Raw genomic sequence first — 555459 nt, 5'->3', positions numbered from 1 at the left:
AGGAAACCACTGGAGACATCCATTCTTGTCCCTTTAACAGAAGAATACATTTGCTACAATCTAAAGCTTCATCTAAGTCAACCCATCTATCTAGCAGGGGCACAGTCACAATGCACAGGCCTGGGCTGCTTTCCCCCATGTCGGGACCCACCACGGACCCCGGAGCCGGCTGTGCTGGCCCCTCAGAGGGTGGCTCAGGACGCAGGCTCCACAGTGGCTGCCCCCGGTCCTCCTGAGCACCAGGGCCTGTGGGGCCCAGACGTCACCTGGAGCATGGTGCCAGCTGAGCTGCTTGGAGGACACACTTCTTAGGAGGGCCTCAGGTAGCAGGGTCTAAGGAACAGGCCCAGGCGCCGGCTCTAAGACCCTTGTCCTCAGGCCCCTAGCCCCCTCCCCTGGCAAGGGAGGGTGGGGTCATCAGGACAGTCCACACCTGCTTCAGGCTGCTCCCCAGTGTCTTCCAGCTCCCCGCCAGCTCTGTGATGGGAGCGCTACAAGTGCCTGTGATTGACAGATGGTGAAACGGAGCCGCAGGCTGTCCGGGACACCCAGCTAGAACTGGGAAGGTCAAGAATACGCCCCAGAGGTCTGACCCAGTAGCACCTGCCCTTTTACTGCTGCTCGCCACTAAACAGCCGGCAGGCCAGGAAGACGAGCAGGGCACGCCTCGGTGTGCGCCGCGGGCCCAACGGCAGCCCCCAGCTGCCGGTACCTGTGCACCTGACACGTGCAGAAAGGGCCCCTGCCCTGTGATGGAGCTGGAATGAGGCCCCTGTGGTAGCTGTCATGTTGTGACAGGAGAGGCCACGGGAGAGGCCACAGGAGATGCAGACAGAGCCTGGGGGAGGGAAGTGGCTGCAGCCCGAGATGGCCCGGGGCCTCAGAAGCTGGAAGAGGCAAGAGTCCCCTTCCCGGGAGTTCTCCGAGGAGCCCAGCCCCGCGACCCCAAGACGTCTGCCTTCCGGCCTCCAGAACCACGGGAACGTGTTTCTGCTGCTCCCGCAGCTCCTCGCGTTGCGGCACCTCGCGGCGGCGGCCACAGGAGAGCAGAGCCGCGTTCCCCACGCGCTCCCGGCCGAGAGGGTCTGGGCACCCCCGCGAGCTGACCCCAGGCCCAGGGCGCATGGCTCGCACCGGGTGCCCGGCCCGCGGCGAGGAACAGGGCCCATCGGCACGAGGCAGGGCCTGGGCCTCGCGGGGGCGGGAGGGGCGGGAGCTGCGCCGACCGGGGACCCGGCTGCGCCGACGCGGGTGGGGAGAGCGCGCGGCGCGCGAAGCCGGGGGCACAGCTCCGGGGTTCGGGGAGGGTGGACGGCGGGGTCGCCGGGGGGCCGCGGGGCCCGCGCGCGTTGCTGGGGACGGCCCTGGACTGGAAGAGCACCGCGGCCTCGGGAACCCGCGGGAAGGGTCAGGCGGGAGCAGGGCGGCCGCAGGTGCCCTCCGCGTGTCCTCCGCGCGCTCCGCCCCTTAAAGAGGCGGAAGGAAGGCGGGCGCCCGCCGCCCCAGACGTCACGCGCCCGTATTTGCATGGGGCTCCGGGGTCTGCGAGCGCCGCCGCGTGACGTCCCTTACTACCGCGGCCTCTGATTGGTTGTCTCCGGCGGCGCCGAAGCGTATTTGACTTGCGCCGAGTCCGCCCAACCGCCTCCCGTCTTGCTTATAGAGGGCGGGGCCAGGGGCGTCGGCCAATGGGAGGCGGTGTTGTTGGCGGCCACGGCGGCGCAGCCTCTGGAGCGAGCGAGGCCACTGCCGCCGCCAGTGCCGCAGCCGCAGCAGGCGTGAGGAGCGGACGCGAGGCGCTCGGCCGGGTAACGGAGCGCTGGGACGGCGGGCGGGGAACCGGAGCCGGGGCGGCGGGGGCCCCGGAGCGCTGGGCGCGAGGCCCGGGGCCGCCGTGGGAGCAGGCCTCGGCCGCAGGGGCGGGGCGCCGGCGGGGAGGCCGGAGCGGCGGGCGGCGGCGGGCCGCGGGGCGGCGGCGAGGAGCGGGCGGCCGCGGGTGACCCGCCGCCCCCCCCCCGCCCCGGTGCGGCCCTGAAGGTCAGGAGGCGCTTTGTTCCCGCGTGGCGGTCCGGCCGGCCGGCCCGCGCCGTGACCCCGAGGGGAGCGGCCGCCGCGGGGCCCCTTTGTTTCCGGGGCGCCGGGCTGTGCCTGCGGGAAGCCGCCCTGCGGGGCCGGCGCCCGCATCTGTCCTGGAGCTCGGAGACGCCGGCGGCGCCCACGGCGGTGCGTTTCCGCGGACGGCCCGGGGCCCGCTTTCCCGAGCGCGCCCGCTGCTGCGCGCCGGCGGAGGGCCGTGTGGCGGCGACGAGACCCGCCCGTCTGCGGGGTGGGGGCGGGGTCCCCGGGACGTGCGGCTGCGGGTGTGCCCCGCGCTCGGCTCAGAGTGCGCGGCGGGGGGCGGGGGGCGCGGCGCGCGGCTCGCACGTGCGACCCGGTGCCTGCCGTCCTCCCGGCCCCGCGGCTGCGAGGAGGGGGAAGAAGTTCCGCGGGGTCGGCTCGGTCCCGCCCGGGAGGGGTTGGGCCCGGCCACCGCGTCCCGCTCCGGTCTCTGGGCCCTTCCCGAGCGCTGGGTGCGTCCCGCAGTGGAGTCTGCGGACCGTTCCAGCCCGCGGTGCGGGAGGCTGCTGCGGGAGGCCGGGCGGGTGAAGCGGCCGGCGCGTGCAGGTGTCCGCGTCCCAGTTGGTGCTGCTCGGGCCGAGGAAGGCTCCTGCTTTCGCGGCTGGGGTGAGGGATCCCGGCGGTCTCCGAGGGTCGCTGGAGCGGAGGCTGGTCAGTAGGAGCGCTGTCGGCAGCACGTTGCGGGGACAGAGGGACCGGCGAGGCTGGAGTCGTGGGGCCCTGCTCCTGGTGTGCTGAAGGCAGTTGCCCTCCCAGCTCTCGTGTCTGGCCACGCTGCGGCAGGGTCCGACCTGCCCAGCCTGCCGGGTGCTGCCCCTGCGGGCACAGAGCAGCGTCCGGGGGCTCACGCGGGCTTGGCACTGTCTGTGCACAGCAGCAGTAGTGGTCGGCGGGGTGGGTCTCCCTGCCTGCGCGCTCACCTGGTTGGAGCGTGTGGGCAGGCGGGGCCCGAGCGTACCTGGGCCCAGGCGTACCTGTGCGCTGGGCCGGTGCCCCGGCTTGCGCACACAGCTCGCAGCTCTGTGCACTGCCGTGCGGACCGCCCGCCTCTCTGTGCTGTTCTGGGTGCGGACATGTTTGCCTGTGAGGCCGCCCGCAAGGAGGAAGGACCCCAGCCGGCGTGTTGGTCAGTGCCGTGTGTGACTTCCTACCGCAGCGTCTGGGGACAGCGTCCGCCCCGCCTGTCGGGCTCCAGCAGCGCCCTGGCGCCGGAGCGCGTCCGTGTCGGTGCTGAGCAGCCAGGGCTGGGGCTCACGTCCTCGGGCTTTTCTCCTCTGCAGCGGCTGGCGGTGTTGTTGTCTCCGGTGGAGGTGACTGCGGACGGGAAGTCGTCGGGGCGCGGCGGGTTAGGATGACTTAGTTTCGGAGGTTTTTCCTTGCTTCCTCTTTGTTGTCCACAGTTTTAAAATGGTTTAAGACTGTTTTCAGAAGCTGGTGTTGTACTGCCGAAGGTTTTGCCAGAAAACCTGACTGCCCGCGGCTGGGAGCAGTCGTCCGGGTGTCTGTGGGCACGGGCGGAGCCGCCGAGGGCCGAGTGCGGGGCAGTGGGGAGGCCTGTGGGCTCCGTCTGGAACTGCTGCGCTCCCGAAGCAGGAAGCGTGTTGGGGCGTCCGCGGCACCAGAGTGGTGACCACGCGGCGTGGCCGCTCCGCCACGGGGAGGGGTCCTCGCAGGACGTGGCTGTCTCCCGCCCTTCCCTGTACTGTGATCTCTCCTGGCTTAGCAGGGACTCGCGTCCCCAGGCCGCGGGGGCGTTTGTCCTTACCCCGCCGCGGAGCCTTGGCAGTGGGAGCGAGAAGACTGTTGAGCGGACCAGAGTGACACAGATGTGTGATGGGGACCGCGCTGGGGGCGGCGGCTGCTCTCTAGAGAAGGCGCGGCGGCTGCCCTTGGCCGTTCACTCGTACCTTTCACGAGCCGCGCGTGGCGGAGCGCGGGTGTTTCTGTAGTACGGGCGGGCGGTGAGAGCGCTCGCTGTGTCGCCTTCGGTTTCCTCTCAGCAGCGCGCTGCCCGGCCGCTGAAACTAAATGTGCTTCCGTCTGGGCTCGCGGCCTCTGTCCGGTACCAGCAGGGAGACAGACGATTTCCATCGGGTGTGGTAGGGATCGGCGGCGCACCTCAGACGTTTACATGGGAAGGTCGGGAAGCGCGGCTGTCAGGAGTAACGCTTTCCGCCGGTGCTCTGCGCGGGGACAGCTCTCGCGGCCGCGTGTCTGTGTGTCCGTTGCTTCATGAGCCTTTGTCGTGCCGCACGGGGTTCCAGGTCCCGGGGTGCCGCGGCGAACAAAGCCAAGAGCCAGCCTCCGTGATGTCCGTAGCGGGAGACCGAGACCGATCAGGTTGCGGCAGGTGCTCTTGAGAGGAAAGGTGGAGGAGTATGGACTAGGGTGGGTGCGATTGTTCCAAAAGCTTTTATGTAGAGAGAGAGCGGGAGGGGGGGGGTCTCACGCGGACGCCGTCCCGAGTGCGGAGCTGCGCGCGGGGCTCCATCTCAGGACCCCGAGATCATGACCTGAGCCGAAGGTGACGCTTAACCGACGGAGACCCCCACGGGAGACCCCCACGCGCCCCAGTTGTGGTTTGTAAGTGGGGTGAAGAGGGGAGATCTCACAGAGCGGCCGGACTTGGAAACGCCGGGGTGGGGGAAACTTGCGGACGTCGGCCGCGTTTGGTCGTGCACTAGTGAGCTGCGGAGAAGACGGGGGGGCGAACCTGGAGCTGCAGCCGCCCAGAGCTTCGGCCGGAGGAGAAACCGAGCATCTGGTCAAGGAAGGCAACCAAGTTTTGTATTTTCTTCTGGAGAACCGAGGGCTTGGTGTCTCGCCAGCTTCTGAAGAGCCGGTTGGTTTGCTGTTGTCTGGTGGCCGTTCCAGCTTGCAAGCGGGCCTGACTTCCTCCGGGGGTTCAGACGCTCCGCCGGAGAGACTCGGGTCGGCGGGGGGGGGGGGGGGGGTCCGTGACGCGGCTCAGGGGCATGCAGTGCGAGGGACAAGCAGACCGTCTGGCCGCTGGGTCCTGCCCTGGCTCCGGCCGTTGCTCACTGTCCCCGTGGGACTTGTTCTTCGGTGGGAGACAGACTTGCATTGTTGATCCATCCTTTAGAAAAATGGTGATGAAACAGGAAAACACATGCAGAGGTAACGATCCCCTGTATCTTAACACCTGCCTGTAGTAACGCACTTCTTGCTTATCTTAGTTCACCTGTAAACAAACACAAGCTTCTTTGCTTTATTTTTTTAAAGATTGCTTTGAGAGAGCGCAGCCACGCAAGTCGGGGCGGGGGACAGAGGGAGAGAATCTTCAAGCTGCCTCCTGACCTGGCGCTCCGTCTCTCTACCCACGAGATCGTGACCTGTGCCGGAATCAAGAGTTGGACGGACGCTCCGTCCGTTAAGCGACTCCATTAAGCGATGGCCTTTGGCTCAGGTCGTGATCCCAGGGTGCAGGGATCGAGCCCTGCGTCCAGCTCCTGGCTCAGCCAGAAGTCGTCTGCCTCCTTTCCCACTCACGCTGGTGGTTTTCCCTCGCTTGCTTTGTCTCGTCAAATAAATAAAATCTTTAGAAAAAAAAAATTTTTTTTTAAATGACCGAAAGAAAAGGAAAAACATTTACTATCAATTATTATATACAGTTGAAATCAGTTTGAATCCAACTTCAAGACTGTCTTTAGGAGTTTAGGACCTGGGCGGTCTTTTTGCTGAGAATGTGAGCATAGTTAACAAGGACACTTTCCCTTACTGGAGAAACTTAGGTAAGTTTTGTGGTTGTTTACTTTAGACATGTCTTCACGCGTTTGCTTGCATATTGAACCCAACACAGTTACCTTCTAATGCTCCGGAGCATAATGATAGGCTGGATAAGAAATCTGCCGGTCAGGGCCATACAAAGGAGATCCGCAGCGTCCCAGGGCTTCGTGTATTAGCCAGGTTTTCTGAGTGGAAACGCTGGAGTTTCTTGCAAGGGGTAACCTGACCTTCTCAGATTAGATGGTTCCCTTGTCCTTTCTGATGTGGTCTTAAGCTAAAACATGATCCAGTCCTGGAGGACTTGGACCTTCACACCAGGGCTGATCACACTCCCTCTTAGGTTCATAGGGATCCCCGTCCCTCAGACTTTTACGTGAACCACATGATTATGCTGTACAGTTCATTAACACCACCCTCACTGAATAAAAATTGTAGACTGTAGTGAGATGCTAAAGTCTTACAGAGCCATTGGGCTACATTTAATTTTAGTTATTCAGTTATTTCATGGAAAGACATTAAGGACCTTTGACTTAAGACAGAGAATGTATGAAAATGTCGGTTTTGTGAAGGAGGACTGCATTCCCCCGCTTACTCCTTCTTTGTGTCTTAGAAATGGCCCAGCTTGAAATTACATGCTTACGGTAGCTATAGACTAAGTGTTGTGTGTTTTGTTTTTGCTTTTTTTTTTTTAAAGATTTTATTATTTACTTGACAGAGATCACAAGTAGGCAGAGAGGCAGACAGAGGGGGAAGGGGAAGCAGGGTCCCTGCCAAGCAGAGAGCCCGATGCGGGGCTCAATCCCAGGACCCCAGGGCCATGACCCGAACCAAAGGCAGACGCTTAACCCACCGAGCCCCCCAGGTGCCCCAGTTTTGTTTTTTCTTAAGTAGGCCCCATGCCCAGCATGGAGCCCAACCGGAGCTTGAACTCATGACCTTAGATCATGATCTGAGCTGAGGTCAAGAGTTGGATGCTTAACTGACTGAGCCGTCCTGGTGCCCTATAGATTGTTTTTAAAATTAGGAATTTAGTTATATATGGATAATTTGCCATAAAGACTAAAAATTTTCCCCTTAGAAACAATTTTTTTGTTTGGGTTAAAAATCTATAAATAGCGTTGTGAGGGATCTTGCATAAGTAAAAGTAAAGCATTCGTTCATGCAGTCGTGGAAATGTGGATGCCAGTCCAAGTTTAGAATTGTAGACTCAGTTGCTAGTGCTGGGAGGGGCCTGAACGACTGTCTTCTATGTTTTTGAATGTTCTTTTGCCTGGTGACCTGTTCGCATTTTAACACGATCGCCTCGAGGTGAAGCAGACCTTCAGATGAGGCTTCAGCATACCAGCATTAAAACACATGGATGGTTGTCTGTCTCAAGCCTGCAGATTTGGTAGTTCCTTGTTACTGTCTATTTGAACTAGTCGGGATTGCTGGACGTGAAAATTGACAAGTAGAACTCTCGCTCATCTGTATTGTCACCAACCCTAGATTGGTTTGCCTTGTACGAAGGGAGAACTGTCGAGAGGACCTGGGTTTGCTGGTCTCTGCCAAGCAGCAGGCGGCATGTCACGGTTGTAGAAGCCAGGGGAGGCCTGCAGCGGGCCGTGTGCTCTGGGCGCCTGGCCCATGTCGTCGTGTGTTCGCAGCAGCCCCTCGGGAGGCCCCGTCGAGTTTGTGGGTGTTGGACCCCGGTTACACAGCTGGGAGATGGCGGGGTGGGCCTCCGAAGCAGGTCACTGCGTCCGCTGTGTTCTAGGTGTCGGGTCCTCGTTTGCTGCTGCTCAGTCCTCAGACACGGCCTCTTTGCCCTCGCGTCAGCTCGTTCTTGTGTTTGTGTTTCTCCTGCTGTCCTTGATGGAGCACTTTGCTGTGTTTTCGCCGGTGCTGTGTCGGCTTTAACTGAGCTGCTTTGTCATCGTGTCACCAGAAATTGTGTTCAATAGCACATGGCTTCACGTAGTTGGAAATAAAGTGGATCATTATGTGAACGGAGTCTGTTACTTTGAAGTGGCGTCATTTTTCCAGAAGGTGAAGCTCTCTGGCCTGTGTCCTGCAGTGGGGTGTGCGTTCACTCAACAGCTCTGGTCCCAGACGCTGCTCAGGGCCCTGGGACCACACAGCGCACAGCCGAGGAGGAGCATTGTTACTTCACATTTTCCTAGACAGCGGCGCTCTCGGGAACGGTGCTGCAGTGCAGGATCCTGACTCTGACCGGGCTGTCGGTGGTCATCTTTTCCCAAGGACAGCAGCAGGCATCTTGAGTTAAGTTGGTGGAAGTGGCCGCAGGAAGTGAAGTGGTTGGTGGTGGTAGGGAAAGGTCAGGAGGGTCTGGATCTGAAATGTGCAAGGATGTTATTCTAAAATGGAACCAGAGGAAGTGAAATGGAGACTCTCATGCACATGCTTTCAGAAAAATACGACCGAGACTGATTTCCCACAAATCCTTGATTTATAGACGATAGAACTTCTTGTACGATTAGTGAGCGTCCGCCAAGGATCTCCTTATCTTTTGAGCCAGTGAACTCACTGGGTGACATTTTTGCTGGATTTTCCCCTTTTATAGTCTTCCCACAAAAGCGGTCTGCCCTAAACCTTTAGTAGTTGTGTAGCTCAGTGCATTTTGCGTGTCCTGAATCACAGGTCCTCTGCTCTTCCTGCAGAAACTCAATGTCTGGTAACTCAACCTTGCCTCAGTTTACCTCTTTTCTTTCAGGTTAATATTACATGGTGTCAGGAGTGGGATCTGAAGGAGCCAGCCCCTGAGGAGCGACGACCCCCAGAATCGAACGAGGTACCCATATTTGAGCCTTTGTGCTCTTTGCTTCCACGAGTTGCCGTAACTGTCAATTTGGGGAGTCTCCGTTAATCAAGCTCTCCCTTCTTTTGTGTGAACCTCTCAGACTTTATTCAGGATTTGTCAGTCCCCTTTTTTCTTAACCTTATGATGGGATCCCAGTCATCTAAATGTTCTAAGGGTGCCCCTCTTTGAAGAACCCTCCTAGCCAGTTCTGGATGCCTGTTTTTGGCTGTGTGTCTCAGTCTTACTGAGAAGGGTAACTGAGGGCTCTGGCGGCCATGATGGGGAACCTTTCGTCTTTTGAGACTTTTCTTTCTCCCAACTGAGTTAGAAGACCATGGCTACAAAATTAAAGAATTCAAGTGGAATAGTTATTTTCATTAGTATCTGGAGGTTTCTAAAAGTGTTCAGGATTCTAAAGTTGCCTCCTTACAAAATATTGTTTCCAAACTGACTGAAGCAAATAAACAAGTAAAGATGGATAAAAATAAAGTGTCAGAGGCCTCTTTCTTGGTGCTAGCCAAGGTTCCCTCCCACCCGCACGGCCCCGCCTCCTTCCATATCCCTCTTGGCCTCCTTGCCCCTCCTCTGTCTGATCTTCCTTTCTTTCCTTTCACTGAAACCTCGTCAGCTTTAACCCATTAAAACCTTCCCTTTCAAAACTAGATCTTCTGAGGATGCTGCTAAACCACCCCAAAGTGCTTGTGCCCCATGGACAAAGGCTGAGCTTAGGGCTATAATTAAGGACCTCCCCAGGGTAACCAAGGGTCCTCATAGAGGATGGAGGAATTCAGTATTGTAACCCTAACTTACGAGCCTGGTGTGATCTCTGTCAGTTCGCGTGCTTGTTGGAGAAGGTCAGGCCCGGTGCTGGATGAAAACAAGCTAGGGTTTAAATCATACTAGCCACCAGCCCTTTTACATGACCAAGCTCGCAGCATAGCCAGAAGAACACATGAGGTGGTCCCTAGGGCTTTCCCCAAGCCCATGGACTAGAATAAGATTCCCACACACACCCAGAAGCCTGCTGAATCTGTCTGTGAATGTTACACGGCTATCCATGACTCTTGAGTTGTTTTCAAGGAGAATTCCAGGCTTCCCGTAGGTGTCGAGTCCACCGTGGTGGTGTCCTGCACGACCCTGCTGTTAGTGCAGACAGTCTGCCCACTGGAAAAAGGGTCACTGGAAATTGAAGTCAAAGCAGTTGCAAACCCCCCACGAGGCAGTGGCCAAACCCTCCCCAGTGATGGGACCCCACGGGCCCACAAAGCCCATTTCCCCTTGGGGGAGGAGAATTACTTAGAATGGGGTGACTACTCTCCAGTTTGGGGATGAATTTTCTTACCGTTTCAGTTAACACTTGAACTGTTCTGTTAGTGCCCAATGCCAGACCACACTGTCCCTCCCTCAGAGTAATGCGTGTGCCGCTCGTGGGGCTCGGACAGACCACAGCATCGCCCTGTCTCTCAGCCCATGGCCTTTAAGCTGGGGTCTGTGCGAGACAGCCAGTCACTGCTCTTCCGTGGTCTGGCGCCTGTACGTCTGTCTAGGCTGAGATGTCCCGGGGAAATACATTGCATGTCTTTCTTCCTTTCCCAAAGGGGAAATGGTCTTTGAGTTCAAGTCCGGTGCTCAGGAGCGTTCCGGCCCCTTTATTGCACTCTGCAAACCAAAGTAGACCAAACTTGGGGCTCATCCCCACTGTTAAACCTGGTACCCCCATTCCTGGGGCAAAATCCTCCACAGAGCAAGACAAATCCACAGTGTTCCTCCCATTAATATCTAGATCGACCCTTCAGAATCTCTCCCAAGAATAAATCAGTACCCTGTAAGTAATAAAGAGGCCTGACCAGGGCATCAGGCCTAGAAGACAGTAAGGACTCATCATCCTTTGTATAGTCCTTGAAATATCCCTATTTTACCCATGAAAATTCTGTGCCCAAGAATGGAGCTGGGTCCGGCACATTAAGGCCGTAAACACTGTAATTCCCCCACCCTGTTGTGTCTAATCTGTACGCACTGTTGGTTTCCAGCCCTGCTGTAGGAGGTGTCTTTTTCTCTTTCTAAACTGTAGTTAAGTTACGCAGTCCAATTTTTAGTATTCCTTTTGATAGCGGTATATATAGAATGATAATGGCCCTTTGGCCTTTACCTGGGAAGGGTAAGACTGTTCCCGGATAATCCTGCCTCGAGGGTTTACTGAGAGTTCTCCACACAGAGCACAGCAGCCGACTTAAATGACGTGCTCTTCCAGAGGCTTCATCTCAGCACAGATACGTAACGGATTTCACTCTTTGCTTGCCTTCCCACGGCTGCTGTCCAAAAGACCTGTTCACCTGTTAAAAATCTTAGTCATTAACAGGCACAAAAAATTGCCGTTTGTTCAAACGTCTGGTTCAAGATTTAGGATAACTTAATCTCAGAATGGGAATACTTCCTAAAAGACTTCAGGATCCTGAAAGACTTTGGGGCATTTTAAACTTTCTGTACCCCAAGGTCAAATGTGAATTACAGGGTTTTCTTGGCTTGGGTCACAGTTGGATTCCAAACCTCTTAATAGCTGAGCCCCTTTGTGCCATACAAAAGAACACCAAACCGGACCCCGTTGTTTGGGATGTCCAATATATCTTCTCCTTTAAGACTTGGAAGGACGGTAGTAAGTCCACCTATCCTCAGACACCCAGATTATCAGCTACGTTTTCCCTTTTGTAGATGAGAAGGAAGTAGGTGCCCTCAGATAACTTATCCCAAAACATGGGGCTATCACAGACCCCCCAGGTTACTCTGACCAACAGTTAGGTCTACTGCCCGAGGTTACATCCCCCTGCCTTAGAACTCTGCTTGCCACCACCCTTAGTCAAGGCTACTAAAGGGGTAGGGGATCTTCCTCAACCCTCTCGACAGTGTGGGGCTGTTGAGGCTCTCTTGAAGTCACGCCACACCCAGTACCATTCAGCAAGCTCTTTCCTCCTGTCAAGCCCCCTCCTGACCCCCACCCCGTCACTCGTGTTCACGGTAGTAGTCTCAGTCCTGCCGCCCTTTGCCCCTCTTCCGCTGATGGAACTCCCACGACGATCTTCCGCAGATCATCGGTTGACCCTGTAAGAAACCCCTGTGACACACAATGATATTTCCTGGTTGATGGGTGACTCTTACCTGAACTGGGCAAGTGTGAGTTTCGTGCTGGGTATGTGATAACAGTTTGGAGGTTATTGAGGCTGGACTCTTACCTTTGGCCGCTTCAGCTCAAACCAGCTGAAGGCGATGCCCTCACTTGAGCGTGCCTTTTAGCTGAAAGGAAGAGAGCAGATGCTGCTCCTGATTGTCCTTATGCCTTTGGAATGGCCCATGATCTTAGAATCTTGGGGAAACAACAGGGCTTTCTCAGTTCTCGTGGAAGTGAAATGAAGAATGGCTTCTGTGCCCAAAATCTAGTGGTTGCCCCCAGCAGCTCTAACTGTTGCAAGTTAGGGGAAGCCAAAGGAATCTACCTCGCCAGTGCCCCCGTAAGAAATGCTGCCCTGAGAAATCCATTGACCAAACTTCTGTCATGGCCCAAAAGACGGCTCCCGTGGCGAGGACTAAGGAATGACCAGGGAAGAGCAGAGCTGACCCGTGAAAGAGAGAAGCAGAGTTGAAGATCTGAAGGCTGTTGGTCCCCCAGAGAAGAGGGACTCTGCTTTGTACCCAGTAAGATGCTGGTCCTTCCAGAGGTTCTAAAGCTTTCCTTATTGGCCACTGTGCCTGAATTAAACCATTGGTCCCCCGAGGAATGATAACTTTACAGGTTAGTATTGGTGGGAAAACACCAGCAAGGCCACAAAGAGCACCACCTGGTTGTTCCACCTGACCTGAGTGCGGCCCAGGAAGTGTGTTGGCACCACTCCAGGACCATTCAGGGCCTCGCTGGTGAATTTCATACATTTGTCTCATCTCACGGATATAAATACGTTCTAGCAGTAATTTGCATATTCTCACATTGCACTGGAGCATTTCCATGTAGGAAGGTCACTGCCTCTTCCTTAAAGTCCTTTGAGGTAGGACTTTTCCCACTGGGGGAGTACCGTGGTGATCAGGAGACCCACATACCTGGACCAGTGAGCGTTAGACGAATGTGGGCCATGCGGCCAGTTCTGCATGTTTTTGCTCGGTTAGCCTCGGACTTCAGAGAACTGGCCCCCGTACACAGAGAACTGTGAAGATCCAGTTTGCTAAGTGAGTTGAAACCCTCTAAACAGCTTGGCCCCAAGAACCGCTGCTGCTTCCTTGAAACCTTTACTCTGCTCCACTCAGTGTCACAGACTTTCTTCTCGGAAGTAATGACAGGACGGCAGCGCACCCCGCTCCTGCTTCCTTGGACCCACAGCTAGAAAATGGGGACAGACTGGAGTATTGCAAGGGTCCAATTAAATCCATTGAGAGTAATCACGCCGTGGTAGTGTAGGACAGTCTTTCCACAGCAAGTCCTGAGAGACAGGAGACGTCGGACATCACACCTAGCAGCCGGGCACGCTCATCTGCTGGAGAAGACATGTCCGTGAAGATGCACTCCAGCCTCGCTGCGAGCTCTGCCAGCTGTTACCGAGGATGCCCAGTGCCACCGACTCCTGGATTCACGTGTGCCAGCTGAAAAGGCCCCAAAACCTGGGAGGACCTACATCCAAGCTGGTAGCTGAAAGCTAAAAATGTTCCAGGACTGACATACATGACATTGGAAGCAGTCAGCCTCCCCAGGATTCCGGGGTCAGGCCTGTAGCACCTCCCGCTTCGTGGAACTCTGCATTGCCCGACCGCTGAGTCCTGCTGTCTAAAGTTGTAATTGTCCCTTTGCTAGTCTCTTTGCCACTCCTTGGTTTGCCTATAACGCACTCTTTTGTTCCCAGTCCACAAACAAGTTTTGATTCCACCGACCCTGCGCATTGCTGGGTTTGCCCTGGAGCGAGCAGTCACGACAAGCCCGGACTGGTGGCCTGGCCGTTACCCCTGGGAGGATGGCAGAAGCTTTCTGCTGGAGATAACGGCCTTCCCCTCCTGCCTAGGAAGCCGTACACCTTCCTCTGGTAGGGTGGCACCAGACGTCACAGCATTCCGTTGGGTTCTCCTCCCCGCAGAGGAATGTGCGCACTCAAGTCCCTGCGTCTGCCCACGGCCTTTCTCTGTGTTATGCAGACAGTGACAGGACGAGCAGATGTCAAGGCTGCCTCCCAGGAAGCGCATGTGACGACAGCAGTGCAGGACTCAAGATAGTACGCTCCACACGGGGATCGAAGAGACGATCGAAGCGACGACAAGGTCTCCATTACCGCAGCTTTGTGCAGGGTACTGGGACCGGGAAGCCGAGGTGCTTCCTTTCTGTGGCGCCTCCTGAGCAGTTGCTCAAAAATCTAGCCAGGGGTGGAAATGTATTCAACATGCTTTCCTCTGGGAAGAGCCCCAGATCTCCTTTAGAACCTCACCCACAACCACCAGACTCCCTTGTTAGTCCAAATATATTGAAATTTAAGACACTCCTATAACCATTTCCATGGTGCTGAAAGCCCCGCTTACTGCACGTTGGGTGGAAATCACCGTGTTTTGATTGTGAGGCCATCTTTTTCATTCCAGGGGAAAGAACTGGGTAAAGGGATCTACCTAACCTCCCATCTTTACAAAACACTAGTTACTTCTTTCTGCGCCCCCTGGAAAGGATGCTGTGAAGTTGCTGCCCTCACTCCTGCTGCTGAAACCAGGAGACCCTTCCTCCTGGCACCCCTGCGTCCATTCTGGGGTTTCCTCCCGCTGTCTTAAAAGAGCACCTGGTAACAGGGACGGATAGCACTTTGGGTGCATGCCCACGAGTTCCCCCCATAGATAAGGATCTGCCTGAGCCTTGTGCCCTTGTGGGTTGGGCCGCAGAACTTCTAAAGTCACCTCGGAACCTGTGGCTGTGGTACGGCCGTCACTGCTCCCGTTAGAGCTTCTGAGTATGACCAGCCAAGCTGGAGAGCCTCGGTAGTGGGCTTCAGAACCAGTCCCGTGCCTTCACCCTCCACAGCGGGGAGGGCAGGAATGCCATTTTTGTATTAACAAATTGTAAGAAATGATGCAAGAATGAAAAGTAACAAACGGTAATATCAGACCCTGAACTGAAATAAGCCAGCTTCCCGGGGACCTGGGGCGCTTTAGTCTTATTAAATACGGGCGGCTGGGGAAACCGGTCGAGGGGGGTTCCAGCCAGTAGCCGTAAGTGAACCTTCGACCGTGGGTATAACCCTCCCAGACGCAGGCATAAACTAAGGGTGTTTTCCCTCCCAAGATTTCTGAGGCTCGAGTGGGAGACACGTGACTGGATTCCCCCATTTCTCAACTGTTGGCTCTTCAGGTGAGGCCCGATACCCTCTTGCCAACCCCCTCCTCTGAGGGACAGACATCTGAGGATGTCCCTTCAGTTTGGGGGGCCGCCATCCACTCACAGCTACGGGCCCCTCTGACCAAACCAGCCCCCCAGGGCCTTCTGTGAAAGATGTGGGTCAGAGGGGACATCTGGGAGGACTTGAACCTAAAACGGAACCGAAGGCTTTGAAGTGGAGAATCTGATACGGAACGGCGAGCTAGAGGACTGTCCGGCCGCCGGCCCTTGGACGCTTGACCGACAGAAGATGGAAGCGGCCTCCAGCCAGGGAGTGACCGCCGAGAGGCTCTTCCCGCCCTGCAGCTGTCGCACTTGCCGCATGGCTCCTGGCCGGATCGCCCCCTCCCGTGCAGAAAAGCCGCCCGCCCTGGCCCTTCAGCTGACTCGCCCCTAGCTCCCGACGCCAGTTCTGTGCTCTTCCCAAGTCAGCTCTCTTGCCGGCCATCAAGCTTGCCTGGGTCTATGTCCTTTGTCATAGGTGATAGAAACCCGGGTCCACATCCTAGCAGCCAGATGACCTTGGGACGGGCGTGCTGCCTTGACCGGCCTCTGTGTCCTCTGCCACACACGGGACGTTGCCTCCCTGACAGGGTTGTCGCTGGGTAGAAGATGTGGGAAAGCACCTGTTCCACGGGGCCCTTGCTAGTAGAGGAGGAGTTAGGTTCGGGGGTGGCTTGCCTGGGTGCTGCCGATGTGGGGAAAGACCGGAGCCTGTCGCTGAACCAGCCGGGACGGTGGCTTGTGCCGAGCAGGCTCTTGCCAGCCGCCAGTGTGTGTCTGGCCGCCAGGCCCTGCTGCATGCGTCTGTTCCATGGGGCAGGCGGGTCGGGTCGGCAGGAGGTTCTGGAATCTGCCCGTGCTCTCACCCAGAAGGCCTGCCGCTGTGGTCCTCCCGCTGCGTGAGTGACGGACCGGTTCCCCGGGCCGCCTGAGCCACAGAGGTGCGTGGTCAGGGGCAGCCAGCGGGGCTCAGCAGCCGGCGACCAGGAGGCCAGGACGGCCGCTCTGAGGCTGCTGTCGTCGGCTGTTTTCTTGAAGTCTTCCCTGCCTGATACTTGTCCCGTGGTGCGTGGGGGACAGCAGAAGGGGAGCGTGGGGCTACTGTGGCTGTGGCTGTGGCTGGACGCCGTCGGAGAACCGCAGAGGAGCGGGCGCTGGGGTCAGCGTTGAGGGAGATGCCTAGAAGGGCCCAGGATTCCGGGTTCTGTTGGGGGGACTCGGGACTCAGCCGAGGTGCTGGGTAGCACTAAGGAGTCTCCAGAGCCCTCACTGACCGTGGGCACGCGTGGGGGCGGGCGGGCGGCCGCCTCTCGCGGAACGTTCGTTTCGCTGTTGTGCTCCTTCGGTGCTTATCAGCAAAAACCAAAATAGCCAAAGAAAAATGCAGTTGGGTGGAAAACGGAACAGGTGCAGACCGTAAATTCCAGTCGGAGCTGCTCTCCTTAGACGTGGGGGTTTCGTTGTTTCCCGTTGTGGTGGAGAGCTCAAGTCCTGCGCGGGGACCGGAGAACGTGAGCCCAGGCTGGCGCTCGGGACACCGCCGGGACGCCCCAGGGACGCGTGTGCCCTGCGTGTGAGAGGTGGGAGCGTCACCACCTCCGACCGGGTCACGTTCGTCAGGGTTTTGAGACTTCACTAATCACGAGTTCTCTTTAAGGAATAAATGTCCATGATTTCACTTTAATGTTTATAGGTAAGAAATCATCTAATTTGGAGAGTCTTGTGTGTGTCTTGTAAACGTGGGGTCGTACCGAGTGTCACATGTTCATACATAGCACTGCCATCTCCAGTGTGGGAGTAAGAGAACACACAAAACCAGTGACCTTTGAAATCTTGGGGCTTCTGCTGGTCAAGCGTCCAGTTCTTGGTCTCAGCTTAGGTCTTGATCTTGGGGTCATGAGTTCAAGCCCCGTGCTGAACTCCCCGCCATCCCCAGGCGCGTGGAGTCTGCTTCAGAAAAATAATAACGGGCGCCGGGGAGACTCAGTCAGTTGGGGGCCTGCCTTCAGCTGAGGTCATGGTCCCAGGGTCCTGGGATCAAACCCCGCGTCGGGCTCCCTGCTCAATGAGGAGCCTGCTTCTCCCTCTCCCTCTGCTGTTCCCCCTGCTTGTGCTGTTTCTCACTCTCTGTCAGATAAGTCTTAAATTTAAAAAGTAATAATAATAGTAGTAATAATAGAATTAAAGTCCTCTTGTGACTTCAAGTGTGAAAGATAATAGAAGCACTAGTAAATGCTTTGAAGAGTTCTGGGATCATTGGCCTCCTAGCGTAAACTTATGTCCCTGTTGCTGAAGCTTATTAGAGAAGGCAGATTAGAACTGATTAGTATTCCTTTGAACTCTGGTCATTTTAGCACCAAAAAGAGAATTTGTTCCTTTGTTTTTATTGAGCAAAATATGCGTCCACTGAAATGCATAGATCTAAGTGTAAGATTTGATGAACTTGACAAGTGTATATACTGTGTATATACCCAAGAAACCCAACAGCCTGTTTAAGATCTAGACATTCCATCACCCCCAGAAAGTTCCCTCCTCCTCCTGGTGGACCCTCATCCCCCATAGACAGCCACTGACTGCTACAAGCACCCTAGAAAGTTCATTGTGAATATTTGGCAATGTTAATTGTTATAACTCTCTTAATTTGTAGGAGATCAAAACACTCAGATGGCAGATAACAGGTAAGTCAAAATGAACTTGCTAATTGGGACTTAAGTTTTAGCTGAAGAGCAATGAGCCTAGACACCCATGAGGAAATGTCACAGAAGCTCTGGTGGGACGGCTTCCCTCCCCTGCTGGCTTTGAGCCCATGAGGAAGGGGCTTCGCACAGGGGAGTGTCTCAAGCATCGATACTGAGAACGCTTTCGTGGGAAGTGACCACGTTGCTGGCTGAGAGTGGCTGAACACCGCCCTCCATCATTGGCCTCTGGGGGGTTGAGTGAGAGAGAGATTTTGTTTCGTGGCTCGTCCTGAAAGCCGCATTTGGTGCTGCGTAGTATTTGACGTGGTGTAATTTTGGTGTGGGAGGCCATGTCCAGGCGTTTTGGAAAACTGATGCATCTGTTTTCATGACGTCTCATTGTTGGTAGACTTTCTGTGGTGAGCTTACAGAGCCACCGTGGGCACTGTGTCCTGAAAACTGGGTAAGGTAGCTCTTTGATCCCGTTGGCCGCTGACCACAGTGTAGCGTGCATGTTGGTCAGCTAGTGGGTTCGGTTTGAGGGTGGGGAGCAGAGTTTTGGGGACAGAAACTAGAAGTAAAAACTAAGCAGCTTTGGCCAGGGTTGGAAATGAGAACTTTGGGGCGCATTGGGGTGGCGGTGGGGTGTGTTCAGTGGTAGGTGGTTTTTGTTTTATTTTGTTTTTAATAACCAAAACATACCTCATAGATAGGCCCTTGTGTCCGTAGTTCTGTCCAAGTGTGAAGTTGTTGTAGAGCTGCCTCTTAATGTGTTGCCCAAGGAAAATGCCCTTGTACTCTTTGGAACGTCTTGATAGCTAATACGTAACGTACGGTCTTAGTTTTTCAGACGGTGTTCCTTCAGACGCCTTGGAGGCTGCTAAAAATGCAAGTCACACAGGTCAGTTCACGGCCCGTGGGGAAGGGCCCCGCGGGAGAGTCCGCGCGCAGAGCGGGGTGGCCTCCGCTCTGGAGCTCGTGCTCGCGACAAGCCAAGTCATCCACGTGAAGCATCGCTGGGCTGCGGGGGTTTGGGGAAGTCGGAGTCGTTCACTTGAACAGTACTTCCCGTAAAACCTTCCATGGCAGGAGCTTCGGGCTTCCCAGAAGTAGGCTAGCCAGCACGGCGGTCCTCCTTGTGCCCGCTGCCGCGCAGGGCCCACGTTGCTCAGCCGGGGACCGATCTTTTCCATGTGTCCTTTGTTCTTCCCCGATCCTCCTGGAGCAAACCCAGACTCCATGCCATTTTGTCCCTTAGTTCATAGATGTGTTCTTTTTTCGCCTTTTTAAAAATTTATTAGATCTATACCCTTTTCCCCTTTTAACTGTTTGAAAGCAAGTTGGGGTTATCTTGACTTTTTTCTCCTAAAACAGTTTCATGTAAATTTCCTAGGAACTAGGATGAATGCCTCTAACCCCAGCGCTGTGACCACAACCAAGAAATGCAGCATTTACACAACACTGTAGTTGCGTGAACACAGAGTTGTGTTACTGTTGCCCCGCCATTCTCGGCTGCTGGTTTTTAGCCGTAGCCCCCAGCCAGCGGTGACGTCCCGAATCTAGTTCTGTGTCCCTTATTCTAGAGCTGTTCTCCTGCCTATTTACCCTTCCCTGCGGTGACACAGTGGCAGACTGCAGGCCGGCTGTCTTGGAGAACAGCCAGGCTCTGGATTAGTCGGGTGGTTTTCTTCGCATTAGATTCAGACTGCCGCATAGTGACCTGCTGCCGGGGAGCACACTGGGGTTGTGGCCAGGGATCCCGAGATTGAGGACTTGGGGAAGGTTGTGTCTGGCAGCCTTCCCCATTGTGAGGGTCTCTTCAGTAAGTGACCCGTCGGTCATCCTGTGGACATCCTGTTCTCCCCGAGACATACTAATGATCCTTGTGGAATCCGGAATGACGTTGGTGTTTGCACGGGGCACTTTTCTAAGTATGGCAGTCCGACTGCGTATTATAGCTGTCAGAGACGGCCTTTCCCTCTCCCAGCCCCTACTTCGGTGTTCTAGATCGTTCCTCCTTCAGGGTTTCATCAGTGCCATCAGTACTCTTTTTGGTGTGCAGATGGTCCCACGTCGCAGTGCAGGTCTCTTCAGACTGGCTTTTGTGACATTTTGCCTTGTCCTCTTGAGCTTTGAGCACTTCGTAGCTTTCTGATGCTCCATTTTTCCTTGAACTCTTGCTCTGGACCTGGAGTGTACCATTTCTGCAAGGGGCCCTGTTCCTTTCAGTAGTGGGGAGATGTATAAAAACCAGAATGTAGATGCTAGGTGTTCCCTGTTTCTAGGCCTTTCAGTGGCAGGAGCTAGAGAAGATGCGTGTCTGTGTGGTGTGGGATTTACGGATGTACGCATGCCCAGTTGTATGCGTACAGAACTGCATAGGTGAAACCACCCAGTGCTTCCTGGTAGCCGCGCTGTATAACTAAAATGTTGAAATTGGCTTGCCTACTTGGTATCCTTTGCTTGCCCATGTGACTTCAGTACAGAAAGGTGGGGAGAGCTCCCAGGCACCTTTGGAGTTAGGGGAGGGTGCTAAATTAGGGTTCCTGGCCAGTGGGAACGAGCAGGCGTCAGTTCAGCAAACACGGAGCATCTCTGCCTTGGGCCGGTGCTGTGTCGTGCCACTGTTGCTTACGGTGGAGGAAAAGACCTCCCTTCCCCTTCAGTGTCTTGTTCGTTCGTTGGGAAACAGTGATGTGTGTGAGCCACCAGCACAGTGTGGGGGAGGAGGCCAGTGATTTTGGGGAGGGGGTAGTGAGGAAGTGCAGTATGGAGGGGGTGGTTTGGGCAGAAGGGCAGTGTACAAGGTGGAGGCCAGAACTTGCACTTCTGGTGCACCAGGAGCCAGTGCATGTGGGACCTCCTGGGACGTGAGCTGGGCCACCAGTAAGCACTTCTGTCCCTCAGAAGACATCGTTGCCTTATCCCTGTCCTTGGCTTCTGGGCCCCCTTAGGTCTGGGGGGGAGAAGGGGAGGGGGCAGGAGATAGGCCCCTGAACTGGGAGGTGATGGCATCTTTGGGAGGTATGCAGCTTAAACAGCTGAAGCAAGAACCAGAGCTCACTCCCTGGGTGCCCTTCAGTGCATTTCTGACCGCCCGCTCAGCTGGGTAATGGGGTACTGGGGTCCTGGGTAATGGGGTACTCTAAAGGTAATGCCTTTAGAGTACATTTGAAGGGGTGCCTGGAGGGCTCGGTCAGCTAATTGTCTGACTCTTTATTTCAGCTCACGTCATGATTTCAGGGTCACATGATCAAACCCCAGCTCAGGCTCTGTGCTAGGCAGGGTGTCAGCTTGAGATTCTCTCCTTCCCTCCCCCTTCCCCCCATCCAGAAAAAAATAAAATTAATTGTTAGTATTTTCAAAACATGTTTTTAAGAAGCCACTTGCTACATTTAGAAGTTAAAGTGAACAGTCAAAGCTGGGAAGATCCGTGCTGATGGTTTTGTCCCCTTGGCTGTTCTGTGTTGGACGTGTCTTCAATATTCTGGCCTTGTTTTTCCCTCTTAATAGAAAAGCTCACTGATCAGGTGATGCAGAATCCTCAAGTTCTGGCAGCTCTACAGGAACGGCTTGACAGTGTCTCCCACACTCCTTCCAGTTACATCGAGACGTGAGTATGACGTGCCTGCGACTCGGTACAACTCAAGAAGCAAAGGCGAAAAGCCCGAGTTCCTGGTTCCTTGGAATAGGAATACACGTCTTCCCCGTTGAGCAGATTTTGGGTGCGGAGAAGCAGGCACTGGGTTCCAAAGAGGAGCGCCTGGGCTCGGCAGGTGGCAGAGATGCAGGCCTGTGGTGGGGGGTTGCAGCGGGGGGGGGTTAGCTAGCCACAGGGCTTTGGGGCCCAGCTCAGGGTGGCAGCGTGCTGGCTTCCAGCTGACTCTCTGCAGGCCGACGTCGTGGTACTGGGAGGGAGGAGAGTTGGAGGTGATCATGGTCTCTCTCTGGTTTGCTGGCTAGACTCCGGGTGAGCGGAGTGGCTTTCACACAGAGGGAATGCCAGGGCTGGGAGCGAGGTTTCATGGAACAGGACTAGTCCCGTGTTAGACGTACTACATGGTACGTGCCTGTTGGGGGGACGGTGTGGAGTTATTGTAACTGATGGGGGGACAGCTGGATGTAGGGTATCAGGGTCCAGTTTGCTTAAAATTATTTGTTGTTTTTACTCTGTTAGGAAGACGAGGAAAGATAAAATCGTAATCGTGTGATTAATGCAGAAGAGAAATAGAGGTGTTTCTGTGTGTTTCTCATTTCATTAGGTCCTCAGTGTGCTTCCTCCTTGTTCTCCTGCCAGCGGTAGTCCTAGAGATAGGACAGTAGTTTAGGGGTCTTGGTAAAGGACCTTTACCCTGAGGTGGCTCTGGGTAGTGTGGCAGGGTCCTTTGATGTAAGGCTGTTCCAGTGTTTATTCTAAACAGTGCTGCACGTCGGAGCAGCTAGGACTCTGCGTGTTGTCAGAGGAAGGGTAGAGTACTCAGGCTACTGCTAGCCCCACCTTGAGGCCCCAGCCCAGGAGGACACTGCCCAGGAGGGCTGTATGGGTCTGTGAGGAGGCCCCTCTTTGTGCTAGATGGTGACCGAGGGCTTCAGGTTAAACATAGAGTTTTGATGGGTTAAAAGGGGGTACGTTTCTTCTGATGTATAAAAGTAAGGCACAAACAGAAATGTTTCTAGACTATGGAAAAGTACTGGGCTGCCTGAGTCGGTCGTCCGACTCTTGATTTCGGCTCAGGCCCCAGTTTCAGGGTTGTGAGAGTGAGCCCCGTGTCCGGCTCTGCTCAGCATGGAGTCTACTTGTCCCTCGCCCTCTGCTCCTCCCTCTCTCTCTCTCTCTCTCTGTCTCTCTCTGAAGTAAATAGAGGCCACCTGGGTGGCTCAGTGGGTTACACTTCTGCTCTCAGCTCAGGTCACGATCTCAGGGTCCTGGGATCGAACCCTGCATCAGGCTCTCTGCTCAGTGGGGGGCCTGCTTCCCCCCACCCCCTGCCTCTCTGCCTCCTTGTGATCTCTTTTTCTTTGTTAAATAAATAAAATGTTTTAAAATTTTCTTAAATAAATAAATCTTAAAAAAAAAAAAAAAAACAAGAAAGAAAGAAAAGAACGTCAAGAAGTATCAAAAGGCAAAGAATCTCAAAGTTACCCGACCATGGAAGGGAACAGACCCCACTTACTTGTCTGTGTTGTGTCTGATTTTCCCCTTAGTGTAGCAGCATGAACCCTTCACCCGGTGCTGAAGATTCTCTGGAAACACAACTCTAGACAGGCTGTGCGCTACTCCTGTTCAACGTGCCATCGTTGTTGGTTTCCACTTTTACAAGTAGTGCCTCAGGGGACACAGCAGCACACAAGTGTTTGGGTATTTCCTTAGCATAAGTTCCTGGAAGGAGAGTTACTGGACCCAAGGAACGTTGAGGTTCTGCTTTGTCTTTAAGGTAGATGGGGCTGTTAGAGGGCTTCTTGGGCCCATCAAACCTGGGAGGTTTTTTTAATTTGCCATTTTGGTAAGGAACAGAGAGCAGTTCTTTTAAAGATGTCATTTATTTATTTGTCAGAGAGAGAGAGAGAGAGAGAGAGCGTGCGCAGACAGAAGCAGGCTGCCTGCTGAACAAGGAGCCCGATGTGGGACTCGATCCCAGGACGCTGGGATCATGACCTGAGCCGAAGGCAGCCACGTAACCAACTGAGCCACCCAGGCGTCTGGACATTTTGTGGGATTGAACTTTCTTCCCATGCTTGATGATTTGTTCTGTTTCTTTGTGGATTCTCTGTCAGCGCCGGGCCCCCCAACCCCTTCTACTGGGATGTTCGTCTTTCTAACGCTGTTTAGGGGCTCATTTCTGCGAGTGAGGATGTGAGTTCTCTGTTAGCCTGAGTTTATCTTAAGGGGACGACGGACAGGCGTGCTGCCTTCTTTCGCAGGCAGGAGGGTGATTTCCTTTTCCCTGGCTCTTGCAGCCTGCCCAAGGCCGTCCGGAGGAGGATCAACGCACTGAAGCAGCTGCAGGTGCGCTGCGCCCACATCGAGGCCAAGTTCTACGAGGAGGTGCACGACCTGGAGAGGAAGTACGCCGCCCTGTACCAGCCCCTCTTCGACAAGGTGGGCCGCTCCCTCTGTGCTGCCCGCGCCGCGTCGGCGTGTCCATCTTTTACGGCCCCACGTTGCGGGGCAGAGGATCCCGAACGGTTCTCCTTCAAGCCCCAGACTTAGAATCTTACGTTATAAAAGCGTCGGTTTTCACGGGCTTTTCACAGATGTGATGTACAAACTGACCTCGAGTTTCTGACTAACCCGCCCTGACTCTAACACGGTCTCGTTCTTACTCAGAGAAGGGAGTTCATCACCGGGGATGTGGAGCCGACGGACGCCGAGTCAGAGTGGCACAGTGACAACGAAGAGGAGGATAAGTTGGCGGTGAGTGTTCGCGAGCGAGCCGGGCTGCTGCGGCGGCGCTGGGAGTAGGAAGTGTGTCTCGGCGTCCCAGAGGGTGGGCCCCTGACGACGGGGGCCGCTTCGCCCTGAGGTTGGCCGCTGCGATTTCTTTCTGATCGGACTGCGGAGCGGCCGGCGGGTCCGGTATCCGTTAATTCCGTGACCCAACCAGGCTCCCGCTGCTCCAGTGTCTAATCAGCTCCGTGCCGCAGGACGGTGCCATGTGGGATCAGAGGAGTCCGAGGGAGAACGTCGGCAGAGTCTTCCATCGAGACAAAAGCGAAGTCCCACAAGGGGAGGGGCCCCTGTGTCGGCAGTCCCTGCGGGGTCAGGGTTGTGCGGAGGGCTTGGTGGGGGTCTGGGCCGCCGCCCTCCAGGACCGGGGCGGTGACCCAAGTAGCCGCGGTGCCCCCAGCTCTTTGGGCTTCGGAGCTCCCCCTCGCCTCACAGCCTTTGGCCCCGTTCCAGAGCCGCGGGAAGACCCAGCGTGCTGCAGGGTAACTTGGTCCGCCAAAGTTTGTTGGGAAGACAAGTAGCTTTTGTCCTTTTTTATCCATCGGGGCTCCTTTTTAGGCATTTTTTGGCAGTGTGTGAGTGTGTGAGCCTAGTTGTGCATCGTTTCCTTGTTGCTCAAGGAACATCAGCCTCTCTTACTCTCTGAAGCCCCTTACGGGCGTTCTTACATGAGACAGCCACGCGACGGGGCGGCTGCGTGCGCCGTGGCTCCAGTTAGTGCCATGCCCGAGCTCCCTGGGCCTAGCCGTTCCCGGAGCCCTGAGGTTAGAAAAGCCACCTCTGCACGTCGCGTGTAGCCTATCCAGTCACCTCCCCGGTGTTGGCGAGCAGTTCCTTCCTCGACACCTGTAGCCGCCTCCTCTCTGTCGGGCGGACACGGTGCTCGGCGCTCCTTGTTGCCAGGGCACTGGATTCTGGCCAGCGCTGGGTGGCTGGTTGTCCCGGGACAGGCGTCTTCTAGAGTGGCACTTGATACCTTCCCCGAGGTGGAGGGCATTGTACCGTCTTCTAAAATCATGTCACAGAATCACCTCTGAAGGGAGTGCTCTGACTGCCTAGAAACATTTAAAGTGGAACGTGTGCGGAGGTCTTGTAGGTGTGAGAACGCAGTTTTGTTTTTTTGTTTTTCTTGTTTAAAGATTTTATTTATTTGACAGATCACAAGCAGGCAGAGAGGCAGGCGGGGGGGTGAGGGAAGCAGGCTCCCCGCCGAGCGGAGAGTCTGATGTGGGGTTTGATCCCAGGACCCTGAGATCATGACCTGAGCTGAAGGCAGAGGCTTAACCCACTGAGCCACCCAGGCGCCCCCGGAGTACAAGGTTTTTGACATTTGTGCAGGGTTCCGAAATGTATACTCTGTGTTAAGCCATTGAATGTAAATGTGTTGTTTTGTGCTAAGTATTCTGTTTGGCATCTTTATTTTTTTTAGGGAGACATGAAAAATAAAGTAGTCATAGCAGAAAAAGAAGCAGCAACAGCAGAGGAGCCAAACCCCAAAGGAATTCCAGAGTTCTGGTTCACCATCTTCAGAAATGTAGATATGCTAAGTGAGTTAGTCCAGGTAAGCAAATTTCCGCCTTAACAGAGAGCTTTTAGTCTTAGTAACTGTTTACTTATGAACCACTTAACCGAGAGTTGAGCGGTTGTTCGCGGTGGGTGGAAAGGCACTTCGTGTGACCGGCAGCTCGCCTGAGTGGTCGTGATCTCCTGAGCTGGGGGGGTCTCGCTGTCGTGCTGCTGGGAAGCCTGCCCTCTGCGGCTGAGCCACGACTTGGCGTGGTCTCACTTTCTTACCTGGGTCTGCCACCTCAGGGCGAAGCGGCCCCTGTCGTTGAACAGGCTCGAGACCCTTCCCCACCTTCCTGTGAATAGACAGGTGGGAAGGTGTGAGGGCAGGAGACCAGAAAATTGGCCCACAGGGTCCGAAGCTGACCCGAGATGTTTCTTCCGAGACTTGAGGCCCAGCAAGCCTGGTTGATCCCTGTATGCAGTGACAGCAGGTGGTAGTGAAAACAAGTCGGGCTCTTGCCCTCCCTGCCTGGCCTGGATGGTTCCCAGTGCTCCGGACCAGAGAGAAGTGGCACCGTGTTGCTGACCGCTTGTCATTGCACAGATGTGTGTGACTTCCCGTTGACGCCTGCGTGCACTAGTGAGCCCCTGGGGGGACATGTGTGTTGTTCGGGAAAAGCCCAGTAGAAATTTCTTTTTTTCTCTTGTTAATCAGGAGTATGATGAACCGATCTTGAAGCACCTGCAGGATATCAAAGTGAAGTTTTCAGACCCTGGGCAGCCTATGGTGAGTGCCGATGGACGGAGCTCCTGCTGGCATCAAACAGGTCAGGCTCTGAGGGCGAGGGGCTCGGAGCCGTGGCAGGCGATGCACACCTGGCCACACACTTGCAGGGTGGCAGGCTGGTCCTGAGCAGGACGCTCACCAACAACTAGAACGTTCTCATGCGGCCTTCTTGGGTCCTGCCCAGCAGCGCTGCACATCGTGGCAGGCAGCTCAGGCCATGGGCTGCCTGTGGCAGGTGAAGGAGTCCACGTAGCACGGGACTTCTTGGCCGTGGTGTCTGCCACGCCACATGCCGCTCTTGGCTGGCTTGTTCTGTGTCAGAGGGGACAGTGTCTTTCTCCTAAGCATCTCCCAGGTTTGTGAGGATCTGACGTCTGTAAAACGGGGTGGCAGGTATACACTCAGGTCCGGGCAGTGCTCCGCTCTTGTCTGTCTGTTCTTGTCCGTTTATCCTTGCTGTGTCAGTTAGCGAGCGTATGCACGCGCACGGTCGGTGTCCGACGTAGCGTTCGGTGACTCATCAGTTGGGTGTGGCACTCGGGGCTCATCACAGCACGTGCCCTCCTCAGTACCCACCACCTGGCAGCCACACCCCCGCCCCTCCCTCCTGATCCTCAGTTTGGTTCCCGAGCAGCACCTTAATAGCAAGCCGAGATGCCCATGAACAAAGTCTCCTAGCTTTGACCCGAGATGTAGTTGCAGGTGGGTAAACCTGAACAGCGGGTGCCTGCTCTGGCCGCCACACAGCGCCCTTCCCCACCACCTGCTGCGCTGAGAGGGTCCTTTCCTTTCCTCCAGGGAATGGGCCCATCACCCCCCGTGAGTGGGTCCTCGTGGAGGCACTGTTCGTGGCCTGCTAGCCTGGCTGTGGCTGATGGGCTCCATTCCGGTGCCACAGCAGCTCCAGTGGCTTGTCACTGACGGACCTGTGGCTCTCGGTTTCAGGCCCTTGGGACACGGCCCGGGACCTGGAGTCCGGCTCCTCCCTTCCCATCGCAGAGCACTGGCTCCCGGTCACAGATGAGGGCCAGCTTTCGTGGGCTTTCCCTCTCCGGTCCTGGCGGAGGTGCCTTGCTGGAGGCAAGGGGCAGGGGGACACATGGGATGTGTCCCTTTAGCTTTTCCTGCTGAGCTCACTCTGGGAGGTGACATTCAGCTTCCTCTCTGCTGGTGGGGGCCTGGGCAGGAGCTGGAGTGATGCCTGTTCCCAGGCCAAGGGGAACCCCTTTCCTGCTGCACCTGGTTAATGGGGTTATCGCAGGGCCTCTTGGTTGGCCTGTGCAGGGGCTGGGCCCCGGCGCCCCCCGAAGGCCTCATGGGGCAGTCTGAGGCTGCGGGCTTGCATCTGGGGAGTGGGAGCGTGCTGTGGAAGACTCTGGGTCCTTTCTCTCCTGACACTTCTTTCTCACCTGTGGGTCGTCCAGACCCCATTTCTTAATTTTTCCCCTTTGGATCAATCTTTTTTTTTCTTCCTTTTCTCTTATGAGACTCCCGTTTGGTGATTTCCTGGGTCTGTTTTCTTTCTCAGCCTGTCTGACGCTTTTCTCCCTCTCTTATTGTGGTTGATAGACAGACGGGCCCTAGTCTGGGTAGAGGATGGGCCGGGCACCTTTCCTGTTGGGAAAGTCATGCATGCTGCCTGGGGAATGCTGAGAAGAACGGGGAGGTGTAAAGAACAGCAAACAGATGTGTCCCCTGTGGAGTCAGGCTCCCCATAGTCTTTGTGTTTTTTTAAATTATCATGAAATATTTTAGATGGTAAAATTAGAAATACGAACCATCCGGCGTCCGAGTGGAGCCGGGCCAGTGTGTTTGCTTCTCCCACGCCCACAGCTCTGCTCCTCTCCGGGGTCTCCACGCTTCTCCTGCAGCACAGCGGGGTGACGTGTGTGGACACTGTTGCCCCGGCTCTGCTGGGCGGAAAACAGTTACTGCGGCCTCCGTAGGCTGGACGCGCTCGACTGCCGTGGCCCCAGCGCCGCTGCCGCCTCTGCCCCGTTCTCAGCTGTTGCATCGTCACCCAGATCTTGGTGTAGAGCTTGGGTGATTTCCTCCGTTTAGATCCATTGTAGAGCAGTTTTACCGGGTTAAAGGAGGTGAACATTTATAAGGCCAGAGAATGTCCATTTATGTATTTTTCACACTTTGTTTTTTTGTAGTCATCGTGGTTTTGTCTCCGTTTTGAATTAATTTCAAGCGTAGTGCAGAGTTCCCGTGTGCCGTCTGCCCAGACGGCAGTGGCCAGCGGTGGCCCGGGGCAGGGCGGGCACGGGTGGTAGCAGCCATGTGCACCCCGCTAGGCGGGAGCGGGGCCTCAGTTCACACTCAAGTACAGGGACTGCTGGGCCTCCGCTGTGTGCTTACGGCTGACTGGCTGCAGGGGGCGCTGTGGGATGGAGGCGGCCTCCTCTCTGGGCCCGTTTCTGTTGGATTCGAACCCTCCATCCCTGCCTTCCTTCCGTTTCAGATAGGAGCGAGCGAGCATGAGCCGGCCGGGGGCAGAGAGAGAAGCAGGCTTCCGGCGGAGTGGGGCGTCCGGTGCCGGACTCGATCCCAGGAGCCTGGCATCGTGACCTGAGCTAAAGGCGCTAAAGGCAGACGCTTCAACAACTGAGCCAGCCCCAGGCGCCTCTTGAACCCTTTCTTAATTCATCCTTAGTCGTGGTGTGTGACACTAGACTAAACGGAGGCCCTGGGAAGGAAAAGATAGGAGAACCTGAAGGAAGAGAGATCACGTGCTCTGTCTGCAGAGCTGGTGGGAAAGGAAGTGGGAGACGAAGAAAGAGAGTGACCCGCGCCCGCATAGGGGGTGAGGCGGAGCCCCTGCATGGCGCTCGTGAGCCCTCCCTGTCCCCTGGGGTGCCCGTCCACGCTCGCGGGCGCAGCCTGCAGACTTCGGGGCTCCTAGCAGCCTCCTCACTGACCGAGCACTCGCTTCTGGCTTCAGGGTGGGTGCCGCCCTGGGGTGGGGGACAGGAGCCAAGAGGGGGTCCGCGTGGGGTGCCACAGCTGGGCCTGCTCTCTGCCAGGCCAGGGCCCTGAGCTCTGCAGGGGGGCGGTTTCCCCTTCCCCCTTAGTGGAAGTGGTTCAGTTTTAGTCTTTCAAATCTATTTTTTCCCAGTTGGTAGTTGTGTCCTTGTAATGAAAATTGAAATAACTACCATTTAGCAAGCACTGCCTGTATAAACCGTTTTCTATGTGCTTCCAGAGGTCAGTCCTCTAACCAGCTCGGGGAGCGATGGGGGGGAGGCTGTTCACTCCGCTTCGCAGGTGAGGAAGCAGTAGCACAGACACACCGTGACTCGCCACAATCACACAGCACTGCGGGCCTCAGATACTTGTCAAGTCTCTGTAACTTACGGAACCGCCGTCTTCCTCGCTTCCCTGGGCGAGGGCTGAGGTGGGCGTCTTTGCCCACTTAGTGGTGATGCCGTTACCCAGGCGGTTTTCCCAGCCCGTGAATACCTCAGAGTAGAGTTACCAGGTCAGAGAATTCTATTTTACTTGAATTTCTTGATACCGTCAGATGGTCCTTTCTAGAGCTGCCCACAGTCTGTGAGTGGGCCTGGTTTCCCAAAATCCTTGCCGGTACTGCCATTGCTCGTACACACGGAAGAGGCGAGCAAGGATCCTCCCTGCTGCCCCGTGACTGGATTTGTGCCTGCTGCTTTGTCCACATCCTGCGGCCGTTTTTGCTCCCCAGATTACACGGCGGCGCTTGGCGAACAAAGGCTGAACTTGCCCTGGGTGTGGTTTGAGGAGGCCCAATTGATGCCCCCCACCCCACCCTACCCCACCAAGAGTCTGGCCCCCTTGCGCAACAGGGAAGGCGCTGCCCTGCCTGAGCCCAAGTGCCAAAGGAGGGGAGGGCTGGACGCTGCTGCCTGGTTTCCCCGGCTAGTCCAGACCCCTCCCCACCTCCGAGGGGTGAGGCCAGGGCTGCAGAGGGAAGCTAGGGTTTCCCAGGCGAGCTTAGACTCCGCTGGGGAGGGGTCTCAGAGGGGCTGCTCGGGCTGAACTACAACAGGTATTCCCCCCCCCGTCGTGTTTGAACTTGGTGTTGCTGATTTTTGTAATGAAGAAGCTTTTCTTGATACGTGGCTATACCTGTTGAACTTGTCAGTAACGGTTTCTGTCCGTGGCATCGTGCCCAGAGAGGCACTGGCTCTGGTACATACCATGTGGTTCGTAAAGTCTCACTGGCTTGTCGGTTTTTAAGTGGCACTTACCTGAGTTTTTGTTTTTAGTCTTTTGTATTAGAGTTCCACTTTGAACCCAACGACTACTTCACCAATTCAGTCCTGACAAAAACGTACAAGATGAAGTCAGAGCCGGATAAGGCCGACCCCTTCTCCTTTGAAGGTCCTGAAATCGTTGATTGTGATGGGTAAGAACGTGCCACTTCCACTTTTTCTGAAACGAAAACAGGTGATTTTAGAACTTAATGAGTAAGAAATTAGGAATAAAGCAAAGTATTTTCAGTTTTCTTAGAATCCCAGTAGACCAAGATTTACATTAAATAGGCTTCTGGTGGGGGTTGTGACGGCCTGCACTGGGACACGAGTCATGAGGTCACATGTGTCAGGTGGGGGCTGGTGGCCCAGTCTCCTCCTCGGATGCAGGACTAGACTCTAGGCCCCTTACGGGATGCTGTCCTCACTGAACCAATAGACGATCCCTACGAGTATTTGCTGAGAGAAGGGCGGGGTCTGTGCAGGGCGGTACCGGGCAGCTGCTTGCTGCGGGAATTGGGGGGCGTTTAAGTGTTGGACTCATGATGGAGCAGCTTGTGATTTCAAGAGCGATCACCAGGGAGTGTGGTTTGGAGCTCCTCCCTCTTAGTCTGTTTGAGATGGTTTGGGAAAGTCTGTTTCTTTGGTTTGGGAAATGATTTTTGAATTGGCACGATTATCCTTGCTCACTGGAACCAAATACTCCTGGACCTCCCGCAGGAGCAGTTCAGAGCTTTATCAGACCCTGGCCACAGTGACCCTGACGGCGCATTTCCCAGGACCGGGCCGTCCAGGCCTGTTCTGGAGCAGACGAGTCACGTGCTGCCCAGGGGTTCCTCCTGGGCCCGCAGGCGCTGGGAGGCGAGGAAGCGTGCGGGGCTCGCCCCGGCCTGGCCCACTTGGCAGCCTGGACCCAGTGCGCTCGGGCCCAGTCAGTACCTGGTGCAGCGGTCACCTGCCGCCTCTCCGGCTTGTCCCGCCCGCTGAGCTGCTGGAGAACTCGGGGCTGTGAGTGGGTGACTTCAGGTGTGCTCTGGGGCCTGGACAGAGGCGGCAGGTGACAGGCTCTTGAGCATTCTCTGGGCACCTTAGCCCAGCCTTGACCAGGCTTGGTCATAGCAGTCGTGCTTGGGGAGAGTCTCGGGAGAAGCCCCCGGCGTCTGATGGCGCTTCCTGCCGGGGGGTGGCAGCCCACGCCACTGGGCCAGTTCCCTTTCGCTGGCGTCACCTGGACTTAGGAGGTGCGTGGTGCCGGCTGGCAGGCTGCTTTGCCTACGTGGTCCACGTTCGGCCGCTCACTGTGCCTTGTTTACTGGGACATCCGTGCGCTTCTCAGGGCGCCTGTCTGTGTGCGTGATGGCTGTCTGTCCCCACAGGTGTGTTATTGACTGGAAGAAAGGGAAAAACGTTACAGTCAAAACAATCAAGAAGAAGCAGAAACATAAGGGCCGAGGCACAGTGAGGACAATTACCAAGCAAGTTCCCAACGACTCCTTTTTCAACTTCTTCAGCCCGCTGAAAGGTGAGTGGGGTGCGTCGTAGACATTGATGATGATGATGAAGTCGCGTCGTTACCCGCAGGGTCTGTTCTCAGGCCTCTGCCGATCGTGGCCAGTAAGGACACGTTTGCTGTGCCAGGAGCCGTGGTGCCGGTGCTCACGGGTTCGGGGAGGCGGGGTAGCAGGAGGGGAAGGCCTGGCGGGCACTCTGAGCGCCTCGCTGAGAAAGCTGGACGGATGCCCAGAGTGCCCCAGCCGACACTTCCACACCTTGGTGCTGCGGCCCGCTGGTGGCCCCGGGGCCACCCATCCTGCTACAGGGCCCCTCTGTCGCCAGTCGCTGGTCACAACCCGGGTACGCCGACACAGCTTGGGGAGTGTCGCCCACCCTTTCTTTCTCATAAATTCTGCTTTATTTTTCTCCATGACTTGGTAGAACTCAAGGGGTCTTGGGGTTTATAGATCGTGACAACACAAGTTGGATTTCTAGCTTGAAAGACTTAGCTTGGAAACTCCGATTTTTTTACTGCCCTAAGTCATAAAATAAAGATGGAAAGTTTGACCTTGTGGAGGGTGAGCAGCAGGTTTCAAGAGTAAATACTGGCGAGTCTTTTTTTTTTTTTTAAGGTTTTATTTGTTAGAACCAGCAGGGAGAAGGGTAGAGGGGGGAGAAGCAGGCTCCCTGCTGAGCAAGGAGCCCCATGTGGGACTCGATCCCAGGACCCTGGGGCATGACCAGAGCCGAAGGAGACAATGACTGAGTCCCCTGGGGACCCCAAATACTGGCAGGTCTTTTCTTTTTTACACTTTTTTTTTCTTTTTTGTAAGATTTTCTCTATTTATTTGACAGAGACCACAAGTAGGCAGAGAGGCGGCAGAGAGAGAGAGAGGGAAGCAGGTTCCCTGCTGAGCAGAGAACCCGATGCGGGGCTTGATCCCAGGACCCTGAGATCATGACCCGAGCCAAAGGCAGAGGCTTAACCCACTGAGCCACCCAGGTGCCCTAATACTGGCAGGTCTTAGCAGAATTTTCCAAACTTGAGAGAATGTAAAGGCCAGAGCGGTTCGCAGTGGTAGAGTAGCGCGGATCAAACAGTTTCCTCTTTGTTATCCATGAACACAAACAGACTGAAATGAAACGTGGAGATGCAGCCCTGCCTCAGTAACTGGTGGGCGTGTGAGCTGTTTGCCCTCGGCCACAGGGGCGCTCCGCGCTCAGGTGTGAGCCTTGGACCCAGACTTTGTCTCGAGCCCAGGGCCCTCGCTTCTCAAGCTCCACCCCTCAGCCTCGGCCCGCATCTTTCTGGCGTTTGTCTTTGAGCTTAGGGGATGCACGTGTGTTGGTTCGGGGGTGACAGTAGCCACAGATGGACTTGTTCGGTTTCCTTGTTTTAGACCAGGGGGCCCCTTTGGCGGTCACCTATGAGCTTTTGCTGTGAAGCAGAGGGGCTTTGGTTCCCAAACGCAGTGGTTTGTTGCAAGGTTTCTTAAGATTGGATTTTAAGTAATTTAATAAAATCAAAATGAGATTAAGTGGACTCAGAATTTGGAGGGAGGTGACGTTCAGCATTCTAAAACTGTCCGATGATGGTTGTATAACTGTAAAAATGTCCCAGGGGTCATTGAATTTTACACATCAGCTGTCTGGTAGATAAATTACACCTAAACGTAGCGATTTTTAAAGGAATTGCACATCATATCCAGTGATGAGCTCTAGAAACAGGTATACAGGGGCCATTGGGGGGTGATCAGGCAGGCCAGGAAGAAGTGTTAGAAAGCAGGAAACGTATTTTGAAATGAGCCAAACAGAAGCTGGCTGGTCCGGTGCCCTCCTTGTCCTTCAGTCTACAAAACATGTCCCAAAGTCATGTGAGCAAAAGTCCTGGACCGGTGTCCCCAGACCCAAATCTTAATCTGTGGGGGTTGCTCATGTGCCAAGACTCGGGGATCATGGTGCGGGGTGGTATTGTCAGGTGGGTGCCCAGCCCGTGGGGAGCAGCCGAGCGGGGAGAGGCCCCGAGAGGCAGGATGAGGCCAGTGCTCTGAGCCTCCAGCTCCTGTCAAGACCCGGCCTTGAACAAGTGTCACTCGAGTCCCGGGTTTGGGTCCCATGATCATTCGAGTGTCACTGGGCTTTGTTGAGTGGTTTTAAGTCCCTGTCTGTCCTGTCACCCTTGGTTCTGAGTCGGGAGAGTGGGGGGGGTGCTCTGTGGTGGGCAGCGACCAGCAGCACCGTCCTGCCCACGGGGAGTCTTTCCCTTCTGCTGGAGGGACGCTTTGCACTGTGTGAGCACCTTCACCCTTGCCGTGCAGACGCCCGTGGTGTCGCCCCACCGAGTGTGGAGCTTCGGAAGCACGGCTCGAGGATTTTCCTCTTCCCGACAGTCCTACAGGATTGCAGGCACTGGTGCACTTTCCTTAAGACGTAAATGCACGGGGCGGCTACAGTCGGGGGCTCTTGATGGGCCTTTCCACCTGTTGGCACTGGACTAGGAGAATCTTCCCCCCCAGCTGGCGTTCCCAAGCTGGGCAGGCCAGGGTGGGTGAGGGGGGCAGTCAGGGTGCCGTGGGAGGCACGGGTGCGCCCTGTCCCACCTTCACTATGCGTGTGGCTGCGCCCGTGCGCCTGCAGAAGCTTTGGTTGTCAGCGTAACCTGCGTGTGTTTTATCTTTTTCCCGTAGCGTCTGGAGACGGAGAGTCCCTGGTAAGCTTTGTGTCGTCCTTCAATCTCTGTGCTGCCAAAGTCTTTACTCCAGAGTAGGGCTGCCTTCTTCTCAGTCTCCCCTTTCTCCTCCCTGAGACCCGGGGTACCCTGTGTTCCCGACACTGCAGGGTGGGGCCGGCGCGTGTGGGACCCGGGTGCCCCGCCATCCCCAGCAGCGCTGGGTCCCCCAGACCAAGGGTGCGGTGCGGGGTGGGGGGCGTGGGGCTCGCCCGTACACACGCGTTAACATGGAGGTTTTCCCTCCTCAGGACGAAGACTCGGAGTTCACATTAGCCTCTGACTTTGAAATTGGACACTTCTTCCGTGAGCGGATAGTCCCGCGGGCTGTGCTCTACTTCACGGGGGAGGCCATAGAGGACGGCGACGACGTATGTGCATGGGAGCTCCTGGGGGCCTCCCTCCGGCGGTGTGGGGCACCCTGAGCAGCAGCCTGGGGGCCCCCTGGTGTCGGGGGCTGAGGGCCGAGCAGGGGCTTGGGTGCTGTGAGAACAGATTGCCACCCCCATCCAGGGACAGCACCCTTGGAAGGTCCCAGTGCTCACCTTATCCTGCTGAAGGGCTGTAAGCTTTGGGTGACTTGGAAACATGGGGAGAATCTCCGTTTCAGGGGTCCGGCAACAGGAAAAGGTTACCCACGGAGCTGACTTCCGCTAGCCTGTGGTGTGCCGGCCCCAAAGACTTGAAACCCGTGGTGCACGGAAGGGCAGCTGGGCTGCGCAGGCCCCTCTCTCCCCCTCCGCTGCTGGAGCAAAGCCTCGCCAGCAGCCCTCTGACGGTCACCTGAGGTCGTTCTTCGTCCTAATCGAGGCTCAGCTCTCTGTGTCGTCTGGATTTGTGGGAGTAAAGTTTGGTTTTATAGTGGGCCGCTAGTGGTATGTTTCAGATAATGGTTCCCTTGCTCTGAGAACTCGTGTTTCCTGGAAGGTTCTGGGTTCTCTTTCTAAGTGGTCTGTCGGGGCTTCAGGTGGGCAGCAGGAGCCGGGCAGGTGGGAGCAGCTTCGGGCCAGAGGCAGTGAAGGGCTGCTTCTCCCGTTCTCTGTGCTGGCGGTCCCAGCCGGGGGGCGCGGGCTGTCCAGTGCGCGCTGTGTAGTCTGAGACTTGCTCACTCCAGAAAGGCCGTTCGTCCGTCCCTGGGCTGGGAGGGGGTTGTGGGTAGCAGAACACGCAGGCACACAAGTCAGTGTGGTGTCGGCTCATCCAAGCGCTCGAGTGATTGCTAGGGCTTAAGGTGACACAGCAGTCTGCAGACCGGCACAGTCCGTGGAACTTCCTAGACGCTAGAGCTGTCTGCGGCCTGCCTGCTCTGCCGGTGTGGTGGAACGGGCCTCACTGGAGGCCGAGGGTGTGGAACGCGTCACGCGTCCGTTGGCAGCTGAGGAACCACATGTTCCGTTTTACGTAGCGTAGCCCCCAGAGTCTGGTGACCGCACACTGAAAAGCCATCTCTAGCCCGGTGGTCTCCGCGCTTTGTTGATCACACACCCGTCGGTCCTTAAAGCACGAGACGCAGCTTAGTGTTTTTCTTTACATGACATACAGGCCGCGTGGCTGGTCCCGGTGGGTGGTGCACGGCTCTGCTGGTCCCGTGCGCGCACGTGTCCGCTGCCGGCGCCTCTGGTGCAGGGGCTGCGGCTGAGCGGGTGGCTGTGGGGGGCACCCCGCGCGGGCCTGCTGAGACCGGGGCCCCGGCTTCTGCACTCACGGCCGTAGAGCCTCTGTGCCGTGGCGTCCTCATCTGAACATGGGCTCGAAGGTTGTGATTTTGGTGGCTCGTCAGGCTCTTAGAAGAACCCCTGTTGGCACGGTGACTCACGTTGGGATAAAGGTGGGTTTGCAGGGCTCCGATCTGTTGGCAGCCTTGCACACACACTGGACGTCGGTGCGGGAGGGATGGATGCAGGAGCGCTGCTTTTGTCTTCCCTGTGTTCTATGGGCTCCGTACCCCGACTCTGTTACCCCTGCTCTGTGTCTGTGTGAGATGTGTTTGCTGCAGGTCCCATCAGGTCCCATCAGGTCCAGAGCAAAATGATCTGAGAACCTCAGAAAATCCGTGCTTGAGTCTGTTTGAGGCTAGTTCCAACCTGAGCTAAGATGTGATTGGCTACAAGACCTCAAACCTCGGTCTTTCCCTCTTAGAGGCTGGTGAGGGCACCAGGGCGTGCTTGGACCCCTGATGACCCGGCTGGTGCGGGAGGGCGTGCAGCCTGGGCCCTGCCAGCCCCTAGGCCCTCACAATTCCGTGCGAGCTGTCACTGGGGAATATGTGTGGGCTCCAACAAAAGAAATGCTCTTACGAAAAAGCCTACTTAATTTTTAGGTGTCTTGTGTCGTGCAGGACATAGTGATGAGGTGTGCTTGGTTGTGTCTTTGGTCTTGATCTGAGTTTGATATGGGGAGTTTGGGCGTCTGACCTAGAAGACATTTAACTCAGGACCAGTCAAGTGTAGCGTTCGGCCTTTCTTCTATACACTTAAACACTGAGGGGTTTTTCATATTTCTAACATGTAAATATTTAATCTCATATGAGTTAAAAAATACTAGTAAAACTCACGGATTTGCGTATTAAAATCATGTTCCTGGTTTGCCTAGATCAGCCGGTTCCCCGGGTGATCCCGGTCCCTTCTCACGCTGACCGTCTCCTTTCTGCACCCGGGCCCACCCTCGGGCCTTGTCCAAGTGCTTTTCAGATACCGGCATCCTGTCAGCACAGTGGGGCCGGCGAACAGGTGGGCCCACGGCGCTGGCCCGAGCCCGGCCCGCAGTGTCGGGGCTGAGGTGCCCCGCGGCAGACCGTGCCCCGAGGCGGGCGCTGCCCTCTGTCCAGATGCCGCCAGGCTGCGCTTCCACTTCCCCCAGACCTGACCAGTGTGGGGTGCTTGATGGGGACTGTGCTTGGGCCAGGCTGCCCTCATGCTTTCAAGACCTAAATTTTGTTTCCTTTTTCCTTTTTCAGTTTGAAGAGGGTGAGGAAGGAGAAGAGGAGGTAAGACATGGCGAACGCGGAGAGTCCTTTCCCTCAGGCTTCGCCGGGCTGCTTCCTCTGCTAGGGCGGACGGGGGTTTTGGAAGCAGCTGTCGCACCGCTTTGTGTGGAGCTGCCGCAGGGCCTGCAGCCTGGTGAAGCTGGGCGCGGTGGGGGACACGGGAGTTGCTGTCCCTGTGTCCAGTTGCCCCGTGATTAGCTTATTAGGACACGTGGGGTGAGCACACAAGTCACGTTCTCCGCGGTGTGTGTATCCGTTATCACTGCCAACAAAAAGGTGTTCAGAAGTCATCCTGCCCAGAGGTGACCTCAGCGCTCACGGGCAGGGATTGATGACTTCCCGCTGGGTCCTGGGCAGCTGCTTTTGTGGGGGGCGCGTGGGTCCGCGAGAGTTTAGATCCTGTGTGCTCCGCTCACTCTCCCCCTCTTACGCAGGAGTTGGAAGGTGACGAGGAGGGAGAAGATGAGGACGACGCCGACATGAACCCCAAGGTCAGTTGGTGGGGGGCCACCAGCCCAGGGAATGGCGTGCTGCTATGACATGGGGCCGCATCCCCCCCGGGGGCGCCTCTGCTGCTCTAGTCAACACAGAGAACCCAGAGGAACAGGGGTGAGCGGCCCCTCGTGCGGGCTGTGGGGCTCAGTGTGCAGCGCCCGGGGAGGGCTCCTCCAGCTCGAGGTCGGCCTCTCGCCGTGCGCTCGCGTGGGACAGCAGCTTGGTCTGCCGCACCTGCCGTCCTTCCAGGGGACCGGCTGAGGGACGGCGTGAGTAAGAGTTTCTTGTGTTCATGTTTGGAAAAGGAAATTTTGAAAGGTGTTTTTTTTTTTTTAAAGAATAGAGTCATAAAATTGTAGACACAGTTTTACAGTTGCATTTGGGCTGCGAATAATCAGAAGCTGTGTATAAATACCTCTAGTCCTTGAAAGTCTACTGGGAAGCTTTAAAAAGGAAAAAGGAAAAAAAAAGACACAAAACTGAGGAGAGCGGGTGGCCCCAGTAACTTGACGTGGAGGTCCGGATGCTCACTGCTGGCGGATGAGCTGGAGGGCAGCACGGCCACTTGGCACATCCCTTCAACCCGGAGCTGCTTTAGTGCAGGCCCGGGTGCGGCCGCCGTGCTGGCGCTGGCGAGCAGGAAGCCAGTGGGAAGCTCGCTGCGTGCTCACGGGCCGTCTGAGCACTCGCCTTCTTGCCGTTGGTGACCCGGATCTCCGGTGACTTGGGTGGTGTTTGTTCGTTTATCCGTCCTCTGTGTTTGCCCGAAGTGAAGCGTGCCCGCAGTGCCGGGCTCATGACCCCGCGCTCTAAGTGCGTGTGGGTCTCGTTTCTGTCGTGAACACCCAGTGTTGCCGTGAATGCATGCGCTACAGCACAGCTCCCTGGGAAGGGCGGGCGGCGGGCTTCAGACGCGTTCACATGCACCACGTGAATACTCGCCTGCCACGGCGCTCCCGGGAGGGCTCGCCCCTGCCCAGCCTGTCCCCTGCCCAGACGGCCAGCAGGGGCGGGGGCGGGGGTGGAGTGCAGGTGCCCCTGGGCTTGGCTCCCCGGGGGCGGGGCTCCTGGGCGGGGCTGCTGTCCCCTGCATGTCTGCCTGTCTTTCTGCCTTTCGGGGCGCTGCCGTGCACACTCATGTTCGGATTCTCAAGCAGAGACGGAGGGCGGTTTGCAGTGGGGGCTCCCTGACTCCGTCACTCGTCACGTCCTTCTGTTGTTTGTCCTTTGCTGTCTCCTGCCACGTCTGTTTTCTGGAAGCGCCTTTCCTCACGAGTCATCCGGTACCGTGGGGGGTGTCAGGACTGGCGCTCCCTGGTCTCCGCGTGTGCTGTCGGTTGTGGGGAGAGGAGGGTCCCCGGTGGGAGGCGCCGGGACTGCCAGCCCTGCGCAGCCAGGAGGGCCCAGGGCTTGTCCTTTGGGGGCTGGTCACGTCCGAGCCTGCACGTGGGCGGACGAGGGAGGAGGGTGTTTTGGTGTTAAATGTGCAGACCGGGTGGGTTGGGGCTGCTGGTCTCGAGCTGGAGGACTTGTAGCCCTTTGGGTCCTGAGAGAGCCGCTGCTGCCCGCCCGTACGACTCTGTGCATTTTGTTTTCTTTTATGCTGACACTTCCTTTCAATTTTTTCCCCATTTAGGTGTAATTTTTGTCTGTTATTCATGCATTTTTAGGTAAGGTGGAATTCCATTCATTCCTAATCCAGTCTCTGATCTGTGCTTGATAACGGTGCTGTACTGTGACTTTGTGACTAGCGGGGAGGCTGCGGGCCGGGCACACTGGGCGCGCGCAGGGCTGAGCTCGGTGCGTTGGGAAGAGCGGAGCGCGGGCGGCCGTTGCGTGCGCTTCTGAAACCACCTCCGGCTCCTTGCTGAGCTGCTGTTCGCTGCTGACCACGTCCCAGGCGGGACTGGTGTGGCATTTCTGTTGTGGGCGGGCCTGTCTGCCAGGAAGAGCACAGGGCGCGGGCCCCGGGAGGTGAGCGCCAGGCCTCGGGAAGCCCGTGTTCGCGCTGGCTGCACCCCGTGCGGCGGGAAGCAGCTGCTGTGCTCTTTCTGTCCGTTGTTTCTACTCCGTAAGTTCAGGTGGGGTGCAGACCAGTCGGTCACAGAGGGCCGCCTGAACTTGGAATGTGCTGGTGTTAACAGCCCCCGTGGCGTGGGCCGTTGCGTCTCTGTTCCAGCCATTTGTTCCCTCCCTTGTGGGACACAGTCCTCCCAGGGGCAGAGCCGGGGGCAGTGGTCCGAAGATGCTCCAGGAGGCGGGTGCCGTGATGGGTTGCCTGGGAATGGCCGGGGGGCCCGGGGCGGGTGCCGAGGAGCCGCTCTCAGTGTGGGGAGCAGGGCCTGTGAGCTCTGTGCCGCAGCGGCGTGCCGGCGCCGACAGGCAGACCACGGGCCTCTGACAGTCTCCGCAAGGCCTTCCTGTCCCTGTCCCTGTCCCGCGGGCTCGCTCTCAGAACCGAGCAGAAACACACTCACCTCCTGGCAAGACAACGTGGTAGCGAGGGGAGGTGATCGGACGCCCGGGTCCTGTGTGGTGAAGGGGGCGGGTCTGATCACTGACGTGGACAAGACAGCATGTTCCATTGCCCTTGTTTCCTGTCGCCCCACTTGTCTGAACATTGTCCCCCCAAGACCCGCTCCCCCCGCCACCAGTCACGGGAAGGCGTCCCTTACCTGTTCAGCCTGTCTCTGGGTCAGGGGGACCCTCCTGTGGCATAGCCACCGGGCTGCCTCAGGCCGGCAGCCGCTCTGCTGTGGGGGCCCTGCCCTCTGCTGTCCCGCAGGCTCTGGGCCCCTGGGAAGCCGTAGGGGCCAGCTGTGTGCACGGTGGCTTATTCCCCCCCCCTTCTGTTACGACATGGCTTTGAAATGGCTTCCCGACGTGTAGGATTTGGGCTGTTAGTTTGTGCCTTGGAAACACCGGACTCCTCTCCCGTGATAATCGGGGCATCGGATGACCAGGCTGCCATCGGATTTTGTGGCCTGAGACCGAGGATGCAGGGTTTAGTTGGAGTCCTGTCTTGGCCTGTGTCTCAGGCTGAAACCCAGGGTGTCTCGTTGATAAAATTCACATCAGAAGCTTTGGGATTCTCTGTTGACTTTACAGCCTAGGACGCGTGTCCGTGTGGATGCTGTCCCCAGAGGTGGGGCCGCCTGCCTGCCAGCCAGGGGAGCGTCAGCGAGGCCCGTTACCTCCAGCAGGCTTTATCCCCCAAGCTACTGGATGTGTTTTAAACAAAAGGATGATGCGTTTTCCTGGTTAACAGTAAGCGTGTGAAATGACTCACAGCGCGCTGTAGACTGTGTCACGCCTGCTGTCGGAGAACGCGGCGTGTGTGCCCTCGTCTGTGCACAGGAGGGCAGAGCAGGAGGAGTCCCTCCCGGGCCCCACGCCCTGTTCCTACCACATCACCCTGCAGGGCCGCTTCCTTAGCTCCATCTTCTCGAAGCCCCTTCCTTCCTGCAGACGCAATGTGGAAACATGTGCTTCTCCCTTCACCCCTAAAAAGCTGCCTGCCCTCCCCCACACCTTGCGCGACGGCCACGTGGGGCCGGGTGCGCCTCCCGCTTCCCCGGCCACTCCTGACCGCCGGGGCTGCCTCCAGATCCACAGTCTAATTCTGATCTTTTCCCGCCTGGATTTCTGGTCCGATGTGTTTTGTTTGGGGGCCTGGGTTCGTTCTTTAGCAGAATTTCAGATGCGCATGTGACGCCCAGGCCAGGACACCCCTCCCAGGGTGGCCCGTTGATGGGCAGAGACCTGGGGCGTCCCGGCGGCATCCCTGTGCTTTTTCCATGCGACTTTCTTAGACTCGGGTCTGAGATCATGGCTTGCTTTCTGCATCCTCAACACGTGATTTTTTTCATATCTCAAGTGTAATTTCTCAAAGAACGGAATCCCAATTCAGCCATAGAAGATTCATTATCTCCCTGTTTGTGGGGTGGTGGTGGTTTTTTTTTTTTAAGGCTCCATAGGCTTGGCAGATTGTATGAAAATAATTTGTAATCTTGGCAGCCGAGAGTTAGAGGTCACTGATGAGTACGTGTATTGCCCGGAATGGTGGGTGATCTGGGGGCCTGGGTCTCAGGCTGCGACGTCGGCCTCCCCACAGAACGTGTGGGTCTGCCGGATGTGCTCTGAGCGCTGAGAGGCGTGTTCCATTACCCCGACGGGGACGTGCTTCTCTGCCAGGGGCCTGGTCTCTCCCTGCTGCCTTTCTGGAAGGATAGAATTCCCACTTGGGGAGGGGCCTGGGAGGACGGAGGCCGTGTGCGGAGCTGTTGGCCTGGCCTCCTGGCTGTGGGCTGCTGCCGGGGGCTGGTGGAGCTGCCCGGCCGCCTCGGCCCGCCGCACAGTGGCACCTTTTCATTTCAGGTGCTGAGCCTGCCTTCAGGTGGCAGGGACAGAAAGGGGAGCCGGCTGGTGTGTCACGTGGGCAGGGTCGGGGGGCTTGCCTGAGACGCCGAGGCTGCCATGTCACTTTGGAGTGTGGCTGCCCTGGCACAGATGAGTGTCCCTGACCCTGAGGCGCTTTTCCGTCCCGGTGCCTGGGCCGTGAGTTACACTCGGGCTCGTCTCCCAACGAGAAAGGCAGGCCCGGTGAGACTGCTTCTGGAAGTTGGCTGATGCTCTGGTCCTGCCGTAGAAGCACGTCTGCGGTAACCGTTTTTTCAGTTAGAGCGAAGGTAGTAGGTCGAGTCTTGGCACTGTTGGTGGGCGGTAACGGGTTGATGACACCTGCTTCCTACAAGTCCTGTCTTCTCTCGTTGACAGAAGGAGCCCAGCCAGCCCTCGGAGTGCAAACAGCAGTGAGGAGCGAGACCCCCGGCGGCAGCGGCGGACTTGTCGCGGCGGCCCCACCACCGTACTGGCAGTGCTTTCTTCTGGCTTGTTTTCAAGTGCATGATTTTGACTTTAACTTTCCCTTTATCCTTATTATTTTGCTTAACCTGTACAGTGGCGACTTAAATGCATTTCAGAAATAGGAGGTTTGATTCCAGCGCCCTCTACGGCCTTGGGTGCAGCCCAGTGGACTTTCCCAGGCCCTGCCTCCGGGAGGGCCCCAGAGACCCCGGGGGAAAGGGGTGGCAGAAGGTGGGGCGATGCCAAGAGCAGACGTCGGGGAGGGGGGTGGTTCCGGGGCCTGTAGGACCAGTCCCGCCCCTCCGCGGTCGGACTGGATTCTTCTTCCCTTGAAGAAAGCTGCGTGCTCTGTCTCCCGCCTCTGCGTCTCCTGTGCTCTGGCGGGCTCAGAAGAGCGGCACAGGGTCCTGTGCTCCGTAGAACACCCCGTCTCTGGTTCTGTGTCCCTCGGGGTGCGGCAGGGGCGGCGGTGCGCCCCAGCCCTGAGGCACGAGTGTTTGTGGTTCATCCTCATATTTATTTATTCTTTCCTGCTGGTGGGGGCTTGGGACGCTTGCTGTCACTTGTCCTTACACTCTCAGAAACCATGTGTGTGACGGGTGACCTGGCGACTCGCCTGGGGGGGGGGGTGGCTCCCAGGGGAGCAAGGCCTGTGGAGAAGGAACCTCGCTCTGTGCTGCCTGCGGCTGAGGGCGGGCGCTCGTTCTCATGGCATCCAGACCGCCTGGCTCTGGGGGATGGCGGGCCTGCGGGCGCAGGTGAGGGGCCGGGGCTGGGACGCGCTGCTGTCCTTCTAATGTGTCCATGTCAAGTCTTGCTTTCGCACAACCCCCACTTCTTGGCCCCGTGCTCGTCTTGTTCTAAAAACCCTGGGCTCAGAACGACCTGTTCTTGGCTGGCGTGTGGGGTTTCTGAGTGTGCGACCATGGTCTCTGGCAGCCGGGACGTGTGTCCACACTGTGACCAGGTCTGTAGAGTGCTCGGCCTTACTTCTAATAACATTTGTAACTGAATACGGTGTTTTCAGTTTGTACAGAATAGTTAGAATATTCTATTAAAGTTGTGAAACGTGGAGCCAGCTCTGTGCGCAGTCTCTCTGTGGGAGGAGCAGGGGTGGGGGGCCCTGGCTGTGCGGTCTCCTGAGCCCTGCAGATGGGCAGACCCGGACTGGAGGCCTCTGCTCTTCCGCGTCCGCCGGTTCTCCAGAGATGACTGCGTTTAGTTTGCCCCTTAGGCCTGCAGACCCACTTCGCAGTCTGGATGGACTTGGGGCCCCCCCCAGGAGTACACCATTTCTTGAGAGTTTGTGGGGCTGTACCTTTCAGGTCCAGAAGGTTCCAGGAAGGAAAGTTCCTGCATAAAGCCCACTTCTGTCTGTCTTCTCACTGGTACTTTTCCAGTGGAACCTCCATTCCTTCCTGAGCGGGAGCGCTCCCCCCCAGAGACGGGTGTCGCACGAGCCCTTGCTCAGCACGTGCCCGGGGGAGTGCAGCTGCCCAGAGAGGGTAAGCACGCAGCCACGCCTCCCGCGGGCCAGCTGCCCGTGCCCAGCTCATCCTGAGCCTGTCTGGGGGCCTGGCTTGTCCCTGGGAGTGGCCACATGAAGGAGCGGCAAGTGCTGCCCAAGGGTTCGGAGCAGCCGGGCTTCCAGTGTGCCCCAGACAGCTAGAACCAGAATGTTCTCAGTTCTTGAAGTCCCCGGCCCCCCACGCCCTACCCAAGCAGCCTGCGGGTGCCGGAGGTACCTTGTTCCAGCTGACACGGGATGAGAACCCCATCCCCCGAGGGCGCTTGGCGGAGGGGACACATGAGCGTGGGGAGCACTTCTTGAGGGTGGGTCCCCGGACCTCCAGGGCAGCTTCTCATCCCTATGGACCCTGCCTGGCCAGGGCTCCCCAAGTTCTCCACGTGTCCTGTTGCCCTGGAGTGTCCAGGGTGCAAGCAGGGGCGACACACAGTGCTATGCTCGGGGGATGGTGGCACGTTGGCAGGGACGGCTTCAGCGGGGAGCACCCGTCCTGCTGGCCCAGGGCTCACTCTGAGCATGACCTTTCTGGGGGATCCTCTCCCGCTGGCTCCTGAGCCTCTGCGGTGGGTGACAGGTGCCTTCACGGCAGCAGCAGCACTGCTGGGCCTGAAGGCTGCCGGGCCTCACCGAAGAGCCGCGTTGCATGTGGAACAAGCCCCCTCAGATCGGCACAGCGCGGGCTGGCGGGGTGCTGGGGGCCCCAGGGGCCGGGCTCTGTTGGGCCCCCTCTGCCCGCAGCTCCTAGGGATTCACCGGGAGTCGACACACATTGCCTGGGCCGGGAGTCCACGCCACGCGCATATGCAGGGCGCCTGGCCGCCCTGTGCTGCCGTGGCGTGGGATGGCAGGGCTAGGGGGAGCCCGTGCCCTTCCTTGGAGACTGGCCGGGCCCGTGGCGGACGTGGGCCGTGCCTGAGAGTGTGGTCCTGAGGAGCTGCCGACGGGCAGCCCCGAGTGGGCTCGCATCCGCAGCAGCTCCCTCCAGAGCCTGGCGAGAGCCGCCGGCCGCCTGGGCTCCGTGGCAGCGGTCACTGGGCCTGCTGGCTGTCGCGGCGACCTGCGCGGTGCGGGCAGACCAGGCTGTTTTCTCGTGGGACCGGCATGGACGGACAGCGGGAGGGGTGTCTGGATGGTGGCCGTCTCTGGAGGCCCTGGGTCTTGTTTCTCTGTGGGAGGACAAGAGTGTGCGTGTCGCCACCACCCCATGTGGCTTCCATCATGGAGCTCGGTCGCTGGGGCCTGCATGGCCTCAGCCTGGCGTATCTGGACAGCAAGACTCCAGCTCGAAGCCTGAGAAGCTGTGTCTTCCCCCACCATCCCTTGTGACACTGCCTCCTGGCCTGTCCGCAGAGCTGTCCGCTGGCCAGGGAGCCTGGCATCCGTCCTCCGTCCGGGCTTCTGCTCGCAGCTCAGGGAGACCGCTGGAGGCTCTGTGGGGTCGTTCAGGCCCTGCTGCTTGCGCCAGAGAGGCCCAGAGCCGCCAGGAGCCAGTGGGGAAGGGGGCACTTGCCGCAGCTGTTCTGGGCGATTGCTGGCTCTGCATGGGTCAGGCCTCTATCCCCACTGACCCCCTGAATCGCCTGGAGCCACCTTCGCGTCCCCCTTCTGGGCTGGGCCACCACAATGCTTTTCAGAGGGTTCCAGTGACCATCCAGGGCTACCTTTCAACCCCATGGGCTCTGCAGCCTGCACCCTCCTTCCCGCTGTACTCCCTCCTTAAACTAATTTGTCCTACATGACACTGGGCCCAGCTGCCAGGTCTGTGCTTCCTGGTTCGCCCGCCTCTGCACCCTTAAATCTGCGGGCGGCTCGGCACCAGCCGAGTGCAGGGCACACGCCCAAAGTGGAAGGGTCCCAGCCTTGGCTGGGGGTAGCCAGATACAAAGAAGGGCCTGCAGACGACGCATTGTTGTGGCTTCTGGAGGCTGTGGGATGGCCGGGGCCGCGGTGGCAGGGTGACCGGGACACCCCCGGGGAGACAGGGACTCTGGGAACTGCTTCACTTGGGAGTGTCTGGTTGTACATGCGTAAACTCTGCTTCAGTGAAGCTACTTTCTCAGCAGTGCCCCGGAGTTGGGGTCAATCCACTTAAAATTCTGGTTTTCCTCTGGGTAAGTTAGGAATCGTGGCCACCCAGGGCCAGGGGAGTGGCAGAGGTCGCCCACGCCCTGCAGCGGCCAGCAGTCCCACTCCCCCTGAGTGCTAGCCCAAGTCAGCCCTGTGGCTTATGCTCCCAGAGAGCGCCTAGGCCCGGGGAGGTGAAGCCCAGACGTCAGCCGGCCTGTCTCGGTCGATCTGCCGGTCTCTGGCCCACTCTCTGCTCAGGGGTCTTCCCTGTCTCCTTGCCCCCGCGTGCCCAGTGGTTGATGGGGAACAACACAGGGTCACTGCAGGGGAGGGCCTAGGGCAGCAGCGGGAGACATGCCCTCTGACCTGACCCTTTGCTGCACAGCCCAGGAAGGGTTCCGCCCGAGAGCACTGTGCCCGGCAGGGGCCACCCTCGGCTCTGTGCCAGCCAGCCTTGCCCTCAGCCGCTGCTGAGCTTTGGCCCCTGCCTTGACGCTCTTTGAAGCAGAGGAACTGGCCGCCTTTCTCTACAGGCAGGCACACTCCCCTGCTCCAGCCGCTGAGCACAGCCTGTCGGTGGGGGAGCCCCAGGGACCCCAGACTCCGTTACCAGGCCTCCCACCCACCAGGAGATGCTGGCAGGCAGTAGCCCCCAGTGCCAGGGGCTCCAGGACCCTCCTCAGCTGACCCCGGCTGAGCTTTCCATTCTTCTGAACTTGGTGTGATCCTCCTCGTTGGCCAGGGATCCCCCTCACCATCAGAGGCCACAGTGGTGGGTGAAGCCTACATTCCCAGGTGGTTGAGGCCTAGACACCTTCCTTGAGGCCAAGTCACCTTGGTGCACCAGGGCGGAGCCCCTGTCCACCCCCAGGATGTCACCGTGGTGCCATTTGTGAGGCCAGCGGGGCCCAGATGACTCAGCTCAGGGAGGGTGGTGGCCGGATGTTCCCTTTCCCTGACAGCCCAGCAGCTTGCCTGGCCCGGCTGGGATTCTGTAGGCCCTGGAGATATGGGGTGCCCCCCCCAACACGGGCCGGGGACTTCTGAAGCCCAGGAATGTTAGTGAAGCTCCCTGGATCTCAGTTTCTGCTTCTGGAACACGGCAAGAACCCTCCCTCCCGGGCATAGGCCAGAGGCTTCAGAGAGAAAGCCCAAAGCCTTGGTCCAGGCAGAGCCGCCCACGCAGGTCCTCCGCATTGCCTGCCAGTGTGGGGCGGGGCGGGGCGGGGCGGGGGTGTGTGTGCTTAGGACGGGAAGGCCTCTGGGACGCAGGCCAGCAGGGAGGCCCTTGGGTCCCTACCTGCCCGCATTTCTGGCAGGGGCTGGAAGTTCCCAGGAGGGCTCCTGTCCTGGAGAGGGGAGAGCCGAGCAGGGGAGGGGGCTGGGAGGTGCTCCTCCCGCCCCCGCACAGCCCTGGGAGGAGGACAGGGGGACCTGCTGCAGCTCTGGGAAGTGTGGGGCTGGGGTTCACCGTTAGGCTTCTGGCCTCCAGATCTGGGAGGGGATTGATGTGTGGCGTTCCCGGCCATGGGATGTGTGGTGCTGTCCGCGTAGCCCAGGACGCTCACGAAGGTAGTCGCTGGCGTCCAGGTGAGGCGCTCAGAGTTGGGGGCGGCAGCGGGGCTGGGAGGATGGATGGGGCCCGGAGGGGGCGCCGTCAGGGCGGCGGGCGCTGTTTGAAGTGGTTGCCAGGGAACCCTGAAGGGCCTGGGCCAGGACACCCAGCCCCTCAGGCACTGGGGCGTGGGGAGCCAGGTGGGACCTGGTGACAGCAGGGCCACATGCAGAGAGCCTTGAGACTTCGGTGCCCACAGGCTGCTGGTGCAGAGGAAGCGGCAAGGAGTCCCCACCCAGAAGAGGGGCACCTCCATCTCCCACAGGTCCTCGACCGCTCAGCCCCCACGTCCACCTGCACCGGGCAGCAATTCTGACTTCAGAGCTGCGCAGAGCACGCTGAACTCTCCCTGGTCCTCGCCTGGGGAAGGCCCGGTGCTGCGGAGAACTCCTGCACATCCTCGCAAACCCAGCGCAGAAGGCCCCGGTGGTCTCCGGAAAGCCTCGACCTCCTCAGCCCGAGCCGGCTCATGCCGCCTCTCTGCTGGGCCGCCTCTGCCAGCAGACGGCGTGACCGGCCGAGGCCAGCAGCCCGTCGCGGGGCTGGGGCCTGTGCTAGAGTCGGCGGAACAGAGCAGGGCTCTGAGACCAGAAGTGGAAATCCAGGGGTCTGGCGGTGCTGGGGGAGGGCCCTTCCTGCTCCTCCTGCTGCTGCTGGGGGCCCCGGTGTCCCGGGGCTGTGGCCCCTCCTCCCTCTCTCGGGAGGACACGGACCGCATTCGGGGCCCACCCAGGTAATCGGTGACCTGTCATGGTCCTCAGTCACATCTTCCGTCACATCAGGCAGCAGTGACTGACCCTGTGACGTCCCATCCACCGGTTCCACGGACAGGACACCCCGGGTTTGCCCGCAGGGTTGGAGAAAAGTTGCACGGATGCCGGCTGCCCGTGGGCACGTCCGGGCGGGAGTGGGAGCCGGCAGGCGGTCTCCGAGCTGTCGCGGTTCGCCCAGCAGTCTGTCCCGTGACCTTGTGCGCGTGTGCGCGGTCCAGGATCGTTCATGCGGCCTCGCTTGTCGCTTCCGAGAATCGCCTGACACTGCGCCCCCCGAGCACCGACGGGGGACACCGCGGAGGACTGCCCGGGACACCGGTCAGCGAGAACAGCACGGGGCCGCGTCTCCCTGTTAGGGAACACGGCAGGCTCCTGCCAGGGCACACGTGCGTGTTCACGTGTAAATACATCTCTTTAACTGCAAAACACACAGAAACGTACCGGCATCCCGGTCTCTGAGCACGCGGCTTGGGCACGGAGCACATTCACGCTGTTGTGCGGCCGTCCCCACCGCCCTGTGCAGATCCTTCCCATCTTCCCAAAGGGAAACTGCCTGTGAGACACCGACCCCATCCCTCCCCCGGCCCCGGCGCCCACCGTCCACCCTCTGTCCCCCGAGACACCGGCCACCACCCCTCCCCTGGTCCCGGTGCCCACCGTCCACCCTCTGTCCCCCGAGACACCGGCCACCACCCCTCCCCTGGTCCCGGTGCCCACCGTCCACCCTCTGTCCCCCGAGACACCGGCCACCACCCCTCCCCTGGTCCCGGTGCCCACCGTCCACCCTCTGTCCCCCGAGACACCGGCCACCATCCCTCCCCTGGCCCCGGCGCCCACCATCTACCCTCTGTCCCCCAAGACACCGACCACCATCCACTTTCCATCCCCGAGACACCGACCCCCAGCCCCAGAGCCCACCGTCCATTCTCCATCCACCGAGACACGGATCCCCATACTTCTCCTGGCCCTCCCAGCCCCCGTCCCTCCCCTTGCTCCGGTGCCCACCATCCACTTTCCATCCCCTGAAACCCAAACCCCTAGCCCCGGAGCCCACCGTTCACTCTCCATCCCCCTGAGACACCGACCCCCCTCCCTCCCCCGGCCTCGGGGCCCACCGTCCACTCTGTGTCCCCCTGAGACACCGACCCCCCTCCCTCCCCTGGCACCCACTGTCTGTCCACTCTCTGTGCCTGTGAATCTGGAGACTCAAGGGACCCCATCTGGGTGGGATCCTGAAGTATTTGCCCCTCTGTGTCTGGCCTTTTGGACTCTGCATCACGTCCCAGGTCCATCTAGCTGTGGCCGGTGTCAGCGTGTCCCTCCATGTTCAGCCTGAGGGACAGTCTGGCGTGTGGACAGACCACGTCCTGTGACTCCATTCATTTGTCGACGGACGTGGGTTGCTTCCCATTTGGGGACCGGTCTACCTGCCTGGGGGCAGGAGTGAGAGTCTCAGGCAGCCGTGTGAATCCCGGGTGGGACCCTTGGGTCAATAATAGTAAGCAGCCCACCTTTGGGGGGCGGGGTGGACAGGCGCAGACGACCCTTCTGTCCTGTGATGACGCCGCCCGGGGGCCTGCAAGGGCTGCTGCCGTCCAGAAGGTGGCGGCCACAGCTTGTCCATCTCTGCTCTCCCTGTATTTTATGCATCCTTGTTTCATTCAGGCTCCCAGAAAGGTCCTGTGTCCCCGTGACCCAGGCCCTGGGCAGTCTGCCCGAAGTGTGGGCATGCCTGCCGGCTCCTGCTCCTCTCCCCAACCTGGCCCCGGCCCCCCAGCCCCGACCCCTCCCTGAGAGCTCTGACAAGCACACAGAGCCCCCACTGACTTCAGTTGCTCGGAATAGTCCCATTTCTGGGACAAGGAGGTCGACGCTTTTTAGGTCCACGTTTCCCAGAAACTTTCCTGAGCACCTGGGCTGGGCTCTGGGGGCCCCACAGTCAGCGACCCTGTCCCTGCATTCCAGGAGCTGATCGAATTAGTGCGGGATGGATGGGAGCTTGCGAGGAGGAGAAAGGTGCTCTGGGCAGGGGAGGGGCCGTGTTTCTCACTGATGAGTGTCTCGTGCGGAGGCCCACCTGTCAGACTCCTGCTGAGGGCCCCGAGAACCAGAGAGGGGGACAGGGACACAGGAAACCAGACTGACCGTGAAAGTCGGGGTGACACCCGCCTCCCGCCCTCCGGCCTCTCCCTTTTCCCAGGTTCCCGATGGGAGGAGGGAGATCAAGGGCGGGCCCAGTGGCAGGCAGCAGTGGCCAATGGGCCATGTCAGCCTCGGGTCAGGTGGCATCAGGCCACCTCCCAGGTGCGTGGACTTCCCCCACCCTCCCGGGGTTCACACTAGAGCCACTACCAGGACCCCAGTTCCCAGCAGTGCATAGTTGGTGGGAGTAGGCCTTAGGGTATGCTCTGACCATCTGAGGGGACTTCCTGGAGGGGGCCCGGGGAGAGGGTCTCCCAGGCAGGGGAAGCAGGGAGGCCCACCCCGGGGCTGTTCTGAGCACCGCCTCCCACAGGAAGAGGGTGGTATGGAGCCCGGGGCACCTGGGCTGCCCTGGGCTGCCGTGACGCACGGCTTCCTCACAGGCCGCTGTTCCCAGGCTGGTTGGGCGAGAGCCTCCGGGGCTCGGCCTCTCACGGCTGCATGGATGAGCTCACGAGGGGCGTTTCAGAGAGGTGCCATCATTCTGTCTGGGCCGTCTGACGTCCTCCCCCAGCCGGACGGGACAGCAAGGGTCCCTGGCCGGATGTTTGGGGACTAGCCTGTCTGCCTGGCGGCAGGAGCAGGTGTCCCCCCAGACAGGCTGTGCGTGAATCCCGGATGCGAACCTTGGATAAATATTAGTAAACTTGGCTCTGACCTACACTGCCTGACGCCACCAATGGGAGGCAAAGCCCGGCAAGGCCCCTCCCTGTTCATTTGGGTGGGGCTACTTCCTGCCCCGGGGCCTTGGGGTGCACAGGTTGGCAGCGGGACCTTCAGCTGAGGCCCTGACTTCTCTGAGACCCCACCCTCCATTCCCTGCAAATCTGAAAAAGTGACCCCAGCAGCCCCCACCTTGTTGGGGGACCAACAGGGGCAAAGAGGGCGAACGAGGCCCCTGTCTCTCCCGCGGGTGGCTGGCCGTCCAGCACCCATGTGGCCAAGAAGCCTGGTGGGCCGCAGGTCCCCGCAGGGTGTAGGCCGAATCCGCAGCAGGGTCCCCACTGCCCGGGGGGAAGCCATCTCCCTGCTGGGTCCTCTGGGGTCCCGGCCACCAAATGGCTCAAGGAGGGAGCTCCCCCCAAAGGTCCTCCATTGGGGTTACAAGGGCAGTGCTTTGCGTCCTCATCCCTCCCAACTCCCTGCCCCAGAGGGTCCTCCCGATGGGCCTACTCGGGGGGCGGGCACGGGGCCCTCTCCTGGCTCCAGGCTCACACTTCTTAGCTGGGAGCAGGAGCCGGCGGCAGTTTGCCCACGGGGCCGCTGCTTGCCCCGGGCAGGAGCCGTTGCTAGTGAAGCTGCCTGGGTGGGCCCAGCTCCCAACCCCCAACCGTCTGGGAACCCCACCCAGGCTGCCCTGCCCCAGGGTCTCCCTCCCAGGTTGGAGGCAAGGCTCCTCCCCGCTCCCTGTGACGCCCACTTGTCAGAGCACCCCCCAGGTCGCTGGCCCGCCAACGCTCCCCGGAGAGGCCTGGCCAGTGGGAGGCAAGGACATGCGGCCTCACCTCGCCTCACTGGGCACCCCCTGCTTTGGGGGACCCCCGCAGCCCCTTCCTCCAGTCTGTGCCTCTAGCACCTCAAGCCCCCACCTCTTCTTCCCCCGGCCCCACCCCTCCCACCAGGCCCCCTCCTCCCTAAGGCCTCACTTTTCTGTGAAATGGGGCTGAGAAGAGCACCCCTGGGCGCACCCTGGGCAGCTCCGCAGGCACCGCCCCTCCCCTGGGACTCCTTCAAGCTGTCCTCATGGCCCGGGCCCCCAGGGCCCCCTTCCTGAGGGCCGGCAGGGCTCCCATCCTCGGGTTCCTAGCCCCAAGCCCCTGGTCCCAGCCGGTGACCCTGAAGGGCCAGGGTTCTGGACTGCCCTCTGCGAGGTTAGGGGACTTCCCAGGCAAACGACAGGGGTGGCTGGGGGAGGGTCAGTTCAGCGGCAGGGCCGGCTTCCTGAACCCGCACTGACTCCTGCGCTCTGCCGTCACCAGCGCCAGAACTTTTTGAAGCAGGGACCTGGGTTTTCCTCCGCACCTGCACCTGCGCTGCAACCTTGTCCCTGCCCGCCAGGGCACCCGGGCCCTTCCTGTTCGGTGTGCAGTCCTTTCCCAGGGTCACAGCTAGGTGGGGGTGTTGGAAAGTGGGTGTCTTGAAGAGGCCCTGGCCGCCGGGACCCTCTCCGGGACTCCACCCCCATCCCTGGGAACCGGGCGGGGCCAGCCGTCCCTCCTGCTCCTATAAAAGGGAGACAGTAAATGAAAAGCCCGCCCCCCCTTCCTACTGGGAAGCATGACTCAGCCGCCCCCACCGCCCGCCCCAGGCTGAGCCTCCAGCACCAGCAGAGAGTTTTCGGCACCCACAGGGCCTTTCGGAGGCCCCCTCCCCCCTGAGGGGGGTGCAGGCGGGGGCCAGCCGGCAGGAGGGCGCGGGAAGGCCAGGACCCCGGGGAGGGAGGAGGCTCCCTCACGTCCACGGGGCACTGTCCCTGCGTCCCTCATCGAACAGAAGTGTTACTGTCCCCACTTAAACGGAGGAGAAAGCAGGCTCACAGCACCCGCTCTCCGCGTCGGCCTGGCCCCGGGGTGGGGAAGACGGAAGGTCCGGCCAGGGACGGCCCGCGGGGCTGGAGGTGGGAGAGCAGGCCGGCGGGGCAGGGCCATCGGAGGGTCTCCCGGGGAAGGGCTCTCCGGGCGCGCGAGGACTGGCTGCCCGGGCGCCTGGAGGAGGGTGGGGGCCCGGGCCCCGCGGACTCCCCGCCCTGCGCCGGCCCCGTCCCCCGGCGGTTCCCGGGGCTCCCCGGCGTTGAGTCACCGCGGGCAGGGCCGGCCGCAGCGCATTCCTCCGCGGGGCCGGCGTCCGGGGCGGGGTGGGACCGCGAGTCACCCCACGGGGCCGGGGCCGGGGCGTCGGAGGAACAGGAGCGGAGCGCGCGGCCTCCCGCGGCCGCGGACGGCGGGGGCGCGGTCTCGGGAACAGGGGGCGGGGAGAGGGGCGGGGCATCGGCGCGGGGGCGGGGCCGGGCCCAGGCGGGGCCCTATAAAGGCAGCGCAGGGCGCTCCGGAGCGCACCGTCCGCACCGCCCGCGCCTCTGCCACCGCCACCGCCGCCATGAGGACGCCGGGCGAGGTGCTGCGCGAGGGCGAGCTGGAGAAGCGCAGCGACAGCCTGTTCCAGCTGTGGAAGAAGAAGCGCGGGGTGCTCACGCCCGACCGCCTGCGCCTGTTCCCCGCCGGGCCCGGCGCGCGCCCCAAGGAGCTGCGCTTCCACTCCATCCTCAAGGTGGACTGCGTGGAGCGCACCGGCAAGTACGTCTACTTCACCATCGTCACCACCGACCGCAAGGAGATCGACTTCCGCTGCGCGGGCGAGAGCTGCTGGAACGCGGCCATCACGCTGGCGCTCATCGACTTCCAGAACCGCCGCGCCCTGCAGGACTTCCGCAGCCGCCAGGAGCGCGCCGCGCCCGCCGCGCCCCCCGAGTCCCGGCCGGCCCGCGCGCCCTGAGCGCCGCCGCGGTGAGTGCCGGCCGTCGCGGGAGGCCGTCGCGCGGGGCACCGCGGCCGCGTGTCCGCGCGCGGGGCCCCGGGGAGACCCTCCGCCGGCCGGACCCCGGCCGCCCGCCGCGCGCCCTAACCGCCTGCTCTCCCCCACCCCCTCCAGGAGCCGCGCACTGGACGAGTCGGGTCGACGCGGGGCCGCGCCGCCGGCAGGAAACCCAGGGGGCCGCCCGGGACTGCGGGGGACCCGGGCGGGCCGCCCGCCCGCTGACCACAGTGAGGACAAAGGCCGGGAGCCGTGTCCCTGACCCACACGGAAGGATCTTCCCATGCGGAGCCACAGAGCCTCGGCCCGCTGAGCGGGCGCCTTAAATTATCAGACTATCTATGTATTTATTGGGTGGTTATCATGGAACCATCTGTCGTAATAGTTCGTTTTTGCATCAATGTGTTCATTCCAAATAAAATGATCTGTTCCCTTTTCTACCAGCCCAGGCGTGGTGCGGTGAGCTCGGGTTGGAGGCCCTGCCCGTGGGCGTCGGGTGGGGGTGGGGAGAGCCACCACCCTGGCGTCTGAAGGGCCCGGGGAGAGCTCTCTGAACCAGCGCAGTGTCATCTGCGCGGCCCTGTTCACGCCCTCCTTGCCAAGCAGCCTCTCCCGAGGCTGGGAAGTGCCCCGAGGTTTGTCCCCGGCTGACTTCTGCTCCTGGGTGTGCCTTGGGAGGACGGGGTGGGGGGTGGGGCTGGAAGGCCGGAGCTGGTGCTTGCCCAGGGAGGTCATTCAAACTGCCCCCTTGAGGTCCGTGCACCTCCTCTGCCCACAGACCCCAACGGCCGCCCACCACCACTCGCCACCTGTCCCGCAGCCCTCTTGAAGGAAGCCTCAGGCCTCTGGTCGCCTGCCCTTAACCCCACTCCACCCTGCGGCCGCAGCCACTTCTGGCCATGTGGCCACCAGGTCCTGCTGGCCGGCACCCACCATGTGGGGCTAGGAAGGCAGCGGGGCTTCTGGGCGAGTAAGGGGAGGCCTGGGCCGTTCCCAGTGGTTGGCAGCTGACAAGCCAGCAGCCTCTGCCCTGCCCGCCCAGCTGCTTCCTCTGGGCTTGGCCGAGACAGTGTGTCCAGGGCTGCCTTGCCTGGTGGGGAGAACTCAGGAGATGAGATCCTCCAGCCACTGGTGATGAGCCGGCCAGAGGACAGAATAACAGGACATTGTTCTCAGCCTGCTGAGGGGAAACTTCATTTCGGCGACCTTTCTGGCGGAAAGGATGTCAGGGGTGGGAGGCAGTGGCGTGGGGAGTGAAGAACCAGAATTGGGCCCTAAAGCCTTGTCACTCACACTGGACGCAGGGGAGCCCCGTGGGCCTCCTTGCTGGGTCTCAGGGCTGACTGGGGCGAGGGGGTGGGCGCTTGCCCCCTTCGCTGGGAAACCGGAGAAAACCATCCCTTGTGGGGCGCCTGGGGGGCTCAGTCTGTTAAGCGTTTGCCTTCTGCTCAGGTCATGATTCTAGCATCCTGGGATCGAGCCCTGCTTCTGGGCCCCTTCAGGCCCCTGTGGGTCCGCTTCTCCCCTCCCTCTGCCTCCCGCTCCCCCGCTTGTGCTTGCGCACGCGCTCTCTGTCAAATAAATAAAATCTCCAAAAAGAAAAGGAACCATTCCTTGCAAGGAATTTTCTCCTGAACACAACCTGTGCTTGGGGGAGGGGTTCCTCTGGAGAAGTGGAGAGAGTGGCCCGGGGGCCTGCACGGGCTTCAGATCCACCCCTGTCCTGCCCAGACCTTTATGGAGACCAAGGGTCAGTCCAGCTCAGGGTGAGATCCCCGTCCCCCATGCAGTTCACACAGAAGCTGGTCTGGTCTGAGCTCTTGGGCCAGGAGAGCTGACGGACCTCTGCTCTCTGCGGTCCCTCTGGTCGGGACCGCGGAATTTGGGGGTTGGGGGTCCCGAGTTGTAACAACCAGTTTTCCAGGCAGCCTGTGTGCGGGGCGGTGGCGTAGGGGGTGACCTTCATGGTTTCAGGGTCGCCTGCCCCCGCTACTGGATTGTTCTCTCTGGACTGGTCATGCTGGCCTCCCCTGCCTAGTGCTCCTCTCCCCAGACGGGGTGGGAGGTGAAGGAGGAGGCACGGGGCTCCCCAGCTCCACCCACCAGGCCCCCCACCAGGGAGTGCAGCCGGCTCCCTAGACCTCTTTCCAAGCCTTGAACTCCTCATCTTCGAAAACAAGCAGTTTCCGTTCACATGGGGTGACTGACAAGGGCGAATGGGCAGCGGCGTGCTTAGCCCTGAGGCCGAGTGGCGGAGGACTGGGGGTGGGCTGCAAGCTCCGGGCGCCAAGTTGCTCCAAGTTGCTCCGCGCGGTCTGGGTGGGGGTGGCGGGGCGGAGGAGGGGGCAGACTTCTAACCAGACGGCAATGCCCTCCAGGGGGCAGGGCCCAACGCACAAGGTCAACTCGGGGAGGCTGCTCTCTCAGGAGCCCTGGGGCTCTGCGGCCGGCCCCTCCTCCAGGAAGCTCTCCAGCCTCTCCATCCCTCTGGCGTTCACCCCCAACTGCCCTGTTCAACCCACGGGACTTTGCAGAAATTAGGCTGGATGAAAGGTTTATTGCCAGTCTGTGCTGGGGGACTGTGGTCACCAGACTTTGTCCGTCTTCTGGGGCAGAGGCAGTCTCCAGAGCACCAGGAGGACAAGGACATTGGTGGCGAACTGCACGTGGCCAAAGATGGGGACCCCAAAGCTGCGGTAAAGGAGGCCGCCCACGGTGGGCCCCAGGGTACGAGTCAGGGGCTGCACGGAGGCGCAGAGGCCCAGCATGGTCCCTAAGGGGCGAGGGCAGGGGGGCAAGTCAGGTTCGGCCAGGTCCCTCGGCACCACTGCCCTGGCCACTCCCGCCCGGGACACAGCCGAGGCCTCCCCTGTTCCACACCCCCGACCCGGTCCTGGCCCTGCTGCCCTGGCTCCCTCCACCCAGACCTGTGGGGCTGCTCCTTTTGGACCACCCAGAGGTGGGGCTGAGCCCGCGCCATGGCCCAGAAAGTTCCAGAGCCCCCCGAGGAGTTTGGGAGTGGAGCCACAGGCCCCAGGCTAGGCCCTGCCCTCCTAGACCTGCCAGGGCGATGGCATCCCAACGGGGCCAGGAACCGGGAAGGGTGGGCGTGGGGCTGGGGTCCCGGGCAGGCTGACACCCCCCCAGGATCACCCCACAGCCCCCACCCCTCATGTGGACGGATGAGTGCCTCCCCCACCCACTTCCCAGGCTCACCTCACTGCCTGAGTCCCCCGCTACCAGACGCCCCCACCCCGTCACTACTGCCCTCCCTGCGGCTGTGCCCTGTGCAAGCTACTGTGCATGTGGGTGACATCAACGTGACATGGCCCACAGGGTCCCGGGCTCCTGGGGCTCACAGCCTGTGTCTGTCTGTCTCTTTCTCTCGTCTCCCTGCTGGGCCGGCTAGGAGCTGCCTGGTGAGGCCCCGCCTGGGCTCAGGGGCTGGCGTGGGGGAGATTTAAGAGCGGCTTCTCCCATCGCCCACATGCCCTGTAGACACCGGGGAGCAATTACCACCCCCTCTGTGGTCTCGGGTTCCCAGGCTGGTGCTGAGAACCGGCTCCCAGCTCCTTCTGAGCGGAGGGGTGGGGCCTGGGGCTCCCACTGGGCGGGCTCAGTGTGGTCCCAGCGGCTTGGGAGTGCTCGGGCCTCCTGCCTGCCAGGCCGTGGCCCCATCTCTCCACACTTGGCTCCCCCACCTCCTCCTGGCCTCTCCTGGGTGCCAGCCCACCACTCCAGGACGCCCTCCAGGCCCGGCCGGCCACCCTGGGGAGAGGCCTTGCCCAGCAGCCACCTGGTTCCCATCTGGGCCTCTAGGCCTCAGTCTGTCCCTCGCGGACAGACAGGTAGATGGAGTGAGGGCTGCTGAGACTTCACCCTCAACCAGCCGCCAGAGCCCGTGAACTTGGCCTGTCCCAGGCCTGGACCATGCCTGCCAGGAGCGGGGAGGGCGTGGGCAGTAGCCACAGCCCTGTCAGGCCCCGGGGCCCGAGTGTGGATGGGACACTCGGGCCTCACCAAAGAGAGCTAGGTGCGAAGTGCAGACAGGGGTCGCTGTCTGGGGACACCTGTGTCTACCGGGAGTAGCGGGAGGGGAGCTGGGGGCTTCCTAGGTTTGACCAACAGTGTGCCTTCATGGACTCCCTCGTGAAAGACCTCCACGCCCCCTTCCCCTGGTGCCGGGGAGGGAACAGAGGACCAGCTCCTGCCTCCTCCCAGCCTCGCAGGCAAGCCCCTTCCTGTGCTGACCATACCTGGCCCCCCTGAGCCGCCTTCCTAACTGGCCCCTGCAGGAGACTTTCGGTTCTACACCTCCCTCCGCACCTCTGCCCACCTGGGGTGCCGGGAATGCCATCTTGCCATCCTCCTGCTTCGTGAAATCCTGCCCATGCTCCAGAGCCAAGCCAAACACCACCTCCAGGAAGCCCTCTTCCCATCTGCTAGGCCCGGCCCAGCCAGGTGGTGGATTTGCACCTGAGCCAACTTGCCGCCTGCCGCAGCTGCCCCCGCCCCACCCCATCTCAGACCCCAGGCCGCGGGCGCCCCTCCGCACTCACTGGGTCGGGGCAGACCCAGCTTGGAACTGGAGGAGCTGCTCTGTCTGAAACGGCCCAGAAAGCTGTCCAGAGAGGAGGGCCCGGGGCTCCCCAGGGCCTGCCCCTCCCTGGCTCCGGGGGCTGCGGCTCTCACCCGTGTCTGACGCTGGGACAGCCTTGGTCAGCATGCTGTCAGTGACCACGTTGAGGGCGCACAGGCTGAAGACCAGGCCAGGCATCAGGAGGCAGAAGTGGAAGACGTTGGACATCAGGGCCTGGCATGGGGCAGGGCGGAGAGGCCATGGCGACCAGGAGCCACCAGGGGCCGGGTGGAAGGGCCCATCCCTGCAGTCCCATGGAGGGCGGCCCCCGTTGGGGTGGAGGGGCTCACTGCATCCTGGGCGTGGGCAGAGGGCTGGGGGATGGGCCCGGGACCCCAACCTATTCTCCTGCGAGGTGCTGGTCACCCATGACACATCGGATGTGTAGGCGGCTGGGGGCTTATCTCTGTCCCGCCCCCCCGACCCTGTATGACAGCCCAGAGGGACATGCTCACCATGGCCAGACCCACGACCACGAAGACTAGCACGCCGGCCCGCAGCAGGGCCCCCTCTGAGAAGTAGCTGCTCAGCCGGCCGATGACCACGCCCTGAATGACCTGGGGAGACGGGGGAGGGGGCGGTGGTGGGAGGGGGCTGGACTGGCTGGGGGGATGCCCCCGCAGATGGGGACCTCCCTTGGGGTCCCCTCCCAGCTCTGGCAGCCACCAGGTCAGAGTAGCAGAGTGGGTCCCAAAGTTTGTGTGTGGCCGCAAGGGCCCCGGGGAGGGGGATGCTGGCCTGGCCCCCCACAGGCCCCTGTGAGCTCATGCGGCACTCAGAGGGCCAGCGGTCCCCTTCAAAGCGAATCTAACAAGACTGCTTTAAAGCAGAACCATAAATGTCCTTTAAAAAAAATCCTACTTTCAGACTCGCTTCCTCAGATTTCTTTGTTTGCTTGTTTTTGTAGAGGAAGGTCTCCTGGGCAGGTCCCTCGGCGCCGCACAGCTGGGGGGCTCTCAGCAGCTCGCGAGGGCGAGTCTGGCCCGTCCCCACTCGGACACACCCAGACCCAAACCCTGGAGCGGTGATGTTGTGCCTCAGTTTCCTGTTCACCTAAACAGTCCTGGACTCCATGCCTCGCAGGCTACTACTGCACGGACCCAGGAGTTAATAGGCCCGTCAGCTCGCACCTCCCCCAGCCCTAATGCGGGCCTCCTGAAGCCCCCACGTTCCGTGCACCCCTCTCTGACAGCACCCAGAGCTGGGGGGCCTCGTAAGACCTTGTCCAGCCTCTGCGCGGACCCTGTCTGCAGCCCCACCGCAGTCTGAGTAAATTCAGATCCTTCCTGCCCTGCACACTGCCCACCCCCGCCACGGCCTCAGAGGCGAGCCCTCAGCCTCAGCCTGCTCAGCAGCGGGTGAGCTCCCCAACCCCAGGCCCTTTGCACCTGCAGCCCTCCCAGCCCACACCAACCGCCCCATCTAAAGTTGCACCTCTGCCCTTCTGAGGACCCTATTCTCCTGCGGGGTGCTGGTTGCCCCGACACATGGGATGTGTAGGTGGCTGGAGGCTTATCTCCATCCCTCCCGACCCCATACTACGCGGCGAAAAGGCCTGGGGTGTAGGTGAAGGCATAGCCGGCACACCTCTCGCGGGAAGGTCTGCGACGGACTGAAGGCGGCAAATCCCCGGGGTGGCGTCGCCATCCCCTCACGTTAGGGCCATCTGGGCTGGCACTGCCCCCCGGCCCCCAACCCCAGAGGCAGCCCCACACCCGGGAAGCGGGGAGGGGGTGCTGTGGTCCCCTCGCGGTCACTTCACAGTGGGGCAGGAAGTGGTTGGGGGGGGCAGCAGGCGGGAGCCCAGCTGTGGGGCCAGGCGAAGCCTGTGGTGGGGGTGGCCCTCCTGCCCTGGGGGCCTGGGGGCAGGGAGGGGCCGGACCATGGGGGTTTGGGCTTCTCTCTGGAAACAGAAACCCCACCTCTGCCCACAGAGCCTCTAGATGGGGCTGGGGCCCGGCCACCCCCAGGGGCCGGCCACCATCCTTGCTGTCCCAGGCGGGGTCACCACTGTGCCCCTTGCCCCTGACCCGGCCACAGGCCCCCAGTCTGTCCAGCCCCTGCCCGCCGAGGATCTCAGGGGTCTGCTGGCTTTAGCTGACATGCCATCCTGGCCTCCCGGGGGTAGCCGTTCAGAACCGGCTCCAAGGACCCCCGACTCTGGCTGTGCTGTCACTGTTTAGTCCATATTGGTGGCGTGTGTCCCCCCAGGCCGGCCCTCCCCGCCTGCCACGCAGAACCACCCAGGAGCTGCTGACTCAGCCTGGGGGCCAGAGCGGTGCTGGGCCCAGGGCCGGGGAGCAGATGGCCTGGGGGTGCCGGGAATGTCACGGGCTTCCGGAGCGGTCCAGGACGGCCTTCTCCCCAGACGGTCCCAGAATAGCCCCGTCCGCACTCCGGCTGTTGGGCCGCCGTCCGGGGTGGCGGCAGCACGTCGCCACCTGTCCCCACCACCCCAGGGCCTGGAGCCGGTGCCCAGGGGCGGCTGGGGCGTGGGGCTGGAGCACTGGCCACCTGTCCCACCTGGACACGTGTCTCGGGCGTCTCCTGGTGGGCAGCTGCCAGGCTCGGGGCATCTCACAAGGACAGAGAGTGACTGTCACCCGGTGGGGCCGGCCTGTTCTGAGGGCTTGGCCACGTCATCACCACATGAGTCACCGTGCTCCCCTCACTGGACGGATGAGGAGTCAGAGACTCTGAGAGCTTGGGGGACCTGCCTGCTTGTGGGCGGGCGGCCTCGCCACATGCCCCAGCCATGAGGCGGGACGGCAGCCCCTGTCAGTTCACCGTCCGTGCCGCAGGGACACTGAGGCAGGCAGGCTGTGAGGTCCATCGCCTCCGAAGACCCCTGACCCACCCGTGGCATGCCCTGAGCACCGGCAGCCGCTTACCATCTGGAGAACCCCAAAGAAGGACGTGAGGTAGCCGGCCTCCGCGGCGTCCAGCTGGAAGAAGTCCATGGAGATGATGGAGAACATGACCATGAAGAGTCCTGGGAGAGGGGAGGAGGGGCTGCCTGGTCGTCCCCAAGCTCCTGGCCACAGAGCCCACCTCCCCTGCCAGTGGGCTGGGAACCTGGTTAGGCCACAGCGACCGACGGCGCTCCCAGGGATTTCATGGGTCCGTGGCTGGGGAAGCGCGGCCCCAGAGACCAGAGCAGACTGTGCCCAGGAAGGTCCGAAGCGTCCCTGTGGCCAAGCTGGCTAGAGCCTGGGGCACCCTGCATGAGGGCCGCTGGGAGGTGGGGCCCCAGGGCTGACAGTGTGGGATGCTGTGACCCTGTGCCCACTGGTGGCCCCCAGAGAACCCTTTGAATGAAGTCAGCCACTCCGGTCCCATCGCTGTGACCCCAAAGAGTCGATCGGGATCTGGGACAGCCGGTGAGGGCTGGGTCGGGCAGCCCCTGCCTCCGCATTTACCCCTACAGACCCGACTCCAGGACCTTCACTTTCGCAAAGGCAAGAGCTTCCTGGTCTCTGCACTGCCCCCCAGTTAGAGGACCCCAGAGTGGGGCTCGGAAGCCACAGCGGGGACACCGAGGACTGAGTGGCAGGTGGGGCCTGTTTCCCGCTCTTCCCCTCCTCACCCGAGCAGCCATCCGGCCTAACCAGGGACCCTCTCCTTCTCCGGGACCCACATGACGGGTGACGGCACGGGGGGGGCGTGGAGCGCGGGACACCAGGCAGAGGAAGGGTCTGCACCAGGCTCTGGGACTCACCGGAGGGGAAGCCGGACACCACCTTGATGAGGAACACGGGCAGGACACCGGGCCGCAGCAGCAGGCGGCTGATGGCCTTCAGGTCAAACACGCCGGCGTCGGGTCTTCCTGGGGGACCCCGAGAGGCCACTCAGACTGTGCGGTGGCCCGCTCCCCAGCTCCCCAACCTGGTCGCCCCGCCCCCGTCTGGCTTCCTCGGGGGTCTGCCTGTATTTGCCTCTTTCTCTGTCCCTCGCAGGCATGTCCTCCCTCCTGACCCCTCAGTCACTGGGCACCAAGGCGTGGGGTCCTCTGCTGGCCCCTCTGTGGAGCCCTGACCTTCCCTTGTGGCCCCAGGAGGCCCCACGTGCCCTCGCTGGCACCACTCTGCCTCCCACCTCGGCGTGGCCCCAGAACCTGCGCCCCGGGGCACCTGCCTCCGTGTGGCTCAGGATCCCGGCTCACCCCTCCCCGTGGTCCCTCCTGTCCTTCCTGCGCCTCCCCTAACATCCCCCCTGCCTCCTGCCTCGGCCTCTCTGAGCACCCCACGCTTTCCTCCCCCGAGACCGCCCCCAGCTCAGCCCCGATGGCGCTGGCAGCCGGGAGACGCCGGGCTGCAGAGCGGCTCAGGGAGGGAAAGAGGATGCAAGTGGCCCCTAAATTCTAACCCCTGCCCCGCGTGCCTATTGCTTGGAGCGTGTGCTGGGCTCGGCGGGCAGGAAGCCACTGCGGACGCTTTGGTGTGTCCTGGTCTTGGCCAGCTCTCCCTGAGGGGAGGCCTGGGGCGCTGGCTGGTGAGGCGGGGGGGGGGGCTCATGCCTTGGAGCGACCCGGCATCCGGGTACGGTGTACCTGGCGGGGCTCACCTGGCGGGGCCGCCGGAGCATCGGCGCTAACCACTTTAGTGCTGATGGGGATGCAGGTGAAGCTGAGGACGGCTGCCACGAGGTTGGCCACGAGAGCCACGGAGGCCGGACACTGAAGCCTGGGGTGAAAGCAGTGGTCACACAGGACAGGGTCTCTGGGTGCGGGATCTCCCCCAACGGGATGAAGAAGCAGGTGAAGCTGTCACCCTGCCTGATGTTCCCGTGACAGCGGCAGCCTCTGGCATCCCCGGGTCTGGTGGGGGGGTCGCGGTGGGAGCCGGGCACCTGAGCCCTGGAGGGCCGGGGCGGAGTCTCCCAGGAGACGGTCGGCTCCCAGACTGCCGAGGGTTAGGAAGGCCCCCCGAGGACGGGCTTGGGGCACACGTGTGGGTGTACCTGCGTGTGTGCACGTGTGTGCACGTGTGTGTGTGTGTGTGTGTGTGCACATGCACCCTCTGCTCCCAGCCAGGGCGGGGCATCCCACAGCTGGGGACCCCGGACTCAGCCCCAGCCTGGTCTTCCCATGTGGAGGAGACCCCGCATGGCTCCGCAGAAGTGGGCCGGCCACGCGTCCTTCCCATTTGACAGAGGAGCAAACTGAGGTCCCTGTCCCCAGATCAGTCCTCGTCCCTCTGGTGGGACTGGAAGGCCTCCTGGAGTGGGGGACGTCTCGGCAGTTCCTTTGAGTGCCACATGTCTGGGCCTTTGGGCTGGTGGGGAACGTCGCGGCCCGGGTCGGAACACCAGGACAGGGTGCGTGGGAGGCCGAGGCGTAGGGGTGCAGAGGCCTGGACTGGTTCCACCCGGGGACCCCCACACAGCCCGGTCAGGCCTCCTTCCCCTCCCGCTCCGTAGTCCTCAGGAACCCCTGCTATGGCGCCCCATCTTCCTGCAGGGTGGGCACGCCGGGCTAGGGAAGGGTGTCAGACGCCGCGCTCAGGACACCGTCCTGCCTGCCTTCCCAGAGCGCCAGGGACCCAGACTCCAGCGGGCCCTCAGCTTCTGCGTCGGAGAAAGTCCCTCCCCGCGTGAGTCACCGCGCGGAAACTCAGCCGCTGACTCCCCTGGAAGGGCCAGGTGGCCGGGCAGCCAATGTCACCCGACAGCGCGGGCCCTTCCGATCATTACCATTTCTTGCGGAGGCCGACCTGGGCCGCTCCTGGGGGTGCAGGGGGGAGATGGGAGGGAATGGAAGCTTCTTACTGTGCCAGGCCCCTCTCTGACCTTCCAGACCGGCGCATGGCCTCAAAGCCCTTCCCCTCAGCCGCGGGGGAAACTCCTGCACATCCTGCAAGCGCCCTTCTCCGCGAGCCCCCGGCACTCTGCCCGCTGGGCACCTCTGAGAAGGGCCTGCTCCGTTAGATGGCCAGTCTGGCCCCAAGGACAAGTGCACCTGGGAGGACCCTAAGCCAAGACCCCAGGGAACATCAGACCATGGACACACGTGTGAGCTATTCCCAGGCTCCGAGTCCTAACCCAAGCTCACCAGCGTCGCCTGTTAGTGACCTCAGGGCATAGATGCAAGGTGCCCTTGGCCCTCCTCGGAGTGCAAAGAAAGGACTTGCCCTGCCCCTCCCCAGCACAGCTCCTGCGTGTGCACACACACGCACACACAGAGCTCCTACAGGATCCTGACATAGGCAGGACAGGCCCTGTCCTACATGGGATCAGGGGTCTAGGGGGGACAGCCCCCCATCTCCAGCCTGGACTGCCCAGGCTCACACAGGTGGTCGGCAGTAGGGCTGGAAGTCGCCGACCCTCCCCTCCCCCACTGGCCCATCTCTGTCCCCTTCCCTCCCCCCACTTGCCGACCCCCACTGACCAGGATGGTGGATATCCAGGCCTCCTGACCACCAAGCTTCCCAACCAACGGGCATTTCCACTGACCAACAGGTCAGAGGGTCAGAGGCCTGCGCTCAGCTGCCTGGGGAGGGCCAGGGCTGGCAGGGGCTGATCTGTGACGCGGGCAGGGACACCCTGGCCCTGACGGCTGGCCCCAGAGAGAAGGCTCTTTCTTCAGGACCTGCGCGTCACTGCTCGGGGCCTGGCGGACAGGGACAGAACCTGCTTTCTTTGCCAGATGCCCCGGAAATTCGCGGGAGCAGGGGCGGCCACTTCGATGGCTATTTTGGGAGGCTGGTGACAAGCGAGGGCTGGGTGGTGGCAAGGAGCCAGGCCCCTCCTTGGGGCATCCGACCCACCCCGTAGCATGAGGGCTGGTAAACTGAAGGGAGCACGGGGAATCTGGGGGCCCTGGAGGGAGGGGGAGGGTGCAGCTTCCCAGGGGACGTGAGGGTGTCCTTCTCCCACCAGCCCCCTCCAACTCCCCCAGGACAAGTGCCAGAGGGTGAGCAGAAGGCAAGGGGAACAGATGCGGCCCGCCAGCTCAGCAGGCCCCCGCCCTCACCATCGCATGGAGGGCCGTGGCCTCGGCCTGGGACTCTCTGGCCTGGTGCCCCCACCAGGCGCTGCTCTGTCCTCCAGGACACAGCTCGGCGCCGCTCTCCAGGGCCCATAGGGTCAGTGCGCCCCTGAGCACGGGGCAGAGTCAACTCCCCTGTGGGGAGGCCTCTGGCCTCCTTTGCACAGGATCCCACGGAGCTGCTGTGGGCTTACTGGAGCCCAGAGAGAGACCGAGTGTCAACCACCGCGGCCTGTGACGCTCCCGCTTCTGTGTCCGCCCATCCCTTCTGTTCTCGGTTGAGTGGACCAACAGGAGGTCGGAGGGATGGAGGCCAGGACGGGGTTCTGGACAGGACTCTGGGCACCCGAGTCTCTGTCCTTTTGCCCTTCTCTGCGGCGACCTTGCTGGGTGACCCGCTCTCCTCAGAGGCAAATGAGGGCTGGACTCCCTGGGGGCCGGCCTCCCCAGACACGCTGTCCGGTACCAGGTTCCCAGGGGCCGCAGAGGGCCTGCCTTTCTTCCTCAGCCCAGGGGCCTGTCATTTGCCAACGGGACATCATCAGGAGGGCGGGGGGCCGGGCCATCTGCCCACCCTGCAGGGATGATGCGCATTTGCTCTCCTCCCCCACCCTGTCCGGCCACAAGGTGACAGCACTCATGAAGCCAGGACGCCCTCGCCCTGCTCTGAGGCTCCCCTGGCCCCAGGGGGCTCAGGACTCTGCTCTGGAACCTGGAGGACAGGCTGCTGTCGGCGGGACCTAGCCTCCCATGACACCTGGCTGCGAAGGTCACCAGAGTCTGGCCTGGGGCTGGGGCGCAGAAGTCACCCTGCCCTACCCAGTCCTTGGATGCTGTAGCTAGAACACTGTCTGAGCATGGAAGCCCTGTGGGGCTGCTCCTGATTCAGCCTCCCTCTGCCTTCCAGGTCCCAGAAAAAAGGCCAGGAAGCCCTGCCTGGCCTGACCCTTCCGGCCCTCCATGCTCCCCGAGCACCTGGTCCCCCCACTTCCAACCACGCCGGCCTCCAAGCAGGTCCCAAGCTCCTTCCTGCCCCAGGGCCCTTGCACATGCTTTCCCTTTGCCTGGAACACGGTCCCTGCCAGCGCCTCCTTCAACAGCGGACTTCTCCCTCACCTCTCAGGTCTGAGCCGAGCTTTTGGCCAGCTGGGCCTGGTCTGTGCACTGCCCTGCGCGTGGGACACCCAGGGTCCTCCTGCTGGGTCCCTATCCCCCCCCACCACGGTGGGGAGAGCCTGGGGAGAGCCTCGGTGAGCTCCACGAAGTGGAGCAGGCCGCTGGGCTGACCCAGGCGTCCCTCCGGACGCAGTCATTCAGGGCAGGCGCTTACTCATTAACTTCCAGGGGAAACAGTGGTGTCGCGGTGTCACCGGGGCGGAAACCCTCTGTCAGCAGGATAAGGGCTTCCCATTCCCCAGTCAGACCCGAGGCCGAGATAACCTCCCAAGTCCTCAGGGAGATAAGGGGTGTCATAAATTCCCTGAGACACCAAGGGCCCACCAGGCCCAGGAGGGCTGCCCGGTGACCCTGAGGGGCGTCAGCTGGCCTGACCTCCAGGGTCTGTAGCTGGGGGCTGCCCCAGCATCCTCCTCGGTCTCCCTGAACTGCCGTCCTCAGGGGCATCTGTCCAAATCCTGAGGCCCTGCAGGGCACAGAGCCCCCCATACCCGAGACTGTGTGCAGCAGCCCACGACACTCAGCAAGTGGGGTCTGCCGGCTCTGAGTCCCACTGTCAGACCTGCCCCCCCCCCCCACTGTCAGCAGTGTTCCTTCAACAGGTGGCTCCCCTTTCCAGGAATCCCTGGACCCCCTCCCTGGGGACCTGACTCTGGGCCATGAATCACAGAGCGTCCCCACCTGCTAAGTGACTCAGAGCCTGGGCCCTCTGCGGGAGCCCAGCCTCCCAGCGGGAGTGGAGCTGAGCTCCAGCCTGAGCCCAAACCAGTTAAACCAGTGCCCCTCCCACACCTGGAGGCTGCCAAGGCCACTTCCTCTCTCTGCCCCCTGCTCCCAGGAGGTGGGGGGCATGGCTGAGGACTTTTGCGGGAGGGGTCGCGGGAGGTGCCGTGGGCGGGAAGGTGGAGGCCGGGGAGCCCTCACATTGTGCCTTGGTTTCCACGGAAGAGAGGGAAGGAGGAAGACACAATGTGGCCCTTGCCCCAGGAGGACAGGCAGACAGGGCACTGGCCCCTGCCACGGGGCACTGGGATCCTGGAGCCCACTTGCCCTGGGCCTTGGACAGGCTCCTGGAGCTCCATGGGGGAGACACTCCCCCCAGGACCTCGGGTTTTCCCACCCATCCAAGGAAATGTAGGGGCTGTAGAGCACCTTCTATCTTGGGACGGAAGAAGGAGAGGAAGCACATGGATTGTTCTGGAAGGTAAGGGCAGGCGTGCGGGCCATCCTGGGGGCTGCTCGAGGAAAGGGCAGTGAGTGGTGTCCTCTGGGCCAGGAGCTGGGACGGAGGGAAAGGAAAGTGACGGCACGAGGGGATGCGGGAGCGGCTGGCGGGGGGAGGCTCCGGACAGCCCGCACACGGTGCAGCTCGGCCCGGCTCACGGGTGAGAGCGCCTGTCCCGGGCACCGGAGGGGCCCGGCGGCCCGCAGCGGCTGGGCTGTTCAGCGTCCAGGTGGGGCCGCACGGGGGGCTCCCGCTGCCCTGCCTCTCCCTCTTCCGCACCCTCTTCACACCCAGGCCCACTCACGTGCCCCCAACCTTCCTGGGGAGACTAACGCCCTCTTTCTCTTGCTCCCACCACCCCAGCCGCTCACGTGCAGGCAGAATCGTGGTCACTGCCACCCCGTCAGCGCGGTGGGGCTCTCCCTTCTGGGACCCACATGCCTCTTGGCTTCTGGAATGTTCTTCCGGATCTCCTTCCCTTCATGTCCTCACTATGCCTCCTCTCACGTGAAGTACCACGTCAGGGCTCGGGGCTCGGGGCTCCACCTGAACCAGTTCCTAGGGCTTGAACACCACCCACATGAGGACATGGCTCGCCCGGCCCGGCCCCAGACCCTCAGTTCACACCTGCACCCCACCCGTTGACAAAACCAAGGCAGACCCTGCCCTCTCCCTCTCCGGACTGGGCCAGGGGCCACCTGGCGGGTCTCCCTGCAGAGGTCTCTCTCCCACGTTCACACAGTAGCCGGGTCACACCCCTCCCCTGCCCACACCTGCCCAGGGCTCCACGGCCCCCCACACACCTCCCCTCCGTCCCCTCCCTGCTGCCCCACTCTAGCCTCACCAGCCTCATCACTCCCCCAACCTCAGGGCCTTTGCATCTGCTGGGTCTTTGCTTCCCCAGACGTCCTCCTGCCTCCCCCGTCACTCCTTAGTGGGAGGTCTTTGAGACCACCTGTCCACCAGCCCTCAGTCTTGCTCTTACTTTGTACCCCACGTGGCTCACCCCAGCATTAGAGAAATGCGTGTCATTTTCCCTTCATCTGAGAACTTGGCCTGTACTGCTCCCTGCCATATCCGGATCGTGGAACCCCAGGGCACTTAGCAGGCTCAGTAAACACCAGCGAGGAACCTGATAGACGGAGCCCTGCCCTCCCCACTCCGGCCTCTGCCGGAGGAGCCCAGCGGAGACAGACCTGCAAAGGCCAGGCGCTGATGAGAATGCTGGGGGTGTGGACAGAGACCTCCCTCCACACTGGGAGCTGGCGTCACAGGGCCACCCTCGCCTCCTGTTCCCCGGTCCCCGGGGATCAGCCGTCACCCGGCTGCATCCACCGCTCCTGGGGTCTGTAGCGGAGGGTCACCAGGGTTGGAAGGCCTGGGGTCAGCAGAGGAGGCTGCATGCGCTTGCTTGCTTGTGTGTGTGTGTGTGATTCGCATGAGTGTGCATGCGACTCGTGGGTGCGTGTGTGTGTTTCCTGTATGAGTGTGACTCAGATGAGTGTGTGTGATTTGTGGCTGAGTGTGTGATTCATGTATGAGCCTGTGTACGAGTGCGTGCGCGTGTGATTCAGATGCCAGCCAGGCCCCGCCCCCGAGTGACGTCCCAGGCCGGCTCCCCAGGCCCGCACAGGGTGGATGGGTCACCAGCGGGCACGGCCCCCCCTACAGCTGGGCACCCACCTTCCAGACCGAAAGCCAAGACTTGGGTCTGAATGAAGGCAAGGGGCAAGGTCCGATGCTAAGAAGAAACCGATTTTGAGTGTGTGTTGGGGCGCTGGGGGCGGGGAGGAGGAACAGGGTGGGGCACTAGTCTCCCGGCGGCGGAAATGAGGGGCCCCTCCCTAGTCCGGCGGAGCCTCTCCAGGGCAAGGTGTCTCCGGTCCAAGGTTAAGGCGCACTCCCGGCCGCGCTCTGGGGCGGCTGGGACAGACACGGCTCCGCGCTGTTCCTAAACCTCCGGAAACTGGGTCCGGTTGTCCCCAGCGACCCCCCACCCCGTCCCCCTGGCCACAGTGTGCCAACGGGTCAGGCCGGGACCCCGCCTCCAGGGCCTGCCCTCTGGCTTCTCTAGGTCCAGACACCTGAGGGCCACGCCTCCCCCCAGCTGGGAACCCCTGGGGCGCTCCCTGCCCCGCCCACCCAGCTCCCCGCCCACCCACTAACCCCGCCCACCACCCAGCACCCCGCCCACCCACTAACCCCGCCCACCGCGTGGGGCCGGCCGGCTCTCCCTTCACCTGGGCCAGGAGGCTGGGCCTGCAGATGGGGAGACCGACGCTGGTCTCCGCTGTCCTGACCCGCACCCCCGCTCCCGGCCGGGTTCCCGCCACGGCCACTCACCCGCACGCGGCGCTCAGAGTCCCGCCGAGCAGCGAGCCGGAGATCATGCCGACCCCGAAGCACAGGCCCAGTCGGCCCAGGGCCGCCGGCCGCTCCTCGGGTGCAGACAGGTCCGCGATGACCATCTGAGCGGCTGGGGGTGGAGTGGGGGGTGCTGAGAGGGGTGGCCCCGCCTCAGAGGCCCCTGTGGCCCAGGCCACGCCCCTTCCCCTCCCCCACCTGCTCCCCAGGCCACATCCCCGTGTCACACCTGACCCCCTCCACCCCAGTCCTACTCTCAGGCCCAGACTGGCATGCAGAGGGTGACCTCTGTCCTGCCCTCTGGCTCTGGCCACACCAACCTGGGCCCAGGCTCCCCCCCGCCCCACGTGCCCCGCACCTTCCCACCCACAGTCCTCCCACAGGTGCCCAACCTGGCCCTACCTGGCAGCCCGTGCATGAGGGCGGCAGGTAAGGGCAAGGCATAGAGCAAGGCCACGCCGGGCAGGGCTGGGCTGCAGGCGGCCGCCAGGAGCAGGTAGAAGGCAGAGGACGCCAGGAAGCTGAGCGTGAAGGCCGCCCTCGCCCCATGCTGGTCGGCGAACCTGGGGGCCCGAAGCCATGAGCCCTATGGATACCAGGCAGGGTCCTCGCTCCTCTGCCCCTGACACCCACCCCATGGGCTGCCAGGTCTCTAGGCCACAGGGATCCCCTCATGGCCAAGGAAGGAGACCTGGGTGTAGGATGTTGGGGGAGGGCCCCCACGTGGAGGGCCTCAGCTTGCCCCAGCCTCTGCTGGGCTCCTTGCCATTTCCTGGGGGTGTCCGGCCCAGCTGGGCATTTCCACTCCCCTTGAGAAAACCTTGTGGGGCCCCAGCGGAGCACGGGCCTGCTTGTTGTACAGTAAATGTCTCCCAGGGGCACCTGGGGGGCTCTGAGTGTTAAGGGTCTGCCTTTTGCCTTTCGCTCAGGTCATGATCCCGGGATCCCCCGCCCCACCTGGGTCAGGCCCAGGTTAGGGTGGAGCCTGCTTCTCCCTCTGCCCCTCCCCCTGCTCCTACTCTCTCTCTCTCAAATAAATAACTAAAATCTTAAACAAACAAACAAACAAACAAATTCATGTCTCCTAGGCTCCAGCCCTTTCTCCTCCTGCCCCCAGCATCCCCAGGAAAACCTCCAGAGCCCCTGCTCGCTGGCTTTCCCGCCTCTGGAGCCCGTTTCCTGCACATCCTGAAGATCCTGCCTCGCTCATCTGGCCTCCTCAGGGTTTGTGGAAGGATGGGTGCTACCCTGACCCAAACCCAAGAACAACACCCCCCCCACTGCGGCCCTGAGGGGTCCTGAAGATTTGCTGGTGGGACCCCCAGCTCAGTGGGCTGGACGTTTGCAGCCACCAGTCTTGCTAGAACAATCCTCTCTCTGGCTGCCACCAGGATTGGTGGATATGGAGGTGGAGGGGTACAGGGGTGCCCCCCCCCGCCTGTGAGGGACCATAGGCCTGTGCTCGGCAGGCCCCTCCTGTGCAGCAGGGGCTGCCATTGCCAGGGTGCGCCCATGCTCAGGTCTGGGAAGCTGGCATGACCCAGCCTGTGACCTCTGAGGGGCGACCCTGCCCACCCCTCCCCTTGGTACCTGCCAAACACGGGCCCCCCCAGAAGCTGAAGCACGCCGAAGGCCGTCTGCAGGTAGCCAAAGGCCACGGAATCCAGGCCCAGCTGCCGGGTCAAGTACTGCAAACACAAGAAGGGCGCGAGGGAAGGGTCAGGGGGTCTGGGGTGCGCAGTGGGTGGGGAGTGGGGGAGGTAGCCCTGAACTGGAGGGGAGGGAGGCCTGCCCTCTGGCTCTGACCATGCTGTGGTTGTGGTGTGCCCGTGAGGGGGCCCTGGGCCTGGAACTCAGCTGCCCATAGCGAGGAGCTCACTGGGGCCTCTGGGTCCAGCTTGCGGGGCTCCGTGCTCAGTGAGGGGGGGGGACTGGCCCTCCTTCCCTGTGGCAGGGCACACCTGACCCCTCCGAGGCTGCCTGGTGGACTGTGGCATCTTCCGGGGCCAGCAAGAGATGCTCCCCAAATACCCTGATGGCCTCCGGAAGCTGACCCATTTTCCAGCAGGACCCATGCCTGCTCTTGGGGGCTCCTGGGGTCTGCTGGCGCCCACCTGGGGAGGGGAAGGCCGTGACCGGTGTCTCTCCAGGGAATGGGAGGGTTAGCGCGCTCTAATCCTGGGACTTCAATATCTGCACCCTGGCCTCTGAGTTCCTGGCCCCTCCCTCCAGTGACCCCACCTGTAATGGGTTGAATTGGGTCCCCCCCAAAAGTCCTAAAGCTCAGTACTCGGAATGTGACCTTATTTGGAGACAAGAGTCTTTTTTTCATGTTCGGTTAGGCCCCCCGTATGGTGCGTAACCGGCCGCGAGGTGGTCTTCAGCGGATCTGTGGTTAAGTATAACACTCTGTGCTCATCCAGCAGCGTGTGCCCTCCTCATACCCTTCACCTGGTAACCCCTCCCCCCACGGAAGCCCCCGATTGTTTCCTGGGGTCCGTAGTTGGAGATACCGTCTTTGCAGAGGGAACCAAGTTCAGGTGAGGTCATTAGGGTGATCTGGTGTCTTTACACAGAGGGGAATTTTAGACACGGACACGCCCAGCAGGACAGCCACGCCAGAGGACAGACGGGCAGACACTGGAATATTTGGGGAGGGGCTAGGACCAGCAGAAGCTGAAAGAGGCAGGAAGGACCACCCCCTGTGGGCTTCAGAAGGAGGCCTGAGACCCCGGGGATTCAGACTTGTGGCCCCCAGACTGGGAGACGGCCAGCTCCGGTGACTGTCTCGGCAGCCCCAGGACACAAGTACCCCTCGCCCTGGACCCCGCGCCCTGTACTCTCCCTCAGCTCGGTCCAGGGCATCCCTCCGCCTGCTTTGTTTCTCGGGTGCACACCCCTCTCCCCAGTGCAGCTGAAATCCCCCTGCTCCTGGCGTGGGGTGCGGGGTAGGGCTCGGGGGTGCTGCTGAGCCCCCCTGGGGAAGCCCAAAGCCCTGCTCTGGGTCGGGTTTCTCCTGTCGGCGCCCCGACCGCACCCTCATCACTCAGTCCCCTAGTGAGGCCGCGCTCTCCCCCGCCCCAGTGTAGCCCACCTTCTCGCACTCACACCTGCCTCGTCCTCCCCTCCCACCCCAAGGACCAGCTCCTCTGCTCCATGGTTCACGCGTCCGCCCCTGCAAGGGTTCAGGTCCGAATCCTCGGTGTCATCCCTGACCACCCCTCTTTCTTGCACAGTCACATCCAATCCATTGGCAGCTCCTGGGTTCAGCCTTCATGACAGACCTTAAAGCCAGCGGCTTCCTGCCTTCCCCACGGCCAGCAACCTCCTGGTGTCCTGGCAGCCTTCCTGGGGCCTCATCTCCATCTCCCCTTGGGTCACTCCTCTCTAGCTGCGCTGTTCTCACTGCCCCAGGGCCTTTGCATCACCCAGGTTTGCTCAGTTTCCTCTAAGCCTGCCCTCTGGGGGAGGCTTTCCTGTCCCAGTCCGTGGGCCCTCCCAGGCCCTGCAGTAGCCTTCTCTCCCACACAGCACAGTCTAAGCATCGTGAAGTCCATGTCTGCTGTATTCCAGGTCCTGAGAACAGGACGCACTTGGTGGGTGGTCGGGTAGCATTTGCAGAAAGGAATGTTCCACCCTTGTTCTGTGCCTTTAACTGTCCATGCGTCGCTCCCCGCACCAACCCTCCTAGGGAGGGATGTTGTGACCCATTGCAGACGACAGGACAGCGAGGCGTCTGGTCAGCCCACATGGCTGCTATGGAAAGGAGTCAGGCCTTGGAGTTGGGGTGCACCCTTGGGCTGGGAGCTCCCGGCAGCAGAGGCAGGGCGCCTCCCGCTCGGATCCCCGGGCACAGCCTGCTCATGAGAATCCCTTGGGGAACTTTATTTGTATTATTGTTTTTGTTTATTTTTATTTTTTATTTATTTCTTTTAAGATTTTATTTATTTATTTGACAGAGATCACAAGTAGGCGGGGAGGCAGGCAGAGGGAGAGGGAGGGAAGCAGGCTCCCCGTTGAGCAAAGCCGGATGTGGGGCTCGACCCCAGGACCCTGAGAACATTGCCTGAGCCAAAGGTAGAGGTTTAACCCACTGAGCCCCCCAAGCGCCGCCACCCACCCCTGCCAGGAACTTTAAAAAGTGGCCGATAGCTGTGCTATGGCCGCACACAGACCAGATGGGAAAGGCCCTCGGGGACATCCAAAGCCCCCTGGGTGCTGCTGCCTGGGGAGGGTGAGACCCGGGCCAGCCCCACGGGGGGGTCTGTGGACAGACGGAACAAGCTGGCAAGCAAAGGCGGACTCTATGGACAGCGGTAGGTGGGCACCAAGCGCTGACCATGGCCGAGTAGCGAACCGCCTACGCTTACCGGGCAGAGTTCCAGTCCAGGGGAGGCTGCTGGGGAAGAGATGGGGCCAGCCCCGCCCTCACGCCCTGGTCGGGGAGACAGGAATAATTTAATATTGTGGGACAGGAAGTGGGGCGTTGGGCAACCTACAGGAGGACGGACCCAGCACGACCTGAGTGGAAGGGAAGAGGTTCCAGGGTCTGGGCAGGTGTTGGGAGGGAAGGCTCCCTGCCGAGGAGACCTGAGCCCAGAGGCCTGAGCCAGGACAGGCAGGAGCCCTGTGGCTGCTGGAACAGAGGATCGATAGGGCAACAGCCCGGGCGGGGCGGGAGGGACAGAGCCAGGCCAGCCAGGGGGAGGGGCGCTGTCCCCACAAGGGCTGCGTGACCGTGGGGGTGGCTCTCTGTGGCCCCTCCCTGGGTCTGCCCTGCACCGGCCCCAGAAAGTGCTGATGGAGAGCCCAGGAGGCACAGCCCCCGGGTTCCCCAGTGAGGGGCCTGGACAGCCCTGGGCCCCCACTCCCAGCTCCTGCCGTTGCCCGGATGGAGGAGGAGAGGGATGATGGGGCGTACGGGTGGCTGGCTTCCCCGGGGGAGGGACTCACCGGCATGATGGAGAACCGCATGAAAAGGCAGGTGAGCTCCAGGGCCACCAGCACGTAGGAGAGTATGATGACCTGGGAACGGCCCAGGGAGCCCATCCTGCTGGAACGCTGGCCCTGGCCCCCAGCGGCTCCGGTTCCCCGCATCCCGGGCAGGTGTGGTGGGAGACCCCGGACGGATCTGAGCAGGAGGCCGGCACAGTGGGCAGGGTCCAAAAGTCGTGCCGCTCTGGGCAAGGGTGCTGAGTCACAGGGCGGGAGGCGGGCAGCGCCCGGCCTGTGGTCGGCGAGAGGGCCTGCGGGAGAGGCCGGTGCTGCAGGACCCTGAACTGGGCTTCCAGCCACCTGCTGTGTGACCTTCGGAGAACATGGCAGGCGACCCTCCCCCTCCGCCAGGGACAGCTCCGGGTCCGTGGGGGCACAGCTCCCGTGGAGCCGGACGCAGACCCCGCCTGCAAGGGTGGGCTAGTCTCCGAGCCCTCCTTACACGGGAAGGCACCAGCGCCCCATCTTGAGAGCGAAGCCCGCCTTAGAGGCCCGGACGGCCGAATGAACTCCAGTTCCGGTAGGTGCCTCCCGCGGGCGTGGGCTGATGGATTTGGGGTCCCTGTTATTGGGTGGGAGACTCCTCAGGCCCACAACGTCCCCCACCCCCATGGAGCAGCTTAACCCCCTCGCCCAGTCCTCCAGCCGGAGCCCAAGGGGGCTTCGGAGCGGCCCGAGGATGGAGTCGGGGCCACAGCTGGGCCTTCCGGGCCCCTAGGGCAGGGCAGCTCTTCCTGGCCTCTAGCCCGCAACCGGCAGAAACCAGATTTTGTGGCTCCATGGAAGCCTCCCCAGAGTTTTACTAAGTGAACACTGGATCGCACAGCTGAGCCCCAGGGAGGCCTTCCGTGCCCGGGATCCAGGGGTGGAGGTGGGGCGGGTAACAGCGGGAGGAAAGCCCGGCCGCTGCCTCGGGCACCCTCCCCATCCTGGTTCGGGAAGGCTGCGGGAGGTGGGCAGAGGCTGAGCGCCTCGGGTCAGGGGCACCTGGCCGGCGGCTCAGGGGCTCACGCAGCAAGGGGCGCAGTCAGGGGTGCCCTCGCCGGAGCGCGTGCCAGCACCTTCCTGCCCTAGGGCCCTGGTCCGTTGGCAAGCCCTCCCGGGGAGAGCTCCGGCCTGGCCCTTCCGTTGCTAACCCACACTCTTTGGGTGACCTGAGACTCCAGCCTTCCTGGGGTGACCTGGGACTCTGGCCCAGTGCACCCTGAGAGTCCAGGCCCCCCCACTCCCCCTGCAGCTTTTCTGCCAGGTTGGTGGGGAGGCCGGGACTCTGACTTCTAGAAGGGGTGGGCAGGGCTGGAGGAGGACGGGGCAGAGGGACTGGGGACAGGGGCTGGAAAGGATAGGAGGGGTGAAGGGTGGAGGGGAGGAAGGGAGCGGGGGGAGGAAGGGTAGGGCTCAGTGTCTGGCCTGCTGCCTCCCTAGGGTCCGCACAGAGACTCAGAGGTGAGGCAGGGGACAGGAGCATTTCCAGAAACAGCTCCAGGGTCTCTGGAGGGAGAGAGACCTCTCCCCAGTTCCTCATGTCACACAGCTGCCACTCTACCCCCTTGGCCGGGGCCACCAGAGACCCGCGGAATGCAGGTGCACCTGGCTTCAAGCGGCCCCTCAGTGTGACTTGGGGGTGGGGGACCGGGGTGCACACAGCTACCCAGATCCCCTGCTGCTGTCCTCGGGAGCAAGCTCCTCTGATAAGGAACCTGACGCCGGTCCAGGACTCTGTGGCTCTGCCCGCAGAGCCAGGCCACAGGCCCAAATGTCAAAGCCAAACTCCCCTCAGCCTGTGTTAACTTAGGGTACCAGGGGCCCGGCCAGGTGGAGCCCTCCTGCCAGTGCCCAGGGACAGCTGGGAGTGGGGACCAAAGTCCGCGGCGGACCTCAGGAGTTGTGCTGAGAGCCCAGAGCTGGGGCCGGTAGACCAGCACGGGTTTCTCAGAAGAACTGCAAGGAGGGGCTGGCCTGGGGAAGAGGGGGGTGTGATGTCTGAGATTCAGGACCCCTGGGAGGACTGGAGTTCAGGTGGGTCTGTGCTCCGTGGGGGGCGGGGTGGGGGATGGGACTGTCCCCAGGAGGCTCCAGCCTCCCAGGGCCTGTGAGCTCCGACCTGGCTGCCTGCCGTAGACCGGGCCGGGCGATGGGGACATCACCTGGCTCCTTCTGGGTTCTCTGGGCAAGAGTTGGGGGTGAAGTGGTGGGAGAGGGAGGGAGGAGGGAGTCTCCGGTCTGCCCCGGGCAGGTGGGGGAGGCAGAGGGCCACGGGGGTGGGCAGGAAGGAGTGAGTTACTCACCTCTCCCTTCCTCTTGTGCCCAGCAGGGCCTTTGGAGGGCCTGGAACTGGTTGGAGCAGAAGTCAGGCTCTCGCCGAGTGTTTGTCTTGAACAGGCTCCGTGTGGGCGGGGCGCTTCCTGGTCCCGAGTGTGGGAAATCTGCTCTCGGGGTCGTATGACCGGCAGAACCCTGAACTCTAGAACCCGCGACACGCTCTTCCTTCCCCAGAGTAGCCCCCTCACTTAGCCTCTCAACACACGCTGTGCCCTTCCCCAGGGCCGGCTCCCAGCCCCAGGGCGATCCCAGGCTCCCTGCCAGCCCAAGCAGGCAGACAATTCTGCCCCGTTGAGGCTAATCCAGGCCCACTGGAGGAATCAGGGGCGGGGTTAGGGGGTGACGCCTCCTCGGAGGCTTCAGGATAAGTGAAGACGAAGACGGGCGGGTGCGGGAGGAGCCTGCCAGGCCGAGGGGTGAGCCCAAGCTGGCGGCGTTTCGAAAGCTGAGAACCCCTGACGGGGTGAGGACAAAGGTGTACGTACGGGCCAAGAGCTAGTTCTGGGGTGGTGAGGCCAGATGGCGGAGGGTCTCACCGCTGCCGTAAGGCCCGGGGGAGTCCCAGAGGGCTGGGAGGGGAGGCACAGCCCCACTGGCTTGTGTCGCGTGCCCCCGTGTGCTGGGCTCTGTGCCAGGCGCTGGGGGTACTCAGCTCACAGGTGTGACTGCCCTGGTGTGGCTGGCACTATAGTGAGCCTGAGACCACACACGTGTGCACACGCGTGCACCTGCACATATGTGTGTATGAGTGCGCACGTGTGTATGAACGTACGTGCAGACATGTGCACACACACGAGTATTTGTATACATGCATGTGCGTGTACACGAGTGTGTGTGGGTGTGTACAAGTGTGTGCATGCATGTGTGTATGCGTGAGGGGGCGGGTACTGCCCACTAGGTGTGGTGGGTAAATTACAGTGACCGGGAGCCGGTGGTCACGCCCGGCGTGCAACGGAGCCCCGCAGAGTTCTTCCCTTGGGTCCTTCTGGAAGGGGCCTCTGGCCGGTGGGACCGAGGGGCGCAGGCCTGCTGCCGGTGGGGGGGGGGTGTCTGCAGTCCCAGCAAGGGGAGGGGGCAGCGGAGGTGGGGGTGGGATGCGGCCCACCCGGGGAGGAGGGGCTGACACACTGTCCTGACAGTCGCGGCAGGGTGGCACCTGCAGCTTGGGCCCCAGCAGCGGCCACGTGGGGGCTTCTGGAGGGAGAACAGGGCCGGAGAGCCTGGTCTGGGGCTGTGGTCTGAGCTGGAGGTTTGAAGTGGGGCGGGATGAGCCCACTTCAAACGTGGGTCGACGAGGGCCGACGGTGCTTCTTACCTATATGACTGCCCGAGGCTCCCCTCGAGTGTCCCCTCGGCAGCGGTGCCCGCGGGGTTTTGGCCAGGACGGGGAAGGACCGGCCCCCGCCCCGCAGGGTGTGATCTCGGCGGCCGACGTGCAGTTTCAGGCCTCGGCCGGCAGGGGCGCCCGCGCGCCCGCAGCCGCGTCTGTGCGGTGGCCTCAGGCGGCCCGTCCGGCGTGGGGGAGGGCGCCGGACCTCAGCCTCTGCCCAGCGCCCAGCGCGGTCCTCGGGGTCAGAGCCACACAGGGGGCGCCCGGGCCGCTGCAGGCATCCCGCCTGGCCTCGGCTAGCCAGCTCCGTCCCAGAGCCCGCCTGCTTGAGGGTCTTAGAGGGCCGAGTCCCTTTCCCAGAGTCACATGAGGGGCCGGACTGGCAGGGCCCAAGGACTCTTCTGGAGCGGGTCTGTAAGCAGGCACCGGGGAGGGCTGTGGGCACCGGGGAGGGCTGCGGGCAGGGACTGGGCCTTGCCCAAGGCTGGGTCCCCGGAGTCCTGACTCACGCCGTGGGTGGGTTTTCGGGATCGAAGCATGGCCGCGTTCCCCAGGGGCAGGCCGGGCTGGCTCATAGGGGCTCTTCCAAGTGATCCAGGAACCCCAGGGTCAGGTGGAAGGAAGGCAGAGGCCTGGGGTCCTGGGACCCAGGAGCACTCGCCGAGCTCTGCGCTGCTCCTGGCTGCAAGCTGGGACACAGGGTCCCTCGTGGGCAGTGTGGGTCACTCACTCCAGGGGCTCCAGCCAGCCAGTGGCCGTGACCAGGAAGGGGGAAGCGTGTGAGCAGGCTGCTGTAAGGGCCCATGGCGGGGTGGAGACCTGGGACCCTCTAGTGGGATGCCGTCTGGGATGGTCGCGTCCCCTTCCTCCCACCATGGTCTGGGGGACCAGAGCAGAGGAGCGGGGGACCCTGTCTCGGAAAACTCAGACTCGGCATGAAACGCCCGTTGCCCCTGCTGTCTTGGGGCTGAGGCGTTTCTGGGAAATGGGGCTCTCCAGGTAAAAATGGGGACAGTTCCAGACAAACCCGGATGGCTGGTCATTCTCCCTTTATGGGTCCCTGGAGGCCAGACGCTGGTACTTGGGCCAGAGGAAGGGAGGAAAGTTGCGGGGGTGGGGCCAGCAGCTCGGGGATGGGAATGACAAGGTCATGGCCCCCCCCCCAGCCCCCTCGAGGGACGCTTTGCCTCAACTTCCGCACTCAGGAAGGAACAACAGCTTCAAAGGAGGGGTGTCCATCCAGGGAGGCCAGAGGGGAAGTGGCCAGCAGCTGGTGGTCTGGCTTGGCAAGGACCTCCAAGGGGGGGTGGGAGGGCAGAAGGGCCACCTGGACTCAGGAAGAGGCAGGCCTTGGAACTTCTCAGGAGAGCAGCGCGCAGAGAGAGCAGCCCCACACCTGTCCGCCAGGCTGTGGTGGGGAAACCAAGGCAGGAGATGTGGCCAGAATACACCCCTCTTCCTGCCCTCCAGGCATTGGTCTCCCAAAAGGCACATGCCCTGGGGCGCCTGGAAGTTCCCAAATGCGTCTTAGGTACCTGAACCTCCCCCAAGCAGCCCCTCCTACTCTCCTGGCCCCTCGACCTCCAGCTGGAAGAGACGACGCCATGTCTGACCACCCAATCCCACATGCAGCGTCTGCTAGAACCCTTGTCCACTGGACCCCAATAGAGAATCCATCCAGAAAGGAGCAGGAAGGACTTCCAGAAAGCCAGAAGTCACAAGCCCATGCACTCCTTCCTACCCTGGTGATGCCCTTGGCCGCCATCCGGCCGCGTCCCCCTGCCTGGATGGCACTTTTAAGGCACCTGCCTATTTGGTGTCTGCTGGGGGCCACCACAGAGACAACCCAAGCATCGAGAAGCCGCAGCTGCCCTTCTGTGCTCTGGGCTCCCTGGAAGCTGGCTGAATGAGATTCTAGGGGACCTGGCGCCCCTCGTCCCAAGGCCTCTGGTCCCCTGCTCTGTTCCCGGGATGGCTGGCTCTTTCCCTATTTTGGGGAAACTGAAGAAGAGGGAGCAACTGCCCCAGCACCTCACCCTGCCCCTTATCCCCACGGGACTCGGCACAAATCCAAGCCCTGAAAGTCCTCCCTGGAGCCCGAGGCATCGGGCAGCCAGCCCTTCTGCAGGCCGGTGGCCCCAAACCTGCCCTGGTTTATTCACCTGTTTCGGACTCCACCCACCAGCCTGGAAGCCCCTGGAGGGGAGCCCCACCCCCACCCCGAGGTCCCAGGGAAACACTCCCGGCCTACATCCTGATTGGACGTTGGAGGAGGAGGGCCCGCTCAAGGTCACACTGTCAACAGGGGCCGCCAGGCTACCAGAGCTAATGTCCAGCCCAAGGCGGTCACTTGCTCCACTACTTTCCATAAATCAGCATCCAGAGCATGAGGGAAAGGGGGCTCAGCAGGGGGCCCAGCAGCGGGCAGGTCTGCGCTCAGGGTGGAGCCCAGGAGTTATGCCCAGAGCTGGGCATTCCCCCCACCGGGGCTGGCACCTCTGTGACTTGCCAGGTCTCGACAAGGGGCTTGTCCTCTCAAGACTGTATCCCCACCTGTGACGTGGACAAGATTGGTCTCTGCCGGTCTAGGAGGGTTAATGAGCTAATGCCTGCGTAAGGTGCAGGCACGGGGCTGCCTGGCCCGGCCCGGGGAGGGTCCCGCCAGCAGTAGCCGGCTGCTGACCGGCGTCCAGCCTGGGGCCGGCTGAGGGCCCTACTGAGCGCTGGGTGTTCGATGGGTTCGGCTCCTGGGAGTCGTGGCCACCTGCACGGACTCTGGAGGTGTTGGTAGCGCTGTCCAGGCTGCCGAGTGTGTAAATGCCGTTCCACCCTGCCCGACGGGTTATTAGGGAATGCGCGTGACGGGGGGTGTCTGAGTCCCCCCACCAGCCCACGTCCCTGCGCTCAGAACAAATGTCCACTTTACATTACAGTGGCAGCTGGAGGGGCCGCTGGTGTCGGGACTGTGCCTGCCCACCCCTCCAGGTCTGACGATGGGGAGGGTGCTGGCCACTGTGCCGGACACATGCGGACACGGCCCCCTGGGCCTCCTCAGCGGCCTTGAAGGGGAGGAAGCAGAGGGCCAGAGAGGTTAAGCGACTCGCCCATGGTCACATGGCCAGTACGGGACCGTTGCTCTACTTGACTCCGAAGACCCAAGGTTTGTGCCTTGGTCAGGCAGTGCTCCTACCTTCCCCCCTGCCCCAATGCCCTTGCCATGTGAATGCTGCCGGGATGGAGTGGCCAGAGGTAGAAGAACCAAGTGGCTGCCAGTGGGAATCCAGGCCCACCAACACCCTGAGTGGGGGGACTGTGGGCTGTGGCACACCCCCCGCCCCCACAGCAAAGGTCTGCTGCCTGCTCCCTTCCCACAGGCACTCCAACTCCCCCGGTACCATCCTACTTGATGCCTCCTGCCCTCTCCTTTGTCATGCCCCATAACCCAGGGGCCCAGCGCTCCTGGACCCCGTCCTTCCAGGCCCCCAGCTCCTGCCCCGGCCTGGGGCACCGTCATTTCCCGCCCGCCTGACTTCTGACAGTCCTCACTCCGCCTTCCGACCTTTGCTCACGGCACCTGCGTCCACCAACAAATCTCAGGACCCTGGATCCCAAGACAGGAGTCTTCAAGGCTCTTTGATGCCTTCAAGATGTCACCAGCTCCTGGAGCTGGAGTCCCCAGCCTCCCATGCCTGGCCACCCCTCGCCCCCAGGCCCTCCCCAGCAATCTGGTTCATTCTGGACTCACTCAGTACCAGCTGTGACCAGCTTGGCCATCTCCCTGCCTGGGACCTCTGCCCTTCCCAGGGTCCCCCTCCTCCTCCTAAACCTGGGGTGGGCTCTTATGAGGGCTCCTGCTGTACCCCACTTCCCACCATCCTGGCACAGACCGCCTGGGTAGCGGTGGAGGTTGTGGGAGGCTTGGGGGCAGACCCAGGCCTTCCCTGCTGGCCCACGGGGCTCCCTTCAGCTGCACGCTGATCTCGGGGGACAGCCGGCCGAGCCCGTGGGGCACACTCTTCTCTTGGGGCTTGCTTTCCTGTCTGCTGCTCCCCGGCCAGGCCCAGGCGCCCAGCACAGAGATGGAGTTACGGTTCCTGGTTCAGTGGGCACAGTTGCGAGAAGCAGCTGGAGCCGGGTTGTTCTTGAGACCAGAGGCACCGTGGGAGAGTGTCTGCAGGTGGCCATTCAGGCCCTAAGACGGGCCCACCGGACTGGGGAGGACCACGTCGGACGCGGGGCTCTCGACGGTCTGGGGCTGTGACCAGCAGCACTAATGGAGGGAGGGGAGGGGGAGGGTGATGAGGGGGACAGGCAGGAAGAGGAAGAGGAGCAAGGGGAGGGGGCTGAGCAGCAGCAGGGCCGGGAGGGGCCAGTCCTCACTGTGGTCTTTAGCCTGGGGGCTACTCCCCTTCCTCTCCCTGCTCCTTGACCCCTGGGCCCTGGTCCCCTACCCACCGGAGACAGGAGAAGCCATGTGTGCGTGAGAGAGTGGCAGCCCACTGCAAACACCTAGGGGTGATGGGTTTGTTTTTTTTTTAAAGAGGCCTCCCCTCCCGCGTAGCCCTGACCGGCCACATTGGGCAGCACCCCCTCCCCCATTTAGACTTGAGACTTGTGGCCTCGGAGAGCAAGACCCTTGCCCAAGTTCCCCTCAAGGCGAGGGACGAATGTGGGGGTCTAAGGACGGCTCTGGGGTCCCCCTAGGCTCTCCCAGTCCCCAGCCTGGGGGCAGGTGGGCTGGCTCCTGGATGCAATGCCATCTGTGGACACCAGGGGGCAGCAGGCACCCAGCTTTTCGCCTCAGGGCCAGCGGCTGGCCGCCTCGGGGCTCAGGGACTGTCCCCTCCGAGCCTTCAGCAAACCCCCAAACTATGCCCGGGCCATCGAGGGAGGCGGGAGACAGTCGTCCCTTCTGCTGAGCCCCTACTCTGTGTGACCTGCAGCACACTGGGACCGGCTGGCCAGGGCTGGGACACTTCTACCTGCTGACCTCTGTCTCCACTGACCAGTGCTCACCTTTGACACCCAGCTGGGGGGAGGGAGTGGGGGAGTGCGGTGATGGACGAAGGGGGAGGGCTCTCCTTCCCTGGCCCTGGCCGCCCCCAACTCGCTCTGGGGGCCGGCTAAGGGCTGTCACGGGAGCAGCTCACACACTGCTGTGCCCGGCACAGGGCATGTCCTGCTTGCTCCCCTGAGGCCCAGGGGGCCCCCCACGCCCCGGGGCCCCGCCCCTGTCTCTTGCCCTGCCCGGGGCGGGATGGGGGTGCACACGTGGGCCTCTGCCTCTCCTCCCTGGCATTCAGGCTCTTCTAGGAACATGGTGTGGGTGTACTGGAAGCGGGACAGGAGCTGGTCCCCTGCAAGCCCTGTGGACAGCAGATGCTGACTCATGGGGTCCCCACTAGCTCGAGGAGACTGGGGGGGCACCAGCTCATCCACATTCATTTTTCCTGGCCTTTTTTTGGGGAGAGTGAGCCTCTGAGTCCCGGGGACCTGCCTCCTCTGTGTCCTGTGGGTGCAGGGGAGGTGGGAGGCCTGGGGGGGGCTCTGAGCTGGCCACAGGGTTGCGTGCCTGCCCCCTACCCTGGAAACCCTCCCCAGCCCTGGAGGGTCTGTCTGAAGCCTAGGAGAGCCCATGGTCAAGGACCTCCTGGGACGGTCCGTGCTGGAACAGGAATGGTCTGGACCAGCGGGGAGGACAGGCAGAGTCCCAGCTCGAGAGTCTGAGGGGAAGGGGCCCCTGGCCCGTTGTGGGGACTGGGCTGCAGCGCCCTCACGTCCAGGGCTGTTCCCTGCTCCCTCCACGCCTCCCCCAGGGCCTGCCCAGCCCCTCCTGCTAATTCCCGGGGAGTGAGGACCCCCAGCCCAGCCCAGACAGGAGCACAAGGCGGCCCCTGTAATCCGAGCTTTGGATTCCCGTCGTGGGGCATGTGGACGCGTCACCGGAGGGAGGCCGGCACCTGCGGAGGACGTGCCTGGCAGCCGCCCCGAGAACAGCCCGTCCTGGGGGGGCTAGGGGCGGGGCGAGCCGAGCGCGGGAAGTCGGTGCGGGGAGGAAGGTTCTCGCCGCTCCGGCGCTGGGCCCTGGGCCAAGTGCGCTAGGAAAGCGCCCCCTCCCGCCAGCCCCAGCTCAGAGCTGGGCCGGCGGCCTGGAGCTGGAGACCCGCTAGTTAATCGGTAACTCTCCACTCTCCTCGGGGCCTCCAGGCCTCGTCTCCTGGAGGAGAAGGTGAGGCTCTGCCGGGCAGCCGTCTTCCCTTCGTGAGGGGTCTGGCTGGGCCTATCCGGGCCCACTGTGCGGGGCTGCGGTGTGGGGGCCCAGGGCTGGCCCTGCCCGGGGCTGCGGGGGAGGGGTGGGGAGTGGACGGGGCCGTGGGCCTTTGCCCTGGTGGGGTACCCAGTGGACAGGCCAAGATCTACACAGGAGAGGGCAGACTGGGCTGGGCAACAGCTGGGTCCCTTCCCCGACGGGAGGTGCCTGCGGAGGCCGCCCTCCAGGGACAGGGCCACAGGCCCCGCAGATGGTCAGCTCTGGCTCCAGGTTTGGGGGACCGAGGTTAACCCTGAGACTCGCTTTCTTTCCTCTCATGCTTTCGTGCTCATCGGCCCCTCGTGGAAGTCCAGTGTGGGGGCTCAGGGCCGGGGAGAGCCTCGGGTCTGCTGTCCCCGACTGTGGAGAGGTGGCTCAGCCTCTCTGAACCTCTGGCTCCCCGCTTGCAAACCAGGCATCAAGCGGCCCGTAGGGGTTCTTGGAAGGGTTAAGCGAGGCAAGTTGCTGAGCCCGGTGCAGGGCTGGCTCAAGGTGGCTGGTGGTCAGCCTGGGGAATGTCCCCCGGCGCCGCAGGGCAGTCCTGGAGGCCTGCAGACAGACGTCCCTTGCAGGGTCCCTGGGAGCGTGCCAGGGGCAGCCCCCAGGCCCCAGGCTGCCCTCCTGGGCTTCCAGAAACAGCTCCAAGCGGCTCCCCAGAAGGAGGGAGCCCTGGGACCCCCGGCATGGGAGTCAGCCACCAGGCGGCAGCACGTGGCCGAGGACGGCGCTTCCCGGCCCGCCCTGCTCTGCCACTCGCTTGGGCAAGAGCGCCTCCCCATCGAGCCTCAGTTTCCTGGACTGCAAAAGGGTCCCACTCCCTCAGCACGGGTGGCACTGTCAGGGAAACAACCCAAGGCCCTGGGTTATGTGGTTAGCTGCCTTAACCCCCGGGGGCTGAGCCAAGTTCTTTAGTCTTCCCAGAATGGGCCCTGTCTCCCCATCCAGAAAATGACACCCCAAACAGGCCCGTGCCACGCAGGGGAGTCTGGTGGGCAGCGGTGGCGGCTGGAACTGACGAGCCCCCGCGTGTTAGTGGGCAGTAAACATTCGCTCCTCACTCCCATCTTGGGCTGGTGGGCATGCAGAGGGAGCTTGTGGCTCTGCTCCCTGTGGCCATTCAGCGCTTCCGCCACCCAGGGGGTCTCTGTCCCCGGAGTCCCTCCCTGGACCGCCCCGCGGCCACCCCGTCTGGCTGGCAGAGTGGGGACAGGAGGGGCAGGTTGGCTTGGCTGGTTTGGATGGGCCCCGGGCTGGAGGTGCTGGGTGCCCTTCGACTCTCTTGTTCATGGCCAGCAGTGGCCCTGTGGCTCCCCAGGTCCCGAGGGGCTGGGAATGTGGTCTTTATGCTGATCGGTCAGCTTTTGCTCGGTCGCTCCTTGGCTAGACAGCTGGACAGGTGGTGTGCTGGAGAAGCCTGCAGGGGGCCCGTGCTTCCCGGGCTCCCCCACACCCAATCCCATGCAGGCAGGATTGGGTTGCTGGGGCATCCCGGGGGCCAGCACCCCCTCTCTGGTTCTGCTGTCTGCAGCAACACAGAGTACAAACATTTTCCTTTTGTTTCCTTTTTCTGCTTTGGATATATTTTTAATTACAAAAGTAGGGCTTGGCTATTGTACTTGGACAGATGTTTGCACGCCTGGGGGGGCCCCTTGGGGTGGAGGCCTGGGCCTTCTCTCTGACTCCCAGCCCCCAGCTCCTCATCTGTCCTCCCCCAGCTCTGTCCCTGGCTGGGGGGAAGGGACCCAGCTCCACTGTTGGGACCAGCAAGCCAGTAAGCCAACGGGTACCATCCTTCCCTGGATTCAGGGTCACATACTCAGAGAAGGTCCCCTCCCTGCCCTAACAAGTCCAGGAGGGGAGGTGTCCCTGTGGCCCTCAGAGAAAGAGAAGCAGAAAGCCCGGAGGGAAAGTAGGGAGAAAGCCAGGCAGTGGGAGGGGGTGAGTCAAACTCGCTCCCTCCCCCGCTGCGTGGCCCTGGTGGCTTCCCGGGCTCCCTCTATCAGCTCCACCCCCTCCCTTCCCGGCAGGACAGGTGAGGCCCAGTGAGGGGGTGCAGGAGAGCCACCCTGGGCAGCACTTGGCCCAGTGAAGGGCGGCAGCTGTTGCCACGCTGTGTGACACGAGGTGCGGGGGCTGCCACTCTCTGTCCTTGGAGGACTCCATGTCACAATCCGTTAGGCCTGTCCCTGGAGGCAGTGTTGGACCCACCTGTCTGAGCTCAGCTGGTCCCCACGGAGGCGTCAGGGTGGGCACCAAAGGTAGTGGGCATGGCCCTCTAGGCCCAGCCCCCGCCAGGGACAGGCCTGGGGGAAGGTGGGGTCACATGGGGGGATGGGGAGTTGCTGGAGCAGGCTTGGCTCCTGCTCCTTTCCGAAGCACCTCCTGGCCTTAGGGAGCCGAGGCCAGGCAGGGGTTCATAGGACCAGGCTGTCCCTGCTGGGGAGGGGGGCTCGGGCTCCCCCGAGGCTCTGCAGCGGGGGCTGGGAGTGGGCTGGCATCCTTCCTCAAGGAAGGGAGCGGCCTGGAGGCCGAGTCTGGGCTGGGGATGGGCTGCTTCCCCAGCCTGCCCTCCTGGACAGCTGGAGTGAGGGCATCTGGACCTCTCGGGAAATCCTGGGGGCCACCTGGTTCCACATTTTGGGGTCACTGCGGCTGTGGCACTGGGGAAGCTGGTAAGACCTTGGCACCAACACCACTGGGCTCCCCCGCCTCCTTTTAGCCCCAGGCCCGGTGACGTCAGCCTGGTGTGAGGGGCCACAGAGCTTGGGGGACCTTTCCCGGTTCCTCCTTACATTCCTGACGATACAAAATTGTAACATCTCCATGCTTGTGGGAAATGAGGAATGCAGCGCACAGACGGGAATAAAAACCCATCGTGAACCACCGCCTCGGTCCTGCCGTCAAGACCCCAGCACGCTGCCCCGCCCTCCTCGCCCGCCCCTGCGCCAGTGCCCACTCCCGTTGGCCTCATCCTCTCACTCTGACCCTCAACTGCCCCGGACCCAGGATACCTCCTCCAGGACACGTTTGCACACTATCACACTGTCCCACCCCTGGGGAGTCCTGGAACCCACCTGGCCCTGGCTGGGGTCTAGTCAGCCTTATTTATCTCGCTGGGCTCATGGACTCACCTGGGACAGGGGCTCACGACAGCTCAGGGCTCTACTGAACCCTCCAACAGGTGCCTGACCCTCCTGACCCCCCCAGCCCAGGGCTGCTCTTAGCTTGGGGGGTGGTGCCAGTGGGGGGTGGTGGCTGGAGGCATTTCCTAGGCTCCCTGCCCCACTACAGGCTGGGCCAAAGGGAAAGCTGCAGAATATAATACTCGCCCATGGCCTGGCCCCGCGGGGATGAGAGCCGCCCTGGGAGGACCTGGGGCTGGGCCAGGCCGGGCCTGTGGGGGAGAAGGGGTGAGGGTCCTGGCAGGTCCTTCCCGGTCCCCTGACAGCTGGAGTAGGGTTCTCTGGCTTGCATGTGCCATCATCCTCAGGGTGTGTTTTCTCCCAACAAACAGTATTTACCGGGCATGATGAGGGGGTGCTAGCCCTCCCAGGTGGCGGGACAGGTAGAAGTGCGGCTGCCCGCGGCTCAGCCCCAGTTCCCACCTGCGGGTGGGCTGTGTGATTGGGGTGTATCTGCCCAGAGAACCAGTATTCTCAGTCAAGGCCCTACGCTGAGCAGGGCCAGGGCCACTCCCTGGAGAGGCCTCTAGTGCCCTGTCCAGTAGCCAATCCCCCCCAGAAGAACAGACTCCAGCCAGTGTGGGCAACCAGACCTCTGGCCTTGTGCGCGGAAGCCCAGAGGGTCCCACCGAAGCCCGAGAGGTGCCGGGCACCTGGTCCACGGCGTAGTGGGTAGGGCCGGGATGGGCTTCGTCTGTTTCCCATCCACTGAGCAGGGCTGGGCAGGCCCCAAGAGCCCAGGACTCCAGGGGCCGAGGGCCGCCTCTCCAAGGTGTCTCGAGACCTCGCCCCAGCGGGGGCGGGGGGACAGTGGTTCGACGGCCTTAGGGCCAGCAGGTGTGTCAAGGCTCCAGGTGCGCGGAACCCCGCCAGGGACGCCAGCCCCGGGCGCCGCAGGCCGCGCGGGGGCAGCCGAAGACCCTGTCTCGCTCCAGCCGGGGACGGGATGCCCACGGCGGGTTCAAGCCCCGTCAGCTGGCGCTGGAGGCCGAATGGCGAGCGCGGGCGGCGGGGCCGGCGCCCCCGGGGGTCGAGTCGGAACCGGCCGGACGCCGGGCCCCGCCGCGCCGAGGAGGGCGCGCCGGCCGAGGGGGCGCCCGCGCCACCGCCGCCGCCGCCTCGCAGCCCCCGCCAGCAGACAAAGGAGCCGGAGGGGGGCGGGGGGGGATGGGGCGAGGGGGCGGGGCGCCGCGGTGTCACGTTACCGCCCGCAGCGCCCTTTAACTCGGGCCCCGCCCCGCTCGCCGCCCCCCGCCCGCGGCCGCGCGCCCCGCGCCCCGCCAATCGGCCCGCGCGCCCCGCCCCGCCCTCGGGTGGGTGTGTGCACGCGGCCAATGGGCGGCGCGCGGGGGCCGGGCGGCCGGCGGGGCGGGGGCAGAGCGGCGCGGGCCAATCGCCGCGGTGTTGTTGAAACTGAAAATACTACATTATGCTAATCGCGGCGGGGCCCCCGCGGGGGGGGGAGTGCGACCCTCGCGTATAAAGGGGCGCGCGAGGGCTGGGCGTTCCACAGGCCAAGTGCTCTGCGCTCGGTAGGTGCCAACCAGGCCCGAACGAGCCGAGCGGGCGAGGACAGGCACCGAGGGGGCGCGGCCGCGGCCGGACGACACCGCGAGCGACACTCAGGAGCAGCCCAGGGCCGGACAGCCAGGTAGCCGCCGCGCCGCCCTCCCGCCGCGTCCCTTTGCCAATGCGGACTCCGAGCGCGCGGGGTCTCCCCTGCGCCCGGCCTCCGCCCTCCTCTCCTCTCCTCCTCCTCCTCCTCCTCCTCTCCCCTCTTCTCCCGTGGCCCCGGCCCGCGCTGCCCGGGGCCAGGCTGGACGTGTGTCTCCGCAGCGCCTTGGCAATGGAGCGCCTTGTCGCCCGCCGCACCTTTCCCCTGTTCGCGCGCACCAGCGCCTGCCGCAGCCTCTTCGGGCCGGTGGACCACGAGGAGCTGAGCCGGGAGCTGCAGATCCGCCTGGCCGAGCTGAGTGCCGAGGACCAGCGCCGCTGGGACTACAACTTCCAGCAGGACGTGCCACTGCGCGGCCCCGGACGTCTGCAGTGGACCGAGGTGGACAGCGACTCCGTGCCCGCCTTCTACCGCGAGACGGTGCAGGTGGGGCGCTGCCGCCTGCTCCTGGCGCCCCGGCCCCGCCCGGAGGGCGCAGGCGATAGCCCGCCCCCCGCGCCGCCGGCCGAGGAGCCCCTCGACGGCCTCGGGGAGGCGCCGGCGCCGCCGTCCGGCGGCCCGGTGGTGGCTCCCGCCCCGGCCCCAGCCGTGGCGCCGCAGGAGAGCGATGAGCAGGAGGCGGTCCCGCCGCCGCGCAGCCAGGAGCCCCTGGCCGAGCCGCTGCACTCAGGGATTTCAGGGCGCCCCGCGCCGGGCACTGCCGCTGCCGCCGGTGGCGCCGCCGCCGCCGCCGCCGCCGGCGGGGCTGTTGCCACCACCGCTGCCGCGGGAGGCGCCGCGATCAAGAAGCTGCCCGGGCCTCTCATCTCCGGTGAGTCCCGCGCGGCCCCGCCCCGGCCCGGCCCGGCCCTGCTTTGTCCGGCCGGCTGGGCTCCCCCGGCCTCGGGGGCCTCACTTGGTCCCCGCCTCCTCCCGTGGCATTAAAGGGCCAGCAGCGCGCAGGGCGCGGCCGTGCCCGCACCCCGTCCCGCCCCGCTGTTGTGCTCCCGAGCGGCGGGCGCGGGAGGGACGGGGGAGCGCGCGCTCGGGCCCCCTGGGCGCGCGATCCCCGCTCTGGCCGCGGGAGCCCCTCCCCGGGCGCGGCGGGCGCGACGGGCGCGGCGCGGAGGGGGTTAAGTGCGGCGGCAGCCCCGGGGGGCTTGGCCGCGGGACAAGGAGAAATGCTTACACAGCACATTGCGCGGGCGACGTAAACAAAGCTGACCCGCCGCGGACCTCGGCGCGGGCGGGGACGGCGCCCCCACCCCGGCCCCCTCTTGGGTTCCCCGGCCGACCCCGCCCTGACCGGCTGCGCGCGCTGTCGCCCGCAGATTTCTTCGCCAAGCGCAAGAGACCCGCGCCCGAGGCCAAGGCGTCGAACGAGGTTCCCGCGGGATGCGCCGCCCCTGGCGCCGCTCCAGCCGTCGGCTCGGCGGAGCAGACCCCGCGCAAACGGCTGCGATGAGGTGGGTACGGCCCCGCGCGCGCTGGGCGGGGAGGGGTCGCCCCGCGGGGTCCTCGCGGCCACTCTGTCTGTCTGTCTGTCTGCTGTCGCTGACCGCGCCTCTCTCCCGCAGCGTCGCGCGTACAGAGCCCTGAGAGAGCCCGCGGGGCGGCGGACAGGACAGGAGCGCGGGGCCTCGGCTGGGACCGTCCATGTAGCAGCACCCGGCGGCAGCTGCCGTCGAGCAGCGTTCGGTTTCGTGTTTAAAATTTAAAAAAAAAAAAAAAACTGTGCAATGTATTAATAACGTCTTTTATATCTAAATGTATTCTGCACGAGGAGTACACTGGTCCCAAGGTGTAAAGCTTTAAGAGTCATTTATATAAAATGTTTAATCTCTGCTGAAACTCAGTGCAAAAAAATGAAAAAAGAAAAAAAAAAGGAAAAAAGAAAAAAACATGTATATTTGTACAAAAAGTTTTTAAAGTTATACTAACTTATATTTTCTATTTATGTCGAGGCGTGGGCCGCTCTGCCACGCGGTAGCTCGGTTATTGGTTATGCCAAAGGCACCTCACCGCATCTGGTTATCGACAAATGTAAATTTATTTTTATAGCGGACTCTGGGGGGAGGGGTCGCTCCCAAGCTGTAGCCGCCGTACATGCCCATCTAGTTAGCAGTTCTCTTCGCGCTTTCGCTGTCTCTCTTTATTATTATGATTATTTTAAACTTGAAGACAAATTTGTTAACATGGTTCCTGAGCCGTCTGCACCACTGCCCCGGCCCCTCGTCCGCCGGGTTCTAAATAAAGAGGCCGAAAAACGCTGCAAGTCAGCTCCGTGTGTGCGTGAACTGCCTCCAGCCTCCTTCTGGGGCACCCCTCGGAAGTTAGGGAGATAGGACAGTGGACATAGGGGCAGCCCAGCTTCTTTCTAGGCCATCCCCCCCAAAGTGACAGGGACTTTCTCTGGCTAGGGTAGGCCCACCACCACCTGCTGCAGGCGCCTAACTTAGGGATGAGCGGCCCCGCCCTCTCTGCCACCCCTTCCCCCCCGCCCCCCTCGTGCGGGGCTGTGCGCCGAACCTGGAGACTGGGGAGAGGGGGGCTCACTGCTTCCCCTGCTCCAGGGAAGCCACCCACACTCCAGCCGCCCTGGGCTGATGCCCCATGGGGCTCAGGTGGGCACTTGCGGGGGCTGGGCCAACGCCCCACCCCCGCCCCCACTCTGACTACTGAGTCGCGGGGCGCCTGGGGACCAGGGCTCTCAACTGTTTGAGCCTGGCACGGGGTGGAGCCGCAATGGCTCCGGGGTTCCCAGCTTCGTGGGTCGGGGTCCACCGGGGTCGGGCCAGAGGAACCCCTGACGGTTCTGGGCCTGTTCGCGCTCGCAATGGGGGAGGGGCAGCCCAAAGGCCTGCGAGGGAGGAGTGGGGAGGGGAGGCGCCTGGGGCCAGGTCGGGCTAGGGAGGGGTGGGCTCCGCCGAGGAGGAACTCAACTGGAAGTCGGATCCACCCGCGCGCACCCACCAGCCTTCTGGTTTCAAAGGACTCCCTTTCAGTCGAAAAGAGGAGGTTTATTTTATTTTATTTTTTTATAGCTGACCTATAAACCTCTGAAAATTATGGCTTACAATGGAAAGGATGACGTGAGGTAGCCCAGACTGGCGGCGGGCAGTGTTTGTGCCGGTGCCTTGGGCCAGGAGAAGCAGGGGAACGAGCGGCATATTTAAGTTAACCGTTTTGGGGCTGTAGGTGACACTGAGCGTCCCCATGGCTCAGGGACAAAGGCTGGGCTCAACCCTTAAGTCTGAAGATGCATCTGGCCTTGTCATTAACTTCACCTCCCCACCAAGCGCCTAAAAGGGCCTGGAAGAGGGACATGGGGCTGGACAGGTCAAGGAGAAATGCCCTAGCAGTGAGAATCAGGGGGGCCCAGCCCCCTCCAGCTTGCTATGAGTCTGATTACAAGCTGGGAATTAGGCCTGCATAGACCTGACATCAGGCTTTAAGCCTCTCCTGTGGGGAGGGAGCCTGCCCCACACCCACCCGGGTGAGCACAGCCGGGTAGAGAGGAAGGAAGATGGCAGTTGAGGCATGAGTGGGGGTGGGGGGCTGCTAGGCCTGGCACCCAGCAGTCCCCTCTGCTTTCCCCAAAGCTCACAGTCCCCAAGCACAACTGTGCCAGGGGTGCGGTCCACCTGTCCCTCCCTGCTTCCTGCTGTCCGCCGGACAGCTTTCTCCAAAGCAGGGCGAGGGCTATTTCCCGATGGAAAGGCGAGCAATGCTATCATTTCTAGAGATGGTGCCCCTGTCCCCTAGCAGGAGCTGGGAGCAGATACCCAGAGGTTGCCCTCCGCAGGGAAAAAGCACTGGATTTGGAGTCACCTGTGTGACGCTGGGCCCACACATGGCCCCGACAAGCCCTTCTTTCCCTCGATGGGTCTCTGTTTCCTGCCTTTGGTGCCCGGTGGTCACCGTATGAGGATGTTACGGGCATGAGGACATCTGGTGACCTCCAGCTCTCTCCTCACCCCTGCTCACGTGGCAGGAAAGGGGCACGTGCCCTGCTGTCAGGATGGGCCCTTTCCTCTCCGGACCCCCGGGCCCTGCCCAAGCCCAGAGCACCTGGGAGCCAGCAGACATGTCGGGTGTGTGTGCCCACAGTCAGGGGCTGGCCCCAGCTCCCCGGGGGACCCAGGATGGTGCTGATGATGATACAGCCACAGCAAGGACGACCGGTCTTGGGCCCTAACGGCACAGGCCGAGTGCAGTTCAGGGGGATCCCATCCGTCCACACAGCCCTGCCACATGCCCCATCTGTCTGAGGAGGACACTGAGGCACGGAGCCAGCTGTCAGAGGGCAAGTCACTGACCTCAGCAGGGCTGTATTGCAAGAGCCTATCGCTCGGAAGGCTCCCCGGGCCGCCGGCGGGGAGTGTGAGCTCACACGCGCCGGACACACACAGCAGGCGTGCGCAGACGTCAGGGGCTTGGGCGATGTGTCTTCCGCGGGCTCCCCCGGACGCGGACTGCGCACGCGCCGCACGCCGGGCCCTGTGCTGGACTCTGGGTGCGGGGCAGCTGCCTGTGGGCCCCGCCGGGAAGACAGAACGAGCAGCCAGCCAGGCGGAGGCTGGGAACTGGGCAGCGCCCTGGGCAGCGGTGCGCAGGGGAGCAGCGGGAAGGGCGGGCGCCCTCTGCGCAGGGCGGGACGTCATGCGTGTCTGAGCTGGAGCGTCCGAATGAGGCTGGGGAGGGGGGTGAAGGGGCTGCTTGCGGGTCTCTTCTGGCTTTGTGGCCCTCGGTTGGCCCGGCCTGCTGCGGGGTGTTGGGCTCCCCACCCCCACACGCAGCTGAAACAGTCGTTCCCATAATGGTGCCTTTTGGGGTGTGGCTGCCTGGCCTGCCCACTCCTTGTCCTTTTCCTCTGGTCTTCTAGACCCTCCTGGGTCTGATGGTTGAGGTCACAGGTTGGATTTTATCTCTAGGCAGTGCAGAGCCCCTGGGCTGACAAGGGGCTGAGGCTGCTGGGTGGGGAGGGAGGCAAGGGTCACGAGGGGCTCCGGCGGCCGTCCGGGCAGAGGTCCCCGTTTGGCAACGATTCCCAGGGCCATTCTGGGCACGTGGGACAGGGCGGTGAATGAGAGGGACCCAGCTAGTCCCTGCTCCCAGGAGCTGTCTTTAGAGTGGGACGTGACGCGCTGAGACGGGCTGAGTGAGTGACAGCAGAGGTGGCGCTGTCACTGGGAAGCAAAGCTGAGCCCCGGTGTCAGGACTGAGGGTGGGGGGCTACTGTTTAAAGCAGGTCCTGTCAGCCCCCCAGCAGGGGACGTCTGAATTTGACCTGAGGGCCACATGCCATGAGGATTAGCTGGGAGAGGAGTTCTGGGCAAAGGGCATGGCCAGTGCAAAGGCCCGGAGGTCAGGAGTGCTCACGGAGTAATGGGCCAGAGGGGCTGGGGTGCGAGGTGGGTCCAGAGAGCGGAGCTGGACTGGCAAGCAGGACTTGCAGGACCAGCAGGTAGGCTGGAGGGGGTGTGGGAACACAGGAGGGGGATTTGGGGCTCCCGTAAGTGCGAAGGTGGCTCCTTCTCAGAGCCAAGGAAGCCTTTACAGAGAACCGGAGAGCAGAGACAGGGGCCCCCTTTTTTGGACTTAAACTGTCATCCAGGCTCTTCCCTACCCCAATTCCCTTCTCACCAGGCCTGTGGACCCCAGGATGCATGTTTAGTTCTCCTGCCCAGGAGGAGTTAGCGCTCACAGGTGATGATGGGACATTCAGACATTCGGAGCCACTGGCCTTGTCGGCAGCCGGGACTGAGCTCGCCCTCACACCCAAGAGCACTGTTCTTAACAATGAATGTATACGCCATTATTAACTAAAGTCAATATTTTACGTAAGAGGTCACTCTTGGCGGTGTGCGTCCTGTGGGTTCATACAGACGCGTGATGACGCACGTCCACCACCACAGGGTCACACGGAGTGGGGTCCCTACCCTAAAGCCCTCTGCGCCCCGCCTGTTTGTCCCTCTGCCCCTCCAACCCTGACAACCCCGGACCTCTGTACTGTCTCCCTAGTTCTGCCTTTTCCAGAATGTCGTAGAGCTGGGGTCGCGGCGTGTGGCGGTTCCGCAGGGTCCCCCAGGCTGCACTTCCCGCGAAAGCAGGGCAGCCCAGCCACTGCCTGCGGGGCGGGGACGGGGGCATGGCCACAGTGTGCAGGCGGCGTCCGCCGTGGAGATGCTTGTTACACGGCACCGGCCCACGGAGCTGACAGAGGCAGCGTCTTGGAAGATCCCAGCCCAGCGTTTCAGGTCTGCGGGAGCGGCAAAAGGGCCCGGTGGACTTGTCGTGTTGTCCTGGATGCTGGACACATGTCTGGAGATTATCCAGAGACGCGGTGGGCACCACGTCTGGGGTCTGCCGGGAGCTGGCTCTGTACCGTCTCGTTGAAGGGCTGGAGGCCGGGCCTCGGAGCTCGGCGGGGCTCCCTGTCCGCTTGGGCTGTCTTCTGTTCTGTACTGTTTGTGCGTAAAACCGTGTCTGGGAGGCGAGGCAGAGAGTGGCCGGCCAGAGGGCCTGAACATGGGTGCGTGGCATGTCGTGCATTTGCCCCGCTGATGTGACGGGGACCCTGATTCTGCCTGCCTTGATGTGTGCGGGGGCATGTGTTCCTGCCCCTGCGGGGGTGAGGCACCCTGAGCTTTCCTGGGGTAGCAGAGCCAGTAACAAGCTTCTGAACAAATGAAACCCCACGTGACCACCCACCTCTGTCCCCTACCACCCCGTGGTATGGCTGGGCTGTGTGGGGCTCAGGCTCTGGAAGCCAGGCTGATGTCCACAAGCCACGGTGTGGGCCGAACACGTCACTGGTGGGCCTGAGGCATCGATGCGCCTCTGCAGAAGGCTTAGCGGCCGATGGCTCAGGTGCGGTTTTCTCCAGGCTGCCTTGGCCGGAGTCATGACCCCTTCCCACCGGCCCCCCACCTGTAACCACTGGTGGATGTGGGGGACAAAGCCCGGCCCCTTGCCTGGAGCACACGGCTCTGAGCGACCGCCCCAGGGTGCCCGGCGCCGCAGGCTGAGAACTCTGTCTCACCCAACTTCCCCCACCCCACCCCTTCCCTCTCTCGCAGGGGTGTTCCCGAACATCCCTGACAAAGCCTCCTGCACACGTGTGCACACATGTAGACGCACACAGAGACACACACAGATGCACACAGACAGAAGAGGCACGTATATGGACACACACATGCGTCTAGTAATTCTTTCTTTTTTCTTTGACAAAGGAGGAAAAATGTCCACTTTGGACCTCGGGCCCAGATGCAAAGATGGACCGTGTGTGCACGGGCACGCCTGTGAAGGCCCTGCCGCCCTTCCCGGTGTATTTAAGCCCCGGAGGGAGTGTTTCGGGGTACCGGAGCAACAGAGCACATCACTGAGATATGCTCCCTGAAATATGAAGTGGAAAGGCTGCGGCGGCCCGAGTAGCATGTGCTTTGGGAAGCCCTTGAAGGGGGGGAATCCTCTTTGGGCGGCTTCCGCACCAGAGAGCCCCGCAGCATGACCGCCACTGTGCCCCCAACACTGGAGCGTGAAGTCAGGTGAGCACGGCATCCGGCCCCTGCTCTTCCCTTGGCCTGAGGACACCTGTTCCAGTGAGTTCTTGCCAAGTACAAGTGATCGGCACTCTGCGGTCTCTGACAACGGGCTTGTTGACACCTATGATGTTATGAGTCAGGAATTTGGGAAGTGCCGGCAGGTACTTGGGCTGTGCTTTCGGCGTCAGCTGGGGGGTTAGATCGGAGTCAGGGGGTCCGCCTCCCAGCGGGTTCACTCCCACACCTGGCCTTGTGGTCCGGCCGTGGCAGCGGTGGGGTGGGGGGCTTGGTCCCTCCGCCCAGGGTTTCTCCGCGGGCCGCCTTGGGCTTCCTCACAGCGTGGCTGCTGGATCCGAAGCGGCAGCAGCTGACCCCGCCCAGCCTCTGTCGAGAGACGGCACCTCGGCCTCGTCCGGCTAAGCCGGCGATGTCCCGAGATCGCCCGGGACCCACGGGCAGGCATCCCGTCTTGCTTTGCCCATTGAGCTTAAGGCCACTTTGGCCACCACGCCCCTCCTGGCATACCCGGCGCTGGTGGCCTGTGCCCAGCACAGGCCGGAGGTTTACTTCAGGACTCAGGAACCAACGATTACCTCGACTTGAAACAACCTTGGTTTCCTTTTGTGTGGATTTTCGGTCAGACACAGGCAGGCTGGCCATGGAGAGCTTCCTGGGTCTGAGCTGGCCGGCAGCAGAGCGGTGTTTTGCTCAGACATCAGAGCTGGTGCAGTCCGGGGGCGGAGCTGTGCGCGCAGGTGCGAGGCAGCAGGGACCCCTCCTCGCCAAGACCATGGACCCGGACCCAGCACCGCACCTGAGAAGCCCTTCTGCGTCCTTTTACTGTGTGTGCGTGTGTTTATATACACGCGTGGGTGCCTATGCGTCACGCTCTGAATACATGGTCCTGTATTGCGTATATTAGGCACATGTGTGCACACACACCGCGCATCACACACACCCCCTGTATCACACGCACGTCCCGTGTATCTCACACACACACTGTGTATCACACACGTACCGTGCATCACACACACGTCCCGTGTAACGCACGTACACTGCATACGTTGCACACACACACTTACAGGCTCTCTTCTCACTGACTCTGCAGCCAGCCTGCAGCTCACTGAACAGCGGTCACGATGTCATTGCTCCTCCTCTAGAAGACGCTTGCGGGAGCCCGTCGTACAGAGTCTGGGGAACAGCGCGGGGCTGGGGTCTCTGTGTGCCACGGCCAGTGCTGCTGGTCCTCAGCATCTCCCTAATCTTGCTGATTTGTCTCCTCCCTCCAGCTGTGAACTTTTTTTTTTTTTTCCAGCCGGACCCTAGACCCTGTGTCCTCCCACAGGCGAACCTTGCCTTGCCCCGGGAGCAGGCCTCGTCCCCCCAGGTGCAGCCTGGACCTGCGGCACCGAGGCGGCCGTGCACCCTTCCCTGCCTTCCTCGCGCCGCCCGCCGGCCTTGTCCTGGAGCCGCGCCTTCCCACCCTATTCCGAAGAGCACTGTCGGCTTCCGGGGAGAGCCCCAAGCTTCGTCTGAAACGGACAGAGACCCGTGGCCGACCTCAGGTCTTGCCAGGCTCCCCGAGACCCCTCGCACACGGCCGTCCCGTGATGGCCCACTGCAGGCCGCCATCACGCCCGCGGGGCCTCCCGGCTTCCTGGCTGCTTCTGTGCGCGCCGCCCGCGGGGGACACCCGCGCGTGGAGGCCAGCCCATGGTTGCCCTGGAGCCCCGGCAGGTCAGCCTGAGGCTGCTTTTTGAGACTTCTTTGAGCCACTGACCCACCTCTGGTGACCACGATCGCATAAGCGTGGACGCGTCACTCAGACACACCGTCGTGCGCAGACTGACGGCGGAAGGCGCGTCTGCAGAGCCGACGGGGGCCGCTCAGCAACATGGCCTAGACCTTAGGGGCACAATGGGGTCACAGGGGTGGTGCGCGTGCGGATACAGACCGTCTCCCTTCCCCTTGAAAGTGCGACCTCCCTGCGGCTACTTCTCAGAGGGGCTCCTGGGGTGCAGTGAGGCAATCATCAGGTGGTCTTGGGGACCCGTGGTCAGGGGTTGGGGTCAGGATGGCTGGGTTGGGCGGACAGAGAGAACCGGCAGGGGGTTTGTGCCAGCTCTGACCCTGGGGCTCCAGGGGGCCTGCCCAGCTCATGCGGGTGGGCAGCAGGGCAGGGAAGCAGCGGCGTGGGGGGTGTCAGGGCTGCGGGGTGGGGGTCGTGACCCGCACTGGTCGTCTCCTGATCATCTTTCATTCCGGACCTGCTCCTCCTTGCTGGGCTCTGACCCCGGGCCCCGCTGGTCTCTACCGGGTGGGGTGTTCCTTCTGTGGGAAGGGAAGCAAAGGATGAGCCCCTCCTCTCTCCGGGCCTCAGTTTCCCCTCCAGGAAAAAAGGACGGGAGCCCCCGAGGCCTGTCTTGCTCAGCATTCTTTGGGTCTTGGAAGCCCTTGCTAGTTTGAAATCTGCACCCTCTGTGGCTGGCATGGACCCCACTCTTTGGCCCTCCTGGATTCAGGCTCAGAAGACCTCACTGGTCCCTCTAGTGGGAGGGAGCCCTGCACCCCGGAGCTACCGGGCTTTTGTTTGGATGGTCACGTAGTTAATACCCAAGCCGGGCACTTCACTCTCGGTCCTGAGAACTGGCCATGGTGGCAGAGCTGGGACACAGAGGCCCAGAGAGTCTGCCTGTCGCCTGCTGTCCACTGACGGCGGCTGGTGGGTCAGGCACTGCTCTCCCAGGCAGCGTCGCAGCAGGCGGGGCCGCAGCACCGGACCCACAGCCTCGGCCACACCGCTGCCCGGCTCCGGTCCTTGTGGGAGTCTAGCTATGGGCTGAGACAAAGGCAAGTGTCTGTCTCCTCCGCTGTCTGGTGCAAAGTTCCCTCAGCCACTGCTCTCCTGTGCCAGGAGATCTCTTTCTGGTCCTTATACCCCAGAGGGCAGGGGCTGTGACCTGCGCAGCAGCACCTGGTTCCCAGCCGGCCGTGGAGACATTCCCATTGGTGCTGCTGGAGCTTGAAGCCCAGAGCCCTGTGTCTGAACAAGAGAGAGAAGGAGAGAGGGAGAGAGAGAAAAGTAGGGAAGAGAAGAGAAAAGGAGGGAGAAGGGAAGGAGGGAAGCAGGGAAGGAGGGAAGGAGGAGGGCGGGAGGGCGGGAAGGAGGGAACAGGGGAGAGGGCGGGAGGGAGGGACAGAGAAAGGCATCATTTCAGTTCTGTTTGTTTTTCTTTCTGGGGCTCTTCTGGGGCTGGTGGTTTTTTAGTTTCACCTGCTGCTTTGGGGACTCCAGGAGCCACTTAGGGACCCGCCTCCCGCCCCCACCCTGCCGGCTCTTGCCCCTCCCCAAGCCCAGCTGGCTGCCTGCCGCACCCTGCTCTCCCGCCCCCCCAGCTCACCCCATCAGGGAGGCAAGGGGAGGGGCGGCCCCGCGGGCTCAAAGGGGACCCCTGGGGGGGGTGCGGCACAGGGGTCTTGGGGAGGCCGATCTGTGCGAGTTTCTGGGGAGAGACCGGCGTCCCAGGGAGGCGCCTTTCGGGGAACCTTGGGCTCAGGCCGGTGGGGCTGCCCCTCAGAGGCCCCGGAGAAGGTGGGGAAGGTGGAGGAAACGGAGGTGCTGGGCCGTGGCCTGGGAGGAAGGAGAACCGGCGTCGGGGCGGGGCCTCGAAGAGGAGAGAAGCCACGGGCCTGGCTGGTGGAAGTCACTGGGGTCAGAAATGCCCAAGCAGGAAATGAGATGCAACTTGTAAAAGACATCAAAGGAAATGGAAAACATTCTTCTAATATGTCATGGAGAAGGGAGGGAATGGGAGGGATGCGGCCCTTTACTGGGGAGAGGCGGGGAGGGGAGGTGGGAGGCGATGGCACTGGACGGTGGAAATCCAGAGCCTGAGACCTCACAGACAGACCCCAGAAGCAGGTGGGAGCCCGCGGGGCGTGCCCCTCCGCCTGGCACCCCGGAGCCGCCCCAGCCAGCTAGGTTGTCCAGGGTCAGGGACCCGTGCTCGGGGCGCATGCCTGCGGGCCACCAGCCAAAGACCTGGAAGCTGAATGCACGCCTTTTCCTGGAAGGAAACACCAGCTGATCCGTGTGCCCACACGTGCAGATACCCCCAGAGCACCCTGATGCCGGGACACGTCCAGGAGCCCACGTCCAGCCCCCTCCATGGAGAGGGAGGCAGTGCCTGTCCATCCGAGGGGATGCTGCCCTAGAGGGAGGACCTGGCCTCAGCACCCTCGTCCACAGCCAGGAGTAACTCCACACCCTCAGGGCCAGGCCCGTCTCTACTGCCCACCTCTGCAGCGAGGCCCTGCTCCCTGACCCTGCGGGCGGGCCCCCAGTGAGCCTTTTCTGCTGCTGTATCCGAGGGCCCCCCAGGTGGGAACACAGACCCTGCTGTAGCTCCTGACCGCTGTCTGCCTATCCACCTCCCGAGGAAAGAGATTTGCGGCCACCAAAGACATTCACAGTAACATGGGGGGAGATACAGGCTTCAGCAGATGAAGTGGGGGAGTTAGTGGTCAGCCCAAAGCCTGGACTCAGACCAGTGTGTGCGTTGGGAAAGGCTTGCCCGGGACTCACCACACCCACCCCCAGCCGGGGTCCGGGAAGGTGAGCACAGCTTCCCAGCTGGTTTTCTCCCTGGCCGGGGAGGCTGTGCTGGCTGCTCCTGTAAGCATGGGGCTTACAGCTGCAAATCCAGGCTCCTGAGAGCCCGGCCTTGGAGAGGGCAGTGGCTAGGGAGGGCTCTGGGGTTGGGGGCTGCTGGCTGTGGGGGTCGGCAGAGTGTCAGTCCCTGCTTTTAAGGGTTGACAGGCCCCCAACTGGGCCCGGCCTTATGTGGCCCAGTGGAGCTGAGAGCATCATTCTGGGCGGAGTGGAGCTGTTTTCTCCCCGCTGGGGGAGCAGCCAGGGCGCGGGGAGCTCGTCTCCGGAGAGGGCGCTTTCCTTGGCTCCCGAGGCTAGAAGCAGCAGCAGCAGTCCAGGCTGAGGTTCAGGAGTTTAAGGATTTGGTTCAAAGGCAGTAGGAGTGGGCACCCTGAGCCCCGAGGGCGAGCAGCGCCTGCTGGGTGTGCGGCTGCGTGGGCGCCCTGCAGGAGGGACCGCGCGGGACGGTACCGGCCACCTGCCGGGCCAGCAGCCCTGGGGCGCACGCCTCTGCGGAAGGGCCGCAGCTGCACGCGTGCGGGCGGGAGCGAAGCGGTGTCCCGCGGCCCCGGGCCGGGCCCGGACTGACGGCGGACGCGGGGCGGCGGGCGGAGCCTCCCCCTCCGGCCGCGGCCGATGGGCCCGCGGGTTCGCGGGGAGGGGCGGGAAGGCAGCTGGACGCGGCGGCGATTTATGGGCCTTTCAGGCGAGCAGGTGCCTCCTCAGGCCGCCCATTGTCCCGCCGGGCTCACAATGGGGCCGCCGCAGCCGCAGTGCCGGCCCCCGCGGCGGCCGGAGCCCTGCACGGGCGCGATGGTACCCGGCGGCGCGGGCCCGCGGTGTGTGCGCCGTCGGTGCGTCCGTCCGCGCGGCCTCCGTGCGCCCGGCCTTGGGAGCAGGGCCCGTGCGCCTGGCGTCCGTGCCTGCGCACATCCCGCCTGCTCGGCCTGCAGGGACCCCGCGCGCCGACGGTGCGCCCTTGGCCGTGGCGCCCGCTCCTCCTGCGCCGTCGGGCACCCGGCTCGCCTCGCTGGCACGGCCCGCGCCGCTACGTCCCCGGCGCACACACAGGGGCCCATTCTTCCCGGCTTCGTGCAACCATATGGCAAATCCGCGTCGACACAGCAGCCCCCGCTCATTCAGGCGCAGAATGTCCCGCAACAGGGAACAATCGCAACTCTGTTCCCCTCGATTATGGATGCGAAAGGGCGAGAAAAAAAATCATTTAACTCCAAGAGATAGCCAGCTAATTACCCACCATATGTGAGCCCGGGTTCAAAGCGGTGCCGAGGAGTTCATTCGGAATCGGGGCGACTTTATTAGGTATAGAAGACAGATGTCCCGACAGCACACGCATCACAGAAAATCGTGTCAGGGAGTTCTTGAAATGTCCGGGAGAGCTCTTTAAATATTAAAGACCCAGCCTTTCTGATGGGCTGGGCTGGGGTCCTTGGGGAGCCCTGGGCCCAGGAGCGCAACTTAGCAACAGCCATCGTGACAGACGCTGGCCCTGCCCGGCCAGGGAGGGGTCCTCCTCCTCCGTCCCCTCCTCCACCAAGCTCTAAGGCCTGGTCTCAGGTGCTCCCAGCGCCCCGGGGAAGTGGGAACAGTGTCTCCGAGGACCAAGCGCTGTCTCTGTTGGGACCTCGAGCCCTCCCCACCCCACAGGAGCTAGAAGGAGGCTGCGCTTGGGGATGTCTGGTTACCCAGGCCCAGGGGGAGCCAGGCTGGGCCGAACACACCCTAGGTCTTCCGGAGGGAGATGACTGAGTGAGTGAGCCGGGGCCGGGGGTGGGGGGGGGGCGGAGTGGGGATAATCGGGAAGGAACAACCTCCCGATTTCTTTACCAAGAAAATAGCTTCTGGCCATGAGCCTCATTCTTGGAGGAAGGAAAAGAGAAGGCACATTTGAGAGAGAGAGAGAGAGAGAAATCTTGCTCTGTTTTCCATGCAATGCAATTATGTCCCAGCTTTTTCCCCTTGTTATTCTTTTAAGCCAAATGTCTGAATAAAAGGATTATTCCCCTGCCCCCCCAGGACCGTGGGGGCCACTGCTGGCGAGATTAGCCGCCCCCATGGCTTCCGCATTTCTTCTATGAAAGTAAGTGAGGTCAGCTGCCATTCTTTGTCACAGCATATATATTTGAAAATTTAAATATTTGAATCAAAGGAAAAAGGGGGATTTGCATTTCTGCCCAACACGACAAGCGCGTTGCGAATACCGCACAATGGAAACGTTTCACTTGGAATGAATTGTCCCCTCGCGGGAGGGTTCTGCAGAAAGGCCGGGCCGCCAGCCCTTTCCCTTTTGTTTCTCCCGCTTTTGTTTTGTGTTGGTGTTTTTCTGTCCTCTTACCCACTCCAATCCAGGACGGTGTTTTCTGAAACTTGGTGGCTGACTTTGGTTTGGAGGACATAAAGAAACACGGAGAAACTCCCCAGAAACGTTCACATCAGAGGCCTCTCTGGCACAAAAGCAAAATTTAATTGAACATGTGCGGGGGGGGGGGGGAGATATGGGGACTCCCAGTGCTGCTAGAATGGGCTAATCAGCTGACTCCAGCTGGACTGAATGCGGCTGCTAATGAAGACCCCGGTGGGTGGGAGGGAGGCCCAGCCCTGAGCCGAGCTTGGCCCTCCAGCCGGGCCCTGATTCTCCAGGGCACCGAACCTCGCAGCCAGCCACCCAGACAGACCCAAATTCCCACTGGCCCCGATTAGCATTAGGGACACACAGCCCTTGGCTCTGCACATGGCTTTTTTGTCTCGGTCTTGGGAAATGGCATTTTGGGGGACTCCCCGGTTTCAGGATGTGTCCCTGGGTGCTGAGATGATGCTTCTAAAGGAGGCCAGCTGGGAGGCGGCTTCCTGAATCAGAAAAGGTCTGGAAGCTTGGGTGTGGGTGGGCTTTCTGTTGGAGGCCTGGGATGTGGTCCCTTTGTCTGCCCTGGCTGCGTGGGTCTGGACACGGGTCCTCCCTCCCCCTGTCTAGCTGTGGTTGCGTGGACACTGGGTACGGCAGTCTCCTGGGGCTACTGTGACACAGTCCCACACACCAATGGCTCACACAGCGTAATCTGCTGTCCCCTGGTGCTGGAGGCTGGAAGTCTGAGATGGAGGGGCTGGTGGGGCCGGGTCCCAAGGCCTCTCTCCGCGTGTGTGGACGGCCGTGCTCTCCCTGTGTACCTCTGTGCGTGTCTGTGTCCTGATCCCCTCTTCTGGTAAGGACCCCAGTCACACTGGCTCAGGGACACCCCGCGACCCCATTTTACCTTAATTTCCTCTTTAAAGGCCCTCTCTCTAAACGAGGTCACATTCTGAGACACTGGGTGTTAGGACCCCAGGTGGGAATTCTGGGGGCACACAGTTCTGTGTGTAACACTGGGCTTCTGTCTTGGGTCTCCTGTCTGGAGACCCGGGGTGCCCAATGGTGTGCTGCCCGCTCCAGGCCTCCGGCAGGCAGCCTGGATGATTCGGGAGTTGGGGCTGGGGTGGGCTCAGTGATTGGGGTTCATGACCAAAGCTGTCTCCAGAACCTCATACATTTCAGAGAGGCCTAGGCGGCCACTGGGGACTATCCCCTCCTTTTGGGGCACCCCCTGGACCGGACATGCTCCTTGAGGTTGCTGTCTCCCTCGCCCGGCCCTCCACGCGCACTGAGCACTGGGCCAGCCCCCCTGCAGGCCTCCTCCTCCGTCTCTTGGGCCCGGTTTTGAATTCCTCTCCTTTCTTCTGTTATCATATTCGTGCATTTTCTTCTCTTTTCCCAAATCCACCCCCGGCCCCAAAGACCTCCCTTCTCGCCTGGGGAACCGCCTCGCTGTGTGACCCGTGCTGGGTGTTCTGACCTCTCTGGGCCTTGGCTAGCCTGCTGCATGGCTTGCGAATGCCAACCTGTCTCACAGGCAGAGTGAGAAGGACCTCATGAAGACGGAAAAACACCCCCGGCCTTTAAAAAAGCGTCATGTAACTGCAAAATAGTAATGACAACAGCAATATGCTTTGGGCCTGCCCTCTGCTGGGACCGAGGACAGGCCCAAGTGGGGTTCGGCACGCAGTGGGCCTGTCCTGGCGTCCCTCCGAAAGGCTTCAGTCACTGGGGTGCTGACAGGACTTGGGAGGTCCTGCCGCCGGACTCCCATGCAGGCCTGGGGTCCCCCCACTGGTGGGGGCAGCTCGCAGCCTAGTGCTTTTTATTTTTGTAATTTCTAAAATGAAAATAATCCTGTGTTTTCCCTGATTGTAAAAATATAGGCTCATTGTAAAAAAACAAAACAACAAAACAAAAACAAACACAACCAAAAGCAAACAAGATAGAAACACCGAGATGTATGAAGAAGAAAGTCGAAGTTCCTTCAGACGGATTCTCCTCCTAGAGAGCGAGCCGGATGGCGGTCTGGGGCTTGATCCAAGTTAGGGACGCACACTCTTCAGGTGGAGGGTTCTATTTTAGTGTATCTTGTAGAAGCTTTAGAGTAAACATATGTACACACACGTATGTTATTTTCATTTCAAAATATTTAAGCACGTTGAGAGGGTTAAGAGACCCATAATGCGAGTGTGGTAAACAGAGGAGCCGACGAATGTTCCGGAGAAAGTCTTCCCTGTGACTATACGAGATCGGGGAAGCTGGCCTCCGTCTTAGCAAGTGAGGAGAAGGCTGGATGGGCACCGGTTCCAGGCGTGGGGGGACGCTGCTGTCACAAGGTGGCCGCAGGAACAGGGGGAGACGCCGGGGCTCCAGAGAAAGTCACCAGGGTGAAGACTGGGCCACCGCAGCCGTGCGTGCCGGTGGTCAGTACGCTGGCCGGGCCACAGGTCCCAGGACACCATGCAGGGCGGGGGACCTCCGCGGCCTGGGGGAAGAGGGAAGTGTCCGGTTCATGATGTGCCTGCTGGGGGCCAGGACCACACCATGTTTGTCTCGAAGGGGTCTATAAATCCCGTTTGAACTGTTTCCTGGAAAGAGATGAAAGGGGAAGGCCGAGGAGAGCACCTGGGATTTCCACACTGATAGGAAACGCTTTCCACCCCGCGGCCATGGAAACATCCACGGTGCCTCCGGGAGGCGCATTTCCCGCCATCCGCCCCTGCCCACGCTCATCCCTGCGCTGGCACGGACTCTCCGCCGGCAGGAGAGGTGCCAAGGGTCGGCAAGCCTCCGGCCCCAGGCTGAGGGTCAGCAGGAACGCTTGTAATGTCCCCCAGAGGGCCAGGCCGTGGTGGACACTAGCCGCCCTTTGGTGAAGGTACTGGGGGGCTGCCCTGAGGAGTCAGGTGAGGGAGGTGCTCCGGAGGCTGTTTGGGAAGAGCACCCCCCGGAGAGGTCCAGAGGAGTCTGGGACAAGGTGCAGATGGGGTTAGGGTTCAGCGGCCAGGGGGCGTCAAGGCTAGGTTGACGGAGGCCGGGGGCTTCGGACCTGGCCGGCGGGTCATCCCTTGGCCTGAGCAGGTTACACAAACACAACAGAAAATTAGAGGACCCGAGGGTCTCTTTTCTTTCTAATGGTGGCTCCAGCCTGAGTTACATGGCAGGAGGACTTGTGTCCCCGGCTGGTGGTCGGCCACGTCCGTCCCTCACCCACCAACGCATCGGCTTTCTGAGTCTCTGGCGGGGATGCTGAAAGTTCACCAAGGGACCTGTCCCACCGTCCCCCGTTTGCTCATTCTCTCCTTCACTCGTTCGTTCTGTGCAGACACTGTCCCAAGGCCGGGCGCTTCCGTCCTGCTGCCCACGGCAGAGTCAGGCCAGAGCCAGCTGCGGGTTCTGGGGTGGCGTGTCCAAAGGCACCCTGGGGCCAGAGACCTCAGCTCTTGCTAGGGCCAGAGATAGTGCAGGAGGCCACTCTGAGGTCCTGCGCCCATGGCCGGCCTCATTTCTGGGTCCCGGGGGAGGGGCATCTGTCACCTTCCAGTCTCTTCCAGCTGTCCCAGGACCCTGGCTCCAGTTAAGAGTCCCCGAGACTGCCCGTACTCGCCAGGCGTCCCCCAGGTGCAGCCCGCAGGCCAGGGCCCTGGAGCGGGGAGCGAGGGCCCTGGGGCAGGGGTCCGAGGCCACCCCGCCCGCCCCTCCCCCGCGCCCGCAGCCCCCACCGCCCCGCGCGTCTGTTTGGAGAAGAAAGCGGACCAATTTGTTTTCATTCAGAATCACTTAAGATCCCATTTTGGAGAAATGAAAAGAGAAAAGCGCGCTTCCCGCGCCTGGCCCGCTGGGTGCCCGCTCGTGCCCGGCGGCGCGCTGGGGGGCGCCCCTCCCCCTCTCCCCTCCGCGCGTCTCCCGCCGCCCCCAACCCGGGCTGTGGCTCCGGGCCCCAGGGCAGCCGGCCTGCAGGCCCCCGGCGGCCAGGCCGAGCTCATCTGCATGAAGCCCACACTCGCGGCCCATCTGCAAAGGCGCAATTAAACGCGGGGGGCGGGGGGCGCCCGAAATTAGCATTTCCGCGGCCATCTGGCGCGAGGAGCGGGCGCGGCCGGACAAAGGGCGCCGGGCTAGGGGAGAGGCGAGTGTGCCGCGGCATTGACCTGCAAATGAGGCTTTGTCAGCGCATTAAAGCTGGCCGGACCCCCGACCCCGCTCCCGCCCCCGCCGCCCGGCCTGCGGCCCCTCGCGGCCCAGGACCTAGCCTGGCACCGGGAGGCTTAGGGCGGCCCGGCAGCCGAGCGCCCCCCACGACCGGCTGGGTCCTACCGCGGCCAGCGGCAGAGCCCCTCTCCCCGTCCCGGTCCCTGGGGGCGTCATTGCCTCCGGCTGGGCTGCTCTGGCCATGCCTGGTGGATCCCCGGGGAGTCCTGGCAGGTGGGCTGGGGCGGGGTGGGGGGCAGGTGTGGGAGAGTCTGCGTGGCCGAGATGGTAAAACCTGGACCCCGGCCACCGGCACCGCAAGTGTTTGGTATTTCCCCCACGGTATTTCACACGCCCAGTCTTTGACACCCTCAGGGTGGTTTACAGGTGATCCAAGTCAGGGCCATCTTTGGCAACTTCTGGCGATTGTCTCAGCCTGGTGACCGTGGCTCCAGCGCCAGGCTAGGGCTCATGACCTCGATGCTCTTTCTTTCCTTGCCCTGGGCCAAGGCCTCAAGAACTGAAGAGTGTGCGTGCCAGTGGGTGCCCCAGGGGTGTGCTGAGACTTGGAGAGGCCTCAGCGGCACAAGGAAGCCGCAGAGGGGCCCACGGTGCCGGAGGCGGGAGGCAGAAGCCTGGGTCACTGGTGCCCCTCCAAGTCCCCTGTGCTTTTGACGGTATGGCTCAGACCCCTTGGCCGTACTCAAGGTCTAGGGGTGGTGTGAGACACAGAGGACAGTGAGTGCCTGTCCCTGGGCCTCAGTTTCCCCAGATGGACAAAGGGGAGTGGGTGGTGTCCATCCTGTCCTGTCCTCTTCCCTTTCAGCACCTGCTCCCAGTGTGTGGAGGGACCCCCTGGCCCACCCTGAGGGGACCTGAGGCCAAGGGAGGGGACAGGGACGGTTGTCCCTCCTGGGGTCAGCGGAGTGGGGCTGGGGCCTGGGCTCCGGGGTAGGGTGTACGGGGAAGGTACTAGAGCGACAGGGAGGGGCCCGGCCGTGAGGCTGTGTGTGCTAGACAGAGTCATGGTTTTGGGGGACCCCCAGTAGCAGTGGCCAGGATGTCTGAGACCTCAGCGCTCAGACGTGGTCTTCTCCAGGGTTCCCTTCCCGGTGCTAATCCTGTCAGAAGAAGCAAGCTAAGAGCTGAGCAGTCAGGAACACTCCAGCGAAAATTCGTCTTCTAGCTAATTTCCTGGAAAACGGGGGTCCAGGGACCAGTGCGTAAGAACATCTTGGAGGGGAGAGCTTGGTCTGGGAGGCGTGGTGGCGCCCGAGCTCCCTGCCCTGCAGCCCCCCATCCAGCTGCGGCGGGGGGTGGGAGATGGTGGTGTTCCGGGTTCACCCACTGGTCATGTGACTGAGTGACCCTTGGCCATGTCAGCGGACCGCGAGCCATGGGGGACTTGGGCTGGGCACTTCTCCACCTGGCCTTCTGTTTTTGCCGAGTACCTGGGTCAGAGCGACCTCCTCTTGCCGTTATCACAGGGGTGCTGGGAGGGATGGGGCCGGGGGGTGGTGACGCCTGGCACTCAGGTCTCCTTCGGGAGCTGGAATCTTCATCAGACGAGGTTACGCGTGTGAGATGTCCCGAACGGCAAAGTCAAGTCCGCCGCGACGACGATGAGGAAAGGGGGCCCCCTCCGTCCTGGGTCTGTGCTGGGGGCCTGGCACACGGTAGCTGGTCCTCCAGGATCTCTGGGGCTGTGCCCTGGAGCACATAAGGTGCAGAGAATTTCAGAAACCAGCTTTCCTGAAACTGCCTTCAAAATTCTCCGCATGTGGGGCGTGGATAAGGAGGGCTTTGGTGTTGGGTAGGCCTGTGAGGTGAGAACCGGGGGGCTCCCACGGGACTGTAGCATAGCCGGGGACTGTAGCATAACCGGTGTGTGGAGAGGGGGCTGGAAGAGGGTGCGGCTGGATGGCAGGTGCACGTGTGTCCCCTCTCTCCGCGGTTCCCGATGGCCCCTCCCATCCCCCAGGGTCAGGTCAGAAGCAAAGGGCACCATGGGCTCTGAGAGGAAGCCGGGCCCCTTTCGGGGCTTCACAGAGGAGGGGCTCCGTGCCCTGGGCCAGGGTGACGGAGTAGGAGCTTGCTAAGTGGGGAAAGGGAGCAGGGGCTGATGCGGAGGGAAGTGGCAGCGGTGGTGGCAGCAGGGGTAGCCTGGGAGGAGCCGGGCAGCTGCTGGAGGGTGGGGTGGAAGCCTGGGGGCTGGGCCTGGAGGCCGGCCTCCTCCTGCCCCGGGGTTTCCACTCTCTGCGGGCTGCGGTGGGCTGAGCCGATATTCATGCCTGCTAGCTACAGGACGCTCTTTTCAGTGTGGCCAGCGGGGCAGAAGAGCGGAGTGACAGGCAGCTCGTGGCCCAGCCTTGGGAGAGCAGGACCGTCTCTGCGCCGAGTCCTGGCCGGGGCCGGATGCGGGAGTGGGAACGGGGTCGGCCCGGAGGGCGTGCCCAGCATGGGCCCTCGCGGTGGAACCCGGTACCCCTATCTGCGGTGTGGCCTGGCTGCCGAGGCGTACAGGACGACCCGGGAGCCCCAGGGGCCTGAGCCCACCTCCCTCTCCCTGCTCTGTCCAGCCCTCTTCCTGCCCGGCCCACGCACGGCCAGTCGGACAGAAGACACGCTGCCGGAGACCCTTCGGCAGGGCTCTGCTGGAAGAGCGGGCTTCGGCTCGGCCTGGGGCTGGGGCCCGTGAGGTTGCAGGCCACGCCTGAATGTGGAGGCCGGGGCTGGGGGCGGGGAGAAGGCGCGAGAGACAGGCCGGCCCCAGGTCACTCGGGGCCTCTGCTGTAGGAGAGGGACCCTCCTCTGCTCGCCCGTTCACCTGCCTCCCAGACCCCCCTGTGGCTGGCGTGCTTGTAAGGGGGTGCGCAGGTCTGTCTCCGCGGTGGGAGACTGGCTTCCGCGGACCTCACCCTCTGGAGGCTGCTCACACCGACCCCTCCACCCCCTCGCCTCCCATCGTGGCTGCCGTGGCCGCTCTCCCCCAGGCCACCTCTTCCAGGCTCCTTCACAGGGGACCCCGGGGCAGGGTGAGGGGCGGGGCTGGGGAGCCAGACACAGCCGCGGCTACCCGGCTCTGCTCCTCACCTGTGTAGGCACCTGGGCAGGCAGGTCCTGTGCTCTGGCCTCGGGTCCCTCGTCCATAAAATGGGGGCAGCAGGTCCTGCCTGATGTGTCGGGCCCCGGAGGGAAGACCATGTCTCTTAACGCTCAGCTTGGGGGGGTCCCTGGCTTCCCCCCAGACTGCTGTTGGTGGCCTTCAAGGTGGGGCAGGGTCTCGCCTGCTTCTCCCCCACCTCCCACCCGTCGTGCGGCCCCCTGACAGGCCGTCTGAGCCGCTCTGGCTCCTGGGGGCCGATGCCCAGGCGAGGGAGGGCCCAGGTGGGGGAGGCGGCTGCCAGGTCAGGCCAGGCGGGCTCCAGCGCCGGCTGAGTGCTGCTCTGTCCAGCCCCTGCGCCTGTCGTCTGCCGCTGGGGTTCGGTTTCCGGGAGCCGGTGCGACGCAGGTGGACTGCGAGACCGGTGACCTCGAAACCTGGGGCCCGAGTGCCCCTGAGCCCGAGAGAGGTGGCGGGGGGGTCAACAAGGAGGCCTTTTCCCAGGGCAGCGGGTGCTCAGGCAGGGGGAAAGCAGTCTGCCCGCACCCTCAGGCCTGGCAGGCGGCTGGCATGGAGAGAGGCTGCCGGGGCGGGGGTGCCAGGCCTTGGCAGGGCTGGAGGGGGGCTGGGCCAGCGGGCGTCGGTAACCGAAGCCCCTGGGACGCATGTGGGGTTTGGTGGAGCATTTCGGGGCGTGGCTCCGCCCGCTTCATTTCGAGGCTGCTGGCGGGGGTGGGGGGAGACGGGCAGGGCTGGGGGAGAGGAGCACACGGTGGACACCTGCTGCCTCTGGCCCCCCCGCAGCCACTCCGCTTCTGTAGGAGGTGAGGGCTGGCACGGCCCCTCCTGCTTGCTTTATGGGAGGCAGGGATACTCTGAAGAGGCAGAGGATGGGGGCTGGGGGTGCTTAACCTCCGGGCTCTTGCTGGGGCAGAGACCAGCAGTCCCAGGCAGCTGGGTCAGGGGACTGTGGCTGGTCTCAGACCCAGAGAGGAGCTGTGGCCACTCCCTGGGAGGCTGCGGGCCGCCCTCCCCGTGGGGTGATCTGGGGCAGAGCCGGGGGCCCCGCTCTGGGAGAACCATGGTGGCCCCTGTTACGGGGGTGTCCCCAGCAGGGCCTTCAGGGGCCACGGGTTTAGAAGCCAGTGGATGCCCATTGGCGGGGGTGCTGACGTGGGGCCAGCACGTGGACGATGGAAAGTGAGCGTCTGCTCCTTGGCCTCCTGGGAGGAAGGGGTGGGTGTGTGAGGGGGCAGGGGTGTTTGAGAGCCCACAGTGGAGTGCGTGTGCGTCTGCACCTTCACAGAGGGTCAAAGGGAAAAGAGTGGGCTCTGATGGACCCCAGCTGACGGGGCCTCAGGGGCTGCGGGGAGAAGTCAGCAAAGAGCACTGGGGACGCCCCTACCGCGTGGCCTTACCGAGCGGCGCAACCACAGGGGATAGGACATGGTCTCGCCCACGTCTGACGGACGGGGACACGGAGGTGCAGAGGGCTGTGTCCTGGCCCGAGTCCCCAGGCCTCAGAAGCTCTCGGCCCGTTTCCTCAACGTCAGACGTCTGCACGGGCCTCAGTTTCCTTTTCTGTAAGGGGTGGCTCTCAGGCCGGGTCTCCCAGGAGGGGCTGCTCGGGATGGCCCGGTGCCCGCAGAGGAGTGGGGCCGTTGGGGTTGGGCGCTGAGCCGTGGGTGGGGCCTGAGACCCCGGGCTCTGCGCAGGGCCGGCCAGTCAAGTGGAAGGCCCCCGCCGATTGTCGGCCGCCTTCTTTTCCTCTCCAAAGGCCTTTTGACGAAGCGGATTTGATTAAGACCTTTTGAAATTACTTAATGACATTACCCACCGTCCCGACAACCCCCTTTAGAAAGCCTTTCTCGAGGGGCCTCCTGCCTCCCATTCCAGGACGGGCCCTTCTCCCGGGCAATGCTGTGGTCCCCGGGGCCTGCCCAGGCCTCAGCCCATTGGCGGTCAGGGCCTCTGCATCTCCTCCCGCTCAAGTGCCTGGGGCAGCCCTACCCCAGGCCCGGCCTCTCCCAGCACGAGCCTCCTCTCCCTGGGCCAGCCGATCCATCTCCGACCTGTCACCCCCATTGTCCTTGGCCGAGGGGCTGCGGCCCCGCCTTCTCGGGAGTGGGCCAGGAGCTCCCTGTGTGCGGGTCCTCTAGTCCCGGTGGGGGTGTGCCGGCCTGGGGCAGAGGCTGGCAGGGAGTGTCCTGGGGCAGAGGCCGGCAGGGGGTGTCCCGGGAGTCGCTCCTGGAGACTTTTGATGCGAGGGCGTTGCGGCCTCGCTGCAGGGGCTGCCTATCCCCGTGACCCCTGGGTGGGCCTCCCCAGACCATTCCAGAGACAGAACAATGAGGACCCAGGCATGGCCGCAGTCCAGGTGCTGCCGGCAGCTTCGCAGCTCCACGTGGAGACTTACTCCCGGGGACGGATCTGCAGTCAATAGACCCGCTCCTCCCGGAGCTCAGGGAGCTCTCCCTCCCAGGCAAGAGGCCACCGGGCCTTCCCTTCCACTTGGCATCCTGCTGGGACTCCGTGAGGCTGGGGAGGCCACGACCACCTGAAGCTAACAGCCCGTGCTCTGCCCGAGGATGCACGGCGAGAGCGCAGCGGGGCCAGGACGGGCACAAGAGGACCGGCGGCTCTAGCTCCGGTTTTCGGCATCCCCACTGCCGTGCCCCACATCACCGTGAAGACGGTTCCTGTAACCACATATGTGTGTTTAGCAGGTGGCGGTGAGGAGGGATACGGCCAAAAAACAACCAGAATAAATTCAGTGGGGTTTGGTAGCTTGAATCAGCTGTCAGGCCTGTAACAGTTTCTTGAGCCTTGCGGGGTGGTGGGGGGTGGGGGGATGTTCTTACGTGCAGGAGCAATGGCAGCTTCATTGGAACCAGTGGGCATGCCTTGATGGATGCCCTGGCCCTTAGCTGTATGTCCCAGCTTGCCGGTCCACATGGACCTGTGGAGCTGTGCTCAAACCACCTGGTAATTCGCCTGCATCTTTTCCTCGGACCTAGCCTCTCTGGCTTTGTGATCTGGCTCGAGAAAGCCAGCTCCCGTTTTGGCCAGTCCGTCCCTCCCTGCCCTCCAGCTTCTCCGCCTGGCAACAGACTTCTCTGCTGCTGCAAGTCCCTGGGGCTTTTCCAGTGCAAATTCATACACGTGTCGCGTCAGGCCAGCTCTGCCCTGGGCCTTGGTTTCCCACTCTGCACCAGGGAGGGAGGACCCATGTGCCCCAGGGTTTCTCCACTTCTCCGCTCTGTGTCCAATGTGTGCACCCCACGAACACCCCCCGGGACCCCCTCACCATGTGTTTTGCCACTTCCTACCCACTTCCTGGGGCCGTGGGCTGGACAGGAAGGTGGGGCCGACGGCATGATTGACCCTGGCAGCCGGGTCTCCTGCTTTGATGTTGCTCACAAACATCACAGGCTTCCTACAGGCTAGAAAATGGGGGGAATTTCACCGAGGAGGGTGCAGAGGCTGGGCTGGAGACAGGAGGGGGGGGTCCGAGTCATGGGCAGGTGGGTGTCCCTGTGGTGTCCAAGCGACATGCTTTCAACTCCATTCTGGCCCCTGCCCCCCTGCAACCTGAGTCTGCGGGAAGCTGAAGGAGCTAAGACCCCAACAGACACCAGGACAGACTTGTCACTTCTCAGGCTGTGGGACCACTGTCCAGACACGTGTGAACCCTAAGCCTGTCAGGTGAGGGCTGAGAGGGTGTAGCTCTGCCTCTGCGGGGGGCCTCTGGGGCAGAGGCTCGGAGACAAATGGAGGGAGTCTGAGGTCCACCCTGCGGCGAGCTCCCCTGCCACCTCCTGCCTCGCTAAGGCGCTTGGAGTGCTGAGGACTATGGGAGGCTGGGGCAGCAGGGGGCCTGCTCAGGAGGACCAGAGGACAGAATCAGGCCCGGGACGTAAGGAGGGACCTGCTGAGAGAGAAGGATCGGGGGCTCAGAGTGGACCCCCACCCCTGCCACATGGCTGTCGCCTGAGGTCTGGGTCGTGGGGGGCAGTGCCCTGACCTCAGAGGCCTTGGGATGGGGCAGGGTGGTGGCCCCCGGTCTGTCGATGGAGAAGATCCTTTCTCCGGCCCATGTCTCTGGCTGGTGCAGACAGCTCCCAGCCCACCCTCCGCCCAGGCCTGGTTTACTGGAGCTGGAGGTGACTCCCCCTGCAGCAAGAGGAGGGACAGCAGCTGACCGGTGAGGTCGGAGGTCGCCTGCCTGGGGGCTCCTGGGCTGCCCGCCCGCCGCCGGCACTCCGCTCCGCCATGGCTTGGGAAGGGCCCAGGTGGGGGCTGTCAGAGTCCAGAGGGCCCTAGCCCCGGGCTCTTGGCACTCAGAGGTCAGTGAAAAGCGGAGCTCTGTTTGTCCAGCTCTGTGGACAAGCACGCTCCAGGCCCAGCTGCCAGGGACCCCCAGGCTCGGGGGGCCGCAAGGGTGAGGCCAGGGCCAAGAGGGGCCTGCCGCCCTTTCAGACCCCAGGGAGCCGCTGGGGTCCAGGGCTCAGAGGTGGTCCCAGGAGGAAACCAGGGTGTGGAGCAGGTAGGTTTCGGGTGAGCGGGGGAGGGCCCCCAAACCAGGGAGACTGGCTGGCTGCTGGGAGGTCCCCATCCCTCCAGGTGACCCAGCAGACCCCCACAGGAGGACTCTGCTTGGGGCTGTGTGTGGGGCTGGACTTCTGCCACCCCATCCCCCACCCCGGCTGTCTGTCAGAACACCTGCCTGGTCTCGTCCTCAGGGCACCGGGTGGTGGACTCCCCTCCACCACACATGCATCACAGGACCCTGCCTGTGTCCGGGTGAGCCTGCAGCACCCCGGCCCTCTTCCCTGTGGTGCCGTAGCCCCTTTCCAGACCCTCATTTTACCCCTTCATTTAACTGGCCCTTCTGGAGGTCTGGCCTCCCCCGTGGTCTGAGAGTCCCAGGGAAGCCTCTTGTCCACTGGCCTGCTGCTGGGCACAGCTCCTGACCCTGGCCCAGTGGGTGCTGCTGTGCCCTTGGGGGCTTCCAGTGGGAAATGCCAGGGCTGGGTGGGCAGGGCGGCGGCTCCCAGGGCCTCGAGGGTCAGCCTGGGTGCAGGGCTGCGACAGCCCGCTGGGGTGGAGGACAGCTTCCCACGGGGGCCTGGCATGCAAGGCAGGCGTCCAGGAAGCTGCTCTGAGGGCTTGTGTGGGCCGGGCAGGAGGGGCGCATCTCCCATGCTGCTTGTCTGGCTGCCTTTATTGAGCACCTGCTGTGTGCCCGACCTGGGCCCGGAGCCTCTGGGTCTTAGCTCCGTCCGTGTCTCCCCCACGCCCCGCCGTCCCGTCCCATTTCACAGAGGCGCGGCGGCAGGAGTGCGGGCCTGCCCTGTCTCCCTCTGCTCCCAGCCCCCGTCCAGAGACTGGGAGAGCCTCGGACACGGCGATGGAGCCCAGGGCCTGCGAGGTGCCTGCCTCCCGGGGGCACCCTGGTGGGGGAGGAGGTCTGGAGCAGAGGAGGGGGCGCTCCAGAAGGGGGTGGCAGGACAGCCCCTGAGCCGTCCTCACCCTGTCACCCCAGCAGATGCTCCTAGCGCCCACTGGACACTGAGCACCTCAGTGAGGGAGCCCAGTGTGGAGACAAAGGCCGGGCGCTGGGGACAAATACTCATGGACACTGTCAGCGGCGAGAGCCAGGCAGCCGCACGAGGCCCACAAAGGGGCTGGGGGAGGGGGCGTGAACGGCCCGGGCTGCACTTGCCACCGTTGCCCGGGCGACGGCCCTCTCCCGGAGAGGTCTGCTGGGCCATTGTCCGGGGCACACAGGACGTGTCATACACCAGATGGCCGTGTGCTGTCTAAGTCAGTTATCGGGGGACAGAGTGAAGGAATGCGGCCGGCACGGCGGGCCGGGGCGCCATCTGTTCCCGCAGACCGCGGGCACCGGGCGGGCACTGAGCGCCCGGCCGGCCTGGCCCAGCCTCCACCGCGGGCTTTAATTAGCTAATTCCATAATTGGGCTTTATTTCAGGTAAATTGCATTTCACACCCGAGAGGGCCGCAATGGGCCATCCAGGAGTGAGGCACTCAGGGACTTTGTGTGCAGTCGATAATACGGGAAACAAAGCCGGGCTGGGTGCAGGGGCCGTGCCCTGCCCAGATGGGCGGCCCCGCGCCGAGCGCATCGAGGGCCGGGGTGCCGGGGCGCCGCGGAGGGCCCTGCTCTCCCGCCAGCCGCTTCCTGGGGTTTCCACAAATATTTACCCAACAAGGAAACAACAGCTTTTGCCTTTCCAGTAATTGTTGCTCCCGCCCCTCCCCTGGTGGGTGCAGGCGGGGGAGGCCCCAGGCCCTGGCCGTCCCTCCTGCCCTCCCCCGCCCCGGCCAGTGCTGGTCGGTCCCAGTACCCAGTCCCCACGGTGGGAGGCCCTGGGGAGCACCGAGGCGGTGGGGCTCAGCAAAGTGGGACCCTCCTTTCCCCCTCCATAGGGAGCCTGGGTTGCCTGTCCTGACCCGGGCCAGCTGGCCGCTTCCAGGGGTCTTGGGACAGCCCCGTCCTCTAGAGGTCAGCTGGCCCCAGCCCTCGCGGCCTGCGTGCGGGTGCAGACGGGCTCTGGAAGGAGAGCAGGAGGGCAAACTGTCCTGGAGGAGGGTGTGCGCAGTGGGCTTGCCCAGTCTGCCCCGCTGATCATGCCCGCATCTGTGAGCTGAAGGGGGGCACTCGGCTGGGGGGGCGGGGTGGGGGGCGCCCAGGGGGCAGGGCGAGGGCGGGCTGGCTCTCCCTGGCCTGTGCCCCCAGCCTGCTCGAAGCTGGGCGGCCCCAAGAGAGCTCCCTGTTACCGCAAGGGGACATCAGGGCCTAGAGGGGGTGGGGATGTCCGTGTGGGGGCTTCGGAGCCCAGACCACCCTCTGCACATACGCCCGGAGGGGACCGTCTGTGCTCCTCGACGGTCCCGGAGGCTGGGCCTGTGCACACGCCCCCGCCCTGGTAGCGCTCCTGGGTCCTTGGTCAAGGAGCAGCCTGGCCTGGGAGGGGCAGACAGGCCAGAGTATGTCCCCTGAGGTGGTTACCCCCCAGCACCCCTCAGGCCTGGTCTTGGCAAAGTGCCCCCCTTCCCCAGGGGCTCAGGGGCTGCTGGGAGACAGGCAGTGACCACATGTTCACCACGGCAGGTGGTCAGAGCTGCCCCAGGGGGAAGCCCCAGGACCGCAGGAGCCCTGAGCAGGAGGTGTGCCCACCTGGGCTTGGGCTGGATCTGCGGCCTCAGTGAGCTCTCTGAACCCCGACCCCTCCTCGGGGAAGTGAGTTCCTATTCAGCAGCTCCTGGACACTTGCCCCTAAGCAGGCCCTAGGGGTCCTGTCCGCCAGGCAGGAAGGGAAGGTGGCGGGACCCGGGAGGAGGTGGGGGGGGGCGATGCCCACAGGTAGGCCGGCAGCGGAGGGCAGGGAGCCCTCCCGTCCACACCAAGCCCTGAGGCCCCACCCCCAATGCTTGGCTGGGGACAATGACCTCACCGGTCAGCCCTGTCCCCTCGAGGGGTCCCAAGGCCTGGAGGGGCTGCCGCTCGTGAGCAGCTTTCAGGAAGGGCTGGCTGCCGGAGGAGCTGGGCCACAGACCAAAGTGACTTGGGTAGTGGTGAAGGGGTGAGGGCCAGAAGAGGCGCCCACAGGAGCAAAGGCTGCAGGTCAGGCCTTCGGTCCTGGCCGCGCTCTCTCCCTCCGCTCAGCTCCGTGGACAGAGCTGGCCTCGGTGCAGGCTAGGGGCTGGGGCAGTGACGGCCAGACCTCAAGGTGCTTCCGGGTCCCTGGGGCGGGGGGTCCTCCTCCCGGAGACCTGGGGCTCCGGCCTCCTCCCCTTCCCTGGGTCGGGGCAGACGGCAGCGTGGGCACTCGGCGAGGCGAAAGCTGGGGGTGTGCCTCCACGGGACAGGGCTGTCCCGAAGATGGTCCTCTCCCTCGGGAATCAAGACAAGCGCGGGCCCGAGACCAGCTCCGGGACTCCACGTTTATTAGGAAAAGCGCCACAATTAAGGGTCGAAATCACACCGTGAAACTCATTAAAACACAGATTCCAAATCACCACAAATTATTCTGATTTCTATGAACTGAGATGCCCAGGAGGAGCCCCGTCTCGTGCAGGGACTGTGACGCCCCCCACGCCTGTCCCACGCTCAGCAGCTGGCCGGGGGACGGGACAGTTCTGGTGTCCTTCTAGCTGCCCGGACCCGGTGGGGAGCTGCAGTGGGGGCTGTGTGCAGGGCAGGGGTCAGTGGGAGAAGCTGCCGGTCCACAGTGGGGGACAGTCCACCCCCACGGAGCACTACGGGCACCATGGCGGGCCGGCCCTCCTGCTGGAGGTGGTGGCCTCAGGGTCCCTCATAACCCTGGCCTCTGAGCCAGTCTCTGCAGGTGGAGAGCACGGCCCGGGCCTGGATCGCCGGCACCCTCGGTGTGGCACGGGCTGGGCCTGCCCTGCCCTGCCTGCCTCCTCCCTGGGTCCTGGGTTCGAGGCTGAGAGTGGGTGCTCACAGACCCTGTCCTGACTGCCCTCCGTCTCCTTCCAAGAGGCCCCCTGGGGCCTGCTCACACCTGTGCTTTGCCAGCCGTACATGCGGGGACCAAGCGCCTAGGATGCCCGGCCCCCCGGGGTCGAGACTGAGCCCTGCCACTGTGTCCCAACTGCCATACGGATCCTGTGGGGGTCATGGTCTCGAAGCCGAGAGGAGGCCCCCAAACCCAGCCGAGGTCTAGTACCCGCTGGCTGGAAGGGGAGGCCTCGTGACTCCCCAGGCGTAGCCTCTCAGGGCGGCGTGGCCCAAGGAGGGTCTGAGGCCCGGGAGGGAGGGGCCGGTGACCTGGGGGGGCGCCCCTCCGGGGTGGGAGGTGGGCTGGGCCGAACTGGACTCCTCCGGCCCTGCCCTTGCAGGCCTGGGGTCCCAAGCCCCCGTCAGGACCCCTCATCGGGGCCCCCGCGGGGCACAGTCAGCTGCTCATAGGTGGGGAGGGCGCCGCTGGGCAGGAAGAGCTCGGGGCTGAGGGAGCCGCAGGGGGGCGGCGCCTGGGCCCCTCCACCGCCGGGGGTCCGCTCGCCGGGCCGGCCGCCCTGGTGCAGGGAGAGGAGCTGACGAAGCATGTCCGTGATGAGCGCCAGCCTCTGGTCCAGCTGCGTCACCTGCGGAGACAGGAGCGGGTGAGGAGGGGGCCGCCCGGTGCGCGATGCCGCTGAGTCTGCGCCCGCGGAGGGCTGGGGCCGGGGAGGTGCCGGGGAGCAGGGCCCAGGGTCCCTGCCCACGGGAGCCGTGCACGGGCCTGTGTGTGTGCGGGGAACGAGGGTGGGTGCTGCGGCCCTGTGTGCGTGTGTGTGTGTGTCCGCGACAGCGGAGCACCCCCACCCCGCAGGCGGAGCGCGGGATTCCTGCTGGGGTGGGCTCGAGGGTCGGGGGGGGGGGGTCCGTCTTCCGCCGCGCCCTCCGCCCCCTCGCGGCAGCAGCACTGTCTTCCCAGGGGGCCAGGGGTCCGACCCGCCCACCCCTCCTCCAGCGGTCAGGCCGGGGAGGGCCTGTTTCTGGCCACGTGGCCAGCCCCGCTCCGAACACTGGGGCTGCCGATGGAGCAGATGGGGTCACCCTGTGGGACTGCAAGACGCGGGCACAGCATGGGCTGGGGCCAGGGGACGTGTCCCCCGCAGCCGCTGCCCGGCGGGAGGGGTGCGGGGCTGGGAGTGCAGGACCTGAAGGCAGCTCAGGGCAGAGCAGGGTGTCCAGGGAGGACCCAGGGCCGGGGACCATCAAGCGAGGGGCCGCTGGCGGCGGGGAGTGCGGAGACCACGAGCTGCGGGCCTGCGGGGTCCGGAGCGAGGGTCGCTGTGTGCGCAGGGAACGAAGCAGGCTCTCTTGCAGCTGCCAAGGGCCCCTGGAGCACGGGACGGCCTCGAGACGGTGCAGGGGGCGGTTCTCCCTGAGGGCTCTGCCCGGGGCCAGCCTGCTCCCTGGGGCACCCCTGGGCCCACTGTTGGCTGCAGCGCCCCTTCCCCGGGACCACGCAGAGCTGGGGGCTGGCTGCACCGCCCGGGAAAAGCTGCTGGTGGGCCGAGTGGCCCTCAGCCCCATGAGGGCTGGAGGTCAGGAGCTGGGTCCAGGGCGGTGGGCTCCAGAGGCGGGTGTGGCCGCCGCCAACCCTCCAGCCCACTGCAGAGGTTGAGCTGCAGGAGAGGGGAGGGGAGAGGCTGGCAGGAACAAGACGAAAAGAGGGCTCTCTCCTGAGAAGCGGAGCAGTCCCTTATCCCGAGCCAGGCAGGGCAGGATGGGGGCCGGGAGGAACCCCTGTTCCAGCAGCCCTCCCCCTCTGCTGGCAGGGCTGTCTGGGAGGGGGGCCGTGCCCTGTCAGGTGATGCATCTCCCCAGCTTTGCAGGGCTGAGGCTGGTGCAGTCTCTGCTCCTTGCCGGTGGCCCTGGGTGTGAGAATTACCTGTCTCAGGCCCCCTGGGAGAGCTGCTCATCTGAGGCCCCGACACCCGGGCCCAAGGGACCTGATCCTCTGTTTTCCCCGATAAATCTGACGAGGGAGCCCAGGCCATCAAGAGAAGGGGTGTAGGACTTCTCTGGTCTGGCTCGGGTGGGGCCTGGGACCCCTCAGCTCTTCTAGCCCCCAAACTGAGAAATGCACCCCAAACCGCAGACACAGACACAGACCCTGAGGCCCCAGGAGTAGAAGGGCCTTGTGCCTGGTCACCAGCTGGGACCCCTGGCTCCACCATTGCACCCCTGCAAGCCCCCCCGCTGGGCTCCTGTGCTGGGAAGACACGCGTCAGGCGGGGAGGGTCAGGGCAGCCGGTCGTGGGAGGGGGTGCGAGCGGGGTGGGGTGGGGTCCTAGCTAAGCTCAGAAGGCTGGGTGGACACAGTGAGCAAGGCAGGAGGGGGCATGGGGTGCGGGAACTTGGCCCCCCTGGGGCCCCCTCATCCTGCCACCTGTGGGCACCCTGGGAAGCCCCTGGGGGCCCGCCTGGGCTCCTCGGGCTCTGCACAGCAGTGACTCTGCCGCAGGCCCGTGCAGGTGCGGCCGGTGTCGTTCGGCTGTGCCGGCCCTGCTGGGCGTCGGTCGGTTTGGCATTAATTAGAGCACGGAACACGTTACAGAAGAGCATTTGTGGTTTCATAAATTTTCACTCTATGGCACTGGAACATCTGTCGGGGCCCCCAGATGTGTAAGTGGGCACAGAAGCCTTACAGGGTGTTCCCGGATAAAAAGGAAACAGAAGTGTGGCTGGGAAGCGGGAGGAGCGGGGTGGCTGGGCGTGGCGGAGGGACGGGCTCTGTGGTCCTGCCGCGGCGCTGTCCGGAGGACTGTCCTGGGGCAGGCAGGGGAGTGGTGAACGTGCGGCGGGGGCCAGCCTTCCGGACCCCTCCCGGCCCGTCCCCCTTCCCTCCCAGAGTTAGGCCCCCTCCTAGAGCTTGGTGGTCACACTTAGTGCCAGCCCCGTGCCCCCAGGGCCGCCCTGGCTCAGCTGCCGGCTCTGAGCACCCCGAGTGGGCCATGCATGGACCCGCCCCCCAGCCCCCGACCCCCTCAGTGGCTGATGGAGTCAGACACGCTTCTGCTCCGGAGCGGGGCGTCAGAGTGGTCCCAGGACCCGCTCAGCAGCCCCTTGGCCGGGGTTTCCCTCCTTCCCTCAGGCCTGGGGGCTGAGGAGGTCCCCAGCCAGGGGGACAGGTGGGTCGCTCCTGCTTGGCCTTGGGACCTGCTCCGTCCCTTCTCAGAGAGATGACCCCCAAGGTGACCTTGTCCCCTCGCTTCTCCGCTTGAGCGCAGGGTGCTTCCCCCCCATTCACACGTAGGTGGGACGCTCCGTGGCCAAACCCCAGTGACCGAGAGGGGCATCCACCTGGCGGGTGTCCTGGGGATGGCAGACCCATGCGCTGGGCCACGACGGTGCTCCCTGGAGCCACAGGGCAGATCAATTTTGGGGAACTCGGACCTCACGGTTCCTGGCACTCTGATAGAGATTAAAAGGACAGGCCGACAAAGGGCCCTTGTTCCTCGCCTCGACTCACCAGATTAATAACCACAGACGACACACGCGGGCCTCCGAGGAGAAAAAAGCAATTAGACTAACAGCTAGGGAGAGGGCCCCGGGCGGCTGGCGATCAAGCCCGAGGCCACGGGACGCCTGTGTGATGTGGTTATGAATTTGTTTTCAAAAGAAAATCTTGAAAAAGAGTCTTTCAAGCGAGATTTTTACAGGACCTGCTCAGCCTTGATTCGGGCTTTCGACCTGCTGATGGCCCTGGCCGCTCCGGGGGGAGACATGGAGGGCTGGGGCTGGAGGGGTCTCCTGGTGGTCTCCTGGGTCCCTGCTGGCTGGAGTCTGGAGGTGGGGCAGAACCTCCTCCTGGGACACCCTAGAGCCCTCTGCAGGGTCCCTGAGCCCTCCTGTTTGCAGACTGTTCTGGACCCCCCTGGGCTGCAGGGAGTTGGGGAGCTTCTAGGAACAGGAGCACAGAGCCCTAGGAAGCAGCACCCTGGCACGCACGCCGGGGACATGCTTGGTGACGCAGATCACTGTGTGCGTCTGCTGCTCTGCGCACCCTTCACCCTCTCCCTGAACTCCCCATCCCTCCTGCAGGGCCTGGCTCTCCCTGGCGCCCCTGCCCCTTTCACAGACACTGGGAGTGTGGGAATGAAGGGCTGGGTTATGGGGGTGCAGTGGGGCTGCCGTCGGAATCCACCAGGTGGGTGATGTGGCCGAGTTCCGGCTGTGCCTCTGGTTGGTCGCTGGAGACACAGCTGGGGGCAGGTCTAGGAGGGGCTCATGGGAGGGGTCCCCGGGGCCACCTCTGGCCCGGCCAGGAGGGAGCCCTGTGCTGGAGAGCTCAGGACAGAAGCCCCAAAGCCCCAGCCAGTCCTCAAAGTCTTGTGGTTGAGTGTGGAATCACCCCTCCAAACACAGAGTTCAGGAGAAGCCCCAGCTCAGGGCAGGACAGGGGTCTCAGGAGTGAACTGGTGTATAGGGGGGTGTGTGCCTGTCCTGTGAAGGAGCCTGGCCACACCAAGGGGGAGTCTTGGGCTCTGCTGGACCCAGGGAGGGCTTGGTCTGAGGGGGGGACCCCCACACTGGGCCGTGGGGCTGGTGAGCAGATTCCAGGAGGTGGTCCTGGCCCCTTACGCAGGACTTCTGAGCTGTCTGTCCCCATAGCCGGCCATGCTCGTATCCCCCTCCTGTGGGCATGGCCCCTGGCCTTCACTCTGAAAGCTGCTGCTGGGTCAGGGAGGGCAGTGGGGGTCAGAGGGATCTATGGCCTCTGCCCCCTGTGCCCGCCAGCCCCTGTGGGTGACGCTGAGCACCCATGCCCACCGAGAGAAGCCAGGGAGATGGAGCACTGGCTCTGTCTGGGTTCTGCCTGCCCAGAGCCCTCTCCGCTGACCATGACCAGAGAGCACCCTTGGGTGACAGGTGTAGGCCGCTGTCCTCTGGACCTCTGGGCCAGGTTCAGGTCAGGGACGCACCCAGGACCTGCCCATCAGCCCCAGGCTGAACTCAGATTGTGAGAACACAGCCTCCTGCCACCCATCTAGGTCCTTCCACCTCTCTGGGCCCATCCTGTTCCTTCTGAAGTCTCTTTGTCTCAGAAAAAGGCTCCAAATTCAGCATCCTGCTTGGTGCTCTGTCTGTCGGCAGAGCCTGGGGGACTCCTCCATGGCCCAGCTCAGATGAGGCAACCAAACTCTCTTGCTGGGATGGGTGCAGTAGCCTGCCAGCCAGCTTCCCTGCCTTCCCCAACAGGCTTCTCCGGGCCTTTCCAAATACATGATGGGTCCCGCTGCTGTCCCACTCACACCCTCCTGAGCAGTCATCCTGTTGCCAGAAGACTGAGTCCCTGCGTGGTCCGCGGCGTGCCCCCCCCAGCCCCCCTGCCCCCCTGCTCTCTGGCCTCCCTTCCTTCCATCCTCTTCATTTGCTCCACTCCAGAGCTCTGGGCTGGTACACGTGGTGGCCTTTGTCCCTGCTGCTCCTGCTGCAGGCATCCGTCATCCCCCGACCCCCCAGGGTCTCACCAGCGTCACCAACCTGAGGTCAACTCCTTCCCTTGCCACAGCTCACCCAATCCCCCAAGAGCAGCCCATATTTTCCCCAAGACCCCTGGTGTGTGTTTGTGTCTCACTACAGTCAGGCTCCAGGGGCCCCGAGCCTCTGCCCTTCTTTCCCAGCACCTGGGGGCGGACAGAGCCAGTGCTTCGTTGCCCAGCAGCTGGACTCCAGAGCCCCCCAGGGAAGGGGAGGGGGTGCAGGGTGCCTGCCGGCCTGCCTGGGGCAAGCTGTCCTGGGATGTCCTGCCCAGCGGGCAGCCTGGCCGGCCTGGAGTGCGCATGTAGCCCGCGGTCCGCCCCTGGCGCTGGGCCTCTGACTCCTCAGGGCTTGGGAGCTCCCCTCCCCCACGGCAAGAAGCTGACAACAGCACCCATAAATCACCCTTTCCTTAGGGCTGGTGGGGCTGGGCTGTCTTAGGGAGCTGGGTATGAGTGGGAATAGATCACAGCGCTTCATAACGTCCTAATTTACGGCAGGAGACGGTGTAATTGTGTTTATGACTTTGTTTTAGTGCTTTAGCTCTTGGAGAAAAACCAACCGTGTTTCTAGCGCTGGAGGATTTACTGCCAGTCCCAGGCCCGCGGCTCTGCTGGAGCTCTCCATCCCGCGACAGCCGCCGCGCACCCATCGCCGAGGGGGCGGCCACAGGACCGAGTGCGCATGCGTCGAGCCGCAGGGGGTGGAGGTGGGCCTGGGGCCTCTGTGGGCGGTTCTGGGGGTGTGCGAACCGGGAGGGCTGCGCACCACTAGGTTCGGATCCCAGCGGAGGAGGGCTCGGGCACCGGAGGGTCTGCCCAGGGTCCTGTCTGAGCCTGGTGACCTTGGCCAAGTCCCTTGGCCTCCCTGAACCTGTTTGCCCACGTGACCTGCAGGGATGCCGGTGAAGCCTGCCTTAGCAGGTGGTTGGGAGGATTGGAAGAATGCAGGAACCCTGGAAGCAGTGTCTGGCACTCACGGACCTCCCATGCAGTGTCCCATGGATGGTCCGCAGTGATTCCCGCAAGCACGTGTTCCATGGTGCCCATGTGCCCTGCAGACCTCCGCCATGTGCGGGAACAGTGCGCGCGGGTGTATACTGGCCTTTCTGGGGCATGGGAGACTGGTGCTGGAGAATGCATGAGCTGCCCTGGGTGTGATTTTACACAAGTCACCGACCACTAAATCATTCCCGGAGCTGCCGAGGGTGTGAGCCGGTCTACCAGGACCTCTAGGCCCCTGGGCCTTTGCATGTGCCATGCTGCTGGGACAGAGCAACACAGAGGCTGAGCAGGAACACCACCCCCAAGCGAGGGGCTCTGTCAGGGGCCAATGTCTTCTAACGGGGATTTGTGGTCACCAATCCGTGTCCTTCTGTCTGTCTCCCAGGGCCCTGCTTGGCCAAGTCCAGGCCAGGGTTGAGCCTCGGCCCAGAGTGGGCGGCAAACATAGCGGCCACTTGTGTCTTGGCCCCGGGACTGGTGTCACGGTGGGGTTGATGACTTGGCACTTTACTTAGATGAAACTTTCAGAGGCCATAGACCAAGGCCCCTGTCCTAGTGTCTGTCCCTTGCATATCCGGCCATCTGGGCTGCAGCAAGGAAGGAGGAGTCCACGCTGTGGCAGGTGGACCAAGCCACTGCCGAGGTCAGCCGTGTCTCAGCTGGGTCCTCTGCAAAGTGTGACCAAATGGCTGAGGACCCAGTCAGTGCCACTCTATCCCAAGACACTTCCAGAGGCCTTCTACTGCCGACTGGCCCTCACTGACCACCCCTCAGGAGTGCAGGATGCTTCCCTCCAAGAGAGCACCATGACAGGGAGAAGGGCCTTCTACCGGCCGCGCAGACACCTGCTTGCCAGGGGCTGCCTCGCTGATGCCTGGGTCTCAGGGAGCCTAGCACTGCCTTGGTTCAGGCTGACGGTGGCCCCGGGTCTCAGGATCATTGCACCTGTGTTCACCAGGCCAGTACAACCTGGCCCACGCTCGCACCCAGCCCTAGGACCTGCCTTTGCACAGACACCCCCAAGCCTCAGCCCTGGCTCTGTGCCCTCCCCGGGGCCTCGGAGCCTTGCCTCTCCCCACATGCATCTCAGCATAGCAGGTCACGGAGAGAACTGCACCGACTCCCCTCCTCCCGTCTCAGGGTTGGTGCGGGCCTCCCATGGTGCAGCGCTCAGCTGGGGTGCCCTGGTGCCCCAGAACATGTGCCCTGAATTCCACGCCTCTCCTCTCCTTCTCTGACACCCCAGCCCGGGCTGCCTGTATTCTTCACCGGCATCGTTGGGTCTCCTTTCCCTGACAGGCTCGGCTCTCTCCCACTCGGCCTGGAGAGATGCTAGGCTGAGCTGCTCCACGCTGACCTGAGCTAGAGCCCTCTGCAGAATTCCCGGCGGGGGCATCCCCCCGTGCAATGTAATCTGCAGCCCCCTCACTCAGTCCTCCCAGACCCCCTTCTCCCAGAGCCTGAGCACACACATCCCTCTTGACCCTGCCCCAGGGCCTTTGAACTTGCTCTTCCCTCTGCCACCACGTTGTAGAAACTCCACTCACATGTTGAGAGCGACCTTCCCTGACCTTTTCAGCCAGGAGCCTGATGACTCCTGATGACTGTTTTGCTCACAGTTCTGTGTGTAGCCCCCATGACCTCCCCAAATGTCCTTGTTTGCTGATTTGCTTGCTCGTGGCCCCTTCCACTCCCTGAAGGTTCCTGAGGCCAGACCTCAACCATGCTGTCACTGTGGTATCCCTAGACGGTCTCCCGGAGCCTGGCATATAGTGGGTGCTTGGTAAGTACACGTGGGGTGGAGTCAGTGCTCTGTGAATACTCGCTGGATGAGGAAGTGAGGCTCCCCGACATTCCCCTGGGGCCCCAGTGCCAGGCAGGAGGGGCAGAGGTCCTACAGGCCCAGTGCTGGCTCTCTCCCTGGCTTACACTGCTGGCCAGGACTTTTCATTGTCATTGATTTATAAGGGCTCTTTGTATATTAAGGAGGCTGGTCCTTTCACCTGTACATCACAAATGTGATTCCCTAGTGTGCTGTTTGTTTTGTGCAGTGGTTGATGGCAATCATAATTATTACTCTTTGTCTTGCTGCACAAAAATCTTATCTATTCATTTGCTTTTTCACGGAGGGGGAGTCATCCCTCTTTTCCTTTATGGTTTCTAGATTTCTGTGCACACTCGGAGTGGCCTTCCCCATTCCAATGCTGAAACATTTTTTCCTGGTGCCTTTTGGATTTATACTTTATCCATAAATCTTCGATCAGCGTGGGACTGACTTTGAGCGACAGACCATCGCTGCACCACACTTTGCTGAATAACCTACCTCTTTCCCACCGAGCGGAAATACCCTTTCTACGCGCTAAACTCCTTGTGTCTCCAACTACCTTGCGGTTCCCCCGAAAACGTGAGTAATGGCGGCCTCATAACCTACTCTGCTCTCAGCTCTCAGTGCACGCTTTCTGGGGGCGAAATGCCTCGCTGGCCCTGCCCCGGGGGGCCCGCAGGACAGGCTGCGAGGGGAGCATGGACCGGCTCCCCTGGACAGTGCCCTCTGCCCTTGGCCCCTGTAGTCCAAGGAATCTCGTTCTTCTGCTCAGAACCAGGAGAGGTCTGTCCTCTGAGCTCTGAACAGATGGCCCACTCTGGTGGCTGTGGGGCACTACAGGGTCCGAGCCCATCACCCACCCTGTCAGCCCCAGCCTCGGCACCCCTGCATCTGTCCCTGCTCCTGCTCCACGAAGAGCACCCTCCCGGGTTCCCACATGGCAAGTGCCCTTAGCTCATCTATATTTCTGTGGTCTCCTCCAGGAAGCCTCCCTGTACTGGAAGCACTGACCTGCCTCCTAGACCCTGGGCTCCATCTGCCTCTCCTCTAGACCTCATACCTGCTTCTTTTTGCCCCCTCCCTGCACCTCCGCTGCCCCGGGATGAAAGCCCCACAGAGTCTGCGTGTGCTGAGTCCATCGACACAGATCCTACTCCTGGACCCTCAGCCCCCTGCCCTCCCCCCAGGACCCCCTCGGGGCCTACACATCCACGGCCCCACCGAGCCCTGCCCCCACTGCTACGTGTGGACTTCCGGTAATGCTTGAGGGAGGAGAAGGCTCACGGGACATGGGGGGCCGGTCAGCGGCAGAGTCAGAGGACGCCAGAAGGAGGCCGGGGTGGTGGGGCCAAGACCCAGGGCCACCAGACGGGTGGACTGGGGGAGACCTTGTGGGGGGCTCGGGCCTCCCCGGCAGGCCGGGCCAACCCCTAGCCGGGCCTCCGGGGGGTCCTGGCAACGGAGGCCAAGCAGGGGCAGCTGCCTGCCCTGCCCACGTCCGGCAGCCCTAGGCCGGGCCAATGCAGCCGCCCTGCTCGGGGTGGGGGGGCGGCGGGCGAGCGGGAATGTAGGGCAGCCTGGAGACGGAGGCTGGAAGCGAGAAGCCGTGTTTGTGTTGGCGGCAGGGAGGCCCCACCGGCATCTGCTTCCCCCCGCCTCCCCTCCTGCACTGCCCCTCTGACGGGCCTCGAAGTCCCGGAAGCCAGGGGGACGCTGGGCAGAACACTTTGTACCTGGAGCCAGCGAGTGCCTGGCCGCCTGCGCCAAGCCCCGGGCCGGGCGGGAGGGTGACACCAGGCCCGGTGACGGCTGGCAGGTGGGTTCTATCTGCCATTGGCCTCTCGGGCCAGGCCCGGCCACCCCCACACCCCCACCCCGTGGCACCAAGCCCACCAGCCTCCTGGGCACCCGGCAGTGCCCCCTTGACGCTCAGCTCACTTTCCCTGCAGCTTTCCCTGGCCAACGGACCTCCTCTCTGTCCTCACAGCCTGTCCTTGCCCCAAATGAAACCCCTATAGGTCTCCCCACTGCCTCGGGATAAAGACACAGCCCTGCCTTGGCCACAGGATCCCTCCTCTGGGTCCTGTGTCCACCTCAGTCCCTGCCCCTTCATGCCCCAGGCTGGCTTCTTCCAGTTCCTTGGATGTGCCATAACTCTCCCTGCCTCAGGACCTTTGCACCAGCCGGCCCCACTTCCTAGAAGAATCCACTCCTCTGCCCAGCCCGCAGACCCTTCTCATTCTTCAGGGCCCAGGGGGTGGGTCTCCTTCTTGCTCCCTTCTGGTCCGCCTGCCGGCTCCTCCCTGTTCTCCTTGCCTAGTAGCTGGCCTGGGTATCGCCTACATTAACATCTCCCCTCCCAAAGCAGGGCACTGCCAAGCATCCGTGCCTCCTCACTGGCTGGGTGACTCTGGGCCTAACAGGGAGGGGACTGTGGGTCCATCCTGCAGCGTAGGGCAGCTGTGGGGGATCGTGTCTGAGAATGGGGGTCTGTGAGCTTGTGGCTGGGTCTCCTGGGGGCAGGGTCCAGCTCCCCTGGACAGCCGCTTGGGCCTGTGAAAGGCCCCAGTGTGTCCCCTGGGTCCCTAACACCTCACGGATGCCTCTGACCACTTCGCTGCTCCTCAACATTGGCTGTCACCCCCAGCCTGATGCATGGCCCTCTCGGGCCACGTGCACTGTCCCCGCTCAGCCTGGGGCCGCGTCCTCTCTCTGAACACTCCCAGCGGCCTCCCCAGCTGCTCCCTGGTGGCACACGCCCCATGGCCTCGTCCCCAACGGCTGTGGCCCGTCAATCCGCCTCAGCCGGCAGGCGAACGGCCAGAGGGCCCTCTCCCCGGGTCCCGCTCTGCCTGGACGTGGTCCTTGTCCCGAGACGAGACTGTTTGCCAGGTTCTGTGCGGCACAAGGGCTCTCCGTGAACACTGTCCCTCAAAGGCGAAACCATCGCAAAGGAGCATCCCCTCCGACCAGGACCCCCTGCTGGGGTCCTGCCCTCCCCCAGGTCGGCGGCACAGGGACGGGCCCTTGGTCCTTGCCCCACTCGTGTGCGCGGCGCCGAATCCCTGCGTGGCAGGTTTTAGTGCAGACGGTAACATGAGGTTCCGTGGCTCCCCACTTGCTTGTTTTCACTCAACGTGGGTTTGAGGTCGCCTTGTGGGAACATGTCCACGGAGCTGGCTCCTCGGGGTGGCCACATGGGGGTCCTTCTCATGGGACTTGGGGGGTGTCATGTGGCCATTGTCCCTAGCCGGGGGTGGAGGAGGCCAAGAGCTCGGTGGACGGCATCCCTGTGCCTGCTCCGGGGACACCGGGGAGGGGCTCTGCTCTGGGAACGGGTCTTCTGGGGCCGTGGCCAAGGCTGTGCTCTGCAGTGGCCCTTCCATGTGGCCCCCTACCTGGCCTTCTGCTCCCGCCACCCCCTCTTTGCCCCCGGAGGCTCACAGTCAACCCTGGAGCCATGACCCTCCCCTCTCGGTGAAGGTTTCTGCCTCCTTTACTCCTCTCCTGGGTGGAGCCTTCCTGTAGGTGGGGGGGGCTCCCCAATTCCAATGTGTCCTTGACCCCAAGACCAAGCCCTGACTGAACACCTCTGTCCTTCCACTGTCTCTGCCACCTTCCCTGTCCCATAGCTTCCAGGAGGGATCGCTTCTGCCTGGCTGCTCAGCGAGGCCACGCACTGCCCAGCTCCCTGGCCACGTCCAGCCCAGGGGTCTCCCCGGACTCCACCCGCCAGCCCCCTGCGGGTCCACTCACTGCCCACTGTCCTCCCCAGAGCCCCACCCCCTTCTCCGCTCTGCCCCTTGAGGACCTGTGGGAAAGGAGGCCTCTCCCTGGCCCGGCCTGTCCAGCTGCGGTCAGAGGCTGCCCCTCTGCAAGCACCCGCCCAGGTCGGCCCCTCCCCAAACGACCAGCATGGCCCTCCCTCCGCAGCAGACACCCCCTCCCCAACAGGAAAACTAACAAAGTCCTCTCTCGACTTTGCCCTCTGTGGCCGTGGTCACCGGTCTCTCCTGGGCCCAGGCCCCCGCAGACCCGTCTGAGGACGCTCCCTGTCTGCGCCTCTCGGGGCTCCCTTCTTAGCTAAAGGTCAGGCTAGTGACACTGGGGCTCCTTCCTCTCACGTCTTTCATCTGACCCGGCCCCAGAGGCACCTGCACGGTGAAGGCTGGAGAGCTTGGGGACCCAGCAAATCCATCCGGAATCTGTGCCTCCTTCCGGGCGCCCCTCCCCATCCCCACAGCCGTGGCCCCAGGCTGAGCCATTGGCAACTCCTGGATGGCACAGCGGCCTCCCACTTACGGTCCCACAGCCACGCTTAGGCCCTAGGAGAAGAATGTTAGAAAGGGGCTCACCAGGCACTCAGCACCAAGGCCAGGGTCACTGCCGTGGCCTCGAGGCCCATCACAAGCTGTCACACTCTCTTTGCTGACTTTGTTCCATCCTTGTGGGCCTTCTTGGGCAGGCTTCATCCTGCTGCAGGCCCTTTGCACCTGCTGCTTGTAAAGAGGGTCTCAATTCTACAGGCTTCAGGCTGCCTCTGCCTTCTTTCAGGTATTTACTTAGATGCCCCACTCAGGGCTGCCCTGGCCTGCCCGTGACCTAGCAGCTGTCCTGTCCTTGGCATTCATCACTGTTTTGCTGACTTGTCTCCTTTGCTGTCTCTGTTGGCTCCCTGAGGGCAGAGCCCCTGCCTTGCTGTGTCACAGCTGCTAGCTCAGGGGCCAGCACATAGTAGGTCCTCAGGGACGATTTGCCGAAGGAGTGACCAACCCCACCCCCAGATGCCAGAACTCTTCAGGACAGCTCCAGGGACAGGGCGACCAGCAGAGGGGCTGAGGGCCTTGGCCTGCCTGAGCATGCAGGCGTGTGCGTGTGTGTGTGCGTATGTGTGTGTGCGCGCGCGCGTGTGTGTGTGCGTATGTGTGTGTGCGCGCAGGCTTCCACCAGAGCTGTGCGGAGAGCTGCGCTGGGTGGGGACACTGGCAGCCGGCACCGGAGGGTCCGGAGTTGGTCGTGGGGAAGGGGCTGCTGGGAGAGCTAAGGACCAGGCTGGCCACCCTCCGTCCCCGGGGAGCCCTGCCTGCCCTCTAGGGGCCGGGGCGTCCGGCCTCACTGCTTTTCCCGCCTTGGTCCTGGCCTGGAGACAGCAGCCCCATGACTCAGCAGCCCAGGCCCGGGCTGCAGCTGCGGCTGACCCAGACGGGCAGGCAGCCCCTAGCCCCCGGGCCCCCCGGCCCCCGGGCCCCCGGGCCGGGACCCAGCACAGGGCCGCTCCCCCCACCCCCACTTCCTGCTCACGCTTCTAGGACAGGATTCCTTGAATCAGTCTCCCCTGAGGTGGAACCAGGTTGGAGACTGGGGCCCCAGGGCTCTGGGCTGGGGTCCCAGATGGGGGCTGGGTGGCCAGGCCTGGAATCCGGAATCCGGCCCCTTTCCTGGCACCCGGAAGAGGCTCGGGGGGAGGGAGAAGTGGGACGTGCCCGACGGCAGGGCTGGAGCCCCCTCCCGGAACCTGCCTTCCTAGGGAAGTCACGGGGGTCTCCTCCCTATAGGCTCAAGCCCAGTGTCCTGCCCGGAATCTGAGGCCTGGCTGGGGGCTCGGGTGTGCCTTCCGCACCTCGTTGAAAGACAACACCCTCCCCGGCCTGCTCCCTCCTGACTGGTGAGGCCCAGAGCCCTGAGCCAGAAGGCCCCCTGCCTGCCCTCCCTTTGCTGGGTGCCGGCGCCCTGGGCAGGGCCTCGGCCTCTCGGAGGTGAGCCTCGCGGCCACGCTCTGGGTGTTGCTACAGCGGGCACGGCCGCCCAGGGCGCATCCCTGCGAGCAGCGGCAGCCCCAGCAGAGTGGGGACAGGGCCTCCTGGAGGCTTGGGCAGGGGCGGGAGTACGCGAGCGGCTCTGTGAGGCCTCACAGCTCTGGCTGGTGCTCCAGCTGTCGAGAACTAGGGACCCTCCAGGGCACCCTGGCCTTTCTGGCCTGTGCCGTCCCTCCATGGCATCTCAGCACGGCGCCCCGCACCCCACCTTCTGCCTTGCCGACGCTCTGCCCGCCTACGCCCTTCAAGTCCCTCATCCTTCACGGCTCGGCTTGGGGTGGTTCCCACGTGGCTGGCTCTGGGTGCCCCCTCAGGACCCATCTCCTGGGGAGGGGTGGGTCTGGGGGGCTCAGGCGGTCACTGGGGCACCTGGCAGGTGCTCCGTGTCCTGTGGGGGAGCGGACCTGAGCCTCTGCCCGCCCCTGGCCCAGGTGCCCAGGCCCCGGGGCACATGCCCTGGGGCTCCGTGGGGGGTGCAGCTGAGCCCCAGCCCCCACCCGAGACCGGCTGGCTGGGAAGTGGGTGAGGAGGTGGGGGAGCAGGGTGGGCGGGCAGGAAGTCGCTGGGGCTCCAGGCCAGGCCCTGAGTGCTCCAGCCCCATCTGGACGTATTTGGCAGGTCCTGTTCTCTCTCCGCTCCCAGATTCCCTCCTTTCCAGGCAGGCGGACGTTCCCAGCCCTCCCTTCCGTCCCGATCCCTGGCCCCCCTTCCCCACTGCTGCCTGTGGTCTCGCCCTGGGGCCCCGCATGTAGGTCACACTGACTGGCCTGTCCCGAGGTGGGGCACAGCCGACCAGGCCTGGCCACGTGCAGACATGGGACGTGGCCTTTGGTCGCCTCCCCAGGCTTGTGTTGTGGCTCAAGACAGGGATGGGAAGGGATGCTTCAAGAGGCGATGGAGGGTCCGATCCGACCCACTGATGAAGGCGGTCTGTGGAGAGCTGCTGGGGGAGCACACAAATGCCCAGAGTTCCAGGGGGCTGCCTGGGGCTGTGTCCTAAGAGGTGGGGCTGGGGGCTGGGGGCAGGTGGGAGGGGCCTGGCTCTCTGCCTCTGTCCTCCCCCCCAATGGACCCAGAGGAAGAGTAGGAGGCTGCAGAAGGCCATCCAGGCCAAGAGAGATAGTCTCTGGACACAGGGGCCTCCCTTAGCCCAGTTCCCTGGGATCTTAGGGCCCACACTAGCCCCTGAATGGTGGGCACTGCAGGGCACGGGCCCCGGTTCTGTGGCTCTTGGGCCTCTAATATGCTAGCTTCTCCAGAAGCCCGTAGGCCCCCCACCATTGGAGACTTAACGAGGGGTCAGGTCCTCCGTCTTCCTATGTGGCCAGCTCCCGGGGGGCTCCTGTGGTGCTGAGGGCCGTCACATGCACCCTCGACCCAGAGCTCCCCCTAATCCCCCAGCGGCCATTCCACCAGCCTCGGGACTCGGGGACAGCGGTGGAGGCCTCATGCCTCACCCGGCAGGCAGGGCCGTGCTCCCTAGGAGCCCCCAACTGCCCCCTGCAGGAGTCGTCCGCACGGAGACCCGTCGAAACGGAAAAGCAAAGGATGAAGGCTCTCGGCATGGCGTCTGCTCACCCTTACGGACCCTGGTCCAGGCCACCCGCAGCTCCTGCAGCGCGGACAGCCCTCACTGCCAGTCCCCTGTGCTCTCGTCCCCACCTCAGTTCAGCCTCCACACCAAACCTGTGTCCTTAGGAAGCCCGACTCTGACCCTAGGGTGTGTGGCCATGAGGCCAGGACACCGGGCGGGGACAGATGTGGGGGACCCTTGGGAGGTCGGAGGCCCGAGAGCTGCTGAGCGGCGGGGGGGGGCGCTCCTAGGAAAGCCCGGAATGCTCAGAAGGTGAGCGGAAGGGCGGGGAGGCCTCCACCCAGGAAGGAGGTCGGGGGCTGGCTGGGGGCCCATCTGGCCCAGGCTGACCTGAGGGCTGATGAGAGACTCAGGCCCCATCCTGCGGCTCCCAGCCCGCGCCCTTCCTGCTCCTGGGGTTGGGAGGAAGAGCTGCTCGGAACCCGGGCCTGGGTGGGGGGGACCCACGCGGCCCAGACTGGGTGTGGTCTGCCGGCCTCTAGCAGGACCCCGGTCACCGACTCTCACGGCCTGCAGGTTCCCCACTTGTGCCTAGATCCAGGGGCCTTGGAGACCATCTCAGCTCTGGCGGGAGCCCCCGTCCTTCTGTCAACCTGAGCTAAGGGTGGGGGGTGGGTGCCCACTGATGAGCCTTCCCCCCTCACTGCCGCCCCCTCTCCTGCGGCCCCAGCCTCTGGCTTACCGGCTGGGGTCCAGGGACCCACCAGTGCCGAGTGTGCCCGTGTAGCTAGAAGCGCTCCCTTACCCGCTCTTCTGCTGTTCCCAAACCCGGCAACACACCCTCGCCGTCCCCCTCCTGAGGCCCCTGCTCCTCCGCTGACCATCTCCTCCTCCTCGCCCGGGTGTCGCCAGACGGCCTGCTCTCCCGCACCATCACTCCCTCCGTGATGGAGTTTTCTTGCCGCCCGCCAGCAAGCCCGCTTCCCACGGGTGCGAGCTCTTCCAACCCGGAGGCAACTCCTCAACCTCTCCGCCGTCTCTGGGCTTTACCTTGGTATTTCTAAATCACTTGCTTATGTTGCTTCCTTATTTTTGCAGTTTTAGACATTATCTAGCATCCACCTGCCATGGAAGAGGAGAGATTAAGATTCCATTTTCACAACCTCTGCTCCCAATATACTGCAGTTCTAGGCTACATAAGTATTTAGTGGGGCCCCTGGGTGGCTCCGTTGGTTAAGTGTCTACCTTCAGCTCAGGTCACGATCCCAGGGTCCTGGGATCGAGCCCCATGTCGGGCTCCCGGCTTAGCAGAGGTCTACTTCTCCCTCTCTCTCTGTGTTCTAAGTAAATAAATAAAATCTTCTAAAAAACACATGCTGTTTGCATTTTGTGTAAAAATTATGGAACTTTATGTGCCTACATAAATGAGGTTTTCAGCTGAGTCATGTGGTCTCCTGTGATGACAACTTTTTGTTTTCCCTGGGGTTAAGAATTGCCTTCATGTTTAACTTTTTTTTTTATGATTTTATTTTTAAGTAATGTCTACACCCAACGTGACACTCAGAATTATAACTTCGAGATCAAGAGTTGCATGCTCTACTGACTGAGCCAGCTGGGTGCCCCTATTTTGCTTAATTTTTAATGCCTCTGTCACTAGCTTATTCTTGAACTTTCTGCCAGAATTGTAAAATTTCTACTCATTCACTTGGGAACATCAGCAATCTATCAGCTTAATTATTTTTTTCTCCTAGAAGTTTTTTTCTTACAGTGCTTGGAGGACTGCTCGCTCTTCAGGTCTGCTGGACAGCAGCGATACTAGAGCTTCTTGCCCCCTCATGGTAGGAATTTCCTTGGCTGGCCAGTCCCTATCTATCTTTCTTTCTTTCTTCCTATCTGTCGTCATCTATCTTTTGGTGTTGTGTTCTGCTGATTTTTGGAGCCTCCTCTTCTCTTTCTTGGTTTTCCCTTAATTTTGTTGAAGCATATATCCCCAAGTAACTTTCTGGGAAAAAGCATGTGGTAGGTAAAACTTTGGACCGTCCATGTTTGAAAATGTCTTTAACCTACTTTCGTATCGGAGAGCTGGATTGGGTGTAGAATTCTAGATTGGAAATACTTCCTTCCCTCAGAAGTTTGAAGGCATTTCTTCATTATATGCTAGCTTTCTGCATTGCTGTTGAAAAGTCCGATGCCGTTTGACTTGCTATGTTAGTATGTGACCTACTTTCTTTCTCTGAAAACTTAGGATGTCCATTTTCTGCTGGTGTTCTTAAATCACAATCTTGTACCCCAGTGAGGGCATTTGGGGATTTAAGGAGGGAAGAGGGTAGGAGCATTACTTTTTAGCATCAAAGTGTTCACTGAATCCCATTTGCTTTTATCACGATGGCTTGCTCTCCACCCATGACTGCTCCTGGTGTCCCCATACTCAAAACCTCTCAGATTTAGCTTCTCCAGGGACTGAGGAGTTTTGTCGTTGGCTGGACGGGCTTCGTGGTGGATGGGTGATCAGGGATGTGTCTGCCGCTCAGACAATCTTCAGTAAATGTCCCCCTGGTCTGCAGTCAGCACTCTGGAGGCCACCTGGGGTGCCTGACCCTAAGCCTGCCCAGGGTTCTGGGCTGGGAGCATTTCCCTTATCAGTGTCTCTTGCTTTTGCAGGTGTGATGTCTACACTCCTGGTTTCCATAGGTCCCTCTGCTTCCCCATTTCTCAACTTTGGTTGACAGTTTTTGGTGTCTTTCTTGTCTTCTGATCACTTTAGCCTTGTTGATCTGCATCTTAAAACACTTAAAATGCCATTACTGTCATTTTGATGGGGCTGGGAGGGGGTAGAAGCGAACACATGTGTTAATTTGCCATGTGTAACCAGAAGTTGTGCACGAACTTCTCAGCCCGTCCCGTCTGGACTGTGGTCCCTGGCACCCATGGCTCAGGCGTTACTTCCCCGTGTCTCCTGCCCTGACTTAGAGTTTTCCTCTGTGGGGGCGGGTCCCCCTGCTGAAGCCTTCCAGCTCCTGGGACCCACATTCTCCTGGGTTTTCTCCTCCAAGTCCCTTCTGTGCCCCTTTCTCTGCTGGCTGGTGCCTGGTGGCTGCTCTGTAGCCAGACGCTCCACGGCTGTGCCCTCTGCTTTCTTCACCCCCAACATCCGGTTCCCACCCGGTTCGATCTAGCCTCCAGACTGCCTGGAGAATTTGTTCTGTGCAAAGATGGTACGTTGTCCCGCTAGCTGTTTCTCTCTCTCTCTCTCTCTTAACCATGAATTAAATGGAATAGAGCTCCGGTTTCTCAGGTGACCTTGTAGTGACTTGGGGATGTGTTATATTCTGGTCAGTGGAAAGAAGAGAAGCTGAGGCAGGTGCCTTCTGCGTCAGGTCTTGTCTCTCCTTCCAGCTGCTGGGATGCAGATGTGATGGTGACTGCGGGAGCCGCCATAGGGGCCATGAGGCAGAAGAGGCATGTGGCAGACAATGAAGCAAACGGAGGGCAGGGCCCTGGGTTCCCCCGCAGGGCTGTGCACACCTCAACCCCGAGACTCCAGGGGTGGCAAAGTTCTCTCTGGGTCAGGCTATCACTGATGTCATCGTCTTGGCAACAGCTGGGACCAATCCCCTTGCCTTCAACCTAGTTTGTCACCCCTGCCAACTGCTTCTCTGTGCCCCCCCGGTGTCCCCACCCCATTCACATGGCAGCTTAGATGCATGTAAATCAGAGCACACCCCCTCTGGGCTTAGAGCCTCAAACCCCCTGCACCTTCCCACCAGAGTCTGTCTCCTTGCGGGGGTGCCAGGCCCGGATCTGGTCCTCCCAGTGTCCTACCCTCACCGTGTCCCACTCACCAGAGTCCCACTGGCCTGACGTCACTGTCCCCTGAACCAGCCAGGTCTCCACCCCAGGACCTCAGGACTGATGTCCCTGGTCCTGTAGTCAAGGTTTGGTGGACGACGTAGGGAACAGTTAAGCAAGTGAGTCAGTTCAGCCTTCAATATCAGAAAGTACAAGAAGCTTCCAGGGCTCTGGCGGGGTCGGAACCTGGCCACCAGCACCGCAGGGTGTCGGGAGGGTGGAGAATGGCTTGGGCAGCCCTGCCCCTGCCCCCGGGGCGCCTGTCTGGCTCAGGGGCCCCTCCCTCGGTTCCCATCGACCTCACGGCTCCCTCACCGGGGCTTTCTTCCTCCTGGTCCCGGCTGCTCTATGCGTGGCGCTTGTGGGCTTCCTGCCCGCCCCTCCCCAGACCAAGCTTCCTGAGAAAGGGGTGTACGCGGCCTCCCCAGCACCTGGCGCAGCTCCCGGCACATGGTAGGTGCCCAAGTCCCCGGTCAATGGATCTGGATGGGAGCAGATACCCTGTGTCCCTCTGTGTGCTCCCGGGGGCGCCCCAGCCGCGGGCCGGGTGGGCCGGGTGCGCCCCCCACCCCCACCCCGGAGCCGTCTGCGCGCCGTGGGCACCTGGCCGCCGGTCGTGGGAGCAGAGGGAGGAAGGGCTCGGAGGCCAGGCCTGGCGCAGCCTCCAACACGGCCGTCCTCCTGAGTTTCCGTGACTGTCTGTGCGTAACCGCACGGCGGTTTCCATTGGTGCTGCCAGGTGGCGGCTGCCGGCCCTGGCCACGGGTTCTGATCCCCAACAAGCCTGCTCTCTGTCAGGCGGCCCTGGGAAGCTGGGGAGCGCTGGGGGCCCGAGGGGTTAAGCTGCCTCCACCACCCCCCTCTCAATTTCTCAATTTTTCAAAGGCCGGGCCCTCTTTCCTTCCAAGTCACAGCCGATGTGAAATGTAGCCTCAACATGCAGCTGACACGAAAAACAATAGCATTCCCCCGCAGAGGTTCTGCTGCGGGCTGGACGGCCCCCCGCCCCCCAATAATTACTCAAGGCATTGGCATGAGCCAGGCCTGGTTAGGTAACAGGCTGCTCGCTCCGGAGACGTGTAACTCCCAGGCGGTTACACATGATCTCCACAGACAACAAAATCGTTTCCAGGATGGTGGGGAGGGCGAGGCCTCGGGGAGAGGGTACGGGGGCAGGAGGAGCCGACACTGGGCCGGGGGAGGGGGTGGGTCCCTGGGATGCAGCCTGGGAACTTGGGAGCCGGGAAAGCGTCTATGGGACGTTATTGTCCTGCTCCTCTCTGCTCTGACTGCCCCCACCCGCACCCCAGTCTCCGGAGCATGTGGCCACCCCGGTCCAGTCTGTTACCGAGGAAAGCACAGGAAAAACTAATTCATACTGAAGTGTGAATGACTAACTGTGTTGGGAGAAATCCCTCCTTCTCTGCAGAAGATAATTCATTGTCTGTTTACTGTCCGTGGCCCCATTGTACACGACTCCCTCAAGGGCACGTCCACATACTTTCCCCCGGGTTCCCAGTGCCTCGAACATAGCAGACATTCAGAAAATATTTGTCGAAGACAACATCTAACCCAAAGAAGGAAGCGCCAACGGTGTCGCTTCAGGCACACGGGGTGGGGCCTCCTGGCAGCAAGTGCAGAAGGGATGCTGGCGAGCGGATGCTGTGGACGCTCATGGACGGTCGTGGACGCTCGTGGACGCTTGCTTCCCCCCGGAGCCTCTTTCTGACACCGGGGCCTCCGGAGCTCTCGCACAGGACATACCCGTTTCCCTGGAAGGATGCTGAGCTGGGGCAGGTGGGGGAGTCGGAACGTGTGGGCTCGGAAGGCCCTCCCTCCCGCCCCTGTCCGTCCAGGTCTGCGCTCCAGCGGCACGGCAGTGGGACCAGGCCCAGGGACCCGGTGTCTGGGGCTGCAGAGGGAGGGAGGCCCCGGTGTGGGCCCGGCCTCGGACGCACCCCGGGGAAGCAGCTGCTTCCACCATCTCTGGGTCCTGGCACTGGACACAGGATATCCCTCTCCGGCCCCACCTGACCTCTGTCTCAGGCCCAGGCTGCGGCCAGACGAGCCACCTCCTGTACCGACCCCAGGCAGGAACCACCATGTGAGCAGTGGAGCGGGCCCGCAGCTCCCCTCATCGGGCCCCTCTGCCGGGCAGTGCCAGCTTCTGTGGACACCTGGCTGTCCTCGTCCCTAATGCCCCCCACCTCGCCCAGGCACTCAGGCCACGGGAATTTCCGAAGGACCTCTGATGCGCCAACACGGGGGACCTGGCGGCCAAGGTGGTGTGATCTACGTACCCGACTGGCACGGCGCCCATCCGGTCAGACAAATATATTCCATAGCTCTGTGCGGCCATACCCAATGGGGTGTCCCCATTTTGTCTCCTGTCCCCTGGGTGGCACGGGTACCCCTTGGTGATGCCAGCTCCCCTGAGTTTTGTGGGTGCCCGAGCCTCAGCTACTGCCCTCCCACATCAGTCTGTCCTTCTGTGGCCCGTGGATGGCCCGGTCCTGGCTCACTGTCCTGCCCCTGCAATCTCTTGCCAGTGACCCTGTCCCGCCCCTTCTTTAGAGGTCCATCCCTGCTGCCCTCCAACGTCCATGGCCAGTTCGGAGCTCTCCTCTGGGCCTCATGCCCTCACTGCGTGTGAACGGCCCCATACAGGCATCTCAAGGACCTATCACATCCCCCCCCCACCATGTTCTTGCCTGGGGATCACAGCAGCCTCCCTGCCCCCATAGCGGGGCCAGCCACAGTCTGGGGGGAGGGCTTTCCTGATGAGGCCCCTCCCCTCCCCTGACCCCGCCACCCCTTAAGGCTGGATTTTGGTCCCTAAACATCTCTTGTGTCCTCCTTTCTTTTCAACCCCTGTCCTCTCTCCCTCCCCCCACCCCCACCCCAAGGACCTTGGCCATGGGCCCTCATCGGTCCCCCAGTCTCCCCTGTCCCCTTGTGATCACATCACATTCCAGCCAGACGGCGGCCCTTCCAGGGAGCGGTAGCTACCCATGGATGAGTGTGGCCGGACACAGCCACCCAAAGGACACACTCACTCTGCAGCTCACAATGAAGAAGCACGTGGGGACCTGTTCATGCCCTGCCCCCTGCAGGGGACAGCCGCTTTTAAGACTCCCCTCTAGCGGGTGCCGCAGCAGCCTTAAGAAGCGCGCACGCCCTGAGACACCCCCATCGATCAGCTTCAGACATCTCTCCCGGCAGGGAACGAGGATGGAGCTCTTGCACCCTTTCATGACTCTGGGGCCTCCCGTTTCCCCATATGGCCCTCCTGCTATTTTGACTCAGTCCACAGTGATCCGTGCCCAGTGCCCAGTGCCCAGCTCCCTTGGAGCTACAGCATCCGTGCTTTGCCACCGTGTTTTCTAGTGATGCCTTCATCAGCATGGTGCTCTGCACTTTTGGAAGCTCTGGGGCCCCAGGTCTGCTTCTGAGACCACCACACTCCTCCTGGAGGGCCTCCCCGAGAGCTGCTGCCCCTGCTCGGGCCTGGGCTGGGGCCACCCTGCCCACTTCCGGAGCCTCCTCCATCCTGGTTTCTCCCACATTCTCCATAACCTCCAGAGAAAAGACGTGGAAAGAAAATTTTAGGAACTCGGAGTGTCTGAAAATGCCTCGCCCTTGATGGTTACATTGGCTGGGTATAGAATTCAATTTTCCTTCAGAAGTTGGAAGGCGTTTCTGTAAATCTCTACTGGGGACAAGGACAAGGTTCGGTAGATCACCTGTCAGTTCTTTAGGAAGATTCCTGGGAGTTCCAGGGTGGAAGGGCCTGAGCACATCAGCTGCCCTATCTAGCCCCAGGTTTCCAGTGGGCCCTTCCTCTCAGCTATGGTCCCCCCTCAGCCTTCTCCCTTTTCCTTTCCTGGAATGTGTAGCATTTGCATGGCAGGCCTCTGTGGGTTGAGCCCATGCTTTCTGGATGTGTCTCTTATTTTTCATCTCTCTGGCTTTATCTCAATTTCTGGGAGATTTACTTCAATTGGTCACTGAGGGTTTCTTTCTTTCTTTCTTTCTTTTTTTTTAAATTCAGCGGTCATTTTCCATTTCTAGGGGCTCTTTCTTGTTCTCAATTTGTTTCTTTTTCATAGCATCTTATTCTGGTTTACTGATTACATGATCTTGAATTTGAGAGTGATGTTATAAATGCAGAGCTCCATTGCCTTATGTCCTTTGGGGTATCCTGCTGTCCTCACCCTGAGATGCCCCTCAGGGTGTATCGCCTTCTGGCACTTTCTCTCTCTCACCCCACTCTCTCCCTTGGCCTGTGCTCAGCCCTCTACTTCCACTCAGATCCACAAGCCAGGTGTGTTCCCTTCTGCCTTGGGGCCTTTGCACGTGCTGCCCCTTGTTTAGATGCTCTTGGCATCCCTCTGCATAGTCTACCTAATTCCCACACATCCTTTCTGTTCGGATCACAGTGTGCTTCCATGGGATGCCTTTGCTAACTTCTGAGACAGGATCACAACTGCTGTGGTGTGCCCCTCAGCTTTCTTTATCACACTCAGCATGGTTCTAACTAAATGGCTGTCCCCGCTCTCCCCCACCTCCAGGAGGTCAACCCCCATGTGGGTAGGGTCTGGTCCACCTTGTCTGCTGCTGTACCCCAGGGCCTGGCCCCATGCTGGTACTTGTGTCAGTGTCCCACTGCTGCAGTGACAAGTTACCACACACTTAGGATGCAGACACTGACCACCCCATAGCTCTGGAGGCCAGGAGCCCACGAGGCTAGAGTCATGGTGTCATTGGAGCTGTGCTCCTTCTGGAGGCTCCATGAACAAATCTGTTTCCTGCTTTTTCCAGCTTCTAGAAGCGCTGCCTTCCTTGGTTCATGACCCCATCCTCTACCTTCACAGCCAACAGCCAAGAATCTTCTCTCCTCTCTAGACTTTGCCTCTACTGTCATGGCCTCTCCTCTGACTTTGACCTCCTCTGTCCCTCTTGTAAGGACCCTTATGATGACACTGAGCCCACCCGGACAAGCAAGGATAATCCTCATCTCAAGATCCCTGACTCAGTTGATCTGCAAAGTCTCCTTTGCTATATGAGGTGACAGGGAGTAGGACAGGGCCCTGGGGCTGGTATGTGACCACCATGCTCATGTGCACTTGCAGAGAAAGGACACGGTTCCAGTGGAAGGTACCTGGGACCCCCTGGAAAAGGTGTCCTTCCAGAGGCACCTCAAGGACCAGCCAGGTAAGAGGGGGAGATGCTCCAGGCAAAGAGATGAAGGTGAGCAACAGGGTGGCACCTCTGAGCAGCTTCCAGGGCTTCCAGGGGCATGTGGGGAGGGAGGGAGGGAGGTCAGGACCCACCTCAAAGATCCAAAAGCCACCATGAACAGGCTAGAATGAGTAAGGGGGGCACACTGTCGGTGGCCATGGGTACGGAGCGCAGCATGATTTCTGACTTCACAGGGCTCTGCAGCAGGCCTCTCTCTTCCTTGACGTCCCCAGGGCTCGCTACCTGTCCTCCTTTGTTCTGGCCCAGGTCTGATGACCTCCCATCCCCTCTGAGCCTGGCCAGCCCCTGTGTCCCATGACCCCTGCTGCCAGAGCAATGTTTCAGAACAGACAACAGCCCCCCAAAAGCTTTCGGGAGCTTCTGCTGGGGTTGGTGTGAAGACCCAAGTTGCAGAATTTTCACCATGCACCCCCAGAGTCATCCCACAGGCCCCAGTCAGTTTTCTATCCTCCCTCCTGCCCTGCACGGGGCCTTTACATGTGCTGAGAGCCAGAGCCAGCAGGAGATGCCAGCCCTCAATCTGTAACAGCCTCCTGAGCTACAGGTCCCTGAGATGAGGACTCACAAGACACCCAGGGAGCCCAACCTTCCCTGTGAGGCAAAAGCCACGCTGCAGGGGTGACCTCACCCTCAAGCAGGGCAAGCCAAATCAGCCTTCAGATTAGAGCTGATGTCCTTGGAGAGGCTGAAGGGCTGGACGTCTGCAAACAGAAGGGGATCGAACATCCCATCCATGGGGGTGACCATGAGGCATGGTGGAAGCAGTGAGCAAGGAAAGGTGAGGGCCCCCGAGGCTGAGGTTCCAGAGAGGGACAGAGAGAGGGGCAGACCCAGTGAGGAATAGAGCCCATTGCATGGGTCTGCAGGGAGGACACAGAGTATGGAGAGGGAGAGATCAGACAAGACCTGTACATTACCAGGAGACCCACTGTGCTGTCGCAACTACGGCCCCTCCTCAGGAGCTGAGAACCACAGTGGGGGAAACAAACCAACAAAATGAGGATGTGGAGGAACTGAGTGCCTCTGCAAGCAAGTTCAATCGGTCAGCAAACAAGCCTCGGCTGCCTCCACACATGCACAGAAAGGTCACAGTAACAACTTCCTCTCGCTCCCCAAGGAAGTCCACTCATTTCCAAAAGTCCATGCCTTGGAGTAAAACAGGAAATTAATAACCAAGAGGCCCGACGAGACTGACACACACAGAGCTTCACAAGATGTAGTTCTAAATGGCACTTTGGGTAAAGAGAAACTAAATCGCAATTAAACCCATCTAGAAGGATCTACAGTGACAGTGAGAACATAGAGACACCGTGAGATGCGGCCAAAAGGGTATTCAGAGGAGCAGTGATAGCAGTTTTAGGAAATCAGAAAGGTTAAGGATAAGCTTCAACTCAAGGAGGTGAAGGGAGAACACCAAAATGATTGCAAAGAAAGAACAAGAGAGGATAAAGGAAGAAATTAGCAGAACAGAAAACACTTCATGGAAACAGAATTGACCAGTAAAACCAAAGGCTGGTTTTTTGGAGAGCCAATAATGTATGTAAGCATTTGAAAAGTGACAAAGAATTAGGAACAGAAGGGGAGCAACACCTCCAAGAGCAGAGTGAGTTGAATACATCGTGTCCTAGAAAACTAAAAACTTGATGGGATGAATCCTTTTTTTAGGAAAAATTGCCCAGTGGCTGATGAAGGAGACAAGCCCAATAAAGATGTGACATGACAGTCACCTGCCCTCCTCCAGACAGGCTCCAGCCGAGCTTTCTGGGGGTGATTTCTGTAATATTTTTCGGAAGCAGGAAACATGGATCCCACGCAGAGTGTCCCAGCGCAAAGGGAAGATGGCGTGTTGCCTCACATAGGAGAGAAAACCACACGCCCAACCTGGCCCAAACCAGCGGCAAACACAGATGCTCCCCGTCCCCCCAGCACCACGGCGACCCTGTAAGACAGGGGACGAGATCTGGCGTCTCAGAGGCATTTCTAGAGGGCAAGGCCAGCTCGACCCTGGAGGCTGAGCAATGCACTAGATCATGTAGTCTGCTTTGGCCCCGCCCCTGGCTTAGGGGTGTTTCCAGCCTGACTCCTACCCTCATTGTGGGCAGGTGCTTCTGGGGTGTGTCTCCCGTCCCCTGCCCGCCCCGATCCTGCCGGCCCTGCCTGCCCTCATTCTTACTCCGGCGGGTCCTCTGTCTCCAGCCCCTCAGTCCCCGCTCAGGGCCAGGCGTACGGCAGGCACCTGGGGGGGCCCTGTGGAACCGAGCTGGTGTTCACTGTAGCTCCACATGGCTATGGGCGACCTTCCCCATCAACCACGGTTCTTGCACAAATGGGGTGTGCCCCTGGGATGGGAGGGATGGAGGGACGGGTGGGGGCTGGGGACACGGGAGAGGACGGGAGGCAGCCGGGGTGATGGCTGAGACCCCAGCCCCCCGACCCCAGCAGGCTGACATGGATCGGACCGAGGGTCCTCAGGATCTCGAGGTGCAAGGGATTAGGTGTTCCGGAGTTGAACCAACCCATGGATAGAAGGTGGCGTTCAGATGACCTTTCAGGGGACAGAGAACCTGGGGCTCTGGCACAGGAAGGCAGGGGATTCGTCCCTGCGAGCCCTCACCAGATGCTTTTACCGTGTCCCCGAGTGCCTAGTAGTCCCGTGAGACCCTCACCCCCAAGGGCCCCTGGGCCGTGCAGGTAGCGGCTGGCACTGAGGGGACGTGGCAGGGCCCTGCCCGAGAGAAGCACATTCTCCAAGGAACCAGGAGGACACGGTCTGAGGCCTCTCCAGGAAAGGCCCCACATTGCTACCCCAGGGCTTTTGAACCTGCTCTTTGCCTGGCTGGCTCCCTCTTGCTATGTGGGCCTCGGGTCCCACGAGACACCCTCAGGGCCCTGGAAGTCCGCTCTATCAGCACCCCCACATTCTTGCTGTTCTCAGACGGCTGTCTCGCTCGCTTGTTTCCTGATTCCTGTCTGTCCTCTCCAACACGTCACAGCCCCTTGGGGCCCCGGACCCCCGCCATCTTGGCCACCACTGATGCCTGGAGTGCGCGGGGCAGGCCAGACGCACGAGTAAACACGCGGAGCAGTGGCTGAGAGCTAGGAGAAGACCCTCCTGAGTCCTGCTGAGCAGAAACTCCAGGGGGAGTTCTGGCCGGTCTTTCCAAAGGGACAGGAGAGGCCTGACCTCCATCCAGGCTGGAACGGGGAGCACAATGAGGTGGGGGTCCCGCAGGGCTGAGGCAGGGGCGGTGGGGCTCGGCTGGAGGCTGGGCCCCTCACGCCACCTGCCTTCTGAAGTGGCAAGTGGGCTGTTCCCCCTCCCCCCAACACAAGCCTGCTGGCCCGGGGGCAGCGGGAGGGACGCCTGTTGGGGAGGGCGTGGAGGGGGCTGTGGTGGCAGCTGAGAGCAGGGCCTGGCAGGCTCAGGGGAAGGCCTGGGGAGGGGGACTCCAGGCAGCTGGCGCTGAGGACCTGTGGCCTGACAGGTGGGGCGGGGTGCGGGCCCGGCAGCTGAGCTGGAACAACTGGCGTCAGAGCGGGCCCCTGGGGCCACGTTACGGTGCCTGAGCTGTGCACCAGTGCGGGGGGCGGCGGCCACGGGGGGCCCGGTGCAGGAGAGGGGACAATGGGGTCCCTCTGGGCCGCCCCCACACTGTGGCGACGTGCCATGCGGCCCCCAGCATCGGGCTCAGACGTGTCACCGGCTTGGCCATCCGAGAAAGGCCTCGGTCTGCTTTTCCGAGCACTCCTGGGCAGCCCTGGGGTCTGCACACAGTGGGGGCAGGCGAAACAGGGTTCAGCACGTGTGTGTCCCACTCTAGGGGACAGAAGAGGCGGGGCGCCCTCAGTGTGGGACATAGGTTGGAGAAGGGACGGAACTCGTGGTTTTTGTTTTTTGGTTTTTTTGACAGTCCTGCAGCTTCCCTGACAAGACACTCACTCAGACGTTACCGTGTTCGTGCCAGAAAAAGAGAAGCTGGTTTTGTGGATAACAGGGATTCGGGGACAGCAAAGAGTTAAACAAAGTAGCTTCTCCTGCGGGCCTTCTCAGCGCATTTAACACGCAGATAAGCATGTTCTGTGCAAAGGTGAGGGAGTGGGGCACAGTGGAGAAGGGAAAGTGTCTCCAGAAGGTTCCTGAGACTCTCCTGACCACAAACCTACGGTCCGAACTCTGAGCAGCACGTCCAAAAGGCCTCGGGTTTCCTTCAGAGCGATGCTCTGCTCTGCTCTGGACCCTGTGTGGGAAGGACCGGCCCCGTGTGCAGCTCTGCTCCCTGCTCCCCACCCATGGAGGCTCCCACACGCTGTGGAGCTGGGACGGTCCCCACTTAAAGCCCCGGGCTCTGCCCTCTGGCCACGGAGCCCTGGCTGGGCCTCAGGAAGGCCCCAGGACCTGAAATTGGGGAACCTGCTCTTCCCCTGGGTGGGTGGACGGAGGGCAGGGAGGGCGGCCAGGCGCAGCTCGGGACCCTACGTGGCTGCCACGTTGGGGTCAGCTTGGCTCTGGGGCCACTGAAGTCTGTCAAGGCCGGGGGGAGGGGCGCCGACACGGCCCTGGTCCTGGGGTATGACGGGGGTTCAAGGTAGCGCTCAGAAACTGGCTGGAGCCACGGAAAGAGCCGTCGTGGGTTCTGTCCAATGTAGTTAAAAACATCTGACTGTGACCACAAAAATGCTGGCATCCGGGTCTGCTGCAAAAACATTTTCATGTGAAATGCAAACGCGCTGCTGCCTGAGGAGCTCCCGCGTTAACCCTTGGAAGGGAGCGCGGGCAAAGCCACGGCCCGGCCCCCGCAGCCACGAGGCCCGGCCCGGCCCCCCACCCCCGGCGCAGGTGCGGGCGTGCAGAACGCCCCTGGGCTCCGCTGCCCCGACAGCGCCCCGCTCGGCCTCCGTCCTCTGTGTGCTCACGGCGTGGGCACAGCTCCGTTTGGGGCGTGACTTCCAGGGGCCAAGGGGCGGCCCCTCCTGGGGCCAGGCCGTGGCTCCCAGGCGCACGGGCACCCACTCCACAGGGTGTTGGGGGCGGCACACGGCACGAGGCACACGCAGTAAAGCTCGCGGGGTCCGGGGGCATCCTGGAGTTGGGGGAGAGACGCAGTGATGAAAGGCAGAGGGCACCTCGGGTCCAGGGGCGGGCTCTGAGAGGGGCCGCGTCTGAGGGATGAGTGGGAAGGTCAAGGGAGACGAAGGCCCCCCAGTGGGTGCGCACAGCTAGTCCCGGGAGCCACGGCTCCGCGGCCGCCCTCGGGCAAGCGCCCCCCTCCTCCGACACGCTGCTGCCTCAGCACGGTCCCGCCATGCGGCTCCCTGTCCCCCTCCAGGGCCGCAGGGCGAGCTCCGCTTTCCGGCGTGGGCGGAGGGAGGCCTGTCCCACACCAGGGCCTGGTGCTCCGGGAGCCATTCTGGGCGGGGTGATCGCAGGGCCGGAGGACAAGCTGAACCCCCGTTCTGATGGCCTTCGAAAGTCTGCCCAGACCGGCGGGGCAGCCCCGGGGCCCTCAGCGTCCCCAGCACTGAACACTACTCTCCTTTTTAGTCCTCGCCAGCCCGCCCTCCCCGGCCCGCCTTCCCAGGCCTGACTCTGGGGGCGCCTGGCCCAGCGGCCGTCGTCCTGGCCGTGGCACTTGCTCCTGCCGTGTGTGAGCCCGCTGCACGCCGAGGCCCGGTCTGTGCACGCTCTCGCTGCGTACGCCGCGCAGGGGTGGCCCAGAACGGGGAGATCGAGGCTCACTCCCTGAAACGGGCCATGCTGGGAGGGGATGCGCTGAAGGGCCTCGGGCCGGCCACCGTGTCCAGGCCGGGCCTCCAGCTGTCCACATTCATCTTGCGCGGGCGACCCTCACCCAGGGCTGTGTGTACACTCTGGCCCCCGGTGCCAGGGGCCGCCTGCCAGGGAATGTGTCCAGCTGGTCCAGCCCCCCGGGCCCGCCACCCCCCGCCCCCAACAGGTGCGGGTGACTCAGCGCAGGCAGCTGTCGGTACAGCCTGGGGACCCCTGAGCAGCCTCGGCTGAGGGCGGGGCCTCCGAGTTCCGGGGGATTCTGGCTCAAGGGCATGGGGGTAGCTCAGCCCGGGGCCTCGCCTCTCCTTCTCTGCCCTCACTCTTGTGGGGGCCTCCAGCACCTCCTGCTCCTTTTTGGCGGGCAGAGGGGGTGGGGGGGATCCTCCGGGGGGGGGGCTCAGGTCGCCCTTTCGTTCGCACAGGCCTGGGCCCGGGGGTGCGGACGGTGCCAGTGCCGTGGGACGATGCTGGCAGGCCAGGCTGTCCAGGGAGCCCTGTCTTCCTTGGGCTTGGCCACTGCAACAGGGTACTCTGTCCCCACTCCCGAAGGCTCTGGAAGGGGCACCAGGGACCTGGATGTACAGAGGAGGAGGAGCTCTAAGACCTCCTTTGACTCTGGGCCAGGAGAAGGGCCCCAGCCTGTCTCCTCGGAACCTAGAGACGCACATCGGGCCCCTCACGGAGCCCAGGGCCCCACGGGGGCCCCTGCGCGGCTGTGCGCGAGCCAGAGCTACAGACTCGACCAGCACCCCCCCCGCCCCCCGGCGGCCCCGGACGCAGGGGGTCAGGCAGGCCAGGAAGCAGATGCGGAGCACCTTCTCACGAGCGGGGAAGAGTCCCGAAGGGATATGGCTCAACACTTGGGCCTTGGCCGGATGACAGACTTGTTTGCTCTGAGGTACACGGAACAGGGAGGGAAGCCAGCCTGGAGGGCTCGAGGCCCACACATTCCTTCTCTGAGGAGTCCTTGCTTGAGATCTCTCCACCGAGTTTGCTGGTCTGCACACTCTCTAGCTCCCTCCCCTCTGTCCGTCTTCTGTCCTGTCCACGACGCATCCATCCACCCACCTACCTACCACGCTCCACCGTCCCGTTCCATCCGTCCGTCCATCCACCTGTCCATCCGTCCGTCCACCCACTCACCTACCATCCACCCTTCCACTATTTCATCCCATTAGTCCGTCCAACCATCCACCCACCCACTCCCCGGCTGTGCATCCCTCCACCGTCCCGTTCCATCCATCTGTCCGTCCATCTGTCCGTCTGTCCGTCCATCCATCCACTCACCTACCATCCATCCATCCGCTCATCTGTCCGTCCATCACCCAACCCCCCACTCACACCCATCCCTCCACCATCCCGTCCCATCCATCTGTCCGTCCACCCTCTCTCCTCCCTCCCTTCCTTTTCTTCCTCATGTCCCTTTCTTTCCCATCTCCCCGTCCACGAAGCTTTCTTTCTACCTCCCCAGCCACCCAGGGCCCAACCCTCACCCAGGGTGAGACTGACTCACCCCACCCCACCCCTGCCCCTGCCGCAGGCCCGAGTGCCGTTTTCCCTGTTTCTGTAAGCAGTTCGCAGCCGCCTCCCGCGTATCTCGTAGCAATGGCAAGATGATCAAAAGGCCTTGAGGACACAGCCACTGGCCTCTGGAGGGACACTCGCCACCTACTAAAAACAGACCAGGACCAAGATGCTCTATTCCGTCTCTGTCTCGTGAGCCCCTGCCTGTCTCCACAGGGGACACACTCCACGTGGCCGAATGGCCCCAGATCAGAGGAGATTACGGGGACGGGCCCTGGTGGTGGGGTCAGGACTTGGTGACCAGGTATGGGGTGGATGGAGAGCGGGCTCTCAGGGTCTTGGGTGACGTTGTGCGTGGGGCCATCTGCTGAGAAGGCAAGCACCCGAGGCGGGCGGCCTGGGGAGAGGAAGCGGAAGCACCTGGTCTTGGCCCAGCGGGTGTGGAGCACGGGGGCCACCGATGTGGGCTGGGCCCGTGCTGGGGTCCTGGGATCGTGTGGGCTTGAAGTGACATTTATGGGGTGGTCAGAGCCCCACTGAACTTCCTGGGTTCTGGTGAGCTGGGGTAGATGCCGTCTGCTCCTGCCTGCCCCTCTGACCTGCACCGAGAGGGAGACGGCGGTGGGGCTTGGCTTGGCCTTTGTTTGTGGTCAGTTCATCCGGACAGCAAGGCCACCACCGACTCGGCCCAGCACTTTCTCCACGCCAGGCTCTGGTCCAGGCACGGGGCTTTGGGAGGGACAGGTCCACACCAGCCCTGACATGGCGGGACTTCTATTCCTGGTGGGGAGCTGGCCACACCAGCCAGGGCTCTGGGGTCAGAGACCCAAAGGCGGCGCAGGGATCAGAGTGTCCGTTGGGAGAGAAGCAGGAGCGACCTGCGGCCCCGGGTGCGGCCACGTGGCTGGCCGGCCATGGTCCAGCTCCAGAGTGCCCTTTGCATGGGCCGAGGGGCCTAGGACAAGTCCCCTGGAGGCTGGCGGGCCACACGGGAGCTTCCGGCAGGTAAGGCTAGGAGGGCGTGTGAGGCTGTGGGGCCCGTGGGCCGTGGAAAGGCGCCTGGATTGCATTCCAGGAAGAAGGGGCTTTAAGCAGGGAGCGCATGGTCTGGTTTATGTTTGAAACGTCCCTCTGGCCACTGCGCGGAGACAGGAATGTCGGGGGGAGAGGGAAGGCCGGCGCCCCTTGGGATGGGCCGGCCCTCATCTTTGGGAAGGAAGGCTGCATGTGTACATGCTGTTCCCGTCAGCCGGAAATGCCCTTCCGCCCCTGGCAGAGGCTGCAGAGGAAGGAGGCTGGGTTTCCAGTCCCTTTCCCCATTACTTAGGACCCATGCCCCCGGGTGTCCTCCTTCCCTCTCTCCATACCTCCGTCTTCTCAGCTTCAAATGACCTCAGTGAACCCCCCCTGCAGGGCTATAGTGAACCTGATTGACCTCAGGGCCCGCCTCTTCCAGGCAGCCCTCCATGGGTGCCCACAGCTCAGGTGATTTCCTCCTCCTGGGCATCTCTGCCCTTTGGACATTACAGGGACACTGGACACACAGCAGCCCCTCACCTCTGTGGACGGTTAGCCCAGCAGACAAAGAGCTCACTGTGGGGGCACTAGGCTTTGGGTCCTGCCGTGTTCCCCCAGCAGAGCCAGGAGCCACGTGCCCGAGGGCCACTCCACAGGGCATAAACAGCAGCGAGTCCATCACTCGGGCCAAGGACATGGCCCCCAATGCCCTGGCCTCTGCAGTCAGGGACTCAGGACCCCTGTGAGTGTGTGTGGGGTCTCCCTCCCCACGGACAGTCCAGACCCCATGTGCAAATAGGGCCTGTTTTTGCTGATAGGACAGTTGTGTATGTCCCGGTGTGGCAGGCAGCCAGACGGGCAACAAGGAGCTGGGGCCTGGTCCTGCTGTCAGGGTGGGGCTGGGAACAGAGCCCTCCTCCCTGTCCCAGATCACCAGGAGGGATGAAGAGAAGGAGGGAGGGAGGGAGGAAGGGAGGAAGCAGGGAGGAAGTCCGTGCACTGGATCCCGTGTGTATGTGCCTGGGCAGACAGCTCACACTCCAGGGTCCTGCTCTAACCCTAGGGTGGGGTGTCTTACACCGAGGCAGGGGTGAGGCCCAGAGGGGCTTGGAGACCCTCCAGAGTAGGGATGTTGGAGGTACTGCAGGATGCGCAGCTAAAAATTGGGATTTTTAGATAAACCATGAACTTTTCTTTAGCATAAAATGTCGTATGAAATATTTGGGAATACACTTATACAAAAACCCTCATTCATCCGAGGTGTCCTACATTTTTTTCCTCTTTTGCTAGAACTGGTGACCTTCTCGGAGGCCCTGTGGCTTGGGAGGGGCTTCCGGACTTGGGGTCCCCAGCGGTCCCTGGGCTACCCTGCTTTCGGGGTGCGGCCCCGTCTCCCTGCTGTGGGGACTGGCCTGGCTTTTCGGTTTCCCCTTCAGAGCAGCGCTGGGGACGGGGTCCCCGTGGGCCAGCCCACACTCCTCACTTCCCTCTGCCCTTCTCGGGTCCCGCGGAGCCCACTGGGTCAGAAAGTCTCAGCCCCGGAGCCCCTACTGCTGGCCAGTGGAGGTGGCTTCCCGTTCTCCCTCGGGCAGGCCGGTCCCAGGGAGGAATTCTCACCGCTGTCCCCTGGCCACCTTCCCTCCAACCTCCAGGCCTAGAAATCCTGCACTGTCCCACTCAGACAGCAGCCCCGAGGCACGGGCCTGCCACCCAACGTGACCCATGGGCTGTTGAAAGCCCTTCGCCACCTTCCGCACCTCTGAGCCCTGGATCCAGACACACCTGAAGCCACTTCCCTCTGGGACTGGCTGGTGTGGGAGTCAGCATGTCGCCTTCCTCATGCTGGCAGTTTTGGGGTGAGTTTCTATTTCTCGAAACGGAAAGTTGGGTTTCAGGACCAGATTTCTGGGTGAGGGCTCAGTGCAGGGGTGAGACTGCCCGATTCGGCTTCCCCAAGGAGGGGTTGACACAGCGGGGTCCTGCGGGGCAGGCTGAGGGGCAGCGGGGAAGGCACAGCTGGGGAAGGAGCGTGGTGGGCCCGTGGGGCTGGATGTGAGGTTCACCTGGGACTGGCCCGTGCTGCTGCTGGGCGTTGAGCTGGGAGGGCTCCGAGGCGACACCTGCTCCTGCAGCCACCCATGGGACAGTGCACAGGCCTGCACGGCCCCTCCCGGGCCAGGACCACCACTGGGACTTGGCATGACTCGTCCCCGTTCTGCGGGTAAGGAAACTGAGGCTAGAACCCTCAGCCTGCCTGAGGCGGCACTACAGGTCAGAGGCAGGGCTGGGGCTGGAACCCCCGCTGCCGGAGGCTGCCCCGCCCCAAGAGTCGGGGCTGGGAACTTGGGAGGGGGCTGTTGGGGACTGAGAGGTGGGAGGGGCCGTGCGCTGGCCAAGTGACCCTGGCAGAGAGAGGGGGCGCCTCTGCCATCACGGTGAGAACGAGCCCGGCCTGCCCCCCGGCCCATGGGGACGAGAGACCCTGACTCATGGCGTGTCCTCGTGGCCCCGGCGAGCACCAGCACCCCTGCGGGCGCCTGCGTGAAATCCGACGGTGGTGATGTGGCCTCACTGACGGCGACCTCGGCGAGAGCTGCCTCAGTCTCCGGGCGCCGTGGACCCTCTCCGCTCCCCGTTACGTTACAGACAGGACGACAGTCTCAGCAACGCGACCTCTCCCGCTGCCGCCGAGCTGCCCCTTCCGGTCCTCCCAGCAGCCCTGCCACCCAGGGAGCAGACGGCAGAACAGACTCAGGAGGCCTATGCCCCGCCCTGTGCGGTCCCATGGACGCCGTAGCCGGTGGCAGCTCGCGCCGACGTGCTGGGCGCCATGGGAAGGGCTTCACCATGGGAAGGGCTCTGCATTTAATCCTCCCTGCCCTGGGGGGGGTCTGGGCAGGTGTCCCCAGAACCAGAGCCTGACAGAGGGCAAGAGGCTAGCTGCCCAGACCCCAGATGTCAGATCACCCTGGCCGGGATCCCTGGGGATGACGGGCCATGTGCCTCGGGCTGACTGCACCCGAGGGGAGAAGGTCTCGGGCTCAGGGGCTTCCCACCAGCGGTGCGGGAGGGGGGCACGGTGTGACGGCAGGGGGGTCCCCTGGCCAGGCTGTGGCACAACCGAAGTATGTGGTATGGGACAGAGACGTCCTGGTGAGCCGGGGGCCGGGATCGTGCCGAGGCCAGGCCTGCCGAGTGCCATGCTGAGAAACTGCCTGCAGCACCAAGGGGGTAGTGGGGACACAGGACGGGGGATGAGGTGCTCACCCGTCCCTCTGCCACACGGGCGTGTCTTCCCCGTGGGCTCCCAGCCGCCAGCCCCGTGCTTCCAGACAAGCCCTCGGAACCAGAGCCCCCCCCACAGTGACACATGGCGTCCGTCAGGGCAGTGGCTGGTACCCCACGATCACAGCTGACGCAGCTTAATGCCGGCAAGCTCATCCGCGCTCAGATCCCGAGCAAACGTCTGAAAACGCTTGGAACATGAAAGAGAGGCCAGGCTGACCAGAGACAGAGGATCAGGAAGCGAGGTGATCTCAAGATGTGAAAATGTATCTGGGATCCCCGGAAAGATTCCAGAAACTGTTACACCCACCAGGCAAGGGCAGGAGCAGGCCACAAGTGTGAGAGAGCAAGAGCACAGGACACTGGAGACACGGCTGCCGACGCAATGTCACCGACGAGGGGAAGGTCGAGGACATAATCCTACAAGTAGAAAAGAGAGAAAGAGACATCGAAGATTCATTTAAAATGTCTTCCATCTGGTTAAGAGGAATTCAAAAGAGATAACGGGGATGATGTCATAAAGGACATGGTCAAAAATAATAAAGAGAACCTTCTGGAATTCAAGGACTCAAGTCCCCAGAGGGTCTGCCAGATACTACACACCCTCGGTGAACGAAGTTGGCTACGAGGGAAGCTCGCTGGGAAAGGCAGCCCCCTAAGGCTAGAATGTAGATACAGAAGAGTTCCAGGGAACAGAGAAAGGGGATTCTTGGGGCTAAGGCAGGCAAGAGAGGTACCCACGCAAAGTCTGGAGGCCAGAAGACCTCGGGATGGGTCTGCAGGGTTCTGCAGGAAAACTTGCAATTCTCTACCTGGTTCAACGACCGACAGGCACAGCGATTGAGTGAAGCTATTTCCGGATGTACTGAGGACTCAGAATGCTTGCCCTCCACGCCACGCATCTCTTCCTGGGAAGCCACAAGATCTAGGGACAGTAAGTCCAACCTGGGATCATCATAAAGGCAAGTTCTACGATGATGCTAGACCGGAGGCTTCAGGAGAAAAAGTCCCGACCGGAGTAGGAAAGAAGGAGGGCTCCAAAGGGAACATGGCCAGGACATGGCGGGGTGGGGTGGGGGGCTGAGAGACAGGACACCAGCCTGGGTCTGGGCACACGGAGGGGACAAGGGTAGAAGGACAGCAGGGAGCGGGCAAGAACATGGGACCCTCCAGAACTGATCCCTTGAGGAAGAAATTTGTCTAACCAAGAGAGTAATCAAAACTGAAATAAAGAACAGAGGAGTGGGCAGCAGGGTGAGCCCCGACGCCATCTTAACGCGGAGTCAAGGTAAACCGATGGCGGGAAGTAGGGCCTGACCAGGCCTAGTGGTCCTGACCGCAACACGGACACGACTCGCCTGGGAGGCAGCGAGGGAGGCGGGCCGGGTCTCAGCCTCGCTCACGACCACGTGAAGTTGAAAGACCACAGAACCCACAATGACTCCTACTTCCCACATTTTATGATGCTCCCCTGCCCCCAGACCTGAAAGTGATGTTTAGAAATGAACGTCTCCTTTGGTGAAGAAACATTTATCTACATTCAGCCCTTTTTGGGTTTCACCTTTTTCTTTGTTGAGAAAAATGAATGAATCAAAAGTAGCACTACCGTATTCATACTCATTGCTGGTTGGCTGTCCCCCATCCTGCCGTCCGTCCACGCGCACGCGCACGCCTATTTCCAGCCCCACCCTTCGACCACACACCTGTGTAGCTACTCACGTATTCCCCCACTGTTGTTTCTGTGCCACATGCACCCCCGTGCCTCAGACGCGGCCCCCTCACATTAAAGATGGGTATTTCTAGGATAACAAGGGTTATCCTCCGGGACAGAAGGGAAGCTCTGGAGGTTTTCACTTTTGTTTTTGGACCTTTCTGTACTGTTTGGATTTTCTAGACATTCCAGTAGACCTAAAACATCTATCTGAACACTTTGGTTGAATGAAATTAGTGACAGTCATTTATGAAGAGATTAGGGTCTTCTTTCTGTTTTCTCCTCGTCAGCTCTGCACTGAAACCTGAAATTCATCGCAACCCGGGAGCTATTTTCAGGCGGCCCTCCCTCGGAGGTCGCCCCCGGTCCTCCGGCCCTGTCCCCATGCCCTGTTCCGCTCCTGCGCGGTCGGTATCCGGGTCTGGTGTTTCTGATCGGGGGCAGCCCCGTCAGGCCAGGGGCGCCGTCCTGTCCCCCCAGCAGCGGCGGCACATTCCCTGCCTGGGACGGGTGAGGAGCTTGGGCGGGGGCGGCGGACGCCGGGTCAGCCTGGAGGCGTTCGCCTCGAGCCGCAGCCCACCAGGCTCTCGAGGCCCCAGGCAGATGGCGTCCAACCTCTGTCTGGCGCTTGGCAGGGGGCGGGGAAGACAAACCCACAACAGTGCCCACAGTGGTGCCCACAAGAGGGGGCGGGAGCCGAGAGCTTCCACCTTGCCACGTGCCGGGCGCCTGGCCAGGTGCCGCGCAGACGGGCTGCAGGTAATCCTGGCCCGGGGCCCGGACTCAGTGTCCTCGTCTCCTCCTTACAGACGCAGAAGCCAAGGCTCAGAGGGGCCGCGAGAGGTGCCTGGGGTCACGCCGCTAGGAAGCGGGGAGGCAAGGGCCCGCACCCGGCTTTCTCGCTGGGAATGCCGCTCACGCCCCGACAGGCGAGATGGCGGGGCTTCGGGGAGCCGGGGAGGCCCGGGGAGGAGGCTTCGGGATGGCGACGGGGGAGGCGCACGGGCTGGGGCAGCAGCGGCGCCCAGACCCGGAGGTGGGTGGCCGGGCTGCTCTCTGCGCTCCGGAAGGCAGGGCCACCGTCCTCCGGGCCTCCGGAAGCCAGGGGATCGCAGAGACAGAGGCGGGCGAGGCGGTGGGGTGGGCTGTCGCCAGGAGACCCAAGACGCGAGGGGCGGCGCGGTCACCCCACATCCTGGTCTGCCCCCCGCCCCAGCTGGGCGGCCCCTGAGGGCGGCCGAGAAAGGGGGCAGAGAGGGGTCACTGAGGCCCGCATGTGGCGGGGGTCGGGGAAGAGCCCGGGAGACAGTGGGGTGGGGTGACAGGTGGGGGGGGCCGGGAAGACTGGGGGGTCCTGGGGAGTCCCGGAGCTCGGGGAGGCCGGGGGTCCGGGCAGGTCTGGGACGAGCTCCGTCAGGGGACCGCACTGGCCGCTCCGGGCCTGCCTCGAGGCCACGGGTCCCGGGCAGGCCGCCGTGCCCGGTGCGGAGCAGGAGGGCCCCGCCAGGCGGTGGCCGGCCGAGGAGAGCCGAGGGCCTGCGGGGCGTGTTCCAGGGAGAGGTTTCTTAGTGAAACAAAAGCATATTTTTTCAGGCGGGACGGCCTGTGCAGTTACCTCATGACGTCGCCTTGGCCGGGGGCCCAGAGCAGGCGGCCGGGAGGCCTCGCGGCGGGCGGCTCGAACCCTCTCCCGCGCGGTCCCCGCGGCCGTCCTTATCTGGTCCCCGACATCAAAGCGGGGGCCTTTCATGAGCGAATGCAAACAGCACAGCGGCGGCCCCCGGGCCAATTAGCCCCGGGGCGGGCGGGAGGCCTTTCAGAGGGAGGCCGGGCTCCTCCGGCCTCCGCAGCTCAAACTCCATGAAATATTTGCCCAAAGCTCATTATAATAATGAACCTGCATTTCTTTCCCCGAGAGAATAATTAGCAGACTTCCAAATGGCTCAAAGCGGCAATTTAAAAACTGCCCCCCCGCCCCCGTTCACCGTCGCATTTAGTTCATTTTGTGACAAGGAAATGTTGGCGCTTCTGGGAAGAGCCGCGCCTCTCTCGCGCCCGGCCCCAGCGGCCACTTGGCTGGGTCCCTCTGCCTCTGGGCCGCTCCCCCGTCTCTAAATGGGGAGCTGGTGCGGAGGCTGGACGGGCTGAAGGCCTAGGAGAGGCTCTGGGGCCGGGGCTGAAGAGGGCATCAGTCTCCCCCTGCACGAGGAGCCCCGACTCGGGGAGTGACCTTGAAGGGGGCCCCGAGCCTCACTGTGCCCCCGGCAGCGGCCCGAGGCTGCCCAGCCCACAGAGGGAATGGGTTGGGGTGTGCGGCCGGCAGGCAGGCTGGGAGTGGGTCCGGAGAGGGAGCCCTGGGGAGACACCCTGCCCACCCTACACGAGGCACAGGCTTCCCAGTGGCTCCCAGCAAGCAGAGCGGCAAGGTCCCGGCGCCTGGCCACTGACCCAGCCTGGACGAGAGGGTCGAGCGGGTCCCAGGTCCCCCAGCCCAGCTCGGGGTCACCGTGCTTCCCAGACAAGGTGGCCCAGACCCTCAGACTCTCTTCCCCTCCATGCTTCCTACTTACCCCTTCCCCCTTGTTGGAACAAGAACCACTCAGGACGGACCGTTTTGGAAAATAGAGGAAAATCTCCTCAAACGTGCAGCTAGAGGCCCACCCCCAGGAGACCGACGGCAGGCACAGCCCATGCTCCTGCGAGGTGGTGTTCGACACGCACACACGTACACTGCCCGCGGGGACCGGGCGGTGCCCTGTTCGTCTCCGAGTCACCTCGTATACCAGCCCTTCTCCCAGGTCCCTGGAAGCCTCACACTGTCCCTCCTGCACGAACGTCGGCCGGGCGGTCCGTTTCTGATGTTTCACTGTTAAAACAAGACTGTGATTGGCCGGTTTGCTTGAACTGGTGTTTGGGTCACCTCGGATCTGTTTTTGGGGCAGACGCCTGGCGGAGGGTGACAGGGTCACAGTGAGAACCGCAGTCTGACACACGTCATCGGGACACTTCCTGGAAGGGGCACCAGAGTCTAGGCCCATCTCGTCTGGGCGTCACCAGCACAGAACGTACACTCATTTTTGCTGACCTCGCATCTCTCCATTTAGGTTTTTAGACCGAGGGTTTGCAAGCTTTTCTGTCAAGGGCCAGGTGGCAAATATCTTAGGTGTTGAAGGCCTCATGGTCTCTGTTATGGCTCCTGGGCTCTGCCGTTGCCTCAGGAGGGTGACCAGGTGCGGATCCTACATGAGTGGGCACGGCTGTGTTCTAATAAAACTTTATTTAGAGAAGCAGTTCGGGGGCCGGATCAGACCTCCAGGCTGTGGTTGACCAGCCCTTTCTTTGAGGACAGAAGGAGTGAAGCACCTTTCCAGTCTTTGTGACCCTTCTTTTGGTGAACCCTCCTTCCAGTTCTTGGACACCCCTTTTATGCTTTTTTACTAAAAAACATCTTTCCGTCGTCACCTGCGGTTTTTGGTGGGAAGGGCCTGGCAGGGAGGGGCATAGCGGGGCAGCCTCGCTCCCCGTTTCCATAGCAGAGCTGCATGGCGGTCCCCACTGTCTGCTGCCTGTGGGCTGGCTACTCACAGCCTCTTCCTACTTGTGCCTTTTCAATGGTTTCGATTTTGCATCTACGGCCTCATCACCTTCGGTGTCTCGGGTCCCTACAGTGATGCAGTAGCTTAATTTTCCCCCCAAACAGCTGGTGTCACCAACGTCCTATCTGGTTTGTGATGCTGCCCAGTCTCCCCGGTGCAAAGCGTTATCACTGGTCCCCTGCACAAAGCCCGGCGGGACAAAGCCCACCGTGTGGCCCAGAGCCATGAGGCTGTACGCCCAGGCGTCCTCGAGGACCACGGAAGGGTGGCGGTACCTGCTGCGCCAGAGGCAATCCGGGCGCTGGCACTGGGGCTGTGGCGTCAGGCTCCCCGGTGAGGCTGGTCCCACCCGTCTAAGAGCCGTGAACAGGACATGGATGGCGGCGCACCCCTCCGCACAGGGAAGAGCAGCCCCGACCCCTGGCTGCTCCCCCCCAAGAAATCACACCATCCTCCTCATCTCCTTGTTCTTCCCCGGAAGCTCCAGCTCTGGCCGGCACCCCAGAAAAGCCCCCCAGTGCTTTGCTCCAGGGCCACACGAGCCCAAGGCCTGAGCCCGAGGTGGGCACGGCTCTCTGCACCCTGCCCTTCTGCCAGGGGCACGTGGCTCTGCTGCGGCCGCGAGTGCCCACCGTCCCCTCAGCACCACTGCGCCACCGTGCGAACGGGTCACCCTGTGGGCAGCGTGACCCCGGGGTGCCGGAGCGCTCCGAGCCCCAGTTCCCTCTCACAAGGCGACGTCACGGAGGCCAATGTCGGAGAGGAGTCGCATCTGTGGGCTGGGTGGAAAGCCGGTGCCAGGCGCGCTGGGAACAGGGCACCTGCCCCCGCTCTCTTCCGACTGGCTATCGGCTATCGGGGAGAACCAAGCGACCCCTGAAACACCTCCAACTTGAGATGCAGAAGCAGTTCCTGGTTCTTTCCGCACGCAGGGGTGCCCACAACACCACGGCGGGCAGGGCACCAGCCCCCTCTGGCCTGCCCCTTGGTCCCCAGCAACTTGTGGCTCTGCCTTGCACTGGTCTGGGGGTTGAAATGAATGGGCCCTGCCAGGGGTCACAGCAGAGGACCCAAAGTGGCTCCACACCCCGGCTGGCCACTGACCTTGGGCTGTGGGCTTGGCAGCCGGCACCAGTGGCAGTCACGGGGCTCCTGAGTGCCCCGGGTACCCATGAGACTGTAGGGCAGGGCTACAGGGGCGGGTGGGGCTGAGCTGGGGGCGGGAGGGTAGGAGAGAGGCCGAGAGAGGAGCAGGGGAGGTGGCTGAGAGCACAGGAGAAAGAAGGGCCCTGGGAGCTCCCGGGGCAGGTCTGGGCAGGTGGTAGTCCGGGCATTTGGGGGGCAGGCCGTGGCAGGCAGGGAGGAGAGGGGCCGGCAGCAGAGCTGCAGAGGGCCCAGGCCCAGGCGTGCGTGCCCCAGTCCCGGCAGGCTGCTCTGAACCCCCTCCCCAACCCTAGCACACAGCCTCTCCCCCAACATGCCCACCTCCTCGTCAGTCCTGCCTGCGGGGGTGAGGTGGGTGGGGGTGGGGGGGCACACCCGCTGTGGCTCCCGACCACAGCCCAGGGTGCCGTAGAGCTCCTGGGGACTGAGGTGCGTGTCCAGGGTGCGGGGTCCCTGCGGCCCCTCTGGCTTGAGAACGTGTTTTGCACAAGGAGCCCGGAGCCCTCGGCAGACAACCCCCCACCCACGCACAGCTGGGCTCCCCTCTCCCAGCCCTGCCGGTAGGGCTTGCAGGCCGGGCTCCCACCCCAGCCCATCCCCGCCTTGGCTGAGGCTGACCCTTGGCCAGGAGTGCTGCTGCCTAGCCAAGCCCTCGCTCCGCGCAGGCTAACGCGGCCCCTCGGAGGCCCCGCTCGACTCGTGGACACTGTTTAGTTCTCTGCGATCGGCTCAGGCAGCCCCAGAATCCTCCTGCATGGCCACGTCGGACCCTGGGTGTGTCCGGCGTGGGGCCCTGGCTGGGGGCTGGGGCTGCTGGCCTCCCGGTCTGAGGGGGCCACGAGGCAGGTGCCCCAAAGCCCAGCTCACATAGGGACTGTGCTGCCCACCCACTTTCTGCTCATGGAGCATGGCTGGGGCAGGGCGTGTCCCAGGGGGTCTCATGGACGCACTGAGGCCAGGGGGGGCCCAGGGGTGGCTACATGGAGCCAACGAGCCCAGAGGACTGCCTAGCCCACCCCCTGGCCATGGGCAGGGGAGCTGGGCCAACATGGGCCGTGCTGAGGCTCTGCCAGATGGGCTGGGGGCTTCCTGGGCCCTGCTGCCAGGGCCTGTTGCGGGGGGCCTGGGTGGATGGGGACCCCTGTCCTGCAGGGGAAGAGCTGGGGAGCCAGCTCCGGCCTCACTGTTCCCAGCCCACAGGCTTCCATAGACAACCCTCTCTGTGTTCCCCTCCCTCTGCAAGCCCCACTTGCTGGACCTGGAGCCTCCACACCCCTCTGTCCCCTGGAAAGTGCTGCACTGGGAGGTGTCGGCCTCCGCCAGGGCTGTCCTCACTTCCTGGGGACTCCAGCGGCCATGCTCTGGTCCCTTTAGGTAGGAGGGCTGCCAAAGCCACCAACCCCAGAGGACAGACCTCAATGAGAGGGCATGGACATGGGGCCAGGGCCCCAGAGGGGCGGCCGGGGGTTCAATGGACCCAGCTCAGGCATGGCTTTAATGAATGAGCGGCCGCCGGCGTGCAAGGGGGGCCCCATTCCAGGGCTGGCCCCTCAAGATGGTGAATCACACTGACCCGGTCTGGGAGGCTGTGATGTTTCCCAGGTCCCGCTGACCAGGGGCGGGGGCCAGGTCAGAGCCCGCTGTCTTCCTGTTCTCCTCCTTAGTTGCCTGGGCAGTCTAGAAGGCTCCACAGAGCCTTCCCCAAGGCCAGGGAGTGGTTCAGCAGAGCTCTTGGGCTGCTGGTCACAGGGCCGCCCCATCTCCGGCTGAACCCCCCTTGCAGCAGTAACGGCAAAAATCTCCTCCCTGGAGGGGGCCCGCCCTCAAGCTGAACGTGGACCATCCCACTGAACCCCCTGCTTCTTCTGAGCTGGGGTCTCTCATCGCCCCATTGTCTCAGTGGGAACACAGAGGCTCAGAGAGAGGCATGGGCTGCCCATGTCCCAAGGCTAGTTCGTGGGAGACGGAGGAGCTTTCTGGGGTCTGGAAGTGGCAGGAGCGAGTTGCTGAGAGCCAAGACTGAACCCTACCCCAGACCCCAGTGCCGGGCGGGGCTCCCGGGGGTCCGGTCCCCACTGAGAAGGGTGGAGGTCAGGCCGCCTTCCCAGTGCTGTCCCGGTCCCCAGATGGTCCGCACACGGACCAGCGGGCTTGGGCACCTGCCTCCTCAGGGTCAGCATCGTTCTTCCCATGGGTCCTGGGGGGCCCACCTCAGAGCAGTGGGGGCCGGGGGGCCATCCTGGATTTCCAGCGAGGACAGGCAGGCACAGGGAGGCCCACCGGGGCAGGGTCCTGCAGCTGGTGAGCAGGAGGGTGGGGTCTCACGCCTGACCCCACAGCTTCCCGTGTTCCTGACCATGGAGGCGAATGAAGGCCAAGACCCCGCTGTGGGCTCCCTCTGTTCCTGGCGACGGGCCTGCGGGCGGGGGCTTCTGAGGTCACTGGCAGAGGGGGAGCCACCCGGACATGGGTTTGCTCACCGCATACAGGGGCTGGGCTGCACTGACCTGGCCCACGGGCATGGCCCAAGGGTCCCCAGTTCTCCCTCCCTAACCTCCTGCTTGTGGTCCCTGCGCCTCACTTGTGGGAGGAGCTTGGGGTGATGCCGGGCTCCGCGCTCGGGTGCCCAGCGGTGGGTGTGTGTGACGGACCGAACTGTGTCCCCCCAAATCCACATGCTGAGCCTTGCCCGGGGGACCGCATCTGGACATCTGGAGGCGTAATGAGGGCGAGGTGCGGCTGGGGTCCACGCGCGTCCTCGCGCCCAGAGGAGGCTGGGTGCGGGCCGTCAGGAGGTGGCGGTCCGTAGCCGGGAAGCGTCCTCACCAGATGGCTGTGCCTGGCCGTGACCGCGCACCAGCGGTCTGCAGAGGTGTGGGGACCGAAGGTCCACGGCTCAGGCCGCCTGGTCTGCGGTGCTTGTTACAGCAGCGCGTGCTGACCGATCCGATGGGCCGGCCGGATGACGGGGAGCTGCCGTCTGGGGGGAAGGCGGGTGTGGGGGCCCTGGGGGAACGCCAAGCGCACCCCCTGATGTGTTTCCACCATGAGACTTTCAGGGTGTCCTGTTGGAGCGGACGAGCACACCCGCTCGTCCCGAACGGTGACACCCCATCTCAGCCACTGGCAAGGCCACTGAGACGCCACCCAGTCCCGCCCCCGGCCGGCACCACAGGCCATCGCTTCCGCCTCTGGCGCCACGCATACCTTCCCCTCACCAGCACCACCCCGGGCGGCTTGCTGATCCCCTGCCTTCTCTCTCCCTCCTGGAATGTTCTCCAGACTGGGCGGCCATGGGTCTGGTCCCATGGTCGTGGCCTCGTGAGCGCCGACCTCATCAGACCCTCCCCTCCTGTCCGGGGCCTGCCTGCTCTCTGCCACGCGCCGCTGCTGAATTACTCCGCAGCCTGGAAAGCGGTGCTCCCCCGTCACCCCTGGTGCGCGCTACATCCCAGCTCTGGGTGTGCGACCTGGTGTGTGCCAACCCCCATCAGCTCTGTGGCCGTTCCCGCCCCCCACTTCAGGGCAGAGGAAACTGAGGTGCACACGGGCATAAATGATGCAAGCCAGGCCGGGCGTCGGCTCTGGCACCCCCCCCGCCCCACCAGGCGCCCCCACAGGCTGCGCCCCGCGGGCACGTCCCCACCGGCCCCTCCCCACCACCTTGTCGGGCTGCACGGCACGTCCCTGGGGCTACCACAGGGGAATGCCCAGGTGGGGGCCAAGGCAGGGGAGATGGAGAGGGGCTGCATGGGGGGTGAGGGTCTGGGGGGCAGGACCCTGTGGAACTTGGAATGGCAGGCGTGGCTTCCCATAGCCACACCCCTCCGTGCACCTGCCACGGCCTGTCCTGGGGACCTCACTCCTGCTGTGGACGTCTCTGACCGCGGAGAAAGTCTGGTAAATACTCGCAATGTGGACGCAGAAACCCCACTCCTGGAGGCGGGAACACCGCAGGGGGCAGAGCGTTGGTGCCGGCTGGCGCTCATAGGACAGACCGTGGTGAGCGAGTGCCAACGGCTCCAATCCAGCCCCTGAGGACAGGGTGACCTAATTCCTCTGGACTTGCCCTCCGGCCATCTGGGGGGGTGACACACGCGCAGCCCATGCGCACGCTAGGCTCTGGCCCGCCACGGACCGCAACCCTTGTCCGCGAGCCCCTCTCCTGCGCCAGTCTGCGGGCACCCGGCCTCCCGTCTGCTCCAGACGCAGCTCTGCCCCAGGGCCTTTGGTCGTGCCCCAGGGCCTTTGGTCGTGCTGTCCTCGCCCGGGAGCCCTCCTCCCAGTTACCTGAGGGCGCTGCTTCCTCCTTCCGCAGGGTCCCGTTTCTGCTGTGTGGTCGCTGATCCCATCCCCGCTTCCCATCCCTCCTCACCCCTTCATGTGGGCTTCCCCTTCCCTCCCTCCTCTCCTCCTCCTTGCCCTGCTCTTAGCCCCTCTGACCCCTCCTCTGTTGCAACCCCAACAATCGCCCAAACCAGCCCCAGAGGAGGAGAACACAAGCCCGTAAGCCACCAGGGCCCCAGCCGACGGCGGGGCGACGGCTCAGACAACGCGCAATCGATTTATAAACAATTTTCTCGGTGACGATTAGGTTACATTTCCCCCAATAGCTGCTTAATTTTCTTGTCAAAAATACACAGTTTTCACATTTGTCTCGCTGCAAGGGTAATTAATTTCCAGACCATAAGAACTTAATTTGATACCTGCAAGGATTATAAACTATTTCAAGCTGTTGTTTACATGAAATCAAGAAAGATTCGTTCTGTTTGCAATTATGTTAATGAGGAAATAGAGAGGGTATTCCTTTTTTTTTTTTTTAGGGAACGTGGCATTAGTTGCTGTTACCGATGAATCAGCCCAAACGCGTCGCCTGCTGCTGCGAACCCCCCCACGCTGTTTTTAAGGTGACCCTGGCTGGTGAGGGGGCCTGCGACACAGCCGTGCGCCCGAGGAAGGCTTCTGCGGGCTACGTAAGCGCTGGGGACCTGCAGGTGACCTGAGCTGCCTAAGCCGTGACCCCTTCTGACGGTGGCGGGGAGAGGCCGAGCAGAGGGTGGGCGACACACGCCCCTGGCTCCCCCACGGCTCACCCCGCACCCACGCACAGAACGCCCCGAGCTGGGCTCGGCACAGGCAAAGACTGGGAGTGAGAAGCCCCCCGGGGCCCAAGAACAGGGCCAGAGCCGAGGAGGCCTGCAGGAACGGGAGCTGGCCCTACGGAGAGGGCAAGGAGAGCCTTCGAGACGCCATAGTGTGGTCACAGGTGCGCGGGGCAGGCCCCTTGGGCCCCAGTGGGAGGGCCGAGGGTGGGCAGGGACGAGGCTGGGCTGTGTGGGCAGCAAATGTGGGTTTGGCTCACCCCTGGGTGCTCTGGGCGGGGGCTTTAGGGGGAGACCGGAGCCAGTGTCAGACCGTCCCTGGGGTGCCTTCCCGCCCACCCCAGCATCACGGCACAGGGCTCTGCCCACCTGCCCGCCAGTGGGAGACGCAGGAGAAGAGGGACCGTCCGCAGTCACGGATCCCCCTGGGGAGGTGTTGTCGGGCCTCTCTGGGCCTGCCCGGCATTGCCTGACTCACGGCTGCAGGCCGAGTCCTCATAAATCCCAGGATGATGGGGACAGCCCCGGTGAGGTCAGAACCATGTGCCACATGGCCGCGTGGGATGGGTACCACCGCCCGCCACCAGCTGGGCACGGCAGACTCTCCCACGCCCTGAGGGGCAAGGTCCGGGACAGGCACCAGCCGGCCCCACACAGGAACCATTCGTGACCAGAGGAAGGCCTCTCAGGTCGGGACCTGTCCTCATGTCCGGCTGCAGCCATGTCTGTCAGGGGCTGTGGGTAGGGACAGTGCAGCCATGGGCTCGTGTGGGGACAGGGACAGGCCCTGAGCTTCCCAGGGAACCTGCAAGGCCTGCCTGTTGCCCCAGGCCTCAGTCTGCTCACTATGGGGGGGCCTCAGCTCAGAGGCAGGGGGACGGGCAGCCCTGCGTCTGGGCTGGGGAGCCACAGGCCGGAGGGACACTTCCTCCGTGGTGGGAAAGGGCTGCGATGGCAAACCCAGTGGGGAGAAAGCCGGGAACAAGGGGTGTTCCTCAGGCTGGGACCGGCCACGGAGGGACGCGCTGGGAAGGCCCAGGGAGAGGAAGGCGGGGGGCGTCTCCCCAGCTCACCCGCTGAGTGCAGAGTGACCGTCATTGTGCCAAGTGTGGCTCGGGTAGGGAGCCCACGGGCGGGCCGGACAGGGGGCCGGGCTGCGTCCTCACTCAGGGCCTCCCGGGGACCATCACGCATCTCCTCATCTAGAAGATAAGGCAGTGGCCACATGTGGCTGTGCTGGGTGGCGCCGGCACGTGGACGTTCCTCAAGTGGGGGAGAGAGAGGCTCCCTGGGATTTATGGAACTCAGAAATCAGGTGGTTTTCTTTGTGGCTGGCTCTGAGGCCAGGGGGGCTGGGGGTCACCATGGCAAGAAGAAGCCTGAGCCGGAAGGAGCAGGGCAGTGCTCTGACCTCTGATGACTCTGGTCAAAGCCCAGGTGAACCCCGGTGGTAGTGTCTGAGGGGCTGCTGGAGCCGGCCAGGACCGGGGCGGCGTGGACCGGCAGGTGGGGAGCTGGCCTGGACCAGGGGACTGCTCGGTGGTGCCCACCTGTGCCTGAGGGTTCTCAGCTCTGGCTGTCCCCAGGTGCTGCTGCAAAGACGGGCCGGCTGGTTGGGCTGTGCCACTCCTGTTTGGGGAACAGACGGAGACGGAAGGGGACAGAGAAGCCAGGCCACCCGATCCCCCGAGGCCCTGTTGGTGGTGTCCCCAGCGAGTGGCACAACCCTCGATGGCGGGACCCGCTCCTCCTCCGGCCCCCAGCACCGAGAAGCCCCGCAAAGGGCACAGAGCCTCCCCTCCTGTGTAAGCTGCTTCTGCCCGGTCCACGACACCCTCAGGGGGCAGGGAGAGCAGACAGCAGGGCCAAAGCAGGGCACAGTAAGCTGGCTTGTGTGCCAATGAGCCGAGCAGCCATGGGAGTGGGAGGTGACCTGCCTGGCCCCTCCCTCCTGCCCTCTGCCACTCTCCAGGGTGTGTTGAGTCACACCTTCCCAGGGCCCTCTGCCTGCCCAGGGGCATCTTCTTGCCTTTAAAGGAGAGCAGTACGTGGGCTTCCCCAAGTTTCTACCACCAGGAGAGAGGAATTTGGGAGGGACAGGCGTGGCACAGGCGTGGCACAGACATGGCTCAGAGGGTGGTGGCGCAGAACTCACCTGCTCTTAGCCTCATCCAGCCCCGGCCCCAGGGCCTTTGCATAAGCCACTTGTCCACCCCACGCCACCCCCCGCCCCACGCCTCATTCCCTCCTGTGGCTCCAGGCCCTGCGCTCCCTAGTCTGCCTGCCGGACTGTGTGCTCCACGGGGCAGAGATCAGCCGGTCCCACTCTGGTGACCACCCCTGCTTGTAGTCGGTGCCCAACGGACATACAAGGAACGGGAGCTCGCACGCACGCCTGCAGGGGTTCAAGACGCTTCCTTTCCTGGTTTCTCTACTTTCTGTTCCCGTGACTTCTAGTCCCTCTGTCCAGACCAGAGGGGTCTCAATTTCCAGGACACCCATGGGTGCTGGACATGGTTCGGGGCTGAGAAAATACTCTCAGGGAGCTGCTAACATGATTTCCACCTGGTGTCTGGATGCGACCCTTCTTAGAAAAAGGTAATGTCACAAAGCCTTAAAACCAAGACCCCGTGTGTCTGCCGGCTGTGCCCAGGCGGTGCCCAGCCTGTGACCAGTGGCTCTCTGCCGGGCCTCACTGCTCTGGTTCTTGGGGCCGAGAGCGGCCAGGTGACGAGGGTCACCGGATGTCAGTAACGCAGGCCAGGGCCTCACACCGCCCCGAGGAGCTCCTGCCGGGGGGTGGGTGCTGGTGGCCCAGCAGGGTGGGGGGTGTGTGGGCCCTGCTGGATAGAGTGTCCCTGTGCGGGCGGCAGGCTGGCCGGCCACCTCGCTGCCCACACAGATGGCTCTTTATGTGTGAGACCTGACCTGTGGCTCCTGGCCGGCGGGGAACAGAGCGGGGGCTGTGCACGCTGACCGGCCTGTATCCCAGGGCGGGGGTGGTGGCAGTGGGCACAGCGGAGGGGTGGGAGGGGGCGCACTGGCCCCCGCAGGTCCGCCTGCAGCCACACTTGCCCCTGTATGGGCTCTTCTCAATGAGAAAAGAACCATCGCTAAAAATGAGAGTCCGCTCTCTGCCCTGCTCAGCCCTGAAGACTCCCACCTCCCCCCAGCGACGTCCCATTTCTTCTGGTGGCTCTCAGGGCCTGACGGTCGGCCCAGCCCTTTACCTGTGTGCCTCACTCTCCAGTCTCCTCCTCAACCCACGGGTCGGGCCACACTGCTGCTTGCCTCCCGTTCAGACGACCAGGCCCGGCCCCACCGCAGGGCCTTTGTATGGGCTGTGCCCTCTGCCCGGAATATTCTTCCCCCAGATACCCGCACGCCTTGCTCCCTTGTCCCCAAGGTCTTTCCTGCAGATCAGCAGGCCCAGGTCCCACCTAGACACAGAGGGTTTCTCCCGAGTGGGAGGGAGGTATAAAGCCTCTCATGCTACCTGGGTGACTTCTGCCTTCCCAGGAGCGGGCCCCATGACGGGCCTCGTGTGCTGAGCATTTTCCTGGCGCTGGACCCACGGGCTTCCCCACACACTGTCTGCCTTGTCTGTCCAACGGCTCCCATTTCACAGAGGAGGATCTGGAGGTCAGAGGGGTTCCCAGTCCGAAAAGGACCCCAAGGAGCCGGCCTGTCAGCTCCATCTTCCCTCATCCTGCAGGCTCTTCCCAACTTGTAGAGGGGGTTGGTTCGAGGCTGCCCTGCTCTGGGCCAGCGTGCCCCCTTTCCCCCCAGTGCTGCCCCAAGACAGGGGGAGGGCGGGCGGGCACCGAGGGCTGGAGTGGAGGAAGGGGGAGGGGACCGGGAGCGGAGGCATGAATGGATGCTCGGGTGATGAGGGCGGGAGCAGCGGATGAGGAACGGGGTGGGGAGGGAGCGCGCTGCCAACCCAAACAGCCCAGCGCGCCTCAGCCCCGTGTTCAATCCACAAAAATTTCCATCTGCCTCTGGAGCGCTCGGAACCCGGGCAACGAAAGGCCGTTCGCTCGGCAAAATAAACACCAGCTCCGCGCGGCGACTCCCTGCGTTTGGGCCCGGCCTGGAGGGCCCCGTCAGCCATTTTGTGGACTCGGCCTCCGAGGAGAAGGGGAGCCCCAGGCCGGAGGGTGCCGGAGGCCCGCGCGCGGGGGGAGGCCGCCCGCTGCCCGCTGCATGTGGCTTTGCGGTTGGGGACCTGCTGGCGTCCACCTGCCGCCCCGCCCCGTGGGCCAGGGCCACACTCGGGCCCTACCAGGCCCGGGCCGCCGTGGCCGACACCCAGGTCCCACCCCTGGATGGTCCAGGACGTTCACAGCCTGCCCCTGACCTGGCCCTGGGACCCTGCGCAGGGCGCTGGCCCCCAGAGTGCCGGGCACGGGCTCCCCACGGCCGGCCGTCGAGGCCCACACGCCGGGGCCTGGGCCCGCTGCCCCTTCTCCGGGCGGCGGGACAGCCCTGCCTCCGGGCTGGGACATCTATTTTTGGTGGTGACCAAGCCACTGCTTAATATGCAGGACCGGCTGGGGGCAGGCTGTGCCCTGACCCGCAGGGTGACCAGTTTTAAAAAGGGCCCATTTTGATCAAAATACATGTTTTTCTGAGGTCGGCCAAGGCGGCTGGGCAGGGTTCGCCTCAGAGACGAGGCTCCGGCCGCCCTCACGCCTGGGCCCCCGCGGACGGCCTGCCCTCCCCGGCTCTCCCGGCGGGTGCTGCTGACCATGCTCGCGGGGGGCCGGGGGCCGCCGCCCACCGCCTGCTGGCCCGCACACCGCCTCTGCCCGCCGATCCCCGCCCCGGGCCTTTCTCGGTCAACGCACGCAAGCTCACACGGACCGGAGCTCCATTTTTTCAAAAAAATGTAAATTTCCTTTCTGGCCAATACTTGCGGCCTATAAATAGAGTCATTCAGGAGAGGCCTCGTTGTGGGCGGTGGGAGGGGTGGGGGGTAGAGGGATGGGGGGAGGGCAGTATCGTCCGGGCAGACCGGAAGGGAAACGCCCAGGAGAGAGGGAGGGAGGTGCGGAGGAAAGAACAATTCCCAGCCGCTGCCGAAGCCACAGAAACAACAGGCCATCGTGTAGCTGGGGAAACTGAGGCTCGGGCCCAGAAGCGCATGGGGTCAGAGCAGAGCTTGAATTCCTGGACTGGCCCCTGAGCACCACTCCCTGCCCGATGGCCGGTCCACTCTCATGCCCACGCTCCCAGAGCTCTGCATGAGATGCCCAGGTTTCTTGGTCCCGGAACTTGCAGTACTTCCCCACACCGCAGGGCCTTTGCACGTGAAGTTCCTCGGGTGCGGCTGTGGATCCACTTAGGAATTCTCCGTAGCACTTGGCCCAGTAGCACTAATGTCACCCCCTCCGTTGACTGACTCATGGGGTTACAGAGGCCCTGGAGTGACTCACTGGTTCTCATGGCTGGTGAGCCAAGGAGGCAGGGCTTGAACCCAGCTGCTGGAGGCACAGGTGCAAAGGGAGGGCTGGGTTTTGTCCTCTGTAAGATGGGGAGGGGAGATGGGAAGGTCCTTGGGGGCTTCCCACCTATGAGTGGGAGGCCTGGACCATCAGTCAACCGGAATCCGGATGTGTGCATGGAAGCCTGGCTGCCAGGCTCAGGTCCTGGCTCTGCCCCTGCTGAGGCAGGACAGCAGGGAGGGACGAGGCTCCGGGTCCATAAATTTGGTGAAAAGACCCAGCCCTGGAGGCACCTACATGGCCTTGCTGTTGGCAACTCTCTGGGCAGGCGCTGGGCCTCTTGGGCATCACGGGAGACCAGGCCATGGATGGAGGGGGAAACTGAGGCTCAGAGAGCAACAAGCCCCATGAGCCTTGGGCATCTCCCCATGGGCTCCTCCAGGCCCATGCCTGGGCACCATGGCCCTGGGTTCCCAGAGATGGGGACCTGCTGCTGCAGTGTCATACTGGGGATCACGGCTTTCCACAGAGCACCCCGAGCCCCAGCCTATGCCCGAGGACGGCTGCTGAGGGACTGCACGTGTTCTAGACCTTTACGTCCCCGTGCAGGTGAGACTCTTTGGCCCCTGTGGGCCTTTCAAGGCCAGAAACAGACTTCAAAAGCTGGCACTCACAGTCCCTACTGGGCAGCCAAGGGGCATCTGCTCCTGATGGCCAGGAGGGAGTGGACTGGGGTCAGTCATGGACTGGCCTGAGGTCAGCCTTCCCGCCTCTTGCCTTCACGTCGGACGAGGCCCAGGGCTCATTCTGGCCAACATGCTGCCCTGGGCATCAGCCCTGACGTGCGCTCCAGGGTCCAGGTCCAGGCCAGCTCCGACCTCCGTCCCACAACCACGGCTCCTTGGCGGCGAAACCCCTTAGATCCTGCCGGGGGCTCTGGTCTCACCCCGATGGGGGGAAAGGCCGAGAACGCCTGCAGCTCCCTCAGGGGCCGCCCTGACCAGGGCTCTCATTTCGGTGAGAGCAACGCAGCCCCACGGGGGTGACTGGGCCACCCTAATACCCCTGGTCTCGAGGCTCCCCCCGCTCCTCTGACCTCCGTGAAGGGGCTCCCTTGAGATGTCGGCCTCCTGTGCCGGCCCCGTCGCCGGACCACGGGGTTGAGCGTGAAGCGAGCCGTTGCTCAGACGACATGACGGACCCCACAGCTGACCACGGCCCCTCCCATCGCCCCCTCTTATCTGTTCTGTGCAAGTGTGCCTGCTGCTGCCTGCGGGGTGCCAGTCCATGCTGGGGGGCCACACGGCCTGTCTCTGGGGTGTTTTCTAACCCTGCTGGGAACTTGAGCTACAGAACCAAGCCCAGCATGAGGGCCCTTGGGGGCTGGACTGTCCTAGGCCCCGGCCAGGGGCAGAGGGGCTGCTGCAATGAGCTGAGCATGGGTTAGGGCAGGTGGCCGTGGAGGCCAGCACTCAGGTGGGCAGGCCTGAGGCATGGGCGAGTCTGTCGCCCCTGGAAGCCCATGGATGGTCAGACAGATGTCCTGACTCACGGACGGCTCCAAAGGCTCCTGCTCCTACCATCATGTGGCTGGAAAAGGGCTGCCCTGCTGGGACTCCATTCCCCAAACTCCTCTGGGAAGGGCCAGTGACTCGTTCTCCCCCACGGGGTGGAGCGGAAGCCAAAAGTGTGTCCCTTCTGGGCTGGCCTTCAGGCCTGCAGGGGGCCGGGCCCCTGTGGACTGGGGAGAAGGTCTAGACCCACTTCCAAGCCCTAGAGGGAACTTGGAGGCCGGCAGAAGGGAGTGGAGGGTTGGAGCCCCGGGTCCCGGTGAGCGAGAAGCCCCCGCGGAAAAAGGACAGAGCCCCAGAGGGGGAGACTGCACCTGGGAAGGCGCACACGGCCTCAAAGGGGCATCTCGACCTTGGCCAAGGAAGGACGGAGCATCTCAGGGGCGTGCATGGGTGCCCCCAGTCCCCCGCCCTGCAGCCCCACCGGGCAAGTGCCATCCTCCCCACCTCCGTCGGGGGCCACGCGCCTTCATTATCCCAGCCCTAATCATCTTCCTCGGCAGCTCGTGAGGGGGTCCCTCTTGCCGCTGGGGGGCCTCTGTTTGCTCAATCCCCCCGCCCGTCCCGCTCCTACAAACCGGGCTGTGCCGAGCGTGTCCCGTGAGACCCCCAGGCCCCGGTGCTCTGCCATCCCAGGAGTGGGCACAGGAGCCACGAGGGCACAGGATTCTCTAGCGGGAGCACACGGCGCTAGACTCCTCTCCAGAGCTCCGTGGCACCGTGAACTGCTCCCCTCCAGCGAGGCCTGGGGCGCCCCCCAGCACAGCGCAGCCTTCCTAAACGGTGGCGTCGGCGTGTGCCCCCCGCCACCCCGGCCACAGTGGAGGGTGGGCAGCCTCCCTTGGGAGACCGTGGGCCGAAGAAGCCCCCGGGTCTGGATACGAGAAGGCCTGGCGCGAGGGTCCAGGGGCCCCGAGGGCTCTGACCTCAGGCCCCCGCCAGGTCTCCTCCACGCGGCTCGCGGGGTGCGGGACCCCCCGGCCGGCCCGCCCGCCCCGGCCCGGGAAGGGGGGGTAGTGGTGCTCAGCGTCAACCGGCGCTTTCCTTACAGGTTTATCTTTGAAACCCTAGACAAAACACGGCTTGTGTGGTTTGACTGAAGAGCTCGCACCTCAGGCCCTCGCCGTCCACGAAGACGGCTCCTCAGGAAAGAAAAAATACACTAACCTTAAAATAACCAGTTCCCAGAATAGCAGCTAATGAAGGCTTCTGAAGGGGGCCCTTTGATCAGCCAGAGCCCACGCCTTCGCCTGTTTAGGGCCTTGTCACTCAGGAGCCAGTCACCAGCGCGGGCAGTGGGGGCGGAGGAAAGTGGGGGAGTGGGGGGGGCTCTGAACAGGGCGGGGGGGCAGGGCTGTCCGGGGAGCCACCCCACGCCCCACTTCTGGTGCGACCAGCCGGAGCTGGCGGTGAGGGCCACGAAGGAGCCCAGGGTAGCCTCGTGCCTCCCGAGCAGCCTGCAGACGTGGCCTCCGGCCGGGACACGGCCCCTGACGGCTTCCTGGGAGCGGGAGTCGGGGGAGGCCTGGTCGCTGGGGGACAGAGGTGGTGCGAGGACCAGCGTCCCAGGCAGGCAGTGGACAGGGAGGCGTGGGTCACGGACTCCGGGGGCTCGAGCGAGGGAATCCAGGGCACGTCCTGTGGGAGCTGAGGGACCCGCAAGGGCTTGCCCGTGCTGGGGATGTCGGGGCTTACGAGGTGGCCTTCGTCTGCCTGTGTCGGGCGCCACTCAGCAGGCGTTCCCCCTGTGGGGTGGGTGCCGGGGCACCACACGAGAGCGGCCTTGTGCCATCACCGCTCAGCAGCCCCACGGGGTCCCGGAGCAGCTGATGTGCGGCTTGCGAAACCAAGGAAGTGAATTTTAATTGGATTTAAGTTAAGCAAATTCAAATTTAAATTTAAATATAGACCCCCAATTCAGGGATGGGAAAACTTGAAGGATGTTTGGAATGACTTAGGTAAGAGACCCTCCTTTTTTAACTGCACGTTCTGTATCTAAATGCGGACCGAGTGGCTCTTAGGAAACACGGCATCCAAACTGAGACCCACAGTGAACCCCAGACACGCCCAGCATTTGAGCAGACAATGTCGATTGTCCCAATGATTCTTTTCATATTTACTATATACAGGAGTGATAGTATTTTCACTCTCCCGGGTTCAATAAGATATATGCTTAGAGTGAATCTGATCGATTTCTTTGTATCTTTTCGACTATCGCTATTAGGAAATGTTAGGTTGTATCTGTGGTTCCCGCTAGATTTCTCCCAGATGACCCCGGCCTAGACTGGGGGTCAGCAAACTGTTCCGTAAGGGGCCAGACTGCAAATATCACAGATGTGGAGGCTGTTCAAGTTCTGAGTTCTGTTTTAAAATTTACTTATTTATTGATTTATTCTTGTTTTTTAATGTGAAAACAGGTCCAGCCCGAGATTTGGCCCTAAGGCCCCAGTGTGCTGGTCCCTAGTCTAGAGGGCCTTAGCTGAACTAGGCCAGCGGGCCTAGTTAGTGGGGGGTTCCCCCCTTTCTGAGGGCTGGAGAGGCTGTAGAAGCAGTTCTTTCTCAGTGCAGCCTGCTGAGGCCTGGCAGCCCCACCCGGACCCCCTGGAGCTGCAGCACAAGATCCGATCTGAGATCCACTACGGCCGGGACCCCAGGGACCAGCATAAACCAGGCCTGTCACTACCACCCAGTCACTCCCAGAGTTATGGGGGAACAGAAGGCAGCAGAGTTGGGGACCAGCATGGGGAGCTGGGACGCTACAGCCAAGAGACGCAGACTTCCCAGAAAAATCCCGTCTTCAAAATCCCGATTCTGCCCACAGTGCGAGGACGAGAGCTTGTCTGCTCGTGTGCTGGCGAGAGACTCACTGGCACTGATGAGCTCCGCAGGAGGTATGGGAGGTCGGAGGCTGGCAGTACAGGGAGAGTGGAAGCCACAGACATAAGACACCTGACGAGCTGAGCAAACACGACTCTCACAGGTGACGGATGGCATCCAAGGCCGGGCCTGCCCAAGGTGGGGAGTCTCGCTGTGCAGACCTACCTGAAGCTGGGACCTTCAAAGGTCTCTGTTCGGTGTGAGGGTTAGTGAGAAATAACCCACTTCCCGAAAACGCTGTAAAGAGAACCATCTGCGGCTAAGGGCAATAGAACAACGTTCGCTCTGAGATATCGCATCCATGCTCAGCTTGGAAGCCCAAACACACCCTTCCTGGGTGTGTTTCTGGAAAACTTTGAGCTTAGAATTTGAAGTCCAGCATGGTAGTTCCCCCCACATGTATAGCAAAGGAAGCAGGAGCCACAGATCCTCCTGAGACCCTCAATTTCGCTAGGCCTCAGGAATACCCACAGATAAATTTTAGGACATATAAACTTCTGATTTTAAAGAAAGAAAACCCTAACAGGCAATGAACACCATGAATGAAAACCAGTCAGGAAAAAACAAAGACCAGAGAAGCAGACTCACAAAGAGATAGGAAAATTAATAGAAACAAAATGTAAAAAAGCCCCATTCAATGCATTTCAAGATTTTTCAAAGTTTAAATACACAGGTGAAGAGGAAGCCTATTAAAAATGACCAATCAGGTATGAATAAGAGCCCAATAGAAGTTTCATAAATAGAAAAATAATTGAAATTAAAAATTCCCTGGACGGGTTTCACAGCAGATTCGATACAGCTGAAGAAATAATTAGTGAATTGGAAGGTGGACCAGAAGACGTCATCTAGAAGACAGTATACAAAGAAAATCTGATTTTAGTACAAGAGGTTAAGGAATGTGGTGGGGAGGGAGAGGGTCTGCCACAGGCCTCATGAAAATTCCAGAAGGAGACCAGGAGCTCATTATCTTTCAGTGTCCAGTAAGATCTGAAGAGCTAACAACAGAGAGTAATTCCGAACTCATGTTGGATGCCGAACCACAGATGAAGGGAACTCACCAATTCCAAAGAGAACCAACAAGAGAAACTCCACGCAGACCCTGCAGTGAAAATGCAGAAGACCAGAACCACAGGAGTGATCTACAAAGCGGCCAGAGAGAAGACATGTGCTGCCTTCTGAGGAAGGCTTCACCTTTGCTCTCAGGATGAGCTGGATATGCCAAAGAACAGTTGGATAATATTTCCAATGTGCGGAGAGAAAACCATTTTGGTAACCTAGGGCCTGGAACTGTATTCCCAGTGGAAATATTTTTTAAGAATGACAGCAAAAGAAATCATTAAAAAAAATAAAATAAAATCAGAGAGATTCTGATTTTTGAGACAGAAATTTTAATAAATACATCAGCTGGGAAAAAAGTGATTCCAGATGTAAGATCTGAGATGAAAAATAAATGATGAGTGACGAAAGAGGTAACATAGGCGAGTACATTTAAACACATATTGATTGTCTGAAGCATTATTATTCATGAATCATTCGGCTAAAAAAATAAACATGAGTGAGCTAAAATATACAACAACAAAGACTGTAAGTCAGCGGGGGAGTGACTGAGTCTAAAGTTTTCTAACGTGCTTTTATTACAGATGTGGGTAAAGTAGCAATTAACTGTTATACATCCATTTAAAACGTTCTGGGTTGACATCTACAAGAATGACAATAGAATATATAACTTCAAAACCAGTAGAAAAAAAAGCAGACTGAGAAATGGTACTCAACCCAACACACGGAGCAAAATAAACATTAAAAATTTTAGTACGAAAGGAAAACACAATATACATTGCTAGAAGTCAATCCAAACAGATTAGAAATTACTTTAAGTATAAATGTGTTAAATGATTAAAAAAAACCCCTCTCAGCCATTAAGTGTTTGCAAAAGACATCCAAAATGTGTATAAAGGATTGAAAATAAAAGAATTTAAAAACCAGACACCAAAATCAGAAAAAAAAATCACAAGAAAACTACAGATCAATATCCTTTAGGAATATAGATATATTCTTAACAAAATGTTAGCAAACTGAACATGGCAACGTGTACAAGAGACAATCAACCCTGCCCAAGTGGGAAATGCAAAGTTCGTTTAACTGCCCCAAACCGGTTATTACACCACATTAGTAGCATAAGGGATAAAAATCGTTTGACCATCTCAAAAGATGCAGAACGGGCATTTGAGAAAATCCAATATCCATTCATGATAAGAACTCTGAAAATGCCAAGAGTGGAAGGAAAAACCCTCAGCCTAATAAAGAGCACGCATGGGAAACCAGCCCCTAACAGCACACTGGACAGGGAGTGACTGAGTGATTTCTCAATTCGTCAGTGCCTGGCTACTTCTAGTCAACATTTCCCTGGGTGTTCAAGGCAGCATAAATGGGCAAAAAGAGAAATTAAAGGCACCTAGATGGGAAGGAAGATGGGAAGGGCAGGTGTGCCCTTCTTCACACCTGTCGTGATTCTGCATGTTGAAAATCCTAAGGAATCAACAACAATTACAACAAAACTTACTGAAGTTAATAGCAGCAAAGTCACACTTTCCAAGTCTGACATAAAATATTAATAGTATTTTCAGACACTGGTAGTAAACAATGAAAAAACGAAATGAAGGAAACAGTTCCCTTAACAATAGCACCAAAGTCATAAAGAGTTTAGGAGCAAATTTAACAAAAGCTGTGTGAGAACTGTAGGCCAAAGATGACATCACTGGAAGAAACTGGAGCAGACCAAGTGAACGGTGTGTGCGAACTCTACGCTTGGGTTAGGAGACTCTGTGTGGTTAAGACGTCAGATTCTCCCAAATAGATCCATAGGTTCAACACAATCCCTATCAAAACCCCAGCTTTCTTCTTCCCTCCCTCCTCTTCTTCCCTTCCCTCTCTCCCACTCTCTCTCTCTTTCTTCCTTTCGGTTGAAACTGACAAGATGATTCTACAATTCGTAGAGAAATTCATAGGACTTAGAATGAGCAAAACAATTTAAGAAAGAAAAAAACCTTAGAAGACTCACACTACCTGATTTCAAAACATGCTATAAAGCTACAATAATCAAGATGGCGTAACACAGATTTGAGGATGGGCAGACAGACATAACAGACTTGAGAATCCAGAAACAAACCCATATATGTATGCTCAATTGATTTCTGACAAAGGTGCTGCGACAAATCAATGTGGAAAACAGCGTTCTCAACAAACGTTGCCGAGGCCATTGGATATCTATAAGCAAAAAATAAAAAAAATAAAAAGTAAAAGGGCGCCTGGGTGGCTCAGTGGGTTAAGCCTCTGCCTTCGGCTCAGGTCATGATCTCAGGGTCCTGGGATCAAGCCCTTCATTGGGCTCTCTGCTGAGCAGTGAGCCTGCTTCCCCCTCTCTCTCTCTGCCTGTCTCTCTGCCTACTTGTGATCTGTGTCTGTCAAATAAATAAAATCTTTAAAAAAAAAAAAAGGCTTCATAGTATTTCAAAGGACTGATGCCACAGAACAAATTTCACTGACAAGTGAGCAATTAGAAAACTCTTAGAATTCCAACAATGACAAAAATCATGCTGGAAAGAGCTGCTGGGATAAACAAGAGGTCATCACGGAGATGAGAAAGGTGTGTAAGCGAGGAGACGTTGGAATTAAATGCTACGTATCAAAACTGGGCGATGCACTTTAAGTGGTCGTTAGATGAAAATGGAGAACCTTAAGGTCACACTTTAGAAATCTAGAAAGTCTAAAAATTAGCAACTGGCACTTAGCTACAGATAATACAGACATTAAAATGATAATGCCAGTAAACTGGAAAACGGAGAGGAAACACAGATTTCTAGAATATACAACTGAACAAAACTGACACGAGAAGAGACAGAAAACCCACCGTCCTATAGCTGCCATGTCCGTGACTCGGACTGTGAAGTCTTCCCACAAAGAAAGCGCCTGGATGGTTTTACCTTTAATGTCACCTAACATTCAGGAGGGGAAGAATTCCAAATCCGATATGAAATATTCTAGAAAGTAGAAAAGGACAAAACACTTCTGCACTCATTCAGGGAGGTTCCTGTAAATTTGACCCCACATCCTGATGAAGACGGTGTAAAAAAGGAAAATGAGGTTATGTATGTATCTCACACAGAAATGTCAGTGCCAAAATTCTGAAGAAAACATGAGCAGGTGAGTTTCAGCTGTGTCTAAGAAATAACACAGACTTTGAAGGGCTGGTGGGACCAGAGTCCACATGGGTAGGTGGACAGTGGTCACAGAAGGAGATGACCAACGCCTAGACCCAGCAGGGAGGCCATGGGGCCGGAGAGATGGGTAAGTGGCATCTAGGTAGCTCTTGGGGGTGAGCAGGGACAGGGCTGTTGGATGACCAGGTCTCAGGCCAGTTGGCAGCTGGGGGGATGGAGGAGTCCCTCTGGGCTGAGGACAGAGCAGGAGGAGCCGTGTCTGGGGCAGACCCCAGGTCCTGGGTAACTGGGCTTATCTGGTACCAGTGAGGGGCAAACGTGTGCTCAGCAGGCGGGTCCAGGGCCAGTGTGCTGTGTGTATTGGGGGGGATCTCCTGGGCTGGGGGCATTCGTGTCCAGGAGAGAGGTGTGCCTGGCCAGGGTTTGAGGACAAGAGACTGTGAAGGAGTGTCTGTGGTGGGGGTGAGGGCCCCTTCCCACCCACACCCTCTGAACTGGGGCCTGCAAGCCCAGGCCTTCCCTGTGTCCAGCTCTAAGCCATGAATATTTCCGGCAAAAACAGAGAAGAAAGAAATCCTCCCAGCCCACTGTGCCCCTCATATCAGCAAAAGCAGGACGAGCTGAGCTTGCAAAACACACAGGGCTCAGCATCCACCCTGCAGCCTGTCCTGGGGGCTGAGCTTAGAACATGCACGGGGGTGGGGGCTGGAGCTGTCTTCACGGCTCCCCAGAGAGCCAAGGGGACGCCTGCCGCCCTCGCAGGGCAGGAGGTTGAGCAGGGGCCCATGTTCTCGGGGCTCCCGTTCCAGGTCCTGGTCAGGCCCCTCTGGCCTAGTCTGCGCCGCTGCTCTGGCTGGTGCAGCCCACGGGTTTTCCTGCCTGTCCCGACCCTCCCGGTCCCCAGCGTGGCCCGCCCTGCTGCTACGTGGCCTCTTTTCGAACCGACCCTGAGGTTTCGTGAACATGACGCACTTTGCGCTCGCCTCCAGCTCTCCACCGCGGCTCCCACCCGCCCGCGGCCCCCACCGGGACCAGCTCTTCGCCTGACCCGCTGTGTGACCTTGGGACACTGCTCAACCTCTCTGGGGCTCAGTTTCCCCACATGCAAGGAAGCATTTATTGGCACGAACGAAGGTCCTTCCTTCCCAGAAGGACAACGGGAGGGAGCGTGGCCGCTCCGGGCATTTTTAACAGAAGCGTGCGAGGAGGGCCTTTTCCTTTCACTGTTAAAGGGCGGCCAGGGGGACGCAGGCTGTTGGGTGGCAATGCCAGTTTTGCTCATCACAGCCCTGGAGCGAGGTGGGCCCTCACAGCCAGGCCAGGCCTAGACAGGGGTGCTAGGTGCTCCAGGAACAGGCGGGGGTGGCCTTTGAGGTGGGGGAGGCCCTCTGGCACACAGGAGCTGTGACAAGGGCTCCGGGGAGCGGCAAGTGCCTGGGACCCTTCTCCCCTTCAGGGCTGGGCCTGCACATAAGGGGAGGGGGTTCCTTGCAGGGAAACTGAGGCACCGCTGGACAAGCCATACTGGCTTTCCCTGGCAGCTCCCTGCACGTGGACACTCCAGGCCCTGCTCCTCAGAACTGCTCTGTTCCTGAGAACGGGGGCGAGCAGCGGCAGTCCCCAAACACCCTCCCGTCCTCCCGTCCTCTGCAAGCCCGCGTCCCGCAGCTGAGCGCATGCACCAGGGACAGGAGCGCCATCCTAGCTTCGGCCAGAGCCGTGCATCCGACAGGAGGGCCAGAATGCTTCCCTGCCCTCGGCCAGCCCAGTGGGGTCGGGGAAGGCCCGGGGCCTCTGGCCGCCTGGCCCTGTCCAGGCCTCCTGGGCCCCCGAGGGCCGGTGGCTGCTGGACTTCCTGCCTCTAGCTTCCCGCAGTCAGCAGGACGGCTCTGGGGTTGTTTATGGTCCCAACGGCCCCAGTGATGACTGCGATAATGTGGGGCCTAGGACGGGCCACCGTGCCCTCTGGACCCGGCGAGGCCCTTTCCCAGGGTCTGTGGCTGAGGGGGCGCAGGCCAGAGCCTCAGGGGACCGCCCGGGCTACGACACGGCCCGGAACACTGGCTCGCGCGCTACCTGGGAGACTGCGAGCAGCTGGGTTTGGCTCAGACCGAACGGCTCCCTCCCAGCGGAAGGGGACGGAGACAGCACAGACCCCGTCTGCCCGGTCACCCCTCACGGTGCAGGGTCTCCCGTCTCCTTTTTGACCAAACCTTGTCCCCAGGGGTCAGGGACTCTGGAAGACATTTCGCTTTGTTGTTTAGACCGGAAGAAACGAGGGTGCGTCTGTACTTCTGTATCGTGGAGGCAAGCGGGGCGCCACTGCAGCCCGCCGTGCTGACCGTGGCCAGCCGGGCCATCCTGGTTGTCGGACCGGCACAGGTGGCTGGACGTCTGCTTCTCCTGCCTGGGCAGGGGCGCTGCTCCAGGAGACCCTGTCCCCAACCCACTGTAATCCCGAGGACACCAGGTTCCGAGCTTTAAGGGGTAGCCTGGCCTGAGAAGCAGAGGGCAGAGCCATAAGAAAACTTGAACACCAAAGCAGGGAGAGGGGAGCACATCTGGAAGCTAGTGCAACAGGGGCCACTGGCCGGGTGCCCTAGGGCAGAGAGGCCTGTGTACCCAGGGGCCACCATGATGCCCATCAGCAGTGGAGGTTGGTCAGCAAAAGCCTGCTTGGCTAGGGTGCCAGGGCTGGGCGAGAAGGTTGGAGAAAGGGGCCCGGGTCTATCCCCTGTCCTACCTCTGCTTCCTCTGCTGTCTAGAAGCTCCCCCCGGGGTGCCTGGCCTGCCACACCGGGGGTGGCCACCAGCCGCTCTGGAGGAGTATGCCAGCCCCGAGTCCCTGGTCCCCGGCACTGGAAGAGCCAAGGATACCCTGGCTCCATGGAGGGTCCCCGGGCCTCTGATACCTGCCGCCTGGGGACGTGACCTCTCCTGCTCTCTTCCTGCCAGACAAGGTCATCTGCCACCAGGCCATCTGCCCGAGAGCAGGCCGGGTACCAGCCTGGCTGGGGCCTGCACCACCCGGGGGCCAGACCCTCCAGCAGGCCGGATGTTGGGGTTGCGTACTCTCAGCTGGCCAGGCTGAAAGTGAGGACGCCCGTGGGCACCTGGACAGCGGCCCTCCCTCTCCCGTCCTGGTCTCGTCCCGTGTCAGGCCCCACGGCCAGCCCAGGCCAAGGCGGACGGTGCACATGGGGGAGGGTGTGATGCTGCGGGCCGGGGGGCCCAGGGAGCCGCACCCCTGCCCTGCCTGCCCAGCTTCAGCGGGGATGGGAGCGGGCCAGAGCCCGGCGTTGCCAAGGGAAACCGAACGGCACACACAGGTCCTGCCCGGCGAAACCCGCTATTTTTAGTCCCCCAGCTACTTTCAGATAAAGCCTGTGTAGATGGACGAGCTGGCGGGCATGATAATGGCCCCTTCTGAACCCCAGAGACTTCACAGCGTGGGCCTGAGCCCGAGAAAGACCCCCTCGGCTCCCCAGACACCCCTGGCAGAGGCTCCCGTGCTGAGAGGCCCGCAGGCTGCCGGCAGCGGGGGCGTCCTGGTGGCCGAGGGGCCGTGCTTATGCCAAGGACCCACAGGCCCACGTCCCACCTGGAGCGCAGCGGGGCCTTGGTCGGCTCGGCGCTCCCCGAGCATGGTGTGACCCCACATGGAGGGTCCTCGAGCCATAGCCCCAGCTCCCCGCGACGCGCCCCTGTGCCGCTCTCAGCACCTCTGAATTCCCCGAGCACACGCGGCGGCGGCATAGACCAGCCCTGTTCCCCGTGCCCTGGGCAGCCTCAGCTGCTCCCAAGAGGGGCCTCGGGGCACCAGGTGCCACGCGTCAGTAAAGACACCACGTGCCAGAATCCTTCAAACCAGGGCCCTGGGGACCGACATCTGCTTCGAGTGGGGGAGTGGTCGTGAGCCCCAGGGTAGGGAGGCCCTGAGCCCAGGCCGGGGGGCAGGGCGGCCCGCACACAGCTCGCCACGCCGCTGGGGGAATCAACGGTGGTGCCTCGAGGACCGAGACCCTCACCAGAGCCTGCGCGGCCCGGGGCTCTTGCGCCTACCTTGTCTTCCACCCGGTTCAGGCGGGCCCCGATGGTGTTGCTGCCGCGGTCCTTGGTCTTCTCTGCGGGGTAGAGCGCCCGAGTCAGGGACGCGGTGCTGGCGGGGGAGGGGCCCGGAGGGAAGGGTGACAGGGGCTGGGGGGCGCCGTCTAGGGTCAACGGCCCGCATGTGAGCCCCTCCACGTTGGGAACCCCGGGAGGTGCAGGAGTGGGCTGGGCAGGGGCTCCCGCGAGGCCTCCGAAACCCGGCCCGGGAGGACGGGGCCGTCCCCCTCGGGGCTGCGGGCGGGGGGCAGGCGCACCCGTGGGACTGGGCCGTGCGGAGGCCACGAGCTGTTGGAGGGGGAGGTCGTGGCGAACCCGCGGTGGGCAAGCCTGTGGGCGCTGTTTCCCCAGTAGCGTGTGCTCACTTCCTGCCTCCGTGTCCCACTTCAGTAACTTGCACCAGGGTTCAAGGGCTTTCGTTAACCTTCGTCGTGGGGACGCGTCATCCGGCCCCACTGGCACGGGGATGGTCCGTGCTTATTAGCAACAGGGTCCCGCGGGGTGAGGTCTGCTCCTTGCTTTGGCCAGACTCGGAGCTGCCGCATGCAGTGGACTGTGCCATGGCCTAACCCTGGCTTCTGTCTGCGCTGGGAGGCCCTGGAACTGCTTAGACCTGCTTCTCTGCAATGCAGCAGCCTGGGACGTGCCGCCGGGTTGCTGACACGGGCCTGCACGTTCTGCGCCCCCCGCCCCGGCCCCCCATGTCCTGCTGGCCTCTCCAGCCGCCCTGCCATCCAGCCTCCACTAAGCCACGGCTCCCACCAGGACTCGGGCTGGGCGACCCACGGGGCTGGCCTGGCCTTGTCCTCCCTGGAGGGAGCTGTAGCCCCGGTCCAGGGGATGTGAGGGGTCCGGGGAACACGAGGGGTCAGAGCTGGAGAATGGCTCCTGCCAGCTGCTGCTGCTGCTGTTGCCGGCCCCTCAGGTCCCTCTGGGCTGGCTCCTGGCCCCGCATGGGGTCCAGAAGGTCACACTCAGATCTCTGAGGGCCTAGAAAGGCCCCCCTTTTAAAGAGATCCTGTACGAACCAAAGATCCTTTATAAAGCACATGTCTAGGCCCTTGGCTGGGCGGGGGTGGGGGGGTGTCCACCGGCGTGTGGGCCTGTCCTGCACTTCCCAGGCCCTGCTGGCCCGTTCTGATGGGGAGAGGCGGGCGTGGGTGGAGGGGAGGCCAAGGGTCTGGTGCGGGCAGCGTGTCTGGATGAGGAAACTCACCTGAGACAGAGATGAAGAGGGAGGGCTTCCCGATGGACTGGTCCAGCCTGGGAGGGATGGAGGGAGACAGATGGAGACCAGCTTGTGCTCGGCCGGGGCGCCACACACACCCACCCAGCCCACCCAGAGTGGACAGGTGCCCGGCAGGGCGACAACTCACCCGTTCTGGGGACACCCACCACAGTCCTCCTGGGCCCAGAGGCCCGTACTACTTCCGGGGGGTGCTCAGAGGCAAGGGGCAGTGGCAGAGTCCCTCAGCTTCCTCCCGGGGCAAGTGCCCCGGGTCCTGTCATTCCCTTGTAAGAAGCCCAGGCCAGGCACCTCAGCCGCGCTCAGAGAGACTGGCGGGGAGCGGGCCCTTCCCCGGTGAGGCCCCATTGCCGAGCTAGGCGGGCTTCACATCCCTCCAGCGGGTTAGCCGTGGTCGGGGGCAGCCTGAGCCTCTGGTTGAGGTCAGGATGGACATAGTGTCCCAGCCATACCCAAGGACACGGGGGATAGGTTCCCAGGCTAGCCCACTGGAGAGGTACAGCCAGTCTGAGCCTGCGCAGGCCCCGGGGACCGTGGTGTTTCCGTGGGGACAAGCTCTTCAGGCTGGATGCTGGAAGCTGGCGTCTCCCACTAGTTAGTGTTCCCGATTCCAGGCCCAGGATGGGGAGGCCTTAGGGGTGCAGCCCAGGGGGCAGGACTCTATGCTGGGCACTGGGTGTGTCCTGGGCAGGCCTGGCCCTCCTGGCTCCCAGATGGTGTGGTTGGGGTGGGGGTAGCTGGAGGGTGTCCGTGGCTCTGTGGGGGCGGCAGGCTGGCTGGGGAGCCCCCAGCCCAGCCGCCCCTGCCCCTCCCTGTGCCCATGCCCCATCCATCACCCCTCCCACCCCGTTCATCTCCCCCAACCCCGCGCTTGCATCCGTCACGCCACCCCCACCCGCCCCGCCCCCGTCCACGCCCACCCCCGCCCCACCCCCGTGCCCACCTTCTCTGCAGCTCTTTGATGCGCACCATGAGGTTGAGGTGGCCCTGGGAGTACTGCTCGATGACGTCCCGCACGTCATAGGGTTTCCGGGCTTGCTGTAGGCCACAAAGACTGTCACCCCCGGTCCCGCGCCCTGTGCCGCGCCCTGTCCGCCCAGTGCCACCGGCGACAGTGATGCTGCCTGCCTGCATGGGGCCTCTCGGGGACCTGAGGAGGTCACTGCTGCTGAGCAATGAGCAATGGGGCTGTCCCGGCCCAGGGCACACACAAGGGCCCCCTCGGCCCTGGGGCTGGGTCGCTGGAGCTGGTGGACCCTGGGCTGGCGGCTTGGCCTCTCTGGGCCTTAGCTTCCTGCCCACCCGCCACAGGGCCCCGTCGCCGCTCCTCTCCAGGTTACCAGGCCCCGTTCTTGGGAGGAACCCGTCACTCTGCGGGGCCAGGAGGGGCCAGGCTCTGCGCACCCACGGTCTTCCCTGCCCCACGCTGAGCCCTGACCCACGCACCATTCTCAAGGTGGGGGGAGAGGCCGGCAGAGGAGGCCTCGGCTGACAACCGCAGCCTGCTGTGCCCGCTCTCTGCGACAGGGCAGCCTGTGGGGCTCCGGGGTGCTCCCACGGTGGGCCTGGAGCCACGCAGGGCTGGGCAGCTGACCCCAAGGCCCCTGGGCTTGGTGCCACCTCAGAGCCCGTAAATGCACATGGGGCTCAGGTGAAACCACCAGAAACCACCACCGAGCGCGAGGCTTCTCACGACGTTGTAGAACCTCAAGCCACGTTTACAGCCCCGTTCCCGGGAGCCCGCGGGCCGAGGGTTTCCCCCGGGTCACAGCAGGCCAGTGGAGCGGGCTTTTCCTGGCCCAGAGGCCCTGCACCCACGCAAGCCAGCCAGAGCTGCGTGGGAACGCGACCCCTCTATCCAAGGGGCCACGGGTCGCCTGGGCGGGTGGGGCCCCGAGTGGGGCTCAGCAACACTGGAGTCTGCGTTAGCAACGAGCCTGGGGTCATCCTCTTGCCAGGGAGGCAAGCCAGGCAGCGTGGTGGAGGAGGCCGGGGCAGAGACCATGAGGAACGAGGTTCAGAGACCCACCGACTGTCCAGGCTGGGCGTCTGCCTTGGGGTCCCCTGGAGACATGTCCTCCCTGCCAGCAAAGCCTATCTCTCCTTGCGGTGGCCCCATCCCCCAAGACTGGGGCTCCCCTAGTCTGATGGCACAGCTGGCCCTGTTTTCCCAGAAACACGGGGTACCCCGGGGTCACCTTCTTCAGATCCTGGACTGTTTCTGATGGGCCTAGGGGCTCTGCCAGCCACGTGGGCAACTCGACGGAGTCCTGGCAGCTCCCCTGCCAGGCTTCTGGACTCTGGGAGTTCCATGGCACGTGCCTCCTTCCTCCCAGGGGCTGGGCCCCGAAGTCCAGGCGGTCCCTGTCTCCCCACATGACCTAGCAGGTGGGGCCCGTGGCCCTCAGAGGCAACACGCAGCCCCTCTGTGGACCCCAGATGAAGACCCTGAGGGTGGGGGGGGGGATTGGACCCAATCGTGCCCAAAGCACAGCTGCACCCTGCACAGGAAGACTTGTCTCCCTCGGGTCCGCGCTAGGCTCCAGAACCACCTTGTGGGCGATACCCAAGGCCTGTCGCGAGACCACGGGGCGGGCATGGGGGAGGACTCGGGGCGGGCCTCTGGCTCCCCGCTCGGTTGGCTGAATGACCGCCGTCACAGCAGCATTTAGGTACGGGCTGGGGATAACGTGCCCAGACCTAGGTCTTCCTTCTGGAAGATGGGGCGTGAGCTTCCCTTCTGGAAGAGTCTGAGCTCCTTCTCCGTGTGCATGTGGGAGGAGGCCCTGGGTCACGACGGTCAGCCTCCCGCGGGCCCCAGGGCTCCGGGGGGGCATGCCTAGGCCAGTGAGGTCTGGGCTGGGACATGGGCTGCGTTCAGAGCTCTGGGGGGAGCGGGCCTGGCCTGGGGAGGAGGGAGCACACCCCTGGGATGGGCTCCCAGAGAGGCTGAAGAGCACGGACCGTGGTGTGCATGTGGACGTGGGCACCCGAATGCGTCAGGACCTTGCGTGCGCGCGCGTGTGCCTCTGGGAAGGCGTGAGAGAGAGAGAGGGAGAGTAGGAGCACGCGCCCGCGCGGGTCTGCGGGACAGGGGTGCTGCCGGACACGGCTCTGGGGCGGGGGTGGGGGGCGTGTGAGCCCCGCCTCCCTGCGCTCAGAGCCCAGACCACAGAAGGGTCCGTGCCTCCTGGCGGGGCCCCAGGCGCCCTGAGACTTATCTTGGAGCTGCTAGGCCCCCAGGGTCTGGTCTGCACTCCTCTGTCAGGGGCAGCCTGGGGCCCCGCAGGAGAAACCATCTCAACTTTCCCTCCAGAGCTCATTTCCTCTGACGGCAGCAGCAGAAGCCTGAGATGAGCCGAGATAATGCAGGGCTGTCCAGACTGACCGACGGTGGACACGGGAGTTCAAGGCAAACTCGAAGGGCTAAGAGCCTCTGGCTCCTCTGGCCAGACACAGGGGCGGCCCCCGGGCACTTATCGGCCGCAGCGAGGCAGACGGGGGGCCACCCGCCACGTCGGCAGCCCCTGGGGCGGGGGGGCGGGGTCGGGGTGCAGGCAGACAGACCAACAGGCTGTTGTGGGGGAAGGGAAGGCCTCCCTGACAGCTGGGCCCGCAGACCTCCTCACGGCCAGGCACTCCCTCCAGGCTGCTCCCCCGGGGGTCCCTCCTCCCTGTGGAACGTCGCCACTGGCAACACGGCCCAGCTGGTGAGGCTGAGGCCGCCCCGGTCCCTTGCCTTGCTCGAGAGCCTCGGTGCCCCGCTGGGACACACAGGGAGGCTCTCAGGAGCATGTCCATTCAAAGGCCCCCACCGGCTTTGTTTGGGGACCCCAAGGGTCCCGGGCACAGACGTGGGGCAGAAAGCAGGGAAGGTAGGGTGGCCCGGCCTTCTTCTGGGGGCCACTCGCGGGGCCCTGACCTGTGTCCTGCAGCAGGAAAGGGGGCCCCAGCCTGGAAGGAAGTAGGGGGTCCCTGCTGATACCCCAGGCAGTTTCTTGCCTGCCTTTCGGGGATGGGGTGCTCCCCAAGTCAGCTCTCGCCGCAGTGGGCACCCGTTTACCAAGGACAAACTGTCCCAAGCTGGAAGCTGCCCACGTGACACTAGAACTGGGCAGTCAGAGCCTCAAGTTTCTGCCTGCTGTGCTGGGGGCCTCTAAACCCAGCAAGTCCATTGCCCACCCTGCACAGCCTTTCCCCAGCCCCGTCTTGTAGGGCCCTGCTTGGGAGACGCAGCAGCCTGGCTTCTCGGGTGAGGGCCATCCCCATTTTAGAAGATTCTCCACTGACCCCCCTGCTCTACCCGTTTGATGTCTGGGGTCTTCGTTGTCACTGCCAGGCTGCTGGCCAGTGAGGGGGCTACATCCCGGCCCTTCCCAGGACCTCCCCCGTGCTGCCCAGAGCAGTCCCCTGCAGGATCTCTGTGCCCCTTCCCCACCCACGCCCTTCAGCTCTCTGCCTCCCACACGTCCCCTCTGTGGGAGGGAAGCCAGGGCCACAGGCTTCAGATACTCTCCACCTCTGGGGCCATCACGTCTTCCTCAGGATCTTGCCAGGCAGACCTCTGGCTGCCAGCCAAGAATGGCATTTACGATGCCCCGTGTGTTTGGGCAACGAGAAGTCCCAAACCCTAGTGGGACCCTTTGTGTGACTTGTCCCAGTTTGGCGGTGAGGAGCCTCCCTGTCCGGGAGCGTCGGGCACACGGGCAGCAGAGCGCCGCCGAGGGATGGTGTGTGGGCTGTCTGAGACCGGCCGGCTGCAAGCCCTGGGGCTGCGTGTGACACGCGGCGGGGTGGGGGAGCACAGTCGCCAGGTCTTCTGGAAGGAGAATGGGCACACCTGAGGGTCCCCATTTCTGCGGTCCACATGCTCTCAGAGTGGAGGCTGAGCCAGGGACCTCCTCAGACCAAGGACTGTCCCCACAGCCGAAGGAAGGAGCTGAGCCTGCTACCGGCTGGCTTTCTCTGGGGCCCTTTGGCTCCAGGGGCTCCGAGGGGTGGCTGCCGCAAACCTGGCCCTGGAGGGAAGGGGATGGGCAAGGGCGCCCCTCTGGCTGCGGCCCCAACAGAGGAGCCCTTCCTTCTCTCTGGAACGGCGGCCCCCCTGGGCTGCCAGGCTACCCTTCTGTTATGATTCCCACTGGGGGTGGGGGAAGAACAGGGCCAAGAGCACTGGCTCCCGGGGACAGGGCTCTGGGGTCGAGGAGACCCGACTTCCCGCGCAGGTGGTGCGGGACAGACTCAGCACCTCTGTCACTCCTGCATCCTCTGCCGGTCAGTTCGGGGAGAGGAGGGTGAGTCCCTGAGGCTCTGTGTGCGTCCAGCTCTAGGCTGGACCTCAGTGCAGGGTCCTTTCAGGGGCACGCTGTCTTACAGAAGAAAACGAAGTTGTTTCGGGGTATTTGGTGAGGGAAGGGTCAGGTCTAGGGTGTGGCAGGGTAACGGAGGCCTTGTAGCCTTTGCCGCGAGTGGGAGTTTCTGGGCTGGCCCAGGGTGGGAGGTCTCGGTGTGGGACTCACCTGGAATTTCTTCTTGGCTACAAAGTACTGCATACGCCGAATGACCTTGATGGTGGCCCGGTGGTGTTCTCGCAGCCTGCGGGGGGGGAAGGGAGAAGAGGTGTGAGTGGCCCCGGTGGCCCTCATCCCGTGCCCAGCACCTCAGACACTGGGCACCTTCCCAAGTGTCTCCCCTCTCAAGTGCCTTCTAGAAACCTAGATCCTCCTAGAAACATAAAAATAGGAAACATGACTGATAATGTGTGTAGAAAAAGTCTAGAAGAAAACACACGCACATGGAAGGGGTGGGGCTTTGGCTGCTGAGATTGCACGTGACCAGGCCTCCGCCAGGAAGAGTGTGCTGTCCTGTGGCTTGCACACGCCACAGGAAAACCAAAATTATCTCTAGGGACATAGTATCACAGAGCCTTTATGTATTTTTACACTGAGAAGACGGAGAAGCAAGGGAAAAAAGAGACCACAGAAACAGATCTTGAGGTGTGGCGAATTCAGTGGCCCAGAAGCTTGGAGCTCCTCTGTCAGGAGAGAGAGTTGGTTTTCCCACTACTTGAATTTGGGCTGACCTTGACACTTGCTCTGGAAAAAGAATACTGGGAAGTCACACCGTGTATAACTGATGTGCTCTTGGAACGTGGCCGCATGGTCCAGCCTGAGCTGGGTGGCTGGAGAGGTGGTTCGGAGGAGAACAGAGGTGGCCCAGTCGAGAGCCAGTATCAGGCAACAGACACGTGAGTAAAGCCACGTCTGACCATCCCGCCCCAGAGGACCGCACAAACACACACACAAAGCCAGCAGAACCACCTCCCCACGGAGCCGGCTGCAAATTGCTGACCCACAGAATCGTGACCAAGAAAATGAGCTGTGCTCTTGACCCACGACATTTAGGTGTGGTTTCCTAGGCAGCGATGGATGATAGCTAGAGAAATTAGGACCCAGCCAGGGGTCTTGTCGCATCAGGGTCCTCAAGCGCATGGTTCTGGTTTGCATGGAGACTGGGCACTGGGCAGAGGCTGGGGGAAAAAATGGTGGATCCTAAGATGTTGGACATAGAGCATGACGCCGTCATTAACTGGATGAGACTTTGAGGTGAGCGAATTTTGTGCTGAGAGGAATGAAAAAGTTACGGCCCGAGGGCAGCCTGCTGTGGATCAAAGAGGAAGGCAGGTCCTTTGCAGATACCCCGAGCAAGAGGCGGCGTTTGTTCCCACCACGGTGGAAGCGGACCACGTGCATGAGTCGTGGTCTTAAGCGCCCTCAGAGCTCCCGCTGTCGTCTGTCCGCATGCTGCTGTCACACAGACGTGTCTGCGCGGGGCACCCCGTCCTGCGAGCCGCCAGTCGGACGCGCCCAAAGGAGAGTACCCGGAGGAGCCGCCCCAGACGCGGACCTGCAGGCTCGCGAGCAAACGGATGGCTGTGCTTTGCTTCCGAGCTTTGAGACAAAGACCTAAAATAACCCTGATTAATTTGTTCAAGAAGACAGATGGAGTGTTTCACCCGAGAAATAAAACCTTAAAAATAATAAACTGGAAATTCTGAAACAGAAAGGACAACCATGGAAATTAAGAACGTGGCAGACGAATTTGATAGCAGAGGAGATCTGTAAGGGAATTTCCAGGTAGGGGCAGGGAGACAAGATAGAATTAAACATACAGAAAAACTGTAAGATGCGGGAGACAGGATTCCAAGACACATGAAATCCCAGAGGGGGAGGAGGCAAGAGGGAGGCTCAGAGGCTGAGAACGTCCCAGATATGATGGAAGACGTCAGACCGCAGACGCCAACAGGCCTTTAGCTCCCCGGGCTTCTCAGAGTAGCGCTGCTGAGACCAAAGGTAAGGGAACGTCACAGAAATACTGAAGGAGGGGTTGGGGACAATGACGCGCTATCCTGATGACTGGCTTTTCAACAGAAAGGATAAAAGCCGGGTGATGTCTTTTTTTTTTTTTTAAGATTTTATTTACTTTTTTTGAGATAGAGAATGAGAGAGAGAAAGCACGAGCAGGGGGAGGTGCCAAGGAAGAGGGAGAAGCAGGCTGCCTGCTGATGAGAACCCAACCTGGGGCTCGATCCCAGGACCCTGAGATCATGACCTGAGCCGAAGGCAGAGGCTTCACCCACGGAGCCCCCCAGACGTCCCGCCAGGTGCCATCTGTAAACTCCTCAAGGAAAATCACGACCAACCTAGCATCCTAGACCCATCGAATAGACCCTAAAAATGAAGAAGGAAAGTACGTAAATCCTGTACGATTCTCCTCAGATGAGGTCCCTAGAAGAGGCGGATTCAGAGGGACAGACAGCAGGATGGTGGCAGCCGGGGCCGGGGAGGTGGAGGCGGGGTTAGGGTTTCACGGGTTCAGACTTTCAGTTTCCCAAGATGAAACGGTTCTGGAGACGGAGGCTGGGGACGGCCGCACAGCTCGTGAGTGTGGTTAGGGCCCCTGAGCTGGGCACAAACACGGTTAAGATGCTGTATTTTATGTTATGTCCATTTTGCCACAGTAAAAAGGAGAAAGGACGCGGAAACCAAAAAGCAAGAGAGTTCACGGCTGGGAGAGCCGCACTGGAAGGTGCGTTCAGGGGACAGGCGGGGAAAAGTGATCCCTGGGGGAAGCGTGGGGCACGGGGAGGGGTTAAGAACGCATAAAAGGACAGATTTATGAGAACCTTTCAATTTGTATTGGCTGAAACGGCAGCCCTTCATGAGGTTTAAACATGACTAGAGACAAAGAGGGGCGTTTCATAATTTTCCGCGACGGTCGGCTCAGGAGAAGGATCTCGATCTGACCCTGCCTGCCCCCTGGAACCCACATGCGTCCCTGCGTCTGTGCGCGCGGAACGGAAGCGCAGGACCAAAGACAGCACGAGAGGCGGAGGGCACGGAGGGCGCCGCGCGGCGGCGAGCACCACGGGCCACCGGGGCCACGGCAGACGGGCCCATCCGGGCCGACCCGAACGAGTCAGCCACGGGTGCGATGGTGGCAATGACGGGAGTACGTCAATGCAACAGGACAAAAATGAAGTAGGATCAACATTCGATGGATCCGGAAGGAGCAGGGGAGGAGATCAGGAGAAGGACGCGCGTAAGGCCCGGCGCGTGCGGCCACCAGGGGACAAGCGTTCCGGTGCACGGACAGACGCTGCCAGACCCGTTCAAAAGGCACCTTGATGTTGCTTATAAATCTGTACAGGAATCTTCATACAGACATGAAGACGTAGAGACGCTGACAGCCAAAGGACAGAAAAAGATAGAGCCCAGGGGAGCGCGGGGAGGTAAAGCAGAGCATACGCAGTGAACTGTGCGTAGAGCCAGGGACGAAGGTGGGTGATTCATCCTTTAAAAAGCCGTCACTCTGGGACAAACATACTAAGTCTGTATGCGCCTGAAAGCATGGCCTCAAACACACAAAGGAAAGCGGCAGAAGAAAATGTAAAAGAGAAGTGACCGACCAGGGCCGGAGATGTGGGCTCCCCTCCGCCGGCCACCGACAGAAGACGCGGGCGAACCATCGGCAGAGACGCGTCTGGGCCACGCGAGCAGCGACTTGACCTAATCGACCGACAGGACGCCGCGCCCGGTGGCCGAAGCGACACGGAGCGTTGACGCGAACGGACTGTGCGCAGGGCTTGGGAAGCGAGGTCCCACGGACTTCAAAGAAATTCAGTCACATACATACGTTCTCTGACTGCGGGGAAATTAAACTAAAATCAGTAAGAAAAAGATAACCAGAAAGTGCTTAAGTGTTTTAGAAATTAATCAAAATGGCCCAAGGTCCAAGCAGATATCTGCTAAGAACCAGAAAGTATTTTAAATTGGTAAAAAAGTCCCTTGTCCCGGGTCAATCAGCGGCTGATGCGCTATGAAGGGGAGCAAGTGTTTGGAGAAAACCTGTGACCTTGACTGTACACATCAGAGGAGAGGGACGCCAAACTCTCTTTCAAGAAGTTATTAAAAAAAAATTAAACTCCGAGAAAGTAGGTAGAAAGAGATAATGCACAGTATAACCCAACGAAATAAAAAGTGAAGATTACATTAAAAACATCACCAAAGCCAAATCATGATTCTCTGAAGAAACTAATGAGATTGACAAACTTCTGGTCACAGTGACTGCGTTCGTCACCCTCGGTGACAGGAAGTCACCAATGTCAGGCACCAGAAATAGAAGATCTTGAGGCACCTGGGTGTCTCAGTGGGTTAAAGCCTCTGCCTTCGGCTCAGGTCATGATCCCAGGGTCCTGGGACAGAGCCCCGCATCGGGCTCTCTGCTCGGCAGGGAGCCCACTTCCCCCTCTCTCTCTGCCTAATCTAAAAAGAAAAAAAATAGAACATCTTTACAGATCTCAGGAGTTACAAACTCTATTCAGAGGACATTACGTACAAGAGTAATTTTGACAGTTTGGTTAAAATATATGCCTTAAATATAATATATAAAAACAGGCACAAGAAGAAATAAAACCCAAATTTTCCAATATTAATCACATAAATTAAATTAGGAATTTTAATGATTTTTGCATAAAGCAAACTAACAAAACCTTAAGTCTAGGTGATTCTTCTAACCATTTAAGGAAGAACTAATATCATTTTATAGAAATATTCTGGAGGATTTTTATGAAGCAGCATAGCCTTTATATCAAAACCAGACGGTATATTGCAAGAAAGAAAAAACACTGGCTGATCTCTCTTGCCAACACAGAGGCCAGAATCCTGTCCGTACAGCAAACTAAACCCAGTGTTGTCTCCAAAGACACGTGACTGATGACGTTTAATTCAGTTACCCAAGGCTGCGTCAGCATCTGAGAATAAACATCCATAACTGGCCACAGAATAAATTAAGAATAAATTATACTTGTGGGGCACCTGGGGAGTTTAACCAGTGGGTTAAAGTCTCTGCCTTCAGCTCAGGTCATGATCCCAGGGTCCTGGGTTCGAGCCCCACATCGGGCTCTCTGCTCAGCTGGGAGCCTGTTTCCTCCTCTCTCTCTGCCTGCCTCTCTGCCTACTTGTGATCTCTGTCTGTCAAATAAATAAATAAAATCTTTAAAAAAAGAATAAAATATACCTTTTCTATAATCACAGAATAAAGTCCACACAATAACCCTAAGGAAAAACATATAATCAATTCAAAAGATGCCTAGAAACATTTGATAAGACTCAAGAGCTGTTCCTAATTAGAAACATGACTCTAAGGAGAGCAGGAACAGCAGGGAACTCTATTATGCAGAAAACACACAAAAACACAAAACAAGACAAAGCCCTGTGGAGCGGACGTCACACTCAATGGTGAAATATTAGGGGGTCTTCCTTCTGAGAGAGGGAGCAAGGCAGAGTTGTCTGTGGTCACCCTTCTTTTTAAAAAAATAGTATTTATTTATTTGAGAGAGAGAGAGAGCACGCGACATGGTAGGGTTGGAGGGAAGCAAACTCCCCACTGAGCAGGGAGCCCGATGCGGGACTTGATCCCAGGACTCCGGGATCATGACCTGAGCTGAAGGCAGATACTTCACCCACTGAGCCCTGCAGGCGCCCCGCGGCCGCCTTTCCTATCAGACGCTGTCCTGAAACTCCCAGCCCGTGTGACAAGGGACGGGAAAGGAAACAGAGACAGAATCACGGGACAGGGTAAAAATAAAACCACTCTTACTTGCAAATGATGTCATCACAGATATTAAAATCTTCAGAACCTTCAGATAAACACTTTGATTGATCCATGAATTTAGCAAGAACACCAGTTTCAGTAACTACCAGTATTTCTATATGCTAGTGATCATTAGGAAATAAAACAAAAAGATGCCAATAACAGCAGCATCCAAAATCATAAAACGCCTGAGAATAAACCTACTGGAGACGAGCAAATTCTCCACACAGAAAAGCTCCAAACCTTCGTGAAAGAAAAGAAAGAAGTCCTACATCAACTCAGGATATGATGCTCATGAGTTGGACGGTTTAATATGTGCAAGGTGCTAACTTTGAGGTAGGGATTCAACGTGGCTCCAATCAGGCTTTGAATGTTTTTCTTGTTTAGTATTTCTTGGGGGGGGCATATTTCAAGCGGATTCTGGAGAGAAGTGAAGGGCTGAGCACAGACAAGGTGATTCTGAACAAAGTCGGAGCAGGTACACCGCCGAGCGCAAGGCTCACCGTGAAGCGTCGGGGTTGGACACTGGGTGTCGCTGGAGGCGGTGTTGGGGGCGGTCTTGGGTCGCCCTCTTAATAACGGGCCACTAGATTAGATTGATGAATGTGTCCGTGGAAAAGAATGGAACATCCGAAGGTGAAAATGTAAAATGTATATGTGTGTGGTCACCTGGCTTATGACCAAGGCACGGTTTCAGTCCACTGGGGAAAGAATGTTCTTTTCAACAAACAGCCCTGGGACAAATCGGACATCCGTATGGAAAAACATGAGCTCTGGGTCCCTGCTGAAACCAGTTACAGAATGATTCCAGCGAGGGCAGAGACCTATAGGAAGGCAGAGGCAAGCAAGCCTGGAGAGCAGAACAGCGGAATATCTCTGCGACCTCGGGAAAGGCCACGATTTAACGAAACACAAGAAGCCCTAACTGTAAGGGAGAAATATTTGACAGACGGGGTTTCCTTAAAGTCAAGAGCGTGCTTCCATCGAAAGACATCACCAAGAGAACGAACAGACACTCTACAGGCTAGGAAAGCACATTTTTGGGGAAAGGACTTGTATCCAGAATATATCTAGAATTCCTACAAACCAATAAGGAAAAGACCACATGATTAAAAAAAAAATTAAAAAGACCGAAGCTTTGAACAGGCCCCTCGCGGACCAGGGCTGGCCACACGCCCACGAACTGGCGCTCCACGCCATTGCCCCTGGTCCACCCACAATGAAGTTCTCGCGCTCGCCCGCTGTCATGGCCCGATGAGAAGGACTGACAATGTCACGTCGTTAGGGACGACGTGGCCCAAAGGACCCACGTGTGCTGCTGGTGGGAGCGTGGGCCGGGTCGGCCACGCCGAGAGCTGCCCGGCGGTGACCGTGGACGGGTCCCTGTCCTGGCCCGGCTCCTGTCCTTCTCCCCAGAGAAGTCAGTGCACACGGCCACCAAAAGGAGGCCTCAGAACATTTACAGCAACTTTACTCACGGGAAGTAAAGCTCAGCGTGACAAACGTCCAGCTGCAGCGCACAGAGAAGCCCACGGAGCTGTATTCCGGTAACGCACTAGCATGCGGCACTACGGGAGAACGCATTGCTGACGCCCACACAGGACACCCCCACCCCGGCCACTGGGGACAGCCGGGAAGCCCCTGGGGGCGGGCACCTGGTCGCCGGGCAGGGACCCCTCGTGCCCCCATGGGGCTCCGGCGGGGCAAGGGGCCCTCTAAAGTCCAGGCTGTTTTGTGGCCTCAGCAGAGAGGGCGTGGCACCCATGGGCAGGAGAGGACAACCAGCCGAGGGTGACGGGACTCTGAAGCTCTCTCGGCTGTACCCTGACTGTCGGGCTCACCCCTAGCCAGGCCTACAGGTGGCTCCAGCTGCATAAAGGGCGGGTCCCAGGGCCACAGGAGGCTTCATGGCACCAGGAGGCTGGGGTACTGCAGGGATAAGGCTGAGGCATCTTCCAGGAGGCCCTGGGGAAGGACATGCGTCTTCTTCGTTCGGGCGTGGGGCCTCATGAAGACAGAGGCTCAGACACACACACAGCTTTCGTCCCTCCGTCTTCCTCCTCCCCAAGCATCTTCCAGCCCCGACAGGGTGCAGGGCCCATGCTCAGCCCCAAACCAAACGATCAGGCTGGAAGGCCTCCGGGGCTGAGCTCCCAGACGGCGGTAGAGGAAAGGCCAGCCGACTGGGGGTGTTGGGCCTGGGGACCGTGGGGCCGGGTGAGGGGGCCATGTCTGCTCCTCCACGGTGCTGACAACACAGCACGGAGAGGATGGGGCTGTGACAGCTCCGGGGGACCTTCAGGACCTGAGGGGACCCTAGCCTTGCCTATGCCCGGGTGTGGGCAGCCTCGGTGGGGATGAGCGGAGCCTGAGGGAGGACCCGCCAGCGGCAGGCTCTGCCCCAATGCCGGGTGACCCCTCTGATCTGCAGGTGACGTTGGCTCGGGGGCAGGGCCAGCCGGAGTTCGGTCCCAACACAGGGGCCCATTGGTCACCCCAGCCCTCCTGGCTTTCTGCCCAAGGTGCCGGGGGTGCGCCCCAGGACAGAGTGGGTGAGCCCGGGGGCAGCGGGACAGGGATCCGCAGAGGCACAGGCTGGCCTGGTGTCCGTTGGATCCCGGCACCCATGTGGCAGGTGCTAAGAGCCCACGCCCGGGCAGGAGGGCATGCAGCCGGCACCCGCGCTCACACACGCGGCCGACACCCGCGCTCACACCCGCGCTCGGGCGTGCATTCGCGCAAGAGCCCGGGCTCGGAGGCCTAGCTGCCGCTCTAGGAGGCCCGGATGCAGGTTCCCCTGCTGGGCTGGGGGCGGCTGACCTCTCGAAGCCCCTCACCCAGGCCGGAGACGGGAGGGGACGTCACCCAGCCTCACGTCCCTGCCTCTTTTCAATCACCTGCAGTGGCGTGGGAGCAGGTGGAGGGCTGGGGCCGTGGCCGGGCCTGTGCTCAGGCCCCCACAGACCCGACTGTGCTCAAACCCAAGACCAGGCCGGGGACCACTCCCGCGTTCTGCCAGGGACGGGCCTGTCCGGCTCCGTTCGGGGAGGGTTTCCTCTTCTCTCCAGGCTGGGCTTGGCTCGGGAAGGTGGGGGCCTCATGCCCCTTTCTGGTGGCTTTGACACAACACAGCAGGTGGACAGGTGACGGGATGGAGGCCTGGGGACCCCTGCAGGACACCCTCGGGTCCTGGGCCCTGCGAGGTGCTGAGGCTGCAGGTTGGGTGCCCACCTGCCGGGCTGGGCTGCCCTCCGGGGACGTCCGATGTCACCGTGCACGTCCCCCAGCAGTGAGGGAGACCCTGAGCCCCCACAGCGCCATCTGCACCCCCCAGCGATCAGCCTTCCTCACTCACACCAACAAAACGAGTGTAAAATGGGCCTTCACGCTCCAGCTGGCCCTGGGCACTCGCTCCGCTGGGAACGCGGAGCACGTCTTGGGCCACGTCTCTGTTGGACTCACGTGGGCTCTTACAGAAGAGTTAGACGTGAGTCGTCTGCAATGTCTACGTACCTACCCGCCACTTTTTTTTTTTAAGTTTTTATGTATTTATTTAAGAGAGGACAGGGGCACAAGCAGGGGAGGGGCAGGCAGAAGGAGGAGCAGATTCCCGCTAAGCAGGGAGCCTGAGGCGGGGCTCAATCCCCAGACCCTGAGGTCGTGACCGGAGCTGAAGGCAGATGCTTCACCGACGGAGACCCCCCCCAGGGGCCCCCCCACCCGTTCTCTGTCCGCTTGTGTGCGGGGAAGACCCGCTCCCAGGGCAGGCGGGAAAAGCTGAGCGACGTCCTAGGCCTAGAACCTGTGACCAGGCTACCTTCTGAGGCAACGGGACCAGAGATGCGACTGAGATTAAGCACTGTGAGATGGAGAGATTATTGTGGGTTCTCTGCCCGGGCTCGTGAGGTGCTGGAACCCTTAGAAGAGGAGAAATTCCTCAGCCGTGGCTAGAGGGAGCTGTGGCCCGACAGGGCAGCCGCCCAGCTGTGCAGGAGGAAGATGGGGCCGCAGGCTGACGGGGTAGGTGCCCCCGGAGCCGGATGGGGCCGGGCGATGGCTCCCCTGCCAGGAGCGACCAGCCCCACGACCCCCTTCGGACCCGTCCGACTGCGTCCGACTGCGGATCTGTGCACCCAGAGACCATGAGCGTGGCGGCCCGAAGCCACGAGGTCTGGGGTAATGGATCGCCACGACCCCAGAAACGCAGGCGAATCCCGGTTTCACATCACATCTCCGCCGTGCGGGCACATTTTGAGGGAAAGGAGCTCTTACTCTCTCGCAACAACTTTCTCAGTTTTTCTCTGTCCTCGCCAACGCACTGGGGTCCCGGCCAAGAAAGAGCTCCGGAGCCGAGGTCCAGAAGATACTAAGGAGCCTGCGTGTTCTGAGAGTTGGGAGGATTGTATCTGAGCGGATGTCCGCGGGGTGAGGGGCTCCTTCACCTCCTCCCTCGCGGATAACCCCGAGGTTGCGGTCGGCACAGCCCAGAGCCGCCCACCGGGGCTCCCTGCTCGGTCCCCCGGGCTGAGGGTCGAGGCTCACACCCACATCCCAGCCTCACACCGAGTCCTGACGCCTGGAGGGAAAGGCTTCCCCTGCTTCCTCGAGAAGGTCTAGTCCTCGTCTCTCTGCGTAAGTCCCATGAGAAAACCTGTTGGGGTTTTTACCGGAATTACAGTAAGTCTATCGATCAAGTAGGAAGAAATGCATTGACATCTTTATAACATGGAGTGTCTTGAGTGTGGTAGCTCTTTCCTTTCATGAAAGTCTTTATAACATGGAGTGTCTTGAGTGTGGTAGCTCTTTCCTTTCATGAAAGTCTTACTGGAAAATCTAAATGCAGCAGAACTTGGTTCTTTTAAAAAAAACAAACAACACAGGAAAAACTCTGGTAAGATTGACTGAGGCAAGGGGCAAATAAAAACAGTACCAAATTAAGTTAGAAATGACTACAAATAGGGATAAATTCGATAATAATAAAGAATATTCTCAACAAATATATGCCAACAACTTTGTAAAACCTCGAGAGGATTGGGCACATCCCTAGAAAAAATTCTAACTCCCTAGAACTGACTAAAGATGGGATAAAATGTCTCAACCAAGCTTGCAACTACTAAAGGTCCCGAAGGGGTAAAGACCTTCCTGGAAGAATACACCTGGCCCAGGTGGCCGTATCCCCGATTCTGCCACACTTGCACAGCACAGACCCTCCCAGCCACAGGCAAACATCTCAAGCTGAACAAAAAAGGAAAACAAGATATATCAAAACTCAAGGGGTGCAGCTAAAGCAGCTCTTAGAGGGTAATTTGTAGCGTTCCACGATTCCGCTAACACAAATGGAAGGTCTCAAACCGGTGATCTCAGTCGCTACCCAAAAACTAGAAAGAGACAAACCCAAAGCAAGCAGACGGGAGGGAATTAACAGCAGTGACTGGAAATGACTGCAACAGAGAGCGGAGGCCCCCCGTCCGAGACAGGCTGCTGTCCCTGGCACAGCCGGAGGCCAAGCCCTGTGCTGACTGTCTCTGAAGGTCGACACCCAGGACCCCTCGTGGGGCTGTGGGAGCATCTCTGTTAACCAGGCTTTGAGTCTCCCAGAGGCCTGAGGGGCCTGGCGGAGGGACCTCTCAGTTCAAACTCAAAGACCACCTGCCTCCCTGGTCAGTCATGTCTGTCCCTGGCGTCACCACACTGAAGGCAAGAGCACCTGCTTCCTGTGGGTCCCAGGCCCGGGCGTGTCCCTGAAACCCCTCAGAGGCTGGTATGCCAAATCACCAAGGAAGCTTTCCGCACCAGCCTGCGGACGGGGACTCGGAGGGAGGGCTTCCAAAACGCTGTAGGGCCTGGTGGAGGAGGTTCTAGTCTCTCTCCTTCTCATAGGCCTTCCCACGAGGTTGCCTTCTTTAGGAAACACGACCTACACGTCCGGCATCCCGTGTCCTGTCTTTCTCCTTTCTCCGTGGTCTGCCTCTCATTCCCAGGCCAGAGCGCCGACGGACCAGGGGCCTCCTGCCGCCCCACGCGATGCCAGGAGGGCACTACCCTCACTGATTTTAACCTCGGGACGACTGGGAGGCTGTGGTCAGCCACGCCCTCATCTCACGGGGGACGGAGCCAAGCTGGGGGACGAGTGTCTCCGTCAGCCGTACAGCCGAGTCTCATGCTCAAATGTGTGGCACCCCCAGGCCGGACCCGCCACAGCGGGGCCTCCTCCCGGCCTGGCCTCCCTTACATCTGGGACTCCCAGGGGAACCCCCAGCACCGCTCAGGCTGCTGGTGGGACGTGGCTTGAGGGACAAGGGTCTGTCCCCAAGGGAGCCGGGTCACACTCCTGCCAGGCTCCGATTCCCATCTGTGGGGGTGGGTGTCCAGGCCTCCCCCAGCCTGTGCTGGGCTCTGTGTCCACATGCCCTCCACCTGGGTCCTGCACCTGCCCCCCTCCACCCCGTGACCTGCCCTCTGGGGCAGCTCCTGCCTGCGGCTCTGGGTACAGGCGGGAAAGTCCGCGGCCCAGTCAGGTGACTTCACAAACAGCATCCCGTGGGCCCCAGTTGTGCAATCCCAGTAATTGGAACCAGCAGCCTCCCCGGGCATGGCCCTGCCTAGGTCAGAGAAGCCACTGTGCTCTGAGGTCAGGTGAAACAGGGGGCACTCGGGACACTGTCTTCTGCTGCCCCTGAGCTGACCCGTGGTGGCTCCGGAGGCAGCCCACCGTGACCACCTCCGGGCAGAGCCGCCACAGGGGGAGAGGGCCCAGCCAGGCGAGGCGGGGGCTCGCTGCCGTGCTCTCTCTGCGGACTCTCCTCCCACCACGCACCCCGCGCCCCGTCCTCAAAGCCTTTCCATGCTGGGGGCTGCCGCCGTGCCCACGCAGGCGCCCCTCGCCCTCCTCCGCGGCCAGAGCCCCGCCTGAGCTCCCATCACCGGCACCCAGCGCCGGGGCTGAGGCCGTGTGGTCCATGCAGAGCTTGGGGTGGCAGCAGGGACGCGCCCCGGGTTGAGAGGCCTCGGAGCCCCCACGGCCCCCACGTCTGGGGCGGGAAGGCCTGAACGTGCGGCCCCTTCTCTGTGCTTCGAGGGGGTCTGGCACGGGGCTCGGGCCTCGAGATGTGCGTGCAAACCAGGAGCGGGGACAGGGGCAGCTCGGCCCTGCCCCCGCCGCCCCCAGGCCCTCAGGAAGCCGTGGAAACTGAGCTGCTGAGCGGGCCTTGGGCTCAAAGCCCCGTGTCCCAAGCGGAATGGCTCCCCGCAGCTGGACGCCCTGGTTCGGAGGTGCAAGTCCTTTGGTTTTACCTCCTCTTGTGCCTGAGGGTTCCCTGCCTTGGCGGGGGGCACACTGGGCCCACAGACTTCTCTGCCCTCCCTGAGTCCTACCATGACGTATGTGAACCCCAAGACCAGCCCAGGAAGTGAGACGACACAGCCTGGGTGACGTCTCCGAACACACGAGATCTTGGAGACAGAAAGCTGATTCGTGTTTTCTTCCCAGGGGAGGGGGAGCGACTGCTCAGGGGCACTGGGCTGCTTTTGGGGGTGAAGAGAATGTTCTAAAACTAGGCGGTGGTGGTGGGCGTTCCATCCTGTGAATACGGGGGTGTGGAGAGTGTCCCAGGCCGCTCCTGAGAGCAGGAACTGGGCGGGGGGGGGCGCCCCCAGAGGGGCTGGGTGCTTCTCTGGTGAACAGGAAGGCAGGGGAACACACCCAGCTTTGCCCAGGGCATGGCCCTCTTTGGGGTTCTTTGTTGGGGGGCTCAGGGCCCCGGGCAGGCAGCCTCAGCAACACAGCTCCCTTCCCGGGCGGAGGCCTCCGAACTCCCCAGTCTGGCTGCGCCTCTCCCTTCCAACCCGTGGACCATGGTGCGGCTGCCATGGGGGCCTTCCTGGGCCAAGAGACAAATCGCAGATCTGTGACACCCCCTGCCCCACCCCAAATCCTGCCATGGCCCCCTATTGCCTGCCCAGTGACGTCCAGACTCTGAGGGTGGTCCGTGGTCCCCTCACGACGGGCCTGGACAGACACACGGGATGCAGGCACTCCGGGCGGGGCGCGGGGCGACATGCGGTCCCGTCCCCTTGGATCGCTGCATCACGAGTCACCACATGTACAGGGCTCCGAGGTCGTTGTAGGATTGTTTTCATACCGATGACCCAGAAGTCGGAGCGATCCCATGCGGGCCCCGGTTGGCAGTAACATTCCTTGAGGACCTCAGGACAGGTGACCAAGACAGATCCGGCAAGGGGAACTCGCCTCAACACGTCCCAGAACCAAGGGAAAGGAACGCATTCTGTTTCCCCAACATCGGGGCTTCCTACTGGGCCTCCCGAGACCACCCGACACAGTTCACGCTCACGAGCCACTCACCGCAACCTCCCACCTTAACCCGGCCCCGTGGAGCTCCGGTCCACCCCGCGTCCACCCAGCTCACGGAGCTCGGGAAACGCAGGTCCCTCCACCTCGGCACGGTTCAGGGCAGCCCACGGCGAGTCCACACACCTCCCCCCGGGGCCCAGGCTCCCGCTGAGAGCGGGGCCTCTGGTAGGAGCGGGGACGAGGAAGGAGGAGCAGGCCCCGCCTTGTGTGGCCTCTCAGGACCTGGGGTGCAGAACAGGGAGCCCCAGAGCGGTGCCACGTGGCGGTGTTCGGGCTCACAGCACAGAAATCCCAAGCGGGGGCCGCCCCCTGCCACCCACCTTGCCCTGGGAGCTCGAAGATGGGGGGGAGAAGCTGGCAGGGGGCAGGGGGCTTCCTGGGGAGCCGACACCAGCTGGGCAGGAGAGTGACCCCTGCCGGGGACGCCCCGACCCTGAATGGCCCTGCCCCCACCCGGGCCGAAGCCGCCTTTCCCTGATGAGCCACAGGGACGGGAACCCCAAGACGGCAGCCGGCCTGCAGAAGGGACATCACGTAGGGAGAGGAGACGGGGAGAGACGGCGGCCGGCAGGAGGACCCCACGCGCGAGACCCGGGGAGGGAAGGGGTCACGGACAGAGAGCCGGTGTGGCTGATGGTCCGAGTGAGGGCAACAGGGGCGCACAGGGGGGTGGCCGACGACGCGGACAGCACCGTCTGTGGCCCCGCCAAACGTCACAGGCAGGGTCCGTGGCACGTGCAAGGGGCCGAGCGGGGCGTGACCCTGGACGGGCAGCTCCGGAAAGTGTGTGCATCACGCCCTCCCTGCTGCCCCCAAGTCCCTCCACCAGGGGAGGGTTTCCTGGGGGTGGGACCCCACGGCTCTGGCCCCCATTGGACATCTGGTCCAATCTTCCCTTCCTCCCCACTTGCGGAGACCCCTGCCCCGGGACCCGGGGCCTCTCCCAAGTGCTGGGGTCTGTTTCCTCCCAAGAGCCTGGGGGTCCCCTTGGAAGCAAGGGATGGGAGATGGGAGCTCGGAGGGGGACTCGCGAGAACCCCACACCCGTTCCCAGGCTGGGCCATGGCTGGTTCCGGAAAGTCCCATGGCTTCGGCGGCCAGAGACCCCACAGCCAGTGTGGACCAGGCTGTGTCATAACCAGGACGTGGCCTTGCGGGGACATGGAGCCCCGGAGCCGGCATAGCCACGCAGCTCCGAGCTCTCAAGAAGGCACGGTGGCCAGGCTCTGGGCTCTCTGGGGTGGGCAGCAGGGTCCTCGCGCCCCCAGGGGGACATTGGCCTGAAAGCCTGATGCTGCCCGTGCAGGTCCCGGGAAGGAGCCGGCAAAGAAACGCATCTTTGTGCCGCCTCTGTCCCCGGGAGGGGCTGGGCGTGCAGACAGAGGGAAGGGTTGGGTGTGAGCGGGCGGCTGGGAGGACCCCATTTAAATCCCGGGAAGATTATGAGGGACGTTTGTTGCAGACTGTCAGCCCTCATTAAGTTAATGGAACCGGCGAGCTGGCCTGCTTCCAGCACGCTGGAGAAAGAAAACAAGAAAAGTGTTTTCAGCGAAAGAGCCAGGGGGTCCCGATTCGCCCGCAGCCCCGGGAGATTATGAGCCGTGGGTAATGGCCTCGCTGGAATGACTTACTGGGGACTTGTTGATTAAAACAAGGGAAGAAAACCCCTCATGTCTAAGAAGAATTACATGGGCTTCTCACTGATTTTCTTCTAGAAAAGTGATTTGTGTGCACTTCCTTCCAGATGCCCCGGCCCCGGCCAGCGCCGCTGCAGACGCCCGCGCTCCCTGGGCAGGACGCAGAGACCTCGCCCACTGTGGGCTTCTCCCGAGCCCTCCTCCAAGCTCCCATCTCCTGCCCACGTAGATGCGGGCAGCAGGGGCTCGCGGGCTCGGTGAGCCCTGGGGGTCCGGAACCAGGAGGTTCTGCCAGGCCCTCTGGGGCCCCTCAGGAGGGGCAGAGCAGGCCCCGCCTTGCAGAAGGGAGGCCCCACAGCTGGCGTGGGACTCTCACGGCCCGTGGGCGCCCTTCCTAGCCCCCCGGCCCATGATGGAGGACTTGGTGAGGGGAGTGGTCTGCCGTGGGGCACTGGTGGTGAGACTCCTGTGTCTGAGGATAGAGCCCCTTCTGGGACGCTGCCTCTCTCCCCCACCTCCAGATTCTCTAACCTGCCGGGCTACCCACATGCCCCAAGCTGCATCCGAAGCTCCCATGACCACAGTCCTGGGCCCAAGGCCATGCCCTTCTCCAGACAGCTGGACTCTGGACCCACCAAACCTTGGGTGGGGTCCTCGGCATGCCAGCGAGACACTGGCACCACGGCCCCTGCCTGGCCTTCCCCACCCCACCTCCCCCTGCAGGAGCCCCAGGCACCTACTGGAAGCCGGACCCTGGGCTTTCGAGTACGCGGTGCCCCGATTCCCTTACTCCCACTCCCCAGAAGGAAGCCAGCAGGGCTGGGGTGGGCAGAGCCACCCGCCTCCAGACCGCCTGTTCCCGCCAGACTGGGAGACACCGCACGGATTCTGGGGATATGGTCTCTGCTCACCTCCTGTCCTCCTTGTCGCCTGACCCCACCCGGGGCCTCTCAAAGACCCCTCATCCCCTGCTGTCCTCCATCTGGAAGCCCCAGGCCCTGTAATCCCGGCCTGACTTTCAGGCCGTTTTGCTTTCATAAAACCCGCACCTCCTGGAGACTCGGTGTCCGCTGACCTGTCCTGCCGCCGTGCTCAGCGCAGGGCCCCCAGGTCGGGGGTTACGTGACTAAGCTGGGGTCTCTGTGCTGCCCGGGCCCTGAGCCTCCTTCCTGCTGGAGCCCCCTTCACCCTAACCCAGGGGCGCCGGGACTGCTCTGGGTCCCCCAAGCGCTTGCTCAGCACAGCCCACACCGCTCGCCCTGCTCTGCAGGCCTCCCCCTGCAACTGGCCAATTAGCCCGTGTCTGACACAGCACAGAGAGCCGAGGGCTGGCCCCTCAGGACACCGCCGAACCCAGGGACAAAGTGACAACAGCCAGGAGAGGAGCTCATGGTGGGGGGGGGTTGCAGATCTCAGCCCCCGAGGCTCACGGTGAAGGCCTTGTGTGTCCCTCTCACGTGGCAGGTGACGACACAGAGCCCCAGCGAGGGACCGGCCAGGGCTTCCAGTGATACCGGGACGGGACTCTGGGCCCCAGCTCTGCGAGGCCTCTAGTCGGGCCTTCGACTCCCCTGGGGCGGGGCGCGTGCGGGGTGATCCCCACACGCCCTCAACACACACACACACACACACACACACACGACCCCTTTCCCCCGGATCTGCACCAAGAACGAGGCTGCCTGGGGTCCATCGTGGGGGACAGGTGCTGGCTCGGCCTGCGTCCAGAGGGTACTTTCTCCTCTCCCCACCCTGGGTCTAGGGACACAAGGGGACGGCCCCATCCTGAGCTGGGGGTCAGGGCAAGGGTCATTCCTGTCGAGCGGGGGGCCGCCCAGGGGCTGGTGAGGACAGTGCTGGGTGTCCAGGAGGGTTGAGCTGCCCTCTCACCCAGGCCCAGGGGCCGAGCACGGGTCTCATGCCGATTTCTACAGATCAGATACCGTGTGCAGCGCCCCAGGCCTGAGCAGCCTTCCCCAAGAATCCTCCTGTGGGAGGTGGGGAAGCAGCTGGGGCAGTTTCTGAGATGCGGACCTTATCAGTGCTATCGGATGGAGGCTGGAGAAGTCACCTGCCTCCAGCCTGGCCTGCCCTGTGCGCTCTGTCCCCTGCCCCCCCCCCGCCATGCCCACTTGCCTGGCTGCCCTGCTCCCCCCACCCCCGGCTCACGTCCCTGCTGCCCTGTCCTCTTGCCTGCCCTGCCCGCTCTGGCCTCGGGCCTGCGCCTCCCCGAAACTGTGTAACTTTCTGCGGGGGCGCCTGTGTGGGGCCCCAGCAGAGTCCTTGAGGCCCTGTTTTTCTCACGGCTGCATTCCCAGTGTCTGACCCACAGCGAGCGCCCAGCCGCACAAGAGCAAGGCCACGGCGCAGGGCTGCTCCGGCCCAGGCCAGCGGGGACAGGGTGCCGCCACTGGGGGGGTGGGGGCTGGGCCGCGGCCGGTCAGGCGTGCTGGGCCGGGGGCAGAGCGCGGGGCAAGGCTCTCCCGGGGCCACCACTCGGCCCTCCGCCTTTCCCTCCCCCCAAAGGAAAGGAGAGGTTAATAAACCAATTACTTTGGGCAACGAAGCAAAATAAGTCCCATTAAAGTAATGAACGTCCTTCGCACAGCCCCCATTGCCGAAGACTAATAAATTGGGGCTTTGTCACCATCCGGTAATTCCTCGCTGGGGCGTTTCTTCATCCCCGTCCAACAGCACAGTTTAAGGCTCTGTTAATACTTTTAAGACGGGCTCGATGCCAGACTAATTAGATTTGCACTTCCACCATGGGCCAGGCGAGGCTCGGATGTGCCCGATGAAAGAGGCCCAAGGACCCCGCGGGGGCCCCGGGGACAGCACCCGCCTTTGAGAAGGGGCCATGTGCGGATTCCCACGTCTGGCCTGACACTCTGTCTGCCGGCCCGGCTCCCCCGCCCCCGCACGCCAGGGCACGGCTCTGATCTGAGCGAAGGCCGGGCCTCGTTCTCCCGAGGGTCTCTTCCTGAATCTGCCCACCCCGGGGGCTCTTGGGGGTCAACCAGGTGGTCCAGGACCCCAGAACCAAACCCAGGCGGGTCCACATAGACAAGGGGAAAGAGGGAAGAGGGGCGAGGGCAGAGCAGAGACACCTGTCGGGTGCACCCTGGACAGGGCGGTCCAGGCCAGCGCCGTGGGCATGGGACACATTGCCACACCCGGGGGACACATCCATCAGGTGTGTGCCTGTCAGGCTGAGGCAGAAGGGTGGGTCCCCTCTGCGGTCTTCCTCCCCAAGACCCACAAGCCCGTGGGCTGTCTCAGTGTGTGCTCGTCCTGCAAAACACCCAACCCGTCCTCCTCAAAACCATCAAGGTCGTCAGAAACAAGGACATTCAGAAACCGTCACGGCCCGGAGGGGCCGAGGGAGACACGGCGGCTGCATGGCAGGTGGGGTCCTGGACGGGACCCTGAGACAGAAACAGGATGGGAGAACCGGGAAATCTGAAGGAAGCCATGGCGTCCCTCCAACGGTGCGCTGGATGTGCCCGACGCCCCATCCTGACCGATGTGTTAGCAGGGGAAGGCCGGGGAGGAGGCGCGAGAGAGCGCTCCGCGAGATGCTCATAATCTCCCGGTAATTTGAAGTCTGTTCTACAAACTGCCCCAGCCTCCGGCTCCCGCTCTGTAAGACAGGCACTCGCACCCGGCCCGGCCTTGACCACAGGACCCCCGTGAGCTCTGGTGGCAGCCAGGTGAGGCCGGGCAGGAGCATGGCGGGGGGAGAAGGGAAGAGCCCGCAGATCGGCCCGAGTCACCGCGCGCCAAGCATGAGCTCGGGGAGCCCGGCCTCCGAGGACAAGCGAGGCCTGCACCCCAACCACGTCAGGTTGGGTCTGGGTGTCCCACGGCTGCCAGCCCCCCGAGCAGGGCACGGCCCACGGTGGGAAGGATCTGCGGTGCCGGGGCGGGCTGGGCAAGGGGGCACGAGACAGGGCTCGTGGAGCAGGTGCGTGTGCGCACCTCACAGGCCGCCGCTGTGCTCGGGACGCAGGGGCTGCCCGGGGCTGGCCGCCGCATCCGCAGGCCTCACAGAACATCAGGACTTGCCTGTCACAGAACTATTAGTGATCTCTTGTTTTTTCCAACCTTTCCTACGGCCCATACAAAAGTAGGAGGCAGGTGTTCACAAGCCCTTGGTACAGACGGCGTTTCGTAAAGTTCCAAAGTTAAATGAAAATTCCTAATGCGTGGGACTGGAAAGGAACTTCCTTAATTTGGTAAAGTTGGAGACTGAAAGCCAGGGCACGGCATCCCAGCCATGGAGGCGACGTTTCCATTCATGTCAGTCACTTATTAATTTCTAGGAAGACCTCCCTAAGACAGGGCCGCCACGGGGCCCCACGCTGCGTCCGGCAGAGTCCACTTACGGCCAAAGAAAAGAAAGATGGAGGCACGGGGGCCGGGAGAGAGAAAACGGTCCTTATCTGCAGCTGATAAGATCGTCCACTTAAGAAATCAGCAAGGCCAACAGATCAATTATTGCAAGTGACAAACGTGTCCCGTGGTGGCCAGGGAGGGCCAGCCTCTTCCACCCCGGCAAGAAGCTCCGAGGGAAATCAGTGCCCAACTGGCCTAGAGAAGGGGCGTTGTCAGGGGTCATAAAGCAGCCCCCCGTGAGAGGAGGCCCCTCGCCGCGCTCCCAGACCGCAGGGGAGGACTCAGGAGATGACCCGAGCCGCTCAGAGAGACGCCTTGACTCTGGGGCCAGAGAACACGATCCGTGTTTCCATTTCCCCCACGTTCAGCCTGTAAATCCATGCGACCCCAAGCAAACTTCCTATTGAAATTAAGGAACTTAATAATGTCCCCGTGAAGGAACAAATGTCCGGAACAAGCGAGTCAAACTTTAACAGAGGTCACGTGCGGGGCGATGGGGCCTCTTTGCAAACCAAAGCAGCAGGTCCCCGGGGCACTGGCGTGTCCCCCGGAAAGGAGACCACTGGTGCAGAGGAGGGACCCCGGTCATGCTCCTCGTGATCTTGGGGACGGGGCTGGCCGCAAAGATGATGTCGCCCCCCCGCCCCGAAGAGACGGGCTGGAGAGGCTGGGAGGTGGGGGGCTGCTGCTGGGAGGTACACGGGACGGGCTCCCCGGCCGGCACCCTGGAAGGGACGGAGGCCTACGTGGCAGAAGGTGCCTTAGAACTGAAGTGAGAAGACACAGGAGAGTATCTCCTGACCGACGGGCAGTGAGGCCAGAGGTGGACGTGGGGGTTGGGTCCCCATTTGCAACGTCGCTCACGGACGGTTCCCCCGAGCCACGGGGCTGCCCCGCTCCCGCTCAGCCTCGGCTGCCCGCCGGGACCCCACCTCTGTTGGTGGAAACTCCTTCCTCCCTGCCACGCTCCTGGGAAAATCCTAAGCTCTGTGGGCGAGCCCGTGTCTCCTCCGTGGAAATCTGTATCTTCAGGGTCTGGGACGGGGCCCGGATGGTGGGTGACAGGATCTGTGGTGACAATGCCACAGCGAGGGCAGGTTGAGCACACGTGCTCGGGCCCTGTGCCCAGGAGCGGCTCTAAGCTGTCGCGCTGGCCGGCCTCCGCGGGGGGTCCCCAAAGCATCTGCGGGTGTCAGAGGCTCGTCAGGCCTGGAATGGGAGACAAGGGCATGCTCTGCTCCCCAGGCCCAGAAGAAGCCACGTGAACTCAGCTGTCCCAAGGGGCTCCCCAGCTGAGGAGCCAGACTGGGGTCAGCCTGGCCCAGAACCTTCTTTCCTGGGAAGGTCCCAGTGCTCACGTCCGAGCGAGGTGTTGTCTTCTGCTCTGGAGGAAACACGTGCTTCGACCCGTGACCTAAGCAGGGGGGATGCAGGCCGCAGTTTCTGGCCGAGTCCCCGGGGGCTCCTTGCTGGCTGCACGATGTGCTGTGCTAATGGACGGTGACAGGCCTGTGCCCCGCACTTCCTTGAACAGAGAGCTGGGATCTTGGTCACTTGGCTTCCCATTCCTTCCCATCCCTGGTCCCTCAACCCCAGGGCTCCAGAGAGGGGTCTTCGGTGAGTAGGAGGGGGGACCGTTCACAAGCCCAGCGGCCTTCCACTCCCCTGTGGGTCAGGGTGGGTCTGCTGCAGAAGGCAGTGGCCCTTGGGGGCCCCAGAAGTGCCCCCCGCATGCCGGGCTCATGGTTTGGAGGAGCAGTGGTGTGTCCCAGAAGGGAACACACATTGGATGTTTGATGGAAGACCCAGCCGAGGAGGGGCTGTGGGTACACAGAGCAGGGCAGGCGCCCGGGGCCCAGAGCCCAGGCCTGGGGGCAGGGGAGGCAGGGGCGGGTGAGAACATGCAGGGACGGGTCTCCCGGCCGACCAGGGCGGGCCTGCAGCTGATGTCTTGTGAGGACACCTGTGTGATTTCCCCTAAAACATCCTGTCCCTCTGGAAGGACCGGCCACGGGTAACATTCCTTTCCTGAGGCGGTCTGTAGGCTGAACAGGCAGCACCGGCCGCTGCTGGGGACAAGTGGCCGGGGTCTCTGCACACTTGGGCCGTGGGTGGCCGATGGTCTGAGAGCTTGGACAGAGCCCCCAGGTGGGGGATCTGATCCACGGCCACCCACGACACGCCGTCTTAACCCCAAAACTAGGACTGATTGCCTAACCCTGCCGTGTAGACCAAAGTCCTGCCTGCACCACCACACCCCTGCGGGTATCCAGAACTTCTAGGCTTTCTCGTTTAGGTGGAAAAGGACTTCAAGGCCTTTACATGGGGGGAGCTGAGCACAGAACTCTCGTGGAACCCCGGCAGCAGCCTTCTGGGCCTCGCTGCAGTTCGACCCGAAACACCCGCACGGAATGTTCCCAGACTTTCCGGTGAAAGTCGCCACCAGAGACCTCTGTGCGCGCGCCCTTGGGCCCATGAACTTTGCCCGTTCACCACCACAACACCCACCTGGCTGGCCCAGCGGGGTCCTGGGGGGGCAGGTGTCCTGATGGGGGAGCAGGTGGGCTGGAACGGGAAGTCCAAACCACAGGCCACGAAAATTGTTAGAAGTAATTTAACTAATAATAATAACCATTGTTATATCCCACATTTTCTTGATGGTTCATTTTCTACGCACACATAGTATCTTAAGACAAACACAGACATAGGTACCGATATTATCAATAACAGAATTCCATAAGACAGAGTAGAATCAGCGAGTGGAGAACATCACAGGACGTGGTGCATGTGGGCACACGGGTCTGGTCCGCCAGGGAGAAGAGCCTGGCATGTGGGCTGTGGCCAGAGTGTGCTAGGCACTTTCCGAAGGGCATCTGGGGGAGGGCCGTGGGGTGGACACGGTGGGCAGGGGGTGTCGGTTAGGAAACTCCTGCTCTACTCCCCCCTTGAGCAGCACGGTATGCAGAGCCCTGGGGCCCAGCCGCGGAGACAGCAAAAGAAGGTCAGGGAGGGCTGCTCTCCTCTGGGACCCCCCCTCCCATCCCTGAGAAGACGCCTTCTTGGGAGTAAGACAGGGGAGCTCGGAGGGGGTTGAGGACAGACGGACCGCAAGGGATCTGCCACCTGGGACCTGAGTGCCAGGCAAGGGCCAGACTTACTTCAGAGGTCAGCCCCTGCGAGAGTATGAGAGGCCAGGTCCTGGAGGGCAAAACAGTTCAAGAGGAGTGAAGTCAGATGACCATGGAAGACGGAAGCCTGAGCCCCAGACCTCCCCCACTCGAGGACCACGGAGTCTTGGGGCTGGGAGACCATGGAGACCGAGATTGGCCCCCATATGGCGAGGGGGAGCCCAGGGAGCCACGGGTCTAGTGGAAGGATACACAGGCTTTAGCGAGGGTGCCTGTTTGCCCACATTTGCTGGCCACACCGGTTGTCCCCGAGTGACTGGTAAGAACGTCCCCCTCCCTCTCGAACATCATAGGGGGCTCCGGTCCGTTGGGCGCTGCTGGAGGGCTGCACTTCTGCTGGAAATCGGAAGACCCCACCTCCAGGTTTGGGCAGGGAGCACTCTCCCGGGACACGAAGAGGGACAAACCGTGGGAGGGCCCGTCTGCGATGGGGACCGTGCAGAGCCGCGCGGGTTTGGCCCCCAGACCCACCCAGAGGCCTCAAAGCTGTGGGCTTCCTCCCTCCATCCCCTCAGGGCCCCAAGGCCCTCGGTTTGCTTGGCCGGCTTGCATTTACTCAGACAGGAGGCCCTGGTGGCCCCCTGGAGCGGGGAGGGGAGGGGAGGCCTCCTTCCCACCCGGGGCTCTTGTTTGCAGAGCTCCCGAGGACCTGGCAGGACAGAGCCTGGACAAACACAGAGCATCCCCAGCAGAAATGCCAAATCAGTAAACACCCCCTCCCCCGCCGTGGCATGTTGCCTCTGATCCAGCCGCAAAGTGCAAACTGCCCCTAGAAAGGGGGGGTGGCCAGGCCCGCTGCACGTGGCCACACCAGGCCCCGCTCCTCCGCGGGGACCACAGCCCCCAAGGCCACCGGCCACACCCCCAAGGGTGTCGGAGCCCCAGGAACCTGCAGGCCCGGCTCCAGACCGCTCTGCCCATCGTGGGGGGCTCCAGCCAGTGTGGGGCCCGGCTGGGGTCCCTGCTGCGGCACAAGAGGACGACCACTCTGTGCAAAACCTCTACCGGCCTTGAGTGCAGGCCGGGGCGGGAGAGCCTGGTTCTAGAGCTCATTTTTCTTCCTTTTGCCTTTTAGCGTAAAAAACCCAACAACGTCAGGGTGCCCGGCACCGTTCACTGCAACAGTGAACGGCGAGGACACACTCGAGACCAGAGTCCCAGGAGGTGATGAAGTGGCCGGAGGGGAGCCGCTAGGGGCCTCTGGGGGGCCCTGGACATGCCCAGCGCGTGGGGCTGAGCGGGGAGACGGGGTCGTCCCTGGAAGGGACCCCAGCTGGACAGTGGGCCCCAGCTGTCGGTGTGCCCAAAGCTGGCTGCTCCTTCGCAGAGCCTGGCATGTTCTATGGCCCAGGACCTCCTCTCACAGCAATAAGGTGGTGACTGCAGGCAAGTCGCAGAACGTTCTGGAACGTTTTGTCAGTAATGGGGGAGGCTAAGAGGAGGAGGGCTAGGACCTGCCAGCAAGCCGTGTCCCTCCTTAGCTCCCCGGGGGGACCTGGCCTCTCTCTGAGAGCCACCTCCATGCCCTGGTCCGTGAGGGTCCGAGGTCCTTCAATTCCCATCTGAGGCAGCACAGCCCAAGGCGGCTCTCGGGGGGCTGCAGGGGGACCCTAGGGCTCCATGCTGAGCTGGACAATGGCCCCCAAAGATGCCCACATCCCGTGCCCTGGTGCCCAGGGACAGATTCGGCTCCGCAGCTGTGGGGAAAGGCTGCCGAAGGAATGAGGTTTGCCGAGCAGGCGATCCTGACGTGGGAGATTCCCCTGGGTTATCTGCGATCATGAGGATCCTTGCACGGCCTGTGGCAGGAGGGGCAAAGTCGGAGGAGGAGAGGTGACTCTGTGCAGGTCAGAGAGACGCCGGGCGAGGACGCTCAGCCGGCCTGGGCTGCCCACTCAGACAGAGGATGGGGCCCACAGCCGCGGGATGCGGGGAAAAGCCCAGCCGGGCCACACCCTGACTTCAGCGCGCTGACACGGTTGTGACCCCCAGAACTGAGGGATGAATAGTCTGTACTGTCCCGAGCCACCGAAGTTGGTAATTTGTCACAGTAGCCACAGGGGACCAACACGGGCCTCCAACAGGACAACAGGCGGGAAGGGGCCCCGTGTCCGGAGCCTGAGGTCTTGGGCTGAATCCTGCGTCAGCTCAAGGGACCCTGGGCCTGCCACCCACCTCCCGGAGCCTGGGCAGCTACAAGTGTGGGATGGGCTCACACACCCCCCACCACGGACACGGGTCGCCTGTCCAGCCTGGGGAGGGGCCCCGCTGCTCCCATGGTTTGTCCCTTGCGGTCACCCAGGAGAGCAGGCTGGTGTCAGCCCTGCTTCTCAGGGATGAGGAGACGGCAGGGAAGTCCATGTTGAAAAAGGTGGACGGTAGGCCAGCTGTTGAGTGGCAGCCCGGGCTGTGCCCGCCCCCCTGGCCGTGGCACCCAGTCCGCACCTGGAACAACAGGGCTGGCCCAGCGTCTGGTTACAGCCCCCCTCGTGGGCTGTTCTGGATTCCTGTGGCCGACCGGCGTGCGGAAGCTGGGGCTGGAGAAGGACCATCCTCTCCGGGGTCTGGGCGCCCGGAGCCCGGAGTGTGGTCTGTTCAGAGGACCCCGGCCCAGCTGGGGCCCCCGGGAAAATGACAGCCCCCCCTCCAACGCACACACACACTTGGAGGTCACGTAGGCCCCTTCCAGGCCAAGCCCCAGGGCCTCCCACTCACCGGGGACCCTGTGGGGCTGGGGTGAGCAGAGGCTGGCCTCCTCTGGACTCCTGGCTGCAGATTCCGCCCACAGCTTTGGCTGGGTCTCTGCACTGCTCACCCCCCCGCCGGAAGGGGAGCAGAGACCCCAGGAATATCTGAAGCAGATCCGCAGGCACTGGTTTTCCTTGACCCCCACCATGTGTCACTCTGGCCTTCAGGCTGGAAGTGGAGAGGGGAAGCCTTCTGCCTCTCTTGTCACGTTCAATGCAAACGTCACCTCCTCAGGGAGCCCTCCCTGATCACCGCGGCCTCGTGACCACACTGCTGCCCACCACTTGGCCTAGGAGCCTGCTGTGAGGGCCTCCACCCCAGATGCCAGCCTCCCATGCCTGGGGGCTCCCTCCTGCCCCCTGCTTTCACCCTCTCCTCTCCCTGCTCTGTGAAGGGTTCCTTGCTCACCTTCTTTGTTTTGAGTTGTTTCCCACAGTGACCACAGGCCATTGGTCAAGGTTAGGCTGGGACACTGTCCCCCGCCATGGGAGGCTAACGTGGTTCTCCTCTGACCCCTGAGAAGGCCCTGGAACATCCTTCCTCTGGAATGGAGTGAGAGCCAACCCCTGTGCCCCCCCACCCCGGCTGGCTTCCATGGGTTTGGACCGCGGCCGCAGGCGCCGCTCGTAAAGACGTGCAACAGGCCGGCCGTGCCCCCATCGGGTGCCCGTCGACTCCCCTCAAGGCCAGCCTCCGACCCTACAGCGGCGAGGGGACGCAGAGCGACGGAGCCTTCCCGGTGCCCCGCGCCCTCCAGTCCGGACCCACCCGCTGCGCTTCACAGCCTGCTGGGGCCGAGTCGGCACGCAGGCTCGCCGGCGCTTCACACGAAGGTTCTTCACCAGACGGAGTCAGGCGGATTCACGCTGGGATCATAAATATAGTTGGGATATTTTTATTTTCAAGTAGCACTTGTGAAATCTATAAAATTAAGCTAATATACTGATTTTTAAAACAAGAACGTTACTACCCCAGGAGTCAGTTTGCCAGTCGATGGGGCCAGGAGTCGGCTCCCGCTCTCGGCATCCGGCAGGCCTGCGGGGCCGCCCCGGGGGGCCTGGGCCTGCGCCCCCACTATGCGGTGGACACGCCGGGGGAGAGGGGACCAGGTGTGGGGCTCTGGACCTCCACCCACACAGCGGCGGCAGAGGGGCCTGAGACCTCCCCTTTGTGCCCTACCTGGACTCACCCCATGGCACCCCTCCTGGGGACCCTGCCTCCAGCATCTCATGGGTACTGGGTCATCGTCCAGTGGCCCCGCCCTACCCGGTGCAGGCACCAGCCCTGGGCGTGGCTCAGGAGCCCCCGAGGCCACCCTTGTGCAGGTGGCTGATGCCCCGGGAGGCTGCTCTTTGCTCCCAGACACGCCCACATCCCCTGCCCCGCAGGGCTGGCCCCGTGAGAGCACACAGAGGGGCCCCTGGAAGGGGCCGGGTGGGGTTAGCAAGCCCGTAGCTCGGGGACCGGGAGACGGCCACGGCGGGGACTTCACATGGACCACCACCTCCCAGGTCCAAGCCAGGGGCCTCTGCTCCCAGGTAGCTAGCAGCTGGAGCCCCCGACCCCAATCCCTGCTCCCCGGCGGCCCTGCGTTCCAAGGACAGCCGCTGGCCTCTGACCCCAGGGGCTCCCCAGGATCCTCGTGCTCACAAGCCCAGGGCCTCCATGGAAACTCAAGGCTGTTCTTGCTCTGCCGTTCCCTGGGTTCCCCCCCATCCCCCGGATGCTCAGGGATTTTAAGACTCAAGGCCCCCCTCCTGTCCAGGTTCTCAGACTCACAAGTACCCAGTACTTCCCCAGTTTCAGTGCTCCTCAGTCCTACATAGTCCCGGGAGCTAGAATGGGACGTCAGTCTGTCCCAATCCCAGCAGCCCCAGGATGGGCGACAAGGAAGCCTGCATTCAGGAGGGGCACTGGGGGAGCCCCGGGGCAGGCAGGAGGGCTGGCCTGCCAGGGAGACGCTCTTTGGCACCTGGGGTGCACACGGGACCACCCCGCCCAGCGCCAGCCCTGGGCGACTCACAGGCCCCCCTGCCCCGGGGCAGAGATCACCTCTTTGCCAGTGGTGGTCCTCTAGACCTGGAAGAAATGGGGTGGGCTTCTCCCGTCCATGCCACCCTGCCTCAGAATGTCACCGTATCTGGGCCTTTAGGGAGAAAATCAAGGTACCATGAGGTCACCGGGGTGGCCCTGATCCCGTGGGACCAGACTCCTTACAGGAAGAGGGACACCAGGAAACAGATATGCACGGACGGATGAGCCCATGAGGACCCAGAGGGAGCATGGCCGTCCGCACAAGACGGGAGAGGCCTCGGGGGGACCTGCCCTGCCCGCCCCCGCATCCCAGGGGTTGGCCTCAGCACAGGGGACAGGGAGCATCTGCGGTGTTTGTTACGACAGCCTGAGCCGACTGATGCGGCCGCTGAGCTCACACAGGGACCTGCGGAATGGCCGAGGAGGGCCGGGAGGGCTGGCTGGGCCTCGGACCCAGGGTGGGATCTGTTTAGGGAGGGAGGAAGGGACAGCATTTCTGGAGGAGGGATGATGTCGGTGGGGGTGTGGTGCTGGGCGCCCCCGACCCGGGAGGCTGAGGTCAGAGGCAGAGTGAGGAGGGAACGAGGCGGGCGGTGCAGGGGTGCTCTGAACAAGGCTGGAGGAGGCACACGGGCTGCACAGGGAAGGCAGGAGGGGGTGGCCCGGGTCGCCGGTCCCAGAGCACGGGCCTCACGTGACAGGAGCCTGCGCGCCTCTCCGGCCTGTCCCCTGCCCCTGGCGCCCGGGCGTCCTCCTGCCGCGGACGGCCCTCTCCCAGCATGTCCCCCTGGAGGCGGTGATCCAGGGGGACAGCTGAACACCCCCTGCCTGCTTGCTGCTGTCCTGCGCTCAGACCCCGCGCCAGCCACGGAAGCTGTGCACTGGGGAGTTCGGAGGAAGCCAGGTGCCCCGGGACAGGTGACAGTGAGGAAGGGAACCCATACGTGTGGCCACCCCCAGCATGCTGTGTCTCCTCGGGGCCTTCCCTTTTCGGTGGTTCCCGCCTGGGGCCGGGGGACCACAGCTTTGTCCACAGCCCAGGAGCCCTTGTTCTGGAGCTCAGACCATGACGCCTTTCATGGGGGACCGCACGCCCAGACCCAAACAGGGAGTGTAGTCCCTACTTCACCGTGGGGGGAAACCGAGGCTGGAAGTGGCGGCATCTTGCCTGGGAACACACAGCTCCTGCCGGCAGAGCACTTCACAGAGTAGCTTCTAGAACTGCCAGCCCCCTGTGCCCCGCCAGAGATGCTCAGCCAGGACAGCACACCTGGGACCTGGGGCTCCCCAGGGAGCCCCCACAGTAAGGCCTGCTCCTTCTCTGGCGGTCCTCACTTCAGGGACATCCCTGCTGTCTCCCCACGGAGTAGCCTTACCGTGGCGTCAATGGCCCCCATCGTACCTGCCGGTGAGCCGGCCTCCACCCTACCCGCCGGGCCCTGCTCCCCACGCCGGGGCCCGAGCCAAGCCTACTGCTCAGCCTTGGACTCCAGGTCACCCTCTCCTCAGTCCGTGGTGGCCGGCAGGGCCGTGACCCACTGCTTCCCGGCCCTCCACCTGGAGCGAAGTCCACTGGCCTGGGCGGGATCACGGCCCTTCTCAGCCCCCCCTGCCCAGCACACTATGGGCCGGGGCTCTGGCCTGACCGAGCTGCTTTCTGGTTCTGAAAGCTGCCAGCCCTCTCTCGCTCAGGCCCGTGTGATTTCTCGTTCGCTTGCTTCCCAAACATTTATTCAGGACTCTCACGCACACATCCGGAGACCCTGGGGCCAGAGCAGTGACCTCCCCTGCCAGGGACCCCCTACCCCAACTCTCAGGGGGATCCATGCATGAGACTAGCCCCCCGGTGCACGTGATCACAGACCAGAAACTCTACAAGATGAGGCCAAGACGGAGAAGCCCACAAGGGGCTCGTCCGTGGAGGCATCTCAGGGAAAGCGACAGATGAGCTGCGAAGACTCAACAGGACTTAGCCAGTGAGGAGTGTGTGCGCATGTCTGTGAGCTGAAAAAACTGCCCAGGGTGGGACAGAGGCAACAGCACGTGCCAAGACCCTGGGGTCAGTGGGAGCGATAGGGCTATAGCCTGGGATGGGAGTGAGGGGAGGGATGAGGCGGTGCCCGAAGGGTCTGCTGGAGCAGGTCCCTAGCAGGAGGAGGCACTCTTTGGACTCGGGGTGGGGGGGTCGGGATGACCCAGGGATCTGGCCTGAGCCCCCTGGAGGACAGGTGAGCCCCGGGGGGCCTGAGCTCTGGAGGCCGGGGCTCAGGACAGGGAGGGTATCTGGACTCTGCCCTTCAGGTCCCTTCCTGTCCTGACCTTCTCGTCTCTCCAATTCCCTTGGCCCGGAAGTCTCCTGCCTCCCGTGGCCCTGTGGCCTCTGCCTCTGGTGGGTCTGTGGTTCAGCTAGCGAAGCTGCCACAGGTCAGGGAGGGGAGGGAGAGAGCGGCACCCATTCCGGCCCCTCCCTCCGGGGCTTCCCTGGCCTGTGGCCCTTCTCTGCTGACCCCCAAGGCCTCCCTGCCCCCCTTCCCCAAGGGCTGCTGGTGAGCTGGGGGTACTGCCTGCCCTACCTCGTGTGGTCCTCACGGCCGGCCCATACCTCTGAACCAGGACATGTCTGCTGAACAGGGGGTCACCCAGGGTCCTGGGGCATGCGCAGAGAGCCCAGATCTGCGTGTGGTGGGGAGGAGGGGGGAGCGGATAGAGGGGCTGAGGCAGAGCAAGGCCAGGGGCCGCAGCGGGAGGCCCTGTGATGATCTTCCAGCCGGAGTGGGGCTGACCCCGGCACTCAGGAGCGCCCAGGAGCCCCTCCCCCTCCTGAGGCATCCTGCAGGATGTGGGGGGGGGGGGCAGCAGCCCAGAACAGCACAAGGAACAGGGCCCAGGAGGGGCGGGCGGGGGGCTCCCCAGTCTGGCTGCTGGGCAGGGCTGTCCTGCTGATGCTTCCCATCTTACTGAGGAGGAACCTGAGGCCCCAGGGGAGGGGGAGTGGGGGGTGGGCTCAGGTGTGGCTGCCTCTGAGACCCCTCCCCCATGCCCCTGTGGCTCAGCAGCTGGCCCGCTGCCCGTGGGTGGTCATAGTCACAGACTCCCCGCGGGAGCGCCTGCAGTCTCTGGGGAGGGGGTGGGGGGGCGACTGGAGCCTCCCTGCCTGGGGCACAATGGGGCTGGGGCCTGCAGGGCCGGGGACCCGGTGGGGGAGACCGCCAGGGCAGGGGTCCCCTCCCTGGGCCCCGGTGGGTGGGACGGAGGCCCCCGGGCTCCGGCTGTGAGGCGAGGCCCTCGGCGGCGGCCACAATAAATATGTTTGTTCAAGGGAAGCCAGGCTGGGAGCTGTGCGCGCTGGCCTGGCGGGGAAGAAAAGGCCGCTTGTGCCTCGCACACTGGGCTGATTGTTCGCGCTCACGCAACTGCCGCCCCGTGGCCGGGAAGGTCAGACGCCCCTCGGGCCCCGTCGGAAGCAACTGGTGCCGCGGGCCCCTCTGCCCGCTCCCAGCTGTAACACCCGTCCGTCCACATCACCTCGGGGCCTTGGCACAGGAGGGAAGGGGCCAGGCGAGGTCTGCGAGGCGGCCCAGCCGGGAGTCTGCCCGCCTGGCCGGGGCGGGCGTCCCGAGTCCGGCACAGAGGGCCCCGCGGGCGCCTGGGAGGGATGGGCCGGGGAGGCCGCTCTGGGCACGGGGGTCGGATGGAGCCGTGCAGGCCTGGGTTTGGATGTACGGGGACACCACAGTGAGGGCTATGGAGAGACCCCCCCGCCGGCCGCCCCCCACTCCCACCCGTGAAGCAGGACCAGCCCACCCCCTCCCCTGCAGCAGGAGGGTGGCTCTGCCTGCTGGCAGCCCAATTTCTAGAACGGTGCCTGGACATGTGGCTAGTGGCCACGAGCCGTCTTTGGGGCAAACCATCTCAGACTCTCGGCTTGCTCTGATCTCGAGACCCTGAAGGTCAAAGATCTGGAATGTGAACCTGGTCTTCCTCCCCAAAACCAAAGCCCTTGATGTGCTCGCTGCCCGGCCACGGCCCCCTCGACGCTGCCCACGCCCATGCCCGTCCCTGGGAGAAACTCCCCGAGACGGGGCTGTGCAGCAGTGGGGCCTCGGCCACGGCCCAGAGGCAGGGACAGGTGGCCCGCTCGCCTACATGTGCACACACACACCCGGGGCAGCCAGGACGGCTCAGGAAAGGGATGTTTTGGGAAGGGGCTGGAGGCTGGCCTCCCAGCTCGGGCGCCTACAGGTCCGGGCAAACGGCCATCCAGGTGGTGATGTCTGTGAGAGGTTACCATGGCAGCCCAGGGACCTTAGGCAGAGTGAGACCCCCTCCCCCCAAAACTGCTTTTCAGTCAGAAGACTAGGCGCTGGGAGGTGGGCAGAAGAGGCCCAAGGGCAGAGCTTCTAGAAGCTTCTTCCAAAGAGATGGTGCCACAGCCGGATGCCCAGGCTGGGGGGCCAGCCCAACCCCAGCTTGCTGCAGACCCGCTCATTCACCTGGGCTGGCCGACAGCCCGGCTCTATGCACTGCCGGGGGGACACCAGGACCCTGAGCCCCGGGACGGCAGTGTCTCCAGGCAGATGGGCTGCACAGGCCGGTGCAAGGTCTTCTCTGGGGCAGGGCTGTGGAGGGGCTTGCCTAGAGTTGAGAATGGGACGCAGGATGAGGAAGGGAAGTCCAAGTCCCCTACCAGGGGACACCCCCTCACTGGGGGTCCTCACGCCCCATGCCCAGCACCACGGCGGGTGTGGGGGTGAGCAGCCTTGGCTTTCTTTTCTGGGACTCTCCCACGGACACGCAGCTGGAATGTGCTGGGCTCACCAGGGCCTGAGCTCCCCCGGGGCCGGGCATTCCGACCGTGGGACGAGGGCATTCGGTATTGTCCTTTCTGGACAGCACCGGGGAGCATGGTTGGGGACACCCCTCAGGACTGAGCCCAGCCTTGGGGAACTTGGCAGCCCTCTCACCAGGGAGCCCCGGGCTCCCCTCTCCAGGACGCCCCCCACTTCCTGCCCGGCTGGGCCTTGCACAGGGACCGAGGCTCCTCTTGGGAGGGTCCCAGTGGGGGTGGGATGGCTTCCTGGCCCACCTCCCCTTCCTTTCCACCAGGCCCCAGGATCTTCCTTTGGTTCTGCTTCAAGCCATCAGGTGCTCACAACACCAGGCCGCCGCCCTCGCCCTGGAGAGCGGCTGAGCTCCCAGAGCCACAAGAGGCCTGGCCAGGGTTCTGGTCCCTGTGGCCGGTCCCACCACAGCAACCTCTGGTCCATCTGGCCAACAGCCCAGCCCAGTTCCTGTCCACAGCCTCCTGGGCCTGGCCCCCTTGCCCTCGCCTCCTCTGCTGCTCCAGCCACGGCGGCCACACAGCCATAGTCCCAGCCCTCACCCGCCTCCGTGGGGACGAGGCCCGGAGCAGAGAGGCCGTGGCCTTCCCAGCCTCTTGCCAGCACGTGCTGCTCAGGGACAAGGTCGGCCTCTCTGCTGGGGCCTCCCAGGCCCCGCCCGCCATGCTGCCTGCCTCTGGCTCCTGCAGGGCACCCTGGGGTCCCTTCAGGGACGACAGAAGCGGGAGCTGAGGTCGGGGCACTGTGAGGAAGGGGCCACGGGCTCCTGTGCGAGCTCCGGGAGCCAGGAAAGCAGGAATGGATTCGTTCTGGAGCCTCCAGAAAGGAACCCAGACCTGCTGGTACCTTGATCTTGGTCCCGCGGACCCACTCTGGGCTTCTGTCTTCCAAAACTACCAGTAACAGGTCCGTGCTGGTTAAAGCCCCCAAGTCTTTGTTCCAGCAGCTCCGAGAAGCCCTGGGGTCCACCAGTCCCTGCCACCCCGCCTGGCCCAGCCACTGTCCCCTGTCGCCTGCACACCGTGCTCTCTCCCAGGCCCACTGCGGTCCCTAGGGGTGTGGGCGGTCGGGGTGGGCATCCTTGGCTCGGCCACCGGGTCACGCCCCACTAAGAGTGAAAGCCAGGCTCCCTGTGGGACTCCCAGAGTCCTGGCCACATCAGCCTCCTCTTGGGGGCCCAGTCCACAGCGTTCTGGGCCCTGCTGCGTGACCCTCCCTCCCTGCGCCATGTCTCCTGACCCAATTCAAGGCAAGCCCCCTTCTGCGGGCCAGCCATCTGCCTTACCCATGAGTAGCAAAGCCCTAAATGCGTTTCCTTAGGTCTCTGGGGACGGTCGCAGCTTTGGGGGTAGCGGCCCCTCCAGTATGTGTCAGTTCTGGGTCGGTGTGTGTCCGTCCTGACCTGCACCCGGAGCGGCTGTTCCAGGTTTGTATCCGGGGAATAAGGCGCATGCGTCTCTCTCAGGGGCCTCACGAGGTGGGTCTAATTTCATGGGCTGGCAGCCCCACGGGGGAGGGGAACGGACTCTCCCATTTTGCAGGTGCGGCTGCTGAGGCAGAGGGATCGTGTCGTCCGCCTTGTGGCTCCACCCCACGGAGGGCCCGAGGGAGAAGTGCACAAGGGGTCCCTGGGCCGCCGCCCCGAGGATAAGGGGCTCCGGGGTCCGGCCAGGCCATGCCCTCTGACTGTGGGGGCCGGTGCGGGGCGGATGTGGCACGGGGTCCACGGGCTCCTGCGGGGTGAGTCCTGCAGCCAGCCTGTGTGCGGCGGCTCCCAGAACCAAACGACGCCTCGTCGGCAGTCTCATGACCCCGCTCTTGTCCCCAAATCAGGCAAACGCTTTTGGGGAGTTCAAACCCTTGACTTCACAGAAGTTTCCTTGTAATAACAGATTAAGTCTCTGGCAGTTCAACGGCATCTGCAGAGGCCGGCCCTCTGGGGTGGCGAGGGGCTGCCCAGGACCGGTGGACACACTGCCCAGCCCCCCCCCCGGGACCCCCAGGATGCTCCTCCCCAGCCTGAGACCTCAGGGGCCAGACTGGCCATCTCCCTTCCCTTGGACTGGCCTCTGGGAGGATGCCGTGGGTCCTGCCCAGACCTGGGCCGACGTCCCCTGCTCTTGCCCTTTGCAAGGCCTGGCTAAGGACGGGCGGCCTCAGAGGGGTTTGAGAATCTCCAGGAAGAAGCGACCTGACCCCTGGCGAGCAGGAACCATTGTCCCCGCCCTGGGCTGAGGCTGGCTTGGAGGAGGCACGGTGCCCTGCGGGGCATGGGGAGGGCTGTGAGGGGCGGCCATCAGGGTCAAAGCAGGAGGCAGGAGATGAGGAGACAGGAGAGGCTGGGAGGGAGGGCAGCACCGTGGCGAGACCTGGAGAGAACCTGTGCAAAGGCCCCGGGGCAGGCAGGTACTGGGAGAGGCCGAGGGAGAAGGCGGCCGGGGGCCTGGGCGCAGTGAGGGCTGCGGGGAGGGCCGGAGGCAGGAGGTGAGCTGCAGCTGGTCTTGTGTACCTCGGCTGGACGAGAGCCGCAAGGACAGGGCATGACTGGGGCGGGGGGTCCCAGGGGACGCGGGGTGACCCTGCCACCTCCCAGCCACGCCCTACAGGGACTGCAGTCTCTGGCTCCTGACAGCGCGAGCGCCGTGATGCCCGTTTCCCACCGACTCTGTCCATTCACCCTCCAGACCACACAGCCCTCCCCTGCCGGCTCCCGCGGTGGGTCTCCCTGCCGTGGAGCCCCCCAGGGCCAGCTGTGACTCCCCCATCTCCGGCCGTGCCCCTCTCCTCCGGCCGAGCCGCTCTTGCAGCCTCCACCCTCCAGGGCTGTGGGACTCCTCCCTGCCCCCTTCCTCTGTGCAGCTCTGCAAGGACACTGGCCCCGAGCTCCCGGTCCAGTCCTGGACACCCCACCCCCACACGGGTAATCCCAGTGCCTCCTGCCTTCTCTAGGGTCCTGCCCTTTATCATCTCCGCGATACAGATAGGACCTGAGATCTTGGCGACGCTGTGAGCCGGCCCCAATCTCGGCACGCCAGGATCTGGGTCCTGTGTGTCTGCTCCCAGAGCGCAGAGCCCCCGGCAAGCTGGGGCCGCCCCTCCGGGAGCCCAGGGTGTATCTCGTGCTGACGTGGGCAGATGTGCGCCTGGAGCTCAGAGGTACAAGCCACCAACAGCAGAAAACAGGCACAGACCTTTCTGCCAGGATACTCCGAAGTCAGCGCCGGGCTGGGGGGCTGGGAACACCCAGCCCGAGTTACAACCCAGTGGCTCAAGAGGCCTCTGCCCCACCCCCAACCACGGCAGACCTCCAGCCTTGGGGGTAGAGCGAGGGGAGCCCCGTGCCCAGGGGTGCACAGGTTCTCTCTGTCTCTCTCTATGGAGCTGCTGGGAAGGGCCCCTGGAAGGGTCCCAGTGTCTAGCCCACGGACGGCTGCCCGCCGAGTGGGGGGACGGTCCGTTCCAGCAGCAGGCAGGCACGTCAGGTCCCCACTCCTCCTCACGCTGAAGTCCCTTCCCACTCAGGCCGATACAGAAGCATGGGGTCTGGGAAGAAAGGTCCCACAAGGCCTGTCCCCGCCGGGAAGCGGCCTTGCCCACCTCTGTGGCCGTGCTCACTGGCTTGTCACTGCCTTCCCACACGCTGAGCCCCTCTGGGCTCCTGGCCACGGTCCTGTGCCATATGCCATGATGGGCAGCAATGGGGAGTTACAGGACTTGGAGGGGCTCGGTACTCCGCCCTGGGCCTCAGTTTCCTCAGCTCTTGGAGCACAGCAGTGGCCCCTGTGTCACGTCAGCACCCTTGGAAAGCCTGTCCCCCGCCTGAGGCTTGCCTCCAGGGAGACCCTTTCGCTCCAGTGTGCTGCTCCCCTGATGCCCATCCCCCCTGACCTTAGGACACTGGCAGACCCCCCAAATCCATCTGGAGACCCTGGAGGTTGTCGGGCGGGAAGCACGAGCGTCTGCACAGACCCCACCCGAGCCAGCCACGTCGGCACACACATCACGTGAGCGGCCACGGCCGAGCCTGAGCCACGGCCCGGGACCCACCCTGGGCCTTTGCTGCCGGGGCCAGCTGGAAGCAATCTCCCCGGAGCGGGCAGGTGGTCCTCCTTCGCCGGCCCCTGCGAGGCCGTCCCCAGCCCCGCACCCACGGCCGCCTCGGGCCCCTTCCCTGCCGGAATGAACCAAGCGCTCTGGAATTCGTGAAGAAATCAGGGGTCTTTGGCCTGCTGTTTTTCTTGGCGAGGCCTTATCACAAATTAGTGGGGAAGCCCGAACGTTAGGGTTTCAGTTAGTTCAGCAGAATCTGAGAAGCAGGGAGTTGGCCTCCCGCCTCTCCTTGACCTGTGGGGCCCCAGGATGATTAACCAGGCAGGTGACCTGCACTTTGGGCGGGGGGGGGGGGGCGCGGGCAGCGTTTGCACAAGCTGGCGGGTTTCAGAGAGCCCAGCAAACCCGTGCCTGCCCACAGGCCCCCTCAGCTGGGAGGGGGCATGGGCTGTGGGGTCCACGGCCGGGCCGGGGGCTCTGGGCACAGGAGGAAGGACGGTGTGGTGGGCTCATCCAGGAAGGGGGTGAAGGCAAGCAGGACTAGGGCCAGCCCTTTGACCTTGGGGTCCCTCTAGCTAGGCCGCTTCCTCAGCCACAGGTGAACACGAGGCGGCTCCGTCCACTCAGGGAGGAGGTCAGGGACCCCGACAGACAAGCGGCGGGGTGACTCCGCTGCAGAAGCCTTTCTTCTGACACAAAAGGTGGGCTGCACCGCCTTGCCTGAGGAGCCAAGGTAGGGCCGGCGAGCGCGTCTCCCTAGCCCAGCCCGCGGCCGCCTGCTGGGGCCCCAGGGAGGGCAGCGCGCCGTGCCCACCGCGGCGGCCTTTCTCGCGGGCGCCGTGCTCCTGGCCATCCCACAAATTCTCAGTGCCCCGCCCCAACCGAGGCGCCCCAGAGCGGAGACGGGGGGGGGGGGGGCACCGGTGGGCCTAGCCCTGGTTCAGGAAACTCCTGGGAGGGTCTGGGGCAAACGGCACTTGCGACTGTGCCTGTGGGCAGCAGAGGACGTGGGACTGGGTGCTGGTTCTCGGCCCACCGCCTGTTCCGCGCTGCACAAGGCGCTCAGCTCGTCGCTCGGCACAGATGACGGGATCAGGCGACGGAGACCCCTACGCTCCCACTTCACAACCGAGAACACTGAGACCCAGGCCTTTAAGAGTCTTGTTCAAGGCCACACCGCTGCCGAGCGGCAGGACAGGCCACAGCCAGCTCTGTGCCCGGGCGGAAAGCTTGATCCTACAGGAGCCCTCTGTGTGGGGCGGGCGACCCGTCCTCCCATTCTGATCGGGGGGAGGGCGAGCACCAGCGGAGGGCAGAGCTGGAGGCCGCGCCGAGCTCTGAGCTCCGGCCGCAAGCAGGCCCCACCAGGCTCCTCTGCCCTTCTCCTTGAGGGAGCCATGTTGACATTCGGGGGGTGGGGGCGGCCTTCCTTCTCCACTTCCCCCCCTCGGAGGCTGTCGCCCCCATCCCCAGCCCCTGATGGGCCCCTGCGGTGGGACGGGGACTCTGGCGGCCAGCGGGCAGACTGTCCGGGCTCGGACCCTGCGAGAAGGCGTGTTTTTCTGTGTTTCCTCCTGGGCCCCTCATCTGGGGCCCCCCCAGTGATTTTGCAGGACGGAGGGCCCGGGGAACGGAGCAGGCCCCATCACACCTGCAGTGGGCGGCGGGCACGGGGACCAGCGCCCCTCCCCCCCGTCACGTGACGCACCCGGGCCACCGGGTCAGGAGCAGGGAAGCACTTGAGCGCGGGGCCGTCCTCTCTCATGGCTGGGAACTCGGGGGCCACCACCGTGTGAACCGCCTCCGCCAGTCGACTAGAGAGGCCCAGCCACCAGCGAGGGCCTGACCCGCGAGTGAGGCCGTTGGAGACCGCCCAGCCCCCACTCGTCCCAGGAGGCCTGCTGGGCCGTCCCCACGGAAGCACGAGCGGGTTTGGGGAGGGCTTGCTTCTGGCAGACCTCCCCGCTGCCTGCTGGAGCCTCGGCCTTGCCCCGAACAGCGTGTCACTGTCGCCAGGCACCCCTGTCGCTCTGAGACAGATCCAAGCATGGGACCCGGCCTGGGGCTGTCTTCACGGGGCCCCCAGATCGCCACAGACAGACAGGAGCGCACGTTCTCACCCTCGTGCCTTCCCCACCCCGCCCTAAGGCCTGAAGGACCCTGTGCTGTTCCACCAGACCAACGAGGACACTGAGGCACAGAGGGGAAGGCCTTGCTGAGGCTCTCGGAGGCCAGAGCCGGGACTGGTCTGGGAGCATTCCCGTACGTGTCCCGAGAGGCCCAGTGTCCCTTCGGGGACTGAGAGTCTGGGACCCCTCGTGTGTCCCCCTCGGGCGGAGGTGTCCAGGTGTCATAGGCATCATAGGCATGTGGCATTCCAGGCTCAGCGGCAACAACGGCCCCTGGCAGGGCAGAACTGGGGTGCACCGCAGCGGCTCTCCCAACGGCCGACTCCTCCATCAGCCTCGGGGCTGCCCAGACGCTCGGAGCTTGGACGCCGCGGCTCGGCCTACGCTAGCACTCCCTTGGGGCCGTGCGCCCTCCCCGGCCCCAGAGCACCCCCCTACAGCTGGCACTCCCATCCCCAGCATGGCCTCCCTCGGCCCTGCCCGCTGTCACCCCATGGGGAAGCCATCACCCCCGGCTGAAGAGTCACTCCCAGCCCCACCCCGGCCCCGCTATCCTCTCCTGCCCTCACCCAGCCTGCTTTTCTTCACCTGTCAACCTGCCTGTCACGTCTTCTGGGAGCTCTGGGGGACAGGGTGTGTTGGCTTTGCAGTTCCCCACCCCCCATGCCTGACTTGCCCGGGCCAGCCCACGCAGGGACCTCAGGAATCAGCCCTGTGCTGACGGGGTGTGGGCCTTCCTAAGGCCTGTGCTGCGCTGGACCCCAGGGGGCTCTGTGCCCCCCACACGCAGCGGCCGTGCCTCACGATGTTGGCCAGGAGGCCCTGTGGACGCAGAGGCGGTCACTGATGGGGTGTCCCGGGGGGGGCGGGGAGAGGACAGGTATGAATCAGGACCCCTCGGGCTTATAGTGAGAGTGTCCCCGAGGGGTCCTGGACCTGTGCCGGGTGCCGGACAGCAGAGCTGGGTCTCATGAGCCAGCCCGAGGCACGCCCACTCTGCGGCCTCCCTGAGCTGGATGAAGGGAGAGAAATCTCGGAAGGACCTGGAAGGCAGACAGAAGGGACAGACCGAGGGATGAGTCCGGGAGGGCTTGGTGCCCCCTCAGAGCCTCCGCCGGGGCAGCCACCCCAGTGGCTGTCGGGGAAGACAGCCCGCCCCGGAGCAGACTGCCTCGCATTGTCTGCTGCCGAGTGGAGGGGTCCTCCTGATCGGTCCGTGGGGACGAGGATGGTGACCCCCGAGGCCCGCCCCCGCCTCCCCCTGGCCCAACTCTGCAGGGTGCCTCCCACCCCTGCACGTAGGAGAAAAGCCACGAGAAGACTCTTGACCACCGGAATGTAAATCCCTAGAAATATTTCTTGATACAATCTGCTAATTCCACTCACACCGCGGATGGGGGTACGCTGGGCGCAGCCTCCATTGGCCGGCACTTGGGAAAGGGGCGGCCGAGCCGGGCCCTGGAATGGCGGCCTCAGGCCCTCAAAGCACCCAGCGGGAGCCGGCTTGTTAGCTGCCTTGAACAAAAGCTGCAAAAGCTTGGGGTCCCCTTGCACGCAGACCCCCGCGGGGAGCCTTTCAACCCCCAAAGTACTGCCTTTTAACTCAGGCCTCCTCCGCAGGACAAACAGGGGAAGAAATTAGTCGTGGATGCTGCTGGATGTTTTGTAACTTGTCCAGTTGTCTCCCTGGAGTCGGCCTGGCCCAGGCAGCTTGTCTCTTGACATTCAGAATAAGAACCTGAAGCAAGAGGCCCCTGCTGGCCCCTCCCTGCCTTTTTAACTCCTTACAAGCTTCCCGAGACAAAACGCCTTCCTGGCATCTGGATGGGGCCTCTGCGAGGGCCCAGGACTGTCTGGGAAGCACCGAGACCAGGCAGGGGGACCCTGGCTTGGCCTCTGGGGTGGGGAAACCCAGGAGAACCCCCTCTTCTCCCTCGGTACCAAGCCCCGGTGGCCGCGGAGTCTATGCTGGCCTCCAAGGCCCAGCAAAGGCTTCTCTCTGCACCCGGACCCTACTTAAAGAGGAAAATGAGGGACAGCCACCCCCAGTGTCCCAAGGGTGTGACTTCCTGCTAGGAGCTCCCCAGAAGGCATGAGGCCCTTGGGTTCTGGAAGCCAGGCCTGCCACCAGGGAGGGGCTGCCTCTGCTCACTGCTCAGCTCCCGTTTTCTGGGGCCAAGGAGAAGCCACTCTTGTCCCCGACAGAGGCGACTCAGAGAAAAGGCCCTGCGGGAGCCTGGAGCTCTGGCAGGCAGGGGTTAACCGACGACAGCAGGCGCTGACTGGCCCCGGGGCCCACTCCCCTCGCAGAGAGCAGCCAGGTGACCTTCGAGGGGGCTGCCTCTGCTCTGGGAGGCTCTCCCAAGGCCAGTGGCCTCCTCCTGGCCTTCAGCTGTCCCCACACAAGGCCAGCGTGGGCTTGGCCTGAAGGAAGCCCGACCTCAGCTTGGCCCCGGAAGGCGGCTGAGTCAGGGGCGGTGTGCCTGAGTGGACATATCCACCGGCTACACAGTCCAGCCGACACCCACAAGCCTTTCTGGACGTCGACCCTGTGTCACGATACTCCACGACAGGGACCCTTGCCCTGTCCTGAGCCACTAAACTCGGCACACACGATCAATCTGAAAGAGCCCTGTGCCCTCCAAGGTACCAGGAGGGTCCCCTTGCCAGCCCCCGCCGCCCCCACGGCTCTGCGCGGCAGCCGCCCCCAAAGGGTAGGGACACGGGTCGTTTCAGGAGCAAGTTTGGGGAGGTCGTGGGGCTCGGTGTGTTCGGGTGGAGAGGCTGTCGCCTCCCAGGGGCGTGAGAGGGGTCAGGCACCATGCACCCACACACGTGTGTGACCTGATCCCACGTCTGCGCCAAGAGTCCCATGTGTGTTCACATCCGCCCTCCCATGTCTGGAGACATAGAACATTCGCATGCTTCCGGAGGCCACGGCCAAAGTGGGGCTGTGTGCTTCACGGCCTAGAGCTGCGGGTCTGGCCGCCCCAGCTGTGGGGGCCACCGGTGGGCCCCCGAGGTCAGCAGGCAAGGCCAGCTGCCTGGCAGTCAGCATGTCAGTGCAGGGTCGGCAAAGCCATGACCGCCTCCCAGGTCCATGTCCCCTCAGCTCTGGGAGCCCGTGTACCAGGCGTGACAATGGGGTCAGTCACTGTCACCTCTCGGGAAGGCTACCTCTGTGTGCTCATAACCTCTCATCTCTGGTCACGAGGCTTGTCAGCCCGCCTGAGACACAGAAGCCGAGCCTCGGGGAGTCGGTGTGACGTGCCAGGGCGCCCGGCATGGAGGTGGCCCCCATACGTACTCAAGGAGGAGTGACTGCGTGGACGGCACCTGCAGATAACCCTCCCGGGGCTGGGTGGGGTCATTACCGGGTGGGCAGCCCCACCTCCGTGTGGTCCTCAGTGCAGCTGCCCTTCTGGTGACAGACCTCCACAGCACTGGACAGTGGCCCATGTTGGGCACATGCTCGGAGGTGCTTAGGCTTGGGGTCCCGAATTCCTCTGACTGCTCCTAACAGGCAACCTCGCAGCGTTGCAAGCCAGCCCCCAGAGCCAAGCCACCCCTGCCCTTCTTCCCTGGCATCCGTGTTCTGGGAGCTGAATCCCGTAAAGCTTGTGGTGGCAGTTGGTGGAGGGGCAGACACGGAGGGGTGAGAAGGGGCCTCAGTCCCAAGGCAGGGAGGCTGAGCACAGGGCTGCTGGGGTCGCAGAGTGCTTGCGTGAGGGAAGGTGGTGGTAGGAAGGGGCCGGGGCTGGACGGCAGCCTGGAGCCCCACCCTGCAGGCTGGGGCCTTTCCTCGGCCTGTCAGCCCCGAGCTCACCGTGAGAGCCTGGATCAGCCCCGAGCTCACCATGAGAGCCCGGATCAGCCCCGAGCTCACCGTGAGAGCCCGGATCAGCCCCAAGCAGGAGCCGCTGGGGCTATGCCCTTGCCACAGAACAAAGTAAGAAATGCTTCTACGGAGGACTCGCCCTTCTCGGCCCTCCGCCCACAGGAGCAAAGTTTCGTGCTTTCTCTAGGACCCCAGAAGTGCCCCGAGGAGGTGTGCCCTACTCTGGGGGGACTCAGACCCATAGGTCCTGGGCCCCCAGGCCACAGACAGGCTCCCCTTCCTGTTCCCTGGCCCCTCAGGGCAGCGTTCCTGCCTCTCCCCTCCCTGATGCTGTCCTGGGGACCTTTGCCTCTGCTCTTCTGAGAGCCTGTGGTTAGAACAAAATAAGAAGCCAGTCAGTGGGGCCTGCGGAACTTTCCTGAATACAGGGTAGGGGGAGGGCTGGGACTTCCTGGAGCTCCCCTCCCCCAGCCCCAGCCGCCTCTAGCCCAGGCGGTGAGGCCCAATGGGGCTGTGGGGCCCGGCGGGGGCCGGTGGGGCCCGGCGGGGGCCGGTGGAGGCCGGTGGGGCCCGGCACAGGTAATGGCTCTTGAGAAGGACGGGGAAAGGGCCGGAAAGCCTGGAGGGAGGGAAGAACTGCACCGTGGCCCCCGCAGAGTCTCCTTTTTGCCGGCTTTTGAATACTGAGTGTTTGGGAGAAACAGAGTAGAGTCAAGTGGGAGCTGCAGCCCAGCTGCCAGGCTCTCCGAAGCCCCCTCCTCCTGCACAGCCTTGAATGCTGCTGAGGGGCCCACCTGAGCCCCCGGGTCTGAGGGACAATGCTGGGAGTGGCCCCTGCAGGGTGAGGGTTTGCCGACAGGAGGGGGTGAGTGGGAAGAGAGGGGCGCTCTGTAGGACCCCTCCTGCCTCCTAACCCCCTCCCCCAGTCGTCCTCCAGGCCCCCCTCACTCCCCCTTCTCCACCCTCCGAGTCCCCCTCACCTCCCCCGTCCATCCTGCCAGCCCCCACCCCGCACCTCCCCACCCCTCCCCCACCCTCTGAGCCCCCAGGGCTGCTTGGTTCCCAGTGCGGCTGCCGCTGCGGGGCGGGGACTCCGGCTGACCATTAACTTTCCAGGCCGGTGCCGGAGTCTCCACACCTGCGGGGCCGTGAGAAGGTGCCAGGGAGGGCAGAGGCCACGGGGCTGGTACGTCAGGAACAATACGACCCCCAGGATATGCGAGTCTCCACGCTCACAGGACCAGCCTCTCACGGGAACGGGAATGAGTCTCTCGGATGCTTCCCCACAGCCGGGCAGGGGAGGGCTCACGCTCCCCAGGCTGACACCCCCCCGCCCCGGGACACTCCATGTCAGGCCTGTGGGCGAGGTGGCAGGGTGTAAACTCGGGGATCCCCACAGTGAGCTGCGTGGGTCAGGGTGGTTGGGGGCCACGGGCCAGCTCAGCCTCGGGACCAGAGCCCCTCTGGAAAGCCAGTTTCAGTCCTGATCTCCAGGTCCCCCCTGCATGGACTGTGACGTCACGAGTCCCCCAAGTCCCTCCGCTTATGCCCCCGGGCTCGCTGTTCCTGCTGGCACAGTGGCCGGAACCCCCGTGTGCACGCACCCCGCCAGCCCATGTGGCTCGAGCGACAGGAAAGCGAGCCTGCGTTCAGGGATGTTTGTGACTCAGCGAGGTCCTCTGCCGCTCTGACAGTCCGGGTTCATGGACTCCTCTGACACCAAGACCCGGGAACGGCTTCAGGAGCCGACCGTTGACTGCCTACCTCACTCCGCTGTGGTCGGGGCCAGCTCGCCACGTCCCTCCAGGGGGACCCCTGATGAGCAGCGGCATGTCTAAGGACGTCCAGGGCCCCCCTGCTTCCCTCCCTAGCAGGAGACCCACCCCAGCCCGGCCCCACATGGACGTATCCTCCCTCGGGATTGCAGCAAGTAACGGGCTCGGCCACCAAGACAGACAAGGTGGCTGAGGGACGGGAGTCTGACCTCCACAGGCCGGTCCACACCTGGCCAACAGACACAGCCGGCCCAGCCCTGCCAGGGTCCCCGGCTCCTCTGGAAGAAGGCCTGTCGGCTTCGGGCTCCCCTGAGCTCTCGAACGTCTCTGTGTCAGTCGGGCCTGGTGCCGCAGAGCGCCCTTGCCAAGAGCTTCCCAGCGGTACCCGTGAGTGCAGGAAGGTCACCAGCTGCCCGGTGTCGCCGTCGGCCTGTCCCTCCCGGTACCTCTCACCTGTACCAACCACGGGCGCACGTCGGGGCTGCCATGCCTCACGGCTGTGTGTGCAACACAGGCCCAGGCTCCGGGCAAGACTCGGGCAAGCGGAAGGACACATGTGTATGGGCACCAGGGCTCCGAGCCTGGGGCCCAGACTTTTGGGGGAAAGAAAGGCACATCTGTCTGTTTTCTTGCTCAAGAAGGGAATGCTGCTGTTTGAACGACGACGATGGGACTCCTCCGCTGGCCTTCGAGGCCCTCTACCGCGGACCCTGCCCAGGCCTTGGGCCCCCGCCCCGTGCTGCACAGGCCCTGAGCCTGCTGTCTCTGCCTGTTCTCTCACCAACCAAGCTTGGCCACGTTGTGTCCGCCTGCACTGTCTCCCCCTCCAAGAATCTGTCTCTGTGAAGCCGTCCGTGGCTGACACCTCAGCCCCCACCCGTCTGCCTGCCCCTTGCCCTGCTGAAGCCCTTCCATCCACACAGAGCCCTCATGGGGTCAGAACCCCGCGCCTGGCCAGGGACCCTGACATGAGCAGGAACAGCACAGAGCAGGCCTTCATCTCCACTGATCACAGAACGGCCCGCCTCCCAGACTCCCAGAGCTTACCAGAGGGGCCACGGGGGTGGGGAGGAAGCCTAGGACCATGGCCCTGCAGGCTGCCTCTCAGGGGCTGGGCAGGGCACCTGGGGGCTGGCCCCGGTGCTTGGGCTGCCTGAGGGGGGTGGGCTTCCCCCATCCCAGTCAGGTGCAGAACGCCAGCAGGCTCCTGCCTGATGTACCCCCGTGGCATGGGCGGGACAGAAGGCCTCCTGCAGCCCGGCATGGGTGGGGCCGGGCCGGGGCTCAGTGGGGCCGGGACAGGCCGTGGCCCTACAGGCCCTGACAATGGGACAGGTCAGGGACGAGGTCTCCGCGGCCCACGGCGAAGGCTGTGTTACCCGAGTCTCTTCAGAGGCTCCAGCCCAGGACCTCGGGCCTGGCACTCCCACCCCCAAGTGATCAGGGACAGAACAAAGGCGCGGTGGTGAGCGGCACTGGGGCCTTAGCATCTGCGAGGGCTGGGCTCTGAGTGGGTGTTTGCCCATCTGGAAGCAATACTGCAGAAACGTAAGACAGCCAGAGTACGGGATATTCTCTGAATACGTGAACTCTACAGTGGGGAATATGGATTTAATGGATAATCTTACCGGCAGCCAAGAGAACCCAGACTCCTCCCCAGGCTTCACCCTGCACTTGGCTTCCACGGCAGCCGAGCCCAGCCAGGGGCCAGCAGCGCCTGTGGCCATGGCCTACAGAAACAGGGCTGACCCAGGATGGGAGCTCACTTTTTTCTCGCGCTGGCTGGGAGCGGGGGAAACAGAGACCTGTTCCAGCTCTCGGCCTTGACACGCCCAGGGACAGCAGGGAGGACCGTGCAGAGGACACATAGGCGTGTGTGTGCGGTGGGGGGGGGGGGATTAATTAAAATCTACGATGGCTACGACTTGTTCTGGAATCTGGGGGAGAAAAAACCATTTCTGTAGCTCTTCCCAACTTAATATAGCTGGAATAATAAAATAAAACAATAAAAACCACAGCGGAAAAGATGACTAGAGCGTTTTTATGGCACTCAGCAGAGGAAGAGCCCAGAAGGGCCCGCCGGAGCACAGCAAACAATGTGATTCAGGGAGCACTTCCAGAAGGCGGGAGGAGGAGCGGAATGCAGGTCCGGCTGGCCCCGGGCGCCGGGAGGAGTGGGGGCTCCCCACGCTCCATCCACAGAAGCCACATCTCAGGCAGGGTCCCGGTGACTCTCGGATTTCAGACGCTCATTCATCCCTCCCTAAAGTGAAATCCCCAAATGCCAAAGCTCTATGATGTGGCTCCTAGTGCGGGGAGGGGGCTGGTCTCGGCTGCCCCCCATTCCTGGGACCGCACACGTAGGGCCTCGGGCTCTTCATCCCCTCCCGGATCCCCCAGCCCGACCCCATTGACAACCAGGGGCTTCCGAGGGAGCTGACCTCACGCTGACAAGAGCTTCACGGGGTGGAGAGTGGGGAGTCCTCCCACGTCCCCCATAGCCTCCTCTCCACGTCCAGCCGGAGGCTCTCCAAGGGACAAGGAGTGCACATGCCCCACACGTGCCAGGAGGTTGCAAGAGAGTCCCATGCGGAGAAGCCCTGGGAGCTCCGTCCCTCTGGTGTCCTGGCCACAGGAGATGGCTGCTGAAGGGCGAAGAAGGCCTCGGGCCTTGGTTGTCACGGCGGGGAGCCGGGAGGGGCCGACGCCCACTGGGGGCCTCCTTCTACCCCATCTGCACATGCCAAGAGGAGCAAAAGCCCTCAGAGCTCCTTGATGTACCCCATCTTATGAGGTGGGGTGAGAGCCTGTGGGCGCTGGGGCAGGGGGCTGTGGGCTGACCTGTGGGCCTGGAGCCCTGGGGGAGGCAGCCGGCAGGGAACCCTCTTCTTGCCCTAAAACACCTCCCTATGACTCCTGGAGGCCCTACTCTGAGGTCCCCCCCACTATTTTGGGGTGCTGTTATCCTCATTCTGGCTGGGGCCCCAGCCGGCCTGTGGTGCCGTCCCTGCAGCCAGGCCGCCCTGTGGTCAGGGAGCACCAGTGCCCCGCCTGCCACACGCAGCAGAGGGACTGGCTCACAGAGGTGCTCAGAATGCAGAACCTACGGACCATCAAGGAGAAGCAGGAGTACTCATGGCTTGAACCGGATGACCCTGGTCCCTCCCTAGGCACCACGTCCCCTCCCCAGGTTCCCAAAGGACACAAGCCACCGCCTCCCAGGAGCTGGCCTCCTCCCTGGCTTTTGGGTGGCGGGGAAAGCAGGGAGTATGTCTCTCATTTCTCAGAGGGGAGATAGCCCCACCGAGGCTGGGGGATCCCAGCTGTGTGTGACCCAGTTTGGTCTAAACAGCTTGATCCAGCCTCAACAAGGGCTAGACGCGGGTGAGCCTTAACAGCCTGAGCCACACTACCACAAGCCAGTTCTGCCTCCCCGCTAAGGCGCCCTCCTGAGTAGCAACCCCAGGACCCTCCTCTCTAGGGTCTCTACAGACCAGGTTTGAGACCTTTGAGTTGAAAGGAAATTTGAAAAATCAAGTTCCTTTTGTAAGTTGCCGAAGTCCTCTTGTCCTGGTGTTGAGGCCCTAAGATGCCTCCCTCGGGATTAAGGCCTGTATCTCCATTCGGACGAGGGATGGTGCTGGGGAGATCTTGTCCCGGAAACCGTTTCGTTACTCCTGCAGACCTTCCGGGGATTCCCACGCCCCGTGCCTAGTCGCAGGGGGCAGAGCGGGTGGGATGGTAGAGACACCCGGGCCTCTGGGAGCCACAGTCTGGAGGTGGCCCTCTCACTGGGGGAGAGATGGCCAAGGCATATGAAGAAGAGAGCTCCTGGGTGTGGGGGACAACTGGAGAACCGCCTGGGACACGAGGACGCTCCAAGAGCGGGGAGGGCAGTAGGTGCCCCAGACAAGGGTGTGAAGAGACTCTGGCCTGAGAAACACTTTGTGCCCAGCACAGAGCTGGGGCCACGGAGTATCGCTGGAGCCCAGGGAAGGGACTCAGGGCCGGAAGCCGCGTGGGAGCTTTGGGGAATAGGAGTGTGGGGGCTGGCCGGAGCCGTGGGTGGGAAGGGAGGACAGCAGCTGGTCACTGCTGCACAGAACCCCACAGCATCAACAAAAGACGATGTAAACAAAAAGGAAAGATGTCCCATGTTCATGGACTAGAAGACTTCATGTGACTGAGATACTGACAGTCCCCAGGATCATCTACGGGGCTTGTCACCCCTCTCAGGATCCCACCTGGTCTCTCTGTAGAAGCTGACGAGCCGATCCTAGAGTTTGTGGGAAAACTCGAGGGACCCAGAACTGCCAGTCGGTCTTGACAAAGGAGGAACAATCTGGTTCACGAGGTTTGGCCCCGCCCCAGCTGAGGGGACCGGCGCAGGCAGCAAGCCGCTCACCTGTGGAGACTGCGGGACTCACGCTTCCTGACTTCAAAGCCCACCTACAGAGCTACGTGACCAAGACAGCACGGGAGCGGCCTAAGGACAGACATGCAGATGAGTGGGACAGAGCAGGCTCAGGAGGAAACACCCTGCCTATGCCAGTGGTGGCTACATGGTGCCAAGGTCGTTCGATGGCGGAGAAAACGGCCTTCCCAACACACGGTGCTGGACAGCTAGATCTGGCTGCCACGGGGTGAGCCACGGTCCTACTTCGCACCCTCCGCAGAAGCAAACTTGCCTCGATCACAAACTCAGAGGTAAAGGCTAAAACTACAGCTCTCAGAACAAAGCAGAAATAAATTTTGGTGACTTTGGATCTGCGCATGGCCGCTTGGTTACGACACTAATGACACGAGCCTCCAGAGGAGAAAGTCGTAGGCTGGACTTCATCCAAGCCAAAAATCATCGTGAGTCAAAGGACACCACCAAGAAAGTGAAAAGACAACCCACAAAATGGGGGAAATATATGTGATAAGGAACTTGTACCTAGAATACATCACGAACTCCAGTTACCCAATAATAAAGGGATCAATAAAAATCGGGGAAAGGATCTACGTAGACATTTCATGAAGAAGAGATACATGTGGCCAAGGAGCACAGAAAAAGGTGCTCAATGTCGCTGGCCATCGGCGAACCACCAGTCAACTCCATGAGATGCTGCTTCACACCCGCTAGATGCCCAGCGTGAACCTGACCCACCGTCACAGGTGTTGGCAAGGCGGGCGGGGGCGGTGGGGGCGGTTCGGAGCCTTCCTGGGTTGTGACCGGGATGGCAAGAGGGCGGAGCCACGGTGGGAAGTCGACGGGCAGTCCCTTACGCTTCCAAGTCAAGCTCCCGTAGGACCCACCAATTCTGCGACATGGGGCAGACCCAGGAGAAGTGAGAGTTCACGTTCACGAAAGCCTTGCACCTCACGGTCCCAGTGGCATTCCCCGTAACAGCTGAAAAGTGGAACCAGCCCGGATCCGCATCCACGGACGCGAGGACCCACGAAGCGGGCTCCAGCCACCCCACAGCGTACTGGCCGGCCGTGAGAGGCAGCGAAGCCTTGTCACCTGCGGCGGAAAAAAGGACTGGAGGACGTCGTGAGACAAAACGATGCTGTTGCAAAAGACTGCGTGGCGTCCCATTCGCTACGAAGCATCCAGAACCGGCAGATCCAGACAGATAGAAGACAGATCTGTGGCCACCTGGCTTGGGGCATGGCAGGGTGGGGATGGGGGCGGGGAGCCATTGCTACTGGGGACAGGGTTTCTTTTAGGGGTGTCGAAGTCGCTCCGGAACCTCCAGCGCAGACGGCTGCCCAGATCAGAACATCTGAGAAACGATCGAACCGCACTTTCAATGGATGAGTTGTACAGCGAGCGAGGGAGAGCGAACACAGCTAGTGCAGAAACGAAAATTAAAAACACCAGACAAACAAGCCAGCAGGCCCCCCGGCGGCCCCCCCACACCCTCCCCCTCCGCCGACTCTGAGCGGCCCCGCAGTGTGGGGGCCCGGGAGGCCCCCGCTGGCCTGGAGGGCCGAGCTCCTACCATGGCCTGCTGCACGGCCCCCAGGTTGGACATTTCTCATGGTGAAGGCCCGGGAACAGGCAGAGCAGGAGTCCTGTGCAGCTGGGGTTGGGGGGAGGGCGGGGGCGGGGGGGTTCTGGAAGCCGTGCTGCCGAGATGGAGGCTCCCACGCTCCGGGGCCAAGCCGACGTGACTAAAGTTAAACAGACCCCATGCCACCGCGGGGTCACCGCTCACTCCGCGCTCTGCGCCGAGCCCCTCACCGGGGATGGCAGCCGTGGGGGGGGGGTGCGGGGTAGGCAGCCCCAAAGGTAATTTGCACACGGAGTTTATAAGGCCCCTCCGCTCTTTTAAACATATGCTTCTCTGATTATAAACAGCTGATGGCTCACAAGATTCAGATTTTCCAGCAAGGCTTCCAAAAAAAGATTACACTCCAAGCAGAGAAAGGTGACGGGGTGCTTTGGTGTGGATGTAACTCCAGCCACGTTCTCCAGCGGCTGGAGCCGCCCTTGTTGCCAGGCTCCGAACATGTCACATCTGCAAACTGTTGGCAGCCATCGACGTGTCCCGAGGACTCCGGCCCCAGCCATGGACCCGGGGAAGGAACAGGGTGCAGGAGACTGAGCCCCCATCTGAGACCAAACCCCCCAGTCTCCTTGGAGCTCAGCCGCACAAAGCCCTCACCTCCTGCATGTAGACCGAGGCTGAGGGCTGAGGCTCCAGGCTGCTGGCCACCTGGTGTCTCCCAACAGATGCCCTTGGGGGACACCACCTGGGCCAATGCTGACCCCATGTCTCACCACCCTGCCCTCCCCAGGAATTTGGGGAGGAGTAGGGGTAGATCGGAAATGCCGGCCAGGACCCCTCACCCAAATGAAACTCAGGTTCACTGCCTTGCCTAGTTCAGCCTGGCCATGCTGGGGTGCAGGGGGTGGGCTGCAGACCCCAGGAAGGAAGAGGTTCTGCTGAGAACGAGTTCAAGGCCAGTCTGATTTGTGGCTGGTGAGTGAGCCCGGGCCCGGGAGTGGCCCTCTCCCTGCCAAGGAGACACTCTGAGGTCACCCCCAGTTCCGTGAAAAAGCACTGTGTCCAAATGGAACAATCAATGAGCAAGGGGTTTCTGCTGGGGGAGTCTCGGGAGGCAGGGGGCCTGGCACCTGTCGGGGAGCTGGCTGAGGGGCGACCCCTCCCACACTGGGCCCCGAGAGTTGCTGCAGGAAAGATGGGGCCATGCATGCGGGGTCGGCACCCGGGAATGGGGGCAAAGGCACGCCCGCCTTCACGCCCCATGAGCACCGTGTCCGCGACGGTGCTGCCCGAGCAGGTTGAGAGGCCTAGAAGCCACATGGCAGAGAGGGAAGGACGGACGGACAGAGCCAGTCCTAAGGGGCCCAAGAGCAGAGCTCAGCATTCATATCTGCTACTTGTCCCTGGCCCTTCCCCGCCCCGGGGTCCCCATCACCACGGCAGGTTGCTGCCAGGACTGAAGGCATCACGGTCACAAAGTCCTTGCTTGGACTGGGTGTGACACAGGGGTCACTGTGCACTGTCGCTTAACTAAAACAGGCCAGGCTTCCCCCTGTCCCGATGTCCCCGGGGCTACTGTCCACCCACACAGGGCCTCCTGCCATCACTCTGATGGGCCTGTTCCCGTTATATGGCTAACGGTGGGGGTGGTGGTCATCCACGAGCCGGGGCACAAAAAACTAACCCAGACAGAGCTGGCTGCCGAGCCCCGTGTTCGGGGCCCTCGTCGTGGAGGAGGCCTGCACGGAGATGGTCGAGGTCAGTCCATGGGCCCACAGGCCGCGGGTCCCTGAGGAAGAGGAATGGGCTGGCCACTGCCGGCCCCTGAGGGCGGGGTGCTGGAAAGGAGGCGGGAAGGGAGAGTCGCCACTACCGTGAGGGTGCCCGCCGGCCTCGGGTGTGCGCCCTTTGAGGCGGGCTGGGCAACGGGTCAGTGGGGACCTGCTCAGAGACAGACAAAAAGGCACCCTGGCCACGGAGGCCCCATCCGGGCTCCCTGGAGGCTCCCTGGTGGTGTAGGGCAGCCGGTCACCAGCCTCAGGAGAGGCAGGCAGCGAGCGCCCTCCGTCCTGCCCACGTGCTGGCGAACTGGATTTGCGTGTTCTCAGGGGAAGACGGGAGTCATCTGTTACAGGGGCCACGCCACGTTCTAGCGACTAGCCTCTCTCACGGTCACAGATTCCGGCCCCTCTCCCCAGCTCCAGCCCCAAAGCCTCCCTGCTGCCCAGAGACCCCCTCAGGTGAGCGGCTGCCGGCCTGGAGGGCGGAATTCAAATCCCAGGAAAGCAGAAACAAGGCTTGTGCACGGAGCTCTCTCCCCTGTGCCCAGATGCCACCGCCCACTGGTAAGAGCGGACAGGCGGGCCCAGCTCTCTTGGCTACCCTGTCAGGGGCCAGACTGAACCCAGCCCGGGCAGCCAAGTCGGGGAGCTGTTGCGGTGTAACAGACGGCCCGACCACGTCACAGTTTCAGGCAATGGATGTTTATTGTCTCACGTGGTTTCTGGGGGTGGGTCTGTCTCAGGGGCCCTTGGGATGTCGGCCAGGACTGTGGCCACTGGATGGCTTGACAGGGAATGGAGGATCCCCCGCCATGCTGGCGGGCTCGTGAGGCCGAGCGTGGGAGGCTGCCGTCCCTCACCCCTGCTGCTTGGGCGTCCTCCCAACATGGTGGGAGGAGGGATCCCAGCCGGAGAGCAAGGAGGCAGCTCCGATGCCTCTTATGTCCCCGTTTTGGGAGGTGGTCTCGGACATTGTCCCCATGGCCTATTGATCAGAAGCAAATGACTAAGTCCGAAAAAAAATATCGAGGAGAGGGAATTAAGCTCCATCGTATGAAGGAAGGTGTCTCAGAGCCTCACGGACAGACCTGAAAACCACACGGCCACACGGTACCCCAGACAGATGGGTGCCCCAGAGCCCCTTTCTCCTCATTCTTGTCTCTTTTGTCCGAGTCCCACCCATCCTCCGAACCCCTGGGCTCAACAAGTGCGTCCTCCTTCGCTTCCCCACAGCCTCTCACGGCCGGCCAGCTCATGCCCCCCGTTCCCCGAGGCCTGCTGGCCCCCCTGAGTAGCCTTGCCCTCTACAGGCAGAGAGCCAAGGACAGACGTGTCCTCTGCAAGGATCTGCTCTCACCCAACTGTCGGGGAAGGTCCTTTGACATTAAGAAGCAACCCACAACCACCGCCAGGACCACTGCCAGGGCACTGGAGACGGGGCTTCCTAGCGACACTTTTCCCAGAACCTGGGAGATTATGGAAATTCTTTCTGGGAGGAGCCTGGCGATGCCAGCGTCCTCCAAGGCCTGGACCCATCCCGCCCCGAGAGCTGGGGAAGTTGTAGCCGAGGGGCGTCTGTGCCAAGGGCCAGCCTGGGCAGGAAGTGGGGCACAGGCAGGCCCTGGGGCGCTACGCGGAGGGAAGGAATTGCCTCTGGAAGGTGATGGTAGAAAAGACTCTCCGGGCAATGGGTCTGGCAGGGCCCAGCTCCCTCTGCTTTCCCACCCCCCATGCCTGGCACCCAACCAGGCCCCAAGCAGGTGCTCAGAGACAGCTGCTGAGTTAACCCGCATCGAAGCAGGGGCTCTGGGAGAATCGGGGTCGGCTAATCACGGCTTGGCTGTACAAGGCCGAAACACACACACACCAGGCACAGCTGCCCTCTCGATGGGAAGCGGCCCACACCCCACGCCGCCACTCACCAGGAGCGCCCGGGCCCACGACCCCCCCACCCGTTGGGCCTCCCCTTCCTGCTGACCCCAGGGCAGGAGAGCAAATCTGCTGGTGGGGACAGCCGGGGCCGACACAGCGTGATGGTCTAACGGTCCTGCTCCACGATCCATCCTGCTGTGCTGCTTTGGGAGACGCGGTCCTGTGGGGGCCCAAGCTTGTCACGGAACTGGGACCAGGGGAAACAGGACTCATGTTGGTCACACGCAACAGTCAGAGCCCTGTGTCCCACCCTGGACGCTGGGAAGTTAAGCTGGGGAAAGGCACCGGGATAAGCCACGCCAGAGGGGTGACCATGCCCCGTAGCCGTGGTGCTGGTACCATAGCGCGACAGAGGGCGGGCACGGACCTCCGATGTAGGTTTCCTAAAATCCTGTCCCCCACCCCGACTCTTCAGCTTCCTTCCACACCCTCCTAGGCCACCTGAAGCCCTCCGTGCCCTCAGCCCCAGGGTCCTGCCAAAGCCACCTCCTATGGGAACCCTGCCTGGCGGCCTCTAGCCCCTCCGCGGGCGGCACGTCCTCCAGCCCTCCTGCCTCCCTCACAGGGTGGCGGCAGTTCTCGCTACGGGCAAGACCTCCTTGCCTCCCCATTCCCACCTCCGCTCCCCCATGCTCTGTCCATTCAGCAGCCGGAGTGGTCTTTCCAGAAGGGAGAAGGGATGCCCTCGCCACCACTCTCCCCTAAGCTCCCAGAGACACTCCCCGGCACTTCCTCTCCGCCATGGCCGGCAAAGCCCAGTGCGGCCCGGAGTCTGCCCCTCCTCACTGGGGGTGAGCCGCTCCAACGTGGGGAGCACAGGGCAGGGAGAGCGGCAGACGAGCGCTCTGAGCGCAGCGGGGAGGGCGTGCCGCCCGTGGGTGCGAGGCAGATCTGTGGGGGGAGAGAGGTGGGGTACCAGGGTCAGGGCTGAGTGACAGCGGGGCGCCATCCGCGGGCCGGCACGCCCAGAGCCCTCGGCGGGGAGGGAAGGCCCAGGCGGGGGCCCAAGGCACACGGAGGCCACAGCAGGAGGAGGACTCTGGAATGGGGACATGGGAAGCAGGGCCTGCAGAGACTTGCGACCAGCAGAGGAGCTGGATGGCCACGAGGACTCCCGGAGACCTCACCCAGGACAGCCGCAGTGGTGTGCGTGCAAGTGTGTGTGCCGGTGTGGAGGGGCCGCTGGCTCTGGGGACGTGGACACGGGTGGTCCCATGCACCGGCTGACCCGAGCAGCAGGCGCCTCGGCAACTGCACCGGTCACTCAGGGGTGCCCGGGGGCCCTCAGCCCCCTCCCCGTTCCAGTCCACTTCCGAGAGCAGCTCAGGGCAAGGACCTTGCCTGGGAAGAGGGTGCCGAGGCGGCCACGTGGCCCTGGGCCTCTCTGCTTCAGCGGAAAGCAGCTCTCTGGGAACCTGGCTGAGTCTGAAGACGGTTCCGCCCTTCGACTCCGGGGGTGGGAGCGCGGTGGCGGGAGCAGGGGGGTGAACCACGGCCCAGACGAGAGCCCGGCCAGGGCCTGCAATGTCCCCTCACTCGGGTGAGGGCTCCCACCCAGTCCTTCCCTCCTGCCTTGCCCTCTGGGAGAAGGGCTGCTGTGTCCCCCTCCCCGCCCCCGCTGGGACACCCGGGGCTCTGGGCCCCATCTGCACTTCTGTGTTGGCCAACGCAGGAGAATTAGCTCAGCGACTTCCTCTCCTGATCCCCCACCCCCATTCTAAATACCTCGGAATCAAGAGAAAAGCCGAGTGGACGTTTTGAGCCTAATTCTCTTCAGCTGTGTGTGCGCGCGTGTGTGCGTGCGTGCACTCGGGGCAGAGGCCTGCGAGGGGACCTTCTGAACCCCGAGCATCAGTGCTGGAGGGAGCGCAAGGAGCGTTAGGTCAGCCCTGCCACGCACAGCTGAGACAAGCCAGATGCCCTCTGTCACACGGGAAGCTGGGGTGGAGGCCGCCAGGTGCCTGGGCTCTGTGCCCTGCTCCCGCCTGCAGTCCCGAGCCATATCCCGGGGTTTCCAGGACTGGAGAGGCCCCAGGCTGGCCTGGGCTCACCAGGGACCCCAGCCCCACTCAGGCGGAAGCTAGCCGAGCCCACCACCCCCCTCCTGAATTCTGATGTGCCAAAGCCAGCTCCAGCCGCCTGCCCCCACCCGCCCCCGCCAGCACTCCTGGCAGCCCCCCGGTATCCCCCGGGCCAGCCTGGGGTCCGCCCAGCCTCACATGCTTCTCCAGCCAATTCCCACGTGTCTCTTGTCTCCCGACGAGACAACAAACCCCTCTCAGTCTCGGAATGTTTTCCTCTGTGTCTCCCCCAAAGGACTAGAGCAGGGGAGGGGGGCTGTGTGGGCACAGAACAGGTGCACAGGGGCCCTCGGGCGGCACTCGCTGATTGACGGCGCCCCATGTGCGGCGAGGGGGTGAGGGCTGAGGACTGGCCCGCACGGGACTCCGAACCATCCTCCCTGACCGCTGTGGCAGGCTCCTCGGCCTGGCTCGAAGCACGGCCCCAAGAACACGGTCCCACGGTCCCACGGGTGTTCAAGATGCCGTGTCCGTGGAGTTTCACCACGAGGCTGTCTGTTGGGAGAAAACCCACATGTGTAGGATCTCAGGCTCCGAGACTGGAGGGCTCAGTGGGGCACAGCCACGAGGAAACACATACAAAGGAACCTGGACGCCCAGGAGATGTGCCCCCCAACCACACAACAAGAACCCCAATTTTGTTCAGAGTGGATCAACTCCATTTTCACAATTAAAAAAAAAAATCCGTTTTCAAGGTGAAATCTCAGTCAACACTCTCACTCTTTTGGAAGGGGGACCACCATTTTAAGCAGACTGGCTTTCAGTGGCTTTTTATCCCATGCTCAAAGGCCTTGGATAACAAACAGAATCCAAAAAAAAAGTTGGGGAACAGCTGACGTTCATGAGTAAAGACTAGAGAGGTCAGCTATTGGAAAGAAGACGCAGCTCCCCAGAATCACCTGGGACCAGTGTGTTCTGACACAGAAGATTGTCCAGAGCATCTTGAAAACTTCTTGTCTGTCTTTCCTGTTGGAATATAAACTCCACGGAGGCAGGAAATCTGTGAAATCACTCTGAGGGTCTGGGGCTCCCACTCCCCTGACATCCCTGGGGAAGTGGAAACAGACACACCTGGAGAATGTCCGGCAAAGGGGCTTCGCCTCCCACTGAAGGGCACAGAAGGCCACAAGAGGCAGAGGTTGGAGGCTTACACCACTGGCTCATAGCGGCGAGAACCAGGGCAGTGCCCGAGGCTGCCATCAGCCTCCTGTTTGACCCCTGCTTGGCCGGTGGGTCCTCCTGTTCTTGTGTCAACAGCTGCACAAGGCTGGCAGCATCCCTTCTCCCTCCCAGGTAGGAAACCCAGGGCTGTACAGTGTGGGCCACCACTCCAGTCCCTCCCTGCTATTCTCTACCGGGCAGAGGGGACCAGTGGTCACTCGGGGGGAGGAGGGAGAGGGAGGCTGGGCAGGTAACTGTGGTAGGAAGGTGGTGAAGCCTCTGTCAAATGTCCCGACCTAGGCTTGATGTACAGCCTTCCCGTGGGCTGGTCAGGGGACAGAGGAATGACCAATGTGAAAAGACAACACCATTTCCCTCTTTCTGCTCCAGGCTGAACCATAAAGAAAAAGCAGACTCAGTCACCCTTGGAGAAATTTCTGGCTCTTTGTGTAGACACGTATTTCAGGCAGAGCAGTTGAGATGAATGGTCTTATTGCTTGCCTTGGGTGTGGGGCTGGCTTCTTGCTTGGCTGGCTCCAGCTTCCCCCCTCCCTTGAAGTCAACCCTGGTTGGGGGACAATGGGGGGTAACAACTTCTGAAAAAAATACTGAGTTCACAGAAGGTCTGACTTGCCCTGGACATGGACATCTCAGTAGAGTGAGATCCCCATGAGGACAGACTTCCTGATGGCTGTTTGTTACAGATTGTTGGTGTTTATGGCAGTGTCTGGCACCCAGGAGGAGCTCAGAAGATAAGTGGAGAGAATGGATGGGTGGATGCATGGATGGATGGTTGGTTGGGTGCGTGGCTGGATGGCTGGATGGGTGGGTGGGCAGATGGAGGAATGGATAGGTGTGTTCCTAGGAGGGAGGGTTGGTGGGAGTTGGATGGGCAGGTGTAGGTAGGTAAATGAACCGATGCGTGGGTGGGTGGATCGGTGGGTGTGTGGACAGTAGGGAAGACAGTCCAGAGACAGCGGATCCCTCCACCAGGCTCAGGAAGATCCTCAGAAGGAAGTTGCCCTGAGAACTGTAGCGGTCCAGGTGGGAAGCTGACCCCTGGGGGCCCCTCCTCTGGGGTGACTTGGGCAGGTCCTCCCTTTCAGGATCCCGCCTGTGAGAGTGTGGGCACCCTCGTCTCCAGGTCTCCTAAGGGGTGAACAACAGGACGTCCGTAGCAGAGGCCCTAAGAGCAGCACGGACGGCGGACGCGCCCTGCCTGGTCCCCAGAGGGAGGTGGGAGGCCGCCAGCCTGCCCGCCTGCCCGCCTGCCCGCCTGCCCGCGTGGACCTGCGTGGGAAGGGTCCGCAGAGGCCGTTTGTGTGCGGAGGGCTGGAAGTGTGCCGGGGGCACCCTTGCGGGCGTGGACGCGCGCCAGCGGCCGGACGGGTGCGTGGACGTTTGCAGCGCGGGCTGGGGTGGGGTGGGGCGCTGCACGTGGCACTCTGGCCGCCCCGCCAATCCAAACCCCGGTGGCATCGGCCCTCATCCCTCTCGGCCAATGGCAGCGGGTGACACACTGCTTTCCGCGCCCGGCCAATCAGCGCGGCGGCACGCGGCAGTCCCCCCCGCGGGCGCGTCCAATCCGCGGCCGGGCAGCCGCCACGTCAGCCGGGGTCCGGGCGCGGCCGGAGGCTTTCGGCAGACCGTCGCCCCGCCGCGCAGTCGGCGCTGAGCTCTCGGCGGGGCCGGACCGTCGTCGGGGCCGTGGCACGGCCGCACCCTCCGCCCGCCCGCGCCGAGCTCCCCCAGCGCTGCGGGCGCGGGCCGACCAGGCGACCGCCGGCGCACCGAGGTGAGCTCTGCGTCCGGCGGGCGGGGGCCGGCGCTCCGCTCAGGGCCTCCGGGAGAGCCGGCCCGGGGCGGGGGTCCCGGTCCAGCGTCCGAGGGCGGGGCGGGGCCCGCGTCGTGGTTCCGAGTCCGGGGACCCGGTTCCGCGCCTGCAGCCCGCCCTGCGGTTCTGCGTCGTGGTTCCGAGTCCCGGTCCGATCTGGAGCCGCCCTCACGGTCCTGCCTTGCGGATCCGAATCCGGGGGTCGAATTCCGCGCCTGGAGTCCGCCTCGTGTTTTTGAGTCCGGGTCGGATTCCGTGCCTGGAGTCCGCCCCGCGGCCTCGCATCGTGGTTCCGAGTCGCGGATCAGAGCTGGGGTCCGCAGTCCGCCCCGTGGCCCAGCCTCGGGGAGCAGAGTCGGGGGTCGGAGCTGGGGTCCGGAGTCCGCCTCGCGGTCCCGCGTCGTGGATTTGAGTCGTGGATCGGAGCCGGGGTCCGGAGTCCGCCTCGCGGTCTAGCCTCGTGGTGTCGAGTTGGGGGTTGGAGTGGCCGTCCGGGGTCCGCCCCGCGGTCCTGTATCGCGGTTCTGAGTCCCGGGATCGGAGCCAGGATCCGGGGTCCGCCCCGCGGTCCAGTCTCGCGGTTCTGAGTCCCGGGATCGGAGCCAGGATCCGGGGTCCGCCCCGCGGTCCAGTCTCGCGGTTCTGAGTCCCGGGATCGGAGCCAGGATCCGGGGTCCGCCCCGCGGTCCAGTCTCGCGGTTCTGAGTCCCGGGATCGGAGCCAGGATCCGGGGTCCGCCCCGCGGTCCAGTCTCGCGGTTCTGAGTCCCGGGATCGGAGCCAGGATCCGGGGTCCGCCCGCGGTTCTGAGTCCCGGGAGCGTTGCCGGGGTCCAGTCTCGCGGTCCTGCGTCGTCGGGAATCCGTCTGGGTCCGACGTTCCGATTCCGAGGTTCGGGGTTCCCGCTGCGGGGTCCGGGCAGTCTGCCCGAGTGAAGGCGGGAGTTCGCGGTGGGGAATCCGTGTCCACGTGGTGGTCCGAGTGCGGGTCGTGGCAGCGATCTGCGTCTGCGCGGGGAGGCCGCCTTCCTGCCGACGTGGCAGACTCGCGGCTGGGCGGGCTGGGGGCGGGCTGGGGGCGGGCTCCGAGCCAAGATCCCAGCCGGGATCCGGGACTGGGCTGCGCTGTGAGGGGGGGGTGCTGGTGGGGGATCTAGAGTCCCAGTTAGATTCGAGGTGGGAGGAGGGGGTCCGGGTCGGGGGGCTTCCCGGGATTCGAGCCAGAGTGGTGGTTCCGAGTCAGGACTGGGCGCTCTGGAAGGTGCTGGTTCCCAGTCAGGTCTGGGTGGGGAGTCCGACTCCGAGATCGGGGCTGGGGTTTGGGGTCCGAGTTGGGGAACCCAGTCAGAAGTTGGAACGGAGGTTTCTCGTTGGGGTGGGGATTGTGAGTCACAGTCCGCTGGGAGTTGGGGTTTGGAATCACGGGTCTAAGTAGGGGAGGGGAGTGCGGAATGGAAGTCTTGGTCACGCCCGGGATTGGAGTCGAGGACTGGAGTCACGGCTCTCAGTCTGAACGGTAGTGGGGGACAGCCTGGGAGTTGGCTTCCCCTGAGCCCCGACCCCAGTGTTCTCAGCATAGCAGACTGCCTTTTCTGCGAGGCGGGGATGAGTGCCTTCTTCCCGCAGGACGGTTCTGGCCGTGGAAGGCACGAGCTCCTCCACGCCAGAGCTCTGCCTAGACGGACAGAGAGCCACCCGGGACAGAAGGACGGTGCTAGCACAGGAATGCTCGCATTTTGGGTACATTTGCCGGTCCCTCTCTGTACTGCAGTGCCCGTGATGGACCGAGACTCCCAGGAGGGACTTTTCTGTTCTGTTCTCTGCTGCACCCCCCCCCCCCCCCCCCGCTGAGAGCCTGATGCACAGCCTTGCAGGACTTGGGGAAGGAAAGCAGGCAGGATTAACCAGATTTCCATGGTGTCTCAAATGACCCATCTCTGCACCTGTTTTCCAGATACTCACTGGGAGAAAAATTTAAGGATTGGGTTGCTTGATTACGGTTCTATTTTAATGTGTTTCCAAACATGTTAAAGAGAAAAGTGGGCCTGTTTCAGGATTTATGCTCCAGCTAGAGGGATCTTTTAAATTGGGAATCAGAGCATGTCCAGATTCAAATACGGAGAGCACGAGAAATTATGACCTCGTCCCTCGTGGACGCCGAGGTCCCACGCACACTGTCCGCTCACTGAGTGCAGCAGTGGGCTACAGCATCCTTGACAAGGGGGATTTCTCCTAGGAATGCAGAGATGATCCAATATCAGAAACTCTACCCGTGTAATTCACCACGTTAAGAGACCAGAGGAGAAAAACCATATGGTTCTCTCAGTAGAGACAGAAAATTACACAGTTCCAGGCCTCTGCACGATTTTAGGGCGGGGGGGATAGCACTTAGCCAGCCCGGACGAGAGGCCCCGACGTGATACAGATTCTGTACCAACGACCGGCTTTTCAGCAGACTGTCTCCGTCCCTTCCAGCGGGGGACAAGACACAGGGGGCCACCACAGGCATCCCCTGCCCTCCCATGAGGGAAGGGAACAGAGCCAAGGGAGAGGCTCAGGAGAGGGAACCGCCCGTCCCAAGACGAGAAGCCTCTGCTTCTCGGACAGAGTGTTGAAGTCCCCAGAGCACGTGGTTCACGGGGGCTGGATCTGTGGGTGGGTCGTTAGCGCCTCAGAAGCTAAACCTGAGAAACATGAAAAACCGAACCCAGGGCCATCCCGGCATGGATTCCGGCGGGTCACGCTTCCTTTGGGAAACTCTTTAACTTTGTGAGAGTGAGAGCAGAACAGGCAAATAACGTCTGAGTATTAGGATGAAAGTGGTTTTGACCTTGGGCGAAGGCCTCCGGGGCTGTCTGGGGTCCTCAGACCACGCCCTGAGAACTGCTGAGCTGCGTGGAAAAGAGCCAAGTTTTGCAGAATGGAAAAGAGGCGAGAGCAAAGGTTTGGGGATAGAAGATCGATGCCCCCCCCCCCCCCAGCACTTGAGCCAGTGTGAGTGAGTAACAGGATAGAAGTTACAGCAGCGACACTTAAGCCCGGTCAGGAATTAACAAAGAAGACTTTTATGGAGAAAATGTAAAAATTTTGCTGAAGGATGTGAGGGAAGATGATGTGGAGACAGTCCATTCTCTTGGACGGGGCAGCTCAGCATGAGAAAGGGGTCAGGGTTTGCCCAGATCTTTTAGTGCAGCTCTGCTTAAACTTCCAGTTGGGGTTTTTGAGGAACTGGACAGACAGACTCTAAAACGTGCGTGACAGGAAAAGTTCTGCCAACACCAAGTGCACCCCGCGGCAGGAGGACAGAGAAGGCCTTGTGCCCGCAGACCCCGGCGCCCGCTCCAAGCCTCAGCAGCAGCAGCGGCGGGGGACACCGGCCTAGCAGAGACGCCAGAGGCAGCCTTGCCTGAGAGGAAGGTGGCCCGAGACCGAGGTGGCGCCGCGTGGCCCCCGCGGAGGACGAGTGGGGGAAACTAGCCCCAAGTGGAAGAACCAGAATGTGGATTCCTGCCTGAGCTGCCTGGGAAAAGCAGCCTCCGAACGGACAGCAGAGTTGCTGCTTGGTCACTAGGGCAGTGGGGGGAGGGGGGCAGGGCAGCAGGCCGGTGGGGGGAGAGTCCCCTCCAGGCCTTGGGAGCCTGGGGAGGGGGCGCGGGTGGGGTGGGTGGGGTGTGCAACGCGGTACCCAGAAAACACAACTTCAAACGTGCACGTCACAGACTTGAGTCCACGCAAATAAAGTGTTTCTGCTGCATCAGTCGGTTGTGGTGAAGTCCTTTCGTGGTGCCTCTGAGCCGGGGCTCGTCTCAGACTCTGCCCAGGTCACTGATGACCGGCGACGCGACACTTGAAACAAAACCGATCAGCGGCGGTGGCCGCAGCACACGCGGCCGTCCCGCAGACCGGACAGGAGGACAGGGAGCCCGACCACGGCAGGCAAGTGGCAGAGCTGGCCGTGGGCGGGTTTGGGGGGAGGCGACGGCGGCTCCTTAGCGATCAGAGGCGCAGACGAGAGCGAGGGGCTGTTCGTGAGAGAAGAATTAGAAAGTGGGATCCTGCCAAGTGCCGGCAGCGACGCAGGAAACAAGCGTCCCTGTGTGCTGCAGGTGGCCGTGCGAGACGGCGCAGACGCTCCGGACAGCCTTCCAGCTCTGCTTCCTCAAATAAAATCTTGAATACCTGCGGCCCAGCAGCTTCCCTCCCGGGTAAACAGCCAGAGCGGCTCTCGGCAGAACAACGAGGGGCTGTGTGTGCGCGCTGGGCCGGCCCTGCCGGGGGTGGGGACCTGGCACCGGCGCTGTGGTCAGGGGCGAGGACTCGATGTACACTTCACGGACCGGAGACCTGCGCAAACACGGCGCTGAGTGGCACCGACGCCAGACAGTGAGGGCCTCAGTCCACGGCTCTGTCCAGAAATTCAAACGACCGCCACCCACCCGAGCTAGCTGATTGCCCGTGCGGGACCAGGGCACACGCACACGACCGTGTAGCAAGGGGACGGCGCGGGCGGCCGTCCCGGGCGGGTGGAGGCGGGCGGCGGGTCGCGGGGGGAGCGGAGAGGGGATGGAAAAGCAGGGAGCGGAGCGGAGCGCTGCCTCCCACCGACCCTCGAAGGGGGGCCGCGTCTCAGGGACTCAGCCCACGGCCTGTGCACTCAAGTCCCCAGAGCCAAGGAGGAAGGAACGAGGGCTGTCCCGTCACTCTGCTGCCAGGTACCCTCTAGTGGTTTCTATTTCTAGGAAATCATATTCAGATTCCATCAGGTTTTACAAGGTCCGCCCTGCCCACTGTCCTTCTCCCGCGTTCCTGTCACGCCAGCCTCCCGCCTCTTTCCCAAACTGGCCAAGTGCCTCGGGGCCCGCGCGCCAGCCTCCTCTGCCCCCTCCGCCTGGCTGCCTCATCCCTGGGCACTTCCTCCTCCCCTTTCTGGTCTCACCTGAAACGCTGCCTGTCAGCCCTGCCAGCCGCCCCCGCGGGGGGCCCCGGGAGCCCCCCCCAGGTCAGCACTGGGCTGCCAGCCCCACAGATGCGGGCTGCCCTCTGGTATTTTCTAGTCCCCGCGTCTGCCCCCCCCCCCCCAAGAAGGGAGGCCTCCCGAGAGCCGGGGTCTCCTCGTGGGGTCTGCACCGCAGCTGAATGGCTTCATTGATGTGTGGAGCAAAGGAAGAGGCCAGGCCAGGAAAGTGTGCGTCCATTTTCAGAACAGAAAGGAAGCAGCCACGGGGTCCTTGCTCCTCAGGCCAGGGGTTCCCAGCCGCAGCACTGGTGGCGCGTGGGGCCGGGCCGTGCTCTGCCGGGGGACTTTCACCTTGAGGGCGGGCAGCGGCCTGCTGGCCCCCACCCAGGAGACAGCAGTAGCCCCCCGACCTTGTGATCAGCAAAACTGTCTGCAGACGTTCCCCAGGGCCCCGTGGGGCTAACCCCAAGTGAGGGCCTGCCTGAGGCCAGCTTTGGGGACAGGGCTCCTCTCTGCTCCGGCCCCGGAGGCCACCAGAGCCGGCACCCCCGGCCCCATTCTCTCAGGGAGAGACATGGGGCAACCCCTTCCTGGGCCAGTGGTCTGACGGCAGGCGGGGGGTGCCTCAAGGCCCGTGATCCCACGGGCTGGCCCCTGGGGCTTCAGCCGCGGACGCAAAGCGTCCCCGGTGTGGGCGAGCGTGGCTGGGCAGGATCAGAGGCAGCCTGGACAGCGGTCAGGAGGGCCTTCTCAGCAGCGCCTCTTAGTGCAGACGGGCAAGTGAGTGGCCGTGTGTGGCCGGCGGGGCCGGAAGGTTTGCGATGTGCTCCAGGAGGAGGCGGCGTCCTGCCTCCAAGCAGGCCCGTGTAGGGCAGGGAGTCCTTCCTTCCCGGCGCCATGTACCCCCATGCCGGCCGGCCGGGGCAGGACTGGGATTGGGGGGGATTGGAGTCCGGATGACCCAGGGTCAGCCAGGAAAGCTCAGAAGGCCCAGTCGGCACCCAACCCACTCCTCACACTTAGGTCCGCCCAACTAAAGCCTTTGCTGGGGCTGGGCGAGGCCCTTGTTTGCAATTTAAATGTGGCCTCATTTGCGGAAGGGTCTTTGCTCCTCCGAAAAGCCTTGTGCTGGGGCTGGCCCTCCCCAGCAGCCGGGCCTCAGCCAGGGGAAGAAACTGATCTAATAGGCCTTTCTCCCGCTAATTGTAGCAATTAGTGTCACAGAATGGGGACTCCCTGGGGGGCCAGTGCCCAGCACACAGGGCTGTCCCCAGCTCCTCAGGCTGTAGCCCAGCGGGGCCTGCGGGGGGGCCCCCACCGACATCCTGGCCCCAGTTCAAGATGGGGTGGGGCGGGGAGGGGGGGAGCCAGGCCGGGTGCCCTGGGGAGTCGCAGCAGGGGTGCGCTGGAGTGGTTCAGACCAGTGGGCCACACAGGTGACCCTGGCCAGGGACGGGGGCCCTCCTCGTTTGTGCGGAAGGACGGACATGAAGAGCATCTGGGGGTGCGACAGGAAGTCGCCTCAGAGCGACTGACTTCTAGACTGGGTGGAGGGGATGCCATGTCCCAGTGTGGCCAAGGGGAGTCCTTTCCCTCACCGCCCCCCCCCCAGGGGAGCTCCTGCTCCTTCACTCGGCTCCCAGAGACCCCGTCTGTCCATCCGTCCGGGGGCACGCACGTGCCACGGTGCCACATGCCTCCTAGCGACACAGGCCACACGTGCCACGGTGCCACATGCCCGTTGGTGCCTCACGCCACCTAGTGACACGGGCTTCACACACGTGCCACGGTGCCACACCCCTTACTACCACACAGCCCTGAGCGACACAAGCCACGAACCACGGTGCCACACACCCCCTAGTGACACAGGTCACACGCACATGCCACAGTGTCACATGCCCCTGAGCAACATAGGCCACACACGTGCCACATGCCTATGAGCGAGAGGCCACGTACCATGGTGCCTCACGTGCCACATGCCTCCTAGTGACCCAGGCTGCGACGCAGCGGACTTGGAGGCTTTCTCAGGCAGTGGTTTGTGTCTGAGAGGCGAGGCCGTGACCACGGCCCCACTTTACAGATTCGGTCAGTGAACAAGTCTTTGTCGGCTGAAACCACATGTGACACTGGGCATCGGCCGCTGGCCCAGGCTGAAGGGATCTGAGGGCCCAACGGAGCTGGAGAATGTTTTCCTGCACCTCGAGGAGGGTGTTCTGCGGGTAGAACTGCCTTGAACAGGCTCTGCACAGGAGCCAGTCTGGGGTCCTAGGAGCTCCCTTGGGGAAGCAGGGGAGTGGGGGACAGGACAGGGGCTGCAGGCAAAGGGCCTCTGGGGGAAGAAGCCCATGAAGGGACAGAAAGAGGCTGAGGAGGAGAAGCGCAGCTGCGGGAAGGGCCAGACCAGAGAGGCTGCTGCGGAGGAGCGGAAAACAGCAGAGCCACGGAGAGGTCCCACTCAGGGAGAGACCCCCCCAACCGGGCCCCTGTCGGATCCGCCTTATGGAAGGATTTCCTTCCACTCGGTGCAGGACTGAAGGTGACAGCCGCTGGCACGCCCAGTGATGGGGGCAGAGGGGACGCAGAGCAGTGGGAAGCGTGCGGGGACCCAAGGGGCTGATACGGGCAGCCTGGAGGGGGACGTGCCGCCAGGGACGGTGGGGGCTCTGTGGGTGCAGGGACCCCGGGTGGGGAAGTGCCCGGGGGGTTATGGACGAGAGCGGAGGGGCAGGGGGTAGCAGGGCGACTCTGGAGTGTGGGGGCTGAGCCGGAGAGACATTTGGGGGACTGGGATCCACAGACGGGCGAGGAGCCGAAGGTGCTGGGGAACGGCTCTGGGTCACCCTTGAGAGAGAGAAGAGCCCTAGGTGGGGCCGGAGGAGCTCAGTGTTTAGGGCCTGGCAGGGCGGGGCGGCCTGCGCGGGAAACCGACAGCGGAGCCGGGGAGGAGCCATCAGTCACCTGCCTCCCGATCATGGTCTCTGGGACCATCACCTCTGCTTCTCTGACTCTGGGACACGGATGGCCACTGACTTACACCTGGCCCCATGGGCTGTGCTGCCCACGGCTGCCCAGGACAGACGCGCTGTCCTCCTTCCTGTCATTCTGCTCTGGGAACCGTGGCACGGAGGGGCTGTCCCCACAGCACGTGCGGGAGGAAGCCCGGTCAGCTCCCGCGGGGCGGCCTCGCCCTTGCCGAGTGGTTCCAGAGCCTCACGGGGTGGAAAATCCCCCCAACCTTTTTGGAAAGCCAGCAAGCTGAGAAACGGCCTTGAATAGGGCCAGAGGAGAAAACAAAGAGCCTGTCAACATTGGAGCCCGGGAGGGGGCAGGGCGCTTCGCAGACCCCACGCAGACAGCACTTTCCAGCAGTTTCTCGGCCCCAAAGCCTGGACCCAGAGACCCAGCAGGCTGGCTGTTCACGGGGGCGGCGGCCGCCGCCTTCCCGCTCAGCCTCCCTGATTCACAGTTCACACAGGCCTCCGAGGCTCAAAAGGGGTTAAGTGCAGAACCTGGAACTCCCCTGCTTGCTAATTTTTAAACACAGCTGAGCTTTGAGCGCCCCTCCCAGAAGGCCCTGCGAGGGACTCTGCCCAGCCCCCACCCCGGTGTCGCCAGGAACCCATGCGCCTCGAGAACAAAGGCTCCCCGTTCCCTCCCTCCCTCAGTTTGTTCCCCCAAAGCTGCTCGCTCCACCCACACCTGGTCACCGTCCGCACACTGCGCTCCCGAACGAACCTTCAAGACTGGCCGGAAGGAGCTGGACCTACCCCCCGGGACAGAACCCCTCCCCCTGCGCCCGGGAGCTGTGTCTCCCACTCTGGGCCTCTGGCACTAGGTCCTGGCAGTGGGGGGTGGCCTCCAGGGGACCAGGGCCGTGGCCGCAGGCCCGAGGGCTCCAGGGACTGCACCTCGTCCTCAACCATTCAGACCTTCTAACCGCCGTCCTCCGCGCGCCCCCAGTCCGAATACCGCAGCCCGTAGCTCCCGCACCAGCGTGCACCCGCGGACCCATCCTGTGCCCCCCTTTGCCGCACGAGGCCTGGGGTTCTGTTCCCTGTTGTCACTTCTTGCTTCATCCCCGGCCCCTGTAGCACTTTTTTCGTGATGGGGCCTGCGGCCCTCCCCAAGGCCCCGGGACCCGGCGGGGGGTCGTCGTCACAGCCGTCCCACGCCTGGCCCTGGGTTGTTCTCAAGGGAGGGAGACAGAGGTGTTTCAGGATGGCCACATGCCGTAGGCCAGACAGCCACCCCGGCAGCATGCCTCCACTGTCCAGTGACTTGATGTCCTCACGTTCGACGTCCGAGAGCCCTTGTGACAGCCCTAATGGGGAGGGAGGTGTAGCCTGGCCGAGCATCCCGCCCAAGGCCCCCAGCCCTGACACGGCAGAAGTTAGCCAGGTTTCTGCGGAGACAGCCCACCATGTCCTCTCCAGAACGGGGACGGCTGCGGGGCCCTTGTCAGGCCCCCCATCCTGACCTCGGAAGGCAGACGCAGACACTGTGGAAGCTCCTGCCCTGCCACAGGACCGGGGAGGGGAGGCGAGGCAAGGCCGACCCAAGCAGCCTGTCCCCGGGTGCCACTATGGCCCGTCCCTGTCGGTGTCATGGGGGAAGGCAGCCCGGGAGCCCAAGAGGCCCGCCCTGCACATGCAGGGCTAGGTGCCAAGAGGGACGCCAAAGCCCGGCTGGACCCCTGGGAGGGCCAAGGGCCGCCCGAGGAGGCATCCTCTTCCTGCTCGAGCTGCTGGGAGCCAGATGCCACCCCCCACCCGGCTTCCCGTCAACAAGTGGGACCGTGCCCGGTCCAGGTGCAGAGGGCAGCTGTCCCCAGCAGCCACTCCGCAAGCGCCGCCCGCCGCACAGGCCACTTGCCTGTTGTCCCACCCACTCCTGCTGCCAGGCCGGGAGCCACTTGTTGGCTTCCGTTGCTCCTGAAATGTGTGGGTGTCGGCGAACCCGGGGATCTCCCGCTAGCAGATTTCCCCTCGAGTCTGTAGTCCCTCTCTCGTTCTGTTCCCCTGTGCAGGCCTCGCGCCGGGACACGGGGCGTCTGACGGGCCCCTCTGTGAGCCCCTAGACTGGCAGGCCAGGCGCGGGAGCACCAGGTGTGGAACCTAGGAGGGATGAGGCTCCAGGGCTGGGGACAGAGGGCTCCTCAAGACAGCGGGCATCTCTAGCTCGGGTGGGAGGCCGAGGAGCGGGCGCAGTCTCAGGGGCCTGTGGGCCGGCAGGCGGGGCGCTCCTCCTCCGCCTTCTCCATTTTCCCTGCCGGGCCTTCTGCCCCCTCCGGGCCCTCTTCCAAGGCCACCAGAAGGGCCTCAAGCTGGGGGCGGGGGGCATCCCAAGAGTGGTGCTGAGTGCCAGGGTCAGGTGGGAGATGATTTGCAGGTCCGATAGGAGCACACCCCGGGGCTGGCTTCAAAGTCGCTTCTCTGAGCCCCCGACACCAAAGCCCGCGGGCTCAGCGGGTGTGAACATTGGGAAGGGAGGGTCCCCAAAGGGTCCCCGGGTCTCTGGGTCACCTGCACCTCTTGGCTTGCCCTTCTCAGGGTCCCAAAGGCAGGTGGGGGCCAGACCACCCTGCCCCCAGGCGGTCGAGCAGTGTGCCGGGCAGGAGGGATGTGACCACTGGTCACAATCCCACAGAAGGTACCCCCGCCTCCCAAGCCCCTAAGCGTTCCTGAGAATGGCACGCTGGGACTGTCCAGAGGCCTCAGTTTCCCCACCTAGACAGAAGCTCACAGAGGCACCTCCCTCCTGATCAGACTGGCCAGTTGGGAGGGCCTTGTGGAAGTGAACGTGCCCTCTGCCTCGAAGCAGACCCTCCCTCTCCCCCAGGAGCTCTCTGTGAGGACTGGGGTTTTTCCACTGGCCTCCCTCTCAGCCCCGCTGGGTCCTCTGCCTGACCCCAGCATGCCCAGGCCCCAGAAGCACAGACGCCCCGTCGCAGTCGAGCGAGCCCGCGCGCAGACGGGTGCCCAGCCCTCCCTCACACAGGAGACATCAAAGGGAAGCAGGAAGCAGCGAGCCTGGCTGACCCCAGCCGGCAGGAGAAGTCCAGAGTCACAGCGGAGCCCGGGGCCCCACGGCTGGGGATTTTCCACCCCGTCAGGATTTCCGCAGGACACCCCGACTCTGGCCTTTGAGACTCCTCAGGAGCCAGGGTCTGGACGGGATCTTCCTGCGCCAGGTGGCTCAGGAGCATGGCCGGGGACCCCTGTCCTCGGTCTCCCCAGGCTCTGCTAGCTGCTGGTTCCTTTGTGTCCATGTACCACCCTAGGCTCTGGGACCTGGTTCCCACAACAGCCCCAGGGTGGGCAGGAACACAGCTGGACAGCTGGGCCTTGGGGGGTGTGCACTTGGCAGAAGCCGCACAGAGCCGGCTGTCCAGCCCGCATCCCACTGCCATCAGGGAGCCTGGCGTTCCCGCACACTGTGCATGCAGTGGGCCAGGCGGGGGTCAGATGGCTCCAGGGGCCTGTGTGTCTCCTGTTTAGGTCATCAGTGTCACTTTCTGGGGTCCCTCTCTACCTGTTGCTGAGACTGCCAGGTCTGCACCCCGAGCTCCGGCTCCCACCCCAGCAAGCGGCAACGGGTCCCCGGAAGAGGACTGGGCACGTGGGTGTCCCAGAGGCTCTCCTAAACCTGGGTTGGCCTCTAGGCCAGCCAGGGTGGCCATACCCCAGGGTCTGCCGGCCAGCGGGGAGCGCACCCGCGGCCCTTTGGCTGTTGGGCGGGGGTGGGCTGAGGAGACCAGGCTTTATCGCCAAAGGCCGCTAGCCCTGGGGTGACCCCGGGGCGGAACAAAGCATCCCTCCGCACATACAGGTCTGCCATCAAGGTGGGGACCGACGTCTGGTCCAGCAGCCGGGCTCTGCACCGCCCGGAGCTCAGCCCAAGAGCAGACGCGCTCATGTGGAAAGCGCCGGCAGCGAGGCTTGCGATCTGGTCACCGCAGCCGTCTTCCCCACAGCGAGCGGCCCGGCACTGGGAGCTGTTGTTCCGGGCTCGGACGAGGCTACCCTGGGGGTGGGCGGGGGGGTCTGTTGGTGGGAAGTGTTTCAAAACAATCACAGAAACTTGGCAGGCAGGGACTCTGGGCGTTGGGATCTGGGTCTCCTGATCAGGGGCTGGGGGACGCCCTGCCACGCCCAACCGAGCATGTTCCTGCCCCGGCGAGGCCCAGTCTGCTGGGGTCTGGGGTCTGGCCTCCCAGGCCAGCAGCATTCCTGGGGTGGGGACCTTTGTCGCGTGCATCCCCAGAGTGTCACATAGTCTGGCCGGAGCCGCTGGGGGGCTGGAGGGACATGGGGTGGGCAGGCACAGCTGTGTTCTCAGGGAAGCACGAAAACCCAGAATGAGGCCTTGAGACGGGTCGAAGGCCCACACTTTGCCATCGACGCTGACCCAGCACCCTTCTCTGCTCCGCCGTCCGTCTGACTGCCCGGAGCCTGAGGGGGGCTAGAGCGAGCCCCACCCTGACTCTCCCGGGAGCGGACCGAAGCCCGCAGTACGCACGCTTTGCCCGTGCTACTCAGGTGCTCCGGCGGGCTCGTCCATAGGGACCACGTGGCCTCCCCTAGCCCAGGTGATGGCCGAGCCCCTGGTGTGCCGCCGGGAGGCTGTCTGGGAACCGCCCTTCTCCTGAGTCGGCCACAAGCCACCAAAACGCAGTCTCCAAGGCCTGAAGCCCACACGGGGTTTCTGAGACTCCAGAGTCTAGGAGGGGCCTTTGGGCCCTTGAGGGCTGATGTCCCACCCCGCAGCGGTCACAAGCTCTGGTTACTCTTGTGGTGCCTCCCTGCCCAGGGCCTGTCAGGTGGGAGACACATGGGCTTCCGGCCTGGGGTTCAGGCCTGTGTGCAAGGGGACATGCCGATACCAATCCGAGCTGTCCCAAGAGGCACCCGTGTTCAAGCCAGCAGCGAGAGGGACCCGGGAGGCTTGTCATGGGTGACAAGCAGCAGGACCTTAAAAAAACGGAAGCTGCTCCACTCCCAAGTCCGCCGGAGTGACCCCGTATCCCGTGTGGGTCAGGAATGCAGGGTGCCCTGATAGAAAATCTGCATCCTGGGGAGCTCCCTGGAGGAGGCTGGCCCCGGGCCTGCCTTGCGGGGAGACCCCAGCCCTGCCCATGACCAGAGCAGCCCACAGGGCAAAGTAGGAGGCAGCCGGTTCCCAAGCCCCTTCTAGAGCGGCTCTCCCCCACCCCCGGACCCTGCGGCCACCAGCTCCCCGCCTGGCTAGCCAACCTCTTTTTCTCCTGGGAGAGCTCAGCCTCGGCTTCGGGGCCACCGACGCAGGACTTGCCTCCCTGCCAGAGTCACTGCAGGGACACCAAGAAAGCAAACCTAGTGGTTTTCCAACAGCTAACAGTGGAAGTGGAGAAAGAGAAGGGAGGTCAGCTAGAAAGTTCTGGAACGTGGTCTGTCTACCAGAGGGGCCTGTTTCCCAATGAAAGAGGAGGCTGCGGGGAAGCGGAGGAATCTGCGAGGGCAGAGCCCACATGACCCCGGGGACTTGCGTTGCCCTGGCAGTGGGTCCCGTGTCCCCTTTCTGCACGGCTGGGCCACCTCACAGGAGAGATACGGGGACAGGACTGGGGACGTCGCTGCAGCCACGGCAGCTCCCCTCTTGTTCAGTTAGCCGGTCCACCCAGAGGGCAGGGGGCATAGCTGGTGAGCGGACAGCTGCCTGCCTGCTGGCGGAGGCGGCCGGCCCCCGCGGGCACCGCTCTTCTGCGCCCGGCGGCGTGCCCCGTTCTCAGGGGAAAGGCCCTCTCGAGAGCCGCTCTGAAAGGCTTCCCGAGCTGCCGGGCCAGCTAATGAGTTATTTGCTCTAAACAATGTCTTGATAAAGGGGCCGGAGGGAGTTAGCCGGTGTTGCCGAAGGAGACGCAGGGTTGCCAGGGAAATGCTCCTAAGTGGACAGAAAGAAAGGACAGTCGCCGCGTCCTGTCTGACTAGGAAAAAGGCCGCGGAGCGCGCACCTCTGGCCGGCTTTTGTGTTTGTGTTTGGAAGAGACAGGCGGCCGCGAGTGTGGGGCGGCGGCGAGGACGCGCACAAAGCGGATGTGTGCGGAGCCCGCGGCGGCCGGGGCCCAGGTGGCCGGCTGGGCGCTCGCCCCGGGAGACGGCGCAGAGGGGCCCCCGGGCCAGGGCGCGGGGGGCGCGAGGGGCTCCCGGCGTCGGCGTCAGAGAGCAGCGGCGGTCGGAGCCGCGCCCTGCAGCGCTCCCGGGCTCGGGCCACGGTCGGGGTCTCTAACTCCTGCTCCGGGGTAGAAATCTCTGCGTCTGTCAGCCGCCCCGCGTGTTTGCCCAGAACGGAGCAGAACCGTCTTTGATGGAATCACAACGCGATTCCTGCTCTCGCTTGACCCTTCAGAGCCCCGGGGCAGCCTCCGCAGGCCCTAGTGCCTGGTGTGGAAACCCTGGCCTCGGCGAGGCTCCTCTTGCAAACTGGAACACCCCTGCGCGTCCTCAGGCCCGGGGGCTGGGGATCGCCGGGGCCGTCCCTCCGCCCCTCACCTTCAGCTGTCACCCGCCGTGTCCCAGCCTGCCGGGGGGTCCCATTCCTGACGCGGGGCCCTCCCCTCACCTCCTGAGCTGCGGAGAAGTACCCTGCGGACGGAAGGGTTGAAAGGCCCCTGGTTCTCAGGCTGGCAGGAGGAGGCCTGCCATGGGGTGTGGGGGGAGACGTCCTCTCTGCTGGCAGGACAGAGCTCTGAGCCCAGCCTGGTGGCAAGGAGACTCCTGGCCTCTGCGCGCGCAGCCCCCGAGCCCCTCCCCAGGTGCCCCCACCGTCCTCGCGGGAGTGTCCGCCTCCCCCAGCCTCAGTTTCCCGATCTGTAAAAGCCGGAGTGGCCTGTACATACTAGGCCCCCAGAGGGTCGTCGTGGTGAACGCATCTGATTTCCCTCACTTCCCGGCCGGCAGCAGAAGGGACTGGGCCTGGGGGGAGGGGTCCTTTGTGATCAGAGACCTTGGGTCGACTCTGGACTCAACAGCGGCCACGGCCAACGGAATGTGACCAGAGCCCTGCAGGAAGGGCAGAGACAGGGGAGCTCCAGAGAGTGTCCCCAGGCCGCGCCGAGGCCTGCCGCAGGCTACGTGGCAGCGGCCCGGCCCGGCCCCCACCTGCCTCGCTTACTCATTCACTCTTGCTTCATCAAACATTCACAGAGGGGCCGTGAGGGGCTCCACATGGATTAAGCCCGAAGATAACGACACTGAGCCGAAAGGTCTGCTTCTGCCTCCCCCGGCCCCTCGGCTTGCCGGAGACGGCCAGCGAGCCCTTGAGCACAAACAAACACGCAGTTATCCATTAAGAATGGGGGGTGGGGCGTGGGGTTCTCAGCGGCCCAGTCTGCGGTAGCGACATTTCAGCCAAGACCCAGAGGGTGCGTCTTTCCCTCTCTGGGGTTAGGCGAGAGGGTCTGGGGAGCTTGGCTTGTTTCAGATGGTACCAGGGGACAGTGGAGGAGCCGCCGTGACTCGGTAAAATCCACCACTCAAGGGCACCATGGGCTTGGTGACCCTGGGCCCTAGCCTGAACCTTTCAGGCCTCAGGTTGATCATATATAAAACAAGAGTGATAATACTCCTGCATCAAAAGCTGCCCCGATGGGCAGATTAGTGAAATCGTGTTTAGAAAGCGTGGCGCCTGGCTGAGGGGAGTCCAGTACTCTGGTTCTCGGAAGACTATTCCTTACCTCAGAGCACGTGCGGGGCCCGTGAGTTTTCCCTTCGCCCAGATGGCAGTGCCGGGCCTCCTTGGGAGCACCTGGCTGCCCGGGGAGCGCAGACCAGGCCCGCAGAGAGAGCGGGGACTGGCCTGCCCAGCTCCCGCTGGCCCCTGGGCCTGCACGGGGCCTGGGGTGCTCATGCACCCCTTTCCTGGCTGGAGAAGAGAGGCGTCCACCTTCCGCTTGCAGGACATCGTGCCGAATGTTCTCAAAGCTTCTCAAAGCTCTGACAGCCTGGCTCCTGCACGAATCAGCCCTGGGGGCCGAAGTTATAGACTGGACCTGCCCCCTTGCCCTTAGCTGAGTGTGTGTGTGTGTGTGTGTGTGTATGTGTGTATGTGTGTGTGAAGGTCGGGGGCTGAGCAGGGGACAATTAGAAGCCTCCAGAAACATGAAAGGCAAGTTCCTTCCAGGCTTCGGGGGTTGGCCCAGCCTGGACCACATGGGGGTCTTTGTGAAGCCCCATCTCCCATCAGGGTAGCCTGAGGCCAGGAAGGTTGGCTGATCCCGCCCCTCCCCCTAGAACTTTCATGGGATCCCCATTCTTCATCTGCAGTTACCCCAGCTCCAAGAACCCATCCTGTCCGTGAGGGTGAGGAGGGAGCTTGATGAAGGGTCACATAGCTGGAGGCGGACGGAGCTGGGTGGGCTGGTGGGGAGACAGGAAGTCCTGGGGGTCCTCCCTCCTCTCAGTCCCCAGAGGACGGCCCCCGGCTGCCCTGCCCCCCCCCCACGGTTCCCTGAAGCCCCGCTTCTACGCCACAGGGAGCTCACTTGCTTCCTTCTACTTCACTCTTCATCAGACGTCAACGATCTCTGCCCTGCTAGTGTTCAGAAATAGAGCTGTTGTCCAAGAACGTTCTCACAAGAAGCAATCGTTTGTGACCGCATGGGTGAATGTGCGGGACCCTGACATAAGCGACGCAGGAGGACACAGGGCGACACCAGTTACAGGAAGCGTCCGGAGCCGTCAGACCGCAGCAGGGGGGCTGGGGGCCGGTCCCCCCGACCCCTGCGCAGAGGGTCAGCCCTGCAGGATGCGTGGGTCTGGCGCGGGGGACTCCAGGGAGCGGCACTGCACGGTGTCGTCCACAGGCTGCTGGGAGGGCAGGTCTGGGGACAGGAGACCGTCCAAAGTAGTAACGACGGTAACCGCGCCAGTGAGAGGCAGCGAGAGGGAACCTGGGGAGCTCACGGTCGCTTTAGGGCTGAGAACGCGGGGACCGCCTCATGGGTGCGCTTCTCCCCAAACTTCACCTGCGGACACGTCACTGACGTACAGATCTGCTCGGTCCGTCGTACCGCAGCAAAGCAGCTTCGAAAGGGAAACGAAAAGCAAAACAAAAAATTCTCCCAGGAACTTTGCTGTGAGAGGCTCATTTAAAGTGATCCCCTTCTGGATGAGGGCGCCCAGAGCCACCCTCACAGAGCCGGAGCCCCACGGGTGGGCACACCTCTTCCGTCCATGAGAACCCCAAACCCCGCTAAAAATCGGCTTTGAAGATCCAAGCCCGGGCGGCATCGCACCAAGAACGCGCGTGGACACCGGGCCGCCTGGGGGGTCTCCAGGGAGCCGTGTCGGGCGCGAGCCCGTCGTAGGAGGTCCTACAGCCTCCGTCCACGTACAGAGTGTTCTCGTCAGGACGGACTCGAAATGCAGACCAGATGGGTGGCTGCGGGGGGCCGAGGACACGGCGGGGTGGGAGGGAGTGCGCACGGCCGAAGGGGCGGCACGAGAGACTGTGCGGGTGACGGGAGCGCCCCGGGGTCACTGTCTGGGTCCTGCTGATCCTGCTGGCGATCTGAGCCTGGGGTCTGCAAGATGTCACGGGGCGGGGGGAGACGTGGGTAAAGGACACGTGGCATCAATTATCCCTGACTGCATGTGAATCTGCAGTTATCTCAAAATAAAAAGTCTAATTAAGAAAATCATGATCCCCATGCTAAAAAAATCAACAGTCCTAAAAATACCCAATAATGAATTTTAAAACGTACAGAATCCGTACAAACAAAGGGCTGAAAAATATTGAGGGGTATTACAGCTGTCTTGAACACAGAGATAAACTTGCGTGTGGCTAGAAAGGCTGTTTCTATAAAAAAGATGTATTCTAAGTTCATCTAAATCGATCGCAGCTTCCATAGAAAATACCAAGAGAATGGAGAGGGTCACACACACGGGGACATGCTTTTTTAAAAAAATCAGACATGTCGATTCCAAAGTCTGCAAGATTCTGAAAAGGCATCACCTGGAGCTCCCTGGGGCAGCCTGACCCCTACCCCCCAGGCTCTAGAGGGGCCATGGGTTTTAAAGAGCACCTGTCATCCCAGACGGGGTCGTACGCATGCATAGTGCTGCTTTCTGCAGCCGAGCCTCCTGGTTCGGGCTCCCTCCCCAGCGGCCTCGGCAGTACCTGCAGCCAGCGGCCTAAAGGTGGGGAGGGCGCACAGAAGCCGTGGCGGGCACTGGAGCCTTCCTGTGTGCTTTGCGCCAGGCTCCCTTCTATGCCCCCAGCAGCGCCCTGGAAGGCACGCTCTCTTGTCATCCCCATTTTACAGATGGGGAGCCCGAGACCCTGGCCAAGGGTTTGAACTTGGGCTGTGGCTCCAGATCTGCCTGGATCTGCCTGTAAGCGTGACCTCTTATTCCCGACTCAGTAAAGGACAACGCCAGGCAGGGGCGCAGGGGGACAGGGGACGAGGGGCAGCCTTCCTCTGGGCTGGTTTTATCAGGACAAGGCTGGAAGGCTGCACTGGGTCAGGGAGGCCAGGCCGGACAAGGAGACGGTTCCTACTCTCCAGGGTGGGACGTGGAGACCAGCTGGCCGGCATGGTTGTCACAGCACCCCAGCCCTCGGGCTGGATGGGGTCAGGGTTTTCCTTCTGGTGGCTGCATAGGGGAGGGGCAGGTTGCATGTTCTAGATTTTTCTCCCTGCAGCTTTCTCCTTGAATCAGGCTATTTTCAGCTCTTGTTCTCTGATGAATCACTGGATGCACATTTCCTAAGATGCCCTGGAGCACACGGGGGTCATGTGCATGGCGGGGAGGAGGCCCCTGGGTCAGACCTGCAACTCTGCAGCTAGACTCTGCTGGGTGCTGTGTGAGCGAGCCCAGGAAGAAGCCCGCACTCCAGCTCCTCGACATTCCTAATTACCCAGGCGAGGGCTCAGCCCCAAACCCTCCGCTTCCTGTCAACTCCAGAGCTAATCCTGCGCCTCCATCTGAAGAACGTTCTGATCCAAGGCCATAGCATGGATTCCCTGGTCGGCGGCACCAGGTGGCTTTCCAGTAATAGGAATGGGGGGAGCCCGGCCCCACTGACAAGTGCATCGTACAATTCCCAAGTCCGACCCCCACGCCTGGCCTATCCCCGGGAGGCCGTCTGCAAGCAGGCACAGAGGACAGGAGAGTCTGATCAGTCCGTGTGCTGTAGCGACTCAGGTAGATGCGCAGGAAACACGGCGCATTTAGTGATTTCTTACACCAAACCCAGAGGAAGCACTATTCACATGTAAAAAAGGTGGAGCCCAGATGACAGAAGGAAACGAGAGAATCCACGGGAAAGGTCTCACAACTAAGACGTTTTTTCCAAATGTATAGCCAGGACCGACCCCAAGTCACAAAAGATTGCCAAAGTTCACGTCAAAATTTAAAATTCCCACCCGCAGAAAAACATTATAGCGACTAAAAGACGAAAGAAAAATTGGCGCAGAATATGTTTGACGCATGTTGACTACCTATAAATCAGTAAGAGACCTTAGAGAGCGGAGGGTCCGGGAAGATGGAACGCAGAACAAAAAGAAATGCTGTTAGTTATCGGAGGAGATAAAGCCCTCATTCATAACAAAAGACACTGACATCAGAACTCCAGCAGGCGTTTCTCGTCCGGCCGATGAATGCAGAGAAAAGCCGGGACTTGGCCTGCTGGGGATGGTGTGGGAGGGGGCGCAGGACACACTGGGCCACGCTCGTGGCTGTGGCCGCACGGAGCTGCCTTCCCGGGCGTACGGACGTATGGGGCCGCTGTCGTGGGCACACGGGCTGCTGTCACGGATGCGTGGACACACGGAGCCGTTTTCATGGGCATAAGGACAGACAGGGCCGCTGTCAACGGGCGCACGGGCCACTGTCACGGGCACAAGAACACACGGAGCCGCTCTCGTGGGCATAAGGACGTGCGGGTCACGGTCACAGGCACACGATGCTGCACCCAGGGGCCTGCCTCTGGTTTCCTACTTCATTCGCTGTGCCCTGAGCAGCCCATGTCGGCGTCCCGGCCTGGACGGTCTCTCCACCTGGGGACGGGTTTACCTCTGCCTCGTCTCTGCTGGAGTCTTGGGTTTCACTTCCCGGGACCTCATGAAGTCTCACATCATGGCGAGACTCACAGTTCCCCTCTATAGTTGATTCATTTTGTAGCGTCCTTGTTTGGTGCGGGGCAGCCTAGAAAGAGACCTTGCAGACGGAGCTGGAGCAGGGGCGAGCCCCGGGAGGAGATGGGCAGTGTTCGGTGGCGAGAGATGCACAAACTTCGTGACCGGGCGGCTCCTTAGAGAACATCCGAGGGGTTAATGGCGGGCGCCCGTCGATGGGGGCTGCTCCGCGCTGGCGGGACAGTGGAACGTCCGCAGCTGTTAGTGAGAGGGAGATGCGCTCCACGTCTTACTCCAGACCCAGCCAGAACACCCGGCCATCTCGCCTTTGAGCAGTGCGCGCCGGGGCCTTGTGCCTACCGAGAAGTGAGTGCTGGACTTGCTTGAAGCAGACGCCCACGGTGAGGGGTGCAGCTCGGCACGGTGGCCAGGGCTCTGTCCTCTTGGGGCCACTGTGTGTCCCTGCTGGCCCTCCCTGCCAGCTACAGGGAAGTCATGTTGCCATCCGCCCGACCCGGCCTCCCTCAGTGGCCCACCCCTACATCCGAGGATGGAAAGCTCACTGACCAGCGCCACCCCCCTCCCTCCCAGCCCGACTCCTCAGCCTCCTGACGGCCCTCCCAGCCCACCATCTGCATGCCTCCTCTGGGCAGGAGGGGCGTCCGTGTTCACCGGCATTGAACTGATGCCGTAGGGACCAGAGCCCCCTCGAGCACAGCCCTGCGCAGGGGCGGCCCATGGCAGTGGGCTGAGAGCTGTGGCCGGCACACCGATCCTGGAAGCAGCAGCGCGGGACCCCGGTGCGCGGGACCCCAGGGCGCCAGACCCCAGGGCATGGGACCCCCGTGCGCGGGACCCCAGGGCGCCAGACCCCAGGGCGCGGGACCCCGGTGCGCGGGACCCCGCACGTGCCTGTGCGCACGAACACGTGATGAAAGTGCTTCTCGGGGTGCCACCCTGTGTGCGTCCATCTCGTCTGGGCAGCCCCAAAAGATGTGGGGCACACTTGGCCATCAGCTCCGGGAAGGGGAACTGCAAACAGACACGCGCACCATGCGGTTGTGCGTGGCAATCGGTGGTCCGCGTCAGGAGAGGCGCAGAGACCCCTCCCTCGTGTAAGAGCCGCCGGAGGAGCAGAGCGGAGACCGCGGACCATGCTCACCTCTAGGGAAGCAAACATGGGAATCTGGCGCCGGGGTGGGACAGCCCGAATTTTCAGGACAGCCTCTTGTGGCTCTGAATGTGCTCTGCCGCGCTCGCGCGTGTAAAACCTGAGTGGGATTAGTACTGGTTGTGCACAATCACGAGGGTAAGGCCTGGCGCGGCGTGCGGGTGCTGGCCGGGCGGTGAGCGGGCAGCCCTGCGCCGGGGGCTGGGGCGCCTGGCTAGAGGCCGCCCCACCGCCCGCTGCTGTGGGCTCTGGTTCATGTCAGTCCGAGGAACGGGGGCTGCTCCCGCACAAAGAGGTTTTTGACAGCACAAGGCAGAACCAGAGGGAGAGCAGACCCCGGGCAGCCGGGCAGGCTCCCAGGGAGCCCACCCCCACTCGGATGGGCAGGGGTGCCCTCCAGCCCTCTGCAGCGCCCCAGGCTCTCCTCGAAACAAGATGCTGCGTGGGCTCTGTCCCGCGGGCTTGGGAGAGGAGTGATTCTTCCAGAAACCAGCGAGTACGTGTAGGGCGCGCTCTGGCCACGGCGTCTCTGGAAAACTCTCGAGTTTTATGTAACTCGTTCCCGTCTTCAGGGGACTGTTGACTTTGATTCGCGCGGCCATGACAACACAGCCTGTTTTCCAATTGATCTGCCCCACGTCTGGGTTCACTGAAGTATTTCCTAACGCACAGTCACATTTTAAACTTTTTTTTTGGAAAAAGGAAAGAATAAAGCTGGAACGTGGACCTATCTCACCGCCCTGCCTTTCTTTTCTGCCAAAACTTGGCTTTGGGAGGAGCAAGTGATCCCCGCTTCTGAAATGGCACTGGCCAGGCACCTCTTGGAACCTGCGTTCTCTGGGGAAGTGACACAATGTTGACCGAGGAGCCCCCACCCCCATCCCGGGCACTCCTCGGCCGGGCACTGCCCCCACTGGGGCAAGGGGGGGCCTTGACGATGAGGCCGCTGACCCACTCGGGACACGTCCACACCTGGCCTCCGCGGGGGCTCTGGCCTGGGCATCCCCGTCCCCCACCTGGGTGTGGGGAGGCCAGGACATGCCGCTGGCAGAGCAGCTGGGCGGGAAGAAGGCAGCCCAGTGCCCGCCACTGTGAGAGGAAACGGAGAGAAACCGCTCCAGTCAGCCCCACCAGCAGGCCTGGAAAACTCTGCAGCCAGAGCCAACACAAAGGACTTTTCAGACCCTGCAGCCAAGGTGCCCAGTGAGCGGTTTTCTTCTTTTTCTTTTTTTTTTCTCTTTCTTTTCTTTTTCTTTCTTTCTTTTTTTTTTTTTCAACAGCTATTAGGGTGACAAGCCTTTCCAAAGGCCAGCCGTTGGCGAGGGTTTCCAGGAAGCTGGTCTGGCACCAGGCTAGGATTGGAGCAACTTTAACGAGTTAACTTCAGAAGGAAGGAATTGTCAGGGAAGGTTTAAGGCTCAGCAAACTTTTTGAATTATTTTGCAAAAAAGTCCTGGCTTTCAAATTCAAAGCCGTGTTTAGCCGTGACTGTGGGAAGCCAGAGCTTATTTCAAAGACGATGCTGCTGGCACGTTACTGAGCCCTCCCCTCCAGGTATCTGCCTTGACGCCCCAGGCCAGGCCCTGCAAGTGCCATCCGGTGCCTGGAAACACGGGGGTCACCTTCCACGTCCCCCCCAGCACCCCTCCGCCCACGTGCCTCTCCCGCCTCCGGCCCCCGGGGCTGTGTGCACACACGCGCACACGCGCACACCTTCCCCAAGCAGGAAGCCGCCCTCTGCCAAGAGCGCATGGAATTCAGATTTCCAGAGAGTGTCCTTGGCCTCCAGCTCCACAGCCGCACACTGAAGAAAGGTCCTAGTGTGTGTGGCGGGGGCGCGAGAGAGGGGCCTCCATCTCTGCTCCCGTCTATCTGGGCCCCAAGAAAAACCCACAACTGGCTGTGCTCGCCTCAGCCACACCCGGCCTCAGTCGCATTCCTTCCCCTCCTGGGCCCACGCTGGGTGGCCCCACAGCCCCGCTTCTACACCGCCCTCCCCACCCGCGGGGAGACCGGGGCCAGGCCCGCGTGGGGCAGCTGGCAAGCACACGTGAGGGGGCCGCACCCCAGGCCCACGGTGGCCGGAAACCACTGAGGGGCCCAAGGGGCTGGGCATCCCAGCCGTGGCCTCCGCCAGCTGCGGCGGGAGCAGAGAACATGGGCCCCCGGCAGCCCACCCCAGGCCGGGCGCCCCGAAGGAAGCCCCTCTTCATAGCCCACCTGCAGCTCCCTTGCTGCCGACGATCCCCACACCCCCGGAGGAAGCACTGCCCCCTGCACCCGAGCCCCCCCACCCCCATCCACCCCTGGCCGTCTGGGCCCTGAGATCTGGCATCCGGGGCAGTTAAACATTGACAGGCAGAGACCGACAGCGGCCCAGTAAATGAGACAAGTCCATGATCAGCCACACACGGTGGACAGGCTGGTCACGCTTAGCTTCTCTTTGACCCCAGTCACTGGGACTTGCCACCTGCATGGCTGGGGAGCAGCAGGTGGGAAGCGCGAGCCTCCCGCAGGCCATCGGAGTCATAGAGGCCCGTGCGCAGCAGGAGTTACGGCTCCTCCTGTCCTCGGCGCTCAGGGCGGCCTGGCCCGGAAAGGGGGGTTGCTCCGGGGCCTGGCCGGTCTCCCCGGGGAGGAGCCTGTGGCTTTGCCGCCCAGGCCTCTGGGCCTGCAGCCCCGGGACAACTCTGAGCGCAGGGGCTGGTGGCCACCCTGCCTTGTTCCTGCCGGCTGGGGTCTCCTGTCGCGGCCGGAGAGGCCGATTTCCCTGTCCCTTCTGGACAGCTTGGACCTCATGGCTTGGTGTTCGTGTGATGCCTCAACTCCACTGGCCTCTCCTTCCGAGTGTGACCCACAGTGGACTGAACTGGGGGTGGGGATGTTCTTCCTGTGTCCCTTGGTGGGGGGCCTGGTGTGATAGAAACAGCAGGGTAAGGAGCAGGCCACAGCCATGACCAAGGCCTCAAGGATGTGCTCCTGCTGCTGTCCTAGTAGCCAGGGGCCTGGGGCTGGTGCGGGCTGCAGTACAGGTCCCACTAGGACAGATGGCCCCCACTGGAACCAAAGGAGCATGGGACTTGGAGTCAGGAGTCCCATGGCCTGGCCCCAGCTGTCTGCACCTGGCATGGCCTCTGGGCAGGGTCTCCTCATCTCTGCTGTCGGCCCCATGTCCGAGGCTGTCCATCTCCCAACAGCTACAGAAGAGTTTCCCCACCCCACCCTCCAGCCCCCAGCCTGACGCAGCCCACTTCCAGCACAAGACAGGGGTAGATGGTAGAGAGTCATGGTCGGGAGCTGCCGCGGGCTGTGGGGGTCCCCGGAGAGGACATTCCAGCGATGTCCTCTGGTCCCGGTGGATGGCCCCACCCCAGTCCCTACTCACACACCAGCCAGAGTTCAGTCTCGCCGGGAGCCCGTTTTCAGGGGTGTCCCTCCACCTGAGGCTGCCCCCACCTTGGAGTCTGGCCCCCTGTTCTTGCTGTGGTCTTGCCCCGCAGTCAGGGCCCCGTGAGCCCCCACCTGGAGCCCACCCGCTCGGCTGGGGTTTCCACGGGGTAGCTCAAGAAAAGAAAAAAAAAACATTCTAGCGTTTTAAACTGGAAAAGGTTCCATTCGCTCCAACAGATTCAGAACCTGAGGACGACATAAACGCAAGACCACCGCTGGAAGGCCCAGAAGAAGGGAAGGTAGGAGGGCCGCCCCTGGGCCGCCGGATACGGGAGGGGACGAGACGACACAGGGCCCCACAGCAGCCTGGGCAGGGCCAGGCAGACAAGCAGGTTAAAAGGCTCGAAGCTAAAGGTCCAGCGTGACCTTACCTTGCACTTTATCCCCTAGATACTGAGCCTGGCTATCAGAGCAGTGGCAGGGGGCCTGGGGTCGACGGCTGGCAGCTGCCCGCCTCCTGTCCAGGGGCTGGGCTCTGTGGGCGGCGGGTCCACAACCAGGGCTGTGGGGATGGGCCCTGAGCTCTGTCTCTTGGAATAGCCTTGCCCCCCGCATCTTCCCCATGTCCTCTCCTGCCTGTGACGTAACCCCAACCCCTGCCTCAGTTTCCCCAGCAGGGCCCCGTAGGACAGCATTGTGGCGAGTGTTAGACTTCGGAAGGCACAGCCTAGTCTGATCTTACGTGATGGTTCGGTTCCAAAGACCGATCACGTAGAGTCAAAATTACCTTTGAAGATCCCTTGAATTGCCTCTTAAAAATCGCTTCCCGGAGCTGTGCGTACATCCCCGTGGAGCTCCGCTGAGTGCCTGTGCCCACTGAAGCGGAGCAGCTCAGGGCAAATCCGGAGGGCGTCCCCGCTCCAGGCCGGCCTGCTCCACAGTGTCTTTAGAGGGACTGCCTCTGGGGCTGCTGGCGGGGGGGGCAAAGCAGACGTGGGCCCGGGAAGGGCGTGGGGATGCGAGGGACGCTGGGGACACCAGGCTCTGAGGCCAGATTCCTGTGTCCCTCTCCCTTTGCTTCCCTTTCTTCCCTTCCCAGATAGTGCCCCAGGCCTCACGTGAGCCAACTGGACCCAAAATGGCAGAACTGTCAGACCTCTGCCCAGGAGACAGTCCCTGCCAAGGACCAGCACCCGGGGTGGCCTGTGCCCAGGACACCCACCCAGTCCCAAGAGGCCTGGCCCACGTAAAGGACGACCGCCTGGCCGGGGGCTCTGGGCCTCCCCCAGAAGCCAGCAGCTCGGCCGGCCGCCCTGTGTCTCATGCATGCAAGTCGGCCTCACCCAGGAGACCCGGGAGCCCCCGAGCGGCCTGCGGGTCGATGAGGCCCCTCGCCCTTCATGCACCATGGGGTCAGGTCCCCGGTGTGTGCAGAGTCCACCAGGCAGAGTTCCTGGAGGAAGCGGCCACAGAGAGACTCCAACCAAAGCGCACACTCTGTCCACAAGCTGCTCTCTCCAGCCGATGGGCCACAGAAACACTGGGGGAGGCGAAGACCCAAGCCAGATGCCAGGCCCCTTGGCCTCCACTGGCTGGTGACCTCCCTGCCCCTGCACGCCCTCCGGGAGGTCTGGCTTCCCCCTCACAGCCCCGGGCTCCCCAGGAGAACGTGCGTCTGCGACAGAGCCCCGGCTCGGCCCCTGCCTCTTGGGACAGGCGAGGCTCAGCCCTTCCATGCAGCCCTCTCAGACCCCGTGACAGCCATGGGTCCCAGCCAATGGCAGCCCCCCACTAAGTGTGACACAGACACGTAGCCTCTGGGGACAGGAGCGCCTGGTGGCCAGCAAGCCTGGGAACACGGCTGTCCTGGCTGGGCTGCCTGGGCAGCGGCCCCGGAGAATGGGGCCATGGCCATGCCTCCATGTCCTTGTTCGCACGGGGCCACGGGCAGGCAGGATGCCCGGCCCACGCTGCCCCTCACTCTGCTGGTGGCCGTGGCTGCCTTGGCGGGTCGGCCCGACGGTGAACAGTGAGAATGACAGCAGAAGCACATCGGGGCACGTGTGGCCGCCCACCCCAGAGAGCGGGACGGAGGCCCAGGTCTCTCCCTGTACGTCCCTGGGAGCTGGCCCCTTCCGTCACCACTGGAGGCTGTGGGCAGTCCCCGACTGCGGCCTGCGTTGGGGACAGGGACTCAAGGCTGCACACGGACCCCATCCACATCCCACGGACCTGCGACCTGGCGCTTTCAGAAGCTCTCAGTGAAGTACAGGGTCCCCCCAAGTGAGGTATTGCATTGGCTAACGCAGTTCTCGGATCCGGGCCGGGCCAGACCCCCGACCCCACAGCCTCCACGGCTCACACCTGCACCATGAGGCCCATCTCCAGGGTCCACAAGAGGACGCCGAGGCTCGGAGAGGTGACCTGACTGCCACGGTGCCCTGCAGGACGAACGGATACAGCTGGCCGGGGTTTCCGGGAAGACAGCGTCTCCGGGCGTGGCGAACACCTGAGCACCAGCCAGTGGGACGTAAGGGTCAGATTGGCCGCGTGTGACCACAGTGCCAAAGCCTGCAGGACAAGGTAAGGAGCGCGAGGGGTGTGGGGGTCGGGGGCCGTGGCTGCCAAAACCCACTACTGACCACTATTGAGAAAACGTCGGCTGTCCCCACCCTCATCTGGGGAGACGGCCTACATTGACAGGCTTTCTGTGGGTGCTGGCCGCGGGGACGGACGGGGGCCACACAGAGACAGGCCAGGGGCGAGGCAGGGGACCTGGCTGGAGCCTTCTTGACCAGCTGCCCGGACCCACTACCAAAGCCCAGCCGCGACGGAGCAACGCCCTGGCGAGGAGGACAAGCTGTGGTCTGAGCTGTGGAACGAAGCAGAGCCACGCGTGGACCATAGGCCGCGGCGGGTGGCGCGGAGCTGGCGGGTGGCGGAAAGAGGCCGGCCTGTCCCTGAGGCCGAGCCAGCCTGCGTATCCAGTGGGGAGAACGCGAACCTTGACCCCAGCCTCACACTGGATGCAGACATCGATTCCAGATGGAATCTACGTGCGGCAGGTGGGCTCACGAAGCTTTAGGACAAGCCAGCGGATCTTTATGACCTCGGAGTAGTCCAGGTCTCTTTAATAGGACGCAGGCAGCACGGGCCAGAAGGGAAACGTCTGATGAACCGGGTCCCGTTGAGTCCACCTGCGGTTCCCCTGCTCAGCAGAGACGCCCCTCGTGAGAGGAAGGGCCGGCCCGCGGCAGGGCGGGGCGGGACGGGGCGGTGCTTCTGCGGTGGACGCGCCGCGAGCGTGTGCGGGCACGCGGGGGCACGCTCGGCTCAGCTCCCCACGAGCCCTCCCCGGGACACAGGAGACAGACCGAGGGAGGACAGAGCATGTGTAAATCGGCGAGGAGGGCTCGCCCCACGTCCGACGGGCCGGAGACGCGAGCATTTTGGCAAGACAACATCTGACCCAATAACACTGGGAGGGGTGCGGCAGCCGCGTCCAGTCCCCACAGACGACGATGCCAGGCTGATGGCGCGAGGGTGCCCTCACAAGCCGTGCCTGCGGGCTGGCGGCTGGGCGGGACCGGGGAAAGCGTGTGCGCCCCTCCTGCGCCCCCACACCTAGGCCGATGCGCGCCGAAGTGCAGCCTGTACGGCGGCCAGAAAGCCTGGACGGGGCGTTAGCGCGGACGCTAGCAGCCCGCCTGGACGCACGGTCCACGGGCCGTCGACACGAGAACGGATAAACCGTGCCGCCCTTCCCACGCCGGTGTGCCAGTCCCGGGGCACGAGGAGCACCGCTCTCTGCGACCCCGTGCACGCCTCCCGGGGAGCCAGACGGATGCAGGGGTGTGCGCACCGGGGCGTCTGTCTATGGAAAGTTCCAGAACGGGCAACACCAAGTGCTGCTGCCAGAAGCCAAGACGGGGGCGGCCGTCTGAAGGCGTGACAGGAAGTGGGAGCACGGGGGCATCCCGGCTACCCTCACGCGGCCGGTGCTGAGACGGACGCTCATCGCCTGTGGCCCACTCCTCAGCCGGAACGCTGAAATGCCCTACGGGCAAGGACAGGCCTTCTGGGCTTAACGGGAGAGCTGGACGGCCCAGGCCTAGAGAGGGGCTGGGCCTGGCCCCCCACTTAGGCTTCCTGGCCATGCTGCCCTCGGGCCCCCCTCCTTATAGGTTTAGGCCTGTGGGGGACCCACAACCCCCGGAAATGTCTCTGTGGCAACACCGGTGCCCTCTGTGAAGTCGTGTTTTCCTCCAGCTGCCTCTAGGGTATGGATGCCGCTCCATCCCTCATACCCTCCGACACTGCCCCTTGCCATAGCCCTGCCCATGGGGACTGAGCCCTGACGCACAGACGCCCTGGACCGGGATTTATGGCTACAGCTGCTGAAGGAGTACAAGGCCCCCCACTTCCTCCGGGCCTTCTACCTGGACCGAGGGCCCGCTCCCCGGAGCCACGGCCTCAGGAGTCTGGCGGCATCCTCCTCCCGTGTTCAGACGCAGGAAGTGAGGCTCCCAGAGGTTAGGGGCCCCCGGGGCCAGCCTGCAGCTGGGCCGGTGCGGGCTCAGGGCCAGATGGAGGGCATCTGATTCCCAGTCCTGTCTCTTTCCCACTGAGCCACTCCGCCTCGCTTTTAATTCAATTAGGAGAACATTTAATCCCCCCGTGCATTTCAGAGTCGAGCTGGAGCTGGCCGGGGCTGGGAGGCTCCGATGGGGCCTGTGACTCACGCAGCCCCTTACAGCCCCCCGGGCGGGCTCCCACGGGGCTCCCTTGTCACCTCGTGCAGACAGAGGTGGTCTGGAGCTCCAGCAAAGACAGGACACCGGTCTGAAAAGACACACTGGTCTCATCTGTTCCTGGCAACCCCCACCCCCATCCCCAGACGCGGGCCCCGAGTGGCCTTCAGACTTTCCCACCAAGGTTCGCAGGGTGAGAAGCAGAGCAAGGAGCATGGCCACTCGGCGAGGCGTGGAGCCTGGCGCTTCTGTTGGCCTCAGGAGGGAGCTGCAGCAGGCCCCAGGGTCCCCAAAACATCCCAGCCGAGCCGGGCCCATCCCGAGATCTGGCCCCCCGGTCCACGGAACTGAGCACAGGGCAGAGCCTGGTGACATTTGCCCCCATTTCCAGAAGGCACGGGGCTGGCCATGGCCTCGCTGACAACGCAGAATTCAGGAGACGTTAGTGGTGATGTGGAGGAAAGCCAGGCCACAGCGGCCTTGTTGGAAAAGACACACTTGAGCGTTCTGGCAGGAGACTCCGTGGGGCCCGGGAGACAGCCGGAGACGTGGAGATTCTAATCAACGCACGCGGAGCTGGGTTTGCTCAAGGATGCGCAGGCTGTCCTGTCACGGGGCCTACAGGCTCAAGTTGCCGGGGAGGTGCTCATGGTCACCTTGTGGGGGTCCCCACGGTGCCCCCACCCCGGCCTTGCCTTCCCTCAGCCTCCCTTCTCTGGAAGGCTCCTGGCCTGCCCCGGGACCATGCAGATGCCCAGGGCATCAGGCTCTGCACACCCCCGGCGGAGGAGGACGGGGTGGGGCGGCTAGTAAGCAGGAGCCAGGCCTCGCCCAGCCACGACGCTGCCAGGACGGAGAGACAAGGGGGGGTCCAGGCATCAATCCCGGGGAACACTAGGCCGCAGTATTCATTGCGGGCCTGGCCTCTCGCACCATCTGCCTGGGGTGTTCATGTCACCCAAAGGGACGGATGTGGACTCCCGGCTGGGCTTGGCTGCCGTGGCAGCTAGGTGGCGGCAGGCGGGGAGCTTCATAGACTTGGCTGCCATCTCCCAAGGCTGCTGGGACAGGGTACCCAGGCCTCCCCTATACGCAGACCCAACCAGAGCCACAGATCCCCGTGCTGAGGCCAGTTCTGACCAGCCCCACCCTGCCCTGCCCAGGCCCTTGCCACCTTGTCTCAGGTGAGGCTTGCCTGGCCCTGGGGAAATCCAGCCTGCCTTGGGGCAGGAGCCACAGTCCTGGACCTCTTTCTGGCCAGGGGCTCCAAAAGAGCCAGAGAGGGTGGGACCCCGTGCTGAGGGCCGAGGCAGCTGGTACAGAGGCCCTGGCAGCCGGAGGAGGACATGCTGCCTGGGCCTCCCTGGGGCGAGGCCGGCGGATGAGTCCGATGGGTGCCGATGAGTGACGAGGCAGTTTCCGAAAGGGACACCACGTGCAGGGCACAGGGGCGCACACAGAGGTGGCCCTCTGTTCCTACTGTCCCACCACTGGCTCTCCATGGGCAGAAGGCAGTGGGGTGGGGAGGAGCCCGGGAACTCATCCCCGCTCCCGCTGGGCTGCGGGGCTCCGTCTTCTCTTGGCTCTCCCAGATGCCCCGTCTCTACCTTACACTTGCCCCTCGGAAGCCCTGTGGCAAGGCTCTGGGTGAGGGGGACACAGGTGCTGAGAGCTCCAGGCAGAGAGGGGCTCTGGAAAGGTGTGTGTGTCAGGCTGCGGCCCAGCACCCTGGAGCTGGGCGAGGGCCCCAGGGCTGCAGCGAGACGCTGGGGCTTGCTCATGGGGCCAAGACCACTCTGCCTCCCCAAGCCATGGGGTCCCAGTGACTCCCAGTTTGCACCCGGCTTGCTCGCCGGCCCCCCCGGCACCCCCCACCCCTGCCCCACCAATGGCCAGCAGGCCCCGGAAAGAAGAGCTTCGCCCAGCCCCAGGGACCTTCCCGTAATCAAGGCTGCAGTGACCTCACCTCCCTGGGGCCCAGCGGGTGGGGAGAGCTTGAGATGGAAACAAAATGTGTCTTTATTTATGCTTTTAATTTGAATTCTGGAACTGACCCAACGTGGTAATACACTTAACCTCAGTAAAATGCTGAAGAAAAATGAATCTGTTTTTCAGTAACTGCCTCCCACCCCCTCTGCCCCCTGCAAGACCCCCGCGCACACACCAGGGCACGGGCCTCTGTCCCCTGTGCTGGGTCCACAGGGCTGGGTGGCCTCGAGCTGCTGAAGCCCAGTTTACTCAGGGCACCGGTCACCAGGGGCACCGGCCACCAGGGGCACCGGCCACCAGGGGCACCGGTGAAGGTATGCCGCCTCAGCGGGGCCACGGGGCGGGCACGGCCCTGAACAGACGCCGTTCCCACCAGAGCCACCTACTCTTCCAGCCACGGTGGGGTGGGGCCTCTGCCTGGCCTGCGGCCCTGGGGGCGCCTCAGTCCTAAGGGCCCGGCACATCTTCTTGAGCTTCTGTCCCGCTGTCCCCAGCATGGCCCCCCAAGGCACAGTTCCCTGTGCCGAGGACACATCTGTTCAGGTCCCCCGGCAGCGACCATTGACTCTGCCCTGAGTGGACCATGGTGCCTTGACCTCCGTCTCCCCATCACAGACTTGAGGACCATACCGGACACCTTGTCCCCCCAGCCCCCCAGCGGTGGGTTCGCACCCCGCCACCACCTCTGGATGGGGCTGCCGGGAGAAGCCCTTGTACGTTCTGGCACGGGGACCTGGCCGAGGACTGGGGTAGAGGCCCAGGCAGCAGTGGAGCTGGCCGCAGACCCCTTCCCCAAGCCAGCCCCCACACTCGGGGGGCGGCCTGGGAAAGCCCACAGCCAGTCGGCGGCAAGCATGGGGCTCCGTGCTCCTCCGTTCTGACCGCCACAGTCCTGGAGGAGCAAAGGCCAAGCGTTCCTGGAGATCGGCTTCTGCTGGCCCGGACTTCCTCTCAGGACTCCCCGAGCGGGTGGGTGGCCTGTGGCCCCCAGACGGTGTGTGCCGACGCCAGGGCTGACGGCCTCACTGCCAATGGGGTGATGCCTATTGGGGGCGGCCGTGAGCTTGTCTGGGGGGCGGCTCAGTCCTGAGCCTTTTGTCAGCCTCACCCTGGGCCCCCCGTGAGGGTCTCGCAGGGTCGGGGAGCTGGTGAGGCCTCACCACCCAGCTGCGTTGATGGTGGGTGGCAGCCCTGTCCTTCCCTGGTGGGACTCCGTGTGTGTGTGTGTGTGTTCGAGGGGCTGAGCCATGGCCGAGAGGAAAAAGGAGAAGAGGGGTCAGGAGACAGGACGGGACAGCAGGCCCAGGGAGGCCTAGAGACGGACCCCTGCCTGAGGGTCATGGGTTCCGGCAGGCTCTGAGTGGGCACTGCACCTGTGTGGCACACGACCTCAGCCGCAGAACTCCAACTGTAACCACTCTGTGGTCTCCCGTGCCCTGGGCTCTGAGAAGGCCGGAGCCGAGGCAGTGAGTCGGCGTTCTGCCTGCGGGCACCGGCCTGTCCCTGGCTTCACACCGCCCTCCGCGCACTTACGCAGTGAGCCTGCCTGGTCGTCTCCAGGATGGTGTGGGCCCAGCAGCCCACGCAGGGCCCGGGTCCACAAGGACGAGTTGCCCCTGCTTCCTAGTGAGCTGGCCGGCTTCTTCCAAGCCGGGGAGCACTTACTGGGGGCCCCCTTGCCAGCCACAGGGCGCTGCCCACCTGCCTATGAGCCTGGGGGCCCTGGAAAGCTGGCCGGCGGGTCCTGCCTGATCACAACACCAGCCCGAGACGGTCCCGTCTTTCTCGCATTCCAGCTACGCGACTCTACCAGTCCTGCCCCAGCAGCCAGGACGCCCCGGGACCGGGCTCCCCGCTTCCTCGGTCACCTGCAGGTCAACGGCCCAGGGCCTCACCCCGGCCGAGGCGCGCGCACGGCTCACGACAACACCGAGACCCCGGAGGAACGCCGACGGCCTGCCGAGACCGCCCCGTGTCCGCGGGCGGAGGAGCCCAGTCAGCCTGCGAGCCTGGGACCGGCCGAGAGGCACATCCCAACACGGAGGGCCTCGCCCGGGGGGGCTCCCCCGCAGGGCAGTGGCCGGAACCGGCCCGAGTGCCCGACGGACCCGACGGCTCGCCGTCCACACCGGGTGCCCTGCCGGGAGCACTGACTCCCCTCGCGAGGGATCGCAGCACAGCCGGGCCCTGGGGATCGGCCTGGCAGGGCTGCAAGGCGGGGGAGGACGGGCGTTCGTCCCAGGCCCGCCGTGCCTCGGGGGACGGCCAGCTGGAAGGCGTGGAAAATCAGCCATTTCCTCCACCTGAGGGACAGCAGCACGACTGGCGGGCAGCACTCAGCCTCTGCCCACGGCGGCTCTGGGGTTCTGGGGGAAACGCCGAGAAACAAAGTCGTCTCTCTTTTGGGGGGTGGGGGAGGGGCCAGGGGAGAGAGAAGCAACCTGCTCGGACGCTCGAGGCACAGAAACACGTGGAAAATGATCAGTTCGGTTTTCCATAAGTCAGAACAAGAGGATCGTGTTCCCAGACTTGGCGGGAAATGGCCCCATGTGCCTCCCCAACCCCTCACTCGGGGCCTGGGCACTGGGTGCGGCCCCTAGCAGCAGGGGGCCCCAGGTCACTGAGGGCAGGTGGCGAGCGGAGGCCCCCGGCGAGCAGGCCCGAGCCCCGGCCAGCAGAAGACGGCCCCTCTGAGCCCCAGGCCCCTCCGGCGCGGCCCAGGTGGGCACGTGGGGACTCACTGTGACACGTGGGTGATGGGCGCCAGCAGCGTCTCCCCCTCCAGGTCCAGGTCCTCGGCGAAGCTGTTGGTCCTCATGAAGTGGGCCGGGCTCACCTCCAGCAGCATGGGGCTCTTCCTGGCTGTGGGGAAGGGCGCGGGGCAGCACGTGAGGCCTCTGAAGAAGGCTTGGGGTGTCCGGTGGCCCAGAGCCGGGCTTAGACGCCCACCCCAAGGGGACGGACCTGCAAGCCCTGAGCCTTCCCCCAAACTGATAAGACATCTATCTGCAGGGCTGGGGAGGACTGGGGACGGCTCGTGAAGCTTCCACCCCGAGGATCTGGGCGGCGGGCTGGTGAAAACAGCCCCCACATGCCTGAGGCCTCAAAGACCTGTGACCCCTTCGCAGGGGGAGGACTGCCCGGGCTGGGCGCTGGTGTCCAGGCCTGTCCCCAGGCTCACAGCTGACACTCAGGCCAGTAAAGCGCAGCTGATAAGCACAGGCCAGGGAGACCCTGACTCCTGCCACCATGCTGTCACTCTTGGGCACACACAGAGCCTCGCATTGGGGATGCCCCAAGCTGGTCTCCTGCCCACGAAGAGCCAAAAGCTGGGAGACGGGGGACAGCCACAGAGCCCTGGACTCCACCCCAGGCAGGCCACGGAGCCACACCAGCCACCCAGACCCCAAGGGAGGTGTGGGAATGACCCCGTCCCAACGGCTCGGGTCAGGGTCCCGGGTGCGCCTCAGCAACGGGGCGCGGGTACGCAGTGCTGATAGGAACACCTGCCGTCCCCGCACCGGGCTGACGGGTCTGTCCTCCAGTTAGAGGTCCTGTCGTAAGAGAAGCGAGCGCTCATGTAGAAGGCACAACAAGGCCAAGATCACGAAGGCCGGCCTCCTCCAAGGTCCCCCGGGCCAGCTGCCCAGCGGAGTCGGAGCTTACCGCCCCTGCTCATCGGACCTGCTGACACCAGGTGAGACTCTTTTCATGGACACGTGACTTCCCTGCGCCTCGCGCTGTGCCGCGCTGCCCTCCTCTTCCCGCGGGTGTGCGCGTGCGGACCGGTGTCCGGGCAGCTGGCCGCTGCCCCTGGTTTACACCAGCCTCAGCTCCGCCGCCCCTCGTGCTAGGTGGATGCGGGGCCCTGCTAGCTTGAAGCTACTGCTTTGAGCAATGGCACAGCCCCCATTTGTAGGAGCCCCTGACGCTGGCGCGGGTGAGGGCGGCTTCCCAGGTAGTTGTAAGCATCTTCCCAAGAAGCTGTAGTGATTGGGACAGCGCCAGCACCGTGACTGTGACAGCTTGCCCACGTCCACGCCCAAGCCAGCCCTTGGCGCCCTTCCCCGGGCCTGCCGGGCATGGTGGAGGACGAGGAAGCTGTTTTTCCTTTTCAGCTGAAGGGTTTGTGTGGCTTTCAGAGGCTGTTTGGACTCCCCGTTGCAGAACTGAATTGCCTGTTCGTATCTCTTGCTCATTTTTGCTTCTCAGCTTGTAGGACTTGTTACTGATGAAAGACACTAACCTTTTGTCATGGAAGGTACAGAGATCTTCCCCAGGCTAGTCGCCTTTGAGTATGGTTGTTTTTATCATAGGAAATGTTTTATGCGTCTAAAGTGATACACCTATCTTTTGCTTTATGTAAAAGAAAGATTTTCCCACTGCAAAGGAATACAACTCTCTCCTAAATTTACTTGTGATATAAATGTATGAATGTCGTGTATGTGAATCTTAATACATTTACCATTTATGCCTAACATCCTGGGTGTTCACCAACAATCTGAAAGTGTAAAAGTACCGTCTATAACCTTTTTTAAAGTTTATTTTTGTTTTTATTTATTTTTTATTATATCATATACGATCTTGAGAAGTTAACGTAAAACATCAAATATAAAATTTCTTGAGGAAGACACAGAAGTCTATCTCTGGTCCTTGGGTTTGGCAGTGAGTTTTGAAGTACCACACTACGAGCTCAGTCAGTAGACAAAGAAGTTGACAAGTTGGACTTTATCAAAATTACAGGTATTTGCTCTGCAAAAGGCTCACTGCTGAGGGAAGCAGACATAAGCTCTGGATTGAAGAAGGTGTTTCCACGTCTCCTATTTGCCCAGGGACTTGCGTCTAGAATATATAAAGAACCCTGACAACATGACAGCAGGAAAGCCACCAACCCAGTTTAAGAAATGGATTACAAGTCAGCAGGGGAGAAGATGTTCCGAGTAACACAGCCATGCTGGGAAAGAGCTCGGCGGTGTCTTCTGAGGTTCAGTGTGCACCGGCCATGCAACCGGGCGGTCCTTCTCCCCAATACTAACCCAAGGACATCGAATATGTACGCTCAACAAACCTGTACACGAACACACACAGCCACTTCACTCAAAATCGCCCAAACCTGGCAACAGCCAAGATGTCCCTCCGCAGGTGAGTGGGTAAACAAGCAGTTTTATAGCCACGCAGTGGAGCGCTGCCCGGCAACCAGAAGCCATGAGCCGACAGCTCGTGCGGCAACGTGGCTGACCCACACATGCATTTCGCGAGGCCGTGAAAGAAGCCAGATGTACGGGCTCCGTGTTCTGTGATCCCATTTCTATGACATTCTGGAAAAGGCAGAGCTACCAGGACATAAAACAGATCAATGGTTGCTCGTGCTTGCGGGAGGGGGCGTGTCTGACTTCCCAAGGGTTGCACCAGGGAGTTCCTCGGGCTGCGGAACTTCTCTCTGTGTTGCTCTGTTGGTGGATACGTGAATCCAGGCATTGTCAAAACCCACAGAACCATCTCCCAAGAGTGAATTTTGCTGTATGCAAACCAAAGACAGAAGAGAAAACGTCAGCCAGCCCGCCGCAGGACCCCAGGAATGGAAGCGTCCCGGGACAAGTGAATTCGTGTCACGAACGCATGACGCGGCACCACGGAGCACGGAAAGGACGGGAAGACGGCGGTCCCTGCGGCTCGGGAGGCCGTCTCAGACTGTCATGAACACGGGGCTCTAGTCGGTAATCTCACTTCTCACAGGGAAACTATGGGTCCAACAAGGAAGTACATAAATTATCGATAACGGGAACCAGGTTTCTCACTCTGAGACGCAGTAGCAAAAAGTGTGTCATGGTGGGGGACACAAATGGCCCCCGCAGCGGCGATTTCAGTATGAACCCGTGTTGCTCTTCCTGTAGGCACAGCTACATATGCAGAGACGTGCGTGTCCTTGGCTTGTGGACGCACGCACACTTCCTTGCTCTGCCCGTGGAGAGGCCCCAGAAGCCATAAAGACCCGAGAGCCCCGAGCGACCCCAGGCCCAGATCCTGGTCTCTAAGCACCACCCCGTTTCCGGTTGGAGGAACCCGCGCGCTCTGGCTGAGGACGAGTCTGGGGCCATGGCAGGGCGACGGACGAGGAGCCTGGCGTTACCGTGAGGGGCTCGGAAGGAAGCGAAAGCTCCGAGTGGGTGGGGCGTGTTGAGCAGGCGCAGGAGCCCAAAGGACCCTCGATCCCGGGGTCGAAGCCAGAGCAGTTTGAACCAAGACAAATAACAATTAGTATCAAATTGTAGCTCCAAACCCAAGAATCCCTGAGTTCGTCCTGATAGAAACAAGCGGATAACCGGAAGAGGTACAGATCCCACCGTCCACGGATGAACGCTCAGATCGGTTGGTGGCACTGGCAGCCGACAGGCAGAGTATCTCCCCTCAGATGTCCCTTCGTGGCTGGGGGGTCCTAACGCTGACTCGTTCCCTCCCGGTCGCAGGAGGTGGCACGCCAGGCGCCCCCCCCCCCCCGAGGACAGCAGACTCAGTGACCCGCTCCCCACGAGGCTGTGGAAAGGGGGAGGAGCCGTCGGACACGACCCCGGGGGTCAAGGTTAGCAGCACCAGTGAATCACGTTGCTGTCGTGAACCCCGACGAGATGCGAAGCGCCTCACGTCTGCTCCCGGCACACCCATTAGCCCGGTCTCCCCCGAGGTCCCAGAGGATCCCGACGGCAGGACGCGGACTCCCGGCCAGCATTCCTCCGCAATGCCAAGGTCACAAGAACCGAGCAAAGACCGAGGAGGAGGCGTCACCACTCAGAAAAGGCCTGAAGACGCACTGGATGGAAACGTACCACAGCTGATGGAACAAAGGACTCAGCTACTGCTGAGCCCGGAAAACGAACTAAGCTTTAGCTCCATGCGAGGCGTTGCCGCGACGGTGACTTCTTTTAGCAGTTTCACCACGGTTGTAGCACACTCGCGTGAGGCGCCGGCGTTAGGGGAAGCTGGTAAAAAGTACACAGGGGCCCCTGTATTATTTTGCCTCTCCTGTAAGTCAAAAAAAGCAAAAGCAAAAAAAAAAAAAAAAAAAGACAAAACACAAAAAAACAAAAAATCCAACAACAACCCCACAGCAACCCCAAATCAAAACGAGCAGACAGATCCTGTCTACGACAGTGGATACACTCTTCAGTATCGGATCGGGACGTACAAGAACCCTAAGGAGAGATGGTTAGGCCTCGGTGGCAGCCGTTCAAGAAGATGTAACCTAACCAAGGGGGAGACGGACTTTGCTCCACTTTCTAGAAGACTCAACAGACAAAAGACCCTCCTCCTCGAGCCGTAATAGAAACCCTCCCGTTGGCGTGCGGGCACCTGGCTCCTGACTCTAGACCTGACCTGGAAATGCCATCAACCGAGAGCCGGGCATATTCTCGAAGAGCGGGGAGCTCAGGGCTCTGCTCTACCAGGTGCCCACACCTCGTGCGACGCCGTGCCCCGTGAGACAGCGGCGCCGACAGAGAGACGTGGCGGGCCGGCAGGACAGGGTGGCACATCGGAAAGAGCCTGCACGCACAGGGATGCTCGCCGCGCACCCGCGGTGGCCGGCACAGGGTGGAGAGGGTGACACGGACAAGTGGCTATCCATGTGGGAGACACGTGCCATTGGACCCTCGTGCCGAACACCAAGAACTCATCGTCCGCATTCCCGGGGGTTGAAGACTTACAGAGAAAAGCAAAACTCCGAAGCCTTTAGAACTGATTCTAGAACTGTCTCCATGACCTCAGCGTTTGGAAGGGTTTCCTCAAACTTAAACAATATCCGAGCGGGGAAAGGCTGATGTATGCGACCGCACGCGAGATCCGGGGCTCGGCCGCAAACACGACGGGGAAGGAGGGAAGGACGACCGCGGAGCGAGTGCGCGGCGTAGCAAGAAGCCCCGCGGGTCCCCTGGGAAAACAGGGAGCGCGTGCGGAGCAGCGGAGCGGACCAGACAGCAGCAGAGAAGGACCCTGTGGCCCAAGGACACGTGTGAAGGCGTCGCACCCACCTGGCATCAGGCACCGTGGGGAGCGCGTGGCCCGTGGGGGAGAGGGGCTGACTTCCAGCAGGAAACTGCACAGACATGACTTAGTCACACCCGGGAGAAGGGCTCTGAGTGACGGGCTCTCTGCCCGTGACATTCCCCGAGAGCCCAGGAGAGTGACCGGAAAGCTGGGAAGGAGGCGAGGACAGTCAACAGCTCCCAGGCCTGGGAGCTGGCGAGAGCCCCGGGGCCGAGACTCCGGTGCCCTGGGTTATGTTACACAGTTGTCAAGTGACAGAGCCGAAACCCCGTCCAGGATTCAGATGTTCTTTCAAAAAAAAAAAAAGAAGGAAAGGAGAAAGAACACAAATACATATTTTTATGTCTGCATCACTTGTCTACGGGAGGAGAGAAGGGCAGAGCGGGGCTGGGCCAGTGGGGCCGCTGAGCACCCGGGAGGATGAGTGTCCTCTCCAGAGCGGGGCCGGGGGCGGCGGGGGCTACCTGACCCCTGAGAAAGGCCCAGCCCTGGTGTTTTAGGAAATTAAACTGCACATCAGTTGCCGGCCCGGAGCGGGTGGGGCCTGCACCTGCCGGAGAGGAACGTGGGCCGTTTGGTTTAATCCTGGGAACGGCACGAGGGGCCCGAGGCGAGGGGCAGAGGGCTTCCAGGCTTCCACAGGTGTGTTTTTCCGAACCAAAGGAACGGGCTGCTCTGCCCGTGTCTGTGTCAGAGACCCATCCCCCACTGGTCGCAGGCCACTGCTGGCTGGGGGCGGGGGTGAGGGGAGGGGTGCAGCCCACCCCCCTGACTCCTGCCACTGCCACAGCTGCGGCGGCAGACACAGCGGCACGCTGCCCCCTTCAGGCACGGGCTCGGGGGCAGGTGGCCCCAGGAGAGCGGGCTTGTCGCCCCTACCGCCAAGGAGCTTGAGATGGGACCAGACAAGCAGCACCCCGGCCCCCCGGCTTCGGAGCAGGCTGGGCCCATGCGCACAGGAACCGCTGCCGGGACAGCTCTTGCTGGATACCCCCCAGCACGAGCGCTCCGTGTCCCAGTGACCGGGAAGTCACACTTGCGATAAGACGGCCCCGTGTTCTGATGCTTTCATCCCTTGGCTGCCTTGGCCTTGTTACGGCCAGAAGCCGGGCCTCAGTTTTCAGGGCAGAACAAAACGATTTTGTTTTCTAGGAAAGTGGGAGGTCTGCGAAGGCGAGTGTGGCCTCTGGCGTGGCGGCCAGCACAGCTGGCCACTCCGGCTGCCACGCCTCGCCCCCTCCGGAGCAGAACCGACCAGAACCGACCAGAACCGACCAGCCCAGCAGCGTCCTCCCCAGCCGGCAGCCCTGCTCCAGAGGGCAATTTCAAGTTCCTTTTAAAAAAAAAATACGGACACAGAAAAAAGACTGAAAGGAAGTAGACCAAAATGGTAACCGTGTGTGGGTTTGGGTGAAGAAATGGTGGGTGGTTTCTGTGTCCTTCCTGCTCTCGCCGTGTTTTCTAGTAGTGACGACACCTGCACACGTCAGGGAGGCAGCTGGGTGTGGGAGGCTCCCACCCTGCGCCCTTCCGTCCCGCCCCCCAGGAGCGCCCCCTTGGGGTCCCAAGCCCTGGCCCGCCCCATATGTGCCTGAGGCTTCCTTCCCAGCCGTGGGGCCCACACGTCCCTTGGCTCCCAACGTGGCCCGCATGTTGACATGGCGAGGCCAGGTCAACCCTGACGCCGGGACGTGCCCACTGCCCCGAGATGCAGGAGGGGGCCTCCCGTTCCCCCTTGCGGCTTCAAGGGTGACCCCATGCCATTGTCACAGTGGCCCCACAGCTTCCATCCCTGCTTCTAGATGAGCAGACGGGGGTTCAGAGAGGGCGAAACCTTGTGCCCGGGGTCCCACAGACGGGTTGGGGCCTCCAGGAGCAAGTCAGATCCACGGCCAGGCTGCAGTCCGCACCCCTGATCCTGGCCCCATGGCCCCTTGCCCCCCACCCGGGAACAGTCTCCCTGGTAACGTCCCCACCACACCTCATGACTGATTCAAATCCTGGGTAATCCCCCAGGTGTAACCCGAGTCCTCCGAGTCCTCCGCAGAGCCCTCCCGCCTGCGGCTGGCGGTGAGGCGCCGGCTCCTGGGTGCCTGGCAGGACCTTTCTTCTCACCTCCGCCTCGGCCCTCCGGGCTCGGGCCCAGGCACACTCCCCGGGCCAGCCCGTCCCATGGGGATGAGCAGAAGCTGCCCCTGTCCTTCCGGAGTCAGAGCCCCCTCGCCACCCCCCCCCCCCAAGAAATCCAGCCCTCTTGGCGGATTTGCCAAGGGCCTGCAGATCCAGCACCGTGAGCGGGAACCCCCTCCCCAGGGCATCCGGACAGCTGCAGCCAGGCCCTGCGTGACATCGCTGAGCCGCGGCCCCGGGCCCGTGCCAGCTGCCTGTGCCCGGCTCACAGACCCCGAGCCAGCGCGGCCGCCACCTGTGTCTGTGCTCAGAGGCGAGAAGTAAGGAGCATGGACAGAAAGTGTCAAAGCCGTTCCCACCACAGCTGCCAGGAACAGGGGCGCGCAGCCGAGTGAGAATGTATGTCCACAGCTGGTCCCCGGGTCTGCGAGGAAAATACCTTGCTTGAGGGGACACCTGTTGTTTTCGCCCGCCCGGCGGCCAGGCCTGGCTCTGGGAAGGGCTCCTTCAGTTGCCCTCTGGAAGCCGCGCCTTCCCCACGCCCCGGGCTGCAGGGGTCAGGCACCCTGTGCCCCGTCAGGCTATCCTCAGAAGGGGCCCATGGCCTGGGTCTGAGGAGGGTTCGTGCCCTGGTCGGGGCCAATGGGAGCCAGGCCCCAGCCTCTGGCAGGGACAATGGGGGAAAGAGACGACCTCTGTGTGCTATGTGCTCGCCGAGCCAGTGTCCATCTTGTCCCCTTGGGAAGGGGCTGCCTAAGGCTACAACCTTCCCGGTCCCCATCCCTGGGTACGGTGGGTGGGGGGAGAGGGAGAGCAGAGTGGGGAGCCAGGCGGGGGGGCAGACCACAGGAGGCGGAGAGTAGAACAAGCGAGATCATCCCAGCCCCGGGTCCAGCTGTGTCTGAAACAGCTGGGTCCAGACGCACGAGCCAAAAAAGGTCCCTTTTGTGCTTCGGCTCACTTGGGTTTGGGGTTCCGTCATTTGTTACCAGGACAGTCTCCTCAGGAATGTGCGTGACAAACAGGGCTGAGGCATGAGCCGAAGGGAGGGGTCTGGGGAGTTGAGGTCCCAGGAGAGCTCAAGCAGGCGCAGGGCAGAGGGGACCAGGGGGCTCCCAAGAGCTGGTGGCTGGCCTCATCCTGCTGGGACGCCCGCCCGCCCTCTCCACCCCTCCCGTGAGGCCCCGTCCGTGCCCCTCGTGCCGGGATGCCTGGCACTGACCGTGGGAGACCTCGGGCCTTCTGTTCTGTCAGGGATGTGCAGCTGGAGTTGACGTGGGCAGAGCGGCCACCTGGGCGTCGAGGGCCGAGACGGCCTTGAGAGTCCTGGCCGGTCCCAGGGAGCCAGAATGAGGGGCATGGAGGACCCTCGCCCCACATCTCCCCTCACAGTGGGGCTCCCAGGCCCCTGCACACACGGGCCGCGCACCTGAGGTTAGGGTCTGCACCGTGGGGGCGCCGGGGAGGACGGGCGGCCACTGCGCCGGGACGGGGTCAGCCCCAAGTGCGCATGGGAAGCAGAAAGGGAGTGACACAGCCACCCACATAACTGCGACCCTCTGGGGCCCCCGTGCTCCAGGAGGCCCTGTCCGAGCCTCCCGAGACACGGTTCCAGGGGCCGGTTCCCGGCAGCGCCGACGTGCAATGGAATTGGGGCTAAGCACGGCCTCCTCCAAGAGCTGAGCTCACAGGACGTTCCCAAGAAACCTCTGGAGAGGTGGGGAGGAAAGTTTCTGGAGGTCTTTGGATGAAGAAAACAAAAAAGTGGCCTTGATTTTCAAGGCAAAATTACAGAGGAAGAAAAAAATGTTTTTAATCTAATTAAGAGCGATCTTTCACCTTCATCACAACATCGCGGCAACGGGCCAGGGCCTCACTTCACACAATAATCAGAGCAATTAGCGAGGGAGAAGCCTTGGAAACCGGTGCAGATGTTCTCAGAATGTTTAATGGGGAAATGAGTTGCAGGCCTCGTTCTCAGCATCCGGCTCCAGGCCCTGGCTACCCGCTCCAGACATCTGCTGGGGCCCCGCCCCCAGGCCCCGAGGGCACGGGCTTGAGAAACGCACGTCCCTTCCCAGGCCGCCTCCCAGCCAGGCCAGATCTGGGGCTGAGAGGCTCCCCATGGCTCCCCAAGCTGGAGCCTGGACACAGTCAGAGCCACCCCAGAGCTGGGGGGAGGCTTAACGTCAAAATTATGTTAACAACTGATGTCAAAAATAATCAACTCAGCCTGGCTCCCCCACCCGGTCCCTGCTGGCTGCGGGAGGGCCGGGAGGCAGGGAGAGGGCAGGGGGCCCCGAGGGGAGCTCGGCGACGGCCGCCCCCCACCCCCAAACCCCAAGTTCACACAGACCCCACCGCGTCGTGAAAAGACACAGTGCTTCTGCCCACGATGGCCGCGGGGGCCCTACTCTGACGCCGCCAGCCTCTTTGTGGGCCCAGGAGTCCAACTGGTTGAACACGAGGCATTTCCAATCATCGGAGAACACGCGGAGAAACAAGATGGTGCTTTACCTAAGAACCAGTCGGTTCTGGAGAGGAGGAGGCACAGGGCTGATGTTCTCGAAGCCCGAGTGGGCCAGGCAGCTCGGCAGAGCTTCCCGGAGGGGACACAGCAGTAAACGACACACCCCATCCCTGCACTCTGGGACCTGCCAGCTGCTTCTGTGAGCACGGTCTCTGACCTCGGGGCGTGCGCAGCCACTCCCAGGCCTGGCCAGCAGTGAGAGTGGGGTGGACCCCCGTCAGGGCAGCACCAGCTCCCCAGCAGAGAGAGCAGTACCACAGCCCCCTTAGCAGCTGGTGGGGCCGCTCTGGGGAGTGCTCTGTGTGGCTTCCCCGCTGCCCGGCGCGGGGCTCACCCGCACGAGGGGTCCTGTATCGGGCTCCGTATCCAGTGGTACTGACCTAAGACACGGTGACAGGAAGCCACTGGAGCAGTTTAAGTAGGAGAGCAGCAGGGTCGTCCTCCTGGTTGACAGAATTCCCCGGCTGCCGTGTGAAGAACAGAGGGGAAGAGGCAGGGATGGAAACCAAATGACCAGTGAAGAGGGCAGGCCAGCCACCCAGGCAGACAGAGCAGCGTGGCCTGGGAAGGGGGCTGGAGGGGAGGCCAGGGGTGGGCAAGGTCCGGAGAGCTGGCAGAAGGTGCTGATGGGTTGGACGGGCACATGAAGGACAAGGCCTCTAGAAGGCCTCCAGCCAGGCCCAGAGACCAGCGGCGCGCTGCACCCTGAACCTCTGGCTTCAGACCTCCCCTGAACTCTAACACCGAGAAGTGCAGGTGAACCCACAGACAGCGGGTGCCTCCAGCGGCACGAGGAGACAGAGTGCCGTGGCCTTCCGATCACCTTGTGAGTGTAGAAATGAGCCAGATCCGATCAGCACTCTGACCACCTTCCACCCCTGACAGCTTACGGCTACGGAGTCAGGAGATGGTCGTTTAAGAGGTTCTGTCAAAAGACAGGAGGAAAGAAAGTGAGCTCGGCAACAACAGGCGTTTGGAACTCCAAGGACCCTCCCTTCGTGGGGGTGTTGAAAAATCAAGCCCAGACTGGTCAGAACTAGAGAGCAGTCAGGAAAGAGACCATGGAAAAGTGGTAGGGGTGTGGGGGCATTTCCACTTGCCCTTGAAACGCCCCGACCCCTGCTTGGCAGCGCTCATTCCCAGTGTGGGACCCTGATCCTTGGTTCCCAAAGGAGCAGAGACGTGAAAGCTGATGGGCATTCCTTGAAAACACCGGGAAGGAGCCCAACAAATTCCAGTCCCTGCAGGGAGGTTGTCACTGAGGTACACAGTGGGGCACGGGCAGCCTCGGAAGAAAAGTTGAGAAATCGTTCTGTCTGGAAACCAGGTCTGAGAAGGCTGAGCTCATGCCTGGGGCAGGATGCATGCGCTGAAAAGTCCCCAGAACACATGAAGCGTTCCCCTCCCACTGAGCTTTCTGCCCACCCTGAACAGGAAGCGAAGGCTAAGACAGAGTTGTGAACAGCCAGGACAAAGGTCCTGTTGCTCTAGCACAGATAAAAGAATTCTTTTATTTATTTTCTTCTCCCCCCCTTCTCCCTCTGTTTTCCTGACCCCTGGCACCCAAGGAACCTTTTGTCAAAATGCCAACTGAACGTGAGCTTAAGGACCGTCAGGCACCAAACATGCACCAAACAACGCACCAAACAGCGTTCACAGATGTCACAGAGACAGGTTAGATGTCACTAAGCAGCTGTAGCCCACAGGAAGACAAAAACGGTGTTAAGGAAGAGAAAGAATCTGACATCGGGGGTTACTGCATGTCGTGTGTGGAATATCCCACTGTCAACAAAAAGGGAGGAAACATGAAAAGAAACAAGAGGACGGCTCGCTCACGAAAGAAATGAGCCAATAATGTTCCTGAGGAGGCACAGACACTGAACGGACTAGACAGAGACTTTCAGTCCATTTTCCCAGATACGCCCAGAACTGAAGGAAATTGTGGGCAGTGCAGTGAAGGAAACCAGGAGAACAAATGAACAAATAGAGAATATGAAGGAAGACCCATTAAACAGAAATTCTGCAACTGCAAAGCATAATACCTGAAATGAGAACTCAGCAGAGGTTTCATTAGCATATCTGAACAGGCAGAAGAATCGGTGAACATGGAGATTCGTCAATCAGTGGAAATTATCCAGTCTAAGGAACAGAAGGAAAAATAATCTGAAGGAGTAAGGAGGAAGCAGCCCGTTAAGACCTACGGGACCCCATCAAGCATACCAAGAAATCCATAATTGGAATCCTAGAAGGAGAGGTGAGAAAGGGCCAGGAAGAATATTAGAGAATTCTTAGTTAGCAACTTCCAAAGTTCTTGAAAGCATGTGATCTACACCTCCAGGAAGCTCAGTGATCTCCAAGGAGCACATCATAATCAAATGGTTAAAAGACAAAGAACCGTGGAAAGAGTGAGAGAAACGACTGGTCACGTACAGGAACACACAGTAAGACTGACCCAGGTTTCTCTCCAGAAACCATGGAGGTCAGAAGGGAGTGGGATGGCATCCTTGAAGTGCTAAAAGGAAAACGAGTGGAGAGTTTTTATATCTATTAAATTATTTTTCCACAATAAAGGGGCACTACTGTGCACCTGAAACTAGTATAAGACTGTGTATTAACTACACCAGAATTAAAACAAAATTAAATAAGAAACAAAAAAGGGAAAAGGAAGATATTCCCAGAGAAAAGCTGAGGAAGTTCATCACTACAGACCTACACTACAAAAATGCCGAAGAGAGTTCTTCAGGCCAAAGCAGGACACTAGAAATTTACTCAAAGTCCTACAAAGAAATAAAGAATTCCAGAAAAGGTAACTGCATGGGGAAGCATAAACACACCTTTAGTTTGTAACTCCCCTTTATTTCCTACAAAAAAACAAATACCTAAAACAACAATTACACATCGGTGTCACTGAGTTGTGACAACATAAGGCTAGTTCTACGGAAACTTGGTTTTGTATGCCATTGAAGCTGCTGGTGTCAGTTCAAACTGGAGTTCTATAAGTTTAGGCTATTAAATGCAACCCTCATGGTAACAAGAAAATAATTTAAAAATATACATAACAGGACCAAGAAGAGGATAATTGTACCCCACTAAAAAAATCAGTTAAACACAAGACAAGGTAGTAGAAGAAAAGAGAAACAAACAGAGGTATAAGATATACAACAAAAATAGCAAAATGGCCACCCTTCCTGGCCAGAATTACACTAAATGTAAAGGGTTACATTCTTCAATCAAAAGAGATTGGCAGAATGGATAAAAAGAAATTATACAACTTATATTGCGTACAGGATACTCCTTTTAGATGTAAAGATGCAAATAGACTGAAAGTGAAAGAATGAGAAATGATCTTCTACGGAATGAGTATCCAGCAGAGAACTGGGGTGGGTGTGCTGATGCCAGGGAAACAGACTTTAGGTCAAAAATGGCTATAGAAGACAAAAAAGGACACTAGATACTGAGGGAAGAAGAAGGTCATGAAGGAGACCCAGCAACTACAAACACATCTACTTTGAACAACAGACTTCCCCAATACATGAAGCCAAATGGACAGAATCGAGGGGAGACACTGATAGTTCTGTACCAATAGTTGCAGAGTTCAGTACCTCATACTCAGTAACTGGGTGGAACAGCCAGACAGAAGAGCAACAGGGAAAGAGAAAACCTATAGAGCAACACTATAAACCAACTAAACGTTGCAAACATATAGAGGGTACTCTACCCTGCAACAGCAGAACATGCATTCTTCTCAAGTTCACGTGGAACAGTCTCCAAGGTAGATCACAGGTTAGGTCACAAAGCAGTCTCAGTAGATTTCAAAAGTTAAATCATATGAAGTATCTTCTCCAACCAAAATGGAAGGAGGCTAGAAATCAATAATAAAAGGAAAATGAACAAATACGTGGAAATTAAGGGACTCCAACACTCTTTAAAAACTAGTGGATCTCTCTCTCTGCCTGCCTCTCTGCCTACTTGTGATCTCTCTCTGTCAAATAAATAAATAAAATCTTAAAAAAAAAAAAAAAACTAGTGGATCAAAGAAGACCTCATAAGGGAAATTAGAAAATACTTTGAGAGGAATGAAAATGAAAACACAACATACCCAGACATGGATGCGATGAAAGAAGTGCTTGGGGAAAATTCTACCTGCAAAGTTGCACACTGAGAAGGAAAAAAAAACCTCCAATAACCTAACGTTATAGCTTAGGGAGCTAGAAGAGAAAAATAAAGTAAACCCAAAGTTAGCAGAAAGAAAGAAATAGTAAGTATGAGACTGGTGAGAGATGCAAGAAAATAGGAAAACAAAATACTCAAAAAAAAGAAGTTGGCTTTTTTGAAATGACCAATAAAATTGACAGACTTTTAGCTAAAATGACTAAGAAAAGAATTAGAGACAATGCATATAAATAGTAAACAAAAGTGGGAATATTATGCTTGACCTTACAGAATTAAAGAGAATTATAAGACAATACTATGAAAAGTCGTGCTTCAAGAAATTGGATCACTTACATGGAATAAACAAACTCTTAGAAACACACAAGTACAAAAACTGACTCAAGAAGAAACAGAAATTCTGAACAGATATACAACAAGTAAAAAGTTTGAATCAGTTATGAATGCGCTACTAAGGAAGAGAAGTCGAGGAACTGATGGCTTCGCTGGTGAATTACATCAAACATTTAAAGATGAATTAACACCAATTCTTAAACTAACAAAAAAGAAGGCAAGGAGACACTTCACTCTACATTCTATAAAACTAGTATTACTCTGCTACCAAAGCCAAACAAGTACACCACATAAATGCTAGATACCAATATCCTTAGAGATGCAAAACCCCTCAACAAAATGCCAGTAAACCAAATCTAGTGGCATATTAAGAAGATTATGCGCCATGGCCAAGTGGGATTTATCTCAAGAATGGAGGGCGGATTCGACACAAGAAAAATCAATCAATGTAAGATATTGCATTGACAGAAAAAGGAAAAAACCCCACAGGAGCACCTCAAAGGCAGAAATGAATACCCAGTGGCCTTTCAGGATAAAAATTCCTAGAAAAATAGGAATAGAAGGGAACTTCCTCAACATGATAAAGAACATTTCTGGAAAACCCACAGCTACCTCATACTCAATGGCGAAAAGACTGAAAACTTGCTTCTTCAAGACAGGAACTGGGTGAGAATGCCTGTGTTCACCACAGCTTTTCGGCAATGTAAGGAAAGGTTTAGCTATAGCAATCCAGCAAAAAAAAACAAACAAAAAAACAAAACCACAAAAATTAAAAAAATGAAAATCATCTATTTTGGAAAAGAAGAAGTAAAATTATTTTTATTCACAGATGACATAATCCTATACATAGAAAACCCCAAGGAATCTTCAAAAGAAAAAAACGAAAGAAAAACCACTACTGGAGCTACTAAGTGAGTTCAGTGAAGTCACAGGGCACATGGTCAAGAACACAAGAAATCGTGTATTTCTATCTGCCAGCAGTGAGCGATCTGAGAAGGAAAATGATTTTTCAGTCCCATTTACAACAGCATCCATGGTCATGGCCTGGAAGGTTTAGTATTTTCATGATGACAGTATGACCCGTGATCTACAGATTCAGTGCAATCCCTGCCAACATTCTCATGGCCTTTTTAAAAAAACAGAGATGGAAAAACTGATCCTAGAGTGTTCATGGAATTGCAAGGGGCCTGAATTGCTGAGACAGTGTTGAAAAGAAAGGTGGAAGGCTCACATAGTCCACTCTCGAAACTCACAGGGAGCTACAGCAGTCGTGACAGTGTGGTCGTGACGTAAGGACAGACGTGCAGACCAATGGACAGACTGGACCCACAAGAAATAAACCCTCACATTCATGGACAACGGACAACTGATACAACAGGGTGTCGCGACTATCCAGCCGGAAGGAACAGTGTCTTTGACAAACGGCGCTGGGACAAGTCGGTGAAAGAATGAAGCCAGACCCCATCCTCACACCATGTGCAACGGCAAAGTACAGCTGATACACAAACGTAAGAGCGAAACCACGAGTTTCTCAGAAGAAGACATGGGGTAAATCATACGAACTTGGATCTGGCAATAAATTGCCAGATATAAACAACAGCCACATCTAAATGTTACCAGACTGCTTGTCGTTAAAACAGTCAGTTGTGAGAATATCCCTTCATTAAGAAATAAAGGATAGAATCTTAAAGATAAAAAATGGGGGGGGCGCCTGGGTGGCTCAGTGGGTTAAAGCCTCTGCTTTCATCTTGGGTCCTGGTCCCAGGGTCCTGGGATCGAGCCCCGCATCAGGCTCTCTGCTGCGGGGAGCCTGCTTCCTCCTCTCTCTCTGCCTGCCTCTCCGCCTACTTGTGATCTCTGCCTGTCAAATAAATAAATAAAATCTTAAAAAAATAAAAGAAATAGAGGAGGCACAGAAGACTTCAAAGAAGCAGAGACATAAAGTAGTAAAACGACAGAGGCTATGGCTCATGGAAGCGTTCATGTCGCTGAAGTCTCTGAAGAGGGAAGTAAAAATAATACAACAGAAATAATATTTAAAACCTTATCTAAGGAAATTTCTAGAAATACAATAAAATCTAATTCTTGTGGGGCACCCAGGTAGCTCAGTGGGTGAAGTGTCTGCCTTCAACCCAGGTCATGATCTCGGGGTCCTGGGATCGAGCCCCACATCGGGCTCCGTGCTCCTTCCCCTCCCTCTGCCGCAGCTCATGTGCTCTCTCTCTCTCGCTCGCTCATTCTGTCTCTCAAATAAATAAAATCCTAAGAACAAACAAACAAAAAACTAACACCTGCACTTCTGGTTCCATGTGGGTACCAGGGAATTTATCTAGAATAATCTATTTTGAGACGTTTCCAAGCAAAACTGTAAGACTTTACAAGTAAAGAAGATGACCTCCAAGCAGAAGGATGAAGTAAGTTCTGGAGGCCAGAGGAGCACGCTGGCAACAGACTTATCAAAAACAGGACAGAAAGCAAGACAAAGTAGAACAACATCTTCAAAAAATGTAAGGAAGTGCATACCACGGATTTTCTAACTCAGCCGAGCTGACCTTCCTACACGACAGCAATGGAAAAGCAAACTTACGTGTGCACGCGTGTCCTTGCGCAGGAGCTTCCCGGGGAGGAGCTGTGTGCCACCTCTCGAACGGGGGGAAGCTCTGGCGAGGGCAGTGGTAAGGAAAGATACTTCTATTCAATTGCACACACAGACCCAGCTCGAGTCACGGCTGGATAATAATACGTGACCATCCTATGTTCGGCCGACACAGAGCCCGGGCCCGGAGATGCAGAGGGAACGGTGCGGTGTCCAGAGCGCGGGACTTCCGCACGCCACAGCCAGGCGTCGGCCCCGCAGGCGCACCGCACGGGGTCCGCTTGCGTAGGAGAAAGGGGAGCTGAACCAGAACAAAACTAGGGGTACGGAGGAAACCGCAGGAAAAAGAAGATGTCAACATTCTTAAATACCGAACTCATTAAGGAGAAAGCAGCAGACACGCAGGACAGAGCCACAAAATCCGTAGGACATGACAAGGCAGTAAGGGCCACACGGGATGATACGACAGATCAGTGACTCTGGTAAGTGACGGCAGAAAAACACGCCTCTCACGAGACAAAGATGTTCAAACTGGCCTGTGAAGCAAAAATCCAACCTGTGCATTTCAACCAAAAAAAGAGACCTCTCAGACCCAGTGATTGAAAAGGCTGGAAAATACCGGAATGAATAAAGATTTACCAGGTAAGCGTAAACACTGAGAAAGTGGGGGTTAGGATTCTGGTATCAGGAAGAAACGAAATGCTCAAAAAGCATTAAATGAGACAAACCAGGATGCTTCATGAGGCGAAAGGCTGTGTTTCATAAGGGGTTATAACGATCATGGAGAACTCCGTAGCAAATACCACAGCAACTACCCACATGAAACAGAAACTACCAGATACACAGGGGGATATAAACACTCATGTGACAGAGTCTGACATCCCACGTTCCTGTGACAGCCGAGGCGACCTAGAAGGAAAGGACATAAAACATCTGAAGAGTACAATCCAGAAGGTGGGCCTTTGTGTGTATCTACAGAGAACCCTGCACCATGACGACAGAAAATATCCTTTTCTGAGCACACATTTATATGTCTAAGTACATAGATAAATTTAAAAATGCACAGACTGCCAACTGAAAAAGCAAAAAAAAAAAAAAAAAAAAAAAAAAAGGACCGTAAATCAAAAGAAAGCACGAGGAAGGAAATAACAAAGATAAAAGAAACTAATGAGGCAGAAAACAGTAAAATACTAGACCAAATTAACATAATAAAAATCCTGGTTACACGAAAGAAATAAAATAGACAAACTACCATTTAATTAGGGAGCAAAGAGAGAAAGGACAAACACACAAAAGAAACAACAAGAGAACGTGCTGTGAAGGAAATTTTTAAAATAACGACAGACTTCTTGGTACACTTCTATGCAAAGAATTTGCAAAACCCAGATGAAATGGATAACTTCCTTGCAAAATACAGTTTATCTAAAATTGATCTCAGCAGAAATAGAAAGCTTACGCACACTGATTTCCAAAAAAAAATCAGTAGAAAAAGTTACCAAGGAATTACCCTGGGAGAAAGTGCCATATCCAGTCGGTTTCAAAAGGGGCAATTCTACCAGAACCTTGTAGAAACTGGAGAGTCTTAATACTATATATATGGTTTCAAAGTGCAGAAAATGAAGGAAAACTTCCAAATACTTTCTACAGTGTAATGCTGATATATGACCCTGATAAACACAGAGCATGAAAATAAAAGGCCTGTAATATTTGTGATTGCTGATGCAAAAATTCTAAATATTTCCCCATATTAATAGGTTTAAGAAGAAACATATGATTACCTCGAAGAATTTATCAACCATTCCTACGAAAATCTCTCCTGAAGGTACCAGACACCACCCTTGACAGAACTACACAAATACGAGGATAAAACAGAGTGAATTCCTCTCCAAACTACACACAGTAGAAAGCCCTCCTGACTCCAACTAGAAATCCAGATGTCATCAGGAGAGACAAGTGAAATTGACTACAGGTATAAGAAAATAAGCCTTTTGCATAGGAAAAAAAAGTACCTTAAACAAAACTAAAAGGCAAATGAGGAAACGGAAGGAAATCTTTGCAGCACGTATCAGTGACGGGAGGCTCCCGGCTACAACGTACATGGAAAGTAAAAACTGAAGGAGTAAAGGACCAAAATGGTTATAGAAAAATAGGCAAAAGCTGTCAACAGCTCAGGAAGTTATCCATAAAAATAGCCCTTAAACTTATGAAAAGATTACAATTTCACTTGTTAAAAAAAAATCAATGCAAGCTAAATCTAAGTCAGGGTATCAGTTTTTACTTATCAGATCGATAAGAATTCAAAATATCGATAACCTACTCCCACGCCGAGGCTGTGCAAAATGGCACTGCTCCTGGGGAGGGGAATTTGGCAATATTTAACAATCCTAAGTGTGTATTTGTGTTCCAACCTAGTAATCCCTCTCCTAGGAATTTACCTTAGGGGTATACCTCCAACAAAATGTGAAAATATGCATAAGATTATGCAGTGCAGCATTTTATTTGCAATTATAAAATGTCAAAAACGAATCCAAGCTCTGCCCGCAGAATGGTGAGCAGAGCTGCCCTCAGGAGACCACGCACACAGACGAGCTTCAGAGACCGGTGGACAAGACCACAGCACGCACGTGCCGGGGGACGCCCTGGACCCGTAACGAAGGGCAAAGCTCTCCACGAGCAGATGTGGAGTGATTTCTAGGAGATGGTTTTAGGGGAGGAAAGCAAAGCACATACGACAGACATAGAAAACCCCCATTTTTGGAATAAAGAAGGGGAAAGAAGAAAATAAACACAAGTGTGTGATAAAGAACATACGCACACTGTCACACGTACAAAACCGACCTGACAATACTGAAACTGGTTACTTAGAAGGGTGGAAACAATCATGAGGGAAGGGATAAGGGAAGCTGGGAAGGAGGAAAGCCTCTCTCAGTAGACCTTCTTGTGTGGTTTTGACTTTGGAAGTACATTAATAGGCTACTCATCCAAGAAATAACACAAAATCAGCAACAGGCAACGCACCTCTAGAAAGGAAAGCAGTGACAAAACGGGACAAGACCGTCAGAAATAGCAACACAAGAACTCCAGAAATTAATCAAAGGTGAAGTAATGGCTGTTTATTCGAGAAAAAACTATGAAATCTTAGAACAGCAGTGTCTGTGGTCCTTTCCCTCAGGGCTGCTCCTGTTCCCCCACCCAAGCTCAGTGGCGCGGGAGGCTTGAGGGCCTTCAGTCCCGGGGCCAACAGAGAGGTGCCCCCTGACCTGGAGCCTCATGGGAGACCCTGTGGACTGTGACACACAGCAGCAATCTTGGGGGCAAATCAGCAAATCCCAGGGAAGGCCAATACCGCGGCTTCCAGAGGTTGCAGGTACTGGTTGGGACAAGCAAGAGACCAGCAAGAATTTTTACAGGAATCCTGAGATCTGGCAGACAGCACGCACACTCGGCAGAGACAAGCAAGGACACCTGTTATCTGCTTATCCTTGGCTGCCTGTGAGACCCCATGTGGGCCAAAAGTAACGACCACGAGACACTTGTAAAAGGCCTGAACTCTGAATGAGTGTCTCAACTCACATGCAGATCACCTCAGTCCAGGGAGGATGCCTCATTGGCTCAAGTTGTTCCAACAAAACTGCCGACCAATCCTGGCCTGACCACCCAGGCTATGCCGATCGGGGGGTGACACAAAGAAAGCCGGGCTTAAAAACAAAAGCATGCTTTAAAAAAAAAAAAAAAGAAAGAAAAAACAGAATCCAACCTGAGCAGAGACCATCAGTGGCCCCTCGCTGCAGGAGACAGAAACTGCACGATCCAGGCAGAATGATCGCCACTTATTAGGGGGAAGAATCAGAATCCAGAGTGCCTACTTTATGTAAAATGAAACAGTTTTTTGGACAAAAAATTATGAGACATGCAGAGAAACAGGGAGTGTAACACTTCAGCAGGAATAAAGAGCAATCAATAGAAATGATCTCTGAGGGGCTGAAATGTTGGACTATAGCGTAGGCCAAGACTCCAAAGCAGCTACTAGAAACCAGTTCGAGCAACGCAGAGTCACCATATTTAAATAACAAAAGGAAAGGACGGCAGTGGTGACTCATCAAATGGAGAACACCAGTAAATAGATATGATTTATAAAATAAAGCAAGCATCATGAGGTTGCCAAGCACAGTAGTGTAGAGGGAGAACCAGGGGGCTAGACAGCAGATGGGAGCTGGAGAAGAAAGAATGGATCGATGAACCTGAAGATAGACCGGTAAAGGGGCTTCGTGTGGAAGAATGTGAAACAGGTGAACAAACAGCCCGGGAGGCTCATTAGGAGCCGCAGCATATGTGTGACTCGAGTCCCTAGAAGGAGAGGAGGGGGAGCCACACAGAAACATTTGAAGACCTATTCAGGAGTCCCCCGAAAGCAGACTGTTTCCAGCCAAAATGCTGACTGTAATCCCCAGACTGTACTAGTATGAAAACAACCTAAAAACAGAAAAAATAAACTAGCAAGGGACTTAGAATGGTGCACTAACACACATCCCTTCAAGATGACAGAAGGCAGGGAGAGAGGAATAGAAGAGACACAAGACCTCCAGAAAATGAGTAGCGAGTGGCAGATGTAAGTCCCACCATATCAGTAATTATATTAACTGTAAGTGAATTAAACACTCAATAAAGCAGCAGAGATGGCCAGACTGCTAGGATCCAAGCATATACTGCCTACAATAGACACATTATATATTCAAAGACACAAATAGGCTCAAAGTAAAGGGACAAGAAAAGATGGCCTGCAGGCATCAAACACGAGAAGGCGGGAATGGCTATCTAAATATCAGCCCAAAATCAGTGTTAAAACAAACTCTTGTTGGAGACAGTGAGGGACATTTATAATAAAAGGATCAACTCATCAGGAAGAAATAAAAATCATCCAGAATGAAAGTTCTAAGGAACTGAAATGACAAAGAAATACAAGTTATGGGTGTCACCAACAGAGCCCTCAAATACATTCAGGGAGAACCGGCGGAATTGAAGAAGCAGACAATTCAACAACAACCGACAATTCAATAGGAAGTAACAGTCTTCACTTCTTTTATATCCTTCTGGATCTTCTGTCTTGTTTTGTCAGTATTAAGAGCAGAGGACTAAACCACTGCCTGACACCTACTGCTGAATGAGGCCGTCTGCCATGTGAGAGGAAGCCACGTGCCACTCTACCTAATGCCCTCCCGGCCCCATGCTGGCGTCAGGGATCAGCTGGGTCCACTAGGGAGCTGGTCTCACACCGCACTCGGGCAACACAGCAGGGTAAGCTGGTAACCCCACTCCCACCAGGAAGATGTGTGTGGCCCATACAGGGAAACTGAACTTCTACTCCCCCTCCTGCAACGAGGTAGTGTAAGGCAGTACCCTCCCCACCAGGACTGGGGCTGGTGGGAACCGGGGGGAGGCTAAACATTCACGGTCACCTGGCCCTCTTGCTACACTTCATCAGGGGACCAGTCTGATCATATGTGTGATCCACAACTGAACACCACTTATGCCAAGAATCAAGAGAGTCACCACATGAATGATAAAAGATAATCAAGAGATGCCATAACCAAAATAAGTCAAATGTCGGAATTACTCGAGAAGGTTTAAAGACCTCATTATAAAAATGCCTTAATAAGCCATTACAAATTTTCTTGACACAAATGAAAAAAAAAAACCAGAAAACCACAGCAAAGACAGAGCAGCTATTAAAATGTAAATATAGAACTGAGAAATGTAGTAATAATAACCCTCACTGAATGGACTCCAGTGTGAAGTGGGCACGGCAGAGGACAGACCAGTGAAATCCGGGTGAGGTCAACAGAGCTGACCTAATCCGATAACATAAAATGGGGTGAAAATAAAAAATGAACAGAATTTCAGGGACCTGATTGACAATAAGAAAAAAGCTAAACTTCCTATCATCAGAGTCCCAAAGGAGAGGAGAAAGTGAGACAAAAATTGTATTCAAAGAAATAATGGCTTAAAACTCCCCAAATTTGGTGAAAGATATCACCCTGCCAATTCAAGGAGCTAACTGAAAACAAAGCATAAATCCAAAAAAACTGACACCAATACACATTATCAGTCACTGAAAACTAAAGACAAACCATTTTGGAAGAAGAGAAATGTCACATTACTTACAGAGGAACACTAATTCGAATGGCGGTACGTCTGTCATCAGAAAGCATGGAGACCAGAGGACGTGAATGTGGAGGAGGGAATGCCTCCAGACTTTTCTACCAGGACAGCATGACCTTGATACCGAAACCAGGTAAGGACACCACAAGAAAACTATAGACTAATATCTGGTGAATGTAGGTGCAAAAATTCTCAACTAAAGATTAGCAAATGGAATTCAAGAATGCATTAAAAAGATTATATACCATGGCCAAGTGAGATTTACCCCTTGGAATGCAAGAATGCTTCAACATAGACAAATCAATAAATGTAATACATCACACATCGATAAAATGAAAGATAAATATCACATAATCAGCTCAATAGATGTGTTTGCCAAAATACAACATCTTTCATGATAAGCACCCTTAACAGACTGGGTCTAGAAAGAACATACCCAAACATAACAATGGCCATATATGACAAACCCCCAGCCAACACTACACTCAATGGAGAGAAATTGAAAGTGTTCCATTAACACCAGAAACAAGGCAAGGATGCCCATTCTCACCACTCCTACCCAGTAGAGTACCAGAAGTCCTAATCAGAGCTCAGACAAGACAAAGAAATAAAAGACATTCAAACTGAAAAGGAAGAAGTAAAATTGTCATTATTGCTGATAATAAGATCCTATTTATAGGAGATCCCAAAGAATCAGTCAAAAAACTTGGAATTAATCAGTGATATGGTAAAGTGGTAGATTACAAAATCAACAGATAGAAATCTATTACATTCCTTTCACTAGTGAGACAGCACCTGAGAAAGAAGGAAAACTGCCCCATCCAAAATAGTATAAAAAGAGGAAATACTTAGGCATAAATTTAACCAAAGAAGTAAAATGTCTACAAAATGGAAACTACAAATCTTTGCTGAAAGAAACTGAAGACAACATGAACAAGTGGGAAGACAGTCTATGTTCATGGATCAGATGATCTAATACTGTGAACATGGCCATTGAATATAACCCCCGGCAAAATACCAAAGACATTCTTCAAAGAAATAGAAGAAACAATCGTACAATTTTTATGGAACCACAAAGACCCTTTAGTAGTTGGTGTTAGGGAAACTGGAGAAGCACATGTAGAACAATGAGATTAGATCCCTATCTCACACCACCTACAAAAATTAATTTGAAATGGCTCGAAAACTTAAACATAAGACCTGATACATTGAACTCTGAGATGAAAATGTAGGGAAGAATGTCATCAACATATTACGGCAATAATTTGGGAGACATGATGTCAAAGCACGTGAAAGAAAAAAAATGAAATGGGACCACATCAAACTCAAAAGTTTCAGAGCAAAAGAAACAACAACAAAATGAAAAGACAACTTACAGAATGAGAGAAAAATTTTGGAAAACATATATTGGATAAAGGGTTAAAATCCAAAATATATAAAGAGCCCAATCAACTCAAAAACAAAAAAGATCCCAAAGAATTTGATTAAAAAAACCAGACCAGACTAAATTAGACATTTCTCCAGAGAGGACATCAAATGACCAACAGACACATGAAAAGATGCTCAACATTGCTCATCATCAGAGAAATGCAAAACTGAAACCACAATGAGGGGTACCTGGGGGGCCAGCCAGTGGAGTGTCTGACTTTTGATTTTGGCTCAAGTCACGATCTCGGGGTCATGGGATCGAGCCCCGAGTTGCACTCTGCGCTCAGCCCCAGGTCTGCTTGAAACTCTCTCCCTCTGTTCCTCCCTGTCTCTAAAAGAAATAAATAAATCTTTAAAACCCAACCAAACCCACGGTGAGACATCAGCTCATACCCGTTGGAATGGCTCTCTCATCAAGAAGACAAGGAACAACAGCTACCTCCAAGGATGTGGGGGAAAGGGAGCCTTACACACTGTTGGTGGGAATGTGAACTGGTCGAACCACTACGAAAAACAGCATGAAGGTTCCTCGAAAAACTGAAAATAGATCTATCATATAATCCAACAATTCCACCACTGCATGTACATCCAAAGGAAACGAAGACAGGATTTCCGTGAGATGCAAACACTTCTGTGTTCATCGCAGCGTTAGTCACAACAGCCACGGCATGGAACTAACCCAAGTGCCCATCTGGGGTTGAATGCATAAGAAAGATATAGATAGATACATGTACACAATGCAGTAATTTCCAGCCTTGGGAAGGGAAGATATCTTCCCATTTCTGATGACATGGATGACCTTGGGCACGTTATGCTAAGTGAGGTAAGTCAGCCAAAGACAAGTACTGCATGAGATCACCTGCATGTGGAACCTAAAAAAGGTAAATCCGCGAAAAACAGAGAGGAACACGGTGGTTGCCAGGGAATGGGGTGCGGGGTAAGGCTAAGTGTGATGGTGCTCAAGGTACAAATTTATGACAAGCAGTGACGAGCCACAGATAGCTGCATAGTGAACACCATGATACGCTGTGAAACATATCATTCTATCAGCAATCATATTACAATACACGAATGTATCGAAACAACACACTGTACCCCTAAAACATACACAATGTTACACGTCAAATTTATCCAATGAATTAAAAAAAAGATACAAGGAACCAAAGGGAAGTAAGGTTTCAACACTTCAAAGAAGCAAAACACTGATACCAGATGACAATAAAATACATATACATACACTGTATCACCTGGGGCAGTTACCTAGAGAACCACCCAAAACTGCTCTCTCAAAAACACTGAAGACATCCAAAGGATATACAAGGATATTTCAAACAATTCTACATACACATGAGTACGACAACTTAGGTGAAACGGACCAGTTCCTCAAAAAGCAGACTCCGATGAACCCAATATGAAAGAGGCAATTTTTATGGCCTAACTATTAAGGAGATTAAATTCCCTAAGGAGATTAAAATTTTAATTTAAAAATTCATAAGAAAGAACTCCCAAATACCTATGGCTTCACTGTTGATTTCTCTGAAGCTGTTAAAGAATTAATTACAATGCCGCACAACTGCTTCCAAAACACAGGAGGGGTGACTACCTTCCAACTCATTTTACATAGAATTTGCGTGATAACAAAACCAAAGATACCACCAAAAGAGAAAAGTGCAAACCAATATTCCTCATGAATGTAGATGCAAAAATTCTTTAAAATATTAGCAAATAGGGGTGCCTGGGTGGTTTAGTCCTCAAGCATCTGCCTTTAGCACAGGTCATGATCCCAGGTCCTGGGATCCAGTCCTGCATCAGGCTCCCTGCCCAGTTGGAAGCCTGCTTCCCCCTTCCCCCTCCACGTGCTCGTGTTCCTTCTCTCGCTGTGTCTCTCTGTCACAAATAAATAAAATCTTTAAAAAAAATTAACAAACATGATTCAGCAAGATATGAGAAGAGCGATATACCATGACCAGTGGGATTTATTTTGGGGATGCAAAGTCGGTTCAGTATTCAGAATCATGCAGTGTAATGCACAATATTAACAGGTAAATAATAAAAATCACATGGTCATATCAGCTGATGCACAAAATGCCTTCGAAATCCAACATCTTTTCATGACAAAAATGCTCAGAAGAAAATAGAAAAGGGAGCATCCTCAGATTGATAAACACCATCTACCCAAAAAACTCCTCACGTCTAACATTATACTTAATGGTAAAAGACTGAATGATTTTCTCTTAAATCAAGAACAGGGCAAAGATGTTCCCTCACCATTTTTACTCAGTGTAGTACTGGAAGTTATAACCACTGCAGTAACACAAGAGAAGTCAATAAAAGAAATACATATTGGAAAAGAAAAATGAAACTGTGTAATATCCAGAATATGTAAAGACCTCCAACAATTCAACAAGAACCAACAAAATAAAAACAAAAAAGGGCAAAGGTCTTGAGCAGACATTTCTCCCACCAGAATAAACAGATGGCCAATATGCACATGAGAAGAGAGTCAAATCACTCATCATTAAGTAAATGCAATCAAAACCACAATGAGATACTGCTTCACACCCATTAGGATGGCTACTCGAAGAATATTTCTTTTAATGAACAGAAAATAGCAAGTGTTCGTGAGGATGTGGGGAGGTTGGAATGGTTATTGCTTGGAGGGATAGGAATTGGTGCAGCCCCCATGGAAAACAATAAAGTGGTTCCTCAAAAAATAAAAAACGGAATTCCCATCTGATCCCACAATTCCACCTCTGGGTAAAGACTCCAGGGACCTGAGAGCAGGGACTTGACAGGATATTTGTAGCAGCCTTGAACACAACAGCCAAAAGTGGAAGCAAGCCAAAGAAAACAAACACAATTTAAAAAAAAAAAAAAAAAAAGGTCACTATTTGAAGATGACATCATGGTAAAAGCACTGAGAGCCAAAGACAAGGAGAAAAGTCTTGAAGCAGTAACAGGAAAGAGGGAACAACACCGAAAATTAACAGGTGACTCTTCATCAGAAGCAATGATCCCTGGAAAGTAGCATGCCAACACGTCCGACATCTCCTTGGAAAAAATTAACCGAGAATCTTATATCCAGAAAAGCTATCTTTCAAAAGGAGGCCAGAATAAAGACATCCCTAGGTAAACAAAAATGGAATTACGTGTTAGCACCCCCATTTTGTAAGAACAACTGGAGGACATTTTTCAGGCAGCAAGTGGCTCTGCAGAGTACATCAAAATCACACATAAAAAACAAGAATGAGGGGTGCCGGGTGGCTCCGTCGGTGAAGCGTCTGCGTTTAGCTCAGGTCATGATCCTAGGGTGCTGGGATCGAGTCCCACATCGGGAGCCCACTTCTCTCTCTCCCTCAGCCTCTGTCCCTCACCTTGATTGTGCCCTCTGTCTCTCTCTCAAATAAATACACAAACCTTAAACAAAATGCATCCATAAATGTAATTATGTGTTAATCCAAGACAATATAAATGCATATTTCATCCCATTTCTTTAATTGAATTAGAAAGTAGTTGTGCGAGGGGCGCCTGGGTGGCTCAGTGGGTTAAGCCTCTGCCTTCAGCTCAGGTCATGATCCCAGGGTCCTGGGATCGAGCCCCACATCGGGTGTTCTGCTCTGCGGGGAGCCTGCTTCCCCCACCTCTCTGCCTGCCTCTATGCCTCTTGTGATCCCTCTCTCTGTCAAATAAATTTTAAAAAATCTTTAAGAAAGTAATTGTGTGAAACAACACGTATTTACTTGTGTTGTTGCACTCATATGGTCTAGAATATAACATACTGACCAACATCAACTCAAAGGAATTGCTGTTGCAAAGTTGCACTGAGCTAAGGAGATGCCACCCGCTGGAAATCTGAATCCATGGGAACACATGAAGAGGATCAAAAACATTAAGTGAGAAGGTTAATGAATCAAATACTACATACTTTGTTCCCCTCAGCTTCTATATAGACAAAGTTCCACGACATAATCGTTATAGCATTGTATTATCAGGCTTATAACAGATACATTTAATATATTTAAGAACAATACCACAGAAATGGGTAAAATGTAAGAAAGCAATATAGGAGTACCTTCTGTACCTAACCAGCCTTAGCTCAGTAGAAATCTGACATGAGGATGCATTTGATAAATACAAGAACAATCACCAAGGAAACAACTCCAGTAGTGAAAAATCACTAAAGAACCTTAAATATGTTCAAAAATATTCACTAAATGCAAAAGAAAGCAGTAAAGAAGTGGGGAAACAAAAATACAGGAGACATAAAACAAAAAGCCGAGTTGTGGGCAAAGCCAGCTATGTCAATAACATTAAGCATGGTGGCGTTAAAGAATCAAAATGCAGAGCTAATCAAACAGAATTAAAAAATAAAGTCCAACAATATGGGTTCATGGGAAGTATACTTCAGATTCAAAGATACAAACAGACTGAGCATAAGAGGATGGAAACCTATGTATCCCGTGAATAGTAACTACATGCTCCTTGGAGAACCATCCAGAAATGCAAGTAGCCACAGAAACAGCCAAAGCGACAGCTGGTGGATATGTCAATGCTCCATTTTCAATAATGTATAGAACGAATAAGCAAAACGTCAATAAAGAGAAGATGTGAACCATACCATAAACCAGTCAGACCCCAGCAGATAGCAACAGAGCACCATAAGCACCAACCAAAGAGCAGGCCACCCTTAGGTGCACACAGAACGTTCTCCAGGAGGGACCATCTGCTGCATTAAAGGGCTGTAAAGTGGGTTGTTTTCTGAACACAATGGATCCAAAGTAGAAATATGTGAAATTTAAACAGTAGACTCTTAAATGACCAATACATCAAAGAAAAATTAGAAAATACTTTGAGGTGAATGAAAGTGCAGACACAATATACCAGAACTTGGTAGGATTCAGGGACAGCAGTGCTAAAAGGGAAATCTCTGGTCACAGGTGCCCACATTAAAGAAGACAAGAGACCCTGTATCAAGAACATAACTCTCCAGTGGGAAGAGGGAAGAAAGAAAGAAAGAAAAAAAAACTCACCCTAAAGCAAACAGAAAAAATGGAATAGGAAGTTAATGAAATAGAGGCTAGAAAAAGTAATAGAGTCAATAAAACCAAATGTTCATTATCTGAAGGATCAACAAAATTGACAACCTTCAGTGAGGCTGACAGGAGGGAGACCGACGCCTGCAATCCAAAAGGAGAAAGAGAACTTTACAGCTGGTTTTACAGGAATAAAAAGGATTTCAATGAATGCTATAAGTCATTTTATAACAATAACTAGAAAACTTAGATAAAATGGACAGTTCCTTAGAAAGCAAAACAGCTACTAACACTGACTAGGAATAGGTAGAAAATTTCAACCACTCTGTGACAAGTAAAGAGACAGAGTCAGTCCAAACGCTCTCCACAAACAGAAGCCTGCAAGGTCCAGATGGCTTCATGGACAAATTCTGCCAAAAATATAAAGAAAAATTCTTTTTTAGAAAAAGATTTTATTTACTTACTTGCGAGAGAGAGGATGAGCGAGGGAGGATGAGAGGGGAGAGTCAGAGGGAGAAGCAGACTCCCCGCCGAGCAGGGAGCCCGATGTGAGACTCGATCCCAGGACTCCAGGACTATGGCCTGAGTCGAAGGCAGTTGCTCAACCAACTGAGCCACCCAGGCACCTCAAGAATAAAAATTCTTTACAAACTCTTCCAGGAACTAAGTAAAAGAGGAGGGGGAGGAGGAAACACTCCCGAACACAGTCTGCAAAGGCAACATTACCCTGTTACCAAACCAGAAAGAGATATAGCAAGAAAAGAGAACTACAGAACAATACAGAACAGTAACTCTTATGGAAATAGATGCAAAACACTCAACACACTACCCACAAATAAAATCCAGCATTATACAGAGGGATTATACACTAGGACCAAATGGGATTTGTTCCAGGAATGCAAGGTTGGATTAAAATCTGAAAATCAATTCATCTAATACACCAGATCAATAAAGAGCAAAAATGACATGATTATCCAGAGAAGAAACGACACAGAGAAAGCATTTAATAAATTCCCATACCCTTCCCTGAGGACAGAACAGCATTTAGGATACTAGGAATAGCAAGGAACTTGCCCGGCCTGAAAAAGGGCATTTGGTACAAAACCACGCTGCTATGGTACTTCATGGTGAAAGTCTGAGTGCTTTCCTCTTAGGATCCATAACGGGACAAAGACGTCTGCTCCCACCACATCTGTTCAACATTACATTGGAGGTTCTATCCAGGACAATTAGGCAAGAAAAATAAAGGCATCCAATTTGGAAAGAAAGAAGCAAAAGTATTTCCATTCACAGATGACATGATTTTATATATAAAAAATCTCAAGGAATCCACTAAAAATTATGATAACTAATAAATAAGTTCAGCAAGATTGCAAGATACATTTGTTTAGAGAAACCAATTGTATTTCTATACACTTTCAATAAACAGAAAATTAAATTAAGAAAATAAATTTCATGTACAGTATTATCAAAAAAGAATAAAGCACAACTAATGTAAATGTACTTACTGCCATAGACTTGTAAACTTAAAAATAGTTAAAATGGTAAATTTTGTTTTATATATACCACAACAAAGAAAGTAAAAAAAAATACTCAGGAATAAATTGAACAAAAGAAATGCAACACGTATGCTCTGAAAACCACAAAATATTATTGAAAGAAAAGATCTAAATAAAGGGAAGACATCCCATGTTCATGGATTGGAACACAATACGGTCCTGTTGGCAAGACGCCCCACACTGATCTGCTGACTGAACACAATATCCACCAGAATCCCAGCTGAGTTCCTGACACAAACTGACACACCGATTCTCAAATTCGTATGGAAGTTCTAATGACCTAGATTAGACAAAGCAATCTTAAAAAAAGAATAAAGTTGGGGAATTCATACTCCTCAATTTCAAAACTTACTACAGAGTGACAGTGTTCAAAATGGTGTGGTTCCTGGCATAAGACAAGACACAAGACATTTAGATCAATGGAATAGGGTGAGAGTCTGAAACTGAAAAAGAAAGCCTTTTATCTGTGGTCAGTTGATTTTGGCCATGGGTGCCAAAAGTATTCAATGGGGAAAAAATTACCTTCTGGGCAAATGATGCTGGAACTATATGGGGAAAAAAAAAAAAAGAATTTGGACCACCTCTTTATGCCAAATGCAAAAATTAACCCAAACTAGATTAAAGACCAAAATACAACAAAATACAATCTCTTCTCTTAGAAGAGAACATAGGGATAAATCTTCATGGCCCAAGATTTGGCAATGCTTTTTAAGATAACAAAAGCATAAGCAACAGAAATGCTGTATTAGACTTTCTCTGAAGCTTTGTGCTTCAGAGGACATCCTAAAGAAAACAACAAGAAACCCCCGGAGGGCAGGAAATATTGGCAAATCATTTATCTGACAAGGAATGGTGGCTAGAGTACATGAAGAACTTTCGTAACTCAAAAACAAAAAGACAAATATTCTTATTTTTAGAAATGGATAAAGGACTCTGAATAGACAATTCTCGACCGATGCACGAGGGGTCAGGAAGCCCGCGGGGGACGCGCCTGTCACTAGTCACGGGCAAGGCCAGTCAACAGCCCATGGGAGCTCCGCTTCTCGCACACGCAGCGGCCTAAACAATGGGCCAGATAAGAACAAGTGCTCACACAGAGAGACGGACGGGGCTGTGTTCACACCCAGGGAGCGAATGGGCAGCGGCACACTCGCTCTGTGAGTTTCTTAAAACGTGAGACCTGGAGTTGCCCGGACTCCGCCTTCCTCGGCCACACGTCTCGCCAGGAGAAGTGAGACGCCCGCGCACAGACCCCTACACCAACGCTGGCACCGCCGTCGCTCCTAACGGCCGGGGCGGGGAAGTCACCCAGACGCCAACTGGCTGATGGATGGATTAGAAACCCTGGTGTGTCCGTGCACCGCAACAGGACTCAGATGTGAAAAGAAACAAGTACTTCTGTGCACACCACCTCGCTGGGCGAGCAAGATGCCCGGCGGAGCAGCCAGTCAAGAATGCCCACGCTCGGGATGGCATCGCTGATGTAAAATGCCCAGAACGTCCAAGTCCGTGGGGGCAGGAGGCCAATGAGGGGTCACCTAGGGCATACGGGGATGGAACAGGGGCCTGGGACATGGCGTTTAAGGGGACTGGGTTTCATCTTGGGGGCGATGAGAGATGGTTCTGCAGCTGTGGCAGTTGGCAGCTCTGGGAATGCGGTGACGCCCCAGAACGGGACACTTCCAGCGGCTGGATTGTAAGGGACACGAATGACACCCTAACAGAGTGGTTGCCAAGGAGACCATGGCAAGAAATGCTCAGGATCGAGGCTACGACAAAAAGTCCCTAGACTTGACAGCAAAATACAACCCCCATACAGGGTACCCCGGGCTCCCCTGAGATTAAAATATTCGCTCTGCGGAGGACCTGGTGAGGAGGAGGACAAGGACGACCCCAGACTGGGGAAGGACAGGTACAGATGACATTCCTGGCTTGGGACTAGTATCTAGAGTAAGTACCGACATCTCACAACTCAAGAATTAGAAACAGTCCAATTGGAAAGTGGGCAGATCCCCGGGACATTTCGGCAAGGAGGAGATACGGGGCTGACATGCTCGGCGTCCCGTCGGCAGGAGGACACGAGCTCCAAGCAAAGACATACGGCTGCCCACCTATGCGAACAGGCCGGAAGAGAGTTGGCGTCCACACGAGACGCTGCAGGGGCCCAGAGAAACGGGGTCACCCCTACACGGCAGGAGGGGATGGGAAGTCAGTACAGTCACAGGGGAGAAGGGCTTTGCCCTTTCCAGAGGACGTACTCAATGAGTACACCCTGGGGCCTTACCCTGGAGAAACGAACTCACGTCCACACAAAACCCGTCCGGGGGGTTCCTGCCAACTTTATCTGGGGCCGCTGTCATAAATGATTGCAAGCCCGGTGGTGACACGAACTGATTCTTTCGCAGTTCCGAAGACGTGTTCCAGACGTCGGAAACGGACGTCCCGGGCAGGTGTGATTCCTGGCGGAGGCTCTCAGGAGGGAAGGGATGTGTCTCCCTGCTTTGCTTTCCTCTAGGAGCTGCCTGTGTTCCGAGCTGGTGGCCCTTCCTCTTGCCCACAGTACATCACTGCATCTTCCCCCTCTGCTTTCCGGTGATACGTCACTGTCCTTTCTTGTCGTCCAATCCCCCCTCTGCCTCCCTCCTGCAAGGATATTTATGCCGACACTGCCCGCCCCGGAATAATCGAGGACCACCTCCCTCACCTCAATATCCTTAATTTAAGCATGTACACAGCATCTCCTCTTCCCTATGGGACAACAGTGACCATTCCAGGACTCAGGACCTCCAAGCTTTGGGGGCTGCTAGTCAGCCTACCAGGACTTGTGAAAGGTGCACAATGGGAACCCCCAACTGTCCTTCAAAGGGCGAGCAGTTAAACCAATGGGTGTGTCCACACCCCGGAGTGCCACCGGCGACCCAAACGAATGAGTGACAGATACGCCCAGACCGCACGGATCTTGAGGGTCACGTTACATCGGAAGAGCCAAGTCCAAACAGTCAGGTGCTGTTCATACACCGATCTCGAAGTGACATCATAGGAGTGGAGAGCGGGTGAGGGGTGTCGAGGGATTAAGGGGGCACAGGAGCGGAAGAGAAGTCAGTGTGGCTATGAAGAGGCCACACCAGGGGCCCGACCCAGGACGGCCCGGTCCTCAGCTGTCTCACCACCGTCCTGGTGGTGCTATGGACTCTGCTTTCCAGGGACGGGACCCCCAGGGCCACCGTGTAAAGGGCACATGGGGTCTCTCCACACTTTCTCTTATGGTTGCACCAGAATGTCTAAAAATACGAAGTTTAGTGTTTAAAAATGGGCCAAAGATCCAAACAGACATTTCACCCAAGAAGATCCGTAACCAGCCAATGAGCCCGTGAAAAATTTCCGACATCACTGGCCACTAGGGAAGCTCGAACCAAAGCCGTAGGAGATACCCATGTGGAGAGAATAAAGATGACAGATGGAAACCGTCGGAAGGTTCGGGGTCAACAGAAACCCTCACCGACTGCTGCTGGGAAGGTAGGTCCATCTCGGAGAGCCGCCAGGCAATTCGGCAAGAAAGGAAACAGAGGCCCCCTTGGAGCCGTCCCGCGGCTAGACAGCCCGGCAGGGCGGAGGGAGGCGCGCACACAGCTCGGAACCGCGTTCCGGCAGGCAGGGATGCGAAACAATGTGAAAAAATCCCTCAGCTGGGGAGTGGGTGAGCAAAAGACGCGGCTGTCCACACAACAGATACTTCCCAGCAATAGAAAGGAATGAAATATTTTGAGGTCCCGTAATTCGGAGGAGCCTCAAAAGCATGTTGAAAGCCACTGGGAAAACAAAGATGACATTTTCTACGACGGTCCAGAGCAGGGACATCCACGGTAGGCTGCAGCCGTAGGAGGGGTGGCTGGGGCCCGGCCTGGGGACAGGAGTGGACCCCGCATGGGCACGGCGGGTCTTACGGTGGGGTGGGGGGTGTCCCCAGCCTAGATGGTGGGGACAACAGCACAAGTCAGTAAATTTCCTGTAGTCACACTGAAAATGGGAGAACCTGATGGTACGTAAGTTATACCTCCGTGACGTGGTGTTTTGAAAAACAAGTAAAAAAAAAAAAATGAAGGCAAAGAACGAATTTTCAAACGAGTGACAGAAACACAGTGAAAGGAGAGAGAAGGGCGAGAGGGAGAGTGGGAAAGAAAACCGCTCTCCCAAGCACCGTGAGGCACAGTACTTGATTAATCGACTTTAATCTGGACAGAGTGGGAGCAGGCGGACAGTTACTAACAAGCCAGCAGGTGTGACTTGGCAGCGGCGAGGGCAAAGCGACTAAGCAGACAGGTTAGCTGCTTTCAGTCGGGAGTCTGTGTGCTGCTGGGGCCCGGAGGCAGCGTCTCACCGGGGACGAGGGAGGCTCCCTCCCTTTCCCCAGGAAAGGGACACCCAGTGCAGACAGAGGAGCAGGAGGGAACATGGGTTCCAGATGTCCCCTGCGCAAGTCTGGGTGCATTTGTGTATGTGTAGGTGTATCCATTCATGTGCGTTTCCGTAGCTCTGTGCACAGAAGGGACGAGAAGAGAAAACGCCGAGTAGCAACAGGCACACCCAGGGCCCGGAGTTTGGTTTCCAATAATTTCACCCCCCACACACCCGTTAAAAAGAACCAGAGCTCCCTGGAAAACTGGTGGTCTCTGCTGGAGCAGAGTGCATAGGAAATAAGCCTGAATCTTGTTTTACCAGAACATAAAGAAATGCTAAAGAACAAACACCCAAAAATAAAAAAATAAAATAAATTAAAAATGTGAGCATGTCACAAGGACACAGAAGCCAGCTTGAAAGGGTTTCCAGCGGTCAAATCTGGGACACTCAGAGTAGCCATATAATTCAGGACGGTAAGAAGTAGCCTACAAAAATCCACGAGCCCATGCGTATAGATAATAAGTCAAAAGAAGTAAATAAACGGGGGAGAAGGAAAGTTTTTCCCACAGGACAAAGTTGATATGTTTTGCCTCAGAATACCATTCTCACTGGACAGATTTTAGTGCGTCCGTGGCAGAGGCCTAGGGCTGGAGAAGCCGCGTTTTGCAATCAGCCTCATAAACATCGGTTCCAGGAAAGCTCTAAATCCAGGAGACATTTGTTCATAAGCAACAGGACATGTTCACGGCTTTAGATTACGTCCCCCAGTTGCTTATCAGCGGCAAAGCAGCACAGAATGACTCTTTGATGGGTGATTAAAGCTGCATCACCAGTGAGGGCTGGAAAGCATCACGGGCCTCGGGGTGGGTCCCCCCGAGAAGGACACGCTGTCGCTGACAGGACATTCCAGCTGGGAAGGCACAAGCCAGATCCAACCAGAAGGAAACATGCAGCAACCCCCCCCCAAAATGGCAGGGCTGTCACCCCCAGAAACCTGAATATCATGAGAGGCAGAGACCGGGCGTGCTCCAGAGTAGAGAGGCCCAGAGAGCTGGCCCCCACCCCGGACCCCCGGACTGGACACTGGCCCAGAGAGGGACGTATGTGAAAGGCTCAGGCACGGCCGCCGGCAGCCCTGGGACACAGACGGCTGGGAGGGGCAAGGACGGGACCCACGACTGCGGGCGGAGGCTGGGAAGTGTGCCGTCGCTTTAAGATGGGGTCCCTTTACCTTGAGGAACCACCTGGCAGAAGGGTCGAGGCAAAGGTCCGTGGGGCATGTCGCTTATGAGGCAAGGGCTCAGCACCAGCCACGTGGTTGTCCACGTTGGCAGGGGACCTCGCAGTAAGGGGCGAGGCGCTACTATGACCCGTGGGCAGACGGCGGACGGAGAAGCGTGTGGACGGTTTCGACCTCGCTCGTGTTCTTCCTGTCGTCCTGCAGGGCCAAATCACGCCCAAGTAAACGGGTTAAAAGGGCCCAAACCTCCAAGAGCTCCAAGGTGTCCCTTCAGCCTAGCGGTCTTCAACTGGGAGCAGTACCCGTCCCCGCCAAGGGACACTCGGCACGATCTAGGGACGTCCCGCTCGTCGGAACACTAGGGCAGTGCTGCTAGGCCCTACCAGAGGCCAGGACGCTGCCCTGCTGCCGACGGCTGGAGGGGGTGCCGGGGAGGGGGGCCCCCTGTGGCAGGGCGACGCCAAGCAGCCCCCACTGACGTCTGTCATGTACTCGCTCCAGGGGTACGGGCTGAGCGGGTCCCTGAGGCTCAGAGTTCCGAGCGCCCTAGCCCAGCACCCGTGCAGGTGACCTTTGGAGAAGGAGGGTCCGGTGAGGCTCTTAGTGCGGTTCCCACTCACTACAGCTGGCGTCTCTATGGAAGCAGGAAATCTGGACGAGGGAGAGAGAGGGGTGGCAGGGCTGCAGAGACACTGGGGAAGGGCTCTGTGAGTAGAGGCGAGGAGGTGGCCTTCCAGCAGCCCAGGACGGAGCAGCCCAGGCCATGCCTCGATCTGGTCTTTCCCCCTCTGGGACAGCGACAGAAACTTCTGTGGCTTAAGCCGCGCGGTCGGTAGTACGCTGTTATGTAGCCTCTAGTGAACTCGTGCATCTCGGCCATGAGGACAAAGGAACAAGAGGACTCAGATGTGGGTTTCGGGGGAGGTTTCTGGAAGACTGGGCCAGCCCGAAGCAATGGAGATCCCTGGCATGGGGAAAGGCTGTGTCTCATGGCCACGGTGGGGGACAAAGGAGAGACCGGAATCTCAGGACGGACTGCCCCGGCGGCCCTGAAGATCATCTCAGTGTGTGCACTGAAGGGGAAGGACAGGAAAGCAGGAGTGACTAGAGGCTACGTGCGTGGACAGGAGCGAGCAGCCCCTGTTCCAGCCGGAGCACGGAGACAACCAGAGCAAACCCCACACAACTCACGGGGGTCCCAGAGGCGAAGGGCACCAAGCAAACAAGGACCAAAGATCTCACCAAAGCCTCCGCACCACACCCAGCCCCAGAGCTGTATAAGACAAGACAGTTTCAAGAAGCCATGCCAGATCAGCCCAGAGATCTGCGGTGTGCGGAGCCTGGCGGAGAGGGGGCTGTTTGGCAGGGGAGGAGGGCCAGAGGGCCCAGGAAGCCGGCGACACAGAGGCCCAGGGTGGGCACTCCCATGTCCTAACTCACTCGGTCGACCCCACAATCCGGGGTGCAGCCCTGCAAGGATCCCCATTTCGCAGGTCTGGAAACCAAGGCCCAGAGAAAGTGGTGGCTTGCTTAGGGTCACACAGCAGAGAAGGCCAGAGCTCCCGGCCGTGAGGTTGTGCTCAGGAGTACCCCACGGGTCTGACCCTCAACTTCTAAAGTCAAAATTGCAAAGGAAGGAGGATTTAATTCTCCTGTTCCCAAATTTGGCAGAATGCGGTGTCAGATTTAAAAACAGCAGGAACCAAAGCCAGGAAAGGTGGGACGCTGCTGATGGCACAGATGTGTACCCGTGTGTGTGTGTGCGCGCGCGTGTGAGCGAGCTCTGTCGCAATGTAGGTTTTATCTGTGTATACAAATGAAAGTCTGTGTTTTGCAGATAGAGAATGTATCTTAACTGAGGCCCGCAGACCATTTACAAAAGCAATGCTTTCATGTTTGTACTTGGACACAGAGAAAATCTTTACTGGAAAAACGCATCTATTTCAAAGGCCATATCTTCTCCCTATAAGCCCGTTAAATTAGGAACTGGAACAGAGATTTTAAAAAAATGTTCTGCTTAAAAAGTGAGAAAACATTTCTTCAGATGAAAGAGAAAGTCAAAACATAAACACGATCAAGAAAGCAAAGACGAGGAACGTGCTTCCCGGCAAGTTGTGAGCACGGCCAGCCCGGCCGCAGGAGCACGTCCACGTCTGCAACGCCGGCAGCGCACACTTCACATCAGCCCACTGCCGTTCTTCGTTACGCTTTTTTCTGAGAAAAGGGAATGAAACCGAGAAAGGGAATGAATCAATGTAAAAGCCCAGGTTGGGAAAACAGAAAGCAAAAAAGCAAAAAGGTAGTTTTTGGATAAGAAAGTCTGTCATAACATAAGATAAACCAGACCAACCACTCACGAGGTGGGGGGCGGTGGGGAGCAAAACCGTAAGAGCCGAAACATCGTGCGCTGCCCAGGGCAGAAGAACGGAAGGCACTAGAAGTAACTGTTGCTCCCAGTGGCAACATAATTGCCACCTTCGAAGATTAAATAGCAATGAATATACCTCCGAGAGAGGCAGCACGCTGATTTGGAACAAATTAGCATAAAACAGACTGAAAGGGGATTAAAGATGTCCTTAAACACATGCACCAGCCCAGACGGTTTTCCAACTTCGCTGCGCCTTCGCGCCTCAGAGAAGTTGGATCCCAGGCCGCAGGGAGAGGTTGGCGGAGCTCCCTTCCCTCCAACCCTGTATCCGCACACACCTGCGGGCCGGTGTCCTCTTGCAAGCCCGAGGTGCAGGCTGCCGGGGATGCCGCCTTCCTCAGCGCGGAGGGGACCCTCTTGCGTGGTCAGTGGCTATTGGGTGCGCAGACGACACCCCCTGGGAGCTGAGCTCCACTTGGGAACACTGGTGGTTCGCCATCTTTTGCTATTTAGAAACTGCAGGAATCAGTCCCCAACCATGGGTCATTTGTGGGGGGGGGGGGTGTGTCCTGAGCTTTCACGCAAACCGCCCTTTGCGCCTCCAAAGCGGCGGCCCTGACACATCCTCCCGGCGTCCAGGGCTGGGCCGAGGCTTCCCAAGGTCGCCGGCCCACAGGCCACCAGCCATCAGAGAAGTCAAGCCCCCAAAGCTTTAGTTGACCTCCCCGTGATCACAACGGAGGCTGGTCCTCTGTCCGAAGCTCAGTATCTTCTTTCTCGAATTGTGCTTCTCTCTTCTATCCTCTGTCCTCAGGACGTACAGGTTCCCCGCAGCCTGATGAAATGAGTCTGATGTGTGTGACCATCGTCCCCAGGTTATCATTAAAAAAAATTACTCGGGGTATTTTTTGCTGTGCAAAATTTCTTTTTTTTTTTTTTTTTCCCCATCGAGGCATCATAAACACACAACAAACTGCCCGTGATTAAGATGTACAATGTTGGTGATTTGGGATACAGGAAACTGTTGGCACAGTCAGGATCACAAGCATCCCCGTCACACCCGCCCCCCGCCCCGGGTCTCTCCGTGGCCTTCTGGGCTCCCCCAACCCGACCCCCACCCCCATGCATCCCAGGAGAGCGCTCGGCCTGCCCTTGCTCTAGAGCAGTCTGCGATTCCTAGTTTCATGCAAACAGAGTAAGACACTCTGAGCTCTTTCCCCTTCTCCTTCACTTCCTTCTCCTTGTCTGGCTTCCTTCACGCAGCATAATTTTTCTGCCATTTATCCGAAGCTGTTGTGTGTGCTCATGGCTCATTCTTAGTTAGTTCTGAGTGGTGGTGTATCATCCCGCGGGGACACCCAGCACCCTGAGACCGGGACCTGAGCCAACGGCAGATGCTCCACCGACTGAGGCACCTGGGGGCCCCTCATTGTGATTTTAAATTGCATCTCCCTAATAACGAATGATATCAAATATATTCTCTGGTGCATATCCATTTCTCTCTCTTTTAATAATTTTGTTTACTTATTTGAGAGAGCAAAAAAGAGCACGAGAGGGGATAGGGTGGGGGAAAGGCAGAGGGAGCAGCGGGCTTCCCGCTGAGCAGGGAGCCTGATATGAGGCTGGATCCCAGGACCCTGGGATCATGACCAGAGCCCAGGGCAGATGCTTCACTGACTGAGCCCTCCAGGCGCCCCTGTTTCTCTTCTTTGATGAGTGTCTGTTTAAACCGTTTGCCTGTTTTTGTTTTCGTCTTATTACTCAGCCACAAGCATCCCTCTCATATTCTGGACACAAATCCTTTATCAGATGGCTGATTTGGAAATATTTTCTCCCTGTCTGGCCTTTATCTTTTTATCCTCTTAATACCGTCTTTCAAAGAGAGGTTTTTAATTCTGGAAAGTCCAAACGCTTGGTTCTTATCAGGGCTCATGCTGCCGGGGTCGTGTTTGACGAGCTCAGCACTCTGTCCCGGGGACGGTCTCCGCGCCGTCTGTAACTCTTGGGCTTCTATTTCCGGGATACATTTCGAGTTGATTCTTGGATATGCGGGGAGACGTAGCTCCAAGCTCACCACTGGAAACGTGGAGGCTCCAGTCGCCCCCACACGGTGTGCTGGAGCCATCCTTCCTCCGCCAACCCGCCCTTACGCCTCCGTCAAAAGTCGCCTGTCCCCACGGCACGTAGGTCTATGCAGACTCTGTTCTGCCATTGTTCTATTCACTCGTCTCCGTGCTAGGGCTGGCCCTCCAACTTTGCTCATTTTCAAACGTTGTTTTGGAACTTCAGGGTCATTTCCAGGCAAATTTCAGACCCGGCTCGTTAGCTTCCACAGAACGCCCGTGGGATTCTGATGCCTGTTGCGCTGAGTTCAGAGATGAGCGTGAGGCTGGAGACCCAGCAGCCCAGCGCAGCTCTCCCCGGCCCCGGGGATTCTGTGACTTCTCCTGGCAGCGTTTTACGGGTCTCCAGGGCTCAGCACGCGTCAGACTGCCCTCTGAGTATTTCGTGTTCTTAACATTACAGTAAGTGGCCTTTTAAAAAATAATTTGAGAGAGAGCGAGCGTGAGTGGAAGGGGAGGGGCAGAGAGGGAGAGGCAGGCTCCCCGCTGAGCAAGGAGCCCAATGCAGGGCTCGATCCCAGGACCCTGGGATCACGACCCGAGCCCAAGGCAGAGGCTCCACCCGCTGAGCCCCTGGGCGCCCGCTTCAGATTCTTTGCCGGCAGAACGCCGTGGTGGAACCGATGCTTGCGTGTGACCTGCCTCCGCTCACGCACTCGCTCCGCGGTCATCCTGCCCACACACTGGGGTTCCACACCGAGAACTGTGCCACCCGCACACGGAGAGGGCTTCCCCTCTTCTTTTCCACCCCGGATGTCAGCGATGTCTTTTTTTGACCGTGCCACCGGCTAGAACCTCCCGGTTCACGTGGACCGGGGGCGACAAGAGCTGTGTGTGGACCAGGGGTGACAAGAGCTGTGAGCCTTTGTCCTCGTGTTCCCGATCTCGGGGTAAAGCGTCCTGTCCATCTTGGTGAAGGTCCTAGCCGGCGTTTATGTGTTGACAGTCGTACACACGGAGCGAGCTCCTTTGTGCTTTCTCTCCGCGGGGAGCTCTCGTAACGGAAGGCTGACCCGGACCCTGCTGCGGGCGCCAGGAGGGCGCCCAGGTGAGACAGACCTGGGTCACAGAACCCCTGCTCTGGTCCCCTGTAGCCAGGGCTGGGCCTCCTCCTCGGGGTCCCCAGGGATAGTCCCCAGAGTAAGTGGGGGGCACGTTACAGACATACTCCCGGGCTCCCTGCAGGCCTGTGACTCAGAATCTCCAGGGACAGCCTCTGAAATCCTCCTGCTGGTTCTGAGGGGGCCGCAGGGGGTTCCGACCTGGAGCATCACGGCCTGGCCCTCTGCCAGCAGGGAGCTCCCGGCTTCCCCTGCCAGGGACACTCTCTCTGTCCCCAAGACGAGGACTTCTGGTTCCAGCCAGAAACTGATGCCATCAAAACCCCCTCTCTACAAACTCCCCAACAAAGCTCACTGACGTGACAGACGTCTTCTACGGGCTCAGCTGGGGTCCCCCAGGGCCTCAGCAGCCACAGCACTGACCCCGCACGCTGGCCGTCCCGGCATCCCTCACCGGGGGAGCTGCGGTGCGCGCCGGAGGAAGAGCCGGGCCTGCGACCAGCAGGAGGCAGGAGCGGGGACAGAGACGCCAGATGAACGGCCGCGAGCAGACTCGAGCCACAGAAACACAGAAGCGGAAACCAACCCACCAAGCCAGGGGCGGCGCACGCAGAGAAGAGAGAAAGCCAGTTCGCGGCGGCCCATGCTCGTGGGGCACGAGTGAAGTGTCAGCTCTCGCCACGTGGGGACGGGCGGGTTCTCACGGGACAGTGGGCCCGTGTTCGCAGCGCGCGGGCGTCCAGGAATCCCCGCCCCATAGATGTCTGGAGGGGTTCACGGGGCTACCCCATCCAGAGGACAATGTCTCCAGAGCAATGTCCCTCCAAGAGGACACAGGGAGCCCTTGCTAGAGACCCCCACAGACCACAGGGAACGAGCCGCTGTGGGAACGCTGCAGAAGCCACCGCTAACAGAGACAGCCCCTCCGAGGACGGTGGACAGTGACGTCATGGCATGGAGGACGACATCGTGATGCACATGAGGACATCATGACATGGAGAAGGATGCCGTGACCAGGAGGATGGCGCTGTGATGTAGATCATGATGTCATGGCATAGGTGGCACGTCATGGCACAGATGATGATGTCACGACACAGGTGAGGACCTAAGCACATTCAAGTGACTGACTCGACGTCATGCGCTCCGAGGGGGATTCCGGCTGCAAGGACCGAGCAAGCCCTCACACGAGGGACGAGGGCGCCCGGCGTGGAGGATGGAGCTCCACGGACTGGAAATTTCAGCGGGGACTACCCAGTGGGTCAGACACATCGGAACAGCCAGCAACCCGGGAAGAAGCCACCGAGGGGGTGGCCGGGAGACAGAGCAGGAAGATACGAGGGACGGCTGAGGCGGACAGACTGAGGCGGCCGAGCCGACGTTCCCAGGGCCGGTCGGAGCCACGAGCGCAGCGATCCTTGGTGCTTATGTGCGCACCGTGGGAGAAACACGGACCCTCAGATTCAGGGATCACAGCGGACGGCGGGGTGGAGAGAGCTTGCCGCACCCGCCCGGCTCCACTGTGGAGACACGACCCAGCACCAGAGTCCGGGGGTGACCGTGGCACTAAGGAGCTGGACCACACCTGGACACCGGACCCCGCGGCCTCCTTCCCAACCCACCACCACCCAACGGCAGAGGCAAAATAGGACAATTTCAGACAAATGAAAACCGAGCTGACCGTGCAGACCTCCCCTGAAGGAACCACTGAAAGCCCTTCAGGAAGAAGGACGTTAAACCCAAACTCCAAAGCAGAAACCCAGCCAACCTGCCGGCGAGCACGGGCTGGGGTCGATGGCACACAAGCGACCAACGCAGAGAATTTAAAAAGGCAGAACACAAACTTGGGGCACGGCAGCATGGGGGGGGCAGGGGGGGCCTGGGGTGGAGGGCCATAGACGGCAGCGGGCAGGGCGCTATCGGACCCTTGCTGCCCAGAGAGCGGAGTGTGGGAGGGGAGGCCTGGCGCGTGCGGCCAGGGGCACCGTGCCGGCTGCCGACGGCGTGCTACGAATTAGGCTCTTCTGGAAATGACCTGCGAGCAGAAGCAGACCCCCTGACCGCTGCGGGCCAGGCTCTGCATCGGTGCCTCCCTAGCACATCTCCCTGGACCGGCTCGCCTCTGCCGAGTGTGCAATGGAAGGGGAGGCCTCCCTTTCCCCAGTACCGCCGAGTCTCCCCTCTGCCCTGCCTTGGGAGTCACACCCACGCTGCCTGCGGCTTCAGGCCCCCTCCCACTGGCTTTGGCTCCTCCGACCCCCAGCCCCACAGGGACCGTGGCACTGCAGGTGCTGGCCTGGCCCACTGGCTTGTCCTGTCCACTCCCCATCCACGCCATCCTGGGTGGGGCTCGGAGAACACGAAGCTGGCCATGACCACTAGTGCTCTGAGGACTTCGGGGACCAGCCCGTCCAGCATCTGCAGGCTCCGGGGCCCAGCTCCAGTCTTGGAAGGGAGGATCACATCCGCACCCGTGCACCAGGAGCCCATGCAGGCCTCTCCACGGGGAAGGCGGGCTTGATCCCAGGGTGCAGTAGGAAAGCACACGGCATGCCCAGGTTGGCGACCACACGGAGCGACAGGGGCATGGCTACCCCCTCCCCCATCCCAGCCACAGCTCCTTCCCTCCCTCCCAGACAGCTTGACCCAGCACGGATGCCACCTCTTCCAAGAAGCCTTTGAGCCAGACCAGGCTGGGCCCGGCACTTGTCCCCCCGACGCCCATAGGCTCAGCGCCCTCACTGGGGCCCTTCCTCCTTCTCGGGTGCCAAGGAGATCCTGCTGCCCCTCAATCCCGGGGCGTCCCGCAGGCCCTGCATGGGGTGGGCTCCGGACCACAGACCCTGGTGAGCAGGACGTGTGAGCAGCCGGGGGTGGGGGGCCTGGAACCTGCATAAAGATGGGAGCCCCGAGGGCAGAGCTCCTGCTGTCCACACTGCCTGCCGCCACCACCGTTCCTCCTGCGGCCAGTTAGGGCCCTTGCCACGAACACAGGAGATCTGCTCAGGAGCGACAGGGCTGCAGACCAGGCTCTGGAGGCCACCAATGTGGGTGGACCACCCTTCCCAGGACCCTAGGTGTCACAGGACAGAAGCCCAGAGACTCCATGGGCTCAAGAAACCGCAGAAGTGGGGAGCCGTGCGCAGGCCAGAGCCGGGACGGGGAGGGCGTCTGCCTCCCACGCCCCTCGGCGCACCCACATCGTGCACGTGGCGAGGCTCGGTTGCAAGGCGTGACTCCGGCCGGGGCAGGGGAGGATCGAGCCCGGCTGCTCGCGCCCTGCTGCGCTGGGACCAGGGCTAGGGCCCTTCCCGGTGACCGCATCTGCCCGGGATGAGGCTCCCTGTCCCCCACCAGGGCTCTGGAGAGCCTCAGCCACCACCCCCAGGCTGGGGGCCACGCAGGGTCCCCGGGGGCCAGGCCAAGCGCTCAGGCTCCGGCAACGCCGCGGCTCGGGCTGGGCTGACTTACACCTGGTGTCGGCGGGAAAGCAAAACTCCTCCGTGCAAAAGCATTTCACAAAGGGAGCCTGGCTTCCCCGCTCTCGTGCCTCATTACCATTCTGCAGGCGTCCTGGGCACTTCATACCAGCAAACAGTCTGAATGCGGCGCCCCACATTCAGCGAACGGCAGAGATGCTGCCCCCCACGCCCAACCCGCCCGTTAGCATTTGTGCACAGCCCCCATCTGCACCGCGACAATGGTCCTGCCCTGGATCCGGAGTTGGGGGGGCCCGGGCATTTGTTGGCACAATTGTCCCTTGTGCCCACTCCGGGGGACGGGCGGGGAGCGCGTCCCGGGGGCTCACCAGCGAAGTGGCCAGATTCAGGCCAGAGCAGAATCCCGACGGCATGGGATGGGGCCGCGGTGGCCCAGTGCCCAGCGGGGTGGGCGCTCTGGCCCGGCCCACAGGCAGCCCCGAGGCGCAGGGAGCGGCCATGGCCCCTTTCCGGAGTGCTTTCCGCCCTGCTGCCAGGGGACTGGGACCCCACACAGGGGGATGCATGAGGGGGTCGCCGCCTGAGAACCCAGCACTTGGCAGGCCGGGCGCCCGTCAGCACAAAGCGTCAGGACCAACGTGAGCCTGTCCCCCTCTGCCGCAGCCGAGACTGTGACTCTGCCCTTACAGCGCCCGGTAAGCGGGCATGTTCTGCTGGGTGCCAGGAAGCGGTCCCAGAAGGAAGAGATGGACACAGAAATGCCCGAAAAGCAAAGACACGCGGTGTAGAGGGCACGAGGGTGGGTGCACAGAGTGGGCTCTGGAGGTCCCGTCCCCGCTCCACCGGGAGTGGGGGGTCAACATGCCTGGGCCGCTTCCATCCTGCCAGCCTCGGGGCGCCACACATCACGACTGAGGCAGGGCTGGCCCCTCCAGCCCGGCGTGTGGAACAGAGCAAGAGGAAGGGTCCCTCCAGGGTGGGGTCCCGCCTCCTCAGAAGGACCTGCCTTTGAGCTGGGGGGTGGGGGGCAGGACGTCACGGGGCAGACGCCAGGTCCACAGGAGCCAAGTGCCCATCCCCGTCCCCATGCCGCCACCCAGGGCGAAGGCGTCTCACCAGAGCTGTCACAGCTGTCCACAGAGAAGTGGTCTGGCTTCCGGTCCTCGGAGACGGGCTCACACGTGATGTGGGGGACCGTGAGCACCTTCTCTCCGGGATTCAGCCCATTGTCCTTGTCCAGTTTGAACTTCTTTCTCTTTACCTAAAACAACAAGCAATAAGCCAATGGTTCCTGGGCGTCCGCTAGCCCCAGAACCCCTTGGCAGTCCCCGCTGGGCACCGGCCAGAGAGCCAGGCCTCAGGGCCAAGCACTGGCCTGGTGCATGCAGACAGGGGGGGCCATGGCCCTGCAGAGAGGCTGGGGTCCTGCAGAGGGCTTGGGCCAAGGGGCAGGTGGCCAGAAGCCGGCAAACAGGTAAACGTCCCAGAGCGCACGGGGCGCACGCCAACACGGCTGCCAGGGGCGACTGTATGTGCGGGGTGGCCGGCAGGCGGTCCGGGGGCGGCAGAGCTGCTCTGAGGGGTCAATGGTGAGCAGATGGGGGACGGGGAGGGTGCAGGGGCTCTGGGGACAGCTGAGCATCCCCACCAGGTGTGAGCAGAGACACCTCATTCACCATAGCAGACAACCACAAACGACATCCTTGCCCGAGGCCTGCCCAACCCCCCTGCACCACGACCTCAGGCCTCTTCCCCGAGCTGGGATGCCGCCTCCTTCCCGACCGACGCCCACCATGCCCCGTAGACAGTCGGACACCAGGGCCCTCTCGAGAGCCTTCTCTGCCCCCACAGACGAGATCCCGGCCCATCCTGCGCCCTGGGGCTCCTTCTCGGGCCCCCCACAGCCCCGGCCTTGTAGCCCCCATCCCACACACCCCTGGAGCCAGGGGGACCCCGGCAGGGCAGCACCCGTCATGCTCCCCACCCCCCACCCTGGGCCCGGAGCGGTGAGGCTCCTCTAACAGCTCAGCTGAACCCAGGGCCAAAGCCTGGCTGGGAGCTGTGGCCCCAAGGCCTCCCGGCCTGCTCGCGAGGGATGCCGTCCGGGGGGGGCAGGCAGGGGCCATTACCATGACAGACTTCTTGGGCTTGGGGCTGGGGGACAGCAGGGCATGGCTGCGAGCCGGCTTGCGGATGTAGACCTTCCAGGTGCAGGACTCGGGGTTCTCGGCCGCGTAGCACCTCCACGCCGTCTGCATCAGTAGGAGGGAGAGGAGTGGGCAGCGGCCCGGCCGCCTGACGGCCTCCAGCGGGAGCTGCCGGCACCCCAGCCTGCAGGCCAGCCCCCCACTTCCCAGGGCCTCATGCGCTGCCTGGGCCTCCCAGCTCGGACGCCGCGTGGGTCTTCGTCTGGGACCCCAACACACCTTTCCAGCCCGTCCCCCAGCCTGATCCCTTCGTAGAGGCAAAGACACCTGCCGACTGCCTCTCCTCGGGCCACAGCCGGTGGGTGCGCACGGCACGTTCAGGGACGGGCTCAGAAACAGAACACCCGGGCCTGTGGCACCCGGCAGAGGCCCAAATGCGGGGTCCCGGGGCCCGGTGCCATCTGCAGTCACGGGGAGCCTCTGGACAGCCGCCGCTGAGGACGCACCCTGAGGGCCTTGGACCGGCAGCGGGGCTGGCAAGGTCCCAGGGGGCCGTGACGCCCCCCACGATGGGGACCTGGGCCGACAGGGCAGCCCTCATGCCACCTACGGGAAAGGCCACCCAGGCCTGACCCTCTGAGGCCCACTTTGCCAAGCAGCGGGCACGGGTCCCGCCCACGAGCGTGCTGCCCGGGAAATGTGGTCCCCACCTCCTGGGGACACGCAGGCGCGCCCGCAGCCCCTTGAATGCCCTGCCCGAGCGTGGGCTTCGCAGGGTCGCCCCAAGGCACCAGACTCCACGAGGAGTCCACCGCACTCCGCTCCTGCCTGCAGTCTGCCCACAGCGGCCTGGGCTGCTTTTACGGCCTGATTTATGGTCTCCCCGAAAGAAGAAGGCTGTGGGACCATAAAACCAGGCCTGCGGGGGCCCAGCCCCGCAGCTTTACGGCCCCTGCTATTTCCTCCCCATCCAGGTCCATGTCCAGGCCCCAGACGGCGGGTTCCGGAAGGGCTTCAGAGGCACGTGGGGGAGCCCGGGGCTGAGCTCTGGCTCCCAGGCGGAGCAGCGCCTGACGGCCGGCGTCCCTCACGGGGCTGCACAGGGCACAGGAAACGAGGCCACGGGGGGGACCCTGGGGCATCCCTAGGGGGCATCCAGTCCTGGGTGCAGCTGCCCCACTGGGCAGAGGGCCCCACATCCACGGCTGGACACGGACTACACCTGTGCCCCAGGATCCCCCTCAACTACTCCCCGGGCTGGGGCCTGCTCCTCCCCACTCTTCCCTCCCCAGACCCTCCGGGACCAGGTTTTCAGATGGTTTTTGGTCTTTGTTGGCATGAAAAGAACCAGCCATTGTCTGGTGGGTTCCAGGGGCCCTGGTTCACAGGGCAGAGCAGGGCGCTCAGGAGCTCAGGGCCCCTCCCCCCCTCCCCCGGCTGCTCTTAGGCTCTGTCTCTCCAGCCCCCAGGCCTCATCACAGCAGCCCTGGGCCCCTGATCAGCCGCTGAAACCCAGGGTGTGGCCCTCTGTCACAGGGATGTCCAAGCTCCATGGGGTGCCGGGGACACCCAGAAGGTGCCCACACTGCACAAGCAGGACCCCGGTCTCCCTGGGGAACGGCCACATGGGAACCCTTCCCTTTTCTCTCCTAGACCTGCTCCAGTGCAGAGCAGGGGTGGGGTGGGGCGGGGGGTGGCCACGGCAGGAGGCTGAGGAACAAGACGCCAAGGTCGGCCTCTGTGGCTGGGAGGGGAGAGGCCCATGGAAAGACCCCTGTCCGGGTACTGGTCAGGGCGCATCCCTGTCCCCCGGCCCTCCCCGAAGGATGGGACCCTCTGCAGGACCCTGTAGGGAGGGAGCTGAGCACCCCGCACTCCTGGGCCCACTGGCTGGCGTGGGCCCACAGTCTGCATCTCGACTCTGGAGGGATCTGCTCCAAGCATCACGGCAGAGAGCAGCTTTGGGATCTCAGAATGGACGCTGAGATCTGGCGGGTGTAGACGCGCCGACCGCGCACCCACGGCAGGTGCCCTCACCTGAATGAGGGAGGCTGCCGCCGGGATCTGCCTGTTGAAGTGCTTCTGTCTCTGCTTCTGCTGGACCTTCAGGGCGAAGCCGGAGCCGAGAATCCCCTAGGAAGCAGCGAGACCGAGGCTCATGTCCCCTCGGGCAGCCACTGCCCGGCCCGGCCTGGGGGACACGGCAGGCACCAGGGGCGCAGGGCAGGTGCCTGGTTGCCAGCCTCGGCGAAGGTAGCCCCGTCGGAGAGGGTCTGCAGCTGCGTGCCCGGGTCAGCCAACAGGATAGACGGGGCCAGCTTGGTGGGAAGCGAGCCCCTCGTCCACCGCACAGACCAGTCGTACCCATGTGTGCAGCACGTGCACAGAACCCATACACGTGCCCGTGGGGAGTGACACGTCACATACGCCCATGCCCTACAGGGACACACGGACCCGTGTGCCCACACGGGCAACTAGAAGCTGCAAACCTCATGGTCCACAGTTTCTGGGGAGGACGTGGGTCAAGGCCCAGCTCGGGCCTCACCAGGTGCACGGACTCTGCCTGTGCCATTGCCGGGCAGCTGCTGCTGGGGCCTCCCCGTGTCCCCTCGGGGTGAATCCATGCCTGCACCCGACTGTCTGCTACCGAAGGCCCCCACTGGCCACTGCCCACAGCCGCTGCCAAGGGCACTCTGGGGGCAGGAGGGCGGGGGCGCCTTGGTGAGTGGGCCCCATGCTCGGGGGACCCCGCCGGGGGCATGTGCGCGGCGGCCCTGCCACGCAGCACCTACCGCCGGGAGTGCGAAGAAGGAGATGGCGAACACAGAGAAGCAGGAGGCGATGGTCTTCCCGACCCACGTCTGGGGCACCTTGTCCCCGTAGCCGATAGTGGTGACCGTGACCTGTGAGAGGGGCCGGGGGCGAGGGTCAGGCCCGGAAGCTCAGGACACACGACTGTCCGGTCCGAGCCCACCGCCCTGCTGTCACGGGGCTCCTGCCCAGAGGACAGCCGTGTCTCCCAGAGCCGAGGCCGTGCAAGGAGTGAGGCCGTGGGTGTGCACAGGGGCGGGCGCCCCAGCGGGACTCCCTGGTGCATCACCTGCCCCGGCCCACAGCAGGGCCACCGTCCAGGAGGCCGGAAGCTCCCACCGAGGCCGGTCCTTGACCAGGAGGACAGAGGTGAGGTGCCATTTCCTGACGCCACTCTGGGCACCAGATGGCTCAGTCCCCTTTCTTCCAAGAGAACCAGACACAGCCCAAGCCGCCTTCTCATGGGGGAGCCGACCCTCGGAGCTGGCAGTGGGACCACGGGCACTGCCCCGCCCCAGGCTCCCGTCCCCCTAGCATCTGAGATCGGCTGCCGCGGCCTCCAGCAGGAGCCTGAACGCGACATCCCACAGGAATCGAGGGCCCAGCCTGGCTGGGCCCGTCACTCAGCTCCGACGCCCTCGGGCCCATGCCTGCCTGGACGCTGGGCCCTGGGGCCGCCCGGGGGCTTTGCGAGCATGGGCTTTGAGCCTGGCCAGCAGACCAAGGATGCCCGGGTCCCACATCTTGTGGACACATGTTCACGCCCGCAGACACAATGGCCCAGAACATCCATGTGGCTTCCTGCCTTTGGCACCTGCCCGCCCCGCGGTCACCTCGGTCCTGTTCTGAGCAGCCTGGCTTCTCCCCTCCGGAGCCTCCAGGCCAGGCCAGGCCAGGCGAGAACAGACTCTGGGAGGCCGGGGAAGGGCTGCACGCAGCCTTCCCTTGATGCCCGGCCCCGAGGGGCCAGTATGGGCAACGGGGGACAGAGAGCCAGGGCAGCCCACAGAACAGACGCCAATGGAAGGTGAGGCCAGACAGGACATGGTGAGGTCTGTGGCAGTGGCCGTCCATCCCGGGACCCTGGTGGGTACTCCCCACCAGACGTGGAGCTCAGAACGTGGGAGACACCCCCTGGCCACGGCCCGGCAGGGACACCCATGGGGCCGCCACGGTATTGGAGCAGGCGGGAGGGGGCAGGCAGGACAACGAGCCCATCAGCGGGCAGGTGAGTCTGGGCAAGCGCTCAGCTTCTAGCGCTGGGGGCAGCCGGGGCCGGGCACTGCTGAGCCCACGGCAGCCTAACCACACACCTGCTTGGGGTCCTGGGACTTCCATAAGGCCACCGACCCTCAGAAACACACATCCACCCCCCCAACACAGAACGCCTGGTGCTGCCTATGGCCCTGTCCTGTACATGGGACACCTGAGCCGGTGGAGGCGGGCGCGGACCCACAAATGTGCCTCCCACGCAGCTGGGGCACCGCATGCATGTGCACGCACACATACGCACGCGCGCACACACGTGCGCACGCACATGCACAGACACACGCACGCGTGCACACCCAGACCGCGGCGCAGGTGCCTGCAGGGTGGGACCAGACCACCCCAGGGCTGAGGGCAGCCTGACGGCCAGCTGGCAGGTCAGAGGCCCCGGGGAAGCCTGGAGCCCCCTCGTCTGCAGGGCGTCCTCTCCCACGGCCTGCGCCCCACATGGGAGGCCTGGGCCGCAGCTGCCTGTGCAGAGCCCCCGGGCGTGCGGAGCGAGGGCAGGTCTGGGGCTGCCAACGGTGGAGGGCGACGATAGAGCTACACCTAGCCATTCCGGGAAAGTAAAAATGTTCGTAAAGTCTTTATTTATATAAACGTAGAGCGGGTCTGTGGCCATTTTAATAAATAAACAAGAAAACTTCTTAAAATGGTTCAGGGTACTTTGCTGCACGCTGCGCGTGGAGAGTTATGATCCACACGGGCAGAGGCTCTCCGGGGCCCGCGGCGACCGCTGAGAGTCGGAAAGCACCTGAGACCAGTAAGTGTGCGAGCGGCCGCTGGGCAGGGTGAGGCGGGGGCCGCCGGTGGGGGGCTCCCTCCTCGGGGCTAGGTTTCAGGGCTTCGCAGAAACCTCAAGCATACGACCTTTTAAATGATCATAATGAATATAAACAAACAAACCTGGTGACGGGGAAGCAAATGGGGGGCCACAGGCAGGGCCCCAAGACCACCTCCCTGAGCAGACCAACCAGCACCCCGACCCCCCCAGCCCCACGACAGCTGGGGTACTCGGGCTCCCTGCGGCGGGCCGGCGGACACGGGGTGTCCAGCCAGACGTCCCCCACCCTGCGGAGGGCACGTGCCTCTCACACCAGGTCACAGACCCACGTCGTTACCGACGTCCTCGGGCTCTCGGAGGCCCATCCCCCCCCGAGCCGCTGCTCTTCCTGAGATCACAGACTCTCTCCGGCCACTGTGCTCGCCAGCTGCCCCCCAGTCAGGGTGGTCCGGGGTGCAGAGCTGCACATCCTGGGCCCACAGATGTGGGGAGACACAGCACAGCCCCCGCGGCCCTCCCCTGGGGGCCGGCCACCAGGCAGCGGCCCAGGCGGATCAGCTCACATGCAAACCCGCAGACGTGTGACACCAGGGACAGGGTCGTGGAGGCAGGCGGGAGGGGAGCCGAGCCGTCGTCATCCTCTGGAGGCTGGCGCTGGTGTGTGTGCTTGTCTCTGTTTCTTTGCTCACATGTTGAGGGACAGGAGGTTGAGGGAACTTTCGAGAACCATCCCCCGAGAAGCTGGCCCCGGTGTTTTGTGCTCCTCTCTAAAGCAGCCTCTGGAAGGCCAACCTCCACCAAGATGGGAGGCCCAGCCTAGAAACCGGGGCTGCCCGGGGGGGTTGGCCGGCCCATCGGAGGCGGCGAGGCCATTGTCCACGTGTGGGTGTGACGGCAGTGCTGGTGTAGACACCGAGGGACGCACACTAGTGGTGCATCCACTTGGCCAAGTGGGATGGTGGCATGAGTGAGGGACCGGATCATGGAGGAGAAACCGAGGCTGACAAGGGAGGCGCTGTGCGCGAGGTCTCATCACTGGTAAGTGACTACGCGGGCACAGCCCACTGGTCCACACCACGACACGGCCCGGCTGCAGACCAAAGCCCTGGCCAAAGACTGCCATGTCACCACGGGCCACCAACTTGCCTGGAGGAGGCCTGGAGGACACAAAGGGGGCAGTCAGGGAGGCAGGACGATCTCGGGCCGTGACTGGCAGGGGCAGGGGTCCTCGGGCACTAGTCCCGAGGGTACGCTTGGCCCCGGCCACCACGGGGCTGCCCTGGGGGCCCTGGCCTGGCTGGTGGGAAACCGCCACGAAGGGAACACATGCTGGCACACGGGGGCTGGGGAACCGCCCGGCCAGGCAGGCAAACGATGGGTCAAAAGACAGCAAATACCCCAAAAGAAACGGACCTCCTTTCCTTGGGCAGAACGAAGTCCCTGAACACAGACCCGCACAGACCGGAGCCTCTCCTTCCGTGAGTCCATGGTCTCGCTCACAGGGAGCTTGGGCTCCGGCCCCGGCCCCGGGCGGCTCACGGGCCCACGCACCGGCCAGGCTCGGACAGGACCCGCAGACGACACGCCGTAGACAGGGGGTAGCCAGGACCCCTCTCTGCCCTTCTCCTGTGCGCAGCCCAGAGGCCGGCACAGAGGCTGACGTGTCCACCCTGTAGCAGGGCTTCAGGTCTGACTCCGCTTCAGGTCTCAGCTCAGAGGTCACCGCCTCAGGAAGCCCTCCCTGACTGCCAGGGCAGAGAAGGTCCTCCAGGGACCCTGACAATCACCTTGTGCCGACCGGGGCCGTAGCTGTGAGAGCAGGAGACACGGGCTGTCGCTGGGTCGCCGCGCCGGCGCTGGGCAGGACAGCAGCAACGCACCATCTCATCTGTGCATGGACAAGTAGGCTTTCCTGCCAAGAGCCGGCCTCCCCGGGAAGATCAGACAGGCTAAGGAGAGTCCTCATCTGCAGCCTTCCTGGGCCTGAGGACCCGGCGAGCCCCACGCCAGCCCGAGGAGGCACTCTGCGGCCTCACCGTTTTACGGATGGGGAAACTGAAGAACGGACCAATCCCATGCTCACTGGCCCCAGGACCAGTTCAACGGTGCTGCTGAGTTGACATCCTTGGAAGTGGACGCTGTAGTCTGCCCCCCTCATCTCCCCCCCGACCCCTCCTGAGGCATCTAGGAGCCCCTTCCATGTGGCTGGCCTTGCCCAGGTCCTCGGGACAGGGATCAGAAACACAAGGCCCTTGGGGTCAGCAGGGGCCGAAACACCTGCTCCGAAAGGGGCTGAAAGTGCTAGAAGTGGGGAGCTGGTCGGGGCAGACCGAGAGTCTCCAAACCAGAAGGGCTCAGGGGTGTGACTGGACCATGGCAGCCACATACACTTTAGTGTGAATTAGGCTGCTACGGGTCCAACCCAAGTGTCTGGCTTTGGGGAAGACCTAGAGAGCTATGGCTCGCAAGGGCCCCCCATGGTTCACAGCCAGCCTTTGCTGCCTTCTCACTAGGTCCCCAGGGCCCCAGGCTTCCCATGTCCTTGTTGACGTGACTTCTCCAGCTTTGGTGGGTGTGGGTACTCGTTTGCTACCGAGTTTACAAATGGGCCTGGAGAGGTCAGGTAACCTGTGCAGGCCACACAGGTGGTGGGTGGCGGAGCTCCTAATCACGGAGTCACCTGGATTCCTGTCGCACAGCGTTCCCTCATGCTGACCCCGTCTCTTCCCAAAAGGCTGAACCTGGAACGTTCTTGCCTTCACAGACACGAGCTGAACCCTCACCTCAGGAGAAATGAACCCTGTTTGCTACCTTCACGGGGCCTGCCAAGTCACAGAAGAGCTCCCTCGCACCCCCCAGGTGTCAGCCTGTGGGCAGGAGGTACAAGAGGCCACACTCACCTTGTGGGCTCCTACTCAACCTGCAAAACCCATCGCCAAGGTCCTTTCTCGGGGAAGGAGCCCACAGTCCTTCCCCCACACCCAGTGGTCTACAGGCACAAGCTGGGGTCCTGCAGACTTTGGTTCTCAACCACACAGCACCCGCAGGCTCTGCAGAGGGCTCCAGGCAGAGAGAGCCCCAGTATGGGTGGGGTCTTAGTGCTGGGGTGGGGTCCTGGCTTGCCAACCCCGGGCTCACCGGCCTCAGCTTTTCCAGCTATGGGGAGGTCCTGACACTGGCCGTGTTCTTGGTGGTGCTGACGGGGCTTCCATGCGAATGTCTTGGGGGGGGGGGTCCTGTCCTCACCCAGGCCCTTACTCAGGCCCCAGGCCCAGCTGACCTCACCTGGCCAGGAGGCTGTCCAGTCCTAGAGGCTGGACCCTTCTGGAACTGCCGGCTGAGGAGAGAGGGAACGGGAATCAGACTCTCAACGGCGGTTGAAAGGCAGGGACGGGCTTCCAGTGCATTCGCTCTAAAAAGACTAAATTTAGAGCACGGGGTAAACAGAGCCCGGCAGCCTCCGGATTTGAGAGACCCCCGGGCGCTAAACAGAGGAGCCCGTGTTTGCAAAAACGGCTTTTCCCTCCACTCAAACTTTAACACAAACAAACGCATTTTGTTCCAAGGCCGAAGAAAAGTCTTAAACGCCTCAGCAGCCGGGCACGGGGCGCCACCCCTGGGGGGGGCGGGGGGGCAGGGCGCCACCCCCGGGCTGCGGGACCAGAGGAGACACTCAGCCATTGAGCGGACCCCCCCGGCAGACGACCGAGAACCGAGGCTTGGAGGGGGGTTGCTTCTCGTGAAGTCTGGCTGGGACTCTGCCACCCTGGGCTGAACGTGTCCCCCCAGACGTCACGCCCACGCAGACCCTCAGAACAGGAGCGTGTTTGGAAACAGGGCCTCTGTCGAGGTGGCTGCGGGCAGAGCGTGCTGGAGATCCTCCTGGTCTTCCTGGGCAGGCTCTAAACCCAAGACAAGTGTCCTTACGAGAGCCAGAAGACGTGGCCGCACACCCAGGGAAGCCTGGAGCCCCGGCAGCTGGAAGAGGCAGGAAGGACCCTCCCCGGAGCTCCGGAGGGACTGCGGCCCTGCCCACGCGTCCATCTTGGACTTCTGGTCTCCAGACGAGGAGAGACTACGCTGCTCTTGTCTTAAGTGCCTCAGACTGTGGGACTCCACCGGCCTCGCTGTCCCCGGTGCCACGGCTCGTGAACTCAGTCATCCGTCCGTACCACAGACACTGCCGAGCCCAGAGGCTGAGGACACCTGGGGCCACCCCCAGACACCCCCAGCCCGGACGGGCTCCAGGGCCTCGGCGCACCAGCTCCCCGGCTCTCCCCACGCGGGAGATGGCCCTGTCTCACCTCCCGGTGGCCCAGACGCCCGTTTTAGGGTCTATCGGGCGCATCCCTGAGAAGCCAGTCTGGCTTCTGGTCTGCCCCCAGCCCAGCCTGTGGGGTGAGGGGCGTGGGGAGCGCAAACGAAGCCCGGGACGGACACAGTGTGGAGACCAGAAATGGTCCGGCATGTGGCCTTTGCCACCCCCCCATGGGTGTCCCAGGGCAGCACCCCCTGTCCTGTCTGCCCCGGGCAGGGAGCCTCGGGGCCGGCGCCCCTCCTGCGAGAGGGTAAGGGCGACAGGACATGGGGAAGGCCAGAGAACGAGTGCCGGGCGCAGTTGCGAATCACCAAACTCGCTTGAAAGCCCCAATCAGGGCCGGCCCCGTCTTGCATTTCTTGAGCTCTGTCCGAGACGCGCCAGGAACACAGCCCATAACTCAAGCCTTGGGGGCCGCTCCTGCCCGGACAGCTGCAGGGGCAGCCGCGGCTATGAATGGGAGCCGTTTGCCCCGGAGCCCCGGGGGGCGGGGGGCCCGGGGCGGCCCAGAGGCGCAGGGCCTGGCGGGAACAATGGCCAGGCCAGGGCCCGCGGTGGCCGAGGCTGGGGCTGCAGCTGACGGCGAGGCCTGGGGCACCGGTGCCAAGCTGGGCACAAAGGGGCTGTTTTCCCGGCCGGCGGGCGGATGTTTGCACAGGTGTGGGAGTGGGGGCGCTGCTCGGCCCAGGGCTGGGGGCAGGGGAGCAGCCTCAGCCGCCTGCCGCTCCTGGAGCCGCCCGCGAAGGCAGGGAGGGCAGCGCCAAGGCTGGGCACCACTTATCAGCCGGGCCTCGGGCGATCACCCACACACTTCCTCCTGGCTCTGGGCAGCCTGTCCCCCCATGGGCCCGTTACCGGGGCTTGGCCCCTCCACCCGCCACTGGCAAGCTGCCCATGGGGGGCTGAGCCCTCCCGCCTTAACCTGCTAGGGGCTGCCGCACCTGGGCCAAGGGGGCTCACAGATGCCAGAACCGGGGCTGGAACCAGCCCAGAGCCGGGTCAGCGTGTCCTTCCCTTCCTTGAGCAGCCTGGCACACCAGAAGCTTCCAGAAAAGACACAGACTCACCAACATCAGGGGCCCTCCCTGTGTGCTTGGCCTTGCAGGCGTGAGACACAAACACGGCGGGGCGTGGGCCGGCCTGGGGGGCCACAGCAAGGCTTCCCAACCCCCCCAGTCAAACTGGGATGGGCCTCCTTTCAGGAAGAGGGTGACAAGCCCCAGGAGAGAGCAAGGCCCATGTTTTCTGGATGGGAAAAGACCGGGGGCAGACCTGGCTGGGGCCTGCCATGGCTGTTACCGCCCGCCCAGTGCCCCTAAGACTCTGTCCTGCCCCCAAGGCCTCACCACAGCTGGTGTCCCTGCACCCCCCGACCCTAACGAGCCCGGATGTCTGCCGCCCACCCCCAGCTTTAAGGGGCTCCCCACCAAGTCACGCTCAGCCTGTAATGAGGGCCACTATCCTCCACTGTTTCCCACTCCGCTGCTTCCGGCTCCGTCCTAGAGCCGCGGGGGCACTAGCTGGCTGCACCCCAGGGTCTGAAGGAGGAAACGGTGGGAAGCGTGCGGGCCTGGCCTGTGGCCCACAACCCGTCCCTCCCCGCAGCAGCTGTCCGTCCCGGGCTGCGGCACGGCCTTGCCCACGTGGTTCCCGGGCCCCTCGCAGTCCTTGCGGCTGGGGGAGCCACCAGCCACCCCGCAAAGTGCCCAGGACCCTGCTCCCAACAAGGCCGAGCTGCGGTGGAGGGCGTGGTCATAGGCGCCCTTCATGCCCTCGGCAGTTGCTCCGCGGGCCACACAGCAAGGACGCAGGCAGGACTCGGGACGCATGTGGCTGGCGGAGGCCACACCTGGCTGTCCACAGCCAAGCACAGTCCTTGGTGGAATGTCCCCTGTCCCCACAAGCCTGGCCTGCTGGGAACCCGCCCACCTTACGTCCACTTCTCCCGCAAACTGGCAGGCCAGCGAGCCCGGAGCCACCCAGCCCAGGCTCTGGCCACTTACAAGTGAAGCCAGGGTGCCGGGCCCCATCGTCGTGTGCCCAAGGAGCCCGTCTCTGCAGCCCAGGGAGCCCTCATGTCTCGGGGACAGAACCCAGCCACCACACCTCCGAGCCTGGTGCACTGTCCAGAAAGGGGAGTGCTCTTCGTTCCCTCGAGGACTCAACCCTCACGTCCTGGGTTATTTGCTGTCTAGCATTGCACTCCTCGGCACAGGGACACTCCCGGGGCCAGCACAGACCGTCCTGGACAGGCCCTTCGCCTGACCCTCCCCTCCCCACGTGGCCAGAACGAAGGATGGATGGTGGGTGCCCTGGGTCGGGCCACACAGAGCCCAGCCTGGGCGTGGGCAGGAGCTCCCGGCCTCCGCACACGCCCCATTGCCCCGTCAGACACCCGCATGCCAGCTCCGAGACACTGAGAACCTCCCCATAGTGTCCTCTGGGCACGAAGGTCTACCATGGGGCCCCAGACCCCGACACCCCCGGCCCCGCCACTGCCCGGCGCGCCCCCACTTACCACCCCCCACCACAGGGCGTCCGCGTAGCTGCCAAACTCCACTTGGCCAGAATCGTTCACGGCGTCCTTCTCGGCCAGATACACGAAGTACGAGGAGAAGATGAGGCCCAGGAAGCCGATGTACAAGGTGGTGATGAGCTCCTGGGGGCGGGGCGGGCAGAGGGCGCGTCCGCTGAGGCCTTGGGGCCGCCTGGCCTCCGTGCCCACGCTCTGGACAGACATCGCAGACCGGGGGGCCACGCTCTGGACAGACATCGCAGACCGGGGGGCCGGCCCCGGGCAAGCTCCGGGCTCTCCCGACGGTTCCCCATGAGTTCCCGCGTGGCTCCCCTGCCCACACTGACTTCGGCCCACGCGCCACCACCCCATCCTCCGTGGCCGGTGTCGGGCCGCAGCCGTTGCCCGGAGGGACAGGCCGGCTCGCACAAGCTCCGACCGCGCCTCCCCTTCGCAGGACGGCTCCCGTCCGCGGTGCTGAGCACTCTGTCCCACGCTCTGCCCCCAGCTCTTTGCCCTTGGCCGAGAGGCCGTGGCTACCTCGTCTGTGCACCCCCTCACCCGCCATCCGGGCCCCTGCACCCCACCCAGTCCGCCCACCTGGCGGTGGATGAAGACCACGGAGCCCAGCAGCCTCCAGGTGCCACCCTGACGGTCCACGTGCAGCATCCGCAGGATCTGGAGGAAGCGGATGCCCCTGTGGGGGAGATGTCGCTGTGCCCTGCGCCCGACTCACCTGCTCAGCCCCTCCCCCCAGCCCCGGCCCGGGCCGCCCCTCACAGCCTGGCTCAGAACCGCCCCCTCAAGCACGGGGTGGGAGGCGCCCCAACGCGCAGGTCTCAACTCCTCTGCTCCCGGGGGGAGGCCCTGGGATCACCCCAGTGGGCAGATGAGCAGACTGAGGTCCCCAGAAGGTTAGGTCCCAGCCCAAGTCCTAGAAGGGCTCATGCTGGGCCTCCAACCCGGGGAAACCTAAGTCCGTGTGGGGTCGGAGCCTGCGCCCCCTCCCCCAGGACGCTGCCTGCGGTTCTCGCAGCCCAGCCGGGACAGCCTGTGGCCCACTGTACCTGATGGCCGAGGTAGCAAACACCTGCCCTTTGGAGCCCACGCAGAGGACCACCATGGAGGCCAGGACCACGATGAGGTCTGGGGAGGGATGGCGTGTCACCCAGCCAGGCACCGGCTCAGGAGAAGGAGCCTCGCGATCAGGAGGACACGGCCCCTCGGACAGGGAGACCGGCTCTCTGTCTCGGGCACGCCCAGGCCCACCTCCCAGGCCGCGGGGGCGGCAGACCCCCCGCAATGCCGTGTCGAGTGCGACCCAGCCGTCCCCGCGAGCAGCGGCTGAGGCTGCCTCCTCCACAGCCGGGCCCAGAGGGTCACCCCGTGGCCTCAGGGGCCTCTGTCTGCTGGCGCCCATGATGGAGCCCACGCTGCCGGATCCCCCTTCCCGGGGAGGGTGTCCAACCCGTGGCCGGGAAGCTGGGGGCGAAGCTCCCCGGGGGCAGGCGGGACTCACCGATGATGGAGATGGGCTTCCGGGCAAAGCGCAGCCTTCCCCAGATGCCGACGTACTTGCTGCGGCAGCCTGCTGACCAGAGGCGGACCACGTACTCCGTCCCAAAGAACACCACCAGGACAATCTCCTGCGGGGCAGAGGGGAGTGAGCTGGGGGCCTCCATGAGAGACGCCCGAGGGCAGCGGCCCAGGCCCTGGTCTGCCAGGGGTGGGGGGAGCCGACCGCGGCGCCCAGCTGGACAGGTGGCAGTCCGAGGCCGGGTCCACCAGCAGCAGACACCCGCTTGCTCTTCTGACCAGGGCCCAAGCAGGCCCAAGGGGATGTTCACACCAAGGACGTCCCCCAGGGACATGAGAAACATGGTGTCCTGGGGCCCACATTCTCCCGCCAGCACTCACATGAACCACAGAGTCCCCAGAGCTCAGGCCATACATCTTGATTTGGGTGCTGGGGACACCCGTCCTCGTGGGGTGGTCCCTGTTTTGCTTCAGAGCCCCCATGCCAGGCAGGACACCCCATCCAGGGGTGCTTGGCCACCTTCCCTGGGGCCGAGACACAAGAGCTCCCAGGGTGGTCGGGTGGGGGTGGGCACCCGGAGCAGGAGGGGAAGGGTCTCAGAGGCCATCTCTGGCCGTCCCCTCCAAGGAAGGGCGGGTACGAGGTCTGCTGTGGACCAGTGCCCCTCGGCAGTGCTGACCACAGTCAGGGCTCCGGCCACAGCGGTTCCTCATTTCAGTCTGCGGTCAGGCCAACCCAAGGAGCGGAAGCCCGAGCGCTGAGGGCTCACATCCGGGCCTCGGACGATGGACGGGCCATGGACACAGGGACTGCTGGGTGGACTGCTGGGTGGGTGAGTGGACAAACGAAGACACGGGTGAAGAATCAAGTTCAAAGGAAACCAGGCAGCCCAGACCAAGTAGACAGGTTCCAAGAGACACAACCCTACCGAGGTTTCTCAGAAGGACCTGGGAAACCTTACTAGGTCCATAGCTAGTGAGGAGACTGGAGCAGGGACCTCGCTCTCCCATCAAAGGGAAGCCATCATCGGTCAACGGAGGGGACCTGAAGCTCTGCTGGTGAATTCTAGAAGATGTTCAGAGAAAACCCATCAATTTTCCTCAAATTTCTCTGAAACACAGAAGAAGAGGGAGCACTTCCTAACCCATCCCATGAGGCCGGCAGGCCCGAGAGCAAAGCCAGAGGAAGCCCCTAGGAGCAGAGGGGCCCAGCCCAGGACCCGAGCTGCTTCTGGAGCGAGTTGGAGAGATCCACGCCACGGCCATGTGGGATTCAGGTCTGGAATGCAAGGATGGTTCGGCATAAGAAAATCGATCGCAGGAACACATCGTGTTCACAGAAAGAAGGAAAAGAAACGCATGACCTCCATTGACACAAAAAAGTGTGAGAAAATGCCACAGCACTCTGTGCTGCAAGCAGGGAGCAAGTCAGGACGACAAGGAGACCACCGGCACCTAACGCACGCCACATCCGGAAACTCCACGGTAAGCAGCACACCCCTGAGGACAGGAACTACCTCTCCACGGTCAGGAGTGAGGCAAGAACACCCCCGCCGGCCGTACGTGCGACACCGGGCTCCGTGATCCCGCCAGAGCAAGGAGACGGGAGAGGAAAGAAAGAGCGTCCAGGTTGGAAAGGAGAAGTAAGACGGCCTCTGTTCGCAGGGGACACGACCTGATGCGTAGACAACTCCATGGACCCCCCACATGCCCCTGTCAGATCTTACTAGAATTCTGCAGGGCTGGGTACAGAGTCAGCCCGCCCGAATCCTCGTGCTCTCTCCACCGCCAACGAACCGCCTTCCCAAGAAGTGACAAAAACGCTACCGCTTACAGCAGCGTCGGAAAGAATAAAACAGTCACGGATTAACCAAGGAGGACAAAGACCTGCAGGGCGAAAACGGGAAAATACTGGGGCAAGGAACGGAAGGAGACACACAGGAGCACGAGGCCAGAGGCCGATGCCCCTGGAATTGTCTACAGAGGCAGCACCGTCGCTCCCCAAGCCCCCACGGCGTGTGTGTTTCAGAGAAACAGAAAAACTTATCCTAAATTCATGCGGCATCTCGAGGAACCCTGAACAGCCAACCAAAACGGGTCTGTCCATACAAGGGACTATCACTCAGCCTTACAGATGGAAGAGATGCTGACACCCGCCCAGCATGGACCCATCCCGGGGGTGCTGCCGAGGGAAAGAGACCAGCCGTGCTGGCCTCCGGACGGCCCCTTGCCCCATCTTATCCTGCCCCTGGTGTCTGGGCCTGGCAGGGGGCCCCTGCTCCCAGGCCCCGCCACTGCCCTCCCTGCCACGAGGGGGAGGCTGGACAGGGTCCTCTGGCTCCCAAGTGTCACTGACTAGGATGCTTCTGCCGGCCAGCCTGGGTTGGGGGTCAGCTCGGCGGATAACGGGAGGAAAGGCAGGAAAGGTGACCTCCTCCCTTTTGCAAAGAAGTTCTCCATCCGTAACGTCCGTAACGTGGAACCCTGCAGGGGGCTGCGAGCGAGGCAGGGGGACACGAACCTGCAGGCTCCATGACCTCTTGGGACGGCTTCGGATCCTACCCTAGCCCATGGCTCTGGGGGCCGCGGCCTGTGCTGGAGGCTGGCTGAGCCCAACAAGGCCGGGGCCACGCGCACCGCCCAGCCCCAGCTCCACGCGGATCTCCTGAATGAACGACCGCGAGACGCAGACGGGCCGGTGAGCAGGCTGAGCGCGGCCCCTGCACAGGTCTCCGTCTCGTGCGCCCCTGCACAGGTCTCCGTCTCGTGCACGTGCTCCCCGAGAACCTGGCCCTGCCGGGTCCCGGGCGGCGGGATGAGCCCGTGGTCAGTGAGGAGCTCGCGGGGAACGGAAAGGGTGGTCCGGCATCTGGCCGCCTGCCTTGTCCCGGGAGTGGAGACACGGGCGCCGGCATCCTCACGGAGGAGGGCTCCCCTGGCCGCCAGGTGGTCCCCAGAGGAACCGTCCTAGGCGCCTCCGTCTCAGCTCCACACCCCACTCACCACCCGGGCTCAACGCTCCTGGTTTTTGTCTCATTTGCAAGTGTTTGCTTCTTGCTTCAGCGCCCTCCCCAGTTGTGTCCTAAAGAGATTTAAAGCACTAGAAACGTCTTGTTAAAAACAACAACAACAAAACCTTTCAATAAATAAGTAGCGATCAGGGCTGGCTGCGTCTCCCCCGCCTCCCAAACTGTCTTGCTCTCTCTCACACGTCGGGAGAGCCGGCCCGCCACGCCAGCTACCCCTGTCCTCCCAGGGCCGGCCGTCTGAGAACGCGGGTTCCCCTCTGGAGGGCTGAGGTGTAGGAATAATTTAAAACCATGCTAATCCTCAAATCCTGTTTGAGGCTGGAAAGCAGCGCGAGGCCCGGCAGGCTGCACCGGGCGCTCGTGGAGTCGGAGGCAGGCCCAGACCCAGGCAGGGCCCAGCTCATGGATGCTGCGCGGCTGGCACGCTGGGAAGGGCAGGAAGGAGCCCTTTACTGTCCAGAGGCGTGAGACGGAGAGGATGGACGTTTGCTCAGAGACCAAATGACCTCTACCGTGGGCAGCCTCGGACTCTGGGTAGGGTGCCGCACAGGGTCAAGGCCTCAGCCGGGGCCTCAGCCCCAGACCCTGCTGGCTGGGCCCTCCGGGGGTTCCCTGTGGCTCAAGCACTCCCAGGCACAGGTCTCCTGGCCAGCCTGGCCCTGTGCTCTCTCTCAGAGCTGCCCGTCCACTGACCTGGGCTTGGGAGGGCTAGGCGGGCTAGCCCACAGCGCTGGGCCAGCAGGGCCCTGGGATGATGTCATGGAGGTGCCCTGGCCGCCCCAGGCTGGAGGCTGCGTGGGGGTGTGACCGGGACGGACCGTCCACTTGCGGAGACTTGGGGGTGGGGGGTGCTATGGGGCCTGCAGAAGGCTGACCCCGTCATCCCTGGTGCCAGCCCGGCTTCAGAGACCGTACCCCCCGTGCACAGCAGGCTCACGGAAGGGCAGGGCCCCTTCTTCCTGGTTCCAGGCTGAGGGAGCCCAGCTTCCAGCCTCAAGGCCCAGACTCAGGAGGGGTGACCCCCCACCCCCACCCACCACCCACCTCTCGGTTTTGTCCACTCCGACAGAACAGGCCCAAGGGCCATCTGTCTTCACGTACCAGGCCCTAAGCAAGCCCGAAGGTGGATGAAAGGGGCCTCAGGCTCCCTGCAGAGGCTGCTAACCGCTGTTACCTCCCCTGGACCCCGTGCTCAAGCCTCCGCTGCCCCTCCTCGCTGTCCGTACAGTGTCCCTACATTCCAGGGCCTCACCCCAGCCTATCCTGAGAGCCTCCCATTGCCCCAAGGCAGCCCCATACCCCAGGGGCTGCCCCGACCCAGCTCCCCCAGGGCTCTGTGCACCCCCCCCACACACACAGCCCCTCTCTGGGTCTTATACCCTTCTCAGCCCAGCTCAACCCGCCCCCACCCCCCAGAAGTCCCGTCCACCAGCCCCGTGGAAGCCACCTGGCTCCCCCTCCAGAGACAGCCAGCCCAGAAGCGCCCTCGGCCAGCTCCGCCTGGGCCTGCCTGGGCCGGCCTGACCCTGGGAGTGCACCCGGGTCAAGGATGCAGGCCAGGAGGCTGGGCTGTTGGTGGAGCATGGCCCTGAGCTCTGCCCCGCAGACACAAGGAGAGAGGCTGTGCTTGTGACCGGGATCTCGCCGAGACCACAGTCCAACCAGAGGGACAAAGGGACCCCTCCTACCCCAGATACCGTCATATAGACAGACCAAGCTGGCCCCGGCTGCAGGCCCCGCGAGCCTCGGTGGGCGCGGAGACAGAGGTGCAGACGGAAGCACCCACAGGGCGCCGAGGGGCTGAGCAGCCCTCACTCGTGTCGTCCCAGGGGCCTCAGTCCGGGCCGAGCCTGGGCTCTCCGGGGGGTCTCCCTGGCGGCGTGTGGAAGGCTGGTCCACGGTGGCGTCGTGGGTATGACTTAGACTTTTCAGCACACAGTTCCTAGCTAGGCAAGAGCCCGATTAAAAACCAGGTAGAGGATCCGAGCAGACGTTTCTCTAGAGAAGACAGAGGAGGGATGGACAGACGCGTGAGTAGAGGCTCCAGCCGGCCAGGCAACGGGAAACCCAGATTAGAATCCGGACGCGACGCCACCTAGCACCCGTCGGAACGGCTCACGCCAAAACCACGCCGGAAACAGGTGCCGGCGAGGGCGCGGGGAAGGGGACCCCTTCCGCTCTGTGGGGGCAGTCCTCGCCGGGACAGCCGCTCTGGACCACAGGACGGGGGGGTCCGCGGAGAGTTGCAACAGAGCCGACGACCCAGCCGCGTGTTTCCCGAAAGAAACAAAAACACTAATTGCACAAGTACACGCCCCCCCGTTCACAATGGAAACACTGACCACGGCCACGCTGCACGCCGCCCGCCTGTGCACGGGGGTGAGCAGAGAAAGAAGGGGTGCGCGCGGACGAGGGGAGAGCACGGGAGCCGGTGCCGGCGTCGGCCGCAGCACAGACTGGGGAGGGGGGCAGAAAGGACACGTTGTGTTTTTTAAACAAGAAAGCCGCGCCGTGGGCCCTGGGGCTGTGGGGGTGAGGTTCTGGGGGGCGCGGCTCGGTGTCTCATGGGGATAGTTTCTGTTTGGGAAGATGGAGAGTCCGGGAGACAGGCGGTGGGTCGGCCGCACAGCGCGGATGTGTGCAGTGCCCGAAGCTGGGCACCTGGACACGGTTCGGAGCGGCCGTAGGGTGCGTGTCCCCGTCTTCACGGCCGCCACTTGCTCCGGTGAGGGGGGTGCCCGACGCCCGGGCCCTCACAGGGCCTCCTCCGCGGGGACCGCAGGGAAAGGGAGGCGCAGAGGGCCAGCTTGGGGTGGTGCCGTGACTGAGGGGGGGTCTCCCCACCTCCCCCCTGCCCAGTTTCACCGCAGTGTGGCCCGGATGTGCGTGGCGCTCCCCGAGGGCCCCAAGCCAGCGCGGACGTGCCACAGCCCAGGTGCGCCCACCCCCCGCTCGGCACTGAGAGGCCCGGACCTGAAACCCCGCCGTTTGGCTGACAAATACCAGGTCCAAGTTGACTGAGGGAGAAGAGCCCCGAGTCCCGGGAAGGTGCACGTGGCCTGCACACCGGCCTGCACCTGCCCTCAGGGTCTGGGGGTGATGGAATTGTGACAGCAGATCTGCCAATCCCGGGAGGGGAGATAAAGGTTCCGAAAAGCAGGTGCTTATCTGGTCTCCCCTGCAAGCGCACACGGGGGAAAGGTTGGCGATGACTCAAGCGTTTCGTAACTGGGGACCCACGGCGCCGGGAGGGGCATGAAGGTCACTGGTCACCTTATCTACGCGCCTTCCTTATCAGCCCGCGAGTCCTCGGCGGGAAGATAGTCCAAAGCCCGTGCGCTCTGGGGCCGGCGCTGCCGGCATCGCGGGCCGCAGACGCCCCGGGAACGTCCCGGCCACGAGCTGCTCACGTGTGACAGGCAGCTGGACGGCCTGAAGGATAAACCGCTCAGATGAGCTGAGCCTACAGCCCGGCTTCGGGCAGGGAAAATATTTTCTCTTCGGCTAAACAGTAAAGGCCGCCTCCCTGACCCTTCCTCTCGGCCGTCCCCAGGTTCTGTGATGTTACTACTCCGTTATCTTTATGTGAAAAATTTTCAGGAGAGGCGGACGGCCAGCCCCCAGGGGTTAAGTGCTGGGGACTGCAGGCCAGAGGGTCCTGCGGGTTGTCGGTGGGGGAGGCGAGCGCAGAAATCGGGGCCAAGGACAAGAGGACCGCCGCCTTCCTGGCTCTGGCCAGCTCGGGGACACACCCTGGGGACGGCTTTGCAGGCACTCCCGGTCCCCCCAGAGGCCTCCTCGGGGAGAAGGATGCCCAGACTTTCCAGGGCAGATGGGACATCGGCGGGCAGAGAAGGGAGCGGAGACTGGCAGAGGCACAGTGGCGTGGGTAACCAGCGTGAGGACCTTCCCCTCCTCCCCCAACAAGCCTGGGAAACCCGGGGGCCAGCCTGGGGCCAGGAGGCATCCCACGGGGCGGGGGGTGCAGGGTGCGGTCCCTCCAGCCCAGAGCCTGGACAGCTTTGGGGCCGGCCCAGCTGTTGCACCTCCACGTGGGAGCAGATAAGCCACAGGGGAGCTGGTCTCAGCATTCCCAGCTGGCCCGAGAGCACGAAGCAGGTCTACAGACCGCTCAGAGCACCCTTTGTTCGCAGACAGCCTGCGGCCAGCTGCTCCCAGCCGCGTGCCCGTGCTGAGGGCTCCTGGGCCTCCCGGTGACATGTGCTGAGCACAGCTGGGGCCTTCCATGCACACTCGCTGCCCACCCTGTGGGACACCAGGCCCACCCCAAGTGACCCCACCTTGGAACAGGCACCACGGCGCAGCCCCCCAGAGGGGGCAGGAGGCCCATGCTGGGCTGGGGAATGTACCCCACCTGCCTCTCCTGGTCAACTGCCCCTACCCCCACCGTGGGGGGGGTCTTCCCCACAGGCTCCCAAATGTGTGGCCCCACAACCTTGGCCCTGGGCCCCTCTGCTTCCTGCCCAAGGTCCTGGCTCCCCGAAGTGGCCTTAACAGGGCCTGTGGGCCAGGCCCCGAGTCAGCCACCGGGAGGACAGGGAAGGGGGCCCTGACGCCTGAGGGGAGCTCTGGGCTGGGACAGTGGGGCAGGCCCCTGAATGCCCCCACTGCCCCCCAGAACAGCAAGACCCAGCATCGCCGGACCCCCAGGGCAGGGGTTCCAGGCGCCACTCCACCCAACGCCTGAGTGTCCTCATCAACAAAACGAGGGTCCTGGGGGTGCCCAGTGCCTGCTTCTTCCCCAGCGTCCCCTCACCCGGGGTGGGGGCCACAGCCTAGGGGCCGAGGCACCCAGGTAGACCCACAGTGTCCCCAGGTCAGACACTATGCCCCTGTGGGTGCCACACGGACCCCCAAACCCACAGAAGTCTGGGGCCCACCTGCCCAAAGTCATTGGTGCTTCTGGGCCCCCTGCAGCCTCTCCCCAACGGGCCAGCCACCCCAAATTCCCAAGAGGGCCCCGTGAGGAGGTAGAAGCCCCTGCCTGGGGCTGGAAAACCTGGACCGGCCAGCCACCGTGGGAGCATCCCCACCCGTGGGAGGTCGTCCCAGGTTTGGGGTGTCTCAGAAGGCGTTGGGCCACTTTCCCCCGAGAACCAGCCCACCTGCCAGCTGTCTGGGGCGGCTGTTCTGCAGGCCATGCAGGAGAGCCGGGAGACTTGTCCTGTCACCATGGGGACGGACGCTCCCATCTACCCAGCAGCTGGGCCCTGTGAGGGGGCGACAGCTGCTGTCCAGCCCCCTGGCCTGGTGAGGGGCTGTGGCGCTGTCCCCCACCCCAGCCACTGCCCGAGTGGACTGCTGTCGGGTTGGTGGCCTCCCTCATGTGTGTGGGTGCTCCGCGGCCCCCTGCTTAGGGTCAGGCCCCTGGGCTGCCCCTGCACCCCCAACCTCAGTCTCACCCCCTGGGCTCAGGGACTGATAGGGGTGGGTGGCGGGTGCCCCGCCTCACAGACACGGCACCTTCTCCTGGCCTGGAAAGACTCCGCTGGAGGCCTGATGGCCTTGGGGAGAGCATGAAGAATCAAGGACAGGTTTCAAGCCAGTGGTCCCTGCAGCCAAAGCTTGGGCTGGTTTGTCCACAGGAGCCCCCCACTCCTGGGGACCTCCAGCTTCCTCCTCCTCTGTCTGTAGGTCCACAGGGACATGTGTCACCTGTGGCACCTCAGAGGGGAGCAAGCCCCATGACAATGTGTATATTTGGCAGGGGGCAGGGAGCAGAAGACCAAGACTGGACACTTGGCCCCATCCACCCACGGCCCTAATAGCCTCAGACCCGTCATCCCTGGATCGCAAGATGCCTGGCTTGCCTCTGAGGGAAGGCTGCCCTCTGGTCACTGTCCCTGCCCAGGGACTGCAGGTGCCTACTGAGGCCGACTCCAGTCACACAGGCTTCAGGTGGTTCAGCGAGCTGCCCCAGTGCTGGGACCCAGCTTTTAATAAGTGAATTCCAAGCTGCACGCAGACACAAGATTGCCACACAAAGAAGCCACTAGTAAGAGTGGGCAATGGGGGGGGGGCGCCTGGGTACCTCAGTGGGTTAAGCCACTGCCTTCGGCTCAGGTCATGATCTCAGGGTCCTGGGATCGAGTCCCACATGGGGCTCTCTGCTCAGCGGGGAGCCTGCTTCCTCCCCTCTCTCTGCCTGCCTCTCTGCCTACTTGTGATCTCTCTCTCTCTGTCAAATAAATAAATAAAATTAAAAAAAAATGAGTGGGCAATGGTATGAAGAATGCAGGTGTCCACAGTCAGTGCTGGGGGTCAGGCCTGGAACACACCTCCTACCACACCGGGGGACCGATCTGCTATGACCCTACGTGTCAGGCTCACTCACGTCCATCTCCTCTTGGTTCTGACAGTGACCAGGAGGAGCACTGCTTAATTCCCAAACAGCGGGGCCTGTCTGGGAATTAAGCTGTTTATTTCTAATCATCCTGGGTTTTGATCACAGCCAACTGCATCTTAGCCTCTCAAAACCTGTCAGGTGGTTCTTCCCAGCTAAGCAGAAAGATTGGTTCTACGGTGTCCCATGGGCATAAGGAGAGAGAACCTCTGTTAGCAGGATCCACAGTCACAGCGCTGGCTCTAAAACGCAGTCCCAAGCTTCTTTGCCGCTCCTTCCACTGTGTCTGGGCTCCATGCACCGCAAGAAGGTGGCGGAGTGATCCCGCCCACTCTCCAGGCCTGTGCACCTCCCGTCCTGGAAACCGGGCTGGAAGGAAGCCGGACGGAGCCAGGCAGAGCAGGGAGGGGCTGCCCCCACAGAGCCGTGCCCACACCCCAGATCGGGGAGCTCCTCGGGACAGGCGTGAGGCGGCACGGGGTTTGGGTGCTTGTTACACGGCTGTAGGTAACAGGGACCATTGTTTCAGGTTACCATTAGAACCCACTGCAACGTGAACTGTCTACACCCTCGCTCGTTTTGTGTCCCACAGAACCGTCCTGTTCTGAGGGGCGCATTAAGGTCTCCCACAGTGATCACGCTTAATCTGTGTTGCCCTGCACTTCCAGGAGCTTCCATTTTACCAGTTTTTTCTGCCATCTACCACATCAGAGTGGTCTCCTCCAGAAGTGGTGCCCTGGGGAGGCCTGTCTTGATGCTGATGCGGGCACTGCTCACCCGGCTTTTGCATGTACCAGCCCAGGGTTATTTGGCCGTTCCTTTGTTTTTCAACTGTCCATTATTAGTTTGCTTTACTGAACTCCTTTCAACAGTGTGTTTGTTAAAAACAAAGACGAAGACTTTTCTCACAGTCCTCTGCTTTGATAGAGGTGTTCAGGCCATTTACGTTTAGTGTAAAACTAGAACATCTGGTTTGATTCTTCCTACCCCACTGTTTTGTTATTTTATGTAGTTGTTTCTCCCGTTTTCCTTTGAGGTGGAGAGGTGGTCAACACATTACCTCTTCTCTCCTCGCTCCTGAGTGTGGACGCTTCACTGAACAGTGCCCATCTGTCCGTCACTCAGTGCCCTTGGTTCCTAAAACCTGTAACCACACCTGCTCCAATCGGAAGAGCTCCTGTCATAGTTTCCCCTACTGTGGCTTTGCCAGACTCTGTGTGACTGCAGCTCCTCCCTGTCCGTCCCCTCGCCCCCACCAATGGCTCTCCAACATCACTTCCATAGACCTCATGAAACCCTGCAGCACCTTCAATAATTCCTGGGCACAGGGACCTCTCTTGTCCCCCTTCCTCTGACCAAGTCCCTGGCTGTGAGCACAGCATCGAGCACAGGGAACAGGCCGGGAGCCGCTGGACCACGGGTGACAACAGTCCCTGAGGGCCATGTGCCTTTCATAACAGGGCAAGTCAGAATGACCCCCCCAGTGTCCCCTGCTTCACAGGCCCGCCCCACACCCCTTGCCCAGATACTGCTGGGGCTAAAGTGTGCTCCCCAAGTCTCATGTGCTCAAGTCCTGGACCCAAGCACCAGCGAACAGGCCCTTATTTAGAAATAGGGTCTTTGCCAGATGTAATTAGCTAAGACCAGGTCACTAGGGTGGGCCTTGATCCAGTAAGCCCAGCATCCTAACAAAGAGAGGGAGATGGGCACATGTGGAGAAAAAGCCATGCAAGGACGGAGCAGAGACAGGGTGATGCATCCATGAGCCAAGGAACCTCGCAGATGGCCAGCAATCTCCAGAAGCTGGGACAGACCTCCCCCCCAGCCTCAGAAGCCATCCCCCTGCCAACACCTTGATTGCACACTTCAGGCCTGAGGGGGACAACACAGGCACCCTGGGGGCTCCAGGTTATCACCAAGGTCAGACCGACAGCTGGATCAAGGTCCCCGTGGGTGTCCAGGTCACAGCCCCAAAGCCTTCTCCTCCGGGGAGGGGTTTTGCAGGCATTGGTGAGACGGTGTCCTTCCCCGCATAGGTGAACACCAGCCTGCACCTTCCCCACGGCGTGGAAAACTTCTTGGCTCTGAAGAAAGAACCCAAAATGCTGGAGGGGGCATCCCAGGCCGACAATTAGCAGAAGCAAAGGCCCGGGGGCAGGAGAAAGTGGCCGTGGGTGCATGGCGGGTGGTAGTGTCCAGTGCTCTGAACAGTCAAAAAGGCAGGTGGGGTTTTCCGGAAAGCAGGTCCCGAACCCAGCCCCCCTCCCGCCGGAGCCCCACCACATGGCCTTGGGGCTCAGGGTTCTGTGAATCACACTCGGGGCCTCGCGCACGCAGGAGCAGCTGGGAGGGCCACCCTGCAATTTGTGGTGGGGCAGCAGGAGGCCCAGAGGCCGCCCGAGCCCGGCTGCAGACACCGTTAGCCGCCCGGCCGCCAGCTTTACACGTATTTAAAGCAAATCTCCTGTCTTCCCCAGACGGGGCTATTTCCGTCTACGGGTCGGCTAAAGGGGGTTTATTTTCAGCCCCGGAACCTCCCTGCTGAAGCCGTTAACCCCAGAGAAGCCCCACCCCTGTGATGGCCACCTTAGCCAGCGGGGACGGGGGAGCGAGGGCGGGGGTGGGGGCTAGGTTTATTTGCTGAGCGCCCGAGCTTCTAAAAATGTCTTATTTAAGAATTTACCCAGGACGAGAAGTTCACCAAACCGAGAGCGACTCTGGGGTGAAAACCCTTTCTAATTATCGAGTTGAAGTGCTGAAAGGCTCTGCCTTGGTTTGGGTGGTGTTTACTTTAGCCGAGCCGGGGGGGCCCTGGGGACCCGCGGGCAAGGGGGCTGCCACCCTGGGCGAGGGCGGGCAGGCCTGCGTCTGTCCGGGGTCTCTGCGGGGCGCACAGTGGTCCCGCTCCTCCGCGGCCCGGCGGCCGGCCTCCCCCGCCGGCTCTGCACCTCCAAAGGTTGTAATGACAAGCAGGGAATTTAAACAGTTTTCCCCCCCTTTCAGGAATGTTTTAAGGGATTGAGAGGAAATTGTGCACGGATTTTGCTGTTTTAAGAGCTGATATGCGAACAGCTTCAGAGGGATGTGTGTTGTTTGAGGGCTGCAGTTTACAGAGTAAAAGCGTAAGACGAAAGCAGATGGGCCGTGGGCTCCAGGGGTCGCCGACTTGAATTTCATTCCTCTGAGAAGGGGTGGCCTTCCCGAGGACAGGGCTGGAAGGAAACAGAGGTCCGATCTTCGCCCCACCCCTGCCGCCCCCCACTGTGTCCTGTCAGCAGTGTGGCCGCGGGGGCTGCCCAGCTGGACGGCCAGCAGCGAGGGGCTTGGGAGGGAGCCGGGAGCCACTCTGGGGCACCAGCTGCCAACCTGTGCCCCCTGCCAGGGCGCTAAGGAAGGTCCCCCGCGTTCAGACAGCCCCAAGTGCCCATGATCCCACAGAGGGACAGACGCGGGCCACGAGATGGGTGGGGGCTCCCGCTCCTCGGGGACGGACACCAGAATCACCAGCTACCCCAAGTGACTCGGGAAGAAACAAACAGAATGGCCCTAAACTTGCGAAAGAAACAATTTCTAACCAAAAACTTCCCCCCAAACAGAACCCCAGGCCCGAGGGCTTTGCGAGTTCTGAGACATTGAAGCAAACAGCAGCTACGTCCCAAGTCGTCCGAACCACGAGGCAGGAACACTTCCCACTGGTTACCCAGCGCCGAAAGCAGACGCTACGAGCAAAGCAGCCGCAGATGACGTCCCTCACGAACACAGATGCGAAAACTCGACCCTGCATTTGAGCAAATCCAACGGAGCAATATGTGTTTTAGAGATGCCTCATGACCCAGTGGGCTTTCTCTCAAGAACCCGGGGTCGGTGCGCTCTGAAAATCCCTCAGGGGCGCCCACCGTCCCAGTGGAGCAGAAAGAAGGCAGGCAACGGTCTCAGTTACACAGAAGAAGCATCGGATGAAACACAGCAGCCAGGCCCGAGAGCCACTTTTCTGGCCACAGACGGAAGGTGGGAGCGTCCCCGGCCGGTGCGGGGCGTCTGGCAAACGCCTGCTCGCATCACACTTCTCCGCGAGAGGCCAGACGTGCCCTCGGGACCAGGCACCCGACGAGGGGCTGCTCTCTCCTAGGGACTAAATGTCGTGGTGGGAGCCCGGGCATCGGGCAAGAACAAGGAGAAAACAGCATGGAGACTGAAAAGGGGGGGAAAAAACCCACAAAACTGACTTTGTTTGGGACAACACGATCATCTCCATAGAAAATCCTAAAAAATCTACCCCCCCCAAAAAAAGCTTCCAGAACTAATAAGGTTAGCAAAGCCACAGGATACAGGGTCGACACGCTAGCAGCAAACAGTCCAAAAGCGAAATTGAGAAAACCGTCACGTTTCAGTGTCAGAAACACAGAAAGTAACGAACCACAGAAGTGACGTGAGAGATCGGTGCCCTCAGAGCCGTACAACACGGGTGAGCGTGTGCAAAGCATCCGAGGAGGCACAGAGACCCACCGTGTTCAGAAAGCAGAAAAGCTAAACGTTCCAGAGTCACGCGCCCCACTGAAGCGTGCGGTCCGCCCCGGGGCTGACCAACATTCAGGCCGGGGCTTTGTTGTTTCGTTTGGTTTGGTTTGGTTTTGGTTGAAATTAACAAACGGCCTCCAGGCTTTCGGTGGAAATGCAGAGAGCTAGGATTGCCAACATACTTCTGAAAATGAACAAAATTAAGGGATTAACACAGCCTGATTTCAAGGCTTGCGATAAAAGTCAAATTAATCAAGACAGCGTGGTAGTGGAAGGACAGATTAGGAAGTCCAGAAGCAGACCCACGCGCACGGTCAGCTGACTTTCATCAAAGGTGTCAAAGTAATTCGATGGGAAAACGGCACAGGAGCGACCGGATAACCACGCGCAGGAAAGATGTAATACCTGTCCCTGCGCATAAAATGAAACCCGAAATGAATCACAGGTACAAACACAGAACGTAAAACTAGAAAATTTCTACAGAAATATAGAAGAAAAGTCTTTGTGACCTTGGATTAGGCAAATATTTCTTAGACAGAATACAAAAAACATGAACCTTGAAAAGAAAAAATAAATAAACAACAAGCCCTGGAAAATTGAGCTTGGTCAAAATCAAAAAGTTCAGCTCTTCGGAAAGACAGTGCTGGGAGAAGAGAGAAGCCACGGGTCGGGGTGGGGCGGGGGGGATTAGACAAAGGCATATCTGACCGTCCAGACCTGGAGTCCAGACTCACACCTCGATGGCAGGAACCGGTCCTAAGACTCGGTGAGACAGAGGACACGAGGACCACGGCGGGCGGGCAGACGTGCCCTTGCTCAGACCGTGTGTGCGTGTGGCCGAGGTCCCGGGTGTCCCTGGGGTAAATGCCACAGGAACCACGGGGTCTGCTACAATGGGGCGGTCCGGGCGGTTTCAAGTGCAGAGGACCCCCCGGATCAGCAGGACCGTGGTGCGTGGATGGAGGGACGCGGCACGGAGCCCACTGCGGGAAGTGCCCGCGGTCCCTTAGCGAGGTCAGCGGGCATGGAGCGCGCCCAGGGGTCTACCCGAGGGGAACGAAGGCACAGGCTCCTCCAAACCTGCGCGCAATAATCACGGCGCCCTTCACCGGAACAGCCGAGATCTGGAAAGAGCTCAAGTGTCCATCAGCCTGTGAGCAGATAAACAAACCGTGGTACGTTTTATCCTTTGCAATGAAAAGGAAACACGTCGTGAGCACAGGCCAGAGCAGGGACGAGGCTCAAGTGTGCGCCGCGTCTGAGAGGAGCCGACGCGACGGCTCCGTGCGGCGAGATGCCTCCCGTATGACGTCCTGGGAAAGGCAAGACCGCGGGGACAGGAAACATCCCTGATTACCAGGTGCTGGGCGCGGGGGCGACGCTGAGCTGCCAAGGGGCGCAAAGGCGCTTTCGGGGGCGATGGGAACGTTCTAGACAGTGACTGCGGCCGTGGCCGGGGGACCACAGCCGTGTGCCGCGCCCCGCTGACCTGGACACCCAGGGACAGGCGGGTTCGCTGCTGGGAAGTGGGCGCTCCGTGAGAAGCGGGATGAAGGCCGCAGCCCGCCTGAGAGACACGAGCCGACCGAGCCTTGTGTCACCGGTAAAAGGAGAGATGCGCTACATCCAAGAGGTGATTTCGGGAGACTTTCTGTTTAAATAGCCCGAGTCTGAGATCGGCTCCGCAGCGGCCCGGAGTGGACGCCTGGCCTTCAGCAGACCCGCCGAGCTCCTGCCATCGGGGCTCGGGCTGCTGGCCCTGCTCCCTCCTCCCCCCGGGGTCCCCACACCCCCACTGTCCTCCTCGTTGTCTTCCCTGGGGACTGAATGCAGCACGCCGTCTCCTGGCGTCTCGGTGACCACCTGCCTCCACCGTCTCACGCTCCCAAGGGCGCCTCACCCTCGGTCGGGCTCACGTCCACAGCCCGGGCTGGGTGCACAAGAGACACGGGAAAGAGGCACCCACAAAGCCCCACGACCAGATTTTGTCCACACCTCACACCTGAAACCCCAACCCTATTTGCAACCCCATCCTGGGCAGAGCCCAGGACCACCCACAGCCCGCCCTGCTGCCAAGGGGGGCCCTTTGGGGTCCCGCTGCAGCTCGTGAGCCGTGCCCCACCCAAAAAGCCCTCTCCACCAGCCCCAGACTCACAGCCCACATCCCATCGCCTTCGGGGCACCCGGGCTCACATGCTGGCTCGGGTCCCCATCCTGGTATTCTGACCTTGGGAGGTACGGCCCCGGCCCCACTGGCGCGGGCGCCCTGCTCACTCCGGGCGGCTCCCCAGCCCCCAACACGCCCCACGTGCACGCTCAGCGTTGCTCAGTAGGGAATGTGCAGAGTTCAGAGCTTTCTGTGACCTTCGAGGTATGTTGGCTTCTTCCGTCTTCCGTCCACACCATTTCACCTGCTCCCGCGAGTGACCTGACGTGGGGGCACCGGGTGATCGTCGGGGTACCCCACACGGGAGAAGGCCAGCCACAGGACCGGGGGCTGTTCCCCTGCAGAGACCGCAGGCTGGGGACAGAAAAGGCTCCCCATCCAGGGGACCCCCCCCCACCGGCGAGCGTGTGGGGGCGACAGGACGGCGGAGGGCTGGCGTCCCAGAGAAGCGACGCGGGAGCTGCCGCTTGAAGGCGGGGAGCGGGGCGCACGGGGCACAGGAGGGACGTCGTCGGGGAGGCCGAGTCTGGGGGGCGGGGCCGGCACAGCCAGCAGGGACCCTGCCTCGAGGGGCTATGTGGGTCACAGGGAGGGTGTGGGCGTCCCTTCATGGCTGTGGGAAGTTTCCAGAGAGTTCTAGGAGGCAACTGGATCTCGTTCGCTTTTGGAGGACATCTGTCCCGACCGCCATGTCATGGTGCTGGAGGACGTCTGTCCCGACCGCCATGCCGTGTGGGTGCTGGTGAGGCCTGGCTGCGGGATAGAGCCAGGCAGGCAGCCAGGACGCTCTGGACAAGGGGTGAAGGGAAACCCATGCCCAGATGCGACAGGGCATACACGGGCCCGGGGCCCCACTTCTGCACGTGCCCACAGCAGAGTCAGATGGCGGCCCCGGCCTGCCCAGCCCAGGGCCCGCTTGCACACTGGGCGGGAGCCTGTACGCTGTGTGTGGAGAAGCCGGGGGAAGCCGGGGGCCGAGCACCCCAACCCAGGGGCTGAGCCCTATGGCCCGCGGTCTGCTTCCGAGGACCCGGGGCTTGCAGGGGCTCAGGGTGGGGAGGGAGGCACAGACGGGGCACAGAGGGCCTTCGGGGCAGTGACAGTCCTCTGTGTGACAGGACACGCCCTTCCACGTGGCTCAGCACCCACAGAAAGGGGCACCAAGAGTGACCCCAATGTCAACTGCATACGTGAGCGCTCAGTAACAGGGATGTCGGTTCACAGATCGTGACGACCGCCCTGTGCTAACGTGCGACGACTGTGGCGGGGGACACGGGGCAGGGTGCGGGCATCCCGGACCTCTGTACTTTCTGCACAACTTTTCTGTCGGCTTAAAAACCCTGGGGAAAAGGGTCTACCAGTTTTATAAAACGAATGCTAAAGAGACGTCCTGGCACACACCCTGCCCACTCGTGTCCACGTGTCCCAGCAGGCCTTGCCGTCCCCATGAAGCCCACAGTTACACATGGGGACCCCACAAGCTCCGGGGTCCCCCGACACCCTGCGGCGGGATACAAAGGCTCCTCAGGGGGCACAGGAAGGGGACCGATGCCCCATCCAGCTGAGGCACAAGAAGGGCCAGCCAGGCTGGGGCCAGACCCACACACTGTCCCCTCTGCTGGGAATGCCCTGATGGAAATACAGGCACGACTCTGTCCTTCACCTTCGCCTGGAGCCACACTGCTCGGCGAGGTCCCCCACAACCCCTCTACTCAGGACGGGAACCACATTGCCTCACGGTCTCCCTGCTGGGCACCCAGCGGTCCACCCAGGCTTTAGGGTCTGAAACAAGACGTGTGTCGCACATATTTGGGGAGCTGGTGGACATCCTGGGGTGTGGATGAGGGTCAGCACGCCGCACTGTGATGGGTTAACATGAGAAAACAAGGCTGGGAAAGGCGACAGTGAGAAGCAGCCGTTGGAACAGGAGTGCGAGCCTTCCCGAGTACCAGAGGGTTTCTGTGGCCCAAAGAAGGCATGCACGTCCTGCAGGGAAAACGAGAACACAGCAACGGTGACAAAATGCAATCCCGTTCTGAAAGACCACGACGGCGTGGAGACCAAGAATACACGTCATACTAATCAGTGCAAATGAGCTGACCTCTGGCCCATGCAGAGAAGTACTGCACTGAGTAAGGCGCCACACACCCTTCACATGGGAAGGCACATATAGGTTAGAAGCAAAATAAATGAAAAAGATACACTAGGGGAGCATTCAGGAAAAGAAAGCGAAGGGGCCATGCTAGTATCACACAAGGTAGATCCCAGAGCAAAAACGTGACGGGGAATAAAGAAGGCAGCTTTGGAGTGATAAGGGGACCCATCCATCAGGGGACATAACGATCCTAAATACTGACACACCAACAGCGGAGCCTCACACTGCCCTGTGTAAGGGTGACCCGCCCTGGAAAAACACACACGGAGCCTCACCGTCGGGGCTGGAGGTCTCGGAGCCCATGGACATCAGCACAATGAGCAGCCAGACACCAGGGAGGACGCAGCAGGCCCTTCCTGCTGACCGCAGCCACCTTGTCCAGGTTGATGGGACAGTCCTCCCAACAGCAGGATACACACGATTTCCCTCATGCCTGGTGCAAGGTCCACCAACACAAACCCTATGCTGGGTCATCAAACAAGTCTTCAGGCATTTAAAAAGAATCAAATCATACGGAGTATTTTCTTTGACCACCAATGAATTAAAGTAGACATCAGTATCAGAAAAGTATCCCGAAAATCCTCAAATGTTTGGGAAGGAATCCACTCTTAGATAATCCAGGCATCAAAGAAAAAAACAAAAAGAAAATCAGAAGATATTTTGAGTGGCATGAAACTAATGTAATGCATCAAGGTCTGTGGGGTACAACTGCAGTCTTTACGGGGAAGGCGTACCCCCAAGTCCCCGTATTAGAGGGACCTCTAGCCAGTGTCCTCAGCTTCCGTCTTAACAAACAAGAGAAAGGGCAGCCTAGTAAACTAACTAAGCATAAAAAAAAAAACCAATCCGTACAGAAACCAATGAAATCACAAAAAAAGAAACACTTTAACGCCATTCAAAAGTTGGTTCTTTGAGATCAATAAAATCACTGAACACGTAGCCAGACTGATCACTAAAAAAAAAAAAAAAAAGCACACATTAGCAACATCGGGGGCGAGAGAGGAGACATCACTACATGTCCCACAGATGTTAACACCTTGCATGATGTGAATGAAGTCCTTCAAGCATGCAGAATACCAAAGCTCACTCAGGAAGAAACAGGTAGCCTGAATATTTTATTAAGGACATTTAACATCTAGCGAACAGCCATCTGACCAAGGGAAGCCCGGGCCCACATGGCTTTCCTGACGGATTCCACCGTGTGCATAAGGAAGAGATAAGACTGATTCTGCAGAAATTCTTCTCTGTATGAAGAGAGAACACAGCTCAGCTCACTTGACCCTGACAGTGTTGCCCTGGTACCAAATCCAAAACATTATCAGAAAACCTAGAAAATATCCCTCATGAACTGAGATGCAAACATCCTTAGCAAAATTTTCATGAATGAAGAAACCCGGAAGTGTACAGAAAGAGCAAGGCGACGCGAAGGAAGGAGGGTTTATCTAGCAACACGAGCTTCGGTCAACGTCTGAAGATCCATCGATGTAATTCACCAGCGGCCAGTGCAGTCGGACAAGAGACATGAGCGGGCCATCCAGACTGGAAAGGAAGAGGTGCAGCGACCTTTACTTGAAGATGGGATTATCAATGCAAAAAAAAAAAAAAAAAAATCCACAGAATCCACCAAAAAAAGCTGCTAGAAGAACTGAGTTGGGAAAGTTTCGAGACACAAGTTACCGAAGTGATGGCTCTGAACGCCAGCAATGAACAACCAGAAACCAAACGCAGGAAAGAAATGCCACGGGCCACAGCACAAAACAAAGGAAACACTTAGGCGTCCAACAAAAGATGTGCAGGCCCTCTGTCCTGGAAACTACGAAAATTCTGGATGGAAATGAAGGGTCTTGTTAAATGTGTGCAATGCCTACGGTTTTGCACTACGAATCTACGAAGATTCGATCTGGGCACATCAATCCTCCCCTGCTGGTCTCGGGGTTCGGTGCCATCCCAAACCAAATTCCACCAAGCTTCTTGTAAAAAGCTGACTAGCAGCTTCTAAAATGTATACAGACGTGCAAAGAGCGTAGGACAAACAGAGCGACATGAAGGAGGGGAACAAAGCTGGCAGGTTATCTTAGCTCACTGCAAGCCTTCTTTAAAGCGACTGTAACGAAGCATGGACAGATGAGCCGGTCAGGGCATCCCAACAGACGGTCCAAAAACAGGACCATGTTCTCATAAGCTGACTTTTATGAAAGGCGTCCACCTGGTTCCCCGGGTCAAGGACACCCTTTCCAACAAGCGGCACTGGAACGACTGAGCACTCACGTATCGAGTCGTGAGCCTCAACCCGTAATTTACATGGTTGATAAACGTTAAGTCGCAGACCTCAATGCAAGCACGGGAACTACCAAAAGAAAATCTAAGCAATCACATGTTTGGGAAAGATTTCTTAGACACGGAAAGCACAAAAAAAAAAAAAAAAGAAAAGAAAGAAAAGAAAAGAAAAAGAAAAAAGCAATGAATTGGACATTGTGAAAATGGAGAACACTTAATCTTTAAAAGACAGCGCTCCAGGAATGAGAAGGGCAACCACAGACAGGAGAGAAATATTTGTGAACAGACATCCACGTATCTACAATATGTAAAGAGCTTTTTACGACTTAACAGTAAGACAACTCAAATTTTCAACGGAAGATCGGAGAAACTACCTCCCCTCCCAAGTTCCAGGAAGGGCCGTGGAGCGAGCAAGACGGTCCCTGGCTCCATCCGTCATTGGAGGATCCAGGTTGGAACACAAGACACCACGACCCATACACGTTGGTCAAACCAAGAGACCGACCGCGCCAGGCGTACGGGGGCCGTGGCGGCGGCAGGAACACAGGACAACTGCCCGCGTCCCCGCAGTTAAACACCTACCACGCTGCGTGGCCAGCTTCTTCCCGGGCATTCACCCGAGAAAAAGGAAATATGAGTCGACCCAGTGGTGACAAAGCAGGGGCTCCCGGCGCACCCACGACCGCCAGGACGTGCCTCAGAAGGATGATGGTAGGTGAAAGCTGCCGGCAGGACGGCGCTAGAAAACTCTAGAAAACACAAGCCAGTCTGTGCAGACTTGTGTCAGCGCCTGTAGGCAGGTGGCCCCTGGGTGGGGGCAGGTCACCCCACGGTCATGGGGATGTTTCAGGGGTGATGGCGGGGTCTGCTGCCCGGACGGCCTCAGAGCGTCTACACAGGTCAAAACTCACCAAACCGTGTGCTTGCAATACGCTTCCTGTAGCTCCTGGTCACTCCTCGCTACGGCTGGTCTGCGGTAAGAGCCGCAGAGATAATCCGGCAAGGCCTCTCGCGTCGGCCCAGGGACCTGCGTGGTCGCGGGGTCGCTGCCTCGCGACGGGAGCACCCGTGCTGGGTACAGACGGCCCTCCCACGCCCCTCCCCGGCACCCCTACCGCCCTGCCACTGGACACCTGCCTGGACGAGGAGGCCACCGTCCACCACGTCCGCTGCCGTCCAGCACGTCCGCCGCCGTGCCTTTGGCCCGCTGGACCGAGAACGCCCACGGCCCCCCGGTGTCAGAGCCGCAAGCGTCACTCAACTTTCCCACAGGAGGGGTCTGAAGCTCAGGGAAGGTCAGTAACATGTGTGGGACCCCTGGGCAGTCTCGGGGGGCCTGGACCCTAACCACCTCCTTTAGGCTCCCTGGTGGGGCCCCAGGTCTGGGGCCTTGAAGAGCCACGTCCAGGTGCAAGCATCTCCCAGACCAGGAAGGCCAGCTGCCCCAGTGCCACCCTTTCTCAAGAGGGGGTGCGCCTCCCTGTCCGTCCCCCCAGGAGCCAATGATGGAGTCTTAGGACAGAGGCCTCTGAACACCACAGAGAAGCTAGAAATTCTTAGGAGCCCTGAGAATGAGGAGCATTTCCCCATGTCCCAGAGCTACCAAGTGGCCTAGCAGATGTCCTCATTTAAAAGGACGTCACCTTGAACCCAAGATGAAGACAGAGACCCCACGTGAGCAGGGGATGTGTCGGGGCAAGTTCAGAGGATCCCACAGCGGGACTGAGCCCGGCTCCCCTGCTCTGAACTCCCCAGCTCCCCGGAAATAGCGAGGTCATGGGGACGGCGGTACAGCCCAGGCTTTCCAGCGGATGCGGAGAGCAGGGACCTCACGGGGTGGACGACACCGAGAAATGAGTACCGTGCAGACGCCAGGCCGGGCCCCGCACCCGAGGCCCGCGGCGCTGGAGCCCGCCCCGCCCCCGCCGGCCGCAGCCGCTCGGAAAATGACCAGCCGTCGCCCGCCAGGAAAGGGGGCAGCGCCTCTCAGCACACACTTGACATTTTGTTCTCCTCCAGGCTTCCGTGCTGACAGTTTCTGGATTAAATGTGCAAACGGAACGCGGCCCCGAGGGGGTCCCGCTCCCCGCCGGCCTGAAGCGCCAGGGCTCAGCGGGCACGTGAGCGAGCAGACGCGGGGCGGTGCCTGAGCAAATGGGCCACGTGCGTGTGTCCACACGCGGGGGCCTCCACGTGCACCCCCGTACGTGCGTGTGGACCTCGGCGTGTGCCTGTCTCCCAGCTAGACCTGGAGGCCACGCCCGGCCCGTCTTCCTGGTCCCTCAAACTTGACCCCGACCGAGCTTGGAAGAGCCACTGGCGTGGGCGCCCCAGCTCGGCTTTCGGCACGAGGAGCTTTTCTCAGCCCGGTAGTGGTCAAGTCCGCCAGAAAGCCATCCTGGCGCCCCTCAACGTGGGCCTCAGACGGGGGGGGTCGGTGCCTTGCAGCCAGCAGCCCGGGGGGCCGACTCGCCTTCCCAGGGGGCCGGCAGTCACAGACCGGGGAGGGCAGCATCACCCCCAATTCCCATGAGCCTGAAGACGCCCCACGGGCTTCTCAGGCCTCCTCTGAGCTATGGGGGCCCTCAAGCCCAAGGGCGCAGAAGGAACGGACAGGGAGCACCCTGTGCTGGCCCCGGCGAAGGCCAGTTCCACTCCATTCTAAAAAGGGCCGGCAGCAACCCTGGGGGCCCTGACAGCCCCCCCCACTCGCTCCCCCCAGTCTGCCCCACCAGCACTCAATCTGACAACCAGAAAGCAGAAAACGGCAGCGAAGGATCCCCGTGCCCCAGCCCTGAGGTCAGCTCAGTGCGGCAGGGGGCGGGGGGAGGGGCCGGGGGTGCGGCCGCAGCTCGCGACCCCGCAAAGCTGCCCCGAGCCCCCTTCTTCCTGCCCGTGAAGTCACACAATGACACACTTCAGCAGCCGCACAGCCGGGCTCTGGTTTTCATTCCGCGTGACCCCGAGAGACAGAGAACATGATTATAACCCGTCTGAATGCCGTACCCCGGGGCGGTGACTCAGACACCTGCACGGGCCCGTGGCCCCCGCCCGGCGACCAGCCACGAGGGCGGCCCGCGCGCGTCCGGGCGGCGACAGCTGGCAGACACCGCCACGCCGCACCCCACAGCCACGAGGCCCCTCCGGGCTCATCCTATTACCCCGACGCCTTCCCCAGGGCAGCCCCCCGGGAGCCCCCCGCCGAGCGCCAGTGCCAGGCCCCGCCTGCGCCCGGCGACACACTGCCTGCTCAGCCCGGTCCCCGTTCTGTTATGTCAGCTGCTACCCCGTGCTTCAAACAAGGCTCTCCAGCTGGCCAGGGTCAGATGTGAGAACAAGGCCCTCACAAAACCCGGCCCTCCAGCTACCCTGCGCCCGAGACCCCCACTGAATGTGGCACTTAATGACGAGTGTCTTTGCAGCCCTCAGGCAGAGCATAAAGGAAACACCTGTCCCACGGACAGCACACTCTAATCCCGCTAAGTCCCGAACGGAGGAGCCTGCGGGGCCCACAGCAAGGGGCCCCCACCCCGGCGTCTGACTTTTGTCCTGGGCCTCGGGGAGACGTTGACAACAGGTTTTGGCAGGCCAGGCAGGAGGGAAGACACAGGGGCCAGCCTGGGAGCGCCAGAAAGCCTAGGCCTCCCTCCCGGGCTCACACCTTCCGGGCAGGCCCTGAGTGCCGTGCCCGAGGGGACCCTACCCCGCAGAGGGGTCGGGGGATGGGTGTCCAGGGGCAGGTGCACGCTCCCCCCAAACGGGCGTCACTTTCTAGGCCAGCAGGAGGGACTCCTTTCCTGCCGACACTGGAGACTGAGCCGAGCCCCCTGCCTGCTCAGAGCCGGGGTGCACCCCCGCCCATCCCCCCCACCCCCCTGCACCCCAACCCAGGTGCCTGTGTGTCTGGCTACCGACCCAGAGCTAAATCGTCACAACTTCCCAAAGGAGGAAAGAAAAGACAGCGGGGGACGGTGGGGAAGAGGAGGCCACCCAGACGCCTGGCCACTTTGAGAAACGCCCAGAAACCACGCGCACGCACACACCCCAGGTGCCAGGACAGGCCGTGGGGCCCACACCCCGCAGCGGGGCCGCTCCGGCTCCCTGGCTCTTCCCGCCCCAGCGCTCCTGCTCCCCGACAGGCAGGCCGGTCGTCTCCGTCCTCGGGGGCCTGCGATGGGGCCGATGGCCCCCCGGGGAGCAGGGTCACACAGGCTGGCGGAGCCCGGTGCAGACGGCCGGGGGTGCCGGCCGGGGCTGTCACGGGCCCCAGCGAAGACGCCGGCACAGCTCACATCACAGGGTTTTCCAGCCGGAAAACAGGAAGTGTTGTGTGGACATGGTCAGGCCCAGACGCGGGCGACTCCTAGGGCAGGAGACGCTGGTGCCGGCCGGGCCCAGCCGCCCTCGGGGCCCCGGTGGAGTTGCCCCCAGGCCCCAGACACGCACCAGCAGATGCACACCTGCTGAGGGCCACCTCCCCTTTCCCCCCAAGGGGCATCTGTGGGGGATGTGGGGTGTCTCAGGGAGGTTCCAGATACTTGGGGCCGTTTCCGTGAGCCCCCGCCCAAGCCCCCCACTTCGTCCCGAGCAGACTTGATCGATAGGATAGTTCTGGAGACAGATAACGGGCCTGGCCATGGGCCTCACAGAGGATGTCTTTGTTCCAGAAAACGAGCCAGTGCAGGACTGTGCACACACAGGGCCCTGGTGTGCAGGCGGAAGGTCCCGGTTACAGCCAGGACTCCTGCTGTCACAGCTCCCGGCACAGCGCAGACCCCCACATGAAGGAATGTCAGCTGTCCCCCCAGAAGCAGCTGCCTCCAGGCCAGGAACGCAGCCAGTCCGAACCCTGGAGCCCTCCCCAGGCGCGGGGTCCCAGGTGGGGCAGAAACTGTGTTCCCTGCTGGTGGGGATGGCCCCAGCCGCCACCTGGGGCCCCGCAGCCTCCATCCCTTAACTTCCTCCTGCTCAGATGTCCTTGGGGCCTGGGGCGCAGGCCCCTTTCTAAAGCAGGCACAGAGGCACTGTCCCCCCAAAGCCCAGAAGAAAGGCCACCAAGTAATGGCCAGGGCGTCTCGCTCAGGAAGGCCCAAAGCCATGACAACTGCACCTGATAAGGAAACTGCGTGCGGCCCTGGGGTGGGCAGTGAGCCCCGAGTGTGGGCGGGGTCAGACGGTGGGGTGCAGCCCAGCGAGCAGGTGTTAAGCATGGAGCCCCCGCTTTGAGGGCGGCTCAGGCTGGGGCTCACTGTCACCAGGGGGCCGGGGGCTCATTCTCGGGGCCCCTACTGGCCCGGGGCGCTGATGTGTTGACCAAGTCTCTTGAGAGGAACAGTTTCCAAGTCCGGAAAAAGGCCCCTAAGATGGTTCACAGACACATACGGGGGAGCTGGGGCCTGACCCGGACTGAGGGTGAGGAACCGGGGCCTCCCCCGTGCCCCAGCATAAGGGAGGTCGCCCCAAAGCAGCCCCCCACACTGTCCAGGGCCCTCCTCCCGGGCCCTGGGCACTCCTGGCCTCCTCTGTCTCCACCCTATCCAGCGGCGGCCTCCCTTCCCCCGTCACCCCAGGTCGGACCCTGAGCGGGGGGGCTTGCTCCGTACTGCAGCCGTGCAGTGGGGACCCCAGACCCCCTGGCTGCAGACTGCGCCGCTGCCCCCAGTGGCCAGGACCCCTTGAAGAGAACCCCGGCCCTCCTCCCTCCTATGGGCGCGGAAACACCGAATGCGGGTTCCAGCTGCTTGAGGCTTTGCTGCGCTCAGAGTCTGCATCGAGAACAGCAAGGCTCTGGCCGGCCCGTGGGGGTCCGGTCACCCAGGCTCAGCCGAGAGCCCCCCAGCAGAGGGACAATCTGAGTGCCCAGCTGTGGCCCTAGCAGAACGCAAGTGCAGAAGCACGCAGACGCACGGGGCGGGGGTGCACGCCGCCGTGTCCCCACGCTGGGGGGCCGGCCCCCCTCAGGCAGGGCCCTGCAGGCTGCGAAGCCCCCCTCCTGCCCCAGAGGGCCACGTCTCTCTGCACACTTTCCCCCGCCATGTAGTAGGTGCTTAATAAACGTCTGTTGGCTGAAGGGGTGCAGGAGACATCCTAGCCAGGGCAGGGGCGGCCCCCATTCTACGGCGGGACATCAGAGGGGAGCCTGGTGGTGGGACCCCAGCTTTCCTGGGCGGCTCCCGTGTGCTGGGGACAGACACAAAGGAACTCAAGGTTCCAAAGCAGAGAGAGGAGGCGGGGGGGGGAGTGGGGAGAACGCTCTGGGTGGGAGGAAGCCCCTGAGGAAAGCCGACCTCGGGGTTAGCGACACCACGGCCACAAGCAACTCAAGCTCCGTGCGAGAGAAGGTCACCGCAGAGGGTTGGTGCAGAGCAGCCTCCCACGCCGGCCTCCACCAGCCCAGAAGTCAGCCCCGCCGTCCCTGCCGGCAGGGGAAGGGTGGGGAGGGCTGAGGCTGCCAACGTGTGGGTCTGCGGGGCTGGAGCCGGGGTGCGCTGGGGCTGGGGGTGCTGGGGGGCCAGGGGGGCTGGGGACAGAGCCTGGACCTTGTTCCAGGAAATGGGGACCCGTCAAGGGCTGTCGAAGTGTCCGGAGTCCCGGGGTGGGGCTGTCTCCTGCTGCTGCTGGGACACGGAGGCCCACAGGGCGGGAGGGTCTTGGGGAGGCAGGAGCCGGGGGGCGGGGGGGCAGCCGGCAGAAGGGCCGGGTCCCCTCGGCGGGGCTGAGGGAGCCTCCACAGCAGCGAGGGAGGAAGCCGGGAGCGATGACCTCATCCCCCAGGCCTCCGGGCCGCGGTTCTCGGGGTTTTAACCACAGCCTCGCGGGACAATGCCCTGGGCCGCTCGGCACCGGCAGGCACGGGATCCCCTGGTTTGTGCCGTGCCTTCGCGAGCCCCTCTGTGCACGGCTCCAGAACCCACAGGGAGGGTCCGCCCGGGCCCACGTCTGGGCCTGCTGTGTCCCCACCCCCCGCCCCGGGTCTGCCCTCGGGTCGCAGGCGGGAAGTTCGCACGTGGCTGCGTGGACACAGGCACAAGCAGACACGCAGGGCCCACGCACCCCCCACACGCCCACGTGGGCCACAGGGCGCTCACTCCCCTGCGGCGGGGGAGCCTTGAGCCCCAGAAGCCCCCAACCAGCCCCAGGCCCCGCGAGGGGCCGCAGAGCCGGACCGGCCGTGGAGGGGGCGGCCTCCCAAAATGGCTTTTGCAGCCCCGAATGGGCCCCGTTGCACAGATCGCTTCGTCCCTGGGAGGCCGCGGCAGCCTTGCCCCGGCCCGGGAACTGCCAGGGCTCCGTCCGGCCGAGCGCAGGGAAGGAAAGGCAGGAACACGGGCTCTGGGGGAAGCACAGTTTGCAGTGACTCTTCCACCATTTACACACCAGGCTCGGCCCCTCCCGGGCTCCACGCTGCGGTCTGGCTCCCGCGCGCTCTGGGCCCCAGGCCAGGGACACCTGCATTCTGCGGGCAGCAGCGCCGCCTGGTGGCCAGCAGTGCCGCCGGTACCCGCCCGCCCAGGGCTTCTGACCGGCTCCATAACCCATGCCCCTTGCCCGCAGGGGGTCTCCCAGGGCCTGGGATCTGACGCACCCCCGGGAAGCCCCCCTGACTTCCCCAGGGCCCCTGTGCTTGCCCGACCCACCCTGGAGGCTGCGCGCTGTGGAAGGGGTCCCTTCCTGTCCCCGCCGCCGCGGGCCCTGCCCGCCTCCCCGCCGTGTCCCCTCCATGGAGAAGCCCGGAGCATCTCTGCAGACACAGCCCACCCTGCTCCCGTCTTCCCCTCGCACGTCCTTCCTGGACCCACCACGGGACACGATGCACGTGTGCCCTTGGAGGCTGGACTGCGGCGGTCTCCTTCCGTGCCACTATCTCCCCAATGCCCGCTGCCCTCCACCGGCCGTGATTCTCCAGAGGCAGCCGGACCCAGCCAGCTCAGACCCCCCTCGGAGACCCGGCCGCCGCGGGGCCAGGAAGTCCTTGGAAACCCAGCGAGTCCGCCGAAGCGCTAAGTCTGAGGCCGTCCTGACCACCCCCTCTAATGGATGGAGCTGGGGGCAGAGCTGAGGCCTTGGGGTGTCCTGTGGGGGCAGGTCTGGACCCAGGGGCTCAAAGGCAGGAAGCCCAAATCCCGGAAGCGTCATTCTGGGCATGTGGGGTCCGAGCAGTTGCCAGGCGCCTCCCCTCGGAGAGTACGAATGACACAAAGCTACAAAGCCCCCCGCAGAGCTCCCCACACCCACCGCACACCCGAACTGGGAGAGAGCAGGGTCCTGGGACGGAGGAACAGGGAAGCCCCAGACGGCAGGTTCAGAAGCAGCGACAGCCGCTCTGAGACCCGGAACCAGAGGAGAAGCCGGTCGTGCGACCTGTCGACGAAACAGCAGGCCGAGAACACAGTGCAAAGGCCCAGAGGCTGCCAGGACCACCCGTGGGTCCGCAGTGCCCTGAAGCGGAGGGAGAGAGTGAGGCAGAGGGAGGGGGGACAGAGCTAGAGGGACAGGCTGTCAAGTGTGCGACATCTTGGGGGTCCAGAGAGAGAAGTCAAGTTCATTATGAGAGAGAGCTGGGGGAACGGTCAGATTTGTTCTGGGAGGCACTGCCCACCCCACCGAAGCAGGCTGCCATGTGGAGAGGGCGTCTGGACGGACAGGAGGTGGGGGCCGGGGAGGCCGCCTGGGGTCTCCATCCCCCAAGGGGAAGCAGGAAGGTGGGACACAGCAGGAGCAGGCTCTCTGCCCGGGGCAGGGGACCTGTTCACTGGCACACCCACTCTGGGCCCCAGAGGAAGGCGTACAGGACCCGGTCCGCACGCCTCTCCCCGCCCCAGTCCAAGCGGAGCCCCCATCCTCAGCTTGGGGAGCTATGGCTGCAGTTCAGACAACGGCCACCAGGTGGCACGCGCACCTCAAAAATGCTATGACCACACCTTGGCAGAGAAGGTGGGTGGGGGCGGCTAGGGTGGGGGGCAGCGGGGATGCTGGGGGGTCTGCTGGGGGCCTGGGGGTGTGGGGATGGAGGGGCAGCTGGGATGGGGTAGCCGGGCTGCTGGGAGGGCTGCTGGGAGGCTGCCAGGGTGCTGGGGGCTGCCGGGGTGCTGAAGGGGCAGGTGGGATAGGCGAGCCAGCGGGAAGAGAACGGAGCCCTCAGCTGCCCGCAGCCCCACAGCTCTGGGCTCCCCCAGGACACATCAACTCTGAGCCCTGAATGCGAGAATCCGTGTCAGGGAGGGAGCTGCTCCCGGCCGGCGAGAGGGAAGCGGAGGCCGGCACACACCAGGGCAGACCCCCCCCACCCCCGCCAGCCGTGGCGGACTGTCCTGGGCATTAGCCCCTGGCGGTCTGGTTTCCGTGCCCCCACAAGGAACACACCTACCGACATAGCGGGGTGCGGGCCGTGTCTGTGAGGGTCCGGAGCAGCCGGACCTGGCGGCTTCCCCAGGCTGTCCCGCCCCCGAGTGGCCCCTGCGGGCCCTGCCTCAGCCTCGGTGGGCTGTGGGGTGAGCTGAAGGGCGCCTCCCACGTTCCCTGCTCCCCAGCTCCAGCAGCTCCCCGGCCGGCCGGCTGGGGAAGGACTGTCCCTCCCTGGGCAGCAGGTGCCGGCTGGCGAGAAGCTCGGCCCACCCCTCAGCTGCCGGGGAGACGGACCCCACTCCCTGGCCAGCACCAGGGCCCATCAGGGCAGGCTTTGGGGACATCTGCCTCTAGGACGGTGGCGGCTGACACGGTGCCCAGACGCAGGAGCGGCCCGCCTTGTCCCGGACGCTGTAGCCCCCGGGACCCCAGGCCAGGCCACACCTGTGGCGGCTTCCGTAGCTCCCCGGGACCCGACGGCCCGGGGGAAGAGCAGAGCCACCGCCCAAAGCCCGGCACTCGCACCGTCCTGCTTGTTGGCGACAAGCTCGCCGCAGAGAAAAGAGAAAAGCACAGTCTAGGAGCACAGACCGGGACGGCGGGACGGCCAGCAACGCACACGGACACCGGCCGTCACCACCGTCTCCACGACACGAGAAACAGCTGACAAAAGTCAACACCTTCACGTAGGACTGGAAGGTCACCCCCAAACACGAGCGCACACACACCCTGCCAGGCCCAGGCCGCCCGGTGACGCGGGGCCTGCCCAGCAGCTGCCAGAGCCGCCAGGCCTCCCCGCGCCGAGCCCACGTCCGGGAAAGTCTGCGGGACCAGAGGACCGACACCGCCGGCAAGCGAACCACACCGTACGGGGACAGCCATCCGGGGCTTCCAGCACGCAGAGAGGGACAGAGAGAGAGAGAGAGACAGAGGAGGGGAGAGAGGCAGCGGCAGGGGGAGATGAAGGGAGATGGGGAGAGGGGGGCTGGGGCGAGGGAGGGAGGGACCTTTAGAGAACACGGTGGGAGAGTGAGCCCCGGCCGGGGGCACGGGGAGGAAGGAGCGCGTCCCCGGGAACAACCGTCACAGAGACCACCTTAGACCCCCATCTCGAAACCCTAAGGCCTCCAGGCAAACAGACACCGCAGTCGTGGACAGGAAGACCTCACCCCGGACAGACGTCGCATCCCCAGAGGGGTCCATCAGGTGCTGTCACGTTGGTCCCGACGCCAGGTGGGCGGGGGAGGGGGTTGTCACCCCGAAGAGTGGGTAAGCCAGGCCGGCCAGGCCGCCGCAGCAGAATGGCCCTGGGGGGTCGGACCTGCCCCAGGACAGGAGCGTCTCCGAGCGGACCCGTGCGCATCTGAACTTCTGGTTTACCGTGACGACGGCCCCTTAAGTCAGGGTGAATGGACGCAGGTCTGTGGGAGGGGCCAGCCCGGCAGTCCGGGCACCCTGGGCAGAGCCCTGGGTCAGTGTGCTGCCACAGCCCAGGTCAGCAGTCACCCAGACGCGGGGCCACAGCACAGGATTGGCAAGCTGTGCCCACAGCTGTCCTTTCCCAGCCCAGCTCAGAAGCCCCTTCTTCCAGGAAGCCCTCCCAGACCACCATTCCCAGGCTCCTCGTCCAAGCCAAACTGCCGCATCCTAGGAAATGTAGGAGTCGGGGTGGGGGTTCCCACACCTCCAGTTTCCCGTTGCCCACAGCCGCTGACCAGCAGACGGGACGCCGGGACAGGGTCACTGTGCAGGCCAGAAAGACCAGGAGCAGCTCAGTCCACCCCATGGCCCACTCGCCCAGGAGACTAGAGCCCCAGCAGCTAGGACAGCCCCTCGAGCTGCTACGTACCATCCAGAAGAGGGTCCCTGTGGCCAGGGCGACGTACTGCTCGATGGTGGACAGCACGCTGAAGATGAGGCAGACCAGGACGATGAGGAAGCTGCAGGGCAGGAGGACACGGCGGTCAGCTCTGGCGGCCAGCCTGCCCGCCCTGCCCCCACCCCACGGTCCGAGAACTCGAAGCAGCCCGCCCGCCGGGGAGCAGGTGCCCGGAGCGGGGCGCACCCACCCAGGCATGGAGGACCAGTTTGGACCCCCACGACCGCGGGACAGACCTTAGAGCCTGGTGCCAAGAAGCCACGCTTACAGGCCACATGTTGTGTGGCTCCCTTAATGGGAAGCCAAGAGACAGAACGGGAAGACAACGCGGTCACCAGGGACCAGAGGCCTGGAGGATGCCCCCCACATGCCTGGTTGTCACAGGGCCCCCACAGCCCTCCTCTTGCCTGGGGGAGTCATCCAGGAGATCTCTCTCAGACTGGACAGCAGGGAACACAGCGTGGCCGGGGACAGACCGCCAGCCCTCTCCCCACCTGAGATCCTGCTCCGGGGGACTTTCAGTCCACCCCTACCGCCACACGCCCGTCCTGCGCCCACCAAGGAGGCCCTGCATCTCCCCCCGACCAGCTCAGCCCCAATTTCTCAGGCCACACCCCGTCCTCCGGCCGCCTCTGGCCAACACCTGCCACCAGTGCCTCCCTCCCCATGCAGGCTGAGCAGCTCCCCCTGCAAAGCCAGATCGCAGCTGACCCCTCTCTGCCACCCATCAGGCTCCCCCCTGGATGCCCACAGCCCCCCCCAAGTACCCCGGTGAGCCCCCAGCATCTCCCCCTAGCACGACATCACGCTGAGCCCAGATGATTCACCTCCTCCCGCCCTTCTTCCTGAGGATGTCCAGCTCTGCCTGCCTCGGGGCCTTTGCATCCACTGCTGTCCCTGCCGCCCCAACCTTCCTGGGCTCTCCTGAGTCTGCATCAAGACTCTGGGCCTTTGAGCACACAGCGCCTCCTGCCAGGGACCGTGCACAGCCACGCTCTGCACCGCCTCAGCTCTGCGGGCCCTCTCGCCCGCTGGGAAGGAGCGAGTCCCGTCCCGCCTGGCCTCCCCGAGGACAGCCAGCACCCCAACCCCCCAGAAAGCTCTCTAACAGATACGGCCAGGTCTCCCACCTGGAGCCCTTTGTGGGGGTCAGTCGGCTGGGGCTTCAGCCTCCCAGAGACACCGGAGAACGCTGATGGAGAGCGCGAGCGCCCGTCCGCGGCTGGACCCCCGCTCGGGCTCAGAGCGCACCTTCCACGGACCGGAAGGCCAAAGGGCCTCGTGCTCCTGAGCCTCACCCTAGAGCCCTCCAGTCCTGCTACCCAGCCAGCCCCACTCCCGGATCTCGGGGCGTGGACGGGGCCCAGGAAGCACCCACGCAAAGCAGACGTGGCGCCCACCCACAGCCCCTCCACGGCCACACGGCCTGGGTGGAGCCCTCGGTGCTGCCGTCGGCAGGAGCCCGGGCCACCGGCGGCAGCAGAGCCAGACATGGGAGCAGGAGCTCGGGCGTCGGGCCTGGGACCAGCACTGAGTGCGCGTGGCGTCTCCTCCCGCAGCCTGGGGGTGTAGCCCTCCCTCCCTGTCGGGCCCCAGGAAGCGCCACGGCCAACCAGTAACCAGGGTCCCGGACCGGCACCGCGTCGTCACCCGACAAGTGTTCCCGGCAGGGGTACCAGGCGCGGGGGCGGCACACTTCCTGGAGCCACGGGAGGGGACAACAAGGCACAGCCAGGCCACTCTGGAGGCTGAGCCCTTGGGGAGGGGTGGGGGCCCCCCACGTAGCACGGCTCTGCTCTGACCTCCCAGACCTTGCCTCCTCTGTCCCGCCCCTCCCACGGCCGTCTTAGCGACATCGGTGAGGGAGCCGAGGGCTTCTTGCCTCCCGAAGCTGGGGGCAAAGGGGACGCACTGAGGCATCTCAGGCTATCGGGACGGGCCTGTTCCTGCCAGGCTGCATCCCAGCCGGCCACCGGGTCCCCTCCCCGACAGCACACGGGGACCCCGCAGCAGCCCACCCCTGGCCATCACCATCCCTATGGGCTCAGCCACGAGACATAAGCAGTAGATCTCCAGGAGCACACCAAGCGGGAGCACGGAGGCCCCGCAGGAGGGCGCCACGCACCCCAGCTCCGGGACGCCGTGGGTGGGCAGCCGGCCGCCCCGCGGGCCCATCCGCCCGGCGCCCAGGGCCTGGCTGTGCTCAGGACGCACAGGGAGCCCAGACGTGGGGGGCACCGTCAGGAGGCAAGCAGCCCTCCTGGGCTCAGGCCCCGAGGGGAGGTCAGGAAGGGGGTCCTCACCCAAGCTCCCCATCAGAGTTAGGGAGACCCCTGCACACATAGAGGCTCTGGGCCCGGGGTGGCCGCCAGCCAGGACCGGGCCCTGCCTGGGGAGCCCCTCCCGGGACGGCTGCAGGGTACTCTCCTTGGAGGGTCAGGGGATGGGTGGTGCACGGCCCTGCGGAGTTCTTCCCCAGCCCGGCTGGACCCTGAAGGCTGCAGAGGTCATCAGGCATTTTAACACATGCTGCTAGTTTCAGAAAGAATCATGCACCCATGGGGCCCCTGGGGGGGCTCAGTCCGTGAAGCCTCTGCCTTCGGCTCAGGTCATGACCTCGGGGTCCTGGGATCGAGCCCCGCATCGGGCTCTCCGCTCTGTAGGAAGCCTGCTTCCCCCCATCTCTGCTGGCCTCTCTGCCTGCTTGTGTTCTCTCTCTCACTCCCTCAAATAGGAACATTTTTTTAAAAAGAACCATTCAACCCAGTGTGCATCTGTCTACTCCGTCCTGTCCTGGGTGAGCTCGGAGCCTCCGAGATGCTGACACACAGCCTCTGACTAGGGGCAGGGGGGTGGGGGGGCGCTCACGGCCCGGGGTGCCCGATACCCCCATCTGGTCTCTGCAGGGCAGAGACCCCTCTCCGACCCAGCCCGCAGCCACAGACCCCAAGGGCCGGCAGACTGCAGCCCTGGGGAAGGAGGGACCCGGCCCATTTTCTGGATCAGGACAGGGGAGCCTGGCTGGGGGACACGGGAGGCCAAACCCCAGAGGCCATGCTGGCCCCCAGCGCGGTGGCAGCTCCGTGCCGCGAGGGACAATGGCCTGCTTGTGCCGCCGGCCGGGGGCTGGGGCCGCGAGCGCCAGCGGGAGGGACGTCCTGAATGTTATCGGTCATCGCTGCGGCACCTGCAGCGGCCAGGTGCGCAGGGAACGGGAAGGAATGCGGGAGGTGCGCCCGGGCCCGGGGCCAAGACAGCAGGGGGCACTCCAGGGCGCGCGGGCCACAGCCCTCCCCTGGGCCCCCGGGAGGGCCGTCGGGAAAGCTGCGAGCCCCCGGGGAGTTGTCTCCAACGGCCGGGAGGCAGCTGTCCACCCCAGACGTTTCCCGATGACGTCAGCGGTCCCTCACGCGAACCCCGCACACAGAAAGCCCGGGCTGCTCCCGGCGCCCTCGGGCCCCCAGGTTACCCCAGGGTGTAAGCTGGAATTCCAGGGCGCTGAAAGGTGGTCACGGAGGACGGGAGCCGGGCCAGGAGGCTTGATTTACCGGGTGTGTGAGGACAATGTGCCCGAGCTCCTCGGCCCAGGAAGAGCTCACGTGTGAGAGGAGGGAACTAGACGCAGAAGGACGAGTCCTACGGGACCCACTCACACGGGGACAGAGAGTGGACGGTGGTCACCAGGGTTGGGGGAGGGATGGGGGTCGCTGTTTCATGAGGGGTGGCGTTTCCGTTTGGGAAGGGGGAAAGCTCCGGGGACGAGCACTGCGGACGGCCACATAACGCTGTGAACGCGCGCTTGCCGTGGCCACGACGGTCAATTTTATGTGTATTTTACCACGATTGTAAACTTTTTCAGAAGTAAAAGCGTTTGTGGCCCCGGTGGACGGCGGCGGCTGTAGGGGGCCAGAGCGAGGCTCGGAGTCCTGCCCGTCTGCGACAGGACCTTCACCAGCACAGAAACGAGGGGCTTGTCCCAGTGACCTTGAGCCCAACATTGGACAGGGTCTTGAACGTGGGATTCAACAGATTAGGTGCTGAAGTCCAACCCCAGCCGTATGGGGTGCTTCTCTCCGTACAAAAGTTGCCCCAAAGGAAGGTTCCAAAGGACGACCCCCAACAAACGAAGGGCAAGCGGCCCTGCCCCATGGCTGTGACACTCCCGGGACACCGGACTCCCACAGGGGGTGGCCTCGGGTCCTGTGGGGCTGTCCCCAGGGTAGGGGACAACCCTGCCCAGCAGGGACACCAAGGTCCTCTTGCTGGCCCAGCCCATGCCTGGTGGTGCTTCCTGTAAACCCCGTGCAGCAGGAGTCCCGCACCCCAAGTGAGGCTGGGGTATCTGGGGTGAGGTGCCCTGCCTTCTCCAGGGGTTCTGGGCCATGCCGCTGGCCCTCCATCCTGGGCAGCCCTGGAGTATGGAGCAAGGTCACAGCCCCTGATGGGGTCACTGAGGCTCTGAGCGGGCAGGAGTCTGTCCAGGTCACAGGCGCAGTGAGCCCAAGCTGCCACCCCGGGATGCCCCCCCAGGCCCGGCTCCAGGCCAAGACTGAACCTCCCCTGTGGCCTCGGCACTCGGTGCCTGGTCCCCCAGGCAGGAATACCGCGCTGTACATGGACCTCACCGAGTCATGGGCAGGGGGTCACCCTGGGTGGGGAGGGCTGGGGCGACAGGGGCTCTGTCCTTGACCAGCTGCTGGGGCCCCAGGTGTCCCTGGGCTGGTGTCCACACTGCCCTGTCTCTGCCTCCACGGTCACATGCCCGTCTCTTACGAGGACGCCTGTCACCGCCCGTCGCTATACGCAGGGCCCTGGGCATCCAGGATCACCTCTGTCCCTCAAGATGCTGGACCCCGCCCCCCCTGCACAGATGCTGTCGCCATACAAGGTCCCCTTCTCAGGCTCCAGGGACCTGGACCTCTGGGGCCGCTCCGGGCCCTGCACCACGCGCACTGGCTGGCTGACTATACCACATGGTAGGATGATTCTCACAGACGCGTCCGTGAATTTCTGAAGCCAGTGTTAGGTGTCGGGTCAAAGTGAAGGTCAGGGTCAGTTTTTAACACGTGACTCAAGACATGGCCAGTAGCTCCTTTCCCTTCCTCGTTACTGAAATTCGTCCCAGACCCCCCTCCAGATGAGGTCACGGTCGCTGGGGTCAGGACGTGCACGCGTCTCCTCGAGGTGCCCGTTCTGCACACTGCACCGTCCAGGCCCCATCATGGGGGGGACAAGCGGGAGAGACAGAGGACACCCCCCTGGCCAGCCCCGGCCGTCTCCCCTCTGCCCACCGGCTGCCCCCCGCAACATCCTCCGCCCTCCAGACACCCGCCGGGCCCGACCCCAGACCCCCTGCTGCCACCTCCCCCACAGACGAGGGGGCTCCCAGGCAGGGCCCCACCTGCCGGGGTCCCTCTGAAGGCACACTTTGCCGGACGACTGACTGAAGGCACATTTTGGTTCAATCAGGACTCAGTGAATAGAATTCTCAGGGCTGCCTCCCCCATGCAGGCCTCCAGAGTGTATCAAGAGGGGAGATCCTTGTGCTCTGTTCTTCCCCTCCTTGCCTCACCTCCACGGGCCCAGCCAGGACCTGACAGGGCCTTCCAACGGCGCAGGCATGGCCCTGAGGCAGCTCCCCACACGCACGCACCCAGGCGGGGAGCCAACGGCCCGGGCAGAAAAGGGCCTGGGGGCAGGGGGGGCTCCCCAGCAATGGAGGGTGTTCTTGATGGCAGCAGGGCGGGCAGGAGGCACTGGGGAGGGCTCTGAGGGTGTGGTCCCCAGGAGGTGGCCCCAGGGGACACTGTGCCAGCCTGGGCCGCAGTCCCAGCCCCCAGCCCTCTCAGAGCCCGACGTGAAGGCTCAGCGAGGCCCCAGCCCAGTACAGACACGGCAGGGTCCACGCACACCGTCTCCTCCGGGCCTCTCCCCGGAGCACCAGACGGCTGAGCGCACACGGGCTCCTGCTCTCCTGGGAAGGCCCAGGACGGCTCCCCCGCAGCCGAGCGCCACACAGACAGACACCCGGTCCCTTTGGGACAAATGGACCAAGAGCAGCTGCTCACCCCAACGGCCACCCTCGCACACACCCTAGGCCACAAGGCGCAGGGACGGGGGTTCCCCAGGGGGAGGCACTTCCAGCCGATGGCCCAGCTCCGGCCTGCAGCCCCGGGCCCTGGCTGCGATGGGTCTGCGCGGCCCCCGCGGCTGCACTAGTGACCCCCCAACGCCCGGGGTCCCCTCCTGCTGCACATTCTCCTCACAGAGAGCCCCAGTTTGTGCGGGGGCACAGGGACATCCCCACGGCCACCCGAAGACTCAGGCCAGCTGGGGACGGTCTGGGGCAGGGACGTCAGCGGAGAGCTTGACTTGCCGCCCCACCTTTTGTGGGGCACCGAGGGCTGCTGAGGGGGCCTCCTGGTCAGGGCACCGGCAGCCGTGGCCCATCGTCCGGCTGTGGGTGACTGACCCGGGGGCATCCAGGCACGTGCCGGCCCCTCTACCCGCCCGCGGAGCCGAGACCCACATCCTCTCTCCCGCGGAGCCCCAAGGCAGCCCCCTAAGTCCCAGCGGGCCTGAGGCCCCGGCACGGCAGGAGGGAAGCCCGCTTCCTCCTGTCCACTCCAGGCTTCACGAGAAGCCTGGGAAGCGAGCCTGCGCCTCGTCACAGGGGGAGGGGGGCAGCTCGGAGACAGCAGGTCACTGCCCGGAGTCACACGGCACCACGCGGCCAGCCGAGAACGGGTCACCAGCACCGGCCTCCTCCGACCACACTGCACACCCCCAGGAAAACAGCGGCCCAGGGCTCCCGGCGGCAGGGGCTCCGAGCTTTCCTCGGTCCCCCTGCCAGGAGCTGCATCTGCTTGGCAGAGGGAGGACAGGCCCCACACAGGCTCGGCCCAGTGGCCAGGAGGCTCAGGCCCCGGGAGGCACGCAGGCACGGGGCCACCTGCAGGACAGGCAGCCGGTCCAGGCCCAGGGCTCCCGGGGTGGCCTGGCCCCCAGCGCGGCGTCCAGCCTGAGCCCGCTGCCTGGCCGCCCTGCGATGAGTCACCTCCTCGTGTGTCCGCAGAAGGTGCCGGAAGAACGAGCTCAAGTGACCGCGTGCACAGACCGATCCATGCCTCTGCCCAGGGGCACGCTCGTCCCTCTCCCCGGGGAGGCGTCCGGGCGTGGACTCGCCTGCGGCTGCGCTCTGCTCCCCGCTCCCTGTATCTCGGGGGGTGCCTCGGCCTGGAAACTGCGGGGCCCTGCAGCCTTAGCGGAGGCGGGACTGCCCCCTCCTCCCACAGGGGGCCGAGCGTGGAGGACGGCAGCAGCAGAGACAGCATGTGGGGGGCCCTGCGGGCTTCCTGACCACAGGGCCACACACAGGACTCCCAGGACCCCTCAGCCAGGGCCCAAGAGAGCACAGGGTGGGGCAGAAGGATGCCCCCAGAGCTGTGGGCAGCCAGGTCACCATGACCCCACCTCTGCCAGGAGGACATGGGGATCTGTGGCTCATTCCTGCTGGGGGAAGTCCCTCCTGCATCCAGCCTAAGTCTTTCCTGCTACAGTTTCGTTTCCAGCTGGAGAAAACCTCCAATCCCACTGTGGAGGCTTCGGCCCCATTCCAGGGGACACGAGGGGTCCCTGAAACAGAGCCGCGTGTGACCTGAGCCTCACTGTCCCCCCGGGAAGGGTGCCCCACAGCCTGCCTGGGCTCAATCCGGGCTGTCTCCGTTGTGGCCATGATCAGAGTGGCCTGCACCAGTGTCCCCTCAGCTATGGAGCCAGGATCACGGGGCTTCTGTGGGGTGCTGCCCAACTGAATTCAGGACCACCAGCAAGGCCCTGCAGGGCAAAGAGGCTTCCCCGTGTATCCCCAAGGGGCTTGGCACCACCCTTGTCACAGCAGCTGGCGCCGGTGTGCCCTCCCCGTGGGCCCAGGGCCACCACCGGACTTGAGATGGGCAGGTGGAGGCTTCCAGCTGGCCCCATTCTCCCCTGGAGCCCCTCTCTCTGAGGTTGCCCTCGGGAGGGGTGATCAGGGAGGGCTTCTCAGAGGCAGGGGCCTGGTCCAGGCACAGCAGAGGCGAGAACGTGGCCCACAGGGAGACGGTAAAGCATCCACGGAGGAGGTGGCGTGGAGAGGCAGGGAAGCAGCCGCCCAGACTCAGGGTGCCAGAGAAGCCCCCCCAGGATCCCTGGTCTCTTCCAACACAGACGCCCATGGATCCCAAAACCGGACCACGAGCCTCGGGCTGGCGGCTCCTAGGCTACACCCTAGGGAGGGGCTCCCGGACCCCCAGGGTTCTGCGGCTCCTCCAAGGGGCTGCTCAGCCCTGTGAGGGGAGGGCGGGGTTGGCACCCACATTGCCAGTTCCAGCTGAAATGGCTGTCCCAGACTTGGAAGGGCTCTCGTGTCCTGCCTTTCTGGGCCGAGGTCCCTCATCTGATGCTTGGACACCAGGGGGTCCAGCGGGGACCCACCAGCGGGGAATGGCAGCCTGTGGTCCTCGAGCAGAGGGACAGCGGTGAGAGCCAGGGGTTCCCGGGCCCCCGACAGACACAGCAGGTTAGGTATTCTGATGTCCATCTCACAGGTGGGAAAACAGAGGCTTAGAAACGCCAAGCCCAGGGTCCCCCCAAGGAAGGAGAAAGGCCAGCGTGGGGCGGGCAGCGCCACCCTCGCTCTGGGGTCCTGTCTCGCCTCCGAGCTGTGACTGTGCTGAGCACGGGGTCTGGCGGAGCAGGCTGGCGGGGCCCTGCTTCTCTAGAAACCGAGCCTCAGAGAGGGTAGGCGGGCCCAGGCCACACAGCAGTCAGCTCACGGGGAGCGGCTCACGGCTGCTCTCCCAGACAGGAGCTGGGGACACCACGTGCCAGGGACGGTCCAGCTCACGGTCCGGATGGCCCAAGACACCCCACGCTGTGCTCAGCCTCCAGCCTCCGTGGCTCTCCAGCCGGGACCCCGGACTCCACAGCTGCTCACCCGTGAAGTCCATCCTCAGGCCCAAGACCCACAACCACCCAACCCAGAGGCAGCTGAGGACGCAGCTGTCGGGCCAAGCCTCACGGCCTCCGCCCCGACGGCCCCCAAGCGGCTGACCCGCTGGGATGAAGGCGGAGGCATCTCTGGGGGCTGGAAAACCCAGGCCAGCAGCCCCCAGCCCGAGACAGGGCCCACCCAAGCCCTGGACCGACCCGTCCAACCGCTCGCAGCCAGAGGTGGTTAGCTCCCCGCCGAGGCGGCCCACCCAGCAGACGCGGGACAAGCCCCGGCCTCAGCTCACACCCAACCAATCTGGGGGTGACCCCTGGCCTCTCTTCCAGCCCTTGGTCCCCCTTGTCCCAGCAGGCTGGCATCGGGGGAGGTGCGGAGGCAGCTGCCAGGCCTGGCACCACAGAGTGACCAGTGACCAGGTGACCAGTGTTCCCCGGATTCCTCCTGCCTCAGGAGGCCCAGAAGGAGCCGCCCAAGGCTCAGGCTCCCTGAACGAGAGGCTTCCGGGAACCCACAGACGGCCCAGAGTGGGCAGGGGCTGGCTTCACGGCATTCCAGGGAGACGCACCCCAGTGAGTGGGGTGAGGGCCCCAGAGCCCGGCCACGGTCTCCGTCCTGAGCAGGACATCCCCCTCCCTTCAAGGCCCCCAGGAGGCGGGGCCAAGGGTGGACTGGCCGCTTCCCCGGGGCCAGGGCCTGTCCCCTCCGCCTGCAGAGCCGGAAAGTCCCATCATCTACTCCCCAGCGCTCTGGCCCAGGAAAGCCTCTGCTGACAAAACAAGAACGCGGTGACGGGACAGCCCGCAGGGAGCGGGACGCGCCAACCCACACAGCCCCGGGCGCGCCTGCTGAACGGGCCCTTCACCTGGGCCTCGCAGCTGGCTCTGCCCGTCACAGGGAGGCTCAGGACTGCCGGGCACGGCGCCTCGCTGGTCTCCCGCTGCGGTGTGTGTGACACCGGGGAGGAACGAGCTGGCCCCTGAGAGCCCCCGAGAACCCCAGCATGGCCCAGGCCCCAGGGGGTAGCACCCCAACTCCAGGCCCCGAGAGACTAGCTGGGCAAGGAAACCTCCAGGTGGGCAGTGAGGCAGGGATGTCGGTATGAGGGGACACAAAGACCCTGGTGGCAGCGGACAGACACGCCCCACCTCCATCACGAGGCCCTCCCTGCTGCTGACCCCTAACGCAGCACAAGCCCCGCCCCCGTGCTGCCGACCCCTCTACCCCCCAGGCCGTGTGCCCCGCCAGCATCTCCACCCCAGGCCAGGGCGCGGTGGGTATGGTCAGTTGCCAAGGACTGCAGGGTCCCCTGACCTGGGCCCCAGCCCCGCCCCCGCCCCCCCCCCCGCCCCCCACCCCCCCCCCCCGCGCAGAAGCCCCAGCCCGCCACCTGGAGGACAGCGTCCCTGCTGCGTCCACGTCCACGCGCGGCTAAGAAAGCCGTCCCCCCCACTGCGGCCTTGGCTGAGCTCTCGGGCGACACCCGTGGGGGACACATGTGCGCCCTGACACCCAAGCCCCGCCCCCAGACTTGGCCCTGCAGGGGCTGGTGGCACCGAGCCCTCAGGCACAGTGGGAGCAGGGGGTGGCTCGGCCCGGCAGCACCTCCAGCCCCTCGGCTGGACACATGTGCGCCCCGACATGTCCTCGGAGCAGGGGCCCCGCGTGGGCATGGCGGAGGGTAGGGGGAGTCCTGGGTGAGGACGTGTGTCATCCGAGCCACGCGGGACTCAGCCACCGGGGGGACAGGCGTCGGGCACGTGGCGGGCACCGCGTGTGGGCGCTTCCCATCAGCACCCTGGACAAGACGAGGTCGCCCGCCCGGCCGGACTCCGGAGAGGCCGTTTCCTCTTTCTCGGGCCGGCCTGCCACAGACGCTCCCCTTCCGCTGTGCTGCTTCCTCCCGCCGCGCCCCCGCCGGGAACACCGGCTCCGGCTCCCTGTGTCCGCGGAAGGGGCCCAGGCGGATGGGGCCCGTGGCCGCTCAGGGGTTGCGGTGCCCCCGCCCCCCCACCCCGGGGTGCAGGCTCCCCACTGGGTCCTGCCTTCAGCGAGAGCCGCTCGCGGGGGCCAGCAGGCAAGGAGGAAGTGGCCAGCTGGGCGGCGGGACAGGCCTGGGGCCGCGATGTTCCTCTCTCCACCCCAGGCGTGCGTTACTCAACGCCGGATGCCATGAGTGGTTTTATTTTCGTGTCAGCATCCTCAACCCCTGGATGGTGGCCCAGCCGGCCAAGCTGGGGCAAGAACCACGCTCCCTCCCCCACTACCAGCCACCGGTCATGGCGGTAAAGTCGCCTGGAGTCACCAGGACTTGGCTGAACTGGGTCCCGTGCACACAGGGGCTGACCACCAGGTCAGAGGACACCGGGGCCTGCGAGGCCTCCCTGGTCCCATTCCGTGTCGTGTGGCACCCCCAGGACGCCCTCTGGTCGCTCCCCAGGTGCTCAGAACCACACCCACCTGCAAGGCCCAACATGGTCCCCCCGACCCGATCCCCAGGTGGAAAGCTCCTGTGGTGAGCCGGGCGCCATGTCGGCTTCCATGAGTGAGGCCGACTTGGGGAAAGAGAGACAACAAACCAGAAAACAAATCACACGGGGCGAAGTCACAGCTGCCCTGGGGAAACAGAGGGGCCGTCCCAGCAAGTGGCAGGGCAGGGGGGCCGCTCTGGGAGGTGGGCACGAGCAGCTCGGCTGGGAAATGGATATTCCAGGCAGGAAACAGTGATGCAAAGGGCCTGTGGTCGGGTTTGGAAGGCCTGAGGCCAGGGTGGCAGGACCAGGGTGGAAGACGAGGGGGGCAGCCGGCAACAAGGTCAGAGGAAGGCCCTGCTCGGGAGCAGAAGAGGCATCCAGGGTGCCCCAGGCCTCCCAGGTTGCGTGGACACAGGCTCTGGCCGGCATCTGCTGTTTACCCTCTGAGCACCTGGCCCGGGCCCCACAGACCCCAAGTGGAAGGCCAGGTGGGAGGGGGGTGACCAGTGGTACACTGCTTTCTCGTGCACCGCCCAGAGGCAGAAGGGAAACCGGAGCATCTGCACACCAGGAAGGAGAGATCCGATCCGAACGGAGGGTGGGCAACAAGCGCTCCCGCCCATCACCGGTCACTTCGGCGGGCACCTCCCTGTTGGCCCGAGAGCCCCTCTTGGGACCCTCTCCCAGCCCGACCCAGAGAGCCCATGGCCGACGAGGGAACAAAGCAGAGGAAAGGAAGAGCCAGCCGGGCCAGGGCACGGACGTGGGGTCGGAAGCGCCAGCAGCAGGCCTGTACCCCGAGGCAGCCGCCAGGAGCACAGCCAGCTTCCTGCCTGCCGCCCAGAATAGCCCACGCATCCTCTGAGCCGCCGACCCGGACCCAGCCCACCCACTGCCCTGCCTTCCCCCGCCTCTGCCCAAGGCTGACGAGCATCGCGCACACGGCTTTGACCAGCCCTCCGGAGGCCAGTCCCTCCTCGGAGCAGCGAGCCCCTGCGGGCCCTGGACAGGGGCACGGGTGTGCCAGGCTTGGGGGTCCTGGAGCAGAGATACTGAGCTACAGCAGAGGGGACACAATCGCGAAGCCATGGTCCCATCGGCCCTGCCCCGAAGCCACCCTGCAGAGACAGAAATGCTCTCTCGGGAAACAGAGAGCAGAGTGCTGCACACACGGCTCCGTCCCAGTGCGCGCCGCACCCGCACTCCCCGTCGCACAGACATAGCTTTCCCCAGGGGTCCCCCATATAGGGCAGATGTTACAGTGATGTAGAAGCCTCGATTCCACCCTGAGCAATGCTTCCTCCAGGAAGCCTTCCTGGGATGCTCAGGCGAGTGCCTCAAGCAAACCATAGACACTTGCCCAATGCTGTAGGCCTCCCTCCTCTGACGTCCCCTCTGCCAAGGCTTTGTTTTCCTGGCTTATGAGACTCTGCCTGAGGGACCCCCAACCCCAACCCAGCACCCACTGGGGCAGGGATGGGGTTTGCAGGCCTGGCCTGGCCCCCACGCCCTGGGGTGCACTGCTGTGAGCCAAGATGAAAGTAGCTCCCGCCTGTCCCTCCCGCCGGTGAGCTCCTGGCATGGAAGCTGGGGCAGCCACTGCGTCATCACGGGCACTGCGGGGAGAGGGGAATAAGACAGAACTCAGAAAGGCCGCGTCCCCCACACCCTTCACGCCACGAAGTCCCCTCAGTCCACAGTCCCTGAGGCCGGTGCTGGGGCCCCGACACAGAGCCAGGTGAGAGCCCCGACCCCTGTGGGTATCACCCCCTCCCACGCTCCCCAGTGACGCCCAGGACACTTGTGTCAGGATCCACAGCCGTCCTGGTGCTTTGGGTGTGGCATTGGAGCAGCTCCTGGGGCGCAGCCAGGCCTCCAGAGGCCCCCCGTTCCGAAACCCGTCAGGACCTTCTGACATGCCACCCTGTTTTCCTGCACCCATTCGCCTTGGTGCCAGGACACCTGCCCTCCTGGGCTCCTCCTTCCTCACCGTCCCCCGGGCTCTCATCTGGCCCCAGACTCTGCTCCCACGCCCCCTGTAGAGACCCATGAACCCAGCCAGGCCGTCCCTCGAGCCCCCAGCGGCAACCCCCTGCACCAGGGACATCCCACAATGGGCGCCCTGTCCCCCTCTGACCCCAGCCTCTTCCCTGCCTCAGAAGCAGACACCAATGCCCAGATGCTGAGAAAGCACCTTAGGGTGGGGTTCCCACCGCGCCCCCTTCCCGAGAACACAGCGGCAGACCCTCCCCTCTCACTCGCATCTCAACCAGAGAGCGAGCTGTCCCCAGCCCCTGCCGCAGCAGCCTCCTGGGCTCCCTGCCTCCGCTGGCCCCAGAGGCCAGAGGGCTGCTGAGGGGGCTGGACGGCTAAGGAAGGGACCCCGGACAGCCCCCAGAAATAGGTGACCTCAGAGTGCACAGGCTGAACTCCACGTGGACGCAGGCAGGACGCAGATGGCCGAGCCCCACCTTCTAGAAGCAAGCTCGGAGAACGGTCCTCACACCGCGGTGTGGGGCCAGGGCTCTCCGGCGCGACTCGCGACACGGAGGCAACAGAACTCAAGACGGACAAACCCGAACGTGTCTTCGCACCAAAAAGCACCCGAGACAGCGTCAGAAGACAAGACACCGACCGACAGAAGACATTGACGCACGGACCGCGGCCACAGGGCTGACGTCCCCAGACATAAATGACTTGAGAATGAAGGGGCCAAGGACCAAAGCCTCCACAGAAACATTCGGAAAAGACTCGAACAAACAACTTGCAGACACACACGCACACATGGCCTCTGGGCCTGTGGAAACTGCAGGAAGGCGTCGGAATAACTAGCGGTTCAGACGAAAACGAGGCTGTGAGGCTTGTGAAACACGGGGCGGGGGGGGGGGGCGGGCGCCGCGGGAAGGTGGCGAGACCCCCTCGCCGAGGGCCGGCGGCGCACGTGGTGGGGGCCTCTTGCCGGGAAATCTGGTCCTAACGACCCCCCGCCAGGCGCTTCCGTTCCGGAAACTCGCCAACACGCCTCCAAGCCCATGAAAATGCAAACGCACGAGGCGAGTCACTGAACATCATATCTGCGCTCGCAAAATCCTGGAAATGACTCAGTGCCCCCACGTGAACCCCGGCGCGTGATGCAGGGGGCCTCCCGGCGGCCGTGGGGAAGAACGGGGGAGACACAGAGGAGCTGAAACACGCGGTCTCCGGGGTGGACGGTCACCGAGGAAAGCAAGTCCAAGCAGGTGCCCACGGCCCTGGCAGCCAGCGGCGCCGGGAAGTCCGCGTCTCCGTGCCGGAGCCTCGCCTCGCGCCCCACGTGAAAAGGAACTCGGAATGGATCAGAGCCTGCAGCCGAGACCCCCAAATGGGAAAGCCCTAGAGGAAGGCAGCAGGGAAAAGCTTCACGATGCTGGACTTGGAATGGTTTCCGGGCTCCGGCAGCCAGAGCAGGGAGAACACACGCGGACGCAAGCCCATCGGACCTCATGGGAACCAAGACCTTGTATGAAGCGAACGACCCCATGAGGAAAGGGGAAAGGCACCCGCAGGACGGAAGAGAGAGTTCATGCAAGTGACCAACGGCAGCACCGCCTCATTTCAAAAGCAGCAAGACCCACCTTGCGCTGCCTGCAAGGGTCCCGCTCGGCCCGCGGGGACGCGCTCTGCCCGCGGGGACGTGCTCTGCCCGCGGGGACGCGCATCGCTCAGAGCGAACGGGCAGAAAGAGGCAACGAGCACAAGCGGGAACAGACTAGGGACAGCACAACTCACGTCGCCCGAAATCGGCTTCCGGCCAAAGGCAGCAGCGGGATATGAAGAAGGTCATGACCTAACAATAAGGGGCCGACTCACGAGAGGCTCTAACACTGGAATATTTCCGGGTCCAGTGCAGGGGCACCTTAATATACAGAACAGATACTAACTGATCTCAAATGAGACCCAGGAATCGGACAACAGCAGAGAATCCAATTCCCCGCTTAGAACACTGCATAAGTCATCCAGACGGGAAACCAGTGATTTCCACCCGCCTGAGCCAGATGGACCTGCGGACACACACCACACCCCATCCAGCAGCGGCAGGACACACGGCCTTCTCGAGCGCACCAGGGACGCTCTCCAGGACAGACCACACGGTGGGCCACGAAACAAGTCTCAGTAAATTTAAGAAGGTCAGAATCATGCCACACATCTCATCCAACCACAGAAATTAGAAACCAATTATAAGGGGGACCTGGGTGGCTCAGTGGGTGAAGCCTCTGCCTTCTGTTCAGGTCATGATCTCAGGGTCCTGGGATCGAGCCCCGCATCGGGCTCTCTGCTCAGCAGGGAGCCTGCTTCCTCCTCTCTCTCTGCCTGCCTCTCTGCCTACTTGTGATCTCTGTCTGTCGAATAAATAAATAAAATCTTAAAAAAAAAAGAAGAAGAAACAATTTACAAGAAGAAAACTGGGAAATGTGCAGATCTGCAGACACTAAATGATGTGCTTCTGAACAGCCATGGGCCAAAGGAGAAATCGAGGCAGAAAAAAAGTACCTTGAGACAAATGAAAACTTGTGGGATGCAGCGACCGCAGAGCTTAGGGGAAGGTCCGTAGTGACAAACATCTACGTTAAGAAGAACCCGACTTTACACCTCAAGGAACTAAAAAAAGCACTAAGCTGTGTGAACAGAAGGAAGGAAACGACAAAGATCACAATGGAAATCTATGAAATACAGGCTAAAAAGATAAAACAAAAAAGCACAAAACTAAGAGCTGGTTTTGGGGGGAGGATAAGCAAAATAGATAACTTTTTGCTAGACTGACCAAGAAAAAGAAAAAAGATTCAAATAAATAAAATTATAAATGCAAAAAGGAGATATAAAAAGTAATCACATGGAGGCACAGAAGGTCATAAGAAACTTCTAGAATAAGCCCGTGCCAACAAACTGGACTAGAAAAAAATGGGCGAATTCCTGGAAACACACCGACCATCAAGACTGAACTGTGAAGAAACAGAGACTCTGAGCAGCCCAGCTACGGTTAAGGATATTGAATCATTCATTAAAACCCCCCCAAAGGTCCAGGGTCAGACACTTGCTCTGGTGAATTCACCAAGCATTCCAAGAATTAATGCCAATCCTTCTCAAACTCTTCCAAAACAAAACCAAAATAAAACAAACAAACAGAAGTGGAACGAACACTCCCCCGCTTGTTCCCTGAGGCCGGGATTCCTCTGACACCAAAGCAAGACAAGGACGTCACAGGAGAAGAGAATCACGGGCCAACATCCCAGGGAACAGACACAGAAATCCGCAAAACATTAGCAAACCGAGTTCAACAATACATGACAAGGGTCACGTGCCACGATCGAGTGGAGTGCGCTCTGGTGACGCAAGGCTGTTTGGTACCCACCAACGAGGGAGTGTGATACAGCGTGTTGAGGGAGTGAAGCACTAAAATAACAATCAGTTCCAGCATTTGACGAATTTCAAATCCTTTCCAGGGAAAGACTCTAAGTGAGTCGGGAGTCGAGAAAGCACACTGCTGCATCAGAACGGCCCCGCGTGACAAGCCCGGAGCGGACATCAGGCTCGTGGTGAACAGCTAAAATCTTTTCCTCCAAGATCAGGAGCGGGGCGACAGCGTGCACCCTCATCACTTCTGCTCAACACAGACCTGAAGTCCCAGCCTGAGCAATCAGGCAAGAAAAATAAAAGGTGTCCCACCCAGAGAGGAAGAAGCAAAACTGTTTCTATTTGCGATGAGATGGTATTATGCATAGAAAACCCTAAGGACTCCACCCAACGTGTAAAATCATCAAATCCAGCAAAGTTGCATGATATAAAACCAACGTACAAAACCCAGTTGTGTTTCTATGCACTAACTGCAGACTACGAGAAAGAGAGATTGAGAAAACCATCCCGCCATGGCGCTGCATAAGGAACAGAACTGATGACACTGTACTAGCATTGGATGGCGATGGAGAGCAGCTAGGGTTGTGCCCAGCACAGGATCCCGTTTGAACTTGCTGGATCACTGTTGTACACTTGAAACTAACAAAACACTGTGTCAATGACGCTCAAATATAAACATTAATAATCATTTTTTCAAACCCTAAACCTGAAATTGATATTTCTCCTAGAGTTAGACTCCCCTATTTTGAGAAGCAGTGATATTCACTCTAGTTTTTTAAAAAATATTTTATTTATTTATTTGACAGAGCAAGAGCGCACAAGCAGGGGAGTGGCAGGCGGATGGAGAGGGAGAAGAAGACTTCCTGCTGAGCAGGGAGCCCGACATGGGGCTCGATCCCAGGACCCTGAGATCCCAAGACCTGAGCCGTAGGTAAACACTTCACCAAATGAGCCACGCAGGTGCTTCTAAAAGGCAGGTGACTTGGACACACCACGTTTCTGGATCTCAGTTTCCCCATCTGCAAAATGAGGGGCTATGGGGGTATTACATGAGTGAGCACACAATGTCAATAGCAAAATGACATTCTGATTCTTCTTGTATGCAGGTTGGTGACAAAACTAAGTGAAACTCAGAGCTTTCAAAAAAAATAAGGAAAACTTATCCATTTATAAAAGAATAAACTCAACAGAGATGAAACGTCTATACACTGAAAACTGCACTATATTGATGAATCAATGAAAGACGACACAGATAAGTACAAAGACATCCCATGTTCATGGATGGGAAGAATGTTTAAAAAATGTTGTTGAAATGTTCTCCATATTCGCCAAAGTAATCTATAGATGTGATCTACAGATGTCAAACTAGAAAACTTCATGTCCACAGAAACCATTGACAAAATGAACAAGCAACCTCGGAAAATATCTGCAAACCACATACCCAACGAGGGGTTAACATCTAAAATACACAAAGGACTCACACAACACAATAGCAAAAAAACCCAAATAACCTGATTGTTAAAATGGGCAAAGGACCTAAACAGATATTTCTTCCAAAGAAGACGTATACACAGCCAACAGATACTAGGAAAGGTGCTTGACATCACTCACCATTAGGGAAATGCAAATCAAAACCACACGGAGGTACCACCTCACACCTGGCACAATGACCATCAAAGAGACAAGAGATACGGAGTATTGATGAGGCTGTGAAGAAACCTGAACGCTCGCGCCCTGTTGCTGGGAGTGGAATACGGGGAGGCCACTTGGAAGACAGCACGGCAACCCTCAGAGAAATTAAAAATAGAATTACCATGTGATCCAGTGATCCCATGTCTGGGTGTATCCCCAAAAGAATTAAAAGTAGGACATCAAAGAGATCATTGTCCGTTCATGTTCATAGCAGCACGATTCGCAACAGCCCAAAGCAGAAGCAACCAGGTGTTCACTGGTAAACAAGATGTGGTCCATCCACACACTGCACTGTCCCTCAGCCTGAATAAGGAGGGACGTGCTGACATCTGTTACAGTTACCAAGGATGCTATGCTGAGTAAATCAGGCCAGACACAAAAGGACGGATGCTGTGTGATCCACTCATGAGGTCCCTAGGGAGATCAAGTTCATAGAGACAGAGTGGACGTGGATGCAGGGGGAGGGATGGGGGTTGGTGTCCTGGGGGGACAGAGAGTGGACAGTGGGTGCTGGGGGAGGGGGCTGGGGTGTTTCATGGAGACAGAGGTCAGTTTGGAATGATGAACAGGATCCGGCCACGGACGGTGGGCGGCTCAGAACACTGTGAAGGTGACCAGTGTCCCTGAGCTCTGCACCTGAAAATGGTCAAGCTGGCAAATCATATATTACGTGTATTCTACCACAATTAAAAATCTGACCAGGAAGTAGCGATAGCGTGCTTCCCTTCGTGTAAGAAAGACAATATAAGAAAATACACGGGCATTTGCTCCTTCGTGCATGAGAACTATAGGAAGGAAAAGCCTGTGGCTGCTTCATGTACCTACCAGGGTCAAAAAAAAAGACAAGCGTGAGACCCAGGCTCCCGCTGAGCTGGAGGCATGGCAGGAACCCGGGTGCACATTCCACATACACACACTGCGGAGAGACACAGACGGACACAGCCGTGTACGTCTAGGGCCACACATGCCTATGCCCACACATGCCGGCCAGGACGGGCTGCCCTGCCGCCAGGAACACCGCCAGCGCCCTGGGCTTGGCACCCACATCCCACCCTCCAAAGGAACCAGGCTCCTCGGAGACGTGGCCAATTTCCAAACCAGCCGAGGACAAGGCAAGCAAAGTCGGGAGCCACAGGGGGATACCGTGCACCCAACAAAGATGGGTCGCACCAGAAGGGCTCAGAGGCCACTCCGAAGGAGCAACCAGGGCCCAAACCTGGGGTGATTTGAGGCACGAAATCAGGAATGATCATATTGGACAACGACCCATAAATTGAATCAAGATGCCTGAGGCCACGTGGATGTAAACGAATCTCTGGGAAGAGACAGCTCCCCCTACGGATGAACCCCAGTTAATACATAGGGAGGAAAGCAGGGATAGGAAAATCCCCATCAGACAAATGCCACGGAAGGAGCCCACGGAAGGAGCCCCATGCAGACAGGAGCTGCCCCCAGAAGCCAGACGCAGTGGGCAGAGTCTGAGGAGGAAAGGGACCACTTCGATCTGATGGCCACGCACATCGGACACACCCAAGTCAAGGGACCGTCTATGGACAGCTGTCCGGTACTTGTCAAAAATGTGCAAGTCATGAAAGACCAGGAACACAGGCGGAGCTGCCAGGGGCTGTGGGAGACTGCGGGGTAGGACACCTGAATGCGGTGTGCCGCCCTCGGAGCAGAGAAAGGACACGAGAGGAAAAACTGGAGGGATTCGAACACGGCCTTTAGCCTCATTGGTAGGAGCACACCGAAGCCCGCTTCCTGGTTTTCATCACTGTACCCGGCTCAGGAGGGTGTTTGCATTAGGGGAAGTTGAGGCAGAGCCTATGGGAGCTCTCTACTATTACAGAACTTTTCTGTAAGTCTACACTTACTTCAAAATAAAAAGTAAAAAATAGAAAGTATAGCAGTTGAGAAGACAGACCTCAGCGCTCATCACTCAAGCCCCTTAATGTCCCCTGTGGCTCTCAGAGTCACAGCCCAGGCCCACCCTCCAGCCCCCAGCCCTTGCCACTCCCCACATGTGCCAAGCATGCTGTACCACAGGGCCTTTGCACATGCTGTCTCCTCTGGCCACACACTCCTCTTTTGCAAGTGGGCACAGCCAATTTCCTCAGGTCTCTGCTCAGATGCCACCCAGTCTGAGAGGCTGCCCCGGACCACCCCCACGAAAGGGCACCCCTCACACTCTTCACCCCCTTCCCTGCTTCGTGCCTTCTTGGGCTCTTGCAGCAGTCAGACACCCTCTCCGCTCTCTGGAATGCTGTGTCCTGGGGACAGCAATCCTGTCTCAGTCTGCCAGGAACCTGGAAGACAGCCCCATGCATCACAGATGCACCGTGGACAGATGACTCCGTTGCCCAAGTACAAAGAGGCTGATAAACACGAAGGCTTTCCCCCTTGCTACAAAAACAACGTGCTATTTCTGCCTCATCCAAAGGGCAAAGTGTTTTGACGATAATACCCGGCTTTAGAGAGGGTGGAAAAAAACCCAAGCGCTGTCCAGCATCAAGGAGGGAGGTTAAATTAGGAAAAGCTTCCCGGAAGGCAGCTGGGCTGAAGGTGTCAGAGCTACAAAACCGTGGGAACTCTTTGATCTCGCTGGACCCCTCCTGCAAATGTGACGCAAGGAAATAATCCGGGTTCCGGGCAGAAAATGAACGTGCGAGGATTTGCATCACCATCTTCTGAGAGCGAAGTGGGGAATGACGCGGCTTCAACGGCGGAGGGGAGGAGGGATGCCTCTGTCCCACCCCGGAGGGAACAACCGGGCAGCCTGGGGGCGCCACATGTGAAGAAGGTCGACATGGGCTAGGTCTGGCCGGGTCAAGGGATAAAGAAACGCAAGTGGGTGGTTGAGCATCGTCTCCATTTTACCCAGGATATATTTCAAGAAACTCGCAGGTTGTGCCGTGACCGGCCGCGCAGCACTGACCCCGGTGCTCAGTGGGGTGCGTGCCCAGGAGGACGCTCACCCACCATCGACGGGCCACGTCTCGCACTGTCCCCGCCTCCTGGGGGCCACCGCGAGGGCACCCACGGCCACACTGCTTCAGGGGGCAGGCTGAGGGCCAGGTGCACTCACGCGGCCTCCGGCACCCCAAGGACGCGCATCGGCACCCGCACGCGCACGCTGACCCGGGAGAGCGGGAGGCAGCGACGGCCAGCTCCGCTGGGCTGAGGGTCAGTGAGTCATTTTCATTTCCTCTTTACAACTCCCCGGTGCTCTCCGCTCAGCGAGTCCCGGCTGGACAGTCAGAGAAGCCGACCTCCTAAACACACACGCGAACGCGCCGCAGGAGGCCCCGGGGAGCCTTCCCAGCAGCTCTAGAGATCAGCCTGGGAGCGTGATTCGCATCGCGGAGGCCACAGGTCACATCCGTCCAGTTCGGAAGACGAACCTCCCACGCACGCGGCGGGGAGGGATGCAAAGAGCTCGCGGGGATCTGGGGTAACTTCATCCGCACCGTCTGACTGAACACACGGCGTCTGTGAGAACAGCGCGAGGCCCTCCCAAAAGCCTCAGCCCGGACTCACCAGCGTGCCCGTTGCCCCATTTCCTGCCTGACGCCCTCCCTCTCCCCCGCCTGCCCGCGGCCGTCCGTGAGGCTTTCCGGAACCCTCTGAGGGTAGGCTGGAGACATCGAGCCTGCTTTTTGCTAAGTACTTCTGCGTGCGTATCTCAGGAAGGACATTCCGGTCTGGGGCGCAGGTGTCCAAATCAGGAAACGGTCTGGGGCGCAGGTGTCCAAATCAGGAAACGGAACGCACACGGGACCCCTTACCTAATCCACACGCCTGACGCTAGCTGGCCGAGGACCCCAGCCCTGGGTGCACGGGCCTCTGTCCCCCGCCGGGACCCCCACCCGCCCCGAGTCCCAGTTTCATGCTGCCATTGTACCCACACGCCTCCTGGGATCCGAAGGCTCCCTTAGTCTCTCTGTACGATCTTTTGACCTTGACGTTTTCAAAGAGTTCAGGCCAGTGCCCCTGGGGAGCGTCCTTCAACCCGGCCGTACCTGGTGTTTCCTCGCGGTGAGAACTAGGTCACGCGCCTCTGGCAAGACCGTGGCTGACCGAGGACATCCGTGCGGGGCCTCCTGTGCTTGGTCTGCCCTTCCTGGGGATGTGGACTCCAACCAGGCAGTTTCCTCCCTGCAAGGCCGAGTCTTCCTCGCGCCTCCCCTGACCTCAGGGGAGATGTTCTGAGGCCGACGGGGAACCATCCTGCCCCTCTCCGTCCACCAGGGCAGTGCCGCCCCACCGGCGACCACCTGCCTCGGGGCCCGTGGGCGGCTGCAGGAGCCCGACCCCCTGCCCGCCGCCTCCCTTGTCTCCTGAGCTCCAAGCGTCCTCAGCACTTTGAGGAGGTGGTGGCCTCTCCCAGTGCTTTAGTGTCGTCGGGACTTGGAGGGTCACCGGCCACAAGCTTCCTGGGAGAAAACTCGCCAGCCACCTCTCGGAGATGTGTGTCCTCCCTCGGGTCCCTCACCCTGCGCTTGGAATGGGGTGGACGTTGTGCCGTGACCGGCCGTGCAGCCCGCACAGCCACAGCGCAGGGGACCTGCCCGTACGTCCGCCTGCTTCGTCCCAAACCTGAGACCCTTCCTCCCCGTTCAGCTCTAACTCGGCGTCTTCTCCCGGGTGCACAGCCGTTCCGCAAGGTTCCTCCGGCTGGCCGGGCCGCCAGCTCACCAGTCACGGTCCAGGCTCGGTCCGTGGCTACAGAGCGCTCTTGTGTCTAACCTTCAACTCTGTAGTTGCCGTTTCTCCTTGATTAGACCTACCTCATCCTTCTTCTAGAAACAAAACAAAACGAAGACTCAGAAAACAAGAGTCCGTTCCCGGTTGCCAATCTGATTTTTTTTTTTTTTTTTTTGCCTCGTAGTGTTTCATCGTCTTCTCTCGTTTCCGCATTCTGCCTGGGTTATCTCGAACTTCGGCTTTCCGGCTGACTTCAGTCTCGTCCAGGACCGCAAGCCACGCAGCTGAGCGTGAAGGACACCCGCGTCCCCCCCGCCCCCGCCCTCCCGGGCTCTTCAATACCCACGGGCCGCGGCCGTGTTAAGTAGATTTTTCTTCTTTAAACTCGTTCCTCGGTAAGCTGGTAATTAGGTTCAAACGTAGATCGGAATCAGGGATATCCAGTCTGTTGACTCCGGAATGTGTCCTCAAGTACGCGTTTGCGGCTGCCCTGGGGATGTGGTCCGAGGCCCGCCTCCTCTGGTCACAGAGCCCGGAGGCCACGCGGCCGTCCACCCGCAGCTTCGCCCCAGTGCCGCATCGGAGACGCAGGCCGCACCTCCCGTGTCTGGGTGCGGGGACCTGAACACCTCCAGCCATTCTTTTGTTTTGATGACGACGTTCTTGACTTTGTGAGAGTTTCATAGACAATACATGTCTGGGTTTGTTTTGAATCCACTCCCAAGAAGCAGGCTTTTGGGAAGGGGCCCCTGCCACTGCTTATGTGTGTGGAGATGGGGCAGGGGAGAGAAGCCAGCCTGGGGGGTGCTGCAGAACTGGGGGGGCTGCAGAAACAGGTGGGGGCATGCAGAACGGGGGGTGGGCCAGGTTCCGGTCTGCTCTCGTCCAGGGCAGGGGTCATGCTGCAGGAGACCCAGCAGAAAGTAGGAGGTGAGTCCGGAAGGACGGGTGCCCTCTGCAGTACAGAAACCTCGAGGGGGACCCAGCCCTGCTGGGATGAGAGGGAGGATGCAGGGCTGTGGGGGAGGGGGTTTGAGGTTTGGTGGCAAGAGAGGGGACGTGGAAGGCCAGGAGGCCACTGCAGTGGGAGAGAGAGGCTGGGGGGCTGCTGCCCTACCCAGGCTGTGAGGTGGGGAGGGGTCTCCTGCTGTCCTTCAGGAGAATGGCCCCCCACCCCCGGGTCTGGTTCCAGAGCACATTCTGCACCCCACCAGGGCCTGGGGTACTGAGACCCCACTGACACTTCTAATGGGGGCCCATTAGATGGATGAAGGGGGGCCCTCTGGGAAGAGGGAGAGCCTGGGCACCCAGCACAATGGGGTCCCCGCAGGCAAGCAGGGGACCGCAGCAAGGACCGCATCTAGGGCCAGAGCACAGGGCTCGGGGAGCGGGCAGGAGGGGGAGCTGATGCGACCCCGAACCAAGACGTCCGGGGGGACCCCCATGTGAAAGCTCGGAGAGTCCTCGGGCCGGGGACCCGCGGTCACGTGACCCGGCGAGCCCGCCCCCGGGTGCGACAGCCAGGAACCAGACACAGGTGTTCAAACAAAAACTTGCACACACGTGTTCCCGGCACCGCTCCGCACAAAGGGGGAGCCGGCCCAGGCGCTGGCCGACGGACGAGCTTAAACAACACGCCGGCCGGCCTCACGGCAGGGAGACGCGCGGCTGGAGACCAGGGACACGTCACAGCCGCCGCACCACAGACAAGAGCCCGTCCCCGAGGACGCGCCCTGCGTGGACCCTCTCCCACCCGACGCCCAGACCACGCCAGTCCCCAGGGAAGGACCCGGGATCCGGGGCTGCTGGGGTCGCTCCCTGCCAACGGGCGTAGGGCCGCCCACGCGGTGGATGTGCACGCGAGCACGCGCACATGCAGAGGTCACCCCAAGGTCAAACGTGCCGTTCCTGTCGGGCTCTGCCCCTCACCAGCGGGGTGCCCTGGGCCCAGCTCCCCACTCCCGCAGAACGAGGCTGACGTGGGGCTGTGGGGGGTCCGAGAAGTGAGCCCCCGTAAGGCCCACACGTGTCCGGGGCCCACCGGCCATCAGGCTGACCGCACTGTGGTGACAGAGGGTGACCCCCCGCGGCCACAGAGGCGTGGCCCCCCATCAGCGCCCCCGTCCTCACACCTGACCCAGACCCCAGGCTGCACAAAACCGGTGCCTGTCCCTCCCCGTTCCTCCACCCTGGGGCTTGCCTCCCGGGCAGCTGTGCGCGGCTCCGCCCAAAGGCAGAGGATCCTGCCGCAGGGGCCCTTCGTGGGGGCGGGTGCAGGAGCTCAGGCGGGCGCCCCGCCCCGTGGACGCGTCAGAGCTGCGGGCACACGGGGGCCTCCGCCGGCCCCACGTCTTGCAGGTGCTCGCTGGCAGCCGGCCACTCTGGGACCCGTCACCTGGTGGCTGCGGCCGGGCCCACGCGCCGCAGAGGGGCCGCGGCCCACAATGGGGTGATGGGGCGGGGGCTCCCGGTCAGCAGGTTGGGGGCTCAGACATCTACCACGCCTGAGCAGAGAGCACGAGGTCCAGCCACGGCCCTGCTGCCGGCGGGCTGTCACGGGATCCCCGGGCCCCCTGCCCCACCCGCCCCAGCTACTGCCCCGGGCATCACCGGCAGGTTTGGAAAGGAGGAAGTCCAGTCTGGGGGCCATGATGGTGAGGCTTGCCCCAGGCTTCCTGTGGGGCAAGGCCAAGCCCCTCCCCGTCATCCTGCACTGGCCAGAGGGGCTCCCCGGGGGCACCAGCTGGGGGATGGTCACCTTGGAAAACTGGTCCCTTGGCCCTCCTGGCTCAGAAAGGAGGCACCCAAGGCCCCAGACAGGCGGAGAGCGACTCCAGGCCACACATGCTGGCCAGTTCCAGCCAAGCAGGATGACGGACCGTCTGTCCCGCACCGGGCACTGCGCCACCGCTAGGGGTGCAATCCCAGACCCCGTGGGAGACGGCCCTGCCCTCCTGGGGCCCCAGCACAGACCCCTCCCCAGCCCAGGCCCCTGGAAAGGGCTTCGAGCTCAGCCGGCCGCTTGCCATGGCGTCTCCAGGGCCTCAAAGCACGACACCTGCATTCCTGCTCAGGGTTCATCCCCGCTGCGGCCCCCAGGGCAGCAACTCTGGCAGCCCCCTGCCCTTCGAGTCCTTGATACCCACCCCAGCCTCCCAATTTTCTTCCCAGTTCGGTGGTTTGTTCCTGCCCGAGTTCTGGGAAACAATGACAGGACTGCCCTGGCCTGGCCCCAACACGGGGCTCTCCTTGTCCTGGGCCAGTGGCTCCTCAGCGCCGCGTGGGACACCTGGAGGGGCCACGGGGGTCAGCGTATAGGTGGGAGACTCCTGACGGAAACCGAGAGGTGCACCCTGCTCTGCCTGGAAGGTGCTCTCCACCGGGGCCCAAGACTGGGCACAGGGACAGGAGGGCCTTCTTGCACGGGACACAGATGCCTTTCGGGTCAATCACCCCCCCCCCACCCGCACCCCCTCGAGAACCCTCTCTCCATGGCCATCTGGGCACCCTGGGCTGTCGGGGGGCCCTGCGGTGTCAGGGGAGCACAGGGTCAAGTCTTGGCCCAGAGCTGTGAGTCCCGGCCACCCCATGGCGGCCCTGGGAAGGTCAGGGCGTCTTCCCAACGCCCTTGAGGACAGCACGGAACGGCTCTGCCGAATGCGCGATCACACGGGCTCCACTAACTAATGGGGGATGTGGCCGGAGGGGTTTGGTCTCCTGCGATCCCCCAGATAAGGAAGCGGCCTGGGAAGGGGCATGGCCCAGTGTTCCCGGCAGGAGGGAGTCCGAACTGGGTCCCCAGACCCCTCCGCTGCCCCCCGCCACGCTCACATCACAGGGGACGCAATACCCCCCGGCAGGACAGCCCCCTCCCAGCCCCACCGCCTGCCCCTTCAATGCACCTGAGGGCAGGGGAGCGGGGGCAGCCCTCCTGGCGAACCGTGCTCGGACGTTTGGGAACCCACATAAACAAGGCTCGAGCCACATCACAGCTGGCCAGAAGGGGTCCGTCCCAGGCCTAACGCTGATCCCGAAACCACACAAGCTCTAGAAAAAGCACGAAGGGCTGTAGGCCTCAGGCTCGTCAGGGACGTCCCAGGTGCCTCCAGAAGCCGCCTGGCCTCCTCCGCCAGGCAGGGAAGGAATGAGAGGCCGCAGCCCGCCGGGCCTCCACGGGGTGTGCAGGCGGCAGAGGACTCGTGCGCAGGACATAACGGGCTCCCGGAGCCGCCAGCAAGAAAGCAGACCGGCTGCGGGCCAGCGAGGACAGGCCGCAACAGGCCCCGCAGACCCAGGACGGCCCGATGCACGATCACAGGGAGCACGAGCCCAGCCGCGAGGCAGCCCCTGCGCCCCTGCCGGGTGGGCCGAATGCAAGAGTCGCCAGCCGGGCGCAGCCGAGGACACGCTGGGAGCCGAAGCCGACGCGCAGCGGTGGACGGTGTGGGGGGCGGCGGGCGGCCCCGACCCCCACCCCCACCCCCACCCCGACCGCACCTGCTGCGAGGCCAGCCCCGCCACGTGCCCACGCCGCGACATGGCCCCGTGTGTCCGGCCCCCAACCTGGGCCCCACGCAGATGTCCTTCAGTGGGTGAACAGGTCCCCGAGCTGGGTACAGAGGCCCACCCGGGCGTGCACGCGCCGCGGCCTGTAGGACGTGGTGCGGGGCGTGGTGCGGGGCAAGAGAGGCCGGACGGGAGAGCGCCCACCGAGCACTTCCACAGACAGAAAGTTCTCCCGCAGCAAACCGGCCCCCAGAGCCAGGAGCGGGTGGTGGCCTCCCAGGGCCGGGGGCTGCAGGCAGGGCAGAGGGGGTGTTTGGAGGGTGGAGGGGCTCGTCCCACTGACGGGGTCTCTTGGGGGTCTGCACCTGCCTGCATGGACCCCCGCGGACCCCACGAGCACGGGGAGCAGCCGAGGCGGGCGGAGCCGTCACCAGACCAAGCTGCCGGAAGAAAGGGCACCGGCAAAGGGTCCACGCTCAAGGAAAGTGGCAGAGCAGAGGGGAAGTGGCCATTTCCCGGCACTCGGTCCGGCCCCGTGCGGTCCTGAGCCTGGCCTCCCCTCCCCCCACACCCTGACAGCCTCGCAAGGCCTCTGGGAGCCAGGTCCAAGGGCCATTTCCTGAGGTGGCATCTGCCTTCCCGTGGTTCCTCAGCTGACCCTCCCCACCACACCACATCCTCTGTGAGAGCCCGGTCAGGCCACGGCACCAGATCACCGCCCCCCCATCCCCGCCCATCCAGGCCGAGGGTGGGAGGGGGCAGAGCAGACACACGGCCAGCCCTGGACTCTTCGGGGGACCCACCTTCTGCTGGACGCTGCGAGGCCACGAGGGGCGCCCACAGCTCACCCCCACCCCCGGGAGCTACTCCCCTCCCACTGCCCCCAGGAGACACCTTCCCCAGGCCTGCTCACCGCCCCTGCCTGGCCATCAGCCACAACGCAGTCCCTCAGCTCAGGTCGCCTCCTGCCCCCATCCCAAGCCCACTCAAGCCCCGCCTCCGTGAGGAGCCCCTGCGGAAGCACCAGCCCCCACGGCCTGGGGAGGCCCCGGCCACGACGAGGCCTGACTCAGTACAGCGAGCAGGGTCCGGTCCCAGCAGCGGAGGCACACGCGGGTGCCCGCGCAGGCCAGCAGTGAGCCGTGCGGGACCCAAGGGACCCTACCTCCTGTGGCCTGCCCGGTGCAGGTGGCCAGGGACCCACGGACCTTCGGGCCTTGCAGGTCATAGAGCCTGAGCTCAGCAGGCCCCCTGGGACGTGGTCTCAGCCTGGCACACCGGTGGCAGAAGGCATGGGCAAGCCGTGGTATCTGGGTTGGCACAAGGACAAAGGGCCAGGACAGGACGCACAGGGTGTGGGATGCGTGCACGAGGGTCCCCCGCCTGCTGAGCGCTCCTGGGCCCGGCCCAGTCCCTCGGTGTGAACAGCAGGCTGGCCTGCAAAGCCTGGCCTCAGCGGAGTTAGGCCCCATATCACACTGAGCTGTAGGCACTGAGCATCGATGGTGATGGGGCTGAGGCCCAGGCGGGCAGGGCCGGCTGCACGCACCTATCCGGGAAGCCAGTGGTGGGGGGCGGGCAGGAGCTGGAGCCCCAGTCCCACTGCAGGGCTGGGATCACCTGCGGCTTCACCGTGGGTCCACAGACCGGGCCCATGGCCACAGGCATCATTTGTATGCCCAGGGGTGTGCAGGAACCACACAGCCTGCAGTCAGCGGGGCCCCACAGGCCCGAGCACCTGCGCAGCCGCATCTCCTCCCAGTAGCACCAAGGGCCCCTCCTGGGTTTGCTGCACCCCCAGAAGGACTAACCCCACGGGACCTCGGGGAAGCCAGGGGAACAGGCCACCGGCTCAGCTGGCTGTGGACGGGCCCATCCTTCCCGTGGAGCACAGCCTTCCTCCCAACGGGGCCTGCCGCGCCCCGCAGGGCCAGCCCGGGGCTTCCCCAGCCAGCTGTTCTCGGGGCCCACGCGCGCTCACCTTCCAGCTGCCCCCCAACACCAACTCCAGGAGCCGGCCTCTGAGCCCCACTCTCTGTGCCCCAGGGGACGGTGGGCAAAGTCTGGAAATGGTTTTGCTGCCATGACTTGGACACAGATGCTAGTGGCACGTGACGGGCACGGAGGCCAGGGGCGGCCCTGACACCGGGAGCGCCCAGCACGACCCATCCCCCACCCACAGCACAGTCCAGACCCAAGAGCAGAACGTGGAGCTGGAGGAGCCCTGCCCGTTCACAGAAAACCGGGAGAGGAGGAAGCCCTTTCCCCATACCCCGCGAGCAGGAGCCCCAGACAACACGGACCCGCATTCCCACAGCCCAGCTTGGGGGGCACCTGACACGGGCACGGTCCCCAGAGGGCTTTCCGGCTCCCAGGGGCCCCCACTGTCCCGGGCAAGGCTGACGCCACAGGCCAGCCCCCGCCCCCAAGGCCATGTAGAAATCCGTGACGCCGTCCTGACTTGCGCTGTGGGACCAGCCGAACAGGGTGATGCAGCTGCCGCCCCGGGAACTCCGGCCAGCCCCGGCACCCTCTGCGGACCGTGGCTCCAGGACCGGCGGGGAAGCCCGCCAGGGCTCTGTTTCCTCCACCTGCAAGTGGGAACCCCACTGGGGACTTCCCTGTGGGGAGGGGCCAGGCCGGGGGCACTGGGGGCCTCCCCACCGACCAGCACCCGATCCGGGCCGCAGGAGTCCCCATCTCAGGCTATGGGCTGAGTCTCCTTAACAAGCAAGGTCACTCTCCAGCCTCGAAGGCCACACAACCCGCACAGGTGCCTCAGGAAAGTCTATCACCTGATCCCTGGGGCAGGGAGATGCGGTCTCAGCCCGCTATAGAAGGGAGCAGTCCCTCCTCTCCCCACACCTGCCCCCGCCCCTTGCCGCCGCCACCCCTGGGAGGGCAGCTGAGACAGTCACCAACTCCCCCAAGGACAGCTCGGGTTACCAGCCGGGCAGGTGCCACCAGGAACCATCCCAATCCAGAACTGCCTAGTAGGGCTTGGCTCCTGCCACAGCGTGCCGGGCTGCCAATGACCTTCCCAGCTCCCAGGAGGCACAGCTGGTGAGCAGCTGGGCTGGGCCGTCCTTCCCATGGACAGCCCCGGCTCCGGCCTGACAGCATTGCTGGCCTAAGCCATGGAGTTAGCATCAGGGGACATGCTGCTGTCTGTGCCCACAGTGACCCCTTCAAAAGCCTCTCTCCAGTCCAGAAGCCACTGGCCAGGAAGGTCCCTGCAGGACCACAGTGGTGAGACAGCTCACGGAGCCCACCGGAACCCTACGACCCTGACTCCATGGCCCTGCCCTGTCCTCCGGCAGCCTGGGCCAGTCTCCCCAGTAGCTGGCCAAGGACTTGCCCAGAATGTCCCTGGAAACATCCAGGTTTGGGGAGAGAGGCTCTCCCTGGGCCTAGGGAGGGAGTCTAGTCCAGCCACCAGCAGGCCCACTGCCCTGGGACTGTTCATCCAGCACCCGTGGAGGGGGCAGGACCAGAGTGGGGGGGGGCATGGGCTGAGGTGCTGCCCACAGGTTAGGAAGCACCGGACAGAGGCTTGTGATGGGTCCAATGCCAGCCTGGCCCACCAGCTGTGACATTGAGCAAGTGTCTATGTCCCCACAGGGCCCTGACCCCGCTTCAGTGACCTGCCAACCCAGCCTGTGCTGGGATGTCTCGGCCCTGGTGGGTGCAATGCCCCCCAACTCCGACTCCCCAGCTGGCCTGACCATGGACAAAGCAGCAGTCTCCGGCCACGTGGCTGGATACGGGGCAGCCTCCCGCCATCACAGTGTCCTGCCCTGGGCCTCCCTCCTGGACAGATGACCAGGCTCCCAGGCCTGTCCCAGAGGGGAGGGCGGTAGCACCAGCTGTGAGCCTGCCATATGCCCTCCTTCCCTCCCCCCAAGGAGCGGGCTCGCTTCACCTCGGGGCAACCCCCCCCAGGCAGGCGTCCACCTCCCATACTGAGCGCACTCGTAGGGGGTCAGCCAGACGGTCCTTCCACCCAGCAGGAAGCCCCGCAGGTCACTGTAGACCTGGGCCACCCCCTCCATGGGCCACGTGCTCCTGGCCCCATGAGAGAGGTGGGGGTCCCCTACACAGCAGCCCAGCCCCCCATGCTGTTCCCACCCCCAGCCTCCCCCAGGACCCAGGGCGCCCGGGGCCTGACCTGCAGGCCGTGCTCCATGCTGCCGGGTGCATGGCCCCATGTCCCCCCTGGCTCTGCGTCTTTTGAGCCCCCCCAGGAGAGCCAGGAAGCAGGGGGCCCCAGGAACCCCTCGGGGGTCTTCCAGCTCCCTACTTAATCCACCTCCTGGTTTTTACAAACGACCAATATTTTCAAAGTGGAAAATTCATTTACACCAAAGTTTAAAAAATTTCAACCCAGAACCCACCGCGGGGGTGGCGACGAGGAAACCCTCTTCATCTCCTTCAGGCCCCACCCCCCCAGCCATGCGTGGTGGCAGCCCTGGGGCCCGAAGGCTCCGCCCTCCCACAGGGTCAAGCCCAGTCCGTGCTCTACCTGTCCCAAAGTGTCCGGGCCCTGCGCTGCCCGGGCTGCGGGGGCCACCGCCTGCCGCACAGACGGGGCCCCTAGTCCTGGCCCACGTTCAGTGAACCAAACCCAGTGCCCAACACGGAGCCCGGGGACAAGGAGCCCTTTGGGGGCTGGCTCCCGTGCTCCCCAGGATAGGTCCACGAGCGTTCCCTGGGGAGGTGGCCTCCCGGGGGGACAGGGGCCTCGAAGTCCCTGGATGGAAGCTGGGGATCCACGGACCCCCTCCCAGGCAGCGCTCTGGGGTCTCGGGATGCAGGGAGGCCTCTATGCAGGCATCCGAGTCTTGGAAATCTGGGTTCAGAGCTCCCCGAGTGTCAGAGCTGCCCAGCATGGGGGGGGGTGGGAGACGGCAGGGACAGGACTGCCACCCCACACCCCGCCCCGGCCCAGAGGAGGCTGTAGAGGCCTGTGGAAGCTCTAGGTGACTGGCAGAGGCTTGATAAGAGCAGGGAGGCGGGGCCCCTACCCGGGGACCAGGCCAACCAGCCCAGGAGCCCCTAGCCTGCCCATCCCCCTCCGTGCCAAGGGCAGACAGAACATTCCAGGGCTGCCCGGGAGGGGCTGCGTCTCTGCAGAGCTGCACACCAGGGCCTCGAACAGGCCCTGACCCAGGGGAAACGGGCACAGAGAGCAGACTCGCCCCTGGGGGCTGAGGGCCCTGAAAGTCCTCCCAACTCACCCCCTGCCCAGTGAGCTCAGGATGGCCTCTAGGGACACAGGGAAGCCACCTGGTCACCCAAGGGCACAGGGCAGGTCAGGGAGGAGCCGGGAGCCAAGCGGTAGGTCAGGAATCCCCACTCAGATCACGTGCCAACCGGGGCCTCCTGGAACCCGCAACTCCCAAGGACCCCCTGCCCTCTATTCTCCCATGCATGACCCCCTCCCCACTCAGCAGCTGGAACAGAGGCTCAGACCAGGTCAGGACCCTCACTCTTAGGACCCTGTGTGGCCTCTGGCCATACTGGGCAGAAACCTGACCCCTGGCCGGGCCTTGGTATCCCCCCACCGCGGGGCACACGGCAGGAGAGCGGAGAGCCCTCAGGATGGTCCCGGGCTGGCTCACCACTGGAAACAGGTGACCCTCAGGGGGTCTGGTGGGGCCATGACAGTGGCCGCCCCGATTAGAGCTGAAAGTGCCCATGATGTTGAAAGGCAGTATGTTCCAGAAACTGAGGCCTTTGCCAGCCCCAGGGCAGATGCAAGGTTCAGGATGAGGCCCGTCAGCTGACGGCAAGTCCCGAGCCAGCACCAGAGACCACAGCCCAGCGCTGGCCCCACAGGACACCCACACTCATGCCCTGTGCCAGGTGGTCCGAGGGACCCACAGCAAGCCCCCCACACAGCCCCATGCCACCAGCTGGCTTCCCACGGCTCCCACAGCAACGTCCACGAAGACAGCCACTGGCCGCGGAGTCACGGAGGGGCTGCGCGGAGCTGGTCTCCCAAGACAGAGGACAGCCTGTCACCTTCCGAGCCCCAGGCTTTGGCTGAGCTGGCCCAGCACGGCCCACAGAGCATCAGTCCAGCACAGCCACAGCACCCGCCGGATGCCGGCACATCTGTCTGTCCACACATCCATGCGTCCGCCTGTCTGTCCATCCCTCCGCTTACCCACCTGTCTACTAGCTCGCACCTGTCCGGCCCTCCATCTGCCGTTCATCCATCCACCGCGAGCTCCGCCTCCCGTCCGCCGGGCCTCAGCTCCACGCTGGGCCCCACGCAGGCACAGGAGCGCGCCCCTCCCCCCGCTCGCCCCGCAGCAGCCCTGGCCTCACAGGCCTGGGAGAGCCACGGGCAGTGGTACTGGAGCGCTGGGAGGTCAGGTAGGAGCCCGGCGGGTCAGAAACCCCAAGAGGGGCCGGTCCCAGGCCCCGCCATGGACAGGGACACCGCAGGGGTGTGAAAAGCAGGTGGGACCGTCCCACGCACCCACACTTGCCACGTGCTGGTCTCGTGCCCCCGCCGTTCCGGGTGCAGGGGACGCGGGGGACAAAAGGACAGCGGCTCAGCCTCTGGAGCTGCCGTGGAGCATTTCGGCTGCGGGTCTGTGCCCGGCCTTGAACCGTGCCGGCGCACCACAGTCTGACGGCGCCCACGTCCCGACGGTGCTGTGACCCCCTTTAGGCACTGCCCCTCCCCCCGATCCCACATGCAGTCACACAAGTGGGTGCCCTGCCCACCGGGGACAGCGGCGAGGCGCACGGGGAGCTCGCAGGGGGACCCGCACCCCGCCTCCATGGCGTGAGTGCCAAACATGTGCCCCCAGACTCACCCCGCCTGGAAAACTCGACGACCTGTTGAGAAGGAATGTCGTGAACGCTGCTGAAACGCGCTGTGGCCTGCGCGGAGGGAAGGCACGCGTGAGCACCCACACTCCTGGTGCCGGGAGGGGCCAGGGGTCCCAGGGACCTGGGGAAGGAGGGAGGGCACTGCGTGTCGTCTGGGACCCCTCAGTGCCTCGAGACATGTTCCCAGGGGGACATAGGTCAGGCATTGAGGGTGAGGTCCAAGCTGGACAGCTCAACAGCCAGGAGTCAGGACAGGAAGTCAGGACAGGTAGCCTTTTAGAGACACACACGGCCATGGCCTCCCGAGGTCCTCCGATGAGCCCAGCCAGCCCGGTCTGTGTTCACAACCCTCCAGCTCACCCACCCAGACCCCAAACGCCACCCCGGCACCCCAGCATCTCCCCGCCGGGTCTGCCTCCACCCTCTCCCCAGCCCCCATCTCCAGGAGGCCTGCTCTGACTCCGTGCTGCCCCGTGCATCCTGCGTCCCCAGGCCCAGGAGGCCCCTAGGCACCGCACACGAGCCCCTGACCTCACATCAGCAGGCACCGCGCTGCCACTACGGAAGGCCACGGAGTCCCCACCATGGCCCCCGAGGAAACCTGTCTCCCCCACTTACAGCTGAGGGGCCGCGGGTGAACCCAGACCTCCTGCTGCGGGGCCCCCATCCCAGGGAAGGGAGGGAGCTTCTCACGAAAGGGTCCCCCACGGGGCCGGCGCACCAGGAAGAGGCAGTGACAGGACAGCAGGAGGCCGGCCGCGCTCAGCTGGGAAAGGAGGCCAGGCTGACTCCGGCCTGGCTGGGGTCCCGCGTCACAGGTGGGCCCTGCAGGGTCCTCACGGACCCTCAGTCTGCGTTCCCGCTCCCCTTGCTCTTCCTTCTGCCCTTCTGCTGTTGGTGGACATCGATCGGGCCTTTGTCCTCCAGAGGGTCCCCCGGCTGGGGCCGGGGGCGCCCCGCAGTGTCCTCTTGCGTGCTCCTGGGCCCCGGTGACCAGGCCCCCGCTTCCATCGGAGGCTTCGTCGCGTCTCCTCGCCCACTGCCCTGGCAAGCAAGCGTGCTGGGCAGCTGGAGAGGTCGCCGGCCACCACGACGCTTAGCGCTGGACCCAGGACCTCACCAGGCCCCCGTTCGCCTGCCCAGGAAGCAGGTGGGGTCCGGAAGAAGAGGCGCAACCTCACCTGCTATTGGGTTTCCCTGAAAGCCGGGGTTGACCCTTTCCTCGCCGGGGCCCAAAATAAAGTGTCTCCAAAAGGGACCGCCGCTGGTGCCCCTGAGGTCAGGACGAGCTCCGGGATTCAAAGTCCGCACGGTGCCTTTCAGTGCACTGTGGTCGTCACTCCCGACCTCTCTGGTCCTCGCGGCAGGGGACACGCACCTTCAAGCTGTCGCCAAAGCCTGGGGACGTGGCCCTAGCGGGCATTGGTAACCGTCCTGCTTTCTAGGGTGACGGGACCTGCCCACGCCTCTCGGGCCCCAGGCCAGGATGCAGCCACGTCGCTGGGGTGGAAGGGACCTCAGGGAAAACGGCCCAGAGAGGCCACGTCTGCGAGCTGGGGGCTCACGCTCTGACTGGTCCCCCCTCTCTGGCCCTTTCCAGCCCGCAGGGAAACAATTTTTAAACAAAGTCACAGGACGCGCCTCCTGACCACTTCTCTTTCTAACGCAGCCGAGGGGGCGCGAGCGAGAGATCCTCTGACTCACGTAGGCTTTTTCCTCCCAGGCCAAAAGTCTAGGCCGTCAGGGACACGGCCACTGTCGCTCACGGGCCTGCACCCCGAGATCCGGCACAAAGGCCTCGAACGACGAGAGAAGGGCCACCACGGCCGTGCTGGGACCGCCGACCACCACGTGGTTTCAAAGGCGGCCCCGAGCGAGGAGGGACGCCCCAAGCCACGTGGGTTCCGTCATGCCCCCCACCCCAGAGGTCACCTTTGCTGACGTTCTGGGCCGCTCCTCCCCCCGCCCGCCTCTACGGTCCCAGCAAAGAGCAAGCAGGTGCGGGATCCCGCCTCTTCCGGTCCCAGACCAGTGGTGGCTGGTCAGACTCCCACCCGCCGGGGTTTTCTCACTTAAAAACAGCGTTCCGGCCACCACGCTGTAAAAGCACGCGGGGTCCCACGCGCCTCCCGCCCGTCCGCACACGACCCCGCCCGCGGCGGCCCCGCGCAGGGACCCGACTCATCCCCGTCTCGCCCGCCGGCGGAAGGACAGCTCCAACCCGCAGCCTGGGACACGCGTGGTGCCCCGTCTGCTCTCTTCTGTGTGATGTTTCGGGTTTTGTTTTGGGGGATTTTTCGGCCAAGATTTTCGAGATAAGCTGCACGACGTGGGGCTGCGGGGGGGGGGGGGTCCAGGGCGCGCAGTGCCCCTCCGCACAGATGCTAGCATCCCGCAGACCGTCGCGCCAGAGGACCGCGGGCTCCCCAGCCTCGCCGCCCGCCCGCACCGGCGTCGCCTCGCTCCAGGACCGCGGGGAGCTGCGCTCGCGCCCCGTGGTCTCCTGCTGGGGGTCCGTGGGATTCCGCACCCTCGGAAGCCCCGTCCCTGTCACGCAGACGACCCTCCGCGAGAACACCCCGTCTCCGTCCTGGCTTTTGTCTTTCACTCTTTGCTCTCTCCGCAGGGCCTGGGGGCACACCGGGGTTGTTTCTCGCACAAACGCCTGTACCCGTGTCTTCACGCGTCTGGCTTTGGGGTCCTGGAGGAGCCCCCAGAGTCCACCTGCTGGGCAGTGGGAGGGCCCAGCGGGCTCCTCCTCGGGCCTGTGCTCGCCCGGCACCGCAGACTGGAGCTCCCGCTCCCGCACGTCAGGAAGCGGAGTCTGTACCTGGGGGTTTATCCTGTCCCATCGCTTCCCTGCCTGTGACAGGCCAGCCCCACATGGTTTTAACTAGCCAGGCCTACATTTCACAACTTTCTGGGCTGCCCTATCCAAAAACGCAGATGTGACTTTTAAAGATTTTTATTTATTTATTTGACACAGAGAGATCACAAGTAGGCGGAGAGACAGGCAGAGAGAGAGGGGAAGGGAAGCAGGCTCCCCGCTAAGCAGAGAGCCCGATGTGGGGCTCGATCCCAGGACCCTGAGATCATGACCTGAGCCGAAGGCAGCGGCTTAACCCACTGAGCCCCCCAGGCGCCCCCAGATGTGACCTTTATAAGAGACCCGCCGGACACGTCACTGGATACGAGACCAAAGCACACGGCCCAGCAAGGTCAAATGTTCACGGCACGTGGCTCCCTGGGCACCACCTGAAACGCTCCTGGGCTCCCCCGGCAACCCCCTCTGCCACATGGGGGGCACTTCTGGGAGGCAGTGGCCTGTCCCCTGGTTCGGGGCTCCCCCTGCTCCCCTGCCCAGCTGGGTAGGCGAGAAGCAGCCAGCAGGTCAAGGAAGCAGCCCCCACGGGACCGGGTGGGTCAGGTGGTCTCCGTGTAGAAAAGCGACCAAGGGCTGAAGAAAGCTGGGGGTGGGGGTGGGGGGGTCTCTGTCCAGCTGGCCTGGCCTTAGCTCCCATCCTCTGACTCCAGGCGGCCTTCTCTGCATGGCATGTGGCCGCCAAGTCAGCAGGGAGGTGCAGAGGAGGCCTGTCCTGAGGACGTTGTGGAAAGAAGCTGGGAGGGGGCCCAGCCCTGGGGTCCCCGGGGTGGGGGAGGAGCCCACAGCCCCAGCCTCTCAGGGTCCTGGCCCCCGACGGCACTGCGTGGCCGTTAGCGCTCTGCGGAGGAGCAGAGGGGGCCTCTGCGGACTGGAGGCGAGGTCTGGCGGAGCAGGGTGCCTGTGGGCACGATGCCAGGAGCGAGACCCCCGCCTCACTTGAAGACATCAGCATCACACCCTCCTGGGCAGGAGAGGAGCTGCTGGAGCCAAGTGGCCAGACCTCAGTTTCCCCAGCAGCAAGTGGCTGAAGAAAGGGGAACGGGGACCAGGTCCAGAGTCCTAGATCGGGGGGCGGGATGGGCTCTCCCACCTGGGCTTTGTTCAGAGAGTTCCACCCATCCCCTCTCTGGCTGCCCAGAGCCCTCCATGGACAGCAGCATCGCCGTCCCTGGGGCCACACAGTGGTCCTTCCAGAGGGACCCAGCCTGTGGAAAGACACAGGCTCCTGCTCGGGACGCACTGCCCAGTGCTCAGACCTGCACAGGTGGGCAGCGGTGGGGGAGTTTCCACCCGCCCTCGACCCCGGCCCCTTTCGCCCCCGGCCTCAGGCTCTGCGCCCACCACCAGACAGCTGCTGTGGACACGGAGACATCCCCAAGGAACGTGCTCTGCAGAGCTCCCCCACACCTCTCCGACCCCCTGGAGCCGGCAGGACTCGCCTCCTTCCCGAGCACACCCTTCTCCCAAGCTCAGGAATGCGCTGGATAAAAATACCCACTGACGGAGATCTCCAGGCCCGGCCAGGCTCTGGGCTTGGAGCTGCCAGGCAGCAGGCTGACCGCCGCGGCCCAGGCTGGAGGGGGCCTGGGCTTCCGAGGCCGGGTGCCAGAGGTGACCCTGTCTGCAGTGCCTGTCCTGCCGGCTGCCCGGGGAGGGGGAAGACTGAGACAGCCCTCGGGGGCCCTGCCCATGCGCCCGGCCCTTCTGCCGTCCAAGAGCAGCTGAGCCATCGGGGGTCTCAGCTCTGGGGCGGGCGCCGGGGAAACTAGGCAAGGCTCCACCTGGGGCAATCTAGGAAGGTTTCCTGGAGGAGAAGCCTGCGGTTCTGGGCAGAGGCCGGAGCAGCCAGACCGAAGGCCTGTGAAGGCGGGACTCCCCCCGCGAGGGAGCGGTCCTGCGACCCGGAGGGCCCATTCACCGGCCACAGCAGCGCCTCCGGGCCGGGCCTTGCCCCGGCGCCTGCTCCCTCCTGCCCAGGGACTCCTCCAAGACAAACGGGTCAGCACAACCTCCGGCCACCCAAGGGGGCCTCAGCAGGCCTACCTGGATTCCAGCCCGGCTGGAGGAGGGAAGCGCGGGCTTCTGAGTCAGACGGCCTTGAGCACGCGCAGCTGTGTGGCCTTGGGCCCCTCACCTCCCCTCTCGGAGCCCCCAAGGTTTGCACACGGCACCACTCATCCCCCTCCTCTTGCATGGGGCTGGGGGGTAAAGGGAGCCCGACCCCTGTGCCCCAGCACCTTCACCCCAGCCACTGCCCATGAGAGAAGGGGCCCCATGTTACCCGGGCTGGGAACCAAAGGACAGACCGTCCCAGAGCCCGGGTCCCATCACGGGCACACGTGAGGATGGGCTCGGGTCCCCCAGCCCCCACACCTGAGGCCAATCCAGACCACCCTGCCCTCCGGGACATGTGGGGCTGCTCACAGCACCTGGGAGGCCTCAGGAGAGAAACTGGTGGCCCTCGCCGCCCCCCCGGAGGGTGGACGGTCGCCCATGCTCTCGGGACCAGAGCCTCCATGCTCCGCCCCTCACCGCCAGACCCTCGTGTGCAGAGAACGGAGCCACCCACGCCTGGCCCACCGTGCCACAACCGGATCCACGGGTCACAGTTCAGAGGGTGTGGACAGTCCAGTCCTCTGCGTCCCTGCCTCCAGCCGCAGGGGCCGGGAGCACAGGGGCTTCCAGAAACTTCCCAGGGCCCATGCCGTGCGCACCCCCCACCGGCTCCTCCTGGGCCTGCCACACTCCCAGGGCAGACTGCTGTGCTTGGACGCCTGCTCCCACTTCACAGGACCAGACCCTTGCTGGCCCCATCCCTCCAGAGAACGGGGGCCGCACCGGCCGAAAGCTGGTTTCGAACTCAAGCCTGAGAAGGGCTGCAGGGCTCACCGCGTTCCCAGCCAGGGCCCCCGCAGGAGCGGCCACTCAAGCACGGGACGCGTGCATCCCCGCCTCTCTGAAGGGAGCTGGTGGACGGCAACCCTCGGGCTGGGGACTTGCCCACACCGGCCCGCATGTAGCACCCCCAGGCACAGGGGCCGGGGACGCCCACTCACACCAGCAAAGACATCCAGCCCCAGGGGAGCGCCCTCGGAGCTGGCACCCAGAGGAGGAGGGGTCTGGGCGCCTGAGTCCCTGGGAGGCAGGGACACGGGGTGTGCTGGACCGCAGGGAGACCCTGGGGATGCAGCGCTCCAGGCCCCCCGCTGCTTCACTAGACGTGGCCTGTTTCCAGCCCGGAGCTGCTCACCGTTCCCAAGACCGGACATGGCAGGATCCGCTGCTTCTGTGTCCATGACAAGCCGGCTCCTGGGCCCTGGGGCAGCCCTGCCGGGCAGAGAGGTGCAGGGGTTTCCTGGGGTGGCCGTAGCAAAGCCCCACAGATGCTCACTGTGCCCCCGTCCGGGAGGCTGAAGCCCGGGATGCAGGCATGGGCCGGCGGGTCCCCCCAACCCTCTCTCCTCCTGTATGGATGGCCGTGCTCTCCCTGGGCCCTCACAGGGTCGTCCCTCTGTGGGTCTCCATCCCCTCTTCTCCTAAGGACCCTGGTCCCATGGGGTCAGGCCATCCCAGTGACCCCATTTCACCTTGACCCCCGCTTCCGAGGCCCATCCTCTAAACGCAGCCACACTGCAGGTCCCGTGGCTCAGGGCTTTGCCATAACGGTTTCACCACGAACAGAGCCCCTGTGATCACGAGAGCACAGCCCACCACCTGCAGCACACATGACAACCCCCGACGGCCAGGCCCTGAGACCTCCGTGTCCCCGCCCCTCCTAGTCACCGGCAGGTCACCCCATGGGCACTGAGCAGCAGCTGGGACACCTCCCACCTCTGTTCCCTAGGACGGCCCCCCCAGGCCCGGCCCCAGCCCCCACGACAGCCCGCTGCAGGGTACAGCCCCACTGCGGGGAGACTGTGAGTGCCGAGGGGTTCCTCTGGTCCCGCGGCACCCCCACCGGGACAGGCAAAGCCCGGCAGGAGCCACTGACTCCGAGAGGGGAGGTGAGGGGCCCAAGGCCACACACCTTCCCTCGAAGGCGCAGGGAAATGTCCTTTCCCACCTGAGCAAGCCTGCGGGAAGGGGACACCTGCCTGTCCAGCCTGCCACGGAGGAGGGAGTGCACACCCAGAGAGCTGGGGAACGCGGCAGGGCTGCCCGGCCCGGGTTCGGACATGAAGCCCCACCCCCGTCCACACTCTCTGCACCGCCCGGTCAGCCCACCGCCCGCACCAGGTGGCCTCCTGGCCCCAGACCCGGGCTTGTGTCCAGGGCTCCTGCCGATCCAGACTCTCAATTCTCCCACCCCGAGACCACCCCTCCCCTCCCACCACCTTCCTCGCAGCCTCGAGGTCTCCCCCTTCCCGGGCTGGTGACATACGGGAGGCCTGTGATCCCCCAAGTAAGCCGGGCCATGACCAGAGGACCAGGCCCCAGAGACGGTGACACAGGAAGAGGCACCGAAAGGAACTCCCAGCTTCATCAGGAGCCGGGGCAGAGGGACAGGCGGAGGAGGCTCGAAGGGGACGGTGGGAAGAGACGGGACGGCCGACCTCCTCTGCACCGCGCCTGCCATGCAGCCCACCGAACCACGGGCGGACTCCTGGCACGTCAGCGACTAACGCTCACTCGCCGTGAGGTGCTGCCAAAGCCACCCGGGGGCCTCAGAACTGCCGGGCCGGGTGACAGGAGGCCGCGGCCAGGGGCGCCCAGCGGAGCTCGAGGGCTGGGGCGCCCTCCTCTCCCTCAAGCCTCTCGGGAGCACCTGATCTCCAAGCCCCAGGACGGCCAGAGCGGGTGCTGCCCGGGGAGGCCGCGCTGCACCTGCGGGCTGGGAGCACCGGAGACGCCGGAGAACCGAGTGTCCGAGCAGCCACCGGGGCAGGACGCCGGGTCCAGGCTGCGTGGGTGGGAGGGCGAGGAGCCGCTGGGACAAGACAAGGTTCTGCACGGGTCACCCAGCCACTTGGCCACTGCTGAAAGCTGGAGGGAGGGGGGTGGAGGGGAGGCAGGAGAGAAGGCGGGGGCTCCCCGCAGCTCCCGGAACTGGAAGCCTCTCCCCAGTCAGGGGAAGGACAGGGAGCCCTGGGTGTCTGCAGAGGAAGGGGGGACCCCGTCCAGGGTCAGGATGTGGAGGTCACTACGGGAATCCCGCTTCCTCCTTGGGCTGGGCCTCTCCCTGACCGCCGGCTCCACCAAGACCCATTACGGGGAGACCAGACCCCATACCCCCGGCTACACTGGGAGTCGCCTCACAGTGGGGACACAAAGGGTCCTGGGAGGCCGGGGGCCGGGGGCAGGAAACCTGAGCGGACCGGGCAGTAGAGTCCTGCCCCCTGACCCCAGCAGCCGGGGCAGGCCAGGCGCACACAGGAAAGGCTGCTCTCCTGGCGGCTGGCGGGAGCAGGGGTTCCCCGAAGAGGAGGGGGACAGGATATCCTGGCTCGCTTCCCCAGCAGGGAGAGCGTGCCCAGGCTTGCAGGGCCCAGCGGGACAATGGCTCCCACATCCACCCACCTGCCCGGCCCTTCAAGGCCAAGGGCACAAAGCTGGCCGGCCACGGCAACAATCCTGTCCCTTTCATGGAGTGACTCCACAAGGGCGCGGCCTTCTCTCGCACTATCTCAGACACTTCCTAGAGCCGCACGAGGGCCAGAGTGGCCGCCGGCCATCCTGGGCCCAGGCCACTCAGCCACAGGCCACCGCTTTGACCCCAGCTCGAAGGTGAGGTCCCCTCCAAAGACTGGCCAATCCAGGGCCTGCTGACCTCCTAGACACATGGCAGGGGGCAGTCACCTTCCCAGGCCCCAGCTAAGCCACATGCCCTGCCTGGGCAGGGTCCCCTCCAGCCCCCAGCCTGCATCAGGGGAGCTGCAGCGGCTGTCCACTCTCCAGGGCCGCAGCATACCTCCCACGGGGCAGGGCCCAGAGCAGGAAATGACTGACCCAAGGTCACACGGCCACTCCAGGAGCATTCCTTCCTGGCTCGCCCCGGTGGGGAAGATGCTCGGTCACCATCTCCAGAAGCCACCCCTGCTGGCCAGCTCCTAGAGAGGCCGGGCAAAGGCAACTCTGCTGAGCAAACTTCCGAGAGCTGAACAATCGGAATCAGGAAGAAAACACGAGTGTAAGCAGAGACTTCCTCTGGGGTGCGGCGGGTCCTCTTCCTCCACTCGGCACCACCGCGGCCAGGGAGCCCAGGCGGCGGGCACCCACAGGCCTGTGCCCTGGACGCAAACCAGGGGGGCTTCGGGCTGCCCCTCGCCCTGGCAGCTGTCCAGAGGTGGGGAGGCACCGCGACACCTCCTGGCGACCCTCCAGGCATGCCTCCTGCCTGCGCCCGGCGCTGGCCTCTCAGCAGGGTCTTCTCCAGGACCCGGCTGTGGAGCCCATCCCAACCCTGGGCTTCTCGGGAGAGGGCTGGGAGGCAAGCAGCCCGCGTGAGCAGCGGCACCCACAAGGCTGACGTTGACTGGACATTGACACAGCTGGTGTCTGACTCGTGGGATGCCTTGGGGTCCGTGCACGCAGACCCTCCCCCACGCCCCGAGACAAGCCACTGCTGCAGCCGTGGGCAGGGCCATGCTCCCCCCAAATCAGCCGCGGTCACGGGGCACACACGCTCTGACACTGTGGCAGGTGGGGGCTGGGGTGGGGAGGAGGCTTCAAGACTTGGGCCCATCCACGACTCCAGGGACACAGTCCCCGCGACCTGCCTGCCTGCTGCGAAAGCCGTCTCCTCTGCACAGAGGGAGCACCCCTGATCCTACCTAGGCTTACAGAGGAGCCAAAGCGTGAGGCTGAGGCTGCCCCCTCCCCGCCTCGCCTTACCTGCCCAAGACCAGGCCAGCCAGAGCCTGGCTCCCACCGCAGCCCTGGGGCCCCAGTAGCGGCCCCCTTGGCAAGAGGTAAAAGGGTCCCGAGCCCTTGCCCTCCCCCTTCCCAGGTATCTCCCAGCCACTGGCCGGCCAAGGCAGCAGGAACGAGCACCTGTCACCACCCACAGGAAACCAAAGGGATCCCCCCAGTCCTCATGATCCGTGGGGGGATGGCCAAGGGCGGGCCCGGGCCAGAGGCTGGCACTGTACCAAGAGGCTGAGGGCTGGGCAGCCAGGAAGTGGAACCACAGAAAGGCAGGGGAGGGCTCCAGGCGGGCAGCAAAGAGGGTGGCCCCAAGGAGGTGACTTCCTTGTACCCCCCGCCCGAGCAATGGAGTGGCCCGCCCTGCCCCACGCAGGCACGCCACGGCAGGCATCAGAGCCACCTGGGTGACAGAGCCCAGGTGCACCCTCTGGGACACAGCTGCCGTCCATTGAGGACTGGAAACGTGGGCCCAATCCTGCCCCTCCCCGGAGTCCCCTCCAGCCTCCTCTGCTTCAGGAGCCTGGTCCCCTGAGGGGGGTAGGGCCTTCCCCGCAGCCACAGGGACCCCTGAGGGGACAGCGCTCGGCCTGCCACCCTCTGGGGCAGCCCTGCACCCGCTGGCCCAGGAGATGCCCTGCACGTGGCCTGCCTTGAGCGGGGACATGTTGCTGCCACAAGCAGGAGCCTCGGACCCTCCCCTTCTGGGGGCTCCTGAGTCCTGGTCGCCCGCCGACCCTGAGGAGCTCTCTCCTTTACACCCAAGGGCAAGCTCCCAGGCATGCGTCCTTTCCCAGGAGGATTAACACCTGGACCGTCCTTCCCGGGAGGAATGGAGCCAACTTCTGGGCTCGGGCAGCCTACCCCCCCACCCCGCATGCCCGGGCAGAGCCAGCGGGAAGCCCCCCTTCCCCGGGGTCGGACCCACACGGCCCTGGACTTCAGAGTCCTGTTTTCCCCATTAACCTCTTCCTCCGTCCCGCAGCTCCGAGTCGCAGCGGGCGCGGTCCCCGCAGCAGCAGGTGGCACGAGACAGGGCGCCCCCCCCCGCCCCTCTGCGGCCCGCGGAAGCCCCCGGGCGCGGGCGGCGGCGGTACTCACACGGCGAAGTGGTAGACGAAGCACTTCCAGCCGGTGGGGCGCTCGAGGAAGTTGTAGACGCGGCCCTGGATGTGGGTGCGCGCGAGCAGCGGGCGGCGCGCGCTGTAGATGGAGACGCGCGGGTCGAGGCTCACCGGCGGGCGCGCCGCAAGGTCGGCGGGCGGGGGCGCGGCGGGGGGCGCCAGGGGCGCGGGCCCGGGGGCGCCGGGGGGCGCGATGGGGGCGTAGAGCGCGCCGCCCGCCGGGCCGCCCTCCGCCAGCTCCAGCGAGAAGGGACACTTCTTGGCCAGGCCCGCGCTGCCCCGCCGGGAGCCGGGCAGGCGGCCGCAGCCCCAGCGCTCCTTGTCGGGCCTGGGCGGAGAGGAGGCGGCGGCCATGGCCGGGCAGGGCGCGCGGGGGGCCGGCGGGCGGCTGCGCGGGGAGCTGCGGCGAGGGCGGGCGCCGGGGGCGCAGTGCGGGCGGCCGCTGCTGCCGGCCGGGCCGCTGGGGGCGGCTGCCCGCCCCGCCCGGGCGTGGGGGCGGGGCCGGAGGGGGCGGAGGCCACGGGCCGGTCCCCGGGGATGGCGGCCCCGCCCCTGGCCAGACGCCCCGCCCGGACCAACCGCCGCTCGCGGGCGCCGCAGCCCGCGCCCCGGGCCGCTCTCGCGCTTGGCCGCCGGGTCCTGCCGGGTGGGCGCCCACCTGCTCGCCCCGCCTGTCTGCACTCACTTGCTCCGCCCGCTCCGTCCGCGCTCCGCGGCTCCGCCCCTCTTGCGCCCACGTGCGCGCCCCGCCCCCCACGCCCACCTGCTGGCCCGGCGCGGAGCCCCCCGCTGAGCCGGAGCGGAAGGCCGGTGCGCAGGTGCAGCGACTGCTAAGCGCCGGGTCGGGGCAGGAGAGCTGGAGAGGGCACGGGCACCCACTTCACCGGAGGGAGGCTGGGGTCAATGGGAGAAAGGGGGGGCACCCCAGGGCACGCGCGGACTCACCGTCTTGACACTCGCAGGGCCGCGGGTGAGCTCCTCCAACACCCTGAGCAACGCCGTTCCCTGTGCCCGCCCATTCACCCTGTGGGTGGAGAAAAATGCAGTCGGGTCGGTGCCCACGGGGGGCCATCGGACAGGAGGCAAGCCTGGGTCACTGTCGGTCAGGGACAGCCCTTGGGAGCCCTGCCCATGGGGGGATGTGGGGCCCACTGGAGACAGCCCGGCAGCGGTGTGGGCAGGGCCTGACCGCGGGGCAGGTCACGGCAAGGCATTTTCAAGGACCTAGGGATGGGCAGAATGGGTGTTTTGTCCTCCTGGAGCTCCGCCCTGGCTTTGCCATGGCACCCCATGGATTTCCCCGGATGCCGGGGTTGAGGGGTTTAGAGGCAGGACGGGGTCCGGTGTGTGAGGTCCCCCACCCTGCCTTGGGCCATCGCTGGGCAGGCAGTAGGTTCCCTGCACGTTGGGGTGCGGGAGTGAAGGATGGGGGAGGGGGATGGGAAAAAAGGCCTCTCTAGGGACGTTGTGCAGAGAAGAGGGGTCACCGCAGGACTTTCGTGTAAGGGACCAGAACGTACCAGACACTTCCCCGGTCTTCCTGAGCACCCAGGCTGATTGATTTCACGTACCCGCCCCCCCCCAGCAGAAAACCAGGTCTTGCTGGTGGCTAGAGTACCCTTCACCCCTGACGGCTCCCCGCAAATGACGACCAGCCGTTTGTATTTGCAGACAAATGAATGACGTGGGTCCCAGCCTGTGCCCGGAGCCCGGAGACTGCAGGGCCACTGAGGCTAGGGAAGCTCCCAGGGGAGTACAAACCCCGGCAGGCAGCCAGAGGGAGGTAGAGAGTCTGCCTCCGCAGAGCCCCAGGGGACAGGCTGGGGCACACAGGGGGCATTCAGTCGGCGCCTTCTGAATGCATGCACGTGTGAGCAAGTGCTGTCCACACGGCTACTTCGCCCTCCGAAGGAGGACGACGATCTTCTACTGGGTGGTGTTGGAACAAGGGGAGAGCGTGGAGGAAGGAGAGAAGGAAAGTCTGCTTGCACCCACCTCACCCAGGCCACGAGGAGCAGGTTTCAGAAGGATCAGAGGCTCAGACATAAAAGTGGAGATGGGGTCACGTGGGTTCTGTGAGCCGGTCCGGGGAATTCCGCAACCACCTGTAGGCTGGGCAGACGCGTTCTACGGTGTTCGAGGTCCAGACAATAGCTGGAATTAGTGAAGTCGGAAAGACCAATGAGCAGCCCCCGGGGAAGGGTGTTTACGACCTCGATGGCAGGTCAAGGATTAACCACACCGGCTGGCGCGGGACGTCCGACATGGGAGAGGCCCTGGCAGACGGCCCTCGGAGAGGTGAGCCGAAGACGCCAAGCATTCCCAGGGCAAGGGGGAGTCCGTGATCTTGGCACTTAAGAAAAAACAAGCGACGTCAGTGGTAACAAGTAAAATGCAAATTAACGGTGCCTGCTGGCCGATGGCATTGCTCCCCTACGGGGTTGGCAGTGGTCCAGACGTTTGGACGTCCACACGGTCCGAGGGCGAGGCCCCAGGGTCCGGGTGCGCATCGCCGGTGGGCGGGGGCCCGCGTTACTGGCCACACGCTCAGGGTAGCTTCACTTTCAGGAACGGACCCAAAGCCCCAGGGAAAACAGAAAGTGAGGCACGCAGCGCTGGTCACATCAGGAAACCTCGCCGACGACGGGAACGTCCCTCCAGGAGCTGAGCGGAGCTCCGCACAGCCACCTGGGGACCCCGTTGTCAGTATTTTCACCAGCGTTTGAGGTCGGAGGAAGTCAAAGCGCCTCTAGTACTCTTACTTTGGGATTATGCATGGGACGTTAGGCTCCTTAAGAGCCAAGACTTTCGGGGTGCCTGGGTGGTTCAGTGGGTTAAAGCCTCTGCCTTCAGTCGGGTCATGGTCTCAGGGTCCTGGGATCGAGCCCCGCATCGGGCTCTCTGCTCAGCGGGGAGCCTGCATTCCCCTCTCTCTCTGCCTGCCTCTCTGCCTGCTTGTGATCTCTGTCAAATAAATAAATTAAAAAAAAAAAAAAAGAAGAAGAACCAAGACTTTCAGTGTAAAGGAAGGAGAAGGGGGAAACCCGGCAGGTACAACCCATCCTTGAGTTCAAATCAGGAACATTGGCATTAACCACTGTGCCCTTTGTCTGCAAACAAAGTTAGTCTCTTGCCCCGTGCGCCGAAAAGTTTCAGGAGGGGCCTGTCCACAGCAGGACGATCCGAGCGTGAAACAGAATCACGGAGCAGAAGACACCCAATATCTTAAAAAAAAAATCCGTTCACAACGCTGCAACAAAAAAGCCTCCTTGACCCTCTGCTGGTTGCTCTGGAGCCCAGTGCGCAAGGGACGGTCATGCGGTCCTACCCGCCCCGTTGGCACTGACCTTCAGGAGGAAGAAGCCACAGGTGCCGCACATGGCGCTACTTCCTCCTGCCCCTGTGGGTCCTGTGATGTCGGAAACGGCTTTGAAGCCGTCGGCAGGCAGGGTGGGGTGCCGAGTCGGGGCAGAGATTAGACCCAACGGCCGCTGAATTGGCCATTGTTGGGTGGCCGCTGAATAAGGTTGTGACGGGAACAACCGGACTTTTGTGTCTGTTTCTATATTTTTAAAATTATGACAGGTCGCCCCCCACGCACCTGGGGAGGCTTGGAGGGCCATGTGCCGGGCTGGGGCCGTGGCGGGGAGAGAGCATGGGGCCCTCAGGGTGCCCTGAGCCATGTGGGAAGCTGCTCTGGGGACCCTGGGCCGTGGCACGGGGACTCTGGGAAGCACGGGAAGGGGGCTGCCGAGAGCTCCCTGCGAGCCCCCAGGAGCCGGGGGTAGCCTGGGAGAGGGACCGAGGCCCTGGGCTGACCGGTGGGAGCACATAGGGGGTGAGGCCAGGTGGGCGGGCATGGGGAGCTGGGTTGGGACTCACTGGGCTCAGGGAGGGAAGGACCCAGACCCCTAGGAGCAGGAAGCCTGACCCAGGCCCCGGCTCACCAGCTGCCTTTCGGATCGGCCCTCCTGCCCACAGCCCCCTCCCCAGGCTGAACATGGCCCTCGGTTCCCCTCGTGGCCCCTGCACCCCGCACCCACCCTATTCCTTCCGTGGGGCCAGAGGGTGGTCAAAGACACTTGGGTAAAATGAGGCGGGTGACGGTGGGCATGGGCGGATCCTGCAAGGTCTGTGGGCCAGGGGGCACCCCCAGAGGCTTCCCAGCTGGTGACCTCCGATTCGGCCTCCAGTCCTCACTGAGCACCCGTCGTTCCGGGGGCAGCGCTGCCCCCCTGGGGGTTAGGGTGCATGGGGGGAGCGGAGAGAGGGGGAGGGCAGGCCGCTGGGGCAACCCTGTGGCTGGTGAGGGTCCCTCGGAAGCATGACAGCACACTGGGGAAGGTGGCTTTTCCCGCCACCACCGGCCCCATGCTTGGCCTTTTCTCTGGCCTGGCCGGTGGGCGGCTGTACACATGGGCCCTAGACACTTGCCCTCTGCGGAGACCCCTGCTGCCCCAGTCGGTGGGGACAGCAGCCCCGAGGCAGGGTCTCCAGCTGCTGGATGCGGAACAGCCTGGGCTCTGGGAGGGCACGAGCTCCCCATGCAGACAGGCGCAGGCCGCCAGGGAGGCCCAGGAATCGGCATATCAGGGACTTCCTCTTCCTCCCACACAGGGGACACTGAGCATCCCCAAGTCTGGGCACCGCACTAGGACAGAGGCCACACGGGAGTCCTTCAGCACCGAGCTGACCTCGTCTCTCCCGCTGGTGGGCTGTTACCCCACGGAGCCGGCCGGCTCCGACTGTGTGCCCGGCCCCACCAGCAAGAGACCTCGCCTCGGTGGGTCTCACGGCCAAGCAGGACGGACCGCGCTGGACAGGCCGTCACCGCATGGGTACCAGCGAGGCAGGAGGCCCTTGTCCTGTCCCCTCTACTTGCCGCCTGAGGCCACTGCCCCATCTCCTTCCAGGGCACTAGGCTAGGGGCTGTGTGTGGGCCTGTGTGTGTGTGTGTGTGCACACATTACCGTGCACGTGGGTACGCACGGGTCATACATACACGTGTGCACCCACAGAAGCCCTTTTGTGACCACAGTGGGACAGAGGTGCCCTGTCCACACCCCTAAGGACAGCCTTGGGGCAGTAGGGTCTGGTGGGGCAGGAAGGAAGAGGCGGTGGGAAGAGAGGCCGGGGGGGTCGGAGTTGACGGCCCGCGGACTCACACGCCCACACTCGGCCCTCCTAGCCCAGGACCCCAAGTCCCGCCCGGCGCCCCGTGGGCGAGTGGCCAGCCCCCCCGTGCTTTCTTTGGTCTGAGGTTAGGTCATGAGGCATCACGGCTCCTCCAGCTCCTTGATGGCACTTGCTTTGTGCCGGGGCTTCGGCTGCGGAAGGATGTCGTGGCTGGTCCCCTCCCGTCCCCCGACCAGCCCTGGAGCCCCCCTCCCCTTCAGAGCTCCAGTCCTGGGGACCAGCCCCGAGAATCCCAGGAACGCGGGTCCAGGCAGCTGCTGCCACGGGGCAGGGTCCCGCTCGCAGCCGTCCTGGCTGCGGTCGCTGGGGACGGAGAAGTCAGCTTGGGGACTTGGGCTCAGCCCCCTGCCGGCGGCCCTGCCTGCTAGTACCTCTGCCGGGAGCGGGCCAACTGCTTACGAAGTCGAGACTCGACCTTTGCCGGCCCGCGGCCTCGGGCCCTTTGCTGGAATCACCCCAAAAACGTGCCGCTTCAGACACTCACCCTAATCCTTGGTTTCCTGGTGGCCTGGGAGGGTGAGGTCTGCGGCCCTCCAAGCCAGGCGGGGTCCCGGGTGGGGGGCACACCCCTGCCCAGCCCAGCCCGGAGAGTGTGGGCCACTTCTGGTGACCAAGAGCCGCCTTCACAGGGCACGCCCCCCTGCCTCCCACCGCCGAGAGAGCAGCCCTCACCCCTGCACCCGGCCTCCACTGCCCCTGCTCTAGGAGCTTCTGACCCCCGAGCAGCCCTTTCCTTGCTGGACAGGCAGGTGGGTGTCCCCGGCCACCTGGAGAATGGAGGGCAGGGGGACCTGGACTAGGCGGTCTGTCCCCCGCCCCTCAAGGCCGGCGGGGCCATCTCCTGGCCCGCGTCCTCGTCCGGTGGCTGGTGTGGCTGACTCGGCACTTCAGCCAATGGGCGGCTCCTCTGAAGCGGCTCCCGGGGCCTGCCCTGGAGCCAGAGCCAGCCTGGGCCTCAGCCAAGAGCGGACTTGGACGGGACAGGGGAGCAGGTCAGGCCAAAGGCTGGCAGGGAGGCTGGGGGGAGTGGGTGGAGCCAGGAGCGAGAGGGGACGAGGCAGGGGCGAGTCGGGGGGCTGGACTTCCCGGGCGCCCACTGAGTCCCCAGCCTCGCCGGGCTCCAGCGCAGGGGAGCCCGGTGAGCGGAAGGCCAGGCCCGGCCGTGGGGGTAGAGGTCTCCTCCGGGAGATCCACAAACCAAGGGAGAAGCCACAGGGGAGCCTCAGAGACCGTGCACGGCCCCTTGCCTGGCCCCTCGCCTGCACCCCGCAGCTCCCCGAAGCCTGTGCGGAGCCGTCCCTGCCGGCAGGTGGGCCCCGGAGGGCTGAGACTGAGGCACGCATGGCTGCGAGTCCAGGGGCACACGAGGGGCGGCCGGGGGTGGTGAGCGGGTGGCTGGAGAGGGGAACAGAGGCGTGGGTGGGTGGGCGGCAGGACGGACGGACGGCTGGACGGCTGGACGGCTGGGGCGGTGGGTGACTGGATCACAGACCGACAGACCACCTTCCCTCAGTTACTTGCACCAACATCTCCTTTGTGACGAGGTCGTCCTTGACACGCCCGTTCAAAAATAAAATCCCCCAACCGTGTGTTCTTGCTCTTTCCACAGCGATTTTAATCGTTTCTCTTTCATTTACTTCTGAGACGTTTCATTGTTCATTGTGTCTCGCCTGCCCCCAGCCCAGGGTTGGCACATGGGAGCTGCTCGGTAACCGGCGACAGAAGGAGCGGGTGACGCATGGCGGGGACCGCGGGGGGGACGCCCGGGGACCAGGAGGTGGGGGCCCCCATGGAACCCTGCCTGGAATAAGCCTTGCCGGCCCCGGAGAAGGGGAAGTTGGTTTCTTCACACACACAGACACACACGCAGACACACAGAAACACGCACACACGCAGACACACACGCAGACACACACGCAGACACAGACAGACACACAGACACACACACAGACACACACGCAGACACACAGAAACACGCACACACGCAGACACACACGCAGACACACACAGACACACACGCAGACACACAGAAACACACACACACAAACACACACGCAGACACACAGACACACACGCAGACACACACACAGACACAGACAGACACACACGCAGACACACAGAAACACACACACACAAACACACACGCAGACACACAGACACACACGCAGACACACACACAGACACAGACAGACACACACGCAGACACACAGAAACACACACACACAAACACACACGCAGACACACAGAAACATGCACACACGCAGACACACACGCAGACACAGACAGACACACACGCAGACACACAGAAACACACACACACGCAGACACACACGCAGACACACACGCAGACACAGACAGACACACAGACACACACACAGACACACACACAGACACACACGCAGACACACAGAAACACGCACACACGCAGACACACACGCAGACACAGACAGACACACACGCAGACACACAGAAACACACACACACAAACACACACGCAGACACACAGACACACACGCAGACACACACACAGACACAGACAGACACACACGCAGACACACAGAAACACACACACACAAACACACACGCAGACACACAGACACACACGCAGACACACACACAGACACAGACAGACACACACACAGACACACACGCAGACACACAGAAACATGCACACACGCAGACACACACGCAGACACACACGCAGACACAGACAGACACACAGACACACACACAGACACACACGCAGACACACAGAAACACGCACACACGCAGACACACACGCAGACACAGACAGACACACACGCAGACACACAGAAACACACACACACAGACACACACGCAGACACACAGAAACACGCACACACGCAGACACACACGCAGACACACACGCAGACACAGACAGACACACAGACACACACACAGACACACACGCAGACACACAGAAACACGCACACACGCAGACACACACGCAGACACAGACAGACACACACGCAGACACACAGAAACACACACACACAAACACACACGCAGACACACAGACACACACGCAGACACACACACAGACACAGACAGACACACACGCAGACACACAGAAACACACACACACAAACACACACGCAGACACACAGACACACACGCAGACACACACACAGACACAGACAGACACACACGCAGACACACAGAAACACACACACACAAACACACACGCAGACACACAGAAACATGCACACACGCAGACACACACGCAGACACAGACAGACACACACGCAGACACACAGAAACACACACACACGCAGACACACACGCAGACACACACGCAGACACAGACAGACACACAGACACACACACAGACACACACGCAGACACACAGAAACACGCACACACGCAGACACACACGCAGACACAGACAGACACACACGCAGACACACAGAAACACACACACACAAACACACACGCAGACACACAGACACACACGCAGACACACACACAGACACAGACAGACACACACGCAGACACACAGAAACACACACACACAAACACACACGCAGACACACAGACACACACGCAGACACACACACAGACACAGACAGACACACACACAGACACACACGCAGACACACAGAAACATGCACACACGCAGACACACACGCAGACACACACGCAGACACAGACAGACACACAGACACACACACAGACACACACGCAGACACACAGAAACACGCACACACGCAGACACACACGCAGACACAGACAGACACACACGCAGACACACAGAAACACACACACACAAACACACACGCAGACACACACGCAGACACACACACAGACACAGACAGACACACACGCAGACACACAGAAACACACACACACAAACACACACGCAGACACACAGACACACACGCAGACACACACACAGACACAGACAGACACACACACAGACACACACGCAGACACACAGAAACATGCACACACGCAGACACACACGCAGACACACACACAGACACAGACAGACACACAGACACACACACAGACACACACGCAGACACACAGAAACACGCACACACGCAGACACACACGCAGACACAGACAGACACACACGCAGACACACAGAAACACACACACACAAACACACACGCAGACACACACGCAGACACACACACAGACACAGACAGACACACACGCAGACACACAGAAACACACACACACAAACACACACGCAGACACACAGACACACACGCAGACACACACACAGACACAGACAGACACACACACAGACACACACGCAGACACACAGAAACATGCACACACGCAGACACACACGCAGACACACACACAGACACAGACAGACACACACGCAGACACACACAGACACACACGCAGACACAGACAGACACAGACACACACACACAGACACACACACAGACACACAGAAACACGCACACAGACACAGACAGACACACACACAGACACACACGCAGACACACACAGACACAGACACAGACACAGGTCCCCGCGCCGCACGCTCACGTCCCCGGGGCCCTGGGGCCTGGAGGGCTGCAGTGACTACCAGGTCGCAGGGGTCGGTTGGGAGGGCTGCCCTGGCCCCACAACCCTGCGGGTGGCGTTGTCACGTGCTCACCTTGCGGGTGACTGGGCGTCTCTGCCATCGAGGGAGGGTTAGCCGCCAGCCCCACGGCCCCTCCCGCAGGTGCGCACGCAGCAGGAGGGACAGACTCCAAGGGCCCCAGAGGACGCGGGAGCCCCCTCCCTGGGGGATCCCCCTCCCTGGGCCCAGCCTCCCGCAGCCACACCTGCTCTGGCCGGCCTGAGTGGGGAGCCGCCCCCCATGCTGGAGGAGACGCTCCTTTATTTGTCGTTCTGCCTTGGACCCGCAGCACCCTCCAGGAGCCGGGGAGGGTGTGTGCCGGCCGGCAGGCAGCTCCACTGGCTCTGCTCCAGGACACGACTAGAAGGAGAGGACGTGAGCCTAGGCCGGGGGGAGGGGTGGGCCAGGTCGTCGGCTCCTTCCAGGGTTGATGGAAACGGGCTCCGGGCAGAGAGGTGGCCATCACAGGGGCTGCGGAGGCTGGACGCCGGAGGCCTCGCCGCCACCCTCTGCCCCTTCCTTTTCTGGTCCCTGCTCCTGGGGACGGAGGACAAGGGCCCAGCAGCCAGACCCAGGATCCTGGGCTAGGATCCCGAAGGTCCCTCAGGAGCGTCCTGGCTGGGGCTGTGGGGGACGAGGGCCCTCTAGGGACAGCTTCGCAACCACGGGTTCTGGGGCGGGCAGGCAGGGGGTGCTGGGTCTGCTGAGCTGTGTAGCTGGGGCGGCAGACCCGGGAGAGCGGGGAGGGTGGGGGTCTGTGTTGCTCTGCATGGGCGACCTTGAAAGCCACGGAGCTCTTGGCCTCTGCTGGGGGCATTCGAGTGGGCAGTTGGTGGCCCTGTCCTGCAGAACCTGACCCGTCCTCTCTACCTGGGAGGGGCCGAAGGGGCATGCCCTCCTGAGGACCAGGACCCTCCCTGTCCCAGGGTCCCCAAGTCTGGGCCTCATGCAGACCTGGGGAAGCTTAGGGTTGGAGGAGACCCAGGGCCCGCGGTGGCCATGGCTCTCGTGCTTTGAGACAAAGGAGCGACGGTGGCCAGAGGGGTGCCGACCTTCCTGCAGGTGACACCCTGTGTGGCCGGCGCAGGCACGGGGCAGGCCTGCCCGTCCAGGTCCGCACGGGTGCTGGCGTCCTCCTTCCCAGGACTCGGCTGCGTCTCTGTGGGTCTCTGTGGTCAGCCTGTCCACCTCCCCCCCACCATAGAGGGACAGTGACCTGGGGATGCTGGTCCCGCTCTCTCCCCAAGTGGCCACTCCCCAAAAGGTCACGTGAGCACAGTCCCGTCCATCGCGTGTGGTGCCGCCCCCCCCCGCCAACTGCACCAAGTGAGGGAGGCTGGCCCGGATGCACCCCCGGCCCCAGCTGAGCTTGTCCCGTGTGCCCCCAGTGGCTCCCACCCAGACACACCCCCTGCACACCTGCTCGGTCCCCCAGCAGCTGTGGTCTGAGCCCAGGAGGCACCAGCGGCCTCAAGGACCCACAGCTTCGAGCAGGAAGCAGACGGGCAGCAAACAAGTACATGGAAAGTCAGTCCAGAGGGCCAGGTTCCCAGAGACCACCACCAGGAATTGAGGGAGAGAGACACAGTAGACCCCTGTGCTGGGGGATCTGGGGGGCAGATCCTGTGGGGGACACGTGGAGGAGCAGGGAGACAGCAGAAGGGAGGTGGGGACAAAGAGCAAGGGGGAGTCCAGACGCCTGGAGAGGAGGAGGTAGGCGATGGCCAGGGGAGGACGGGGCCACGGGCTGGTTCGTGTTCTGTGCGACAACAGGGAGCCATGGAGGGTTGTAGGCAGGAGAGGAGCCTGGGCTGGGACTGGGCTGGGGGTGGCGGGGGAGGCGTGTCCAGGAGGCAGAGACAGAGGGGCAGGACAGGAACGGAGGAAGGGAGGGCCCGAGACTGCCCTGCCCCACAGGCTGGAGAGTCTGGGGAGACCCCCTCACTCTGCACCCTCCCCGGCACCTGCAGGGTTCCCAGCAGGGTTCCCCAGGCTGCAGGGGTGGGGGGTGTGCGCCCAGGCTGGTCCCTCAGAGGTGGGGACTGGCCCTGCAGAGCCCCCAGCCGCCTGCCTTACCAGGGCCGCGATCTGGCCCTCTGCACACGGCCTGTTCAGAGTCTGGTCCATGGACCCTGAGGCCCCGAGGGCTTGTGGGTTCCACATGCCTGGGTCCCCTTATTTCCCAAGAGGTCTCAGAAAACCCCTCTACCCGCTGGGTGGGCTCCCGGCAAAGCTACAGGCTGCACCACAGCCGCTGGTCTGAGCCCTCCCGTCCAAGGGCAAAGCTGGCTTCTGCCACCGAGACCACCTCTGCCGTCCTGACGGCGCTCGCGGTCCTGGGGCGCCCTCTGGTGGCCGCAGGAGTCCCAGAGGGCAGGGCCTGAGGCCATCCCCCAGTCCTCCCCGAGCTCCAGAAGGATCCCCGGGGAGGCGGTCTGGGGAGGGGCCTACACAAGGGTCATCCAGGCTCTGCAGCCGGGTGTGACCCAGCGGTTCCGGAAGCTGGACTATTCGGGGACCCGCTTTTCAGAGAAACTGAGGCCCAGAGTGGTTCAAGAGCCTGAAGGACGCTCAGGGCGTGAGCCCCGGGTTCCGGGATTCCCGACAGCACCCCAGGCACCCCGCCTGGCCTGCACGAGAATGCTCAACGGGGGTCGCCTGTAGGACCCTGCGCCCCAGCGTCAGCCGTTCCTGCTGGCTGGAGAGAGAAACTGAGGGACGTCCGTGTGGCTTGGCTGGACCCAGCCCCGGGCCACACGTGGAGCGGGAGACAGCCAGTGAGGCAGCCTGGCGGCCCCTACGGGAGGCCCCTGTGGGAACCCAGAGGCCCAAGAGGCTGGCCCTCTGAGCCGGCGGCTTTGGGCACAGCAGGCCTGTGGGTCTGCCGTGCCCTGATCAGGTGGTGCCCGTGCTGGTCATGGCATTGGCTGCCCAGGTGCCAGGGCTGCAGGGCAGGGAGGGGGAGGAGCAGGGAGCTGGCGGGCGGGTGTCCCGGGTGGTGGGCCGCCCTCACTCTGCTCGCTGGGAGCAGCCGCATGTCAGGGCACCGGGAACGGGGACGGCAGGTAGGTGCCCCGGGCTGCCCGCCTCCAGGACGGCCTCTCTGCGGGTGAGGCAGGGCCTCTGGGAAGGGGAGGCCCCTCTGTCCCTGGCCCACAGCCAGCGCTCGGGGGCAGTCTGGGGAGGAGGGTTGGCCCCAAGGCCTGGGGTCCCGGTCTGCCCAAACCACCAGGAGAGGAGGTGGGGGCTCCAAGGCAGCCCCTGCCCACACTGCCCTCTCCCTGCTCCGCGCCTGTCCCCTGCCCACACTGCCCTCTCCCTGCTCCGCGCCTGTCCCCTGCCCACACTGCCCTCTCCCTGCTCCGCGCCTGTCCCCTGCCCACACTGCCCTCTCCCTGCTCCGCGCCTGTCCCCTGCCCACACTGCCCTCTCCCTGCTCCGCGCCTGTCCCCTGCCCACACTGCCCTCTCCCTGCTCCGCGCCTGTCCCCTGCCCACACTGCCCTCTCCCTGCTCCGCGCCTGTCCCCTGCCCACACTGCCCTCTCCCTGCTCCGCGCCCTCCGCGCCTGTCCAGAGAGACCCACATCCTCATGCGGGGACAGGGGGGCCGCCGTGCCGCCCTCTGGCCTGCAGAGCGTGCTGTGGGACTGGCTGGGGCCTTCTCCCTGCTGCTTTCCCCCCGCATCTCCTGGAGGAAGAGAAGGGCCCAGAGAGGCTGAGGAGCCTGCCCAAGGTCACACAGCGTGGGGAGGAGCCGGAGCGGGACTCCCGGGGCCCAGCTGCCTGGCTGCGTCCGCGCTGGGACCGTTTCCCTGACGGCCTCGAGAAAGTGGTGGCTGTTCGCCCCCCACGCGAGAGCCTCCACTACTTTTGCGGACAGGACTGGAGATTTTGCCTCCATTTCCCCGATCAGGATGTGTGGGACAGGATTCCAACCAGGGGTTAGACAGGCTCCCACCGCGGCTCCCTTGACTCCCCCCACCCCAGGAACAAGGAGGGCATTGAAGCCCCAGACACCTGCTCATGCAAATCCTGCCTCTTTGCATGCCCGGCCCACCTGGCCCATTTGCCTGGCCTCCAGCAACGTGCGGCCCCCAGCGCCCCCAGGCCCCCAGCGCCTGGCACCACGCCCAAATGCTCTCCTCACCCTGTCCCCAGGCTGGATGGGGGGGTGAGGGGTGGCGGTTGGATGATGAGGTTGGCGCCCCCCACTCCTGCTCGGAACCCCATGTCCCGTCAGTGAGGTCAGAGGCCCAGAGTCAGATGAGGAAGCCCAGCGGCCACCCCTGCCGTCCCTGCCAGGCCCCCGCCCCCGACCAGCCAGCCTGAGGACTGGGCCCCGGGCCCCAAACCCCCAGCCGCCCCCACACCCCACTGTATGCCTTCTGCTCGCAGCTTATCCAGATATGGCCAGAAGGGACCAGACTAGGCAGCTGGCCTGACAGGTCCTGAGCAGGTGGGAGGGAGGGAGGGCTGGTCCCAAACAGCAGCCCCGTGGTCCCTGTCCTGGCCCCCCGCCCCCCAGCGAGCCACACACTCTCCCCACCTCGCCACCTGGACCGTGGGTAAACCCCAGAACGGGACCCATCAGGGGGATGCCGTCTTCACAGGCCTCACTGGTGAAGATGAGGTCAGAGTGGGGACAGTGGGCCCGATCCATCGACCAGTGTCCCCATGTGATGAGGGACGTCTGGACACAGAGACACAGGAAAGGCCACGGAGGGACGGAAACAGAGACTGGGGCCCCAGGGACCACTGCCAGGGGACACCTGGAGCCCCAGGAGCCAGAGGGGCAGGGAGGGGTCCCTGACACCTTGATGTGGGACTTCTGGAGCTGGGAGCCAAGGGCTCTGAGCCACCCTATCTGCGGGACTTTGTTGGAAATGTCCTGTCCCCACTCCCACGGGCCCCGGCCTGGGCCTTGTTGCTGCCCAGACACACCCAGGCCTTGTCCAGGTCCCCACCTCCTGGTAAACAGTCACCAGCTTGGAAAAGCCACATTCAAATCCCGCCCAGTTTCCTTCTCCGGGAGTGGGAAGCCAGGGGGTGCGAGGGAGGGGGAAGCCAGGAGGATTTGCATCCCACCCGGGAGCCAGGCCTGGATGCAGGGGAGCGTGGGGGGAGCTCACTCTGGCCTGGGGTCTGCGGGGGGTCCAGGCGGGCACCAGCAAGCCTGTCTACCTCAGTTCCTCCTCGGCCCTCTGGGCTGGCGGCTGCAGGAGTGTCCCGGACGGCCTCACGCAGGACCCCCGGGGCCGCAAGCGCTCCAAGAGCGGCTGGGGGTCCTGCCTCTCCTCTCCCGGCTGCCGGGGCTCCAAGCGGTCCTGGGCTTGGGGCGCATTGCCCCGGCCTCTGCCTGTGAGGTCACGTGGGCTTCTACCTCTTCCTTGCGAGGACACCGGTGCCTGAGTTAGGAGCCGCGACTCATCCCACGGGACGCCCCGTCCACAGGTGCCGGGAGTTGGGACTTGGATGTGTCTGTCTGGGGGCCCAGCGGGGTGGGCCGTGGGGGTGCAGGTCCCTGTCGTGCAGGCAGGGTCGTGCCCCCGCCCGCGAACACAGGCGGCCCCCCTCTAACAAACACAGGGTGGGCCGATGGGGGAGCTGCCACGGGAAGGGGTTTCGCTCAAGGACATGTTCGGGGGGGGGCAGCGGGCGCCCGGAGAAGCTGGGAAACTGGCTCAGAGGGAGGGGGTCTGGAGCTGTGGCCGGGCAGCCGAGATGGTGGGGAGACTGGGCTTCACGGGGGGCGGGGAGGTGGGGGGGCAAGGCCGCTTGGCTGTCCCAGAATGCAGGGTCCTGGGCTCTGGGGAGACCCCTGTCCTGCAGGCTCACTCCCCACCCCAAATCGGCTGAGAAAATCGGCTGGAGCCAGGAGGCTGGGAGGTGGGGCCTGGCGGGTCGGGGAGACCTGGGGGTGCCCCAGCCAGGCAGGCCCTTGGGAGCGAGCTCTTTGCCCCCTGGGCCGGTCGTGGGGCCCCAGCCCTGTGCACCCTGAGAGCGTCCGAGGAGCAGCACTGGGCTCGGAGCCTGGCTGCGGGCCAGGGCCAGGGCCAGGGCAGAACTGGGTGGGAAGAGCCCGGGGCAGGGTGCCTTCCCCTCCGGACCTCCAGGCAAGGACCGTGGTCTGTCCCTCCCCCGCATCACACAGTCTTGCCCGGGCCCTCTCAGGCCTCTGCTCTTGAGCTGTGGGCACCAGCTGAACTTACCAGCCGGCCCCCCTCCCTGCCCAGGCACAGCCAAGATGTCCATCCCCATCCTGGGGCCGGTGGGGGTGTGGGGTGGGTGGGCTGCGTGTCCTGAAGCCCATAGGACGTTCTGGGTTTCTAGGACGCCCCCCAGCAAAGCCTCTGCCGGAGTGGTGACTGGAGTGGCCGGCCCGAGGCGCCCCACGGCAGGGTGAGCAGCAGGCTGGGGAGCCAGGTAGAGGGGCCAGGATGCGCCCCCTTGTCTTCTGGGAAGGGGTGGGGTGTGGGAGTCTCCTGCAACTGAAGCCGAGTGTGAAAGGCCTTGTGAACCTCACGGTGGGATTCTAGGCCAGGCTGGCGGCCGGGGAGGGCCCTGAAGCAGAGGCAGCTGTGGTCCCTGATCTCTGCCGTCACGGGAGCCAGGGAGAGGGGGGCACGGTTTGCCTCTCCTGCCCTCATGGGTTGGCTCTGTCCCTGCAGAGCGGTCCTCATGCCGGAGGCCGGGGGAAGCTGTCCCGGGGGCCCCAGGATGGTTGCGTCAGGCTCGGGGTCTGGCCTGTGCCGGGGCGAGATCGAATTTGGAGGGTCTGGGAAGAAGCGAGGCAAGGTAAGGGGCTGCCGTCCCGCACACACCGCCGCTGCGCCCTCACGCCTTGGGGGCCGGACCAGACCACCGAGTGCTTGCTGCCACCCCGAGCTCCCAGCGCCTCCCCTGAACATGGAGCGCCCCGGGCCGCTCAGGGCCCGCCTGCTCTCAGGGCTGGGTGCAGAGTCCCCAGGGGAGGCAGAGTGCAGAGCTGCCCGTGACCTCTGGCCCCCGTCTCCCACCCCCACACGCACAGCCAGGACCCCTCCTCTCTCCACACTTCCACCCCCAAGGAGAAGGAAGCAGGGCCCAGACGGGACTCAGTGCTGCCTGGGGCGCGGGCAGGTCAAGGCAGGACCCGGCTGAGTCCTGGCTTCCTACAGCCACCCTGCCCTAAAGGGTATTAGCCTCTCTCCTCAGGGCCAGCACCCACATGGCCCCTGTGCCAGTGCCCCCCAGCGCCCTTGTGCCCAGCACCCCATACCCAGTGCCCCAGTGCCCAGGACCCCCAAAGCCAGTGCCCCCATGCTAGCCCTCAGTGCCCAGCACCCCGTGCCGTGTCCCTGCGCCCAGTGCCCCCAGGTCCAGCACCCACCAGGCACCCTGAGGCTGTGGTCATCCTGCCCCACAGTTTGTGAAGGTGCCCAGCGACGTGGCCCCCTCCGAGCTCTTCAACCTCCTGCTGGCCGAGTGGCACCTGCCTGCCCCCAACCTCGTGGTGTCCCTGGTGGGCGAGGAGCGTCCGTTCGCCATGAAGTCCTGGCTGCGGGACGTCCTGCGCAAGGGGCTGGTGAAGGTGGCCCAGAGCACAGGTGAGGCTCCCCCAGAGCCCCTGAGCGGGGAGCACCCCAGCCCATGGGCCCCTGTGGCTTCCTCTGTGCGGCCCAAGGCGAGAGCAGCTCCTCAGGAGGAGGGCCGCGGCCGAGGTCCCCCGCTGGGGGCCGGGGCCTCTTCAGGAGCTGCAGGGGCACCCTGTGGGCCTCGGCAAGACACCCTCAGGGATGGCAGTGGGACCCCGTGTCTGCGGGTGGGCCCCCACCACCCTCTCCGCCTCCCTCGGGGGGACAGTCTGGCTTGACTAGGTCAGGACCAGATTATCGGGCTTCCTGCTCAGGCCGCCTGAGCCTGCGGAGACCCCGCGCAAGGTCCAGGGGTTTCCGAGCTCTCTCCCTGCAGAGGCTGACAGACCCCACTGGGCAGAGCGCTTCCTAATTTGGAGAAACCCTCCAGGCTCTGGTCCCCCGCACAGGCCACAGGGCAGAGCCATGGCCTGCTGTCCAGGGGACCCCCAGGGGCCCGGTCCCACGCGGCTCCCACAGGTCTGGGGACATGGGCCTGCCCACGGGCTGGGGAGGACCGGGACAGTGCGGGCGCAGGCTCACTGAGCCGCATGCCGCAGGGGCCTGGATCCTGACCAGTGCACTTCGCGTGGGCCTTGCCCGATACGTCGGACAGGCCGTGCGTGACCACTCGCTGGCCAGCACGTCCACCCGGGCCCGCGTGGTGGCCATTGGCCTTGCCTCGCTGGGCCGCGTCCTGCATCGTCATCTTCTGGACAATGCCCAGGTGAGCGTCTGTCTTGGACTGTCGGGGCGGCTGGGCAAGGTGGACCTGGGGGGCAGGGAGGAGCTCATGGCCCTCGAGTATCCCTCGGCCCAGTGGGAGGGGTGTCTGCCGAGGAGGCCACCCGTGCCGTCTCAAAGGCTGACCACATCCCCCCATCCGCTGCCCATTGGTTATTTGGCAAACATCTCCTGAGGCCCTCCGTGTACCAGGCCTGCTGTGGACAGAGTAGCCTCTGCCCTCAGGGTCTGGGGGCGGGGGCGGGGTGGGGCAGGCTCCCTGAAGGCTTGGGACACTGAGGGGAAGCTATGGGAGGGGAGGAGAAGGGAGGAGCTCAAGGGGAGGAAAGAAGGGGGGGGGCCTGCACACGGCCAGCAGGTGGCAGCATTGGCTAAGGAATAGCGTGGGGAGGGGTCCTCCAGGCCCCCAGCCCGCGCAGACCCACCCTCCGCCCAGGACCAGGACCGAGGCCCAGACGGTCACCAGCACATCTGGGCAACCTCGGGGCGAGTGGCCTCGGCTCCCAGCCCAGAGTCTGTCTAAGGCAGGGCCGGGGAGTGAGGGGAGCTTTCTCCCTCCCTGGTTCCATCGGGAGGACCATTCCCGACCGCCCCCGGCCCCCGGGCGCCCCCCACCCCACCCCGCCTCGGCCCCGGCACCAGCCGCGCGGCCGCCCCCTGGCTGGGGTGGGAGCAGGTCCCGGCAGAGCAGACCTGGTCCGGGCCTCATGCTGTGTGCGGGGCCGCGTTTCAGGAGCACAGCCCTGTCCACTACCCCGCGGACGAGGGCAGCGGCCGGGGCCCGCTCTGCTCCCTGGACAACAACCAGGCGCACTTCATCCTGGTGGAGCCCGGGCCGTCCGGGAAGGGGGACGGGCTGACGGAGCTGAGGCTCAAGCTGGAGAAGCACATTTCGGAGCAGAGGACCGGCTACGGGGGTGAGGCCTGCCCCGGGGGCACAGCGCGTGGGCGGGGCCCGAAGGACGACCCGGTGGGCAGGTGGGGCTTCCAGGCTGAAGGCGAGGGGGTGCGGAGGTCGGGCTGTGAGCCGTTTTGGAGGGGGAGCCGCGGGCGCGTGGGGAGCGGAGCCGTCGGGCAGCGACTCCCCCCACGGGGCGGCGGAGCACTCGCGGGTGTGTTTGCACGCGCGGCCCCGGCCAGAGGCTCTTTCCGTGGGCTCCCCACTTTGGGAGGAAAACGGATCTGCGGGTTTTGAGAGCCCGTTTCCCTCCACCGGCGCGAGGTACGCCGCCACCAGAGGGCGGTGTTCCCTGAGCCCCGGCGCCGCTAGTGGGGCGTGAAGGGGATCCCCGGTCCTCGCAGCCCCCGTGTTTGCTTAGGATGCTCGATGCTCTGCTCGGTGCTCGATGCTCGTGGAGTGTGCGCTAGCGGGGAGCTCGTAACAACCCCAGCCATGCTGAACCCCGGGGGTGGCGTGGGGCTCCGGTGCGCTGACGTCTGCACGGCCCACACACCCCGACCCGGCCGCCGGCTTCCATCCCAAGGCAGCTCTGGGCCCCTGGTGGCCCAGCACCAGCCGGCCTCACACGCCGAAACCTCGTTTCTGGTTAATGTGGGGACGGAACTGGCCGAGGCCCCTCCTTCACCTCTTTAGTTTGCTTCGGGGGCCTCTAAGGGTCTGCGGAGCGGCGGGACAGCTTGCTGCCGCGGCGGGGTGAGACGCGGGGCACCTAATTGTGGCCCGTGCAGCCGGGGACTGAACTTCTGACTTCACAGACGTTCCTTTTTGTGGAAATGGCTGTGAGGGGCCACAACGGTCCCCAGGCGGAGGGGCTGGTGTGTGCGGTACGCACCCCGGAGCCCACACTTGGCTAGAAACAGCCTCTGGGCCAGCGTTTGCTCAGAAAACGTTGGGGGTTGGTGGTCTGAGCACGTGGCCGCCCCACAAGGAGGTGCAAGCCCCCCCCCACCACGTGCCTGGCACCAGGGCGGACCTCACGGTGCTCTGTCCGCAGGCACTGGCAGCATCGAGATCCCCGTCCTCTGTCTGCTGGTCAATGGTGACCCCAGCACCCTGGAGGTAGGGCCAGGGAGGGGGGGGCCCAGCGAGGGCCCAGCGGGAGCCCCCCCGACTGTCCGTGGCTGCCGGCAGGACCCTGTCCATCCTGGGACAGGGCATGTCCAGCACACGGGCCAAGGAGGGTGCCCAGGCTGACGTGGGGTCTCCTCCCCCCCATTTGCTGCCCCAGAGGATCTCCAGGGCCGTGGAGCACGCCGCCCCGTGGCTGGTCCTGGCAGGCTCAGGAGGCGTCGCGGACGTGCTGGCCGCCTTGATGAACCAGCCCCACCTCCTGGTGCCCCAGGTGGCCGAGAAGCAGTTTAAAGAGAAGTTTCCGGGTGAGCAGTTCCGCTGGGAAGACATCGTACACTGGACCAAGCTGGTAGGCGCCTCCCAGCGACGGTGGGACCCGAAGGCTGAGGCCCCCCGCCCTGTCCCATCCCCTGCTCCCAGGCATGGCAGAGCTGGGACTAATCCTCCGGGTGCCTCTGTGCCCCCGCCCCACACGCAGGGCCCCAGCGTTCTCCATCTCCCCACAGAGCCTCCCAGCTGGCTCAGCCTCGGGCCCCGGAGCAGGGGAGCTCGGAGCGGGCCCCTGTGCCCCGGGCAGCCGCTGGCCTGCTCACTGAGACCCACCTCACATGCCGGGTGCCCAGCCCATGCCTGTCCACCGGCATGTCCCCGCCCCCAGGGCCACCTCAGGGCCCCTGTCCTGGTGTCCCAGCTGCAGAACATCACCTGCCACCCGCACCTGCTCACCGTGCATGACTTCGAGCAGGAGGGCACCGAGGAGCTGGACACGGTCATCCTTAAAGCGCTGGTGAAAGGTGAGAGGCCTGGGCGGGTGTGGGGTGACCACCGCTGCGTCCCACGGCCCCCGGCTCTGCGCCTGGCCCCTAGGGACCCCTAGGTTCGCCCCTCATGCCCCGCCCACTCTGTCCAAGCCTGCAAGAGCCACAGCCAGGAGGCGCAGGACTACCTGGATGAGCTCAAGCTGGCCGTGGCCTGGAACCACGTGGACATCGCCAGGAGCGAGATCTTCAACGGGGACGTGGAGTGGAAGGTGCCCGCCCGTCGGCCGGCCGATGCCTCCCGAGCTTCGTTTCTGGCCGACCCAGGGCGGGGACTCTGTGGAGGGCCTGGGGGCGGACGGTGTTCCCTAGGGTTCCTGGCAGGTTCCTTCCTGCCCGCTGTGGCCAGGGGTGGGGTGGGGAGGCCAGGGCACCTGCTGGGGCTCCCCGCGCATGGCCCCCAGGGAGGACGGGCCTGCCGGATGCCCCGGGACTCGTGGCCCCTGGTGGCCCGGAGGGACAGGCTGGGGTGCTGAACTGGGGGGCTCCCTGCACACGGACTCCCACTCACTCTGCGCGACTCCGCCCCACCCCCGGGCATGTTCCGTGACGGCCCCAGTCCTGTGACCTGGAGGAGGTGATGATGGACGCGCTGGTGAGTGACAAGCCCGAGTTCGTGCGTCTCTTCGTGGACAACGGCGCCGACGTGGGGGACTTCCTGACGTATGGGCGGCTGCAGCAGCTGTACCGCTCCACGCCCCCCAAGAGCCTGCTGTTCGACCTGCTGCAGCGCAAGCTCGAGGAGGGCCGGCTGACCCTGGCCGGCCTGGGCGCCCAGCAGGCCCGCGAGCCGCCCACCGGCCCGCCCGCCTTCTCCCTGCACGAGGTCTCCCGCCTGCTCAAGGACTTCCTGCACGACGCCTGCCGCGGGCTCTACCAGGAGGTGCGCGGGCCGGGGGCCGGGAGGCCGGGAGGGCCGGGAGGGGTCCCCAGGAGGCTGACCGGCCTGTTCTCCAGGAGCGGGGACCGGCCAGGCGGCCTGAGGGCCGGAAGTGGCTGCTGGATCTGAACCGGAGGAGTGAGAACCCGTGGCGGGACCTGTTCCTCTGGGCCGTGCTGCAGAACCGCCACGAGATGGCCACCTACTTCTGGGCCATGGTGGGTTGGCCCCGGGCTCCTGGGGGGCCGGGGAGGGGCGGGGATACCAGCCTCCTCACACCCTGCCTCCTAGGGCCAGGAGGGGGTGGCCGCTGCTCTGGCCGCCTGCAAGATCCTCAGAGAGATGTCGCACCTGGAGACGGGGGCGGGAGTGCGCCGCCCGGTGAGGGAGGCCAAGTACGAGCAGCTGGCCCTGGGTGAGCACCGGCCCGGCGGTCAGCGACGCAGCCCGTGGGGTGGGGGCGCGCACGGGGCTGGGGGCGCACGGAACGGGGGGCGCACGGGGTGGGGGCCCAGGGCCAGAGCCTCTTGTCCTCAGAGCCTCCTCTTAGTGGGGAGGTGGACTCTAACGTTCATTCTCACAGAGGGACGGGGGGGTCCTCAGCGGTGGCCTTGGGCACACCCTGGGTCCTGCGGCCACTCAGTCAGGGCAGGTGGGGTGACAACGGGGGAGGGAAGGGCAGGGCAGGCGGGCACGGTCAGAGTCCCTGTGGGGAGGTGGACGCAGCTCGGGGCCCAGGGGGAGGAGCGTGGCGGCCAATGGCCGGGGTCCCTGCGCAGGCCTCTTCTCCGAGTGCTACGGCAACAGCGAGGACCGCGCGTTCGCCCTGCTGGTGCGCAGAAACCGCGGCTGGAGCAGGGCCACCTGTCTGCACCTGGCCACCGAGGCCGACACCAAGGCCTTCTTCGCCCATGACGGGGTGCAGGTGAGCGCCTGGCTTTGGGGGAATGGCCTCGCCCGCCTCCGCTCCCCAAGTCCTGGTCACAGGCCAGGGGCGCAGGACGGACAGCCCTGTTCCTAGAAGGCACCTGCCTGGCTTCCTTCTCGCTGCCCCGGCCCGGCTCTTTGTCCGCTGTGGGTCTCAGCAGAGGGGCCGCCTCCTCCATGTGGCTCTCCCGCACCCCTAAACCTGGTCTCCCCTCACCCCGTGAAGGGTCTGCCCCCGGGGTGCAGGGCGAGGCTTTGGCAGAGCCTGGGAGGGCGCACCTGGTGCTGGGCACAGCATGGGCCACGGTGTGGGCTGGGGGGGCCAGTGGCGGTGCCTTCGTTTCAGGCTTTCCTGACCAAGATCTGGTGGGGGGACATGGCGTCAGACACGCCCATCCTACGGCTGCTGTGTGCCTTCCTCTGCCCAGCCCTCATCTACACCAACTTCATCACCTTCAGGTGTGTTGGGGGCAGGCGGCCGCCACCTTGCCAGCCACTGGTGGCGGGGGGTGGGCTTTGAGGGTACCGCATCTCCCCAGCTCCCCGCCTCCAGTATCTCTGTGGGTCCTGCTGTGGTGCAGACCTTCTCAGTGCATTCAGCACTTCCTTTGCTGGCTGGTGCCCTTGCCGCAGGCCCTGAGGGTCCCCTGTGCTTGCAGTGAGGAGGTCCCGCTGAGGACGGGCCCCGAGGGCCTGCAGGAACTGGACAGTCTGGACACGGAGAAGAGCCTGCTCTGCAGCCCGGGCAGCGGGTACGGGCCGCGGGGTGGGCTGGCCGGGGGGCGGCACTCACTCCGTGGGGCACCTGGCCGCCTGCCTCACCGCCGGCTGTGGTCTTCCTGTGCTGCAGGCCAGAGGAGTTGGCAGAGACACCAAGGGCTCAGGGAGACCCAGGGCCCCGTGCTGCCTTCCTGCTCACGCGCTGGCGCATGTTTTGGGGCGCGCCCGTGACCGTGTTCCTGGGGAATGTGGTCATGTACTTTGCATTCCTGTTCCTGTTCGCCTACGTCCTGCTGGTCGACTTCAGGCCACCTCCTCAGGGGCCGTCTGGGCCTGAGGTCACCCTGTACTTCTGGGTCTTTACACTGGTGCTGGAAGAGATCCGGCAGGTTAGTGGTGGGCCACGCCCACTGAGCCCGGGTCCCAGCTCCAGGCTGAGCCCTGATCCCCCCAACCCCAGCCTGGGCTGGGCAGGGCTGTCTCCAGTGAGCCGTCAGTGGACTGTCTGCCCCTCTGCCAGGGATTCTTCACGGACGAGGACACACATCTGGTGAAGAAGTTCACGCTCTACGTGGAAGATAACTGGAACAAGTGTGACATGGTGGCCATCTTCCTGTTCATTGTTGGTGTCGCCTGCAGGTCGGTAGGGCTCAGAGGCCTAACGGGCCACCTCGGTTGGGCCAGTGGGCAAGGTCACCTGTAGGATGAAACCAGGAAAGGGCTCAGAAGTTCCGGCTTGTCCCTGGCGCCAGCACTGTGTCCTGGAGGAAGCTCTTTCCTCTCTCGGGGCACTAGCAGCCCTTCGAACCACCCCCCCACCCCCAGGATGGTGCCCTCGATGTTCGAGGCGGGCCGCACGGTCCTGGCCGTCGACTTCATGGTGTTCACGCTCCGACTCATCCACATCTTTGCCGTCCACAAGCAGCTGGGCCCCAAGATCATCATCGTGGAGCGCATGGTGAGCCCCTGGCCGTACCCGGCCTGCCCTGGCTCCCGGGGCGGCTGAGACTGAAGCCCCAGTGGGCGACCACTAACCTCTCCGCTCCTCCCCCTGGAGATGAAGGACGTCTTCTTCTTCCTCTTCTTCCTGAGCGTGTGGCTTGTGGCCTACGGCGTGACCACGCAGGCGCTGCTGCACCCCCACGACGGGCGCCTGGAGTGGGTCTTCCGCCGCGTGCTCTACCGGCCCTACCTGCAGATCTTCGGGCAAATCCCGCTGGACGAGATCGATGGTTAGCACACAGCCTGGGGGAGAGGGCAGCGCCTCTGAGCCAGCTGCAAGGACACCCCCCCTTTGGGGTGCAGCCAGATGGGGTCTGGTTTACCAAGTCTCCTTTTACAACACCCTGGACGTGGGGCCCTTGAGAGGGGCCTTTTGGGGTCACGTGAGGCCCTAGCCAGGAATTAGCCAAGATGAGGGACGTCCCTGAGGCTGGCCCCCAGGCCCCACAGCCCAGGGGCAGCTCCAGGCAGATTTCTTTTTGTCACAGGGACGCGAGATTTGGGGCACCGGGCTAGGAACTGAGGTGCGAGGAGGCAGCAAAGTGGGCAGGCCCATCCCAGTCCGTCCCTAACCATCACGGGCTGGTCCGTGCACTGGCGCCTCTACCCACCCCGGGCGGCCCTGCTGGACAGCGGGCCTCTCTGTCCCCCGTCCATCCTCCAGAGGCCCCATGCTGGGTCCTGGGCCCGCCTGCTGGCAAGGCCCCTCTGCCATGAGGCTGTTCCTGACAGCGTCCGCGCCGGGGACACAGCCCAGTGCGCCTCACCTGCTCTCAGGGGTGTGCGGCCCATCAGAGGGTGCAGGTGTCCCCAGCTGGCCCTTGTTGGAGGTTCCCAGAATCTCCCATGACAGTGGGTAGTGTGGGAGAGGGAGCTGCTCCTCCATGGGGCGCTGGGTGGGCACAGGTTCAGGGAAGCCCTGGCGTGGGGGCCAGGGACACCTGTGCAGCCCCAGAGGTGACTGGGATTTGGTGAGGAGAGGGAACCGGCCCCTCAAGGAAGGTGAGCCAGCGCCGGCGGCCCGTGTGAGGGCCCGCGGAGGGCCCGTTCGCTCAGCCTGGGGCGGGACCAGGGCGACCCAGGCCCCAGGGCAGTCACGAGCACACCAGGTCTGAGGCCTGCCCCGACCCCTGAAGCCACTGAGGCGCGGTCAGCGTGCCCACCACATGGTACCGATTTGTCAGCGGGGAGAGAGCGTGAGTGATGCCAACACCGGCCGCCAGGATGGGCGGGGGCGCTGCCGCCATGGGGATTGGCTAAGTGAGGTGTGCCGGAGGCCATTCCCCGGGTCTGTGGGGCCTGCCCCGGTGACCCCTCGGTGTTTGCTCAGCCGCAGTGTTCCAGTCCCTTAGTTTCAGCAGACCCGCCTGCCTCCCCGTATGGCCCCTGGCCACCCTGTCCTGTGGGGCCCTTGGGAGGCGGGGGACACCGGGTCACCCGGAGGGCCCCATCTTCACGCTGGTGCTGGGGTCAGTGGTGTATGGTGGGGTCACGACCCCAGTTCCCCAGGAGCCCAGGGCTACCCGGAGAGGGCAGATGGAGGGCAGGCCTTCCTGAGGGGGTCCCAGCCCCCCGGGCTGCCTCGGGGACAGAGTGCTGTAGCACCAAGCCCGTCAGCACGGCCAGGCCTGAGTCGGCTCCCTCAGGGCCCCGGGCAGGACCCTTCCCCTCCTGGGGCTGGGCTTCCTGTCTACTCAGGCCTCTGGGTAACCCCACCACGGGGAGGGGGTCGGTGGTGGGGAAACTGAGTCTCTAACATGTAGCCTATGGGCCTGGGGCCCAGAGGGACACCTGCCCCGCCACACCCCATCCCGGCCCCACGCACCAGGAGGAAGCCGCAGGGCTGACTTCGGTCTAGCTTTAGCCCCAGGGGCAATTTAAGATCATTTATTTATGTATTTATTTGACAGGCAGAGGTCACAAGCAGGCAGAGAGATAGGCAGAGAGAGGAGGAAACAGGCTCCCCGCCGAGCAGGGAGCCCTATGTGGGGCTCGATCCCAGAAGCCTGGGATCATGACCTGAGCCGAAGGCAGAGGCTTTAACCCTCTGAGCCATCCAGGTGCCCCCCCAGGGACAATTTAATTTCCAGCCTGGCCTGGTGGCACCTTTGGGAGACATGGGAGTCTCATTGCTTCGGAGCCTGGGTGCCCAGGGGAGAGACAAGGGGTGTGACTCAGCCCCCAGCAGGCCTGTGGGCCAGGGCTGGGAGGAGGCTGCTTGGCTACGTCCTTCTGCCCACTCAGCAGCTCACTGGCCTGGCGTGGCACAAAAACTCACTCGGGAAATTGGGAGACAGCCCCCCGGGGAGGGAGCCACAGACACGTGAAGACAGGCCCCACCAGCCCGACACGTGCGCACAGCGTGGGGACACAGGTACACGCACGTAGACAGAGACCGGGGACACACAGCACAGACAGCCAGAGGGGCAGCTGTGGGAACAGTCCAGCATGCAGGCGGGGGCAGCACCCACGTGGCCACGGGGCACGTGCACATACAAGGCCACGAGCCCCCTCCCAAAGAAGATGTGGCAAGCACCCTGGGCAGCCGTGGCCCGTGCCCTCAGGCTCTGCTCCTTCCTCCCGTGCCTCCCATGAGTGCAGGGTGCTGGCTGGTGAGGGGCTGGTGCTGTGACCCTCGGGCCCCCCGGGGCAGGCTTGCCTGCTCCCAGATCACGCACTCACTCCCACTGCCCCGAGAACGTTCTGTGAGCTGGCATGGCCCAGAGGTGCTGTGTCCACACCGCCTGTGACAATCAGGGTCAAGGAAGGTGCAGCCCGATGAAGAACGGAGATAGTGCAGACTTGCCTCCCCAGCTGGGCGCCATGGGACAGGCCTCAGTGTTACGAAGGCCCTGATAAGTCCTGCAGGGAAGACCGACCACCCCTCACCTTGGCTAACTCTCTGCACACCAGCTTTGAGCCCGCGGTGGTGGTGGGGAAAGCACACATCTACCAGCACAAACTTGGGTCTTCTATGCCCCATCCCCCAGGTCCTGGCAGTGATGACCAGGCAGGAGGAGGTGGGGGAGAGGGACCAGTGTCCTATGCAGGAACGCTCAGTGCCCCACCAGCTAACCCCGGGCCAGCCAGGCTAGCTGGGCCCCCGCCAGCACCCTCCACCCGGGCGGGCTCCACGTGAGGATGAAGCTCTCAAGGCCGGAGGCTGTGGGTCCAGGCGGCCCCCACTGTGCGCTTGTGTTTCAGAAGCCCGTGTGAACTGCTCGCTGCACCCCCTGCTGGAGGAGGGCTCCCCCTCCTGCCCCAACCTCTACGCCAACTGGCTGGTCATCCTCCTGCTGGTCACCTTCCTGCTGGTCACCAACGTGCTGCTCATGAACCTGCTGATCGCCATGTTCAGGTGGCCTGATCCCTGAGCTCCCTGCATGGGGGGCTGTAGACCTGGGGCTGCAGGGGCCGCTCTGCACCGCCCCCCACCCGCCGGGGCTGGGGCCTGGACCGCGGGTGTGCAGGGCCCCGAGGAGGGGTGCAGTGAATGACAGGCGCGGGGGAGGGAGGCTCCGGGGGCAGGTCCGCACCGTCCAGGAGAGCAGAGGGGGCGGCGGAGACCGCACGTGTGCGCATCCGTTCCAGACGCACAGAGAAACGCGGGAGCGGGCACGAAGGGGGGGGCGACGCGGGCTGGGGGCCCCGGGAGTGGCGCGGGGCTGGGCGGGGACCAGAGGCCGCACGCGCTCCGCGCCCACACGCCGGCCCCACAGCTACACGTTCCAGGTGGTGCAGGGCAACGCGGACACGTTCTGGAAGTTTCAGCGCTACCACCTCATCGTGGAGTACCACCAGCGGCCCGCCCTGGCGCCGCCCTTCATCGTCCTCAGCCACCTGAGCCTGCTGCTCAAGAGGCTGCTCCGGAAGGGGGCCGAGCAGAAGCGGGCGCACCTGGGTGAGGCCCCGCCCTCGTGCAGGGGGGCGGGCAGGCGCGCGGAGCCCCCGTCCGGGCCCGGGGCAGCCGGCACAGGCTGAGCCCATCACCTTCCTCCTCCCCCTGGCACCCTGGGCCTGTGGGCAGTGACTTGGGGGTGCGGGGTAGAGGGCGGGCCCCGCGGGTGCCAGGGCTCCTGTGGCCCCGCGGCCCCCCTGGCTGCAGCCGAGCGTGTGGCCGTCCGGCCTTCCCAGGGAGAGACCTGCCGGAGCCCCTGGACCAGAAGATGGTCACGTGGGAGGCGGTGCAGAAGGAGAACTACCTGAGCAAGCTGGAGAAGCAGAGGAAGGGCAGCAAGGAGGAGGTGCTGCGGAAAACCGCCCACAGGTGCGTGGGTGCCCCGAGCCCCCCACCCCCACCTGGAGACCAAAGGCCCTGTCCCCCCCCTCCCCAGGCGGCCAGGGGTCTAAGAGCCCCTCCGGGACCTCCGCCACCAAGAGCAGGAGTGGCCCATGCCCGCCAGTCACAGTTCTGAGCTGGGGAGGCTGAAGCTGAGAGGGGCAGAGGGGCCGATAAAGGCGGTGTCGTCCTTGCTCTGGGCCCCCCAGAACGCTCCGTCCCAACATCCCTTCAGGCTCACAGCTCCCGCTTGCCCGCGACCCCCGCTCTCGCTGGCAGCCGCTCAGCCCCCTCGAGAGCCCAGGGAGGGCAGGAGGGCCCACAGCCAGATGTGGAGATGCTGGCAAAGGCGGACCACCCCACCCAGTGAGGCCTCAGTGACCCCAAACCTCCTCAAAAGGCCTGGGTGGTTGGGCACGGGAGGACGGGATCACCCGCTGTGGGGCGCCCCGTGCACACCGGTCTCCGTCGCAGGGTGGACTCCGTAGCCCAGCACCTCGGGGGGCTGAGGGAGCAAGAAAGGCGCATCAAGCGCTTGGAGTCCCAGGTAGGCAGTTGGGCCTCACGCTCTTCTGACTGGGGACCCTCACCCTCAGCCCTACACCCCAGCACCCAGGCAGGGCAGGGCAAGGCCCCGGGGGCACAGTCCCTGTACCTGCCTCCGTAGGGGACTTTGGGGAGAGCGTGCCCTCCCTGGAGGGGGTCCCGTCCTTCAGACCCCCTCACTGTCCACTCTGCACACCCGGAACCCTGCCCTCACACCTGTTCCCACGGCTACGGGAGGGGAGGCCCACGGGGTGGCAGGGCCCAGGGGCTGCCCCGGACGCCTCTCCCTCCCCCAGGTCGACTACTGCACGGTGCTCCTGTCCTCCATAGCCCAGAGCGGCGCCAGCTGGAGTAAGTGTGTGTCTGGGGAGGGCAGGGGCGCAGGCTGGCGGGGCCACAGGTGGAGGACGGTCACACGGTGCCTCGCTACCTGCCTTCCTGTCCTGGGAGGGGACTGGCCCAGGCCGCCGATGGCCCTTGGCTGGCAACGGTCTTCAGGGCAGGGCAGGAGCCCTCTGCCGAAGCCGCCAGCTCAGGCAGGCACGAGAGTGTGGCCACGTGGACCCTGGAGGCTCCGCCTGGCAGCCGCCCTCCACAACACCCCCAGCCCCCTCCTGGCCAGGCTCGCCGGCTCCCGTGCTCGTGTGGTGTGCGTGAGCCCCTCTCCCTTCCCTGGGACCGGCACCAGCAGCTGAGGGGTCTTCCTTTCTCAGCAGACTCACAGACCTCTAAAGGTGGGCGCCAGCAAGCCGGGGCCGACCGCCGTGGGGCTGCAGACAGCAGCGAGGGCCCAGAGGCTGGCCAGCGGCTCTCGGACACCTGAGCCACTCGGAGCATCTGCACACGGGGCCCACCTCCCCGCGCCCCGACCATGATGGGCAGGCAGGCCACCCCAGAGCCCAGAGACCCCCGCACCTGCCCCGCCTCCACTGGAGCCCTCGGTGGGCTCTGGCTCTCGTGGCCTTGTCACAAGCAGCTACTCCTCGCCCTGCCCGGCTCCTTTCCCGGGACCGCTCTCCACATGGAAGCACGGCGCTGGACGGTGGGCCCTCTCCCAGACTGGGGGAGCCCTGGGGACCCCCATGCACTACCGCCCGGTCTGGTCTGGTCTGGTGGGCCACAACACGGGGTCCACACCTCTCTCGTACCCAACCCGGATCACCTGTTAAAACTCATTTCTTGGAAACACTAGCGGCTGGAACCTCTTGCCCTTTTGGACCTGGAGGGAGTTTTGACTCTGCGTGTTGACCCCGAATCCCACACACCCTCACGTGCTCACACAGCAAGCGCTGCACTATGTCCGGCCTGGGCCCCGGCCCCAGGGGGACCCACCCCTGCCCCCAAGGCTGCTTTCTCCTAAGAGAACACACCCACCCCGAGTCAGTAAAGGTTAGGGGGGGGGGTGGGGGGTGGGGGAGGGTTTACCTGCCTATGGGATGGGGGTCCGGGCTCCTGTGCTGGCCCTAGCTAAGGTGAGTGGCTAGCCGCGTTGGTCCCCTCCTTCCCTCCGAGGCCTGGGGCTGGGACAACAGACCAGCCAGTCTCTGCTACGTCCTGCCACCAGGCACAGAGAGAACACACTAGTCCCAGTCTGCCACCCAATGCCCTCAGGGGTCTGTGCTCCTTCCCCCGCCGCTGGGCCCAGCCATACCAGCAGGGGCCCTGCCCACAGCTCAGTCGCTCTGGTGATGTGGTCCCAGGACACTGGCCATCATCACACTCGCCCTGGGCAGGCCAGAGCGGCCCAGGCCAAGGAGGGGCCCTGCCCCCAACTCACATGCTGGCCTTGTAGGGCCTCATCTCTTCAAGATTCCTTGCCCTAGCCCGGCCTGGCCAGCTGGGATCGAGCTCACCCCCCGGAGGTGCCCAGGGTCTTCTTCACCTCCTACTTTAGACCTGGGTGTCCATTTAAAAAGCCTCCATGCCCCCCGGACACTAAGTTAGGGAGGACAGAACGAGAGAACAGGGCGTATGGGGGCAGTGGGGGGCAAACAAGGCCCAGCCATGCTGGTCCTGACCTGAGAACCGACACAAGGCCCGAAGCCGAAGGAAAGTCCGAAACCTTTACTGCTGCCCCACAGGGACTCGGCGGGCCAGGGCTTCTGCCGTCCACCGGCAAGCACTGCTTCAGACACCACTACCCGGAGCTCCAGCCCAGGATGCCGTCGCCTCCTCCTGGCGGCCCGCTGGCTCCCTTCCCGAGGGGCTGGAGCCCCAGGCCCCACCCAACCCCAAGCGGCCAGTGGCCCTAGCTGCCTTCCTCCGCCAGCCTGTCCGGGAACACCAGCCGGGGGGTCTCTTCTCAGATCTCGGTGCCTGTGGCCTCAGGGCTGCTCTGCTTGTTCCGGAAATGGTCTCTATTCCGCTTCCTGCTGCCATGGAAGCCAACGGTCTCCACCACGGAAGGCCCGGCCGCTGAACTGGGGTGGGCGGCCCCCTGCAGCACGCCCACTTCCTGAAGGCCCCCGAGGGGGCTGTTCCAGTCCTCAGCCTCCGGGCTCCCAGGCTCAGCCAGGTGGGCCAGCTCCACGGGGCCCTCGCCCCCTGGGGCGCCCGGGTTCCCAGGCCCTCCTGCCTTCTTCAGGGCCCTCTTCCTCTCAGGCCTGGCCTCGCCAGCTCGGGCGGGTTTGGTGAAGATGACTCTTCCCTCCCCGCAGCTAGAGGCGTCCTGGTTGAAAGAGGACACACGGTTGTTGGGGGCAGCCAGGCTCGGGGAGCCCAGGAAGGCCAGAGCAGCAGCCCGGTTGCTCTGCTCGCTGACCTCCGCCACATTTTCCAGGCTGTACTTGGTCCAGCGCTCAGGGTGGGCCACATAGTCAGGGACGGGGGGCAACTTCGGAGGAGCAGGGCTCTGACTGGCCCTGCCCGGGTCCTCTGCTGGACGCTGGCTTGCGGGTGCCGGCGGCCGTGGGAAGTCCCCGTCATCACCCGCGTCAGTCTGAGCCTCGGAGGGCAGCACCTGACTGCTTGTGCCCTCTAAGCAGTCAAAGATGTTGCGGCTGCGCCAGGAGAAGGTAGAGCTCATGCCCCTCAGCTGGAACGGCTGCACCGCGGCCGTGCGGAGGCCCCTCGCAGACAAAGAGGACTCATCGGGGTCTGAGTCCCCCTGGGCCTCCCCAGGTCGCACCCCCGGGGACAGAGCCTCCATCTCAGCACCACCAGGCAGGCTGACAGAGTCTGAGTCGCTGAGAGACGCGGTGTCCGCAGGCACAGCGGCAACCTCTGTCCCTTGCTGGGCTTCCAGGGGCTCTCCTGCCTCTGCCTCAGACATGTGTCCCAGGGCACACCACACCCAGACCAGACCGCCCAAGAAGTTCGTGTCTGAGACTCGCAGGCACTCACGATAGGTCCCTCCTGTAGACCCACTGTCCTTGGGCCGGCGGTGGGATCCACAGGAAGAACGTCCTGCAGAGCAAGGGACGGAGATCCCCGTCCCCTGAAAGCCCGCTCACCTCCCTTGTCTGACGCGGTCTGTGCGGACACTGGAGTGCCGGTGGGGGACGTGCTGCAAAGGTGTGGTGGCCTCGGTCCTGGCGCCGTCCAGCGGCTCAGCTGTAGCGGGCTGAGGTGGGAAAAGGCGAGCATCAGATCAGACTCTTGCAAAGGTGCAGAGACGGTGCCACAACCCCAACGGGTGGTCCTGGGTTTACGAAGCCCAGACAGAGGCCGGGCCCAGAGCAGATCCTTTGTAACGATGGCTCCGTTCAAGGCTCGGAGCCCCGTCTAGGGGCCTGTTGGAGGGTGGGGCTGTGGCAAGAGGCAGCCAGCCAGGGCTCGGCCCACGGCAACCGTAGCCTGTGCTCTGCGCTGCCGCCCCCTAGAGCAGGTAGGCTCCTTACTAACCGCTCAGCGTGGCGCGTGGCACGCCGCAAGGACTGCACAAAGACTGGGCCACCTGCCTGGTCCAAGGCAGGAAGGGCGGCTCCTGACCGCTGGGAGAGGCCCCGGGAGTTCCATGGGCGTCCGCAGCCGAGTCCTTGGTGTCTGAGGGTCAGGCCCACAGCGAAGCGGGGTGTCAGTGGCCACCCGGGGCACCCTTGGTGGGCAGAGGCAGGCCCTGCAGCAACCTCCAGTGGCACTTCCCCCCAACAGTGCACACACCTCCCCTCTCCCAGCAGAGCACAGAAGTGGGACCAACGCTCGCTTAGTGGCCCAAGTGTGACCAAGCGGGCACCTTGCACCTTGTATTTCCGGGCTCAGGGGACAGCCAGGCCTCACCCATCTATCCACCAAGCCGCCCTGGCCCAGGGTGACCCGCTGCGGAGCGCCCACGAAGGACCCGGCAGGTGGGCCAGGCGCGGCCGCGGGTGCCCCGCAGCTGACCAAACACAGACGAGACCGCCAGTGCTCTGGGTCGCGAGTCCCCAAGCGAGGGAGCGCCTCCAGAGCGAACGGGAGCACCCCACGTGTTCTAGGGAGGGAGAGACAATGGGCCGGCCGCGCAGCACGCCGCGAGCAAAGCCGGAGCTGCAGCCAGCCTCCTGCTCGCCGAAGTCGCGTCCCCGCGGTCCGCACCGCCGGGAAGGCCACCGCGACTAGAAGCAGCAGCCGGAGCGGGGGCGCGCCGGGGGGACAAGGGGGCAGCGCCTTGTGCCATCCCGATGGCAGGAGGAGCCACCGGGAGCGTTTCCTGGGGCTCTCCGCGAACTTCGGGAGCTCGGCGGCCGGAGCCCCGCCCCGGCAGGCGGAACCACTGGCTTCCCCGCGGGAGCGCTCGGACGCGCACCCCCGGCTTCCTCCGCTCGGTCGGGGGCCTGGGCCGGACAGGGTCCGGGCTTCACAAGCCTCGGGGTCCCAGGGCCCAGCCCACGAGGGGCCGGAGACGCGACGCACTAGGGGGGCGGCTCCGGGCTGGGCAAGGATGCGGACAGCACCTCCCAGAGGCGCGGCTGCTAGTCAGCGCCGGACTCCCTCGCCGCATACTTACCGGACTGGTGCGGCCTGGCCGGCTCCATCTTGAGCTGCGCTCCGCCTTCTGGGAAACCGAGTCCTCCGCCGGCCCAGCCCGGAGGCGTCCGTACTTGGAAAACTACATCTCCCACAAAGCACTGGGGCGCCACCCCCCAAGGCCCGTCGGGTAGCGTGGCCCCTGCGCATGCGTCCTCGCTTTTCTTCTGAGCCCCTCCTTCCCGGAAACGACGGCTTTCTTGCCCGCTAAGAGCCGGAATTGAGTAGAGAAAAGAGGGAGGAGGAAGAGGCGTCACGGCGACTCCCAGAATGCTCGAGCGCCGCGTTCCTGGGCCCTCAGCGCCACCTGCTGGAAGTCGCGAGCACAGCGGCCTCCTTAGGACGGAAGTGCACCGTCGCGCGCGGCGCCGTTGCCGCGTGCTTCCGGTGCGGGCGGAAGCGCGCGACCGCGCCCTTCGTGGGTCGGGGCGGCGGGCGGACGGGGTTTCGGCTGCTGCGCTCAGCCTCGGGGCAGCTTAGCCTCGCTTGCCCGCCGCGTCCACCCTGCCGCCCCCCGGCGTGGTCGGGACCCGCAGGGACCCCCAGGGCAGCACCCTCCCCCCCCCACCCCCGCCCCAGCACGGACTGCGGCTGCGCTCTGCTGCGTGGCCGGGACGCCCCAGGGTCCGCGGGGAAGCACGTGGGAGGGGCCCCGCGGCCGCCGTGTTCTCCCAGAGACCCATGCGGCACACGCGGAGCGGTGCGGCGGGAGGGCCGACCCCGCCGAGACCCGATGACCCCAAATGCGGGGCGGGGGCTCGTTTCCAACGGGAGCCCCCGAGGACCCCGAGCCCGAGCCCAGCCAGGCGCTTGCGGCCTCACGGGGTCGGTTCGGCACAGACCAGGTCGGTGCCCGCGCCCCGGGCACCCCCAGCGTTGGTGAGGCGGCCGGGCTGCGGTCCACCCCGGGGTCCGGCCGGCAGGGGCTCAGCCCCGCGTCTCCGGCCCCCGCCAGCTGTGGCTCGGGCCGGGGGCTACGCAGCTGTCCGGGAAGGCTGACCGGCACCGCGACCGCCGGAGAGTCCGGGGCGCCGGAGGGGCCGGCGTCCGCCCCCCGCAGAGCCGGCCCCAGGAGGAAGGGGAGCCTCGCGGGCCCCCACCTCAACGCCCCCACCCCCGGCTCTGCCCCTCTGGGCGGCGGTGCCCAAGGACTCGGTGGGCAGTGAGGCTGGGGGGAGGCTGCCGAAGGGGGCGCGGGGGCACCTGCCGTGGGGAGTGCTCCGGGGGCCCGGCACGCCCCGCAAGGCCCGCAGAGCCAGCCTCCGCCCTGCCGGCCCCCTCGCGCGGACGCCGCAGGCAGGGGGACCGTGGTTAGCATGCCCGGATTCTCCTTTATTGAGTGACTCGGAGGTGGAATGACAGTGGCGGGTGACGGTTAGACAGGACAGGTGCGCTGAAGGCGGAAGGCTGCTGCAGACCCCGCTCTAGACAGGCGGCGGGGGAGGGACGGGGGTTAAAAAAGGCATGAGCCGTGCAGCCCGGGAGGCAGGTGGGTGGGCCGCAGGGCCCCCAGGAGAGGCCTGGCTGAGCAGGCAGAGCCCCTCAGCCGCAGAAGCAGGGGCTCCCCCGCCTCGCAGTCCCCAAGGCCCGCTCACATGCCGTCTACAGGTGACTTCAGCCCCGAAGGGAAACGGGGAACTTCAGGACAAAAACGAAACCTCAGAAGTAAAAAGGCTAGTAAGTGTAGCAGAGTGATGCCGGAGAAGTTATATACACGGGCGGTGGCGGCCCTCCTCAGAAACGTCCGGTCACTCCGGGGGCGCTGCAGGGTCCCCAGTGGCCTGTCCCCACAGCGCGAGCGGCTGGATCCGCTCAGTACACGGAGCTGTTCCGGATGCCGCAGCACAGCACCATACTCAGGATCATCTCGAAGATCTGCAGGGCGGGTGGGGAGGGCGACGGTCAGCACCTGCAGCCCGGTGGGGGTGCCCTGGGCAGATGCCCGGCCCGTGCACTCACCATGATCACGGCAACCACGATGGCCGCGATGCCGATGAGGTACAGCTTCCCCGAGAAGAGGTCATCGATCTTCTGGTGGCAGTCCTCCTGGAGGGCGGGTGGGGAGGGACAGCCAGCGGACGGTCAGGGGTGCAGGCCCTCAGGCCCCCACAGTCCCGCAGCACGGGCTTGTTGAGGAAAGAGCATGGGGAGGCTCGGCCCCTCCAAAGAGATGTGACCAGCGCCTGGTCTCTGTCCGGTTACCTCACACCCCGTTTTAAAACAGACGCGAGGTGGGACGTGGCGGGTGCGTGGTCTTCTGCTCAGGCTGCTGAGCCGCAGGCGGATGGTGCTGGCCCGGGAGCCAGGCAGAGACCCGCCACCCCCAGAGGCCCAACCTGCCAGCGCCCCCCGGAGCCCCCAGGCAGCCTGGTGCACCCCAGGACCCGCCCAGCCCCGTGTACCTTGAAGAAGTTGCTGATGATGGTGCTGCCCGAGGGACACAGGTTGTTCTTGAGCATGGAGGTGGTCAGCGCGGACAGCGTGCTGGAACCACAGCAGTTGAGCTGCGGGGACCAAGACCCCTGGGTCAGCCCTGCGCCCTTGTGTGCAGGCGACCCGTGGGTACATGGCCAGGGACACACAACCTGGGGAAACAGGCCTGGGGAGACACCCTGGCCTAATGGGCTCACCTGGCTCACGGTGGGTCCCTGAGAATCCCCCCGGGGCACCCCAGAGAGAGCTCCGCAGCCTGCCAGGTTGCAGTACCCCTCCTGCGCCTGAGGTCTGCACCGGGCCAGGCTCCACCCCAGCCGGGCCTTACCCCGGAGGACCGCCCCCCGCCCCCCAGCAGCGCCTCCCGCACCGTCTCATGGAAGGTCTTGACCACGGCCTTGGCGTTGTTGGCGTCATCGTCCACCACGGCCTGCTGCAACGCCTGGTCATAGAACTGCTTCACGTCCTTGGCGATCTGGGGGTGGGGTGTGCGGAAGGGGTGAGGTCACAGCCACCGCAGGGACCATCCCAGAGGAGGGGGCACATGTTCTCCTGGCTCTCCTGAGAAGGTGATGTTCCCAGGGTAGACCCTGGTTGCCCCCACCCCGACCCCGGCTTGGTGCTGGGAGACAAGTGGCCCCGCCTTCTCGGCCCATGCCATCTCTTCCAGAAAGCCTTCCAGGGCCTTTCTATGAGGCAGGGCCCACAGGCAGCCCCAAAGAGCACCCCGCAATCCAAGGTAGGCCCAACCCATTCCCCCCAACCCTAGCCCGGCAGGGACAGGCCCACTGCTGTGGCCCAGGCTCACCTGGTCTTTGTTGACAAAGCCCCAGATGCCGGCAGCTACTTCACAGGCAAAGAGGATGACGAGGCAGGTAAAGAACTGGGAAGGCCATGCAGGACCCAGAGGGGAGAGCAGAGACACAGGGATGAGGGCAGGCATGGGCAGCTTAGGGCTGGCCGTGTGCAGGCGACAGACGCCCGAGTGGCCGGCAGTCAACCCCCACTCCGCCCCAACCGGGGACGAGCCACGTCAGGGGGAAGACTCGGTCCCAGCAGTGGCCTGCCGAGGTTCTCAGCATCGCCACAGGCCAGGGCCCAGCCCCGGGGGGTTCGGGCCCCAAGTGACCCCTGTCCGCACCCCACTCCTCCCTCTCCCTGTGGGAAGGGGGTCGTCATGACACGAACGCCCGCTGCCCATGCCTCCTGGGCTAGCCGGGCCCCCGCTTCTGCATTAAGGCCTCTGAGGAACTGGGACGCGCCCCTCGTTGCTTCTGGGCCTTTGTATTAAAAACAAAGAAAAACGACTGTAAAGCCACAAGTTAGGAACCAGACGTCACAGTAATAGGACAGGGTGGGGTTTCTGAGCCACACAGGGACTCCAGAGGGCTGTCATTCCAGGAAAGGTCCCTAGGCCACCCGGCGAGTCCCGGCTCCCGGGCCACACCGCCAAGCAGGGGCCCATCTGACCAGAACACAGGGAGCCTCCAGAACTCTGGGTTCTGCCTCTGCACCCCCTTCCTGCCCCCGCCCGGCCCCGGGCCTTACCGTCCCCAGTAGGCACTGGGACTCCTGGATGGCCCCGTAGCAGCCCAGAAACCCGACGAACATCATCACGGCACCCACGGCAATGAGGATGTAGATGCCTTTGTGGGGGAGCAACGGACACTCTCAGAGCGCGATGTCCCCGAGGACCGCCCGTCCCAGCCCCCCTCCCTGGCCATGGGCACACCTTCCACCCAGGGCTCAGGCCACCCTGCCCTAGAGGAGCAGCGAGGGCACCTCGGCCTGGCCGCGGGGCGAGTGCCCCTCCCATGTCTCCCTGCCCACCCCCCCACGGGTCTACACCCGGGAGCTGGGCCACTGGGGACCAGGCCAGGACTGACTGGCACAGCGGCCTGCTCAGAGAGCCCTGCCTGCCGATCTGTGCGCTGCCTCGCTCCCCGCTGAGGCCACACACGGTCTGCACCCACTCTGGTCCCTGAGGTCTCTGGAACTCAGCGGGGGCCACAGAGGACCACGCGCTCCTGGTGCACAGGGCCAGGCCCACTGTGCCCGGGCAGGGGGTCAGATCCAGCAGCTCCATGTGGCTCCCTGGCCTGGAGGAGTGGGCCCGAGCTGGCTTCGGGGGGACAGGAGCCTGCCGGCGGAGGTGGCCTGGCAGCTGGGGCGACCCGTTCTGCCGAGGATGGCGTGTAGTGTGGGAGGGAGATTTCTGGGCCAGCATGTGGGGGTGCCCGTGTGCTGGGCACAGGCTCCTGGGGATGCAGGAAGGGCCAGGACAGGGTAGGGGGTGCCTCTGGCCTGGCAGCACTGCAGGGCCCATGGCCCACACAGACAGGTCTGGTTCCAACAGGCGCAGTCGGGGACCCACTGGGCCCTGCAGTGTTGTCCTGGATGCTGAGGAAGCCCCCTAACCTGCCCCCCCGCCCCGCCCCTACCAGCCTCGGACAAAGAGCCCTTGTCAGGGCCCACATCTGCTCCCCCGCCTCCCTGGCAGGCCCAGCCTGCCTCGGGCAGATCCAGAAGGCCCGTCTTTGATGGGAGGGACTCGGCAGCCCATGGGGGTTGCTGCAGAAGCCCAGGTCCCTGGGCAGGCCTGCCAAGCAGTCCAGTGGCTGAAGCTGCCTCCCCAAAGGCAGCCCCCCACCAAGTGCCAGGAGAGGGGGCCCCTGCAAACCAGGGTTAGGCCCCACAGTGACAGCCCAATGTGGCACCTGTGAGGGACAGGCTGGTGGGACAGTGCCTGCGCTGCCCCCTCCATGCCTCTCGTAAAGAACCACATCCCTCCTGGAGGCCGGGCACAGCCCTGCAGCCTCGCTCGTCCCGGTAAGGCCCAGAGCAGCAGCAGTGGATCTCTGTGTGCCCTGCCCATTCCCAAGCCTGCGACCAGGGTTCCTGAGCCCTCCCAGCCCGGTCCTGCGCTGGACCAAGGGGGCCTTTAGCTCCTCTACCGTACTGGACCAGACAGAGGACTGTGAGAGCAGGAGCTGCTCCGGCCATGAGGTGGGAGGGGGACCCCTTCCCAAATCACCTGCCTACACCCACGGCACCCCAGATCCTGGAGAACCACTCCAGACAGGATGTTGCAGGCTTGAACCCCTGGGGAAGGGGAGGGGACCCTGGGAGGTCTGCAGGAGACAAACAGTCCTGGTGAGTCTGGAGGCCCTTCCTTGTCCTCGGACACATAAGCAAAGCTGACCTCGCTGCTCCTGAGGGTGCCTGGCCCCTGGCAGACCCTGGGTGACGGTTCTCAGGGGTGCCTTTGTAACGGGCAGTGGGGGGGGGGCTCTCCTCAAGAGACTCAAATCTTCAAGGAGGCTCACAGCCTGGGGGAGCCTGCGGATCTGGAGAGGGGAGGCTTGGGACCCCCTCCAGGGGCAGCCGGCCCTGGGAGTCCGTGGCCACAGCTGCAGGCTTCTGTCTCCAGGGAGGAAAGGGGGCACCCTGTCAGTGCTCCGGAGTCAGACCCCTCCACCCAGCAGCTCCGGGAGGAGCACAGGCTGGGAGGACACACATCCCCTTTGTGGCCCCAGGGGACCCTGGGCCATCCCTGCTTCAGTGACCAAGCGTGCACCGCCAGCGCGTGCCCCCTCCCCTGAACAGCAGCTGGAAGAACCCAGCCCCCTGCTGGGCCGCACACAGTAGGGCGGCCACTGGCCCTAACATGGAGCCCCGAACCCGAAAGGCCCACACACACTTCCTGCCCCGCTGCCGGGCCTGTGGGGACCTGAGAGGCCAGGCCAGGCCGTTCCTTTAAAGGACAGAAACAAGGCTTCCAGAGCCCCAGGAGGGCCAGGCCCTGCCTCCTGCTGGCCGGGGACCAACCTGAGGAGGAGGGAGGCTCTGCAGGACAGGGTGGGGCAGGGGTGGGGGCACGATCCCCTGAGGGGCCCAGCTGGTGCCTGGGAGGCAGGTGGCCTAATAAGGCAGCAAGGTGTGGCTGGGGGGCGGCCTGAGTCCCGCTGGCCCCTGCCTCACCCTGGGGCCCGAGTCTCCCTCCCCCCTGCTCCAGCTGCCTCAGCCGCCAGTCCAGCGGCCCAGGCTGGCATCCAGCCCCGCCCCTTCCCTGCAAGCCTCCCTGAAATACCCACCACGAGACTCGGCTCCCCTGCCCCCACCCAGTGGCCTCCAGCCCCCAGTTGGCCCCCAGGAGCCATCTGGTGGGGTCTCAACAGCCCACAAACCCCGTGCTGTCCCAGCGCTGCCTGGGAGCCTGGCTGCTGCACCCTCCGCCCCCCCGCCAGCCAGGCAGTGGACCCCCATGGAACCACGGACCGCAAGGCCCCTAGGCAGGCCCGGCTCTGCCCACACTCTCGCCCTCTCGTTCAGGCCTCGTCCACCCAGCAGCCCAGCAGTCCCGTGCCCTGCTTCCTCCTGGAAGTCCTCCCTGACTGCCTCTCTGCAGCAGGTGTGATCAGACATCTTGACAGGTCGCTCGCGCCGGCCCCCAAGCCCAGAGCCAGCCAGGTGCACTCACCTACGTAGAAGGTGTTGGGCGCAGGCCTGTCTCCGAGCTCCAGGTAGAGGAGGCTGGTGGTCTGGGGGTCGTGACGCAGCCATAGAGCCACACCCAGGATCACGCCTCCGGCCAGCTGGGAAAGAACGGGCACATGGTTACTTGCCCAGAGCACCACAGCGGTGAGTGTGGGCCGAGCCACACCGGACACCCAAGGAGGCAGGGGCTGGACCCTCGCCTCCTCCTGCCCGCGGGCTCAGGGCGTCCCTCTCCGGGTGGCGCCCCCAGGCTCCGCTGGGGTCCAGGCTGCCTGCCGGTTCCACACGCCCGCTGCTGGGACCCGGCACTTGAGACGGGTATTGGAGCCACATCCCCAGGCCGGGATGGGCACGCTCATGTCCAAACAGCATTCATTTTTCCGGCCAAAGCTCGCATTTAGTTGGAGGCCCTGTATCTTCATTTGCTCAATCTGGCCACAGCCCACACCAGCCCCAAGTACCCCAGAGACCGCTGGGCCTTCCTCCAAGCGGGTGCTCCCCCCCATCCCCAGCTCATCCCGGAACCCCGTGGAGCGGACTCCAGTCTTTGCTGCCAAGAGAAGGAGAGGGCTGGGGATCTGATGCCACCGGGGCCCGGTGGGGCCCATGGAGGGAACGACAGACAAGGGGAGGCAGCCGAGGCCAGTGGCCTCCAGGAAGACATGGGGCGAGGGGCTGGGCGGTTTGTGGGAGAAATCTTGCCGCCGCTGGGCCTGGGAAGGGAAGCCGCTGCGGGAGGAAGGAAGCTGGGCTCCCAGAGAGGCCAGGGAGGGGCTGCCTGGGCAGCAGGGGCAGGAAAGGGGGCTCTGCTTGGAGCCTAGCAGGAGGACAGAGACTTCCGGCTTGGGGAGGCCTTTCAGACTCACTGTCCTGAGAGCACAGGGCCCGGGGCGGGCGGGGGGCTGGGAAGGCGTGCGGCGCTGCTGAAGGGGAGCCCAGACCACGCCGGGCTTGGACTACACATAAGCATCTCACGGACACAGGCCATGGCGCGTCACTCTCGGGCCCCAGCCTCTGTCCTCAGGCCGGCCCAGCCCCAGCTGCCCCACAGACCAGAGGGTGCTCCCAGAGCCACCACCGCGGTGCGGGTCCGAGGGCCTCGCTGCGCAGCCACAGTCCCTCGCCTCCTCCTCCCAACATCCGTGTGCTGGCGACGGAGCCTTCCCCAGGCAGCAGCAGACACTGACCCCCAAACACAGGCCTGGAGCTCCACATCCTAAGGAGAGGAGACCCCCCCCCCCCGCAGCCCAGAAAACCACCTGGCCAGACCAGCACCTGCCCGAGGCCCCTGCTGGGGAGCAGACCCCCGACACGGTGGCTGGTGACGTGCATGTGACTCCGGGCCGCAGCCCCGCGGCATGTCCCAAGGAAACCCCCGCTGCTTCCCAGGCCCTTCCACCTGGCCTCCGCTAGCAGTCTGGCTGGCAGGGCCCACGCCCCCAAGGTGAGGCTGCCCCCCAGCTAGCCCGGGGTTTCCCCTTCTCAGCCCCCTTCTCCCAGGGTTCCAGGTCTGGTGGGGGCAGGCTGGGCTCGGAGGCTCTGCCCTTCCTCAAGTGTGGGTGGGGAGGACCACCAGGGTCCCCTCCCAAGGCCCTCTGGCCACCGCGTAGACCTCCAAGGGGGGAGACCCGGACTCCCAGCATCCTGCGCCTCTCGGTGGCACCTGCCAGCCACGGGAGATGGCCACGGGGCCCATGGGACGGCGGGGGCAGGGCGGGCGCCCCAGAGTCCCCGGCTCCTCCTAAGGTGGCTGCCATCTGGGGCTCCCAGGGAGGCGGTGTCGAGGCTGAGGGTTGCCGTGGTAACTCGGGCTTGAAACCGTCACTTGTTCTCTTTTGAAACTATGGTCCAGAGCGGCCTTTGTGAGATGTCCCAGAGCGGAGGGGGAGGGGCGGGGAAGCCCCTGTCCCAGGCCTCCCGCTGTGGTCCTCTGCAGTCTGGTGCCCTGGCCACAAGCCCCGAGGAGCCTCCCCATCGGTGGAGGGGGCGGAGTGTGGAGGGGCGCGTGGCCCCTGGCCTGCCGGGACCTCTCCCGTGTTCCCCACGCAGCCCCTTCACCCCAGCAGCCGGGGAGACAGGTGTCTTGGGGTGCATGGTCCTAACAGAAGTGCGGGGCGAACAGTGCTGACCCCCCTCCCTGGTCGCCACCTCGGCTGCTTTGGTAGGGGCAAGTGGGGCGGCCTCTGACTCCCCCGCGGCCCCTAGGCCCGCAGCCCTGAGGGGTAAAGGGAAGCTGCTCCTGCCTTCAGGGCTGGGGAGGGCTCAGTGTGGACGTGTCCCCTGCATGCCGGGGCCCCGGTCACTCCAGGCCCCGCACAGACCCCCGGAGTGGGGCCAGGTGAATGCAGCAATGGCGAGGACCATCCCGTTCCCTGATGAGGAAACCCCCGTGGCAGGGGGCAGACTGCCAGAGAGGGAGGGACAAAGACAGCACCCCGACCCAGAGCGGGGGGAAAGCCCTCCACAGGGAAGGCAAGGCTCCTGGCCCCCGGCTCGCGCCCCGGCTGGAACGTGGGAGGAGCTGGGGTCAGTGTGCTTCTGAGCTCGGCCTGCACCTGGCGCCCCGCGTGTCCACCCAGGGATGCAAATGTGCGTGTCCATACCATGGCGCGGGCCCTGGCGGTCCCTGGCATCCCCAGCCCTAACCTGGGACCAACCCACGTGTCCTGCAACCGGCTCCCAGGCGGGGGAACAAGAACATGGTGGGTCCCGGCAGCAACACGAAATGTTCTCGGCCGACAGCCACGCTGGGGGACAGCCACCAGACCGGAAAGAAGTTCCCTTTCTACAGAAGTGTCAGAAGTGCAAATTGGGTGCAGTAACAGAACACAGGCCACCGGCCGCCTGGGGATGGGGGACAAACACGAGCCCCCGGGCGCTTCTGGGGCTGCTGGACATGTCCACGGTCATGACGCCACGACTGTTTCACAGGGCTCTACTGACACCGGAGTCACCCCGCCAACTCCCCACTTGGGCCCCAACGGCTGAACTTTTTTTTTTTTTTTAAAGATTTTATCTATTTATTTGACAGAGAGAGAAATCGCAACAAGTAGGCAGAGAGAGAGGAGGAAGCAGGCTCCCCGCTGAGCAGAGAGCCCGACGCGGGGCTCGATCCTAGGACCCTGAGATCATGACCTGAGCCGAAGGAGAGGCTTCACCCACGGAGCCCCCCAGGCGCCCCTCAACGTCTGAACTTCTAAGCAACTTCATCTGGGCCCCCAAAGATCCCGGCTGCTGTGTTGGGGCCAGCCGGGTCCCCGGAGAAGTGGGCCCGCAGAAGCATCTGGAAACATTGTGCTGACGTTTTGCCGACAGAATCGAGGTTTTAGGGTCAGAGTAGGGAGTGGAGCTGGGACGTGGGCTCCCCAGCCGAGGTCAGCGTGCAGGGAGAGCAGGCGGCCACGCAGGGTGGGCCCAGGGCGTGGCGGCCAAGGGTGCCCCTGCCTCTCGGGGTCACAAGGTCATCTCAGCTAAGGTCCCGCCGCAGGGCCCCGGGGCTGCAAGCAGCAGTGCTCAGAGCAGCAGGTGTCCCTGCCCCGCCCCGCCCACGAGCTCCCCCCCCCCCCCCCCCGCCCCACACTGGGCCCTGCCGGAAAGGGCGCCGGTTGGCTGGGCCACAGGGGAAGGTGCCACAGCGCACACGCTGTGGCGGGTTCAGGACACTGTGAAAGATTCCGTTTCTGTTTCTTTCTTCGTTTCTGAGAATCAGTAACTAAAGACGTCGGTTGGAACAGGAGGGGCTGCCGAGCACGCTGGGCTCCTGCCCGCCCGCCTGGCGTTTCCAAGTGGCTGAGAGGGAGCAAGAGGCAGCGGGTGCTGCCCGGGCAGGCCTGGCGCCGCTATGCCCCCCACCCCAGCCGGGCCCCATGCACCCCGAGCGCTTGCCCCAGCCCCACCCGCGCAGGCCTGGGGCAGAAAGGCCGGCGTGGGTCACTCACGCCCTCCGGGCGTGCTGGCCGCCCAGGGGCAGGAGTGTGTGGGGGGGAGAGCTCCAGCCCAGGGGTGGCAGGATAGGACGCCTGACTCTCCCCAGCTCTGCTCCCCGACCCCCCACCTCCACGGGTGCACACGCTTGAGGGAGCACGCGCCAGGAAGCGTTCTTGGCTGGGCGGCTGGGGGCTCCTGGAGGCCTGGAGACTGACACCCCCCTACCCCCCCACCCCCCATCCCCCCCCACCCCGCCCAAGCAGGGCAGGGAAGAGGCAGGAAGTGAGGCCGGAAACACCCTCAGGGACAGGGATCTAAGTCAGAGGGAAGAGGTACAGCACAGATGCTCTGCAGGAGGGTTGTGGAAGGTCAGAGGGGGAAGGAGGAGGTCCTGGCACCACCCCTTGAGCTGGGTGGGAGCCCTGGTTTCCCGCAGACTGACCCTTGCTCTCCACCCACCACCAGGGGACAGGGCCAGACGCTTCCCTGGGTGACGCAGGCCCAACTCGGGCCTTCCCAGCAGGTGGCCTCCAGGAGCAGCCCAGGGTGGGAAGTGTGGAGGGAAGAGCAGGGACCCCTACCTCGGCCAGGAAGCGGAGCCTGGCTGGAGGCCCCCGGACCTCAGGAAGCCCCCTGGCCTGGCACCTAGGAGAAGGTAGCAAGGGGTTCGTGACCCAGGCTCTCCTGGGTCGCGCCAGCTGGGGTCTGTGGCAGCCACTTCCCACCAAGAGGTGAGCGCAGGCCCCCGCCACACCCCATCTCCTCCAGGGGCACATCAGAGACCCAACCCCACCACCCAAAACCTGGGTAGTGAAGCCAGGCAGTGCCCTGCTCCCTGGCCCCAAACCAACCCCCCACAGTTGGGAGTCCTTTTGCCCCCTCCGCTCCTGCAGGGAGGGGCCTGCGGACAGAGAAGGGCCCAGGACAGGCTGCGGCAGGACCAGGCCCTGTGCCTCTGACCAGGAGGAGCTAGGCGGGCTGGGCACCGACTGCAGTGGGAGACAGGAGGCGGGTAGGCGCAGGAAGGGGACCTGAGAGCAGGGGAGGACTCCCAAGGCAGGTCGGGGTGGCCTGATCCCTGACCCAGGAGAGCCCCAGCCCTGCAGCCCCCCAGGCCGTGAAGCAGCAGAAAGACCTCCTCGTGTGGTCACTTGGGGACCTCAGCCTCCTACCGCTCCAGCTGGAGGCTGAAGGAACAGCTCCAGCCCAGGGCCTCTCTGGCCCGGGGAGTGCTACCTTGGGGGACCTGAAGGTCTTATCACCTTGAGACAAAGTGAAAGGATGGTGGCCAAGCCCCTGGGCTAGGGAGCCGCAGGAGCCCTTCAACCAAGCAGAGCCACAGCTGTGTGAGACAGTGTGACCCCCCGTGAGCGCAGAGTGGGACAAACCCACTGCCTCTTGGAAGCCCCCGCCCCCTGCCCCCCAAGACCAAGGGCACTGAGCTCCTGGGCTCAGGCCTCCCAGTCCAGGACTGGACACCCAGGAAGGTGGGCAGTCAGTCCTCACGGCGGTGCGGAACCGAGCTCAGCACCCACCCAGAGAGGAGAGCACGGGGAAGACGGGTGACAGGGAGCTGCTCGACATTCCCCCAGAGGCACTGGGGCCAACCCAACTATGACCTGGGCCGACGCGGGCGTGGGTCACCCAGCCTGAGAGTCTGCAGGGCGGGCGGCCCTGTCTTCCTGTCTTCCACCTTCTGGACGATCACCATGAAACCCAGTCCCCGTAGGCAGGTGGGGCAGCACTAACTTCCAAAGTTAGAAACAGGGACAAGGGGGCACGAGCTCCCAGGCCCTGGTAGAGCTGCCGGGCCCCAGTTCCCCCCTCCTCTGTGGCTCCCAGCCCTCTCTGCCCAGAGCACCCTCACCACCAAGGAGAAGAACTGACCGGCCCAAGCCCACCTCCTAAGCCCCTCCCTCTGGCCAGCTCCCACCTCATGCCTAGAGAGGGTGGCCACACCGCCCAGGCAGCCGGCTTAGCAAGGGAAATCCTCAGCTAGTACGGGGCATGGCTCCTGCCTGCCCATGGGCACTCCCTTAGCATCCGGGACTCCACCTGGAAGCCCCCAGGTGGTTTTGTGAGTCAACACTTGCTCGGCCATCAGGAGGGGCTTAGGTCAGGCCCCAGAGTAGAAACTGTGTGCTTTGGGGCCGGGGGCGGGGCAGGCACTGAAGTCTAGAGGTTTCTGGAAGCATGCTGGGTCAAACCACATTCTGCAGGACAGATGGAAAACAACTCGGGAGAAGGGTCCTGAGGGCCAATTCCAGACGAGCCTGGTTCTCGGTCAAGGACAAGGCACATGCTCCCCGGGGCAGCTCCAGGGGTGAAAACCACACGGCATGCCCTGAGCTGGGCTCTGGGGTGCCAGGGCCAGAGGCAGACCCCTGTGCCTCTGCCCCATCCCCACCCTGAAACACTGGGCCAGCGCAGAGGTGATCGTCAGCTCCTCCCATGGGTGCCTGGACTTTGCCGTATTGATCTGATGACCCGGCTCTTGCCCTCTCTGGCTTTCAGGCGCTCAAGTGAAGCCACAGGGCCCGTGACTTGGGAGGGTGGGTTTTGGGGTCCCTTTCCCTGACCGGACTCCCAGAATGAGCTAAGGATTGGGGATGAACTCAATCCTGGAGGTAGACCTGAGCTGGCAGGGGGGTGGGCACCTTGTGGCCGGGGGTGGGGGGAGTGGGCGGGGGAGGCAGCCTTGGAGCAGCACCCACCAGGGTCCCAGGCCTCTTGGTACCTGGACATACTCACGGCAGAGGGGGGGAGACAACGTCTGTTCCAGGGACAGACCACACACTTCCTCTTCTTGTCCCAGCCCAATGGCCGTTTCCCCCAAAGCGCTGCCACTCAGTCCGTCCACTCGCCCACCCCCTAAAACCGGCACAGGAAATCTCCACCCCCACCCTGAGCCTGCCAGGGTCACACATCCCCTCTCCGGGAAGGAAGGCGACAGAACCGCTAAGTGACAGACAGTCATGTGCTGTCTGGAAGCGAGAATTAAATGCCAGTTAGCGAGGCTTCTCATCAGCCCTGTTCCCAGCCTCGTCTGCCCGCCCCACCTCTGGACAGCAGCCACTGAAGGCATTAGGCTGGAGAAGGGGCCAGCCCGGGACGCCCTGCTCTCTCTGGCCGGCCTCCAAGGACAGGCCTGGGATCGTACCCACTTCACAGACGAGGAAAGCGCGCAGGGCTCACGCGTGCCAGCTTCCTGCCCCAGGTCACGGGGAGGGGAGCCCCTGCTCTTCCTGAAATGCCCGGCCGCAAGCAGGAGCCTGGAGTACCAGCGGCCTCTGCCAGGAAGCTCCGGGTCCCACCAGCACCGGGAGGATTTCCACTCCCTGCAGGGCAGGGCATCTGCGCCAGGCTCGGCCGGGGCTGCTGCTGGTGCCCCCGCTCCCGTCCCTGCCTCACCGCTGGATGCCTGCAGGGCCAGGGAACCCCGAAGGCATACTGGGGGCACACCGCCTGGGGCCCCGACGTCCTGGCTCGTGGAGGAGAGAGACAGGCCTGTGAGCGTGTGGGGTGAGCGGGCTCCTTCCTGGAGAAGCCGGCTGGACCGCCTGCGAGGCCCGCTCCCAGGTGGGAGCCTTTCCACTCCTACCGCGGAACTTGGAAAGGCCCCGATGCGGTCAGACACCCCCTGTCAATGTCTCCCAGCTCCCCCTCAGCACCCACACCTGCACTGCCGGCAGGGAGCCCGGCCAGCCAGAGTCACCCAGCGCCGGCGGAGCCCCTTCCCCAGGGCGCTGCCCATGCCGGCCCAGGCGGGCAGTCTTCCTGCGGCCATCTGGGCCCTACAGCCGTTTCCTGACTTCGACCCTCAGGGTGTAAGCTAGTCGCAGGCCCTGGGGATGGGATGTGGAGGACGTCACCGTCAGGGGCCGGATGCCAAGGCCCAAGACCCGACTCGAGCAGCGGGGTGAGCACTCCACAGTCCCAAACCGACCAGATGAGGCCGGACGCCGGGGCAGGGGGCAGAGAGGGGCCCTGTCAGACTGGTGGCCTCGGGCCCCCACCCTGCTCAGCCCCACGGCAGGGGTGTGTGGGGCCACAGTTCTCAATGCCCAGCTGGGTGGCCTGGTGGGGATAGGCCTGGAAACGTTGCCTTAAGCTTCAAAAAAGAGCGGCCCCTGGGGATGGGTCAGGCCTCCACCCCAGCTTCCTGGGGAACCACCAGGCTCGCCCAGGAGGAGCTGGGGGGTGAGCGGGGGTCTGCCCGCTGGGGACCTCCCAGGCTGGGCAGTGGGGAGGGACCTACCCCAGCACGGACACTCCGCCTGAGGACAAGAATCCACTCCGCCAGACACCCTCTACCTCCGTCCGCCCTCCACCTCCTGGTCAGGGCCTCACCCCACATTCAGGCTCTGCTCAGAGGCCGGCAGAAGGGCCTCTGGGTGTCCCCCCGACCCCCTACAGGCCCAGACCACAGCAGGCAAACACTAACGAACACTGAACACTGCTCCGGCAAAGGGGGTAGTTTTGGGGTGGTTCAGGCCAGTCCTGGCCCTTCCTGACAGCCCCACTGCTCCCCACTTCCCAGGCAGAGGTCAGTGGCCACAGCGGGCCTCCAATCTGTCCTCCCCACCCAGGTGGGGTATGACCCCTCCACTCCACCCCTGGCTAGAGCTCGGTCCGGTCTCTGTCCTCCCCACCCCGAACACCTCACTGCCCCGACACCCGCACTGGGGTCTTCCCCGCTGGGACCCTCTGCTGTCCAGATGGGAAACAGATGCGCCCAGTCCCACGCACTTGCTCAGGGGACCGTTCAAAAGTTTACCCTCCCGAGTCTACTGGGGAACTACGCTGTCGGCCAGATGTGGTCATGGTCCTTCCTGAGAAGGGGTGAGCAGCCTGGGGCAGCAGAGGGGTCCAGGAGGGCTCCCAGGCACTGCCCAGGGGACTGGCCAAGCGGAAGCAGGGCCGGGCCAGGAGAAGGGTTCCTGCACCCACTCCGGGCCCCTCCCCAACTCCGACACAGGCAGGAAACAGAAACAAAGCCAAAGCACCAGTGGTCACTGGCCAGCAGTTACCACCCAGGCCAGGAAAACGCAACTTGCAGGTCAGCAGCCTGGAGCCGGAGACCCTCCTGCACCCCTAGACGGCCATCCTGCGGGCACCTCTCTCCAAGGCGAATGGCCAAGCCCACACCTATGCCCAGACCTGGGCATCCACTGGGACCCAGGCCCCAGAGAGCTCAGAGACGCTCGGGTCCTCAGGGCCCCCTGCCCTGGGCCGGCCCGGAACGGCCGCCCCAGCCCCACTCCCCTCAAAGCCTCCGCTGCCTCCTGAGCGAGCGGGGACCGCAAGCTCGGACTGGCGGAGAGCGGAGGGGTCCGGCCCCAGAGAGCGCGGCCGGGCGCTCCGCACGCAGGCCACGAGGGGCTGAGGCGCTTCTTGTGCGGGTGCCGACCCGGCCGGGACCCTCAGCGCCACCCCCGGGGGCGGCGGCGGCACCCGGGGCTGGGCGGGGCTGGGCCAAGCCCGGAGCAGACGGTTCCAGAGACTCGGACCAAGCGCGCGCCCCCCGCCCCCCGCACGGCGGCCCATCCAGGGGCGGCGGCCCCGATGAGCTCATGGGGGCGGGACGCTGGGAGCCCCGCCCCCGAGCCCCCTCGGTGGCCGCGAAGCTGGGTGGTCCCTGACACCGCGGCCCGCGGGTCGGAGCCCGCACCCGCCACGCCGACCGCCATCCCCCGGCGGGCACAGACCCGCGGCCCCCAGACGCGCCGGCCCGGCCGCGCAGAGGCCCCGAGGGCCCCGTCTCGCAGCCCCCACCCCCGCCCCGGACGACCCCACCTCCCCCCGGCTGCCGGCCCAGGACCCCCGTCCGCGCCCGGCGCCCACAGGTGGCCCCGCAACTTGGCGGCCAGGCTGCGCCCCCTGCGCGGGGCCTAGCGGGACGCGCGGCCTGCCGGGCTCGGGGCGCCCTCACCCGCCCCCGCCCAGCGGGGCTCACCCAGAAGACGAAATTGAAGACGAAGAGCAGGTACTTGATGCACTTGGTGCAGCCCTCCACCCCCATGGCGGCGCGGCGGCGAGCGGCCTGCGGGCTGCGCGGGGCGGGCCGGTCCTGGGCGCGGGGCGCGGGGCGCGGGGCCTGGCGGGCGGCGGGGCCGGGGCTCGGGCCCGGGGCGCGGGGCGCGGGACGCGGGGACTCGGGGGCGCGGGGCGCGGGAGGCCGGGCCGGGACGCGCTGGGTCGACCGCCGCCGCTGCTGCGCGCTCGCTCTTTGGCCACGCGCGCGCCCCCGCCGCCTGTTATAAGGCTCCGAGGCCCCGCCCCCCAGGCCCACCCCGGCCCCGCCCCCGCCGCCCCCGCGCGCAGCCCCTCCCCCCGCGAGCACGCGCTCGGTCGGGGGTCAGACGCGCGCGCCCCCAACCCCCGAGTAGCGAGGGAGGGGCGGTGCGGGGGCGGGGGGGGGCGGGCCTGCGTCCAGGGGCGCCCTGGGAAGACCCTCCCCTGCTGTCGTCCTCCCGCAGGCGCTTTGGGTTGGTTATCCGAGGAGGCTCCCTGGAGGAGGTGATACACCAGTGATGGCGCTGCCCAAAGTGCTCCGGGGTGGGGACCCTGGGTGAGTGACGAGGCCCATAGTCAGCCGGCCTGACCTGAAGACTCTGGAACGCGATTCCAGGCCGCCAAGCCCTTGTCCCGGGGTACGGGACGTTGTTGAGCACTGTTAGAGGAGTCTGTGTTTGGAAAAGTTCCCGAGAGGGTGACTCTGGACCAGTGTTAAATGTCTAGGAGCCCCAAACCACCTATAGGGCAAGCTCCAAACACAGTGTACTTTGTGCTCACGCCTGTGGTGCCAGTGCCCCCAGGAGGCCAGCCCCACAGTGAGACCAGCTTCCTGAAGGAGTGGGGGCCAGGCCCTGCTGCCCTCCCTGCTGGCTGCTGAGGACGGGGAGGGGACCTGTCCCGCAGGGGTCCGCCACCCCTCAGGACCTGGATTTGTCGCGGTACCTCACTGCAGTGTGGGTGGCCATGGACCGCCAGACGCTTCAGGGTTAAAAGGGGAAAAAATCAAAATGCCATTTACTCAAAGGTGACACAGAAGAACGCCCAGATCTTTCAAAATCAACATCTCGGAAGAATACAGACATTTATCGCTGATTACCTGAGTGGGCCTGCCAAAGCTGTGGGCTAAGTCCTCAGAGAAAAGCCTTCCCTGGCCCTCTGGAAGTGGGGCAGAGGGGGACCATGAGCATGGTAGGGGGCAGAACCTTGTATGCTGTGCCCCGGTGCACTGGCCCTCAAGCCCGGTCAGGTCTGGCTGGCGTGTTCTAAGACTAGGCATACATCAGTGGTTAGTGGGTCCCACCTGTGTGCCAGGGTGCTGGCCAGGGCGCTGGCTGTGGGAGCTGGACAGCCAGGACCCTTCCCTCAAGGACCCCACAACCATCAAGCCAATGCTGGGAAGGATAATTAAAGGGTAGTAGCAGCTGGAGTGCTCCAACGGCACACGGTGCTTGGGGGGGGTCTCCAGGGGACCCAGGCCCTGAAGACTGAGAAAGAGCCAGCCAGCCCTGCAGGGTGCTGGGAAGGAGCCTTTGCAGCAAAGTGGACACGTTTGGAGGAAGAGGAAGGGAACCAGGAGACGGCAGCAGATGGGGGAAGGGAGCTGGGTGCTGACGTGGGGGCAGGCGGTGGGGTCGGGGGCCAGCACTCGGGTCTGAAGCTCAGCACAGGGCTGCGTGAGATCTGAGTGTGTGGGGGCGATCGGAGGGTCTCTGCACGGGCCTGGCTTCTGCACTGAATGGGGACACAGTGAGAGCAAGCTGCCTCTGCCCATAGTGGGGCCACTCCACAGGCATCGGGGGCTCCCTGGAGAGTGGGCCGTGACGGTGTGCGAGGCCACCTGCGGCTGCCTGGCCCAGGAGGCCTCCACTGCCGGGTCCGCTTCTGAAGTGCCCTGCCCAGTGGCCCACCAACTTGACCTCGTGAAGACAGCAGGGGACCCACCAGCCATGTTTCAGAGTCCTCCAGAGACGCCACAGGAGGAGATAGAAGGAGGTTCAGATTCCAGACAGGCTCCGGGCCTTAGGAAGCCCAGAACACCCCAGCATCTGCCGCCTGCAAGCCGGGGACCTCGGAGTGCTGGTGGGGGGATTCAGCCCAAGCCTGAAAGTCTGGGAACCAGGGAGCCGGTCGCGTGGGTCCCAGTCGGAGGGCTGGAGAAGATGAGGTAGGACGCCCCAGGCAGGAACAGGGGGAGAGTCCCCACCTCCTCCACCTTCTGTCTAACCAGGCTTTAAGGAGACCAGGTAAGGCCCACCTGCACTGCGGAGGGCCACCTGCCACGTGCACCAACTCCAGCTCCTGTCATCCAGAGACACCCTCCTGGACGCCCCTGGAAATAACGTCCCCTCGGGGTCCCCTGCAACCAGTCTCCCGACACGCCACACTGAACATCGCAGGCGGCTGTGACCTGACCCAGGTGGGAGTGATGGGGGCAGGTGGGCGTCCAGGGGGTGCGTCCTGGGAAAGGACAAGCACCCAGAGGGGCTGCACTAGAGAGTGGGGGAGGGCCCGCCTGTGCTGTGCCTGAGATGGGGAATGCCCTGCCCTAAGGGGGCAGGTGGGGCTGCTGGTGTGATGTCCGCAGGACGGGCAGCGTGGCGGGAGCACCCGGCCTCCACCGCCCCTCTGCGTCTGGCTCTGAGTCTTCTGTGCAACTTGATGCTGGTTCCTCAGTTTCCCCATCTGTGGCAGCGCATCTCCCAGTATTTTCGGGGGGTGACGTGGGGGGACATGTCCAGGCACGTGGAGCAGGGCTTGGCCTGGGGGAGGCAGGAGGGCTCGGCCTCCTTGGGCTTGCTGGACCCAGAGCCTTCTGGGGCAACGGCAGGGGCCTGGGCTCGCTGCTCCCACGAAGCACACGCTCTCCTGGGGGAGTCGCTGAGCCGCGCCTCTGCGCCTTGGCCTCTTGTGGGAATCAACGAGGACCTCCCAACGACACAAACAGGCTGTTTACGGGGCAGATGCTCCCAGACGGAGTCAGCCACTACCCTTGCAGCGGGCAGAGACCCGGGGGGCAAGCCCAGAGCCGGACAGCCTTATAGTTAAGAAAGAAAGAGAGAAAGAGAGAAAGAAAGAGAAAAGAAAAGAAAAGGAAAGGAAAAAAAAAGAAAACTTAAAATCTGAAACAGAGCAGCGTGCTGTGAGCAGTGACCCGTCTGCGAAGACATCCCACGGGGAATGCCGACAGACGGAACAACGGACCCGGCAAAAAATGTAGCAAAGGAGGTTAACGGTTGTGCACTGAAAATTTCAAGACACCATGGAAAGGTCCTGAAGAAGGTCTAACGTAGACGGATACCCAGTGTTCTCGGATCCGAAGACTGTGCTGCCGCCGTGCCCCAACTCCCCGATTCGCCCGCAGCCTGTGCGCGGCCGCTGTCGGAACCCTGGCGGGCTCTTCCCGGGCTCATCCTAAAGTTCACAGGGACCCCCGGGGCCCCCGGGGCCCCCGGGGGCCCATACAACCTCAAGGAAGAACAAAGTCATTGGACTGGTGTTTCCCGACGTGAGCCCCCGGGAGCTGTGGCCATTGCGACAGGGTGGTGCCCAGCGTGGAGACCAATCAGGACCCCCGGAGCACCCTTGAGAGCCCGGCAACACAGCGCGCATTCCTGGCCGGTTGGCTTCAGTGGGGGCCCCGAGGCAATCCAGGGAGACCAAGAACCGTCCTCTCCAGCCACGGTGTTGGGACTCCTGGGGGTCCACACGCCACAGAGCCAAGGGGCCGCACTGCACGCCGTGCCCCAAAACCAACGCAGAATGAGCTGCGATGGGTTGCGGCCCTCGGTGTCAGACCATAGTCCTTCACGTGTGACAGCAAAGGCGCGAGCAAAATAAGAAAAAACACCCAGGTTAGACCTGGCCGAATTTTAAGAGTCTCATGCTCTACCGACTGAGCTAGCCGGGCACACGACCTGGCCGAATTTTAAAAACTTCGTCGTGTCAAAGGATATCACGGAGGACGTGGAAAGGGAGCCCACGAGTTGGGAGAACAAGTTTGCAAACTGTAGGTCTGGTAAGCGACGGGGATCTGGGACATGGGGAGGACTCCGCACAGCCCCCTGCCCCCGGAATCAACCTTTTTTTCGGAGAAGACGGGAGACGGCCCAGAAGCTCGCGGCCTCCCGCCCGCCCTCGGCCCCGTGAGAAAGATGCGGTGGTAGCGCGGGTCAGTGAGGGGGTGAGGCGGTCGGCAGGGCTGGCGGGGTGGGAAGTGCCGCCGCCGTGGGGCACAGACAGCAGTTCCTCCAGATGCTAAACTTAGCGTCCCCGTGTGACCCGGCGGCTCCCCTGCAGGCGCTCGAGGGCCCACTGGCGGGGCGGGGGGGTGTGTGACGGTTGCACAACCCTGTGAACAGGAGAAAAGACAGACACAGGACACCACTGAGCTCTCCGCTTTGTTTTGTAATGCTTTTTAAAGATTTAATTTTTCTTCTTAAGTAATGCCTACACGCCCCGTGCGGCTCGGGCTCCTGCGGAGACCCGGAGTCACGTGCCCCCCGCCTCAGCCGGCCAGGTGCCCCCGCACCGCACCCTCGGACGGAGCGGAGACAGTGTGAGCTCCGTCTCCGCAGAGCTGAAAATGGGGACGTGTCAGGCGTGCTCTGATCGGAGGCTGTGGCCGAGGGAGATGGGGGTGGCCAGCCAGGAGTGGCGCGACCCGTGAGCTTGATGTGGGGGGTCCTGTTGGTGGATGCAGCGGGCCGAGGGGAATCAGACAGACCCAGGGAGAAAGGTGTGTGAAGGAGGAGGCTGAGACCAGGCCGACGCCCAGACCAGGGCCAGCCCAGCCCTACAAACAAGAAGCAGACTCCGGGCGGCTGGACCACATTCTGTCTCGCCCACACCTGGGCTTGGACTCCCGGCCTCCAGACCGCGAGAGAATAAAGGTCCGCTGTCTACACCCACTTCTGAGCCGTGTGGCCTCTGTGCAGCCCCGCGTGGCCACAGGCCCACTGCCGCCCCTCCTGCCACATGGGACGTGGAGTCCCCAGGGCCGGGGCAGTTGCTGGCGGGTCCCGTGCTGGTCCGTCCAGCCCTCATCGAGGGTTCTGTGCTCAGGGAAGACCAGCCTGGCTGGTGCGTCGGTTCTGCGAAGACCCACGGCTGCCCCTTGCCGGCGGAGGAGGTCTCGGAAGGGATCGCTTGCCTCCAGAGGGATGGCGCCCCAGCAGGGGGCTTGACAGGGGCCTGGGGGGCAGCCTCGATGGGAGGGGCTTCCTCATCTATCCCCAGAGCTGCTCTGCCCCAGGGCCCGGGGTGGAGGCAGCGTCTGAGGGACCAGGTCAGAGCCCGTCCTGTGTCTTGGTCTCTGTGTGTCTCCCTTGGGGGACAGATGCGTGCTGCCACGACCCCTGTGCACCTCCTCCCCAGGGCTGGGGCAGAAGCGTCCAGGATGCCTTCTTGATGGGAGAGGGGCAGAACCCATCCAGGTAATTCCTGGCCATGCCGTCCGTCCCGGTGGGGACCCAGGGCTGGCCCAGCAGCAGCGAGCTGGGTGCTACTCCGGTGAGCTTTGTGGTGGCCAGGGTTCTGCAGGGAACCCGGGCCTGTGGATGGAATACGCCCCGAGAGACTGATTGGGGGAACTGGTTCCCACAGTCACAGAGGCTGACGGGTCCCGAGGGCTGCGACCCGAAGGCCTGAGCACCAGGAGAGCCCACCGCGTGTGTTCGGTCCATGTCCGGAGGCAGGAGCCTGTGAGCCGGGCAGAGAGGGGGAAAGCTTGCTCTCCCCCCACCTCTGTGCCTCTGGGGACCTGCAGAAGCCCACCCACCCTTCCCCAGGTTCATCTCCCCAGGGGACATAGCCCGACCCCGATGACGACGTTTTACCTGCATCCCCTCTCTGAAGACCCCGTTCTCCAACACGGTCCAGCTCTGCGGCGCCAGGGGTCAGGACGGCCACATATGAATTGGGGTGCATCGTTCCGCCGGTAATGGGGTGGCCACTCTCCGTCTCCCAAGCAAACACCCTTTGCCTCTTGTGATGGAAGCTGGAGCAGGACCCTCTCGGCTGCCCGTGGGTCTTGCCCCAGGAAAGTCATGTCTCGCTGCCCGGGTCAGAGCTCTCTGCGGGCCCCGGAGCCCCAGGCTCCCAGCTTGTTGCTCCTAGGACAGCACCCTGTCCCTGCTTCTGAGGGTCCGCTGCTGGCTCTGCTGGGTAGGACGCCACCCTCCCGGCTGCCCTCTGAGTCCAGCTCCGAAGGGGCCTGTCCAGCGCCGGGCCTCCTTGCTGCTCTCAGTGGTGCTGGCGCCCACTCACCGGATCTTCCTCCTTGCCTTGGCAAGCAGGTGTCCTCCGGGGTCACCCATGGAACACACACAGCTGGTGGGTTTTCTGGCTCTGTCGGCTGCGTAGTCGGGTATCAGAGATACCCGGATCCAAATCCCTGGGGCCTGGGACTGTCCCCTTCGATGGCTAAGGAGGCTTCGCAGGTGTCGTTAAGGACTCTGAGCTGGGGGGACCTGGCTGGGCATCAGCACGAGGCCCACGAGGGAGGCAGGGGGACAGTCAGCGGAGAAGGTGGTGGAACAGAAGCAGATCCGAAGAGGCTGCCCTCCGGCTTAGCAGACGGAGGAAGGGCTATGGGCTGAGTAGGGCAGCTCAGATGCTGGCAAAGGGAGAGAGGGGCTGCACCCTGGGACCCAGGCGACCCAGGCGATGGGACTCTCCAGCACCCCGAGGCCCCGTTCTGGCCCCTGGAGCTGGGCAAAGCCACAGAATGCGGCTTCCAAGCCCCGTGCATGGAATTATCTGTTCTGTGTCCTGTTCTGTGTCCTAGCAGTGATAGGAAACAAAGGCACAGGCCTCACCAGGTAACGTGCCGCTGGTGTGCCCGCCTTTCTGAGGTCCTGCATTTTTTTTTAAAGATTTTATTTATTTGAGAGCGAGAAAGTACACATGCAGGGGGAGCAGCGGGCAGAGAAAGAGGGAGAAGCAGATTCCCCGCTGAGCAGGGAGCCCGATGCAGGGCTCCCTCCCAGGACCCCGAGATCATGACCTGAGCTGATGTGACGTGACGTGAAGGCAGAGCCTTAATGACTGAGCCACCCAGGTGCCACATCCCGCATTTTTATCTCACTTTGTGGTACGCACTGAAGTGTCCCCCCACATTCACATGGTGAAGTCCTAGCCCTAGATGTGGCCGTATCCGGAGCTGGGGCCTCTAGAGGGGGCTGGAGGGAACTCAGGGTCACTGGGCCCTGATCCCATGTGATCCGGGTCCTTACGAGAAGAGGGGATCAGGACACGGATGTGCACAGAGGGACAATCCCGTGAGGACACAGGGGACCCCACCCTGCCAGCCCCTGCGTCCCAGGTGTTGGCCTCCGGGACGGGGGAGAGTGACGGTCGGCTGTGCAAGCCCCGTCCGTGGTGTTTGCTATGGTCTCCCCAGTGACTAAGGCACTGCTTCCCAGCACGTCTAGCAGTGACTTAGCCGCATTCCAGGAGCCTCGCAAGGGGTCAAACCCTGCGTCTCAGGGGCGAGCCCTGGCACAGACACGTGTATCCAACTGAATATTCTTTCCCCGTGAGGGAGCAGGCTTGGGCTTGGACTCTGACAGAACCCCCACCCCGCCCCCAGCTCCTGCAGCTTCCTCCATGTCAGCCGGGCACCGAGCGCTGTGTTCCTGCAGGGGGAGGCCAGGTGCAACCCACACCGTTATGGGCACAGAAGCCTGGTGCGGGGGTTAACTGTGTGTGTCCACCTGGCCAGGCCACCGAGAGCCAGACGTTTGGACAAACATTAATCTGGGCGTGTCTTTGAGCATGTTTCTGGATGGGATTAACACTGGGATGTGTAGACTGAATAGAACGTTATTGTCCCTGATGTGGGTGGGCCTTACCCAATCAGTGGACGGCCTGACTTGCCCAAAAAAGCTGAGTGCGGATCTCTTCCTGATGCCCATGTGAGCCGACACACGAGTCTTTTCCTGCCCTCAGGCCCATGCAGACAGGCTGGTCTTCGCTTCTAGACCAGCACTCAGCCTCGGCTCCCCTGCACCTCCAGGTTGCTGGCTGCGTATCTCAGGAGGGCCAGCCTCTGCCGCCCCATGAGCCCGTCCTTTGCAGCAAACGTCTGCTCTGGCTTTTGCTTCTCTGGAGAACGGGGATGGAAGTGCCGTGCCCTTGGAATTGCTCCAGGAGCCTGCCGTCATCGCGGGAGCCAGTGCCAAGGGGCCGCCTCCAAGGAGACCAGCCCATACTCCCCCTCCCGGGCCCAGTCCCCGTGTCCTCCCAGGGACAAGCCACTCCACACCACCCGGCCTCCCTCCAGTGACGTCCCTGCACGCCCGCGCGTGAGCCGACGGCCTCCCCCCGGGGCCTCGTCAGCCTCACTGTGGCCTCGCTCGGGACACTGGAAACGCCAAGCTCGCACACGCCCCGTCCTTCCGGGCAGCTGCAAGCTCACGCCACTCACCCGCCTCCTCGCGGGCCGTCCGCTGCTTGCCCCGGCTTCCGTGCTGGGGCTCGGCCCCCCCACCCCGTCCTCATCCCCCAGCCCTCCCTTTCCACCGCGCTCTGTGGCCTCACGGGGGCAGACCCGCTCTTTGTCACCTTTCCACTGTCTTTGGGAACATGTGTCCTCCAGGGTCACCTTGAAAGGGAGCAAGCTTAGCTCACTTCCCTGGTTGCCATTGGTTGGAAGTCGGTCATGTGACTGCTCATCGGCACAACGTACCCAGGCCGGCCTTCTGGAGCAAGAGAGTCCCCCGCGAGGCCGGCGAGATCTGCTAACAGCGGCAGGCTCCCTGCGTGGGAAGGAGCCGTCCAAGGAGGCTCGCCATCGGCCACGCTAGGTCCGATCCCATGAGCTTGCTGTCGTGTGCTGTCGAGGTCCCGCGGAATTTAATTAATTTAAATGTTTTTTCAATGTCACTCTCTCCTGCAGGGTCCTGTTCTGTAGTAGTCAGGACAGACCAGGTTGTGCCGTGGTAACAAAAACCTGAGACCTACGACGGCCTGGCCTGGGCCTTGCAGCCAGGCTGCTTGCAAGTTCAGCCAGCGGCGGCGGCTGGAACCGTGGGGAAGGTGCGACGCCGGTGGGACTCCGTGAGGACCAGTCATGGTGACTCGGCAGGACAAGAAGGAGATGGGCTCAAGCAGGAAGGCCCCGCTGGCGCGCGGAAACGGCAGCAAACGTGGAGACAGACCCAGAGATGCGGAACTTCGCAAGGTCAGACAGCCTGTCGCTTCCAGAGCCAGGATTTTAAACGCTTTGTGGAGACAAAGGCCCGGAGCCACGCCCGAGCAGGCGCATGGGAGGCAACGATCAGAAGATGGGCAGGACCTGTCGCGAGCCCCGGCGGTTGCCGTCGGTGTGGCAGGCACAAGGATAAATAAGCCCGAACATTTCCGATGCTTCTGTGAAGCCACTCGTGGCACAGTCTGGTGTGGGCGGGGCGGTCCTCCTCTGTCCTGAGCTATGTCAGTGGGGACAAGAGGCCTCCAGGGTCCCCGTGCAAGGGGGAGGGAGCGCCGGGGGACAGGGCGATGGCTTTGGAGAGGCCACTCCTGCCCACGTGCCCCTGCCCAGGAAGAGACGGCAGGACCAGGCCCATCGCCTTGTCCCGTCTCCCTTGTGTCACCCCCTCGTGACCACCCCAGCCCGCTGGCGGCCAGCCTGCTTCATCGCCGCTCCCGAACCACGTGGCTTCGATGACGCGCCACACGCCGCCTCTGTGGCTCCGGTGCAGTGGGAGGCTCGCCATCGGTGGTCTGCCTCTGGCTGGAATGTCCTGCCGTCCAACATACACGCGCGCACACCGTATGCGGGCAACGCACACCCACGTGCGGACGCGCCCACACGCGCTCCTCACTCGCTGGCCTTACAGCTCGGAGCGCGTCGCTGCCCAGATTCTGGGGTCCTCACGGGCGTCCGCGCTGGGGAGGGGCCGCACCGCGGGCTGTCTGGCTGCCAGCTGTTCGCACCGGGCTTCTGTGAAGAGCGCAGAATGGAGCGCCCGGCGGGAAAGCGGGAGGCCAGGGAACGCGGCACTTCCACCGGCACGCGGGCCGCCACGCGGGCAGACGCACTAAGGAAACCCAGCGACGTCTAATCCTCAGGAGACGCATGAGCCCCGAGAGGAGGGACTCGGGACGCACGTTTGCTTTATCCTAAAGAACGGAAATCCTCGTTCTGTCCAAAATACGCGCTTTTGGAAATCTTGATTCAGAAAGCAACAGCCAACATGTTCGTTCAACAGTAGGCAGGCTGAGAGCTCGCCCCCTGGCTGGGCCGGGACCCCTGCCCCCACCCCGGCTCCCGCCCCATCTTCCCAGTCTCTGGCGCTGCCAGGCCGTTGGCCGCCCGGCGGTGTCCCTCCCTCGCTGGCCGCTGGCACCACCCCACGCCAGGCTCAGGGCTGTTTTTGTCCGGTGGACAGATGAGGGCCCAGCTGGGTGAGCAGAGCAAGGGTCTGCGTGCCACTGAGGTCAGGGTGCACCTCGTGAAGGGCAGGAACCCCGCTCCGGGGAAGGCTCTGAGGACCCACCTTGCAGGGGCTGTGAAGGGCCACGCAGGCTGAGCTGAGGGGGCCTGGCAGGCGGGGAGGTGAGGGTCCCCTCCCTGAGCCCAGAGGCTCCAACACCCCGACACCAGGGTGCCCAGGAGGACCCCACAGCGCGAGGGCTGAGCCTAGAGCAGAGGTGGCCGCTGGCAGACCTCGGGGCTCTGTTTCCAATCAGCCGGGAGCTGGTCTCTGGCTGACGCCCCGCCGCTCGTCTCCCAGCTACTCCTTTGGCGTTTTGGAATTGGGATCCTTACGGTCTGAAAGGGACCTGGCGCCGGGTCGCTGGTGGGGGGAGGGGTGCTCCTGGCTGCCACACGAAGGCCCCTGGGGCACAGATGCCCAGAGCTTCTGAGTAAGGCCCGCGGCAGCTACTGGAAAACTTGCACGAACCCTTTCTGGGGAGTCCAGAGGGCTGTTCTGGGAAGGGTCGGGGAAGGCCTGGGCGGCCCGCGACCGCCCGAGCCAGGGTGCTGAAGGGCCGCAGTGGGACCCGATCAGGGACGGCGGGCAGGGGTGCAGCGAGGGCCGTGGGCTGCTCCTCCTGGGCCTGTCTCTGGAGCCCAGGAGTGGGTCAAAGCCTGCAGTGTGGCCAGAGTCCTCAGCTGACCGCGGGCCGGTGGAGGGGGGGCTCTTATCGTCACGTGGCCAAGGCGAGCTGCAGCCGAGGAGAGCCGGGCTGGGCCGTCCGGGGCTCTCTGCGTGCGGATGGCGAACGTGGGGCCTGGCGCGGGCCGTCCTCCCCCGGGCTCCTCCTTCCTGGAGCCCGGCCCCCCACGCCCGCCACGAGACCGTCTCCACGAAGCAGAGGCCTCCGCATCACGTGGCCGCACTCGAGAGAAGCAGAACGTAAAACCTCTCCTCTTAACAACCGAAGCGCCCATGAAGAAGTCACGGTGGAAATGGTAAAACCCCCAGAAGCAAACAAAGTTGAAAAAGCGGCCTTCGGGCCCTGCGGGCTGTGGCCGAGTGGGGCTGGGGGGAGGCGTGGGGTCTGGGTGGTCGCCGGGGACCGAGGCCCGGGAGCCCAGCCGCCCGCTGCGGAAGCAGGAAGAAGCACCACAGGACCCACACGGTGCACCGTTGAGGGCAGAGGCCAGTGGTGTGGTGGCGGGGAGAGGTGTGGCGGGGAGGGCCCCAGCCAGAAGCTTCCCCGAGGAGGCCAGTAACACCAGCGGCCTAGCAAGTCGGGTCACGAGAAACAAAAGCCACAAAACTCTGGGAGGTAAGAAGGGACAGGACCGGGTTCTGCCGAGGGGAAGGGGACGAGGGACACTTGTATCCCGTGGGCGCGTTCTGACCAGTCCCAGGACGGATGAGGGTGCCCGCGGGGGGCCCGGGCGGGCGGCCTCCCAACCCCGAGAGCAGATTCTCCGAGTCTCTGGCCACCAGCCGGGGTCCTGCGAGCCGGCGGTCACTCGGCCAGCCCGGAGGCCGCGTTGGACTCCGCAGGTGAAGGGCTCAGCCCCCCAGGGCGGCCCCCACTGAGGGCGTCAATGGCAAGTCCAGCTGTGTTCTGGAAACGGGGGGGGGGGGTCCCGCGATCGGCACCCAGAGCGCAGAAGGGGCTTCACTTGCTACTCCCTGTTATTAGAAAGGAGACAAGTCGGGAACGGCCGCACGGAAGGGCCACGGCTGTCCACGTGCTCTCTGGTGCTTCCCTCCTGGCACCGACATGTGGTCGGTGACCAGCCCCGGCGACTGGAGCCTGCGTGGCGGTTCCCCTGCGTGGGCGTGGTGACCACCTGGGTGAGAGACTCCATCTCCCGTCCTCCCCTCCCTGGGGCGCTCTGCACGCCTGGCCTCTCTGGACACCAGCCTCTGTCCCAAAGCCACCAGTCATTCCAGGGACACACAGAGATACTCTGATGACTTTGGAGATGACAAGAGTTTTAGGAACTGTGTGTCCCAAACCGGAACAAAGACCAAATACTCTTTTTTTTTTTTTTTTTTAAAGAGTTTATTTATTTATTTGACAGACAGAGATCACAAGCAGGCAGAGAGGCAGGCGGGGGTGGGGGAAGGAAGCAGGTTCCCCGCTGAGCAGAGAGCCCGAGGTGGGGCTCGATCCCAGGACCCTGGGGCATGACCTGAACCGAAGGCAGAGACTCAACCCACCGGGCCACCCAGGTGCCTCCATTCGTGGCCTTTGGAAGGGCCCCAGGCCTGGCTGCCAAGCCCCCTGCACCAGGAGCACCTGCCCTGCGCCCACCCCTGTCCGACCACCAGACACTGGAGCTACTTTCTCTGCCACCGGCTCGGCCAGAGGGGGTGAGGGCTTGGCGCCAGGTCAGGAACTCCACGCTGGGTCTGAAGACCTCGCTACTGCTTCTGGCTCCCTGAGAGCCCCACTCTGGCTCTGGTCTCGCAGGCAGGTGCCTCTGGGCACAGGAGAGTCGCCGTGCCCGCGGCCCCGCAGCGCCCCTCCCCCAGACCCACCGGGAACACACCCTGCGTGGGGGGGACTCTCAGTGAGGCCCCACTGGGCTGCGTGTGAGCACACGTGTACGTGTGTACAACCCTGCTTTCGTTGCCCGATCCTTCTCTGCCGCACCAGTCCTCTGGGGGGAGGGCTCTCGGACGCTGGGGGCTGTGGAGGGAGCCCCTTGAGTGAAGAAATGATGGTCCGCCGCCCAGATCAGGTAGTGTCTCCCGCTCAGGAGCGCCCTCCAGAAGCCTTCACCGCCGGCCCGCACAGCCTGGCGCAGAGTTCGTGTCCTTCCTGCTGGGACCCGTCCGTAGCCTCGGGACCTCGGCGGTAGGTCAGTGTCACTGGCCAACTGAGCTCGGGGCTTCCCAGCAGGCCCGAGGCACCCAGCTCTCTTGGAGGCAGACGGAACCTCTCTTCTTGGCCTCTGGTGCCTCCGTGTGATCTCAAGGAACGTATCTGGGCTGCACCCACCTCTGCACTGCTGCCCCCACAACCACTCCCCTTCCAGGGAGCCCTCGGGGATGTCTGCGTGCCAATGTGTCACCTTTCAGACCTGGAAGGAATCCTTGCAGTGGGCATCGACGTGTCCTCCTGGGGCGCACTGCTGCAAGTCCATGGTCACTCCCACAGTGCCGTGTCTCCGGGAGGGGCCCGCAGGCTCTTAAACCCTGGCCAAGGGGCTGTGGCCAGAGAAGGCACCTGCTTCTACCCTGTGTGGCCCCAAGGACGCTGCTGGAGGGGCAGGGCTACCTGCTGTTCGCCGGCACCTGGTGGGGGACACCGCCAGGCAGACGTCCGGCATCAGAACACAGTCCAGGAGAAGAGGAGATGAGGCCTGTCACATGCTCCTGCTCCCATAACCCAACCCGCCTGTGCACGCGGCCTTCTCCAGGTCCAGCGGGGGCCGGGTCAGGCTCAGTCGTGGGTTTTGCTGCCGCAGTGCACGTGGCTTCTGTGTTGCAGAGTCCACGGGACTTCTCTTCTGCACCCCAGCGAGGGTGGAGCCAGGAGCCTGCCCTCCGAGGACCTGTATCTGGATCAGGCATCTGACGGTCACCCCACGAGGTCCCCAGTCGCTTCCCCTCAGTGATCTTTGTTCCTGTGGCTCACCTCCCTCCGCCGGCCGCCCCTGCAGGGCACCAGCAGGGCGTCCGTCCCGGTGGCCCACGCGGCCTCGATAGTGCCGCACTAGGGCCTTTGTCCTGTCCCACACGTGTCTGATTTCTCCGTCTGATTTCTTAGTAACTGTCTGGAGAGGGGCGCCTGCGTGGCTCCGTCGTTAAGTGTCTGACTTCGGCTCAGGTCACCATCCCGGAGCCCTGGGATCAAGCCCCGCATTGGGCTCCCTGCTCAGTGGGGAGCCTGCTTCTCCCTCTGCCACTCCTCCTGCTGTGGTCCCTCTCTCGATCTCTATCAAATAAATAAAATAACCGCCTGGAGATTCCCATCCCGCTGTGTCGCTGGTGGACAAAATTTTGCTCGATCCCCTTTTTTTTCCTCTGGCTCCACCACTGCCGTGCAAAGACCGCTGCCCTGTAAAGGAGGCCAGCTTTGCTGGTTGTTGTCTGTAAAACATATTCTGCTGTAGAAGGCAGGCTGAGCAGAACGGGACCAGAGCGGAGTGCGCATGGCCAGGGATGGACCGTCCCCCGCAACGTAGGACCCGTGAGACGCGGGTATCCCCGTGGGGGGACAAGGTCTGCAGCTTGCTCCATTAGCCGGGAACATGCTAACTTTCGGGAGGCGTGTGTGCGTGTGCGTGCATGTGTGTGTGCCTCTGATCGGAAACACAAGGGGAGGACCGGGGTAGGTACTTGTCACTTAGTCACTTTTTTGGCTGCTTGTCACAGAACGGTTCTTCTGTTTTGGGGGGAACCCCCCCTTCGTTGGTCCTGCTGGGGGCTTGGGATTCTTAGTGGAGGGTGCACAGCCTTGAGGACAGGGCACTTAGAGAGGGGTTTAGGGGTCCGGGGAAGCGGGAGTGTCCGCAGCGCCCCCCCACACTCACACCAGGTGTCTCCCCTCGAGCCCCGGCACCTGTGATCACGGTGTCCCTGAAAGTGTGAGATTTCTGCCCGAGAGGTGGGGCTCCCTGTGGACCTCATGTAGCCACAGGGACCCCTGAAAGCAGAATGGCCCCCACCATTGCTGGAGGGACAGGGAGGTCGGAAGTTCTCAGCTTGAGGACTGGGGTGCCCTCGATGCCTGGGAGATGAAGCCTCTCGTACAAAGGACGTGGTCTTGTGGAGCAGAGGGCCATCCCCGCTGACGGCCGGCAAGGAGGGGGCCCTCGGTCCCACAGCTGCATGGACCCGTGTTCTGCCAAAAGCCCGGCTGCGCCTGGACGGGGTGCTCCCCGGAGACTGCAGCGTGCGGGGAGCCCTGCCCGGCCAGCCCTGGGCTCTGACCTCGTGAGACCCAGCAGAGGGTCCGTTCCTGCCTGCCCCGTGGCTTCTCTGTTCTGACCACTTCCGAGCCTGTCCCCACAGTGTCTACGAGGGACCCTGATCCCTCCGTCCACTGAAACAGAGCCTGCTTCTCTGGGCTGGCCTCCTCCCGCCCCCACCCCCCGTCCCGCTGCCACGTGGCAGAAAACACCTCACATTGTCCTTGCAAGGCTCACGTTGGGGCCAGCAGAGGCTCTGTGGGCCCACAGGTGGCGGGACAGTCGGTTCAAAGGGTGCCAGTCGTCCTGGAGCAACTGAGGGCCCCCGAGGGTCCTCTTGCACCCGGGCAGCCGTGGACAACATCTGCTTCAGTCGGGGGCTGTAGCTTGGGGCTGCCCTGGGAGTGTCTGAAGAAGCTGGGCTCTGCGGCCTGGCAGCCGGGCACTCTAGGAAGCAGACGGGACTGTGAGAAGGTTCTAGAATGCACTGGGGCCAGGCAGGATGCCTGGGCAGGGAGGGACCTGGAAGGCCAGGGCAGAGGGGCTGGGGGTCCCGGTCTGAGTCCTCCTGGAGAGCATTTGTGAGGTCGGGTCTTGGTGGGGAGTGGGGTGAAGAGAAGGGGGTCCCTGTGGGGGACCACGGGGAGCCACGGGGTTGCAGGCATGCATTCAACTCTCCAGCTGCCCCCCTCCCTCTGTGTGGCCAGCCACCCCCAAAGCACCTGCCCTAGAGAATCAGCCTGGGCTCTTGGTCCAGGGGTCCCAGTGGCTGGGGGCAGGCAGCACCGTTGGAGGAGTGGGAAGGGGCAGGGCTCTGTGGCCAGGGAGCCAGTCTGAGCACCCGGCCCGCTGCACCTGTTGCCGGCCTCTGCCCCTTGCGGGGTGAGGTGGCTGGGGCGCCAGGCAGGGGCCTACCTCCGGCTCAGGGTGTATTTGCCCTTGCGATCCAAGCTGCCGCCGGAGCGAATGGCGAACCAGAGAAAGGAGCTGAGCAGCATCGCGTACACCTGGGAGGGAGGGGGTGTCAGCTCCGGCCCCAGCGGCCCCAGGGGAGGGGTGCCCTGCCCCCCGAGGAAGGGCCTGGGCTCTGCAGGGCTCTCAGTGGTCTGGGGAAGGCAGCGAGGCAGGCACGGTCCCCTCCCAGATGCCTCTCTGGGGTCTGCAGCCTCCCTTTGGCTCCCGGTGCACGGTGAGCGCTGCCGTTCCCCGAGGCCGATGACCCTGGCCTTGTGTTGGGGTGGGGCGTCCATGTGTGGAGGGGTGGGAGGTGGGGAAGGAGCACTGGGGGAGGGCATGCGTACCGTGAGGGCGAGGCCGGTGCCGCTCAGGACGCAGGCGACGTTTCTGTGCATCGTCAGGAAGCTCCTGATCTCCTGCAGGCAGTCCTGAGCCAAGGGAGGCTCCCGTGACACCTGTCCTGCCTTTCCCCTCCCCACCCAGGGTCAGGGGCCTCCGCGAAGGCGTGGACCTCTAGTGCCCACCTGGGGCCAAGTGCTGGGGTGATGTGCAGCGGGGCAGGGGTGTGCTGGGGTGGTACGCTCCACGCCCCAGAGCTCTGGGGAGGACATCACACATAGGCGAAAACCCACGGGAGGGACTGGCTTCCAGGGGACAACGGAAGGTCGTTGCCCCAGGGCCCAGCACGTGCCTTTCTTAGGCATCCACGAGCCGCCTGGGCTGGGGCATGGGTCTGGCTCCCCTGGGCAGGCTCGGGCTCCCACACTCCCTGGCCCAGGGTGAGTGGAGGGCAGAGAAAGAGCTGGGGGAGGGGCATGGGGTCCTGGGCTCTCCTAGCCTCCTGCTCCATCCTGGGCTCCCATGCCTCCCCAGGGCCTGGCCTCCACAGGGACTCTCTCTCCAGGGACGGCCCATCTCTGAACCGCTCAGATGGCGGCATGTGAATTGGGGGAAGGTGTTGGCATTTGGGGCAGGCCCCCTGGGATGTTCGGGGGATGCTCTTCTTAAGACTGGGATGGGGAGGGAGAGAAGGCTCACTTGGCATCTGTCCGGGCTGCCATCTGTCCACCCGTCACTGGACATGGACTGGGCCCTCCAGCCTCCCTACTGCCACCTGGGCCTCTGCCCCAGCTGGGTCATGGGACTGACCGGTTGGCTTGGAGGTTGGGACCTCTGGCCCCGAAGGGCAGCTGGAAATGATCCCAGGAGCCCTGGGCCACAACCCTGCAGCCTGACCCGGCTGCCCCGTGAGAAAACGGCCCCTGGTCAGCCCCTACTCTCCGTGTGGCCACACTTCTTCAAGGGGGACAGCCTGGGGGCCTGACCACCACCTAGGACACCATCCCTGCCCCACCCAGGCCCATCCCAGGGAGGCTCCAGCGCCCACGCCCACCCTCTGTGGCTTTACAGCGGGGACCCCACCATTCTGGAAGGCCACAGAGCAGTCCCTCAGCCGCTTTGCAGATGGGCACCCAAGGCCTCCCCCTGGGAAGAATACCCTCTCAGGCCCCTTCTCGGCGTGCTGGGCCCTCCCTGCCGCACCCCTCCCCACACGCCTCCCTTCTGGGGCCAGTGGTGCTGGGTGGGCTCCCTCCCTCGCTGGGCCAGGAGCCATTTGTATCCTCCTGTCTTGATGTTGGAGGACGGCCAGGAGCCTCTCGCCCAGAGATAGGGGTGGGTTTGTTTCCCGGACAGTGGACAGCGGGGGAGGGGAAGCCAGGAGGGAGGTGGCTGGGGGAGGGTGGCAAGGGTAGCTGGGGGAGGGTGGCAAGGGTAGCTGGGGGAGGTGCCAGGCCCCTCTCTGGGCCCTGGGGAAGAAGGGCCTTCCCTGCCTCTGCCTGCCACCGACCCTCCCTGTCCCCTCCCTGGAATGTCCTTCTGGCTCCTTCTGGACCAGCCCCCTCCAGACCAGTGTCTGTCTTCCACCTTCCCCTGTGCTTCTGGAGGCTTCCGAAGGCAGGCCTGGCCTCGGGGAGCCCCAGGCCGGAGATGGGTGAGGGGCCGAGGGAGCGAAGGGAGCCCGGGGCTGAGTCCAGCCCTCCCTGCCGCCTCCGGGAGCCCTGCAGCGGGCGGCACGGCCCGGGGGAGGCCTAGGGAGGGAGAGCGTAGGGCCTGGGCCTCGCCTCCTCACCTGTCTGGCTGCCTGCTGTCCCCGACACAGACTGGCCTCCACGTCCCCCAGGAGGCCGAAAGGGGAGCTCTTGCCGCAGCACAGGAACTGCAAGAATGCGGGGAGGGTCGGGGCTGCGGGGCGGAGCCAACGACGGGACAGAGCAAGGAGGCCCCAGTGACGGGTGCCCCGCAGAGCTGCCCCCAGAGGTCGGGGCCCCAGGCTGCCTGAGGGGAGGTACGGCAGGCACCGGGCAGCCCTCCTAGCCCCCGGGCTTCCCCCGAACTGCCCGCTGCAGGCTGTCAGCCCAGTCCCCGCCCCGCGGGTGGCGCACCTGCGGACCCTGCCTCCCAGGCTGCGACCCGGTGGCCACGGGGCCTTGCTTCAGTTCACACGGTGCCGTCACTAACCTGACGTTCTTTAGCAGCTTTGGACGAGAAACATTTCCCTGTTGCTTTGGCCCCCAGAGGAGGCAGCCAGCCCGGCCCGGGTCACAGGGAGAAGACAAGAGGTCTTTCTCCCTCTCCCTGCTGCCGAGAGGGCGTCGGTGCCCTGTGTCCCGGGACCCCTGCTCGGCGTCTGGCCCCCGGTCAGCTGACTCTGGGGGCGGGGTGACAGCACCCTCCCTGCTCACCGTGTCCTGAATGGCCACCAGCTGCCGCCGCGGGGTTCCGGACAAGTTCCGTGCCGCCCACTCATACGCCAGGTCGTAGACGTCCAGGACCGCGTCCTCCATCTGCACCGAGAGCACCGAGGGAAGACCCCGTGTGGGTGAAGCCCCTCCCTAGAGACGCGACTCCCCGGGGTGGGGCTGGTCCCTGTGAGCCGTCCTAACAGCCCCTTCCTCCTTGCACCAGGCGGAGCCCCCGGGGGCAGAGCCTGGGTCACTGGGGAGGCCGGTCCCCAGACTTCCGCTGTGGGGACCCCTCCCAACAAGAGTGACCACCACTGCCCCCTTCCCAGGCTGGGGCCGGGTTCCAGACCCCCGAGCCCTGCGGCCCGCCTCCAGCTCTGGTCTTCCAGGGCGTGGAGGGCCTGACCGAGGGAAGAGTCCCTCCAACATCGGTCGATCTGGGCCGTGGGACAGGGAAGCCGACAGCCGGGCCTGGGCAGAGAAGCCTGGAGGAGCTTCCTGCCAGGAGCTCAGCTCCCCGGTGATGGTCCAGGTCTCTCCCTAGAGCCACCGGTGCGTCCCAAAACCCCGGGCAAGGGCCTTGGACCCAAGAAGCCACAGGCATCCGGGGGCCAGCTGGGGGCAGACGGGGCAGGTAATGGGGAAGGAAGGGATTGACAGGGGGCCTGGCCGGGCTCGGCCTTAACTCTGCGTCCAGCATCACCCAGACCTTGTTGCCGCCCCACTCCTCAGCACCTCCTTCTGCCTGTGCCCACACTGCTCCCCGTGAACCCAAACGCCCACCCTTGCCAAGTTAGTCCCCCAAAGACAAAGACAAACTGGAATCTCACCTCCTCCAAGAAGACCTCCCTAACTGCTCTGGCCTCAACAGTCTCCTGGCATAGGCCAGGCTTCTTTGCGCACCGCCCACCCCCGCCCTCCGATGCCTCCTGCTCCTCTCAGAGACCCTGAGCACTCACTCCCTGGCCTCTTTTCCCACCGGGGACACAATGATGGCTGCTCAGGGCTGCCCTCAAGGGCTGGGGGTGAACCGATGCCCATGGCTGCTCTGGCCACTCAGGCGCTCCCCGGAAGGGGTGGCCATCCTGCTGGCAGCCTGGGGGCCGGGGTAGGTGGGCCGTGGAGGCAGCCGCTCCAGGGCCCCCGTGCCTCCACAGGAACCAGAGGGACTGGCTTCCCAACCCCCAGCTCCACTCTTGGCACTAAGCGACCCTCCTGTTGAGACGTTGCCCCGCAAGTCATCCCAGACTGGGTCAGCTGCCGTCCAGCCAGCCTGCTGGGAGGTGGGACGTGCTCTGGGCTGGAGGGCGGGCGTCAGGCTAGTGACCACTCAAGTTTGAAATGAAGCCGAGACCACGAAGCCTCTGTGTCAGGGGAGGCTGGGAGCTGAATAGAGTGGGCCGGGGGTCGGTGGGCCTGGGGTCGGTGGGCCGGGGGTCAGGGGACAAGTGGCTGAGACAGGGATGCCAGCTCAGACCGACCTCCTGGTTCCACCCCTCCGCCCCAGGGTCCTGGGAGTAGCCGGGTGCCCCGAGGCCAGCTCGCACCATTGTAACGTTGGTGTAGGAACAAAGTGCCGAGCTAGGGTCTGTCCCCACCACCCCAAAAGCCGGGGACACGAGCCCCGCTGCAGGCAGAGATGCAAATCCTGCAAAGCTGCGTCCCTCACCCAAGACCCCCCGACCTGGTGGTGGGGTCCAGGCTGAACTCTTCCCACGGGCCTAGGCATCTCCCCCAGTACCGCCTTGGGGGTGCTCTAGGAGCCAGGGCTCTGCTTCCCCAGGAGAAAACTGGGGTGGACCGGGTGCGCTCAGAGGCCACCAGGCCCTGCCACCGCTGAGTCTCTTGCCAGGGTCCCCCTCCTTAAGCATGACTTCCAGACCTCCAGGGGTGCCCCCTAGGATGGATTTGGAGCAACAAGGGTGGAGAGTGGGAGCTGGGAAACACCGTGAGGGGTGGGGCACCCGCTCACTGCCCCCGGGGCCTGCAGCCTGGCTTGAGGCCACGGAAGAACATGGCAGGTCCCTTCTGACTCCATTCCCCGCCCTCCCGTCTGTGGGGACGCCCCAGGCCTCGGTCGGTACCCCGTATTTCAGGGTGCCTTGGGGGTTGTTCAAAGAGATGTAGGGGGACAGCGGGGGCGAACAGGTTGGGCTTTGGGTTCTCTCTGGTCACCACACTGCCAGCAGGACCCTGGAGAACCAAGGAGTCTGGGGTTGGGACGTATCTGGGCTGGGAGGGTCCCGAGGCTCAGGGTCCCCGGGGAGGCCCGGCGTGGATGGCAACCCCTCAAGCCAGCTGGGACCCCCCGACATCCTCCCACTGAGCCCTTCACATGCACTCTGTCTCCGCGCCCCCTCCCCCGGGGTGGAAACTGAGGCCGGGAAGGCAGCTGGTCACATGAGGGTACTGGCTGGGGAGGCTGAGCCCAGCCAGAGCAGCCAAATCTCCTGCGCCCTGGTCGCTTCTGTGCCCACAGGGGCCTGGACATGCACACAGACCTTGGACCCGGGGCGAGGCTCAGCCCCCACCCATCTGGGGTCAGGCAAAAGCCCAAGAACTGACTCCTGCGGGCCAGTCGGAGCCTGGACCAGATCAGGATGATACTGTAGGGGATGGTGGCAGGCGGTTGGGACAGAGAGGCCCCGCTGGGAGCTGTCTGGCTTCCACCCCTCCCCTTCTCAGAGCAGGACCCACTGCACAGCCCCTCCCCGGCAGGACCCAGGATCCGGGGCTCCAGCTGTAGACACAATGTGTCAGGGAAGAGACCATGGGCTGTAGCCGTCCCAGGAGAGCCACGGGAGGCCCCGGGCACCCTGGCAGCCGTCCTGACCGGGCCCACGCACACTGTCCCCAGACCTGGAATGGGTCAGAGCAGTGAATGGGAAAAAGGAGCCTGAAATTCCAGCCCACCCGGCTCCCCTTGGGTGAGCTGCTCGCCAGCCCCACTGAGGGCCCTGGTCATCGTGTGGGGACACCAACCCCGTCCGAGAGCCTCACAACCGGAGGAAATGTCATGGGGGGTGACCCCAAATGCCAGGGTGGGGGGGCAGTCTGGGGAAATCCTTGGGCAGGGACGGGAAGAGGCATTGACTCGGGGACCTGGAGGGTGGGCTGGATCCTCCTGGTCCTCCTGGGTCCTCCTGGCCTGGTTCCACCAGCGAGACGGGGCCCCCCACCCCCTGAGACTGGGAACCGCTTCTGCAGAACAAGGGCACGACTGCCCTGCTCAACCTGGTGACTCAGCCTCGCGGACGCCAAAGAGCACGGAGAGGGAGAAGCGAGGCCCACCTCTGGGCGGGGAGGGGGTGGCACAGGCAGCCAGGACCGGAGAGGGTAATCACACAGCTGAAAGCACACGGAATGACCCAGGCCCGGTGTCCCGGCCCAGCTGCCCTCTGCGAGCCTCTGCTCCTGTAGGCCCCTCGTTTGGTGGTGGGGGGCGGGGGGGGACAGGCAGCGGAGAGGCTGGGGCCGCTGGGGACTGAGACACACACGGGAGGAATCATGCTTGTCACTTGCTACTGGCACAGTGTTTTGCCAGATGCTGGACACGTCTCCGGCAGACGGGCCGTGTTTTCCTGGGCTGGTCCTAGCGGAGCACATGGAGAAACCGAGACCCAGTGAGGGACCACGGACAGTCAGGGCAGACAGGGTCCAGCAGCGGAGCACTCCTGCCCCTCTCTGTGGTCCCACCTGCAGGCCCCGTGGCTTCTCAGCTCACCCCGGGGGGCTCGCCTGGGTCTGGGCTCTCACGGGACCTTGTCCACGGCTGGGGACTGGGGGAAGGCCTGCCCCTTGTCCCTTTGGCCTCAGCCGGGGAGAAGCCGGGCTGGGGGCGGCCCCTACTTGCCATCCTGCCAGGACCCCCTCTCTGAGCCTCTTGGGTCCCCACTTCCTCCGCCCAGACAAGGGGCCTGGCTTTGACCCCCAGCCTGGGTCTGGGAAGGGTCCGGCTCCACACACGCACTGGCCAGCCCATCCCCCAGGCAGGCTCTCAGCCTCCCCTCGGGGCCCTGAATTCAGACAGAACTTCCGGAGGGCCATGCTGGGGTCCGCGCCCGGGCCTGCAGACTTCGCGGCCGCTCATACACGGGCTCTGGGGGCTGTGGTCCTTGCGACTGAGTTAGCCCAGAGCCGGCGCCTCCCCCAGCCCCCCAGACTGGGACAAGGGCCCTCTCACACCGAGTCCATCGACACCCTGCTGAGCCAGGCAGCGCCCAGAGAATGGATGCGTCCACCTGAGCGGATGGATGGAGGGACGGACGGATGAAGGAAGGCACCACCTCCAGCGGGGGGTCCACACCCACCGTGGCCACGGGTTCACCACCCCAGTCACCACCAACACAGAAGCCCTGGGAAGAGCCCACAATGGGGGTGGGGCCGGGAGGACAGCCAGCCCCCCACCCCCGCTGGGCTGCCCCTGTCCTCCTGGGGACCAGACTCTGACAAGGCCCAGTCGGGAGGGCAGTCCCTTCTGGGCCAGTTTCCGGAGCACTGACCCCTCTAGTCAATCCCTCATGTCGGCCGGCCGGGACCCTCCTCCTCTCGCCCTTCATCCCCTTTCCAACTCCCGGCCCCTCCCAGGACCAGGTAGAGGGCAGGGCTGAGGGGCTGGGGTGAGGGGGTCAGAGGCCTGCCCCTGCTCCCGCTTCCCTGGGACCTCCTGCCCCAGCCGCAAAGAGGCCTGGGCCTCAGGTCTCTGTGCCCCACCTTCAGGTGGGGGACATCCCCCCAGAATGGTCTCTCCCGGGGAGAGGGGTGACTCTCCCAGCTCATGTACCCCTCCCCCACGGCCCCTCCGCTGAGGGATGGGGGCGGGGCCGGGCGCTCACCTGGGTGGGGTTGTGGAATCCCCAGAAGACCACCTGTGCCAGGGCACCGAACACCAGGGCAAAACACAGGAAGCTCTGGACAGAGGAGGCGTGGGTCACGGTGTGCGGCCTGGCGGGCCACCTGCAGGCCGTCTCCTGCTGGGTCTCCTCCTGGGGCTCTGGGCAGCACACTGGGCTGCTGGCCACACAGCCTCAGCGCCCAGAGGGCCCATGTCACCTCCTTCTCACTGCGCTGGCTTTGTGGGAGCACCGCTGGCTGCCCCGGGCCGCGTGTCACGGGTTGGGCCGACACAGCACCCCTTCCTGGCTGGTCCGCAGCCCGGGGCAGCCTGGGGCTTGGTTCTCCCCACCCAGGGGCCTCCTCGAGAAGAGGGACACCCAGCAGAATCAATGACCAGTGGAGGGGAGAGATGCAGACAGACCTACGCACGGACACAGCTGGGCAGGGCTGCACCAAGAAACAGTCCCGCCTGCTGCCAGGAAAGAGGGGCTGCCTCTACTGGGTCCCCAGACTCAGTGCCGGCTCGGGAAATCCGGCTCTGTTCAGGGATGGGCAGCCCTCACCTTTTCCTCCTCCCTCCAGCCTGGGTCCCTGCAGGCTGTCCTGGATCCTCCCTCCCCCTCCTCCTCCTCCCCTTCCCTCCTTCCCCTCCCTCCCCTCTTCCCTTTCTCCCTGCCCCTCCTCCCCCTCCCCCTCCTCCTCTTCCTCCCTCTTCCCTCTCCTCCTCCTCCCTGCCTGGCCGAGGGCCTCCTTCTCCATCTGGAAATCATCGCTCACCACTGCCTCCAGGCTGGAGGCCCTGAGCCAGCTCAGGGGACCAGCATTTTCCAGAAATCCTTCATTTCCCAGGGGAGAGCGAGTTCCCTCCCCACCTCCGCCTGCCCGCCTGCAGAGGGGGCCTTGGGCCAGGTCTCCTTCATGTCCCCAGGGCCCGTGCCTCTGTGCAGGCCTACTGGGGGCAGCTGGGCCCAGCCCCGCATTTTCTTGCTCCTTGTAAATAAAATACGTCAATAAATCAGCCGCCCCTGCCAGCCGTGCTCCAGCAGCCAGCAGTGAGCTGGTTCATTTCCTGCTCTGGAGGCCTGTGCAAGGCCGGAGGGGGTGGGGGCAGGAAGGGCGGAGGGGGGACAGCAGCCAGGTGCCCGGCAGGTCGGGAAGCGTCTCCCTGCTTGATGGTCCTTCTGTGTGTGCCTCTACGTGTCTGCGGATACACAGACGGGCCGGCACCACAGGCCCGCAGAGATGCACACGCGTGTGTGGGCCCCTGGGGATCCATGGGTCCCGGGTCTGGGGTGGGGTCTGGGAGCAGCAGGTGGCTCCTGCCCAGAGTGGTCCGCAGGCACTCCGGTGGGGCTGGGCGTGTGGAAGTGAGATCCCCAACGCTCCTGAGCCCTACCCACCGACCAGGGCGGCAGGGCGGCCCCCTTGAGCATCTGGGTGGGGAAAAGCAGGCAGGAGCTGGGGGGGGGCAGGACAGGGCAACCAGCAACCGGCAACTGGGGCGCCTTCCGCCCTGGGGAGCACAGGGCTGTGACCCAGCACCATGGCGTCCCCTGGTGGCCATGCTGGCGTCCCAGCACGGGCCTCTCCAGGCTGGACCAGCCCTGAGACAGCCTCGTCCTCTGGCTCTGTGCCCCTCAGGCAGACCCCAAGCCTTAGGGCTCTGCTCTAGGGGGACAGTCTGCCTCTCCCACCAGCTCCCGCTGGGTCTCCTGCCCTCTCTGACTCCTGGCCACGGGCAGGCCGCCACGGCCAGTCTCAGAGCCTGCCCGTGAGCCAGCGGGGGCCTGGTCAGGGCTGGAGCTGCCTGGTCCCACACTGCTCCCTGAGCCCACTCGGGGCTGGCTGCCCCGGGCTACAGCTTTGGGAGGCGACTGTGTCCCCGTTCCTGCAGATGGGGACACGTCCACAGAGGTTTGCTGACACAGGCTGGATGGAGAGCCCTGCCGCCCTGGGGGCCCAGAAGGCTGCCCTCCGTGAGCCTGTGGGCCTGGCTCAGGGGCTTGTTGGTGCGTGAGCCCCTCACAGGGTTGGGGTGAGTCGGCAGGAGCAGAGGGCTGGAGGCCGAGAGTGGGGGTCTGGAGGCCGGAAGGGGCCGAGGGAGGCCGGGGGGACTTGTGGAGCTGCAGGGAGACCGTGAGGCCAGGAAGCTGCAGGGACTGGGGTTCAGAGAGCCTCCCTCTCCCCGAGCTCTCCGGTTCCCTGTGCAAACCAGAGAAGCTGCGGTCCCACTCCGGGGGAGGTGGGAACCTCAGATGTTCTCCACTGCCGCCCGGGCCCCAGACGGGCCGACGCCGGCATCGGCTCACACGGCCGGGGGCGATTTGTGGACCATCTCCCGATGTCCGCCTGTGGCTCGCCTTCCAGCACACCCTTCCCCGGCTTCCTGAAGGAACACGTACCCTGGACTCTTTTCCACTGTAAACCCCCAGCCTCGAGCGAGGGAGACACCCCCCTCCTTTCCGAGTCTCCCAGATGCTCCGCCTGGGGCTCTCTGTCCCACTCCCGCTCCTGGGTAAACTCTGTGTTCACTTTCTATCCCGTGCAAAGCTGAGGGCCCTCCTGGCTGGTCCTGCGGGAGCCCTCTGGGTCCCTGGACCCCTCAACGGGACTCCGTCCTGAACCTGCGAGGATCCCTGGAAGGTGCCTGGCCGGGAAAGCAGGTGCCTGGGGGCTGTGGGGAACCAGGCAGTCCAGGTTCCAGTGGGGGAGGAGGGCCTGTGCCCAGAGTGGGCAAGACAGACGGGCGCTGGGCGGGGGGGCAGGGCTGGCGCAGAGCAGCAGGAGAGGCCGCTGGGGACGAGCAGGAATGGGGGCAACAGGGTCCCCTGTGGGGTGACACAGAGCCTCTCTCCAGCTGCAAAGGAGCGGGGTGGGCTCAGGTGGCCCCCCCGGGGCACTGCACGAGGCCAGACCTGCAGGAGACCTGGCCTGCGTGTAACAGAACCAGACACTCCCTGGGCCTTGGGCAATGGCCCCCCAGGCCTGGGAGGGCCTGTGCTGCCTTTCTCGCCGCCCCCACCCCCGGATGATGGGGTAAAGCAGGGCCTGGCTGAGGGGCCCTGGTTGGGGCAGGTGGGGGGTCCCGGCGGGCACACATCCTTCAGGCCTGTCAGGACACCGTGGGAGGGGCAGGCTCCCTGGGCTCTCCCCCTGCCTGCTCCTGATCGAATCCCAGAGCCTGGGGGACTGGGGGCAGGGAGCACTCACCCCGGCCATGAGGCCCCCGGCCTCCCTCACAGTGGCTACAGCACCCAGGACGGCACCCAGGGCCAGGAGCCCAGCCAGGCTGCTGGTGGTGTAGAAAGCTGGGCGGGGACAGAGAGAAGGAGGGTTAGGGGTGCCCCGACAGGGGTCCCCAGTACACAGGGCCTGTATTGGAAATCCAACCCAAGGATACAATTTGGGGGTGGGCTTCTGGGAGCTCTGACTAGACCAGGAGCCCTGCTCAGGCCGGGATGGGCAACCCACCACCCACTCCTGCTCGCCATCCTCAGAGGCCGGAGGGAAGGAGGCCAGAGGCCCCGCCGCCCACTTCTGGCTATCTCAGAAACCACCAGGCAAGTGCGGCCTGCTTGTTCTTATCAGGACAGAACCAAGACCCAAGCTTCCTGCACCAGGATTCAGGCTCCAGGGTAAAAACCCGGGGCCTAAGGGTCAGGAGGCCTGCGGCTGGGACCTCAGCCTGACTCTCTGGGCCTCAGTTTCCCCCAAGGCTGCCCTCTGAGACCAAGCCCCCAGAGTGCATCCAGGTCTGGGCACTTTTGTCCCAGAACAACCCCTCCAGGATATCGGGGGTATCTGGATGCCACCAGACACTCCCACTTGTCCCCAGGCTCCCAGAATGGGATGGGGCTGGGGCCCAGACCCCTGGCTCTGCCCAGTGCAGAAGGCTGCCAGGGTGGCCCTCTCTGCCATCCACTGCCTGACCCAGCCCGGCTCCTCTAGGAGGCCTCCACCCGCCCAGCCTGGAATGGCTCCCAGGCTGCCTTTGCCCTGGAAGCCCCCTGACCGGCAGGAGCACCTGACTAGACTTTACTTACCCCAGCGGTGCATGGCCTCGTAGGGGGTCCTGTCTGAGGATGCGCGGCCGATGACAGCAAAGTGGGCCCCGAAGTAGGTGAGAGCCGCCAAGGTGGCCACGGACAAGCCCAGGAGCTGGGGGTGGGGCAGACCCAGAGTGTGGGGGCAGGGCTGGACACAGGACAAGGCCCAGAGAGCAGGGTCCAGGTCTGCTGGGTCCCTTGACCAACCTCCCTCTGGCTTCACGGCCTTGCCTGAGACGGGCTCAGCATCGTCTCCTCCCTCCTGTGCCCGCCGACACAGGTTCACCCGCCTCCCCGGTCCCCTGCTGCCCGGTGGGGCCCACAGGACAGCCTGCCCAAACAGCCACCTGCCAGCAGTCCACCGCCGGGGCCCCAGATGCATGTCCCTGGGGCAGGGTGCGGACAGCAGGGCCAGGTGTGTGTGCGGAGACTACAGCACTCGAAGTCCACGGACACGGCCCCCCACCCCCCAAGGCCCCTCCCACCCGGCCGGCCTGTTACCAAGACAAAGAAGCTGGTGGCCAGCATCTGGCATTTAGCGACCCTGACCCGACTCCAGGGCCCCATGGTGGCCATCTCTTCTCCTTTCTCCTCTCCCCGCCCCTCCCCTCCTCTCCCCGCCCCTCCCTGCCCATTGTGGTTTCCAGCTGGGTGGGGGCCTCAACCACAGCTGCCTTCCCCGGGGGGTAAGCGGATCTCTCGGTGTCGGCACACCCGGGAGCTGAGCCTCTGGCTGCCCCGGAAGACGGGCAGGAAGGCGGGAGGGCAGCGAGGCCAGCTCCTGCCACCCCAAGGTTCCAGCCCTGACCCAAGGCACAAGGACCTCTGAGGGTATGAGCCCCCCCCACCGAAGGGTGCAACCTTGCTCTTGGTTTGGCCACAGAGCACTTTGTGGGAGGAGGTGGGTGGAGGTGGTGTGTAGAGCCAAGGGGCCCCGGTAGGGGGTGAGCCTCTCGTCCCAGGAGTAGGCAAGCCGAATCCTGCCCAAGGCTTGATCCTTGGAGGAGCTGGGGAGACAGGCTCGATTCCGAACGTCACTACTGGAGTACCATCTTAGGAAGCACCATCGGAAATGTTCTGTGACGACATTTTGGGAGAGGTCATTTGGAGCAGAGCCGTCTGGAGGGCACCAGGGCGGGCCAGAGCCCTGGGGCCATGTGCCTGAGTGGGCCGCCGAGGGAGGCTGTGTCAAAACAGGAGTCTGTTGTCAAATTAAACCATGCAAACCTGAGGAAGGGGCAGGCGGTAGACACAGATGTGTGGGTCTCTGTACCCTAGAGAGGACACGCAGTGAAGTTGCTGTCCGGGTCCAGTTTGGGCCGGTTTGGACTGCCTCGCTCCTGCTGTGGTCCCTGGGGCGGCAGGTGCTGCCGGGGGCAGGGGCTCGCCTCTGGGCTGCAATCGCTCCCTTTCTGTCACCCATGCTTCTCATGTGGGGTCCTCTGGGATATGGGGACCTCAGCAGGGGGAGGGGGAGTGCTCCAGATTGCTGTAGGCGAGGTCACCCCTTGGCCTTCTAGGAACCAGCAGCTCTGGCCATCTTCTCCCACCCCCTGCCAAGAGCCAGGGCAGCTGGGACCCCTCGTCCAAGCCAGTGACCCCAGGCCCCCCACCCGGTCCCAGGAGACCCCACCCTGGGTAGGCAGGGGCACAAGGGGGTCTCTGATGGCAGGTGCCTGTGGAGTGGTCCAGGTGGAGGCCAGGTGTGACCCAAGGGGTGGCCAGGGTGAAAGTTGGGGACCCTGGATACGACAGGGCATGGGCTGTGAGGGCTGGCCAGCCCAACCCTCTGTCCGTGGGGCCGAGTGCTCGCCAGGGTCTGCCACACACGACTGTGGCTCTTCTCCAACTTCGGTGAGAAGGACAGCGCTGGGCAGCCTGTTCTGGTGCAGTGAGGAGACCCTGCCTGCGGCCAGGCCCCCGGGCGCCTCTGCACGGAGTCTGGAGGGAACCTTGCAGAGCATGAGCTGAGCTGGGCCTGGGATGGTGTCCCGCCCCCACCAAGCATGCACCATGGGCCAGGCACTGTGCCTGCGTGGCCTTGCGGTCCTCCGAGAGCTGCATCCCTCGTGGCAGCAGACACAGCCTGGCCCCTCTAAACCCGGCCTCTAACCACGGCCCCTTCTCCCCATACCACGTTTGCCCCGGTGAACCCGCACCCCCTTGGCCGAGCCACGGCGTTCCTCTCCAGCCCCCTGCAGCCCAAGAGAGGACACGCATCTGGAGGGGAAGGCGCTGGCCCTGCCCTGCTACCAGGCCTTCAGCCACAGGCCGACCATCCCTGGGCGCCTGGGGTGGCCACCCACTCCCGAGGGCCGCGCTGACCCGTGGGAGCCGCGAGGTACCGAAAGCAGCAGGCCAGTCCCCGAGGGGCCGGTCCAGGGGGACGCATGCCCGCCTGCCCCCCTCAGACTGTGTCCTGAGGGTCAGGCCCCACACCAGCCAGTCTGGGCTGCCTCCTGTTTTCTTCTCCACGGAAGATGGGGGGCTCCCATGTGCCCGAGCGTGTGTGTGTGTGTGTGTGTGTGCACATGTGTTCGCGTGTGTGATACGTTACTTTCGGGCCAGCAAACTCCTTTCTCTTTCCTCTCCCCGACCTCATCCAATAATGGACTGGTTCGCTGGAAAGTGTTTGTCCCCGGAGCTCACTGCGAGTTTCCCCATGGCCACGGCGGGGTCCCCAGAGAGCCCGTGCGGCGACACGATGCTGGATGGTAGCCCACCCTCTCCCACGGACAACCAGGGGCCCGGGCAGGGCTCATAGCCAATGGAGTAGAGGAGCAGGCGACAGAGCCAAGACACCTTCCGGCCTGGAGAGTCCCAGACACAGCAGGGGCGCGCCCACGGGGAGGGGAGCCCCAGACCCGCCCCTCAGGTGCGGCTCGCACAACCACTTCCCTCCTGGGGCCGCGGGATGGGAGGCTGCCCGCACCCAGCCAGGTGAGCAAGGCCAGCGTCCCCGGGACGCGTCGGGGGCTCCGCATGAGCCTGGACGCGACGGCGGGGAGGACACTCCCCTGGAGTCCTCCTCCCAGACCCACAGCCCAGTCTGACCGTGACGCACACACCGGACAACCCCCAATGGAGGGGCGTCCAGTGTGCCTGACCTGTCCCCCTTGGAACTGTCCGGGTCACCACAAGCTGTCGCAGACATGAGGACTCAATGCCCGGTGCCCCGGCTGGGAACCTGGGACAGAAACAGGCTATTAGGGAAAACCCGAGATGCTCAGAACAGCGTGTGGACTTCAGTGCACGGTAATGGGTCAGAAGCCACTGACTCACTGTGCCACGTCCCGGGCCCATGCCCGAGGTCAGCTCAAGGGCTAGTTGGGCACAGGGTAAGTGCGAACTCCGTGTACTACCGTTGCCACGTTTCTGGAAGTCTACAGCTCCCCTGCAGTACACTGTGTCCCGAAACGTGGCTGCTGCGTCCAGCAGCCCAGCCTCACGGCACAGAGGGGAGCCGGCACTGCCCGGCCCCTCCGGTTGCCCGCCCGCCCACCGGCTCTGCACCCCCGGCCCCCACCGTCCATCCCCTTGGTCCCTCCCGCGCCCTCTCCTGCCGTTAACCCCGCAGCGCTTCACGGCTCCCGACTGCCTGCGGCCTCAGCTCGCCCAGGAGCCCGGGGAAGGGGATGCTGGCCCTGTAGCGGACCCTTCCCTCTTGGAGGTTGTTCTGCCTTGCCCAGGAGGCGGCAACCTCTCCCCTCCTTCCTGACAGCCGCTCCTCCATCAGATCAGCAGAGGCCGGGGGTGGGGGGGCGGCAGGGTAGCCTTCCTCACCCAGGGAGAGGGGCAGGTCAGCGCCTCGGTTCCCCCGGGGGCACCGTGAGTTCACCAGCCCCCTGTGTGGGGGCCTCTGTCAGCTAGGACGGTCCCCTGGGTAGGGCTGAGTGCCGGGAGCCCTGTGGGGGGCCACTTGGGGACCTGAACAGCCTGTGACCCTCTCTCTGCCCTTTGCCCCAAATCTGACATTTTCCCCAGCAGCCCTGACATGCTCCCCCCTGGGGCAGCTTCCCCGAGCCCGGGACAGGGCTGGAGGCTCTCCGTCCTGACTGGGTTAAGTCTGGGTCAGCCGTGTGCACTGCATCAGACCGCACAGCCCAAGGAGCCCCGCTTCCCCCAGAAGCGACCCCCGGGCTTGCAGGGTGCACGCCGGCCCCGACACTCCCTAGCCAGACGCAGGCTCAGGGCTCTGGGAGCGGCTCCGTCTCCCCTGAGACTCTGGAACAGAGACTCTCCTGACCTTGAAGGGGTTGGGCGGGGCCCAGGGAGGGGTCGAGGGGCTCCATCTGCCTCCCAAGTGCCAGGGTCAGACTCTGGAGGGGTCTCCCTCCCGCTGAGCAGCCCCAACAGCACCCAGGTGTCCCTGACCAGGCTGCCTGGCCGCTGGGCCGGGACTTGGTGTCCAGGGACTGAAGGAGCAGACACGGGGCTGGGGGGACAGGGTGTGAGCGGAGGACGTCCAAATCCCCCAGGGCCTCCCTGGGTCGGCAGGGGAAGCGGGCGCAGGAGCCAGCGGGCCCCACCCTGGGCTCAGGCCTCCCCAAGGAGTGTGAACGGGACCCTCTCACCTCTCCCCTGGCGGTCCCCAGGCTCCCCTTCCCGACAAACATTTCCAGCCCACTCCTGCAATTTTCTCTAACCTGTGCTAAGAGGATGCCCAACACCCGCCTGTCCAGGGAGGCGCGCGCAGGCCTCGGGGGCCCGGGGAGCACCTGTTCATGGCCCAGCCCCACTCGGGCTCCAGACCCCACACGCTGGGATGTCCCCTGGACGGGCTGCTCTGTCTCCCAGAGGCAGGGCCAGGGCCGGGGTAGAGCTGACAGCTGAGTGAGGAGTCGGAGGACACGAGGTGGGAAATTGGGGGGGTGGGCTCAGTGTCCGCACCCCACACACCGGAGGCTATGCCCTGTGCCCCGATTCAGTGCCCTGGCCCCACCCCGGATGGCGGTTAGGTGAGGGCACGAGGCTGCGGTCCAGGGCGTCCCCGGTCATCCAGGACACAGTGAGAAGGTGCTGACTGCAGACCGGGAGGGGGTGCTCTCCAGGAACCGCGTGCAGGGGCCCTGACCTTCGGCTTCCAGCCCCAGACCCACGAAGAGACCTGCGTGGGGAAGGCCTGCCTGCAGGGTCGTCTCGGGGCGGGCCCGGGCCGACGAACCCGCGTCCACCCCATACGCACCTCCCGCGTACCGGTCAGCCCGGAGCCGGTTCTGGGAAAACCAGGGAACCCAACAGACGTGACCCAACAGTCTCGTGGGCCCGTCTGGAGGGGTGGGAGGCCCACAGTGGAAGGGGCAGGGAGGGCCGGGGAATGCGCAGGCCAGGCAGAGGTCCTGCGGGTAGAGGCTTAGGCGTGCAGGGGTGGCGGTGGGAAAACTGGGAGGCACGGTCACCTCCTGGGCAGGACCCCTGCCCAGCCTTCACCTGGCTACGTGACACACAGTTTGGAAAATGTGGGGGACCCTCCGGGTGGCAGGGGGGATAGGGGAAGAGAGGCAGGAGACAGTGGAGGCCTCGGGGGGTCGGGAGGCAGCTGAGCGCCCACCCTGAATGCCCACCCCAGAGGCCGGCTTGGTGGGCAGGAGCACGGGCTGGCCTGAGGTGCCCCTTCCGTCAGGGATCTGCCCGTCCCACAGCGCCGGCATAGGGCCCGGTGTCTGCAGAGGTGACCCCTAGCCAGCTTTGGCCAAGCACAGTGGCCTTCCTTGTCCCCAGTGATGGGTCTTGAGTTGGATATGTGACCCCTAAAGGTCACTCTCGGGGTGAGGAGCCGGAGGGTGAGGCCCCCAGCAGTGTCTTCCCTGCCACACGGAGCCATGGATGGGAGGAACGACAGGGACCCCCAGGCCGGTCGTACCCTCAGGACCAGCGACCCTGGGCGGCTCACGCAGCATGGGCTGAGGGCTACCGTTTGCGGCTGGTCGGGAGGGGTCTGAGCGCTCTCAGCCCAGCTCTGGGTCACGGCGGATGAAGGAGGTGTGAGTCCAGGTGGGCACCGATTCGGGAAGCCGGGAGGGAGCTGCACAGAGGGCGGAGGGGACGGCCATGCTGCTTCCTGTCGAGACATCCCACCTGTCGAGTCAAGGGCTGCCCAGCCCAAAGGCCCCTGCGGCTGTCACAAGAGGCCGGGCTGTGATGGCGGCCCATGACCTCAGCCGTGGACTGAGTGTCCCTAGAGCCGAAATGGAAGGACAGGCCATAAAGATGCTCTTGCCAGGAGTATGTGAAAAGCTTGGGGTCAAGCGAGCAAACCTGCCCCCGAGCCCCGCGCACAGAGACACGGCCCCCCACCCCGCTCAGCTCCGAGGCTCCAGCCAGTTCATGGGCCCCGACCCCTCGCTTGGAGGGAGGACCCCGGGGCCCTGCTGGTCACCGTCTCCCCGCCTTCCCCAAAGGGCTTGCAGCGTTGACCAGGGTGACTGTGCCCCGGGGGGGGTGGCTTGTAGACTTTGGGGACCGCGGGACCCTGCTCTGAACCGACCCCGATTCCCAGAGGCCTCGAACGTCCCTGTCCCCACCAGGCGCGGTGGGGCTGGTGCAGGCCGGGCCGTCCACGCAGCTCTAGCCCAGGGCCACCTCGCACGGGGGCCGGGGGTCCCGACCCCACCCTGCGGCGGCCTCTCCGGCTCCCCAGAGTGTAACAGGAGCCGAAGCCCCGGCAGCCGGCAGGGTCCCACACCGGTTCCCTGACCGCGGAGGGACGGCTGTGCGGGCGGGAAGGGCCCCGTGCAGAGCCGCCTGTCCCCAGGAAGGGGGTCCTGTCGGGCAATCCCGCGTCCCTCGGGGGGCGGTGCAGAGGCTGGAGCCTCCCCGGGATGTGAAGGGCGCGGAGCCACGGCTCCCACCACAGCCCCACGGCCCTCGCCGGCCGGGCCTGTGCGGAGGCCAGGCGGGTCCTGGGGGCGCAGGACGACGGGTTACAGGGATCTGGTGAAGGCTTTAAAAAAGAACAGATTTTATCTTATTTTAATTCATTTTTAAAGGTTTATTTATTTATTTGAGAGAGAGAGAGAGTGTGTGAGCGCGGGCAGGCACGGGGGTGTGGTAGAGGGAGGAGATGAGCAGACTCCCCGCGGGCCGTGAGCCCCCAGTCAGGCGCGCCGTGGAGGGAGGCAGATCGTCGCCCCAAGATTTTTAGTTCAGGTCATGTCTACACCCGTCGGGGGCTCGGACTCACGACCCCGAGATCAAGCGCTGCAGCCTGCCGCGAGGGAGCCGGCCAGGGACCCCCAGAAGGACGTTCTCTTTTAAGCAGCTTCAGGCTGACAGGAGACACGAGGGGTCAGCCTCAGTGGCATCGGTCCTGGGGGTCGGGACACACGTGTGCCCCCACTACGGCGTCGCAATGACCGAGTGCTCTGCCCGTTCACCTGTCCCTCCCCTGGGGACCCCGAGGAGCCCGGATCCAGACTGGGTACCGTTCTCCCCTTTCCCGGAGGCTCACGGAGCCGGACTCCGGCAGGACGCGGCCTTTCCGACCGGCCTCCTCCCCGCGGTCAGGTGCCCGCAAGCTCCTTCCCACGGCTTCACGGCTCCTTTCTCTTTGTCACGGATGCACAGGCCAGGGTCAGCCTGGGCCACCTGCCGAAGGACACCTCGGCGGCTTCCAAGCCGGGTCGGTTACGGGAGTCGCGGCACGAGCTGTAGACAAAGCTGCCGCGAGCATGCCCGGGCGGGTTTTGTGTGGACGTCAGCTCCCGGTCCCTTCGGTGGAGACGGGGGGCGTCACCGCCGGATCACGCGGTGCCAGTGCGTGTCCTTGGGCGAGAAGCCGGCAGACGGTCTCCCAGAGTGGCCACTCCACCGCGTGTCCCACCAGCCACGCAGATGAGCCGGCCTCTGCGGCCGCCGTGGGCTGGCTTTGGGCCGTCCGGGCAGGTGCGCGCAGGGAGTGCACGACCCATCTTCAGGGCGTTTCCTCGGCGACACGGGATGCCGACCCCTCTGTGCCCCTCTGTGCTCCCCGTCGCTGCCCGTGTGTACATCGGGCTGTTCTCTTTGTCCCGAGTGTCACGAGCCCTTCGTAGATTTGGGGTGCGAGGTCTCAGCAGAGGTGTGTTTGCAAGTGTTCCCTCCCTGTCCCTGCGTCTCCTCCTTGTCTCCCTGGGTTGGTTTGTTTTATTAAAACATTAATTCAATTATCTAACGTGTACCGCAGTCCGGCTTCCGAGGCACGGGTCTGTGACTCCCCCGTCCCACACGACACGCAGGGCTCGTGCCGTCACGTGCCCCGCCCAGCGCCTGTCACCCCGCGACCCCGGCCCCCACCCGCCCCCTCCAGCAGCCCTCGGTGTTTCCTAGAGTTAAGAGTCTCCTGTGGCTTGTCTCTCTCTCTGATTTCGCCTTGTTTTAATTCTCCCTTCCTTCCCCTGTGCTCCTTCGTTTCATTTCTGAAATTCCACACACGAGTGACGTCGTATGATCATTGTCTTTCTCCGACTGAGTTATTTGGCTCAGCATAAGCCTGTAGTTCCATCCACATTGCTGTAAATGGCAAGATTTCATCTTCTGATGTCTGCATCCCAGTCCGTGCTGTACAGACAGACCCCATCCTCTTTATCCACCCGCCTGTCGGCGGACGGACGCTGGGGCTCTTTCCGGAGGTTGGCTGTTGCGGACGTTGCTGCTATAAACATTCCGGTGCACGTGCCCCTTCGGTCACTACGTCTGTGTCTTTGGGGTAAATCCCAGTAGGGCGATTGCTGGGTCCTAGAGCTGCTCCGTTTTCGACTTTCTGAGGAACCTCCCTGCTGCTTTCCAGAGTGGCCGCAGCAGCTCACGGGGTCCCCTTTCTTTCTTTTCCTTTAAGATTTTATTTATTTATTTAAGAGAGAGACAGAGAGAGGGAGAGAGAGCATGAGCAGAAGGAGAGGGAGAAGCAGGCCCCCCGCGGAGCAGGGAGCCCGATGCGGGGCTCGATCCCAGGACCCTGAGACCAGGACCCGAGCCGAAGGCAGACGCCGAGCCGCTCCGGCACCTCGGGGCTCCCCTTTCTCCGCGTCCTCGCCAACACCCGTCGTCCCTTGGCTTGTTCACTTCGGCCGTTCTGACGGGGCTGAGGCGGCGTCTCACTGTGGTCTCTCCACAGTCCTTGACGCTCTCGTCCCTCGCGCTGGCCACGCGCCTGCCCCCCGCAGCCCTTCATGCAGACCCCGGGCGCCGGCAGCTCCCTCCCGCGAGCACACCCTCTCCTACCAGGGTCAGGTCTAGCCCACAGGCGCCGGCCCGCGCTCCATCCCGCAGGTCAGCACGCTGGACCCGTATCTGACAGTGTCGCGGGGACCAGCCCGGTGAGCAGGTGGCGAGCACGGGGACAGCCTGGTAAGTAGAGAGCCCTTCCCCGACCCCTGGCCTGAAGAAGCACAACTCAGGGGCGACCCTGCCCCGTGCGCCCAGTGGCCTGGGAGGCGGAGAGTTTGGAGCGACAGAAGTCTCTGCCCCGGATTCGGGCTGCCGCGCGAGCCGCAGGGCCTGGGGTGACCAGCGGTCCCCGGGGAGCTGCAGGGCCTGGGGTGACCAGTGGTCCCCGGGGAGCTGCAGGGCCTGGGGTGACCAGCGGTCCCCGGGGAGCTGCAGGGCCGGGGGTGACCAGCGGTCCCCGGGGAGCTGCTGGTGCCGTCTGTGGCAGAGGAGGGCGTCGTCCGGAGCCTCTGGCTGGGCTGCCGGGAAGCCACAGCCCAGGGCCCTCGGCCTCTGGAGGGAGGCCCGGCCATCCTCAGGAGGCCGCGGCCTATCGAGAAACAGAGTCGGGCTTGCGTCAGGCCTTGGTGACATGGGACATGCGAGCCAGGGAGCTGCACGGCCGCGGGGAGGGGTGCTGCCTGGCCTGCGAGCACGCCGTGCCGTCCCGCGCAGCAGGGCAGGTGCAGCTCTGTCCCACCATCGCCGGGAAGGCGCAGACTCAAGGGGCTCAAGGCGCGCTCTGAGGGCACAGTGGTCCCGTGGAGAAGCGGCCCCAGAGCCCGTGGCACCCGCTCCGGCCATGGTGCTCAGCTGGCGCCTCCGGCTTCGTGGGGACTTCACCACGACCTGACAGGGACGGAGCAATCGGGGCCTGGCTGACGAACGCTCTGCCACATCTGCGGACACCCCTGATGAACGACGGTGCCTCCTGTCCCTCAGAGGGACCACGGTGACGGGGAGGCCCCCAGGGGCTGGCAGAAATTGGCCCAGTGCTCTGGTTGCTCCCTGTCACCTGGATGGAGAGGCCAGACAACGGGTCTCCCAGATTCACCGCCAGCTGCAAACAGTTCGGCGGACGGTCCAGGACTTGGAAGGAACGCGGCTGGAAAATCGGTAGCAGGAGCTGTGGGGAGGAGGCGTGCGGTTGACTTCTGCAAAAGGTCCCAGAATGGGGAGACACCTGTGATGGGGAGACCTCTGTGGCCGAGGAGCAGCTCAGGTACCAGGTGGACGGGATGGCCCTCTGTGGCGGCGGCCAGCCTCCCTCCCTGCCGCTGTCATTGGCAGGTGGGTTCACAAGTGAAGGGACTGTACATGGCCGCTGCGACAGAGGTTATGCACGGGGACTCCTACTCTGCAGGGGCAGTACCATGCGGGGGGCCCACTGCTTCCCTGCATGGCCTCCGTCCGGGCACGGTCACGACTCCGGCCTCCCCAGGATAGATCCCGACTCTGAGCACGCATCCACGCTCCCCAGCCATGACGCTCCTGCCCAGAGCGCACCCACAGGCTGACAGAGCGCTTTCTCTGTAACCACGGCGTCCCACGGAACTTTCTTTCTGACCAGGGAGCTCGCGCCACAGGCCGTGGGCTGGGGCAACGGGTCCCTGCACATGAGACTTGTCAGTCACCCTGTGCAGCTGGCCCCGTAGGAGGCAACGTGGCCTCTTGAAGACCCCACTGGGACCGCTGACGAGGGACAAAGCTTTGCGGGGTAGGGAGAGCGTCCCCCAGGGTGCGGGGTCCACTCTGGATCCACGTTTGTCCTCGTGGCTCCCTCATGGCTCTGCTCTGTGGCTGCGGAGTCCGGGAGGGAGCGGCTGTGGTTGCTGCTACCATATGGGGCCTCACGGCTGAGATCGCGCCCTCCTGCCCCCAACCCCAGGCTCCCCTTGTCCACGTGTCCCAGCTCCCACTGGAGGCCACACGGGGAGCCCACGAACTGGAAGCTGAGCCAGCCACCAGGCCGCGTCGGGATCCCCAGGCTGGAGGAAGGGCAGGCGGAGAGGGGCTCACGGCACGGGCTGGGGAGCAGATCTTGTCACAGGGAGAGGCGTATTACACAACGGGGCTGAGCAGGAGGGTGTCTGGAACGCCAGCCCATGCCCCGGGGCACCTCAGACTCCTCTCTCCTATGACTAGAACCAAACATCGCAGCCGTGGCCCCAGACCTGCCAGGAAGGAGGCTCGGGTCCTCTCACGAGGCCAGGAGCCGCGAGCAGCTGAGCGTCTGGGCAGACGGAGGGATCAAGCGATGGGGTGGGGGAAGGTGCTTCCGACGCGGCTGGGAGCCCACGACCCACCGCCGTGGGCCCCGTCCCCCCTTATCGGCCAGGACACCACAGGGTCTGTGTGCGCTCCCGTGCTCTCCACTCCGACGACTCAGCACAGACGTGCCCGGCTCTCGTCCCGTCTCGGGCCTGGAAGCCTGAGGTGCGGCCGTGGGGTGGGCCTCCGCGGTACGAGGGGTGGGCCCTCTCCCAGGGGCGCGTGTTCCTGTCGTGCGGCCTCAGCTGCGTCCCCCCAGGTGGGAGACCAGTTTCCCTTTATCTTTATGTGGAGGTTGGATGGAAAAGGCCCGCGGGACACAGAGAGCAGGGGTGCGGCGGCCGGGGCCAGGGCCGAAGGGGGAGCGGCCACCCAGGGACCAGCGGTCTCCTTGCGCGGCGCAGACCGTGTTAAGCAGCAAGGAGAGGCCGCGGCTGCTGACTCTGCAGATACCAAAAGCCGGAGAACTTTGGAAGAGGGAGTTTCACAGCAGGCGACTCCCACCTCAATAACGCTGGCTTGTGGAAAGAGAAGCAGCCGAGGGGCAGAGGGAGGGCCGTGGCGGGGGGCATGGTGTCGCCTTCCGTGTATTTCCCGGAGTCCCCTCCCTACCACGTCGTGGGGTGTGGGGCGTGGCTCGGGGGACGTGGGTCGGGTGGCAGGCGTGAGCCTCAGAAGGACACGGTGGCGGCCGTGCCTGCCTGTGCGCGGAGGCCTCTCCGAGAACCACGGGGTACGCCGGGCTCTGCTGCCTCCCCTGCCGGTGGTGGGCAGGGGCGGCCCGGGCTGACTGAGGGACGGACGGTCTACACCGCAGCCTAGGAAACAAAATCCCAGGTTCCGAGTTGTGCGTGGGGTCCCCGGGGTGTGACGGAGGCCTGGCTAGTGCTCTCCTCTCCTCTTGTTGGGAACCGCCGTCGGGCTGCTGCCCCCCCCCCATGCTCCCAAACCCAACAGACACCGTTCTGTCCTCACGCTGGCCCTTGCACAGCGGCCCTCATCACTGGGGACCCTGGGAGGCCTTGTAGAGGGGCTGCTCCCAGGCTCCTGTTGGCCCCCCACTGTCTCGGATGCGGAAATGCTGGGGTCCCTGGGCTCTAACCAGGCCCCTTTCTCTTCTCGCTCTGCTCCTTGGGTCATTTCATCAAACCCAGCGGCTTTAAGTATCAAGGGACTCTCCAGCCACGCGGTCCTTCCTGCTGCTCGCGGGAGAGTCAGTGGGTTTCTCCAGATGACGCCTTCTCCTAAGTCCTTCTGGAGCCAGAGCCCTGATCCCTGTGTCCCAGCCCAGGACTGACATGTCCCAACGGGTCCTCCAGACGGCTTGCTTCTCAGAGGGCCGCACCAAATGCACCACATAACATTGCACATCTTAACCCTGAGACACTGACCCCCGTCCCTCCCCTGGCCCCGGCGCCCTCCGTCCACTCTCTGTCCCCCTGAGATGCCGACCCCCAGCCCTTCCCTGGCTCCGGTGCCTGCTGTCCACTCTCTGTCCCCATGAGTCTCTGGCCTGTGAGGACCTCACCTAAGTGGAACGCTGCAGTATTCCTCTCCTGGCACATTTGACCTACAGGGTTGGTCCTTCTGACGCTGGCTTCTCTGGCTCAGGGCTACGTCCAGAAGGCTTCTGACGTCTGCACCCCTGCCCTGCCTTGGGTCTATTACCTCCTGCTCCTCTGTCTGGACAGCCCTGGAGGTGGGGCCGCAGGTATAAACTGGAGCTGGCCATGAGCCAGTGCCCAGCTCTGCCCACTAGAGGGGGTCAGATCGGAGGGAAGGTCTGCCAGAGTGTGTGTGTGTGTGTGTGTGCGCGCGCGCGCTCAAGCATGCACACACCCCCCCTTTCTCTCTGTCCCTTCTCTCTCCGGGGACCTGCCTATAAATTCCACTTGCCTCACCGTCCCAGACCCTGATCTCCCCCTCCCCACGTCCATGAGACCTCCGGGCTCAGTGGAGAAATGTCAGGGCTCACTACTCTGTTCCACGGATCACACACGGCCTGCTGTCCACGGCAGAAAATAGTGGCCGCACGCGCGCCCCGTGTCCTGCGTGTTCACAGCGGAAGGGGAGTGTGGTGCTCGTTCCCGTCCCAGCCAACAGAGGGAGACCTGGCGGTGCCAACTCTGAGCACCTGGTTGCCTGTTTCTCCAAAGTGGAAAGTTAATATGTTGCTTTTGTCATTTGCATTTTGTGGGGACAGACTCTGACACCATGTGACTGAAACCTCAAAGAATGGTTAGCATGATGGTTGCCGAAGGGCCACTTTCCAATCTCACCGTTCCTCTTGCGTTTGTTAGCTGCAGTTCTACTGCGAGAGAGAGCGAGCGAGTGAGCTTGCTTTCCTCCCCTCTTCCTCCTCCATGAGCAAACACACCGATTTCAGGGCGGACTCCTGAATCACTGTTTTATGCAGTTGTGATGTGCTACTGTCATTGATTCTGATGCTAAAACTGTCCCAGATAGGGCTGGTAGGAGCCCCTGCAAGCTGGCTCCCACGTTGTTTTGATACCCCGCAACTTTTGGAACAGCTTTCTTACTTTCCGCTACAAGCATTCCGGGTTCCTACTGGATGTTCCCTTCCTCAGCCCTGGAATCGGCCATGGCCCCAGGAAGCTCTGGGTTCTTCTAGAGGAGAGTGGTGTTTAAAAGCCAAGATCCGACTTATTTCACTCAGCATCATCTCTTCCAGTCCCGTCCATGTTGAAGGGGAGGTGAACCATGAGAGACTGTGGACTCTGAAAAACAATCTGAGGGGTTTGAAGAGGCGGGGGGTGGGAGGTCGGGGTACCAGGTGGTGGGTATTGGAGAGGGCACGGCTTGCATGGAGCACTGGGTGTGGTGCAAAAACAATGAATACTGTTACACTGAAAATAAATAAAAGAAATCAATACATTAATCAATTTTTTTAAAAATTGTATAAAGTAATACATATTTACTTATGTTGGGAATATAGTGATTTATATACAGCGTGTAATTTATCATTATGTGTGTGTGTGTGTGTGTGTACACATGCTAATAAATACATGGGCAAAGCCGAAAAAATAAAATAAATAAAAATAAATAAAAGCCAAGATCCGGAGGCTGGGGACGCTCCGTGCCGCCTGGGCATCGGCTCTCCTGGGTTGTTCAGCCGGGAATTCTCTCGCACACATTGACAGCTCGCTCTCTGTTTGTCCATCTTTCTACGTTAAAAATCACGACCTGACAGCGATTCCTCTGATTCCAGCCCAACTCTGTAGGGTCTGTACTAGCGTCCCCATTCCATATTTGTCACTCCTTTCTCCGTGACACTGGCTTCCATCATCCTCAACACACACACCCCGTTCGTCCCTCTCTCCACTAAGCAATCTCCTGACCTTGCTGGTGCGTCTCTCTCCTTCACTCCTGCCCCGTCCCCCAGCCTCTTCTCCCCTGCCTGACTGTCTCAGAGGAAGGGAACAAACGGGTGTGTTGTAAGTAAATAAAAGAGAAAGAAACACAAGTCCCGCCCCTGTTCTTGGACCGCCTGGGGGACCCAGACCAGGCCAGGCGTCAGCTCTCCCCCACACGTGTCACCCAGTGGAGTAGTGTCATTTCAGTAGGAACACGAGTTCCCAGGCAGACTCTCAGAACAGAGAAGCCACAATCTGACTCTCATGCAGCATTTGGAGCAGAACTACGGGCGCAGCTGGGCCAAGAGGGTCAAGGAATCCCGACAGAAACCCGCAAATGCAAGAAGCGGTGTTCGCAACATGAAGAGGGGATGGGAGGGTATATCCCGGGAGCCAGGCGCCAGCAGTAGGTATGGGAATAGGGCTGCTGAGTGACCCACCGCGGAGGCACGTCACCACAGGGACGCCGCAGCAGTGAGGTGAGCCATCGCACGCGGGGCTCCGGGGCAGTTCAGGAAGCGGACAGGAGTGGGGAGACGAGCGCAGGGAGGCTGACCGGACGAGGGCGGTCACCCAGGGGCGAGAGAGGAGAGGAGGGGACGCTTGAGGAAGGAAGGAAGGCAGTGCCGCAGCGTCAGAGAAAGACAAGGGCTCTTGGGAGCCCAGAGGACAGATGAGGAAGGACCCAAATGCGTCCTAGTGACAATCGCAAATGCCAACGTTCTGGAACGTTCCAGGGTAACCCGCAGACCACCAACAAGATAAGAATTAGAGTCATAATGTCCTCCAAGAATGATATGGTCGAAGAATTATATTCCGAAAGCACAGAAGATAACTCGGCGTAGAGGATTGTTCAGGGCTCTAACTATTATTAAATGTGAAGGGAGAATAAAGATCATTTCAGAAACACTGGGCCTCAGAACATCTAGAATATTTGCCACAGAAACACCCGCTTTTCCCACAATATTCTCAGAGCAGAGAAACAAATCTTGGCGGGGGCACCGAGAGGTGCGGAAGGTGCGGGGACACCAGGTAGCTGCTCACAGGCCGGCGATCACAATGAGAAAATACAGTAAGACACACGCAAGATGTCGCTGACCATCATAACAGAACTGGGGGTATCTAGAAATTAATGGAACAGGAATATTTCAGGCCTCCCTGTGGAAAACCCCAGACTCATACGAGGACCGTGGTAGACGTTGTTTGCCGTAAATAGACAGACATCTCATGCGGGGATGCCTTCAGACGGCAATGGGGCTCATCTTCCCCGAATTGACCGAGACGTCCAGCGCAATCCCAAGTGCATTGTCAGCTGGGAGTTTGAAACGCTTGACGTCCTTATTCCGCGCCACTCGTCAGGAGCAGAGACCCACGAGTAGGACAGTCAGCTTGACACAAATAACAGCAAAGAAGGACTTGCTTGTCTGACATAAGGACTCAGAAGGAAGCCTGATAGAAAGCAAGCCCAAGCACTGAAGACAAGAGGGTGGGCAGCTTGGAGGCAAACGCCAGGACGCTGTATTCCACACTCAAAATGCTTTCTGTGTTCAGGAAAGCCTTTCTGTGAACAGGAAAGCCGTTAAATGAAAAATGTCCCATTAATTTAATGACCCCAATTGTGATGGCTCCATCCCAACACAATACCCTCCTCAAACGTCCGTAGATAAAACAGTGTATCCGTTGAGGAGTAAAAATAAATGTGCACACAGAACATCGTGGTTTTTAAAACTCAGTTTGTCGGTCCTGAGTCTCCACAAAACAGCCTGGTGGGGGTTGAATCGGGATTGTGTCGGATGTATGAACAGCTTGGAGAAAACTAGTACCTTAGCATGGATCTTCCAATCCATGAAAACCGTGTCTCTCTCCATGTATTTAAGCCTTTTATAATTTCTCTCATCAGGGCTTGGTAGATCTCGGTGTACGGTTTTGAATGGCTTTTGCCATATTTATACCCATGTATCTAATAGTTTCGATGTGACCGTTAGTGGCCTTTTCATTTCCCAATTGTTCTTCGCCAGCGTAATGCAATGCAACTCGTCGCCTGTACTGGTCTTGTAACTTGCAACCTCGCTGAGCTCGTTTTATCTGGGACCCTGTTTTAGTTAGATTTTCTTCATAGGTGATCACGTTTTCTGTGAGTAAAAATGGTTGGCTCTCTCTTTCTATTCCGGATGTCTTTTGGTTCTTTTTCTTGTCTTATTGCACTGGCTGCAACCTACAGAATGAAGTTAAACAGAAGTTTGAGAAGAGACATCCCTGTCTGGTCCCTGTCCCAGAAGGAGGGCATCCAGCCTCTCAGCATTAAGCCGGATGTCCTCCATCAGGCTGAGAAAAGTTCTTTCCATTCCTACTTTGCTGGGATATTGAAAATCGTGAATGACTATTAGATTTTGTCAGACGGTTTTTCTGTATCTATTGAGATAATGATGCGGTTTTCCTCTTAAAAGTTAATCTTGCCAATTTGTTGAGTGGATTTTCTGAGTGTTATACTGACTTGCATTCCTTGAATACACCCCACTTGTGCATTGTTGGGTTTCATTTGCTAAGGTTTTTCTCAGGAATTTCGCATCCATGTCCCTGAAGGATCTCAGCCTATGGTTCCCTTGTCTTGTGTTGCATTTGTCTGACTTCGGTTGCACGGTAATGCCTGCCTCATGGAATGAGCTGGGAAGTTTTCCAGCATTTTTAACTGTTCTAGATGAGTTTATGTATACCTGGTTTTATGTGTTCCTTAAATATTTGAAAGAATTTACCAGTCAGGCCCTCTGGGCCTGGAGTTTTCTCTATAGGAGGTTTTCCTTTTACTATAAATTTAATTTACTACATGCACATGGGGCTATTCTGTTACTTAATTTTTCTTGAATGAGTCTTTGTGGTTTGTGTCTTTTAAAGAATTCATCTGTTTCATCTACATTGCTGACCTGCTCGGCATCAAGGTTCATAACATTATCGTGTTCATTTTACCTGTAGGATCTATGGTGACGATGTGTCTATCTACCTACCTATAGATGGACAGATCCCTCCCAGTGGTTCTCTTCCCTGCAGGACCCTGACTAATGGAGATTTTTGCACCAAGGGTGAACCTAGAGGAAAAGGATGTTAAGGGTGAGTCCTCTGAGTTGGCTCTGGGGTTTCTGGAACGGGCCGTCCAGGCTGATTGGACAGATTTGAGGACGTGAATGAATCCGTTGTCAAGAGCAAAGCCCATGAGGAGAGCCCAGGCGTGCCTGGGCCGTAGAGACGCACAGAAGCCCGCATCCTCCTAACCAGCCGCCCACAGGAAGCCGGGAGCCCGACTGCTCGGAACTTTGTGGAACACCAAAGACCACCGTGATGTCGGCGGGCTGCTCCTGATGCTGCTGGAAAAGGGAGAGCTGGGGAATCGGAATTCCCAGCTTCAGTGCCGCAGACGTGAGGCAGGAGCCCGCGTGTGTGCCCTGCCCTGACGGAGGGCCGGTTCCCGCCAGCCACAGGGCGGTGCAGCTCCGAGTCCGAGGCGGACCCTCCTCCCGTGAAGGGCTGAACTGCAACGTAGAAGGAACCCCCAGCCTCTCAGGGGGTCTGCTGCGGACTGGGGGGTGCTGGCCGCGTGGGCGGGAGTCCTCAGGGTTGGGCTGGGGATGAGTGGGACAACCCTGGGGAAGGGGGATCCCGCACCCTCTTCCACGAGGCTTCTCTTCTGTGGAAGAGTCCCCCCCGCCCCCGGTGGGCAGGGGCCTCCCCACCCCTACCCCAGGGGCTTGCTGGCTCTCCGCAGGACCCACGCCCACTGCCCCTCTTTGCTTCTAGATCCAGAACCAGACGCAAGTCCCAGCAGGCCCTGAAGGTGAGGCACGGGGTATGACTCAGGAGAAGGCGCGCCGCACTCCCGAGGCCTGGCCGGGGACACCTAATGCATGCAGACAGACGTTGGGGGACACCTGTGGGAGGGTGGGGGACGGTGCTGGAAGGGACCTCACGTGCAGCTTGGCCTCGGCAGCGGGGATTCGGTATTTAACATTGCAGCTTGAGGGGTGAGGAAGGGATCTCACTGTTCGGGTGGATGAAACCAGGACCTAAAGATGGCCTGACCCCGGGGTTGGAGGGCGTGACCTCCCCTGGCCAAAGGCTTAGGGAGGTTGAGCGGGTCTGCTCTCTGAGATGTGCTCACCCCCACGCTGCAAGGGTCAGAAGACATGAGTTTCCTCAGAACCACGGGGAGTAAATCGGAGAGGGGACCCGGACATGCCTGTCACACCATGACCGAGGGGACCCCCTCATGCAGGCCTGCGGGCGTCCGAGGTCACTCTTCTCTGCGGGGGACGGCAGCCTCTGACCTGGAAGGTAGACCCCGTGAGAGCAGCTGGATCCCGGGGGCGGGGGCCTGGCAGGGCGCTCAGCCGCCCACGCAGGCTGGACGTGGCCCGCGGGACAGACGGCCGAGAGCAGGCGGCTGGCGGCCCCGTGCGGCTGCAGAGACCCGCGGACGGCTGGTGGGTCTCGGCATTCCCAGCAGGGAAGTCGACCGGGGCCCCGGGATCCGTAGCCCACCTCTACGAGGGTGCAGCCAGCAAACCTCCCCCCGAGCCCCGCGCACAGAGACACACGGCCCCCCACCCCGCTCAGCTCCGAGGCTCCAGACAGTTCATGGACCCCAACCCCTCGCTTGGAGGGAGGACCCCGGGGCCCTGCTGGTCACCGTCTCCCCGCCTTCCCCAAAGGGCTTGCAGCGTTGACCAGGGTGACTGTGCCCCGGGGGGGGTGGCTTGTAGACTTTGGGGACCGCGGGACCCTGCTCTGAACCGACCCCGATTCCCAGAGGCCTCGAACGTCCCTGTCCCCACCAGGCGCGGTGGGGCTGGTGCAGGCCGGGCCGTCCACGCAGCTCTAGCCCAGGGCCACCTCGCACGGGGGCCGGGGGTCCCGACCCCACCCTGCGGCGGCCTCTCCGGCTCCCCAGAGTGTAACAGGAGCCGAAGCCCCGGCAGCCGGCAGGGTCCCGCACCGGTTCCCTGACCGCGGAGGGACGGCTGTGCGGGCGGGAAGGGCCCCGTGCAGAGCCGCCTGTCCCCAGGAAGGGGGTCCTGTCGGGCAATCCCGCGTCCCTCGGGGGGCGGTGCGGAGGCTGGAGCCTCCCCGGGATGTGAAGGGCGCGGAGCTACGGCTCCCACCACAGCCCCACGGCCCTCGCCGGCCGGGCCTGTGCGGAGGCCAGGCGGGTCCTGGGGGCGCAGGACGACGGGTTACCATCAGGCCCTGCAGGGGGGACTCCCGCGGCAGCCACCGCACCACACATGGTCTCAGGAACGGAGCCTGTGACGTCCCTGCCCCTGGAAGGTGGCTGCTGACCTGACGCCTTCTCCTCCAGCCCCATCCAGGCCCCACCTCAGACAGACACAGGCCTGGGTTGGAACTGAGCACCAGGGATCCAGTCACCAGCCCTGTCCCTGCGCTGCTGCACGGCCGTGATACCAGCGGACACTGTGGGCAAGAAGCAGCCGCCATCCTGACCTCGTGGTGAGACCCGGGCCAGAGACCGGGAGATAAATCCAACAGGGGTCCAGGGCCTTCTACCTCAGGAACATTCCTGGAGGCCCAGGGTGTGGGGCATGTCTAGATACGTCCCCTAAGATGAAGGACAAATTGTGGGCTCGAGCCTAGTGGGCCTCTGCGGACACCCCTTATGGGGGCATTGCTCCAGCCCGTTCACAGGGTGACCCCCAGAGTTGCTCACTGGGGCCAGAACAAGAGACGGCTCTGTGGCAGGTCCAGGCCGTGGGACCCAGCACAGCCCATGGCGCCAGCAGTGTCGGTGTGGACAGAGGTACTGTGGGGAACCCCCTGCACCGGCCTCTGGGGTTTGGGGCAGGATGCTGCCGTCTGCCCCAGGTGACCTCTGTCCTCTGAGAAACAGCTCTGGACCTTCATAGAGACCAGACCCTTGGCTTCAGGCCCCGAGTCACCGTGCCGCCTGGACTGGGCCTCACAGTCGGTGTGTGGTCTGAGCCACCAGGCCGTCTTCCCGTGGCAGGGGTGTGTGCGTGGTCAGGTCCGTACAGGCCCTGGAGGCATGAGTAAGTCCCATGAACATGTGGCCCAAATGCCCATGGCCCAGCCCTGCTACACGCCACAAGAGCTGCTGATCCTGGGGCAGGGGCCCCCTCTTTTCTCTTTCCCAGCCTGGCCTGTGGCCTTGGGGTCAGCTCCTCCAGTCAGCTGACGGGGAGAGGAGGCTCGGGCCCGGCTGTCCGATGGGTCTGCCCCGTGCTCAGGAGCTGCCACCCGGCGTGGACAGCTGTCACTCTCCAGCCCCTCCCCTGACGTCCCCGGAGAATGTGGTGGAGGGGAGTCCCCAGGGGGCAGGACTTGGGTCATGCACTTGCTGGCGCACCGTGCTCCGAAGGAGAAACGGCCAGACGTGATATTACATGCTGGTTCGTGGCTGCGGCCAGGGGTTCGGCTGGACGGTCAGGGACTCGGAAGGACCGTGACCGGGAAAATGATGACATGGGAATTTGGGGAAGAGGTGTGTGGACAGGTAAGATGTGGCTATCTGTGCCCCGTGTGAATGCCTACCACGGGGGGAGGTCGCCAGCGGTCTTTCATCATCAGGCGGGTAGATGGCCCGTTCTGGGGGTACCAGGCAGCCCCTTCCCCAGCCACCCCGGCCACTGTTCCCTGGGCTCCGGCCTAAAGTGGCCGTGCTGGCAGAGGGGGAGGCCACGTGCGGCTCAGCAGCGAGGACGTCACGCCCCAAGGCCCTTCCAGCTCTGGCCCCCACTGTGTGCCCTGTGTGCCAGCGGCGGACGCCCACACGAACCCTCACCTGGAGCCCTTCCTGGAGTGACCAGCCAGCCACCTGCTGGCAGGCTGACAGCCCCGGACGGCCTCTGTCGTGGGAAGGGCTGGGCTCTGTTCCTACTGGAATAGACACGCATTCGGGATACAGATTTGCCTCCCCCACGGGTGGACTCCACCAAAACGACTTCCAGGATGCCCCGTTGGCCATCCCCACGTCCCACCGGCAGAGCAGGAGCTCGCTCCACGGCGAACGAGGTGGGGCCGTGGGTCCACGCTCACGGGTCTCACCGGTCTCACCGTGGCCCACCCCCCTGCAGCAGCTGACAGGACAGCGGAAGGGCCTTTTGAAGGCTGGTTCCAGCCCCAGGGAGGGGGCCGTACTCTGCAGCACCGGGACGGTGTCCCCCGAAGGCCCTATGTGCTCTGAGTGAGCGTCCCACGTTTGGGGCCGTGGCTTCCAGAGCCGGGATTCATGGGCCCAGGAATCGGGGGGTGGAAATGGCCGGGGCACCCTCACTCTCACCCCTAGTGCCCCACTAGCCGAACCTTCGCTTCCCGCCCCCACGACCTTGAGCTCTGAGGTCTCGGTGGCAGAGGGAGGAGGCTTCCGTCAGAGACACGGCCATGACTCCCGCGAACAGGAAGCCAGACTGCCGCCTGGCCATTCGGGGACCCGGCGCCCCCGAACCAGCAGGCAGAGAAGGGAGGTCCAGTGTTGGCGGGGTGGAGGGGCTGACCCTGTTGCCACGGGGACATGGGACCGCTGCTCCACAGTGGGGGAAGGAAGGAAGAGTGTCTGGACCAGAGCGGGTCCTGTGGGGTGTCTCATAGTTGCAGCACCCTGGGGTGGAGGTCGATGGGCTCAGACTGAATCACCCCACCTGTCCCCTGCGGTCCCCGGCTTGCAGGCAGCAGACACTGGGGCATCCCGGGCTTCCTGAGCCTTCGAACCTGTTTGTAACCTGAACCTCCTTCGGTCTCCTCCTGTGGCGTCTCTGGAGGACCCTGGCTGGGGCATCCATGCCAGACCTGTGGACCCGAAGCTTCAGCGTCTGGGGGTATTTCATTTCCCATGGCTTCTGCTTCCCCTGAAGCTGGATTCCAGAGGGCTCCAGGCTTTCAAGTGACCCGAACACACAGAAGTGACCCATGTGAGGGCTACAGTCAGAGCTGTGTGTCTGGGGAAGGTGCCGGCCTGGCCCAACTGGGCTCCCAGCCTCCGCACTCATGACCAGACCCAGAGAACACAACTTGGAAGTCAGAAACTCTGAGGGGCAGAGACGGAGGTGGGCAGTGGCCTCAGACTGCATGTGGAACAAGTACGGAGCCCAGATGAAACAAGCAAGTGGTCCCCCTGCTCACCAGGCCCAGGGCCATGGAGTCACCTGCATTTCTGCTGCTGCCCCCATGCAGGTCCAGTCCAATATCACGATCGGGAACACCCCAGAGGGTCCAGACACAACCACATCGCTCCAGGGCTGGGAACCCAGAGGCAGGCAGAGCTGGCCTTGGATACCGAAGGGTCTTCCTTCTCTGGGTTGCATCCCACTCCCACTGACAGCCAGCTCCTGATCCTGTTTGCTGGATGTGAGGCCCTCTCGGCAGATCACCACCAGGCACCAGACGTAGGTGGTGTCCTGGGAGCACAGAGGGAGAAAAGGGTGTATTTCCCTCTGGATATGCCCCCCACCCAGGCATGCTGAAGGACAGGTTCTGTGAAGCAGGGGCTTTGGAAGGGTAGGGCAGGTTTCCAAGTGATTTGATATCGAAGCTGAATGGGATGCCAGCCGCTGGGTGGGGGCAATGTGCAAAGGGGCTTGGATTAATCCCGAGGGCCAAGGCATGACCCCACTCACCTCGATAAGGTCCCTCTTGCTCTGAGGCAGTGGACAGAGGGGAGGAGGCAAATCCAGAACCCAGAGACCAGGATGGGGGTGAAGGCAGCATCTGAGGGCAGATGGGGACGTGGCTGGAAAGGTGGTTGTGCCAACCAAGAGCAGAGGGTGAGGGAGCAGGTGGGAGCTCACACGCCACTGCCTGAACACTGGCTGGGGAGGAGACCAGGTGGAGCAATGGGCTCAGGAAAGACAATTCAGCCTGCTGGGAGTTGATTTTAAGGTGCCCGTGGGATGACCATGGAGTGGTCTAGGAGATGGAGACATGCCCGTCATCCAGCATAGGGGTCAGCAAGCTATGGCCCGAGGTCGTCTGTTGCCTGTTTTTGTATGCCCACAAGCCAAGAGCACTTGTCACAGTTTTAGATGGTCAAAAAAAAAAAATAATTAACATTCATTATCTGCTACCAAAAAACTTACTCAGAAACTGCCGTGCACCATTGGTGCAAACATGGACTGGGACAGCCAATCTGGAGCTCAGTGTGGAGGGGCCTCCGAAAGCTTAAGGGAGGATCATAATGGGATCAACAATTCTACTTCTGGATGTACCCCCCCAAAACAAGGGACTGCGGGGTCTGGGAGAGATGTGTCCACATACGTTCACAGCAGCGTCATTCACAGCCGCTACAAAGGGAAAGCTGCCCAAGTGCCCACTGATGGACAAATGCACAAACAAAATGTGGTCTGTCCATACAAAGCCTGAAAAAAGCAGGACATTCTGACACCTGCCACAATGTGGACAGACCTAGAGGACATCATCATCCTGAGCGGGAGAACCCAGGCACAAAATGGCAAATGCTGCCGGATTCTATGTATTAGGGGACATAAAGTTGTCAAATTCACAGAGACAGAAAGGGGCATGGTGGGCGCCAAGGGCTGGGGGAGGAGGAAGGGGCTTAGCGACCCCTGCTGGACTTCTCAGGCATGGAGTTTCAACAGTGGGCAGAGCCCGGGAGAGTGCCCACCAGCCAGCGAGGGTCCCAGGGTGAGGGCAGATCCCTGACAAGGCAGCACGCTTGTGTTTGCAATTTTACTGACAGCTTTATTGTGACAGAACCCACATACCACCCAGCGCATCCAGTTACAGTGTATAGTTTGGGGCACCGGGGCACTGCAGTCCATTAAATGTCTGACTCTTGGCTTTGGCACAGGTCATGATCCGAGGGTCCTGGGATCGAGCCCCGCATCAGGCTCTCTGCTCAGCGGGAAGCCTGCTTCTCCATCTCTCTCTACCTGCCTCTCTGCCTGCTTGTGATATCTCTCTCTCTCTCTCTCTCTCTGTCAAAAAAAAAAAAAAGTGTGCAATTCATAGGTTAGCACATTCCCAGGGTTGTGCAAACATTTAAAACATTTGCACCATCTAGAAAGAAGCTCCACACCCTTTAGGTTGTGCTCTGGGAAATCAGAGCCAGCCGCGACGTGCAGGAAGGGGGCCACGTGAAGAGCATGACCCTGCCCCGCAGGCTTCCTGCTGCCCTCCAAGTTGACCCCCCAGTTGAATGCAGCTACAGCAGCTGGCAGAGACACCACCACAGAATCCTGAGAAATACGAAATCGTCGGGGCGGCCACTGGAACCAGATGAGTCCCTTGTGTGGGAACAGGTACCTGAGGGTCTCCAGGCTCCTGAGGCAGAGCCCAAGCCCAGGCAAGGATTGGCAAGAGCCCGTTTGCGGAATTCTGGGGTTTTCCCTTTGCTGTGGCACCCATCTCTGGCTGGGGTTTGCCAACTGGCCACGAGGGAGGGGCAGGGGGTTTCTGACCAGAGAGAGGAGCCAAGGCCCCTGTCCTGCACAGGGAAGGCTGAGCCGCCTGGAGTCAGAGTCCAGGCCCGATCTCTGCCTGGATTGCTCCACAGGCCAGAGGTGTGACTCTGGACACAGTCCATGTCCTCCCTGAGACAGCTTCCTCCCGCAACAGTGGGGCCCTATCCCTACCTGGCCTTGGGCAGGTGCTAGCCACCAGGTCACACCCAGAGGACAGGGTGGCAGGAAGGCCAAGCAGACTCGTAAGCAGATCTTGCAGAGTAACTGGAAGCCAGTGGACACCGCAAGGCCCCCAGGGGCTCCCTGGGGAGGAATCCAGGGCCTCTCCCCAACAGGAATGGGAAGTGGCTCCCGGCAGAACTCCTTTCCCAGCAGACCCCGCCCGGGAGGATCTGGTCACCTTGGGCAAAACCCAGCAGGGCCCAGCCACTGGGCAGGCCTTCCCCTGCAGTGGGGCGGATCAAACTCTCCCACTGAGGGTTCATTCTGCACCTTCCGCGGTCCCTGCCCCTCAGACCCCTACATTCCTCCCCATCTGTCAGGGAGAAACGCTTTTTTCTCTCCTGTCTTGGGAGGCGAGGCAGCTTTCCTGAAACCTTCCCCCACGGCCCGATCTCTGCTGTGGGGCGGGAGAGGGAGGCCCCAGCCAGGGCTGGGGGGCTGAGGAAGATGGAGCCAGGGCCACGATAGCGCGTCAGCAGCAAAGGTGAGGGGCTGCAGCATAAGGGGCCAGGAAAGCAGAACGGGGTGGGGGTGGTCGGGCGGGGAGGATTAGGGCGTATGGAAATGAAGCCTCGGGGCGGGGCAAAGGCTGACCGCCGCTGGGGTCCACAGCAGCTGGTGCAAACCTCCAGACCGCCCCCCCCAGCTTCCGGGCTCCCCAAGGCTGGGGCACCTGGAAATCCCAGGCAGAAGGTGTGCGCTCGGGGTTGGTGGAAAGGCTCCCCAGGAACCTGAACTCTCCACCCCAGCGCAAGCACTTCTCCAATCCCGTCCTGCCCAGAGGGCCGCAGCACCCTCTCCCAAGCTCCGCAGAGGAACACGCCGGTGGGCGGCGGGGCGCGGAGCAGGTGTGCTCGCGGGGAGCCGCCAGGCAGCACCCAGCTTTGTGAGCGACGCTCCGCGAGCCACGCGCCGGGCTTAGGAGCTTCCTCTCTGGGCCGGGCCTGAGGCCGCGCCCTCCGCGATTGGCTGAGACCCCGGCCCCCGCCCCCTGGGACGCAGCGGGTGGGCTGGGCTGGGTGGGGTGGTGGCGCGGGGACAGAAGGCGGGGCTCGGCGCGTGCCGCCCCCGGGGGTCTCCCGCGCCTTCGGGATAGCTGAGCCTTCGCGAGGCCCCGCCCCCTCCCACGGCGCGCGCTGCGCGTGCGGATGATCCACAGCTCTGGGGATAGCTGGCTGGGCGCGGGGGTGGGTGGGTGCGGGTACCGGACAGTTGCACCCGGGGCATGTGGACGCGGCTCAGGCAGCGGGGTCGCACTGAAGACCTGCTGACAGCGCCCGGAGGTCGGGCGGGGGCGCACACGGGACCTGCGAACTGCGTCTTGGGGGGCTCACTAAGCACCTGTTGGGAGCTCAGGTCCCACCCGGGCCCTGCAGACTCCGCCCGGGGAGATGGAGTGGGGGACGCGCTCGCGCCCTGGTGTTTGCAGGTTGTGTGCGCAAGGGGGAGGGCGAAGCGTGGCGGGAGGGCGAGGCGAGGGAAGGAGGGCCTGAGAAAGGAGGCGGCGGCGGCGCGGAGGAGGGTTATCTATACATTTAAAACCAAGCCGCCTGCGCCGCGCTGGGAACACCTGGGGAACGTCCGGCCGCACGCGCAGGACACGAGCGCCCCACGCTCCGAGGCGCGCACGGCCTGCCACCTCCTGGCCTCCTGAGCCTCGCTGTCCCTGGGCCCCAGACGACCTGGAGCGCGTGCCCCGGGGAGTCGCTCTGCGGCACAGTGCCAGGGCCTCCCTGGGGGTTCTGTCGTCCTCCCACCGGCCCCCGCCCCCGCCCCCGGCCGCTCCTCCTGCTGCGCGCGGGGGCTCGGAGGAGTTGCGGGACGAGTGGATGCGGGCGCGATGGACAGCGGCGCGCTGCCCGGGCCCGCGCCCTCCGTGCCTGGCGTCTCGCGCGGCTGCGTCCCTCGGCGGCGACCCACATCCCCAGAGCTGCTGCGCTGCAGCCGGCGGCGACGGCCGGGCGCGACGGAGAGCGGGGGTGGCGCGGCGGCCGTGGCGCGGCGCAATGAACGCGAGCGCAACCGCGTGAAGCTGGTGAACTTGGGGTTCCAGGCGCTGCGGCAGCACGTGCCGCACGGCGGCGCCAGCAAGAAGCTGAGTAAGGTGGAGACGCTGCGCTCGGCGGTGGAGTACATACGCGCGCTGCAGCGCCTGCTGGCCGAGCACGATGCAGTGCGTGCCGCGTTGGCCGAGGGGCTGCTGGCGCCAGCCGCGCGCCCCTCCGCGTCCTGCGGGCCCCCGGGGACCCCTGCCGCCGCCCTAGGCTCGCCTTCTTGCGCTTCGTCGTCCCCGGGCGGCGGGGGCAGCTCGGAACCCGGCTCGCCGCGCTCCGCCTACTCCTCGGACGACAGCGGCTGCGAGGGCGCGCTCAGCCCCGTGGCGCGCGAGCTGCTCGACTTCTCCAGCTGGTTAGGGGGCTACTGAGCGCCCCGCCCGCCCCCCCGAGGTAACCTCCAGCGGCGGGGAACTAGGGGGTTGGCGCAGGGGCAGCCGGGCGGGGTGGAGTGGACAGCCTCGAGGCTAGCGTCCCCGGGAGCAGCCAAGCGCAGCGCCTGGCCCGGGTGACGGTTTTGATTTCGCTCACTCTTCATTTTCCTCAAACTTTTTCAAGCCTGTGCAAGACCAGCGTTTGTTTGTCCGGGATTGCAAAACTTCCTCTCGCTGCTGCGCAGAACGGGTGGGGGGGTGTGGGGGGGCCTCTAGCGGGTGAGGCCCCGAGTGCGCGCGGATCCTGGGGCAGAGCAGGGCGCTGGGAGGCGGGGTGACTTTGCATTGCAAATCGCGCGCCAGGCCCGGGTGGCAGAAATGAGTCGGCGGGTGCCGAGCCCTGACTCACTGCGGCTCTGAGAGCGCGCCCCGCCCCCACCCCGGCCGGGGCCACAGACAGAATCCGAGGCACCCACGGACTCGCGCTCTAAAAGCCACCAAGCAAACGAAACTGCAGACTTGGCTTGTGGGCGGTGGGGCCCGGCCAGATCCCACACTAATGCGCGTCCCCGTCCCCCTCCTCTCCCAGCAGCAGCCCTGGACTCCGAGCGGCCAGCAAGTCACCCCCTGGGAGCCAGGTGGTGGCCCGCGCCTCGGGCCCACTGTCCCCGCGGGCGAAGCCACACCGAGCCAGGACTCCGCCGACAGGTTGCCTGTGCCGTCCAGCCTGACCAAGTGCACATGTGGAAAGGGTCCCCGCCTGACCCCGCCCAGCTGGCAGCTTCCTCAGACCCCCACCATCCTACCCAGGGAGGTTCTCCACTGGGATCGGGCTGGGGCACCACCACGGAGGTTTCTGGAGGGGACAGGATTTTATAACTACACAGAACTTCTCTGTTGTGCATATTAGTTTGAGCTGCCCAGGAACACTCGCCATATGAAGACTTATTTTTGTACCAAAAAAAAAAAAAATCCCCAGACTTGGAACACAATAAAGATGTCTACTCCCGCCCCACCCCACCACTGGAATTTTCCAACCAGGCCAAGATCTGGACACCCGCTGCCCCTGAGGGGCTGTGTCCCTGGGAGGCGTCCCCTTGCAGTGGCTGTGTGGATGGAGGGACAGCTCCCGCTGGGGACCAGACTTTGTGGGAAGCCTGTTTTAGGGCAGGTGGACTTCACAAATAGATCAGTGCTGTGTATCTGGTGTTAGGGGTGCCCTCTTCATGCCCTGAGGCCCCCATTTCCCAGGTGAGGGCAGGGCCTGGGTGGGACTGTGGGACCCAGCAGGTGGGGTCACCTCTCCCTGTACCCCGACCCCTGCTCTGTGGGGTGGGGCCAGAGGTGTGAGGTCTGGGGGTCCAGCCTGGTCACCACTGCCCCAAAGCAATACACCCTGTGGGGCAGGGAGCTGGTGGCTGTCCAGCAGGGAGGCTGAGGTCTGGGGGCGCTGCTGCCTGGCACAGACATGAGGGTCTGGCGCCCGGGGAGGTCTGAGCTGCGGCAGGGGTGAGGGCTGCCTTGTCCAGATCCCTGCTGCTCACCACCAGCTGGGTGGCCTCGGCAAGTCCCTCGACACACGAATGGGTGGGTGACAGCAGAGCTGCCCCATGAGGCTGTGGGAGGATTTGAGTGGTGGCCCTTGGATCGAAAGCCCTGTGCTAGGCCCCCCGCCCTTGGGCCTGAGGCTTCTGCCCACCTCTGTTTAATGGCTTCTTGAGAAGAACAAGGAAACCGCCCCTGCCACCCCCACCCCCACCCCCGGCCCCTGGCCCAGGCTCCCCCAGCCAAGAGAGCCTGCGGAGATCACTCAGCCCTACCTTTGACCGGGGCCTCCAGCGCTTTGAAGTCTGGCTGGGCCCAAAGCTCTCTTTTATTGCAGGGGTGGGGTGGGGCTGGCGGGGATCCCCCAGGCTGCTTTAGGGTGCTAAAGGCACCCCATCCTTTGAAAGGGAGTGGTTGGGTCAGAGCCGTTGGAACCCCTGGGAGGTGCGGCCACCAGTGTTGGCAGACAGCAGGTGGCTCGGGGTCACCATGGTGACGGGGTTAGGGTCATGGTGATGGGGTCGGCGGGTCTGAGGAGGCTCAGCCTGGGCCACAGTCACCAGAGCAGCTGTGGCTCAGGGCTACAGGGCTGAGTGACCAGGCCTCATCCAAGGGACAGAAGGGGCACCCCACACCCTTCTCCTAGGGACCCACTGCCTGCTCAGTGACCTCACTGAACCACAGGTCCTGGGATTCCTCACCTTAACCCTGGGGACAGGCCACAGGCCTGGACAGAGGGTGGTGGGGAGCGTGGGAACCATCGCACCTGGGTCAGGGAGGAAAGCTTGGGAGCATCGGCCCCTCGGCCGCAGGCCTGAGCCCGTGCTGTTAGGAGACTCTGCCAACCGTAAGTGCTATCACCTTCGTTTTGCTGTTATTCTGGACAAGTCCAAACATATGCAAATGTTCTAAAACCCTTATTGGACACCGTCTCTGTACCGGGAAGTGGCCGGAACTCCCATGAGGGCACACAGCAGTGTGGGTGAGTGTGTGGTCAGACCGGCTGGTGATGGGGTCTCAGAGAAGCCTCCATCACCCACGTCCCCACGGGACCCAGGCCCCCGTGCCCCCCCGCCTCTCCCGCCCCCACATGGCTTTGAAGCAAATCCCAACCTCCCGTGTGGGCTGGGAATTCTTCATGCGGGCCTCTGCGGGAAACCCCAGAACCGCTCCCCGCTCGGTGAATGGTCCCTTTGGGGGGACATACCGGCTGGTCTCCCACAGCAGGTCTGGAACGGCAAGTGGCAGGTCTGGGACGTGCTGAGTGGCCTGCTGGCCTCTGTCAGCCTTGTCCGTGGAGGGCACGAGGCCGCTGCTCAGCTCTGTGTCCCGTTCCAGGAGGGACACCCGGGATGGGAGACACGGATGCCCACACGGATGTTACGTGTCAAGTGTCTGCGTCCGTGTTTCTTGTCTGGGAGGGGGAGGGGCTCCGAACCAGACAGATGATCAGGTTCACACGCGCTCTTAGAGGAGATGCGGTGTGTCCCCACTCCGCCTCCGTGGGCAGACACGCCTGCAGTGACCGGACAGGGTCACTAGCCGGGCAGGGGCTGTAGCCGGCGCTCAGCCCGGACACCAGGCATGTCCCCTGGACGTGCTGGCCTGAGTGCTCGCCCCAGTTGGGGGTCCCCATCCGTCCTTCTCCGAGGGCCGAGCACTGCTCCACCTTGCGGGGCCGGAGCAGCCGAGCCCCTGACGTCACAGAGCCTGAACACGGTGGGAATCTGATTTGAACCCTGGGCAGCTTCGTCTCTAAGCCTCGCTCTGGCCTTCCTGGAGGGCGTGGCAGCAGGGGCCGTCCTGGGGCAGCACCGCAGCCCAGGAGCCCTGGTCCCCACTTGGGCCTGGGTCTGCCGGAGGGTTCCTGGGCTCTGCCAGGCACCTGCAGCCCAGGCCTCGCATCCCACTGGAGGGTGGGGCTGATTCCTGACCAGGGGCCAGAGGGTGGGGTTAGCTTGGGGACCCCACTTGATAAGATGGGGGGTTGAAATGGTGCTTTGGGACCAGAGTTAAAGCTGGACACCCTCACTCGGGTGCCCGCACAAAGTCAGACTCAGGGCATTCTGGACCAGGCGGGGCTGGGACGACACGAGGGGCGAGACGTTCCGGACGACCAGCCCCCCGGGAGCTCTCACTGGGGGTCAGTCCGTTGTTCCCGTCTGCTCACGAGAGCGGCCACCCCAAGGAGTCCTGCCTTCCTGTCCTTGGGGGCGTGTCTGTGGCCCAAACTTGCCCAGTGGCTTTGCCCTGACCGTGTCAGAAAACAGATGTCCGGGGGCTCTGCTGCCCCAGGACTGTCCCGAGGGTGGTGGGTCGAGTACAGAGGTCCAGGCACCCAGGCTTCCCTTATCCGGCCCACCCGGTCCCGCTCCCATTCATCCCAAAAGCTTCATTGGGCACCTCCTCCTTCCAAGGACCTTCGGACAGACAACGTGCCAAAGGGCAGCCCCGCCCTCACGGACCCTACATCCCAGCGGGGGGCACGGGATCTAATCCACAAGCAGAACGATGGGTCGGTCATAACGCTGGCCAGGGATGGACGCACTGGGCCCCGCGGGGAAGGAGCGGGCCATGGGTCCTTGGGGACTCTGTTCCTGGGCAGGGGAATGGGATCGACTCACATGGCAGGAACGTACGTGTATTCTGTCCCCCTGACCTTCACCAGCAACAGCGTGTTCAAAGGTGAAAGGATTGAGACTTTCAAGCCAGCAGCCAGAGAACGTGGGATCCTACCTGGCACCAGGCCCGCACATCTGCGGATCTCTAGTCCCCGGGGCCGGTCCTGGTACTGCCCCTCAGAGCTGGGGCCGGTGGGGCCTCACGGAGAGGCAGCGGGCACTGGGGTCCTGCTCCGCGAACGAACGAGATCCCCCAGACAGCACAAGATGCTGCACTTAGCCCTGGAGAGTGGGCCCAGCAGCTGTGGCAGGAGCGGCCCCCGGGCTCCACCCAGAGAGGCAGCAGCTTAGCTGGGTCCGGAAGCAGGCTCACCCGTGGTGAGCCCCTGGCTGGAGCTGGACCAGAGGACCCGTCTCTCACCCCTGGGGGGGACTCAGTGACATCAACCCTTGTGTGTGCACAGTAATGGGGGGGAGCCTTGAGAGGGAGGAGGGAGGGAGGGAGGAGGCAGGGAGGCCGTGCAGGTGCGTGGCTTCTGGGGAGCGGGGGGCCCTCCCCAAGGGCTGGGATGGTGTCTTCCCAGCTTCCAGGTCTAGTTCCCACCAGATGTCTGGGGACACACCTTGGTGAAGGGCCTGGTCGTGACGGGGAGCAGGGAGCGTCCTCCATGGAGGGTCTCGAGCACCAAGGCCGCGAGACCACGGGGGGACGCTTTCATGGAAGGAAGACGGGGAGCCTCGAGGGTACCTTGGGGAGTCGGGGGCTCTGCTGGGCCAGGAGCAGAGGGTAGAAGTCCCGGGGGGCCGGAGTGTCCTGGGGTGGAAGGGAGACCTGGCTGTGTGGTAGGGGATGGGAACCCTTTGGGAGCTCCTGGGGGGCCTGGGAGAGAGCAGGAGGAGGCCTGAGTCAACATGGGGGGGATGACAGAAGGATCCCAACCTGGTCAGGATCGGGCCCTGAGAGACTCAGGGAGGGGTAAGGGAGAAGAGGGTCCACAGGGGTCCTCACCCTTTCCCAGCAGTGGAGCACCAGGGCGGTGGGCAGTGGGCATGGCCACACCCTCATCTTCGCGCCCAGGAGCCTGGGGACGGGCCAGGGGACAGCGTTCCTGAGCCCTGAGCTGTGCAGCTCTCCCTGCCCTCTGGGGATGACGTGGGGTGGGGCAGGCCCCCCAGGAACCCACAGGCTCGAAGACGAGGGACCTGCTGTTCCCCGTGTACCCCTCCAAGGAGTCTTGCCCCCACCTCCAGGCCCAGGGAGACTCACTGGCGGACCCGAGGCCCACAGGTGCCCAGAGGCCTGCAGGTTTGGTGCCAGAGAGCTGGGTCGAAGCCCCCATCACGCCTCCCTTGGGCCCCCACCCCGTTGTTCTTTTCTGCAGGGAGCGCTGGTGTGAAAGGTCGTGCCGGCAGGCAGTGGCAGGTGGGATCCGGGCGCAGCTCGGGCTTCCGGACACCCTGGCTCTCCAAGGCCGGGGACCTGGGGAGGGGCAAAGTCCCGGGTCTGCTCCAGAGGGGATCCCGGGGGCCCTGAGACTCCTCGGCTGGGTCTGGAGGAAAAGGAGGGTGACAGAGAGAGCCTGTCCTGACCCCTGCCCCCTCCCGGGGCCCCATGCGTCCCACCCTGCCCCCCAGCCTCTGGCCGTGATGAATGAGGCCAATCAATCCCGGTGGGGGGGGTGCCAAACGCCACGGAGCGCCCTGTAGCCTGCACACCCGGCCTCCAGCAGGGCCCCCCACGGAGCCTGGGACCCCGGTGCCCCCTTTATACTGAAATGGGCCTTTGTCACCAGAGCTCCCAGAAGCAGGGAGGGGCTTGCTGACGGGGGTCACCCTGCCGGCACCTCCAGAGCAGCCCCTGCCCAAGGCCACATGCCAAAGGGGGTGTGTGTGCGTCCCTGCTGTGACAAGGTCAGGGGACGCCAGGGCTCTGGGCCAGGCCCGCCTGCCCGCCTGCCAGCAGCAAAGTGAGCAGTTGGGACAAGCAGGTCCAAGCGCACGCATCTGACCATGGTGCTGGCAAAGCCGTGGCAGGACAGGGGCCTGGGCCGCGGGAGAGGCAGCACGCCTGTCGAACACCACAGCTGGGGCTGGGGACGCTGACATGGCAGGACTCACCGCCTCCCCGTCTCCTCGCCGTCCTCGCCGTCTCCTGGTCCCGCTCACCATCTCCATCCTGAGGCCTCGCTCCTTGGCCTGTTGACCGCTGGCCTCTCCCTGGGCCCTCTGGGTGCGCCTGGGTGCGCCTGGGTCCACGATTCATGTAGGGACATCGGTCCTATAGGATCTGGAGCCCCCTGGGGACCTCCCTTAAGCTGATGACTTCTGGCCTCCATGAAGACTAGCTCCAAAGGAGGTCCTGGAGGTGGGGACTCCACTCTATGAATTCGGGGGAGGACACAGTCCAGCCCCAAACAGGCAGAAACAAAGGGGTTTTCCAGTAATACCCGTCCCCAGCGGCCCCCTCCCCCTCTGCAGGGCCTCACTTACACCTTCCTATCCCCTGGGCGAAGCATGACCCACTCCAGGCCCCTCTGCAGAGTGTGGCTGAGTCAGCAAGAGGCCACAGGCCACTCAGGAGGGCGGGCAGTGCTGAGGACACACAGGCCCAGCTTCCACAGGTGGCCTTGGATGAGGGGCTTCTTCTGGGACCCCAGGGAGCCCACAGCGTGGTAGGCCAGGCCTCAGGCCCTCCTAGGGAGGGTCCCTGTGCATCTGTTCCCTCTGACACGTGAGAGCACCCCCCGCCCCAGGGCTAGGCCGGGCCCCCAGGAGGGGGTAGCTGTGTCGTTGCTGGGGTGATGGGAGCCAGTGTCGTGGGGAGGATGGCGTCGTCAGAGAGCTGTTGGAGGTACCCGTTCTGCCCTTCCTGCTCGTCCCCCGTCCCGGTGCTGTGTGGGGTCCAGGCCAGGACCCAGTCCCCGTGTTGGTGACCTCCCCTCCCCCACTGCCAGCTGTCCTAAGAGTAGTGAGGAGGTGTTGCCCCAACACCACCCCCCCACATTTGCCTGTGAGCCCTGGGGCTCCCCGGGCTGGCCCCCAGGGCCCGGCCATTGCTGGCAGTGATAGCATGCAAATCTCTAAGTGAAATCCAATTAATGCCCAAATGAGGGCCCGGGAGCCGCCTGGGCTGCCCCAAGAGGCTGGGCTGGGCTCTGTCTCCGGCTCAAATATTTGTCTCTCATTTGAATGCCTTTTGTGGGCAGCAGGCAGGACTGCAAAGGGGCCTGGGCAGCGGGCAGACAAAGCCAGGCTCTTGCATGCACTCACGCGAGCTTGGGGATCGGAACTGTGCTGTGCTCCCCACCTCCCCGTCCCAGGTCCGCCTGCCCCACCTGGCAAGCCTGGAGGCCCCACGGCCCCTCCCTGACCATCGCTTCCCCTCCCAGCCGGCCTCCATGCTGCACACGGCCTCCTGCAGGGTTCAGGGGTCCTTCTGCCCCAGGCCAGAGCCCAGGTTCTGTGGGAGGGTTGTGGTGGCCTGCAGGCTGGGGGTCACTTCCTGCTGGGCACGGGGCTGGGACCCACCACGGGGCACGGGGCTGGGACCCACCACGGGGCCCGGCTCTGTCAGTGGGGGAAGGTGCCCCTACCTTTCCATTGCCTGCTCACTCACCTGGGCTGGGATGCCATGAGTGCCTCAGTTTACCCTCCTGGGTCATGCTCATTTCACAGACATGGAAACTGAGACCTGGATGTCAGATGGGCTTCCAAGGCTGGTCGGGAATGGAACAGGATTCGCAGGGAGGACACACACTCCGCTCTCAGGGACGGGACTGGTCCCTTTTCTCCCCACTGCCCCTCCTTTGGTCCCTCCGTGGCCAGTAGGGCTGAGCCTGTAGGGCCAGGCAGGCCAGGAGAACCAGGGAGAATACGCAGGAGGAGCGTACTGTGGGGTTCTGGTAGCCTGGCAGACTGGGCTGGGGTCAGGTGCACTGTCCAGGGCCCCCTGCCAGGATTCCCGACACCCATTTCCGCATCTGTATGAGGCCACGAGTCTCCGTACCACCACCGCCCTCAGCACGTCTGCCAGGCCACCTTTGTGCTAACACAAGCTCAAGGACCTAGTCAGGTCCCTCTCCCCCAGGAAGCCTTCCAGGAATACCCCTTCCTGGTCTCAGCTGGGCAGGACCAGCAAGGGCCTCCTCTCTAGGAGACTGGGAGGAGGAGACCAGGCAGCCAGGAGGAGGGAATCTCGGCCAACCCCCGCTCACGCCTGGGCCCTGCCTGTTGGATGTCCCTGGGCTCCCAGGGTACACGGAGCACTGGGGAGCACTGGGGCACAGCAGGGACCTTGGGAGGGCGAGGCTGGTCTTTGGTGGCCAGTGGGGGATTTCACAGAAGGGCAATGGGCCTCTGGCACCTTTGGGCTTAGAGTTATGACCTCTGTGTTCAACGTTCCGGAAAAGCCAGGCAGCAGGTTTCTGCTCCCAGACCCGCTGCCCCTCGGGGTGCTGGGGTGGGGCCCCTTCCCCCAGGGAGCAGGGAGTGACAAGGCTGGCGGGGAGCCCCGGGGCTGCCGCAGAGGCTGGGTGTTGATGGCCTGTGGTGGGCGGGGAAGGTGGCCAGGACTGATGAGCCCACACCCCCCGGGAATGCAGAGGTGACCTGTCCCTCCACTTCTCCCATGGGGCTGGCGGTGCTGACCCGGCGCTGCCTCCCTCAAGCACAGCCACCCCTTCTCCTGGTGGCTCCGTGTCCAGAAGGAGGAGGTGGGTCGGGAGGGGGTGTGTGGCCGGGAGGTGGGCAATGGGCTGGGGGGACAAGCCTCTGGGACTTGCCTTGGAGCCAGGGACCGAGACACCCTAACCCTTCAGGCCCCCGGGCTCCGCTCGAGGGGCTGCGTTGGAAGCCGGGCGGAGGGTCTGAGAGCACTGGAGGACAGCGATGTCCTCTAACTGAGTGTGATCCACGAACCTGGAGTGTGTGTTCACGAACTTGTAGGACCGCACCCAGGTCGCTGGAAGGGGTGAGCCCTCACCGTCCGCCGCCTTTGTGCCCCCGTGACCGGATGCCGGGTTTGTTCCTGAACGCCACGGCCGTCCAGCCACAAAGTGTGGACTCTGTGTCCGGCTTCGTCCCCGCTCCTTCCCGCCTCTCCCAGGCACCCAAGAGGGGCAAGGCCAGGCCCGACTATCCCCTGCATTTGCAGGGAGCGTGGCTGCCGAGGGGGAGGTGCTGCAGGGCTGAGGCCGGCGGGCAGTCCTTGCCCTGTGTGCGGGGGTCCCTGGGCACCCCTCCAGGGCCAGGCGCGGGCCTGTGCGGTTCTGTGGCTTCTCTCCAGGCCCCGGGCCTGCTCTGTTCCCCGAGCTTCTGTTTCTGCCTCCGAGTCTCATGATCCTTCGGGAATGAGGCAGAGTCGTTAAAATTAATAGATGCTCCAATTTTAAACAAAAGAGAAAAGGAAACCAGACCCTTTGCCTGGGTCAGAGAGCCAGGAGGTGGGGCTGAGGAGCCTGCACAGGCCCGTCTGAAGCCCCTCATGGTGCTGGGCCCAGGGGGAGCTGAGGACCCTCCTCTGCCGCCAGGCCCACCTGCTGGTGCTCAGTCCCCACCGTGGGACCCCGGAAGGGAGGTGGGTAGATGAGGGTCGCAAGGACTCTTCCGCTCACACACTTGGATTCCCAGCCTCTTCAGAGCCCTTCTGGGGGCTGGAAGGTGAACTGACGTGGGGTCAGTTGGGGAACTGACCAGGGGCGGCCCAGCGCCTGTGGGCCGGGTGGGCCGGGTGGGCAGGGAGGGCTTCCTGGAGGTGGGGACTAGGAACCCTGCAGGATGGAGAACCTTCAGGCAGACGGTCTGCACAAGAGCAGGACGGGATGGATGCGGGGGAGGGGGGGCCCGGGAGGAGGGTGGGGGCGCAGGGCTCAGCCAGGCTGGGGACCCCACCCCTCTGCCCCCAGCAGCCCCACCCCGGGCATTGCTCCTTCAGGTCCGACCTGTTCTGGGCAGGGCAGCCCTGAGGGCGGATTCCAGCTTCTCTTTCTGCTCCCGAAGCCCTTAGGCATCACCTCCACCCAGCTCCGGGCCACACACCCTCCACTCCCTCAGCCCCAGGGCCTTTGCTCAGAACAGGCAGGTAGCCAGAGCCTCCTTCCTCCTGCCTACACACACACACACACACACACACGCGCGCGCGCACACACACACACACACACACACACACGCCCCTGTACACACACACACACACACACACACACACACACACCTACACACACACACACAGACACACACAACTCAAGCAGGTCTGGGCGTGCGGCCCTCAGGTCATCCTGGCCTCCCCCCATGGGCTCTGGTGCCAGGAACTCCCCAGACCCCTGGGGAGGGGGCGCATGGCCAGGCTGCACCACTCTGCCTCCCTTCAGCGGTGGGAGGCCCCCCGGCCCCACACCCCACGCCCTGGCCAGTGCTGGAGGTGGGGTCCTTCTTGTTTGTGTTCATTGTTTTGTCTTAATGTGAAGTGTCTCCTGGCGGCTCTGCTCTGCCTGTCCCTGGTGGTCTTGGTACTGGGCACCGGCTGTGCTTACCTACGCCCCGGATGGCCTCACAGCTGGCTTTTTAACTGGGACATTTGAGGACCGTCGTTTTGGGATCCGCGGTGTGGGATGCACAGCCATTTCCTGCAGTCCGCGGTTTGTCCTCATCAAGTCTCAACTTGGCTGTTTACAGATGACGACTTGTGCATTTAACAGGGTCCAGCGGATCAGAGTATTTTCCGGCTGTGTTTTGGTTTCAGCATCGCATCGCAGAAATCTGCCCAACCCGATGGTGTCCGACTAGGGGCCATTCTGTCCCCGAGGAATGTCTGGCAGTGTCTGGAATTTTTGGCTGTTGCTTTTGAAGGACACTACATCAAACACTCCATGATGGTAGCCTCTGTGAGAAAGAATCATCTGGCCTCAGATGTCCACTGTGCTGAGGTTGGAGACCCTGGCTGTCCTCAGGCCACAGAGATTTTCTCCCGTGGTTCCTTCTAGGTGCCTTCTAGGTGCCTATCTATGAAACTATAGTTTCCTAGTTCCTACCTGGCTATGTGAGTGGTTTTGGTTAAGGTGTGAGATATATATTCCAGGGTTTGTTTTTGCATATACATGTGCAATTGGTCAAGTACTATTTGTTGAAAAGCCTGTCCTTTCTTCATTGAATAATCTTTGTGTTTTTGCTAAAACTCAACTGACTGTATTTGTGTGGATTCTGTCTCTGGGCTCTCTGTTCTGTTCCGCGGATCTGCAAGTCCCTCCCCCACCAAACCCACACTATCTCATGACCGAAGCTTTTAGTAAAATCAGGCAGTAGATATGTGGCAAAATGAAATAAAATGAAATCAAGTAGTGCAAGTCCTTTGACTTTCCTCTAAATTGTTTTGACCGCTCTAGTTTACTTGCATTTCCACGTGAGTTGTAGAGTCAACTTGTTCACATCTACAAAAATAAATAAGTAAATCTGATGGGGGAAATAATGGGATTTATGAATCTTTAGGTCAGTTTGGGGAGAATGGACATCTCAACAAGATCACATCAACTGATCCATGGACATAGTATATCTTTCTACATATTTAGGTCTTTAATTTCTGTCATGAGTTTCTCAACCTAGAGATCTACACATTTTTCATTATATTTACACACAAGCATGATTTCTGGGGTGCTGCTGTAGGTAGAGCTGTTTTGAAGATTTAGAATCTGTTGCCGGTACATAGACGTACAATTAGCTTTTGTATATCAACTTTATACTGAGATCTTGCTAAACTCTCTTCTTAGTTCTAGGAGTTTCTGTAGTGTGGGGGGAGATTTTCAATGTAAATATTCATATCATTCTGAATGCAGATGGCTTTACTTTTTCCTTTTCAGAGACACTTATATTTACCATTATTAGATGACATTTATTATGTTATTATTATTATATGATACTTGTTCTTTTTTCTTGCCTTATTACACTGGCTAGGGCTTCCAGTAAGACATTGAGTAATGAGGAAGAAAGAGGTATCAGTGCCCTCTTCCCGGTCATAGTGGGGCGGGGAGCAGTCAGTCTTTTACCATTTGGTATGTTTGCTTTTGTGTTTTGGATGTATTAGGTGAAGAATGTCGACTTATTCCTAGTTTGCTGATTTTTTTTTTTTTTTGCCGTTGTTGTTTTAAGATTATGAACACATACTGAATTTTGTTTTATCATTTTTGCTCCCTGTACTTGGAGCCTCTCTTGTGAGGATTGTTGTCTCTTCTTGGAAAATCGACGCCGGTATCATTGTGGGTCCTTCTTATTCTTCGCAGTATTTCTTGTTCCGAAGCTCACGTTGAGATGGCATGTTTGTGTGGCATGTGTTTCCCACCCTTTCCTTCAAACCTACTTGTGGCTTTCTGTTTAAAGTGGGTCTCTTGCGGTCTTTCTTTGTTGAGCCAATGTGATGACTCTGACAACCTCTTTCTTTGAGCGGGTGTGCTGGCCTGGTTCAATGTCAGGGTTATTATTTATGCATTTGGATTAGATGTCACAATCTTGCTCTTTTCTATCTGCTTCATTCCGTTTGCTTTTTCTTCCTTTCTCCCCTGCCTTCTTTCGGTTTTACTGAGTCTTCTTTGTGATTCTGTTTGATCTCCACTATGGCCTTACTATTTAAATTTCTTTTTTAAAAAATTAGAAATTGTGCTTGCTTCAGCAGCACATATACTAAAAAAAATTAATAGCTGTCCAAAGACTACTCTATACATCCTTAATTAATCAAGGTCTACCAAATACTATCGTGTTGCTTTATGAGTCATGTAGGGAATTTACAACTGTGTGTTCTCAATTCCTCTCTTATTTGTGCTTATTGTTGTTGTAAATACTACTTTAACTTCTCCTATGAATACATCATGTACTATCACGATTTTGTCTTCAGATGGACAGTTGTCTTTCGGAGCCATGAGTATAAGGAGGAAATTAGTTTTATATTTATATTCATTCATCCCATTTCTAGTATTTCTCATTTTCTTGGTATCAAGTCGCTTTTGCTTGAAGAACTCCCTTTCATGTTCTTATAATGCAGATGTACTAGAAGTTGGTCATCCAGTTTTCATTGATTGGATACAGACTTTATTTCTCCTCCTTCTTTGGAAGATACTTGCGCTGGGTATAGAACCCAGGGCCACCTGGGGAGCTCAGTCAGTTAAGCATTAAGACTTCGGCTCAGGTTATGATCTCAGGGTCTTGAGGTCAGGCCCTCTGTCTGGCTGCCCTCTCAGCATGGTGTCTGCTTGTCCCTCTCTCTCCCTCTGTCCCTCCCCCTGTTCATGCTCTCTCTCTCAAATAAATAAATAGATCTTAAAAAAAAAAAAAAAAAAGAATTCGGTGTCCAGAGTTCTTTGCTGCTCTTTTATCCCTCCGGCCCTGGTTGACTTGATTTCTGACGAAAAGGGTGATGTTGTTTTTGTCTTTTTTCTTTGTATGGAACGTGACTTCCTTCTTTGGCCACTTTCAAGATGTTGTCTTTTGCCTTGGGTTTTTGGCATTTTGGATATGTAAATACACCCTGGGTTGTCTTCTCATGGTATTTATCTTGCTGGGTGTTCTCTGAGCATCTTGGAGGTGTGGTTTGTTGTGTGCCGATAATTCCATGAAATTCTTGTCTGTTCTTTCCCCCGAATATTTCTTCTGTACCACCCTTTCTACCACGTCTGCTCTCATCTTTCTCTGAGACGCCTGCAGCGAGCCCTTCGGTATTCCCCGTGGCTCTCACTTGCTCTGTTTCAGCCAGGGCGCTTTCTGCCGGGCCACCTCCGGGTCCGCTGATTCTCTCCTTGGCTGCGTCACATTTACTGACGAACCCACTGCAGTCACGCTTCTTGTCTCTGTTATGGAGTTTTTTAACTCTAGAGCTTCCGTGTGATCTTTTTTTTTTTTTGAAATTTAGAAACAAATTTTTTTTAAGCTCTGAAATATAATTCCTAAAATATCAACTTCTCCAGAAAACCATGGCTACACAGTAATGCATTGTCTGTATCATGTTAGAATGTGCATTAGACTCAAATACAAAAACCATGAAACAAATCACCAACCTTCAACAATTTGAGCAAAGATAGAATGCCTAAGGAACAGCATAGATGGACTTGCAGAGGATGGGCTGGTTTACTTCAAGCACCATAAAAAAAAGAGCACAAATGCATGGATTTTCAGGTATATACATTAAGTTGGACCTTTGACACTAGGAATTAGGGCATTTTGTCATGTAGCATTAATACATATTAGAAAACTGTGTAGTGTCAAAGGGCTAGAACCAGCAGCTTTCAAGCAATGTTGTCAACTAGGCAATAAAATGTTCTACTGAATGTTTCTTCTTTGTCTAATCACTGCGTACACTGGTAGCAACTTTGAAATGAGAAAAGGAGCTTGAACCCGTTTCATTTTCTGTTTAGAACAAAACAGAAAATAAACTGAAACATAAGCCCTGTTATACGTTAACAATTTTAAAGAACATCAATTATACAAGAAAAAGACTAAGAACAGAAAGTGTGTTTACAGACACCAGACGGAACAGTGAGTGGTCAGCAGACCCTCACAGGGCTTTGCGGGGATACTCAGCCCAAGCCACTTTGTAATCATTGGCAGGAAACAGAGACGCAGCATTCTTTGCCAGATATTTTAGGAAATCATGCAAATAGCCCAACAATAATGCAAGGCTCTTCTCATCAAGGGGCGTATATGCCAACATTTGCTCCGATTCTTACAAATAACCTCAGTGGGTGTGGGGCTCCATAAACCTGGGACATTGGTGCATCAGGGTGAGCCAAGAGGATTTCTGCATCCTGGGGCCTCTCAAATTTGTAGAGCAGCAACTAAGTGCCCAACATCACATTGAAATACTCTTTTATTCCTGCCACAACTTCATTAACTGCGTATTCCTTGCTATCAACATTTCGCCGTGACTTTTTGCAATTTGCATACTCTTCCAGAACGGCATCTACATTTTTCTTAGCAGGGGGTTGAAAGAGCTGCTTCTGCCTGGTAACTAAGTCCCAGTCCTCAAGAGGCCATGGTTTTAATTCTTCAGGAATCCTCACTTTAACTTCCATTCTATTCTTAAAGGCCTCCTCACTTTCAGCAGTGGGATCGGGCCCTTTCCTTCCGAGGTGGCTGGGGCGCTTCGCTGCTGCCGCCCCCACCTCCCTTTCTGGGAGTCTTCTGCTTGTCCTTCCTTGTCTTCCTCACGGATCCTGAAGGGGGTTCTCTGCAGAGCGACCCCCCCATCGCCCTGGGAGAGCCGGTTCCGGACTCTTCTGCTGTGGACCAGCAGTCTACTTTCCTGAGGAGGCCCTTCGCATCTCACTTCTCTGCACGCTGCTTCTAGTTGGTTTTTTAAAGTTGTCTTCTTCTGCAGATTGTTGTCCCCGAGTGTGAGAACCCTGCTTTCCGGAACTCATTCAAGCCTGTTTTGTTCCAACCAATAACCCTCTTCCTTCTTTCCCTCCCAAGAACTCCTCGTGTTTTCCCCGACGGAACCTCCTAGATCTCCTGGAATGGTCTGGAAGGAGGAGGCTGGGGACACAACCCAGTTTCTGTAATCAGGGAGGGTTCTGCCATCAGGATCAGATCTTCGGATCCTTACAGTACAGCAAACTTCGCTTTTCTGATGACGGCCTGAAACGGGAATCCAGGTCTTCCCAGCAGCCGATGTGTGATCACTGCCGTTCCTCCGAGCGCCGTGGTCCCGTGTGATTTTCTTTCTTCAAATGTCTGTCTGTTGGCTGGAATTACCAGCCTGACATTGTGTATTGTCCTCCTTCCCGTGAGGACCCTGAGCACCTTTATCGCAGTTAGAAAATGTCCCATCTGATGGTCCCAGTATCTGCATCGTGTCGGAGTCTGGTGGTTCCAACTGCTTTGCCTTAATGATGCGTGTCCTTGTCTTTTTTGTGGCCTCATAATTTTTGTTGAAATCCAGACATCTGTGGAGGACGGTGGAGACGGGTAAATATTCTTATGCCTGGAAATGCAGATGCCCTGCCAACGGGGTCTGCTGTCAGTCTCGTGGGGGCACTGAGCTGGGCTTGGGTTTCTTGTTGCCGTGGCTACCCTCAGACCACCGCAGACCCCGAATTCCTCCAGGGGCATCAGCTTATGTGTAGCGTGTGGGCATTCTTCCCAGGGTGAGGTCCGCCTTCAGCTGGAAGTGTTGCCTCCGTACTGTGCCCATCTCCTCTCGGGGCTTTCCCAGGGACGTGCCAGTGTCACCTCTTCCTCCTCAGCCTGGCGGTGGGGACTGGGGCTGACCTCTGTCTCTCACATTAACCCCGTGACCTTGGGTCTCATGAGTAGCGTCTTCAGGCTCTCGCCCACCTGGACCAGCACGTGGCTCATCCCTCCCCTGGGGGTCCACCGTTCTTAGGATTCTTGCTCTGAGCTGTAATGGCTTTCAAAGTGTTTTTTGCTCCAACATTTTGAGGTGTTTTCTCCATAGCAGACAGTAGCCTGGGCGGGTTTTGTGCCTTTGATGCACTGACTGCTGTTCCCTGCTAGGCCAGACCTGCAGCACCAGAGATGCATGCGTAGGGATCCTGCCATGCTCTAGTGAGTATCCAGTGTGGCCCTGCCTGCAAGTGGGTGCGATTTCCCTTTCTTCTGTGGCCCCCAGGCTTTCCGTATTCTCTCCTCGGCCCACGCTCGGCTGTGACCATGTCACATGTCAGCTCGGCCTGACAATGTCAGCTGAACTGTTGTTACTGGCGTCAGGCGTCCTCTGTCCCAGAGGAGTAGGGCTCACGTTCCATCTTCCCTCACAGGTGTGCTCACCGGGAACCCGTGACCTCCGTTCTCGGGGGCTTCTAAGGAAAGGGATGAATTTCTGGTTGTTTGGTGCCTCCTGCTGCTGTGTTGTTGAAGGGCGGGCGTGGTGCCCCCTCAGGTCCCTGTCTCCCCAGTCGGAGCTGGAGGTCACCCCAACTTTGGCTGTCCGGTCTTACAAGCACCTCCACTTCCTCTGGAGTGGGCACGGGGCATCATTAACCCTTTGTATGAACAGGTGACTGGGCGCCCAAGGGGACCGGCGCCAGCCACTCTTAGGTCAAGGCACATCTTGGACACGTTCCCAGCTTGGAGGTGCTGGGATGGCCTGGGATGTGTCCCAGAGAGGAAGGTTGGGGGTGTGCGGGGTCTGGAGCCTTTCCCACGTCTCTGATGCCCTTGCCCAGCCCTCTCCTGGGATCACCTTTGATGCCACCTGAGGATCCCCGAGGCCCAGCCCCGGAAACGGAGGCAGACTGGTAGGTTGACTTTGGCGTTTAGGGCCTTGCAGCCAGCCTGGGAGGTGGTCAGGCCAGTGTGGAGGTGGAGGCAGGTCAGGTTTCTGATTCTCCCGGGACAATACACACCCCTGGGGGGTCCCCAGGTGAATCAGCAGGACTCCAGAACAGGGACAGGTGCAGCCCTGGCAGCTGGCCTGGCGCTCAAGCCTCCTTTCTCAAGCAGGCCTCTCGTGGTTTCTAGGGGCGTCACTATGGGGCAGGGCTTGGGGCGTCCGTGTCCTGAGGAGAAAGGGGCGGCCCCACGGTAAGCCAGCCATGGGTCACTGAGCGGAATGAAGTTCTGGACTCATCCCCACCAGCCTTCCCTCTGCGGAGGCTCAGGCGGCACACGCGAAGACGGGCCTGCCGCCAGCTTCCTGCCCTCCCCGGACCCCAGCCCTCCTTCACAAAGAATGTCAGGAGCGTCGCAAGCCACGACTGCTGGCCCGCCCAGACCAGATCCGGGCGCCAGGTGTCCTAGCCTCCTTTCCAGACCCATAGGAGGGTGGCGTTCGGGCACAAGGTGGACCTCCCTGGGGAGCCAGGCCCTGTCGAGCGGAGCTGACCCTCTTGTCCTCACAGAGCTAAACTGAGCTTCAGGTCGGGTCTCCTGGCCACGGGGTCCCAGAGGGCATTCCTGTGCGGGGGAAGCAAGGACGTGGGGCTTCCGTCCCACCCAGTGGGGAGCTTCCTGATACCCCCGGCACGAACGGCCCCGCGGGACTCGGGAACAAGCGCCACCTTCTTCTTTTTTTTTTTTTTTTATTATTTTTAAAGAGCATTATTATTATTTTTTTTCCCAATTTATTTATTTTCAGAAAAACAGTATTCATTATTTTTTCACCACACCCAGTGCTCCATGCAAGCTGTGCCCTCTATAATACCCACCACCTGGTACCCCAACCTCCCACCCCCACCGCCACTTCAAACCCCTCAGACTGTTTTTCAGAGTCCATGGTCTCTCATGGTTCACCTCCCCTTCCAATTTACCCAAATTCCCTACTCCTCTCTAACGCCCCTTGTCCTCCATGCTATTGGTTATGCTCCACAAATGAGTGAAACCATATGATAATTGACTCTCTCTGCTTGACTGATTTCACTCAGCATAATCTCTTCCAGTCCTTCTGTTCCTCCATGTCTGCCGCAGGCCATGAAGCCCCCCTGGGGCCCAGGCCTCTGGCTTGAGGAGCTCCCCACTGGCCAAGAGCAGCCTTCCGGAGAGCTGTTGGCTGTGAACGTCTCAGGAGGGGTCGGCACACAGACTAACCGGAGGAACTGGACGGGACACCAGGAAGGTCCGTTGAGCCCACCCCTCGCACCGCACGGGCCCTCCTGCTCACGCAGCGCGCTCCGTCCGGGATCGCGTCTCACCGATACGGTGAGGACGTCTGCACGGACAAGGTGGGTGGGCGAGCTTCCCTCCCCGCCCCTGCTCTCGCTCCTGGAGGCAGCACAGAACCATCCCTTCCCTCCTCCACCGCCCACTCTAGATGGCCTGCCCCCCCGAACAGCCCCCAGCTGCCGTGGCCTCATTGCGCCTGGCTGTGGGGCTGGTCCATTTGCCGCAGAGTCTAGCCGTGGGGGTGCCAAGAGGTGCCCGTCCCAGATTGCCCGAGCCCCGAACACGCTGCTTCCTGCCCTGTTTGAGAACAACACCTTCCCTCCTCACGAGGCTCAGGGCCCATCACCCTGCCCATACGGTTTCTCCCTTCCTCACCCGGTGGCAGAGGGTGGCCTTGGCCAGGTGATGGCCGACACTTGAAGTTTCGTAGTGTCCCCTAGGGGAACCAGGATCGCTGGCCCAGTAGAGCCGAGAGCTGCCGGACAGAGAATGACAAATTTGCTTCTGTCCTCATGCGGTGGCTTACCGGTGACAGTGCTCAAGGATCTACCCGCTGAAAGGGTGTCCCCTGTAATTGTCCCTTAGCCCATGACCCCCACCACCCCCCAAGAAGGCTGCAGTCCTAGGGCGGTCCCCTTGGGCTCCTACTGATGCACCCGCTAACCCACCAACCAGCCAAGCCCGGGCTTCTCCTCTCCATCCCCTGACCTCGGGGACCACCCAGGAGACGAGAGGCTTGAACCAGGGCAGCCTCAGTGGGTGACGTGGGGGTTCGGGCTCCTTGTTCATGTGGCTCTCCTGTGCCCTCTGCTTGTTCCCACTTTCTGAAGGACCACCACAGGACCTTCTGTGGCAGAACCCTGGTCATGGCAGGCGTTCGGGGCCACACGGGCCCGTGAGATCCAGGGCCGGGCGGGCTGTCTAGGCCCCTCCAGCCGTGCGCCACGAGCCCCTCTCCGAATGGCGTAGTTCCCGGCACGGCCGGGCTCCCGACCCTCGCGCCGTCTTCTGGGGCTTGCCGGGGATCTGCGTGTGGCGTCTTTCTCCACTGCAGATGCCTCTAGGACTGTGGATTTGCCGCGGTTTACGGCAACAGGTTCACGAGGCATTAAGTCCCTCAGTGTGCGCAGAACGCGTCTCCCGCCGGGCAGGGTCCCTGCGTCTTGCTCAGGCACCAGAGTACTTGGCCTTTCTTGCTCATTGATCCCGGGAATATAACGGCAGCATGTGGCAGGCTGAGGGGAGGGTCTGTGGGAGGCCCAGAGGTCCTCGTCCCTGGGGCGGCGCCGTGACTGAGCGTGAGAATCCGCGTGTCCCTGAGCAAGACCACGCATGGGCGCCCTTCGAATGCCGTGGGAGCACACGCTGCCCGGAGACCCTTTTCCAGCGGGTACCCACTAGCCGCAAGCACCGCCTCGGTGTCCACGCCCCACGCGCCACGCTCGCTCCACCGGCCCCGGGAGCCGCACCACCTGCCAGGGTTGAGCCCGAGGTCGTCTGCGAACGAATTTCCGGGGTGTAGTTTGCACGTATGACGGGGAGACCGGGACGCACGCTCGGAGGAAGCCCGTGCCTCACCCCGGAAGCCCCTTCACGCCCCCGGGAGCCCCGTCCTCACGCCCCGTCCTGTCCGGCTTCTCTCTCTCCGCACGCCGATTCCACGACCCGGCAGTAACGTTGCGAGCATCCGTGGTCCCTCGGTGGGCGGGCGGAGGGTCCTGCTGGGGACGTCAGACCCGTCCGCCGCTCCGTGCAAGCGTGCCGTGTCCTCACCGGTAGCCCACATGCTCTGGTCTGGTCTCCGGGGACAGAGCCCGAGTCTGCTGCGACACCCACCGAGCATCTCTCTCTCCCTCCTCGCAGGTCGGTTTTTTTGAAGCTCTGCGATTCGGTGTGGACACATTCGGGATCGAAGTACTCTCTTGCGAAAACGACCCCTTTGTCGTTAGGACACGACCTTCTCGATCTTGACCGGCCTCCAAGCGCGCCTCCGCCATCAGTACCGCCCCCTCCAGCTTTGTTTTCTCAGCGTTCATTTGGGTCACACTTCTTTACTCTTTCCATTTTCACTCTTTTATTTGTGTCTTTAAAGTGTCTAATTTGGGCCGGCAGACCGTGGGGTCTTGCTTTTCCTTATCCAGGCCAGCAGTCCCCTCCCCGGCCCCGGAGGGCGTGGGGTTCCGACCCCTCCATGAGCGACGGCGCAGGCTGGGGCTGCTACACGTCGCCCTCCTCTCCCGCCCACGCTTCCTCGGCAGGGGGCTCCCATGAGGTTCTCTGTCTCCTCTGCCGGCTTCCTCTCCGTAGCCGTCTGTGCCGTCATGGCGTGGCCGTGTCAGGGGTGCCGAGCGCACGTTCTCTCCTCACGGGGCCGTCCGGGGCGGCGGCAGAGCGCAGGCCGCATCGCTGAGCACCGTGCCCCACGCACCGTCCTTACCGCACGCCTTGGCTCAGGCGCCGTGTGCTTGGCTTCCGCGCGCCGCGAACCTCACACGCTGCCCCCCCCCGCCGTCTGTTGGGTCAAACTTCTGCTACGCTTGTCATTTCCCGACAGTTTCAGACATTTGGGAGAATTTCACTGGGTATGTGATCCGCCGTGCCCTCTCCGCAGCGTCTCCCTGATCGTTAGCGCCGATTATAGAATAAAGATACATAACTAACAAGAGAAACAGTGATTGTCGGCCCTTGAAAACTGTTGCCATTTTTGTGACTTTGTGGCTTGGAGTACACCCGTGTTCTTACTCCGGATCACTTTCCCTCTGTCTGGAGAATGTCCTTTACCCGTCCCCGGGAGCAGGTGTGCCAGTTTGGAGTTGCAGAATTACTGTGAGCGGAGAGTTCATGGAAGGGCCTGAGAGCCCCTGAATCCCCGACATGTGGCCCCCCTGCGGCCGGCATCTCCCGTCTGTCACAGGGTGTGCCGGGACCCCGCCAGGACCCTGCGTCTCCTTCATCAGCGTGTCTCCCCAGGCTCCTCTTGGCGGACACGGTCTCTCAGACTTTGCTTTCTTGCCATTGCCTTGACCATTCCGGGAAGCGTTGGTCTGGTATTTCGTAGAATGTTCTGGATGTGGATTTTGTCTGATGGTTTTCTTGTGATTCCATGGGGGTCACGGGCGTGTGGGAGGAAGGCCACGGGGGTTCAGGACCCCATCCATCACGTCCAAGGG

At 62.2% G+C, this 555459-nt stretch overlaps 10 protein-coding genes, 2 long non-coding RNA genes, 1 other non-coding gene and 1 pseudogene across 18 annotated transcripts; 8 read left to right on the top strand and 6 right to left on the bottom strand.

Annotated features, from left to right (window-relative positions):
* Positions 1 to 1720: 1720 nt before the first annotated feature.
* Positions 1721 to 44350, top strand: NAP1L4 (nucleosome assembly protein 1 like 4). Of its 2 annotated transcripts, XM_044259977.1 has the most exons (17): positions 1721 to 1808; positions 8579 to 8656; positions 17701 to 17731; positions 18574 to 18632; positions 21245 to 21344; positions 23690 to 23831; positions 24060 to 24146; positions 25609 to 25740; positions 26404 to 26475; positions 30723 to 30862; positions 32084 to 32229; positions 34889 to 34911; positions 35181 to 35300; positions 37886 to 37915; positions 38350 to 38406; positions 40047 to 40080; positions 43187 to 44350. In XM_044259977.1, the coding sequence occupies exons 3-16, from the start codon at positions 17718 to 17720 to the stop codon at positions 40050 to 40052; spliced, it is 1128 nt and encodes a 375-aa protein (XP_044115912.1). In that variant the 5' UTR covers positions 1721 to 1808; positions 8579 to 8656; positions 17701 to 17717; the 3' UTR covers positions 40053 to 40080; positions 43187 to 44350. The 2 variants fall into 2 exon arrangements, with proteins under 2 accessions (XP_044115912.1, XP_044115910.1); XM_044259975.1 differs by lacking the exon at positions 40047 to 40080.
* On the top strand, positions 27313 to 27435 carry LOC122914892. Its single transcript, XR_006385956.1, has one exon. It is a non-coding gene; the product is annotated as a small nucleolar RNA SNORA54 (small nucleolar RNA).
* A 10174-nt stretch (positions 44351 to 54524) lies between the features above and the next one.
* Positions 54525 to 54920, top strand: PHLDA2 (pleckstrin homology like domain family A member 2; the record flags this gene model as incomplete). Its single annotated transcript, XM_044260359.1, has 1 exon — positions 54525 to 54920. A coding segment is annotated over exon 1 (363 nt), but the record flags the coding sequence as incomplete, so codon positions are not given.
* Position 54921: 1 nt separating this feature from the next.
* Positions 54922 to 55435, top strand: LOC122914598. The gene is made up of 2 exons (XR_006385802.1): positions 54922 to 54964; positions 55110 to 55435. It is a non-coding gene; the product is annotated as an uncharacterized LOC122914598 (long non-coding RNA).
* Positions 55436 to 57529: 2094 nt separating this feature from the next.
* SLC22A18 (solute carrier family 22 member 18) lies at positions 57530 to 76534 on the bottom strand. Its single transcript, XM_044261232.1, has 10 exons — positions 76335 to 76534; positions 72972 to 73069; positions 71784 to 71944; positions 71361 to 71493; positions 64195 to 64313; positions 63350 to 63457; positions 62523 to 62623; positions 60087 to 60188; positions 59685 to 59805; positions 57530 to 57765 (listed from the first exon to the last, which is right to left on the bottom strand). The coding sequence occupies exons 1-10, from the start codon at positions 76476 to 76478 to the stop codon at positions 57578 to 57580; spliced, it is 1275 nt and encodes a 424-aa protein (XP_044117167.1). The 5' UTR covers positions 76479 to 76534; the 3' UTR covers positions 57530 to 57577.
* Positions 76535 to 91047: 14513 nt separating this feature from the next.
* Positions 91048 to 92841, top strand: CDKN1C (cyclin dependent kinase inhibitor 1C). The gene is made up of 4 exons (XM_044261231.1): positions 91048 to 91171; positions 91357 to 92006; positions 92506 to 92640; positions 92752 to 92841. The coding sequence occupies exons 2-3, from the start codon at positions 91367 to 91369 to the stop codon at positions 92637 to 92639; spliced, it is 774 nt and encodes a 257-aa protein (XP_044117166.1). The 5' UTR covers positions 91048 to 91171; positions 91357 to 91366; the 3' UTR covers position 92640; positions 92752 to 92841.
* Positions 92842 to 121950: 29109 nt separating this feature from the next.
* KCNQ1 (potassium voltage-gated channel subfamily Q member 1) lies at positions 121951 to 426862 on the bottom strand. Of its 2 annotated transcripts, none has more exons than XM_044259973.1 (16): positions 426486 to 426862; positions 381008 to 381098; positions 349287 to 349413; positions 348835 to 348913; positions 348368 to 348464; positions 347771 to 347911; positions 338866 to 338976; positions 338111 to 338206; positions 336056 to 336178; positions 335043 to 335187; positions 288063 to 288183; positions 194528 to 194603; positions 189952 to 190046; positions 188979 to 189025; positions 187718 to 187779; positions 121951 to 122175 (listed from the first exon to the last, which is right to left on the bottom strand). In XM_044259973.1, exons 1-16 carry the CDS (start codon positions 426860 to 426862, stop codon positions 121951 to 121953), a joined length of 2013 nt encoding a protein of 670 aa, XP_044115908.1. The 2 variants fall into 2 exon arrangements, with proteins under 2 accessions (XP_044115908.1, XP_044115909.1); XM_044259974.1 differs by lacking the exon at positions 426486 to 426862 and adding an exon at positions 424470 to 424547.
* LOC122913253 lies at positions 253862 to 285435 on the top strand. Its single transcript, XR_006385711.1, has 3 exons — positions 253862 to 253911; positions 278819 to 278880; positions 279681 to 285435. It is a non-coding gene; the product is annotated as an uncharacterized LOC122913253 (long non-coding RNA).
* Positions 426863 to 442989: 16127 nt separating the features above from the next.
* Positions 442990 to 456283, top strand: TRPM5 (transient receptor potential cation channel subfamily M member 5). The gene is given in 24 exon segments (XM_044259972.1): positions 442990 to 443106; positions 443717 to 443897; positions 444485 to 444651; positions 445402 to 445585; positions 446624 to 446688; positions 446858 to 447049; positions 447392 to 447494; positions 447612 to 447730; positions 448078 to 448401; positions 448476 to 448616; positions 448690 to 448813; positions 449178 to 449323; positions 449672 to 449784; positions 449985 to 450077; positions 450176 to 450434; positions 450566 to 450684; positions 450871 to 451003; positions 451103 to 451277; positions 454252 to 454405; positions 454767 to 454948; positions 455182 to 455314; positions 455801 to 455945; positions 455948 to 456067; positions 456069 to 456283. Coding segments are annotated over 24 exon segments (3648 nt in total). The 3' UTR covers positions 456228 to 456283.
* A 1638-nt stretch (positions 456284 to 457921) lies between these two features.
* Positions 457922 to 461051, bottom strand: TSSC4 (tumor suppressing subtransferable candidate 4). Of its 3 annotated transcripts, none has more exons than XM_044259969.1 (2): positions 460800 to 461051; positions 457922 to 459434 (listed from the first exon to the last, which is right to left on the bottom strand). In XM_044259969.1, exon 2 carries the CDS (start codon positions 459141 to 459143, stop codon positions 458175 to 458177), a length of 969 nt encoding a protein of 322 aa, XP_044115904.1. In that variant the 5' UTR covers positions 459144 to 459434; positions 460800 to 461051; the 3' UTR covers positions 457922 to 458174. The 3 variants fall into 3 exon arrangements, with proteins under 3 accessions (XP_044115904.1, XP_044115905.1, XP_044115906.1); XM_044259970.1 differs by lacking the exon at positions 460800 to 461051 and adding an exon at positions 459716 to 460784; XM_044259971.1 differs by lacking the exon at positions 460800 to 461051 and adding an exon at positions 460091 to 460784.
* A 1079-nt stretch (positions 461052 to 462130) lies between these two features.
* CD81 (CD81 molecule) lies at positions 462131 to 477751 on the bottom strand. Its single transcript, XM_044259967.1, has 8 exons — positions 477633 to 477751; positions 467733 to 467847; positions 464801 to 464898; positions 464061 to 464135; positions 463623 to 463727; positions 463222 to 463323; positions 462779 to 462865; positions 462131 to 462694 (listed from the first exon to the last, which is right to left on the bottom strand). Exons 1-8 carry the CDS (start codon positions 477696 to 477698, stop codon positions 462632 to 462634), a joined length of 711 nt encoding a protein of 236 aa, XP_044115902.1. The 5' UTR covers positions 477699 to 477751; the 3' UTR covers positions 462131 to 462631.
* Positions 477752 to 493243: 15492 nt separating this feature from the next.
* TSPAN32 (tetraspanin 32) lies at positions 493244 to 506176 on the bottom strand. The gene is made up of 9 exons (XM_044261230.1): positions 506110 to 506176; positions 505606 to 505720; positions 504773 to 504870; positions 501562 to 501636; positions 496727 to 496828; positions 496114 to 496200; positions 494327 to 494410; positions 493941 to 494032; positions 493244 to 493472 (listed from the first exon to the last, which is right to left on the bottom strand). The coding sequence occupies exons 1-9, from the start codon at positions 506173 to 506175 to the stop codon at positions 493313 to 493315; spliced, it is 879 nt and encodes a 292-aa protein (XP_044117165.1). The 5' UTR covers position 506176; the 3' UTR covers positions 493244 to 493312.
* Positions 506177 to 532940: 26764 nt separating this feature from the next.
* Positions 532941 to 534606, top strand: ASCL2 (achaete-scute family bHLH transcription factor 2). Of its 2 annotated transcripts, none has more exons than XM_044261228.1 (2): positions 532941 to 533547; positions 534121 to 534606. In XM_044261228.1, exon 1 carries the CDS (start codon positions 532941 to 532943, stop codon positions 533523 to 533525), a length of 585 nt encoding a protein of 194 aa, XP_044117163.1. In that variant the 3' UTR covers positions 533526 to 533547; positions 534121 to 534606. The 2 variants fall into 2 exon arrangements, with proteins under 2 accessions (XP_044117163.1, XP_044117164.1); XM_044261229.1 differs by having other exon boundaries at positions 534118 to 534606.
* A 13616-nt stretch (positions 534607 to 548222) lies between these two features.
* LOC122914592 lies at positions 548223 to 548988 on the bottom strand (annotated as a pseudogene).
* Between the last annotated feature and the right edge of the window lie 6471 nt (positions 548989 to 555459).

Source organism: Neovison vison, chromosome 7 (genome assembly GCF_020171115.1).
Source record: "Neovison vison isolate M4711 chromosome 7, ASM_NN_V1, whole genome shotgun sequence".
NCBI lineage: Eukaryota > Metazoa > Chordata > Mammalia > Carnivora > Mustelidae > Neogale > Neogale vison.
The sequence above is the reverse complement of the archived record's forward strand: the minus strand, read 5'-3'. Positions and strand labels throughout refer to the sequence as shown.

Bases quoted from the DNA above. Each gene is read 5' to 3' on its own strand.
- NAP1L4 (XM_044259975.1), top strand. The intron at 26,476-30,722 runs GTGAGTGCCGAT...TTTTGTTTTTAG, and splicing joins CAGACCCTGGGCAGCCTATG to TCTTTTGTATTAGAGTTCCA. The intron at 32,230-34,888 runs GTGAGTGGGGTG...TTTTTCCCGTAG, and splicing joins CTTCTTCAGCCCGCTGAAAG to CGTCTGGAGACGGAGAGTCC.
- SLC22A18 (XM_044261232.1), bottom strand. From the start codon at position 76,478: ATGCGGGGAACCGGAGCCGCTGGGGGCCAGGGCCAGCGTTCCAGCAGG. The intron at 64,314-71,360 runs GTGAGTGGCCGT...CTTTCACCCCAG, and splicing joins ACTCTGAGCGCCGCGTGCGG to GCTTCAGTGTCCGGCCTCCG. The intron at 60,189-62,522 runs GTAAGCGGCTGC...CCGTCTCCCCAG, and splicing joins TCTTTGGGGTTCTCCAGATG to GTCATTCAGGGCGTGGTCAT.
- CDKN1C (XM_044261231.1), top strand. From the start codon at position 91,367: ATGGAGCGCCTTGTCGCCCGCCGCACCTTTCCCCTGTTCGCGCGCACC. The intron at 92,007-92,505 runs GTGAGTCCCGCG...TGTCGCCCGCAG, and splicing joins GCCCGGGCCTCTCATCTCCG to ATTTCTTCGCCAAGCGCAAG.
- KCNQ1 (XM_044259973.1), bottom strand. From the start codon at position 426,862: ATGGCCGCCGCCTCCTCTCCGCCCAGGCCCGACAAGGAGCGCTGGGGC. The intron at 338,977-347,770 runs GTAAGTGGGGGC...CCCCTCTCACAG, and splicing joins ACGCCCTGTGGTGGGGGGTG to GTCACGGTCACCACTATCGG. The intron at 338,207-338,865 runs GTAGGTGCTGCG...GCTGCTTCCTAG, and splicing joins CCTTCTTCGCACTCCCGGCG to GGGATTCTCGGCTCCGGCTT.
- TSSC4 (XM_044259969.1), bottom strand. From the start codon at position 459,143: ATGTCTGAGGCAGAGGCAGGAGAGCCCCTGGAAGCCCAGCAAGGGACA.
- CD81 (XM_044259967.1), bottom strand. From the start codon at position 477,698: ATGGGGGTGGAGGGCTGCACCAAGTGCATCAAGTACCTGCTCTTCGTC. The intron at 464,136-464,800 runs GTAAGGCCCGGG...TGGCCTTCCCAG, and splicing joins CCCAGTGCCTACTGGGGACG to TTCTTTACCTGCCTCGTCAT. The intron at 463,324-463,622 runs GTGCGGGAGGCG...TGGTCCCCGCAG, and splicing joins TCAAGACCTTCCATGAGACG to CTCAACTGCTGTGGTTCCAG.
- TSPAN32 (XM_044261230.1), bottom strand. From the start codon at position 506,175: ATGGGGCCCTGGAGTCGGGTCAGGGTCGCTAAATGCCAGATGCTGGCC. The intron at 494,411-496,113 runs GTGAGGAGGCGA...CCCTTGGCTCAG, and splicing joins GACAGCAGGCAGCCAGACAG to GACTGCCTGCAGGAGATCAG. The intron at 494,033-494,326 runs GTACGCATGCCC...CCTCCCTCCCAG, and splicing joins GCACCGGCCTCGCCCTCACG to GTGTACGCGATGCTGCTCAG.
- ASCL2 (XM_044261228.1), top strand. From the start codon at position 532,941: ATGGACAGCGGCGCGCTGCCCGGGCCCGCGCCCTCCGTGCCTGGCGTC.